General features: G+C 44.1%; 10 protein-coding genes and 6 long non-coding RNA genes across 49 annotated transcripts; 5 read left to right on the forward strand and 11 right to left on the reverse strand.

Moving 5' to 3' along the window:
• Positions 1 to 33626: 33626 nt before the first annotated feature.
• LOC128078386 (protein MANBAL-like) lies at positions 33627 to 48653 on the reverse strand. Of its 16 annotated transcripts, XM_052678544.1 has the most exons (8): positions 48524 to 48653; positions 46426 to 46524; positions 45803 to 45997; positions 40824 to 40922; positions 40201 to 40395; positions 35224 to 35322; positions 34601 to 34795; positions 33627 to 34132 (listed from the first exon to the last, which is right to left on the reverse strand). In XM_052678544.1, the coding sequence occupies exons 3-8, from the start codon at positions 45950 to 45952 to the stop codon at positions 34025 to 34027; spliced, it is 846 nt and encodes a 281-aa protein (XP_052534504.1). In that variant the 5' UTR covers positions 45953 to 45997; positions 46426 to 46524; positions 48524 to 48653; the 3' UTR covers positions 33627 to 34024. The 16 variants fall into 16 exon arrangements, with proteins under 16 accessions (XP_052534504.1, XP_052534505.1, XP_052534507.1 ...); XM_052678545.1 differs by lacking the exon at positions 46426 to 46524 and having other exon boundaries at positions 48524 to 48591; XM_052678547.1 differs by lacking the exons at positions 40824 to 40922; positions 45803 to 45997.
• On the reverse strand, positions 40929 to 42678 carry LOC128078394 (uncharacterized). Its single transcript, XR_008205631.1, has 3 exons — positions 42602 to 42678; positions 41205 to 42290; positions 40929 to 41136 (listed from the first exon to the last, which is right to left on the reverse strand). It is a non-coding gene; the product is annotated as an uncharacterized LOC128078394 (long non-coding RNA).
• A 5788-nt stretch (positions 48654 to 54441) lies between the features above and the next one.
• On the reverse strand, positions 54442 to 56601 carry LOC128078395 (uncharacterized). Its single transcript, XR_008205632.1, has 2 exons — positions 56346 to 56601; positions 54442 to 55246 (listed from the first exon to the last, which is right to left on the reverse strand). It is a non-coding gene; the product is annotated as an uncharacterized LOC128078395 (long non-coding RNA).
• A 5818-nt stretch (positions 56602 to 62419) lies between these two features.
• On the forward strand, positions 62420 to 116045 carry DCAF1 (DDB1 and CUL4 associated factor 1). 7 transcript variants are annotated; one of them, XM_052678527.1, is made up of 24 exons: positions 62420 to 62580; positions 66762 to 66879; positions 69986 to 70062; positions 70372 to 70445; positions 71283 to 71396; positions 73856 to 73993; positions 74991 to 75494; positions 76688 to 76789; positions 78551 to 78709; positions 81127 to 81306; positions 83967 to 84176; positions 85015 to 85184; positions 86795 to 86919; positions 88363 to 89623; positions 90418 to 90616; positions 91280 to 91362; positions 92584 to 92668; positions 93514 to 93747; positions 94223 to 94316; positions 94804 to 94908; positions 95705 to 95778; positions 96892 to 96996; positions 109297 to 109552; positions 115778 to 116045. In XM_052678527.1, the coding sequence occupies exons 2-24, from the start codon at positions 66770 to 66772 to the stop codon at positions 115834 to 115836; spliced, it is 4518 nt and encodes a 1505-aa protein (XP_052534487.1). In that variant the 5' UTR covers positions 62420 to 62580; positions 66762 to 66769; the 3' UTR covers positions 115837 to 116045. The 7 variants fall into 7 exon arrangements, 6 of the variants coding, with proteins under 6 accessions (XP_052534487.1, XP_052534488.1, XP_052534489.1 ...); XM_052678528.1 differs by lacking the exon at positions 62420 to 62580 and adding an exon at positions 64064 to 65573; XM_052678529.1 differs by lacking the exon at positions 62420 to 62580 and adding an exon at positions 65622 to 66319.
• A 5306-nt stretch (positions 116046 to 121351) lies between these two features.
• RBM15B (RNA binding motif protein 15B) lies at positions 121352 to 124415 on the reverse strand. Its single transcript, XM_052678538.1, has one exon. It carries the CDS (start codon positions 124341 to 124343, stop codon positions 121605 to 121607), a length of 2739 nt encoding a protein of 912 aa, XP_052534498.1. The 5' UTR covers positions 124344 to 124415; the 3' UTR covers positions 121352 to 121604.
• A 233-nt stretch (positions 124416 to 124648) lies between these two features.
• On the reverse strand, positions 124649 to 128611 carry MANF (mesencephalic astrocyte derived neurotrophic factor). The gene is given in 5 exon segments (XM_052678561.1): positions 124649 to 124917; positions 125696 to 125837; positions 126566 to 126693; positions 128307 to 128463; positions 128465 to 128611. Coding segments are annotated over 5 exon segments (759 nt in total). The 3' UTR covers positions 124649 to 124732.
• On the forward strand, positions 128530 to 135405 carry LOC128078396 (uncharacterized). 3 transcript variants are annotated; one of them, XR_008205635.1, is made up of 3 exons: positions 128530 to 131445; positions 131757 to 131843; positions 132534 to 135405. It is a non-coding gene; the product is annotated as an uncharacterized LOC128078396 (long non-coding RNA). The 3 variants fall into 3 exon arrangements; XR_008205636.1 differs by having other exon boundaries at positions 128538 to 128718; XR_008205633.1 differs by having other exon boundaries at positions 128546 to 128733.
• Positions 134423 to 318970, reverse strand: DOCK3 (dedicator of cytokinesis 3). 4 transcript variants are annotated; one of them, XM_052678523.1, is made up of 56 exons: positions 318792 to 318970; positions 301826 to 301909; positions 293737 to 293777; positions 291530 to 291585; positions 288762 to 288858; positions 257536 to 257684; positions 250641 to 250725; positions 248169 to 248210; positions 246970 to 247124; positions 232473 to 232554; positions 226114 to 226174; positions 224977 to 225124; positions 217476 to 217564; positions 214446 to 214571; positions 210550 to 210567; positions 205991 to 206115; positions 202277 to 202439; positions 201632 to 201738; positions 200762 to 200933; positions 200031 to 200128; positions 198274 to 198357; positions 197917 to 198017; positions 196383 to 196464; positions 189515 to 189685; positions 185611 to 185803; positions 184212 to 184339; positions 183099 to 183245; positions 181052 to 181150; positions 179688 to 179782; positions 178260 to 178335; positions 177055 to 177155; positions 176585 to 176643; positions 174367 to 174515; positions 171765 to 171850; positions 169076 to 169102; positions 168860 to 168955; positions 167741 to 167801; positions 167204 to 167297; positions 166393 to 166541; positions 161208 to 161294; positions 159491 to 159595; positions 156101 to 156242; positions 154749 to 154915; positions 154108 to 154194; positions 153493 to 153672; positions 152412 to 152495; positions 151125 to 151241; positions 149897 to 150018; positions 148370 to 148505; positions 147763 to 147844; positions 145639 to 145791; positions 142077 to 142195; positions 141148 to 141235; positions 137439 to 137561; positions 136767 to 136849; positions 134423 to 136299 (listed from the first exon to the last, which is right to left on the reverse strand). In XM_052678523.1, exons 1-56 carry the CDS (start codon positions 318826 to 318828, stop codon positions 135793 to 135795), a joined length of 6315 nt encoding a protein of 2104 aa, XP_052534483.1. In that variant the 5' UTR covers positions 318829 to 318970; the 3' UTR covers positions 134423 to 135792. The 4 variants fall into 4 exon arrangements, with proteins under 4 accessions (XP_052534483.1, XP_052534484.1, XP_052534485.1 ...); XM_052678524.1 differs by lacking the exon at positions 210550 to 210567 and having other exon boundaries at positions 318792 to 318969; XM_052678525.1 differs by lacking the exons at positions 169076 to 169102; positions 210550 to 210567 and having other exon boundaries at positions 318792 to 318969.
• A 914-nt stretch (positions 318971 to 319884) lies between these two features.
• On the reverse strand, positions 319885 to 325010 carry LOC128078397 (uncharacterized). Its single transcript, XR_008205637.1, has 2 exons — positions 320368 to 325010; positions 319885 to 320270 (listed from the first exon to the last, which is right to left on the reverse strand). It is a non-coding gene; the product is annotated as an uncharacterized LOC128078397 (long non-coding RNA).
• Positions 325011 to 325020: 10 nt separating this feature from the next.
• LOC128078398 (uncharacterized) lies at positions 325021 to 333828 on the reverse strand. The gene is made up of 3 exons (XR_008205638.1): positions 327948 to 333828; positions 327724 to 327843; positions 325021 to 325477 (listed from the first exon to the last, which is right to left on the reverse strand). It is a non-coding gene; the product is annotated as an uncharacterized LOC128078398 (long non-coding RNA).
• A 29437-nt stretch (positions 333829 to 363265) lies between these two features.
• Positions 363266 to 405583, reverse strand: MAPKAPK3 (MAPK activated protein kinase 3). Of its 2 annotated transcripts, XM_052678539.1 has the most exons (11): positions 405533 to 405583; positions 404815 to 405137; positions 377231 to 377370; positions 376373 to 376437; positions 374161 to 374240; positions 373177 to 373303; positions 371596 to 371671; positions 371307 to 371431; positions 369270 to 369355; positions 366506 to 366586; positions 363266 to 365029 (listed from the first exon to the last, which is right to left on the reverse strand). In XM_052678539.1, the coding sequence occupies exons 2-11, from the start codon at positions 405037 to 405039 to the stop codon at positions 364871 to 364873; spliced, it is 1164 nt and encodes a 387-aa protein (XP_052534499.1). In that variant the 5' UTR covers positions 405040 to 405137; positions 405533 to 405583; the 3' UTR covers positions 363266 to 364870. The 2 variants fall into 2 exon arrangements, with proteins under 2 accessions (XP_052534499.1, XP_052534500.1); XM_052678540.1 differs by lacking the exons at positions 363266 to 365029; positions 405533 to 405583 and adding an exon at positions 365050 to 365989.
• A 4658-nt stretch (positions 405584 to 410241) lies between these two features.
• Positions 410242 to 417047, forward strand: CISH (cytokine inducible SH2 containing protein). Its single transcript, XM_052678560.1, has 3 exons — positions 410242 to 410658; positions 413719 to 413945; positions 414101 to 417047. The coding sequence occupies exons 1-3, from the start codon at positions 410612 to 410614 to the stop codon at positions 414601 to 414603; spliced, it is 777 nt and encodes a 258-aa protein (XP_052534520.1). The 5' UTR covers positions 410242 to 410611; the 3' UTR covers positions 414604 to 417047.
• A 20894-nt stretch (positions 417048 to 437941) lies between these two features.
• On the reverse strand, positions 437942 to 508761 carry HEMK1 (HemK methyltransferase family member 1). 5 transcript variants are annotated; one of them, XR_008205625.1, is made up of 13 exons: positions 508114 to 508761; positions 507560 to 507651; positions 506721 to 506814; positions 488916 to 489065; positions 486843 to 486907; positions 482004 to 482053; positions 481011 to 481116; positions 479389 to 479484; positions 477517 to 477630; positions 477100 to 477168; positions 475928 to 476007; positions 457379 to 457455; positions 437942 to 440835 (listed from the first exon to the last, which is right to left on the reverse strand). XR_008205625.1 is itself a non-coding variant. In XM_052678543.1 (11 exons), exons 1-10 carry the CDS (start codon positions 508366 to 508368, stop codon positions 477132 to 477134), a joined length of 1059 nt encoding a protein of 352 aa, XP_052534503.1. In that variant the 5' UTR covers positions 508369 to 508761; the 3' UTR covers positions 475712 to 476007; positions 477100 to 477131. The 5 variants fall into 5 exon arrangements, 2 of the variants coding, with proteins under 2 accessions (XP_052534503.1, XP_052534501.1); XR_008205627.1 differs by lacking the exon at positions 437942 to 440835 and adding an exon at positions 454391 to 456369; XR_008205626.1 differs by lacking the exon at positions 437942 to 440835 and having other exon boundaries at positions 454391 to 457455.
• A 753-nt stretch (positions 508762 to 509514) lies between these two features.
• Positions 509515 to 520689, forward strand: CUNH3orf18 (chromosome unknown C3orf18 homolog). 3 transcript variants are annotated; one of them, XR_008205630.1, is made up of 7 exons: positions 509515 to 509626; positions 510454 to 510542; positions 511833 to 512025; positions 513364 to 513389; positions 515013 to 515142; positions 517624 to 517902; positions 519444 to 520689. XR_008205630.1 is itself a non-coding variant. In XM_052678562.1 (6 exons), exons 2-6 carry the CDS (start codon positions 510466 to 510468, stop codon positions 517702 to 517704), a joined length of 507 nt encoding a protein of 168 aa, XP_052534522.1. In that variant the 5' UTR covers positions 509515 to 509626; positions 510454 to 510465; the 3' UTR covers positions 517705 to 520689. The 3 variants fall into 3 exon arrangements, 2 of the variants coding, with proteins under 2 accessions (XP_052534522.1, XP_052534523.1); XM_052678562.1 differs by having other exon boundaries at positions 517624 to 520689; XM_052678563.1 differs by lacking the exon at positions 509515 to 509626 and having other exon boundaries at positions 510451 to 510542; positions 511622 to 512025; positions 517624 to 520689.
• Positions 520690 to 521166: 477 nt separating this feature from the next.
• On the reverse strand, positions 521167 to 536014 carry LOC128078393 (high mobility group protein HMGI-C-like). Its single transcript, XM_052678564.1, has 6 exons — positions 535605 to 536014; positions 529465 to 529676; positions 528882 to 528968; positions 528417 to 528464; positions 525788 to 525875; positions 521167 to 523827 (listed from the first exon to the last, which is right to left on the reverse strand). The coding sequence occupies exons 2-6, from the start codon at positions 529552 to 529554 to the stop codon at positions 523742 to 523744; spliced, it is 399 nt and encodes a 132-aa protein (XP_052534524.1). The 5' UTR covers positions 529555 to 529676; positions 535605 to 536014; the 3' UTR covers positions 521167 to 523741.
• On the forward strand, positions 529707 to 533201 carry LOC128078399 (uncharacterized). Its single transcript, XR_008205639.1, has 3 exons — positions 529707 to 529834; positions 531554 to 531664; positions 532027 to 533201. It is a non-coding gene; the product is annotated as an uncharacterized LOC128078399 (long non-coding RNA).
• Positions 536015 to 576716: the final 40702 nt, after the last annotated feature.

Consider the following 576716-nt stretch of genomic DNA (forward strand, 5'->3'; position numbering starts at 1 on the left):
CCTGAAATATCGCTTATTTTCATAGAAATCCCTGTTTTGAACCCTGATATATCGCTTATTTTCCTAGAAAACCCTGTTTTTCCCCTGAAATATCGCTTATTTTCATAGAAATCCCTGTTTTTCCCCTACAATATCGCTTATTTTCATCGAAATCCCTGTTTTTTCTCCTGAAATATCGCTTATTTTCATAGAAATCCCTGTTTTTCCCCTGAAATACCGCTTATTTTCATAGAAATCCCTGTTTTTCCCCTGAAATATCGCTTATTTTCATAGAAATCCCTGTTTTTCCCCTGAAATTTCGCTTATTTTCATAGAAATCCCTGTTTTTCCCCTACAATATCGCTTATTTTCATAGAAATTCCTGTTTTTCCCCTGAAATATCGCTTATTTTCATAGAAATCCCTGTTTTGAACCCTGATATATCGCTTATTTTAATGGAAATCCCAGTTTTGACCCGAAAATATCCCTTATTTTCATAGAAATCCCTGCATTTAACCCTCAAATATTGCTTATTTTCATTGAAATCCCTATTTCTCCCCTGAAATATCACTTATTTTCACCGAATTCCCTGTTTTTCCACTGAAATATCTCTGATTTTCATAGAAATCCCAGTTTTTCCCCTGAAATATCGCTTATTTTCATAGAAATCCCTGTTTTTCCCCTGAAATATTGCTTATTTTCATAGAAATTTCTGTATTTAACCCTCAAATATCACTTATTTTCATAGAAATCCCTATTTCTCGCCTGAAATTTCGCTTATTTTCACCGAATTCCCTGTTTTTTCCTTAAATTTCGCTTATTTTCATAGAAATCCCTGTTTTGAACCCTGAAATATCGCTTATTTTCATCGAAATCCCAGTTTATCCCCTAAAATATCGCTTATTTTCATCGAAATCCCTGTTTTTCCCCTGAAATATCGCTTATTTTCATAGAAATCCCAGTTTTTCCCCTGAAATATCGCATATTTTCATAGAAATCCCTGTTTTTCCCCTGAAATATCGCTTATTTTCATAGAAATCCCTGTTTTTCCCCTGAAATATCACTTATTTTCATCGAAATCCCAGTTTTTTCCCTGAAATATCACTTATTTTCATTCGAAATCCTTGTTTTTTCCCCTGAACTATCGCTTATTTTCCTAGAAATCCCTGTTTTGAACCCTAATATATCGCTTATTTTCATAGAAATCCCAGTTTTGAACCCGAAAATATCCCTTATTTTCATAGAAATCCCTGCATTTAACCCTCAAATATTGCTTATTTTCATTGAAATCCCTATTTCTCCCCTGAAATATCACTTAATTTCACCGAATTCCCTCTTTTTCCACTGAAATATCTCTGATTTTCATAGAAATCCCTGTTTTTCCCCTACAATATCGCATATTTTCATCGAAATCCCTGTGTTTCGTCTGAAATATCGCTTATTTTCATAGAAATCCCAGTTTTTCCCCTGAAATATAGCTTATTTTCCTAGAAATCCCTGTTTTTAACGCCAAAAAAAATCGCTTATTTCCATCGAAATCCCAGTTTTTCCCCTAAAATATCGCTTATTTTCATAGAAATCCCTGTTTTTCCCCTGAAATATCGCTTATTTTCATAGAAATCCCTGTTTTTCCCCTGAAATATCACTTATTTTCATAGAAATCCCTGTTTTTCCACTGAAGTATTGCTTATTTTCATAGAAATCCCTGTTTTTCCCCTACAATATCGCTTATTTTCATAGAAATTCCTGTTTTTCCCCTGAAATATCGCTTATTTTCATAGAAATCCCTGTTTTGAACCCTAAAATATCTCTTATTTTCATAGAAATTCCTGTTTTTCCCCTGAAATATCACTTATTTTCATAGAAATCCCTCTTTTTCTCCTAAAGTATTGCTTATTTTCATCGATATCCCTCTTTTTTCCACTGAAATATCGCTTATTTTCATAGAAATCCCTGTTTTGAACCCTGATATATCGCTTATTTTCATAGAAATCCCTGTTTTTCCCCTTAAATATTGCTTATTTTAATGGAAATCCCAGTTTTGAACCCGAAAATATCCCTTATTTTCATAGAAATCCCTGTATTTAACCCGCAAATATTGCTTATTTTCATAGAAATCCCTATTTCTCCACTGAAATTTCGCTTATTTTCACCGAATTCCCTGTTTTTTCCTTAAATATCGCTTATTTTCATAGAAATCCCTGTTTTTCCCCTGAAATATCGCTTATTTTCATAGAAATCCCTGTTTTGAACCCTGATATATCGCTTATTTTCATAGAAATCCCTGTTTTTCCCCTGAAATATCGCTTATTTTCATAGAAATCCCTCTTTTTTCCCCTTAAATATCACTTATTTTCATAGAAATCCCTGTTTTTCCCCTGAAATTTCGCTTATTTTCATAGAAATCCCTGTTTTTCCCAAAAAACACTGCTTATTTTCATAGAAATCCCTGTTTTGAACCCTAATATATCGCTTATTTCCATCGAAATCCATGTTTTTCCCCTGAAATATCGCTTATTTTCATAGAAATCCCTATTTTGAACCCTAAAATATCACTTATTTTCATAGAAATCCCTGTTTTGAACCCTGAAATATCACTTATTTTCATCGAAATCCCTCTTTTTCTCCTAAAATATTGCCTATTGTCATCGATATCCCTCTTTTTTCCCCTGAAATATCGCTTATTTTCATAGAAATTCCTGTTTTTCCCCTGATATATCGCTTATTTTCATAGAAATCCCTGTTTTTCCCCTTAAATATTGCTTATTTTAATGGAAATCCCAGTTTTGAACCCGAAAACTATCCCTTATTTTCATAGAAATCCCTGTATTTAACCCTCAAATATTGCTTATTTTCATAGAAATCCCTATTTCTCCACTGAAATTTCGCTTATTTTCACCGAATTCCCTGTTTTTTCCTTAAATTTCGCTTATTTTCATAGAAATCCCTGTTTTTTCCCCTGAAATATCGCTTATTTTCATAGAAATCCCTGTTTTGAACCCTGATATATCGCTTATTTTCATCGAAATCCCTGTTTTTCCCCTGAAATATCGCTTATTTTCATAGAAATCCCTGTTTTTCCCCTGAAATTTCGCTTATTTTCATCGAAATCCCTGTTTTTCCCCTACAATATCGCTTATTTTCATCGAAATCCCTGTTTTTTCTCCTGAAATATCGCTTATTTTCATAGAAATCCCTGTTTTTCCCCTGAAATACCGCTTATTTTCATAGAAATCCCTGTTTTTCCCCTGAAATATCGCTTATTTTCATAGAAATCCCTGTTTTTCCCCTGAAATATCGCTTATTTTCATAGAAATCCCTGTTTTTCCCCTGAAATATCACTTATTTTCATAGAAATTCCTGTTTTTCCCCTGAAATATCGCTTATTTTCATAGAAATCCCTGTTTTGAACCCTGATATATCGCTTATTTTAATGGAAATCCCAGTTTTGACCCGAAAATATCCCTTATTTTCATAGAAATCCCTGCATTTAACCCTCAAATATTGCTTATTTTCATTGAAATCCCTATTTCTCCCCTGAAATATCACTTATTTTCACCGAATTCCCTGTTTTTCCACTGAAATATCTCTGATTTTCATAGAAATCCCAGTTTTTCCCCTGAAATATCGCTTATTTTCATAGAAATCCCTGTTTTTCCCCTGAAATATTGCTTATTTTCATAGAAATTTCTGTATTTAACCCTCAAATATCACTTATTTTCATAGAAATCCCTATTTCTCGCCTGAAATTTCGCTTATTTTCACCGAATTCCCTGTTTTTTCCTTAAATTTCGCTTATTTTCATAGAAATCCCTGTTTTGAACCCTGAAATATCGCTTATTTTCATCGAAATCCCAGTTAATCCTTTAAAATATTGCTTATTTTCATCGAAATCCCTGTTTTTCCCCTGAAATATCCGCTTATTTTCATAGAAATCCCTGTTTTTCCCCTGAAATATCGCTTATTTTCATAGAAATCCCTGTTTTTCCCCTGAAATATCACTTATTTTCATCGAAATCCCAGTTTTTTCCCTGAAATATCGCATATTTTCATCGAAATCCCTGTTTTTTCCCCTGAACTATCGCTTATTTTCATAGAAATCCCTGTTTTGAACCCTAATATATCGCTTATTTTCATAGAAATCCCAGTTTTGAACCCGAAAATATCCCTTATTTTCATAGAAATCCCTGCATTTAACCCTCAAATATTGCTTATTTTCATTGAAATCCCTATTTCTCCCCTGAAATATCACTTAATTTCACCGAATTCCCTCTTTTTCCACTGAAATATCTCTGATTTTCATAGAAATCCCTGTTTTTCCCCTACAATATCGCATATTTTCATCGAAATCCCTGTGTTTCGTCTGAAATATCGCTTATTTTCATAGAAATCCCAGTTTTTCCCCTGAAATATAGCTTATTTTCCTAGAAATCCCTGTTTTTAACGCCAAAAAAAATCGCTTATTTCCATCGAAATCCCAGTTTTTCCCCTGAAATATCGCTTATTTTCATAGAAATCCCTGTTTTTCCCCTGAAATATCGCTTATTTTCATAGAAATCCCTGTTTTTCCCCTGAAATATCGCTTATTTTCATAGAAATCCCTGTTTTTCCCCTGAAATATCGCTTATTTTCATAGAAATCCCTGTTTTTCCCCTGAAATATCGCTTATTTTCATAGAAATTCCTGTTTTTCCCCTGAAATATCACTTATTTTCATAGAAATCCCTGTTTTTCCCATAAAACACTGCTTATTTTCATAGAAATCCCTGTTTTGAACCCTAATATATCGCTTATTTCCATCGAAATCCATGTTTTTCGTCTGAAATATCGCTTATTTTCATAGAAATCCCTATTTTGAACCCTAAAATATCGCTTATTTTCATAGAAATCCTTCTTTTTTCCCCTTAAATATCGCTTATTTTCATAGAAATCCCTGTTTTGAACCCTGATATATCGCTTATTTTCATGGAAATCCCTATTTTGAACCCTAAAATATCTCTTATTTTCATAGAAATTCCTGTTTTTCCCCTGAAATATCGCTTATTTTCATAGAAATCCCTCTTTTTCTCCTAAAGTATTGCTTATTTTCATCGATATCCCTCTTTTTTCCACTGAAATATCGCTTATTTTCATAGAAATCCCTGTTTTGAACCCTGATATATCGCTTATTTTCATAGAAATCCCTGTTTTTCCCCTTAAATATTGCTTATTTTAATGGAAATCCCAGTTTTGAACCCGAAAATATCCCTTATTTTCATAGAAATCCCTGTATTTAACCCTCAAATATTGCTTATTTTCATAGAAATCCCTATTTCTCCACTGAAATTTCGCTTATTTTCACCGAATTCCCTGTTTTTTCCTTAAATTTCGCTTATTTTCATAGAAATCCCTGTTTTTCCCCTGAAAATATCGCTTATTTTCATAGAAATCCCTGTTTTTCCCCTGAAATTTCGCTTATTTTCATCGAAATCCCTGTTTTTCCCCTACAATATCGCTTATTTTCATCGAAATCCCTGTTTTTTCCCCTGAAATATCGCTTATTTTCATAGAAATCCCTGTTTTTCCCCTGAAATATCGCTTATTTTCATAGAAATCCCTGTTTTTCCCCTGAAATTTCGCTTATTTTCATAGAAATCCCTGTTTTTCCCCTACAATATCGCTTATTTTCATAGAAATTCCTGTTTTTCCCCTGAAATATCGCTTATTTTCATAGAAATCCCTGTTTTGAACCCTGATATATCGCTTATTTTAATGGAAATCCCAGTTTTGACCCGAAAATATCCCTTATTTTCATAGAAATCCCTGCATTTAACCCTCAAATATTGCTTATTTTCATTGAAATCCCTATTTCTCCCCTGAAATATCACTTATTTTCACCGAATTCCCTGTTTTTCCACTGAAATATCTCTGATTTTCATAGAAATCCCAGTTTTTCCCCTGAAATATCGCTTATTTTCATAGAAATCCCTGTTTTTCCCCTGAAATATTGCTTATTTTCATAGAAATTTCTGTATTTAACCCTCAAATATCACTTATTTTCATAGAAATCCCTATTTCTCGCCTGAAATTTCGCTTATTTTCACCGAATTCCCTGTTTTTTCCTTAAATTTCGCTTATTTTCATAGAAATCCCTGTTTTGAACCCTGAAATATCGCTTATTTTCATCGAAATCCCAGTTTATCCCCTAAAATATCGCTTATTTTCATCGAAATCCCTGTTTTTCCCCTGAAATATCGCTTATTTTCATAGAAATCCCAGTTTTTCCCCTGAAATACCGCTTATTTTCATAGAAATCCCTGTTTTTCCCCTGAAATATCGCTTATTTTCATAGAAATCCCTGTTTTTCCCCTAAAATATCACTTATTTTCATCGAAATCCCAGTTTTTTCCCTGAAATATCGCATATTTTCATTGAAATCCCTGTTTTTTCCCCTGAACTATCGCTTATTTTCCTAGAAATCCCTGTTTTGAACCCTAATATATCGCTTATTTTCATAGAAATCCCAGTTTTGAACCCGAAAATATCCCTTATTTTCATAGAAATCCCTGCATTTAACCCTCAAATATTGCTTATTTTCATTGAAATCCCTATTTCTCCCCTGAAATATCACTTAATTTCACCGAATTCCCTCTTTTTCCACTGAAATATCTCTGATTTTCATAGAAATCCCTGTTTTTCCCCTACAATATCGCATATTTTCATCGAAATCCCTGTGTTTCGTCTGAAATATCGCTTATTTTCATAGAAATCCCAGTTTTTCCCCTGAAATATAGCTTATTTTCCTAGAAATCCCTGTTTTTAACGCCAAAAAAAATCGCTTATTTCCATCGAAATCCCTGTTTTTCCCCTGAAATATCGCTTATTTTCATAGAAATCCCTGTTTTTCCCCTGAAATATCGCTTATTTTCATAGAAATCCCTGTTTTTCCCCTGAAATATCGCTTATTTTCATAGAAATCCCTGTTTTTCCCCTGAAATATCGCTTATTTTCATAGAAATTCCTGTTTTTCCCCTGAAATATCACTTATTTTCATAGAAATCCCTGTTTTTCCCATAAATATCGCTTATTTTCATAGAAATCCCTGTTTTGAACCCTAATATATCGCTTATTTCCATCGAAATCCATGTTTTTCGTCTGAAATATCGCTTATTTTCATAGAAATCCCTATTTTGAACCCTAAAATATCGCTTATTTTCATAGAAATCCTTCTTTTTTCCCCTGAAATATCGCTTATTTTCATAGAAATCCCTGTTTTGAACCCTGATATATCGCTTATTTTCATGGAAATCCCTATTTTGAACCCTAAAATATCTCTTATTTTCATAGAAATTCCTGTTTTTCCCCTGAAATATCGCTTATTTTCATAGAAATCCCTCTTTTTCTCCTAAAATATTGCTTATTTTCATCGATATCCCTCTTTTTTCCACTGAAATATCGCTTATTTTCATAGAAATCCCTGTTTTGAACCCTGATATATCGCTTATTTTCATAGAAATCCCTGTTTTTCCCCTTAAATATTGCTTATTTTAATGGAAATCCCAGTTTTGAACCCGAAAATATCCCTTATTTTCATAGAAATCCCTGTATTTAACCCTCAAATATTGCTTATTTTCATAGAAATCCCTATTTCTCCACTGAAATTTCGCTTATTTTCACCGAATTCCCTGTTTTTTCCTTAAATTTCGCTTATTTTCATAGAAATCCCTGTTTTGAACCCTGAAATATCGCTTATTTTCATCGAAATCCCAGTTAAACCCTGAAATATCGCTTATTTTCATCGAAATCCCTGTTTTTCCCCTGAAATATCGCTTATTTTCATAGAAATCCCAGTTTTTCCCCTGAAATATCGCTTATTTTCATAGAAATCCCTGTTTTTCCCCTGAAATATCGCTTATTTTCATAGAAATCCCTGTTTTTCCCCTGAAATATCACTTATTTTCATAGAAATCCCAGTTTTTTCCCTGAAATATCGCTTATTTTCATAGAAATCCCTGTTTTTTCCCCTGAAATATCGCTTATTTTCATAGAAATCCCTGTTTTGAACCCTAATATATCGCTTATTTTCATAGAAATCCCAGTTTTGAACCCGAAAATATCCCTTATTTTCATAGAAATCCCTGCATTTAACCCTCAAATATTGCTTATTTTCATTGAAATCCCTATTTCTCCCCTGAAATATCACTTAATTTCACCGAATTCCCTGTTTTTCCACTGAAATATCTCTGATTTTCATAGAAATCCCTGTTTTTCCCCTACAATATCGCATATTTTCATCGAAATCCCTGTGTTTCGTCTGAAATATCGCTTATTTTCATAGAAATCCCAGTTTTTCCCCTGAAATATAGCTTATTTTCATAGAAATCCCTGTTTTTAACGCCAAAAAAAATCGCTTATTTCCATCGAAATCCCTGTTTTTCCCCTGAAATATCGCTTATTTTCATAGAAATCCCTGTTTTTCCCCTGAAATATCGCTTATTTTCATAGAAATCCCTGTTTTTCCCCTGAAATATCGCTTATTTTCATAGAAATCCCTGTTTTTCCCCTGAAATATCGCTTATTTTCATAGAAATCCCTGTTTTTCCCCTGAAATATCGCTTATTTTCATAGAAATTCCTGTTTTTCCCCTGAAATATCGCTTATTTTCATAGAAATCCCTGTTTTGAACCCTAAAATATCTCTTATTTTCATAGAAATTCCTGTTTTTCCCCTGAAATATCACTTATTTTCATCGAAATCCCTCTTTTTCTCCTAAAATATTGCTTATTTTCATCGATATCCCTCTTTTTTCCCCTGAAATATCGCTTATTTTCATAGAAATCCCTGTTTTGAACCCTGATATATCGCTTATTTTCATAGAAATCCCTGTTTTTCCCCTTAAATATTGCTTATTTTAATGGAAATCCCAGTTTTGAACCCGAAAATATCCCTTATTTTCATAGAAATCCCTGTATTTAACCCTCAAATATTGCTTATTTTCATAGAAATCCCTATTTCTCCACTGAAATTTCGCTTATTTTCACCGAATTCCCTGTTTTTTCCTTAAATATTCGCTTATTTTCATAGAAATCCCTGTTTTTCCCCTGAAATATCGCTTATTTTCATAGAAATCCCTGTTTTGAACCCTGATATATCGCTTATTTTCATAGAAATCCCTGTTTTTCCCCTGAAATATCGCTTATTTTCATAGAAATCCCTGTTTTTCCCCTGAAATATCGCTTATTTTCATAGAAATCCCTGTTTTTCCCCTGAAATTTCGCTTATTTTCATAGAAATCCCTGTTTTTCCCCAAAATATCGCTTATTTTCATAGAAATCCCTGTTTTCCCTAAAATATCGCTTATTTCATCGAAATCCCTGTTTTTCCCCTGAAATATCGCTTATTTTCATAGAAATCCCTATTTTGAACCCTAAAATATCACTTATTTTCATAGAAATTCCTGTTTTTCCCCTGAAATATCGCTTATTTTCATAGAAATCCCTCTTTTTCTCCTAAAATATTGCTTATTTTCATCGATATCCCTCTTTTTTCCACTGAAATATCGCTTATTTTCATAGAAATCCCTGTTTTGAACCCTGATATATCGCTTATTTTCATAGAAATCCCTGTTTTTCCCCTTAAATATTGCTTATTTTAATGGAAATCCCAGTTTTGAACCCGAAAATATCCCTTATTTTCATAGAAATCCCTGTATTTAACCCTCAAATATTGCTTATTTTCATAGAAATCCCTATTTCTCCACTGAAATTTCGCTTATTTTCACCGAATTCCCTGTTTTTTCCTTAAATTTCGCTTATTTTCATAGAAATCCCTGTTTTTTCCCCTGAAATATCGCTTATTTTCATAGAAATCCCTGTTTTGAACCCTGATATATCGCTTATTTTCATAGAAATCCCTGTTTTTCCCCTGAAATATCGCTTATTTTCATAGAAATCCCTGTTTTTCCCCTGATATCGCTTATTTTCATAGAAATCCCTGTTTTTCCCCTGAAATATCGCTTATTTTCATAGAAATCCCTGTTTTTCCCCTGAAATATCGCTTATTTTCATAGAAATCCCTGTTTTTCCCCTGAAATATCGCTTATTTTCATAGAAATCCCTGTTTTTCCCCTGAAATATCGCTTATTTTCATAGAAATCCCTGTTTTTCCCCTGAAATATCGCTTATTTTCATAGAAATCCCTGTTTTTCCCCTACAATATCGCTTATTTTCATAGAAATTCCTGTTTTTCCCCTGAAATATCGCTTATTTTCATAGAAATCCCTGTTTTGAACCCTGATATATCGCTTATTTTAATGGAAATCCCAGTTTTGACCCGAAAATATCCCTTATTTTCATAGAAATCCCTGCATTTAACCCTCAAATATTGCTTATTTTCATTGAAATCCCTATTTCTCCCCTGAAATATCACTTATTTTCACCGAATTCCCTGTTTTTCCACTGAAATATCTCTGATTTTCATAGAAATCCCTGTTTTTCCCCTGAAATATCGCTTATTTTCATAGAAATCCCTGTTTTTCCCCTGAAATATTGCTTATTTTCATAGAAATTTCTGTATTTAACCCTCAAATATCACTTATTTTCATAGAAATCCCTATTTCTCGCCTGAAATTTCGCTTATTTTCACCGAATTCCCTGTTTTTTCCTTAAATTTCGCTTATTTTCATAGAAATCCCTGTTTTGAACCCTGAAATATCGCTTATTTTCATCGAAATCCCAGTTTATCCCCTAAAATATCGCTTATTTTCATCGAAATCCCTGTTTTTCCCCTGAAATACCGCTTATTTTCATAGAAATCCCTGTTTTTCCCCTGAAATATCGCTTATTTTCATAGAAATCCCTGTTTTTCCCCTGAAATATCACTTATTTTCATCGAAATCCCAGTTTTTTCCCTGAAATATCGCATATTTTCATTGAAATCCCTGTTTTTTCCCCTGAACTATCGCTTATTTTCCTAGAAATCCCTGTTTTGAACCCTAATATATCGCTTATTTTCATAGAAATCCCAGTTTTGAACCCGAAAATATCCCTTATTTTCATAGAAATCCCTGCATTTAACCCTCAAATATTGCTTATTTTCATTGAAATCCCTATTTCTCCCCTGAAATATCACTTAATTTCACCGAATTCCCTCTTTTTCCACTGAAATATCTCTGATTTTCATAGAAATCCCTGTTTTTCCCCTACAATATCGCATATTTTCATCGAAATCCCTGTGTTTCGTCTGAAATATCGCTTATTTTCATAGAAATCCCAGTTTTTCCCCTGAAATATAGCTTATTTTCCTAGAAATCCCTGTTTTTAACGACAAAAAAAATCGCTTATTTCCATCGAAATCCCTGTTTTTCCCCTGAAATATCGCTTATTTTCATAGAAATCCCTGTTTTTCCCCTGAAATATCGCTTATTTTCATAGAAATCCCTGTTTTTCCCCTGAAATATCACTTATTTTCATAGAAATCCCTGTTTTTCCCCTGAAATATCGCTTATTTTCATAGAAATCCCTGTTTTTCCCCTGAAATATCGCTTATTTTCATAGAAATCCCTGTTTTTCCCCTGAAATATCGCTTATTTTCATAGAAATCCCTGTTTTTCCCATAAAATACTGCTTATTTTCATAGAAATCCCTGTTTTGAACCCTAATATATCGCTTATTTTCATAGAAATCCCTGTTTTTCCCCTGAAATATCGCTTATTTTCATAGAAATCCCTGTTTTTCCCCTGAAATATCGCTTATTTTCATAGAAATCCCTGTTTTTCCCCTGAAATATCGCTTATTTTCATAGAAATCCCTGTTTTTCCCCTGAAATATCGCTTATTTTCATAGAAATCCCTGTTTTTCCCCTGAAATATCGCTTATTTTCATAGAAATCCCTTTTTTCCCCTGAAATATCGCTTATTTTCATAGAAATCCCTGTTTTGAACCCTGATATATCGCTTATTTTCATAGAAATCCCTATTTTGAACCCTAAAATATCGCTTATTTTCATAGAAATTCCTGTTTTTCCCCTGAAATATCACTTATTTTCATAGAAATCCCTCTTTTTCTCCTAAAATATTGCTTATTTTCATCGATATCCCTCTTTTTTCCCCTGAAATATCGCTTATTTTCATAGAAATCCCTGTTTTGAACCCTGATATATCGCTTATTTTCATAGAAATCCCTGTTTTTCCCCTTAAATATTGCTTATTTTAATGGAAATCCCAGTTTTGAACCCGAAAATATCCCTTATTTTCATAGAAATCCCTGTATTTAACCCTCAAATATTGCTTATTTTCATAGAAATCCCTATTTCTCCACTGAAATTTCGCTTATTTTCACCGAATTCCCTGTTTTTTCCTTAAATTTCGCTTATTTTCATAGAAATCCCTGTTTTTCCCCTGAAATATCGCTTATTTTCATAGAAATCCCTGTTTTGAACCCTGATATATCGCTTATTTTCATAGAAATCCCTGTTTTTCCCCTGAAATATCGCTTATTTTCATAGAAATCCCTGTTTTTCCCCTGAAATATCGCTTATTTTCATAGAAATCCCTGTTTTTCCCCTGAAATATCGCTTATTTTCATAGAAATCCCTGTTTTTCCCATAAAACACTGCTTATTTTCATAGAAATCCCTGTTTTGAACCCTAATATATCGCTTATTTCCATCGAAATCCCTGTTTTTCGTCTGAAATATCGCTTATTTTCATAGAAATCCCTATTTTGAACCCTAAAATATCGCTTATTTTCATAGAAATCCTTCTTTTTTCCCCTGAAATATCGCTTATTTTCATAGAAATCCCTGTTTTGAACCCTGATATATCGCTTATTTTCATGGAAATCCCTATTTTGAACCCTAAAATATCTCTTATTTTCATAGAAATTCCTGTTTTTCCCCTGAAATATCACTTATTTTCATCGAAATCCCTCTTTTTCTCCTAAAGTATTGCTTATTTTCATCGATATCCCTCTTTTTTCCACTGAAATATCGCTTATTTTCATAGAAATCCCTGTTTTGAACCCTGATATATCGCTTATTTTCATAGAAATCCCTGTTTTTCCCCTTAAATATTGCTTATTTTAATGGAAATCCCAGTTTTGAACCCGAAAATATCCCTTATTTTCATAGAAATCCCTGTATTTAACCCTCAAATATTGCTTATTTTCATAGAAATCCCTATTTCTCCACTGAAATTTCGCTTATTTTCACCGAATTCCCTGTTTTTTCCTTAAATTTCGCTTATTTTCATAGAAATCCCTGTTTTTTCCCCTGAAATATCGCTTATTTTCATAGAAATCCCTGTTTTGAACCCTGATATATCGCTTATTTTCATCGAAATCCCTGTTTTTCCCCTGAAATATCGCTTATTTTCATAGAAATCCCTGTTTTTCCCCTGAAATATCGCTTATTTTCATAGAAATCCCTGTTTTTCCCCTGAAATATCGCTTATTTTCATAGAAATCCCTGTTTTTCCCTGAAATATCGCTTATTTTCATAGAAATCCCTGTTTTTCCCCTGAAATATTGCTTATTTTCATAGAAATCCCTGTTTTTCCCCTGAAATATCGCTTATTTTCATAGAAATCCCTGTTTTTCCCCTGAAATTTCGCTTATTTTCATAGAAATCCCTGTTTTTCCCCTACAATATCGCTTATTTTCATAGAAATTCCTGTTTTTCCCCTGAAATATCGCTTATTTTCATAGAAATCCCTGTTTTGAACCCTGATATATCGCTTATTTTAATGGAAATCCCAGTTTTGACCCGAAAATATCCCTTATTTTCATAGAAATCCCTGCATTTAACCCTCAAATATTGCTTATTTTCATTGAAATCCCTATTTCTCCCCTGAAATATCACTTATTTTCACCGAATTCCCTGTTTTTCCACTGAAATATCTCTGATTTTCATAGAAATCCCAGTTTTTCCCCTGAAATATCGCTTATTTTCATAGAAATCCCTGTTTTTCCCCTGAAATATTGCTTATTTTCATAGAAATTTCTGTATTTAACCCTCAAATATCACTTATTTTCATAGAAATCCCTATTTCTCGCCTGAAATTTCGCTTATTTTCACCGAATTCCCTGTTTTTTCCTTAAATTTCGCTTATTTTCATAGAAATCCCTGTTTTGAACCCTGAAATATCGCTTATTTTCATCGAAATCCCAGTTTATCCCCTAAAATATCGCTTATTTTCATCGAAATCCCTGTTTTTCCCCTGAAATATCGCTTATTTTCATAGAAATCCCAGTTTTTCCCCTGAAATACCGCTTATTTTCATAGAAATCCCTGTTTTTCCCCTGAAATATCGCTTATTTTCATAGAAATCCCTGTTTTTCCCCTAAAATATCACTTATTTTCATCGAAATCCCAGTTTTTTCCCTGAAATATCGCATATTTTCATTGAAATCCCTGTTTTTTCCCCTGAACTATCGCTTATTTTCCTAGAAATCCCTGTTTTGAACCCTAATATATCGCTTATTTTCATAGAAATCCCAGTTTTGAACCCGAAAATATCCCTTATTTTCATAGAAATCCCTGCATTTAACCCTCAAATATTGCTTATTTTCATTGAAATCCCTATTTCTCCCCTGAAATATCACTTAATTTCACCGAATTCCCTCTTTTTCCACTGAAATATCTCTGATTTTCATAGAAATCCCTGTTTTTCCCCTACAATATCGCATATTTTCATCGAAATCCCTGTGTTTCGTCTGAAATATCGCTTATTTTCATAGAAATCCCAGTTTTTCCCCTGAAATATAGCTTATTTTCCTAGAAATCCCTGTTTTTAACGACAAAAAAAATCGCTTATTTCCATCGAAATCCCTGTTTTTCCCCTGAAATATCGCTTATTTTCATAGAAATCCCTGTTTTTCCCCTGAAATATCGCTTATTTTCATAGAAATCCCTGTTTTTCCCCTGAAATATCACTTATTTTCATAGAAATCCCTGTTTTTCCCCTGAAATATCGCTTATTTTCATAGAAATCCCTGTTTTGAACCCTGAAATATCGCTTATTTTCATAGAAATCCCTGTTTTTCCCCTGAAATATCGCTTATTTTCATAGAAATCCCTGTTTTTCCCCTGAAATATAGCTTATTTTCCATAGAAATCCCTGTTTATAACGCCAAAAAAAATCGCTTATTTTCATAGAAATCCCTGTTTTTCCCCTGAAATATCGCTTATTTTCATAGAAATCCCTGTTTTTCCCCTGAAATATTGCTTCTTTTAATGGAAATCCCTGTTTTTCCCCTGAAATATCGCTTATTTTCATAGAAATCCCTGTTTTTCCCCTGAAATATCGCTTATTTTCATAGAAATCCCTGTTTTTCCCCTGAAATATCGCTTATTTTCATAGAAATTCCTGTTTTTCCCCTGAAATATCACTTATTTTCATAGAAATCCCTGTTTTTCCCATAAAACACTGCTTATTTTCATAGAAATCCCTGTTTTGAACCCTAATATATCGCTTATTTCCATCGAAATCCATGTTTTTCGTCTGAAATATCGCTTATTTTCATAGAAATCCCTATTTTGAACCCTAAAATATCGCTTATTTTCATAGAAATCCTTCTTTTTTCCCCTGAAATATCGCTTATTTTCATAGAAATCCCTGTTTTGAACCCTGATATATCGCTTATTTTCATGGAAATCCCTATTTTGAACCCTAAAATATCGCTTATTTTCATAGAAATTCCTGTTTTTCCCCTGAAATATCGCTTATTTTCATAGAAATCCCTCTTTTTCTCCTAAAGTATTGCTTATTTTCATCGATATCCCTCTTTTTTCCACTGAAATATCGCTTATTTTCATAGAAATCCCTGTTTTGAACCCTGATATATCGCTTATTTTCATAGAAATCCCTGTTTTTCCCCTTAAATATTGCTTATTTTAATGGAAATCCCAGTTTTGAACCCGAAAATATCCCTTATTTTCATAGAAATCCCTGTATTTAACCCTCAAATATTGCTTATTTTCATAGAAATCCCTATTTCTCCCCTGAAATATCGCTTATTTTCACTAGAAATTCCCTGTTTTTTCCTGAAATATCGCTTATTTTCATAGAAATCCCTGTTTTTCCCCTTAAATATTGCTTATTTTAATGGAAATCCCAGTTTTGAACCCGAAAATATCCCTTATTTTCATAGAAATCCCTGTATTTAACCCTCAAATATTGCTTATTTTCATAGAAATCCCTATTTCTCCACTGAAATTTCGCTTATTTTCACCGAATTCCCTGTTTTTTCCTTAAATTTCGCTTATTTTCATAGAAATCCCTGTTTTTCCCCTGAAATATCGCTTATTTTCATAGAAATCCCTGTTTTGAACCCTGATATATCGCTTATTTTCATAGAAATCCCTGTTTTTCCCCTGAAATATCGCTTATTTTCATAGAAATCCCTCTTTTTTCCCCTTAAATATCACTTATTTTCATAGAAATCCCTGTTTTTCCCCTGAAATTTCGCTTATTTTCATAGAAATCCCTGTTTTTCTTTTCATAGAAATCCCTATTTTGAACCCTAAAATATCGCTTATTTTCATAGAAATCCTTCTTTTTTCCCCTGAAATATCGCTTATTTTCATAGAAATCCCTGTTTTGAACCCTAAATATCGCTTATTTTCATCGAAATCCCTGTTTTTCCTGAAATATCGCTTATTTTCATAGAAATCCCTATTTTGAACCCTGAAAATATCGCTTATTTTCATAGAAATCCCTGTTTTTCCCCTTAAATATTGCTTATTTTAATGGAAATCCCAGTTTTGAACCCGAAAATATCCCTTATTTTCATAGAAATCCCTGTATTTAACCCTCAAATATTGCTTATTTTCATAGAAATCCCTATTTCTCCACTGAAATTTCGCTTATTTTCACCGAATTCCCTGTTTTTTCCTTAAATTTCGCTTATTTTCATAGAAATCCCTGTTTTTTCCCCTGAAATATCGCTTATTTTCATAGAAATCCCTGTTTTGAACCCTGATATATCGCTTATTTTCCTAGAAATCCCTGTTTTTCCCCTTAAATATTGCTTATTTTCATAGAAATCCCTGTTTTTCCCCTGAAATATCGCTTATTTTCATAGAAATCCCTGTTTTTCCCCTGAAATATCGCTTATTTTCATCGAAATCCCTGTTTTTCCCTGAAATATCGCTTATTTTCATAGAAATCCCTTTTTCCCCTGAAATATCGCTTATTTTCATAGAAATCCCTGTTTTTCCCCTGAAATATCGCTTATTTTCATAGAAATCCCTGTTTTTCCCCTGAAATATCGCTTATTTTCATAGAAATCCCTGTTTTTCCCCTACAATATCGCTTATTTTCATAGAAATTCCTGTTTTTCCCCTGAAATATCGCTTATTTTCATAGAAATCCCTGTTTTGAACCCTGATATATCGCTTATTTTAATGGAAATCCCAGTTTTGACCCGAAAATATCCCTTATTTTCATAGAAATCCCTGCATTTAACCCTCAAATATTGCTTATTTTCATTGAAATCCCTATTTCTCCCCTGAAATATCACTTATTTTCACCGAATTCCCTGTTTTTCCACTGAAATATCTCTGATTTTCATAGAAATCCCAGTTTTTCCCCTGAAATATCGCTTATTTTCATAGAAATCCCTGTTTTTCCCCTGAAATATTGCTTATTTTCATAGAAATTTCTGTATTTAACCCTCAAATATCACTTATTTTCATAGAAATCCCTATTTCTCGCCTGAAATTTCGCTTATTTTCACCGAATTCCCTGTTTTTTCCTTAAATTTCGCTTATTTTCATAGAAATCCCTGTTTTGAACCCTGAAATATCGCTTATTTTCATCGAAATCCCAGTTTATCCCCTAAAATATCGCTTATTTTCATCGAAATCCCTGTTTTTCCCCTGAAATATCGCTTATTTTCATAGAAATCCCAGTTTTTCCCCTGAAATACCGCTTATTTTCATAGAAATCCCTGTTTTTCCCCTGAAATATCGCTTATTTTCATAGAAATCCCTGTTTTTCCCCTAAAATATCACTTATTTTCATCGAAATCCCAGTTTTTTCCCTGAAATATCGCATATTTTCATTGAAATCCCTGTTTTTTCCCCTGAACTATCGCTTATTTTCCTAGAAATCCCTGTTTTGAACCCTAATATATCGCTTATTTTCATAGAAATCCCAGTTTTGAACCCGAAAATATCCCTTATTTTCATAGAAATCCCTGCATTTAACCCTCAAATATTGCTTATTTTCATTGAAATCCCTATTTCTCCCCTGAAATATCACTTAATTTCACCGAATTCCCTCTTTTTCCACTGAAATATCTCTGATTTTCATAGAAATCCCTGTTTTTCCCCTACAATATCGCATATTTTCATCGAAATCCCTGTGTTTCGTCTGAAATATCGCTTATTTTCATAGAAATCCCAGTTTTTCCCCTGAAATATAGCTTATTTTCCTAGAAATCCCTGTTTTTAACGCCAAAAAAAATCGCTTATTTCCATCGAAATCCCTGTTTTTCCCCTGAAATATCGCTTATTTTCATAGAAATCCCTGTTTTTCCCCTGAAATATCGCTTATTTTCATAGAAATCCCTGTTTTTCCCCTGAAATATCACTTATTTTCATAGAAATCCCTGTTTTTCCCCTGAAATATCGCTTATTTTCATAGAAATCCCTGTTTTGAACCCTAATATATCGCTTATTTCCATCGAAATCCCTGTTTTTCGTCTGAAATATCGCTTATTTTCATAGAAATCCCTGTTTTTCCCCTGAAATATCAGCTTATTTTCCATAGAAATCCCTGTTTTAACGCCAAAAAAAATCGCTTATTTTCATAGAGATCCCTGTTTTTCCCCTGAAATATCAGCTTATTTTCATAGAAATCCCTGTTTTTCCCCTGAAATATTGCTTCTTTTAATGGAAATCCCTGTTTTTCCCCTGAAATATCGCTTATTTTCCTAGAAATCCCTGTTTTTCCCCTGAAATATCGCTTATTTTCATAGAAATCCCTGTTTTTCCCCTGAAATATCGCTTATTTTCATAGAAATTCCTGTTTTTCCCCTGAAATATCACTTATTTTCATAGAAATCCCTGTTTTTCCCATAAAACACTGCTTATTTTCATAGAAATCCCTGTTTTGAACCCTAATATATCGCTTATTTCCATCGAAATCCATGTTTTTCGTCTGAAATATCGCTTATTTTCATAGAAATCCCTATTTTGAACCCTAAAATATCGCTTATTTTCATAGAAATCCTTCTTTTTTCCCCTGAAATATCGCTTATTTTCATAGAAATCCCTGTTTTGAACCCTGATATATCGCTTATTTTCATGGAAATCCCTATTTTGAACCCTAAAATATCTCTTATTTTCATAGAAATTCCTGTTTTTCCCCTGAAATATCGCTTATTTTCATAGAAATCCCTCTTTTTCTCCTAAAGTATTGCTTATTTTCATCGATATCCCTCTTTTTTCCACTGAAATATCGCTTATTTTCATAGAAATCCCTGTTTTGAACCCTGATATATCGCTTATTTTCATAGAAATCCCTGTTTTTCCCCTTAAATATTGCTTATTTTAATGGAAATCCCAGTTTTGAACCCGAAAATATCCCTTATTTTCATAGAAATCCCTGTATTTAACCCTCAAATATTGCTTATTTTCATAGAAATCCCTATTTCTCCACTGAAATTTCGCTTATTTTCACCGAATTCCCTGTTTTTTCCTTAAATTTCGCTTATTTTCATAGAAATCCCTGTTTTTCCCCTGAAATATCGCTTATTTTCATAGAAATCCCTGTTTTGAACCCTGAAATATCGCTTATTTTCATAGAAATCCCTGTTTTTCCCCTGAAATATCGCTTATTTTCATAGAAATCCCTGTTTTTCCCCTGAAATATCGCTTATTTTCATAGAAATCCCTGTTTTTCCCCTGAAATATCGCTTATTTTCATAGAAATCCCTGTTTTTCCCCTGAAATATCGCTTATTTTCATAGAAATCCCTGTTTTGAACCCTGATATATCGCTTATTTTCATAGAAATCCCTGTTTTTCCCCTGAAATATCGCTTATTTTCATAGAAATCCCTGTTTTTCCCCTGAAATATCGCTTATTTTCATAGAAATCCCTGTTTTTCCCCTGAAATATCGCTTATTTTCATAGAAATCCCTGTTTTTCCCATAAAACACTGCTTATTTTCATAGAAATCCCTGTTTTGAACCCTAATATATCGCTTATTTCCATCGAAATCCATGTTTTTCGTCTGAAATATCGCTTATTTTCATAGAAATCCCTATTTTGAACCCTAAAATATCGCTTATTTTCATAGAAATCCTTCTTTTTTCCCCTGAAATATCGCTTATTTTCATAGAAATCCCTGTTTTTCCCTGAAATATCGCTTATTTTCATAGAAATCCCTGTTTTTCCCCTGAAATATCGCTTATTTTCATAGAAATCCCTGTTTTTCCCCTGAAATATCGCTTATTTTCATAGAAATCCCTGTTTTTCCCCTTAAATATTGCTTATTTTAATGGAAATCCCAGTTTTGAACCCGAAAATATCCCTTATTTTCATAGAAATCCCTGTATTTAACCCTCAAATATTGCTTATTTTCATAGAAATCCCTATTTCTCCACTGAAATTTCGCTTATTTTCACCGAATTCCCTGTTTTTTCCTTAAATTTCGCTTATTTTCATAGAAATCCCTGTTTTTTCCCCTGAAATATCGCTTATTTTCATAGAAATCCCTGTTTTGAACCCTGATATATCGCTTATTTTCATAGAAATCCCTGTTTTTCCCCTGAAATATCGCTTATTTTCATAGAAATCCCTGTTTTCCCCTGAAATATCGCTTATTTTCATCGAAATCCCTAGTTTTTCCCCTAAAATATCGCTTATTTTCATAGAAATCCCTGTTTTTCCCTGAAATATCGCTTATTTTCATAGAAATCCCAGTTTTTCCCCTGAAATATCGCTTATTTTCATAGAAATCCCTGTTTTTCCCCTGAAATATCGCTTATTTTCATAGAAATCCCTGTTTTTCCCCTGAAATATCGCTTATTTTCATAGAAATCCCTGTTTTTCCCCTACAATATCGCTTATTTTCATAGAAATTCCTGTTTTTCCCCTGAAATATCGCTTATTTTCATAGAAATCCCTGTTTTGAACCCTGATATATCGCTTATTTTAATGGAAATCCCAGTTTTGACCCGAAAATATCCCTTATTTTCATAGAAATCCCTGCATTTAACCCTCAAATATTGCTTATTTTCATTGAAATCCCTATTTCTCCCCTGAAATATCACTTATTTTCACCGAATTCCCTGTTTTTCCACTGAAATATCTCTGATTTTCATAGAAATCCCAGTTTTTCCCCTGAAATATCGCTTATTTTCATAGAAATCCCTGTTTTTCCCCTGAAATATCGCTTATTTTCATAGAAATTTCTGTATTTAACCCTCAAATATCACTTATTTTCATAGAAATCCCTATTTCTCGCCTGAAATTTCGCTTATTTTCACCGAATTCCCTGTTTTTTCCTTAAATTTCGCTTATTTTCATAGAAATCCCTGTTTTGAACCCTGAAATATCGCTTATTTTCATCGAAATCCCAGTTTATCCCCTAAAATATCGCTTATTTTCATCGAAATCCCTGTTTTTCCCCTGAAATATCGCTTATTTTCATAGAAATCCCTGTTTTTCCCCTGAAATATCGCTTATTTTCATAGAAATCCCTGTTTTTCCCCTGAAATATCGCTTATTTTCATAGAAATCCCTGTTTTTCCCCTGAAATATCGCTTATTTTCATAGAAATCCCTGTTTTTCCCCTGAAATATCGCTTATTTTCATAGAAATCCCTGTTTTTCCCCTGAAATATCGCTTATTTTCATAGAAATCCCTGTTTTTCCCCTGAAATATCGCTTATTTTCATAGAAATTCCCTGTTTTTCCCCTGAAATATCGCTTATTTTCATAGAAATCCCTGTTTTGAACCCTAATATATCGCTTATTTTCATAGAAATCCCAGTTTTGAACCCGAAAATATCCCTTATTTTCATAGAAATCCCTGCATTTAACCCTCAAATATTGCTTATTTTCATTGAAATCCCTATTTCTCCCCTGAAATATCACTTAATTTCACCGAATTCCCTGTTTTTCCACTGAAATATCTCTGATTTTCATAGAAATCCCTGTTTTTCCCCTGAAATATCGCTTATTTTCATAGAAATCCCTGTTTTTCCCCTGAAATATCGCTTATTTTCATAGAAATTTCTGTATTTAACCCTCAAATATCACTTATTTTCATAGAAATCCCTATTTCTCGCCTGAAATTTCGCTTATTTTCACCGAATTCCCTGTTTTTTCCTTAAATTTCGCTTATTTTCATAGAAATCCCTGTTTTGAACCCTGAAATATCGCTTATTTTCATCGAAATCCCAGTTTATCCCCTAAAATATCGCTTATTTTCATCGAAATCCCTGTTTTTCCCCTGAAATATCGCTTATTTTCATAGAAATCCCAGTTTTTCCCCTGAAATACCGCTTATTTTCATAGAAATCCCTGTTTTTCCCCTGAAATATCGCTTATTTTCATAGAAATCCCTGTTTTTCCCCTAAAATATCACTTATTTTCATCGAAATCCCAGTTTTTTCCCTGAAATATCGCATATTTTCATTGAAATCCCTGTTTTTTCCCCTGAACTATCGCTTATTTTCCTAGAAATCCCTGTTTTGAACCCTAATATATCGCTTATTTTCATAGAAATCCCAGTTTTGAACCCGAAAATATCCCTTATTTTCATAGAAATCCCTGCATTTAACCCTCAAATATTGCTTATTTTCATTGAAATCCCTATTTCTCCCCTGAAATATCACTTAATTTCACCGAATTCCCTCTTTTTCCACTGAAATATCTCTGATTTTCATAGAAATCCCTGTTTTTCCCCTACAATATCGCATATTTTCATCGAAATCCCTGTGTTTCGTCTGAAATATCGCTTATTTTCATAGAAATCCCAGTTTTTCCCCTGAAATATAGCTTATTTTCATAGAAATCCCTGTTTTTCCCCTGAAATATCGCTTATTTTCATAGAAATCCCTGTTTTTCCCCTGAAATATCGCTTATTTTCATAGAAATCCCTGTTTTTCCCCTGAAATATCGCTTATTTTCATAGAAATCCCTGTTTTTCCCCTGAAATATCACTTATTTTCATAGAAATCCCTGTTTTTCCCCTGAAATATCGCTTATTTTCATAGAAATCCCTGTTTTTCCCCTGAAATATCGCTTATTTTCATAGAAATCCCTGTTTTTCCCCTGAAATATCGCTTATTTTCATAGAAATCCCTGTTTTTCCCCTGAAATATCGCTTATTTTCATAGAAATCCCTGTTTTTCCCCTGAAATATCGCTTATTTTCATAGAAATCCCTGTTTTTTCCCCTGAAATATCGCTTATTTTCATAGAAATCCCTGTTTTTCCCCTGAAATATCGCTTATTTTCATAGAAATCCCTGTTTTTCCCCTGAAATATCGCTTATTTTCATAGAAATCCCTGTTTTTCCCCTGAAATATCGCTTATTTTCATAGAAATCCCTGTTTTTCCCCTTAAATATTGCTTATTTTAATGGAAATCCCAGTTTTGAACCCGAAAATATCCCTTATTTTCATAGAAATCCCTGTATTTAACCCTGAAATATTGCTTATTTTCATAGAAATCCCTATTTCTCCCCTGAAATTTCGCTTATTTTCACCGAATTCCCTGTTTTTTCCTTAAATTTCGCTTATTTTCATAGAAATCCCTGTTTTTCCCCTGAAATATCGCTTATTTTCATAGAAATCCCTGTTTTGAACCCTGATATATCGCTTATTTTCCTAGAAATCCCTGTTTTTCCCCTGAAATATCGCTTATTTTCATAGAAATCCCTGTTTTGAACCCTCAAATATTGCTTATTTTCATAGAAATCCCTATTTCTCCCCTGAAATATCACTTATTTTCACCGAATTCCCTGTTTTTCCACTGAAATATCTCTGATTTTCATAGAAATCCCTGTTTTTCCCCTGAAATATCGCTTATTTTCATAGAAATCCCTGTTTTTCCCCTGAAATATCGCTTATTTTCATAGAAATCCCTGTTTTGAACCCTGAAATATCCCTTATTTTCATAGAAATCCCTGTTTTTAACGCCAAAAAAAATCGCTTATTTTCATAGAAATCCCTGTTTTTCCCCTGAAATATCGCTTATTTTCATAGAAATCCCTGTTTTTCCCCTGAAATATCGCTTATTTTCATAGAAATCCCTGTTTTTCCCCTGAAATATCGCTTATTTTCATAGAAATCCCTGTTTTTCCCCTGAAATATTGCTTATTTTCATAGAAATCCCTGTTTTTCCCCTGAAATATCGCTTATTTTCATAGAAATCCCTGTTTTTCCCCTGAAATATCGCTTATTTTCATAGAAATCCCTGTTTTTCCCCTGAAATATCGCTTATTTTCATAGAAATCCCTGTTTTTCCCCTGAAATATCGCTTATTTTCATAGAAATCCCTGTTTTTCCCCTGAAATATCGCTTATTTTCATAGAAATCCCTGTTTTTCCCCTGAAATATCGCTTATTTTCATAGAAATCCCTGTTTTGAACCCTAAAATATCGCTTATTTTCATAGAAATCCCTGTTTTGAACCCTGATATATCGCTTATTTTCATAGAAATCCCTGTTTTGAACCCTAATATATCGCTTATTTTCATAGAAATCCCTGTTTTTCGTCTGAAATATCGCTTATTTTCATAGAAATCCCTATTTTGAACCCTAAAATATCGCTTATTTTCATAGAAATCCCTCTTTTTTCCCCTTAAATATCGCTTATTTTCATAGAAATCCCTGTTTTCCCCTGATATATCGCTTATTTTCATAGAAATCCCTATTTTGAACCCTAAAATATCGCTTATTTTCATCGAAATCCCTGTTTTTCCCCTGAAATATCACTTATTTTCATAGAAATCCCTCTTTTTCTCCTAAAATATTGCTTATTTTCATAGAAATCCCTGTTTTTCCCCTGAAATATCGCTTATTTTCATAGAAATCCCTGTTTTGAACCCTGATATATCGCTTATTTTCATAGAAATCCCTGTTTTTCCCCTGAAATATTGCTTATTTTAATGGAAATCCCAGTTTTGAACCCGAAAATATCCCTTATTTTCATAGAAATCCCTGCATTTAACCCTCAAATATTGCTTATTTTCATTGAAATCCCTATTTCTCCCCTGAAATATCACTTATTTTCACCGAATTCCCTTTTTTTTCCCTTAAATTTCGCTTATTTTCATAGAAATCCCTGTTTTTCCCCTGAAATATCGCTTATTTTCATAACGCCAGGAGGAGGAACTGGCTGATGGAGCTGCTGTTGGGCATCTGGTACTTCTGTGCACCAGGTCCTGTTCAAGGAGGAAAGAAGTCAAAGACAAGTCTTTCTATGTGGGAAGTGTTTCTTCAGCTCGTTTTAGAATGTATCAGATAAAATCACTTCTAATCAGCAGTGCCGAGCAGCATCTGAACTGTAATGCCAAAAATATGTGCGTCAAAACTAGAAGTTCTAGGGATCACTTTTTCCTACAAATTCTCATCCTGCTCACCATGCCTAAGGAGTGCTTGCTGAAGTCTGAACAGCTGTAAGACCTGAGATGCAAAGGGATTCACTGCTGCTTAGTGCAGGGGAAGGAGAACTGACTGACTATTTCTACTTGCTCTGAGCTTGACTACTTTGCAGTTTTGCATTCTGAAGGTCAGCTCACAGCTCTGAAGGACACCTGAGGGAGATGTGTCCTAACGATGGCATCTCATTAAGGGAAATCCAGCTCCTTCCCGGCCTCACAGATTGCGTTGCCCACAGCCCCAGGCAGTCGCTCTCAGCCCCTGTGCACTGCAGAGGGGGATGGACACAGGCCTGGGGAGATGCTGCCCTGCCTGCACAGGAGGTGGTTCGTGCTTCGGACCCCGTGGTCATGAGGGCAGATGTGTTTCTAGGTCAGAGCTTGCTCAGAGGAAGGTCTTTTATCCACTGAAGGGAGTAATTCCCTGATCGTATCCCTGTAGTCTGCAGATTTTCATCCTGGGGGCTGTTTTCCTCTCATTTCCCTGACTGCGCATACAGACACCAGCCCAAACTCTCTGAATTCCTATTTGCTGTCCAGAACCCACCCTGTTTGCAGGGCACTAGCTAAGTGCATTTTTTCAAGTGGAAAAGGAAACCTAAGCGAACTCCCAGGGTTTATTGAATTGCCCATATTGAGAGACTTACCGTGCCCATAGCTGAAAGCAATGCTCCTGCAGTGAGGTCGCAGCCTGCTCACACCCCACACAGCCTGTAATCCCTCTCTCCCTTCTGTTCCATCTCCATGTCACAGCAGAACGTGCCCCTAGTACTGATGCACAGCACACGGGAGCTGCTCTTACTCAGAGCTGTCACCCTGCAGCCCTGCCCACTTGTAGGAGCTCCCTGTGTCCCATCAGCCCGGCTCAGCTCAGCAGCAGAGGACGTCATTTTTCTTTTTTTTTTCCCACTGATCACTCTTGAGAAAATCCTGGGTCTCCACAGTCAACAGCTCCTGAAAGGCAGCAGTGTCATGATGGTACGTCTAAATCTGCTGAATTTAGCACCAAATGTCCAGTGGACATGGAATAACTCCAGACATACGGTTAGTCCTACCAGAGAGTGTTTGCTGTAACAGAAGGGCACACAGGCAAGGACAGGGAGGGGTGGGCTTCCCCTGGGCAGGGCAGTGATCCAGATGAGGCAGTGCAAGCATCTCAGCCCTGGATGGAAATCCTATGGCTGAAATGGGATTCTGCTCCCCATGGACCCACAGGAGTTTCAGGGATTCGTCTGGTTCAGTTCAGGAGTGCACGAGGAGTTGCCTGCATGTGAGCTCCTGCTCTGAGTCCTTGGTCCTTCAGCGGGGAGTCAGTTGCTCACACACAGACCCTGACTGATGACCTGGGGTGCTGCTGGATGTGTGCTATTGCTTGTGAAGCGTGTGGGATATCCCTGAGAGAGACACCTCCTTCCTGAGCATCAGCTGAGGGCCAGAGAGGGCACAGAGCTATTCTTGGCCATTCTAAATGACAACAGACCCTTGTATTTATGGCACTCAGGTGTGCCTCTTTTACCTGTCTGCATGGAGCAAGCAGAGTTATGCAGATAACTAAATGGATGAGCTCATGAAAGAAGAGGCACATCTTTCTCTGCCCTCCACCTGCTGCATATTCTGGAGCTCAAGAGCTAACTACAGAGCTGACACACATCTTTATTCTTCAACTGATGACAACTCAGTTTTCTTTGGGCCTACAAGTGAGTGGCATCAGAAGCAGCTGAGTGCCATGCCAGTTCCCTGGGCTGCCCAGAACAATCACATGCAGCTGCAAATGCCACACAAGGCCTTCAGGAAATCCATGCCCTAGGAGTGTCTGTGCTGCTTGGACAACTCCAAGCCTCACAATGAGTCTAATGACGTTGTGCCACCTTCTGAACAAAAATAACATAGATGCACTAAATCCAATTATGCATTCTGGATAGGTTGTTGCCTTATGTGTTTTCACACTAATGAGAACACCAACACATGCTGAGCTAGAAATGTTGGTGGAGTTGTAGGCCTGAGCTCTTGTTTGGACCACAGGGACACGGTGAAATGACTTGCACAACTGAACTGTAGCACAAAGGGTATACAAAGACTTTATGGTGGATGGGTGAGGAGCCAAGGAAGGGCGACTGTGCTCTGTGAGAGTGACCAAGGCCCAGCGTCCACCGCTGCTCTGCCCTGCTGCGTATTTGATGTCCCTCATCCTCCAGGTATCTCCAGCTCTCCTAAATCAATCACCATGGTTCAGGCCATGTTTTTTAGCAAGCCATCTGGACACACGCTCTATCTGGACTCATTCTATCACCTCTCTGGCCGTCAGCCAGAACCGTGACACATGCCTCCCCATATTTGTACTTTGGCCATCGCCCTTCCTCCCAGAGAGGTTTCATCCTCTTGGCTTGTTTACTTGTGGCACATGTGTCACAGTTATGAATCACCTGTGCAATAGTGTCCATAGTTAATTCCACCCCTTGGTCTCCAGCCCATTTGTATGTTGCATCGCATCCTTGATGGCCTGAGGTCTCACGGGCCCATCAAGCCTGAAATAATTCACCCTTGTTCTGCCAGTCCAGGTCTATTTGAGCCACCTCAATTCTGGCAGCTCGGTCTACCTGATGGTTATTTTGCTGTTCTTCAGTAGCCCGACTCTTGGGCACATGAGCATCCACATGATGCGCCTTTACAACCATATCCTTTATTTGGGCAGCAATGTCTTTGCACAGTTCAGCAGCCCAAATAGGATTACCCCTTCTTTGCCAGTTATTTTGCTCCCACTGCTGTAACCACCCCCATAAGGCATTCACTACCATCCATGAGTCAGTGTAAAGATAGAGCACTGGCCACCTCTCCCGTTCAGCAACATCTAAGGCCAGCTGGACAGCCTTTACCTCTGCAGATTGCCTTGATTCGCCTTTCCTTTCAGTGGCCTTGCAACTTGTGGCTCCACACAGCAGATTTCCATCTGCGATGCTTCCCCACAAGACGACACGATCCATCTGTGAGCAGGGCATATTTCTTTTCATTCTCTGGTAGTTCACTGTATGGTGCGGCCTCTCTGTTGGAAATATCCAAATAATTTTCTAGGACGGTATCTCTGATGAAGCCGATTTTATTCACAATTGCAGTGGAGGGCCTCCTGCAAGCAAGAGAGCACCCCAGAAAAACAGAATTACATCTTTTATTCCGTATTCCCCGATGCTGATCTCTTTCTCCCCTAGATCCTCATTAGCTGAGTGCTTTAGGTTCACAATCTTCTCGACGCTTCACTAAACATGCAGACACTGGACAAACATGAATCTTTGCAGCCTAAGCATAGATCTGTAATTAATTAATGGACTTATTCCACACTTGAGACTTCTTTTGCAGATACCTTCTTGTCTTCCCTTCCACAAAGACAAGCTTGGGAGAAGAACAGAGGGGAGGATCTTGGTGCCTGCTCATCACATCCCAAACTTCTCACGGAATCAGACAGTTCAGCCTTGTGTAGAGGCCCTGGCTTCTTTGATGTTTGTTAAATCTGTTTTTCTTTTGTAGGGAGTTTCTTATCCTAACAGAACAACTCTACAAGATGTTTTCTAATCCCTAATACTATACACACATTGTTTGGAACATTTAACAACTACTACAGTTTCACAAGAAAGAATTAACATATAAAACATAATTCAGTAACAATGCTTCTAAAACACGCTGCTCACATATACAGTATTTTACTTCTTGTATCAACTATTTCTAAGGATGTTACAGAATACGAATGCATTGTGTTCTACTTCTTCAAACCAATTGCTCTTTTTAATATCAAATGCAGAAAGAACAGTAGAGGAAGAGTAAATCCAGAGTAAAGAGTGTGCAAACCTGCTAGAAAGTGTGAGTAAAACCCAGAGAAAACTGTGAGTAAACCTAGAGTAAAGTGTGAATAAACTCAGAGCAAAGTGTGAGAAACATCTGGAGTCAAGTGTGCGTAGGCCCAGAAGAGAGAGCGTACACACCTGGAGTAGGGTGTCAGTAAAACCTGGAGAAAAGTGTGAGTAAAACCAGAGTCAAGCATGAGTAATGTTGAGGAAAAGTTTGAGTAAATCTTGAGTAAAGTGTGAGTACAACGCACTCAAAAAAGAAGTGTGAGTAAACTCGGAGTAAAGTGCAAGTAAACTTGGAGTAAAGAGTGAGGTAAGCCCAAGTCAAGTGTGAGAAAACCCAGACTAAAGTGTTAGTAAACATGGAGTAAAGTGTGAGTAAAAGCCAGTGTAAGGTGTGAGTCCACCCAGAGTAGAGGAAAAGTAAACCCATAGTAAAGAGTGTGCAAACCTGGGGAAAATTGTGTATAAAACCCGGAGAATACTCTGAATAAATCAGGATTAAATGTGAGTGAACTCAGAATAAAGTGTGAGAAAAACCCAGAGTAAAGTGTGGGTAGGCCTGGAACAGAGGGTGTACACAGCCAGAGTAGGGTGTCAGTAAAACCCAGAGAAAAGTGTGAGTAAACCCAGAGTCAAGTGTGGGTAAATTTAAGGAAAAGTTTGAGTAACTCTTGAGCAAAGCGTGAGTCAGAGATACTTGAGTAAAGTGTGAGTAGGCCTGGAGTAAAGTGCGATTAAACTTGGAATAAAGAGAGGTAACTCCAATGTCATGGTTCTGTGTTTTTGGTTTTCAGCATTCCACACCATAACATCAAGCAGTGCACTGGGAGTTAAAGTGTTCATGCTGCAGTTCCAGGTACCTGTCCCTGTACATTACTGAGGTCATGGCACCTGGCCCTTTGGATGGGGCGCTCTCTTGCTGCCTGGCAGTGGGTGCTGGAGGTGCTTTCCCAGCCCTTCCAAGCTTTTCAGGTTTGACTCACTCAGGAACTCTCTCTCTCTCCTATCTTACCTGGTTTATTAGTCTCAGTTTCAATTAGATTATATGATACTGTGTTATCTTGCATTCCAATATCATAGTAAAATAAGTTTTCCTCCATAGATCATTGCTGCTGTTTTTGCTTTTTTCCTTCCTTGAGCCCAGCTCCCATCTTCCTATCTCTCTTCCTTCACCCTTCCCATTTTGTGGGGCTTGGAGGGGGGCCAGGGGCCTACTGCCCCCTGTCACGGGCATAGACTGACCTAGATAACTCTGTGACAGAACCTCACCATCATCTTCCAAGGCACCTGCCAGTTTCCAGGTAGACACAACCAAGTCATGTCCCTCCTGCTATTGAGTTGTGAACTCACACAGAAGAGCCATCACAATCCCTCACACAAACCTCCTTCTTGCTCTATGGCCCTACCAGGTGCTCAGGCACAGAGGATCCCACAGGCAACACGTCAACCTGGCACTTTCTGTCAGCCTCTCAGGGACACTGCAGATGTGATCCTGTATGCACAGATCCCAGCCAGGAGCCAAGGGCTGACCAACAGCTGCTTCAGGCATGAAATGCTTTTCTGGGGCTGGCCTGTCAACTCCACACACAGAAGTGATCTCACAGCCACCTTCACAGCCTCGAGCCACCTGCAGGCCCAGGAGATCACAGAATCACAGAATCACCCGGGTTGGAAGGGACCTCAAGGATCATGTAGTTCCAACCCCCCTGCCTAGCAGGGCCACCAAACATACACATTCAGATCAGGTTGCCCAGGACCCCGTCCAACCTGGCCTTGAACACGTCCAAGGACGGGGCATCCACAACCTCCCTGGGCAGCCCGTTCCAGGGCCTAACATCCTGAGGTAGAGATCCTGAGGTAGAGCTGAGCTCATGGCAGCATTCCTACCCACCTCCTCCTGATGGCCTCAGGCTGATCAGTCACATCACTTCCTGTACATACATCACCTCACATTCATCACTGCATTGCACGCATTTGCTCAAAGACTCCACGATTCCTGCTCTGCTCAGGACAGCCAAGTACTCAAAGTTTAGGGTTAGGGAAGGGGTTGAAGGTGAGGAGGGCAGAGCACAGGAGCAGGCTCTATGGGTGTTGGGAGTTCAGGATAGGAATTAAGGGTTAGAACTCACCTTTTGGGGCAGTGATTAAGCAAAGGTTCAGTGAGAGGGCTTGGTGTTCTGCTAAGGTTTTCAGGACACTGTTAGGGTATGGACAAGCATTATGGATTAGTGTTTTGATGTGGGCTGCAGTTTGGGCAAGCCTTAAATACAATCTTTGAATGTTATCAACAAAGCTTGGTTTTAACATGAGTAGGAGAGTAAGTGTGGGAATCTGTGCAGTCCATTCCTTGGGAATGTTCTTGGCAGCAACTTTCAAAGAGGCCCTGAGCCTTCAGGCACCGCCATGAGATCTCCATTAGCGACAGACTTGCTGTGGTGGAAACAATCTGTGTGACAGAAGTGCCCACTGCATGTCCTTGCTTGTGTTTGCAGCCACACAGCAGCACTGTCACCAAGCCACAGGAGCTGCAAGGCTAAGGGGCAATGGGGTTGAGTTTCAGCTCAACACACCACCACACCACTGAATTCTGTCCGAGTGCAACACTGAGCCTTTTCTTGAAGAGTTTCTGTCTCACCTCTGTTGGCTGTTCCATTCCTGAGATGGAAGTGGCACCTTACTCAGGAAGGAGAAGGACACCAAGCTCTGCAGGAGGACCTACCTGCAAATTCATGCTCCAGAATGTCTCCTGAGAGTCCTGGGAAACCTTTCCTGTACTCTCATGCATACGTCAGCTACCCTAGGGCATCCTGAAGGCAGTGCCCACCTACCTCTGTGAGGCAAATGGAAAGAAATTTTCAGGGAAATGTTTAAACCTCTGAGATGAGAACCCATATCCAGGAACTTTTCCTATGCAAAGTCTCATAGAGACTGAGGAAGAGGGGATCTCAGAACCAACGTGCAAACCAGCTGCTGCTGGCCTGTCAGAGGCACTGACAGATGTGAGCCTGCCAGCACAGACCCCAGCCAGGAGCCAAGAGACGGCCAGTCAGCTATTGCAGGCTGAAGTCACCACACAGTTGGATTAACAGCCGTGTGCTTCCTGCTGGATTGTGGGTTTGTGAGAACAACTGACCCTGGCAGCTCCAGAAATGTGTTTCAGGAAGGAAGACAGACAAAGTCATTGCATGCTCTTTGTTTTGTTAAGATTCACTGAGAGCTTGGTTCCTTATGTACACTATATCTGGGCTACACTGCATATGTACAAACTGAGTAGCAATTGATGTGGAAAATAGCATTTAAGTGGAAAATATAAGAATACATAAGATACAGAAAAAAATATTCAAAAAATTACACAAAAAATAAATACACAAACCGAAAGAAGTCTGGGTCTGCTCAGTCTTGAGAAAAGAAGACTGAGAGGGGACCTGATCCAGGTCTAAAAATATCTAAGGTGTGGGGGGCAGAATGGCGAGGCCAGACTGTTTTCAGTGTTGAGTGGAGACAGGACGAGGGGAAACGGACAGAAACTGCAGCATAGGAAGTTCTGCACCAATGTGCGAAGGAACTTCTGTACAGTGAGGTGACGGAGCACTGGAACAGGCTGCCCAGGGAGGTGGGGGAGTCTCCTTCTCTGGAGATGTTCAAGACCTGCCTGGACACCGACCTGTGAGATCTGGTGTAGGGAACCTGCTTTGGCAGGGGGTTGGACTCGATGAGATATGGAGGTCCCTTCCAACCCTTGCCCTCTCCTCCTGCCCCACTCCCAGCGCTGCTCTTCACACCAGCCCACCCGCACTTGAACTCCTCGCGGCTCAACGGGAGCCTGACGTGCAGCCCTCGGCTGCCCGCAGGTGCAGCTGGCCTTCCCAGGCCAAGCAGGAACAGTCAGTGCTACAGAAGGCTGAAAAAGCCACCAGGGAAGCTTGAGTGACGAGCTCAAGGGGCTGAGTGCAGGGACACCTTTCTTCCTCGTGCGCTGCCTCCCCTCCTTTTCTTTCTCGCAGTCCTCACAGAGCAAGGTGATGCTCACAGGCTTCGCTGGCAGTTACGCTTTGGCTGAAAGGCCACCGCTTGGGAAGACCAACATGCAAACGCGGGAAAAGCAGCTCCATCTCCAGGGAGGGACGTGAAGCCGGCCGGTTCAGCGCCCTGCCGCTGCCAGCCCAAGCCAGGCATGTTTGGACCAGCTACTGAAAGAGGCAGCACCAGGTGTCAAAGGTTTGTTTCCCTTTTATTTGAAACTAAGGGATTTGGGTTGCGTTTTGTAGATACGTCAACAGAAAATAAAATAGCCTGGATACCGCTCATGACCAGCGACATGCGCTATGTTCACCTCATCATCAACATTCTGAAACAGCTATCGAGCTGAAGGACCCTGAAGGAACGCAGCGTCCCCAGCTCTTGCCAGACATGAAATCCCGCACAGGCAAAGTCCGATTTGTTTGTCACGCATCAGAAGCCCCTCCAGCTTCCTCAGTTCCTCTCCAATGTCCGTGCAAGGGAAAGCACGGCCACGCCACAAAACCAGACGTACAGTGCGCTGCCTTTGGAGCACCTCTCAGCAAGCATTCCCGCTGCTTCCTTTGGCCTTTGAGGCTTATCGCTCAAGCCCTCACCGTTTCTTTTTGCTTTCCTTCTTGGCTTTCTTGCTTAGCTGTGCAGCACTTGCCTTTGGTTTCTTCGCCGTCTCCCAAGTCTTAGACTCCAAGCCGTCCGAGTCCTGCAGGAATCAATTCACAAACAGTCAGGGAACTTTCTGACAATTGCCCGACAGCTCGCTTTGGCAGCTCAAGTCACCTGACTGGGCAGCTTTGGGTGCCAGTGCTGCAAATTGCCTTCCTGACATCAGGGCACAACAGAAACTCCACCTCTCTCTTGTTCCCAAAAAACCCACGTAACCTACAGTCTACAGGCCTTTCCTGCAAGGCAGTCCCTGCACAGGGGGACGCCCTGCCTGCCACTCACAGCCCACAGAAGCAGCAGCAGCAGGACGATAAGATGAGCTTGCACCTCCAGGCTCCCTGCGTGCCACCAGGAACAGCACGCACGCCCAAGGAAGGGCAGAACAAACTGCCACATTCTCAGCAATGCCGCGGCGCGCTACCGTAGGCAACGGCTCCAGCTGCTTCCCTCCCAGCCCATTTCCTCAGCATTTCTATCAACCTCTATCAAACAGAGCGCTACTTACTGTCTCTGGGCACTTGGAAACTGGCAGCATTATGGCCAACACGCACAGAAGCTGGAAAACGGCTCCAAAGAAGAGGCCGCAGCGCAGCACGTTCTCCATCAGCGTGGGCTCAGGGATCTCAGGGGCCGAGAAATGCACTTCAGCGGCCATAGCGCAGACAGCCTGCTGCTCTGCTGCTCTCCAGGAGGCTGCTTTCTACAAGGGGGAAACGAGAGCCATCATTCCTATCGTGCGCTCCGACGCTGTGACTTCCTGCTAGCAAAAACTCCCAGCCTGACTCACAGACGTGCTCTCAAGATATCCTTGGTCTTCCGACCCAACCACAAGGAGGGACGCCAAACTTGCATTTCAGCCAGAGCTGAACAGGCAACAATCAACTTCTCCCTGAGGTTGATCGCACATGCACGACCACTGTCTCATGAACACTAACAACAATAGCATTAATCCCATCAGTTGCACATTTGCATCTACCTGGGTACGTACGTGTTCACGGCCTTGCTGCTGCTGTGCCGGACGGCACCAAGCACAGAAATAAAGCACGCAGAAAGCCCATCTGCTGAGCACAGGGGGATGAGCTGGGCTCACGCCTAAGCACTGCTTACTGCAAAGGAAGGCACGCCTACCTGGCAACGGCCACGCAGGATGCTCGAGACACAGTCACACACTGTTCTCCTGAGGCCCAACGCAATGGCGCAGCCACTCACACTCTGCTCCTCGACGGTCTGCAACACAAAAGTCACAAGCTGGAAATTCAAGCCATCCAAGATGCCATCGGGCCTCCGTGCTCACGGCACTCGCACTCATGTCTTCGGACGATCAATCAGGCGTGTGCTTACCGAGTGAGCGATGCTCACTTCCACTTGACAGGAGCAAGCTACCCCTAACTGTCAAGTATGAACAGGAACCTATGCCTAACACTAAAAGACTACAAGTAACCTACACCTAACTCTAACATAAGAACAGGAACCTATGCCTAACACTAAAAGACTACAAGTGACCTACGCCTAACTCTAAAATACGAACAATAATCTACTCCTAACACTAACACTAAACACTAAAATCAACAACAAAAACAACAACTAAACTATAACACCTGCAGCATTTAAATGGGAAGAGGAGAACTTGGCTCCACAGGAGGCTCGGAGGAGGAGCTGATGGAAACTAATGCCACCCAGCTAATGCTGGGGGCGGGGGCCGCGCAGCGGGTAGGGAGCCGAGCGCCTGGACCAGCGGCGGTGGAGCTGTGACGGCGCCGATGCGGGGCCTGGCACGGTGGTGTGGTGCCAGGCCAGCTGTGCCGCAGGCGGATCCACCTCCATGGGCTCATCGGGAGGTGGATCCACCTCCATGGGCTCATCCGGAGGTGGATCCACCTCCATGGGCTCCACGGAGGTGGTCACAGCGCTGGCCCAGGCGCGATGCAAACGCACTCTCTGCCCCCTCCTCCGCTTGATCTTAAAGGCGGCCCCCCTCCTCCTCTTCGCTTCTGGGAAGCCAAGCTCCCTCTTCCCATTTAAAAGAGGGCAAACTTCGCCCCTCGCTCTCTTCGCTCCTGGCATGGCTGCCAGAGCTCTCAGAGCGAGTGCGTTGGCCCGGACAGCGGTGACCAAGGTGACGGCTGTGATGCGGCGAAGGTTCTAAAATGGCAGCCGCACTGCTGGCAATGGCGTTCCACATAGCATGAGGAGGGGGCTGGAGGACAGGGCACGGGACGGCAGCTAGAAGGCACTCCCTGTGCCCAGCGGGCAGCCCTTCTCTCCGGCAAGCAAGAGGCCACAGAGGAGCCGGCCCCGAGAAAAGGGCCCTCGGCCTCCTTCATCCTCTCCCTTCTTCCACACGGGAATCTGTTGGGGCTGGGACACGCAGCACACGGCGCCATGTTCAGGGGCCTCCCCAGCCCAGCGCCAACAACAGCAGGCTCCAAAGCACACCTCGCCACGCCTGCCTCCTGGCACACACAAGCTCCGCTTTCCACGTTAGCATCCACCGCCTCTTCTTGCGCCTCACGGCTGGGGATTCAACCATTCCCTACCATCAATACGGCCAGCTGCATTTTCATTACAATCACTCTGACTCCTTTCCACATCCGCGCACAATGCTGCCACACACACGGGGCCACCCTGGCTCACCGATGCTTCGCGGGGACCCACACAACAGCATGAGCAAAGCAGGCAGAAACGTGCCGTGCTCCTGACTGATGGCAGTCTTAAAATCTCCCTCTCCCTCCCCCCCAGCCTACTAAGGCAGCAGTTCTCCCGAGCAACAAGCACAGTCACACACAACTGCAGCCCTGGCTCGTCCTGACAAGGGACGTCCACAGGAAGCACATCTTCACAAACCTTCTTCCAGCTCCGCACCCTCCGGCCAACACAGCACCCACGCGCCTTGCTCCACTGCCCGCCCGGGCTTTGCTGGCTACAACTCGGCCCTACGGGGCCTCCTCCTTCGCACACCCGAAACACCAACAAAGCTCCGCACACGCACGGCCTTCCCTGAGAGGAAGCTGCCCCCCGACCCCGCAGCACTCGGCGGCGCCGCACGCATCGCCTCTGCGTGCCGGCAGCACCGCCAGCTCCTCCCCCGAGCGCCCCTCCATGCCCCCGCACCGAGCCCCGACCCCGTTCCCAGCACACAGCCCGCTCCTCCCGGCCCCGCTCACCGGCCCGGCGCCGCCATGCCGCGCTGCCCCGGAAGTGCTCTCCGCCGCCAGGAACCACTTCCTGCCCCGGCCCTACCAACCGCCTGCGGCGTCACGTTGCTGAGGGCGGCCCGGGGCCTGGAGGAGGGGGAGGGGCAGCTGGGGGGCCCGCTGCCGGATTCCCCTCGGGTGGCGCCGGCGGCATGCAACTTGGCTTCTTCTCCTTTTCTGCCTTTTCCCTTTTCCCCCTTTTGCTTTCCTTTGCCTTGCTTCTCTTTTCTCTTCCTTTCCTTTTCTCCTTCTCTCTTCCCCTCCACATTTCCCTTTTTCTTTCCTTTCATTTCTTACTTTCTTCCCCTCCCCTCCCCTCCCCTGCCCTGCCTTCCATTTGCTTTCTGTCCACACTCAGTCTGCACATCTCCAATGGACATGCCTGGAGAAGATCACCTACGCAGACAGTAAATGGCTTGTGCTGTGCTTCACTGCTTTGTGCTCTTGAAAGACTCTGATTTGTTTTGCCCTTTCCTAACCCCCAAGTATCAGGAGGGCCCGGCTGCCTTTGCTGCGGAGCCTTATCACCCCACAGTCTGAAGACTTGGGGGAAAAGCCCAGCAGCTCCGGAGCTGCCAAGGGAAGACTTCATGCCCTGGCCTTCATACAGCCCGCCTCTCCCCGCTCTGCTCTGCACTCCTGGCATCCCCTGCAGCCCCTGTGCTGCGACAAACACGAGCGCGGCTCGGGCCCAACGCCCTCCCTGCTGCACGCCCTCTCACGGCCCCATGTGCTGCACCCACACCACTGCCCCAGCCCCGCAGCCCCACGCACCGGGCTCGGCCCCAGCCCCCAGGAGCTGATGGAGGTGACTCAGCCCCCGCTGCATCCACACCCAAACCTAACACGCACTAACCGCTCCTAAATACTCCGTTTCCCTCCTTTGCAGCCAGCTCCTTGCCTGCACGCAGCCCCACAACCCGCTCTTTCCTCTCCAGCAGTGCAGCAGGCAGGCGGGCAGGCAGGCAGGCAGCAGAAGGCAGTGCCATGTAGCACGCTGCACCCAGTGCACTGTGCAGGCTCCTTCATGGAAGGAGGAAGACACCGACGCGCCAATCCAAAATGGCAGGCAGACACTCTTCATGTGCAGCCTCTCCTCTCCTCTCCTCTCCTCTCCTCTCCTCTCCTCTCCTCTCCTCTCCTCTCCTCTCCTCTCCTCTCCTCTCCTCTCCTCTCCTCTCCTCTCCTCTCCTCTCCTCTCCTCTCCTCTCCTCTCCTCTCCTCTCCTCTCCTCTCCTCTCCTCTCCTCTCCTCTCCTCTCCTCTCCTCTCCTCTCCTCTCCTCTCCTCTCCTCTCCTCTCCTCTCCTCTCCTCTCCTCTCCTCTCCTCTCCTCTCCTCTCCTCTCCTCTCCTCTCCTCTCCCTCAAAGCCATTGCAGCTGAAGCAGCGCAGCACGGCTCGCTGCCCTCCCGGCTCACGCCTGAGCTCTGGGCCCCAGGCGCGCTCACCTGCAGCCCTCCCGCTGCCCTCTCCTCCTGCCCCACTCCCAGCGCTGCTCTTCACACCAGCCCACCCGCACTTGAACTCCTCGCGGCTCAACGGGAGCCTGACGTGCAGCCCTCGGCTGCCCGCAGGTGCAGCTGGCCTTCCCAGGCCAAGCAGGAACAGTCAGTGCTACAGAAGGCTGAAAAAGCCACCAGGGAAGCTTGAGTGACGAGCTCAAGGGGCTGAGTGCAGGGACACCTTTCTTCCTCGTGCGCTGCCTCCCCTCCTTTTCTTTCTCGCAGTCCTCACAGAGCAAGGTGATGCTCACAGGCTTCGCTGGCAGTTACGCTTTGGCTGAAAGGCCACCGCTTGGGAAGACCAACATGCAAACGCGGGAAAAGCAGCTCCATCTCCAGGGAGGGACGTGAAGCCGGCCGGTTCAGCGCCCTGCCGCTGCCAGCCCAAGCCAGGCATGTTTGGACCAGCTACTGAAAGAGGCAGCACCAGGTGTCAAAGGTTTGTTTCCCTTTTATTTGAAACTAAGGGATTTGGGTTGCGTTTTGTAGATACGTCAACAGAAAATAAAATAGCCTGGATACCGCTCATGACCAGCGACATGCGCTATGTTCACCTCATCATCAACATTCTGAAACAGCTATCGAGCTGAAGGACCCTGAAGGAACGCAGCGTCCCCAGCTCTTGCCAGACATGAAATCCCGCACAGGCAAAGTCCGATTTGTTTGTCACGCATCAGAAGCCCCTCCAGCTTCCTCAGTTCCTCTCCAATGTCCGTGCAAGGGAAAGCACGGCCACGCCACAAAACCAGACGTACAGTGCGCTGCCTTTGGAGCACCTCTCAGCAAGCATTCCCGCTGCTTCCTTTGGCCTTTGAGGCTTATCGCTCAAGCCCTCACCGTTTCTTTTTGCTTTCCTTCTTGGCTTTCTTGCTTAGCTGTGCAGCACTTGCCTTTGGTTTCTTCGCCGTCTCCCAAGTCTTAGACTCCAAGCCGTCCGAGTCCTGCAGGAATCAATTCACAAACAGTCAGGGAACTTTCTGACAATTGCCCGACAGCTCGCTTTGGCAGCTCAAGTCACCTGACTGGGCAGCTTTGGGTGCCAGTGCTGCAAATTGCCTTCCTGACATCAGGGCACAACAGAAACTCCACCTCTCTCTTGTTCCCAAAAAACCCACGTAACCTACAGTCTACAGGCCTTTCCTGCAAGGCAGTCCCTGCACAGGGGGACGCCCTGCCTGCCACTCACAGCCCACAGAAGCAGCAGCAGCAGGACGATAAGATGAGCTTGCACCTCCAGGCTCCCTGCGTGCCACCAGGAACAGCACGCACGCCCAAGGAAGGGCAGAACAAACTGCCACATTCTCAGCAATGCCGCGGCGCGCTACCGTAGGCAACGGCTCCAGCTGCTTCCCTCCCAGCCCATTTCCTCAGCATTTCTATCAACCTCTATCAAACAGAGCGCTACTTACTGTCTCTGGGCACTTGGAAACTGGCAGCATTATGGCCAACACGCACAGAAGCTGGAAAACGGCTCCAAAGAAGAGGCCGCAGCGCAGCACGTTCTCCATCAGCGTGGGCTCAGGGATCTCAGGGGCCGAGAAATGCACTTCAGCGGCCATAGCGCAGACAGCCTGCTGCTCTGCTGCTCTCCAGGAGGCTGCTTTCTACAAGGGGGAAACGAGAGCCATCATTCCTATCGTGCGCTCCGACGCTGTGACTTCCTGCTAGCAAAAACTCCCAGCCTGACTCACAGACGTGCTCTCAAGATATCCTTGGTCTTCCGACCCAACCACAAGGAGGGACGCCAAACTTGCATTTCAGCCAGAGCTGAACAGGCAACAATCAACTTCTCCCTGAGGTTGATCGCACATGCACGACCACTGTCTCATGAACACTAACAACAATAGCATTAATCCCATCAGTTGCACATTTGCATCTACCTGGGTACGTACGTGTTCACGGCCTTGCTGCTGCTGTGCCGGACGGCACCAAGCACAGAAATAAAGCACGCAGAAAGCCCATCTGCTGAGCACAGGGGGATGAGCTGGGCTCACGCCTAAGCACTGCTTACTGCAAAGGAAGGCACGCCTACCTGGCAACGGCCACGCAGGATGCTCGAGACACAGTCACACACTGTTCTCCTGAGGCCCAACGCAATGGCGCAGCCACTCACACTCTGCTCCTCGACGGTCTGCAACACAAAAGTCACAAGCTGGAAATTCAAGCCATCCAAGATGCCATCGGGCCTCCGTGCTCACGGCACTCGCACTCATGTCTTCGGACGATCAATCAGGCGTGTGCTTACCGAGTGAGCGATGCTCACTTCCACTTGACAGGAGCAAGCTACCCCTAACTGTCAAGTATGAACAGGAACCTATGCCTAACACTAAAAGACTACAAGTAACCTACACCTAACTCTAACATAAGAACAGGAACCTATGCCTAACACTAACAGACTACAAGTAACCTACACCTAACTCTAACATAAGAACAGGAACCTATGCCTAACACTAAAAGACTACAAGTAACCTACGCCTAACTCTAAAATATGAACAATAATCTACTCCTAACACTAACACTAAACACTAAAATCAACAACAAAAACAACAACTAAACTATAACACCTGCAGCATTTAAATGGGAAGAGGAGAACTTGGCTCCACAGGAGGCTCGGAGGAGGAGCTGATGGAAACTAATGCCACCCAGCTAATGCTGGGGGCGGGGGCCGCGCAGCGGGTAGGGAGCCGAGCGCCTGGACCAGCGGCGGTGGAGCTGTGACGGCGCCGATGCGGGGCCTGGCACGGTGGTGTGGTGCCAGGCCAGCTGTGCCGCAGGCGGATCCACCTCCATGGGCTCATCGGGAGGTGGATCCACCTCCATGGGCTCATCCGGAGGTGGATCCACCTCCATGGGCTCCACGGAGGTGGTCACAGCGCTGGCCCAGGCGCGATGCAAACGCACTCTCTGCCCCCTCCTCCGCTTGATCTTAAAGGCGGCCCCCCTCCTCCTCTTCGCTTCTGGGAAGCCAAGCTCCCTCTTCCCATTTAAAATAGGGCAAACTTCGCCCCTCGCTCTCTTCGCTCCTGGCATGGCTGCCAGAGCTCTCAGAGCGAGTGCGTTGGCCCGGACAGCGGTGACCAAGGTGACGGCTGTGATGCGGCGAAGGTTCTAAAATGGCAGCCGCACTGCTGGCAATGGCGTTCCACATAGCATGAGGAGGGGGCTGGAGGACAGGGCACGGGACGGCAGCTAGAAGGCACTCCCTGTGCCCAGCGGGCAGCCCTTCTCTCCGGCAAGCAAGAGGCCACAGAGGAGCCGGCCCCGAGAAAAGGGCCCTCGGCCTCCTTCATCCTCTCCCTTCTTCCACACGGGAATCTGTTGGGGCTGGGACACGCAGCACACGGCGCCATGTTCAGGGGCCTCCCCAGCCCAGCGCCAACAACAGCAGGCTCCAAAGCACACCTCGCCACGCCTGCCTCCTGGCACACACAAGCTCCGCTTTCCACGTTAGCATCCACCGCCTCTTCTTGCGCCTCACGGCTGGGGATTCAACCATTCCCTACCATCAATACGGCCAGCTGCATTTTCATTACAATCACTCTGACTCCTTTCCACATCCGCGCACAATGCTGCCACACACACGGGGCCACCCTGGCTCACCGATGCTTCGCGGGGACCCACACAACAGCATGAGCAAAGCAGGCAGAAACGTGCCGTGCTCCTGACTGATGGCAGTCTTAAAATCTCCCTCTCCCTCCCCCCCAGCCTACTAAGGCAGCAGTTCTCCCGAGCAACAAGCACAGTCACACACAACTGCAGCCCTGGCTCGTCCTGACAAGGGACGTCCACAGGAAGCACATCTTCACAAACCTTCTTCCAGCTCCGCACCCTCCGGCCAACACAGCACCCACGCGCCTTGCTCCACTGCCCGCCCGGGCTTTGCTGGCTACAACTCGGCCCTACGGGGCCTCCTCCTTCGCACACCCGAAACACCAACAAAGCTCCGCACACGCACGGCCTTCCCTGAGAGGAAGCTGCCCCCCGACCCCGCAGCACTCGGCGGCGCCGCACGCATCGCCTCTGCGTGCCGGCAGCACCGCCAGCTCCTCCCCCGAGCGCCCCTCCATGCCCCCGCACCGAGCCCCGACCCCGTTCCCAGCACACAGCCCGCTCCTCCCGGCCCCGCTCACCGGCCCGGCGCCGCCATGCCGCGCTGCCCCGGAAGTGCTCTCCGCCGCCAGGAACCACTTCCTGCCCCGGCCCTACCAACCGCCTGCGGCGTCACGTTGCTGAGGGCGGCCCGGGGCCTGGAGGAGGGGGAGGGGCAGCTGGGGGGCCCGCTGCCGGATTCCCCTCGGGTGGCGCCGGCGGCATGCAACTTGGCTTCTTCTCCTTTTCTGCCTTTTCCCTTTTCCCCCTTTTGCTTTCCTTTGCCTTGCTTCTCTTTTCTCTTCCTTTCCTTTTCTCCTTCTCTCTTCCCCTCCACATTTCCCTTTTTCTTTCCTTTCATTTCTTACTTTCTTCCCCTCCCCTCCCCTCCCCTGCCCTGCCTTCCATTTGCTTTCTGTCCACACTCAGTCTGCACATCTCCAATGGACATGCCTGGAGAAGATCACCTACGCAGACAGTAAATGGCTTGTGCTGTGCTTCACTGCTTTGTGCTCTTGAAAGACTCTGATTTGTTTTGCCCTTTCCTAACCCCCAAGTATCAGGAGGGCCCGGCTGCCTTTGCTGCGGAGCCTTATCACCCCACAGTCTGAAGACTTGGGGGAAAAGCCCAGCAGCTCCGGAGCTGCCAAGGGAAGACTTCATGCCCTGGCCTTCATACAGCCCGCCTCTCCCCGCTCTGCTCTGCACTCCTGGCATCCCCTGCAGCCCCTGTGCTGCGACAAACACGAGCGCGGCTCGGGCCCAACGCCCTCCCTGCTGCACGCCCTCTCACGGCCCCATGTGCTGCACCCACACCACTGCCCCAGCCCCGCAGCCCCACGCACCGGGCTCGGCCCCAGCCCCCAGGAGCTGATGGAGGTGACTCAGCCCCCGCTGCATCCACACCCAAACCTAACACGCACTAACCGCTCCTAAATACTCCGTTTCCCTCCTTTGCAGCCAGCTCCTTGCCTGCACGCAGCCCCACAACCCGCTCTTTCCTCTCCAGCAGTGCAGCAGGCAGGCGGGCAGGCAGGCAGGCAGCAGAAGGCAGTGCCATGTAGCACGCTGCACCCAGTGCACTGTGCAGGCTCCTTCATGGAAGGAGGAAGACACCGACGCGCCAATCCAAAATGGCAGGCAGACACTCTTCATGTGCAGCCTCTCCTCTCCTCTCCTCTCCTCTCCTCTCCTCTCCTCTCCTCTCCTCTCCTCTCCTCTCCTCTCCTCTCCTCTCCTCTCCTCTCCTCTCCTCTCCTCTCCTCTCCTCTCCTCTCCTCTCCTCTCCTCTCCTCTCCTCTCCTCTCCTCTCCTCTCCTCTCCTCTCCTCTCCTCTCCTCTCCTCTCCTCTCCTCTCCTCTCCTCTCCTCTCCCTCAAAGCCATTGCAGCTGAAGCAGCGCAGCACGGCTCGCTGCCCTCCCGGCTCACGCCTGAGCTCTGGGCCCCAGGCGCGCTCACCTGCAGCCCTCCCGCTGCCCTCTCCTCCTGCCCCACTCCCAGCGCTGCTCTTCACACCAGCCCACCCGCACTTGAACTCCTCGCGGCTCAACGGGAGCCTGACGTGCAGCCCTCGGCTGCCCGCAGGTGCAGCTGGCCTTCCCAGGCCAAGCAGGAACAGTCAGTGCTACAGAAGGCTGAAAAAGCCACCAGGGAAGCTTGAGTGACGAGCTCAAGGGGCTGAGTGCAGGGACACCTTTCTTCCTCGTGCGCTGCCTCCCCTCCTTTTCTTTCTCGCAGTCCTCACAGAGCAAGGTGATGCTCACAGGCTTCGCTGGCAGTTACGCTTTGGCTGAAAGGCCACCGCTTGGGAAGACCAACATGCAAACGCGGGAAAAGCAGCTCCATCTCCAGGGAGGGACGTGAAGCCGGCCGGTTCAGCGCCCTGCCGCTGCCAGCCCAAGCCAGGCATGTTTGGACCAGCTACTGAAAGAGGCAGCACCAGGTGTCAAAGGTTTGTTTCCCTTTTATTTGAAACTAAGGGATTTGGGTTGCGTTTTGTAGATACGTCAACAGAAAATAAAATAGCCTGGATACCGCTCATGACCAGCGACATGCGCTATGTTCACCTCATCATCAACATTCTGAAACAGCTATCGAGCTGAAGGACCCTGAAGGAACGCAGCGTCCCCAGCTCTTGCCAGACATGAAATCCCGCACAGGCAAAGTCCGATTTGTTTGTCACGCATCAGAAGCCCCTCCAGCTTCCTCAGTTCCTCTCCAATGTCCGTGCAAGGGAAAGCACGGCCACGCCACAAAACCAGACGTACAGTGCGCTGCCTTTGGAGCACCTCTCAGCAAGCATTCCCGCTGCTTCCTTTGGCCTTTGAGGCTTATCGCTCAAGCCCTCACCGTTTCTTTTTGCTTTCCTTCTTGGCTTTCTTGCTTAGCTGTGCAGCACTTGCCTTTGGTTTCTTCGCCGTCTCCCAAGTCTTAGACTCCAAGCCGTCCGAGTCCTGCAGGAATCAATTCACAAACAGTCAGGGAACTTTCTGACAATTGCCCGACAGCTCGCTTTGGCAGCTCAAGTCACCTGACTGGGCAGCTTTGGGTGCCAGTGCTGCAAATTGCCTTCCTGACATCAGGGCACAACAGAAACTCCACCTCTCTCTTGTTCCCAAAAAACCCACGTAACCTACAGTCTACAGGCCTTTCCTGCAAGGCAGTCCCTGCACAGGGGGACGCCCTGCCTGCCACTCACAGCCCACAGAAGCAGCAGCAGCAGGACGATAAGATGAGCTTGCACCTCCAGGCTCCCTGCGTGCCACCAGGAACAGCACGCACGCCCAAGGAAGGGCAGAACAAACTGCCACATTCTCAGCAATGCCGCGGCGCGCTACCGTAGGCAACGGCTCCAGCTGCTTCCCTCCCAGCCCATTTCCTCAGCATTTCTATCAACCTCTATCAAACAGAGCGCTACTTACTGTCTCTGGGCACTTGGAAACTGGCAGCATTATGGCCAACACGCACAGAAGCTGGAAAACGGCTCCAAAGAAGAGGCCGCAGCGCAGCACGTTCTCCATCAGCGTGGGCTCAGGGATCTCAGGGGCCGAGAAATGCACTTCAGCGGCCATAGCGCAGACAGCCTGCTGCTCTGCTGCTCTCCAGGAGGCTGCTTTCTACAAGGGGGAAACGAGAGCCATCATTCCTATCGTGCGCTCCGACGCTGTGACTTCCTGCTAGCAAAAACTCCCAGCCTGACTCACAGACGTGCTCTCAAGATATCCTTGGTCTTCCGACCCAACCACAAGGAGGGACGCCAAACTTGCATTTCAGCCAGAGCTGAACAGGCAACAATCAACTTCTCCCTGAGGTTGATCGCACATGCACGACCACTGTCTCATGAACACTAACAACAATAGCATTAATCCCATCAGTTGCACATTTGCATCTACCTGGGTACGTACGTGTTCACGGCCTTGCTGCTGCTGTGCCGGACGGCACCAAGCACAGAAATAAAGCACGCAGAAAGCCCATCTGCTGAGCACAGGGGGATGAGCTGGGCTCACGCCTAAGCACTGCTTACTGCAAAGGAAGGCACGCCTACCTGGCAACGGCCACGCAGGATGCTCGAGACACAGTCACACACTGTTCTCCTGAGGCCCAACGCAATGGCGCAGCCACTCACACTCTGCTCCTCGACGGTCTGCAACACAAAAGTCACAAGCTGGAAATTCAAGCCATCCAAGATGCCATCGGGCCTCCGTGCTCACGGCACTCGCACTCATGTCTTCGGACGATCAATCAGGCGTGTGCTTACCGAGTGAGCGATGCTCACTTCCACTTGACAGGAGCAAGCTACCCCTAACTGTCAAGTATGAACAGGAACCTATGCCTAACACTAAAAGACTACAAGTAACCTACACCTAACTCTAACATAAGAACAGGAACCTATGCCTAACACTAACAGACTACAAGTAACCTACACCTAACTCTAACATAAGAACAGGAACCTATGCCTAACACTAAAAGACTACAAGTAACCTACGCCTAACTCTAAAATATGAACAATAATCTACTCCTAACACTAACACTAAACACTAAAATCAACAACAAAAACAACAACTAAACTATAACACCTGCAGCATTTAAATGGGAAGAGGAGAACTTGGCTCCACAGGAGGCTCGGAGGAGGAGCTGATGGAAACTAATGCCACCCAGCTAATGCTGGGGGCGGGGGCCGCGCAGCGGGTAGGGAGCCGAGCGCCTGGACCAGCGGCGGTGGAGCTGTGACGGCGCCGATGCGGGGCCTGGCACGGTGGTGTGGTGCCAGGCCAGCTGTGCCGCAGGCGGATCCACCTCCATGGGCTCATCGGGAGGTGGATCCACCTCCATGGGCTCATCCGGAGGTGGATCCACCTCCATGGGCTCCACGGAGGTGGTCACAGCGCTGGCCCAGGCGCGATGCAAACGCACTCTCTGCCCCCTCCTCCGCTTGATCTTAAAGGCGGCCCCCCTCCTCCTCTTCGCTTCTGGGAAGCCAAGCTCCCTCTTCCCATTTAAAATAGGGCAAACTTCGCCCCTCGCTCTCTTCGCTCCTGGCATGGCTGCCAGAGCTCTCAGAGCGAGTGCGTTGGCCCGGACAGCGGTGACCAAGGTGACGGCTGTGATGCGGCGAAGGTTCTAAAATGGCAGCCGCACTGCTGGCAATGGCGTTCCACATAGCATGAGGAGGGGGCTGGAGGACAGGGCACGGGACGGCAGCTAGAAGGCACTCCCTGTGCCCAGCGGGCAGCCCTTCTCTCCGGCAAGCAAGAGGCCACAGAGGAGCCGGCCCCGAGAAAAGGGCCCTCGGCCTCCTTCATCCTCTCCCTTCTTCCACACGGGAATCTGTTGGGGCTGGGACACGCAGCACACGGCGCCATGTTCAGGGGCCTCCCCAGCCCAGCGCCAACAACAGCAGGCTCCAAAGCACACCTCGCCACGCCTGCCTCCTGGCACACACAAGCTCCGCTTTCCACGTTAGCATCCACCGCCTCTTCTTGCGCCTCACGGCTGGGGATTCAACCATTCCCTACCATCAATACGGCCAGCTGCATTTTCATTACAATCACTCTGACTCCTTTCCACATCCGCGCACAATGCTGCCACACACACGGGGCCACCCTGGCTCACCGATGCTTCGCGGGGACCCACACAACAGCATGAGCAAAGCAGGCAGAAACGTGCCGTGCTCCTGACTGATGGCAGTCTTAAAATCTCCCTCTCCCTCCCCCCCAGCCTACTAAGGCAGCAGTTCTCCCGAGCAACAAGCACAGTCACACACAACTGCAGCCCTGGCTCGTCCTGACAAGGGACGTCCACAGGAAGCACATCTTCACAAACCTTCTTCCAGCTCCGCACCCTCCGGCCAACACAGCACCCACGCGCCTTGCTCCACTGCCCGCCCGGGCTTTGCTGGCTACAACTCGGCCCTACGGGGCCTCCTCCTTCGCACACCCGAAACACCAACAAAGCTCCGCACACGCACGGCCTTCCCTGAGAGGAAGCTGCCCCCCGACCCCGCAGCACTCGGCGGCGCCGCACGCATCGCCTCTGCGTGCCGGCAGCACCGCCAGCTCCTCCCCCGAGCGCCCCTCCATGCCCCCGCACCGAGCCCCGACCCCGTTCCCAGCACACAGCCCGCTCCTCCCGGCCCCGCTCACCGGCCCGGCGCCGCCATGCCGCGCTGCCCCGGAAGTGCTCTCCGCCGCCAGGAACCACTTCCTGCCCCGGCCCTACCAACCGCCTGCGGCGTCACGTTGCTGAGGGCGGCCCGGGGCCTGGAGGAGGGGGAGGGGCAGCTGGGGGGCCCGCTGCCGGATTCCCCTCGGGTGGCGCCGGCGGCATGCAACTTGGCTTCTTCTCCTTTTCTGCCTTTTCCCTTTTCCCCCTTTTGCTTTCCTTTGCCTTGCTTCTCTTTTCTCTTCCTTTCCTTTTCTCCTTCTCTCTTCCCCTCCACATTTCCCTTTTTCTTTCCTTTCATTTCTTACTTTCTTCCCCTCCCCTCCCCTCCCCTGCCCTGCCTTCCATTTGCTTTCTGTCCACACTCAGTCTGCACATCTCCAATGGACATGCCTGGAGAAGATCACCTACGCAGACAGTAAATGGCTTGTGCTGTGCTTCACTGCTTTGTGCTCTTGAAAGACTCTGATTTGTTTTGCCCTTTCCTAACCCCCAAGTATCAGGAGGGCCCGGCTGCCTTTGCTGCGGAGCCTTATCACCCCACAGTCTGAAGACTTGGGGGAAAAGCCCAGCAGCTCCGGAGCTGCCAAGGGAAGACTTCATGCCCTGGCCTTCATACAGCCCGCCTCTCCCCGCTCTGCTCTGCACTCCTGGCATCCCCTGCAGCCCCTGTGCTGCGACAAACACGAGCGCGGCTCGGGCCCAACGCCCTCCCTGCTGCACGCCCTCTCACGGCCCCATGTGCTGCACCCACACCACTGCCCCAGCCCCGCAGCCCCACGCACCGGGCTCGGCCCCAGCCCCCAGGAGCTGATGGAGGTGACTCAGCCCCCGCTGCATCCACACCCAAACCTAACACGCACTAACCGCTCCTAAATACTCCGTTTCCCTCCTTTGCAGCCAGCTCCTTGCCTGCACGCAGCCCCACAACCCGCTCTTTCCTCTCCAGCAGTGCAGCAGGCAGGCGGGCAGGCAGGCAGGCAGCAGAAGGCAGTGCCATGTAGCACGCTGCACCCAGTGCACTGTGCAGGCTCCTTCATGGAAGGAGGAAGACACCGACGCGCCAATCCAAAATGGCAGGCAGACACTCTTCATGTGCAGCCTCTCCTCTCCTCTCCTCTCCTCTCCTCTCCTCTCCTCTCCTCTCCTCTCCTCTCCTCTCCTCTCCTCTCCTCTCCTCTCCTCTCCTCTCCTCTCCTCTCCTCTCCTCTCCTCTCCTCTCAGATGCACAAGACGGGGAGCACCGCGGTCCTCAAGGGCTTCCACAGCAGTGGATGGAAGCCGGTCCAGACAGCCAGGGCGGGCCCCGACTCGAAGCCGCTCCCCTCTTGAACATCGGGCTGCAGAGACCCGCAGCCAGCCCCTAAGATGCCGCAGGAGCCGCTCCAGGCGGCGAGGACCAGGCCAGGGGCGAAGCTGCTCCCGGGTACCAGCCCGGGTATGAAGCCGCTCCCGGGTACCATGCTGGGCCCCGAGCATCAACAGCCAGCCCCAATGATGTCGCAGGAGCAGCCATGTGCAAGCTCCAATTGTATCCAAAGTCATCATAGTCCATCACAATAAAACTGAGAGTTCCATCACGTCACTGTCAGTTTTGTTCCTCTCTGCCTTTCCCGAGGTAGTTGTTCCCCCTGGTCCTTCTGCTGGGAGCACCACCCACATCAGGCAGTGGAGGCAGCACCTGTGCAGGACACAACCTGCATTGTCTGCATGGAGCCCATGGATGACAGCAGGTCATACAGCACCATGCTGTGCCCGGCCTGCAAACAAGCCTGGTTTCACCGGGCCTGCATCCAGGTAGGAGCCCTCTCCTCACCCTGCAAGCACCACAGGTGCTCAGCAGCATCAGGCCCAGCTCACAATCACACTGCTTGTGCCTCTGCTGCAGTAACAGGCTCTGCGCGCAGGGTTTTATCGCTTCCAGAGCCCCCTGTGCAGAGACGAGGTCAAGTTTATTCCAGACATGTTCTTTATGGGGATCCGAATCCCACTCAGGTTGGTGTCTTTCAGCCAGCTCTTGAGATGTGAGGGCACATGAGCTGTCCTTTGTAAGGGACTGTCCCAGCAGGCCTGGGGTGGAGGGTGAGGGATTACTTGGATTAGTTTTAGTCCTGGAGCAGCGGGTGCTCATCACATTCCATCCTTTCTCTGGCAGAAGTGCAACATGGGAGGACAACAACGCCTACGCATCTCTACGCGAGAGGCACAGGAGATGCAATGCCAGTGACCTGGTACAGACATCATCACTTGTCCCTGCACGTCACTGTGTCCCTGTGGGCAGTGGCAGTGTGGTGATGGTGGCAGTGCCGAGAACACGTTACAGTGAAGAGCAACGAGCTGCTGGGCTGTCTGTACAACTTCTTCCCCCACCTCAAGCAGCTCATGCTGGAGCAGTCGGCAGCCAACACGGGGCTGGCAGTGTGGGAGGAGCTGCAACCAGGTTTCTGACACAGGACAACAAGGAGACAATTGTAATGGCAACACAAGAGAACAGCATGAGAATGTACTGACTGCAGGCTGATAATAGTGATGTCATCATAAGGGACAACAGTAGGACCATGGGAAGACAATGATGATGGCAAATTGGATGATGGGGTGACAAAGGCAAAGGCAATACGGGACAAATGGGATAAAGGCAAGAGTGCCATGGGACAACAGGGTGAAAATGGGGTGACAGTGATGACACAGGACAACAGGGGGCCAGTGACAATGGCAACATGAGACAATGGAGAGATAACACTGGGATAGCAGAGTGATGACAATGGGATAGAAGGGATACAATGGCAACACAGTACAGCAGCATGACAACAGTGAAACAGAAACATGGTAACAGCAGGATGATAATGGTGACACGGGGCAATGATGACATCAGGAATAACAGGGTGACAGTAGAGTGACAACAGCAATGGTGCAACACAAGGCAATGATGGGGTGATGACAGGTTGACAACGGGACAAAAACCACAGGGATGACAGGGAACAACAGCAACACACCGCAGCAAGGTACCAACAGTGAGGGAGGTGTCACTGTGTCATTCCCCACAGCCCTGAGCATGCTGCTGCACGGCTACATGGAAGCCATAAAAAATGGGCATCTCCCCTGCCTGCAGGGAGCAGCAGCAGCGACGATGGCCAACGAGAACGCAGCTGTGGTGGCAGCAGTGCTTGAGGCCTATGCCAAGGGCATGCAGAGGCTGTCACTGCCCACAGAGCCTGCATAGCTCTCAGCCTCGCATGGGCAGCACCTGCGTGAGGCACTCGTCTTCCAGCATCGCAGCTTCTGGGATCACAACCAGGAGCACCAGCGGCACCTCATGGTGCGTGCCCCCCCCCTCCCCCTTTCTGCCACAGCGCTGTCCCTGTCCTCACGGCCTTGTTCCTATCACTACAAGGCTGTCCCTGTTCCCATGACTTTGTCACCACTGTCACAGCACTTCCTATCCCCTGGTACCCTGCCTCCACTAACCTGTCCACACAGTCCAGTCCCCACCCCTATAAGGCTGCCCTTGTCTTCATGACCTTGTCCCCAATCCCCCAGTTCTCTCCATCCCCGTGACCTTATCCTCATTTCCCCCCAATACTCTGCACCGGTGGTCCCACCAGCACTCTCCCCATCAACACCATGACCTTGCCCCCATCCCGACCTTCAGGAACAGATCAGCACAGAGTATAGCTGCCTGCAGGAGAAGAATGATGCAGCATCACAGTGGCACTGCAAGGCGCTGCTGGCTGAGCTGGCACGGGCACTGGATACCAGCCTGTCCCGTGGGGCCTACGCACTGCCTGGTGCCTACCGTACCTATGAGGCTGAGTGGCAGCAGGTGCTGGAGGCCTACTGGCAAGCAGAGGGCAACAACCCCAACGTAAGGGCAGCTCTAGGTAGGGAATTAAGGACAAGGAGCCAGGGGCTGTGCCTCAATCGTGTGGGGATGCACAGGCCGAGGAGGTGCTGGATGAGTTCTTGGCAGAGTGCTGGGCAGAGGTGGAGGCAGCGCTGAAGGCAGACAATGCACTGAGCGAGGCTGAGAAGCAGCTGGGGGGTGAGCAGTGCGTCCCGGTGCCATCCCCTCTCTCCTTCCTCCATCACCCATCCCCAGGTCCTCCAGGGACAAGAGATACCTTCTGTTATTCCTGGAGGACATCTGGCAGTATTCCCATATTCCATGGGCTGTGTCTGCTGGGGACAGCTCATGGTATCCCCACATATTTTGAGCATCCTATGCCTTCAGGGACATGATGATCCCATCTCTTGAGGAGTCCCTTTATCCTCAGGGGACATCTCACAGAGTATCCACATCCCTTGGGGTGTCCCAGCGTGCCCAGGAGACACCTCAAATTGTCCCTTTTTTCTCCCTGAGGAATTCTCACCCCATCTCCACATCCCTGCACTCTGTCCTCACGCCCCTCCATTCCTTCCCTATCCCTCTGCACTGTCTCTTTCCCCCATCCCTCCGTACCCCGGGGACCCCAAACTCCGTTCTTTAACCAGAAGCAGAAGGCTCAGCTCCTGGTTACCCCTCTCCCCGTCCCCTTGTCCCCAGACCAGAAGCAGCAGGCACAGCTACTGGAACGCGAACGGCAGCTGGAGGCGTTGCTGGCGGAGGCGTCTGCAGCTACGTGCAGAACCTGCAAGCCCTGGAGGCCAAGATGCAGGCGGAGGCTGCAAGCGCGCAGAGGGAGCTGGACAGGGCGCTGGAAGTGAAGCTACAGGAGCACAGCGAGCTGCTGCAGAGCGGCTTCAACGAGCTGGCGGCGCTGCAGCGGGAGATCAACAACAACAACAAGCAGGAGCTGGTGACCAAGGACGTCAACGCCGTGCACGCCGCCTGGGACCTCGCCAGGGTGCTAAAGCTGGCCAAGTTACGAGGTACAGCTGCGTAGGCGACTGCTCGCCGTAAAACTTCCGCCAGCCCCTCTTTGGCGGCCAAATAAAGCGCTCCTCCCGCAACTCCGCTCCTCTCTCGCGGCGCTTCCTGCGTGGTGACGTCATAACCCGGGCGACCAGAACCAATTGGTCTTTGGTTCTTGCGGCCGCGACGCGGCGTGGCGCTGGGAGTGAAGGGATACGGGAAGGAGATAAACCTTGCGGCAGCTGATTGGGTGGGACGATCTCGCGAGAGCGTGGGCTTTCCGGCTTCTTCTGGGCAGCGGCGGTGGGGATGCTTGCTTTCACTTCCGGGTGCTACGCGCGGCTGGTAGCGGAGGGGGTTGGGGCGGCTCTGGGCGAGCGACTCGGTTTGGAGACGGAGACCCAGATCGCCAGATCCAGAGCTGGGGAACGAGAATGAGGACCGGGAACCACGGCTAGGCCTAGGGCTCAGGACCAGGCCCAGGGATCAGGGCCCAAGATCTGACACCAGCCCCAAAGACTAGGATTCGGGACAGAGGCTCAGGGGCTGAAAGCCGGAAACCGGTTATAGGGCCCAGGAATGGAGCCCGGGGATGGGGAGCAGGCAGTCAGGCTGGGAAATGAGGACTGGCCCTGGAAACTACGCCCAGAACCCATGGTTGGGGAGCCAGACACAAGGGCCAGACTGAGACCCAAGTGCTCGGCCCAGTTTTTAGACTCTGAATCAGAGACTGAGGCTTAGAGTCCAGACCCTGTAACGGTAAAACCTTGTGAAAGAGCCAAAACGTGAAATCATCTCTGAATAGATAAATGATTAGCAACAGATTGGAGATGGAGGAGAATCACAGTCCCTCGCCTGCTGTTTCTGATTCTGTATAGCAGAAAGCCTATTAGCCTATAGTTAAAAGCCTATTTTGAGAGTCCTCCCCATTTCTGTTGGTGGTGTTTTATTTTAAGTAATTTTGACTGTGGGGCCTAGAAGCTTGTGCAAATTTGGGAGATTCCGTAGCCAAAGAAACTAAAAGAGATAATCACTCAGTGAGGTAACTGCTTTTACTAACATCTTTCTGTCTCCTCCCTCTCCACCTTCTCTGCAACCCCTGAGCAACAGGGGAAGAACAGAACAAAGATCAAAGAAAGTCTGGTGGCTTTTACTACTGCACTGTAAATGAGATTGAAGAAAGCATACAAGGGTACATATGAGTTGCTTTTAAGAAAGAGCAGTTTGAGATTGGAGTCTAGAAAGAAATGATCTTAAGGTTTCTTTTTTTTTTTTCTTTGTACAGATTGCTGCTTTTGTGCACTCTGGAAATTGAGTGATGCTTGAGGCCATTGGTGATGTCTGTCAGAGTTCTTAGAAAAAAAGGGACTGAGAGCTGACTCTGCTCAGCACATCTCCACTGTCCCCACCACACACCATAATGAGCTTGGAGCAGAGAATAAAAGCAAGAAAAATCAGAACAGGAGTTCAGAAAAAAAAGTTTCTAACTAAACACTCAGGACAGAGCCTGCAATTAGCAGAAGATAAATTAGTATCCCAGTTGGGGATATAAAGAGTAAGCTGTTAACTTAAAGGATACTCCACCCCAGAGGGATGCTGCCTTCTCTAGAATAATTTTCATCTCATTAAAATTCAAGTCTCCTCTCCTTACATTTAATCACATTTCATTACCCACAGCTCCCTCGCTGAGACGTCTCTTGGTTGAACTTCAGTCAGGACCTGTGGTAAAGCTGCTGAAAGTGAGAGCGCTTACCTTTCAGAATCTTCTTGAGATGAGACAGAAGACCTCTGAGTCACTGAAGGTCAAAATAATCCACCTTTCCATTATAGAAGAGTTGAGCAGGGACATATGCCTCTAAAGCAGAGAAGAAAATTTGTTTGCCCCATCCATTCCATACATAGGATGCAGATACTAGCACTAACAGGTAAGCCCTAAAAGAGAACCAAGGGCTCAGGCTGGTGCTACGCCAAGAACATGAGTCAATGTGGCAGAGGTAATTTTCATAACAAGGCAAGCACTATATGCACACCAAAGCAGGAGGCAGCAGGATTCCCAGCCCTTCCTCGGCCAGAGCAGGGGCTGCAGCCACCACAGGCACTGCTAGCATGGGCACTGCCAGCCAGGGGTGGAAAGGTCAGGCAGGGCATCCCAGAGGCTGGCACGGGTGAGCACCACCAGGATGAAACCACAATGAGTAGCGGTGGTGGTGGGCACGGAAATGCCAGAGAGGCAGGTGCGATGCAGGTGATGGGTGGCATCAGCAGGCAGGGTGCCAGGGGCTGCCACGTGTCACTGCCTGCTGCTGTAGCAGGGGGCAGCAGGGCAGCAGCAGCTATTTGAGGCATTGAATGGATATAGACAGCCATTGCTCCCCGCTTCAGCCCAGTTATTCACCGGCTATCTTAGCATAGGCAGGCATCATTGCTTTTCAAGTCGGTGTTATGGGAGAAGAGGAACTAAAACAAGAGAAGAGTTAGTTGCCACCAGGTTGAGGGAAAACCATAAAGAGAAGTGTGCATTGTAAAAGGTCTGTGGTTTGCTTTGAAACTTCAACACAGACTAAAGCATTTTGAAACTGTCAGCTCTGCTGGTGTTTTCACCTGAGCAGTGCTCTGAATGAGAAATGAAGATGCAAAATGTTTCCGGCCATCATCACCTCCTCTCCTGCCCGGGCTTATTTCACAATAACTCTCCTCCCTGCCAGGAGAACATTCTGGGCTCTGGGCCACACGCAGGCATGGATGTACCCTACTCTGAGCAGAAGGCATGTCTTCTCACCAGCTAGCCTGAGGCTTTCCCAGAGCTCAGACCTCTGCTGGATGCTCTCTGCAGTCCAGCATTTGCTGGGCATACTGTATAATCAATGGTTATCAAGATGTTACAATCACAATATAATCAAGAGAGGTAGGCAAAGTGGACAATGATAACAAAAGAGAACAAACGGAAAGCTTACCCTTATGCTGGGCTCACCTACAAAACACCAGAAGATGCAATCTCCAGAAGAGATCCTTCCCTACTGGTAGCCAGCTCTTCAATAGGTCTAGGATGGGTGCAGCCTGGCTTCCGGCAGCACAGGTGAATTGCCTTCACCTGTGCTCCTCTGGCTGACTCATGGCTCGCCTCAGGTGATCAATCAGAGGTTCAGGACATGACTCCGCAGTTCCCATACAGCACACCAAAGGTCAAGCAGTCATCAGCTTTGTCCTGGCTCTCCCTGGGTCAAAGGTGAGTGTCCGTCAGCCCTCAGTCCTGCCTCAGCAGTCCTGCAGTTGTTTGGCTGTTGTTCTGCTAACCCTTGCACAGCAGGGCTTACCTAGGAACATGGTCCTTTCTGTTTCCGAAGTTCCCTGCCAGCAGTAGGCTGGTGGTGCTCTGAAGCCTTCAAATCCAGCTCTGAGTCTCCCAGATTGGGTTTTGCTCTCAGATGGGGCTTTGGACATGGGAAAGAGGTTTCAAGCTCTGGTACTTGGGTTTGGAACTGAAAAGGATGTTTCTGATCTGAAATAAGGCTCTGGGCCCTCAAGCCAAGGCTCTGAGCCTTGAAAGGAAAAACCAAAAAAAGACTACAGAGAAAATTTGCACCCTGAGGTGAGGCTCAATGCCTCTGTAATGTGGAAAGGAGTCTTTATTTTGAAGCCTCACACCCCAGTGTGAGGAGCCCAAAGCCTCATGTCAGTGTACAAAGCCTTCTCCTACAGCCCAAATTTCTGATTTAAAGACTCCAAGCATTTTATCCTTAAGAGAGGATAAAAAAGGGTCCAAAGCTTCTTGCCATGGGCCTCATGGCCCTTTTGGTTTTGTTCCCAGACTTTCATTTATTGGAATGTAGCTTCATTTAAGGGCTCTGTTCAACCTCCCATTTTTGGGGTTCTAAACTATTTCACCATTAACATTCCTTTTACCACACTGTAGCAATGTCATAACTGCAGATAGACACGCGCCTCAGAGATGGCAGTTCAGTGTGCAGAGAGGAGCCACTGTTCAGGTGATGCCAACGTCTGCCAGGTTTTAGGGCTCCCCTGCAGCTATAACTTGCATTATTATTGCAAGGCAGCTACATTATCAAGCTGTGAATAATGCTCATTGATTAGTAATCTTTAAATGCTCAGCATAAAATCTGTTATTTTCTTTTTGTTGTATGTTGTGTCTTTGCAGGAGTAGTGTAAACTTTAGAAATGTGTCTTTCTCAGCCTGACAAAGGGAGTACCCAGCTGGGGTGGGGTTGTGGTGCTGCCCAGCACCCACAAAGCAAAGTCTCTTCGCAGTTGCTCACAACAAAACTATGAGGCAATGGCATTTTTCTCCATTGTAGGTTGGCACCTGTTGGAATCCCTTAAAATTCAGCAGTTTTCCCTTGCCCTCCAGCCTGATCTTCATGCATTCATTGTTTTGTTTGTTCAAATAAATATATGAAGCTTTGTTCTTGCTATATTCCCTCCTCACAGACTAAGACTATGAAGCAGAAAGAGAGAAGACAACATAGTCTGCACAAAAGGATGAGTGAAAGAGGGAAGGAAAGCTCCCTAGAGCCTGGGCCACTGTTCTGCCTCAACAGTGTGGGGTCAGCAGCAGAACTGGCACTCTCTGACGTCACCCAGGATCAGGGGAATCTGGGGCTGTGGCCATTAACATCCTGTGCTGGGTCTGCCTGCATCTTCAAGGTACGCAGACTTGGTGGTGCTCAGTGCTTCAGCAAGCTGCCCTGAGACATCTCCATTGCACTGGGAGCATTTCTAGAGCCATCTGGTCAGGGCAGCACAAAGCGAAGTATTACCAGAGGAAGTCATTCATTTTGGCTGAAGAAACATGGGCTGCTTCGTGGGAGAGGGAAACATAGGTCAAGTGTCATGGGTAAATCCTAGCACAAATTCAGGCAGCCTGTCTCTCTTTGCAGCTTTAAATTACCTCCCTTCAGCTGATAATTTCTCAGACTTTGAGGTCTGTTAAATGCTTTTCACTGCTACAGCAGCTTCAGGGTTTCTTTCTAGGTGTGGCTGAGTTCAGGCTCAACCCAACTGATTTATGTTCAGACTGTACAGTGGTCTGGTTCCAAATGTGTCAGCAGTCACAGACATGCCCTGTACACGTGGCTGCTTGGATCTGAGATTCTGTTGAGCACTGAGAGCTGCAGAGACCACTGCTGTAAAATACAGATTAGAATTATCAGATATTGGAGACCATCATGTAGCTATTACTAAGACCCTTGATGGAATTCCTTGGCAATCTAAAATGAGCGTGTTTACTTATGCTTGTAATTACCACAACCCACCTTCACCTTTAGGACAGAGGAGAGGTCTCAGTACCTCCCTGAAGCTTCTAGATGACTGTGAGAAGCTGAGGATAAAGCCCTGAGCTTTATCTGCCCAATGCCAGCTACCAGACAGCATTCCTGTGGCATGGTCAGGATTCAAGAAAACCGTGGGTTTGTACCAAAGCATGAAGGGCTGCTTTGCAAAACAGAATGGTCAGCCTATATTATTTAACTTTCCTGTTGACTTTTGGCTTGAGAATGCAGAATTACTGTAATTCACATGCTCAACTAGGCTCTGCTGCCCTCTGCATCTCCTCTGCATGCTCCTTCCATGAACTGAGCTCCCTGAATTATTCCTGTCATTCTTGGAAATGGCAACAGATCAGGCAGAACTCAAGTGGGCAATTTTTTTTTCTGAACTTTTGCATTTTATTTCTCCATCCAGATGTTGGACGGTTTTGCTCTGTGTGTGTGCATACTAGTGGCTCTTTCCAAGCATATTCACATTAGCCCCACGTGATTGTTTGTAAATTTGTGCTTATTTTGCTTTTCTTCCCTGTCCTCCCTAGAGGATGTCAGTCTGGTGCGGTGATCCTGGAGTGCCACCAGGTGACCAGACTGCCTCTTGTAGCACAACATCCGGCACGAAGCGAGCACGCCATAGCCTCTTCGCTGAGAGGAGAGGGCTATAGGATCCGGCTGCTCTGCTTTTCCCTGCCTACTCCCACTTTCTGTCTTTTTTTATCCTGTCTATGGCAAGGAAGATAGGTAGAGCATTTGGTGACATGCTGCTTGCTAGACTGCAGTTACCTAATGGCCATAATCTCAATAATCTTCAAGCGTATTCTTTTTTGCACAGCATGAACGTTCTTACACAGATGGTCAGCAAGTGTTGCTGGGGAGACTGGATGGTGTGTGAAGTCCCTGTGAATGGTGGGTTGAGAACTGGCTGACTGACAGAGCACAGAGGGTTGTTGTTGGTGGTGCAGAGTCCGGTTGGAGACCTGTAACCAGCGGTGTTCCTCAAGGGTCTGTGCTGGGTCCGGTCTTGTTCAACATCTTCATCAGTGACCTTGATGAGGGGATAATGGCCACCCTCAGCAAGTTTGCTGATGATACGAAGTTGGGAGGATTGGCTGACACGCCTGAAGGCTGTGCTGCCATTCAGCAAGACCTGGACAGGCTGGAGAGCTGGGCAGAAAAAAAACAGATGAGGTTTAACAAAAGCAAGTGTAGAGTCTTGCATCTGGGGAGGAATAATTCCATGCACCAGTACAGGTTGGGGGATGACCTGCTGGAGGGGAGCCCTGCGGAAAGGGACCTGGGTGTCCTGGTGGATGACAGGTTGGCCATGAGCCAGCAGTGTGCCCTTGTAGCCAAAAAGGCCAATGGCTTACTGGGGTGCATTAAAAAGAGCGTGTCCAGCAGGTCGAAGGAGGTGATCCTCCCCCTCTACTCTGCCCTGGTAAGACCTCATCTGGAGTACTGTGTCCAGTTCTGGGCTCCCCAGTACAAAAAAGACAAGGATCTCTTGGAAAGAGTCCAGTGGAGGGCCAGGAAGATGGTGAAGGGCCTGGATCATCTCTCCTATGAGGAAAGGCTGAGTGAACTGGGTCTGTTCAGCCTTGAGAAAAGGAGACTGAGAGGGGACCTGATCCAGGTCTATAAATATCTAAGGTGTGGGGGGCAGAATGGCGAGGCCAGACTGTTTTCAGTGGTGAGTGGAGACAGGACAAGGGGAAACGGCTGGAAACTGCAGCATAGGAAGTTCCGCACAAATGTGCGCAAGAACTTCTTTACAGTGAGGGTGATGGAGCACTGGAACAGGCTGCCCAGGGAGGTGGTGGAGTCTCCTTCTCTGGAGATGTTCCAGACCTGCCTGGATGCCTACCTGTGCGATCTGCTATAGGGAACCTGCTTTGGCAGGGGGGTTGGACTCGATGATCTCTGGAGGTCCCTTCCAACCCCTACAATTCTGTGATTCTGTGATTCTGTGAATATCTCTGCAGATACAGACTGATACATTTCTGCATAAAACAGTCTCTGAGCTGGCACTTCAAGCTGAAAATAAGATAGGTGCTACCAGATCTGGAGCTGAGAGAGAACTGTAGTTGCTGCTCACTCACTATGTGCCCATGGGCACTGCAGGTCAGGGTGGAAGGGAGGAGAGTGCTCAGCAGAGGAGCACACTGTAGCCAAACCAACCTCCACAGCCATCCTGTGGTATGTTCTCCATTCCTAGGTGCACCTGCCCAGACACTGACCTTCCACCCCATCCCTAATGTCTCCTGGGGCATGGAATTTGCAGAGGAACACCCTTTTGTTTACAAACATCTTAGCAGGGCAGGGCCAGACCGTCCCAAAAATTTAATTTCTGACATTGTAGGAATCCCTGAGTGCTGCCAGGGGTGCTGTGGGTGTTTACAGCATCAGCGTGGTATGCGCAAGTGCTGTGGGAGGACTGAACTCTGTTACTGATCTTATGCACCTCTGTGAGTCATGCAGCAAACTTATGCTGCAGAGCTTGGTGGCCTTATTACTCTCTATCGACTCCCTGAAAGGAGGTTGTAGCAAGGTGGGGATTATATATAAGAGAATGGTTTAGGTTAGAAGGGACCTAAAAGATCATGTAGTTTCAACCCCTGCCATGGGCAGGGCTGCCAACCACCAGATCAGGCTGCTCAAGTTCCCACCCAATCTGGCCTTGAATGCATCCAGACATGGAGCATTCACAACTTCTCTAGACAACTTCTTCCACTCCTCTTTTAGTTTAAAGCCATTCCCTCTTTATCAGACCATGTAAAAAATTGATTCCCCTCCTGCTCATGAGCTCCCTTCAAGTACTGAAAGGCCATGATGAAGTCTCCCTGGAGTCTTCTCCAAGCTAAACAAGCCCCACTACCTCAGCATTTCTTCATAGAGACGTGCTCCAGCCCTCTGATCATCTTAGTGGCCCTCTTCTGGACCTGCTCCAACAGCTCTGCATCCCTCGTGTACTGGGGGCTCCAGGAGTCGACCTCTTCTCCCTGATAACAGGGGTAGGACAAGAGGAAACAGCCTCAAGTTGCACCAGGGGAGGTTCCCACTGGGTATTAGCAGAAATTTATTCTCTGAAAGGGTGGCCAAGCCCTGGGGACATGGCACTGAGGGACACGGTTAGTGGACAGGTGGGGGTGGGTCGATGGCTGGGCTCGATGATCTTAGTAGACTTTTTGAAACGTAATGATTCTAGGATGTGGGAAGGGAGCAGGCCCTGGGGGCCCGGGAGACCCTGAGAACGGCTTCAGCCCTGCTCTGAGCCGCCCTGGAGGCGGCCCCGTGCAGCTGCGGGTGTTCGGGCACCGCTGCCCGCGATGCCGTCCCACGGCACCGGGCAGGAGCAGGGTGGCATTCGGACCCCGCAGATAAGCGAAAGGAGGAGGCATAAAAGCGGGGAAATGGCGATAGCCCAGCCCTGTCGCTCGGCCCCAGCGGGCGGGCAGGCGGGACGCGTATCACCGCCGTAGGGCCCGCCTATCGGGGTGACGCCCGGCCGCAGCCCGCCGACAGCCGGCAATCAGGGCCCGCAGCCGCGGCTCGGCGCCCGTCGTAGCAGCCCGCGGACAGCGACCGTGAGCGCCGGGTCGCGCCGAGAGCAGCGCCTCCTCCCGAGAACTACGACTCCCAAGGCGCTCTTCGGCGCCGCTCAGGAGCAGCGCATGCGCAGACGCGCGACGTCCGCCCGAACTGCGTTTCCCGGCCGGCCGCGCGCGAGGCCTTAGCGGCTTCTCCTCCTGCGTTCCTCTCGCGCCGCTCCTCGCGCTTTGTGATGCGGCCCCCAGCGTGGTGACGCACAAAGTGTGTGCCCGCCATAGCGATCGCGGCCGCCGCGGGGTGCGCGGGGCCGAGCGCGGGGGCCGGGGTGGCGACGGCGGCGACCCAGCGGGGCATCGGGCAGGTACGGGGCGCCGGGCGGGTCGGGCCGCGCGGGGCCGGCGGCCGCGGCCTCCGGGCCGGGCGGGGGCGGGGGAAAGAGTCGCCTCGGGCCGTGCGGGAGCCGCGGGCGGGTGGGCTGCCGAGCCTGCGCGTCCCGCCCCGCGGCTGCGGGCGTCCTCGGTGACGGCGGGGCTGAGGGCGCCGCGCTGCCCTCCGCGGACCTCCGCCCGCCGCCGTTCGGCCGCCTCCTTCCCCAAGGAGCTCCCGGGGGCTCCGCTCCCGGCCTGGCTCGGGGGGCCGAGCGCCGCGGGGCCGTGCGGAGCCTCGCCGCTGCCCGCGGAGTGGGGGAGCGGCAACGCTTCCGCGGAGGGTGCTGGGGCGGGGAGCGCGGCCCGGTGCCCGCCCCGGACTGCTGGCTGCCGGCTGTGCCTGCCTGCCCCGGCGGGGGGGAGTGCCGGGTTTGGTCGGTGTGAGCGCAGGGGCTGATAGACTGAGTAACTGTGTGCTTTCCTCCGGTGTTAGACGATGTTACGGCTTTAAAACAAAACAGCAAATCCCCACAAGACTTCCTTAATGTTTTTCTTTTTCTATTTATTCATTTATTTATTGGGTAACGCTCGAAGCGATGCCAGGAACGCGTTGTGTAACAGCAGCCTGGTGGGAGCTGTGCAAGGTGTTCGGTTGGTAAGGGGCACGAATCAAGGTTCCCCTCCTCTCAGCTGTAGCACTGCAGTGCCTCAGGTCCCCCGGTGCGGGCGATGGGCGCTGTGGCTGCGCTCCATCCCAGGGTTGGCAGCGTGCTCCTTCTCCAGCTTGGGCCTGGTTGGTTGGGGCTCAACAGATGTGGTCCACCAGCTGACATGTATCTCTGCTGTTAAACAGTAATTGTGGTGAACAGGAGGTTGTTACTGTTTCCTTTTTTCCTTTCTAAGTAAGAAACTCTTCATGTTAAAAAAATATGGGAAGAACATACAGATGTGCTGATCTGCTTGCTGGGCGTTTAATTGGGTTCTGATTCCTAAGTTTCTCATCTGGGAATATAGTATTGCATTACGTGTCTTACTCTGAGTGAGGTCAGCGTGTGTGTGTGTGTGTGTGTGTGTGTGTTAAGACCTTGAGTTGACTCTGTATTTGGGCACACAGATCCTCCTGGGCTTTTTTTGTTGATGAAACTTATAAACGTGAATGTGCAGTCTTTCTGCAATATTGGTTAAAATGGATTTTTTTTCTCCATAAGTTAACGCCTTTGTTTTTATGTGTCCTTCTCATTTTCCATTTTAATTAAAATGTAGATTTTTGAGTTTGTTTCCCAACTAACCAAACCGTCTGTGGACTTTCAGATTTCGCGAATAGATCTCTTTTTCACCTGACAGGTTTCACACTTCAAAATGCTTATCTGTATGGCCGTCACTGTGTTCAGATCTCATAATCCTTTTCAGCAATGTAACTCGATCAATAGGTGAATGACCTGTTGTTTTCATGTCAGTGTGATACTCACGTGCTGAGGAGCAAGAGGTGAAGCTGAACAGCCTGAGCTGTGCTCTGCTCTTAGGAAACTGCAGCCAGGGTTGCAGAAAGTGTTTCTACCACTAGCTTATTATATGTATTAACCAAAATCTGTTGTGGCACATGATTTCCAAAACTTATTAGAAAGTAAAAATGAAAAAGTAATGGATTCAATTCCTGATGGGAGAGGTGCTCCCTGTTCCGGTTCCTGGAAAGCAGTGTAAGGATGTGTGTGTTCACCAGCCTCTCTGAGGAAGGGCCCTTGCAGGCCTTCCTGTCCAGTAGGGTGGGGGGATTTGTGATATTTGCAGTTCGGTTCATATAATTTCTGGTCTTGGCCTTTCTGCAGGGTGCTTCACTATGATTTAAGGTAGAATACTTGGAAAGAAAAAAAACAAAAAAGCAAACACAGCAGGAACTTCTTTGATTCTTGCATGTGAAAAGGCTTTTTGGCTGCCATAACTTTTAATCCTTGCATATTTTGTGTCTCTGGTGTACTTGTATGGGAACTGCAGCAGTAGGTGCTGCTGGGGGTAGAGTTCTTGTTGCTGCCCTTCGCAGTGCCACTCAGAATAGCCAAGTTCCTTTGGATGCCTTGGGGAGGCACCACCAATGCTGTGCTCCTGTCAAAAGGGTGGAATTCTTATGTTTTAACTCTACTGCAGGGAGTATTGTATGAGCATCAGTTCTTCAGACCTGTGACGTGCTTGAAGTGAGATAAGCTTTTTTTCCCCTTGGTTATGGTATAACTTGAGCACTTCTCTGATCTCCCTGCATGGGACTTTGTTTACCTCTTGCTGATATTGCTGGAGTAGTGTTTCTCATTTTTTAGCTGAAATAATGAAAATTCGTTAGGGAAAATAAGCTGTTCTGCAGGCTGCAAAAGAGCCTGCCTAGGCCTTACACAAGCTCTGGGGTCATGAGGCATTTTTTTCTGTGTCCTTTGGGCATGGAACAAAGGTATGGATGTCAGAAACAGTTGAATGCAGTTGCCATTTACAGCACTTACATTCAGAAGCTCAAAGTAGTTTTTTTTTTTTTTTTTTTACTCATACGAATTTTATTTTTCTGTGGGTTTAAAAGCTGAGAAATGCTGCTGGCAAGTGTTGTTGAGTTAATGAAAAAAGGCATGGACCTCTGAGCTAGGAGCAGTTTTTCTTATCAGAGATGTTTTGTTGTGTGCGTACAATCTCAGGATGCTTTGTTGTTTGCATTAAATTGGTGCTTTTTCCAAAGCTGCTAATCCTGTGATAAATGAATGATGAAAATGCTCTAGATAAAATCACAATTACTTCTTATGTAGAGAACACCAGCTTATGCTATGCTTAGGCTTTTTTTTTTTTTCTTTTTTTTTTTTTTTCCTTCATACTCTGCTTGTATGTAGTGGTTATCAAAATGGTGTTTTTCTGACTAGGTGTCTTGATGTTGTAGGTGTATTTTTCTGTGGTCTTTGGGAAGCTGCAGTCCCTGCCCATTTCAGCTGGGTGATGTCTGTTTGCCACCCCCTGAGTAAGTGCAGAAGGTGCCGACTGGGAAGTAGGGCTGCAGGGTTGCTCATTCACTCCCCAAGCAAGGGAAGGCTGTCGGCAAGTCAGGGGAGGCCAGCACTCAGTTATGCATGGGAACTTCTGTCAGAATGAGCCTGGGCTGTAAAGGCTTATGTGAGTAGGTGAAACCATGGCTGCCTTAATGGTCTCTCCTTTAAGTGATTCGTAAACATATATTACAGGGGTTTTTGTGTACAGAACTGCCTTAAACATGACATATCTGCCTTTAACATGATTTTAGGAAGCTCTTACTCTGGGTCATTTATGACATGGGTATTTGATCTTGTAGCAGACGGATATTGGTTATCTTATGGTTAATGAAATGCTGTAACTGCTTTAGGGCATGGCAGTATTTTGAGACAGAGTGTGTTCAAGTTTGATCTGTTAGTATTTCTAGTAGATTTTTATTACACTGACAAAAATTGATGTCTGGAAATTCAGAGGCTTAAGCAGAACCTAGAGTGAGTGTGCCCTCCCTGAAATGGTCCTGTGACAGGTTGCTGAGTGCTGTAGGGAGCCTGCTTTTGAGGATGGGGAGCTAAGTCATCAGAAAACTGATACAGCTGACCAAGTGCTCCAGTGCTCCATCCTGTGCATGCTCTTCCTTCTCCCTGGAGCCACTGCCTGTGGCTGGACACCTCATAAACAGGGCAATATGTGACCTGCTCCTCTCACTGTCACCTGCCTCCTCAGCAGCACCAAGCCAAGGTGATTCTTGGTTCTTTCTCCAATGTCGAGGGTCATTAAACTGGAATAAAAACATTGATGGTAATCTTGCTGCCCTGGCTTTATGGTTTCGGGAGCAAATCTTGAGCAGTGGCAAAGGGTTAACTCAGGTCTGTGTGGAACTGAGGGAGCATTCTGAACAGCTTTAGTGCTGAGCACTTCTGGTTAGGTGTGCCTGCTTTCCCTTGTGCTCAGAGTTGTCGTGTACCAGTTGAGACTTGTTCTAAGTGTGCATACATTCCTTTATTCTTCAGGCAATGGACCAAGAGAAAACTTCAGTAGTTAAAGTGAAGTGCAGCAGTATTGTGGTCTTCCAAGTAGATTTTAAGTTTTGATTTGGATTGTTTCAGTAAATATTGTAAAACTGTGGAATGTCTTGCTCACCTTCCTGCTTTTGTTTGTTTGTTTGTTACCTCTGCCTTAGGCTAAGCCATGACTTCAGGATCTGGGCATGTGGACTCCAAGGCTGAGCTCACTACTTTGCTTGAGCAATGGGAGAAAGAACATGGCAGTGGGCAAGATATGGTTCCTATTCTCACCAGGTGAGTTCCATAAAATAACTTCTGATATTCAGATTTAGGAATTTGCTTGAGAGCAGTTTTTACTGTGTTGTTTGCTTGAAGGTTTTTAATAACTGGTTAACTGTTGGTAATTAAGTTATCCTTGGCCTGAAATTTGAACTGTGAGTGTAGTACTTAAATGCATACAAGCTTACTAAGCATTTATATTGCAAAAGGTCTTACACAGTCTACCTCTAAACGTGGATTTAATACTCTGAAATAGTAGAAACTGATGGAATCATTAAACAAGTGAAATAAATTTGGTATGTTCTTCTGAAACTTGTAATTTGTTGATCAAAATAGAAAGCTGTGAGAATGTGGTTCCATCGGAGTGGTGGTGTGGGGTTTGTAATTGCACTGATGCTGGGCAGTTTATGTGAAAGTAAGAGAGAGACACATTGGATGGAGGGAGCCTTACTGAAAAAATTTTACTGCAACTCATACAGCATGCTTAATGGGAAATTTCAGAAGTTGGTTTTTTTTTTTTTTTAACTGGACATTGTTAACGCTGCCGTGTTATTGTGTGAGGAAAATATTCCCTGGGATGTTTCTAGGTATGTATGTGCTAGTAACACCATTCATTATAGGAAGTCTTCTACAAGAGGATTATTTAAAGTATCAATTGTAGTTGTGGTTTCCCAGGCCAGACCTCTCTTATGCAATCTTGTAATGTTCTTGGTATAATAAGGCAGTCACAGGAATTCCACAAAGTTCCTCCTCCCACCTCTACTGTCAGAGCTGTTGTCTGCGTGGTGTGTGCCTGAAGGGCTTACTGTGCTCACTGGTGCGTTAGAGCAGCCCAGGTTTCTGTACCATGCTGCTCTGTGTTCTTGGGTCAGGTACCTTAGTGCACAGATCCTGAGCTGGCACTGGGTAGAAATGACAGAAATATACTGGAGCTTCTTCGCGCAGACCCGTGTTATGCCTCACCTTGCAGGCACAAATGCTTGCTTTTTATACTGCTCCTTAGAAATAACAGTGCAGAAGAGAGAGATGAGCTGCAAAAAGCCAAAGCCAAGTGTTCAGAAATGAGTAGGTCTCTTGAAAATCCTGAGCCGTATTTTGGTGCATCTGTGTGTATTGTTGTCTGGTTTGTGTATTGACGGAAGCATATGTGCTGCTTCCAAGATTTTTGTCACAATGACGAACACCAGAAATTTAATGTGTTCTAAGAAATTTAAATTCAACATGCATTTTCTTGCATTGATAGAGGTTTGGAACTCCTCGAGTTCCTTCCATTCTTTGGGCCTAAGCAAATCTGATAATCCTCCTTTGGTTCTCTAAGGTTTCTGTACCGCAAGGAGAGAGTTGATGGATAGTAAGAGCTTAGGTATTTTGGCTGTGGTGTAGGTAACAGGTCTACTTAAGGTTGATAGTGAGGAGATGTACCCTTGGCTCTAGCAGGCTTTACAGTGCTTCTGAGAAAAAAAGAGAAAGCTATATATCTGTCTGGAATACAAGGTTTTAGATACTGCATAGGTTAAAAAGAATTTGCTGGAAGATGTGCTAGGAATCCTCCCCAAGCAGAGCTTGTGTTAGTTGATGTCTGGAGATAGCAGTGCTCTTGCATATTGATTTAGGCTTATGGCAGAGGAAGCTGTGGTCATGTTTGTTTGGTGAGTGATGTTTTTCTACTTCCTACTGCCTTCTTAGTTACTTGGAAGAAAACTTCTCTTTGTGCATGGGTGCCTGCTAAAATGTGATTCTGATTCAGCAGAGGTCAGTGTGACACAATGGCAGAAGCACGGTGTTTTGACTTCAGCTCCACAGACCAAATATGGGGTATGGTATGTTGCAGTGTGGTATTGCGGAGCATCCTGTCTGTAGTCTGTCATAAAGGCACCGCTTTATATTGTGCCTTTTGCATCAGTGGTAGTGTTGCAACTAGAGTGTCACCACAACCTCCATCTTTGACTTCAAGTGAGCCATGTTTCTGGCAAGTGAAAGTGAGAATATGACTAATTTTCAAAGATGATCTGCAGGGATAGTTGTAAACAATTTGGGGAAAAAAAAAAAAGAGTCCAAAGTGGGGGGAAGAACACCTGTCCCTCATGTAGTACCTAGATTTGCTTGCAAACTCAAGTGGATAGGGAGCTAGCTTAATATCAAGTGAATAAAGGAAATGTTGAAACCTGCATAAAAGATCAGCATTTGTGTGTTTGTTCTTTTTGTTTTTTGCTGTTAAAACCTTTTGTGTCAGTGTCTGTGTTAAGAGGTGAGAATGAGCTTTGGTAGTTTGTCAATTTTCAGTAAAAATGGTAGGAGAGTGGAATAGGCCATAGATGCATCCAAGCCACTTCATAGTTACTCTTTGTGTGCTTTCAGTCAAAAAAAAAAAAATTATTTATTTATTTATTTATTTTTCTCTTTTCAAAGCCAATTTTGAAGAGGCAGTGCTTTTATATTTTGGTCAGATGATTGTGCCTAGTTGTCTCAAAATAAACGCAACCATCCAAATCAGATAATCAGTGATTTGTATGCCTGTTTCATCTAGGCTGTGATAATGTTGTTGTCCCTAGAACCACTCAGAAGCTTCTGCTGGCATGCTCTTTGGCTGCCTCCCTAATCTGCATGGGCTGAGGAAAGTGCTCAGCTCACTTTCCGTGCTGCTTGTCAGTCCCTCCAGGCATGTACTCAGTATGCCAATTATCACCTAAAAAGACCTAGCACCTGCCTAAGCTGAATAGGAAAGTGGGCAGAGTTGCTTGTTTGGGGCTTATCCCACTCCAGAAGAGGAACTGTAAGGTGAAGGGTACTGCTTAAATTCCTATTTCTTGTAATTCTCTACAGTATCTGTTGTAGACATCACCAGGACTCTAACATGAGTAAATAAGCAGTATTGACTCCTTCAGAGCATCACACTTGAGTGCCACTGGGATGCTGATAAGATCTCAGCATGTTTTGATGGGCTGATGGGGAATGAGGTACCAGAGGCAAGGCTCTTTATTACCCCTTCTGGGTGGACCATCTGAAATCCTCTGGTAGTGCTGAATGCCATTCAAATGAAAGCTGATAAGCTGTTTGATAGCACTGTAACAATAGGCTAACGTGAGGAGTTGCAGCTCGTTTTATGTCGTTCCTTCTATAGGATGTCTGAGTTGATTGAGAAGGAGACTGAAGAATACCGCAAAGGGGATCCAGACCCTTTTGATGACCGACACCCTGGTAAGGCATTCTGAGTGGTTTTGATAGCTCTGCATCAGCTGATACATGATAATTCATGTTTAAAAGTAAGCAAAATCTAGCCTGAATCTGTTCACTACTGATCAGGGTCTGGTGTGACTAGTACACCTTTTAAGTAGGTAATTGCAACTAGAGGAAACACTAACTTGATGAATAATGAGTACGGCTTCTATAATTCTGTTTCTGATAAAGGAACAGCTAACTACATTATTCCACAGTCAGTCGGAAGTTAGTAGTTCAGTATTGAAGTCTTGAGGTACATAGATAAGTCTTTTCCTGTTTCCTCTGTAGGTCGAGCGGACCCTGAGTGTATGCTTGGTCACCTACTAAGGATACTTTTCAAGAATGATGATTTCATGAATGCGGTAGGTTTGCTCTAAAGACTGTACCTGTCAAGTCTTCTTGACACTTTAATATTTTTGTTTTCTGTTATTTACCTCTGTACTTGTGCTTGTTTAATATTAGTTTTACTGGTGGTGGGACTATTTCTTCCATGACAGTGGCTTTTAAAGTCTGTTTAAATACAGCTTGTTTGCTGCTCTAGAGTGACCCAAGGAAAGGGGTAGTTCATGAGCTATTCAAGAGTACTGGAATACACGTATTAATGATCGAATTAGTTCTTCTCAGCATTTATCAGTCTCTTTAAAGAAAGTGTAGGTCCTGTAATAAAAGTTTAAAATCCTAATTAATTTCTGTAATGGAAATTAATACCACAAATTCCAGTGCTTTTTCTTTGAATACTTGGGAATGCTGGAGTGCCTGTACAAGCAGAGTGTATCTAGTTCTAGTAGGCTCAGGCAGAGCATTTGGAGAAAAGAGCCTGGCTTTCCTCTTGCAATGCTCTACCCTTTCATGAGTTAATAGCCAGAATTTTTGTTTCCCTCATCTCAGCGCACCACCTGTATCAGTGCATGCTGCTGCAAGGTTTCTGCCAGATTGCTTCTGCCAGATGGCTTTCTGTCTTAAACTGCAGTTGATAAGCAAAAATGTATGTATTTGATTTTGTAATGTTTTTTTTCAGCTATTACTCTCACATGATTACACTGTTAGTGAGCTGTAATTATTTTAGGCATTTGTCTTTACAAATCAGTTCAAGAAAAGTATTTAATCAGTGAACGTCAGATCAGAGGGGAATTCTGTTTCTCAGAGAAATTACTTCAACTCCTGAATTTTAAACTGATGCTTTTCCTGATCTTCTCTAGCTAGTGAATGCTTATGTGATGACGAGCAGAGAACCTCCATTAAACACTGCTGCCTGCAGACTTCTTCTGGATATCATGCCAGGACTGGAAACTGCTGTTGTCTTTCAGGAAAAGGTATCTTGTATACTAAGGTTTAGTTTATAAGCTTGGTGTATTATGTACTCCAACAGTTCACCCCATAGGAGAAACCAGTAAAAAGCAACATTTAAATCCTATCTCTGGGAGACAATCTGTTTAGCCTCGTTAAAGGTTTGGGGCTTTCTAATGTGGGCTTGTTCAGCTGATCAAATCTTAAGTATTCCACAGCTTGTAAGTTATAAGAGGACTGATTCAAACAGAGGAACTGGAATTATGTATGATACGTTCAGCATATCTGTGGGATGGGAGGCCATGCAGAGAGATCTAGATAGGTTTGTGCAGTGGGCCTGGGGGAACCTCATGAAGTTCAACAAAGCCAAGTGCAAGGACTGGCACCTGGTCATGGCAACCCTTACTATCAGTACAGTCTGACGATGTGAGGATGGAGCAGCTCTGTGCTGGTGAGACGTGGAGTATTGCATCCATATGTGGGAGTCCTCAGTACAGAAGGGAATGTGTCTGGAGGAGGACCTGAAAAATGGCCCAAGGGATGGAACACCTTCCCTGTGAGGACAGGCTGAGAGAACTGAAACTGTTCAGCCTGGAGAAGGTTCTGGGGAGACCTGACAGCAGCTTATCTGTATCTGAAGGAGTGCTGTGAGAAAGAAGGGTGCAGACTCTTTAGTGGGATCAGTTGTGATTGGACAAGAGGAAATAGTTTCAAATTAAAAGAGGGGAGATTTAGATTGGACAAAATAGTTTCTTACAATAAGGACCATGAAGCACTGAACAAGTTGCCAAGAAAGGTGGTGAATACCCTGTCCATGGAGATGTTCAAGAATAGAGCTCTGAGCAACCTCATGTAGCTAAAGGGTGTCCGTGTTCGTTGCAGGGGAGTTAGACTAGATGACCTTTGAATGTTCCCTCCAGCTCAAATGATTTATAATTTAAATTAATGTTTTGGGAAATGTTATACTTCAGCTGTTATTTTATAGGTTCATGATTGAAGCAGGCAGAATAGAATGTTAAGACTTGCTGTAAGCTTGTCACCTGGTAATCCCTACTGCAGCAGAGTGATAGCATTATTCAAGCTAAATGATGAGCAAGTCATAATTCAAGCAATCTAAAGCCTGTGTGCTTCATGGAGATTATCTAGAACTGTTATGGACAGCTGAATTCAGCTTCTGTATGTTGGCAAGTGTGGTTTATGTAGGAATGCACAAAGGGTTGAAAGCGAGGAGAAAGCAGATTTTGTTCCTGAGCGCTGCTATCTTCATCTTTAAAAATAAATTAATATAGTATTTTTCTGAAGTCTGGAAATCAGGTAGTGCTTCATGTGGAAGTTTCACTTGAGTTCCTTTACTATTAGAAATAGAGATATGGATTCTAAAATGTGGTAAGAAGAAGGAATTATGCATATCCTTTCTGAAGTATTGAATTTAATATGGTATTTTTGCAATCTGCTTAAAATCTAAGGCTTTGACCCAAAAAAGTTAAAAGCAAAGTGATAGGCTTCTTCCTTGAGAAGGTTATAGTTTTTATTCTTGAAACACAAAATCTCTATGTTAATAGAAATTTTTTAAGCCCTAAAGTGCCAAACTTAGCTTAATTTTTTTGTGACAAGAAAATATATGAAATTCATTTCTGGTTCCTAAGGTTTTCTTTTTGTAGGAGGCTTTATGACGGACAATCGCTGTTCTAAGAATGTGTTGTTCTGGTCATAAGGACGCCCTCTAGCGCCCAGTGGATTTCGCGTCTCATTTTCTAATGTCATAAGAACACTTTAATTAAAATTTAATTATTATTTAATGTATAACGGACAACTCTTTAAAAATGTGTAAGCTGGAGGTTCTTACTGAAATGTGTGTCTATTCATTATTATTATTAACTGATCTTTTTCTGTGTTGTACCTACTTCTCAAATTCTGTACAAGGTGCAAGATCTTGTCATGCTAATGATGTTATGGTATTATATATGTTTCAAAATCCACTAGTGATCTAGAGGGAAAAAAAATAGTACAATCTTTCATTCTAACATGTAGTCTTTTAATTAACTGTTTTAGTTAACACTTATTCAACCTTGTTAAGAAAAAATGCCTGGCAGGCCATGTTCAATCACTTCTGAGTTTTCCTGTTAAAATATTAATGTTTAACACTGTGGTTTTCTTATATGTGGGTTGGTATAATTGCATACATTTCTCTCTTCCCCTATATATATATATATATATATGACTATTGAGGATTGCTCTTTTGATCAGTGAGCAGTCATTAATGTAATGAGTTCCTCTGGCACTGGAAGTGTTTTAAGTGACTTTTCAACTACTAAGCTGTTAGAGAAATGTAAGTAATTTACCACTTTTTTTTTTTTCTTAGTGTAAGTTCAACATCATTTCTTTGAAACCTGCCAAATTGTTGGAGATCTCTATTAGTAATACTGACAGGAAAAAAAAAAAAAGCCTAACTGTTGGAATTGCTTTCTTGTTTCCTGCATTCTAGGAAGGAATAGTTGAAAATCTCTTTAAATGGGCACGAGAAGCTGATCAGCCATTAAGAACATATGCAACAGGGCTTTTAGGAGGAGCTATGGAAAACCAAGATATCGCTGCCAATTACAGGGATGAGAATTCACAACTGGTAATGATCTCTTGATGCACACGTTTATTTACAGGACAGATATGTCTTTTTTTTTTTTTTTTCTTTTTTTTGAGAGTGTGTGGTGGTACTCTCATGTATGTGTTAACATATACATTTTACAGTGGTTATAATATATTCACTCAGTAGCTCATACCTTCTATCCTTTCCTGACTGAATTTGCTGAGGCTGGGCTATGCAGCCTGGTTATTCTGTTACACTGTTCAAAAATGCCTATGAAAACCTAAGGCAAATACTGTACTTCTTGATGGGACTCATATTCCTAGTTTCCTCAAAGCAAAAAATTTCGAAGACTGAGACATTGTGTGTGGTAGCTTAAACACTGAGCAGAAATGAAAGTTAAGTCAATATGGAGATAACTTCATAGGAAATGTTATGTATTTTAAAAAGAATCATATGAAGAATAAATCTTTCACTAGTTTAATGTTAAATCTATATGATGATTATCAGCAGTTGAGATGACTGTCAAAAGGAAGAAGGTTAGGCAAGCTTGTTTTTCAGAGTGGTGTACAGTGTCACTTAGTGTGTCAAAACATAGGTGCATTCTTCTAATTCTTGCATAGATAAGTCCTTCAGGAGTAAAAGCAAGCTCTTAGCTTTTCTAGAACTGCAGTTTATCAAAACTCCTGCTTTGAAAGGAAATGTTGCCTTTATTCTAAACTAGGCAGATGATGGAAAAAAAGTTGCAAGATAGTATGTGGTTCTTAATGGGTTTCAGACAACACTTCTTTCTCTTTCAGGAAAGTGAGTGAAGTTTTTTATTTATCTATTTATCTATTTGTTTATTTTAGAGTAAAAGCTACAGCAAAAAGGGTTGGGGCTTTTTGTTCACTTTGAAATTGTTATTTCTCTGGGGAAATGTGTACTTCGGCATGCCTGGTATTTTGTGGAATAGACTTCTTTATGTGATAAGAGCAGAGGTAAGAGCCAGTGTGAGGAAAGGAAATGTGTTCTTATGCATGCTGCTTTTGTGAAACAGGTGGCTTTGGTGCTTCGACGGCTGCGGGAGTTACAGGTTACTGAAATGACCACAAAACAAGAAAACAAGCGTCCCAGTCCTCGGAAAGTGCCATCAGATTCTCTGCTGCCTTTGGATGAAGAGGCTGTGGATATGGATTATGGGGAGATGGCAGTGGATGGAGAGCAAGAAGAAGTGGCTGGGGATATGGAGATCTCCTTTCATCTTGATTCAAGTCACAAGACCAGTAGCAGAGTCAACTCTTCTACAAAGCTAGATGATGGGGGATTAAGAAAAAGCAAATCAGGGAAACAGCATGAAAGAGATGGCTTCCGGAAGGCCAAGCAAAAACTGGGCTTCTCTGCTTCAGAACCAGAGCGGATATTTGTTGAACTGTCCAACAGCAGCTGGTCAGAAATGTCCCCATGGGTGATTGGCACTAATTATACACTTTACCCTTTGACTCCTGCCATAGAGCAGAGGCTCATTCTTCAATACCTGACTCCCTTAGGGGAATATCAAGAGGTGAGCGTATATATGAAGGTGGGAGGACTCTGTCAATTCTCCTGACGCAACTGTCAGTGGTACTGTGGGGAAAAGTTGAGAGCTATTTTATCACTCACCAGTGTTTCCTAATATGACTAAGATCAGTAACGTTTTCTGAATTGTTGGCTTTCAAATTGATGAAGTCATTATTTTGAATGGTACCTACCAAGTAATACTCGAACCTGAGCCTGGCAGTTGTCTGGAATAGTAGTTAGAGCACAGTGCTAGGAATCTTATTCCTGGTCTCTGTTAACTTTGATTATTTACATCATACAGGGTAAGTCACTTTGTTTGAAATGCGTGCATTTTTTTCCCGTTTACTCCTGGGAAGTTAGTGGATTTCCTCTTTAGAACTCAGAGGAAATAGTGAGCTTAAAGTTCTTTCTGCAATGGTTTGTATGACTTCTGCAGTGTTTCTGATAAGAAATGGCAGTGTAGATGCAGATGCTTTTGAGAGCTGTTGTTACTTAAAATAGTTGAGCTACATCAGATTTACCAGGGTTTCCTGTTCCTTTTTTTTTTTTTTTTTCTAACTATGAACTTCAGCTTAGCGTAGATCTGCTGACCGCCTTCGTCTTTGTAGATATTTCTAGGTGGTTTAAGTGAATTTGAGATGGAGCAAAGCAACGCAGTTCTGCTTTGTGTTATGCACTGTGTGCGTGTGCCCTGCTTCTGTGAGAACCAAAGGAGCCATTATCCCCCTAATACCCTGCATGCTGACTGGATCACTTCATACGCCAGGAATAACAGGAAAGAGAAATAGGAATTAGTGCCATAAAGCCATTACAAACAGAATTATACAGAGGGTTTTGGTTTGTTACCCTGCTCTCCTGTTTTTTCTGTTCAGTTGTTGGGTAGTTGTCTTTGCACAGATGGAAAGTGGAACCTATCACCAGGGTGGTACCTATGTGGACTTACGATAGCTGCACTTGAAGGAGTGCCTTAAGATTTCCTGTGGCAGCTGTCATGCACCTTGCTGCAGTCAGCAGATGTATTACAAGAGGTCTGTTAACCTTTATTGCTTCTTATGGATGGAGCTGGTTACCACTGACCTCTCATAACAGGTATCTGCCAATAGGGTGAAACTGGGGGGTTTGAAAGAGTAAAAGCCAAAACAGACCTTGAATTTCCTGTGAAATGTTCAGCTAGCCTCCCAATGTTATTTTTCTCAGCTATTACCCATCTTCATGCAACTGGGATCAAGGGAGCTGATGATGTACTACATTGACTTGAAACGAACCAATGATGTGCTGCTTACTTTTGAAGCCCTTAAGGTAAATCACTTCTGTAATGCAAAATTGCACTGTAAATGGGAAAATCATGGAATGTATTTACATGCATCAAAGGCATATGTTTGTCTCCCTTAGGCCTGCATGTATACTAGGGTCCCCTGGGATTGGCTGCACTGTGTTTTTGTTTTTATAATTCTTGGGTATTGAAACTATTATTATTATTATTAGTTGTGGGTGAAGTGCCATTGATTTCCTCTGCCATTTACTGATCTAAAGGTGGTAAAAATTTCTTTTTCCATCAAAACCTTACACTACTACTGCTCTGGGATTCCTGTTATTGCCTGGGATATTTGTGAGGGGTAAGAAGCATAAGCATCCTAATCCCAGTAGCTCCAGAATGCCATCCTTGAGCCTGATGTTTGAAATCACTCACACATAACTGCTGTATCAGTTAGTTGTCACCCAAAAATACGGGAAAAAAATACAAGATAACCCTCTTTTAAATGAAACCTACAGCACAACAATTAATTCTTCTATGAGTTCCTTCTCTCTTCCACAGTGACTTCTCTGGCTTCAGTCTTCCAGTATAATCTTTCTGTTTCATTGTCATTTGTCTGCAAATTTATTTCCAAGCAGGAACATTCCTACAAAAGGTGTAGGTTACCTCAGCTGTGTGTGGGGTGGGGGTTGCAGTGATTCTTCCTGTCTCCTCCTAAAGTGTAAAACAAAGTGATTGCTGTCTTTTTTTGCTTGTTGTTTATCTTTGTATGCTTATTTCTTGAATATGTTAAAAGTCAATCTTATTTGGAGCATCTAGTGACTGAAAATGTGCTAAATGTAACACGTGGCACTTAAGTTCTAATTTGTTTTCATCCAAGAAACATTTCTAATTCTGCATAGTTAAAGGGAACTTCTCAGACTGGAAAGAGTTCATTTCTGACTACCAACATTGAGATACACAAGTAAACTGTTCAGAAGACAAACAAAAAGGTGCACCAAAAAAAAAAAATCATACCATCAGTCTATTCATTTTGTCATCTTTATTTACTGTATGTCTGCGGTGTCATTCTCAACTCTGTGCCTGCCATAATGTTCAGGCAGATGTATACCAAGCCATATAATGGTGCAAGTGTGGATAAGTGCTCATTTCGCCCTCAGACACCCCAAGTTACCTTTTATATCAGTTCAGCATTAGTTTTGTTGCTTCTTTAATGAATGCTAGTGCTGATACAAGGGGAAGGGCAGATGTGCAGAGTGGGGAAGAAAGGAAAGACTTGGACAGCATATGTTTGTGATAAGTTAGACTCAGCAAGCAAGCAAGAATTTCTTATTTCTAATGATCTGAGGTTGTGGAAGCCTATTCCCAAAGTCTGCAATGGCATAAATTGACCAGTTGAGGAGGAAGGTTGTCTGCTTCTTTCCAGCAGGATTGGTGATAATCTTAACACTGTGGAGTGTCAGTTATTGTCTCAGGAGTACACCAACAATACACTAGCGAGGAAAAAAAAAACAAAAACAAAAACAAAAACAAACCAGCCCTCAACATTAGTGTTTTCTTCAGGCATTAGTCAAGCAAAATAACTTATTAAACTGATAATATTTTTAATAAGGAGACATAATTGTTTTAAGTGCTGTATGAAAGTTATATGTAGGCCAGATATTACACTGTGCACTTAAATGTAACAGAAGGAGGAAATAAGGTGGATAAAGTGTGGAGAGCTTGTTTTCTGCCAATCTGTTTTTCTACAGCTGGAAGGGAGGAATTGATGACAGTTTGAACAATCTGCTTTCTTCTTTCTTTAGCATTTGGCATCGTTGCTGCTGCATAACAAGTTTGCAACTGAGTTTGTTGCTCACGGAGGCGTGCAAAAGTTGCTGGAGATTCCTCGTCCTTCCATGGCAGCCACAGGAGTTTCCATGTGCTTGTATTATTTATCTTACAATCAAGATGCAATGGAAAGGGTAAGATTCATTCTTTAGCGTAACTGCTGTAATTTTAATGATTTCAGGGGACTTAGTCTTCCTCCCTTTGTTCAAATGTAAGATAAATATCTCCTAAGTCAAAAAGCAAATTTGTATGAGTCTCTGGTATGTGCCAAGGCAACAGAAAACGTAGAAATAATGGTGCATTTGAGTATTTTGTTTCAAGGGTGTGAATTTCAGTTCCCAGGGAACGTAACTGAAGACCTCTCTGTTTTTAGCATTGCCTCATTACTTCCGTTCACCCTTTTCACTCTATTGTTCCCCTTCCCTGAAGAAGGAAAAACTCCTTTCTCACCTGTCTTTCCTTTCCCACCTGTTGCAGCATTCTCCCGTACTTGAGACTGATTTTTTTTTCTTTTTTTTTTTTTTTCCCTCATCCACACTCCAGGTGTGGATAGCGTCAGTATTATATGGTGCCTTGGTCAGATTCCAGACATCAGTGCAATTCCTTTGGTGTTGGCATGCAGCAGAAGACTGATGCATCGTGCAGGAAACAGCATTAAAGGATTTTGAGTTCTCTTTGGCCTGAGCTTATAAGTGTTGAAACAGCTGATAATGACGACTAGTTGCTCACCTCAGATTTCAGTATTTTTAAAAAATGCATCATAAAAGGTTCCTCCTGTCAGTTGATTACTGCTCTTCCAGCAAGAATCTTTCAGTAGACTGGTATATCAGTCTTCCATTAATCTTCAGTTTCCCAGATACTTGAAACGGTGATTCTGTTTCTGTTTTTCACAATGGCAGCAGCACTTGTGTGCTAAACCAGATCCAGCAACGAATCCAGTTTATTCTGTAGTTGCAGATGTGCCAAGGGAAGGAGAGAGGGGAAAAAAAAAAAAGAATTTCCAGCTTGTAAACATTACTGCTGGCACATGGAGGATCCTGCTCTGAGATTCATTCACAGCAACTGTAAAATTATAGCCTTCTAAAGCTGCCCTGCTTTATGAGTGATGACTGTTTCCATTCATGGCCTGCCTTGGAATTGTCTGTTTTTGTGTGCTTTTTTTTTTTTTTTTTAATTCACTTGAAAACTGAACCATTTGAAGTAGTAACTCTACATTTCTGCTCATTTTGAATTTTGAATACTGTCTTGAGTGTTTCGATTTGACATGTCTGACACTCTTAGTCACATATATACTTGACTGGCAGAGGTTAAGGGCCTATATATGAGGATTCTGCTGGCATTTATTTGGGTGAACTCAAAAACTTCTTGGTAACTGTGATTGACAGGTCTGTCTTTGTGTCATGTCTTTTATGAAGGCAAGAAAGGCAAAATGAGTGTAATGTTTTCTTTCTTTTTGCTCATTTTGTCAGAAAATGGATCCTTGCTGTATATGTATTGCTTGGTGTTCCTCTGAGTTTCATTTGTCATAAGAAAACTGCTCTTTTTTTTTTTTTTTTCTGGTTGCACTTGTTGCTTGCATGATTGTTCTAATGGCAAACCAAAGGCTCTGGCAGGGTGCTGCATGGACATTGCTTCTTCTTCATGTCCTCACAGCATGTCATAAAGTTATGTAGCTGCACGTGGTGATGTTTTCTTATCTACCACACATTATTCCCAATATTTACAAATATTTGGTAGAACAGATATGTGTTCTTTCCTCTCTTGTCTTTGGATATTTCAGAGGAAGCCAGTTTCGAGTGGCAGTTCATTGTACTTAATGTGTGCCAAGCCTCATCTCTTTGGGTGGAGGTAAAGCTGGAGCTGGTTACTCAGTCTCCTCTGTCAGTGTTCAACATACAGAGAGAGGGGATTAAAGCTTCAGCTCCCTGCGCAGTTCTTGTTGGCACTGACCTTGACAGAGGGTTAGAAGCTAATAAATGATATAAACAATGTCAAAGTGCAGCTCTGAGCATGTGGTCTGCCCATCTCAGAGACAGGACTGAGGAAATAGACCAGCTAAGTTGTCTATTTCAAGAGAAAGTCAAGCTTTAGGTTAGCACTTGATGGTCCTTGCTGTTCCCCTTGGCTTTGATACCAGAGTTTACTAGAACTTCAGCATAGTTTGTGGTGCTGTTAAATTCAGAAGAATTTTTGTTTCTTAGCTGAAAACTTGTCTTCTCTGGCTCTAGTGATTCTCTCTTCAGATGCTTTGAAACAATATGCAGAAGGGCTCTCTGAAATCTTACTGTATGAAAACTGTATTTACCCTGTTTGTGTCAGGGATGGACCAGTTGCTAGTCCTGTGTTTCCTCATGATGCTCTTGTAGTCTCACTGAGGCCTTGTTTCACTGGTCTGGAAATGGGGCTTTTGTTGCATGTCTCAGATGTCAGTTACTCCCAGATACACTAGGGACAGTTGTACCCTCTTTGTTTCAAAGAACTGACATCCTCCTCAGATTGTCCTCAGCAGTGTGTTTGAAGTCCTGCTCAAGAAAGTTCTTTCGCTTTCTAGGTGTGCATGCACCCCCATAATGTGCTTTCAGATGTGGTGAACTACACCTTATGGCTAATGGAGTGCTCCCATGCCTCAGGCTGCTGTCATGCTACTATGTTCTTCTCCATTTGCTTCTCCTTTCGTGCTGTCCTGGAGCTCTTCGACAGGCATGATGGCCTTCGTCGTCTGGTTAACTTGGTAAGACTTGTAGTTTTATGTGTTGAACAGGGTTAAAACCACGTTTTGCACCCTCTGAAATTACTGAAGTGCGGAGAGTTCTGGTTGGTTTTCACAGAATCACAGAATCACCCGGGTTGGAAGGGACCTCGAGGATCATGTTGTTCCAACCCCCCTGCCTAGCAGGGCCACCAAACATACGCATTCAGATCAGGTTGCCCAGGACCCCGTCCAACCTGGCCTTAAACACGTCCAAGGACGGGGCATCCACAACCTCCCTGGGCAGCCCGTTCCAGGGCCTAACCACTCTCCTTGTAAAGAACTTCCCCCTAACATCCAACCTAAATCTTCCCTCCTTCAACTTGGATCCATTTCCCTTAGTCCTGCTGTTGTCAGCCCTTTTGAAGAGTTTACTCCCCTCCTGGGTGTAGGTTCCCTTCAGGTATTGATAGGCTGCAATGAGGTCACCCCGCAGCCTTCTCTTCTCCAGGCTGAACAAGCCCAACTCCCTCAGCCTGTCCTCATAGGGGAGGTGCTCCAGCTCCCTGATCATCTTAGTCGCCCTCCTCTGGACCCTTTCCAAGATCTCTCTGTCTTTCTTGTACTGAGGGCTCCACACCTGGACGCAGTACTCCAGATGGGGCCTCACAAGAGCCGAGTAGAGAGGGACAATCACCTCACTGTCCCTGCTGACCACCCCTCTCCTGATGGAGCCCAGGATCCCATTTGCCTTTTGAGCTGCCAGAGCGCACTGCTGGCTCATGTTAAGTCTCTCGTCCATCAGGACCCCCAGGTCCTTCTCTGCCGAGCTGCTCTCAAGGCCCACTCCTCCCAGCCTGTACGGGTGCCTGGGGTTCTTCCGGCCCAAATGCAAAACCTTGCACTTTGCCATGTTGAACCTCATTAGGTTCACCCGAGCCCAGCCCTCCAGCCTGTCGAGGTCCCTCTGAATGGCATCCCTTCCTTCCACCGTATCAACTGCACCACTCAGCTTGGTGTCGTCAGCAAACTTGCTGAGGGTGCACTCAATTCCCTCATCGATGTCATTAATAAAGATGTTAAAGAGCACCGGTCCCAAGACAGACCCTTGGGGGACACCACTTGTTACCGGCCTCCACCTGGACATAGAGCCATTGACCACCCTCTGTCTGCGGCCTTTCAACCAATTGCTTATCCATCGGGTCATCCACCCATCAAATCCACTTCCCTCCAATTTGGAGATGAGGATGTGGTGGGGGACCATGTCAAAGGCCTTGCTCAGGTCCATGTAAATGACATCGGTCGCCTTCCCTTCGTCCACCAATGCCATCACTCCATCATAGAAGGCCACAAGATTAGTCAGGCATGACCTTCCTTTGGTGAAGCCGTGCTGGCTGTCTCGGATCACAGCTCATTCTTTATGTGATTGAGCATGTTGTCAAGGAGGATCTGTTCCATGATCTTCCCAGGCACGGAGGTGAGACTCACCGGCCTGTAGTTCCCCGGGTCCTCCCTGCTCCCCTTCTTGTATATGGGAGTGATGTGACCCTTCCTCCAGTCATCCGGGACCTCACCTGACAGCCACGACTTCTCAAATATGATGGAGAGCGGCTCGGCAACCACCTCCTTCAGGACCCTGGGATGCACGCCCTCTGGCCCCATAGACTTGTATTCATTCAGTCTAAGGAGGCACTCTCGGACTTGCTCTGCCCTTACAGTGGGGAGGGATTTACCTCCTTGGTTCCCACATAGAGGTTTGGGGATGCAGGGTTCAGGGACGTGAAAAAGACTAGAATCCTGGCCTGTTTTGAAAAAGACTAGAATCCTGGCCTGTTTTGTTTTAGCTTGTTTGTTTATTCCTCTTCACTTCTCAAAAGGTAGGAAAGGTGAGGTGAGTTTTCTGAGTAACAGACAGGAGAATTCTTTTTGTGAATAACAGGATCATTGTTCAGAGGCTTGCTACTTCCTGTTAGCTTTTTGTTGCAGCTCCTAGGTTAAGCAGAACTCTCTCTGCCAGTGGTGGCTTAGTGGGAGAGTTCAGATGTTTCTCAGCATTCCACGTGTGTCATGTTGTCATGCACCCTTCTGGATACAAATACATCCAACCTTGTTCCGAGGGAGGTATAGATGTGTTTGTGCTGTGCTTGGTAATCACAGTACCTTATGGACACAAACATACACTGTTACACTGTACAAAATCATCTAGTCCAACTGTCGTCCCACTACCATTGCTATTCACAAGCTACTAAACCACAAGGTGTCATAGGTTCTTTCCAACCTTGTGATTCTATGATTCTATGATAAACTGGTACTTCTGCATGGCATGGGCAGTCCTGATAGCTTGAGTTGGTACAAACTCAGAGACCTTGCCACTGCAGGGTGTGAGCACTTGTGTTGTGCAATATAATGCCTAATATAATACAACAGTGCCTCTAGACATTTGCTAATGTAACTTCTGGATTTTTTTCTGCATTTCCAGTGAAAGAGGGGAATGGTTCTTATTAGACTTAGCACTTTGTGTTTAAATGTTATCTGAACAGAAGAAGCTTTCATTCTGTGCCTGAGAGAGTCTGGTACAGATGACACATAAGCAAACTCAGTTTGGTTTTTATACAGGTGTGGCTGAGAATTGTAGGTGCTGTTTTTTTATGAAGTGTGAACTGATGAAATTTTTTTCTTTACACTCAACTTTTGTACTGAAGATAAGTACCCTTGAAATCTTAAACTTGGAAGACCAAGGAGCTCTCTTGAGTGATGATGAGATCTTTGCCAGTCGCCAGACTGGGAAGCACACCTGCATGGCCTTGCGGAGATACTTTGAAGCCCACCTTGCTATCAAACTTGAACAGGTGAAGCAGTCACTCCAGCGCACTGAAGGTGGTGTTTTGGTCCATCCACAGCCCCCATACAAGGTGAGCAGCATGCTGCAACCTCCCCACATTAACAAGGTCTGCATTATAGATACATAGATTGAAAATGTTGAGATTATTTTAATTGGTTGTGATAAATGATACTTGTCAGAGATTGTATTTTTTAGGAATGAGCAGAGCAATACTGTTGTTGGACATTAATTTTTTTTTTTTTTTTCATTCTGCAAAAATGTGTGGCGTTTTGTTTATTTATAACTTTTTTTAAAAAAAATTGTGGCTTTTTGTTCTGAGGTAGTACCTTCATTTCTGGTTTCTGGCTTCATTTACAATGGCTTTCCATTGTAGTAAGTTGAAATGAAAAAACACTTTTTCACTTTTGCAAAAATCACGTATTTTTCAATGATTAATGTGTGTAAGCTGTTTGATTAGAAGATATTTTTTGAGCTGAAATGCAGGCTTATTTGCAATGCCATTCAGTATATTTTGTAGTCAGAAGTTAAAAACTTTAATTGAATATTTCTCAGACCTGTGTACTTTCTCATATGATTCTTTTGAGTGGTAATCTGGTAGCTAGTACACAGTAGCTTAAAAGCAGACTAGAATTTTAGAATAACTTTTTAAACTGGTCTAAGCTTTCTAGGACTGCAAAGAAGCAAAATGTATTATTAAACTTATTATTGCATATTACCATGGCAATTGCTGGATATTTTTTCTATAGCAGAGAATAAAACAAAGTAAATAATTTGCAAGAAAATAATAGTTTCAACTTTGATAAGACTCCAGTTTTCAGTTTAAATCACAGTGGTGAAGGACTTGATTTCTTTCTACTGTTCTCTTTCTAGTGATCTCTTTCTAATGCTTCCAACTCCTTTCCTGGCAGGCCTGTTCCTACACTCATGAGCAGATTGTAGAGATGATGGAATTCCTCATCGAGTATGGGCCAGCACAGCTCTACTGGGAGCCAGCGGAAGTTTTCCTTAAATTGTCTTGTGTCCAGCTCATGCTTCAGCTCATTTCAATAGCATGTAACTGGAAGACGTACTATGCAAGGTGAGCTGTTTGCTGTATTTCTTTAGAGCAGTAAGTTGTGACTTTTGGGCAGGATAGTCATTGAATTTCTAGATTCCCTCCTTCTCTTAGAGTGTGCAAGGCAGGTTGTAGGGGCCTGTGCTGTGGTTACGTGGTGCTTATAAAAGCATAGTGGAAAGCAGAACTAAAAACTTGAGGTGGAGAGATGCCATGAGAATCCTGAAAAACCAAGATGCCTCGCACCTTTGATTTGAGAAACCAGCATCACAGTACAGCTTAGGCACAGTTCTTCCTTTGCTTATCTTTTTGTTATAGAAGGGTTTTAGAAAACCTCTTAAGTAGAAGGTGAAGTCAAGACACATCTAATCCTGGAAAAGAGGTGGAAGATCTGGATGAAGTGGGCTTAGCTTATGCACAGTCCTCTGTTGCATCACATTTATTCACTTACTGATACTTGAAATATACTGAGTAGTTACATTGCAGAGGAGTTGTGAATATGCAACAAGCCAGTATTTGAGAGGAGAAAAAGTCTGAAGATGAACTCAACACACAGTAACAGTGTCCCTAGATGATATACCACCAACTTTTAAACTCAGCATGTTTGTGGAGGGGCTTACCTTGTGATTCTACTTCTAGTTTTCTCCTGTATGGGGCACTGTGGTGATATCTTTCTGTGGGCCTGCTCCCCCACAGCCCACCCCAAAATTTGCAGCACTCTTATAAGAGAAAGGGAACTATACCAGACTCTGGTAGAGATACTATTAGGATCCTGTCCCCAGTTCAGAGGGAGGATGGATGCAATGTTTCAGCCTCTGTTTATCCTAATGAGCATCTGATCTCAAGAGTGTTGGTGTAGTTCACTGATAAGTCACTGTCTGCTGTGGCTAGTTGTCATCAACTGTATTCTTGTCACCAGGACTCTCCTTATTTCTGCTGTGAACAGGAGCTCTTTGCATAGCTTAGCTTTGAAAGCCTTTGAAATCTGTCCTGCTTTTGCAGTCCCTTCCCTCCCTCCCTCTCTCTCAAGTTGCATTCTCCTGGTTGATTTCAGTTCTCCTGCTTTTTATTCTCTGCAGCTGTTTCTTAACTGCAGCCTGGGTTAACTCCAACCTTTCCATACAGGCTTACAAGCCATCAATCCTTCTCTTTTTTTCCATTGTTCTGCTCTTCCACCTCGTGTTCAGCAGGTATATTCCACATACCTGTGTCTGTTAATCTGGTGCTGAAATTGCTTTTATCTATGTCGTGTTTAGCAATAAAACTTGACAGACAGCTCCCCTTTGCTTCAGAGAGAAGACTTTTCTACTTCATTGGCAACGAAGTTTTTTAGACAGGGATATTTTTAAACTGAGATACGTACAGTTAGGTTAGGTGAGCAAGCTTAGGATGCTTTTGTAGATAAGTCTACTTTGTGCTTGTGTAATTTCAAAATTGTGTTGCTTCTGGGAGCCTGTGGGCAGGGTGAGGTGCATGACAAACTGCAGTTGATAGTGTGTGTATTTACAGTATGTGAGCAGTAACTTCTATGAGAACCAGCCTTTTAGGAGCAGCACCATCATCAACAATATCAGATATGACAGGTTGATTTGTTATTAGAGTACACTTCTAAGAAGTTCTCATGTTGCTTTCAGGAACGACACAGTGCGCTATGCTTTGGATGTGCTAGCCATCCTGACTGTGGTTCCTAAAATCCAACTACAGCTGGCAGAACCTGTGGATGTGTTAGATGAAGCTGGATCTACCGTTTCCACTGTGGGTAAGCTGAATGTGGTCTTGATTGATCGCACTGTTATCAATTGCCTTTTATGTGATTTTTTTTTTTTTTTTTTTTTTTTTTTTTTTTTTTTTTTTTTTTTTTTTTTTCCCAGCTGGTTGTTGCTACATTGAGAAAAAGGGTTAAAATAATGTATACAAAATTATCATTAGGGATACAGGTAAATGTGAGAGTAGACTGCAGTTAAAATTGTTATGATTAATCTATGGTTGTATTATAAATGTGAAGGTATGATCTGTGACTCACATTTGTTTTCAAGGGCTCATTAAGTACAGATGCAGGCAAATTTGCTTTTGTTATGGGACTATTAGGCTCCCTTGGCTTCCCAGAAATTTAGGTCTCCTTGGAAATATGGGAGAACTATTGCTATAGATTTTGCAGAATCACATAATTGTAGGGGCTGGAAGGGACCTCTATAGATCATCGAGTCCAGTCCTCCTGCAAAGCAGGCTACCTACAGCAGGCTGCAAAGGTAGGTGTGCAGATGGGATTTGAATATCTCCAGTGAAGGAGAATCTACAACCTTCCTGGGCAGCCTGCTCCAGCGCTCCTTCACCCTCACTGTGAGAAAGTTCCTTCTTGTCCTGTCCCCACAGACCGCTGAAGAGGTTGGTCATGTCTCTTTGACTCCCACACTTAAGATAATTATAAACATTAATCAGATCCCCCTCTGAGTGTTCTTTTCTCAAGGCTGAACAGTCCCAGTTCACTCAGCCTTTCTTCTGTTTGAGTTATACTCTATACTCTGCTTTTGTTTGAATTATATTCTAATTGGCTTCAGTATTCAGTATGCACATGAATGAAGTGCACCTGGGTCAGATCTAAGGCCTATGTTTTAAAGAGATCCTGACTCTGTGAAATGAAGAGGGATGATAGGTTTTGTGCAAAAGAAATTGTATTTTGCTTACAACTTTTTCTGGACTAAATACCTGTTTCTAAGTTTTTAATCTTCTGAAGTGGATCTGAAACATGTAGATTAATTTCATTTAGGAAGCTATGACGTTATTTATTTTTTTTCCCTTCATAACAAAGTCTCTTTTCTCTTTCTTGTCTACGTTGTTAATATCTTCTGCAAAAGTTGCTTTCTGTAGTAAGAATTAGAGGCATGCCTATGCATCTTCTCTGTGCCAGGTATGTCGGAGATGGTAATCCTGTGCCATGCCTGAGTCCTTGTTTACTGATATTGATGAAGGAGCATGAGAGTGTTTAAAAATAAAACAAAAACAAAAAATTTTTGTCAGGGAGGCAAGAGAATGTGTCTTATGCTAGTTAGGGAAAAAAAAAAAAACAAACCAACTTCAGAAATCCCCAGAATGAATAGAAATGAGTTATTTATATCAGATTTGTGAAAGACTCCCTTTCTTAAAGCTGCATCAGTTAAGTTACAGAGACAGTATTAAAGAAATAATTTATTTCCCTCACTAGGTATTAGTATCATCCTTGGAGTTGCTGAGGGTGAATTTTTCATCCATGATGCTGAGATTCAGAAATCAGCCCTTCAGATCATCATCAATTGTGTCTGCGGCCCAGATAACCGGATCTCCAGTATTGGCAAATTCATTTCTGGAACTCCTCGGCGAAAGCTTCCTCAGGCCCCTAAGAGCAGTGAGCATACACTGGCTAAGATGTGGAATGTAGTGCAGTCCAACAATGGCATCAAAGTGCTGCTGTCATTGCTGTCTATAAAGATGCCAATCACAGATGCTGACCAGATCCGAGCATTAGCCTGCAAAGCCTTGGTGGGGCTCTCACGCAGCAGTACTGTCCGGCAGATTATCAGCAAGCTGCCACTCTTCAGCAGCTGTCAAATTCAGCAGCTGATGAAAGAGCCAGTGCTTCAGGACAAGCGCAGTGAGCATGTGAAGTTCTGTAAATATGCTGCTGAACTGATAGAGCGTGTCTCTGGGAAGCCATTGCTGATTGGCACAGATGTCTCCCTGGCTCGGTTGCAGAAAGCGGATGTGGTGGCTCAGTCAAGAATCACATTTCCTGAGAAGGAGCTGCTGCTCCTGATTCGGAACCATCTCATCTCTAAGGGCCTAGGAGAAACCGCATCTATCCTTACTAAAGAAGCTGACCTACCCATGACTGCAGCATCCCATTCATCTGCCTTCACCCCCGTTGCGGCTGCTGCCTCTCCCGTGGCCCTGCCTCGCACTCCTCGCATAGCTAATGGCATCTCAGCCCGTTTGAGTAGCCACACTTCTGTAGGTTCTGCTGCCACATCTGTCCACGCTCAGGCAAGGCCACCTGCATCCCAAGGTCCACTTGCCCTTCCAGGGCCTTCTTATGCCAGCAACTCTCCTCTGATTGGCAGGATTAGCTTTGTCAGGGAGAGGCCATCTCCCTGCAACAGCAGAAAAATAAGAGTGTTGCGACAAAAATCGGACCATGGCGCCTACAGCCAGAGCCCAGCTATCAAAAAGCAGCTGGACAGACACCTTCCTTCCCCACCCACACTGGACAGTATAATCACAGAGTACCTTAGGGAGCAGCATGCCCGCTGCAAAAACCCTGTTGCTACCTGTCCCCCTTTCTCTCTCTTTACTCCCCACCAATGTCCTGAGCCAAAACAGAGGCGCCAAGCGCCAACTAACTTTACCTCACGGCTGACCCGCAGGGCAGCCTTTCCGAAGTACGGAGGGGTGGATGGTGGCTGCTTTGATAGACATCTTATATTTAGCAGGTAAGGAAGAAAAATGTTTCTTGCTTCCTCTCAGAGCATGCCCTATGCCAATTAGCCTTGCCTGAAATCAGGCTGTGGAATCCCACAGCGCAGGCTCCTTGGACAGACAAGCGTTTTAAATTCAGCAGTGGCAGATGGCAGAGCTTTGCAAGGCAATTTTAGAAGTTCCGTTTTTCTTATACTAAGGGTCATACTAAGCATACAAAACACACTAATTTCTGAGATTAGTGATATGAATTAATTGGCAAAGTCGGTTTGAAGTTCATATTTCTTTATTCTCCTTCGGAAGGTATGTAATGCCAGTTTTACAGGAGAGAGCATACCCTTGAGGTTGTTTTGCTGACAGACCAGACCTTTTGAAAGGTGGAGGACAATGAAATGTGTATTCTTTATCTTGCAGCTTAATCTTCAGCACAGCAAGTTGCTAGACTTTTTATGTGGCTTTCCTTCCATTGGAAAATGATGTATTTAAAAAAAAAATCCAAATGGCAGCATTTTCAGGTTTTTGGCTGTCCAGCTTTGAAGGCAGACTCAACCTTCAAAGCTTCATCTTAATGATGTACTGTAACAGAAGTACTTGATCATGCAAGACAAATTCAGAATTACTGCAGACGCTGTTTCACCTTCTCACTTGACCAGTAGTCTTATAGTTAACATTTAGTTTGTCTTAGAAGAAAACCGTAACTTCAGCCTACACAATTAGTGAGGACTGGTTTTAGTATCATCGCTTTGTGCAGTAGTTCGGTTTTGTTTTTTTGCGTTCTTTCCAGTAACCCTTTTTCCACCTTCTCTAGGTTCCGTCCAATATCTGTGTTCCGGGAAGCAAATGAGGATGAGAGTGGCTTTACCTGTTGTGCTTTTTCTGCACGTGAACGATTCTTAATGCTGGGTACTTGCACAGGGCAGTTAAAACTATACAATGTATTCAGTGGACAGGAAGAGGCGAGTTACAACTGCCATAACTCTGCTATCACACATCTTGAGCCATCAAGGGTGAGTAATTAGAGACGTGTGCTGGGTTCTGAAGTTCCTATAGACTAAAGCCTGGTATATTTGGGGCACATCTGGATATATAAATCTCAAGTGCACCTTCTGGCTGGCCTGCAGTGCCTGTGAACAAAGTACTGCAGTAGTAGTTACATACTGCCTCTCTGAGTTCTGTAATTTATTTTCTTCCCAAGATAATTTATTGAGGAGATGCAGGGTTTTAAAGTGACGTAAGAGTTGTGAGATATAATGCCAGAATATATCAAACTGGAAAAAAAAATCTTTCAGGGGATGATTCTAGAGAGAGATCGATCTGATAGTGATAGGATGAAGGGGAGTGGTTTCAACTTAAAGCAGAAAAAATGCCACTCAGAGGTCATCAGAGTTCAGGCAGAGGTCATCCTGCTTTTATCTGCTGTTAACCTCACAGACCATTCCCATTGTTACCTGTAATATTTTCCTTCATCTGTGTAGCATAAAGAGTTCTCAGTATAATGTTGAATGCTGAGACATTATCCCCATGAGAGCAGTGTGGTGAGCACAAAACTTGCTGTAGTTCTTACAAGATTAATTTCAGTCTAAATTAATGTGCACAAGTAAAACAACGACGTCTGTTTTTCCTGGTGTTCTTTTCCTTCCTTTCCCCTCCGCTCCTATCTGGAAATATAGGATGGATCCTTATTGTTGACATCTGCTACGTGGAGCCAACCTCTGTCTGCGTTGTGGGGAATGAAGTCTGTCTTTGATATGAAGTAAGTATATTCTGATCTCTGTTGGGTATTTAGTTGGAAACATTCAATATAGGCAGAATCCCTAAGAACAGGCTCTGTGAAATAGAAGGACAGCGCAGCTCCCCCAGTATCGGTTGTGAAAACATGAGAAAAGTAGCACACTTTTTTTTTTTTTTTTTTTTTTATATCTTCCCTGTTTAATTGAGTACAAACATATTTGAAAATTGTACTTACCTGGAGAGTCATTTAATGCAATTAGATTAGTAAGATGACCTCTGTTCCTGAAGGCAGAGAGTTATGTTTGTATTTTTATTCTTATGTTGGTAAGATTGTCATCTTGACAAACTTTTTGTAATCAGTTACAGAATTTATAACCTGTTGGTTTTGCATAGTGAAATTTTTGGACCTGGATATCCCAAAGGAAGCTATGTCAAACTGAGTTTAGTATTTACAAATGTTTTTATTGGAAATGGAGGAGAGGCTCTTTGTTCCTTAAAAGATTGGGCTATTATCTACCTCAGTTGTAAGCAACAGTTTTGCTGTGACCTGTGTAAGTCAGCTAGAGAGCATTCTTCAGACAAGAAGTTCAACATACTGTCACATGTATATGTGTTTGACTGTTCCTGTTGCAGTTTGTTGGTCACTCCTACAAATAGTGTTACACTTATGCTGGACCTCTTGTAGTAGTAATTTTATTACGTGTTTCCAGGGAGACCTCATTGTGGCCTTCCAGTACTTGAAAGGAGCTTACAAGCAGGAGGGTAACTGACTTTTTACATGAGCTGATAGTGATAGGATGAAGGGAAATGGCTTCAATCTAAAAGAGGGGAGATTTAGGGGAGAAGTTTTACTTGAAGGTGATGAGGTTCTGGAATGGGTTGCCTAAGAGATTGTGAATGCCTCATCTCTGTATGCATGTGATAAGGCTGAGTTGGACAGGATCCTGTCTAGCCTGATCTGGAGACTGGCAGCCCTGCCCACTGTAGTGGATTGGAACTACATGATATTTAGGTCCCTTCCAACTTAAGCCATTCTATGATTCATTCTATGATCCTATTGATTTGCTGATTGTGTTTTTTAATAGATCTGCTGGAAAGACTGTGTTTGCAATAAATACTTCCCTGCAAATGCCAGTGGGGCATTTTAGTATTGTAGTATGCCATAATCAATGGTGAAGGCAAGTCTTTTCACTAGTAGTTTGAATCTACATTTCCTTGACATCTTTACTGACTCTACCTATAGGCATTCCTTCCCTGATGACCAATATGTGGAGTTCAGCAAGCACTCTCAAGATAGAGTCATTGGCACAAAAGGAGACATTGCCCATGTAAGTACCAGTAAGAACCATGGTTGTGAAGCTTTGAAAATAGCAAATAACTTCTTCTGTTTAAGGGTATAAGCTTGACCATATTGTATAAATGCCTCATGTTTAAGCAAACTATTAATTCCTGCCCATTTCTTAGCTGAATAATCTGGAAGTGAGATCAGTTTGTATATTGTGTTTGTTAAACAGATTGTTTGTCCATATTAGAGAATTGTTTCTTTGAGTTTGAAGGAGGGCTGGGCTCTGTAGACTGTTACAGATTAAACTGATGTAAAATGGCCATAAAGCCTTTGTTCTTTGTTAAAGCCCTTTTCATCTTCCAGGTCTTACAGATTTTTTTTATTTTTTTTTTACGGTTTATAGGAGCAGACTACAGAAAATTGCCCTTCAGTGTAGATACCAGGATTTTTAACTTCTTTTGTGTAGTTATGTTTCCAACATTCCCTGACCTTGCCAGCCCCTTGTGCTTTGCAGTTTTGATATTTGTAAATACAGTCTGCTCTGGAAAGCAGTTCTGTTTCTGAAATAGGCTCTGACAAGGTGGTGTATTTATTTCTGCAGCTTCATGTCTGACTTTTCATAATGGGGTTATCCTGATAGTGTTGGAATATATTTGCGAGCCTGTTGTAATCTATGTGCTGGCTGAAACATGTGACACTTAGGTTCCAGCTGGGAAGAACTGCTTAAGACTGACAGAGGGATGGTTATCTTGAGAATTTCCTTGCTTGAAATGATAAAGCAAAATGGGGCCGGGGTGATTCTAGAAGTGATCTAAATGATGGAATGTGTTAATGTGCAGGTACATTACAGCTTGTGACTAATGTTTTTCTTTCTTTTTAATCTAAAAGATCTATGATATTCAGACCGGCAACAAGCTATTGACTCTGTTTAACCCAGATCTCGCCAATAACTACAAGAAGAACTGTGCCACATTTAACCCTACTGATGACCTTGTCCTAAATGATGGTGTTCTTTGGGATGTCAGATCAGCACAAGCCATCCACAAGTTTGATAAATTCAACATGACCATCAGTGGTGTTTTCCATCCCAATGGGTTAGAGGTCATAGTCAACACAGAAATTGTATCCTCAGCCATAATGATAATGTGTTGAAACCTAAATAATTTGTTTGAAGAATGTTTGATGTATTATAAATTATGTTCAGAAGCAACAGCTTTTGTCTGGGAATCAAGTAAATGGGGACTCAGGCAGCCACACAGTTTAAATCTGGGCTATACTTCTGATTTTGAACTAATGGAAATACTTGAGAGAGATTTTTTTTTTCTAACGCACTTAGTGATACCTTTACTCTCTTCCATTTCCTTACCAAGATCTACCTTGAAGCTACTGCAGTAGCATCTCACAATTGGGAATGATGTCCTCAGTAAAAGCTTTTTGATTTTGAAAGTAGTATTAGAATCTGACGCTGGTTCTATTAAGTTTGCGAGAGAGCGTCAGTGAGGTTTCTTGAAAGCAATTAATCATCTTTTCAGTGCTGTACAGAAAAGGAAACAGACACTTTCAATGATCTGTTGCTCCTTAGCCTGTATTTCTTCAGTGGGACCTCCGAACTTTCCATTTGTTACATACAGTTCCTGCGCTGGATCAGTGTCGTGTGGTCTTCAACTATACGGGCACAGTTATGTATGGAGGTAGGATTTCTCAGTCTTAATTATTCACTTTGGACATCTCTGATAGCAATAACTGGATGTTCTTTCAGTGAAGTTGGAAGCTTCAGAGGGTGTAACTGCGAAGCTTACTGGTATATGTGAACTATTTAGTGGTTGTTTTTTTTTCCCAGGGAGCTTATGCAGTGTGTATTGCTGACAAAGACAATTTTCTCTAACATCTGCAATGTTGCAACTTGCTTGAGAGATAAATAAAGAAAAAAGATCAACCTTTTGAAAAAAGAAAATGTATGTGACAGCAGTCCTGATGATGCTTGAGAATGTAATTTTATCCTCCCTATTAAGCTTCAGTGATTTACAGTGTGAAGGCAGTTCTGGAAAAATAGATACCAAATTAGTCTTGCTAAGCTATTAAATGAAAAGGAAATTCTTGTCAGAGTTTGATCTTAAGTTGATTAAAGTTGGTGACAAATGGAAGATGGGGCTGTGAAATAATCTTTCCTTGTATCAGCTATGTTGCAGGCAGATGATGAAGATGAACTTCTGGAGGAGAGAATGAGAAGTCCTTTTGGCTCTTCTTTCAGGACGTTCAATGCAACTGATTATAAACCCATAGGTAAATGAGGAGCAAGTAGCTTGATATGGAGGTTTGAAGGTTTACTGAAAGTTCTGCTTAGTAATATTTAGTTCCTTTTCCCCTTTGCATTTGTGGCAAAACAAATTCCGCTATAACCTGTTCTGATTGAAGAGTAGATGTTGTTTGATGCTGAAACAAGTCCAAGTATATTATCTGTTCAATGTGTGACTTTGTTACTTGCTGCTATTGAGAACTTCTGACTTCATTTTCCTTTCTTTTTTGCAAGTAGGGCATAATCTGAGATAGTAGGTCACTTGGCTGAGACATCATTAATCTAATTTCAGGAAGGGCCTTTTTTTTGTTCTTGCTAGTTTGCTTTTCTCTTCAGTATTTTCACATACTGGTAGTCCAAAATGCTGACAGTTTGGCCTACAGCTTGCAAAGCTGCTGCAGCAATACTGTCGCTATTGCAGCTGTTACTGCTGTAAATGTAGATGTGACTTTTGCTGTTGAAAGGAGATACAGTTCAGTCCCCTGATTGCCACCCGTCTTGAAAGATTATGGTTGCTTCTTGTGCTTAGGGAAGCCCATAAATGTATGAAGGGAAAAAGCACAGTGGAGATCAGGTTAAGAACTTCCTAGGCAATTTTTTTAATGACAGTCTCCAAAATTATTACAGGTTGAGCTAGTTACAAAATTCATTTCACTTTTACTTTGACTACTTCTTGTCCCAGCATTTTGTTACCTACTTTTAGACATATGTAATTAGATCTTTTCTCCCAGCAAGCACTAAGTAATATGCTATTAACTGAATTCATCTTGCGATGTTTTCCAGCTACCATAGATGTAAAGCGGAATATCTTTGACTTGTGCACAGACAGCAAGGATTGCTATCTGGCTGTCATTGAGGTAAAGGAGCTAAGTTTCTGGTTTCCATAGCTGTAGTCTTTTTTCTTTTTAGAACTTTCAGTGAAAACCTACTGTTAAATTCACGTGCTAACTAGTGGTGGGGGGTTTGGTGGTAAAGGTGCTGTTCACCTCTTGTTGTCCACCAACAGTTTAACTTAAAAGCTGTCTTATTTTTCTTCCTCTGAATTCTTAACTTTCAAATGCATTTGCCTTCTTTCTTAAAATGCTTCCTACTTAAATACTGTATAGCATCTTTGCTTTTCAGTAGCATAAATGCATTTTTTCCTTTTTATGGCAACAGTTTAGAATTAAAATTTGCACTACATCAAGTGCCTGGAAAATGCTATATACTTCTTACACCCCATAGATCTTTTCTTTGGATTTCTCTTTATTCACTTGATTTCCTAGCAAAATCCCAGAAGCTAAGGATTTGAAGCAAAAATTACTGAGTGGAATTTCTGGTTTGTTGTGAGGGAAGTTACATTAAACTAATGAATCTAGTTCTGTGCTCTTTAATATGTTGTCAGTGCTCAGTTTATAACCTAGCTGTGTATAAGTAGAGACTAATTTAAAATCTTGCCAACTTAATACTTTGTATATTGCAGTTAAACTAGGGTGCTGAGGCCAGTATAAGAATGTTTTTTCTAATATAGGAGTCTTTGGAAATGTTACTTAAGGACATGCAGTAGCAGTGGCTGATGGGGATCAGACTGCTGTCTTCTGGAACTCTTATCTGACATCTTCTAACCTTTTCACATGGTTCAGTGTTCACAGCAGGGAAACAGATGAGAAAGGAAGTGTTGTGCAGCTAGGTGAGAGCTAGCTGAGTGTGTTGAGGGTCCAGTAAAGGTTTAAAGTCTGAATCCAGTGAAGGTTTTAAGTTCATAAGAATATAACTGATGGATGACAGAAGCAGAAAGTAGATACTGCATCACTGCTGGGTTAGTCCTTGAAACAGAAAAGTCTCATTTTTAGTGCTAGTTGTATAGATGCTAGTAAATGGGAGGGGAGAGTTTTGATTATGTTTCTGTAACTGAGACCAGAGAGAGTGTTAAATGTGAATGCAATAGTTAATTCCTGGGACTAACTGCTGTGTGGGCATTTCCTCTTCAGAACCAAGGCAGCATGGATTCCATGAACATGGATACAGTTTGCAGACTGTATGAAGTGGGTAGGCAGCGTTTGGCAGAAGATGAAGAGGATGAAGAAGAAGATCAGGTGAGAAATACAGCATTAACCTGCATGCTCAAGAGTAGTTGTTACCTGTCTACATGTGAGAGGCCATAGGTGCTCGTTTATTACTCATATGCCTCATTTGTGTTCATTTCATGCGGTGCAGACATTGTTACTTTTAGTGTAAGCTAAAACTATCAGTACAGAATCTGTCATTATGCACACTATAAACTGTTGTGATAATTTATTTGCTAATTTCCATAGATGTTCTAATCCTGATCAGAAACTTTGCTGTTTGTTCTGCTTGTTATTTGAAGTACTTTGATGTCCAGTAGAGACAGTAGTATTTTGAGGTTCTCCTTTTCTTCAATCTAAGTGTGCCCAGATCTTGCAGTGGAATATAACTTGTCACCAGTTTCCAAGGGAGGTGTGTGAGTAATGCAGTGGAACTGCACACTACTTCTAGGCAGCAAAATGCCTTACAAGTCTTAAATAAAGCTCTAGGTTTACATTGGGATGTGTTGCTTTTCCTTCTCGGATCAACCACTTTGAACTCTAAAAACCTGACAGAAGAGCTAAGAACTTCAGTAATTGCTCCTTGGGGCACTGTTGGTAGAATACAAAGCAGTGCAGAACATTTAAAAGAATATAATGAGAATCAAAGACAAACTTGTAGCTCTTCGGGGATCAGGTGTTTTTGGTGTTTTATTTTTTTTTGAACAGGCAGGAACTTTATGCTTCAGCTTCTCAAAGATTTTAAATACATTATTCTCTTTTCTCTGGTTGTCTGCATTGTAGGAAATCATTTATTTATATTTCCTATGAGAAAAGCTGGCTTCATATTTTTCCAATAAGTACCTTTAAAAAAAAAAAAAAAAACAAAAACAAACAAACAAACAAACAAAAAAACAGCGGAACATACGCTTATGTGTGGAAAACTGGCTTTTTCATACTCTTTTTGTCTTTGAGGCTAGGCTGAGACTTACTTTCTGGCTCAAAAGACTGGACAGTAGATCCATGGAAAGAGGAATTTTTTTTTTTTTTTCCAACTGGTCATAACTTATAGAATTTCACTGTTGTTCTTAAGATGAAGCAATAGTTTACACACACAACTTATCTCTGTGAGCTGCAAAGTTGAACTTTTAGGGTTCTTAGAAAATCATGCATCACTGTAATTGTCCTTAGAGGATTCAGTTTAGCAACTTGTATTCAGCTGAAGAACTTTTAGACTGAGTGAGGAATAGAATTTCCTGTGAAGCAGTGAGCAGGGGGAAAAAATTACTGTTCCTTCTGAAGTATTTCTACTTTATAGCCATCTAGTGCTTCCCTTTAGTCATTAGGTTCTATTTTTGTCTCTGCTTCCACCATTTTTGTCTCTGTAAAGTGTATTTTAGTAAGCTTGTTCACATTGTATTTGTGAAATCTCAAGAAGTAATTTGTAGCAAAAATTAATTTTGCATTGTACAACGATTAACTACCAGCTATTGGGACACTGTTTTGTGATATCACTGGTAAGTGACAGCTGAAGGGGAGATCTCTGTTTGTGATGAGAACGAAGTCTGAGTGCTGTTGGTTCTAGGCTGTAACATAAAGGTACCAAGCAATGATAAGAGATCTGTCATCCATTAAATGTGTCTGGGGAAGCTTCCTGTTGTACAAATAAATGTGGCCCTAGGCATAATTTAGGCGTGCTAGAAGCTTATCAGTAAAGTTGATGGGAGTACTCAAGCAAAGCTGTGTCTGGGGTTAGTTTGCAAACTAAAACTGATTAGTCAATACTTTCATATTTGCTCTTTTTTGTAGTCGTTTTTTCTGGAGTGTATAAATGTCTCCTGGGCAGGATCTGTCTCTTAGGGATGATTGGAATCTAACTTCCTTGGTAAGAGCAATTTGACTTCAACATAATGTCTGTGCATCCGAATTCTGTTAAATCTGTGTTTAACAGAACAAACTGTAAACAGCAAGGTTTTCTCTGCTCTGTTGCTGTACATTGCTGTCCAGTCAGGCTCGTTCAAGCCTTATGACTGATTTAGGTTTACAGAATATAGCTTTTGTCTCTGGAGAGACAATTGAGCAGGATGTAGAAAATTCCCAGAATAAATGCAATATCTCCAACTGTCTTCTCCGTTAAAGCCAACTGGAATAACTCCCTTCCATATGAAAATAGGTTATCTGTATATACATACACATACACAGATGGAAGAGTATACTAAGAGCTTTCTTAGTTACTTTTCTGTGATCTAGACTTTGAAATATTGGAAATATGCTTTCAAACTTGTTGAAACTTGTCACAGATATTCTAAAATATCTTCTGGCTTTTTGATCTTTTTCATGTAATTGGTGTGGGGGAAAATTAATGTGAATCAGTGTTAATTATGGTATCTCTCTGGCCGAGAGTTTCAGAGCAGATATTAATCTGTTTGGCCCCTGTATCTTCACTCTTGGTTTTCTGCAGTTATATTTCTGTGTATGACATACACTGGCCCATGAGAGCAGGTTTTTTTTTTTTTTTTTTTACCTGTACAGAAAGCAATAAACATTCTAATAGAAGCATGTTTGCTTGTGTAAGCCCTGCTTGGACATCATGTGATGCTGAAAGTCACATTTAAAAACTTGGTTTGAGGAAAGTTAACCAAAAGAATTGTGGGCAAGAACATCTACCTGGTGTTTTGACAAGTGTCAGCAATAGGTCTGAATTTTCAAAAAGCAAAGACTGAGCCCTTAAAAATAAGCAATGTACTCCTGCTATCTTTAAATGCCTTCTCTTATTTAAGAAGCAAAACAATTATATTACTTCTTCTTTCTGAAGTTAAACCTTGAAAAACCAACTGATCTGTTAGGTAAATTACCCTCTAATTACACTGTTAGGCTGATTTTGCTGGCTTGTGTTTGATGCTATTGCAATGAAGATCTCTGGTTTAGCCTGAAGTGTTTGAGAAGAGCATCAGTGCTGTTATGTCAGCTGGCTGTTACGTATTAGATCTTAGGAAAGCTGCCTCTTCCTAGTTCTGACAGGTAATCCAGTGTTGTCAGGTCTTGTTAAGCATAATGAATGCTGCATGGATGTTGGTGTGGTCACTGAGGGAGGGTGAAGAGGTAACATACTTGGCAGCAGCCAGTTTGTGAGCTTTTTATTTGTTGGATGTTATACTCTTGTAGAGAATACTAGTCCTGCATTGAGCTTTCATTAGCTTAAATTATTTTTTATTGATATATTTATTTATTAAAAAAAATTTTAATGCAGTGTTATTTTACTGTTGGATGAGTATTGAAAGGGATCCGTCAGTGACATGCAAGTATTCACATGTTCAGTCTGCAGGGAACTAAGTTGAGCTCCCCATTACTCAGTCTCCTTCCTCCTGCATTTGCCACTGCTTTGATTACACTCAGGCTTCTCAAAAATAAGATGGATATTTGATCTGTTGATACAGATGCTGTACCATTTTTTTGTTAGCTTATTTGATTCTTTATTTATTTCCCTTTCTTAACTGGTTGGTCTCTGCTGTCTGCTGCAGTGAGGCAGAGCAGGAGTTTCTGAAGAGATGGTGCAAAGAAAAGGGCATGTACTGATGTGGCCTGGAAGTGCTGTGTGGCGTTTGCTGTGCTGTAGAAATGGAGACCTAAAATGAGTGAATTGGCTGACCATAGAGTGCAGTCAAAACTTGGAAACTTAAGTTGGGTTACAGGATTTGTAGTCTGTATTTTCACCTTTTTAGTTTAGATTTTGTTTTTGTTTTTTTTTCCCCTCGTGTTAGTTGTTTAAGACCTCTTTTTCTCTGTAGTTTATAATGTGAATAATGTTGCATCTGTGAGGCTCAAGTGTTCTTCTCAGTTATTCTTGTTTCTAGAGAGAGATGTATGATTCCAACAGCAGATTGCCACACTTAGCTGTCCCTGTCCTATAAAGTGTGTTCTGCTTTTTTTGCCAGAACTGAAGAACTTAATAATCCTGAAGTGTTTCTGAGCTATCTAAATGTTGATGGTAGGTGTGTAACTTGTCTTTTTTTTACATTGGTTTGGAAAAATTCTGGGTGATGTGAAATGAAGCCTTTGGAGTTGAGGGAAAGAGTACTTGAAAGAATTGGTGTTCTAACGTCTTGTTTAGTCAACGTAGGGAAATGTTTTTCTCAACTTTCTTTGTATGGTTTCAATTTATTTTAGGATTTTACTCCTATCTACTTGCAACAGCAATTGCATTGTATTTTTATTGTTGTTGCTTTGATACAGTTTTGTTCTTGTGTGGACACCGTTTGTGGAGATAGAGAGGGGAACTTCAATCCACTTCAATCCATTTGGCAGCTGGTGCCAGATCACCACTGCGATCTGGTGTTTCTCAGCAATGGCTGAATGATGACTTGCACATTCCTCAAAGCAATCGGTGACTCTGAAGTTAGATTATCATCGGATGTATAGGGTCATGTCATGATGAGAACATTTCATAGGCAAAACAGTATTGCTCAGAGTCCCCACTGAGCGTGCTGATCCAGCAGAGGGTTTTGTCTATGATGAATGAAAAAACATCCATGACAGATACACAAGTAGTTGTTGTTAGACAGACTTAACCTGCTTATACAGACAAAGAGAGTAACTGCTTTTTATTTCTTCACTACATGCTGTATGCTGTGTGCTGTCTCCTGTATTAAATCTGAACGTATCTACTTCTGCATAGAAGGATATGGTAAGATTCCTTGCTTGTTCGTATAGTAACTGCTGTACATTCCCAGGCTTCTATGTTTGTAGCTCTGTAACCTAAATGGCTATGAAGAAGTAGAAATTCTAACACTGAAGTAGCCAAGAAGGTAAAAATAGATGAAGGAGATGGATACTTAGAATTAATTGAATGGGGTGATAATAGGAAGTGAGTTCGGGCTTGCTAGCTTTTGGGGAAAGAGAAGGACTGGGTTATTCAGGAGGCTTAGCCCTGCTCCCCCACACTCCCAGAAGGACTGTTGGCTATACATATGTATACATAAGCTTTCTTTTTTGCTGCCCATTGTTCTGGGAATGTGAAGAAGTAGGTGGGGGGAGGAAACTGGATAGAAGACTCTAAAAGTGATTGGAAAGCAAATGTTGTCACTTCTGAGAAGTGTGCAGCAAAGGATGAGAAAGTACTAATATGCTACTTTAGACTTTGGAATTGTCACAAGGTATGACAAGGGGATCATCTGTAGAGAAAGAGAAATTGCTAGAAGATGGAGAGACTTTTTTCCCTACAGAGAAATTACTCTTCAGTGAACTTGTATTTGAACAACAAACATTCTTTTTTTTTATGGAAACATACTGATACTTTCTAAGAGGCTAGATTACTAGACATTGGTTTGCTTTTCTCTAGGAGTAACTTGGAGGAAGAGGATGAAAGAGAAGAAAAAGTAAGCTAGTAGGTGCAAAAGCAAATAAATGTTTATAAAAAAAAAAAAAAAAAAGGACTGGGAAACACTTTTTTTTTTTTTACAAAAAAAATAGAGAAAGACAACTGTTTATATAAGCAGGTGTAGCAGGCAATTAGACTTACAGAACTATTAAAAAAAAAAAAAAAGAAAAAGAAGTAAATTAAATATGAGCTGAAGATTTGAAAAAGCAACAAAAGCTTCACTGTTTGACCACTTTGTGGGTAGAAGAAAAAGTAGCCTTTTAAAATAAGAGTAGAGTAATATCATTCAGTAGGTTTCAAACAGAGCGTTGCAATGGGGAATGTGTTTTCAGAGAGGAGTTGCTGGGAAGCACCTGCAAAGAAGAATTGTTGTTTTGGTTGTGGTGACAGGAGGTGAGCATGGGGATGGGGTAGGAGCAACCGTGAGTCCATGGCAGCTGAACAGTTCATACAACAGTAGCAAAAAAAGGCTGGGCAGAGGTCTGTTAATGTAGATACTTGTTTTGGATCAAATCCTAGCAGAGGAAGAAAAGAATGAGTTGAGAAATCTCAAATTCTGTTCATCTTGTCTAGAAAACTGTTGAATTCAAGAAATATAAGAAACAGTATTTAAAGTCTCAAGACAGCTTATAAAGTAAGCTGATATATTTGTATTTCTGTTGTAGCTCTTATCACTCTCTTAATAGAAATAAGCAAAGTTTGGAAGTTGCACAAAAAACATTCTGGTTACAGGTATAGAAAGTTGTTTTGTTAATGTTTTGGTTTAGTGTTTTGGTAAACTATGTATTAAATGGAAGAAAGTTCTATTTCTTAGTTATTTGAAGCTTTGTTTCAATGTCATTAAGTTAGCAGATGCTCACTTCAGTTCAAGGACAGATAAGGAAGTACACCATGGGGATTCAGTGGTATTCAGTGGATATATACTTACTAAATTATATAAGAAGTGTTACAGGCAGACCATGGCCTGAAATTTTCATAGTGACCAATGTCCTTGAGGTGTTGGGGAACCTACCAGATGTTGCAGAATTTGTGCATATCATCTCAGGGAAGAGGAAATTCTGATCAACCGTAGTTATGCAAATCCGGGGACATCTGATATTAGTTTTCTGTGTGTTGCCATCAGCGTATGGTGTTGTCCTGTCTGCTGAATAGCAATAGTTTCTCCAAATTCACCAATAACTCTGAGAATTGATGCACAAGTGGATTAATACATAAAGGGAATGGTGTATGATTTAGAAAATAAACTCAGGAAGTTCAGAAAGTGTTATTTTCTTAGATAAGTATGTAAAGAGGCAGAGAATACTATGCTTTAATCACCCTCTGGCAAAGTTTCTCCTGGGAAGCTGCAGTAAGGAGAATGTTCAACAACTTCTAGAGGACTCAGAAGCTTTTCTCTTCAGGATTGTTTATCTGAGAAGGTTTGCTAATCCACTTCTAGTGGTGCCATTACCTGTGTCCTCATATGCAAAATATAATTTGGGATAAGGTTGTTTTTTTTTTTTTTTTTCTTTGCTAGGAGCGCAAGAGACTTGCAGCATTTGCTTGAAATGTTTGGTTTTATTGATCTGCAGTGCTGTAAGCCACGCTTCCAGAAAGCACTTTGTATGTGCAATGATAGAATGTTAATCTGCAGAGCAGAAATACGTTAAAAGTTCTGTGGTTTCATGTATGACAGTGGGGAAAGAGGGAGAAGGTCTCCCTAGCTCCTTTTCAATTTCCTGTCCCCTTTTTGGGGGGAAGGAAAATAAAAACGACCCAAGTAAGATAGGGAAAGATAACAGATTTACTGCAACGAGTGTAAGAATGTAAGATAATGAGATAAAATGGGAGTTACAAATAATAAATTGAAAATGTGGGAGAGAAGGATTTTCTGACTGCTGCTAAATGCGCTGACTGGAAGCGAAGAGAACGGTCCGCTCCCATCTCCCAGAATCAGGAATGTTGAAGGCCCTTGGGAGCTGTAGTCTGTCCCTTCTCAGTGTACTTTCCTCTTGAAGAGTCAGAATTCACATGAGACTGCTAGAAACACAGGACCAGGAAGTACAGCTCCGCAGTGCTCTGTGCTCCAGCACCCAACAGCTTGCTGCATGATGTCATCATATGGAATGCTGATAAAATCAGGACACCAGTTAACGTGTATTTTGCATCAGTGTTTAAAGAAGTGAAAGATGGAGGTTTTCCTGAGCCTTCTGTTGAGAGATGAACAGCAGTGAGTATGTTAAGTATCAATAACCTGTACTACTCAAAAAGACAAATTAGTGAGTTTATGTGCAAAATGAATGGGTGAAGGAGAACAGTAAGACAGTCTGTGGAGGTGAGGGTCTGTAAAGTGAAATGCATGCAAGTGAAAATGCATGCAGACTTGAACAGTATCCAAGTAAATACACAAAGCTGGAACCAGACCAAAAATTACTTACTGAGCTGGGTATGCATACTTGACAACAAGCATTTCTTGCTACGGAGCTGCCTCTCCCATTTATGCCATTCCTTTAGAGGATGTCCTGTAACTATAAACAATGAATCAATTGAACCGAGCCTACTGGGCTTTCTGAATATTTACATAAACTGGATAGTAGATTTAAGTTATTAGTAGTTTGCTTTGAGGTATCTTGATGTCCTTTGCAATGTAAATGGCCTATCTGATTCTCTAAGATGCCTAGCTTTTCTTGTTTCTAACTCTGTAAGTCTGCCTGTGTTGTAGGCAAGTTCAAGAGCTGATGTAAATCACTGCTGCTATCTTAGATCATCTTTGAAGTAGTTTGCGAGGCATAGACTGTGTTGTGATTTATTTGGTACAGTGTGAGTGAACAAGTGAATTTTGGTGAGTCAGAGAGTGTTGAGAGATCTCCCTAAGTGTCACAACGTGCTTCTGGATTGAGCTGCAGGGTAGTCTTGCCCTAGAAGAACAGGTAGTTCCTGCATTGTTTATACTTGTCATCAGTTACATGTGTTATACATTATACAAAAATGAGATATCTTCTTAAGACTTAGAGTTAAACATATGAACCCTTTGTTTAGATACATTTTTCAGCTTAAGTTCATCTCTGTTAATTTTTTTTTTTCAAATTCTAATTCAGTGAGACAGTTTTAAACAGGGGCCTTGTCCCTTTGCAGACATTCTGCTTATCTGTGGATAGTTATTCTGCATGAAAGGTGAATCATTCCTCTTTTCATCCCCTTGCAATTCCTCTGTTTTGTTGATCTTTTGTTCACTTTACATTGTCAGCTTTATATTTATTGCCTTATTTTTGAAGCCTTTGTGTTTTGTGGGAGTGAAGACATCACTGCAGGTATTTATGCAGAGAAGTAGGGCAAGGTAGCCTTGTTGTGTATGCAATAGAGTGGGTGTTTATTAAATTATCATTCCTTGATTATAATTGCTGTTCTTTGTTCATGAAGAATAGAAGGAGTTAGCCATCCAGGTGAATGGATACTGTAGTAACTTCTGCACTGCAGCTTTTATGTGGTGACATTTCTATATGCTGGCCATTAGGAGGAGCATCACTGGTGTGGTATTGTGAAAGTTACCTTGAAAAATCCTAGTATTTACAATCACTGCTTTACAGCTGTGTGTTTTTAGATCCATACACACGAGTATTACCTATGTAATATACATGCAATTTGTATACTCTATAGGTATACATGTATAAATCCTAATTCTAATAGAATATATAATTATGAATGTGAGTCTCAGTAGAGATCACTAGGTACTGTAGTCTAAACTGTTCTGCTCCTTGCATCTGACTATTAAGGTAAAGCTCCCTTAAGTTAATCCTGGAGTATTTACAAGCAAGTAGTGTAGTCATTGTAACTAAAACAGGTAGTGAAGCTGGGCTTCATCGTATCCCTCTGATGTTACCTCTCCACTTGAAAGAGAGCGTTAGATCTTCCTTTCTCTATGATAGCCTCAGGCTGGGAGTGTTAAGCCAGCCTGCTGGGTCCTGGTGTGGCTGTATTGTAATAACAGGTCACCTCACAGCAGAGCAGTCCCACAAATGCCAGACAGTGAGTCAGCGTGCTGCTAGCAAGTTAGAATGTTTTCTGGAGGGAAGATTATAAGACAGTCAGTTTAATTCTACAATACTTGCACTGTCTGGAAAGATAAAGATAACTGGCAGCTCTTAAGTGATGCCTGTTGAGGGGGAAATAATATTCTCTAAAGAAGCAGAGAAGGATGTGAGGACTACAGGAACATTTCAAGTTCTGATCTCAGCAGCTTTTACAAAGAACCCAAACCTGAGGGACATTTTCAGGCATCTAGAGGAGTTAGTGATGGTTAAAACAGTTCCTTGAGTGGGTGGTGGTGGTCTCTGGGTTTATTTTGTTTTCAGTAATGTGGTGTTTGCTGATAACTGTGTGCCATGGAGTACAGATGCTTGCTTTGCACAGCTGTGTGCTGGTTTTTCTGTCTAGCAGCACCTGTGCTCAAGGCTCTTGGGAGCTACTAATGAGGCAGGGGCATCCTTTGCAGATTTCTCCATCACAAATTCAGATGTGATTTGGGATGACTGTCATACCTTCCTTGTGACATTGCACAAGGCTTTTTCACTGTTCTTTGCCATATACACGTCATCAGTGAAGGCATACTGTATTTATCTGTGTGGGGATCCTATGTGAGAGACACTTGTGGTATCTGATGAGGCTACAGCCTCAATATGCATCAGTAAGACTGAGTGTCACTTACAGATAGCAGAAGCAGCACAGATTCCTGGCTCCTGTTTGTGTCTGTTAAAGCATGACTCAGTGTAGGTTCACTCCTCTTGAACATCTGTGGCATTCAGCTCACAACCCACAGTGAGCACGTTGTGTAGCACTCTTTCTGTCACACACACAGACAGGACTTCCTGTAGTGTGGCTTTCACATTATTTTCTGGTTCTGCTTTACTGTTAAGATCTGATTTTTTTTTCCTTAGGTGGTTTTTGAGTGAGTGTGGATGGATTTTGAGTGTGTGCTTCAGATTAAGTAATCTAAACTGGAAAGGCGGTGGCATTGACTTCAGTTGTCAAGCATTCTGTTCCTATTTGTATTTTTGTAAGGGATTTTTCCTCATTGGTTGACACGATCCTTCAAAGTTAATTTGTACCTAAATATATCCTTCCTCTAATTCTCTAGCCAAAAGAAATCTTTAGTTTCATACAAATGTTACTTCATTCTGTAGTTAAATTACGATATTGTCTTGCCTTAAGCTTGAATGACAATGCTGATATAACACTTTTTCAGAATTCTTTAGGCTTCAACTACATAAACTTTAAATGAATCTCATAGACTGTATAGCTTTTTCTTAATGTCTATAATTTTTCATCTGTCTCTAGATGCTGATGTTCATTTTTTTTCTGAACTTTAAAAATGAATTGATTCAGTCCTTTGCAGATTCAGGGTTTAGAGGCTGAAAAAAGAAAACAAACTCCCTTGTCTTTTCAGTTTTTAATCAGATTTAAATCCTCAGTGGAGTAATAAAGTTTTAGACATTTAGGCATATGCTTATGCTACATAGAACAAAACCAGAAGGTTTTTATATTTAGTTCCATGTATTTCACTAGAAAGGAGGAAAATTGTGCTTAATACAGCGCTGCAGTTTGAAACAGTGAACTGCAAGATATTCCCACTCCCAGCATGTATACAACTCCAAAAGCAATGTGCTTCTGAGAATTCATTGACTCACAGTAAAGTTTTCAGTTGCCGAAAATAAGGCCTTCACATAGGCTGCCATAACCTTACTTTTAATGTAAACACCTTCAGAAGGAGTGTGGAGCAAACTGCTATTTTTGTTCTGTAATCTCTGTTTTAGGCAACAGAGGATCACCTCAGATCAGTAGAAGAGACTGGGCTGCCTTTTGCAAGGGGAGAGACAATAGAACATGCCCATGCTTTTTGACATTCCTTGTTTCTTATGACGGATGCTGAATGTGTGGTTGTTGTGGTTTTTTTTCCCTATAGCACTGACTGAAGAAAAAGTAGGTTGAGTGGTGGCTGTAAAAGTAAGGGCTTTTTCATTTTCAGATCCATAAAGCAAAAAGCAGTAGTTAAAGCAACAGTTACAGTGAACTTAAAGACCAAACTAACTCCTGCAGTAGATTGTTAATTATCTACCTTAACTGCTTCATAGTTTTCAGAATGTGCTCTCTTCCTAAGCAGAGGGGCATTTAAGACTTGAGAACTGCTTTCCTGCTATGTGAGGACATTCTGTTAGAGCAAAATACTCCGAGGAGATGTGCATATTTAGTGAACCCTTTCCTTGAGTCTTGGAGTCTTCCTGGAGCTCAGCCTGTAATGGCATTCTCAACTTCTCGTTTGTCTGGAAGAATGATAGGACTGTAATGGCTTCTTCCCACTCAGCTTTATCAGCTAATGAATTTATGGGTTTGGCCTGTACTATCAGAATTCAGTTGCTTTATTGAATGCAAATTTTTATGTCTTAGTAGGAAAAATAAAGCTCTTGATCTGCAGATAAGTGCCAAAGATGAACATTTTGAACTGCTTTGGGCAAGTCTAGCATCTTCAGCTGGATGGTTCTGGGATTGGTATAGGCTGATAATATCTTTTGCTACATTTTGCATCTTACCTAAATCAGGATGAGACTGAACATCCATGCTGTGTGCTATCTGATGCAAAGGGGAAGTTCTTACCCAGTTGAAACTAAAGCACTTTGCACAAGACTAGCAACAAAGCTATGGATTACTGGGTTTTACTGCTTGTCCTTCTCAGGACTGCTTTATGGTGATGTGTTGGCATTATTGGAGAGGAGCTTGACCCAGTGGTATCCATGTTGCAGTAACATTTTGCAGGTCAAACTCTGCAAGCCTGCTAATAATCCAGCATGTGCACTATTCGGTACTTGTAAAGAGAAAGTATGTAATAATAGATGATCTCTGGATGTGGGGAGAAGTAGAATCTATAGGTGTGCTTTTTTCAGTTGTTTACGCCATTTTGCATTTGTTTTCTTGTCCACAATGGACTGGTTTTGTCTTTGTAGGAGGAAGAAGAACAAGAGGAAGAAGATGATGATGAAGATGATGATGATACAGATGACCTTGATGAACTAGATACAGACCAGCTACTGGAGGCTGAGTTGGAGGAGGATGAGAACAATGAGAATGCTGGTGAGGATGGAGAAAATGACTTTTCGCCCTCCGACGATGAGGAACTTGCCAACCTCCTGGAAGAGGGTGATGAGGGTGAAGATGAAGACTCTGATGCTGATGAGGAAGTTGAGCTGATTCTTGGAGATAGTAAGTACCTTTACCAGCTTAGTAACCACAGGTGACCTTGTCCTCCGTTTAATGTCATGACAAACATGCAGATCTAACTGAATCGACTTAGCTGACTTTTTCCCTCACTGGTGTGTAAGGCAAAGTACATCATGCTTGTTTACCCATAGCCTCTCATAGCCAGCTGTCAGTAAAAACAATTGTTATCTGAGAGAGCAACTCAGTGAGTTCTGGAAAAGAAGGTATTTCCGTTCTTCAAGAGCTCCCAGCTGTGTGTGTGAAATCTTAAAGGTGGGCCAGGAAACAACATAGGAGAAGCCGTGTCTGTTTGCTTGTCCTGCACTTTGAGGGGTCTCTGGTTGAACCTGTCACTTCACTTCTCTACCTTATTTGTGCCTGTTAGGACAGTGAAGCCTTCTTTCTCTTCTGCAGTTGCTTAAAGTGTGAAGTCAACATGTCATTTCTGACTTTGCATCCTTTTTTCTGCTACTAACGTAACTTTTGAGATAAAATTGAAATTCTTTTCTTTTTTTCTGGCATAGATACAGAAAATTGAAAAATTAACAGAGACTGTGAGTGTAAGAAAGAAAGGTCTAAACTCTTTTCCTAGCATTTCAGTTTGGAAAAAGGCTTACAAGAAAAAGAAGGTGAGTTGTAGTGTCAGGCTTGGTGTTTGTGCCATCAGATTTTGTTCTTTTTATTTTTTTTCCCCAAATCTAAATCTTTTTGAGTTCCAAGGTGTGAATCACAGAATCACAGAATTGTAGGGGTTGGAAGGGACCTCAGTGATCATTGAGTCCAACCCCCCTGCCAAAGTAGGTTCCCTACACCAGGTTGCACAGGTCGGCATCCAGGCAGGTCTTGAACATCTCCAGAGAAGGAGACTCCACCACCTCCCTGGGCAGCCTGTTCCAGTGCTCCGTCACCTCACTTCTGGCGCACATTTGTGCGGAACTTCCTATGCTGCAGTTTCCGGCCGTTTCCCCTTGTCCTGTCTCCACTCACCACTGAAAAGAGTCTGGTCTCACCATTCTGCCCCCCACACCTTAGATACTTCTAGATCTGGATCAGGTCCCCTCTCAGTCTTCTTTTCTCAAGGCTGAACAGACCCAGTTCACTCAGCCTTTCTTCATAAGAGAGATGCTCCAGGCCCTTCACCATCTTTGTGGCCCTCCACCAAGGCTCTTTCCAAGAGATCCCTGTCTTTTTTGTACTGGGGAGCCCAGAACTGGACACAGTACTCCAGATGAGGCCTCACCAGGGCAGAGTAGAGGGGGAGGATCACCTCCCTCAACCTGCTGACCACATTCTTTTTAATGCATCCCAGGATGCCATTGGCCCTCTTGGCCACAAGGGCACACTGCTGGCTCATGGCCAACCTGTCGTCCACCAAGACACCCAGGTCCCTCTCTGCAGAGCTCCCCTCCAGCAGGTCATCCACTGTGCCAGTACCGGTGCATGCAATTATTCCTCCCCAAATGCAAGACTCTACACTTGTTTTGTTAAACCTCATCCGGTTTTTTTCTGCCCAGCTCTCCAGCCTGTCCAGGTCTCGCTGAATGGTAGCATGGCCTTCAGACGTGTCAGTCAATCCTCCCAACTTCGTATCATCAGCAAACTTGCTGAGGGTGGCCACCATCCCCTCATCGAGGTCATTGATGAAGATGTTGAACAAGACCGGACCCAGCACCGACCCCTGAGGAACAGCGCTGCTTACAGGCCTCCAACCAGACTCTGTACCGCCAACGATGACCCTCTGCGCTCTGCCAGTCAGCCAGTTCTCAACCCACCTCACTGTCCACTCATCTATCCCACACTTCCTCAGCTTTGTTATAAGGATGTCGTGGGGGACAGCATCAAAAGCCTTGCTGAAATCAAGGTAGACTACATCCACTGCTCTCCCCCCAACCACCCAGTCAGAGACAACATCATAAAAGGCTACCAGGTTGGTCAAGCACGACCTCTCCCTGGTGAACCTGTGCTGACTACTCTTGATAACCTCCTTTTCCTCCAGTTGTCTAGAGATGACATCCTCCACAAGCTGTTCCATCACCTTTTCAGGGACAGAGATGAGGCTGACTGGCCTATAATTGCCTGGATCTTCCTTCTTGCCCTTTTTGAAGACCAGAGTGACATTGGCTATCCTGCAGTCTTCAGGCACCTCCACCATCCTCTAAGACCTCTCAAAAATGACCAAAAGTGGTTCAGCAATCACCTCTGCCAGCTCCCTCAGCTCCCATGGATGCATCCCATCGGGTCCCATGGATTTGTGAACACTGGTGTTGCCTAGGCGCTCTCGGACCACCTCTTCCCTGACTGAAGGAAGGTCTTCCATTCCCCAGAACCTTTCACTAACCTCCAGGGTCTCATATTCCTGAGGGGGAGCTTTTTCATTGAAGATAGGAGCAAAGAAGGCATTCAGTATCTCCGCCTTCTCAGCATCCCCCGTTACCAGAACACCTCCGTCACTTAGCAGGGGAGCAACATTCTTCCTAGTCTTCCTTTTACTGTTAACGTACTTAAAAAAAAAAAAAAAAAAAAAAAAAAAAAAAAAAAAAAAAAAAAAAAAAAACCTTTTTTATTATCCTTTATCCCCTTCGCCAGATTAAATTTCAGGTGGGCTTTAGCCTTCCTCGTCGCATCCCTGCAGGCCCTGACAACATTCCTATATTCTTCCCAAGTGGTCAGACCCTTTTTCCACATTTCATGGGCCGCCTTCTTTCCTTTGAGTTTGCGCACAAGCTCCTTGCTCATCCACACAGGTCTCCTGTCACCCTTTCCTCATTTCTTCCTCACAGGGATGCACTGATCCTGAGCTTGGAAGAAGAGCTGCTTCAATGCCGACCAGCTCTCACAGGCCACTTTACCTTCTAACACTCTAGCCCATGGGATAGCTCCAAGTACGTCCCGGAAGAGATCAAAGTTGGCTCTCCTGAAGTCCAGGATAGCAATCCTACTTTTTGCTTTACTTCTTCCACTCAGGATCTTGAACTCCACCATCTCGTGGTCACTACAACCCAAGCTGCCCCCGACCTTTACTTCCCTGACAAGCCCTTCTCTATTAGTGAGAATAAGGTCCAGCAGTACCCCTCTCCTTGTCGATTCCTCAACCACCTGCATCAGGAAGTTGTCATCAGCACATTGCAGGAACCATCTGGATCGCGCGTGCCTGGCCACATTGCTTTTCCAGCAAATATCTGGATAATTGAAGTCCCCCATAAGCACCAGCACCTGGGATCGTGACGCTGCTTCCAGTTGCTTGTGGAAGGTCTCATCAACCTCCTCCTCCTGATCGGGGGGCCTGTAGCACACTCCCACAACAGTGTCAGCCGTACCAGCCTACCCCTTGATTCTCATCCACAAGCTCTCCACTGAAATAGGTATAAGATGGTTCCCTTGGCTTAAGAGGCTGATAGGGCCTCTTAATTAGTAATTAGTGTGAGGTGATAAGGCATTCACGTGGTAGGTGTAGTACAGAGGATCGCACTGGATACTTTCATAGCTTAAATTCATTAATAGAGTATTGCACTTCAACATTTTGGGGTTGCATGTAACTTCTGCCTGTCTCGTTAGCTGATATGTTAATGCTGATACAATTCTGCTTCAGTTTTGGCAGAGGATGCACGACTTAGTGCTGTTAAGAGAGCTCCCAAAATGCTCGAACTGGAGTTGTCCAGGGGCAGTAATTTCAATAGCTATTCCCATAACAAAACTCAGTGCTACCTAACAGTTACTTCAATGCTTTGCAGAACACTGCAGATTACAAAATGTCCACGTGCGTATGTTGTTAATGGATAGAGCCATTTGGGATTTGGTATTGCAGCAGAGCTCCCTGTTTTTCTCTGTTTTGGTTGAATCTCCCTACACAAGTGTGCTTCAAAATAAATAGTTCAAAAAACAACTGAAATGGGAGTGAGCAGCTTTCTTGTCTCATGACTTAGAAGAGATTGCTTCCTTTTCAGCAACAATCCATGGAGAAACTCTTAAGTATAAATTTGCTTTGTTTCTCCACTGTTAACACTTCGGGTTGAGTAGGTCCATTTATCCATTTATCTTGCCCAAAGCAATTTGTGCACTGAGCCCAGAAACTTGTTCCTGGGCAAGGAGGTTTGTCTTTTTTGAAGTGGACATGGCATATATGTATGATAGATGAGAATTCCACATTCTTCTTCCATGTCCAGGACAGGAGTCACCTTGGAATGTGCTGAATTCAAGTATCTGCGATGATGCCTTTTCATCAGCATGGCTGACTTTGTCTCATCAGTTTCTTCTATAACTGAAATGGCAATTTCCAGGCAGGTCTTACAAGCTTCTTCCAAGCAGTTAACTGCAATCAGGTTTACTTTTAGATTTGAGCTTTACATCTGTAAGGTTATATGGTGGACTGGAGCATAAGGAGCTAGGAAGTCCCTCTTCAAAGCTTTCCTCTGGTGCTCATAGGTAAGAGCAATTTTTTCAGCTGCTTTTATTCTCCAGAGCTTCTGGATTGTTATCTCCCTCGGACTTCTTTCCCTCTTAATGTGGAAGTGTGGCTACTGGCGTTTAGTAGCTCTCCTTGTGTTGCTCTGGGAGCACAGATCACCCTTCAGTTCATGGTCAGCATGCTGGAAGGTGAGACTAGTCACAGTGGTCACAGTGAAAAGCACCTGGCAGTATGAGGAGGGACATTGCTGTTCTGCAGCTGTGGTTACTTGCCCCACTTCTTAGCAGTACATGCTCCTGGGCAGTCTGTACTTTCCTTGGAGCTTCTTTAAGCAGTTCAGAAGTAATTGCTCCTTCTCCCCCTGTTCTTCATGGGGAAATAGCACACTCATGAATGAGTATGACTCCAGTACTGGGTGCATCAGAGACCTGGGGAATTGAGGCCAGAAAGATCAGCTTATTTCCAAGTAATTTTTAATCAGAAGGACAAGCTTCCTGTAAAGTCCTCTGATAGGCCTGGAAAAGAAGTGTGCAGGATACTCCAGCTGTCTGTACAGATTGCCAGTGTGCTGTAGGATAACTTTATCTTCAGTTTGGGCATTCCATTTTTCTCTTCCTTCTTAGAAGCTTTCCTTCTTAGAAGCTTTCTCAGAGAAGAGGGTTGGGGAAGAGGGTTTGTGCCCTCTGGTGCTTGCCTGTGATTTTTTTTTTTCTTAAGGATATCATCTGAGAAGGTTGAATGTTCCAGAAAGCCTTGCTTACCTTAACAGGCATTATAGAGATCCAGTATAGCGATGGCTAAATGGAAGTCTTGGTGTCTTTTTTTCTTCCCTAACTATTTTTAACACCTAGTTAACTGCAGCATCCAGTGAATTTACATAGGAGAAAGAACCATCGTCATCTCCAAGGTAAGGCAGGAAGTTTCCTTGATGCCAGAGCTCCTGCTACTTCCCTCTTGTGCAACTGAGGAAGGGAAGATTTTCTACAAAAAAGCAAGCGTGTGTGTGTGTGTGTGTGTGTGTGTGTGTGTGTGTGTGTGTGTGTGTATTTGCTTTTGGCAAATCCTTTCATGCTCTCATCCTGTACCACAGGGAAGAAAAACCAGCAAAGACACAATGTTCAGAAGCAGGTTATGGGTCACTGTTATTGAGCATCATGTACTTACATGAATTTATGGTAACCTTTAGGCTGCTAGAGGAAGGTGCTAGTTTTGAGTGCATAGACTGCATCTCTTCTGAGGGGAGGTCTCCCACTGTTATGTGCTGCTGGGACCATTGGACCAGTTAGAACCTAATGCTGAAGAAGTCTGGGTCCAGCTTGCTGAGTAATTAATTAGCCCCATGAACATTATACAGAGGCCATGTTTAACTACATTGGATTAGTAGAACTGTCAAACTTGCTTTGAAATGACAGCTGTGAGAAACGGCTGTCCAGCCCCAAGCACAAAGAGCTGTGGGGTGGATGCAGCACGATGGCTTTTAGATGGGCACCCTAAGTTGTGCAGGCAGCTTGTGTGCAGGTAACTTCCTCCCGGCATACTTCTGTCTTGTAAGGAGAAAATACTGCCAGCTAATAGAAACTGCGCTTGCTAGAGCTGCTGCTGTCCTCTTCCTTGTTCTTTAACAGGGAGGAAAAAGCTATGGTGCAGATTTGTTAACTGCTTTTGTTGATTTTAAATGCATTAATAGGGCTAGCTGCCTTCCTCGTTGCTGAGGTGCTGCTGGTCCCAAGCAGCTGGTGGCCATCTCTTATGAGTTAGTGCCTTGCTTAGCTGCCCTGCTGACTGTCTGCTGACTGAACATAACCTACGTGTCTCCTTTTCAGCTGACAGCTCCGATAATTCCGACTTGGAAGATGACATAATCTTGACTCTGAACGAGTGAGGAGCAAGTGTTAGGTGGGGTGCTGCCAGGAGGAAACACTCCCTTCCCAGCAGAAGACCAGAGACCAAATTGGAAATGGATTTTGAGCACCCCAACCCTTTTCCTCCTGGAAAAACCTGAGGAACTTCAGCTCATCCGCTGTGTTGGTTTGAGTCAGTTTGAGGCTCAGAGCAAAGTCTGAAGCTCTTCAATAAAGAGAACTGGGGTTAGGCCTCTTTTCTCTCTGCCTTTTTTTTTTATTTTTATTTTAGGCTGAGATGACTCTCCTCGTCAAGGAAACTTCTGAAGATATTTCACAGTATATTTTCTTTGTATAAAGTTCTTTCCTAAAGAACAGAAATAGTTTTATATATATAAAAAAAAAAAAAGGCAGGTGTTATAGTGAAGAGGGAATGAACTGATGAACTTTGTATTCCTGTAGTACGTTATTACTGTGGGGTAGGTCTGGGGGAAACAAATTGTTTAAAATTTAAAGAGAGGCATTTTTATGCAACTACTAAATAAGAGGATTGTTGTTTCTAAAGTTGTTGAGGAATGAGAATATTTTTATTTTAAATATGATTTTATTTTTTAAAAACACAAGTGTTACTGCCTGCAAGGTCTCTGTGTTTCAGATGAAGTGGGCCTCCAGAGAGTTCTGGGGGTGTTTGGTAACTGGATGAACAGGCTGTATAAAGCAGGGATTCTCGCTGTGATACCAGCTCTCTAGGAGGCTGATGGAAAGCCTAGCTTGCCCTAATTGGAGCCTAGTGTTTCTGAGGATGTGGGAATCTGGGATTAAAGTTTGAGCGCTCTTTTTTTTTTTTTTTTCCCCATTTACCCTTTGTGGTTACAGTTTTTTAATCTTTTTTTTTTTTCTGCCCTTTTTGCCCTCTGTGTGGAAACTACAAATTGAAGGCCTTTTTTCTTTAATGTAAAGTGTATTTATTAAAAAAACAAATACAAGTCCTGTCTCTGTCTATGGCCGTGAGATGTTGCCATGCAATCCTCTGCCACCCATACAGAAGCAGTGCTCTGCCTAGCAGCAGAATGTGCAGGAGAGCAGCTGCAATAAAGTGCAGAGTAAACAAGAGGTGAGATTTCAGAGGGCACAGGCTCCACCCTGCTCTGGTCTGTAAGGAGTCCTCGACCTACTGGACCTGTGGCACATCTTGCCCACGGCTTCAAATCTGCCATGTCAGCTTGCCTGCCAGCCTTGAATTTTCCACAGAAGTTTCAAGCAGCACAGCATTTTTGCTGCTTGCTATGTGAGCAGGGAGTGCTGCTGGTGTCCCTTGAAGATGCATCAGAATATCCAGTCTGCAGCCCAGTTGCAGTAGGGGCAGGGAGCTCAGTGCCTTGCTGCTGTCTGGCAGCAGCTGCCATGGACTCCTGTTCACGCGTGGTTTGGCATCAGGTGGATTGCCTTCTGTACTGGAGGAAGGCAAATGAGGTGCTCCTGCACATAAATGACAGTGGATTCTGTCCTTTGAAAAGGGGGGAAAATTCAGTTGTGTGCTGTGCAGTTAAACACTCATCTACAGCTTAATGCTGTGAGTTGAAACTGACAGGTAAGTGTGCTTTTCGCTTGCTTGGACAAGACCACTGAAATGCGCTCTTTATGCTCAGGTGTTCAGAGAATATCCACTCAACTTCTTACCTTTTCTCTCTTTCAGCCACTTTCAGAATAGGGATTGAGGCAGAGCAGGGAGCTGAAGGCTTCTCACTCCTTGATGCTACGTCAAGTTTTCCATAACAAACAGTGCTCATTTCAACAAAGACTGAAGGATTAATTGTTCATAGAAGAAGAACCTCCTTTTTAACCCAGAGAAAGGATAGCTTTTCTTCCAGTATTGCATTTGCCTAATGCACTTACCAGGAGTGCTTGTAAATAATTGAAAAGATAGAGTTCTGCTGCAGTTTTTAATGGGCAGTTGCGACCTACAGGACCTATAAAGATGAACAAGTTGTGATTACTGCAGCATTTAAGACCAGCCATGGGAGCAATGTTTTGGTTAGACAGAGAGTTGAAAACAGGGTCTGCCATGCATCAGCTGTGCAAGTCAGCCTCTACCTTATCAAAACACGTCTTATACAACTCTACTTTAAAAATGTGCTGCTCAGGAGGACAGGAAAAAAAATATGAAGCTCTACTACTAGTGAGAGGAGATGTTGTGCCAGCTGTGCATATTGTTCTGGCATACCACAGCTGTAACTATCTGCATCTGTTGCTACCTTGGAGCAGTTTGCCAACTATTCTTATGAGACAGAAGTGAATGCCCAACAGGCAGAGCTCCTGTTTATAAAATTTGCATTGAAACTGGGCCACTGTAAGAACAAATGTAATCCTCCCACAATCCTCCCCTACCCCATCTAACTGTAGTGAATAGAGCCAAAGGGAGCAGGTCTGGGGCCTAACACCTGCAGCTGAAGTGACAGAGCCTGGCTCACTGCCAGTACATGGGGCCTGGGGCATGTACTGGGCTGTGCTAGGCCCTGTGTGTGTGTGCCCTGCTTCTGAAAGGCGAGGTTGAGCCTCAGCCTGTGCTGTCACACACACTGACCCAGCCCAAGAGCATGTTTCAGCCTTCCTCTGCTGCAGTGCAGGGCCGTTTAGCACACATCTGCAGCATAGCAAATGGGCTGCTGGGGCAAGAAGCTAAAGCTTGGCCATGGTACTCTAGGATTAAAAAAAGACAGCAAACCATTGATGTTAGAAGCAGTGGTGTAAGCCAGGTTTTTTTCTGGACAAGTGCCATTCAGTCTGAACACTCTTGGACCACCCTGCCTCCCCACCTCCCGCTTTGCCCACATATACAGCCCTATTGCATTACCTTACTGCAACAGGTGTACAGCTGTGAGACACCTGCGTTGCACGTGGTGCAGCCCAAGCAGCCAAGCAGTGACTGTGGCTCTGTGGCTGGGAAGCTCAGGTCTAGTAGGGGGTGGAAAGGACCCCGCAGCTCCATCAGTACAACCCCCTGGTAGAGCAGGTTCTCTATAGCAGGTCGCACAGGGAAGCATCCTGGTGACTCTTGAATATTTTCAGAGGATGAGACTCCCCAGGCTCTTTGGGCAGCCTGTTCCAGTGCTCTGTAACTCCCTGAAAAAACTTTTCTCATGTTTGTCTGGAACTTCCTTTGTTCCAGTTTGTTCCCATTGCTCCTTGTCAGCAGTTCCCTGTCTTTTGTGCAGTGAGGAGCCCAGAACTGGATGCAGCACTCCATGCACTCCAGCAGGGCACAGCAGAGGGGAGGATCACCTCCTTCGCCCTGCTGGCCACACTCTTTGTAACACACCCCCAGGAACCATTGGCCTTCTTGGCCACCTGGGCATATTGCTGTCTCATGGCCAACCTGCTGCCCACCAGGAGCCTCAGGTCCTTCTGTGCACAGCTCCTCTGCAGCAGCTCGGCCCCTCCTCAGGTGTAGGACCCTGCACTTGCTCTTGCTGAATCTCATAAGGTTCCCTTCTGCCCAACTTATGAAACAGCCCAAACCCTCTGCTATTACTTACTTGTCTCAAAAGGAAAGTGGGAGATGGGGTATCTGTGCTGGTTCCTTGGCTCTGTTAGCAGAGATGTGCAACTTCCAGAAGCCATCAGGGGCTTGCTGGGACCCTACTGCAAACTGCTGCAACAGTGGGGACGTGGGCACTACACAGGGTGCTCCCTGACAAAAATCTCTGGTCACATTGACTCTGGCCATAAGGGACATTTAATAACACTTGGGTTTCAGATGACACTTAGAGGTTACACTTACTAACATTTGGCACTGTCTATGTTACAACAGGGATGAGGACTAGGTCACAAGGTGAAAAGTCAACATCCTTGTAACCGTGTAACATCAGGAGCAGGCCAGCTGTACTGCAGTACTGCTGCCCTGCAAACCTGCTCAGCACCTGGGACCCTTGTCACTGTTTTCAGGCCCTTAGTACAGAGTTATATTTTATGGACTACAGACACCAAAGTGAAATATCCCCTCATAAGCACACTAACTCATTAGTATACAATCACAGTATTAGATGTTTAAAAATAAATAAATAAATAAATAAAACCAATAATCATAATTGTTGACACCAATACATTATTAAATTAAGCTGATGATGTCCCTGCTGTGAAACTGCAGGGTTGAAAATTAAAAACAAAGAGAGGCATCATTAAGCTGAGTTACAGTCCTGTGTGTGTAGGGTTTGACTGCCGCTCACTTGAGAACACAGCTCTGAAGTGCCTTTGGCAGCAGTGAGTCTGCTTGCTCGGCCCACTTGTGAGGAGGGCCTGGGTTCTGGCTTTGCCAGGGTTTTGTTCACTTGCTTACCACCAAAGCTTCAACAAACAACCAACCAACAAAAAACAAAACCAAAAAAAATCCCTGCAATTCTAAAGAGAAAGTTCAGAATGTAGTGCTTTCAATGCCACACAATTTCCTGTAAGCCTCTTGAAATCTGGAGGCGTGATTTTAAAAAATACAAAATCCCCAAGCTGAGTAGTGCAGTTTAACTCAAATTTGAAATAGTTACATCCTCAAGTCACCCAGAAACCAACCCTGCATGTCCAGACTCTCTGGAACGACTGTCTCATGCCACAGACAGACACAGTGAAGAACCTCAACTTAAATTCCTGTTCTTGCTCTGCAGACAGCTTCCTCGTGGGCACACACCATGCTTCCAGATGACAGCCAGAGTTGTTTATATTTTTGCATGCTTGCAAATAAATTTTAACTTAAAAAAAAAAAAAAAAAGAAAAAACCTTTGCAGTTTATCTTGCAATAAAAGATTTCAGATAGTGAACATATAATATGGCTATAAAAAGGGGCACCCACAGTTTACAAAACAACTTGGTGCCCTTTATTTGTTTGTCTGCATCTAATACAGGCCCAAGAGGTTTCCCCTTTCAATGATTTTTTTTCTCATGCTTGATTTATTTCTCTTTTTACAGAAACCAGGAACATCAGGCCTCATCTGTTCTGTTGAGATTGTACAGGATTGACTCCTTAGTAGCAAACTTTTTGCCCAATTATCAACTGTAATTATTATTATTACTATTATTATTATTATTATTATTATTATTATTTGGTGTATAAAGAAGATTTCTATTCTCAGTCAGGTTTTGCTTCCTTGAAAGGATCTGTCACCAAATGGAGTAGCAACAGAAATTGTAGAATCACAGAATGGCCTGGGTTAAAAGGACCACAATGATCATCCAGTTTCAACCCCCTGCTATGTGCAGGGTTGCCAACAACCAGACCAGGCTGCCCAGAGCCACATCCAGCCTGGCCTTGAAATGCACCAAGATTTAAATTTGCTAAATAAAAAACAAACAGGACAAAAACAGGAAAGCAAGACCAATCTCTCAGTCTCCCATAGGGCACAATGACAAATCCCCCTTCCCCTCCCACCTGGCAGGACACCAGAAAGAGACTGAGGAGGTGTAGGCTGGAGGCTGAGGGGCTGGGCTGGGCCCCCATCAGCGGGCAGCACAGGGCAGCAGCCCTCCCAGGCCTTAAGAACCAGGATAGCGCACAAGATTAGAAATCCATCAGTGAACAAGGCTTTACTGACGACTTTTTCATACAGTTAAAAAATAAAAATACAGAACAACAGCAGACAGTGCCACGTATTAAAAACGAATGAAATGGGCTCTATTTAAATGGTATTAAAATTAATTAGAAACTAAAAATCTTAGCACTTCGGTTGAGGTGTTCTGAGCCTCCACCAAAATGATTGGCCTTAAAAACAACGGGGTTGTGTGACACACAAAGAAAACATGGAATTTGAAAAGACAGTGTGGGTTAGGCAGTGTCTTTGACTATAACTATCACCATATGTTCTTCTTCCAACTTCCCCAATGTCCTTAGTGCTGACTGGAGGTACTGCTGAGAGAATTCACAAGGAGGGAACGCATAAAGCATGCCTGTGCTGTCTCTGCCCTTCGCTCCTCCCACGGGCAGGCTGATAACCCCAGCAGCCTGCTTCTGTTTCAAGTAGGAGACCAGATTCCTGAGCAGCCGTCGCTGCAAGCCGGGCTCGACCACGGGAAAGGTCCCCTCGGACCCCGCGCTCCCCGGGGCAGACTGCGTCGCCAGGAGCACGGCATAGCCATTGGGGCTGCCTTGTTTGATACGGCGAGTCACTTCATCCAGCTTGGGCTGGTCGAGCCGAAGTCTCTGAGCGATTTTGAGCTGCGTGAGCTTCCCACCAGACAAATGGTCTTTGAGGAGTCCATTGATGACACCGAGGTCTCCCTCCAGAATGTGCATAGATGTGGGGAAGCAGCTGTTTTTTAGCACGAGAAGCCCATTCCAAGCAAGTTGCAGTGTCTGAGCGTATTCTGACAAATTCTTTAACTTTTTGGTCTCAGATTTTGGCTCCTCATGAGTTTTTGATTCTGATTCACCAGTTCGATGATTGCGTTCGCTGTCCCTTTTTTTAGGCTGTGGAGCATCGGATGCCTCACGATGGGGTTTCTCCTCAGTTGTGTGACGATTGTTCTGAAGGGAGTTACTCTGCTCTTTCTCAGTTCCGGATTCTGTAGTGTGATTCTCTTTGCGGGCCCGCTCCGGGCTGCGGTCTAAAGCTGGCCCACTGGCCTTTGTCCTGCTTCTGTCCTCGTAAGGCGAGTGAGTAGTCCTGCCACGGTCACTGGAAAGGCTCCGTCGTTTCCGCCGCTCTTCCCACAGTTTGGGCACAGTGCGATCACTGTCACTGGCCCATCGCTCTCCACTCCGGCTACGCACTGATCGGCTGTAGCTCTCCAAGTTGTTTCTGCGTTCAGCGTTTTTGGCAGGACTGGCCCAGTCTGCCTCTGCAAAGCTCCTGTCTCTGTCCGAGTACAGGAGATGTGGAGGAGTCCTATCTCGCACCCTCAAGTCTTGCTCTAGGCTTCTGTGTCTGCTATACCCATCAGCAAGCAGTTCATAGTGCACAGGGAGAGGTGCAGGCTGGTACTGCTGCGGGTATCTCGTCTCTTCTGCTTTGGCAAAATCCACACGAAGTCTCCTCTCTGGCCCGCCCAAGGGAAAGCCTCTCATCTGCGCGCAGGCGGCCTGGGCAGCGTCCAAGCTTTCGTACTGGATATAAGCAAAACTGTCTCCCTTCACATAGTCAATAGTCCTGATGCTGCCAAAGCGGTCAAACTCCCTTGCCAGGGCAGCTAGAGAAGTACTGGGGCCAAGACCACCCACCCACAGCCGGGTAGTAGGGTTGGCTTTACCGTAGCCAATTTTGATAGGGTTCCTGCCGACAACGCGGCCTGACATTGCGACCTTGGCCCGATGTGCCATGTCTAAGTTTTGGAACTTGAGGAAAGCGTAAGCCCCACCTTGGCCGCGGGCAGGGCGCTTGATCACCACTTCTTCAATGATGCCATACTTCTCGAAGGCACGTCTCAGCTCCACCTCTGAGACGTTGTGGTCCAAGTTGCCGATGAAGAGGTTGCGGGTGGCTCTCTGATCATCCTCCGGCATCAGGTCTTCCTCGGCCACGATGGGGTAGCTGTAGGGCCGGCCGCGCTCGTCATACAGCCCATAGTAATCCAGGGCCCGCTCCCGCTCCCGGGAGAGCCCAATGGCGGCAGCCTCCAGTGCGAAGGCGGCGGCGGCAGCATGCGCATGGCGGGGCCGCGGCTCCCGCAGCAAAGGGCTGGTGACAGGTGAAAGCGACCGCTGCTTGTACTGGTAGGCGCCGTGCAGAGGTGGCAGGTAGCCCAGGGGCTCAGGCGAGGGCGCAGGGGGTGGCGTGCGGCTCCTGCGGCCCCCGCGCAGGTACACGGGCTCCACCTTGAGCGGCCGGTCGTAGAGGAGCAGCTGGCGGGCCCGGGCGTGCCGGCGGGCGTCGCGGGCGTCCCCGGGGTGTCGGAAGTTGACGTAGGCGACGCGGCCGAGCTCGGGCGTGTGGGAGAGCTTGACGCTGATGTCCCCGGCGCCCCCCCCCGCGAAGCGCTGGAAGAGGCGGAACAGCCCGTCCTCCAGCAGCTGGTCGGGCAGGGCCGCGCTCAGCCCGCTCACCAGCAGCGTCTTGTACTCACAGGAGCCGGGCGGCTCCCCGGACAGCCCCGCCGAGCCCCCCAGCGGCGCCAGCAGCAGCGAGGGCGCGGCGCCCGGCGGCGGCCCGGCCAGCAGCAGCGAAGGGGCCACCACGGCGCCGGGCAGGGCCTTGGCCTTGGGCACGCCGAGCGCGCGGGACGACGACGACGATGAGGATGACGAGGGGGCGGCCTGGCCGCGGGCGCCCGAGGCCGAGCCGCTCGCCGCCGGGCGGTGGTTAGAATCGGCGCCGCCGGCGCGCTCATCGCCGCGGTGGCTGCGGGAGCCGGAGCCGCCTCCGCCGCTTCCTCCGCTTCCTCCGCTTCCTCCTCCGCCGCCGCCGCCGGGCGTGGACTTGTCCCGGCTGCTACGGGAGGCGCCCGAGCTGCGGTGCAGGCCGCGCCGGCTGCTGCTTTCGCGCTCGCGCTCGCGCGGCCTCTTGGCGGCGGCGGCGCGGCCTCCCCCGGCCCCCGGCGGGCTGGCGTCCCGTTCGCTACCGCGCTTCATGGCGCTGGGGCCCGCGGCTCAGGAGACGCCTCCGGCGGCCGCCGCCATCTTGGACAAAAGGGAACGAAGGCGGCTCCGGCCGCCGCGCCGCGCGGGCTCTACGTCATCGCCGTGCGCCCCGCCGCATGGCGGCGTAAAGACCGCGGAGGCGCCGCGCAGCGACGTGCGGAGGAAGCACCTCCCGCCCTCGGCCGCGCGTCACGCCTGGCGGCCAATGGGAAGGAGCGTGCGCGGCGCGGCCCCGCCCCCGCCCCTCCCCCAACCGCGGGAGCGCGCCGCGCAATCACGTGACACCGCACGCTACCCCCGGTGGAACCGTAGTACTTTAATGAGCCTCGTACAGCGCGCGCCGTAGCGGCTTCTCCCCGCCCGCCCCGCGCGGCCCCTCCTCAGAGGTCGGCGCGAGCGCCCGCCGCCCTCGGCGCGTACTTGGGCATCAGTTCGTGGATCCTGCGGATGAAGTCGGATTTCTCGGCGCAGCCCTTGCACGCCTCCCCCCAGTCGTCTAGGATCCGCCGCAGCTCCTTGACGCGCAGCTTGCGCAGGTCGGCGGTGCTCAGGTCGATCTGTTTGTCTGCGGGGAGAGCAGAGCCGCGCTCAGCCCGCAGCGCCGGGGACTCCAGCGGTGTCACAGCGCGGCGGGAGAAACAAAGCTGAGCTGCGGAGCTCCGCCTTGAACCCGAAACCCCGCTTCGCCCCAGCGCTTCGGCCGTCCTCCGCGGGACGGAAAAAGGCGGTGGGGAGGAGAGGCCAGCGGTGACAGCGGCAGAAGGCTGGCTGGGAAAGCTGGGAAGCTACGGGGCGTTAGTGCACGAAACGAGGAGCACAGCAGCCACAGCCCGGTGACTGTCTCCAGGGGACGTAAGGGAGGAGAGGGGACAGCAGCCAGAAGGCACTTCCGTGGCTGTTCTTCACATCAGTCTTCTCAGGAGGAGCACAGAACCCCAGAACATGAGTTCAAGGAGGGTGGTAAGTGGCAGCGCCCATTGCCAACAGGCACCAGGAGCAGGTGCCAAAGCAGCGCTGATTGATGACAGTAGCACAGCCCAGCAGCCCTGGCATGAGCTCAGCAGGCACCATCCTGGACCCAGGCATAGTGCTGTCCTAGTGGCCAAATTCCAAACAGGGCTTTGAGCACATCACTGCTGGCACGAGGGAGGTCAAGCAGTGGTTCTGCAGAAGCTGAAGGGCAGGCAGCAGCCCCTCCTGAGCATCCCTGTACAGCTGTCCAGGACATTCACAGACAACAGCCCAACTTGTATAACTACCCATGCTGAATTCAGCATGCTTTTACCCAGAATAATTCAGTACCCCAAAAAGTGCACCCATTTCCCCTTCTGCTGGCAACTCACCGTATTTCAGTTCGCAGATCTGACTGTCTTTCTTCTTCAGTTTATCGCAGATCTTTTCCACGGGGATGTGATGACTCATGGGTTTTGACACCTCGTTAATAATTTTGGTGGCTGCATCACTTGTAGCCCCAATATAATAGCACTGAAGGGAAGAAAAAAGCAAGGTGGGTATGTGTGGAAACATTTTTCTGAAAAGGTTTTCTAGCCATCTCTTTGCAGTTTGACATTTACAGTTAGAGAACTTTCCAAGGGACTGCCCCAGGAGGGCAAAAGCAAGCCTGACTGTGGCCAAGGGTCACTTCCCACTCTGCCTACCACTTTTCAGCACTGCTTTGCTGCTGTCCTGCTTTTCAAGTTGTTAACAACTTGAACTGAACTGAAGCTTTCTTTGTTAAAGGACTTTCTGAAGCATTGCCCCCCTCTTTCTGTGGGTGTCTCTCTGCAGTTCTCATAGGAGAGCTCATCTGATTTTACTTAGGGCAGTTCAGTTCTCCTATAGTTCTCAGCTACACAGCTATAAAGTACTAAGCATTTTAACAGTTTGCGTAACACTCCAAATGCAGTCTAACAGGGAAGTCCTACAGCAAATAAAAGCTTTGTAATCCCAAGCCCTTTGATAACAGGGAGAGATAAGGTCAGCAGTAAGACGCTGACAGATATATAGATATATTTAAAATGAACTTCATACAACAAGGTCTCTTGCAACAACAAAAAATTACAGCACCAGTTGTGGCCACAGAGCCAGGAAGCACAGCCTCCAGTGAGGGACATCATACAAACACAGAAACACTAGTTTCCCTTTGTTTGCCAAGTGTTCTACAACTTATTTCTTCCAATTTCTTCCAAGAGGCAATGTTGATGACTACTTACCAACCGGTTCTCTTTGCCTTTTGCCTCTCTGCAGGATTTCATGAGCTCCTTTTCAATACTGGTGGGTGTGAACTCAGCATTGTTGTCCTTTAGACTCTGGTAGAATCTCCCCAGGAAGGTGACACACACTGGAAGGGAAGATGGGTGGAGTTACCTGTCACTGCAAGAGCCTCACAACAGCTCTCAGAAGCAGGGGAACAGAATAAGGGATTTGCAGAACAGAACATTTAGAAGCTGCGTTAGCAATCTGTGACTTTGGGTGTTTCAGCACACATGAGGCAGCAATCTGCCCTGGTAGTTTTGGTGGGTTTCTGACAATATGAAGAAGATCCCCGGAACTGTCCAGTGAGTTCTACATATGGGCTGAGTGAGCAGTGGGATTCAGCTGTGAGGTGTGGCACAAAACAGTGCTGAGCTAAAAACAGAAACTAGATGCCCTATTCTTGCTGCTTTGATAAACCGCTTGTCAGACTATGCACTTCAAAACCAGTTCTGACTGGAAACCAACTCATCTAGGAAGCAAATAAGCTGAATAATGACATTACTAATGACAATATACACTAGAGTCTGTAATGGGCTTGTGTACAGTTGTTTCCAAGAGAAAAAGCTGTAACACGATCACATGATGCACCAACTTGGCATGTGTCTCTCCTCACTTCCCACAAACTTCTGCACCAGTTTCAGAGAGACTGAAAGATAACAAAACTTCCACAAGCACACCAGCAGCAAAGTGGACAGAGCCAAGCCCTGCCGATGGGAAGGGCAACACAGTCCTCACTCAGCCCCCCAGGCAACAGATTGTGCTCCAGAGAAAGCACAGCACAGGGAGGGAGGCAGCTGCAGCACCCAGCAGGATCCGTGCAGCACAGCACCATGTGACCCTGCAAGCTCGCAGTCAGGTCCCGCTGCTCACACAAGTGGTCTGCAAGCACCGGCAGCACCGCTGGAGGTGCGTGCCCCACCAGTTCCTGCAGCAGGAGCTGGGGGTTCCCAGCTCTCCCGCTGGCCCAGCCCTCCGTGCGTGTGTGCGTCCCAATGGAAAAGGGTGAGCAAGCCTCATCATCAACTTGCATTCAACTCCGGACTCGAGCACAGAACGCGGGCAGACGCAGGAAATCAACGGGACTGCCTGCAGCCAACCGAATACCGACTGCCGTCGCTCGAAGCTGGCAGTAATCACAAACCGTGCAGGTCGGGAAAGCCTTTTCTTACGCACACAACGCCATCATTTACCTCACATCAGTCTGTCTCCAGTCACAGACACACACTGATGTCCGCTGTCTGCGAGTAAAAACCTTCGGGAAGAACAGAGACGCTGCAGGCAGTGCCGTCGGCAGCCGCGGTACAGCGGAGCGCCGTGCCTTCCTCGAGCCGAGCAGAGGCACCGCGGAACCCCGGAGCTCCCCGGCTCCACCTCGAGCCGTCCCGTCCCGCGTTCAGACCGGCCCAGCGCGAAGCTGCTGCAGCCGCACAACTTCTGCAAGCAAAGCGGCACCGCCGGGACGGCGCGGCGCAGCCGGGCGCGGGACGGGCGGGGCGGGGCGGCGCCGGTCGGCACAGGACGGGCCTCGGGAGCGCCGCGGCCCGGACGCAGCCTCCCGCCCGGGCAACGGGGGTCTCCCGCGCCCCGCCACGAGCCGCTCTCGGCGGCCCGGCCCGCGCTCCAGCCCCCAGCGGCAGCGTGCGGGCGCGGCCTCGCCTCGCCGTGGGGCAGCCCCTTCTCCGGCCCGGCCCCACTCACCCTCGCACTCCCCGTTCCTCAGCGCCCGGCTGCCGGCCGGCAGCAGGAGCAGGGCCAGCGTCGCCCAGAGCCCGTGGGCCGCCTGCATCCCGCCTCGCTCGGCGCCCACCACACCGATACCGGCACCGCCGCCCCCGCGCTGGGCCGGTTCCCCCCCCGCCGCTGCTCCCATTGGCCCTCTCCCCCGCCCGTCTTCCACGCCGCCTCCTTCCATTGGTCAACCCGCGGCCTCCACGGGAGAGTTGGCGGCCGCTGATTGGAGGAGGTGGCGAGAGGCGGGTTTCTCCGCCTCCCTGGGCCGCCATTTTTGTTAAGGGAAAGTTGCCCTTGCGGACACCATCTTGTAGGTGGGCAGATCCTTAGCAAGGCGAGGCGTTCTTGAGCGGGAGAATTTGAGATGGACAGAGCGCAGGTGGGGGTTTGGAGGGTGAGTAGTTTGAGATACACCTCAGGTTCACTGCAGCGTTTTGCTTTGCACGTGGAAATGGCTCGTGGTTAGAGGCAGGAGCCGTTACAGAGGCACAGATGTCGATTGCAGTATTTAAATTGTTTGCTTGTTTCTTTCATCGATAACCACCAAAGCTGGGATTGAGCTTGTTTCTAAGCCCACGTCAAAGTCCTTGACGTGGAAAAAATAAAAAAAAAAGAAAAGAAAAAAGGAGGGAAAACAGCAGTGAATGGGATTTTTTTTTGTTTTTGCGATGTATGGTTTTGGTGGGCTAATAGAGCAAAGGGAAAGGTGAGCAAGGTAGGGCTGATAGAAGAGCCGGAACGCGGTCGTCTCAGGGATACTGTTCCCTAAGAAGGGGTCAACCCTATAAGCCAAGGGGACAAGCATGGGGTTAGGAGTGAGCCGGACCGGAGCAGGGCTGCGGGTGTGCTGGTGCGGCACCGCCGTGCGCGCGGAGGAGCCGTGTGTGCTCACAGGGCGGCTGCCCTGCAGGACGGGCTGTGCGAGAGGCAGATGTGTGTGGAGACACCTGAAAGGACCAGAAGGGGCTGCTCTCAGTTCGAGGGGCCAGGGAGTTGTGTCGGTCAGGGGAGAAGGTGAAGCCAGGTCGCGTCTGTGTGTTACACAATGTAACGCAGGACTGCTGTCAATGGCTGTGGAATAGAAGCTGCGGTGGAAATACTAGTTTGAATTTGATTTGTGTGAAGTGAGTAGCAAAGCTTGTAAAAAGGGAGAAGGGGTATATGAGTGATAGCCATAAAGAGAAAACCTGTACATCTTTTGGAATCGGGCTATGATTTGTACGTGTGTATGAAAAATGCATTTATCCTTCCAAACACTGTCCATGCGCTGCCTAGCAATGTTAATGTACCTACAGACCTGAATAGGAAAATAAAATGAGGAGCTCACTGTGTGCCTGAAGTTCGTTAGCTGTGCGATGGTCTGTGCAATTGCTGTAAGGCTAGTACTATGGCTATAATAGATAGCGTAAAGTAAACCTGTGTGTCTGTGTCGATACTGGTGGCAAATATGTGAATGAAGTCTAGGAATTCACACATTCAAAGAAACCCTTGCTTCAGATTGTCTGTAGTGTGTGACTATCAAGTCAGTAGCTGAAGAAGCCGAGTGGTTGTTGGTATGGAATATAGTATTCTCTTCCAGCTAAATAGAGATTGATAGTGACGTGATCACTTTAGAGTGGTTCTTGTGATGAGACAGCGTGAAGGTTGCTTTAATGGCTGTGGGGATAAAGGTAATCTGCAGGATTTAGTGTAAATCTCTTGGATGCTGATATTCCTGCTTAAGTGCTAAGGAGTGAACTGCTCTGGGCATGCAAGGACCCTGGCTGGGCTCAGCTGCCTGCTGGTGGGAGACTGGTTGGGGGCACCTGCTCTTTTATCAGTCCTGGGGAAGGCAGTAGGGAAAAAAAGGCTGAGAATATTCTGTAACATACTGATTGTGCCCTATTTGGGGGTTAATTGCTGGAAGGCAGTGGCCTAACTCTCCCAAAGCTATAGCTATGGTACAGGTACAGTACGAAGTCTCGAGCAGTGAGTTGTGCTACAGGTGAGCATCTGTATTCACACAGACAGCAAAGAAGCTGGTATTTCTGATGGCTGGTTCTGCTCAGTAGCTCAAATCCAGCTGCCTGAATGTCAGAGATAGGTGCTTCTGGGTCTGATTTTTTTCTTAAGCTGGCTCTAGGAATAAAGGCATATTTGTACAGAGGCAAGGGTGAATCTTTACAGACTTTATTTGCTAGAGGTTTGATTTCTCCTCTATAACAACTTTTGTATAACTCAGTATCAATTTCATTACAATCAGATACAGAAACTTTCTTCCTTGGATCAGGTGAAGATTTGGCTGGGGTATCTACATTTGAGGGTGTTAGCGTGGCTTCGCTTAGAGTGTTTGGCTTGCACTCAAATGCTGCATCTTTTGGCTTTAATGGAAACTTTAAAAAACTCTAATTAAAATCTGAAGGCTTTTTGTGTTGAACTCTTTTCATTTTCCACAATTCACTAATAAATGCTTTTAGCTGAATAATAATAAACATATATAAACTCAGATTTGCTAGGTTGGGTTAGAAGTGACTCAGGGTTCGCTTTGCACAGACATCTTCCAGGTGTCAGCTAAGCCACATTTTGGTATCTTAGGTGTACTACCATAGACAAGTTACCTTCTTAGTAGTTCCTACATGGTTCATGGGCTACGTAATGAAGCAAGAAGGTGGACTGGCAGTGTGTACAGCTCAGGACCAGCTTACATTACGCTTTTGTTATATTTTACAGCTAAATGTCTTCTGGGATGAGGATTTTTCTGTTGTTTTGTCTTGACAAGGTGGGGTAGATAGGCTGCTTCTGTCTCCTGCAGCCTGACCTGACTTACTAGTTGTAATGGAAGAAGGTGTCTGTCTTTGAGATTAATCATATGTAGCAGTGAGTACAGATTTTAATTTCCATATCCTATTCTCCTGGTTTTAATTACCAGTCTTTCATACCCATTCTGTTAAAATGATTGGTATGTGCACACTTAAAACTGAGAAATGAAGTTACTGCCAAGACATCTTGCCATTGCAATAAACTGATGAACTCAGCAGTCACCCCGTGAGCACTGCTTGGAGCAGCGAGGTATCCAACAAAGAACGAACCACGGATTCTGCTATTTGGAAGTACTGCCTCAGACCTGGTAAATGTTTGTGACAGATGAACAGGTGTCTCAGTCTGCTGCGCATCAGGTAAACCAGTCTAGCTGCCAGATATGCCTGATGCTCACTTTGAGAAGTTATTAAAAGAAATAGAGGACTGGCTGTGAGAGAACGCCTTGGCAACTCTTCTCTGACTCACCTAACAGCCACAAGGACCTTCTGGTTGCCTCCTCCCAGCCCTCTTCCATCAAAGGAAGATGGGAAGCGGTGGCTGTTCCTCTGAACTGTGGGTGTCAGATATCCCTCCAGCACAGCGTGCAGGGATTAATGCTGTGCTGCTTCTCTTTGACAGCCATATCTGTGGATGTCTGGAGCACACTGAGGATTGCCCTGTCAGGAGGACAGCAATGAATGTACAGCTGTAGCACTTTAATACCAGGTATTAATCTTTAATTTCACATCACAGCAGTCGAGTGAATGGGTAAGGGAAAGAGATCCAAAACAAACAGCAGATATTTACATCTAAAATTCACACCACGTATTTGTTGATTCTGGAAACATGCTATCACAATATATACAATGAAGTACCTGTAGGACACTTGTACAAATTATTTTTTTCCTTTTCAATTTGATTTCCATTATAGATAAGATAGCTGTTCTGATTTTATTTTAAACATGAATACACAAAAGAGAAGTGGTAGAGGTTTTTGCCTGTTTTAAATAAGCACAGAATGCCAGAGGTTAAAAACACATTTACAGGGCAGAATACCAGTTGGACATCACAATCTATACATTTTTTGCTCAATTTCCTGTACAAATACACAGCATTCAAATGGGGGTATTTACAAGAAGCGTGAATAGAGGAAATTCTAAATATCGCTTAATTTGTTCCCCAAAGGCTCTTGCCCTCTCCAGCCTCCCCAGTTTTGGCTGATTCTCCCAAAACAGGGATACGGAATATCCCTTACCTGAAAAATGGTAAGCAGGCTAAAAAGTAAATGAAGGAAAGGATGGATAAGAATCATAGTTTTGCACACAGCAATAAAACCAACCCAGCCGTTGGAAAAACGTGTAGGATTCGGACAACAATTCTAATTGCTTTTCTCCTATTACTGTGGTTTCTTCTCAGTTTTGCTTCAGATGGGGCCAGCAGGTACGCTCACGATGGAGAGATGCGCTGCGGAATTCCACCAACTGTTTCAGGAATGCACGTGCTACTGTGTTATGCAAAGAAACCCAAGGAATGCATTACGTCTGAATCAGCAACGCACAGAACAAAGGGGTCCTGTTCAAAACATCTTGTTACTGCACTCTATACAAAGAATCTCCAAATCCTGTTGCACCAGGGCAACAACTGCTGTTGCTTCTGCCTGCTCCAGGACTGAGTTTGCTGACGGAGTTGCACTATGCCAGAAAGCCACCCCACCCTCCAGAGAAATACGAATTCCACAAAGTACTTGTTCCAGCATTCACAAAATCTAACGGCAGTCTACCTTCTGCACCTTTTAAGCTAAGCACTGAAAAGGGCGACAGAATGTGCAGTAGATATCAGAACAACAGAAAGTTAACTCCACAGAGGCTCAAATTCAGTAAATTCAGGAATTTATTCTGTCCTCCTCTGTGTGCACCTGCCATAAATTGGGTATCTGTGTACACCATTTGATTATTTTCAACCCCCTATGAATACACAGTAATGACAGACATTCAGAATGATCAGACTGCTGTTGTACAGCCCCTCTAATCAGAGCAAGGTGGTGCACTGTGAGAGCAAACCTCAGGGAGGTCTTCCAGCAGAAAGGGACTCTGCCCATGTTGTCTGCATTCTTGCTTTTGCAGTTTTATTTGCAAGATCTGCTGTTTTTCTGTTTTTTGTTTTTACAATGAAGGAATTCAGTATATCAGTACATTTACTACTTTCAGAAGTAAATTTTCCCACAGAAAAAAGCAAAAAAAAAAAAAACAAAAAACCCCAACCAAATGTGATTAGGGAGATGGAATGGAGTACTTAATTCTCTTAAAAATTTCTAAGAACCTCAAATTAGAGAATAACATGAAAATATTTCACTCACTTCTAAGGAATTGCCTTGACTTACCTTCATTGAAAACATAACTCTGAATTGAGCTTTCATACCTGTGTGCTATACCAGAGACCCAGCTTGGTTCATTAGCAGTTAGGGCTAATTCTACTACTGGAAAACTCTACTCCTGTCCATCATAAGCCAAATTTTAATACTGTTCTCTTCTTAATTGGGAAGGTTGCTGGGATTACAAGCAGCCTATGTTAGTAACAAAATAGAGGAAGCACAAGAGACTTTGTTCCAGCCAAATGGACCATTTAAGAAACAGAACCATAATTTATTACTTTTGTACGGGCTTGAGAAAGAAAAGAAAGACATCCTCTGAAAATCCCCTTCGTACGACAGGTGACCGAGCCCAGACTTTGTACAGATGAGATGGTCTCATCTTTAGGAAAGTTTAGAAGCAACATTCTCTGCCCAGTCACTGTATTTAGAGGTAGTGCTAAAGGTGACCTGTAAAAGATGTGTATCCTTTTTTGCTTCTTTATGCTGATTGTAGCAGGAGAAACTGAGTGGCTAGGGGAAGAACAGGACACGTTGATGCTACTCCTGTTTCTGACACTAATTTACATGCTGGAGGTAAGTCTTGTTTGAATGTGCTTCAGGTTTTTCACTGGTAACTTACCATCTTCTGGAGTGTGCTTTGCAGTCTGCAGGTGGAAATGAATGTAAGGAAAGGCCAAAATGTATGCTGGCATGGCAGCAGGAAAGAGCATTACTTCTTTATATAAAAACACTAGATACTTGCTTTTTTGATCCAGTTTCTTGAAAAATATGAAAACAGGAATAGAGGGTTTCTTCTAGTTCTTTTTACATCACAGGTCTTGCCTCTGTTACCACAGAACTTTTTCCTGTCTTGTAATGTAACTCAACTAAGCAAATACTGATTAAAAGGCTTGTTTCACAACATATGTACTGACTCCACTTCTGCATAGTTCTGTTTCTTGTTTTTGTTTGATTTTTTTTTTTCTTTTTTCTTTTTTTCTAGATCTCCCACCTGCACTGAATTCTTCATCCCTTTCTGGAGCCTGACCATAAAAAAAGCTAGGGGGAGAGGGCTGTATCGCCACATGAAGAGAAAAGAACCAAAACCTTCAAAAAGAGAGAAGGAGCTCTTACAACTTCTTCATACTTTCTAAAGAGCAAAAGAGGAAAGAAATGTTCCTTCTTTACAGGCTGCCTTTAAGATTTCTGACTCTAGGGCGCATACTACACTGAGCATTTCTTGCATCTGCCTACTGTGAGAGATGGACATCCTCCACGCCAGCTGCAGTGACTTTTGGAGGGGGGCTGAGGAATGACGGTTTTGGGTAATGGATCTCAGCTCCTGGGTGATGGAAGTTAGTGAGAATTGTGATGTTCAGCCCTGAGGCAAGGAATAGTAGATGTCATGCATTTAGCCACTTTTTCTTTACTGGTGAGTCATCAACCAGCTGTGGCATAAAGAACTTTTTATTTTCTTTTAACTGGAATAGAAATGCTGGTGTTGACAGCCTGCCCAAAGCTGGGCATGGGAAAGGCCTACAATCAAGTCACAGCTCCAGTGGCTACTAACCTCCCCCTCATCCTGTAACACAGATGAACAGCATGACTCCAATGAGAAAGCAGGTTGGTTTAGCCAGTGAAAGCAAATTTTAAGAAATCAAACAGTACATAAAAAACAAAGGAGGCAGAGTTTGTTGGAAATGGTATCTTGGAAATCAGTGCATCAGCACTGGTTAATTGCCTCAGCACCTATGAACCAATGCAGGGAGATCACTGCACAGATATGTACAATCTTGCTCTCAAAAGAGCCAATATCTTCTTAGAATTGCCATCTTTCCACTGCCTGCTCCTCATGCACCTTCCAGACTGACAGTTCATAAAATCCCTGATTTCAGCAATGAGCTTTCATTTCTGTACAGCAATAAAATGTGTCCCTAGTGCAACTGCTTCTACTCAAGTGTGTCCCAGAGCTGAGAGGAAACCAGTTTCAAAATCAGCTTTCCACCTTTCCTTCTTCTTCCTCCTCCGCTTAAGACTGTACTTTTCAGCTTCTGCAAGTCTCTATGGCTTGTGTGCCATGCGGTGCAGTTAAGAAACTGCAGAAGGAATAACCATCCATTGCACAGAAAGTTAAAAAAACGTAACGGAAAGGTGTAAAAGGAAACTTGAAAGGAAAGCAGCAACCTCCCTTGCTGGCCCAGTTGCGTATGCGGGCTCCAGCCAAGCTTGTGGCAGTAGAAGTCAGCTTGTTGTTCTCCGAGTCCTCAGCTCTGCGCTCTGGTCACATCTGGAATGACAACGCAAGCTGCTTACCAGCAGTTGTTCCTACTGCTCACTGATGCCGTGCTCCCATGCTACCCTGGCCTGCTCTTCCTTTCCACCACTCACAGGCTGGGACACTTTACGATGCAACTGGCGGTGTTTGTCGTCATCTTCAATTATCATTCCTTCCTCATTCTCTGTGTTTTGCAGCCGGGAGTGGTAAGGTTTGGGGGGTAGAGCAGGAGGGTCCAGGGTGTCCTGAGGAATGACTCCTGACGGAGCTGAGTGGCTTCGGCATGGCTGGGATTTGAGTGACTCGAGGACGTCAGGCTCAGAGAGACTGTACCTCACAGGGAGGTAGGGTGTCTCTAGATCTTCGTCAGTGTTCCAGGCCTGGCTGGGGACAGAATCCATGGTGTCGGTGCGAGGAGGTGGTTCGGAGGAATGTCCAAAATTACTCTCGCTCAAGGAGGAGACGCCACTGCTTGCACTGCCGGATAAAGTGGAGTTGCTTCCATCTAGACCAGACTGTGGACTGGTGGGTGATGCAGGGATGGGATGAAGAGGGGACTGTTTGCAGAAAAACAGAAATCTTGTTAAAATCGACATGGGAGGCAACACTGCAGCTAGCTAACATTTCAGCTTTTAACAGTGATGTTAACAACAGTGCAGTTCTGGTTTTGTTCAAAATGTCAGCCATTGGCAGTTTGTATATATATTCCCCTGATTTGTATGGAAACACCTTTTGTGGACAAATCAGTGCACTTAACACAGCAGCTGAAGTGATAAAATCCCTCTCTCCCTCTGTACTGAGGGGGCCTGAAATCACAACATAAGCAAAAGGGAAGTGGGAGGGCCTAAATTTAAGTTCAGCAGTTTATAAACTTGGAATGAATTTTCTCTCAATTAAGTCAATAGCATTTTAAAAATAGTGAATCTGTATTCAAGAACTACTTGGAGGTGACAGTGGACAAGGGTGTCCTTCCAGAGCCTATACTTTTTCTTCTGTTTTTCTCTCCCTGACACTTCTTTTTTACCTTGCGCAATGTTCGTGCAGGCAGTGCCGGAGGAGCATCATTGAGCTGGTGATGGAAGGCATCAAAGTGCAGTGAGTAGTGTCCTGGAATGAGACAAGGGTCAGAAATACGGACCTCAACGCTGTAAGAGAGTTGGGGTTTTAGATTCTGCAAGCCAAGTAACAGCTCCAACCACTGATGAGACCGATCCAGCCTGAGGCTTCCCTTCCGATCAGTACTGTGGAGTGCATCTGTCACATCACAAAATGCTTACAAGAAGTTCAGTGCAGTGATAGATTTCCACCCACCCCCTGTATCAAGGATTTCATGGCAAGGCAATGGGCTCGTAAACAACGAATGACTGAAGGTTTATTTAGTAGCTATGTAACCATGAGTTATTGCTGAAGATAGCCACTGGCAAAAAGCCAAGTCAGACTTCCAACACACACACACACCTAGCCCACAATTCTAGCCCACACAAGTCCATGTTATTTGTAACAACTGCAAAATTTGAAGATCTTGAACAAAACTGAAAATGTCCACTGCTAACCTAGCAGACCAGGAAAGACTTTGACTTCTTGTTTCCGATGCTTTCTATGAGGGAAAACAAGAACTATGGCCAGTTTTCATCTGGCCTAGTCATTTGGCATGACTGCATGACTTATGCAGCAGATCTACTGGGCTTTTCCTTACCATGGGGCAGGCTTCGGGGAGGTACTGGTGGGGCCAAGATGCTCCCAACGTGGACAGATAGGAATGGCAGGGCCTCTCTGGTTCCGCTGTCTAGGCTCCAGCTACTGGGCGCTGCTGGCACAGCTGAAGGATTGAAACAGATTTAACTTGGGTAATGGGGTGATGCGACCAGAAGGACTGGCTTGCCAGTGTACTCTGTAATAAGAGAGGTGAGATTTGAAGAACTTGGGATGTGGTAGGAGGTTGGAGGCATACAAAGGCATCTAGTCTACAGCATGTTTAGTTTATAGGGTGCTTTGTTAAAGAAGCGAGAGTTAGGTGATCAGTGCTTGTTAGTCAGCCCATCTCCCCTCTGCTGACCCTCCAGGCTCACTTCTACAAACTATGAAGAGCAGTAGAATTCTGTTAAGTTTTTTTGTTTGTTTGTTTGTTTTATGAGCCAGTAAGTAAAAATGAAATCTTTTTTATGATGAAATCTTTTTTAATGGTGAAGCAGCAGCTGGATCTCAGCTATGAGCTGTTCTGCCTGGCAGGGAACAACTCCAGAGCAGGAAGAAACATGGGCAGAACTCCTGTGAGACACAGGATAGCTGCAGTTGTATTACAGTGGCTAAGCAAAGAGCGAGTGAAGGATGTGAGGGCAATGACCATAATCTGGTACAGAAGAAACCAGGACTTCAAAGATCGCATTTGCTCCAGAGCTGATTGATTAATCTGATCCCCAAGTACTTAAAGATAACAGCCCAGGCTCCTTGATTTACAAAGTCAGCAACGAGACTGAGCCTTTGTTAACTGGGAAAGACAGAAGCAAGAGTGCTTTCCTCATATAACAGGTATTGAGAATGATTCTACGTGACTTTGTGTTTACATCATAACAGTTGCTTCTAACGATGAGAATGTGTCAGGATCTCAAGAATTTTGTCAACAGACATTATTAAAATGCATCTTCACCTCTTCCAAATGCACTCTAAGACTCAATTTGTTCTGAGATAGAAATGCAATAACTGTGTATGTGTTTATCAACAATCGGTGCGTTTCATCAGCTCAGGCAGAAAAGAAAAGGGGGAAGAGGAACAAAGTACTTCAGTAGGTCTACCACAGAAAGGTGAGATTAAAGACAGCTTTTGCCATCTTCAGTTTGAAACATGTAAAACAGAAGCCTGGAGAAATAAACAGAGTTTGACATATGAAGAGAATCTGTCCCTAATTAAAATGCCTGCAACCATTTTTCAGATGTGTTTCTTCTCTAAAATGACTCTGAAAGGTTTATTATTGTTTTTCCTTAGCTCATGAACACAGACTCCCCAAGATCTAAAACTCCCCAGGGTAAAAAGGATCAGAAAATGACAGCCTCAAAAGACAGCCGAAAACCCACAAAAATGTTGGCTTTAAAGAGAGACCCTCAAAGCAAGAATGAAGTACAAAGAAGATGCTAAGAATCTTGACAGAGAACAGGTTCAAACAAAGGGATGCATACATCTCAAAACAGGTAAGTGGCTTCAGATGAGCTTTCTAAGCAGCCCTGCTCATGCTCTACACGTCAGAGTGCTGTAATCTGCATTACTGCAATTGGTGCTAAAAGGTTAAAATGAAGAGGGACAAAATACAGAATGATGCCAGCCACACGGTGCTCTCCTGCAGGATTCCAGCGTCAGGTGAAAAGTACTCAACAATACCTGGTTTTCTTGGCTTGTAAAATGATTGTTGTTTTTTTTTTTTGTCTATTTCTTTTTAATATTGAGATGAGCAGAAGACTGTAAGAACAGAACGTACCGCGTTCCAGTGTGTAATCCATTTATACTTTCTCAGTGTTCTCTCATTCACTGCCTTCTGAGCTAAGTGCTGGAAATCATCCTAAGGTCAGACGATTCTGGAGCATGGCTGCTGCCTGTTAAAACTGGAGCTGGATCTAAAATGCTTCAGGGAGAAACCTACCCAGGGAGCTCCAGTGATGCCCTAGCCCATCTCTCCCTTCTCAGCAGTCTCAGTGGCCATGTTTAATTCTGCTCTGTGCAGCTGATGTCACCCTGTTGTCAATGGGAATTATTGAGCAGTACTTCTGACTTGGCATGGAGGGGGGTGGAAAAATTCACGGAGCACAACAGCTGACAAAAACAAGGCAGACGTCATCCTGACTACAGAGTGATGTTGGCTGTAGGGCTGCAGAAACGCCTGCAGCCGCTGACCTGGCAGCAGAGCTGGGGTTCCTCCTACACTATCCCTAAGAGCACCACCTGTCTTTTATAGCTCCTTCGGACTCTGGGACATTCTGTCTTGGGTTCCCTTCTCTTTGTGCTGTAGACATGCTCTTGCATAGATATTGCCCCCAAGTACAAATTCAAGAATTATTTCTCAACAGGCAACACATCACGTACGTACCTTTTTCCAGTTCTTTCTCCTGTCCAGTATAAAAATCATACCAAGTCTGTCATGTTCAATTCAAATGCAACAAGGCTAAGGCAGAACTCTTAATTCCTCTCTCCCTAGCCTCAACTGTTGTCACTATTAGCGTCATCAGAATAATTTGTTCTGAAATGCAGGTTGGCTTCTGTTTTCAATCTCGACTGCTCTGTAATGCTGCCACACTGTTAAAGTAATGGATTCTGATTTATTAGAAGTTCTGGAGTAGCATCTGGCTTTTTGTTTTTCAAAGACACCGTTTAGTTCACAGCTGCTGAAACAAGAACACTGACAGAAGTGTAATGAAGCGCATTGCGCAGCTCAGACTAGAGGACTGTGGTGGTCTTTCCTGGCCTTAAAATGTTTGACTTTCAGATGCTGTTTCTCCCAGTCATACATAAGACCACTGCTTTCTAATGGCAGCACCCTTGTTTCAGGTTTTGACTCAAGAATTTTGCTCTCTTCCGCTTTTTTCAGAATGCTGTTCCTCAGGTCATTTTGTGAGCCCATCACTTTGTCCATGGCATCCCATTGACAAGCTCCTCCTCCTCCCCTGCATCAAACACAATAAGCTCCTTTTCTTCTCTCATAGTCTTTTTTTCTGCTTGGCTATTTAACACCCTTTGCTAGATACTGCCAGAATCATTTCCCACCTATGTGCAGACCTGTCACGCCGTTCAATGGGTTCATTTGGGAAATTCTCACATAAGCCTCTGATCTTTCCCATTTTTCCATGACCTTATAGTCACCTCACTGCTTTTCTTCAGACTCTTCCTTAGAAATCTCTTACTTCCATGGGCTCCGCTCATACTTCTTCAATGCAGCGAGTTAAGTATAAATTCCTAATGAGAAACTTAATTAAGCATAAAACTAGCTCAAAGAGAGAAGAAATGTCACTATTTTGAAGAGTAAGTGCTCATTAAAAACAAAACCAACACAATTTATACGGTCTGAAGAAAAGCAGCAGTATACTTTTTTTTTTTTTTTTTTTGGAAATGGTACAAATCCTTCAGTGTTCTTTCAGATATTTCCCCTTTTGCTTGTTTGGGAATTCTGCCTGATAAAAGCTGCCTGATTTGTTTCAATAACAACGTGCTAAACTCAGAAGGCTTTTTGAAACAGAGAGCTTTGTGCAACTCCACCCTTCTGAAGTGACTATACATTTGGCAGGAAGCCCCGTTAATTAAACTGTTAATTTAAAAAATGAGAGAATGCACTCTGCCAGGAAATGTAGAAGCCCATTCACTACTTGCAGGATCAGAGTAATAATATTTTAGAAAGCATGCATGTTAAATAGGAAAAATAATACCTTTCTCAGCCACGGAGAGGTTGGGATCGCTGCAAGGTTTGCACGGTCCAATCATTTGCTGCATGAAGGCGCGCTGAAAATTTGGAGGCTAAGGGAGAAGAAAGCACAGAACCTATGGATTTCTGTTCAGGTTTTCAGGCAAAGAGACTTTTTTTTAAAAAAAAAAACTCATGGGAACCTTAGACTGTCTACATTAGCAAGTGATGCAGTGAAACCCTAGAAGATCTCCGGAGGGTAACAGTGGTGAGGACCCTGCTGTGCTCTCTGAAGGAGTTATATCAGAGCAGCTCTGCCTGGTCTTGTGCCCATTAGCAGCTTGAATGCATCCCATGCTCTTCTGAAGCTCATCTTTTGCTTTGGCTTCATTTGAAATAATAGAGTTTGTGTGCTCTGAGACAGTTCTCTGATGTGAACTGAAGTGGGCATGGTCAGGAGATTCTCTTCAAATGTGCATGCCAGAGCTGAATTAAAATGCTCATACGTAAGCACACAGTGAATTTCTCAGTTTGCCCAGAGAAAGCAGTACACACTGTTTGGAGTCCCTGTATACATTACTTCAGCCTCCTGTGTATTTTGTTACCTCTGGCAATCACCATAAACCTACTTAGATTCAACTTTGAGGCTTACCAGAAGGATGGAAGAGTGAGTAAATTAATGATGTGATGCTTACAGAGGACCAGGGCTCAAGGGACAACCAACTACAGTTTTAACAGTCGTTACAATTTACATCACCCAACTACCAAAGTGGGTGGGTCTAGTGTGCGATTAGTATCAGCAGGTCTATGCTATTTCTTGGACCGCAGTGAAAATCCTAAGCTCTTGTGCTTCCCAAAAATATTAAGAGAAGCTTTAAAGCAGACAAAAGAGTAAAGATGAGCCCGTCCTTTTCAGTATGGTTGAGCTAACGTAAGAGAAATCAAGTCTGCTACCTGTCCGTTTTCCATGATAGCTGCGGGGTACATGGCACTGCTGGGCCGGTCCCGGTGGGTTGGCAACAACATCATCAGCTCCCTTGTGTGGCGGTACTTATCTGGTAGAGAGGGAGAGCCTGTGAACAAGTGAGAGCAATCACATACATGTGACAAACAACAGCCATGTCTCCGCATGCCCAGAGCCAGTCCTCCTGTGTGGTGCGTTCAGACGATGGTCAAACAGGACTCAAGGAACACGGGGCCCAGCACAACAAGCAGCTCACTGCTGGTGGGGTGTGTGGCACAGGATGAAGAACTGGCACGTTATGTATGATTAGGGACACAGCATGTAAGGCGTGTAAGATGTGCTCCTCCCTCCTGGAGTGGTGCAAAGAGCTGAATATATATAAATAAATACAGAAGAAAGGGCAACTGTGTGAATAAAGTACTGCAGTCATACAGATGCTGTAAAGCCTTGTAATTCGGGACTGAATGTGGCAGAAAGGGATAAAAGCCTGAGGTGCAACATTCAGATCAAGCAGAAAGCTACTTTATTCTTCAGTTCTGGTAGAGAGAGACTGAGGTGCTGCCATGTAGTTGGTGATACCACGTTTGGCTTTTTCTTATAAGAGCACAAAAATCACTAATGAACAGAATTTGCTAAACGTGGGTGGCGTTTTGCTCATAAGGCCTCTAGGTAAGCTATGGTTTCTATTGAGTACTGGTATACTGAGCCATCGTATGACACCAGAATGTTTACCAGTGCTTATAGCTGGAATATATTTGACTTGGTAGACTTAACTATTAGTTAGCTTAGCTATCTGCATAGCTCCCATTTAAGAAGTAGTGGTATACACACAGATAGCTTCCTGGAGTTTGCAATTATTTGGGATTTGTATCCTTCAAGGTGAGTGCCACACAACAATATTCTTCTGATATACAAGAGCTGATAAGGGATTTGTTAGCAGAATGATTCCTATCAGTGACTTCCTAAAGTATGATACTGCTGACAGACACATCCATTGGGATGCATGGTATTAGGCAGGAACTGATGGTCAGAAGCTGCTAGAGTGAGCTTTCATTTGCACTGCTAATTTCACTGCATCACAGACACGCACTGAACAGATGACAGCACACAGCGCATTACAGAGCCATGCTGGCTTTTGGGGAATACATGCCCCCTCTTGCAGACTTTCCACAACCACACACATTACCTGAACAGCACTGCAACATATGAGCAAAGGCACTGGTACTGATTAATGCAGCTTTTATCCCAGCAAAATCAAACATGCATTTTTTGGGACTGATATTCAGCACACAGTGGAAGGAACAATGTGTCCAGCAGAATGCAGGATAACCTCCTACAATAGGGGAGGCAGATCCCCGATTAATCCACACCCCCACCCTGACATGGACAGCCACAAAGTATCTGCATTCCAGTTCCGAACTCATTTTCTCCCCAGACATAAAACAGAAACATAATTACACAACATTCTTTGCTCTCATGTACAAGCATCAGCTTGGAAAACACAGTGTTATGCTTTATGCTGAGTCTCTTTTACTCACATGTCACAGATAATCCTACTTCTGCCTGACAAATGTAGATGTATCAAACTCTTAGGTGTGCCCAGAACTGCATCACAGCACAACCCAACAATGTCAGCTTTGCCATTTTATTTATCTTGTGCTTTTTTGTCCAAGATGCAAACCACCCCAATGTGCCATTGGTTAATATGGGATTCTAGCTTCCACCAGACCTTGCATGCGTGACCTGAAAAATTCCACATGTACTAAACATGGAGGTAGTTTCACCCTGGCATTTGGTACCCTAAATTTGGAAATGACTAGGGCCACAAAGAGTGTGGCAGATTATGCCATATGTCCAGCCTGCTAGCAAATTAAGCACTGACACCTGCAAAAATTGAGTGCTATGAGAGGAGTGGCTATAACTGAAGCATTTATTTGTTAATAATCAGGCCTGCTGCTTTGAAAAGGCAGAGAACACAATCACTAAGGCTCTTTTCAGGGACTGGCAAACTGAAGAAAACAACATCAAATCCAGAAGCTTTCAGGACAGCCATAGTGGCCACCTGAAATGCAGCGTGTACCAGGGCTTATCCTCTGCAGCCTGCAGCTCACTACACTGCATGTGCGCAGCACTGTGCATACTATTATTGAGAAAGGAAAACCTGTGCTGAAGGCAGAGGTAGCATTTAAAAAAAAAAAAAAAAAAAAAGAAAATGTTAATCTACTTTGTTACAAGTATTAGCTTTAAGGAAAAAAACTGAAAATTAACACAGTTGAGCTCCAAACTCAACACATCTTTTTGGTTCTGATGAATCATTTTCTTTACTGTCATGAAATCAGTTGGCTCTTGCATCAAACTATCACTTCTTGAATTAATGAGGAAAGTTTTTATGCAAATATCTGGGTTCTTGCAAAGTGCTGAGTAAGGGGTACAGGGACTCACTTCCTGCCCCTGGAAACCGTGCTGGGGAAGCAGGGGCACCCTGGGAGGTCAGTCATCAAGTGTCAGCCAGGCAATGCCCTTGGAGTGCAGGAGTACCGGATTTATTTTGAATGAAACAACTGAAAAAGCCACTAACACACTCACAGCCCCTCCCAAGTGTTTTTGCATTACAATATCAATTTAGGAAACGTTGCTCTGCATAATCTTTTAACTCAAGTAGGGTTAGAGCACTGCCTTGTATGAGTCACCTCAAATGAATTCCTTACTTATGCTGCATACAAAACCATGCTGTGTTCTTGACAGGAAAGAAGTTACACAAGGGGGAAATAGGGGAAAAACTGAAAGATGTGTACATTAACCTGAAAAATAGCTAGTAATAATCTTCTTCTAACTGCACAGTTAGAGAATTTTGGCTATCTTCTGATTACAGTTTTATTTAAGACTTCTGCTCTAAGCAGTATACACTATAACTTCAGTACAAGGTTTGCTGCTTTAACCTACTCTCCAGTGGTAAAACCACATCGTCATTAGTTACAGATCTTTTAAACAAGATGTTGGATTAATGGCTTTATTATTTTCACTGGACAAACCAAATCATCTGCTTTTGTTGTCATTTTAAACACCAATGAAAGGGCTTTGTTTGGAAGTGAAGAATCAAAATACAAATTAATTTCCTGTTAAATTGTTAATGCAAATGGCCATGGCTTTTTATGGTCACTAGTGTAACAAATCTGTATTAAAATATACCCAACTCCTCAAAACAGCGCTAGCAGCAGAGATCCAGAAAGAACTCTGCAGTATAAAAGCTGGTAAAAAATCCAGATAATGGGATAGCAGTTTGGTTTGGTTTCTAACCTCTACATTAACATGTCAATCAATGAAAAAGGTGTCTAACAAAAGCCATGCTCTACTAAAGGTCACGGGTAGCAAAGTTGCTAACTTGGTAAATTTAGGTGGCCTGCATGAAACAAATTATGGGTCTTCATGTAATTCCTGTCTGAACAGCAGTTAGTTCTAGCACTCCAGCACTGTGACTACGTAGCTTTGTTGGCAGTCTCAGCAGAAAGGTCAAGGATTGAATGGGTCATGGAGACCAAACTATCCTCTCACCTCTAGAGGTGGTCCCTCCAGGACAGAGATGAGGCACATTGGTAGGGGCAGTGTGGGGAAGCTTGCACGGCTGTCGCCCATGCTGTATCTGTTCTGTGGGTAAATAGAGGGCTTCAGCCTCCAGTGTTGTCAATCCACCACCTTTCACCAGCACTAAATTAAAAAGAGTATAAATAAATACAGAAGAAAAAAGAAAAAAAAAAAAAAGAAAAAAAGGAATAGAAGTGCATTGGCAGAGCTGCACATGTAATGGTTGTGAAGTACCTTGCTCTGGCCAGTGACACTTGACCTTCATTTTCATAAGCATCAAATTCACCCAATTCAAAAACAAAACAAAAGGAAAAATCACCAACGAGAAAATCAAAGCTGTATTACCACAGTGGAGCATACTGTAGGGTTTTCGTGGCTACAAACGACTTCATTCCAAAGAGCAGAGTTGCAATAACCAGTGTGGTGACCTGCACACTGTGAAACAGAGAATCTAGGACTTTAAAATGCAGTCTCACAGTAAGTGGGTAATGTCTGAATGCTACGCTCTCCTAACTTGAAAGTGAACAAAGCAGAGAAGAAATGCATTATGTAAGGCTGTCAAAACCTTTTAGTAAGGGTGAAGAATAATGTTAAGATATACACTGAGATATTTTTCAAAACGGTTATTCCCTCATTAGTGGTCATTTACTTTGGCCAGCTCTCATCTTTGGGAGGTGCTGTTGACTAACCGTCAGCACCATGCTCTCTGCAGCGTTCATCCCTTTGGTTTCTAAGGAACAACGAACAATACAGTTAAGAGGGAAGCTGGTGCTGCTGAGAAGTCACCAAGCTCAGAAAGAATGGTGCAGCCCCTCGCTGGAAGTGTTGGCTTTTTAAAATGAAAGCTACATGGAAATACTGTGATCACCAAAGCCCTCATTCCCCAGAAGATTCAGACCTCACATGCCAGTTGAGGCACATCCACTCAGGGGTGACTTCCTGGCATGATGGCTCTGTACTCAGTTTCATCTTCCCCTTTCTGTTATGCCAGTTTCCTCTTGCTAATTTGTTACTTCAATTCTTATTATTTTCCTTCCAGCTCTTGGCAATCAGTGGAGCTATATGCCTTTATTTGAAGACATCCACTTCTCACCTTCCTACTCCATCTGATCCTCCAATTAAATCACTTTGATAGATGTGTCTGTGTCTTACAACAGCCAGTCAATTGAGACTTTATTGCAAGATCGAGCAAAAAAGCCCCAAGCTAGCCTGAGAGAAAAGTATTTACTTGTTAACAAGCAACAGAAACCTTCCCCTGCCTGCTCTGTACTCTGTCCATAAGGAGACACACAGTTCCCCTATACAGAAAAAAGGGATAGGATTTAAATAACAGCCTCTGTCTCTGACTGCATCTCTCGTACTTTCTTCATATTCCTGTGAAAAGAAGTGTAGAAAGAAATTCATGAGCCTGCAATTAAGAATCCAAAATGAGAGAAGAAAACTCAAACAGAAGTAACGAAAATTGGGCGATGGCATGCAGTATTTTTGCTTCAGCTGTGAGGCTTGGGAAGAAAATGGTTAGCTTTATCTAGCTACTGTAACAGCAAAGGCAGTAACAGTACCATTAGAGTCTGTCACTGTGTTCTTCCCTTCTTCAAGATTTTCCTATCAAGGAAATCCTTCCTTGTCTCTGTTCACATCTTTCAACACTCATCATGTACATACGCTTGTGCATACACAACTTTCTGCTAAACTGCCTCAAGTTCTTTGTGCCATGATTTCATGATGTATCTAAAATGGAATCTTTGTGTTTGTCTCCATGATCTCTCTCCTTTAAGCACTGTACCAAAGAATATTCTTATTTTCCTCTACACTGCCTGTCACAACTTGTGGCAGAATAATAGAAACTATTATAAAATCCAGTTGCCTGAAACCAGCACACATGAGATACACTCCAAATGCTGCTTAAAAAAAATAATCAATTTTTGAAAAATGTAGAACATTTTGAAAAAAATCATTTTTGAAGACCCACACTCTGGAAAAGTGGTGTATTTCAGTGCAGGTGGTGTTTTACCCAATAAGTTGACAAAGTTGGAAGAATTATGGGATGCCTGTAGTTCCCATTAACTCCCATTTAGATCCATCCATTCTTACCTCGCGCACTGGAAGGAGCAGAGTTAATCATCTGGGATGGTGCTGAGTGTGTGGAGCTCAGGCTGGAGGTGGATGGGCTGGCCTGGCATAAGGATAAAACAGACACTTTGGTGACTGAGCCTTGATACTTGCAGTGAGGGTCAACAAGCTGCAGAAAGCAGAGAAACCATCAGAGGAGAATGAAGTGGTTCACTGCATTGGACGTTTACCTGTCTTACATCACCCAGGATGACCAGAGTCTAGGAAATAGCTTCAGTGTAGGTCATTGTTAACCTGCACTTAAGTGTGGGACTCATTTTGGGAACAACATTAACTGCATATGTTGAACAGGTCAGATACACAACATGCTGACTGAAATCTCATATTTTGAAAGCAATGTTATCATCCTGGACAGCAGCTCTCAGAAAATTTCTTCCCAAAGTAAACCTGGCTGAATTAATCTGTCATCCTTCTTGAACAATGGCAGATTCTAGCTATTCAGTTCTTCATAGATAACCTAGCAGAAAAGAACCATGAGTTCAGACACGCAAACTGCACTTGGAAGCACAGCCCTCTGAGCGTGCTCAGTGCTGCTTCTATCACAATCTCGTGGCACGCTGGAGCCTACCTGCATGTGGTACATCTCCTCCGCAGCCTCCCCCACTGAGCTGTCTGTTAGGATAACCAGGTTCCCTGTTTCGCTGGAGGTGTGGGATGACAAAGAGGATGATGAGTGTCGGACTGAGCCAAGTAAGTTCAGTGGGCTGCAATGAGAACAGAGACACAACAGGGCTGCTGTTAGTTTTTGAATTAGTTTTTGAATTTGCATTTTAATTTGTGAAGCCTGATTTTTTTCTGGTTTAGCACTTGCTTTAGGTCAAACAAGTCAAACACTCCTGAAAAAATCAGGCCAAACAATCAAGTCCATAAATTTGAAAGAATTGCTAATACGACTAAAGATAACATAGTATGTGGGACATCAAATTTCAGAATCCAAAGCCAGGTTAACAAGTCACAATGCTATCTTTAGTAACTGAACATTCTGAAATCATTCTCATTCTCACTGCTGCAGAATGATGGGGGAAGCAACTTAAAAACCTTTCCGAGAGACTCCAGGCAAAGGACACAGGTCAAAACACAGACCTCCTCACTGCATCTTTGGCCATCTGCATTACAGGTGAAGGCAACTTTCTACCTGACAGTACATTAATACAGTGCAAAGAGTGTATTCTGCATGCAAAGATGCATTCTGATCTCTCTTTTTTTTTTTTTTTTTTTTGTGAATCACATACACAAACACATCTTTTGTACTCTACAGAATCTCCCTAGCTTACCCCAAGAGCTAAAGAATGCTTTGCAAAGTGATGAATTCTGAGGAAAAAATTCTCTTGCCCAGATCCCAAAGTGCCAAGGCACAGAAGTGGTATAAGAGTCACTCCATTTTAATTATAAAAAGAATCTCACAATCCTGTACCCAGGAGCAAGGATCCACATTTTTTACTGCTAGGCTTTAAAAACAGCTGAACTGTGCAGACCTACCAAGAGGAACATGGTAGAACATCTAACACTGCATCATTTGGGTGCCATTCTTGTCACTGTTTCTCAGATTGGCATTTTCTAGTAAGCAATTCTGGCTGGGTATTCTGGCTCTGCTTTGACCTGAAAATCCCAATTTGGGATTGGTCCTCAGCTTCTATAGGAGGGCATTCTGTCTCAATATGGATTTCACATTTTGAGATGTTTCTCTGAAGTCTGAGCTACTTTCTGATAAAACAACTTTGGTGTCTTAAAAATGGGCACGTTTCTAAAGCAAAACAGCAGAGTTTCCCTGTTACTGCAGGTAAAGACCTATTTACTTGCCATCTGCATAACAGGAGAAGTTGGAACCTCGCAAGTCAGACATGGAGATGTGTAAGCAAAGCAATGTAACATCTGGAGGTATTTACCATTCGCTGCAAACCAGATTTCTCAACTTCTTGATTCCAATCAACATTCAAGCTTTAATAGCTAGCCCTGAATGAAGATAAAGGACACTGCTGCCAAAATTCACCCTCCTCCTACTCCCCCAGTAGTGTTCACTGCTTTTCTACCCCTTGAATCTTAATGCAGCAGTGCGCAGAGATTCTACATATTCCAGCATCAGACCACACGGTACCTGTGTCGATGAAGCAGCTTTATGCTCTCTGGGCTCATAGGTCCATGGGAAACTAGAATATTGCTGCGAGGTGTACTACTGCCAGAACACGCTGGGCTCAGCTTATCCAAACCAGGCAACTCCTGCACAGGAGACACAGAGTCACTTAACTGTAACTATTTTAGCTAAGTCAGTAATGAGAAAATTACAGCAGTTGTCTCAGAAAAAAATTCTGATTTCTTTCCATGTTCTCTGTAATCATCTGCAGTTATCCTGTGCTTCCACAGTAGGAAGAGCTTCAGTGTTTTATTATCTACTTCCAGCAATACTTTCCAGCCACCATTTCAAGAATTCTGGAGAAAAACAGGGGCACGCTGTTGACCAAATTGCAACCATCTACATTTTTCCGAAAGGATAGGTGAATTTGAAAACAGAGATCTTTTAGAAACTCTTAAAGATAGGCAGTGAATTTGGGCTGACAACTGTGACCTGTATAGATCGCATCTGCTCTGAAAGAGAAAGGCTGTATTTTAAAATTCTGATGCTGTAATTTCTGGCCATCCCTGCATTCACTCCCAGGAATGGGGAAAATGTCTTCAAGTTAGAAGCTTTTAGAAAATACGTACTTGAGTTTGAAGTAAAGTGCTAACACATTTCAAAAAATTCTTTTCTGTTTCACAGAAAGAAGTCCTTCAGTTTGGTTGTGATAACATACGATATAGCGTCAAGATATCCACAAAAGTCTGAAACATATCTGTCACAGAACACTGATGTACAGCAGAGCACAAATGGGTGGAAGGTACAAAGTCCGAGGGGATGCCATGTGTACTTCTGGTATTTAACAGACACTATGAACTATCCTCTGGAGGCAGTTCTCCTGACTCACATAGGAAATGCAGACCTATAATATTGCGTGTACAGATCATCAGAGTTGGGTGCCTGAATTAAGCAACAAGAATTTCTGTTACTATATATATATTAAAAAAAAAATACTTCTGGAGGGCCTAATCCATGCCATGCTACTCCAAATGATGACAGTTCTAAAAGCTGAACATCAAATACTGTCTGTTAATCTTTCTTTCTGTTTTATATCAGAGAAAGATAAATATAATCAAGAATTCTTGTGATAATCTGGCAATCCAGTAGATTTGGTCAGTGCCATATCTGCCCAGTTCCTGTGTGAACGCTACTGCAACAGATGCTCAGAATTCTGGATGATTCAGAATAGGAAAACTGAAGACCAGCTTACGTGGTACAAACTGGATCTCATCATCTGGAACTGGTCTATCAGTTTCTTATGCAGAGGACGCATTTCTGGATGGACAAATTTCTCATGGACTGCCAGCCCCACTCCTAAGACATGCACCTGTTAAGAAGAAAACAACACAACAAAACTTAATAAAGACTAAGAGAGAGAACAGAAGCCTTATCCTCAGTCTGTCAGTGTGTAAGGGAGTACTGCAAAATATTCCACTGTTCAACTAAGGACTGCTGACAATCAAGTAAGTCTAGAAGACCTGGCAAGCTCGTATTCAGCAAGTACTTCAAATGTGAAAGAAGTACATTTATGTCACAGTAGATTACATTTCTTAAAGACAACTGTAAAAAGAAACAAAAGATTGATTCTCTCTCCAGAGTTAGCAGCACAGAGTCCTCATAATTCACTGTGACCAAAAAAATAAAAATGAAAAAGGATGTTCTGATAACCGACCTGAGCATGGCAGCATTCATTCTTTCTGCTGCTCATTACTTATTTATAAAGGTCAGATTTTCAAAGGTCAAACATACAATATTAGTCACTGAAAGAGATTATATCAACTCTCAGATGAAAGACAGTCATGATAGCATATGCATATAATTTCACACATGATCAAAACTGTGTACAAACAATAGCTAATTAATCTTCAAACATCTTCTTGAGGATGGAGGGGAGATAAACATTATCTTTATCTTACAGATGGGAAATCTGTTAAGCGATCTGTTGACAAAGCAGGCCTAGCAGCTCTGCTCAGACTTGGCCGCATTGCTTACTGGGGCTTATTTTGCCAAACTTTCCATTAGCAAGGATGTGATTGTCTGATTTCACTCCCAGCAAAGCATCCAGCAAGCTTTATCTACTAAGATGTTTTGTGGAGATAATAAAGAAAATCTGAACTGTAGATAATATAAATAGACATTAAGTTTTCCCATGCGGCTCTGCCAGTTTTACATGGAGCCTGTCCTGTCCTGATTCTACCTTCGAAATTTACTAGGAAGACATAACTCAAAATGCCAGAAATGAACAGCAGGCTTGAAGCATGGCACAACACCTATTGGATACTAAATGGTGACAACAAAATTTAAGCACTGTTAGCAGAGCTTCACCTAACATTGCCTAGGGCGATTGGCTTGTTCAGAAACACTTGACTACCTCCTCTCCTTTTTGTTTAAATGTACTTTAAATCTCCTGTACTGAAATTCCTTGCTTGTGAATGGATGAACTGGACCTGGTATGTTCAGACCACTGATTAATCCAGAAACTACAGAAGAGTAGTACCTGTTCCTGCATGAGCTCCTTAAGCTGTGTGATCTTCTCTGCATCTCCAGGGTGCTTTGTGATATAATCTTTATCAAAAAAGGCCTGTAGGGAAAAAAAAAAAAAAAAAGAAAAAAAAGCCTTCTGTTTAACGGAAGATATTTATAATGACTTGGTGTCGAAAGACAAGAAGAAAAAGTTCAGAAATCTGAGGAAAACTAAGTATTTTAAGCCTACAGCAGAAGCTCAATTTTACTGCTTTTGGCACTCCGGGGTTCAGGTAAAGCTACAGTAAGGTTTTAGCAACCCAGATCATTCTGTTCCTACTTTAAAGGAACCAGCGCTGAATAGCATAAGGTATGAATCTGATGGGCTTTCTCTATGCAATAATGATGGCAATACCACCAATCCCTATATTATTCAGTTATTTGAATTTTATATCATTTCCTTCACAAAATCTCCTCAGGTTAATGGAATTAAAGAGTAAGATGGTAACTAATTCTAAAGAGTGAAGAGCATTCTCTGTATGGCTCAATAGGAAAGACATATCCCAGACCCCTGGACCACTGCTACCATTTCTTACTATTTCACTCTAGACTTACCCTTCATAATGTGGAATTTAATTAACAGCTTGCCAAAGAATATATCAGATAGTGTAGCAGATAACATCAGATAATTTTAGGGTCTCAGTGAGTCTGAAATTGGGCTAGCAAAGATAATGGTTAGGTAGCAGGAATTAGCAGCTTTTCCTGATTACAGGCCCAATCACACTCTGATATCACCGCAAAATGGATTTATAACATAAGAAATGGGTTTTTTTGTACTGCTGCTTCACTCCTGTACCTGCCAGCTCAGGTTTTCCACGTAACCCAAGCTTCGTTCTTAAGAACTCTACTGCCAACTGCACCTACTTTAATGCAGTATCCCAGTTCCATCTCTGGAGCCTCCTGTTGACACACTGAAGCACTGTTGCAGAATAATCAAGCATCGGGTTTTAACCTCACATTCAGATAAAGTGCATGATAATTTCTTATCATATTCTGTGACAGGCTCCTTGCAACAAAAATGAAAATAAGATTGAAAAATATTGATCCTCACTTACCTCCTGGTATCTCGCAATTCCCCCATTCACAGCTGCATCAATCACTCCATTCAGACACATGCTGAGAAGATTAATATTACCATGCATTTGTTTATGCTGGTACTGGCTTATCAGCGTTCTTAACTCCTGATTTTTGTTCTCAACCACCTGAATGGCATTTTCCAAAGGACTTACTTCAACCTTAAAAGCAATTAAACATACTTTAATTCCACGGATGCTTCATTGTGATTCATTGTGTTCCTTGTAAAGAAATACTCTTAGATGGTTCACTGATTTTCACTGAGTTTTCACTGCTAGAAAATCAGCTAAGTTAACAAACTTCATTGTCAGTAATATTCTATTTCAGGTCATGGAGTTGTTGAAGACATGGTGACAATGCAATTATTTAATCTTTTTGGCACATTCTCCTTTACACTGTCACGTTCACCTGAATAATTCCCCTGGTTACATTCAGCAATTATTTAGACTAGGTGATATAGAAAGTACATACTTAATTGCTGCTAAACTGCATCATTTTAAATGGTAAAATTTCAGCCAAAGGAGTGCTCAGTCATCTGCCCTGCACCCTTAGTAAGTCATAGTTTCAGACCTCAGTGACAGAATTATGAATGTTACCAGTTCTCTTCTTTCCACTTCAAACCAACGGGAGATCCCAGGTAAGCTGTGAGTCAAGGTCAGAGTGGTGCGTTCAATCCACAAGCTCTGCAGAAAGAAATTGAGGGATGTGAGACACAGAATGAATCACAAGCACATCATCTATACTCTTAGCTACAAGGGAGGGCAAATGTAAAAGAAGAATATATCAACCTCATAACATACATCATAATATAACCTCATAACATACACATAACAGTAACATACAGCAGTATGTCATGCTGATAATCACTTAAATGCCAGAAAATAATTCAATATGCTCTAAAACAACACATTCAGCATTTCAGTCAACTCTCAGAGGTTGAGTTTGGATACCAGTTCTGTCATGGGAACCAAGAAGACATTGCGAACATCTACGATCATAAAACAAGAAATCCAGCCAATCAAAAAAACATCTTACTTTGAAATGCATTTCTCCTGGCACTCCAGTGACTTACCTTTAAACTGCAAAATGCTCAGATGTGAAGCCACCAGATTCAACAGCCACTTGTTACTGATGTCTGGCCACCAAATCAGGATTACTTGAAAGGCTACATTAGCATAAGCTAACAAGACAGTATTTGCCTTATTAACACTTAATGCAGTTTTCTGCCTGCCTGTACCTTAAACTCGTTGTCCTTGTCCTTGGGGCCCTTGTGGAAAGGCCTGTCATAGCGGAACTTCCGGATGTTATTGACTCGGTAGAAGCTCTTTATTCGGTCAGGGACGCGGTCCATCTGCAGCACATCGATGCTGTCGGGGATGGGAGTCACAGCATAGATCTGTAAATCTGCACATTGCCTTGTCAAAGAAAGCCATGGAACACTGAACAAGAAAGCTGCCTCTGCTGTAGAAAGAAACAGCATATACTTCTCTTTGTTTACCAACGCCCTTCTTTTGCACATGAAACAAGAGGATACAACACCAGAAATCCTCAGGGTGCCTACAAAGCTGTAGTACCTTAAAGCCAAATCAAACAAAGCAAGACATCTGAGGATGCACATATTTTCAGATGTCTTACTACACTCTATCTAGATCAGCCAAACGAGCCAGACCCTATTAGTTCTCACTCAAGCTAGGTGCTTCACTTCTGCAGGCACTTCAATAAATCTTTGTGTCTCCAGGTATACAGAAACCTAAATTTTTAATATTTACTTTTGGTAAATTTCATCCTTTGTCTGCAGGCAGACATCGTCCTATGTTCATCAGGGCAGTTTAACTGCTGTAGTCTTACTGTTACAGACAAGGTCTCTTGTGCAACAAGTGCAAAGAAACTTATGAAAGTAAATATATAAACAACCCTTTCTGTCTGTAAAACTATCAGTGATACATAACATTGGAGAGTGAAAAGCATATCATATGGAAAATGAGTGGGAAACATCAAACACTTAACGACAGTATTCTTAAGGTTAAAGTCCTGCAGTCCTGTGCAGTGCCCTCACTGGTGTGGCACAAGCCAAATGGCAGTGTTTTCATAACTAAAATCTCCCCGGGTCTCTGCAGCCCCATCAGTCATAGTTCCATAGTTCCATCCTTAGGATAGTTCCATCCTTAAATGCACAAAGCGTTGTATTGGGTCCATTAAACTGCAGTACTCATTAACAACGAGAAGAAAGAAATTTAGAGCCATAGTTATAAGGGAGTTCCACAACTTAAAAGAAAAGGAGACTACAAGAAAAAAAAAGCTGCAGTTAAAAAGACAGTGGAAAAGAATACTTTTATATCTGTTCCCAACAACACATTCTCCAAGAGAAGGTATTAGAATGTACATTTAGTGAAGTAAAACGTCCCTTATGCCAACGTTGCTGGTAAAGGTGAAAGGCTGGATGTGATCAATCTCTCGCCAATCTCTCGAGCATGGCCTGCAATACTCCCTGCAGAATAAAAGGCAACAATTCACTCCAACAATACAAAGAATCAGTCAGTGTCTGAGATATGCAAGACAATCAGTACCAAAGATCTCACTGAAGGATACACTGGGCATCGCACTGTAATATAGAGTCGTCTGGGTGGTTCGGATGCTGCATTGCAATGGCTTGTGGGAACTCGCTCAACATCCTCTGCTGAAAGGCTTCCAGCCTCTCATAGTCGTGGCCCCGACACACGTATTCTTTGTTCTGCAAGGACAAGCATAAATGAATCTCCGTTAAAGACAGGTTAAATGCAGTTGACTGTTACCTCACTTTAAATTTTACTGCTTCAGAAAGTGAGGTAAGAGACAAAGTCAACAAGCTGACGTCACAATAAAATGTGCAGATAACATGGATGATATATTCTATTTCTTTCTTTTTCATTTCATTAACTGATGAATAAGGAGACCATTCTACTGCTCCCTCAACAAAAGATACCTTTGCTCCCTACAAGCAAGCATCCAACAAGTCCTATAGTTTTGTCTGATTTGCTTTTCGGATAACCGAACAGGGAGTACTATTTAATCAGACTGTAACGAAATGCATCAAGCAAAACTTAAGACTGGGTCACAAACCTTGTTCCGCGCTGGAAAAACTGCCATCAAATGCAATTTCCATGAGCTGGGCAAAAGTCTGAGGATTTCACAGAACAGGGGGAAAGACATATTTAACAATTTACCAGCTATCTTTAGAAAGGTGTGATAACAAACCTCGCAAACATCATTGTTTAGTCACTATTGCACTGTCACACCCATACAATCAGCTCTGATAACGTTGCTGGAACACTGCTGTCTACAGTGGAATAACAAGGAGAGCCTCCCCAAGAATGGCCACTTAGCACATTCCACTTCAACTCCAAAAGCACTTTCCTCTTGATGGACAACATTTCCTCTCTGCCAGTGACGTAAAGTTTGCATTTAAAATATACCTCCTGAGGCATTAAATCACTTGCTTAGAGTTCTTGGATGCTTTTGAACCATCTTGAACTCTGACCAGCAGGCGACAGCGTCTCTATAGTGCTGAGTGTCATAAAGTGCCTTAACTATATTACCACATAATACAACTTCGACTGGTGACAGCATTGCCTGACGTGAGACTTATCACAGCAAGCAAATCTCTAATCCTGGGCGTTCTGACTCATCACAATAGCTATTGTGTATGCTGTACAGGGAGATTTTTCTCCTTCTTAATAAAACAACAACAAAAAAAATTCCATCAAACAAGAAAGTTGCCCCCATTCTATTTCTTGCAGTCAAACAGCTGCAGCATATGCTGTGATTTCTTGCTATTAGCAGAATGAAAGAGAAACTGGCAAAACCTGTTCATAAAGTTTAGCCAAGAAGTGCAGTGCCTTTGGGCTTGTGCTTCATCTCTAGAGATGAGATCTCATGGTGGAAGCTGTGATGAAAACACAGTTCACTCTGCAATGGCCCAGCTTTGCAGCTATTATTGATATCTGAAGGTGAATCTCTTCATGGCACTTACTGCATTCTGTTTTAATTTTTGACTGCAGCAACTAAGGAAATGGTAAAGGCTATAAATAAAGTTCTAACAATAATGTCCTGAAAACACATCAGGCCAGATTTAATAGACTCTTCACATAGAAGGCAATACAAGATCTCAGCACGCAGCTTGTCCTTACTTGAACTTTTGGTAGGAAAAGACATGAGCAGTTCTAACATAATTGTGTAGGAAGGATAGAAAGAGATGCAGGTTCCACAGTCACATAAGCAATTTTTCTAGACAAAGGGTCTACAAAACTGCAGATGTAGAAGGAAGTGGCTATTTTCTGTCTTAAACTATACAACAGTAGAAAAATTAAAAAGTACATGAAGTTATTTCATCACTTTAAATCGCTCTTGTATCCATTTGAAAATTTTAAATCCACATAAATCTTCTTCTTCTCCAGAATAGATGCTGTGAATCTCTTTATAGTGTGATCCATGCAGATGCAACTGCTAATGGGCTTAGACTGTGCTTCGCAATGTGAGCACTGCATGGATCATCAGGGAGAGGAAGGAGGAGGGTGTATTCTAACGAGACTGCTATGTTAGTAATCTGCTATCAGAAGCACCGCTACTAACTGCAATTGCAGAACTAACAAGGATTATAACTGTATATGCTAACGTTTGCTGTTAACATCTCCAGCCAAGTTTCCATACAGCACTTCACAATGGTGCAGTGTAAGGCCAGGCAGGGTCCACGACAGAACGAGGATGCACGAGGATTCACTGACAGTACTTCTAACACAGGAACACTTATGTGCCATCATGACTTGGTTGTCGTTTATTTTCTGCAACATCTGTTACTAAAAAAGAAATCATGTTTTCTTGGGAGCTCTTCGGAAAAGGGGATCTTCACACTGCAACACTCTGCATTCTTTCGCACGCTGATTTGAAATGCTGATTGAGGCTCTTGCTTCACCTTTGAGTATAATAATGCCACCCATTGTCCATTGATATCCCACCTTGATTATTTACAGCATGCCTCCACTAAAGTAACGTAATTAAACACCAATATTTTAATCTCAGCTATAACAAAGCAGAGGGAAGTTTAAGAAGGCAATTTTCAGAATGTGTACCTTATGAAACAAAAATGGCAAACAGTTTTGCTTTGCTTTTTGTAACTTATTACTGTATTACTCAAGAGTGGTGCCATCTCTTGTCAAACCCTATCTTTAAAGAAAACAAAAAAACATGCTGCTCCAGCCCCTGAAAGCATGCTGCAGGTTAGCTTGGCCTGTCAGACCAGATGGCATCTGCCATCAATGGTTGGACTAGATGATCTTATAGGTCGTTTCCAACCTTGTGATTCTATGATTCTATGATCAATTTTCAGGTAGCTTTTCCAGAAGGTGTCAGATTATATTCCCTCCTTACTCTGAACCAGAAACAAGAAGCCGTATGAACTAATGCCTCATTAGGAAGATAAAACATTTTCACTTTTTCAGTGGATCTCAGAGCCTGCTGACCCTGTGCACAGCAGCAGACAGTAAGCTCAAAGTGAGGACGTGCACAGAGAAGCTGATGGGCTTTCTACTTAATACAGGAGAACTTTTGCTGTAGAGAGCAGAAGAGTGTCATTAGTCTCTTACTAGAATCATTCTGTCATGTGAGATGTTTTTAAAAGCGTGATAATTTGAGATAATGAAAGTTAGTTGAAATAATGACCCATCATCACTGCAATAAAGAATTTTGCTTAATTACAGAGGTAAATTTTGCTGACGTGAGATTGCCAGAAATACACATAGGTGTCCGTCAAATTTCTGATCTGTGTTCCTAAGAATATTCCCAACCAATGATACCCTTCAGACCTATCAGAAAGCTGCTTCTGCTTACACAAGTGTAAAATATAAAATGAACAGCAGATGTTGTATCTCCACAACCAAAATTCAGAGCTGTGACAGCTACTCGGAGCCCAGTCCTGCTGTCACATTTTGTATAGCTCTGGCTTACCCGCAGGAAGAATGGGAATTTTCGACCATAAAAACCAACTCTGAAGAATTCCGGTTCCAGGCGCTGCTGTTCCATGATATTATCATAATAGGTGGCTTCCATTTTCTGCGGAGGAAAATGACAGCTGCTATCAGACTCTTAAAACTGCACTTAAAACATGAGACTCTCAAGGTGCATTACAACAAAACGCTGCTCTTGTGCATACACACTTTTTCTTTTAATGAGAATAGTGATATTGTTTTAACAATTAAGATTATTAATTAAATGGTCCATGTGGTGGAGCAGACCATAAAATCACCCAGCTCATTCTACATTTTGGGAGATGATGTATGTCTTTTCTCTGTTGCATTTCATTTTAAATAAAACAAGTCTTGCACGTAATCTTCTGTGTACTGCAGAACTAAGGGCCAAGCTGAGATTCAGGCCTGTGCTTTAACACCCCACTCCCCACAGCTCAGAATCTATACTGCTGTCTGAAAAACTGTACCAATTCAACTGGGTTTGCCTTAATTGAGTTAAGGAGAGTGAAAAGGGGCAAAGCATAATTAAATCTACTCCAGCTCTGTACACTGGTAAGTTTAACATGGAAGAAAAAAGGAGTTTGGAAGGAGGACTTTTATTCAGCCCCAATTATTATTTCTATGGCACTGTGCTGGCACTGCATCAGGAGTGGGATTTCAAACCCTCTTGCCAAAGCGAGTCTCTGAAACGCTCACAAGGATTTCATTATATCCAAAAAGATAGCTTTCTAAAGAGAAGCACCAGTTTGATGTCATTGCTTCCACTGCAGGGAATCCTCACAGCAGCTTTGACTCAGAACACTGTGCCAAGGCTTTCTTCTTGGCTTCACACATATTACCTCTTTTGTAAAATGGAGAAAGACCTGAAGTCACTGTGGGAACGTGTTAACTGAGATGGACAGAATAAGGAAAACTTTGTGCAATGGGGAGAAATTCAATCCAGTTCAGGTCAACACAGATTTAGGGATTCTGAACAGAAAATAGATCATGTACCTGTGAACAAAATGATGAGTTGAACAGGTTCCATTGCTGAGCTGAAACAATCATACTAGCCCACTAATTAAAGCCAATTAAAAAAGAGGCAAAATGAACAGCTAACATTACTGATGTGTCAGTGTTTCCTGCACACCAGAAGAAATGCTCAAGCTGTCCTATTTTAGATGTCTTTGCAAATTCATACATACATAACCTTTAGGTTATACACAGCAAAACTTTTCTGATTACAGCAACAGTGCCACAAATCTCCCCCAGCTTGGTTTTACCAGGGCATCACATCTTTGAAAACTCACAAGAATGCCATAAATGTTTGCCTTTTCCATTCTGTTTTTCCCTTTCCCTCCTCTTAAGTCAGCTGAGGCAGATGGGGTCCTGGATATTTTTGGAGTTAAAATGAAATATCAATACATTAAAAAGAAAAGGAAGAAAAAAAGGATGTTTTTTGCAAAAAATATATGTAAAACAGGTAATTGCAGCAGCAAGTCAAGATTTCCTCATCTGTTGTCCATGTTCACTGCTGACAGACCTAAGAATTACCCCAATGGGCCCACAACACCACTGAAATGAACCCATGGCAAGGGAGTTATTTGTGGTGCTGGGTTGGTTGGTTGGTTTGTTTCTTAAACTGAGGGTTTTCTGAGATTTTGGCAGAATTCCCTATTGGATGAGAGTGTGCTAGGAGAGGAACTGCTGCCACATACCCGAATCCAGCTGAGGCTCTGGTAGTCGTAGAGACTTTCGTACTGCATGGCCAGCTCTCTGCACAGCGGGATTCCAAACTCCCAGCTCTGCAAAACCAAAGCAAATCACACTCACAGCGACCAGTGTCTTGGAATCAACTAAGAGCCAGCTGAGAGGAATACAGGAACTCATTTTAGGCAATTCATTAGGTATGAAATGCCAGGATTTAAGTACAAAAATGCAATGTGATGAAACAGTTTCCATGAATATCAGATTGATTCTCTTTGAGATGGTAATGAAGGCACATATCCCACTAAAATTACACACATGCTCTTGCTAAAAGTTCACTCAGCAGACTGGGAACTTCTCTGGAGAAATACAGCTAACGTTTTCTTACTGTTAAATTCCCCTCCCACCCAACATCTCGGTTTTCTTCACTCCCTGAAGTACAGATTCCTCACAGCTGAGGCCCCTCATAGAATCACAGAATGGCTTTGGTTGGAAGGGACTTCAAGGATCATGAAGATCCATCCCCCTGCCACAGGCATGGCTGCCAACCTCCCCATTTCATAGCAGCCCAGGCTGCCCAGGGCCCCATCCAGCCTTGAACACCTCTAGGGATGGATGGGGGCATCCACAGCCTCTCTGGGCAGCTGTTCCAGCACCTCACTATTCTCTGTGAAGAACTTCCCCCTGCCATTCAACCTAAATCTTCCCTCCTTCAACTTCAAACCATTTCCTCTAGTCCTGCAGTTATCTCCCCTTTCCAAGAGTTGATTCCCCTCCTGTTTGTAGGCTGCCTTTAGGTACTGAAAGGCTGCAATGAGGTCACCCCACAGTCTTCTCTTCTCCAGGCTGACCAAGCCCAGCTCCCTCAGCCTGTCTTTGTAGGGAAGGTGCTGCAGCCCTCTGAGCATCTTTGTTGCCCCTCCTCTGCACCTTCTCCAGCAGCTTCCTGTCTTTCTTGTACTGGGGTTCCCTCCTGAGGCTGCTCCTTCCTACTGAGAACATGAAACCCTCAAGCAATGGGAAACTCTCAAACACAGAGATACAGCATTCTCAGAACTGACCTGCATTGTTGCACTGAGTATTTGTATCCAGAACTGAAAGTAAAACTCACTTATCTTACATTCTGCATACAGTGAGTCTTTTCTGGCACGCCACAGCCATTGCCATCAGAAGTAAGGAAGAAAGAGGCTGAGTTTGGGCATGCAAACACATACAGGGAGAGGAACTCCCTTGTCACCTGTTAGCTTTTCAGAGAGCTCATTTTATGCCCTTCAACTGAAATCTCCTCTTCCTGCACAGACTGGAAATGCCTTGGGGGCTGTTTCTCACCACATTTATGTAAAGGACCTGGAAGCCCCTGGTCTCAGCTGAACCTTTATTAGATTATTTTTATGCATTACTGGGTTAACTTGCCTCTTTTCTTTTCAACTACAACTGTGTTGCAGAGAAAACAAACTTAACCTGGGAGATTATTAACATCAGTTTTACAAAGAGTAATACTGTAAATTATTGTTAATGGTAATTAACAGTAATGATGTAAAATAATAGTGCTCCATACCCTTTCTTCACTTCAAAAAGAGAATCTCTGCACCATTTGATTAAGTGCAACGGGCGCCTTGCAGCGCTTCCCTTTATGCACACACACACAGAGCCTGTCCTAATAGCAGAGATGGGTTTGTTGTCCTCTGAAGAGCACAAACACAGCGAGTCTAAGAACTCCTATCTCAAAAGAAAAGATAAATGGAAAAAGCAAAAAGGAGAAAAAAGTTCCCAACTCTTTATCCTCTGTGGATCACAAAAGCTTACATAAGAACTTGCTAAGTAAAAGATTCCTTCAGAGTATCTTTCACTTAGAAACAAGGAAACTGGAACAAGGAAACAACCTGAAAGAGCAGCTCACTGACTGCTTAGAATTAACTTGGGATTGTGTGATCTCAAATTAACAGCATTTTCACTGTGGCTGTCAGTCCATGACATACAAACAGATACTCCAAACTGTGACCAGCAGCATTATCCAGCTAAGTGCATTATGTGCAAACACAACTACCCAAGCACTCTGCATGCCAATGGGTTTCAGAATAGTTACAGTATCAGCACACAGACTTTCCGTCTTCAGGTGATCCAAATTTACCCAAAAGAATAGAAAAGACAAATCTCTCCAATGTCACCTGGCCAGGAAAAAATGGCTTTTGATACACTGCATAGTAGCAGTTTCACTCCCAAATGGTATGCTGCTGCTAAAGCCTACATAATTCTCTAATATGTCATCTGGATAGAAGCAGAAAGCTGACTGGCTTCCTTTCAGGTGATCCTACAGACATAATCTTTTCTTGTTCCTTTTCTGATGTGAATTAAGTCAACAATATGTAACCACATCTTGTTTCTATTTACACCAGCTCTTTCACATGTACTCTCATACTATTCCTGTCATCCCAGCTCAGGCTTTCTCTCTTCCTTTCAAACAGATTTCAATGCAGAGAAATTCTAACATGCCAGCTGAATATTCTGTTGATAATGATGCAACGCGTAAGTGGAAGAAACCCAACATACAGATAACTTGTTAGAAAGAGAGTCAGAGATATTTAACAGTAAAGCAGAACAAATGGACATCTGACTCACTGGGATTCCCCTTTTTAAAAATGGTGATGTTAATGACTACTGCCTTCACAGTGCAGAAATGGAATATGCAGCAGTTCCATGTGCTGCACAAGTGCCACTTTCCTCTACAGCATCATCATCCTTCCCCTCTCAAATAATCTCCACTGTTACTTTCATTCATTAGTGCTTTCTCTTTTGCTGTCTGATCTGGTGGTATGTTCTGTATTACATTCTTCACTCTGAAGCAGGTTCATGAGAGTTTTGTTGCAGCTGTCTCCTATGACACCAGCAACTCTCATTTGTGATGCTGACTGCACACAGGAGGCACAGAGACAATCAACATTTATGAATGGGAGCCTTTATTTACTCACTTCCCAACGTGCAGATTTCTTTTGGAAGTGTGATTCAAATTAGTGTGCACGAGATAAATTAGTTCAAATGCTTGGGATAGAGCACATGATCTAAAAATGCTTTGAAAGTGCAGCATTGGGTCTCTCACAGCATCTGTCTGAAACTGAGGAGAATGCACACTGTGGTGTTGGCAAGGGATCTGGTCGCAATTCTTATCAAGAAAAACTAGCTCTGAACTGGGTAGAAGAGAGTTGTGAAGTTCTCAAGCTGCTGCTGTCCAGAAAAAGGATCTGTTAGGTTCAAATTGTCCCATTCAATTTCCTTCAACTAGAAAACCTTGAATCTTAACAGACAAAATGACTGCTCACATCTGTGAATTAGAAAAAATCCTACATTTAAAGTTATGCACCTCCACATGGTCACAAACCGATGAGAAACACAGCGAGAAGGCAGCAGGAAGGAGCACGCAGAGTGAAGGGAAGAAGGGTCCTGGAGCATCTTATTACTTCCCTGGCAGGGCTGCTTCCAGCAATACTGAGAATGAGAGCTGCCCAGCTGCCCTAACCACGTGCTTGATGTGCTCAGCCTGCACGCCCTTCTGTTGTGCATGCCTTGTGCCCCCTGCTTTCCTCCCTCACTGCTGTGAGATCTTCCCATGAACAAGCATAGAATTTTTACACCTTCTCCATGCTGCTCTGACCCTCTTACTTAATGGAAGATACCAGAAGCAGAATCAGAAACTATCTAGATATGCAACAGTATGACAAAGAGCAACACATTCCATTCTTCAGGACCCAGGGAGTGCAGAATACAACCTGCCAGGCACAAGCTAAGCAAACAAACTTCTGCCTCCTGAGCTGGTCTCTGTTACACAGCAGCAGCAGATCTGGCTTCTCTCCATTTTTCAGAGCCCAAATGACATACACACTGCTTATGTGGATTAGTTAGTCATTCAGCTACCATTTAAAATGAAGGAGGATTAAAGCACAGCCAAGTAACTGCAGAAATGCCCGGCAGGAAAAAATCCCCAAGAGGTTAATTAACACTCCAATCTGTTAGGAGATTTATAGCAAAATTAGATTCATCAAGTTTGTACTCACCTTTAACGCTTGTATGGATGGCCTGTTTGTCAAAAACACAGGCTCAATTTCTACATAGCCTCTTTATTACGCTTGGCTAAATCAGGTGGCACAGTACTGCCATATTTATATAAGTTAATAACTTAATTTTTTAAAGTGCAGTCTTATAAAGCTGTGAAATTTTCTGAAACTAAACAGAAAATCACATACAGTATTATTAGAGAAGATCAATTTCTGAGCCAAAAAAGATCTCTGGTAATGAATCACTCCCTCAGAAATTGGCCACTCCCCCTCACAAGCACAATCTGACTTCTCTGCCATGTTCTGCACAGGATGCCTCTGCCAGAAGCAAAATGGAATGTCAACCCCATATAAATGAAATCCCATTTCTATTTAATGCCAGTTTCGCTGTCATCATAGGAAAACGCAACCCTGAGGTGCACATACAGATGTTATCTCCCAGTAATACATGCTGGATGGTTTATTTTCCTGGAAAAAATATAACTCTGACAACATTCTCACAGATGATTTCACTTCTACTACTCCCCTCCAAAACAGAACACAGATACAAGCGGCTGCAGCATCTGCCTGCAGTGCTTCGAACAGTTACTCCTGACAGGAAAAGCATACCAAATATAAGGAACTGAAATGCATTCACTCTTTTCTTGTGCAACGGATGAAGCTGCACATTAAGTGAAAGAAACTTTAAAATCACAGTGATGCTGAAAAGGCTTTATCTTTTTTAACTGTAGGATCTCCTACAGTTACTTCTACCTACAGGATGTCAGAAACACAGCAAGTCCTAAACAGCAAAGGCAGCCATAACACAGCACTTTGCACACACTGTATTTTTTTAATATATAAATTCAGGAACTGGTGTTCACCAGTCTCTGCCATGTCAGGTGATCTGAGCTTTGCTTTAGGTAGGCTCCTGGTGGCCTACCTAAACCAGTTCCAAATGTTATGCATAATGAAATACCCACATCCATTTTTCTCATCTGGTTTTGGTTGTTTTTTTTGCTCCAAAGAGCCAAGAAGCAATCTGTCAAGTTACTAAACCTTTTAGTATAAATTTACTTCCAGGCTACTGAATTGAAATGACAGCCTTGCAAGCTCTAAGTCAGGAAAAGGGAAGGAAGCTGCTGGAAGAGAGAAGAAGTTGGCATACCTTCCCTTTGTTGAAGTAATGGATAATCTTACGGCACAGACCTTCCTTACGTTGCCACTCTGACTGAGATGGGTAATGCAGGAACTCTCTCAGAGGTCTGTCCTCCCACTGAAGTAACTCACAGTACAAAAGCAAAGTAAATGCAGCCTCTGTTGGAAATGCAACCATTGAACACTGAATCAATGATGACAAATCTCGAATAGGTTAAAAGATCACAAGCTGCTTCTAAAACACGCTGGAAGTTCTGATGTACAACTTGAGAAAAGAATTCAGAAGCATTAGGTTAACATTACATTGCTCAGTGGCTTAAAATAGCAGCACGTGGCTCCTTCTGATAAACCTGACTTTTAGGAACAAATCTGTCAAGTCTCTTTCTCCTCAGCTACTTGATTCAAATCCACAGATACTCAGATGTGCAACACACAGCTGAACTGAGCTGTGTAACACTGAGATGGGGCCTGCAGCTGTAAACACAGCTTGGACAACACAGAATTAGAGTCAGCAGACTTTTAAAGTGCTCCCTCCATATGCAAAGAAATTTGAGGAATGATAATACAACAGTGGGCTCGTGATTTTCATTCCACTGCTGTGATTTTTCAATCAACCTTCCTTGCACAACACTTTAATACAAAATTCAGGGTGCAAACTAACTGGACAGAATGAGGTGGACCTCAGCTTCTCATCTTTCTAAATAACTGATTATAACAACATTTTTTTCCTAATAAATTCAACAGATAATAGAGAATAAGATTATGAGAATCAAAACCTTTCAGTGGGACTTCATACAGCCCCTGTTCGGTGCCTGACTAACCTGTGTAGTTCTCAGCCTGTAAGTGCATGTCACACAGCTTGTGGATGTAGCGGATGTACATCTCTTCCTTGTTAATTTCTGATTTATAGAAATTCTGTAACAGAAAGAGAACAGTCACTCTCACTGAGAAAGTTCCTTCCTCCACAACAATCAGAGATGCCTCTGTATGTATAAAGGTACTGAAAAAAGATTAACATAAAAGGAAAGGACTCATTCTTTTTGTGCTCATACAGATCTAACTCACCAATGTTAGAATTATTTTCAAAGTGAGGGCAGTCAAACATGGAAAGAAAAGGCCAGAGAGTTTGTGAGACCTCTGTCACAAAGACCCTCAGAATGCAGCTGGGAGGAGGTGAGACTTACAGCACTCAGCTCCAGGCAGAGCTGGAACACAGCTCCCAGGAGGTGCTCCTAAGCTCTGTCATTACATCCTGCCTGCCCTTGGATCCTGCGCCTTGTCTGATACACATTCCTACCCAATTTTCCCCACTCCAGCGTCAATTTCACTGCACAACAAAATAAAGGAAACATCTTTACCATAAGGTTAACAGTGCAACCGATTTTCTTGTTCTCTGTTTCATCGCCTTTCATACAGTCCCTGAAAAGGTAGAGGAATGTTACAACACACATCTGAAAGATTTCCTTTCGGGAAAAAAAAAAAAAAAAAAGAGAGACAAAACTTTCAAAGAAGACACGGCAAACTTTTCTGAGAGCCATAATATCAGGTAGTTGGTGGCTGGGATCCACAAGGTGTCAAAACTGATCAGCACAGCTCTCCACTTCACAGTTCTGTATGGGACTTGCACAATTGCTCCAACAATTATTACACATTTGGTCTGGGCATTTCCAAATTTTGATGCAGTTCTCTATTTTGTTCTGCTCTGGGACTGAAATATTCTGCTGCTTATTGAAACTATACTAAAAAACTGTTATCTGTTCCTGTACTAAGCATGAAAATGAGTGTCTCTGTAACAAAGCTGCACTGACAGTTGCCCCAAAAAGAAAGTCAGCTTCCTTGCACTCTCTTTTAACATGTCTCAGATATCTGGTCTTGCTTAGTTTTACAGCAGCTGCTGTCAGGAAAAGAAAGAGCAAATCTGATCAAACTGGTCAGGAGAACAAAAAGAACGAACTAAACAGTGCAGTGAAGGATTTGTGATTGCCCAATATCCACATCCAGTCATGTGTTTTCACCTCCACTGAGCAGCAGAAGAACCAAATAAATATTGGAACTTGTCAGCAGGATACAGATAGAAACACGTGGGTCGGTTCTAAGAGTTTCTAATTGCCAACTGTTTCATAAAAACAACTCTGAGTGTATGTATATGTAACATGGTGTATATAATATTTTACGTATGACGTATGATACTACATACATCAATACCTATATGTGTATGCATATACACTTGTGAGAATGAACAACTTTCTTCACCTCTGCTGTTCACCTGGAATGATCTGCCAAGAAGAAGAGCCAGGGCTCTTTGCTTTTCACTTGGAACCTTGCAGCACGGAGTTACACATACTTATATAACGCTTCCCTGATGGGTGCAGCTTGATAGACAATGGAAATGCTCTCTGTACATGATAAATTTGGTATTACCTCTTCACAAACTTCTTATACACTCACTGAGGACACATCACACTGCTGTCAGTTACCTGTAGTCCAGCAGGCGCTCCATGAGGCGAGTTACCGATGTAACAAAAGAGATTCCAGTCTCTCGCCACGTCTCCTGCTCAATCTTCTCCAGCAAACTGTGCAGAGATGAAAAGACAGCAGATGAGGCTTCTGCAGAACCAGTGCTGTGCATGCAGGCAGTCATGGACAACTTGGTTCCTTCCTCATGAAACAAATGCACAGAATGACTGTCTTACCTGGGATAAGGCCCAAAGAGCTGGGTTCTACTCCAGGCAGCATGAAGCAAAGAGAAGGAAATTACAGAATTGACAGGAAAAGGAAAAATACCCTCATAATGCTGTATAAAATGTGTGAAAGAGAGCACTGCTCGCAGCTACAACTGATTGCTGCGCTGTTACCTGCAGCTTCTCTAACAGCACACAGAAGTTGGGAGTCTGAACCTAAAGCAAATTAACCTGCTCATTCTCACATAAATTTTAGTCTGTCATGAGCAACCAAACAACATCACATCACAATTTATTTAAACTGTACATAAATGAAAGCAATCTTTTTCTGATCAGCAAACTAGGCAGTACATGGAGAATCTCAGTGAGGTGGCTGAAGAATGAGAAAAGGCCCAAGTAAAAACACTGAAAATCGTTTGCAAAAAATGGTAAAGGAAAGCAAAGACAGATGCTGGTATCCTGAGCTTGAAACAGATCTCTTGTGAAAAAACTTGCCACTTGTACTGGCAAGAGGAAAGAGAAACTGTTGGGTGTGTTCTCTGAGGATGATTTCCACCCTGGGATCTGTTTCCCATTTCAGCAGAACAGCTGAGACATGGAAGTCAGTGTCAACTGTTTATTTCACACTGCGTTTTTTAACTTTGTGAGAAAAGAGCTGAAATCTCCCTCAGAGCTCACAGTACTCAGAAAATACAGTACATACACAAACTCAGAGGCTGCTGGACTTCAACTTCAAGGTTGTATTTCTTGGCAACACAACCACTACCACCTAAAAATACATTAAACTGTAGTCCCCAATTCTTAACATTTCCGGTTACACGTACCTTCAGGAGGAGCAAATGGAAAGCAGAACATTCCCCTTGCCAAGTGAATAAAAGAACAAAGACATTTTCTTTTTTATTCCTAAAGCATATATTTTTTCTCTGTACACTTGAAGTGCCAGACTTCCCAAGGCTAAATATCACAAACCAAAAGTGAATATATTTACTTGCTTTCTATGGAAAGCATACAGATGGGCAGGCTTATCCGTCCTGACAGTAAATGAGTGAACAAATGTGAACCAAGAAATGCAAAACTTTATGCCTCAAACTGCCTGCACATTGCTGGGAGACACATGAGATGGTCTGAATACAGAATCACAGAATCACCTAGGTTGAAAAAGATCTTCAATGTCACCACCTTCAAGGTGACCTCGGCCTTGACCTGCCACCAACCTGACCTACTGAACCCCACCGCCAAATCACACCCCTCAGCGCCACATCCAGACCTTAGTGGGATGTGACCACCTCCCGGCATCGGGCCCCTCACTGCCCTAGGCAGCCCGCTGCAGTGCTTTCCAACCTTTATGTGAAGGAATTATCCCTAAAATCTAACCTAAGCTTCTCCTGGTGCAACTCGAGGCAGTTTTCTTCATGTTCTACCACTTGTCACCTGAGAAGAGAGACTGATGCCCACCTTGCTACAACCTCCTTTCAGACGTTTACAGAATGATGTGGTCCCCCCTCAGCCTCCCTTTCTGCAGGTTAAACAACCTCAGTTCCCTCAGCTGCTCCTCCTAAGTCTTGCCTTCCAGTCCCACCACTAGCTCTTCTCTGAATATCTTCCAGCAACTCAGCATCTTATCACAGTGAGAAGCCCAAAACCGAACACAGCACTCAAGGGACAACCCCTTTTCTAGTCCTGCTGGCCATACTATTTCTGATGCAGGCTCCCTTCCATAAGCGTAAGGACTTCTCTGCTTTTCTGGTCCCCACTAGAAAGCCTCATGTATTTATTTTTGTAATACTCCAGGAATTTCCTAACCCATTTCCACTCCGCTTTACTGAGCTTTAGCAAACACCTGGGAATCTGAAGTCCGCCCTGACTGGCCCCTCACTAAGGGCTAGTGATGGTGAGATTTCTCCTAGCTTCCTGCAGAAGATTTCATCCAGCTCTTCATCCTGCTTGCCTGTTCTATAACAGACTCCCAGCATAATATCTACCTCATTGGCCTTAACGTATGGCCTAAATTTTGCTAATGATGTCTTTGGCTCACTGGAATATTAAAAGACTTAGTGTTAACTGCTTTGGACTCTCAAAGTCCTTCTGATATAAACTAGGGCCTTTAGAAATACAATTTAGAGACAGCCGAGTAATCAAAGATAACTAAGTTGAAAGTCAGATTTTAAGTCTTTTGTTCATGCTTACGAGTACTGCACATTTGAAAGGCAGTGGAAATACAGTGCTGTGATGGACTCTGCAAAAAGCGGAGTTTACATCTCCTGAGCCAACTCAGAGCACAGCCTTCAAAAACTGGAAGCAGCAAAAGACAATGCAGAGGAAAATCTCTTGCTCTAACAAGGCTGACCTGCTAGACCTCAAACCAGACCTAAGGCCACGATTTTGCATACTGCTAAGTGAAAAGAAAGGCATTGGCATCTCCAGCAAATCAATTTTTACGGAATAATGACAACAACTTACCTGTGCAGCCTGCTATTGGATTGTATGGAAGAAAGGCACAGAAAGATACAGTTTTATCTTTTCAGAAGTAGCTTGACAAGCTCTGTTTCACTGACAGCCATGTCATGAAAACCTGCCAGGGTGCCCTTTACTACATTCCCTGAAGATCAGCACTAGAGCTGCTACTGCAGCACAGATGACTGCTTTGACTGCTTCAGTGACCCCACACAACACAGAGTGAGCAGAAACTGGCATGGCTTACAGCAGGCTGAAGAGTTCTCTGTAGTTCTCATCACCTTTTCCTTCAGATACCAGGCTGTCCAGCTTATCGATCAACTCAGCTTCCACCTGGATGAGAAGTTCCAAATTGGTTACAAATCAGCTGCTCATGTACATGATGAGTTCCAAACACTAAGAGGATTGGAAGAACATTTTATTTCTCATGCCCTGGAGCCTTCCCACTTCTGTGCGCGAGCAATTTAGTTCTCTGTGGCTCAGTTAAATGGAAACACTTTTCTTATTTTGCAGTGAAATAGAAGGACTAGAATAAAATTATCTATTTGCCTATCAGAGCCTAAATGAACATCCCGGGGGAGGTAACGCTGCTTCTTCCCAGGAGTTTCTGATGTTCATTCTCTTATCAAACAAATCACTCTGAAAACAATTTCTCTGAGCAAATACATCAAACAAAGTACATCCTGTGTCAAAATCATAATATCCATGCAGAGAAACTAATTTATGGCATGATCACCACTAGTCTGCTGTGATGGTTCTGCGGGTAGGTAACTGACTGTCAATCACCGAGATGTAATTACATTGGAAGATTTGTTCATTAAACTCAGTGACTTCTCTATGAGCATATGATGCATTTCCTTTTCACACATGTACAGGGACAGAACAGCATTGTTATGCCTCTCTTCCTTTACAAAGGTAAAGAATACACATTCATTTTACACATTCATGGACTCTAATGCTCCATAGTCAAGTTTGATATCAGATATTCCAATAAAATTGCTTCAAGTGCAGAATTCCACATATCTAATATTAAAGGCTTTTTTTGTTTTTTTGTGTGTTCTTGGAAGACTGAGAGAAAACATGCTTTCAATACTAATGAAGACAGAGGTTTCTAAAGGTTGAAGTGGTTTGTAGAAATGCGGCATGTTTTTAGTTAACCATTAAGATAGTTTGAGTTCCTCTGTTTTTTAGCTGACAAACTGCAAAGGAAGGAAAGATAAGAAGGAAGAGTAAATCACACAGAGACACACAGATGGCACTGGTGCTCCTGTTACTGAAATCAATGAAAGGAGTCACGATTTAGTCCATAAACCAGACTGCACTGCTATGTCCCACTGCACAAAAAATTACCTTGATAAAACAAACTACTGGGAAAACAAAAAGCAAGAAAGAAAAAGCACAAAAATGGATTTCCTGGATTTTTGTATTTTTGAATACTAAATTGGTTGTTAGAAAAGTCAACCCAACTTCAAAATTAAAACAAACAAACACTCTCTTTGTTCATGAGCTACAATAACTCATCCAAAAACTCTGGTGCATGTGTCCAGCTGTTTAGCTTTAGAATGGACAAAAAATGACTTCTTTGAGCTGCTAGTACGATTTAATGCATCTTGTACTGATTGTTATGTTTAAGAAAGATTTTTGTGGCTGTAGCGTAGAACACATCAGTGAGTATAAAAATTAAATGGTTATGAAGAGTTCATCTTTGATGCAGAAAGTATAATCAGATCCAGTAACTAGAAGATGACTGTGGTACTTCTAACTGCAAATGCCAGAGCAGAAACTGTTCCATTGTTATGTTAATACAGCACCTACAGCAAAAAGAGCACCACAATCAAATGTCACCAAAATAGTAGCAGTAGAAATAATAATCAAGGGAGCTGAAGAGAAAAAAAACTCCACAGAAGCCCTTGGTAATACTCTTCCACATAGTTTTTAATGGTTCAGGTTAAGGAAAAGGTCTGTTTCTCTCCTGGGATGACAGACTGTAACTGACATTTTAATATCACATTATGATAATTTAAATACAAAGTCAAACAATTTCTGGACATGCTTTGCGCTGTGTGACTGTCTGGTAGAACTGTCAGAGCACCTATCTGCAGGCCCTTGCCACCTGCATGGTCCCAAACACAACAAGAAGAAAGCCCCATCATCTGAGGATCCATTCCAAGCTTATCCTTTATTATCCACACTTTGAACTTCCAAGATCTGTTTTACAGTGGAAAATTTACACCAATCTCTGATCATGACTGGGCAACTAAACAAGCACTCTCTTGGCTGCTCTGCAATCACAGCTCATGGCAGGTGCCAGCAAAGGAACTTGTGTTGGGCTCAACCATTCCAGCAGAGTGGCTATAATTTCTCCAAGAATATTCAGTCACAAAATCAGTTTCAAAGCACGGTGTAATTATTTAGTTATACAATACTGTCTTCTGTCTGGAAACTGAATACAGAGAAGTAAAGGCCAACAATCCTGGCTGAGCTGTTAAATCTTTTTTTCTAGTTTGCAGTGTGACTCATTTCATAGCTGACAAGCTGCGTGGAAATCAACGAATTGTGAGCCCAGCTCTTCAGAAATTCTTATCCCTTTCTCATTGCTCTTCTCTACATTCAGAGGAAACGCAGCTTGCTGTTAAATGCACTGCTTAAATAATCGTGAGTGGCCTGTAATAGTTTTGTGAGCCATGCTTCAAATTTATTATTTTCATGTATCTGCATGACAACATCTTCGTCCCTATTGGATGTGGATCTACAGATATGCATTCCTTGCTTCTAGCTGGGAGCTGCAAGAAAGACAGAGCAAGCACATGAACTGTCCATGGCTACCCATGACTGGGAAGCTGCCTCACCTGTTTGAAGTTGCCATTCTTTCTCTGCTCCCAGTCCATCATGTCATGGAAGATGGGAATCATGATATTCCGGACTTCTGGCTGTGGGACGAGTGTCACACCAAGAAAAGGGCCAATCATTCCCGGAATAAAGTGAATCTTATGCTCCCCTGTACAACACAAAGCAATGGTGATTAAATAAAAGCATTTGTTCTCTGTTGCTGAGATGAAGATGTGCCTCTGCAAGAGTGACAATATCGGGCCCAATGTAAAATCATAGGCACAAACATGAAGAACGCTAAAGCTTTGAAGAAGCTTTGAAGAATGCTAAATGCTTTTCCTAAATGGACTGAAACAACAGCATTTGCTTTATGCCGTTCCCTGCAGAGCCCCCAGGGTTTTTAATTTCACTACAAAAGCCTTCAGCAAAAACTGTCGGTGCATCTCACTTGCAGGGGAATTCAAATTGTTAAAATCAACTAAATTAAAACATACTAGCCAGGGGAAAAGAGACCACAGGCATTTCCAACTTATGAAGGAAAATATTTTGAAAAGGTTGGTGAGAACTACTCTATTTCACAGAACATATTTAGATTTCAAAGAACCACAGAGCTCTTCATTTTGGTTCTATAGGAGTCACAGTTCCGTAACTGACCTTGACTAAGACAGAAACAGCACTGCTTCTCAGCAACAGGAACAAAAGGCATTTTGCTCACAATGTACTCTGTGTCTGCTTACTGTGCAGTTGCAGAGAACAAATCAAACAGCCATATTTTGAACAACTCCCAGTGATAAATATCTCTACATCTGTAAGAGGGTTCTTTCTTCCTACTTGAATTTTTCTCCCACAATTTTTCAGTTTCTCAATCTCCAATACATTGTAAAGTCTCCTTATTCCTACACAGATGTTTCAAAACTGGCAGTATCACCTTAGCTGTGAGAGATGGTCAGGTTTATTCAGTTTTTCACATTAAGTTTTTTTTCTTTTCACTTCTACAGTTATTTTCCTGATCATCATATTGTTGTGTTGTTCTGCAGAAAGTGGGGCCAGAACAACTGCTCCAGAACCAAGGACAAGTACGGAAAACTTGCAGCCTAATATAAACCCCCTTCCCTTACTGAAGATTCTTTTGTATTTCCTCAAAAAGCTTTTTGCTGGTTTTATTTATGGCATTTTACAGGTAGCTCCCATCCAGCTCATTATCACATTTGTGGTCTACATATAAAATGATAATATTTGGCTATTTGAACATAATCACATAATGAACATTTGCATAATCTGTCACCTCTATCAGCACCTTTTTCTCATTCTCCTGTAGAATCCCATATGCTTCCTTTGTCCTCCAATGTTTCCACAGGTATTCATTTTCATCCCAATACAGACAGGATGCTGGCCTAGCCAGACTTGCTCTCACTTAGTCAAGATTTTATTTGGATGTTGTATTAATAAAATCCTGAACTAGTTAAACCCAAGACTGCCACAGGGCGCTTCTCAAAGCAGAAGTCCTAGATGAAATTCTCCATTTAGCTTTTGAGACTTGTGGAGACACATATTTTCTGTGTAACATACTTAACTTCTTTATCAAAATACATAACGAAAAGGTGAACTGTAGAAGTTGAAATTTTATCACAATCTCGCATTATTGTGGATAAGGCTTTTTAGTTTTGGGTTATTTTTAAGCAGTAATGTATAATTCGTTATTATATGCGCATTAGATAGCAGAAGAAGACTCAAAGAAAGAACCTTTATTGTATGTCATTTCCAGGCATTAGAACCAAACATCTGCAGCTATAATCTCCTACCACAACTTCAGCTTTGAATCATCTCCACATGTATAAAATTAATTACACCCATGAAAATGTAAGTATCTGCTCTACAGTCTAGAATGGGAGAGAGATGTCAAAGAATATCTCCATATGAAGATGCAAATTGCAGCACAATTCAAGGGATCAGAGAAAGCTGATTTTATATTTGCAGATACATAAAAACTGTCACTGATTATGTCAAACTAATGCCTTCCACGGTTGTATTTGAGTAGAAAGTATTTAAATTGGTAGGAATGCATTACTTCAAATGAAGATGGTGCAGAAAAGGACTTTTGGTAGAAGAGAAATGCTTCCTGGTTTTACAGATGCTAAAAGAAAGTATTGTGCGATGCTAAAAATACCATCAAAATTCTAACAGAAATCAGGAGTTACCTCAGCTTCAATTATTAGGACAGAGAATGAAGAGTCATACCTAAGTTCTGCCACATGCTGAAGAGCTCATATGCCATCATCACTCTCATATCACCATATCTGAAAGAGAAGAGATAGACAACTGCCTAACAGGAAAAAAATAAACCTCAAAAGTCAGTGATGTTCAAAAAGACTACAGTAGTTTAACTGGAAAGAACTTACAAAGATCATAAAGTCCAACTTTGTGGCTAACTGAAACTTAGAGCACTATATTAATGGCATTATTCAAACGCTTTCAACATACTGACGCTTGGAGGCATCAACTTCATTCACATTAAATTCAGATTCAAGCCAACATAAAAATACCAAACATCTGACTTATCACAGATCACTATATTAGGAGATCTACTTATGTGGAGCACTTCCACATCCCACCTTCCAGAATAAATCAAAGAGACCTGTGGTAGAAAAAGAAGTCTCAGTTATTCAGGTGGCAGAAAAGACTGGGAAGCCAACAAGAGATTTTCTTACTTATCTATTATCTTCTTTCTCTTAGCTGGTGTGGCATTTTCTAGTTGGAGGCTTGGCTGGTTTATGAACAGCACCGCCAGGCTGAAATAAGAGTTCCACACCTGTAAAACAGGAAGGAAGTTTTATAGTCTTACACTCCAAAGGAATAAGTTTTAACAAGCATAGGAAGACACCGTAGGATAATTTAGGCTGGTAGGGACCCTGGAAATCATCTACCCACTGCATCAGGTTACTGAAAGCTCTGTCCAGCCTGGCCTTGAAAATCTCCAGGGATGGGCACCCAAAGCTTCTCTGGGCAATCTGTTCCAGTGCCCCAGTGCCCCCTGCCTAAAGATTTTCCTCCTAACTTCTACTCATATCTCCCCTCCTTCAGTTCCACACTGTTCTCCCTTCTCTTATCACTGTCGCCATACAATGTTTCTTTGTAGATAGGATCCTTTTTCAAAGCAAGATGTAATGTAATCCAATATATAGCTTAAACTATGGGATACAAAACACATTAGGATTCCAATGGATAGGAAATAAAGAGGCTAACTCTTAGCACTAATGTTCAAAAATGACTAAACCTGATTACTACAACAAAGTTTATGTTGTTCACTGTCTCAAGGCTAAACAGATTTTATCCATCAAGAAACGGAGATTACATAATAATGTGAATGAAAGTCCTATAATTTAGTGTCTTTTCCCAAAGAAATGAGGCTATGCAATCATGCTGTGTGTACATGTGTGAAGGCACACATCTGGCTGCTCTTCCTTAGTAACACCAAACTTGTTATCTGCAATCTGCGAATCTGTTATCAGGCAATATGGTAAACACTCTTAAGATAGTGCATTCCTCCAAGGTTTAAGTCTACAGCCAAAGAGGGAGACCCCTGGGAGAAGAAGATTATGCAGAGCCCAACTTCAGGGAAAGCACTGCCTGAGTCCATATTTTACGATCCTCAGATTTGTGAGACAACAGCTTCATTAGCTGCTCTGCTTAAGTAAATATTTGTTTCCTTTGCAAAGGGCTTCATTTGCCTGATCTGAGCGTTCTGTTCTGTACTTCCCTCAATCCAGAGAAGTTCTTTTATCGATCAGATCATCTTCCTCAAAATCAAATAAGTGCTGCAAATTTAACCAGCAAATACAGAGAGCAGCTCTTGTTCTTTTGGTGCTACTACTTTAAGAAGACACCACAACATATTCTCAGTATCAATCCTTACTTTAAAGTCAAAGTCCGTTTCTGTGAAATTCTTGTGCAGTGCAGAAGACAGGTACTGAACTGTTGTAACTATGATACTGCAGTCAAAAAAAGACAAGAAAAGAGGAAACATTTGAATGTGAAGTATAAATCACACTACAGTACTGCATGCGTTGATTCCACTACACACACAGGCACGCATTCTTCATGGAATTTCTGTAAGTAAAACTTGCTAGAAGTCACTTATCTTTCTATGTTTTCATCAGCAGCCTGTAGTATGTGACAAAAGGTAAAGAACCTTATTCATTATTAGGGAATTTACACATGAGCTTTTAAAATGGTATCTATTGTATGGCTGGGCCATATCACCTGAAGTGAAACAAAAGAATACATCTGTTTTTCTTCTGTTTTAACAGAAATGGTTGGGTTTTTTTCCCCCCACAACAGCAACTTAAGATACTTGAGCTGTTTTAATTCTTGTCTATACAATAGTACTTTATCAGTCACACAATAACACGTTTTTTGAGTATTTCTGCATTTCTCAACACTGCCCCCGTCCCTCCCACCACTACTTACGACACGAAGTAGCTATAAGGACACTTCAATGCAAAGCAATCAAGCCGTGCAATAAATGCAGGAATTCACAGCATGTAGATACAGCTTCAGCAACATTAAAAAACAATAGCAAATCTCTGATCCACATGTACACCATACTTCCAAAAGCACTGCTAAATGTATTTATCTTAGCCTAAGAATTTAGAACAAAATATCTTTTCTTACAAACGCCATTTAATCTGACATCCTGAAATACTGAGATCCACTCCTTTCACTTTTCATTGTGCTGTGAACTCACAGAGCACGACACACTGACCAGGACACATTCCTGTTATGCCCTCCAGTACTCATCTGGTAGTAACTCCAAAGCTAGTCTGTCTAATGCAACAAGAAACTAGCAAATAATTCAGCCACTGAGTGTTTATCACACTGCTATCATTTCAGAGTGTGGCACTTAACTGAAGAAAGAATGATAAAAAAAATTAAGCAGGCCACTGACAACTCAACTGAAAAATAAATGTGTGCAATGTGCCTGGTATCATTGCTGAGGTCTAATCCCCTTCTTCTAACATACCTGAGTGCTTCTAGGGAGGGTAAAGATGGCTGTTTGTGCCACTCTTATCCCCAGTGCAGCTACTTCAAGCTTTGGGTTTAAACCTCTAATTTTTCACACCTTTGCATATTGGTAGATTATAACATACAGAACGACAACTGTAAGTCCCAGTTTGGTCCAATGTGTCAAAAGAAGGAAAGAACTGGGATAAGTACTGCAGGATTCTGTCTTGATCACAACATTTCAACCTGATGAAACACACTGCATCACAGGTTTTGAGTGCACAGGAGAAAAAAAATCTGATATAGAATGACAGAAGTTTATACCTGCTTCTCTACTTACTTGCTGGTGAGCAACCTCATCACCATCCAGTCTCGAGGAAAGACACTCATTTTCATGAGGTTCCGAAATACACAGAAAATCTTCAGGAGGAACTCCTATTGCATAGGTGAAAAAAAAAAAGTCATTAGCAGCTGAAGATCTGTGTTCTTGATTACAAGCACTTCTTCAGCTCAGCATGCTCCATTTGAGCACTAGGCCATCCATGTGAAAACATGGTAACAACAAATACAAATATTGCTTTATTTGCATCTAATATGTACTGATTGGGTTGTAGCTGTTTAAATCTCGACTTTCACAGTGAGACAAAAATCTTCCTTATGAGTATAATGTGCGAAGGCTGCTCTGAAAGTAAAGCCACCTATTTTGATAGGCACGGCAGTGGTAAAAGGGCAATGTCTGAAGGAAAAGCTAAGGAGATAACACATATCAGATGAACTGATAGCTGGAAAAAAAAAGTTGGGGATAATACCTTCAGCCTGTCATGCTGCTGAGCATTTCCTTAGCATTCATTCTAATGGCAATAAGGACAGATTTTAATTCAACCACAAATCCTTGTGTTGGTTTAATGTAAGAATGATAGTGTAGATAGTTTAAAAAATATTTAACGAGAATTAATATGATTTAATTTATCAAATCATTTTCCTATGAACAATTCAATTATCTGAAAGGTAATAATCTCAAGTAACTATCAAACTGAGATACACTGAACCCTGCTACCAGGAGGCAAGAATTCCTCTATCACAAATTTATCTTCCTGATTTATTCAGCCTCTCTATATGCATATGATCTAGAAAGACTATTCAGGAAGGACTTCTTACTGCTTTTCCTTCACACTTGTTAAGGCAACATAAGTTCCTGCCACATCACACTCTTCTCATTGTCTCTATTTTATTAAGTGCCATGTTAATCAAAAGCAATCTTATCTTTATAAATAAAGTTATTCAGCCTCTTAAATAGACCTTTGTCTGAGATATACCTCTATCCTACAGAAGATGAAACAAAAAGTTCGTCTCTGTTGTTTTGAGAGGTGCATTTCAGAATGACAGTGACAAAAAAGCCATCTGAGCCCCTCATCAACCACAAGGTCATCAAAAGCCATAACTGAAGTTAAAGGTCACAAATTTGGCAAGGGTGCATAAAATCAAGTAGCAAGATTGCTGCTTTTCCAAGAAAGGCTCCATTTGCTAGAAACATATGTATCCCAAAACAGGTTTGAAACACTCTTTTGACACAACATCTATTATCATAAGAGGGAAAGGAAGGTTTACAAAACCAGAGTGCCAGAGAATGGGAATGATTAGCAGAACAAGTAAAGCCTGAGGGATTCCCTCTGCTTTCTCATTCAACATCATCTTCTGCTGTACCTTTAGTTCATCCTTGCTTTGGAAGTTGTCCAGCAAGTGCTGGAAATGAGTGTCTGACATCTGACGAAGCAAAGATAAAAGACAGGACACGTATTCTCCCTGTTGACCAAATGAGAAATTCTTTAGATCAGACAATCTGAAATTTTGTGCATATAAAACTCAACTTGGGGTAAGGTATAAAGGGAGGGGTCTGAAATGGCCCCATGCCTATGAGAGGGAAAGCTATCATGCACAGAGATTAAAAATACTGCATGTTAACAGTTCTTGAATGACTCTTTGTATACAGGAATACATCTCTTAGAGACCTACCACAAGTGCTGTTTTTACATGGATTTTAACAAGCATTGTAGTCTAAACAAAAATCATTTAGAATCATTAATGCAGACATTAAAGAATTTCTCTCCAAGCATGCAGTTCTTGACAGTCACCTTCTCAGTTACGTGCCTAACAAAGGTGTGACTGCTGCTCATGCGGGTGTACCAGGAAGAACTGAAACAAATTTGCTGAGATACTGAAAACAGCATAGTGATAACAGCACAGGATCAGTACAGGCTACCAAAGGTGTTGGAATCCTGTAAATATTTAGCTATTAGTGCTCACCAAGCTACCTGCTGTCAATAGCTACAATATTAACAGTATTCCATTAAGCTACTCTGAAAGTAGCTTGGGTAAGCCTATGTGAGTTACAATTACATTTCTGGCCTGCAAAGCAGATGCACCCTGACAAGTTACCACAGTATCCCAAAGAGTTTTCCAAAGATGGGCTCCCCCATTTTACATATCTGAAAGTAAAGCACAGAGAAGTTAAGCAATTTGTCCAAGATACTGAGTATGGCAGTGACAGGAAAGTAAGGAGCGTGTCTTCTAACTGTCACTCCCTGTGAAACATGCAAGCTACTTTCTAATCGGTATCTAAAAAAGACTACACCTACTGCCATGCTGTCAAATACAAACTCAGGAACAAATATGGGGGTATTCTGAACTTGGGACTTTGCTCTTCATTTTTACTGATTCTTAAATCAATAGATGCTCAAGCATCTACCTGGAAGCTTTGACATGGGGTGAACTTTTACAGGGCTGAACTTCATTACGAAAAAAGGCATGCTCTTGCATGTATGGATCGTGTGATAAATAACATTAAGTTAAAAAGCAGAAGTCAAAGGAAGATGAGATGTCACTAGATGCTGTAAAATCTATTAAATGTCTTGTTCTTTATCGGGGTTTTTCTTCACTCTTTCTATAAAATAGAAAGATACCATCTTTTCACTCGTGTGAAAAATGTGCCTTGGTGTTTGCCTGCCTCTGAGGTTTCAGCCATTTGACAAAAAAGCAAGACTAGAAAAGAGATGCTCTGTAAAACAGCTTAACATCACACATTGTGCAAAAGCTGTGCTAGAGACTCTACCAAATAGACTAGAATAGGCTAAAGTAGCAAGGGCAATGAATCCAGAAAAGCTTATCAGCATTTCTGTTCTTTTTCTCCTGATTCACTACATGTCAAGGAAAAGGATTCTTTCCCTAGGTGTACGCTGGCACACCATACAAACTGCTGGCTTTTCCCACTTCTCCCAACAGCTTGTCTTAGCCTCTGCTATTTCTTTTTCCAAAATATGCTGTGTTTCATTTGTAAGAAATAATCAGCGAACATGAATGAAAGATCTCCAGGGTAGTGCTAAGGGACTTGCCCACTTGAAAGTATGGCATTGTCAGCCTTAGGAATCAGAATCCAAAGCCCATTCAGGGAGGAAGCCCTGGGCAGCAATCCAGTTAGCATATACCCTACCTTCTAATCACTAATTCTCAATCACAGCTGAAAAGATAAACAAGAAAATAACCTGGAAATCCACAAAAGCCTCCTTTAGCACAACTGCTCCTCGCAGACATTGCTAGCGCAGAGGAAGGAAAGGATCAGTGACTTACTAAGAGAAAGAGACAAAGCCCTGGGCATTCATGCAGCATTAATGATAATGAGGTGTTTGCGGTGGTGAGGGACTGAACCAAAGGTTACAGAGAAGCAGGAAATAGAAACTGATTGTTAGTTACTAACAGTGATTTCTGCTGTGCACTGCGGGCAACGCTGCCCTCTTACCGCCTCCTGAGACTGCGATTTACTCATGATTGTTAGCAGAGTTTGTAAAAGCACATCCAGGAGGCTTTCCACCATCATCTCAACCTCCTCCACGACATCTCCCTCCTACAGTAAGTGGTAAGCAAACAGACAGTTAGAGACCGGAGAAGACGGATTGGCAGAGAATTCTTTGAGCCAGCCATACAACAAACATCCGCTTTGGTAGAGACCTCCACAGTGGAGGTTCAAAGAAGTACAAACAAATTCAATATGGGTACCAGATGCTGTTGTGATGCCAGCGCGTGACCTCCTCCCTCTCATAGAAACATTCAGGGTCACGGATGTACATGTAAATTTATAATTCAAGTTCTGCACACACTCTAGAACACAATGGGGTCAGATTATGTTCAGTGCTCTTTATTCTATGGCAGCATTAATTTAGCTTATTACCCTGATACCTTTCATTTCATTCCTTTCACACAAAGCAGTAACTTGTTATTAGAAGTACTCACTGGTACAATTTATATTTAGCACTATGAGCTTCCTCCTTTAGAGTCAGGTGTGGAAGCTTCACCACCCTCTGTTTGTGAGCACTGCTTTAAATGATCAAGTTATCGTTTGGATCAGATTATTATATGATCAGCGAAGCAGGGTGTTTAAACTCAGCAGCAAGTTCTAGAAGTATGCGTGATTTCGTTGATTGGATAATTTTAGAGTATTCACTTAACATGAATCATAAATTGCTAGTTACTGTCCCTTGCAGAACTACAAATCCTAGAGCTGCATAGGGCTTTTGAACTTCACTGACATCTAAGTTCTGGGCTTGGATAAGGAAAATTAAACTGCGTCAAATCAGGTAAATGAATATACCTTTTTTTCCTCTCCTAACAGCAAGAACACTGTGTAACCAGAATGCTTTGAGTCACACATACAAAAGCAGACCCAGACTACAAATGTTCTTTTGCTGACAGAAAATCAGCAGAAATTCATTTTCAGAAGGATCTTTGCAAAACCTCTATTAACTGACACAACTTGCTCAGCCTTCAATTTAACAAGTGAGTGATGGAATTAGAAAGTCAAGGAGCAGATTACCAAAGAGCTGGTCTTGATTATGGAGAAGATACTACTCAGAATCCCAGAGCAGATGAGAAGTTCCTTCTGCTGTCGTAGGTGAAGGTGAATGTGGTGAAGAACCACAGGAAGCAGGATGCGTCGGGACTCTGAAAGAAGGAAAATAGGATCACAATTCTTAAAAAAGAGACCTGAATTTCAATTATCTTCATTCAGTAGCCTTTAGGTATCCAAACTTGTTTGCTGACAAATAGCATATTTAATTAATTGGTGCAAATTCTATCATATAGATGGCAGCAGAACACACTTGCAAGAACTGTATATAAAGAACTAATAGTACATCTCATTTCAAAAGTTTGTAAATGCAGAATACACAAACTCTTCAATACAGTTCCAGATTGACAGCAGTATTTGTGAACTGATACATGCAGACCTTGATTTCCTACTGTTCAGACTCCTTCCTCACTTCAAGGTGCTTTTCAGCTCTGTTGTCACAGCTAAGAGAGCTTCTCAAATATATGACTCTTGGAAACTGGCTGATTTTTCTCATTTACCTGGCTTACCAACCTAAACTGTATTTAAAGAGGGAGAGCAGGCAGCAGCTGCTGAAGACAGAAGCCAAAACAGAAAAAAATAGGGAAAAAAGTGGGAGGATGGCAAGGAACTCATAGGAGAAATGGAAGGTAAAGAGTCAAGAAAAAGAGAGTGGATCTTCCTTTAATTGCAAGACTGGAAGAGTAGGCAGGGTTGGTACGTAAAAGATGTCTGGCAAATAGAATCATATTTTAAGAGATAGAAAGGACATGGGAGATTGCTGACTCGGGAGATGAGTATTGAGTGCACTAACTTCTGATTAGGGTAGATAAGCCCTACAGTGCTTTTAATCTTCTTCTGTTATATTCATAATTTCATTCATTTGAAATAAACTCAATCTTCAGCCCTTATTCATTTAATCCATCACAAAGAATTACTAATATGTTGATTTATACAAGTATGATAGTTACCATGTAAGGATTAAATACACTTTAAAAGAATGGTGGGCTTCTCTTGAAACTGTCTTCCTGTTTCTTTCTCATGCAATTAGCTTGCTAGAAAGTAGATTAGTCTTCCTATCTATGTCTTTGGAACTAAAGTGGCAAACAATCAAAGAGTAACATAATGTACGAAATGAGACTTGTTAAGGTACAGAATTTTATCAGTAATACAACTTATCTACAATGTATTTATTCATATTTCCTACCACAGAAAAACAAAGCAATACTCAGTGAAGATATGTAACAACGATGCTGGATAGATAAATAATTACCAAGTTTATTAGCTCTCAGTAATGAACTGTCTGCAATGAGGTGACAGCAAACTCTATGGAATATCTTCTTACTCTTAGTTCAGAGACAACCTTTGCTTCATCCCACCATCTTACCTGAGAAGGAGAACAGGCGGCTGTCGACAGTACGCGCAATGGACTGCAGCTTAACGACGTCCATTGACTGCCCGATGTGTACAGTACTGGGCATGCTGCCCAGAGTGCCCCTCACAAACTCTGCTACTTCCTGCACAGTGAACATCTGCAACAGCTCATCAAAGATAGCGGGGAAGGAGTTCAGCAAAGCAGCCTGTAAAAAGCAAACGAGAAAGTTCAAAATTCTGAACTCTTTAAGCACAGCTAAAGGCAGTGAAATAGAAACAACAGTAAAACTGAATTAAGGGTCTGGAAAAAGCCACTACGTAATGAACTACGGCTGGAGTTAAAGTTTTGCAGTACCTCAAGTTCATAGTGACCAAATTACTAGTAGTATACAAAAATCAAGCTCTGTTGCAATACTAAGTCGTACGGTAAGTTGAGCACAGCTCCTGTAGAACTTCAAAAGGCCATATTTTAGATTATAGCTTATAAAACAGAAAAAGGTACAGAAGAACAGAAAATAGTCAATTTTTTGCATGTTTACATTTTTGAATAAATATAAAAAGCGCTTCTGATTACATTAAACTCCATATTGACTTTTTGTACTGAGGAACTACAAAAGGCAGTTAAAGCTCTTCAGAAAATATTCTGAAGAACATGTTGACAGACCCTTAACCATGGCAATAACTGTCACATGATATTACAGTATCTCTGTAACAGGGATAGGGTGCAACTTCATGTGAAAGAGGCAACACATCATGCAAGTGAGAGTGCATGTGATTCTTGCAACAATGGATACTTCCAGTAAGCTGGAGTTATCCAATCAATGGGAGTGCAGAAACAGTATCACAACACACCACAAATTCTTCATCTGTTGTTTCACATCTCTTCAATTAATCTCCTATTCTCAAATTCCACATACATGGTGCCATAACTCCAAAATTTTACACTTCTTGTCTTCCTTTCTTTACATCCCACCGAACAGACATCCCATCCTCTTCCTTAAAACTAATACAGATCCACGATGGTTGCTGCAAAGGCCGGTTTTCACAGAATCTTCTTGGTTGGAAAAGACCTTCAAGATCACCAAGTCCAACCACCAGCCTTATTTACTGGATCCCATCACCAACCCTGGCACTGAGGGACATGTGCCACATCCACACATCTCCTGAACACCTCCAGTGCTGGAGACTTCACCCTGTGCAGCCCACCCCAATGCTTGACTAACCTTCTCCAGTGAAGAACTCTCCCCAAAGGGAAGATTCTGATTTTGCTGTCCTACTTCCAGTTGCCACCACTGTGCACGCTTACTTCTGTTTTCCCCTCATTTCTTTGAAGCTCTCCACACAACCCACACTGCCATCCTGCAGTGTTTGAATCTACTAGGTTTTGTTCAGCTTCGCCCCACCTGAGTCTTACCACCTATCATTATTTTCTTCTATTCTGCAAGATCTTCTCCTCAGATTTCTATGTTCCCTCATTCCACAAACACTTCTGTACATCTTTCATGGAGGCTCTAACACTCGGAACGCCCTTCTAATTTCATATAACAGACAGCTTCCTTTTTACCATGTCTTTCTTCTAAGCATCTTCTCCTTCAAACAGCTCTATGCATTTGATAGTCTCTGAGCAAAGTGTAAGTTATGTTTATAACTAACTTGGCAAACACTGAAGAGCCCATTAAATTATTCTGAATATAAGTTTACCTCTTTCTTCTTCGTGCTTGTTATCTTTCTCAACATCTTGTCTTGTTACACTCAATTCAGATTACACAAAAACCCATACAGCCTCCTGGGTGTTGTCACCTATTTGTTGCTACATAGATACAATGTACTAACAAAATAAACAAATATGAATGATTTAAATAGTTCATGGTACTTTGGAAGGCTGTAACAGCTGCAAATCCATTAATCATCTTTATCTTTAGGATAATGCAAACAGAATTAGAATACTGGCCCAACAAATCGTTACAGGAGTTTTCCTTAATTTATTTCTATTACTATGATGCAGAAGGATTGCTGTAGCCATCAAGAATTTCTAGTAGCAATCTAAGGATATGCATGGGATCTCTTCAGGAAGCTTTGGATCTGTCTCGAGAACAGCTGTATTGTTGCAGCAGTTCCTGGAAGGGCCCTTTTCAGTGTAAGAACCTAAAGTGCTCTGGATCACTGTTCTTGTCAAACTACTTGCCTGGAAGTAAGGAGCATTTTTATCTCACTGCTGAAAAAGGCTGCACTGAGATCTAATATCCTGGATAAAAGAAATGTGGAGGAAATTATATTTAATAAGGCCTCAAACATTTCTGTGTAACAGTTGTCCAAGTTTCTGAAGCTCATACACTGTCTCCTCGGTTTGCCTGAGCAGTGTGATTTATGCAGTCTTGCACATGCTCTCAACAGTGTATTTCTGAAGTGCTAATGCTATCAGCTGTTCCATTAATTACTGAAATATTCCACATTTCCTAGTTTTAAAGCATCAGCCACTTAAACATTAAATTTCAGTCTATATGGAGGAAAAGACGGATTGGGATAGGAAAAGGGATTCACTGGGAACATCCATAATGAAATACTTGAGCAGTTTTGAGGATCATTACTTACAAAATTAAATGTCGGCCTTGAAGTGCCACCACTTTTTTGTGGAGCACATGTCCCAGCTCCGCTCACCTGACTTCCAGGCTGAGAGGCCTATGGGGCAATTGGGATCAAGGGGCAACACAATGGCACGGGGAAAACAAAACAGTAAACTTTTCAAAGATTAAACAAGGACAAACTTTCCAAATTACAAAAGTCTAGAGCAAAGACAGTAAGAAGAAAAAAAAAAAAAAAAAGCAAAGAAAAAGGGAAAATAACCCCATCCTCAAAGCTAGTTTCTCTCTGTACCTGTGATCACTACAACTAGAAACCAAACCAACCCAACCTAAACATCCTGTGTTCACCAGATGCTGCTCCCACTCACCGTCTGAAAGAATCTGTGCACTGATTTCTCATGCTCTTGTGTCATCTCATTATACCCACTAATGAGTGATTAAATAAAAGAGTAGAGCAACTCTTCTCGAAACCTTGCAGAACACCTTCTTAAGAAAGAGATCATGCTGCTGGCAGCTTCCCTAACCACTGGAGTCACTCTGTTTTGTTGTGACATTCACAGCAACTGCTGCTTTGACAGGTTTCAGTAGGTGTTCAAAACATCTTCAAATCGTAAATTAGTAATTACAAATCACCTTCATATTACCAGGATGTTCCAGGTGATCCATTTCTGAGATTTCCTGAGTGGAGGCATACACATAATATTTAACATTATTGTTCAGATCTTTTAAACACAGAAGTATCTCAGTGCTCTTTCAAATATGAAATGAGACATTGCAAAATCCTCACTCACTTTGGGTGGAATCTGTAGCCCACAGAAGTGACAGTGAATTCATCCGGGCCACATTTGAAATAACGTATTAATTGAGAGTATAGGTATCACAGACTGCTTGCAGTCAGGGTGCATGCCATTCTAACTAATGTTAGACTATGCTGGAATTAAATTTTCCAGATTGAGAGTACATCAATTGAACTCTTCCACAGCACTGTTGCTGTGACCTCTATATTCGATGTGAGCTCCTATAACCAAGGATTTAGAATTCCTTTAGGACAACTTAAGACACATGGGATACTTGGCAATATATTTTACTTTTGTGAAGAGGAGAAACTGAATCATCGTGTGATGAGTTGTTTTCCTCTTGAGACTCCACAGTTCAGCACCTGTAACTGCAAAGACACTCTGTAGTAAGACTGACTATGCTGTTTTTCAGTATCATCACATTCTTAGAGAAAGAACACTATACTAATCTGCTCCCAGCTGTCACACGCCCATATGCTATCATTGCAGAAAATAGCTGCCCTTTGGCTCGTCAGTTCAAGTGTAGGAAACAGCAAACCTGTGTGAAGATGAGAGTCTCAGAACTCCTGCTGTCCAAGCTGAGCACAAATCTGATGGACTGGAAAAGCTCTTGGATGCTGGAGCGGAACTGCTCCTCCTCCATTCCACACGTAGCTCTGGAGTAAAGGATCCGAGATTGGACAATGAACTTGAAAAGATATTCCAAGGCCTTAAGGAGCAGGAAAGGGAGGAAATTAAGATAGAGAGAAAGAAAAATACAGGAGCTTTAAAGAGAACCAGGAAAGATTCTAGACGCATAATTCTTCAGCGTTAGAAAAGAAAAAGAAAAACAGGTTAAGTTTTATAATTCAGTTAAGGAAGCACTTCTCATACACAAGAATTCATTCTCAATAATCTCTGTGGCCAATATGCCTCACTAATAACAACAAAAAATAAGCATGCATTTAATTCAAGTAGATAAAGTCAGTTTACACAGGCTGAGGAAGATTTTGGCAAAGACAAGAGATTTACAGTTTGCTAATGACTTGGCACAGGGGCTGTATCTGAAGAAGCTGTTTTCCTGTCTTCATTCATATTTTACCTTTAATCACTTCAGTTTGCTGATCTGGGTTAAGATAAGTGGCCTGTCAGTGGAACAGAAGAAGGGTTACCTGGAAAAAGAACTGTCTGCTTTTCAATAGGAACACAACAGGTCTGCCTTTATTTCTGACAGCCACAGGTACAGATAGAAGTGAGTGCAGACACAAACAGAACGTGAAGCCCACAGCAGTAGGCAGCAGCAGCTGTGCAACACTATGTACACATCTTTTTACTTCCAGCTGGGGGAACTTCATAAGCCTTCCTTTTATTGTCTCATATGAAACTTGGAGAGCACCCAGCAGAAGAACAACCTGCACAGAAGGTGGCATTTAACACCAATATGCATAGGTTGCTCCAAAAGTAACGCTTTCCATTTATCTCCATGGAAACAATAACAGGTACAAAGAACACAGTAACACTATTTGACAGAGCAAACTTTCAGCTACAAAACGCTATTTTTCAACACAGCCACCACCATTAGCTGTGCATTTTTGCTAGCGATGAACAAGAGCTCATAAAAGTCTGCACAGGTGCAGGTGAGCACTGTCAGTGCTGAAACACAACTGTGCTCACATCCCCGCTGTATGGTCTCCACAGATGTTCAGAAAGCATTGGAAAGTGTCAATAGTTGCCATATTTTTCTGCATGGATGAATTCAATGATGCATCTTTACTTCATACACACTTCCATGTCAGATGTCATTTTGTCAGAGTGCCCCTCTACCACCATCAATTGTACAGCAACAAAATATAATAGAGTACTGGCAGGAAGGTTCAACCTCTGCTGCCAACCCACCAACATTTACCTCTGATGATGTGGGCCAACATCATAAAATAGGAGGCATTACTTTCAGAGCAGCCCTCATGATGTGTGATAGATGCTGCAGTCTGGAGGACTAACAAAGAGGATATTTTTGTAGGAAAGTGGTAATTTGATCAAGGACAAGTCTAGAAAGTCTGGATTTGCAACACAAACACCTTTAGGTAAAACTTTGTAAATGGTGTTCAGAACTCCATTTATTTGGCACCAGAGTCAAGGAAGGATGACACGTTGTTCCACACAGCCTGCAACAAGCTTGCCAATCTATCAAAGACCCTCAGAGATGCTATGACGACAATGTCATACTCCACACAGACAGAATGCCTTTTCCATCATTTGGCACACACAGCTATCCACACTGAAACACACTAAATATCAGCGACATTTAGACTTCACTCTTCCCTCAGTGCTTAATGTGACAGACCATTAAGAGAGCACTAAGGAAGACAGATGTATAGCCTGATGTATCCTCAGAACTCGGCACAGGAAACAACCTTCCTGCAATTCGCTAATCATAGTTTATAAAGAAACATTAGAGCTATTACACTGACTCAAAATTATTCTTGCCTGCCTCATTGTTTGGGAGCTTAAAGAAATTCCAATGACAAATTTTACTCCCATTTATATTTTTGTATCCATCAGATGCTTGAGCCATCACACTATAATACATATTTGTGTACTATATGCAATGTCATGTTCTAAGCTTTAGAATGCTACAGCTTTAAGGACAGAGAACGAGAAAGCTTTCATAAATCCATCACAGATTTCAAAATCCTGGTGATAATTACAGCCATTTTTTCAGTAACCTGGCAGGACTCTACTTATACCTCTGCACTAGAGCACCTCCCAATGTAGCTTCCTTACTCCAAAGAACTCCAGCAGGAAATAACACTTTACACTTCTGTCTGTTTCCAGACAAAGCTGAGTTGGTTCACAGCAGTCTGCTCTTCAAGGTTAGCAATTCTGCTGCTAACACAAAATAATGCAAGTCAAGATCTGGCAGGCTTTATGGGTTGGTATAGACAACCAGAATTCCAATGTGAATGCTCATAACTTTAATGTGAAGACTATGTTTTGCAACAAATCAGAGGATTTCTGTCTGCAAATCTGTAATTCTTTGTTGGAAGTGCAGTGGCAGGCTTTCAGCCTTGGCAGAGACACCTAAACTGCTGCCTTAGAGTGAATCCAAAACAACCAACCAAAGAGTTCACTCCATTCACACAGGCAGCTGAGGAGGTAAAAGCACAAACCAAGCCCTCTTAGCACATATCAGCACTTGGACTAACTTTGCATTTTACTACTTACAAAATCCCAGATATGACACACACAGGCTCTTAAAGATGTAGAAGTACACTGAAGATATTCAAGCCTTCTATATGTTCAGGATAATATAAAAAGAGAGATGTCAAAAGGAGAATAGTACCACATTAGAGGAAGTTCCTCTGATAAAAGAGGTTTGAGCAGCTGAGTGTGCATCTGTTACTTGCAATCAGCAGTCTGAAATCTCATGGTACCATCCCATGAAAAACTGAAATGACAAATACAATTGTAACCTCATTTCTTCTCAACCAAATAATCCTCTAGTTTTATCAGTGGTGCTCCAGCAGAGAAGAGAAGTGGGGAAAGAAATGTGCATTTAGATAACACATGTCAAACAACTTCTACTTACTGATGAGTAACCTTCCTTTCTTCTCTGAGGGACTGTCCATATGCATGTTCACTCTTGTGAATGCAACTGAGCACACCTCAACTTGCATAAATTAGCTGGTGCTCAGCTAAAATGTTCCAGAAGAACTAAAAGCAGAAGACTAACAAATCCAACATCGGTAGGAAGCTGCTACATTTATGCAGATAAAGTGTTGGATAGATTTCAGCAGGTGTAGTAGATTAAGATACTCTTCAGAAACATTAGAATCACTTGTGCTTTCAAGGACTATGCTCAAACACCACTGGATGACCTTAATATAGCATACTCCAACGAACAGTGTAACAGCACATCTGGACTCATCCGCCATAGAGATGAAAAGCCTGTTCCGTTCCAAAGGCAAAACATAGCTGATGTTCAGAGTATGCACAGATGAATCAACCTTAACCAAACTTGCTAGAATAAAAAGCACAGATTACTTTCCTAAGTCAAGACACCCAAACCAGGAAATAACATGGACTATGTAGAACAGGTGACCTTATCATACACACAATATATATAAGGATGATTATTAGCTCTGAATGTCTTCACTGTCCTAACCAAAATTAACAAAAGTAATCTTCAAAAAGCCACCTTCATAAAAATACAAGGAAACAAATACGTAGGCAGTCTCAAAGGACAGCCCCAAACAAGACACCAACATCCAGTTAAAATCTCGTAACTAACTAGATTATTAGCTGAAGGATGTTCTGGTTTTGCTGGCCTTTAAGGAAACTCATTGGATTTTGTGGAAAGCTTTTGTGGAAAACATGAACATCCTTCTTACAAGTAAACTAAAGAATATTTGCATGCTGCTCATTCACCAAAATACACTTAGTATCACACATTCACTAAAATACAGACAGCAGTCTATATGGGAATCCACTTCATGTTCAAGAGCAGCCAGCAAACTACTTCTTGCTCCTGGCAACGAACAGAGTATTTGCTTTAAGTGCAGAAAGCATCTATTCTGCATTACTAAGACAAAAAGCACAGAGATTCAAGCGGAGGTACCAATTAGAGTCTTGTGAAAGCAGGTAAGAGACCTGAGGCAAAGTTTGGAAAGGCATTAACAATAAAAGAAGGAGCAAGTCCTAGAAACAGACTGTCCAGGGTGGAATGACTGTAATCACCCTAACAATTTTCTAGTGTTCTTAGAAAAAGCAAGACTGTAGAAAATACAAATCACCAATGAGGTAATTACTTCTGAACGAGATAATTAGGAGTAAGTCCAGAAAGACTGACATTTCTTTTTGAAATTCAGAGTGAAGAAAACAGTCTGGAGAATTCTGCAGTCTCAAAAGGCAGTTTGAGAATATAATTCTGAATGCCTCACCTCCCTGGCTGCCATTGCTCAGAAAATATGGGTTTTTGTGAAATCAGCTGGGAAGTACAATATTGTTTGAACCTCTGCCAAACACTGACCTTTTTCTTTTCACTGATTCATGTAAAACCTTGTGGCAATGGTATGGTTCAGCTCCAGAACACGGATATGAAGATGAGACTTCCTGAGACCTGAGAAGAGATCTTGCTTTTTAAGTGTATGTCTTGATACAGGCAAAGCCATGTGTGATTACACCTCCAGGAAATGCCTGAAGCTGGAACTGCACTGCCTAGAGACATTTCACTAGTTTTGCATGTCTAGCAGAAAAGGTAAAACCACCTGTGAGGCTCCATGGAGACTCCTGCTAAAGAATTCTCCACATAGGCACAGGCAGGTGTATTTGGATGCAGCTTACATGAAGCTTGTTATGGGCAATAGCAAGGAAAATGGTGCCATGTGTTCTAGACAGCTAGGGAAGCCCCTATGTTTCACAGAACACTCCAGGTTTCACTGAAGTTTTCTGAGAAAAAGTCTTGAGCAAGGAAAACCATTTCTGAAACAGCCTAAAGCATTGCTTGTTGATGCTAAGGTCTGGATTAGAATCATATGGGGTGTCTGCATATCCATCATGTCCATGGGGAATCAAGAAAGAAAATGAAGATCTTAATTTGGGCCTCCGAGATCTACTTGTGAAGCCAACTGTTCACCTTAAAATGTAACAGCTACCACAGTGGTAGAGGATGTACTGTTAGGTCTGAAGAACCTCTGCTGCTCATTGCTAGGAAAGGGGCTGTCAGATCTGCAAAGCGACCCAACTCACTGACAGGACACCTGCTGACTAAGCAAACACTTCAGATTCCAAGTAAGCAAAGGGCTGCTTTAGCATCCTTGAAAGAATTTATTTACTTATTTTCAAACAGCACATTGAATAACTGACCTTTTGAAAGACATTTTAACGCTCATACTTTCACAGTTGCTGAAGAGAACTAACATGAGGTTCAACAAATTCCACTTAGGAACAATATCATACATCTGCGTCTGCTGCACTGCATACCAGCAAATAGTTTGATGGAGAAGAAAGCCTTCTCCCAGCCATTCCAGTTAGGGATCTGCTTCCTGTTTCACTATTTTAACAGGTTCCTTTGCAATTCCAAAAAATGAGCAATGAGGATGGAAACAAATTGAATGAGAAAGCTGGGAATTTCAATAGAATTTCAAGAAAATTCATCTTTGGCCCACTTTTACTATTCCCTATGGAACTGTGGTTCAAAAATATTACAAATAGTTTCTAAATACATAAATATCTACAAAGACAAAGCACAAACTGCTATAGTGCTCATATAATTGAATTGCTCAGGTTGGAAAAAACCTTGAAGATGAAGTCCAACTGCAACCTCACCATTCTACCCAAACTCTAACAACCAACCGCTAAATCCATCTTCTAAGTATCAAGATCAGGAGCGACAGCCAGTTAAACGTAGGGATGCTGTACCATTCAAATTCTCAAAAAACAAATACTACTTTCTCAAAAATGTTGAATAAATTAGACCAAAGGAGACAAAGCAAAGCATAAAAATACCACAAAAGGGAATGGAAAACAGTGATGAAATCTGAAACATATACCAAAACACAAGCACAAAGACATTCACAAGAAACAACCCCTAACTTTCCCATGCTTTACCCAGAACTTAAAGCAGCAATGTGTGTGTGCATGTGTGCTTCTCACCCGTGGCACACTTCACTTGTGATGTGAAAAAGTGAGAAAAGTGAAAAAAAAGAAAAAATCTCTGCCACTGATGCTAGTTTTAAAAGCGCCCAGATTCAAAATGTTTGGATGTACTGCCTACAGTAAGAAGGTACAGATAGACAATCACTCAAAGACTCTTTCCTGCAAAATTTGGAATCGTATTTACGTGCATTCTCTTTCTCTCTTACAATTACTTACAGTAAAACAAATACTTCATTTATTCTCTGAATTCTCTGCAATTAGTATAAAAATTATTCCCTTGACTTCACACAACATTAGAAAGTTGGGCCTTCTTTCAGCATCATACTCTTGCCAGGGAACGAATGATAAATGGTAGAATTTCCAGCTTCTTAAAACAGGAGAGAACTTCCACTGGTGACACAATGAAGCTACGTCACAGCCACAAATGGAAATTGTACCTCTGATCCATGGCACCTCTGCCTAATACACTTCAAATCACCGTTCCTTAAAGTGCAAGGTGTAGACATAAATATATGTAACACATGCATATATGTGCCACTGAAGTCCCACTTAAATCTCCTTAAGGCTTCAAAAGGACTTAAGAAGATGTGGTTGTTTCATTGTTTTCTGCACAAGAATGAATCTATCTCCCCCTAACTTTTTGCAATAAAAAAAATAACTTTAGTTAAACATTTAAGATGCCAACAACAAACAGCCCTTGATTTTATCTGCAGCTTCCTCAGCCCTTCACAAATGAAACAGGCACATAAATATTTCTAATGCATACATACTCTCATTGCCTCCTGGATGTGATCTTGGCGTACGAGCTCAGCTGAACGGTCCATGTACCACTTCAAACATCGGATCAGTTCTCTGAATGTAACAGCAAAAAGAACAGTAACATGAAGATTAGCCATCACTGCCGAGTTTAAATAACATTCAATCACAATTGCTTCAGGATAGATCTTACCAGTGCACCGTGTTCAGAGGCTGCCCCCTTCAACTTTTTTTATCTTTCAACTCAGAATTTGATCAAACCTTCTTTTTGCATAGCCTTCTGCAACAGCAGACATTAAGGTGTTTGCAAATATGACTGTACAGCCTGTCTCTTGTACTTAAACTCATTTCACATGTTTTTAGCAGCATTCTTTCTCATCCCTACATAATCACCCTATGGGAGGATGGTGAGAAGGTGCCCAAGGAGGTGAAGTTGCTGCTGGGGCAGCAGCAGTAGTTTCAATACCATTTAAAAATTAGTCAGGTAGCAAACATTTTAGTTCTAGGGAAAAATCTATTAAAAAAAAAGTCTAATTTCAGTCCACTCGAATCACCTACTGAATTTTATACAACATATGCATTTATTTAAATTTCTACACCAGAAAATAATTTCTTCCCTGTAATTGACAAACTATAAGAACATCAAACGATACTATTAAAGATAGAACTATATTGCTTGCCTTTATCAAAATTGAGATCAAGACATACTCTACTCATTTGGCATCAAATGCCAGGCCTCCTCTAAGTAAGCAGTGTTTAGAAACTGAAGATCACAAAGAACCATCTTCCTGGAGTGCACGATACCATTTGGACTACCTTAAAGAGTTGTGTTTAAAACATATTTACTAGGCATCAGAGTGAAAAAAGTGATTATTCACACAAGACAGAACACCATTTTAGCCTCTGTACATGACAACGCCTTCCAGTGTTGTGTACTACCTGCAGTGCCTGTCACTGTCAGTATATTTGGTAAGTAAAACTAAAACCCTGAATGGTAAGCCATACTGCTTTCCTAATCATGTCTGTCTTGTTGCTTGATGCAAAACTCAAAAAAGTACAATAGAAAATAAAGCAGAACCTTCAAAGTAACAGTGAAAATTAAGATTCCGATCCACTGAAATACAAACTTACTCTAATAAAATGGAAAACCATCAGCTTACATAAACACCTGTCCATTTTGGAAGAAGTAATAACAATTAGTTCTGCAAGCTTTCACACACATCCTATCTCCCAATGTCCTTGGACAAGAAATGTATATACTCTTGCAGCTCATTAGCTGACAGACTGACAAGGAGGTGTTGCTGAGTGACATTTATAAAACAATGAAAACAGAATTTGTCACTTCAGAAAGGCAAAGTAAAAATCAACGTCTGCTCGTTTCTGGCAACAATACAATGAGCAGCTTTTCTCTGAAACTGTGCTGGAAATATTTTGTCCAGATAGTTCTATTTTTGAAAACCTCTGCTAACACAAACATTATGACTCTTAGTGACATCATTCAAAGGCTTCTAAGACCATCCCCTGAAGTGATGGATAAACAAAACTTACTTATAAGCCAGTGCTCCTGCAAAGTGCTTCTGAATGTAAGTGTCCATCACAGGTCGAAAATGAAAATACTTGCTGTCACGCAGCAGATTTATGATGAACACCTGTAACAGATGAAGCAGTGAGTCCTCACTGAAGGAAACTGCACACAGTGTTCTGCAATAAGACAATGGAACAACAAAACACGTGATTTTCTTCAAACAGTCAATACTTTCATTATGAGATGTCACTGCATGCTTCTCCCAAGCGATAGCGAATACCGCTCCCCTCCCAACTGCGGGTTGAAGCCATCCGGGATCACTACGTGAATTCAAAATCACTGACCATGAGATAAAGACAAGCAACAGTTCATCAGCTTACCAAAGACTGAAAGACCAGCAAGCCATACTTCTCGGTGTTGTCATCCAAAACTACAAACAGTGTGTCCAGAATGTCTTGAAGGAACTAAAGTGATATTAATGAACAATAAGTTTCAATTGTATTCAAAATATGAACTCTTTGCCCTGTTTGAATTATGTCACACATGTTGATGCCTTTGTAAACCCAAGGACAAATCATTTCAGGTTCACACATAAGACAGATTTTCCCTTCACGAGGAATTTTTCCCTTCACGAGGAATATTTCTAAATGAAAATAACAGATAAAGGAGAACAAAAACAAGAAATACGTACTACACAGAAATATAACTGGGTGCTCCTTTCTCTGTCAGCTGAACTGACGTAAGTGCTACCTAGGTGGCAAAACAATGTAGAAATTAAACTATCATAACATCATAGTGTATTGGATGCCATTGTCATCAAATTTAAGACACGGAAGCACATTAAATGGTGCTCCAAATTATGCTTAGTATTGAAAACTTTTGTTATAGGAATGAAACTATGGCTCTTACAACAAACATTAATTGATTCAAGCTACATAATGCCAATTGTTTCTCCCATCTGTAACACTGCTGATAATTCAGTGACTTTCTTTACTTTTCTCAGAAGGGATGACTGTGAAGAGGAATGCTGAAGGTGAAGTCAGCTGCTGCTTCCGTCCTCGTCATTTTGCAATCTATTCTAATTACGTTTATCAGGTGGAGAACAAGAAACAAAACGCAACAATTTATGAAGTTTCTGAGAAGATAAAATTTCTTTTTTCTGAATTATTGCATTCTGTGCTTCATATCCCAATGCCAAATGGCAGCCAACTATGGGATGGAATCAACTGCATTTCCTCTTGGAATAATACTTTCTTCTTTTTTTTTTTTTTAATTTTCCCTATAAAAAGCAAATACTTGTACTGCCTTGCAAACAAATGTATGACATATGGCCTTCTTGAATAATTTCAGTACACACTGGGTATCTTCTTCTCGTGTTATTTTTACATGTGCTATCATGAAAGTTAAAATTAAGATATGGCAACATTTAAATGAGTTACAACAAAGTGGCATAAACTCCTAATCAAACAATGGGACTTTCGTTTGACATTGGTGTTCTGTGCAGCAGCACGACTTCACTGCTCTGGGACAGTGAAGTGCAGGATGGTGCACTTGACTTTCAAGGTTTCAGATTTGTTTGTCTTCTACACAGAGGTTTCAAATATATTCTCAAAACAGAAATACACATCAATTCCACTGTTTCCATCAATTCCATCAATTCCATTCCATCATTAGCTGTTTCAAAAGCTAAGACTTCTGTGTCAGCTCTGTTTTCATCACTCTAGAAATGGTCAACCACAGTTCCCCGTTTTCAGGGAACGCCTTTTTGAAAATACGACTGGAACAGAAAAGCCTGCACCAAACACCACTAACAGAGCTGTGCACTCATTAGAAAACAGTATGGCTCAGTGGGGGCAGGTCTACAGAGCAGAACAGTGAGTGCTAAGGATGATGCTCACCATACAGGTGGATGAGGTTATTTGTCTTTGGAATACAGCAGGTTTGATCCTGAGGATTGAATACCATTCATTTTTGGAGTGTTCAATTTCATATTAAAAAAATCCCTATCATACACTTTGAGACAGCACGAAACAAAGTACAGTAAGTAGCAACAATCAGATGTGCACTGCAGATATCAATTAGCTTACTAACACTGATACATCCAAAGACACTGGATACATTTAATTCCATGTAGTACCTTAACAATTTCCTCGCCACTGACATGTCTCAGCCTTCCTAGAATATCCATCACACGATCGGGGTAAGCTTTCCATTTCAGGAGGGCAAGCAAATCCACTGCAGAACAGTAAGAGAGAAAGAGACAGAGTCCATATACAAAGGGCAGAAGGGCAACTGCAGACCCAACTGAGATTCATTATGCTACAGTTCTGCTCTTGTTGCAGCTCACACATGTTAGAATAAAAAAAAGAAAGAAAAACAAGAAGGAAACCAAACAGGAAGAATAACATTACTAACAGAAAGGATGGAGGAACTGAAAAGTCTTAGAACGAATAAAAATACTGCTACCTTTCCTATGGCAACCTCACACTACACTGTGAAAAATACATATTTTTTTTCTTCCTGTGCCTCAGGAACATTGCTATAACAAGTTTTGGTTTCCTTAGTAGTTCTGCAAGAGCCGAAAAAACAAATTCTAGGAATGTGTCAAAGTGCCAACAACTCATTTTTTTGTTCTTTAATTACCTAATTAAAATTATCTTCGTTTTAACAGATTACTCATGTCTTGCACTTACAGAAATGCCAGTCATTTCTCTGCCCTTACTCAGTAACAATTTCTTCAAAAAAAAAAAAAAACAAAAAAATCCCCAAAACAACCCAAACAAAACCCCAGTCCAACAACAGTTTCTGCTCATGTCAATACAGCACACAAATCTGCCCATAAGCAATTCTGAAGTACCAGCTACTTACCATTCTGGGTCAGTTTGGTAGAAGAAAGCTGCGTGGAGACAGAAAAGGACTCTTTGGTGCTGCGCTGGAAAATGAGACTGGAAGGAATATTGGGGCAGCCGTTGTAGTCCTCTTTGCAGCAGGGCAGCCCCAGATAGAGCGCGTGGTTATTAAACGTGCTGTTCTCATCACACTGCAAACACAGGAAAGGGGATGGAATGTTACCCGGTCTATTTATTTCATTTCACACACAAGTCCTGATAGCAATTGCTTGGCAGTACTTTTATTGACCTTTTGGGTGCACACAAACACTAGTAAGGAAAAGCTGTGCTTACCACCTTCAGGGCTTGTGTGTACACAGAAGAGACTCAGTTTTAAAAAAAAATGTCACCTTCTAACTACTGACTGTTTTGAACCTATCTGCACCTTCCAACTTAGTGCTGCTGTCTGAAAGTCATAGTGAAGAAATAAACCAAAGTAAATCAATATGGTGGAAAGAAAAAATACAAAAAAACAACAGCAGAAGAAACCCAATGCCAAAAACTCTCCAAAGTTTCTTGCTACAGCACTGTTGAGATGTAGCACTGCAGCAATGCATTTGAAGCTTCTGGGCACTGAAACAATTTCTTAATACACAGTAATAGTATGGGCTGTAAAACTGCCGACGGCTTGAAGACTCGTATGTTTGAATTTCAAGTAGTCATAATTAATGAAAGATAAATCATCAGTATCTGATGAGAAAAATGAGTTGTACCTACAGCAGAAGGAGGTTTCCATACCTAGTCACATAAATTCAAATTTTTTAATTTTTTTAATGTGGGAAAAAATGAGAACGCAATGACAGTTGGATTTAAATTGAAGCTGTGGTGAATAGTTGAGAAGACCTGGTACCTTATAAACATAAAGCTCATGGATATCATCCGACAAGGTAGTGCCATCATCTCTCATCAATGGAGTGAATGCAAACCCAAAGAGCTTCTTTTCTCCCTTGTCTTTTGCTGTAACAAGATATAAGTAAGAAATCACATTTGTTCATACTCTATCCACATACTCTACAAAGTTACCCACCGCATTCCTAACAAAAAGCAGGCAGGTAATGTAAGAATCAGTATATAACAAACTACTAAGTTTAATTCTATGCAAGTCATCAGCAAGCCTCAAAACAAACACTCAGAGAATCACAGAATGGTTTGGCTTGGAAAAAATCTGTAAAGGTTGTGTAGTCACAACTGCCTTGCCAAGTACAAACATGCTGATCACAGTAAAATAAAAAATGTACATGTTATAAAGAAAACATTATACAGGAAAACACAGTTACAGAACAGCAGGGGAGAATATCTACAGAACGTTTAGCCCTGCAGGGATTGTGCTGTTCAATGAACATTGCAACAAGCTAACAAACTGCAGTAAAGGTGCACTGTCAAAGCTGGCACCCTCTTCCTCCTTCCCAGGGATTAACAGCCTCATTCAAGCATGAACTGGCAATGGGAAGACCTCAGCCATTTTAGATTTCTTTAGGTTACGTTTTGCACTCACTGGAGCAATGTCTGAACTCAAAGCGGAGGTGAGACCCACGAAACCTGTCAATGGGGATGGGCAGCTTGATGATTTCCCCCCATCGAGGGCTGTTATTGTGGTAAAGGACAAAAGAGTGGTAGGCACTCCTGCTTGGCTCTCCTGAGCCCAGGCTGATGCAATCCTGGAACAAAAGAACACAATTTAAGATTAAAAGACAGCACATCACTACAGATGAGTCATTTTATTACACGGTGATAATCTTCATATAATTCATCTCTTTTTGTAGACATAGAGGAAGAGCAGAAGCAGAAAATCAGACACAATAAAATCTGAAATTCTTGAAGAAATTTCTGAACTGGAGAGCACAGGCTAAACCAAAAAAAGGACTGCATAACGATGTTATCATTTAAGTTACATCCTATGATGAATAAGATATTCTTTCTACTAGAACAGAAAGAAGAGTAAGTGCTACATGTGTCAAGACTTAGTTTTCAGACTATACTAAAGGATACTAATAATTGGGTGAGACAACACTGTAAAGAAAACTCTCATCTTGTTTGGGACTTATTTCCACTGCTCTCAATAGGACTATTTCTGAACTACACTGAATACACTCAAGAGTAATACGGATTTGAAACAGAATATTCTTATTAACACTTTGTATGGTTCTGCTGAAGCCTTCACAGAGCCATGATTCCCGCAGTGTGGTGTAACTCAGCACACACTTTCTTCTTTGGCAGTGTTTAGAAAATGTTGTAGGTCAGGAACAGCATTCAGCCAAGGAAAGTGGTGTGCTGGGGTCAACGATCACATCTTCAGTGCACTGCTCATGCACTTGTAATCTTCAACTGGAGATTTTTTATTACTTCCCCAACCACGCTACCAACTGAAAGTTATTCAATTAACCCTGTGATTAGAAAAATGAAACGGAAGGCAGAAAGCAGCCTCTCAAGACTGTGAATGCATCTTGGGTCATGCAGGAGATCATTCAGTGGTCAGACAACCCAAACAAAGCTGTTCAACTCATCAGTACTGCACTGAGAGCTAAGTCAACCAAATTTTATTCTTATCTTTTACATTAAAAAGCTCAAATGGCACTCCTCTTGTTGCAATCTTAATATTTCCTTCTAGATTACGCTGACTGACTGAAATGAAAGCTCCCCATTCAGCACTCTCTTTGCAGCTGCTTCTTTCCCCCCACTTAGGAATAGTTATATTCTGCCTCTGAGTGAAACCAGCTTCCTTCTAATGGAAATGACGGGTTCCAACACACTGATTGATCTTACCCTACCACAGATAACACAAACCAGGCGTCCACAATGAAAAAATAAGCTGTCTAGAGTTTAATACTAAATTCTTAACATAAAAGGTGAAATACTAAAATAACCCAGACTAACAAATATATATTACATTTTGTGTATCTGTGGATACCTAGAATTCTTAAGGTCTTCAAGGCATTTCTACAGATTTAGAACATTCTATTAAAAGCCATATGCGTTTAATAAGGTCAGTTGGCTTCCATAAGGACATCAGCACTTAAGGTAAGATAACCCACTAAGTCAAAAGTAATTCCAGATGGCTGTCTCATTTGCTTTACCTCTGGGAGATGAATTTACAGAATTTTTCTATCAGGTAGAAACCATGGCAGCAAAGAAAAAAGATAATACGTGATTGGTTTCCAAACTCAGTTCTAAGTGGCTGTTCCTTGCCTCATGCAGATATGACTTTTCCTTCAAACTGCCATTTAGAACTTTGAATTATGTCTCCATATTCAATTCAACCAATATTTGGTTTCATATGTTATCTTTCCAGGTCTATTTTGCAATAAGAGAACTATGCAGCGAGGAGTTCAAATTAAAGAGGAGGAGCTCAGGTTTTATTGTTCTTGATAGCACTTCCACTGGTTTTTCAGTAGACATTCGCCAGCTTATTATTTCCTATGTAAAAAATTCTGATGACTGCATGTTTGAAACGCAACTGATCTGAGGCATCATTAGGCTTCACGAACCACGGATCTCCCTGACATAACCATAAAAAGTTGCTTTGACTGCCACTACAATGAGGAGCAGCAATATAAAAATCGGTACAAAGGTTTTCTTGTAAATAAGTTATTTAAATTGAGAATCCACAGGGGATCCTTTCTATGTAAAGTCTTTCTATTACAAAAAGTATGTTCCTCTGATTTTTTTTTTATTTGGATTGACTGCCTCTTTTCTCTGTGCCATGTCCCACCTCCAATTCCACCCATAGCCCTGAAGTACTGCTGGAGCAATACAAAGGGTAAGGGAAAGGGAAAAGTATTGCAGTGAGAACTCCAGCAGAAAACAAAGAAGTCTAGATACTATGTTGATAACGTCTAGAAACTATGTTGGCATTTGAAGATGCTGATCCCGTGCTAGGAACAACCAAGATCTACAGTGGTCTTCAGCAGACTGTTCTGTAACACAGCAATGATTAAAAATGTACGACGCTCAATTTGAAATGTATGCCTAATGCAATTGAACAGGAAAGGATTGTGATCTTCCAGAAACAGCTGTGGGCACAAAGCAGTTCCTTACAAGAGAGTTCCTTACTTAATTTTCAATCAAATCACAAGAAATCATGTTAATAAGGGAAAGGTTCCTCTTCCAATTCGCAAAACAGATTGCGGCACCGAGTTAGACACACAAGGACTTTGGGGTTCAGCCTGTTCTATGAGAATGGCTACAAAGACCACTTTTTTGCACCAGATGTTAAAAAAAATCTAGGGGAAGTTCTAATTCAACGATTTTAAATGCAGCTTCTTCTCCATTCCCAATAGCAGTTTATGTCAAAATACTTTTACTTCTCTTTCCTCACTCTTTCCCACCTCACACAAAGCTGACATATCTACCTGTTGTTCTTCCCTTCAGTAACACTATAGTAAGAACAGAGAAAGAAAGACAAACATTAACAACATTCCCAACAGGAATAAAGCCCCCCCATGGTGAAAGCCAAGATCTTGGAAATCAGGAACTTCTTCAAAACGGCGCTCAACACACCAACAAACCACACTTCCTACAGCCTCGCCTGTATTCCTGTTTTATCACATACACTAATTGACTTAAGAAATTTGTCATATGCTTCTTTGATCTTTGATTACAGTGACTTTAAATTTTACTACAGTCACTGACATCACACTGCAAATTATATAAGCTTTTCAGTTTATAAAAATTTTCTCCTAAGCGCCTATTCCCACATGGGGCAGTGCTCCGAATTCTTTCAAATATGTATCATGGAATCACAGAATGGCCTGGGTTGCAAAGGAGCACAGTGCTCATCCAGTTCCAACCCCCTGCTGTGTGCAGGTCACCAACCAGCAGACCAGGCTGCCCAGAGCCACATCCAGCCTGGCCTTGTGTGCCTGCAGGGATGGGGCATCCACAGCCTCCTTGGGCAACCTGCTCCAGTGCCTCACTGCCCTCTGGCTGAAAAACTTCCTCCTAATATCCAACCTAAACCTCCCCCGTCTCAGTTTAAGACCATTCCCCTTGTCCTATCACCATCCACTCTGCTAAACAGGACCACTCGTAAACAGGACCACATGTAAGCGACCACTTCTTTCATTGTAATAGGTTAAAACCTTAGCCAAAACCAAAAATAGGAAGAACTAGTTTGAGTGTAGTTTCCCTGGCATCAGAGAACAAACAAACAGCATGTGTGCATGGAACAAGCAGATGGCACTCAAAACTTGTAGAGGAAACAAGCACTTACCTTCAAGATTTCTCCATCTGCGTACAGAACATACATGGTCACTTCAATGTTCTTCTGCACGCTTTTCCCACCTCTTTCAAAGTCTCCCTTCTCCAGTGTCAGGTATAAGTCATTGCGTATATCACCTGCAGGGAAAGACAGGAGGCACATGGCTACACTCACCATGGGAGACAGCGCCTGTGTGAAGCCTATGTTGATTCTGCAAACCACTCGGTGTTCTGCAAGACTATGGCTGATGCCAAATCATTCCAAGCAGCAAGTTAATTGTTAATAAAGATGAACATTTTGATATCAATGCATAAAATCAGAACGTTGTTAGTAATGCCTTCATTAAGTGTGAACTCGGAATCAACACCTGCTTTATTGTGTGTGAGTAGAGAAGGGAAAACAAAACCTCCACTACTCTGCCTAGTTATGTGATGCAGCTATCAGGAGAAAACTGAAAGCATGAATAGTGTCAGACTTCCTATTTTCAATATATTTTAAAAACAAATGCGTATTCTTGTGGTGATTGGTAGAAAATTAATTTCAGTTAAATCTTCTCTGAGTATTTTGTAGATTTGTGAATTTCCTTTTTATTGTAACAAGAAAACAAAAGCAGCCTTTTTGGATACTTGGCTGTAATTCAGTTGAGACGGATTAAGAGGGAATTATTAATTGGTTTTTCTGCTAGATTTCTGGCTAGTCTCTGGTGTCCATATGCAAGAATGTAATAGAGCAGGCAGTATGGATAGTTGCCAGTTAATCATGACCTCACTTTCAAGAGCTTTCAGAGCAAATGACTGCACTCAGCAATACAAATGCTGGCACCTCTCTCAGATTTGTTATTATCCCAAATTTAACAAAGTCTTGTTCACTTCTTATTTTGTTCTAAGAATCTGGTTTGGGAAATGCTGCTTTCAAAAGGAATGCAGTAAGTTCTAAAGCATTCACCAAGAGGATGGCAGGTAGCACTTGCTTCTCCCTCAGGTTTAGTTGCTGCTTCCATTCTGTGACCTATCGCTTCTTATTTATTTCTCCCAAAGAGAAATGTATGAAAGGGCAGTATAAAAAAAATACACAATTTTTGAACAACTATAAATCAAACACTTTCAAGTCAGGGATTTTGTTAAGCAGCCTCAAGAGACCAAATAATGAAGTGGTGGAATGGTTATACAGCAAAGCAGAGACTCCTTCAGTGACTGATTTCTTCCAACCCAGTACTTGGAGAAGCTGATGCTATTAAATCTGCTTATTAACCAGAAGCACTATGAAACAAGCAGCATATGCTTTCAGGCAATGAGGGATATTTAGTCAAAGATGCACTTCAAATTTTTCTTGAAGTCTCTCACCCCACCAAATTCACCCCGGATTCTACTGAAGGGACAAACAACAGAAGCTTGCCTTTATGGTCATTTTTATTCTGGAGAGCAGTACAACTTTTCAGGCACAGAAGTACCACTCTGTAGCTGCCTCTCGGTGCTCTCTGCTAGCACTCCTGTGAATCTGTTTCCAAAATGCCCTCCTTCTGTCGGCCCTACTGGCAGGGCAGGCTCACAGGGTGGGCAGCAGGACATGAATCACAGCGAGGGCTCTGAGACTGCAGTGCTTCACTGCTGTGAGGAAGATAACAGCGAGAGGGTCACGAAAGCCCTCCAGCATTCAGTCAGGTTTTCTCATCAAAGAACAGCCATCACATGGAACGCTGTGCAGAGAAAATTATCTGTGTGTTTTTCTTGCTGTTTAAAATGCAGCCAAGCCACCTATACGTTGACCACAGGAATATCAAGGAAATGTACAAGTCGCAGCTGAAGATAGTTTAAGTCAGGGCTTTTGTTTTGAAACTCCTTCTGCTTAACAGCCTCCAGCCTTTTTTCTAAGCAGCATGCATGATGAGGACGAAAGAATCCAATTTATATGCTGTGATTCTTAATAGAAATTAGTTGTACCCATAAATTAGCATTTGGGAGATTCTTATTTATGGCCTCTTCTCCAGAACAGGGTATGGCCACACGAAGCCCAATGTCAGATTGCAAATCCTAGTTTAAATTAAATGCAGAGTTTGGTGAACGTACAGCATCCAATCTCCCATTAAGCCTACCAGAAGGGATATTACTTCACTAATTGAAAAAATGCCTGTGGGGTGGGGGGCAGAGGAATCGAGATAACAGTGGATTTGCATCAAAATGAAGGAAAAAAAGGGAAAAAGTACTTCAGTGAAGTGTAATGGAACATCTTCTCTTGTAAAAATAGTTTATAGCATCTTAAAAATAACCAGAAAAGGCCATAATGCAAAGTAAGAATAGACTGAAGGCTACTGCTCTCAGGCATTGCACTCATCTGCTTCTTCAAAGTCTGGAGTTAAAGCCAGAAACTCACAGACTTCAGTTTGTTAGTGTGTAATCATAAAAATATCCTTTCTAAAAGAATTCCCTCTTCCTAGCATGTTACTTAACCTAAGCTATTACTGCATCCTTGCTAGCCTTTTTTTCCTGACTGCTGCTGCCACTCTCGATGTTTCTGAGCTCAGATACTGTAAAGGGCTCCACAGAAACAGAGTAAATGCTTGGACACAGAGCAGTGTGTCAGACATTTTGTTCTGAGTATGCAAATTGCAAGGCTAGAGGCCTTCACAGCAGCTCAGAAGTGCCCGAGCAGATTGCATCATGCTGCTCGTATGTGACAAAACAAGAGGTGTGATCAGCAGAATCAAGAGATCCTTGTCAGCTCTGACACCAAAAAACAGCTACACAGCAAGTCAAAAACCCTGGCAGAGAGAGCTCTTCCCTTGATTAATTCTGTCTTAAAATAGAAAAAGAGAGGAATAAAGGACTCGTTAATAAAGCAGACACACCTCCATACAAATAGTTCTGGCTTGGAAGTGACAACACTTCTCTTGCACTCTGGGAGAAAAGCAGCATGTGTGCCAGTGTGCATCTCAGCAGCCTCTCCCATCCTCACAGGAGAACAGTGCAGCTCATCAAAGTGGGTCAGTGTTGGCCTCCTATTGTTAGCACAGGAAAAAGAGTGCTGGGAGGCCAGCGGGCCAAAAGCATTTGTAGGTTCCAACCGGTGCCCGGCACTTGAACTGAGGACACTCGATGTCAGGATGAAATGAAGCAGCCAGTGAGTTTTCAGAATAGTATTAAAGGCCATCCCTCAACAAGCGCTTTTTATTTAAAACCAAATGTAAACGGCTCCTTAGCACAAAATATATGCAGTTTTTATATATGCAGTTCCTGAGATTAAACCTTCATGAAATGTCTTGACATACGGCGCTTCTCACAATAGCAAGAATTATTTTGTGATGTCTCGTACTACCCTTCATTTATTTTCCCATCACTTTTATGAGGGTTTTGTTTTGGCTATTACTGTTCCTTTAAAATCTAACTATGTCGAATATACAATTTGTATTCAAATTACCAGGTCATTAAATATTAACTGTGTGGGCTTTGCTTACTCTGAAGTCCTTTCTCCTATCACCCGAAACTATTTTATTTTAAGCAAGTTGTGGAAATGAATATAAGATTCATAACACTGGTTTTGTGTTTACAGTACACATTGTACACATTCCAAATATTAGTTGTCAAGACTTGATAACATAACTTGATAACTTGATAACAATTCAATAGTCCAATGGACAATGATTGTGTTAGGATAAATCAATCAAAGAATGATTTATACTGGTTTTGCAGGTTTTTCACTCGAAGATTAAGGACTTAAATAGCAAATTAATAACCATGTACAGAAACAGCCTGTATTTAATCTAACACTTATAAGTGTAACTTAGTAACTTTCTAAATTCTTGAAGTATTGATGGCATGCAACTATTAACATTACTGGGAATAACACTGCATTGGTAAAGGGAAACACAGGTTTTACTGACTGCCTACCTACCAAAGGAAACCTTTTTCCCCCCCTCTATAAATGGAACATTGTGCAAGTTCAACTCCAAGTGACCCTCTAGCTTTTGGTGAACAAAACACCCAAATTGTTTCAATTCCTGTAATTAAAAACTGAACAAATGATGTTTAGTAGACTATTTGATATCCATTGTTGCACTTCTGTGCCTAGAAAATAATAGGATTTTTTTAAATTCAGTGATGTGCCTGGAAAGGTTTCCTGTAGCTGTAAGCTGAATTTTTAATGTTATCTCCTCCAAATTAATATTTTTTACTTTCCATTTTCTGACAGTTGATTAATGATAAAAACGTTCTTTAATCTCCTTGTAAATGCTTTTTTGGGGGTAATTATTACATAACTGTAACTTTCAGCCTCATCAATTCTGTCACCCTGAATATTCTGAGGATGGCTGATGAGTGCTGCCACGTCCAATTCTCAGTGTATTTCTGCCACCTGAGAGAGCAGATGCTGAGATTTTCCTCACCTTTCCTACTGATTAACCTTTTTTAAGTTGGCCTGTGATATGAAGAGACGGGAAAGACAAAGCCTCTGTTACTAAAATTTCTCTGAAATGTCATGATTTGTTACCTCTACCAATCCCCAACATTCCATGAAAGACATGAAAATGGGAAAAAGCAAGCAATAAGCAGACATTACACAGAAAAGCAGAAACTTACACCCAACTATCTTCATCTCTGCATCAGAAAGAAAGGGGAGACAATAAAAGGAAAGGAAAGAGAGAGAAGCCAGGAAATTAAGAGAAGGAAAGAGAAAAAAAAAAAAGAGAAAGAAACATCACTCACAAGTAGAAGATGAAGCATGCACTTTTCATCAGAGGATCAAAGTAAAAGACAGAATACTTATCAGCACACGGGGAAGGGAAGGGATGTCCTTTAGGGAACTGACAAACGCCATGCCTATGCAATAGATTTCTGATCAGCAAGTTCTGTATACAAATAAAGTTGCAATCCACAAGGCAAGCAGCACATGCCTCACTGCTTTTATCTCTGGGGAAAGGTAAAATTTTCAGGATCAGATGGACGTTCTTCAACCCAACAGCAATTCAGAAAAGAATAAAAACCAAAAACCAAAATGGAACAAAAACCCACCACCTCTTTGTGAGTCTGTGCTGACTGACTCCCCTCTGATTTGGGCAAAAAGAGCATTAGTCTTCACGATGCTCTTCTCAGGTCACAACACAACAGGAAACAAAGAACACAAATTTATACTTAAAACTGAAGGCAGGCATGGTTATTTCAAAATATATTAACATATATATATATGTTTTCATAACCATGCAAGATACAAGCACATCAAGACTGGTTTAACTTAATTTCTTAAATGACATCCACTCATGATGCTCTTATCTGAGTGAGGGAAAAATGAGCTTGATACAGAAACGAGTGCTACTGTAAAAAAAAAAAAAAAGCGGGGTAGGAGAATAGTGTGGAGAGACACAGCTACAGAATTATAATGGTTAAGACACCTACATTTGAAAGGAATTCCTATTAAAAAAGAAATTGAAGATGTTAAAACCCATGACCAGGAAGATTCATTTGAAATGTCAGCTCTGTTTGCTTTAAAGAAAATACATTTCTTGGGTCAGCAGAATGACCGTTGCAAATTTTGACAATATTAGGTGATATATTAGCCTTCATTAATTGATTCATCAAAATAATTTTTCAATCACACTATTTTAAAAATCAGCATCCACTTGCAAAATACATATCTTTACATGCACTTTCTGTGCTCTTCCCAGAGAGGAAACCCCATCTTTCATGAGAAACAGTTCTGAAGCAAAGGAAGGAAAAGGAAGTTTGACAAAGACAATTAAAGAAACAGGCATGGTTGAGAACTGCTAAAAGATTTCATCTGGTTGCTTTGTAAATGATATCTTTTCTAATTCCAGACCACAGTAGCACACCCAATCAGTCTGATTCTGGCTGTAATGACGCGGGCACAAAGCACGGTGAGTTGATGGGCGTTCCTTATTCCTCTAGCTCTGCTAACACATCTGAAGGATAACTCCCTCTATCCAAGTGCTCTGTCGTAGCCATCATGTAAACTCAAACCAGTTTCATCTATTGTTTTTAAAAAATAAAAATCTGCAAATATCTGTTGTCACTTAACAGAATGAATAATATTGATGGCATCAGCACAGCGATGTTGTGTTTTACTCTCCTAATTTTTCAGTTGAAGAATACCCAGGACAATGAATTTTTTTATCGTTTAGAGCACTGCTCACGACTATCTCACTCTGCATCCAGCAATATCCTCATTTGTCACTGCAGCGACAGTCTGTCCACACACCACGACTGCCTTGGTTGTTCTATCTGCTACTCAAGCACATTTACAAACTGCCTTTTGTCTACAAATTAGAGCCTTTTTTTTTTTTTTTTTTTCTCCGAACAGAAATGCCTGGAAGCTTGGCATCAAGACTGTATATGTGGACGTCTTGCATCCCCCTCTGAATTGAGAATTTCTGAGTATTCAGCACCTTAGAGGGGCTGTACGCATTTAGTAGCAGAACAGTGGTCCTTTCATATGTTTGTTGCACTGGTCAGTAATTTCAGTAGACCAATCTGTGTGTCCTAGTTGCCCCACTATGAACCCAATTCCAAGCATATTATCATCTTAAAATCTCTCTGTTCTCCCCAACAGAAACTGTCACTTCCACAAAAAGAAAAAGAAAAAAAAAAGAAAGAAAGAAAGAAAAAGAAAAAAAGGACGCTAGCTAGCAATAGTGACTTAACAGAATGTCTTTGTGAGGGATGCAACTTGAGAAGCTGTTGGGTCAGCTGGAAATGTCACTACCATACATATGCAGATGGAAGCACTGCAGGCATTCACTTTGGAAAATGGTTTTCATTTAGCTAAAATGTCCAAGGTGTCACAGCTGAATATCACCAAAATCATAACAACATATCTGTAATTTGGTTGACCTCCTTTGCACTGAAGCAGCACTCTCTCTAGTGTTCTTAATTACAAAGAGAAATTAGGTTTGGAAATTGTAATTAGCTTCACTAGATAGAGGATCTCTAAAGTTTAGGGTAGCAACAGCTTTTGCCATAACACTAACTTGCTTACTCACCCCCTGGACACAACAGCAAAAGCACAGGGAAAACAGACCCACTATAGCAGGCTCCAGAAACAGGTGAGGGGGAACACCAAGGCCGCAAAGCCATTCTTTCAGTTTGCTAAAATCAAATGGTCTGAAGGAACTGAGGGGCAGTTCTACAAACACAGAAGTGCAAATCTTGCAGGAGAATTGGGTAAGTAAATTTCTGTTAAATTGTTCCTGACGCTGACTTTTCTAGCTGTGATCTACAGCTACATTTCCTAGCTGACATCTACATGTCATCTCAATCGCAGCAGACCATCATGCTGGCACAGTGTCTACATATCTGCACACAATACTTAGTCTTTTCTCTATTTAACTGCTTTAAGGTCACTAGGAACTAAAATTTTTAATTGGCTTTATAACCCACAGTACTGAACTGACACCAATTTCAGGTTATTTCAATACGGTGGACTGTGAACTACATTTCTAGTTCTAGCTTTACAAATAGTTACAGCAGCATTTCAGCAGGAACAGGGAAGAAAGACCATATTACAGCTGCTTTCAAGAGTATTAGCAAATAAAAACATACTGTTCTAAACCCTTATACCTTGGTTTCTAGAATTCTTCCCACATATTCTCAGTTTTTATTGCGCTTCCTCAAGAGCCTCCACAGTAAAGCTACAACAATTGCTTTTGATGCCGATGTGTCACTGCAGTCTTTCCAATAATAAAATCTGATAGTTTTCCCATTATGCTTTTATTAAATTTCTTATGTCTGCAAGTCACCCTTGGTCTTGTTATATTGCAAAGCAATAAGGTAGTATTGCTACACATGCAACATAATTAGAAAGCCCATTTCTTATTACACTGTAAAAATTAAGGCTGTTTAATGCCAGGTTTTGTATCCATGATTGTGTGACTGGCTAAGTTCCAGTTTCCTCCCTAAATGAGCTCTTGGTTATGCTGTGCCTACCTCAACTTGTGCCAAAAAGACAGCTGTCTTAAGCTGCTGCTCCAGAAGCAAGGAGCACAGCACAGCCTCAGCCAAGGCAGCTGTTGCAGGGACTAGGAACTCTGTAAGATCAGCTGGAAAATCAGACCAGACCTGCAGCCTCATGTACTGTACACCAAGGTAAAAGGATCACAATAACTCAAAAAATCAAGGTGGCAAAGTAGAAGAAACTCTTCAGTCAGGCTTTAGGTTACTATTAAGAAACTTTTAAGAAAATTTTAAAATAAACATTTCCACGCTTAGACTACATGGGGGATTTTTAAATGAGGAAAAGGAAATTAAGCAAACTTCCAAGATCATCTCTGATACATATGAATATTGAGTGTCCACTGATTAAACTGTTCAGCTTGCCTCTCAGAATCTGCAATTGGCATGTAGTGACAAATAATACAACCCTTGTATTTTTAACCTTTTTCCAGAAAAGTATTTTCTGATGTTTTTTTAAGGAGAACATGAAAAAAACATGACCAATGTCTTAAGATTAGAGCTGTTATGTTTACCTGGCATTATGACATCGGGGAAACCCAGCTTTCTGGTAACAGAAACACCTCTGTTAAAGATCATGGGGTTTTCCCTCCGAACCTGCTCCATGTCACCACGAAGAAGCTGAAGAGATATTATAAGTCCTGAAAAAAATCACAGAAATATTCATTTTTTAGGCCTAAGAATTAGATGGCTAAAAAACTGCTTTGATCTATGGTTAATTTAATAAAATTTAATACAAATACCCAAACATAAAGTTATTTTTTGCCTTGGAATCGCTTAGAAGTGGAATGGAAGAAACAGATCTGCTTCGAGTGATCAGTTAGGAGCATAATATTATATAAACTACAATGCTTTCCAAGTCAGAATACTCTATTCCAATGGCACATCACAAGTTGAAGTATTTAGCGTTATTTCTATACGTCATATACAGTGAATTACTACATATATACGAGCAACATCACTTCTATGTGAACTACTGTATTACACAATCCTGCAGGACATCCCAGAAGTGTCTTTAATAGCAATGTTTCACTTTATTCTTGACCTACTTCATGTAATAATGTTGACTTTAGAGAAATTCTGTATCTCAACATATTTCATGAGAACCAACACGTCAAAGTTAACCTGGAAAACAAGCACCAGAAATGCTCAGCAGCCAGCTCTTTCCGTGACCCTTTGTTCAGTATATCAACCAAATAGGAATATCAATCACTAGGAATAACTGCAGTTAGTCTAACTTCTCTATTAGCTTTTAATTTAAAGGATATACCACATCCATAGAATGAGGATTATGTACTGGTAAAGTTAGAAAATTAAGCACTAAGATGCCAGAAAACGCCAGCATTAAGACCAACCATGGAGACTTAGTCTCATCCTCCGCCAAGCATGCACAAAAAGCAACGAGAATCACATTCATATAGTAATTTTTCCTTATTTCATTCAGTAAATGACAGCCAGCTCTTTCTTCCTCTCTGCTCACTGTGTGGAACAACACATGCAAAAACTACCTTTTATACATATTCTTGCACGAACTATCTTTAATTCTGCTATTTTCTAAGCTCAATATATTGGCTTTGCATACAATATGTAATCATTTCGTTAGACATGCTTTTAGGAAACTGAGAGCACTAATATCCAGTCCACGTGCAATACCTCCAGTAGTTAGCAAATCGAACCAGAGTTGATAGATTACCTGTATAAGTTAGTCACCAGAAATAATAGAGAACATAATATTACAGCACAGTATTACAGATAGCACTTCTCTGACACCCTCCCACATGCTACACTCCAACAACCTTCTGCCTACCTACTGCTTCTCCCAAGAGGTTGGTAGTCTGCTCTCCAGTCTTTTCTTTTCCAGCCTAACCTCCCAGGTTTTTCCGTTCCCTGCAGTAGATATGAAGGACTACTCTTACGTAAGAGCTGCTGAGACAGGGAGAGAACCAACCACAGCTTGCTTTCAGGACACAAACTGCAAGTGTGATTTGAAAATTTCTATACTCTAAGAATAGGTTATGAGAAGCCCAAATTGCACTACTTATGCTAAAATCACTTCAGTCTGCAATACTGTCCCTCACACTGTGACAGCACTTCTGCCAAGCCTCAAACTCTTGATCCAGAGATACATTAGATCTTAGTATGTTTCAAGTGATTATCTTAAAGAGATGAAGACAAGTAAAAATCTATTTCCTTTTCTTCTGCTCTTCAAAAATGCTCATAACCGAAAAAAGAACTTTTCAGCAGGCACCTGGCAGTTGCAATTAATGCAAACAGACCAAGTTTTCCAAGTTGTTCACAATTCAGGATAAGTGGTAGACAAACTTCACTGTAATAGGAACAACGTGGAAGGAGATCAGCTTTGAATGTCACAAATCCCCAAACTCAAACCTCTTTTATTTGCTTTTTGGTTGTGTTTAACATCTTTTACGTGGTTGTGAAATGCATATTCTGCTACAACATCTGAATAAGCAAATAAGTGGCACTAAGGCAATAATAGTACTTGGGTATCAGTGTGCCTGTCATAACCATACCCTCACCTAGCAATGCAAAACTACCTGCAACTAAGCAGAACACTATCTAATTCACTAGTTTCTTTTGGAATGGAATAGCAACTTTCTTTAAATCAGTAAAGTATTAATGAAGTTACAAGTGAAAGATGTACGTATTCTTTCCATGTTTATCTGCCATTAACCAGGAAAATAAAAATAGATGTGAAAGGTGGTAAACACCCTCCTAAGGCAGCTAATTCTCTTCAACTACGTAACGGAACACTCAGTACTGAAACTACCACAGGGTCTTTGTGACAATGAATTTATAGGTATGAAAATGCCGCTTATCTTGGGTCAGACAGAATTTTCTACACAACACAGACAAACTTAATATCTGGTTTTACCCTCATTCACACAGATGCACCGTATCCTCAGGAGAGCAGCCCACAGATACATGTGATACCTGGAAGTTTCAAGGGAATTGAACAGGAAAATTGTTTTACTCAGGGAAATTCCAATGAATAAATTTTAATCCTTCTCTTCCTGTGCAGTGAAGTCTGCTCAACCTCAGCCAGTGTCACAAAGACACAGCGGAGTTCTGCCAGTGCTGATAGCTGCTAACGTCGTATCCAAGCATGGGCTCGCAGTTTTCACAACCACAGATATACTGTAAATACAACAGACCATAAGCTAATTCTATAGCAGGCCATTAGCTCTCTCCACAGGTGAGATCTTCTGGAATAATTAAACAAAATAGATAAAAAGGTGAAGAAAATTAAGCACACTGAAATCACAACGTATTATTTTCAACTGTATCTGAAAAGGAAAGATAACAAGTATGTATTATAATTCCTGGTTAAATTGGCAAAGGTAAGGCAGCTTACATCTGTAAACAGAACACAAGTTTTAGTTAACATTTAAATCATCACAGTAGGTACAGAAATCCAGCTCTGTGTAATCTCGCACGTCACTGAAATACTGCACTCTAAATAATCAGCAGTTTCAAAAGGAAATCTTCAGTTCTTCTACCAGAGAAGTATACAAGTAAACACTTACCATAGTTGGAGCTGGGTGCTGTGTATTTGGTGCTGGACTTGCGAATGATGTTTTCATGGATCTGACACCATTCATTTTCATTGTTACACCTAAAGCAAAATCACAGAATCACAGAATCGTAGGGGTTGGAAGGGACCTCCAGAGATCATCGAGTCCAACCCCCCTGCCAAAGCAGGTTCCCTATAGCAGATCGCACAGGTAGGCATCCAGGCAGGTCTTGAACATCTCCAGAGAAGGAGACTCCACCACCTCCCTGGGCAGCCTGTTCCAGTGCTCCGTCACCTCACTGTAAAGAAGTTCTTGCGCACATTTGTGCGGAACTTCCTATGCTGCAGTTTCCAGCCGTTTCCCCTTGTCCTGTCTCCACTCACCACTGAAAACAGTCTGGCCTCGCCATTCTGCCCCCCACACCTTAGATATTTATAGACCTGGATCAGGTCCCCTCTCAGTCTCCTTTTCTCAAGGCTGAACAGACCCAGTTCACTCAGCCTTTCCTCATAGCAGAGATGCTCCAGGCCCTTCACCATCTTGGTGGCCCTCCGCTGGACTCTTTCCAAGAGATCCTTGCCTTTTTTGTACTGGGGTGCCCAGAACTGGACACAGTACTCCAGATGAGGTCTTACCAGGGCAGAGTAGAGGGGGAGGATCACCTCCTTCGACCTGCTGGACACGCTCTTTTTAATGCACCCCAGGATGCCATTGGCCTTTTTGGCCACAAGGGCACACTGCTGGCTCATGGCCGACCTGTCATCCACCAGGACACCCAGGTCCCTTTCCGCAGGGCTCCCCTCCAGCAGCTCATCCCCCAACCTGTACCGGTGCATGCAATTATTCCTCCCCAGATGCAAGACTCTACACTTGCTTTTGTTAAACCTCATCTGGTTTTTTTCTGCCCAGCTCTCCAGCCTGTCCAGATCTTGCTGAATGGCAGCACAGCCTTCAGGCGTGTCAGCCAATCCTCCCAACTTCGTATCATCACAAACTTGCTGAGGGTGGCCATTATCCCCTCATCAAGGTCATTGATGAAGATATTGAACAAGACTGGACCCAGCACCGACCCCTGAGGAACACCGCTGGTTACAGGCCTCCAACCGGACTCTGCACCACCAACAACAACCCTCTGTGCTCTGCCAGTCAGCCAGTTCTCAACCCACCTCACTGTCCACTCGTCTATCCCACACCAGTTCAAGCTAAAAGCTTGATAAGAAAGTCAACTTTGTTGCAGAAATAACACTGTGGGGTTTTGATGCATGAGCAAAAGTCTTGTTTTTAAAAGTGAAAGGAGAAAAAACATTTTCCCCAATAGTTATCTCCTTTTTATGGACATTTTTGAACCTTCAGTGACTCTTCTATCATTAAAACAATTGCTTCATTCTTTGTATCACGATGGAATGAAGATTTATTTATCTTTAGCTGAATTCTCTGCACATAGAAAATTGGTTTTGAGTTGGAAGTAACTGCTGCCATATATTACTGTTCTGTGTACCACAAACAACAACAATAAAGCTAGATTCAAGAAATAAATAGTAGAATTTGGAAGATAAAATAAAGATCTGATTTTTGAGTGTCTCAGTATCAACAGCAAGTCTTCTGCTCACGTGCACACTTTACAGGGTGCCTGAAACATGACGTAGCCCTACCTCCCAAACTGCAGGAAAAAGATATACATGCTTCTGTACAAATTCCACTCTCTGCAGGAGTTTTTTTAATGGTCCACTCATCTATATGCAATTTCAATAAGCATTAACAGTAAATGCTTATTATTTCCCATTTTCATTTACTTTATGTACCTAAGCCCTTGATACACTTCCAGGATAGAAATTACAATATAACTATATGTCAACTCATTTGTCATATTTCCACTCAATATTATTTCACTATTAAAAAATCAATGTTAACATCAGTGCTCCAATAAAGCACTGAAATCTGGCGTGCAAATTATTCTCTTTTCAAACAATATCCACGCAGTGTAGCTGGCTGCATGGTCCTTCACTAGACAATCAAATACAAAACAGCTAGATGTACACCTACCAAGTCCACCACCTAAAAGCAGTGTCTATAAACAAAATCCTTGTAAATATTTCCAGATAATTCTGTCTTTCCTGCTAGGTTATGCAATGAAAGGCTCTTCTTCCTGACCAGAATGGAGTAGAAAGGAAGTGAGGAACCCTGCTGTCCTCAGCAGAGAACACAGCTGCTGACCCCACTCCTCCTGCTGCTGCATTAGGAAGGAAACATTGAGCACTCAGTCCCGGGGAAAAAACTGCTCCGAGGAGTCAGTAGGAAAGGCTCTTTGGATTGCTTTGTGGACTGAAAAGGGTTCCTGTCTTCAGTGGGTTTCTGCCTTTGGGGATATAGGTCTTGTTAAGGTATACTGGGAAAGAGTTTTTGGGGATTCTTCAAGATATGAACTGTAGAGAAATACAGGGCCGAGGGTATAAAAGGGCTCGGTCATACATAATTGTGCTGCTGTCAGGACGTTGAAGATACATTCACAACTCTATTTTGTTACTGAATGTTTACAAAACATACTAAATTAGTGGTCTGTCTGTGTTTCAATCGTCACTGGCAGTCTGGATCCACAATACTGTGCCCAGTTTTGGGCTCCCTAATACAAAAGCAAAACATCTCTCTCCTGTGAGAGCCCAGTGGATGAGCAAAGGCTGAGGAAATTGGGATTTTTTGGCCCGGAGAAGACAAGGGAAGGGGAGAACACGATTGGCAGCTTTGTGTCCAAGAAACATTTAGTTGCTGTGCTGAGGGACATGGTTTAGTGGGGAAATATTGGTGACAGGTGAACGGTGATGATCCTGGAGGTCTTTTCCAACCTTCATGATTCTATGATTCTTTTTCATAACTACAAGCCCTCATTAAGACAACAGCCAGGTTCTTCAGTGGGGCTTTGTGAGATGGTGTAAAGCAACAGGCTTGAACTCGAGTAAGAAACCACAGATCCTTTCAATTGGAATGATGACTCTTATTTAGCTGAACATTAAAGCTGAATAGCTTTGTTTGCACTAATAACGAGTAAAGCTGTATAACCAATCTGTTAAAGATGCTAAGCTTCCAGGAAAAAAAGTGCTATCAGCACAAACAGCTTGTTATCACATAATGAAGAGATGCACTAAGAATGCTGTAATGTACTTCACACTAGTGTAAGCACAGATGAAATGACAATTTTACAGGTGTAATAATCTAAATGAAGACCCAAAATGGGACCTTTGTCACAAACAGTCCTATTGGTTAAAGAAGAAGAAGAAGAAAAACAAGTGTTTTGATCACATCTAACTGCGTTTTAAATTCGATTGTTATTCAGAATATTTAAAGCACAAATGAAAGTCAGCAATATGTAACTCAGCAGTAATACTGAATCTTATTCTTCGTGAAGTGCAACTGAATTAAACAGCTGAATTAAACTTCATTCCTACTGACTTTTACCTAAAGGAAACCCTAAACAACAACAACAAAAAATGAACAAAAAGCCCTTCAGAAAACTGTTTATAAGCTTTTCACTCCTAAAAACAGTATTGAGAAAGAAGTACATCTTTCTAAAACTTGTTCCACGTGTTACAAAATTTTAAAACGTTCATTGATTTCCTCCATAATGTTGGCAAAATTGGGGCATGATATGAAGCTGCTACTGTGAAGACAACAGATTTTTTGGCTGCACCATAATGGAACTGAAGAATAGTGTCCTGGTAAGAGGAATTAAAGCCATCTAGAAAAAGGGGTAGCTAATAATTTTTGGTTGTGTCAGTATTAGCACACCACATACTGTCAAGAACAGTGAGATAAGCTGCAGCCTGTTACAGTACACTTACCAATACTCAACAAACATTGATTATCACACAAACAAAAGACAATTTGGAACAAATTAAGCATGATGTACAAACACTAATGCAGGAGAAATGGAGAAAAGTTGTGTCCTCTCTACCTGCTATCCAAAACACTGTTAAGGCTGCATTTTTGGCCTGGCAGGTGAGGTTAGGCTGGGGCTATCCCACATGAAATCTTAGCTCTCCAACCATCTCCTCATCCCTCCTTCACTGCTGGGTTTGGGCAGTGGACATCTCAGCTGACCACAGGAAGATACAAAACCTTCCCATAGTGACACAGGAGCAGGGTGCATGAGCCTGCCTGCTTCCTGCAGTGCACTCCCCTCACCCTTTGGGATCAGGGATGTAAGGATACATGTCCCTGTCTATTCCTATTCCTCCGTCTATAGACCTGTTTGTAAACTTATCTTCTATTCAGCTTATTCATCAGGGAAAAAAAATTCTACCCACATTCCTTACTGCACTTCCCTTGGCAAGACAATTGAAATCATTTATTCCACTGCAAATAATGTTTTCCTTAAAAAGGGAACCCACAGAACAAAGTCTGTACCATTCTTCACCCTCAGAGCTGACATTACAGAAAATGTCTAACTTTTAACTTTTTAGTTGTTGTATCAGCCTCTGGAGTTGAATTTAAAATAGATTTCAGTCTCCAAAGACTTATGCCTGTAAATTAAGCGGGAACAAAGTTGTCCCAAAAATCAATGGAGGGTCAAGTTAGCTTAAAGCTAGTTTTGTACCAAATACCAAAGTAAGCTGTACTTCACATTTCTTGAACACAAAGAAGGATACCCCCTCAAGTCTGAAATGTTGGCCTGAGAACACTTACCAGTAATGCAATTTATTGCGTTTTGTCTAAATACCACATGTATTATCAGACGTATTTCTAGTTTCAACAAGAATTTTGTCCTGAGCCATCCATCATCTCTGCAGGTTGGCTAGTTCTGCAGTAAATCTATTGAGTGGAATGTTTGCCATACTACACAGACCCTGATGTCAAACAGACAGGGACAGAAATGCAATGAACGTCTGTCCAGCTGGGCAAATAGCAACAACTGAATTTCAACATGGAAAAGACAACGTAGCATTAAGATGAAAGAAACTTAAAATCTAGTGCTGGCGAAAGAGGGAAACGCACAAAGGACTGAGGGAAAATAGGACAGAAAGACCCCAAATCCATACAAAGATAAAATGAAAGAGAAATACATGAAGGTGTTAGGGCAGTGGAAGCAACAACACAAAGAATAAGGTGCAGCGATCAAAACCAAAGAATTGAAGATAAATATTCACATAAAAGCATGAAATCAAAATATCTTAAAAATATACGAATTGAGATTTCAGTTTTTATCTCACTTTTAAATGTACATTATTAAAAAGAATTACAGAAGTAAACCTTCATGCTTTTACATAATGAGCTTACAGCTAGAGCTGTGGTACTCTATCCTCTTAGTAAGATTATAACATGACTGCAGGATTAACCAACAGCAGATTGTGAGCAAAAAGACCTTTTCAGACATAAATCTTTAGCAATAATAAGGCAGACTGGTGAAGTAAATTGATTTTTTCTTTCTGTGCATGTTCTCTCTTGTGGATCCAGCAACAGTCTCAATTTAAATGCCGTGTATTCCTTTCAGCCAATGTTAGGCTTTCAACTTCTTTCCAGCTGCTCTCTATGAAAGGCTTTTCTGTCTCTAAGTTTTACACTAATAGTGCGCAAAAATAATGCTTCTTAGTTCTCTTTCAAAAATACAAATAGACTTCCCTCCTTATTTCATCGCATGATGTTTTTGGGCTGGCTTGAGGCATGTTAACAGCAATAAAAGTGAGTGCAGCAGGTAAGAAAAGTAGCTCAGCGCTGTTTTAAGTATTCATGCACAATTTCCAGATCATAGAAGACAAAAATTTGTTATTTCAATTCTTATCTACAAAGCAAGAAAAGTTAGCTTAGCCAAATGAATGTGCAAAGAGAAGATGTAAGCAGACAAAGCTGTGAAAACATTCTGTCGTGAAGACTAACAGCTATTAAAGCTGCAAAAGGGATAAGCTGGCACTTTTTTGCTAGATCAATTTATTCTCTCTTCTGAAGATTTCTGTTGGAGGTTTACAAAGAAGATGCCAAAGAGCAGCGGCATAAAAGAACAATGTACAATACTCCAGTGCATGATAATGGAAATAAAAGATTAGAAGCATCTGATTACGGTGTTGAATTTTGTTATGTGCTCTGCATCTTCTCTGAGGAGGCAGTAATGGCTGACTATGGATGTTAAAAACAAAGAGTTTGGGGAAACAGAAGAGAAGAACAGCTGGTATAAACCTACTTCAGCCTTTTGGCCGATACAGTTGGTATTTTGGGTGGTCTGAAGGGAATCCATACTAACAGGACAGTTCAGGATGAGTAGAAGAAAAGGAACACTTCTCTACCCAGTGATTTTTTTTCATGGCAGTATTAAGAAATTAATTTATCACTGACAAATGGTCAAGTGCAGTATTTAACAGATTTTTACTCTCCCATTTGTCAGCAAAGAAGAAGCTAAAGATGCACTAAAAGGGCATCAAAACAGAAATCAGATTCAGAATGCTTCATTACTGTAAACATTCAAAATGTCGCAGTTCCAATGCATTAACATATTTCTGCAAGACCAACATCAACAAATTACATAACCAGAAACCATCAGCTTGAGATAAGCTGAAACTGAATGGTGATAAAATGCCGAACTGCCCAGATCCTATTGACAAAAAGATGAAAGAAGTCCATTCTCTTCCCTGCAACTTGACATTTTTGCTACAATTTTCGTAACTGCTGGCAAAACAAGAATGGAAGAGCTGACTCTGAGAGACTTGCTTTGGACGAACTGATTTCTAACGTAGGAAGAATTATTCAAGAATCTTTTCCTGAACAACGAAAGTCATTTTTTTTCATTTACAGCTTCCCATGAATGGCACATTTTCTGCTGCTGAATGCACTTCTCACAAGAGTTCTATTACCCCTCAAATTATCTTATTACTCAGATGGTGGCCACAGACAAAATATTATTATCTGTATCTGAGCCCATCTGCAAATATTGTCAGTATTCCTTCTCAATGACACGGTATCTAAATACTCTCCGCAGTGTCCCAACAATTTGTCTGTGCTCTCTTTATTATGATTACAAGACCACAGTGCACAGTAAGAATTGGTAATTCAAAGTTCAAAATCACAAATAAACAGAAGATAGATTATTGCTCAGAAAATGTTGACTTGTTTTGATTTTTCTGGTCACATGCTGTTGATTTCAGTTGTTCCCTAATTGTTTTCTTGGTCATCATGACTGAAAAAGAATTGGAGATGCTGCTTCCCTTCATCAAGAGTAACAGAGAATATTTCTATGATCTTGAGCTTAGCAGATTTTAAATAAGGCCCATTAACAAAAGCACAGCTTTGTATATCATTTGAGATATGAGCAATATTCAATAATTTCTGAAGCATTTAACATACCCAAAGCATCTGTAATAATATTCATTGCTTTCTATGAGCTTCTGAAACAGTAACTGCCAATAGAACTAGTATAACTTGTCAACATAAATCAGTAAATGCAGCTTATGGCACCTTAATATTTAGCATCTCTTATGCATCAATATATTGAATTTTTTTTTTCTCAATTCTTTTACTTCTAAGAGTTACTCACGTGTAAACTTTGAGAACAAAATCCTTCTCCTCTTTTATTTCAGAGATCGACTGAAGTACATCCATGATGCTCAACACTGCACAGCCATAGGGGCGGCGATAGTGTAAATGTGGGGGCCCCTTTTTTGAGTCATTTAGCAACATGCGACCTAAAACCAACAGAAATTCAGGATATTAGATCCTCAAATGCAGCAATTCCATCAATTGTGCTCTGTAATCCCCCTCAGAATGTATTCCCACAGTAAATGTCAACTAAATTGTGATATTCCCTACATTTGTAGCTTCCTTTTCTCCTTATACCATTTTTATTTCAGAGGTTCACTTGAACTAGCTGACTCACTGGGTTACTTCAATTCAGGAATGCCAGCTTATTAGCTAACAAAACACTCAAGGACAAAGCAAACGAACCTCTAAAAGTGGTGACTGCTCAAAAAGATTTAGCGAGGAAGGACTTTCTTCCTGGGGAAGGGTCAGCTCATATTGCTAAGCATCCACATCTCTTTTTGTGGAAGTTCTACATGAGCAGGCAGGGGAAATTAGAAAGAAGCAGTGTATGCTATTGGATGTTGGGCTGCAAGCAGGCAGATATTACTGCAAATGTTCCTTTTTGGTGCTAGCTGGCAGAAAGAACAACTGACAGGTGTGAGACTTCCTGATATTTTTGTTAGGCATCTCCTTAAATACAAGTGTGGGTTCTTGGAAGCACCACAGACTCCTACAGCAGAAAACAGGTCTTTGTATCTATTTATCTAACAGTTCCTGTTTCATTAGTTATGAATGTCCAGGTATGATGTGCCCTTAAACTACCTATACATGATAAGTAAAAAGACCTCATATGAAATTTCAGAATATTAAACGAAAAGCATTTTCAGTTCCCCCCCCTCCTAAGCATGATGCTGGACCAAACGTTTAGTCTCACACAGAGAAAACAGCACCATTGTTACAGAGCCATCAGGAATTTTTTCACATGTAGCAACAGGTGACATCAGCATTAGTCTGGGCAGACACACATGGCCTATAGCTGAGTTTGTTAACTCATTAAATCATTACATCAGCTCAGTAAAAAAAATATTTTAAATACTTTTAAAAACGTTGTTACTTTTGTATATATTTCAATGAATTATACATCATACTGTACCTATTCGAATTACATGGGCAACTATGTACAAATCTCTCTTCATGTCCTTGCTGCTGAGATCCTAGAAGATTGAAAAAACAGAGATGATAAAATACAGAACACACTGCACTTCCAAAGCCTGAACAACTCCCACAGACAATACTAAGGATTACACATAAGGACCCTGCATTCATTTAGCCCCTTCGTATTTAGAAATCTGGAAGTATTATTATTTCTAACATACCAATTTAAAAATAACAAAGCATAGGAAGATCATATTTGGTTGGCATGTTCTCTACAACAAAAGAAAAGAAATGAAATATTCTGACTCCACTGGCCAGAAACGCTGTATCAAAATCTTGGCATCTAGTATTTTGATGCTGTATTAAAATCATCTCAGTCGTGCTTAGGACCTACAGGCTCTGTCCACACAAGCTGATGGGTGCCAAGGTTCATAGATAACAATCTTCAAAATTCAAAAGCAGTGTGAGTCGCACACAGACTGTCAGCTGGAAAGGCTTTGTGCCCCTTCCAATTCCCCAACTGTGCCCTGAGATTATTGGGGGATGCGGTAGTTGGCAAGGGCCAGTCTGAAACTGAGTGTGTTATGAACAGCAGCAGGGTACTGGAATAACTAAGAAGGGAACTCAGTTTTAAGATGATATAGTTGTTTAGTGAAATACAAGACACCTTCAAATGTTCCCAATGTAATTTTAAGGCAAGTGACTGTACAGACATACGAAATCTGATAATTCCATTCAACTTTTCATAATGAACTTCAAGAAAATCCAGTGAATGGTAACAGAAGAACCTATGGAAGAGCAAAATGAGAGCTGAAGCTGACAAGAAAGAAGAAAAAAGAGCATTACTGATCCTGACAAATACTTACAGATAGAGAAAATAAATGAAGAAGACAGGCATAGAGCACTTGTCTAATGAATTAATAATTCATTAATGCAGCATTAATGCAGTTAGAAACTGCCCTCAATGCTTTATATTTGTTCCTGATAATTTTACAGACAGTGATCAACCACACTGCTTTCGCCTGTGCTGTTTTGTTTTATTGTTGTTTTTTTTTTTTTTTTTGCACTAAGGAGACAACAAACATCTCTTCCTAAAGGCATTACCACTACTCAACGTTTTTTTATATGACTAAATCCCAGGAGAAGAAGATTTCAAACAAATCCTGTGAGCTGTGAGAATCTTCATGGATGTTTTACATTCTGATGCAAAGAGGCTCCTCATGCTCTACAGCAACAGCTGCCGCCTCTCCGCTCTACTACGTGCTGTCATCTCATTGTTCTGCACTGGATCATCCAGATCTCCCCAAAAGTAATGGCACCACTCCAGACACTTCTGAGGACAGAGGAACTGTCAGCAGGAACTTCAGACTCACAAAAGCACTCTAAGAAGGTGGCAGAGGGAGCAGAGCATGCTGAAGGAAAAATTCGAAATTTCAAAGCTTGGTGGCCACAGCTCATTCTTCTCCTTGTGCTGGAGCAACGCTCATCGCCTCACATCGTTTTAAGGCAAAACACAGCTTTTATGTGATTATTTCAATGTAATGCTTTTAAGACACTTCTAGGGCTTCTGATATGACTTTAATGTCTACATACTCATGTTTCTCTTCTTTTCCCTTTCCCTTCTTTTCCACTGACAAATGATACCCACCGCAGCCATTAACGGCTCCTGCTAAGCTGTTCGGTTGGTGGGCAGAACAGGGCTGGTAGATTTGGCTATGCTCAAACACAGCCCACCCTTCTAATAGTATATTTTTTTGGAAAGCACAATGCAAGAATCAGTGGGAAAAATCTCAATGGCATTCAAATAAAACCTTTTTCTTAAAACAAAACAAAATTTAAAAACACCTAAGCAGTATTAAGATCACTATAAAAGGAAATCACACAGTTTTTGAAATTGTGGACACCATTCTTAGTCCGATCCAATTTGGTGAATTAAAAATCATGCTTTGCAGGACCCTAGCATATCAACTTTAATTCACACACTACATTTCTTTCCTTTTTTTTCCTTCTTTTCCTTCCTCTCTGACATAAGAAATTGAACCTCAGCAACTGAGATTATGATGGCAATGCACATTAACTCTGAATGTTAGGTTTTAGTGACATTCCTATATACAGCACAGTAAAATCTAAGCACAGGGACCAGGCATGAGAAGAATGTACTTTAAAGTGAAATTGCAGCTCCCTTCAAATAGCACTATATCAGCTGGATTACAGAGGGCATGTAATGAATTCATGGCTGTGTCTTCTGACTCCATCTGACTCCAGTGGTCAGCACATGCACTGAGTTGCAAATACACTGCTTGGTGCTCCTCAGCTACCAACTCGTGTTTCTCTGCAGCCAAAGAATCAAGCTAATAAATCTCCCATAATGTTTTCTCTTCAAGTCCATTTTGCTGCTGCAAGTAGAGAACACACTTTCGAGGCTTTCTTTGCCACCTACCACACCAACACAGCATATGGCAGGCTTTATCTTGTGTGTCTTGGAAAAACTGAAGCTATTTGATAAGAAGGAATTTGACATAGCTTTAATCTCAGCAGTTCCTGAGCAGCAATATACTTCAAAATAAAGAAATAAAATTAAAAAGGGAGGTGATGGTTAATGCTAGATAACAGTAGACTTTCCTGTGAAAATATCTTTGATTCAACACAAAGATTTCTGTTACAATATAAGACTATCAGATCTAATTAACAGAACCTAGATAACTGTTTTTTCAAAAAGTAGCTGTCAAAATACCAGAAAACAGTAGGGCATGCGCATATTGGTGGGTTCACACATTGGAAAAACTACACTGTATCACAGTCAGAGATAGAAACTGTGGGCACAGATGGCCCTGCCTTCCATTTCAGTGCAGCAGAGGCCTTTTTACGAAGGGAGAAATTGTTACTGTGACACAGAGCCCACAATCCAAACCCCTCCATCCCTCTGAGAATCCTCACATAATTTCTTAGGAAAGAATCCACGTACACAGCTCAGGACTCAGAAGAGGAGCAGCTACATTTATTTTTTGTTAAAGGCAGTATAATTAAATCTAATTCTAGCACTGTGCTCTGAGCACAGCCTTCACAAGGAGTTTATTTCCCACATCCTCCTGACCATTTAAAATGACTCTGGTTGATAATCAAAGTAATCTCATAATAACTCTAACTGCAAGGCTTTTTTAGAAAATCACTACAAGGAAAGTTTTCCACATCAGGGTTGGAGAAGAGTCACCTTCTAACAACGGTTCTTCGCAGTGTCATTTACTAAGAAGATCTGTCTGTGTGCTCAAACAACAACCAACGAGCAAACAAAAAAAGCCAAAACAACAACAGTAAGCCCAACGCAGTGCTATCAAGGATATCTGACTAATTAATTAAATAGAGATTTAAATAGCTCCACCAAACTGAGCTGCTACAGAGAGTAAGGTATTTAACTAAAAGAGAAAACTCATGCCGCATAGTTACACCCTAATTCTGATCCCAAAAAGCTTCTGAAGTGTGACAAGCCTGAAGTTTAGTTGAGCAAGCTTGTTCCTTCGAGGAAGCAGTTTCTCACCCTTGATGCGATGTGACAACAGATCAAGGACATAAGGTGAAATGTTACCCAGGGAGATGGATGAACAACTCAATACAACAACAGGAAAAGACAGAAATACCTTGAATTACCTAAGGTACTGGGGATTCTTCTCTCTGGAAGGGATGAGAGTGTTAGAAAGACATTGGGAGCCAAGGAATTTGATTAGGAAATCAATGAATTGATTTAAATACAAGACTACGATAACACTGGGAACAAAACTGCACTCAAATCATAGCACTACCTTACTTTGGAAGCATCCAGAAGACCCCAAGTTCCTTTTAAGTAATGAACACTGACTGCAAGATTACCTTGGGTGTCAAATGGTAAAAGAAGCATAGAAAGCAATGCTCCAGGAAATCTCAATGAGGTTTACAGAACACAGCAGCAATGTCCTATACTGGAAGATTTTCCCTCTGATAAGCCAATACACAGCCACAGTGACAGACAGTCTGTCTTGCCTTTTCCCAAACTGTATTCATTCTAAAATCAGTAATCAGAACAATGGTTGACCAAGGCAGGTAGTGAGAATGCACTGAGCACAGAAGAGGCTGAGAAATGTTCACAGCAGCAGGGAGCTGGGACACTGGGGCTCCTGGGTTATTGAGAGAGACATTTCCTGGAGGAGGACCGTAGGCTGAGACAGCCCAAGAGGCTCTGGAAAAAGCTGAAGCCAGAGCTGGGAGAGAAGCATGACATCAGAATATGATGGACAGGTGAACGTTCTGAATTCCCTCTGATTAATGCTCAGGCATTTTGAAACTTCCTGTACAAGAGAAGACTGGGCTTTTAGTTATGATCAAAGAAAACTTGGCTTTTGAGCAGAAAGGCATTCGGGGATGCTTCTTCAAAGTCTCTGACTCAACAGCCCTGAGTCACGGATGTGCTCAGCAGGTCTCAGCCAACACAGAGCCAGCATTACGAGCACAGAGCACATCCTGCCTGACCCTGCACTTCACAACATGAATCAGTGTTCTTATTGAAAATATGTAAACAAAGCTTATAGGAGAAAGGTGCCTCACAACAAACTCAAAATGGTACTGTGCTGGCCACCCCGTATCTGTTTTGGTAACTGTCAGAATTGGGAAATAAAACTCTGTTGTAGGACAGAAATCTTCAGAGGCAATTCTAGACTGCACCTATTTAGTGCCAGTGCTTGCTCCTAGAAGGCACAGAGCTATGAAAGCTACCCCATACCACTGATGCATTGTCCATAATTTTATTCTGGCTCCTATGTAGAGGAAGTGATGCATGCAGAACTTCCTTACTGTTATGAACTGCAGCTATGCAGCCAGAGTCTGCACGAGTAGACTAGAATGCTGTGCCTGGATTTCTACAGAATGGTAACTGTCTGTTTACAGGAGACGGAAAGAGAATTTCAGCACATCGAGATCGAAGCGCATCAAATAAAAAGTTAGTCTGAAAATTATTCTCTGTTGCTACTACATACCTCAGCCAATGCTTTGAATGGACTGATGAAATAGCATTGGGCATTTTTTTGCACAGGTAATTTTCCCAATTATCCTAGTTCCTGTGACCAGACAACAGTGACAGGCAACACGTCTAAGCACCTCTGAGAATGGACACTGAAAGAACCTCAGTATTTTCATATAGTTTAAGTAACAAGGTTGCTTGGGAGTGATCTCTGAGTACCTGTACTTGAGTACAGAGTGGCAATAATTGCAGCTGGCCTCCTTAATAGGTTGGCCTCATTTGTGACATGCAACAAGTCTCTTCTGGAACTGTTATGCCCCTGGGCCACGTTGTATTACCGGTATTCTCTCTGTGCTTTTGAAACCATGCAAAGACTGTTCTGCAGGACAGCAGAGCAACACTTTCACAGTTTGAAACAAGAAAGCTGTAGCATGACTAAGTAGAGTGGCCTCAGTGTAGATGGTAAAGTTTGATGGTGAAAAGCTTTAACAATGCTGAAATGCCATTAGGTGCCAAAACTGATACAAACCAGTCAATGTTGCCTTTTGGGAATGACCATTAGAGCAATTACTAATCCTGAACTCAAGCTTTCTGAGTTATCCAGGGAGGAGTACTAAAGCTTGCTTTCCCTGTCTTTCTCTTAGAACAGAAACACGTTAGTTTTCAAGTTAAGGACAATGGTGCCAAAATTAAGACACTGTTACCTTTGTTAACATTGAATCAGCCAACAGCAGTTCACTTATCATGCCCAAACCCATACTAATACTAACGTTAGCATCACTGCTAGTGCTATTTTTTAAAGGTTCACATCTTTTCTGTCCAGATGGAGGCAGAATTGAACACCCTTCTCTTCCTGGCTAGATCTAGACCATTTAGTAAGAGCACAAATTTGGGTATCTTTGTGAAGGATAAAGAGGGATGGTACTGAAAACCACATCTATTTCAGTGTTCCACACTGCCTGACCCTAGAGGATTAAGTTGCCAGGACAACAGTTCATACCAAAGTTGTCTTCCATCTTTTTTTTTTTCACCGGAAACAAAAATGCTTTTCCCAAATTGCTTCTAGCATGTGTGTGAACTCAAGGTGAATCACGATGGAAAGCGTTTATCACCCCTAAGATGTGAAATTCCTGACTGCAATTCGAACACAGTTAAAAGGCAGCATTTCAGAATATTTGGTTAGCTGTAAAAATAATTTAGAAGCATTTCTCTTTTTTTTTTTCTGTTAACATTTAATTGTAACGGTAACAAAACTTAGAAACAGCATCCGCTTCTGCTTAATATATGGGAAAGAAAGAGCCGTGCTCTCCCTCTCAGCACGTCTATAATCACACTACTGTAAGGAAAGAAGAAAAGGAACAGATACATACTGTGAAAAGCGCACACATTCGATCTATCTTCTCTGGATTCCTGGGGCCTCCGTTCTTATTTAACCTCACCATAAATCTCTCACTACAAAGCAAACAGTATTAAAAAAAAATAAATGAGTCTCACTTTAGCATAAAAATACAGCCAGATATATTTTTAATAAAGGATGCAGGAGGCTTTGTTTTTTTTGTTTTTTTTGTTTTTAACTCCTAAAGCATATGAAACAACAGTCATTAATAAAGATAAAATTACATGAAATACCACAGAGAACTTACAAGTCAATACCGTGATATGGAAACACAATGCATGTCAATGATACGATGACATTAAAACAATGTGAATATATATGAAGCATGGGATTTGTACACGTTACAAGTACTTCAGGCGAGGGTAGGACACACTTGCTGAAGCATGTACTGCTTTTGGTAAAGAAAAGCTCATTAAAATCCAATCAGTAGTAGAAGCAATATCTATTGGACAATCTCCACCCACACAGTATTTTTATAAGAAATACGTTAAATCAAACACATAGTGATGCAATTGACTGCAACTGTTCATCAAATTACATGACTTCTACCAGTAAAAAAGTGGAAATGAAGACTGCAAAATACATACTCCTTGCTACTGATGGTAGGACATGGACAAAGATACTGTTTTTTAGCAGAACAGAGAATTTACATATACAAATAAATCAGATGAGCAGTTATTCACTAATGTACAACAAAGTATCAACTAGGTATTTTTTTTCTACAGGTTCATAGAAATAAAGCATGAGCACAGCACATCACAAAGACTTCTAATTACTTTTTCATCATAACACAGATCCATTTGGCCATAGGCTCTATGCTCTAGCAGCCTTTATTTGACTAAACACATTTTCCAGCATAGCTGGCCTGAAGAAGCACGGAGCACAAACGACGTCCTTTGGCAGCTTGCTCCAAAGTTATTTTTCCCAACTGTCAAAATGCCTGGGTTATCACCAACATGGAAACATCTGGTTTCAGTGTTCAGCTACTGATTTGTGTTAACTTTTCTTTTGTAAAGATCCCTCTGTAAAAGGCATCTTCTCACAGGGCACTGATATCAATCACTGGTTACACTGTGTGATCAAACATCTCTCTAGAAGCAAATAAACAACTTATCACTGTTAAGAAACTCATCTGAAAGCGGTGGGATAATTTCACAGAACTTATCCAGGGTATTATTTTTCAGCACAGATTCACAAACATTTCTAGCAGTGTGCAACACACTCATACTGGTACCACCTACGTCATGAGCCTGATGCATCTGAATTCCAAACCAATCCCAGCTCTGCAATTCAAGCCTCACATATTAGTCTTTTTTTTACCACAGCATTATACTGTGAGTTCATTTGGAATAAAGTGAATAAATGCTGACATATTTTCAAGTTGCTGCTTCTGCAGAAACGGTGCCTAATGCTTTAGGCATGGCTCACATATCTTGCTTGCCATCTTTGCTTGTTTATGTACTTCCCTTGCTAAGAAATCCAGACCATGCTCTGTCTGCTCCCCTAATCTCTATGAATTCCACAACTTCTTCCAACAAGAATTTCAATTCATTTGCTGTAGATGCTTATAAACTCTGAGGTTGCTAAAATACCCTGAAGAAACCCATAAGATACAAATATTTGATGATTCCTCACCACCAATGACCTTCTGAGACATCATTTAGTAAGTTAATGTTTTAACAAATGCTTTAGTGACAGAGTAAATCAAATATTTTAATAAATTTTGTGATGTATTAAGTGCAGTACACTATTACATTTTTACATCTTTGGTACATTACGGTAACAGCTGCATTACAGTAACAATATTATGCCTTCATATTTACCTCTAGCTACTGAGCACATAATCACAAAGAATGAAATCAGAATTTTCAAAGTGAGACCTGTTTCCAAAAAAAACACATTAATTATAATAACACACACCAATATGGGTGTTGTCTTTGCAGCACCTGCAGTTCCTGGCATCCAGCTCTGCTTGATGCGATGGATTTCAAGAAAGCAGAGGACAGAATAGTCACGCCCACTGACAGACGGGGGAAATACAACAGGAGGGCACACTTAATGCTGACAATTTCTAAACGGGAACCAGGCTTTATGTCACTAAAATATGAAGTCAGTTTAAGAGACGTTAAATCATAGCCTTTCTCTTTCCAATCTGCTGCAACAAGTGTTAGTATTTCCAACGGTCTGAAAACCAATGCTCAAGGAGACTTTAATTTCAACTAATTCACTTAGTTTTCATCTTTGAGTAGGTTTAATTGTACTTCCTTTCACCTAGAAATTTTGGGAGGCAGCATTATGTTTCTTTTCTGCCATAACTGCAATTAGTACAGCATATACCCTTCATAAAGAAAAGTGCAATTCCTTACAAAACAACAATCACGATTTTCAGAGCTACAAAAGTTACTGTGATAAAATAAACATCGCTCTTCTTTAAACCTGAACTTGAAACAGCACCTGACTGCAGTTTACATATTAAATCCAAATCTGCCACATTCTACTAGTTCAGTGAGCAATTACTATGCCCCATGCATGTTAACCGTGTCCCACTTTTAAGGATTAGAGCACAAAACGCATCAGTGTTAAACAAATAAGATCTCTGGCAAACTGCTCTGTCACTGCTGCTGTTAGGAATGTAATCCAGCCCTCAGCCTGGGGCGCAGCAGAATGCAAAGCCTATGCAGGCAGCAGGAAGAAGGCAGACAACAATCAGCCTACCAGTGAATGGAGCAACAGGAATCACATCTGCAGGGAAAACGTGCTCACAGGTGGAGATGTTTGTCCAACAGTAGTATCAATCAAGGCTGGCTCACTCAGATTTGACTGCAAAGCCCTGGAAGTTATTATCCCCTACGTGTGCCTTGGGGAGGCCACGCCTGGAATGCAGTCACTTCACTGTGGTGGTCACAGCAGCACTCTTTTCTTATTTGAAAGTGTGGCTGAAGTTTGGAAGGGAAACCAAAGCACTAGCAGAGCACCGAGCTCTTCTGTGAGACAAAGAATTAATAATGGAAAGGGAAAATGGAAATTTGATGAAGTAGCCATGACTAAGAGTACCTTCAAATTCTAGGATGAAAACACTGAAAATTCATACTACTGTTCCACATTACATACCAAAAAAAGCTGATTCCCAAATAAAGTTAATATGAGCCTAAGTCAAAACCAGACAAATTGTAACAGTAACTCTCCATATCAAAGGTCCACCTTATCCTAGCACTCAGTGATGTTCAGTAGCGGACAGCTAGGGAAAGAACAGAAGAATAAGGTAAACAAGTAAGTTTGAGAATCACAGCAGCATCTCTAACAGCTCTGGATAAAGTGAGCCCAGGAAAGTGTTCAGGTTGTTATGCTTAAAAGATCCGAGAAACCATTTAAAGAGTTACTATCCAGACAATGAAGGTCAATTTTTACCTACACATCAAAAAATGCACATGCGTGCATTCTATACCATCACTTAAGAACTCATTAAACTGAAATAATTTGAGAAATAACAATGTAAATGCTCTTTTAGTTTCACTGATCTCAATAATGAAAATGCTCATATTTTACATCTCCAGCCAGTTCATATTTTTGAACTTTCAACAAAGGTTTTCTTTGAAAAAAATAATTCAGCAATAGCAACCATTTCATTTTCCTACCTGAAGTTGAACACAACATTGTAAGCTCAGAACCCTGTGCGTGCTGCCCCTCTGACAAGGCAGAGTGAGGGACTGAGGGACTCCCACGTCTGGGAGCTGAGATGGTCTGGTTTTCACAGAATCATCATCTATTTATGCCTGATTCATTACCAGAAGTTGTATTGCTTGGCCTGCTTTCAAAACATTGAAAGGTATACTCTGGAGGCTCATTTGATAATCTATTGCAAAGTTTTTCTCTTCTAACAAATGGAAATGTTTCAGATTTCCCTTTTTCTTCTTACAGCCACAGAGAATAGTTGGGTTGCTGTCCCCATATGCTAGTGCTTTTCAGCAAATGAAGCTGACTGCCATTCTTTCCACCCAATCATCTATCATCCCCTCATTCCAGCACTACCCAGTAACAACCTTTAAATTCCTTCTTTTAATTCCCAGTACTCCCCAGAGCCCTTCTGATCTCTCATCACTGAATGATTAAGGGGACTTTGAGGCAAACAGCACTTGAACTCTGTGGAACACGAGGATGTATCATACTAGGAGGAGATCCCACTGCAAGACAAGACAAGACAAGCAGAAAGACAGCAGTGCTAACAAGCAATCTTAAAAACCTAATCTAGTTCAAGAGCCATTTCTCCTAACCTGCATTTTTGTTTTTCAGCTCCAGGATTTCTCTCATCTTTGATACTCCTGTTTAGGAACAGCTTTTGGAAACCAATTAAAATATCCCACAAAGTCTCCCTACTGCTGATAACGACGTGAGTACATCCTGGCAAACCTTTCACAACATGACATTGTTGACCTGTTTTTCCCGTTAGTCCCCGTTTTACTGCTGCAAATTTATTTCTATATAGAAAGAAACCAGGAATAATCACTCTGTTTCCAACTCATCTGAAGACCCATCGCCTTCAGCTTCAATTCCTTCTTTAGGTAAAGGAAGAGCACACACATTTAAGGTCAAGAAACCTAGCAGGAATTCAATCAATGTATTTCTTATTTTAAGACCTACTTCCTTTGAAGGAGTTCCATCTCCCAGCTGTCTATTCCTCAAAGTTATTCTCTGCACAGAAAGTATGCATGGACATTAAACATTAAAGTTTGGTCAGATCAAAACATCAAATTTGGGTAAAGTGCGTATTGAAATAATTGCTCATCTTTGTACACATAACGCGTTATTTTTACCATAAATACAGCTGCACTAATTGCTTGATGAAAACAAACAAATACTACTCTCTCTTAGCAGAAAACCGCAAGCAAATCACAAGGAAAATGAAAAAAACCACAGTATCTGTCCAGTAAGTGGTGGATTCAGGTATGGAGAGGTTGTGAGCATTTGATGGAATCTGCCAAATAAACCTCTTCCTTCAGCTATTCTGAAAACACACCAAACCAGTTCTTTCCTGCATAAAATCAGAAGTAAGAGATGCACCAAAACACAGAAAAGCATTAATATTTTTCCTTATTGAGTTCAGACCTCAGAAAAGCTGCACCAGTTGCAGCATCTTAAACAAAAGCTTATTTGTTCCTCTCGTTTCTACGTGTGACAAGCAACCTCCAATTACTTTAACTGCAAGATCTCCTCCTCTGTTAACTCACATCATGGTGAAACCACCACTTGTGTAGCAACAACTCAAGTTTTACAATCGCCAGCATGATTAGCAATTGCTAAAGCTATTCAAATACAAGAAACATTGCTCTGATAAGCAGAATCAATTAGCTTCTTGTTCTTTAACTTGAAAGTAAAAAAAAATGAAAGAAGTACAGTGTCTCACTTCTTGGCTTCCTTTAACTGTATGAAAAGCAGGACCATACTGAACTGACATCTGTTTCTGCAAAAAGGAAGGAAGCAATCAGTGGCTTGGGACATTACACGTTCAGCATGAAGGAAGGAGCAAACAGGGACAAAATTTACTGCAGGGTGAGCAAGAGTAGCATTATGCCCATAGGGACCGTCTGGTTTTTAATGTTTTTGTTTGTGAGTTTTTGTTGATTTTTTTCTTCTGCACAATGTGCAAAGATGACAACAAAAGGCCTAGCAGAGAACTCCAAACAGATTAGTAAGCTCCCTGTAGCAGCTCACTGGCAGGCTGAATTAGCATGTGGTTACAAGGCAAAAATCCCGACCACCTATCCCTGCGATAGGTGAATGCACCTATGAATGCGAGTACAGCATTAATAGATGCAGAGTGACTAGACAGTAACAGCCACCTCCTTTCCTCGTATTTATTCCAACAGTTTAAACAATGGTTAAGAGCATGAGACTTAATTTCTCACAAAAATCACTGAATCGTAGAATCACAGAATGGTCTGGGTTGAAAAGGAGCACAGTGCTCATCCAGTTCCAACCCCCTGCTGTGTGCAGGGTCAAAAACCAGCAGACCAGGCTGCCCAGAGCCACATCCAGCCTGGCCTTGAATGCCTGCAGGGATGGGGCATCCACAGCCTCCTTGGGCAACCTGTTCCAGTAATATCTTTTACTCTCATCTTCTAGTGAAATTTAATATGCCTGACAATAAAAAAATAAAATAAATGAGTTGGGAAATAAATATCATCAGTATTTTAAGATGTTATACAAAAGCATAATCATTTCTGTTCCAGATAAAAACTTGAAAATCAATTTTGTGCACTGCAAGCCCAAGTTAATGGCTAGATACCAATACAAATTATTTTGATAAAATGTTAATAGTAGCTCAGCTCACAGCACAGTGTTGCAGTTCAAGTACAAAGATCTCAGGATGAGCACTTTGCTTACTACGATAACAGAAAGCTTGCCAACACTTGCCTTCAAATGCTGCTGTTGTGCTGTGCACACCATACTTCGGGCAGTTTAATTCACCAGTGCAATGAAATGCTGAGTTCTTTCCGTCACTGTGTGTACAAGCTCTCCAAGGACAATATGTTGACCAAGTGAATGGAACTGCATTAGGAACTGCTGGTATATATAGAAAACGGAAGGGTGGGGAATAAAAAATTGAGCAACATTCTCCAAACTGTACAGTTTGCATGTGCCAATATGTGCAGGAACTAACTTGGGAGACGCTTCTCTGCATTGGAGAGCAGAGCAGAAATTACCCAACACTTCAATGCAGCAGCATTGGCTGTTTTTCGTCAGGAAAGTCATTCGACTGAGCTGCCTGTATGGTGGCAGAGAGAAAACCATGGTTGCATTGCCCTGGCTTCCCATTGGTGCTGCAATCTACTTAACAATAGCATTGTGGGGCTTCTCTCATCTCTCTGTGAAACCTTTCATTCCATTTTCTACGTTCCTCAAAATCTAATCATGTTTGTAAACAGAAACACACATAACTACAAGGTAATCAAAGTGGGTTGTGGAGAAAGTATGTGCACACACTGACATCTCAGTCATCCCCTCCTGTCAGAAATACAGCCCTTTCTTTTTCTCAAAATGATTTAAGCAACAAGAGTATTTCCCATGAAGAAAAAGTGTTCATGACACCTAGAAGGCATATGAAGAAAGGAGAAAGTAACACTATAATTGAGAAAAACGTAATTTTGCTTTCTCATAGGAGTTTGTTAAGTATTTTAAAAATGACTTCGAGGTACAATGACAAGAATTTCTAACATAAAGCACCCTATTCATGGAAATATTTCCTATTGTACATATACATGCTGCTATTGTATTTTAAAAGGCAGAACTCTTGATATGATTAAGCAATTTGTTTCCTGTTCATTTAGGAATACTCACCATAAACAGCTTTTCACATTTATTTTCTTTAACTAACCTGTTAAAGTTCCAAAATAGCTAATTTTTGCTCATCTCTTCAGGGAAAAATAAAACAAAAAACTATGGCCTTACAGCTGCTCTGATGCTGACCTAGTAAAGAAATCTCCCAGTGTGTCACTGGAGGAGTCTCCAGGTCTCAGTTTAAGTGTGAGTGCAAGTCAAAGCACATGTACAGAAAGGCACCTGCATCTCCCCATGAACACAGCAGCCACAAATAATGTAAGCCAGAAGCACATACAATAACCTGTGGCACAGCAGCATGTGAGTGAGTGATCCGGAGTCGATAGGGGTCAGTCTTGAAACTCAAGATAGAAAGATCACCTCTGCTGAACTTGGCAAATTGTCTGCACAATGATTCATGGACTATTTAAAAATCCTCCTTTTCAAGCAAGTTCTGATGGGTTTCTTCCTTTTCTTTTTCTTTCTTTCTTTTTTCTTTTTTGTCATCAGCTGCCGTCTCCAGATGACCTGCCATAACCCTGCTTACAAAAACAAGTTAAGTACATGGCCTTGGTTTGTGGAGTGTATTTTATAAAGACATCTTAGAGAAAAGAACACCAAATTTGTGGGGGAAATGAATCAGACTCTGAAAAAACAGCTCCAAGCAACACAGTTTGCTTCCCAGCAAATTCAGGCTTAATGCTCATGAATTATTAAGTTACTTCCTTGGCTAGAAGCCAAGGGGGAAGATGATAGAGCTTACAGTAAGACTGTAACTGCAAACAGTCTTTTCTGTTTCCATGGAAACAGAAATTAGTTAAAATAACTACCTGCCATTTCGCTCACCATACTCAAGGAAAAACGACCCGATGTTACAAAGCTTATTAAAGCTAGCAAGAGAAATGCAGCTAAGTACCAATTACACTCTCCATGGTCACCCATGCCTCTGCCACACCAAACATCTAATGCTGCATTAAGGCTCATTTTGTTACTTACACCATGGAAAGCAGATACTTGTGCTCCTGAAAGGAATCCTCTCCATTAGCTACAAAAAAAGACCAAAACCCAACAACCACCCATGTCTAAAAAAAAAGAGACGTTAGTCATATGGTGTGATTCCTTGGTCCCTGCTGGTGATATTGATTGTGACTGAAGACAGGCAGGCCAGACCCACCTGCCAGTCCGTAGGTATGAAATGCTTGAGCAGAACTGCAGGGAAGAGTTCTCAATCTGGACTACAAGTATTTTAGACAGTATTCTAATAGAGCCTATAACCTGGGAAAAACTAACAGAGCAGGTTTGGAGGTCTAATTCGGAGATAGCTCATTTCACTCTTGCACACAGCAATACCATGACAGAGGCAAAGACCTGCTTGTTAACAACATGCATCCTACTACCTCAGACAGCAAAAGCTTTCCAAGCGCTACGTGCTCATGGTAGGCTTTTGTTCTTCCTGAACATTAAAAGGGAAAAAAACTTTAAAATAAAAAACAAACAAACAAACAAAAAAAAAACTCAAAAACAACACTAAAAACAAAGCAGATTCAGTTCTGTTAAAAAAACAGATCACAGATCTCTTGAAGAAAAACCTGCATCCCTGCAGACTGCTATGTGATATTGCCAACCTGAAAGGATTTCTACAGGAACAGTGGCAGTGCTGAAGAGAGATTACACGTGACTGATTATAGTAAAACATTCCCTTTTAAGATGGATTCATATTAGAAATGTTATAGGGCAGAATGTACCTCTCTAACAAAACCAGTTACCACCTTACAGCTCTCATAGAAAAATATGCAGACAACAACAGTTTCTTTAAAATAACCAATATTAACAAGAAAAGTGATAAATGGGGAAATCAAGTAAACGCAAGGACTAAAACGCAGCACAGATCTTGTTCACTGTGCACTGCAGTCAGTGGAAGCAAGTAAACAGAAAACTCTGCCTTCCAGACCTTGCCATGCAACACAGCTGTCAAAATGGATCCCATCATAACATAAACTCTGTGCCAGGCAATACTGTATTTACCTCACACCAAGGCAAGGACTTCCTTCAGGCATTTGGAAGAAAAACCACAAGGAGTAGAAGCAGCAATCAGATACACCTGTTGAGAGTTTTCCTCTCTGTGTGCTAAGTGGGAAAATGCTGCTTGCTTTGGGCGATTTCAGCCAGCCAGATGTCTGCTAGCAGAGCGGCACGGCGGTTGGCAGACAGTCCAGGAGATGCCTAGAGTCGGTCGAGGACAACTTCCTGGTCCAGTTAACAGATGGACCAACCCGAGCTGAAGCCTGACTTGACTTGGTGCTCATCAATGCAGATGAGGGCATCAGAGTGGTTGAGATAGGAGGGGGCCTGCAGTGCCTGTGCCTTGGTGGAGTTTGTGACCTGGACAAATGCATGCCTGGCAAGAAGCAGAGTCAGGATCCTGAGCTTCAGGAGAGCAAACTTGTGTCTGCTCAAGGAACTGCTGAGTGGGATCCCCTGGGAAAGTGTTCTTAAGGGCATGGGCACAGAGCAGAGCTGGCAGCTCCTCAGGGCGCCCCTCAGAGAGCCCAACGGCTCTGCACCCCCCAGCAGAAGCAGTCGAGCAGGGGAGGCGGGCGGCTGACATGGCTGTGCAAGGACCTGCAGCTTACACTGAGGGAAAAGAGGGAAACGCACAGAAAGTGTAAGTAGGGATGTGTAGCCTGGGACGAATGCAGGGCTGTTGTGCGTGTGTGCAGAGATAGGATTAGGAAAGCCAAGGCGCAGAAGGAGCTGAACTCAGGGAGGGATGTGAAAGATAACAAGGAGGGGTTCTACAGGAACATGGGCAGGAGGAGACAGGCCAAGGAGAGTGTTCCCCTCTGGTGAAAGGGAATGGGTTCATTATGAGTCATTGGGAAGGCTGCAACACCTGCATCATTTCAAATGTCTTTTGTGTGTGTGTGTGTGTGTGTGTGTCTCAAATGAACTCTCAAAACTTAGGTGTTACTTTAGAAAGCTCTGCCTAATGACCCAGTGTCACTTTGAATATTCAGATTTGTATTCCCACCATTTGGTTTGCAAGAGCTAAAAACGCCATTAATAGGCTTCAGAAAGAGCTGGGGTGGTGACAAGGACAATGGCCTGGGTTACTGTTCTTGCAGCTGCCACAAGCTTCCCCTGCTCCAGCTGACAATGACTGATAGTCACATTGCACTGCCAGTACCTGTCTGTGTTAGGCTCAGTATTAGACACAACGTGCCTCAGCTGCTCTTACAAATTGGCTTCACGTGCCTGTAAGCAAAATGCATTCTCCCATCAACAGAGGACCACACAACTTCAGTTCAAATAGAATGTATCAGCTGTTATTAACTTATATGAAGTGCAAATATAACATATTCTTAATAATAATCTCAATACTCATACATAATCTTAATAGTCTATTCAAATATAACATAACTCTTGTTAACTTATACAAAGTTCAAATACCTATCTATCTCTATGTAAGCAAATTTCCCCTAATCAGCAGCTCCTTAGAAACTGCATCAACAATGAGCTGCTCAAAGATTTCCCTTCCAGCTGCTCAGTTCTGCAGGTGACTCAGTGGCAGCTTCTGTTGGCTGGAAGAGTCCCAACAACCGCAGCAACTCCTCTTGTTTTGCCACTGGATTCAGCCTGCCACCGGATTGCAACAGGAGGTCCTCCATGCCTGGCTTTCATTTTCTCCTCCTCATTCGCCTTGCTCCTATATACAGCCTTGGATGTTTTGCAGGCGGTTGTAGAAGAAGGTCGTCATCTTCCAAGCTCAGTTTTCTCTTTCGCATCAGCCTCACGGTCTCATCCAGCCTCGGACGTTTCCTTGGAGGTGAAAGAAGGACGTCATCAGCTGGGCTTAATTTTCTCTTTCGCCTTAGCCTCACAGTCTCATCCACCCTCTGACGTTTTGCAGGAGGCTCCCAGTTCAGATGGGACTTTGGTGCTTTTCTCTTGCTGGGGAGCTGAAGCACAGGCATCCTTCCCGTCTACCGGCACAACTCCCAATGGCCAGCAGGCCTGAACCGTTACTGCCTGTGTTGTGTTCTAAGAACCCATGACAATGGGCGGCGTGGTCTCCTGACATCATCACCTGCTGACTGTGACCTTCAGCACTTCTCAGAGCATCCCACCACCTGCTCCTCCACTCCAAACTCCAACAGCTTCTCTAGGAGGAGCCAATGGCTGACAGTGCTGCAAGTGCCCCTCAGGAGCAGGTAGACATAGCTGGGCACTGCTCTCTCCTGAGCCAGCAACCATTCTCCAGCGTGGCTCTCGAGCCAGCTCTCTCCACACTCTGGTGGGAACCTCATCATCAGAGCCCACAGCCTTCTCTCTGTCCTCTGTCTCAACTGGTGCCTGACACAGTGGTTGGAGTTTACTTGCCAAAGTTTTGCTGCAGGACTGTCCTCTGCGAGAAATGGTAGCTTAGGCAGAGGCAGTGCCGAAGAAAAGCAAAACGTGTGCCACGATACCTTCACACCCAGAGAGCACCACGTAACTACAGGCTGCACGAAACACAGCCTTCAAAATGGTGCCTAACAGCACCACAGCAGCACCTGGACGGAGCACAGGGCTGTAAATACTGCAGCGCTTTCATCTGGACAGGCACAGAACAAAACACTGAAAAGAAATCCAAAGCAGCAATATTCCTCTCATCTCCACTGCAGAAACTAGCATTAGAAATGCACAAGTAGTCTTCTCTTCTTTGCTTGAAACTGCAGGAATCCTTGAATGTCCCAATGAAGCAACTTGGAAAGTTCCCCTTTGCAGCATTAACGCAAGGAATCCTTGATTGCAACCATAAGGAGACCCACATTCCCAGCACATGGGAGATTTCCCACCAAACTTCCCTTGAGATACAAAGGATACAGCTCTGGGTGTATGTGGATTCACGTGAGAAAGTTCCTAGGCATTCTGTCAACCATTTCAAACACTTTACAACAAGGAAATAAATCAGTGACAGCACACCTCATGCCATATCTTTCCTCTTCCTATTGGTAGCAGAACACTGGCCCTTTCCTTCCTTGTTCCCTGCTCCAGGTCCTAACAGCTGTGCAACAACTGGGAAAAGCAAACAAAAGTGGCCCCCAGTATGTGCACAGTACACTTCAGAGAGCATCAGATTTTTCACACCAGTTAGGGCTGTTGAGCTAATAACCAGAACGATGGCTACTGCTGTGGGTGCGTATTTCCCTGATGTGGAAATACTTTCATGTTTGCTTACTGGATGCCCTTTTTAAGTTCAACTTGAGCAGAACCAAGGACCCATAACCTCCTTGCCACCACAGATCACCAAAGCACAGAAGGCAGAAAATTCAGCTACTGATAACAAATAGTGAATTGTTGAACTTTCTGTTCAGTTAATCCAAGAGTTCACATGAGAAACTCACCATAACCACTGCAGGAAAGTCCATCTAGCCCTTTCATTGTGAAGCACCATGCAGAAGCTCTGCTTAGTTACCACCTAAGTGCACTATTTCCTGAGGCACTTAGAAAAAGAGACTTCATCTTCTAAAGCAGACCTAAACACGCCACTCTAAACTTACAGCAGAGTGTTTCTTTTCTGCTTTTGAGTTTCTTTCCCAAAACAAACCTTAATCTCATTACAACTTCTTCCTTCCCCTCTTAAAGGACATAAAACAAAGTACAAAGCAGCTTGCTTTCATTACAGCAGATGCATAAGACAAATGCTAAGCAGTAACTATTTGCACATTCAAGCATTATTCTATACATCTAAAACCCGCTGAGCCACACATCGTCACTCTTACTTTTTCTTCTTTTCAATCACTGGAAAGAAGCCTTCTCAAGGCCTTTCCACTCCACGTTAACACACTATGCAAAGTCCAGCCCAAGACAAGTACTCTGTAGAAGCATTTTCTGAGGCCTTCCACAGTCACAGCCGCAGTTTGTCAGTTTCTCTTTCCTGTAGCTTTCCTCAGCTCAATAATTTTACTGCTTTGTGGTATTAAATAATTGTGACTTGTTTTCTTTCCCATTTTTTTTCTTCCCTCCGTTGCATTTCCATCTGTTGAATTAATTTCTTGTTAATTCTCTCACAGAGAAATCATAGACATCTGCTCACGACCAGTACAAGCATTTCTCTGGCAGAGATGGTGGACGTGATGTAGTATCATGGTAGATATTCTTGCCACATTCTGCAAAATAAATCTTACGTTGCCAAATCAAGCGGTGCAGACACATTCCTAAGATGCATCAAGTCATTACAGCTTTCTAACATATCACAGTTTTTTTGAGTGGAATTTAGTTTGAAAAGCTACCAAGTCTTTACCAATCTACTCTGAGCTCCCCCTGGACAGCATGGCGTTCTTCCAGAGAAAGGAAAGAAGGTTTGGGGACTCTTCCCTCAGTTCAGAGGGAAATATTTGCTGAAATATGTAGGACAGTTTCCATCACAGTATCAGAAGTGGTGTCAGCTGTCAGGATGTGCTTCAATCAAAGTCCACAAAAAACCCAGAGATGCTGTACTTCAGATCCAACCACGCTATCCCTACTTCATTTCCAAGACATGCTGCATATACTGCAATACTATTCTATACAGTCTGATATTTTCAAAACACACACTTTTGACAGAAAAATGCAGAACATTTCATGTTTGCTGACATCAGTATCAGCTACATCAACATTGAGCAGCAGTTACCCAGCCTAGACACAAGGATGAACCGAAACATGCCAGTTGATACTGCTAGTAAAGCAGTGATGAAAACAAGATCTATTCTAACATGCCTGTAAAGCAAGGAGTGGATGAAAGCTTGAGAGTCCAATTCAGCACCAAAATATACAGCAGTCCTCTTCTGGAGTCATACAGCATGACACTCCAATTATTGATAGCTCTTAACAGCCCTAAGAAAACAGTTACTAAAACATTTAAGACCTTCACTAACGCATGGAGACCAGGTGAGAAGCCTAAACACAATTCAACCATTCTGTGCCTGTAATACTTCAGTTATTTACAAGAACCAAATTTCACAAATAATGTTTAGTGTTACTGAATTCTTGGATGCCTTATAGAACTACCAATTCACAATTTATCAGCGTTCTTTCAGTTTTGTCTCAATGGCAGTTCATATGCTTTCCTCCACAGACACATGCTTTCCTCACATGTTTTTCAGAGAACATTTTAGTTATGTATTAATTCCTACCTGATCTGCTTGCCTTCTCGAACATCATATAAAGAAAAAAAGACATCAGTGTCTTCTCCAATTGTATTGTAGGTGAAACTCTTCAGACTGAGGAAGAAGTGATGAGGCACTGGCATACGGCAAGCGTCTCCGTGACGCTGGCGAATTGTATCCACCTGATTAAACAATGGAAGCCATTTGTCACAAATAAAGGCCATACGACTGACATATGATATGAATGATAATTTCAACTCAAACTCTGCTCTCTTTTCTCCATCAAATAAAGCTTAATCTCAAATATACCCCATTTTCAAGACAGATCACAAAGTTTTTATCCTATTTTTTACAATGGATGAACTTCCACTCAAGTATTTAAGAGTAATGTTTAAATTGTTGTGTGTTTTTTTTTTTTTAGCACCTGCAAGTCACTTATGGAGATCATTTAGAACCAGACTTCAGAAGCTAACTGCCCTGCAGATAATAAGAAAGAAATCCCGATGTTGGTTGGTAACATGAGCAATCTATAAAGTGAAACAGCAGAAAGATTTGTGTTTTATAGTATACCAAGACCTATTTACAACAGTGAAAACTGTAGTGAAGAAGATAATCACAAACAATTTTTCTTTTATTTTCATAGCACTTTATTTCTGTTGCAGCTTCATTTAACAAATATGATGCATGTCAGACTTTAGCACACTAGGCTCAATCTCCTCTGAATATGCAGACACTAACAAAGTCAGTCTTTATATTTTCATAGTTTCAACTCAGATTTGTAGTAGCTTTCAAAATGCAGCTTCAAACAATTTTTGTTCTGGATTCTGAATTAAATCCAACTAAATCCTCATCTTTAAAGATTTGTACCTGTGCAAGCACAGCTCTCTAGGAAATATTAACTCCAGATTTCATGACCAAGAAAGGATTACATTACTACAGAAAGGGTATATAAAATAAAAGCCTCTGAGGTTATGTGTTAGCAGGTAGAAAGAAAACTCACATGGACAGACTGAGGCTTATGATCTCACTAGGGAACTTGTTCTCTTAAGAAAAACAGAAAGCTGAGGAAAAGAGCCTAAGCAGATGTTGAAGGACCTGTAGAAGAAGCAAGCTACTTTCAAGGCTATTTTGAGGAACTTGGGTACCCAATGATCTCCATCAAACACAAATATGCAGATACGTTATTAAAGACAAACAGCAAAAATTGTTATGTAAATGATGTTTACCTGTGACGTGCTTTGCTGGACGCTGTGTCTACTTGACAAATGCTGTGGAGAAACAGAATAGTAAAAGTGAAACCCTTCTGAACATGAGAAACTGCTGAAACTACATTTGTGTTGCATTAAAAGAGTATTCTGTAAATACAATTGCTCAAGATTGTTACCAAACATCATGACTCACAAAGCCACTAGCTTGCCTTAAAAGCTTTCTCCAAATAAGTCATTTATTAGATTAACTAATCAAACTTACAGGCTGTATGTACCTAAAGGTTGAACATAAATGGCTGTCACAAGTTAGACAGAATTTCCATGGCTGCAATATTACTTCTCGAGAAGTCCATCACCCTGTACTGTGTAACCTGCATTTCCGTTTAAATGAGTGAACACCTCACTTAATACTCATTTATCAGTATGCTGGTCCACAAGAAGCTGCATTTGTTAATAAATAAATAAAATAAAATGAAAAAGGAACAATACTGACTTCTAGAAAGAAACAATACTGACTTCTAGAAAGAATTTTATACATATATTTTAAAACTTTTTGCTCAGATCAGGAAATGAGATCCTGAAAAATAGGTAAGAACTCTTCTGCAATTTCAGCTGTCCAACACCTGTACAAAAGAATCCATGCAGAGCTACAGCTGTGCAACGGAACTCAGAGGATGATCCTGTATTTAAAGCCCTTCATACTAAAAGGAAATGCTATAATCAGAAAATGGACTGCAAGTCTCACTGAACCCATTTAATCTCCAAATGGAGATTTAAATACTAATCTAAATTGAAAAGGTTTCAGAGAGCTTTAAAAACCATATAATTAATGATTCTGCCATGCCTGTTCCACACAAATTCATCCTACCATAAGTACTTCACACTGAAACATTAACACATCTTCTCCTTGTTCTCCCCCACCTCTACCCTTCTATTTCATACCAAATATCTTACTCTGAACAAACACTCTCTAGCAGGACCAGCGGGATCTGATAACCTCGCAGCTTTAAGAGAGATGAAAGTAAAAGACATTCCACCAACTGTATTCAGCAACATTGTCCCCAAACAAATCAAATGCACAACATTTTTAAATGAAAATTTTACCAAGGGAAATAATAACTTTGTGTATGATACTTCAACTTCTTGCCACAGATGGGAAAGCCTAGAGTTACTTCATCCATTTTCCTGCTATGAGACTTTTTCCTCTGGTACATTTAATGCTCTGTAATTCTGTGAAAATGCAAAAGTAATTGGGCTCTCACAACTATTCTCACAAGATTATTTTGCAGTGTTAAACCTCACAGCTGATTTGATAATCTGTTAAGTATTCTATCATGAGTATAGAGGATTCTTTCCATGAGGAAAAAAAAATACAATAAAAAGCAGTTTTAAAAATCTTCAGTTGCTACAAAACTGAAGTTAAGCAAATAAAAGGTGTTCAGCTGTTTTGGTTCCTGAAATTACATTCTGTCCACTCAGTAGATGTAATTACAATGCTGTCTACCTGACTCTACAAACTGAAGCCATGGTGAAATGTGAACTGACTAATGGTCATGTCCTGAATAGCAGCACAGATCTGAGCCAAAAACTGCGAGAAGGAAAACTCTCCAGTAATAGCTGCATAGTCTCCTCAGTCTACAGCAAATCAGGAACAAACTTAAACATCAGTACCGTAGATCAGCATATTTTGTCCTTTATTATGTAGAAGAATTGAACTTCTTTACACAAAATGCATTGTTATATTATATAATTAATCCAAAAGAACATTCCTATTAAGGGACACCGCATACGTTTCTAAGGGACACTGCCACATCACAGAGATAGCTTTAATGTTCAGCAATTAGTTTTGCTTAAAGAAAGTTATTCAGCATCCTCCTTCCTGCCTGTGAGCTTAAAAATCTTTGAAAAGGAGCAAGTGTGCTTATTATCCATGCACATCCTAGGAGCAGAGTTTTCACTTCAATTTTTATCCCTATCTGCAGACTCCCCAGAAAGAATCAAACAATGGCTCTCATGGGCTTTCTGAACTCACCCAACTGCTGATCAACTCCAGGTTTGAGATGTTTTAATTAATGGAAGTAAGGACAAACAACACTAGATCTTGCAGTGAGGAACATTCCTATTTCTCCTAGCAAGTTAGTAACTGTTGTTTGAAGTAATGATTTAGTAACCCTAAAGCATATTTCTTTACTGTTAAGATTTCTTTACTGTATGTCAATAAAGCTTGCGGGGTCATCTGTCTGGTTCACTTCCAGATGAACAGACCTCCGCAAGATACCACCACAATTTAACTGTGGAGCTCCCAAGACTTTGCATTTCCCACCAGACAGAATTCAACAGTGTACCTGCCAAAGGCAGCTGTTGAATTGCATCAAAAAACAAAAAGGTTACTATATTATTTCAGTCAAGAAAATTCATAAATATACTTATTTTTCCCCTTCTTTCCCTCCCAGTATGAATGCTCAAAGGCATGTCCCACAGATTTCGTACCATTTTATAAAGATCTGACACACTGATCTGATCGGAATCCACAACTTCGAAGTCTTTTCGAGGAACTAAATCTAGGCCCAAATGTCTGCAGAAGAAAAAAAAGAACAGTGGTAAGCACAGTACACTGTGCTGGTAAGCATAGTACATTGTGTCTACAATTATCAGCCACGTTTACTTGCTCAAGGACATGGAGAAAAGAACTACGATATTGTATTTGAACCTTTTTGCAATAGTTAATAATCATCAAACAGACAATCTTTTAAAATAAATTTAGATCTAAATATCAAGCCAAAAAGTGCTCTGAGCTTGTTATGTTTTGTTCACTGATCTCAGAGGAGCTCTAATAGTGAATGTTAGTTGAAGATTTTTAGTATGTTGGTGCAGTATGGTCATTTCCTACACAGTAATACAGTAGGCAAATAAGTTTAGTACAATCAATAGGCAAAGAAATTTAGTATAAATAGTGCAGTATTCAGGTCAGGTTCTTCACTATGTAATGCAAAACTTTCCCATCAGTAACCCTGATATTCGCTTTGGGAAGCTCCTTTGAAAGGAACTCCTGGTCCTCATGTAACTGAACTCCCAACTTTATCACTGTATAAGAATACTTTTCCTAAAAAACCGTAACTACAAAAATATTAACAGGAATTTTAACCTAAATTAAAACAGGATTTCAGCTCAAATCAAAACCAAACTATGAAAAATATAGAAGACTACCAGTCTAAAAATGATGGCTACAGCAGAGATTTTTTTTTGCTCTACAGTTGCTCAGTTTCTGAGGCACAAGGCAATCACACAACTACAGGACGAAGCAGTTATGCACATTAGGAGTAAAATTCAAGAAACACATAAATGAACCATTTCCCTGCTTCCAGCTTACATAACTTTGATATTCCACTTGCACATGTTTTAAATTGAAATTCTTCCTAGTCTCAAAGAACAAAAAAAGTCAGCAGAGGTGTCCTCATGGAGCACCCTTCCACTCCTGCCACCAACTAGACAACAAAAGCGAAATCCTATTTAGTTTTGTAATCGGAGAAGCATTCTGCACAACATTTATCTGATGGCAAATATGAATTTTTATTTGAGAAATCCTCTCTCAGGTACCACAGAATAGTTTTGTATGGTATGATAAACAGAAGCCTCCAGGCAATCCAGCATCTCTTCCTGAGCAATTAACTTAAGACATTTGCAAGGAAGAGGCAGTAATTTGAAAGAAGCCTAGTTGCCTTCACTGGCCACTGTACTTCTTAATAATTTCCCTTAAGTTTCCCAACCCCTGATTTTTAAAATTAATTGATTTATTCAAACTCCACTTAATCAGGCTTTCTTTGCTTAATGTTATCCTAAGCTCATCCCATCTCCTCTCGAGAGCACAGCTCAGCCCATGCTCACTTACTGGCAAACAACTGCTTGGCAGTACTGAGATTAGCACAAAAATACTGTACAGATAAGTGAGAACTTCTGCATTCTTTGCCAAAACAATTACATTTTCAGTGGGGGAAAAAAGGAACCATTTTTTTCTTCAACGCAATTTTCATGCCAAAAACTAGTTTCTATACTCTGGGGCTCATATGTGAGAATAGCAGTTACGCACTTCTCATAGTTTTCATTAAACCCAGACAGCATCTGAAAATTGCTGCTGTAAGGAGGAAAATTACTGTGTTTAATTACCAAACAAAAAAGATCAAGAATGCATCAAGTAATTCTCAACTGCAGCTACCATTGGAGCCTACTTATAACACAAAGTCAAAAAATAGCACTGAAAAAAAGGGAACAGGTAAAAATAGTAATAAGCATAGAGTGGATTCTGAAACATTTCAAGTGATCATCCTGTTAATTTACAGGAAACTTCCTAAATCTGCATAGGTAACCCCTCCGCTAAAGAGCCCATCACATGTGTGTACAAACACATGCATACAGTGTGCATGAAGTGCTTTCTCCTGAATATGAGGATAGCAACAAATGATTTTCTAATAATGTGATCACCATCACAGAATCCTGCCTTCCAGTTCTACGTACAACAATACAAAGAACTATCAAAACTTTACGGAATAAAACTGCCAAATCTAATCATAGCCCGATACTGTTCTCATGTCAAAATTGCAACTCTCTAGAGCACTAAAAATAACTGTTTGAACTCATTACTCACACGACGAAGTTGATTTCTATTTGATAATGTTCAACACAGCTGCACAGTATCCCTGTGAAATTTACCTGATACCCTATTTTTAGTTAAATCCCTCAACACAGTGGATCTCCAACCCAGAAGATTCTCATTCTCTAAAATTACGCTAATCTTGTGCAGTATTTGTTCCCAAAAGATAAAGGTTCCTTTTGCTTCAGAACTCATATTGTGTGTGGTCAAGTCCAGGTTTATGAATTTAATCCTTTTTTTTTTTTTTTTCCCAACAAAAGATGACAACATTATGTTTGAAACGACAATGACGGTTAGTGGCCCACTTCCACTCTGTATTATAAAATACTGTGGGGATACAAGAGCACCAGCTGTCAAGTGGTGTTTCAGCAAAACATATCATGCATAAAAATGAGGTAACCTGCTGGTTTGTCTCTCTGACAGTTCTTCTTTCCGCAGCACTTTCTTTTACAAGCACTTACAGCATTTTGCTGTGGTTTTTACTGTGCCCGCAGACTCCACTGACTTTCAAAAATGTTTCCCCAGTTCCCCTACAAAAGACTCCCAGCCCAGCAGCTATCTCTTGCTAACACATGCCTGGGGCCAGTTCTACTGACATTGAGAAATTCCCTCTCTTCCACAGCGCAGTCATTAGAACTTAAGGCTTAATTTTGCCTTCTTTGGCTGGGGAATGAATTTCTGTGCTTTTCTCTCCAATAGCACCAAGACAAACTGATGACCACTGTCAGCACTTGTAAGACTGACAGGGATGCACATATGATTCACTACAATTCGCTTAGTTGGCCTTCTGGAGAAAATCAACTTGGTTTAAGTTTGATTTGATTTCACAGAACGGTCTTAAATTAGAATACATTCATAAATGTACAATACGAATGCCAGACTATTTTGAATTAATAAACACACAAGTTGCAGCAATTCTGTCTTGAAGAACCTTGCAAAAATACTGTTATTTGACTAAAAGGTGTGTTTGGAGGCACATGGAGTCTTAAGAACAGACTAGGAGAACATCTCCTCCTATAGCTCCAAAACCAGGTGTTTTACCCTGACCCCACCCATAACTTTGCAGCCAGGCATTTTCATTGTATTCCTTCTCTATGTTCAAGTCTCAATATCACTCATATTCCTCTAACAAAAGTACACTTAAAGATGGTGAAGGGAACAGAAATGGCTCTGAAAGCTGTTTACAGACATCACACACAGATCTGAAATAAAACCGACAGAAATAAAAAAATAAACTACAAGGGCTTCAGTCTGTAAAGAAATTAGTAAAACACTGATGTAATGTTACACAGGAAACTATTTCTTAAAATGAAGATGAGAAGTAATAGAAAGTAAGTAATGCCAGCAAGAAATTGATAGAAGGAAATGGCAGCAAATACATCTGAGCATGGAAGCATCAGAATACAGAGGGAGGTAGGAGGTTTTCCTCAAAGATGATATCCAGGAGAGTTCCTCACAGCCTGAATCCCTTCTCAACATTACGTTATTACCAGGACATTCAGGAGGAGAGATAAATATTGCATATTCAGACAGAAATGGCAGCTATTCGTTCTGAAACCTTCTTAAAGGCTTTTTGCTATGGTGAATGGCTTCATACTACAGCAATTAACATACTACAGCAATTAATTCTACAGCAGAAGCAGAGCATTCCCTTTCAAACTAAGTCTGCAAGGCAGATTCCTTTCTCTGCTCTTGGTGCAAATGAGTGTAAAATGACAATGACTCTTCTTAGAAAGAAAGTTCCATTCTGATTTATCATCCTGCACATCAGTAAAAGTTGGAAATCTTACCCATTTTTTAACTTAAAATAAACAAAACACATATCAAAAACACGTTTATATTTTACTTGTAATATAATTTAAAATTAGACAGTGAACTGCAGATATTATCTCTATAACATGATCTAAAATAGGATAAGGAATTGAATCGTAGGGGTCAGCTTTTATATACTTGTTTGACATACAAGTTTGCTGCAATATAATTTTTTCCCTATTGATTTCAGGCCATTGAGCTTTCCTAATTGCATTTCAGACTTCAAATGATCAGTGCCCAAATAAATCACATCAGAGTGAAGAATTTAAAAAAGAATAGTCTTTCTAATATTCTGTACAAAAGCTAATAACAGATGCGGGCAAAACACTGTTTGAGATTTCACCTGTGCAAAGATACACAGAAGGATGCTTCAGGTCTCATGTTTAGAAGCACTAAGATGCTGATCAGAAAGCGCTCTTCTGATTATTTGGGAAATAAAAGAAAAGCTATACAGTAGTACTATCAGCCACTGCATGCATATAAAAAGAACCTAACTGAGGATAACTGGAAGAGGAAAAAGCATAAAAAAAGATGTACCATAGTTTCGTAGTGTAGTTCTGTTACTGAATGCATCAGTAACAGAAGATTAAGTCACCACAGTAAGCAGAATCAGTACTGCATTATAAGAATGATGAGCATCTATAGAGAAGGTTAGCAACCTATTTTTGATTGAATTATATTCCTTCATTTTTAAGAGACCAAACAACCAAGTAAGCTTCCTTAATATTTTACATTAAGCATACAGAAATAAGAGAAAATTCACTGCAGTACTTCCAAAATCAGCCCAAATTAATACAGCCCAGGTAAGTTCTTCACACAAGAAAACCCATCCAGGGAGGGCATTTCTTTCTTGAAACCTGCCAATTCCCACAGCACCACAAGGGATGACCATCAGAACTGCTGCCACGTTGAACAAAAACAAGTCCGGTTCAAAAACCAAACAGATCAGTCCTAACTCACAGTGACTGAAAATGGGAATTTCAGGTTTGCACCACTTCCTCCCAGTTAATGCAATGCATTAATAAACAAGGTCAGGATAAAGGCAGCTTTAGGCTGAATAACACGCTACATACTAGTGTAAAATTTCTGAAAGCTACTTGGTCATGGAATGTCTCTTATTAAACCATACTACTATGAACAATTACAGACCTGCTCAAATTGTAGTATTTAAGTTTCTCAGTAATACTAACATGTTTGCAATGACATTTTTCGTTTAATTGCATATCTCAAATACGACAGAACTCTTCTGTCACTGTTTGAAAAACAGCACTATGTGAACACGCATACAAAAAAAACCAGTGTTTTTAACAAATTAAGACACTAGGACATGAATTTCACGATAAAATTCGAAGGGAAGATACAAGAAAACCCTGATGACCTTCTACAATTCCATTTATATTTAAATATCTCATTGCATATGGATGTAATTAAATATCTTTTCAGTCACACAGATTCCAGTGTGTGGAACATCCAGTTCCTTTACTGATGCACTCTTCTGTTTCAGCATGCATCTCTGACACTATCTACGTTTTTTGTTAGAGAGGACAGTATCTTATTAATTACAATTAATTAATTAGGATTACAATATCTTATAATAAAAATACACATTACATTCTTCTTCTTACATGTGAAATGAATTTAATCACAAACACGTTTTTATCTACTAATTTACATGATGTTTTCCACAGTTGTCAGGCATTGGATGTGCCTTTATGGTTTTAATGTACCTCGTATTTCATGATTTTACATCCAGTGCATTTAAAATAAAAGCTTTCTAAAGGCAATCGTTCAGCAGCCTGTCTACTCTCCTCATATTTTCTTCTTACAACTTTTTTGCTACTTCCAGTTGCTAACTTCATCCATACATACTTTGAGGAAAAAATGTCCAGACAATATTCAAACACAGTTTCTTTGTTCCCATTTAATCCAGCAGGAATGATAATGGAAAATATCTGTAGGTCTGAATAGCAGACCAATGACTTGATGACACCTCTTGTGTTAAGCCCTTCAGAGCTTTTTTTCACTAGAAGTGAAATGTAGTGTGGGGGCTAGCAAAAATGTCCTCATAGTGCATATCTTTCAGAGGGAGTATGTGACTAAGGAGTCATAAAAAAAAGATATGTTCGTGAAAAACATTTTGCTTTTTTCCTTAGTTAGACTTCAGCTAATTCATTTCTCCCTGTCCACCCCCCACTGCTCATATTTTAATTAGCACTAATCCTACCCCTAGCTGAAAAGCAGTTGCTACATGCTTGAGGAGGGTGGTATTTACTCTGAAAAGTTCATGTGAATGTCAAGCAGAACTTACCTGTCTGATAGACTGTACCTCAAAAGAAAGCCAGCTCTGCTGATGGGCTAGGTTTTGTGTAACTGCACCATTTCAGCTTCTACCTGAATTGCAGTATTCAATAGCTTCTGAAAAAATATCCACCAAGTCACAGTGGAATTTACCAACGAATCTAAAGCTCTAACAAGTTTCATCAGCAAGTACATGGATGATACTAAAAATCTTCATATCACAGTCTCAGTTTCAGTGTAATTGTTACCAGTCAGATTCTGTAGTTATCATGCCAACCATTTAAATACTTACTGAGTGGAAAAAAATGGGGTTTAGTATCTATGAACACACGTTCCCAGGCATAATATTCACTACAGCGATACAAATAAAGTAAATTGACCGAAATCACTTAGAAGTGCATATAAAAGACCTACAAGTAGTAAGCACTACTTGGCTCATCTGTTAATAGCAGCAGCAGATTTATGCAGTAAACTCGCTGTAAGAAGTGGTATATGACTTCCAAACAAGCAAATGTTCTGCTTATAGATGCTATTGGAAAGAAAAGTTTTGCTTTTTTTTTTTGTTTTAAATTAAAGCTACGTGAAAATAATTAAAATAAACAGTACCCAGCTGGTACCTGTACTTACTCATTGCCCCAGTCCAGTCTCACTGTGAGGTGCCTCTTCACCTCTCGCACCTGATCCTGCGTCAAGTGACCTGACAGCAGCTGTCTGCGCAGGTCAATGAGTTCATTCATCACATGGCGCAGTTTGTAGAAAAGATCTACCTTATGTTTCTGTAAAGGCATATTTTTGGGAGGGGAAAGGGAAAAGAAGGAGAGAAGAAAAAAAACAAAAAGTGAAAGAGAAAAGACAGTAAGTTTGGAAAGAGGAGAAAAAAAAAAGAAGGGAAGCAAAAGAAAATGGGTGGGGAGAGAAGAAAAGGGCAAGGAAGAGAAAAAAAAGATAGGGAGAGAATTTGGAAAAAGAAAGAGCAAGAGGGGGGAGAGAAGACAGATTAAGACAGAGGAAACAGAAAGAGAGAGATTAATAAGTTTCCAAATTTACATTTAATTACCCTAGAGGAATATTAATCCACTTTGTACAAGCTTTAAAATACTTATATGAAAAAGCAGTGTTACTGATGCTATTTAAATTGAATAACTTATTTCTACATTTTGGGCTCAATTTGCTAAGGGATCCATGTTCTGGTGGAACCTCATGCCATAGCTCAAACAATTCATTATGTGCAACACGGATCACTAGTTCCAATCAGCTCATAAATACAGAGCGGAGAAAATGTCTGCTCTCAGTCAGCAGTTAATGTAGTGCTCTAACCTGTTAGCAACGATGATTGACCACACTGGAAAAGCACTTTTAATATTTTAAATATTCTACTTACTGAAAATCACCCAGGTTTCTATGATAAGTGGTAGTGGGAAAATGAATATTCACTGTATGCACTCTGAAAGGGACTAAAACAATCACTCATAAAATCTACCTAAAAAACAATTTTCAAAGAGGAGAACTACCACATAGGGTTAAAAAAAATTAAAAAGAAAAAGAAAAGAAAACACAAACCACATTATTACTAGCAAAAATCTTCTAAGCAACCAACTTTGCAATCATTTCCAACTGAACTGGTACTCTTCAGGGATGGGAAAAAGGTAGAACAGGAAATGTTTGTTCTGTGCAGGAATTCACTACAGGGGAAGACCCCTCCAAAGAGGCAACTCCAAAGAGCAAAGACCACCTATAAGCACTCACAGCATAGGAAGGGTGTCTCTGCTACTCCCATTATCTGCCAGATGAGAACTGTGCGTCAAAAGGCTCTCCTCTACAGAGCCACACTGCATAAAATAGCTGCTGTCTAACTAATGAAGAACCAAAGAAGGAAACTGATCACTTACTGCAGCTGAATTTTCACTGTTTGTTTTTTTAAACAACTCAATTCCATTCGTACCTGTAAGCAAAGCTTGAAACCTAAGGATACCACTTGGGGAAAACACAGGGACAAAACGGGGACTTTGCAGATTAGTGGCATTCTGATGGCATTCCTGGTTGCAGTGTAGTGTTTTGTAAAACACTCAGAATGAATGTAAGTTCATTTATCTCTGATAGATCTGACAGAGGAAATGCACAAAGTCTTTTCTATTACAAAATACTATTGCAAAAAAAACGTTCTTCGTGTATCTAACGAAAAATAAGTAACAGGAGATGAAAAAAAAATTGCCATCTACTTGAATTTGTTTCCCAACAAGATCACAAATCTTGTATGACTTCCAGAAACAAATTTCAGTACATTCAGTTTTGGGCAGAAATATATTAATTTTTCTGAGCCTGATTAAATATCTGCATTGCTGAATTAGGTTGAGCACAGACAGGATTATCTGGAGTTCTTAATCAATTTTGAGAAGAAATGATGCATAACCTTTCAACGACACTTCAGCATTGATTTAGCCCCTTCTGAAAGATCTGAGATGCAGACACCAACAGAAAGAAACATCCCCAAAGTTGGAAATACTTATTCAGAGAAGATAACTACGTATAGCTGGTAGGTATAAAATAACCAAAACTGTGTTTGGGTTTTCTCATTAAATGTGATGCAAAGTAAATCATAGACAAGCTGATAAAGACAGCAGATGTAAGGAAGCTTGTTTTTATATTATATTCATGCAAAACAAAGTTGCAACTTTTTCTGATGCAAAATGAAGACAAGCAAATTTACTATATACTGTCTATAACGAGTTGCTGATTAAATGATCATGAGAATCAGCTCCAAAATCATCATATAAAGACTTCTCAAAGAAACCTACTGAGATGAAAAAGTTATACCCTCACTCTTACATTGATGGTTCAAGGTTATCATTAATTGAAGCCCAGAATGCCATGCTGGTTAAATCACAGTATGTTCAAAAGTTCTTTCCTGCAGTATCTCAAGCAGTTACTTCAATCCCAGATAAACAGGAGATGAGATTGTAAACCACAGTTTTGTAAAAGCAAGTCATATTAGGTCCCTACATAAGTCTGAAAAAGCTTCTGTACCCTGAGCAGGACAGGGGGAAAAGGGGACTGCAGCCAGTCTGCAGCTGCACCATTCTGCTCTTTTTCTTTTCCCATTTCTCCCTGGGCCACCCCACAGGCTGCAGCCCATCAGGACCACCCTCTCCGTCATCATCTGTCAAGAGCACTGCTCCACAGGGTTGTCCTTTTGTGCCGAAGGACAATCTCCCCTCAGGCCCTGGGAGCATCATTTCAGCGCTCTCCAACCTTGTCCTCTAACAATTCTGGTGTTTCCAGGGCTATTTCACACTCTCCTTTCCTCATCCTCACTGCCTTGCAGCAGATTTCCTGCAGAGTCAGCACTGACAGCCTAGCCCTGCCCCGAGGCCTGGCCACTGTGGAACCACCTGGATCCTGCGCCTGGCCCAGGCAGCACCCACATAGAAACCTGGGAACCCAGCACAGGAGTCTGACTTCATTAAGGAGCTGGTGACACAACACGGGCTCTTCCAATGACACACACACACAGCAGGCATTTTACTCAACATGCCTCAGAAGGATTCTAAAATCACAAGCTGAAGGACAAAGCTGCTTGACACCTCAGCACAACAACAAGAGCACCGCTTCACAGCTGCAGTGGCTTTGAAACACTGATGCTGCCTTTGTCATTTTTCTCCTAAACGAAAAGCACATAACATTAAAATACAAAAGCCTGGTGATGTATTAACTGAATCACAGCAGGGTTGGGTTGGAAAGGACCCCCAGGCCCATCCCTGCCATGGTCTGGCTGCCCCCAGCTCGGGCTGCCCGGGGCCCCTGCATGGCCTCCAGGGATGGCACCCACAGCTCTGGGCAGCACTGCCAGCACCTCACTGACCTCTGAGCAAAGAGCTTCTCCTTTATGTCTAATCCAAATCTCCCCTCTTTCATGAAGACATTGCACCTTGTCCTATCAGCACTCTCCCCTGACAAGCAGCTCCTCTCCAGCTTTCCTGTAGTCCCTTTAGGTATTGGAAGGTCTCCCTGAAGCCTTCTGTTCTTCAGGCTGAACAACCCCATAGGAAAGGCACTCCGGTCCACTGATCACCCTCTTGGTCAGATGACCAAAACCATAATCATTCTGTTACCACAATTCATGTAACACTATTGTAAAAATATTGGAATTTCAAGAACTGTTCCCGAGGACTCCAATTACACAATTCTGTTGGGCTATAATAGGGGAGAGGGACAAAAAAACACGATGTTTGTTATGAGAGCATGTGAGCAGACATTTCCCAGGTTGCCTCTTATGGACTTCAGTATCTCAGAAACTAAAGCCTGCAAGCATCATCAGCAGTTGAGAAGACACAGTAAATCTCAAAAGAACACAAAAGACTTTCCAGTTTCCTCTGGATTTTTCAATAAAGCAGATTAATGCACATTAAAGTTCTCGTGCTGTAGATTTGTGCCAAATTTATAGTTTAATCTTACACAAAGTCTCTAATGTTATTACCACGCAAACCTTAATAACTACAAACTTTACAAGAAATGGTTTAATAGAGCTAACAACACATTTTCAAGCAATGCCGCTCTTGTAAGGCTTCCTTTTAAAAACTGATAATTGATTTCAGATCATACAAATTTATATCAAACAATTACAGGGAAGTATTTTACTTCACAAAGACACTGTTCTTCTGGAAGACCACGGAAGCATAACTGACTGTTGGAATTTGACAGAGGCTTTTTGATTCTGGGCCTAGAGCTTCTTACTGTAAGCTATTATTTCTAGCGTAAAACAGACGAAGCCATGGTTGATAAAAGGGTACTTGGCCTTGATATCCACTTACCCAAACTGCACCAACAAACTTGGCTGGTCACGTTTCTCTGAGAAACACAATACTATTTAATGGTATGTATATATGTATACATGTATATATTTTTTTTTAATTCTTATTTTCTGGGGGGGACTTCTTATGTGAACTGAGAAAGAATGCCCCATTTCCAGACCTTGCAGTACAAGAAAACAAAGGGGAGCAAAACAGATAATCAAAATACATCATATCCAATTAATACAAACCCCAATTATCCCAGCTACCTCTCTGTTCCATAACTACCAGGCTCACCTCAGGGGCATGACAGCTGAGGTGCCTCTGAACGGATAGTAGGACCTTATGGGCCAATACAAGCAGCACATCTCAGGGGTAAGGAAAGAAACTGATATAAGACTTGTGTGGAAGATGTGGATCATACAGGATAATGCAGGTAACAAGCCTGGCACCCAGAGAAAAGCTAAAGAATGTGAGAACATAGTTAACGTATTAAACAGATAAGCTGTGAAGATTGATGGGTCAATACCAATAGTCATTGATATGAAGAGTACAAAGGTAGCTGGACAAGCTGAGTCCCTAAAACACTCCGGTTTCGTTTCTGAGGAGTAGGGTGCAAGATTTACAAAATAATAAATACAAAAATATTTAGACAAGGACAGCTCCAGTCAGAATCACTGAAATGTTTTTAATACCAAATCCTGGAAATCCAGCAAACATCATAAGGGAGGGGTTTGAAACGCACTAAGAACACAGATATTTTAGATAAGCCAATTAGTCTTAAAATATGAATTTCTTTAAGGACTATCTTCCACAGATCTGTTATTTGTGTCTGACAAGATCTGTCGTCTGAAGAAAACCCACAGGCACTTAACTGATGTTTCAAACCTTCTCAGCAATTTAAGTGAAGTCATGGAAAGAATTCCTAATGTTATGAAGAAGAAATCTCGACAGACAATGTAAACATAAACAATTTCCCTATAGAATCTATGTTAGATTCCCATGATAATACAGGACATGAATGAAACTGCCTGGATTTTTGTTAACGCAAATGAAAAACTGCAATGGAAAGATCTCCATGCAATTCTACACCGAAAAGTAATTTGATAGAAAAAAAGATTATCTGTACTTCTAAAGAGAAACATGAACGAATTGGACAGAAGGCATAATTCTAAAATGAATAAACAAAATTTAATAAGAAACGTTAAGAAACTATGGGATGGTAGAAATACAGAATATTGAAAAGACAGAATCACAGAATTGCTCAGGTAGGAAAAGACTTCAAGATCATCCAGTCAAGATGATGAGGTGAGGATCTGAATACTTAGACTTACAAGGTAAGTAGGAAAGTGCTTCTTCTATCTCCACCCTAGATACAACAACGCCAGAAGGAAACTACTGAACTACTCAAGGCTTTGGTCATCTTTCCATATAACCACTCTTACAGTTTTATGTAACAGAAACAACAGATACAAAATAACCACAGAGGAATGAATGAATAAGACAGAGAGAGATGAAGTCTACTTTTCTGGTATTTTACAAGTAGAACAAGATCAACCACCATATTTTGAAAATTAATGGCCAAAGCCCACATTTTAAAATATGATTCACAGTAAATTAAATGGATCTGCACATACATATACCTAGCTATCCTGCCTTGTTCTATGACAGATCTGAAATGCACTTACGCATTTTGGCACGTCTGAGGGACAGAATGCCATCCAGTGACACAGGCAGGCTTGAGTGTGGGACCAGGTAAACCTCATGACATTCAACAAAGGCAAGGGTAAGGTCTGCAGCTGGTTAGGGCAAGTTCTGCTATCAATACAAGCAGAGGATGAAAGGATGGAGCACAGCTCAGCCAAAAAGGACTTGGGGGTGCTCGTGATTCATGCTTCCATTATTTCAGTAGAAATTTTTCTGTAGAATGTACTGAATCTCATCAAAACACATCAGCTCTGGAGGTATTACCAACAGGCACTTAACAAAAAATGGTTCTTTCTTTCGTAAGTTATTGAGGTGTTCTAAATTCATTTATTTTCAGAATTGACTTTCAGTATCAACCGATGCATTTGTTCCCAAAGCAGAATATTTACTTTTAGGGGTAAATGTAAAGCCATATGTAATCCTTGCTCTTACTGCAAAGAAAAGTAATAGTGTGTGGAGGAGCAGGTGGTGGGATGCTCTGAGAAGGGCTGAACGGTCACAGTCAGCAGGTGATGATGTCAGGAGACCACGCCGCCCATTGTCATGGGTTCTTAGAACACAACACAGGCAGTAACGGTTCAGGCCTGCTGGCCATTGGGAGTTGTGCCGGTAGACGGGAAGGATGCCTGTGCTTCAGCTCCCCAGCAAGAGAAAAGCACCAAAGTCCCATCTGAACTGGGAGCCTCCTGCAAAACGTCAGAGGGTGGATGAGACTGTGAGGCTAAGGCGAAAGAGAAAATTAAGCCCAGCTGATGACGTCCTTCTTTCACCTCCAAGGAAACGTCCGAGGCTGGATGAGACCGTGAGGCTGATGCGAAAGAGAAAACTGAGCTTGGAAGATGACGACCTTCTTTTACAACCGCCTGCAAAACATCCAAGGCTGTATATAGGAGCAAGGCGAATGAGGAGGAGAAAATGAAAGCCAGGCATGGAGGACCTCCTGTTGCAATCCGGTGGCAGGCTGAATCCAGTGGCAAAACAAGAGGAGTTGCTGCGGTTGTTGGGACTCTTCCAGCCAACAGAAGCTGCCACTGAGTCACCTGCAGAACTGAGCAGCTGGAAGGGAAATCTCTGAGCAGCTCATTGTTGATGCAGTTTCTAAGGAGCTGCTGATTAGGGGAAATTTGCTTACATAGAGATAGATAGGTATTTGAACTTTGTATAAGTTAACAAGAGTTATGTTATATTTGAATAGACTATTAAGATTATGTATGAGTATTGAGATTATTATTAAGAATATGTTATATTTGCACTTCATATAAGTTAATAACAGCTGATACATTCTATTTGAACTGAAGTTGTGTGGTCCTCTGTTGATGGGAGAATGCATTTTGCGTACAGGCACGTGAAGCCAATTTGCAAGAGCAGCTGAGGCACGTTGTGTCTAATACTGAGCCTAACACAGACAGGTACTGGCAGTGCAATGTGACTATCAGTCATTGTCAGCTGGAGCAGGGGAAGCTTGTGGCAGCTGCAAGAACAGTAACCCAGGCCATTGTCCTTGTCACCACCCCAGCTGTTTCTGAAGCCTATTAATGGCGTTTTTAGCTCTTGCAAACCAAATGGTGGGAATACAAATCTGAATATTCAAAGTGACACTGGGTCATTAGGCAGAGCTTTCTAAAGTAACACCTAAGTTTTGAGAGTTCATTTGAGACACACACACACACACACAAAAGACATTTGAAATGATGCAGGTGTTGCAGCCTTCCCAATGACTCATAATGAACCCATTCCCTTTCACCAGAGGGGAACACTCTCCTTGGCCTGTCTCCTCCTGCCCATGTTCCTGTAGAACCCCTCCTTGTTATCTTTCACATCCCTCCCTGAGTTCAGCTCCTTCTGCGCCTTGGCTTTCCTAATCCTATCTCTGCACACACGCACAACAGCCCTGCATTCGTCCCAGGCTACACATCCCTACTTACACTTTCTGTGCGTTTCCCTCTTTTCCCTCAGTGTAAGCTGCAGGTCCTTGCACAGCCATGTCAGCCGCCCGCCTCCCCTGCTCGACTGCTTCTGCTGGGGGGTGCAGAGCCGTTGGGCTCTCTGAGGGGCGCCCTGAGGAGCTGCCAGCTCTGCTCTGTGCCCATGCCCTTAAGAACACTTTCCCAGGGGATCCCACTCAGCAGTTCCTTGAGCAGACACAAGTTTGCTCTCCTGAAGCTTGGCCAAAAAGGACTTGTTGGTGCTCGTGGGTGGCAGCTGGTCACCAGCCAGGAGTGTGCCTTCACAGCCCAGAAAGCCAGTCATACAATGAAGCCAATCATGGCCGCATCCAAAGAATGCAGCCAGCAGGGCAGGGAGCTGATCCTCACCTGGAGTATACTGCATCCAGATGGGGAGTCCTCAGCACAGGAGAGAGGTGAATCTGATTGTGTGCAGCCATGAGGAGGGCCACACAAATGCTCCCAGGGACGGAGCACCTCCTTATGAGGACTGAGAGCCGGGGCTGTGCAGCATGGAGAAGAGAAGGCTGAGGGGAGAACTGGCCTGTCAGCATCTAAAGAAGGGCTATAGGAAGGAAGGGGACAGACTCTTTAGCAGAGTCTACTGTGACAAAACAAAGGGAAGTAGTTTAAAACACATTGGATATAAGGATGTTTCTTGTTTTGTTTGTTTGTTTTTTTTACAGTAGAGGTGGGTGAGGCAGTGGCACAGGCTGCCCAGAGAGGTGGTGGTGCTCCATCCCCTGGAGACAAGTACATCTTTAAGGGTCCTTTCCAACTAAAACAACTCTCTGATTCTATGATGTAATAATGGTTACAAAATACTGAAAATAAATACAGAAAGGTAACATTAGTCTAAGATGAAGTTAAGTAACTGATAATCTATTCTCATTAAGACTAAATACATTTCCAAAGGCTTGTGGAGCTGTCCTGGAGTTTTTACAGAAGACTGGTTGAGCTCACACTTCTTGGGTGGCACACTACTCAACAAACACATTCATCTCTCAAATAAGACAGACTGAGTGAGTAAGGCACTTCTGTTCTGTTTATTTTCATCCCTCTGTCTTGAAGCTCTCTGATAGTTAATACGGATGCACTGACATGAATCATATTTATTCTTTCATATGAATATTCACAACCGTTAGTTTCAAACAAATTATTTCTTCTAAGTCTGATTTAAATTTTCTGTTCACTGTTAGCAAGAATTTCAGTTTACTGTGTATATTAAAATAGAGTAGATTAGAGTGACAAAACAAGTCTTTCACGTTGTTGCTAACACATTTTTCACCCCAGGCTCCAGGCCAATCCCCTACACTGTGTTAAATGACATTATCTGCATCACTACAAACTATGCTTAACCAATACAGAAACTTTCCTGCTAACATTTTGCTTCCTCTCAAGTGAAATCCTTACGTAGGAGCTGTTGAACACATTGCACGTGCATCAGTAACTTCACAAAAAGCTTCCTTTGCCACTCTCAGCAACAACGTAAGCAGAAACAAGAAGGCTGCTGGCTTCCCCCTCCTTAACAACAAGAACAAAGCCTGCCATATGAAGTCTTACTGAAGCAGATTTTATCCAGGCATCTTCAAACTTGCAGAACATATGCAAGTTCTCCTCAAGACTCCTTATTTTCACCATTCCTCTGATACATATTGTAATTGGTGATTAACTTCTCTATATGAAAAATAGAGAACTTCAATTGTTTGACCTCCTCCAAAAATGAAATGCTATGTTTACATCAGAGCTATCCACAAACAAGTCTGAAATCTGCTGCAAACTGAATGAATACCCTACACATTTTCATGATGACAAACATCATGCAAATAGGAACACAGGTAATGCTACAGTAATAGCAGGACTAAAGGAAACAACACAAGACAAAGGAGGAAAAGATTGATTTTATATAAGCCATTCCTTCCTGAAAAGAGCTTTTTCTTCTTTTCTGTGATCTCTGTGTACAACAGGCAGTGGTAACACCTCACCGTATTTGACAAACCAACCCATCTCAAGTTTAGGGCTTTTCACAACACACTGCCCAGAAAAACGTAGTAAGGAGCAGTTAGTGCACATTACAGCTTTTCCCTCTTCGTTGGTATCACCTCAGACCTTAAAACTGAAGCCACAATTCAGAACTTGCTTTTATGGGTAGCAATGTGCTAGGGTACAAAAAAAACATATCTTTTAATCTCTGTTACAAATAGTTTTTCCACTTTAAAAATCAGTTATCCTATATTTATAATTAACGATATTATTAACATTATTTATAAATAATGACAGACACCAGCTGTTAAGATGTGTATCTTAACTGTCTTTTTCTTACTTACAGCTGCAGATACTTGAGTTATCCGATAGAGCCACGTGGTTCAACTGACAGATGCCAATGTTAAATCAAGCAAGGCTTTGGCCTCTGACCTTGTGCCAATAGCAGTCATATGCTCTTGTTACTCCTAGGTTCTAACACCACCACCAAGAAACACAAATTGGCCTAAATGAGTCAGGTCATAATTCTGGATGTAAATTAGTGTTGTTTCGCTTGTTATTTAACCAAGAACAGGAGAAAAATTCTGCCAAGGCATGACTGAAGTTCCTAATGTAGGATTAACTGCAACATTAACCTCTCTCCGTAACGTTACAACAGACTCGTAGCAGAGCTTGATGAGATGGAATTGAAGGAGATAATTACTCAGACAAACTTTGAGATTTAATTTTCATTCAGCATTTTTAATGCAACATGGTCCAATGCCACACCTTTGACATTATTAGCATTCCCTTCCTCTTCAATCCATATCACGTTTATAGAAATCAGCTCCAAATCCTCCGCATATTAAATGTCTTTAACTTGTTTTCATTTTGAAAAGCAAGAACATGAAGTTTAAGATAAGTTTATTTTCCCTTCTGAGAACAAAAAACAACGCACGCAAAGCTTCTGCTATCTAATCGAGCACGATTTCCTCAATTTCGATCTTCCCGCTGTTTCTGTGCCTCCCTCTCCCTCCCCCTCCTCCCCTGAACTGCTTTACCATGTCATGAAACTGGTCAAAGAACACAACATGAAGATAATGCAGTACAGTTTGCTATCACACTTGTTCAGAAGCATTACTATAAACTAAACAGAAGAAATACAAGTCAAAGATGACTTCAGAAAGATGACAGGGTGGAAAGAGCCCAAGAACAGACAGCTACACAAAAGAAGGCTTCCTTCCTTTCTCCCCAGTGCTTGGTCCCAAATCTCCTTCTGAATGAGATCAGCACAACTCAACTGAAACATGAGTGGAACTAACTAAGGAGGAAGGGCTGTAAACCTACAAAGAAAAAGAGACTGGCATACATACAGCTGATTTTTACAGTAGATAACTCTGTCTTGGGGGACGTATGAAGACCTTCTGTGTTGAGTATTCACGGGGTGCATCTTCCAAGTTTCTTTTATTACATGAAGAACAAACTATCCTGAGTGCAAGAGCTCAGAGGCTGGAGGTTTGAGAAAACTAGAAATGGGAGTCTTCAGACAGCATCTCCAAACTGAGCAACACTGACAATACCTATTGAAGCATGTTGCTAGCCACACTCAATTCCATTCACTCCACAAGAAGAAAAGCCTCCACAGGTAATGTAGCACTGCTTCTGACAAAGGCTGTCTGCAAGTACGGGATCCCTGCAATGATGGCACTCTAATTATTAGAACTAATACTGATACCAAGTGTTCCTCTGACCACTATCAACACCTTCCACTGTTTGGGTAGGCTTGAAGATTTCTGTCTTGTATCTGTTTATATAAAAACCACAGTCATCATGGTACTTTAGATCCACATTGTGTTCTTACTTGGTCTTCCATTGGGAAGACTGATTATCCTGACCCACAGCCAGTGCATTTTCTTCCCTCCCCAACATTCAAGAAGTTCTGGTGCAGCAAAGCTTGCAATACTGGTAAGTGTGGCAAATAGAAAAAGAGGAGTCACAACCTGCTGCTGCTGCCAACTCGTACTGTCATTCAGAATGCCTCCTGCTGCAATTACTGTCCCTCTCTGACAACAGAAGCCACTTATTCTCTATCTATTAGAAAATGATAAACAACGATCTTCATCTGGAAAAGATACAGACTCAAAGGATTTGAGGGAGATCCTGCACTTAGTACTAACTTGTAGTATGTACCTGTCAGACAAATAATAAATGAAAACATTTTACTCTGAAATAAAACAGTACTGAATGAACACAGAAGCATATGTATTTTGTACTTTCTGAGTCTTTTTACCACTATTCAAATACAAAATAACTTTTCAGAAGCAAGTTTCTTATTTATGACTGGAGACATCCCTTGCAAAGATGAATCCCTCCTCAGATAATCCATGTTTAAGTCATTTTCTGTATGACAGAAAAATTGTATTACCTTTCACGTCACTTCGAGTTAAACGCTTTTGTTTCTGCTTTGAAGAATGATGATAGTATCTTTATAAGAAGGTAGATTAGCGAATCATTAACATGTTCACACTAATCAGAAACAGTCAAAATGTCTAAATTACAACATGTATGATAAATACCTACCAATAAATTCAAATCAAATACAGTATATAGCAAATGTTGTCAGATGCATATTTTCCCCTTAACAGTGCCTTACACTGCTGTGTCAAGTTCTGAAGTTGAAAAATGCTCTCTCCAATTTCACTTCAGCATCAGGTCCTTCAATGCTATTTACATATTTAAGACTTCCCACTGATCAGCTGGAGTGCATAACCTGATACATCCTTCATTCAGCTTCCCCCACACGGTGTTACACAGCACACATAACCCTCATTCATACCCGTGCAGGGGTCTGAAGAACTGGGGCTACATGTCATCTTAAATGTCTCCATGGAATCTGTCTCTTGTGAAGACGTTCATGCAGCTTATGCCATATACGTACTGTGTATCAGAGAAGATTGTGCCCAAAGCCATTTTTTAAAACTTAGGTTAGAGGTATCTCAAATGTTAAGGAAAAAAAAAAGCCATCACCAGAACTCACACCGTTATTCCAGTAAGACAGAAGACAGATCAGTATTTGCAGACCAGTTTGATTAGTGGTGTTTGTAATTACCCTGGCATGATGCCACAGTTGGTCCTACAACATTCCTTTGAACAGCTGCATGTATTCTAACAGCTCTCCAACAACACTGTCCCAAAACTAACACATGCAGATATTCCAGTACTGCTCAGCTGCAAAACCTTTGCAGCTACGTTTCTCACAGACATTTTCCATTAAGCCTCACTCTTCCAAAAGAGAGCATTTCAACTTCAGAGGAACTACAGTCAGCAAAAATCTTGAGGATTCCGTTTTTCTTGTATGATAATTATTCTGCAATCAATGACAATACAATTAACATTAACTGTAGTACTCATATTTTCACATATGTAAGAATTCAGCGTGGGTACCAGCCAGCTCCTTATTCACTGAACAGCCAGTGAAGCACAGCAATACCAAACATCTCTCAAAGGCTGCACAGACTAAGTCCACCATATTTACCTGACATGTTGAAACACAAAATGAGCTCAATTCTACAGACTTAGTTTCTGTCAGTGTAGGACAACCAAATCAATTTTACTGATAAAATCACACCTGATTTACACACTGTGGAAAGATTAATCATAATCCCTTATGTAAGAAGAAATGAAAAAGAGCAAGAAGAACAACCAGAGTATTTCAGTGAACTGCGTGACAGTTCTAAGACTGAATCTACTGAACTTGAGGAGATCCACAATCACATACTGCAGTCCAGCAGAGGAAAACGGTTTAGAGGAAAGGAAATTACAATCTCTTTGTAAAAGGCACAACAGCAGCAGAGGTAGAAGTTGCTGTATTCAGCAACCATGTTGACGCTGACAATCTGAACCGTGCAGGTGGTGCTGGCTATGCTTAGGAGCAGGTGATGTTCACGTTTTAAGGAAGATGCTTCCAGGCACTAACAGCAAACAGAAACGTGCCTGACGATCAACTCCCATACTCTGCGACAGGGTGGCTTGGAACAGCCAGAAATATTGTTTAAAGGTGTCTGAGGCAATAAAGCACAACCTATGTAAACGAATTCCTCTTCCTTGCTGGTAAATACAGCAGTGAATACTGCCTAAGGACAAATGCAAGTAAAATGATAACCGATTGAAATGCAAGCTAAAGATAAGCTCCCCAGCCCTGAGAAGGAATGTGTGAAGCAGACCAGCTGTAAACTCTGGCACTGGGCTGATAGCCACCTCATAATACAGCAGGACTGAAAATACAAATTACAATCTTGTAGTTAAAAAGTGAGGGGACAAAAAATGTAGAATGCAGCAAGTAGCATGCAAATTATATAGTAAAAAAACCTGCTTCTGACTTGTTCTTTAAAAAAAATCTGCTTCCACTTGTTCTTTAAAATATTCAAGCTTCTGTAAGTAAAAGATGAAAACAGTTTAAAGATGAGAAGCAGACCTACAAGTAGAAAGGCAAAAGAAAACAGGCAGAACTCTCACCTTTCCAATTTCATAACATTTGTACCACATATGTGACAACAACTCCGCAAATATTTCTAATGCAATTATGGTTGACAGCTGTTAGGCTTGCAGATTTCAAACCAAGACCCCAATATCATCAGAACAAAAATAAGTTTTCCTGCATAGGGAATTTCATTATTACAAAAAGCCAAAGCCAAAGCATTTCTGTTGGTGTTGAATACATTTTTTTTTCCACCTGTTTTAAACAGGGACATCTCCTGCAGTGGAAGCTGGGTACTTTCACTAGTGCTTAGAACAAAGCAGCACGCTCCACAGAACAAAATTCTCATTTTGAAATGAGAAAGGAGAGACAAAAATGAGAGACAAAAGAAAGATATTGTGATATGCTTCAGGCATAATGGCTAAAAAACTCCAGCTAATAAATAACAGTCAAGCAGCAGCTCAGCATTGTTTCCTGACTGAAACACAGCACTGCTGTCAATGCAACATCCTCATGTATGCTACGGATTCAGCAGCCAAAGATGCCCCGTCCCGGCAGGCATTCAAGGCCAGGCTGGATGTGGCTCTGGGCAGCGTGGTCTGCTGGTTGGCGACCTGCACACAGGAGGGGGTTGGGACTGGATGAGCATTGTGTTCCTTTTCAACCCAGGCCATTCTAGGATGCTATGACTCACCCTCACACCTCTCACACTATCTGAGTGTTTTCTGCCCACCACCTTCTCAACAACAGCCAAACTATCTGCCCTTCTCTACAGTGTTTCAAACAGAAATAAGCCACGAAATGTACTGAACGTCAGTCTTCTCCATGGCTTATATGTAAGTAAACTGTCATCCTTGACAAGTAAAACTCATCAGAAACCACAAAGAATATCTTTCAAGGGTCTAAGGATCAGCATAGGATCACCAAGACATCGCTAGAGAAAGACACCTAAAAAGCTGTTAGACTCTCCCACATAATTCCCTTGCCTGAAAAGAAATACCACAAACCTCAACACACCATATCCACTTCTTAATACTGCTTTTTCATTTTAGTAACTGGTTGTTTTGTTGTTTTTTTTTTTCCAACACAGCTGGTCCTGTCTAAACAGATTTAAAAATTCATCAATTTCAAGACTGTAAAGGATTATTGTAATTATCTTGTCCGCCTCCCTGCAGGGCACACGCCATAGAGCTCACTCAGATTGCCACAACACACTCCCGGGTGGTGATGCAGCTACTGATCACTTAAAATACAAACCAGTCCTGTTTTAAAGATAACTGCAATATATAAACAACCGTTTTCCATAACTAATTTAATCTCATTGCTAGTTATCCTAATGGTTAAAATTTGACTTTACTTCTGTATGAGCTTTCATGGCTGCATTTCATAAATATGGCATTTTGTTATGGCTTTTTTGACAGAACTGACAGATCGTGGTGTATTTTTTGACAGACTGCATCCATTAACAATCACCCACCTGAAGCCTTTCCTGCACATACCCATTTGTAAGCCATAAATAGGCCGACTCCTCACTGGACTTGTGCAGTCTGAATAAATGTACAAAGTAATTTATTCACTCCACTCCATATAGGTCAGGTTTCTGCCAGAATATTCTCACTGTTATCTGCTCTCCTCTCTGCCTCTGTCTTTGTATTTACCTATTAAACACTGAGAAGGAGTGCATAAATAAACGACTGAGTCTTTAAAGCAAAGAGGCTATGCAGAAGACAATATATACTGAAATGTAAGGTAAGATATAACCCCAAGACTGAGTCTGACTGTTCAGATGCTTAGCACAGGTTTAGGAAAACAATTTAAATGAAAAACTTGTAGGAAAGAACAGAATTTACTCTGCGGCAGAGTAAGAAATAACAAGTAACAGATATTCAGCACAGCCTTCAGAAAAAATATTTAGCAGTATGGGCCAAAAAGTACTGCATTTTTTGAAAGGCTGCAGAACATCTACTGTTGCTGTTTTCTTTTTTTCCTTTTCTTTTCTATTTTTTTTTTTAAAGACAACCAACAAGCAAGACAAATGCACGCTGGAAATGCCACAGTTCAAAATTAACACATCAAAAGGATTACACAGTCTAGGTATCTCCACAATTTCTACGTTCTCCCTCCCATCATTCCCTTCCTTCCATGAAGTATCACCTCTGTTCAAAAGAGGACACTGCAGAATCAGTAGCAGTTGCTCAATAATCACAGTTTTAGTTAATACACAGATTTTCAATTATTCCCTTCCTTTGCCCTCCAAGTTGCCCCCACCTCTAAAGGCAACGCTCATTATTATCCTCTTAGCTATCAAAATCAAGAAGGCTGTCATTCAATCTGTTAGCTATAATAACGTTTCATCATCTTAACTTTCACTGCACCTCAGGACATACACACCATCTGCAGGTCCTTTCTATATTTGGATGGATTAGAATAGCTGCTTTAAATGAGCCAAGTATCTGACATAAACCTCACAATTTCTGAACTAATCATTATTTCATTTTCTACTTTTGCATTATCAGCGGATTTCAGGAAACTGCATTTCTTTCTGATTTCTATCATGAGTACAGTGAGTAACACTAGGACAAGCACTGCAAGACCTAGTACAAACAGCACCTCTGAATAATTCTCCATTTTCTTCTACCTCAACAATTCATCCATTTTTAAACCATTTAGTAAGTGCTACAGTTAATTCTGTACTATTAATTTATTTTTTTTTTAATCATGGTGCCAAGGGATTCTAGCTACAGAAAACTACATTTATCATTAATTCCATCAGTGCAACTTTTAGCCCCATTTAAGCATGTGCTCAGGTATACAGCTGACAGCTTCTTAAGAGAAAACTAGCACTGGAAAAGGGGAAACTCAACTATGGATTTTTAAGATGTTAAGTCAGATAAGATCATTGGGCTGGAACAGCCAGGAGACATCTGGAGAACACAGGCTACAAAGCATGCTGCTGAGATATGGACTGCACAAACAGATCATCAGATGAGTAGGAAGTTCACTGGGGCTTAGAGGGCGATCAGCAGAAAGCAGGTCAACCAAGCAGGTTCCTACTGGTATCCCTCCGTGCATTAACATCCTTATTAACAACCTGGATACTGGAATACAGCACACTCTCAGTCACTTTGTAGATGATACCAAGCTTGGAGGAGTATTCAACACAATGGAGGACAGGGCTGCTAGTTAAAGGGGCTTCTATGACAGACTGGAAAAAATAAGAACCTCACAAAGGTATTCCCAAGGGAAATGCGAAGTCCTCATCTCCTGGACGGCTTAAGCCTTATGCAACAAGGAAAGACAGCAGCTGTACAGAAGACAACCTGGTGATCCTGGTGAAGAAGCTGTACAGGAGCCAGCAGTGATGGCCTTGCAACCACACCGCTATATGTAGTGGGCTGTACTAGCAAGAGAGTAACCAGCAGGTCAAGGAAGGCAATTCTTCCCAATTATTCAGCATTTAAGTGACACCTGCAGTACCTATCATCTAACATTGTCTGATAGGAAGACTTAAATAAGATGGATCTAGATTCTTCTCTAAGGTACATCAGAAAAGGAATAAAGACAGCATACTTCAAAATTCCAGCTAGATAAAATAACAGCATTTTTATTTCCTTGTGGAATGGTAAAAATTTAGAAGAGGTTGCTGCCCTCCTCAGAGAGGCTGAGGTGCAGCCATAACATTTCAGAAGTCCAATGAAAATGTTTCTCATGAGCCACGAGGTGAACCTTTGTCTGATTCTGTCTGATTTTTAAACCAAAACTATGTCATGGATACAAGTAAGTACGAAAATAAGTGACACATCATAACAACTTGGGGTAACCTATATAGAAAAGCATATCATTAGGCTATTACCAACAATATAACAACTCCTTTTGTTAGTAATCACTGATCTGTTACACTAAATTATACCACACTGGGTTAGTGCAGGCAGCTTCATCCACCAGAAAGGCAAGTTGCTAAGGAAGCCCAGGCGGCAGTAAACCTGACTGCCTGGTCCCACTGCCTCCTCCACTCACCACGATGGGTGCTTGTATGTGCACCCAGCTTCAGCAGGAACCTAATCTGCAAGAAAAATGGCAGCAGTGTTCAAGACAGTTAGCGTTCAGCCAGATGATTCCCAATTCCCACTGCACAGCCTCACGGGCACTAGGACAGTAAGCACAGTATATTACAGAGCCCGGTTGCTCATCGTTCCTTTTTGTCTGAATGGCCTTCTGCTTTGCAGTATGGCTGAAATCCCACTGCAGCCCTTCCTATGGCAGGAGCAGTACCATGACTTCTCTCCCCTCTATCTATGCAGTCACTCAATGCCGATTTTTTTGTTGTCGTTGTTGTTGTTTTTACTGAATTAAAACGGGTGAAAGTTTTCAACATAATGGGCCAAGGGTGGGGGGAGAGGGTAGAAGAAAGAAGGCAAAAAGAAATAAAAATAAGAAGGAAGGAAAGAAGTCTGGAGAAATCTGGGCCAGGTACCCCCACTAGAAGGCTCTGGCCTTCATGGGGACCTCTACAGAAAGAGGACTCATAGTGTACAGCTTTCTATTTTCCTCTAATAAAAGCAGAGAGCTGTGTCAGAAATGCAGTGTTTTTCAATGCACAGTAATGCTTCAAAAACAAACCAAACACAGACCAACAGCACCAAACTCAGCATCATCTTTTAAGAGTACACCGAGGCAGTACCATGATTTGCATCCGAATTTCACACACAATGTGTAAACCTTTCAGTTTATTGCAGGAAGTTCTGTTATTTGCATGGAATACTGGTGAGTTGCCCAGCTATCTATTTTCCAGATCTCCCTTATGGCCAATCTGGAAGATGGAAGAAAAGTTAGGAACTAAGGTACTACAAATTCAAACTTAAGAGAGGGCATGTTCTTCCTAGAACAAATAAAACTAAGAACTAGAAAATATTCCTTTTAGATTGTTTCATACAAAATATTTCCTTTTATAAGAAAACATGCCCAACTTCTTTTCTCTTTCTGCAACAATTTTAATACTAATATTCTATCTTCCTTGTACTGATTACCATCTATGTAACTAATTCACACAAAGGCATGAACCACTGGATCCAGCAGCCAGAAGCCAAAGCTGTGGCCCAGCAGCAGTGCTGGAAGGCACGGCCACTCACTGCCTAGAGAAACCCACTGCTGTCAGGAAGCATGGCGTGCCAGTTGGGCACCAAGTGGGAGGGAACAAGAAAGGGACAATCTGCCTCTTCCAGCAGCCTCAAAGGCCCCAAAAGGCATTAAATAACAGCTCCCATTCCTCCTTGAAAGGACACAATCTCAGCTACAGTTCTGAATACTCAACAAAGACCAACCAGTCACAACTTCCCCCACACCTTTAAGGACATACATATCTGAAAGAATAACCATGTACATTGAAATCTGCCCCATCAACTGTGATCTAATTTAGATTAAAGAGCTAACTCTGGAATGACAAAGAATATAAAAAATATCATTACCTCCCCTGCTATGAAAACTTCTTTGAATTTTGACTACAGCCATTTTACCGAAAAAATTTAATATAAAGAACTTGAGGCACAGCAAGTTTCAAAAGTATGGGAATTCATTTCAGCTCAGGGTGCTGCAAAATTCACACACCTCTGCAGAGTGGGAAGAAAAAATTTACAGTTTTATTAGCTCTAGAAAACCTTGTGAGAACAGACATGTGCATGCTGTCTTCAACGCTGACAAGATCGTCAGCAAAAGAGTGGACTACAGATAAGGCTTTGGAATGAAAATTAAGCTTCTTTGGAAGCAGAGCTATTACTTACCCACCCTCCCTCCCAGAAGACGGCTGGCGGTGTCCCCGCACCACAGCCAGCCCGGCCTCTTGGCATCTGCTGAGTGCCCACATCCACCATCCAACATAAGGGCTGAGATCTACTGGAAGGCACCGACACAGAGCAGCAGGCATACGGACCAGCAGGCTGGAAACTGTATAATCCTACACTTGATTTATGCTCCCATTATTTCAGTAGAAATTTTTCTGTAGAATGTACTGAATCTCATCAAAACACATCAGCTCTGGAGGTATTACCAACAGGCACTTAACAAAAAATGGTTCTTTCTTTCGTAAGTTATTGAGGTGTTCTAAATTCATTTATTTTCAGAATTGACTTTCAGTATCAACTGATGCATTTGTTCCCAAAGCAGAACATTTCTTTTTAGGGGTAAATGTAAAGCCATACGTAATCTTTGCTCTTATTGCAAAGAAAAGTAATAGTGTGTGGAGAGAGCTGGCTGAGAGCCACGCTGGAGAATGGTTGCTGGCTCAGGAGAGAGCAGTGCCCAGCTATGTCTACCTGCTCCTGAGGGGCACTTGCAGCACTGTCAGCCATTGGCTCCTCCTAGAGAAGCTGTTGGAGTTTGGAGTGGAGGAGCAGGTGGTGGGATGCTCTGAGAAGGGCTGAACGGTCACAGTCAGCAGGTGATGATGTCAGGAGACCACGCCGCCCATTGTCATGGGTTCTTAGAACACAACACAGGCAGTAACGGTTCAGGCCTGCTGGCCATTGGGAGTTGTGCCGGTAGACGGGAAGGATGCCTGTGCTTCAGCTCCCCAGCAAGAGAAAAGCACCAAAGTCCCATCTGAACTGGGAGCCTCCTGCAAAACGTCAGAGGGTGGATGAGACTGTGAGGCTAAGGCGAAAGAGAAAATTAAGCCCAGCTGATGACGTCCTTCTTTCACCTCCAAGGAAACGTCCGAGGCTGGATGAGACCGTGAGGCTGATGCGAAAGAGAAAACTGAGCTTGGAAGATGACGACCTTCTTTTACAACCGCCTGCAAAACATCCAAGGCTGTATATAGGAGCAAGGCGAATGAGGAGGAGAAAATGAAAGCCAGGCATGGAGGACCTCCTGTTGCAATCCGGTGGCAGGCTGAATCCAGTGGCAAAACAAGAGGAGTTGCTGCGGTTGTTGGGACTCTTCCAGCCAACAGAAGCTGCCACTGAGTCACCTGCAGAACTGAGCAGCTGGAAGGGAAATCTTTGAGCAGCTCATTGTTGATGCAGTTTCTAAGGAGCTGCTGATTAGGGGAAATTTGCTTACATAGAGATAGATAGGTATTTGAACTTTGTATAAGCTAACAAGAGTTATGTTATATTTGAATAGACTATTAAGATTATGTATGAGTATTGAGATTATTATTAAGAATGTTATATTTGCACTTCATATAAGTTAATAACAGCTGATACATTCTATTTGAACTGAAGTTGTGTGGTCCTCTGTTGATGGGAGAATGCATTTTGCGTACAGGCACGTGAAGCCAATTTGCAAGAGCAGCTGAGGCACGTTGTGTCTAATACTGAGCCTAACACAGACAGGTACTGGCAGTGCAATGTGACTATCAGTCATTGTCAGCTGGAGCAGGGGAAGCTTGTGGCAGCTGCAAGAACAGTAACCCAGGCCATTGTCCTTGTCACCACCCCAGCTGTTTCTGAAGCCTATTAATGGCGTTTTTAGCTCTTGCAAACCAAATGGTGGGAATACAAATCTGAATATTCAAAGTGACACTGGGTCATTAGGCAGAGCTTTCTAAAGTAACACCTAAGTTTTGAGAGTTCATTTGAGACACACACACACACACACACACACACACACACACACACACAAAAGACATTTGAAATGATGCAGGTGTTACAGCCTTACCAATGACTCATAATGAACCCATTCCCTTTCACCAGAGGGGAACACTCTCCTTGGCCTGTCTCCTCCTGCCCATGTTCCTGTAGAACCCCTCCTTGTTATCTTTCACATCCCTCCCTGAGTTCAGCTCCTTCTGCGCCTTGGCTTTCCTAATCCTATCTCTGCACACACGCACAACAGCCCTGCATTCGTCCCAGGCTACACATCCCTACTTACACTTTCTGTGCGTTTCCCTCTTTTCCCTCAGTGTAAGCTGCAGGTCCTTGCACAGCCATGTCAGCCGCCCGCCTCCCCTGCTCGACTGCTTCTGCTGGGGGGTGCAGAGCCGTTGGGCTCTCTGAGGGGCGCCCTGAGGAGCTGCCAGCTCTGCTCTGTGCCCATGCCCTTAAGAACACTTTCCCAGGGGATCCCACTCAGCAGTTCCTTGAGCAGACACAAGTTTGCTCTCCTGAAGCTCAGGATCCTGACTCTGCTTCTTGCCAGGCATGCATTTGTCCAGGTCACAAACTCCACCAAGGCACAGGCACTGCAGGCCCCCTCCTATCTCAACCACTCTGATGCCCTCATCTGCATTGATGAGCACCAAGTCAAGTCAGGCTTCAGCTCGGGTTGGTCCATCTGTTAACTGGACCAGGAAGTTGTCCTCAACCGACTCCAGGGAAGAGAAAATTAAGCCCAGCTGATGACACCCTTCTTTCACAACCTCCAAGGAAATGTCTGAGGCTGGATAAGACCATCAGGCTGATCGGAAAAAGAAAACTGAGCCACTGCACACACACACATGAAAAAAAACTGAAATGATGCAGGTATTACAGCTTTACAAATGAATCATAGAATGGCCTGGGTTGAAAAGGCCCACAGTGCTCATCCAGTTCCAACCTCCTGCTGCGTGCAGGTCACCAATCAGCAGACCAGGCTGCCCAGAGCCACATTCAGCCTGACCTTGAATGCCTGCAGGGATGGGGCATCCACAGCCTCCTTGGGCAACCTGTTCCAGTGCCTCACCAGCCTCTGGGTGAAAAACTTCCTCTTCATATCCAACCTAAACCTCCCGTTGCAGTTTAAAATCATTCCCTCTTTTCCTACCACTATCAATCCACATAGACACTCATTCCTCCTCCTGTTTATATGCTCCCTTCATTATATCTACTGGGATTTTCTTTACTGTCTGTGGCTCAAAGCACTGCAAACTAACTGAACCTATTCTAAGGAGTTCTACATAACATTCAACATCCAAGTGCTTCAACCTGCAACAGCTTTGCAAACATACATGCAAGATCAGAGATACCATCTATTATCATCTTGGCTTTACTGAGAGATTTAAGTAGAAAGTATCCACTAATGTTATCTTCCCTAATGTCTTCATGGAAGATTGCCCCAACCTCAGGGAGCACCACGTTTCCTTTGTTTTTTTCGAGCACAGCTCTCCCTCTTTCTGGAGGCCTTTGTTAACAATTATTGTTCACCATACAACAGTTGCAGGATATGATGGAATGGGGGGGACTGCAGCATCATTACCACATACCATATAGCAAATGACCGCAAAATCAAAGGTCTTACCACAGCTCTTAAAGAAAAAGCAGCCTGAACTGAGACCAGAGGCATTCCCCTGGTCCTTGAATGCTTGCTTTTGGAAGCCTACTTACACATTGAGAAGAGTTTTTGTTATTTACCAATTATCTCTACAGCATACAATCATGTAGCTGCAAAGTAAAGAGAGAATACTGAAGTCTTCAACAATCACACTGAATGCCTTAATTTGACCTCAATATCTTATGCAAAAATTAGTATCTAGCCACTTGCCAGACTTACCACTGAGTTTTTCAGTTACAGTGCTTTTTTTTTGTTTGTTTAGAAGGACACGAGGATAACCAGGAACTACCTGCTGCCCAACCAAAAGCAACAGTGCAGTGAGTAATCAAAGCCGGCATGCCAAGTGCTAGCTGCTCACCACTGCAGCTACAGCCTTTGGGAGGCTGTGGTTTTTCGTACAGCTTTTACACACCTCCCATCTATTAAACTTCTTGCTATACATTGTTTAGAAAACTTATATTTTAATATAAAAAACATTAAAATAGTAACAATAACAAACATTACTTGTTAGCTACTCCTTCCTCTGCAATACTTAGGGATAGAAACAGGAAGTAACACAAATCAGGATAAGGGTGAAGGGCACTTCTCGACACCACACGGACAGCAGCACCGGACAGGCTGCCAAAAAGACAGATGTTCTTTGCTTTTCTAATGAACAAAAATAAAATAAAATCTGTCTTCTATTAAATGAACTCCAACAAACCGTCTTTTAAGTTCTGACAAAGGCCCACCAGGGACAATCCATCTTTGTCCTCCCAAGCTGCAGGCACACATACAAGCTCGCTAGCTCACTCAAGAAGGCCAGACTGCCAGTTTCCCTTACCCAGGTTTTCCTCCCTGCTCTCGTTCTCTGTTCTTAAAAAGAAAACAAAACCCGAACTACCATCTTTCTTCAATACACCTCTGGAAGCCTGCAATCAAACTACACTAGCACTTCTGTTTCTTTCAAAAGCTGGTTCTATCCTAACACCATACTGAGAACAACGTGGGTGAGCCTCCTGCTGTGGATGAACAACCTCCATTCCTGATTGGATTTTTGTAGTGAAACCTTCTTTCCATGGTCTAATGTAATACAGCATTCACTTTGTTTATAGCACAAAAGCAATAAATTGAAAGCATCTGCAAGTCAGCCACTGCTTTTCCTCAGCAATTTCTTGCTTCCCTGCTGATTGTCTGTTCTCACCTAATGTTGAGCCAACATTCAATAAACTCAAATTCCTATCTTCCAACATTGCACATATACTTTATATGGGTACTGTTGTTTGCAGCATATGGCAGACTGCGTGTTGTTCCAAAAGGACAAAGCTCTTTGTTAGCTACAAACTAGCTTGCATTTTAAAAATTTAAATGGAACTACAAAAAAAAAAAAAAAAAAAAAAAAAAAAAGCAATTTGCTATGAATTTCAGCATTAGGAAAGGCAGCTATTCTATTTTCCAAAATAAAAGAGCACGTGATGATATCCCACATTAATGACTAAAAAGTGCTTCTTTTACAAAGCAAGAAAGAAATTACAAGAACACCATGTGCAGTTTGTCACTGTAAGACTTGTCAAGGACACCAGAAAGTGGCTTGCACCTAACTGATTTTATTTTAAAAATCTATTAAAATCTATCCATCTCCATGGCAACTCAAAGCATGCGTTCCTCCCATACAATGCGATAAGACTTTTTGTGAGTTCTGTTTTATAGTCAGCCTTTTGTTATTTATTAAACAGCCAAACATTACTGTATCTATATGTGAATCCATATGTGGACATAAATGAAAAGCGAAACATGCTGAATATACTGCTGCTCGTTGTACTGTCCCTTAAATCAAGCTTCCCATAAATTATGTGACCTTCAGAGGTGAGTGGATTTTAACCCAACTACTGCAGTTTTTCAAATATTAATGATGTAAGACATGTTTACAAACTAATCTTATTTTCCTCAAATTTTATGACTACTTCAATCCTTCAGAGCTCTTCCACAAATCACTATAAGGAACCGACAGAATTAATTTTCTTAAAAGTAGAGAATAGAAAGAATAATTACAGGAATCCTTTATAAACTCAAAATACAAAGCACTTCAATGGAACTTCAGCAAGCTGGTGCTAAAGAACAGATGTATTGAAATTGACTGCATTTTATGGCAGTGACCCAATAAATGGTAAATGCAGATTCTACCTGAAGCCCGAGTTCCACCAAAGACAAAATGCAGAATTAATGACATTTACTGAAGATCTTCAAAAAATTATGCATAATAAAGTAAACGCAATTCTTAGTTGAACAAAGTGTGAGAAGGACTCCACCCAACTTTCCAAAACCAACGTCTTTAGCAGTGCAAACCTCTACAATTTAAGGTACAAAAATGTCTGAGGTACTGAGCAGAGTGACATAAAACACACCATGACACTTCATCTCCAGCTTTCCCTTCCATGACCAAACATACTAAATTATAAAGATATCCACCTTAGGCACACAGCACTGAAGTGCTCATCATGCTCCAAATCATTCTGCACATCTTTCACACCCAATCAGGAAAATGTTTAAGTATTTTCCAGTAATCAAACAGCAAATAAGCTAAAAGCTAATTGCTAAACAATTAGACATTTTCTCAGCACACTCTGAGAAACTGACAAAGTAGGCGCCAAAGTGGAAATAATTATTCTTTGCTTCTTCCATGTTCAGCGCAGCACTTATAAGACTGTATAGGTGCCACTTGCACTCATGGCCAAGTTACTGGGCACTCCATGAAGATCCACCCTTCACTGTAACCATGAAAAACACAAAACACTTCCATAATGCCATCGAATAACAGAACACAGGACTAGGGATAACTTCCAGTTTTCTGTTAGCATCAACCTGGGCCAAGCAACTTTCCAGGACTCTTTCAAGCATTCTTTTCACAACAGTTGAAGAACCATGTAAAGGAGCTTCTTGTCTGCAGGTAACCTAGAAACTGGCTCAGAAAGAGGAAAAGTGACCAGATATTGTACCTTTCCAGGAGTCTAACTGCAAAGAACTGTGTGTGAAATATCATCAGCACTGTATTTCCGCCCCGCATCTTCACAGGAGATGTTTTGAAGTAGTAGTCAGGCACTGCATGGTTTGTGGTTGTTTTTTCTTTTCTGTTTTTTTGTGGTGCTGTGTTTTTTGTTTTATTTTTTAAACATCACTTCTATGGTTTCACCAGTTTTGAAGTAAATGCCACCTCACTAATTAAAAATGTCTCAAAACACTCCAATACAAGGTTAAAAACTACACTAGTGATTCAGTAAAGGACATCTGTTTTAAAATGCCAATTCTGAACTAATGCCACTCTGCAGTAGCCAGGGAAGCCTTACAATAAACACCCAGACCAGCTCCAACTGCACCACGTACTTTTGCCCACTTTTACACTAAACAGGAGCTTCAGAAGATTTAAAAGGATTCAAACTCAGCTGGCAAAGAATTCCATCTATTCCCAGTGGATTAGATCGCATTCCACACTCTTCCCTCTGCTCTTTCTGCAGAGAAGTGGCAAACTACATTTATTGATCTGACCAAATTCTAAATTGGGCAGTTACGTTTGGTCTCTCCGCAGTAATCTGCTATTTCAACAGAAATCATCCCCCCATCACATCTTAAAACTCTGAGGAATTTTTTTACTGCTAAAATAGCTGCTGTGCTCCACCTGTGAGTTACAGTGATCTCTTAAGCTGACTTAAGAACTCACAAGAGTCTTGTTTGACCTAATTAACTAAAGCTGACGAAGAACTTACAGATCCCTTATTTAGAAGTAGTATAAAATAACAGATCTGACCAACATCTACAGGGTAAGAGAAAGTTATCCACCTTCTTGGTATTATTTTTCTCTCTATGGAAGTCATATACTGGCCTGGGCAACTGCCTGACAGCTACACACATGCACATCACCACAACAAACACAACTGTGCATCTCTATCCAGCTCTGCACCTTCAAAAGTCTCCCCTAAAGACTTTGTTTTGTTTTCTTTTTCTGTCCTGTTCCATCTCTTTGGAGCACTCACAAGAATAAGCTCAGCTTCCCAACGCAGTACAAATAATAACAATAACTCTATTTATCTATACAATAATAATAACTCTATTTTTACTTTCTCTCCCAGTACATTACAAAGTGCAATATCAGAGAAGGGAATCTCTGGCAACTTCTTATGTGCTTTTGTAATACTAAAAAGGGACAAATAGAACCTTATTTTAAATTTCTTAGGCTTCCCAGAGAAGGAAGAAGTTATGTTGTCCAAATTAATCTCCAAGAACTCAGAGTTTATGAGCCAGGCTAAAGAATAACGCCAGATAAAAGCAGTGTGATATGCAGTGACAATATACACATATGCTCACATGCACATTTGGGCATCTGTTATCAGAAACTCTACCCATGCTATAAGCCACACAGTAAACAAAGTTTACATAGCATGCAGTTAAAACATTTAGTTCTTGTTAACTCCTCCCCAGAAACTTCACATAACAGCAGTGGAAGTAGAAAACTCCAATGTCAGTATGTGACACAGAACGGTGACCTTCAGGACAGAAAGAAGTTACCAACACCTACTGATCCCACGCTCATCTGCAAACCCCGCAGACACGCACGTCAGAAGGAAAACTTTCTTTTCCAGTACCAGGACATGACATCTGCACTCAGATTACTTATTCAAACAGAAATTTTTTTTTTGTTTGTTTGTTTTGTTTGTTTAATCTCAAAACTAAACAAGCATTTACTTTTAGAAATATTAAATATTTACTATCTATTACAGATTATCCCAAGTACTGTTAGATGAGCATACAGTTTTTTAACCAGATTACCACTACTGTTACAAAAAACATTCAGTATAAATTACTAAAGACCTTGAAAAAATTTTCTCCTGGCTTTTATAGCATATAAATATCTCTATACCTTTCCAGATGGAGAGAAATCTCCTGTATTTTCAGAAATCATATTGCTTTTTTAGCACTTATAGACAGATGCTCTGAGTAATTGGATTACAATACTACAAAGCACAGAGAACGCCACCATACACTGTCTTGCTTCAAATTCTTTCTAAGCACAACCTTCCCTTAAGAACTCATTGCACATAAATGCCTTTTTCTCTACAGTCTCAGCTTCTAGTTCTAGTAACATGATTATTCAGCTTTCACATTGACAGCAGAAACTGTAAGACTATCACAACACTGTGTGGTACTCAGGCCCATCTTTCCAATACATATTTTATAGTCTGCAAACCAGAAGTACTGCACAGCTCCTAACTGAAAGCTATTTGAGCTTTCCAGAATTTCTTCCTGGTAAGAGCATGGACTCTGTGGTCAGAGAGGTGTGAGGAAGGCTTTATGAGACTTGATTTTCTACAATGGTTTTTCAAACCCGAGCTTTACTTTACTTTCCCCTTCGTTAGCTTTCTCCTCTTCCCCCAGCTTCTTTTGTCTTGGAACCGCAGCTCAGCTCTTTTGTCTTGGAACCGCAGAACACCTCTTTTCAGGCAGTTGCTCCAGGCTTCCTAGACACTGCAATTCCCAAGTCTGTTATTTGAGAGGCAGGCAGAAACCTTACAACGCACCCCAAGTGCAAGACCAAAGAAGGTTTTTGGAATTTTGTACTGAAATAAACTCGTCCTCCAAACCATAATCCAAGCATGAAGCCTGCCAAAACACAAGATGAACAGCTCAGCCCATCCAGAGCTACAAAGAGATGCTCTGCATGTTGTTTGGCAGCTGTCTGTTACGTAGCAGTACTGCACTGCAGAGGTGCCCACTGCTGCCATTTATAGGTACTGACCTACTGAAAACATCTGCTCTAACAACCAGCATTTTAACTTTCTCTACACCTTAGAACTTTTCTACTAAGCTGACAAGGCACAGCAGCATGATGAATAACACTAATTAGATTTCTTAAATGATTCATATTTCAACGCGGGTTTAATAAAAATTTCTGCTGATGCTGACCCAACACTAAACAAGTATTTCTCTTTAGTCTCTTTAAAACACTTCACCATGTGACCTTACTGTTCAATTTCTAACCAAACAGCACACCCGCACTGCCACATCCATTTGTGCATCCTCTACAACTCCTCAGCCTTCAGGACAGTTTCTGAATAGGACACGTTTCGGTCACCCCCCTAACAACAGCAGAGACTGTTCCTTCATGTCAGGAAAGCTACACTGCCATATCAGCAGTGCTGAACATAAGAAAACATTACTTCTTATCGTGAAGGTGGTCAAACACCGACGGCAATGCCCAGAGAAGTGCTAGAGTCTCTGTCACAAAGAGGATCAAAACCTGACAGGACCCCATTGTGGGCAACCTGCTCTGCCTGACCCTATGCAAGCAGCCAGTGGGACGGCATGAGGAGGTCCCTTCTAACCTAAATGATTTTGTCATCATTTCTATACTATTTTTTGTAGTACTCCAGAGGGAAAAAGCAAAATATTTTTCCCCCTACTCTGAAGCTTTGCCAACTTCTTTTTTGAAGCTGTCGTCTGCTTCCCAAATTACATGAAACCGGTAAATCTTTTCCCCTGTTATTTAAGAATACAATAACATTGTGTGTAATGAGCTGTAAAAGCAGTCCCAGAAATAGAAACATTAAAGTTTATAGCTAGAGCTTTCTTACTCCCTCTCCTCAAAACGTAGCTATAACAATCAAAAAGAAACAGATTAGTAGAATGGAAGTTCAACTCATTTCTAAGTAAAATAATTCTCCTTTCACAGCTGCAATACTATTGCCATACTACTGTTGCCTTCTTCATAAGACACTGGGGAGAGAGAAAAATCTACCTTATAGAAACATACAGCAACAGAATATCCGGAATGGAAAAATCAAGGAGTGCTAGATGATGTAACAGCAGTACTAAGAAGATTGTATATTGCATGTGCCATCAGAGAAGAATTGGAAGCAACACAAGGAAAGTTGATTTCATAATAGACTTGATTGCTTTTTGAAGAGAGAAAGGAATGAGGCTCATTGTGCTACGCTGGACCCATCTTTTCTGCCTATATTACCCAAGTATCTCACTAACAGCACTTCAGGCTTAACTTAAGCAAGGTTTACATAGAGGTATTTCTCTAAAGAAAAGAATTTCATACATCAACTACCTACAGTTCTTGGTCCTAACTCAATAGTTACAGCTTATAATTATTAAGAAAAAAAACTGTAAATAAATAAAACGGAAAAAAATATTTTCAAGTATGCAGGTTTCTTATTTGCCGTTCTATAGGATTTGGCCATTAAAAAAAATATAGTAGGATTATAATGAAAGCAGAGCTAGGTGACATTATCTGTCAGCAACTGAAAATTATGAGTGTTTATTTTTATTTCACTTTTAATATTGGAAGGAACAACAATATGGAAACGCTTCTGTTTAAGTTCTTCGTCTATTAAACCCCAGACACCAAAACAAATACAATCTGTGCTGAGTAATTCTTTGAGGGGACCTGCAGAGGTCTTCCATTTTGGTGTTACTAAACGCATTTCTTATCTTAAGAACATTTCTTAAGAATTTCTTACCAATTTAAACAAGGAAGGTTTGGGATTTGAAGGCAAAATTTCAAAACTGCCTTAGTTTCCAATGTGAATCTCACATTACCAGGGCTTCTACAGTTAGCCACTCCCCCCACCAGACAAAAAGGAAATCTAAAAATTTGTATTTCATGCTTTTTTCCTAATGGGCTGGGAAGCATGCAACATAGCTCTCATTCGAGGTATTTGAAAAATGCTATGCAATGAGAAGAGTTCTTACCACATACAGCTGTTTCCAGAGCACAGCCCATTCCTGTAGTGTTGCTGTGACCTCAGTCACAACAGAATCTTCAAGTGGCACAACTGTTTCATATTGCCTAGACAAGAAGAGGACAAAAATTAGGAGAGGTACTCTGGAAAAGGTACAGGAAATAAGTACCAGCACAGTCATTTGTAGAACACTCTCAACCTAAAGAAAAATGAGCTCTCAACCTAAAGAAAAACGTTTTAAGAGTAACATCTTGCCTGTTATAACACTCAAGCAACTCCAGTCTCCTATCAATTGTTCCTCCATGACATTCCCAAAAGTTTGCTTTCATGAAGCATTTTCTACTTATGTGTTCAATATTCAAATCATTCTAATTGAGGTCAGTGAAAACACTTCTCGTTATTATAGCACGTTAAATTACTCTGTCTGTAAGTGGGGCCCTTCCACTTGTGTTCTGTCTAATCCAGTCCGACCCTTTCCTCCCTCTAATGACACCCTGCCAGTACATCAAACACCCAGAAGATCTACCATTTACGGCCTTCCCCAGCCAGAAGGCTTCTTCACTACTGGATTTCAGGGGAACCCAACCAGGCCATCCTCTAACCAAAATAACAGAACACCTTCACAGCCAAGGTCTTCTTTACCAATCAGAGGAGAAGCACTGCACTCCCTTCTTTCATTACACTAAGATCTACAAATGTGATAATTAACATAAATATTATTATACAATATGCTATCTGAGCCAGGAGTACCTGACTTGCCCTTCATGTTGAGTGATATTACAGACAGTTAGTGGTAAGCAGGATGAAGTTAACGGCCCACATTGTGCCAGGGTAGGTTTAGACTGGATGTTAGGAATAACATCTGCACAGGGAAGGTGGTCAAGCACTGGAATGGGCTGACAAGGGCAGCAGTGCATTCCTCATGCCTGAAGGTATTTAAGAGATGCGTGGACATGGTGCTAAGGGATAAGGTTTAGTGCCAAGATTTGGTAGTTCAGGTTGGTGGCTAGATTCAGTGACCTAAAAGGTCTTTTCTAAATTAAGTTAATCCATGATTCTACGATTTTTAGTCACCGTACGTTACTGGATATCTCTGGAGTAGAGAACTAAGTTGCAATACTTCATTTCCAAGCTACTAAAAACACATTCACATTAATGACATAAGTAAATCTTGTATTATTTCAAAATATATATATTTGATATCTTAGAAACCTGCTGAGGCCATATTAGGTATGCATTCAACCCATTAAAGCTGGGACTGGAAAGCCCCAGGACAGCAAGACAGATTTTTCTATAATTATGCCAATGACTTCACCCTTCCCATTCAAAACCTAACACCTAGCATCTGAGATTGTGCCCTACTCCACAGCTGCACTTCTTCATATGTGGACAAAGTGAAAGACTAGGAAATCTCTATTCATGTTTTAACACATCTCTACAGAATATGCTTGTGATCTGAAGCACAACACTTAAGAATAGTATGCTTTATTATATATATAATAGTATTTATTATATATATTTTTTTAATTTATTATATATAGTATGCTTTATTATTATACAGATGTTCATATTAGTTCTTGGAATGTGGTCTTAAATACAGGGCAGAATTGTATTCATTTCTTTTTACCAATGCATGACTAACGACTACGATCTCTGAGTCAGAATCAGATTATTTTCCAACTATATTCTGCTGTATTGTAAACCAATCTTCAGATACTTAGTTTTAAAAAATAAAATTGTCCTATTGAGAATGCAAATATCCTGAGTTGGTTGCCCTTCACAAACTGTGAATTAACTTCAACCACAATTTGATAAATTGTGGGAAACTGTTCTTTCCCACAAGGAGAGTACACATCAGGAGCAGTCACTGCACACAAGCTATGTGTTTCACTACACTCCTAAGTTATGAAGCATCAGTACTACTGCTGCCCTTAAAAGGTTTACTCAGCCCATTTGTCAATTAACCACACAATGCAAGACCATCAGAAGTCACACCTTTTTCTGCAGGAACTTCACTAAATGCCATCTTTTAGTTTTATCTTCCCCGTTTCATCTTCCACTTGGGGCGACCATCTGAAATGCTGCACCTCTAATTCTCCTCACAACAGTCCTGATGTAGAAAATGTAGATAAGAGCAGCTCTGAGCATGCAGGAGCATCAGTTAACCTCGCTGGAAACTGCGCTAAGAACTCTGCCATCACGTCATCAGCTCTGCTATTAACACTGACTAAACTAACCCTATGCCTAATCAGCCCTTCTGCTGCCCTGAAGGTAAAAGACAATTCAGCAGAGCACACCTGAGTCATTCTTTGGGCTGAGGTATGGGGGTTGGATGTTCTTGAAAAGTTCCAAAGTAACACAGTTACCTTGTCAGCAATATAAGGACGAAAATCTGTTCAGAAATGACATCAGCTGCCTACGTGCCAGTGCCTCCCTAACAAACAGAATGGAATATAGAATTCTGCCAGTGAGGAGCAACAAGAAATTAAAAATATAAATAGAATTATTTACAATAGGCGCATATCAGGCAGCACCTCTGAAGTATTGATTTTATGAAAAGGGAGCAGGAGTAAATGACAGAACTGCTTCCTGCTGTGTTAAAAACAAGAAGAAAATCAAGGAATTTATAACACAGCTCGGCGGAATAATGTTTCAATTTCAGGACATTATAAACACAAACTACAGTGTACAAAAAACACTATACATTTTAATAACAATTTCTTAGATTCCCTTCTAAAAGAGAAATTGCAGTTTCTTAAAAGAAGGAAAACCACTCACCCTCTGTTACTGACAACTGCCTTTTTCAAGTGAATATAGTTTGCAGGAAAAATCCCCTGCAAGAGAGAAAAGCCTGTAAGTTAGAAAGGCAACACTTGCAGTTTGCAGCATTAATACATTTGTACCATTATTTATATATGCATGCAATTGCCAGTATACACATTCACATCCTCCCCCATCACTGTGTCAAAAACACTGCCACAGACTCAAGTCAACATTCAAACTGGACAAGTAATTTTCATCCCACAAAGCTTCCAAAATGTTCAGAAGCACTGTTCCACGTGAAATGTCCTCTGGCATAAAAACAGTGGGTAAGCCAACTATGACCAAATGAGAAGTCTCATGCTAAGCCTACACGCTGTTGCCTTGGAATGGACAAGGATTGGACAAGGGATCAAAATAAGGGATCTACATTTAGCAAATTTTCTTCATGCTGCAAAAAGCATGCGAGCCCAGCAGCGTGCTAACAGGTAATGAGCAAGCAGGCATGAGGTGTGACAAGTAGAAAGAACTCTGAGGAATGAGCAGCTTGCAGTCAGCAGAAGGAATGAGGAAGAGCAGTAACAACCAGGGACACTGACTGCAGAGATGTAAGCTAGCCAGCACCAGTGCCTGTTGTGCAGCTCCCAGCATGACATCAGCCCCACTTCCAGGCCTTCCCTTCAGCATGCCACATTACCTTAAGAGAAAAGGGCCTAGACTTAAAAAAAAAAAAAAAAAAAAAAAAAAAAAGAAAAAATCCACCATCCAATTTGTGTTTAGTCCTTATCCCAGTCTCCCACTGAGCAAACAAGTATTCCATTACCTGCATACCCCAGGCTATCCTCCTCCTAGCAAAGAACTGCCCAAGCCCACCCAGCACAGCTCCAGGTGTTTGCCTTTTGCTGCTCCCACGACAGATGGGCTCTAACTCTGCCCATGCTATCAAGTTTATCAAGCTCTCATGAGATGAAACAGAGAAAATGGATAATTTAAACCAAAATCGTCATTGTACTCCATCATCTCTGTAAAAAAAAGAAAAAAAGAAAAAAAAAACAAACAAAGCCTCAAATGCTTAGAGCAGCTTCAGCTGGTTTGTAAGGACATGCACCCCAGTGGGGAAACTACATCAGCACCATTAATCTGCAGGTGAAGAACAGCAGTCAGCCATTCACAATCATTTCCGTAATCAAATGTGAGCTTTACATTTTTAGAACAACACTGTGTAATAATCCAGGAAGACATTTTTTCAGCATGATGAGGGTTTTGAAAGGAATATTAAGAAAATTGTATTCAAAACGTTAAGGAAAAATCCTCCCTTTTGATAGGCAAGATGGACACTGCAGAATTAAAGCAAACAATAACAGCTTAATGAGAAAAAGTAGTAAATGCTTTCAGCCCTCCAAAAATCTGGCGGGAAAAAATGCTACTTCAGTTTCTTGTCTGGTTCCTTCCTATCCATGCTTTGTACTTCTGTGATCCTTTGCTGTTACCTAAGAAACCAAGGAAGGTTTGAAGGGCTCTCGGACCAAAACTGAGCAGATACTCAAGCAGAAGAGGTAGCAGTGCACACAAAACAAGCACATGGAGAGCACAACAAGCACAGTGTTCCATGGAAAGAACTTCAATCATGCAAACATTTCCAGTAACAAGAGGAAAAAAAGTAGTCTGAAACATGAGGAATCCGACGCTCTTTTCTTTTTAAATACAAGCTGTATTTATACCAGAAGCCAATGAAGGAGAAAACTATTTATGTGCCCTGACACATACATTTACATAAATACACATGCACTCATCAGGACAGCCAAAAAAGTTCAAGAAACAAAATGGGTATAACTGGAAAATAACCAAATGCAGTAGTTAAATGGTAAAAGTCTGAAACAAAGCACCCTTCTTCATCAGATACTTTTCCATAATTACCCTAAACTGACAACGCAAATAATTAAATGAGCTTCATTAAGCAGCATAAGATCAGCCTCCCTCTAGGAGGAGTCATGTGGAAATGATCCAACTGGATGAGACTTACAGGTATTAGAAAGATTTAATGGTACATACTGGGAAGATTCCTGATTTTGGGGGGTAACAAATACTGTTCTCTACATCTAGGAAATAAATCTAATCTCATCACATGGAGAAGTGAAAGGTAAGCACAACCCTGGGTAAGGTAACTGTTAACATGGTTGCAACAGCAAAGCAGAGACAATCTACCAGTAAATTGAAAGACTTACCTTCACATTGGGCTTCTTAATGGAAACACCTCTGTACCACCCTAAAACCAGAGAAAACACCTTACATTACATTCTGGCATTGTTTATGTTACAGAGAAGCAAGCTGACCAGAAACAACGCAATCACTGAGATCATCTCAAAAACCACCCTCAAGCCACAGGTCAGACTTTAATACGTTTTTCTGTTTGGCTCTGCAACAACGACAAGCAATTAGGGATGTGGAATGCTCCTATTTCTTCCATCAGGAATAAAAGCAGCTTAGTATTACCTGGTCACTTCACTAACAATCATCAGCTACTCCTAAAGATGTGCTCAGTGCACAAACTGCCATTGTTTTTCCCATGTATTGGCACAGGAGTCTCCTCCTAGTATTTACCTTCATGAAAAACTCAGGCTCCAAAAACCTGCTCTTTTACAGACAGGAAAAGCCATTACCATACATTTCTAACATTGTTTAAACAAATATAAATCCTTCAGATGTGTCTGGTCTTATGCATGCCTGGAGAAAAGACTTCAGGATCTCATTTCACAAATCCAATTACTGTTCTTGCATCCCCCATCAGATAACAGCCCCAGACAGGACAATACATCAAGAGTAAGAGCCAAAGCTACCAATCAAACAGAAGAACCCAATTACTTCCATTTTACACAGGTGGAATTAATGTCACTGCAGCACAAGGGTTCATCTGGAAAAAAAATTAAAAAGCTCTAAAAACACCATCCAGTTTAACCATGAAATCTGAGGACAGATGACATTAGCACGTAACACCTGAGTTAGAGGATGTAGGTTTTCTACAGAGAAAGGCTGTGCTTCGTGGACAGACACACTGCTTCCCTATCTTCTTTTCCAGCAGCTCAAAACAGACTCAAGCTGCCTGACTCAGTGGCCAGGCCAGGGAAAAGCAAGCAGGTCACTCCAACTGGTTTTGAATGAATGAAGCCCTGTACAGGGTGTGGGGCTTGGATGGAGGCAACACCGTTCACAGCAGCGTGCATGGTGCTACACTCTGGATTGGTGGCTAAAACCATGCTGAGAATAGAGCAGCACTTGCACAGCACTGGTGCTTCCTTTCTTCCCCACTCTGTCACCCCAACAAAGTGTTGATGCAGGAATTCCCCAGTCTCTTAACCAAACTGATTATAAACACCTCGAGCTGTTAGTTCTCAGTATGCACAAAGCTGAACTCAAGTGCTGCAAAGAAAACAGAATGGATCATATACCCACAGCGCTGTGCTCTGGACTAGCTGCTGTATCTTAAAGTCCTGTTCCATCTTTGCTTTTCTACAGACTCTGCTACACCAGGCCACACAGTGCTGGAGATAAAGGAAGCAGAGCACCCAAACTAAGGCTTACATGTAGCATTTTGAAGGAGAAATATCAAAGTCAGGGAAAAAAAATGGTGCTTTATAACTGATTTTCTCAATACAATGAAACGATGTGTGATAAAAAGAAAAGTGAAAAGTAGGCTGCTCTGCAGCTCTGCCCTCTGCATGTAGCAGAAACTCCCTCCAAGAGCTGCAGGAAGAACCACTTGTATGATAATAAAACGGGAAAAAAAAATAACAGGAAAAGCACATCATGATGCCATTCCACCTGCACACTGAGACCATTATTTAGTTATAAAGTTTATTGCAAACCTCACTGCCTGCATGCACAGTCACAATGTAGGTGACCTGGAGGCAGTAATAAAAGCTAAAGAAGAATGCACTTGGTAGCACGTGCAAATCACTGCTCTTCCCTTTGCCTGAAGGGCTTTTCCAGCCATAAGAAGCATTAGGCTCTGCTCAGCTCCTCCGAACCTGCAATTCAGCCAAACCTCTGAAGGAGGATAGAACAAGGACACGTCCATATAGAAACTCACAGCGCAGGAATTTCAGAAACCTGCATGTTCATAGAAAAGGACTGAAAAGCAGTTTTCACAAAAATGTGTCTCACTCAGAAGTCACAGCAATAGTGCAATTCTAATTCAAAGGACTCAGAATAGACTGAGCAGATGTGCTCAACTCAATGTTATCAGCTGAAAGATAAGAAGAGTTACCAATGGTTTTTGATCCTTCCTTGACAATGGATTGAACAAAATAATATTCCTTCTGATAGTCGCCTCACAACCCTTTTCAGATCTCCAGCTAAACAGCAAGAAGTCTGTTGAATGGAAAAAGCCGGTCCCTTTCCAGTACCCAAGAGCAGAAAAAGGATTCCAACATGATACACATCTGTTTTTCAGGGGGGAAAAAAAAAGCTCAAATAGTGAGGATGAGTAAAGTAGTACTGGCTTCAGAGCATAAGAAAAACAAACTCCAGAGATAACTTGTTTCTTCAAACATCTTCCCTGCTTACAGCTCTATGGAAACATGTCCAAGGCTGCCAGGAGAGGCTGAGAATGGGAGAGCTCAGGTTTGCAGGAGCATCTGTGCGCAATGGGAGCCCGGCTCCCTGCCCCAGGAAACAAACCACAACTGCTTTTGGGGCTAACTAGAGACGGAAGCACTGCCTGTTTTACACTGGAGACAACCCTGAGCAGAGGAGCACTTAGGAAAAGCCTGTCTTTTACTTCCACCTATCAAAAGCTTTCTGATCTTGCATCCAGAACAGAAAGACTAGCATTTGTACAAAGCAAGGCCCAGGATGCATGTCTTTAACATTCACCAGTCTGAAACAACCATGTTTGCCTGAAGTGATCAGAACACTTTGCAAACTAACAAACTCCACACCCAGCATAACAAGCCTGGACATCACACAAGTGCCCAACACAGCTGCTCTCACCCCTCACCTGCTGATGGAAAGCAGCGTTGTACGCTGCTACAGAACTGCACTGATTTGTGTCACTGAAAGAAGAGCAACACACAGCACAAGCTGCTGCCAGTGCTGCAGGTGAAGGCCGCACTCAGGTCCTCCCTCACGCTCTCCAACTGGCAGCAGCCTGGCATTAAGAGAAATGAGCTGTCTGATCAGATGCAGCAATAAGTGACAAAGACAAAATGGTTTTTGCATCATAAGCTCTGTTGGGTCCCAATGCCGATAAACACACCACAGTTTGCTACTAGATCACACGCCACAGTGGTCACAGGACGCATTTTATAATGCTGCCTGAGAACACGGACAGCTAACATACAGTCTCAGCAACATGCCATCCCGTAGAGCCACAGGCACCACAGCAGCTGGACACAAGCACACGTGCTTCCCAGCTGGGAAGCAACGTGCAGTGGTACCACCGCCTACAGGGCAGGAGCTCCATGTGTCAGGTGATAATTGAAGAAACGAAACTTTGAACCCCACAGGGATTATATCAGCGTGTTATGCACTGTACAGATATCATCAGCGTGGCAGAATGCAAAACAGTTGGTTAAAGTATATTACCACATACGGTCCCACTAGAAATTTGGTAAGCATATACTGCATTATTAGGCTTCTCTGCTAAATCTTTGTAATTTTTGGCCAGAAGCTGTACTTCATGATTCCAGATCATAAGCGTCCAATGAAAACAAACCACAATTTAATCTGTGGGAATGACAAACTGTTGGGATTTATCTACTTGTTTAAGTTAGGAAGCAGCCTTTTATTCTACTAATTGCACAGCTTCAAAAGGATTGATAAGTACTGGATAGTGCCTTTCATCTGATCTTGTTTATCTCTGTTGAGGAGACAAGTCCAGAAAAAAAGACGTTTTGTGAAACCACTGAAGCCCTCAATTTTAGGATAAAACGCTGAAAGCTTTTAGCTAAAATTTTCCAAAACATAGAGATGCCATGATATTAGGAAAACCACCCTCAAACTTAAGCAAGGAAAAATCAAAGTCTCACACTGCAATTACTACAATTAAAACATGCAAATGAGCACAAGGAATTGAACAGATGCACCACTTGTTAACCGGAAAATACCAACAAAGGGACACAACAAAGGAAAGTCGGACCCAGATAAGACCCATCTACTCCCTTCACTACAGCTCAGTGCTCATCAGTGGTTCTGAGCTTTCTTCAAAGGGAGAGCTGACTTTAAATTTGCAGAAATCACACGCAAAAGGGAGCAGCTACCATGCTAAAAAACAGCTGGTCTCCAAAGACAGCTTAGGCTGAGGAGCCATTTGCCACGGCCAGGTTTCCTTCACTATCTCCTTAACTGCAAGAAAAGCAAACTGTTGGAGCAATTGCTCTTCTCTGAGAAACTACTGGAAGTAGTGGGAGGCAGGAACGGATTTCCAAGAAATAAATCCACAAAACAAAGTAAGAGTTGTACACACTTGGAGGTAGGCACCTGTCCTAGGAAAGCTAAATGTGAAAACACAATTTCATGGTCTGAAAAATACTCAGAAACTGAGATGCAAATCCTGCAGCTTCTTTAGTTACAGTGTGCTGCTCCACCACCTAACTACTTCAGGAATTTTTCCAAGTTATCAATCCCAACACATTTCTTCTTTAAAAGACAGAATAGCCTCTTTAATAGTCTACTCAGAATTCTGTGTTTAAGAAAACAGAATGTTTCAATGAGCACAACTTCTAGCTGTGAGGGCACAATATCAGAAAGGCAATGTTGTGACTTCCTGCAGTTCCCTTTCAGCTACACAAAAAACTCCAGCATCACCTTATGCCCGTCCTCTTAAGCCTCAAAATAAGAATTTACTTGAAAAAAACCTGATTTCTTTACAACAACTGTACAAAAAATACTCTATTATGACAGGATAACTATTTTCTTGAATACTTAATTTGATGATTACATTTAACAATCAGATTATGAAACTGCTTGGTAGCTAGCACTGTGATGGCTGTACAGCTGATAACTAGCACTTGAACTGTGTTTAGCTTTCATTCCATTATGAAATTATAATTAAATTATGAATATTGTGGATCTTATAGATCTAGTAGATTACGTATTTAATACATAAATGCATCTTAGCTTCTTATTCTGAATTTTAGACGAATAAGCCTTTCCAGCCTTATGAGTAACCCCCGGACCTGTAGGACAGCTACCTTTTGTACACGCTGGCCAATCAATAGTTGCTGCTACCAGTTAATCTGCACGTAAGCTGCTTGCAGGCTGTGTGCACCTCGCACTACGCACTGACCTAGAGGAGGGCTGGCAGCAATGAGCAGTGAGAGCTGCCTGACCAAAGGCACCCGCTGCCCAGAGCAGCCTGCTGTGACAGATGGAGCAGCTCCGAACTCCCACCCAGCCTGTGACAGCAGGGCCACAGCAGCACAGCTGGATGTCAGCATTTCATCTTGGCCTCAGCCACAGAGGCAGCCATCCAGAAGCCATCCCTGCTCTACAAAGTAGTCGGGCAATATTTTCCATAGCAGCTGTGTGGGTCCAGGTGAATTCTGCTCCTCAGACAAACAAAAGGCAGAGGAAAACGGCCATCTCACTGGAGGCTTGGAAGCATAGCACAGACACCGTTCTCAGGCACAGAGTTCTCAGAACTGCAAAACAAACCAACCAATGCTAACTCGCAGGTGTCCCACACACCAAAAGCCTTCATTTGGCCACACTGTCACTGCTGGATGCTAACTACATTACACATAGGGCTTATCAACACTGCTACTAACACAGAAATTAAACCATGCAGTTCTTAAAAAGTCACACAACTACAATGTAAAAGAAAGGATTTGCTCGTGTGTTATCAGTTAACATTCATTACCGTCAGTGTTATTAGCCTTAAACTCCACTGCACACACATGCATGCACATACACACATACAGACCCGTATGTGTGCGCACGCGAGCACATCTGTTCCTCTGCCCTGCAAATACACACAAGGCTCAGCTGCAGAGCTACACAAGAACATAGGAAATTCTCTCTTCTATTCAGTGTGTTCAAAATGCAACAACTGCTTTCTACACCAGTTGCTATGACATAGTCCTTGCTGTAACAGTTATTCAGTAGCTCATTATCATTAGAAATACATATGTTCAGAAGCACAGGTAACACTGCTTTTTATCTATGTTGGAACTCTTCAGCAAGTCTCAGAAATCCTTCTCCATGTCACTAGCATACCTGTGTGCATGTCAATCCTTTCAACACTCATTTGCATGAGTTAACATCAATTTACCCACTCCGTTCAAAAGAATCCCCAGCAATTAATGCAGAGCATAAGAACTAGTACAATTCACTCTAACCAAGGATGCTGTTAAGCAGTGGCTCAGGCTGACTGGGGGTGCCACCCACACTCCACAGGGCTGCCCAGAGAAGTTATCTAGCCCTGTGCCCATAGCTCTGAGGGACTCACAGCCTCCATGGGAAACCCATACTCAGTCCTTGCACAGCCCAGAAGTGTTTGCTGATGCTCAGGGAGGGCATTACTGAAATGATAGAGGAGTTCCATGTTGTGCATTTCCAGACGTAGCAAAATTAACATACCTTTCTTAGGTATATAAAGTCCGTGCCAAAAGCTCCTTGAAGGAGAGGAAAGAAAAAAAAAAAAGACAGGATAGCGTGCTTAAAAAACAAACAACACAGGTGCACTTAAAGCCTCCTCCACACAGCAGAATGCATACTACCATACACAGGGTCTTTCCTTCCACAACGATCTGAAGACTGACACAAACTGCCTTTGAGGAACTGTCTTCAAAATTACTGGCAAAGAAAAAACAGAGCCCAATTACTGTAACACTGTGAAGAGATGGACTGGATTATCCTTTTGCTTTCCTGTAAGCAAGCTGCTCCTTTGGATACCTTTTTTTCCCTCAGTTTTGGAAGTTTTCCCACAATTTTGGAAGTTTAGGGGAAATTGTTTGAAAACATCATGCCTGCTGTCAACAATATCACTGTTTTCCCTTAGAGTTCTACTATTCTTTTCAAGTATCTTCTCCTGAGCTTGCGGTGTTCACAAGACCTGGTAAAGCAACCGCAATCAACACCACTGTCTGAACAAAGCTTGGCCCATTGCGCCACTCTGTTTTTAAATAAAATATTATCAATTTGCACGTGCAAACCAGATGTATTGTTTACAACACGCTTCTCCATGGATTAAGCATCAACACTGAACTGCAAAACTCACTCAAAGCTTTATAGGCATAGGTGAGGAAGCCACCACCTTCCTAAGACTCACAAATATTCGCTTACTTTCTCACAGAAGAGCTCACTCAGCAGCTAAACAAACAAAACCCCTGAATGCATGAGGAAAACCTCAAGAGCAAAAGACAGTTTTAGGCATGAGAGAAAAAAAAAAAAAGCAGTCATCTGACAACCAGGCAGGAGGTTTATATAGGAGCTCTAGCACTGAAGATGAAATAGGAAAGTAAACTGAACAAACACAAAAACAAAACCACAGTTTTGTGGAATGTGAATTTGGAATTCAGATTTGTGAATCTGGGTTCTGAATTTGTTTTTAAATGCTTCAGGATTAAGGTTATATTATTCATCTGAAACTACAGAGAAACATCCCCATACTGTACATTGTCAGCCTCTCTCTCAATAAATATGTTTTATACCACTTGCTTACTCTGAATGTTAGGATAAAAAGCGTTCTCTTTTAAATGCAACAACTTCAGCCAGATTAGCCCCAGGAATACAAGCAAGGGATTGGGAAGTGCAGTTTATTCACGTACAAGAACCGTAGTTATAGCTGTAATGTCAACAGTGGCATTCTCCTTCAGGAACAAAACGTGGGACGAAGCATGCTCTTCTCTCTAAATCTCTATTCTCTAGTTTATTTCCAGTACTGCTACTAAATTGCATCCCTCTATTTCACACCTAATGTTTTTTGTGTGTTCAGATATTCCTAAGCAATAAACGTTGGTACGCTTCATTGAAACACGTAACAGCAACATTTAGAAAATACGGCTAAAAAAAAACACAGACCACACTTTGTGATGAAAATTTCTTGCAAGACCCAATTACAACACAACAATCAGGTCAGGGTTCAAGATTTTCTGGACAGATGGTTAACTTAAAACACACTGACCCCCTATCAGACTGGATTAGTGCCAGAAGCACTCAGCCTTTCCTACAAAAAGTGGGTCAGGCTAGTTCTTTATCCAAGTGCTTTGATTTGATGCATTATTATTCCTGAGCAACGTACTAAAATCTGCCGTATTAAAATATTTTTACATTCTTACATAGCAAATAGGATTGCCTCCTAGGCACCACACTTACCTTCACACTTCTCCAGGATCTGCACGGTCTCCCCCAGCTCCAGGACCAAGCCTTGCGGCACAGCTCCTCGGAAGCTGCATATCACTAAAGGGTGGGGAAAAAAGAGAGAGAGACATATGAGGGTTGAACCTGAGCGTGAATTTTCCTTCTAAGCATAGCACTTCAGCTCATTCCCTACATAAAAATAGCTATTACACAGCTGCCCAGAAAACCTGTCAGCCAACTTCTCCGCATCACATACCTTCATTTCAGCCCTTATCACAAGCTAAGCTCAGCAGTGACATAAAAGCTGCGTTTTTTATCAGACTTCTGAATCAAGCAAGTCTCGATCACTTCAATCACCAACTCCAAATTCATACTAGACACAAAACCTTCCTTGTCTCACTTCTTACTCTACACAACGCATCAGAACACACAGTCCTAACTTCAAAGAAAATAACGAAGTGCTGTAATCAATTTCCTTCAAGTTGCAACCACTGCAATTAACATTTGTGCAGCTAATATACTAGGAAAATCCTACACAAATGCGTATTATGATGCTGAACTGGATACCCTGAAGAATACAACAGAATCTGTATTTTTCAAGAACTGCCACGCTAAATTTTTGAAACATTTTCCAAAGTAATTTAATTAACTCAATTTTAAGCACAAATTTAAAAGCCATGATTCATTCCCCACTCCCATGTCTGCCCACACGAACTCACACAGGCACAGCCATAACAAGGGCAGCCACCCAAGCCCTTTGCCCTAAGCACAGAGGCCCAGCGCCCATGGACCAGCTGCACCTGCACACAGCACAGCGCCGCTGCTGGGAACCCAAGGGCTGAGACCACAACCTGCAGTGAGCACCGGCCTTTCCCAGTGCAAGAGAATGCTCCCCTTGAAATAGAAGCGCTCAGCTGCAGCTGAAATGTCTCACTGTGATGATGGTGCTGCAGTTCATCTCCACCCTGAATGCCTTTTTGTATCAAAGACACTGAATCCCTGGAGCTGCTTTGTGCAGACTGCCAGCAGCTAACCAGAAAGTCAAGCAATGCAGCAACTGGACCCACCCTGTAGTAATGGAGAACTCACCCACCAAGAATTCACAACTGTAGTCTTCAATCAATGAAAATCACCTCGTGCTTCTCCCAGCAGCCGCCTAATGGTTCACCAGCAGGCCACCATCAGAGCTCTGGCGACTTCTCCTTGCCCCTCCCGCAATCCACATAAGTGACCTTTAAATGCTGATTATTATCTTTTTTCTTAATGGAGAATAATGACTTGCATATATTTAGGCCTATAAGAAATCATTCTAATAGATTTATTAATTCATAAAAGGAAACTGTTTATTTATTAGATGTTTCTACTGGCAACAAAGAAAACCTCATCAGGGCTGTACTGCATCGATGCAGCGTGAGCTCTGCAGGATTCAGGGTGCTCTCCACTCAGAGCCCTTTGCTTAAGCCCACCTGACTCAGAAGAAAAAGGAAAAACAAAATGCAGAGAACAGAAGTGAATTTTGCCCATCATCTATGGGTACAATCTGGATGTCCATTCTCAATTGGAACTTAAGTTCTCAAATAATAAAATTATCCACCCCACATTCCTCAATGTCCATACAGCAACATGCAAAAGAGCTCCTTCATAAGTAAATTTGTGGGCTATGCCAATCTGCTGCGTTGGACAATTTCAATCACCAATAAGGTATGCAAATAGCCAGATAGATACTTTCAGAGTAACAGACACTGAATCTCAAGAGATTTTCAGCCACACTAATGTAAGTGCACCAAAGTAAGCTGACCGGATGCAACAAGCTGTATCTTGTCCAACTATTCTGCACAACCCACAATTTATCATCTCTGAAATCAAAAAATAACAGTAAAAATAGCTGCTGACTGTGACAGAATCCCAGAACTCTGTGGCTGCTCTGCAGTCTGATATGTGACTCCAAAGGTTATTGCCAAAGTTACGAATGTTGCCTTTTTAATAAATAAAAACTTATTATGCAACACAATCTTATTTACAAAGTGACTTCTAGGCATGCAGTTCTTCTCTGCAGTGTTACTTGAAAGGAGCAAACACAAATATGGGTGGGAAATACAGAATAGCTGAGACCTTCAAAGGAAAATAATTTACAGATGGGCTCCAGTGTCTGACTTCCATGCTTCCCACAGAGCAATCCTGCAGAGCACGAACACCTCCAAAGCACCCATCACTTGAGCAGACCCCATCGTCTGTCCCCAGAGGGAAGCAAAAACGCACCTCCAGAACAGCCTGGCAGCAAAGCAGGGCTTTGCTTTGGGTGGCTTTTCCCCCACCACTCACCAGGTATCAGCAACACCTCCCAGACTCTAGTCAGACCACTGAAACACACAGCATCTACTTCCAGGTATTAAACCCCTTCTCATCAGCCAAGTTTGTAAGGATGCCATCGAATTTAGTTCCAGCCAGCAGTTAAACCAGAACATGGGGAAATCTTTGGCCACACACAGTAACCATCACCAGGACACAAATGCCTTAACTGTGCTGCTTGAACTGCTGGGCCACAGCAAAAGAAATGCCTTCCTCTGCAAATTGTAATGAGAAAGGCACAAACTCACCTGCACAGCAGGATAACCTCCAGCTACGGCAGAGAATAGGAAGAGACCAGGGGTGTAACATACAGGAACACGGAAAAATAGTTTGGAAATCTGAAGACCAAACAGGAGAGGACACACTCAGAAATGTTCACCAAGCTTAGGGAAAGGCCCTGACATAGTGCGAGCAGCTGCATTACCATTTACCTGCAGTAAGAGAAATGGTTTCAAAGGAACAGTATTAAAGGGTGCACAGGTGTGGCACCTTCAGAAAGAGCAGGTATGTTTTCACACAGCTAAGTGATTCTTCACAATGGGTAATTAAAGGAGCTGCTCACTATATGGATGAGAAAGATCCAGTCAGAGCAACCCACCAGGATTTTAGAAAAGGGGCTGCTTTGAAACACCCTCTATCTAAAGCTCTTGCAGAAACTGAGCTAGTCTGTGATAAAAGGGGAAGGCATTTGCATGGATCAGAAACTAGTAAAGAGAGAAAGCTGGTTTATTTCTGAGACTGACCAGGAAGCTCTAAGGGGATCCGTGTTGAAGCCTGTTCTTAATAAAATATTTCTAAGTGATCTAGAAAAGCTGGGAAGTAGCCAAGTGACTGAGTTCTGCTGCTACGCGGGGTGACGCTGCGCTGCAGAAGGACCTAGCAGGAACACACACTACAGACAGATGCCATTCAGTCCATCTACATAGGGATGAACAATTCTAACCTCACATCTAACCCACAATCTCTCACCTTGCTCCCACCACTCTGAACAGAAGCCCTGGACTGACATTAACAATCCCTAGCATCAGCTCAGGCACCTCCAAACCCTCCCTGCATGGCACAGCAGAACACTATCCTGGGAAAATAGGCAAGACAAATACATACATGCTGGGTAAAATTCACAGCAAACCACCACATGCCAGTTTTCCTCTTTACCAAAAACATATCCTTTGCCACAAAGGACAGAACACCATATGGAAAGGTTGAAAGAAGTGAGATAAGATGCTGCAAACATGGCACAAGAGCTTTTACACAATGAGTTATTAACCAGGATAGGATGCTTCCACTGGTAAGACTGACAGCTGAGAGGGATGCAGAGCATAACTCATGGGTGTCCAACCTTCTGGCTCGCCTGGGCCACTGCAGAGTAAAGAGGAATTGTCTTGGTCTGTATATAAAATAGCCAGTGTATAAGTAACAAAACTTTCTTTTTTTTTTTCTTTCTTTTTTTTTTTTTTTATATTTTTATTAGAAGATTAAAGAAGGACAGTAGCAAAAATGATACTAGTGGGGTAAGTGACCTTGTTTTTGTGACAATAATGCATCAGACTGGCTCAATGGAGGTGGCTACTATTCTTACTGAGTTTTCGAGGCGCACAGAGATTTCTGATGAAATTTTATTCTTGCTGCACGTCATCTGTGATAATTCATCTTCACAAATGCATGGACTGCCAAAAAGCAATGACATGAATGAGGTGTGATTGGCAAGTGAGGGACATTTATCTCTGCTAAGATGAGGCAAATAAAAGTCCAGCTGGAGAACTGATCAGATTTTTTAGTTTAATATCTGATTACAACTCCATACATTCCATTTGAAAATTTGCAGGTATTGACCAAAAACAGAGCTGCAAATATACAAACAAACAAAAAAAAAAAGGATATTTTTTCAGCACTCGTGAAGTCTATTCTCAAATTCCCTTATCAAATGGAAGGCAAAGCTCCATGTTTTTTGCTGCTCACAGGACTGCGTTCAGCCAGCACATCAGAACACATTAATTTATTTGCCAAAACTGCAGTTATGCAGGGCTGCTCTGCAGGAAAAGCCACAATGGACTGGGGTAGGGGACAGCTGCAGGACGAACTTGTCGTGCGTATCTGCTAAGTTGCACTGAACACATCAGTGGGGAACAGGTCACCCATCCCTTCCAGTACAAAGAGGAGAGCTATGTCAAACAAAACGGCTGAAATGGATTCAGAACTTTAAACAAAGTACCATTCAATGCAGGGCAGAGTTAAACTGTGAAACTCCACACAAGATGGCACTGCATGTTAAAAAGAAACAAGATCTTCTAAAACCAAAAGGAAACAGGACAAATTAATGGATGCATGCCACCTCAGGTCCAGCAGCTCCCTGACCCTGAGTACTGAAGCCAATGGGATGCCTTCCCAGGCCCTAGCACGCTTTGCTCCTCCACTGGAAACACATAGTGCAGGTCACTGCCAAGGGGAGACCAAAGGAGCTGAATGTTGGCTGGGCTGACAGGACCCCTCCCACACTGCCTGTAAGGAAACCCAAATCAAGCTTCTGTTGTCCCGTGTTACTGATTTGTGACCTTACCTGAACACTATTAAGGCAGACAGAGGATATAATTCACCATTAGAGAAACATTAGATTTCATGTCTCATTGTTACCCTCTGCTGCCCAGCCAGACAACAGAACTGCTTTCACTTCTGCGGTGGCACAGTTGATAATATACCTTGCTTTCTGAAATTGCTTCTTATCCAATTTCTATGTCCCAACTTCCCCACCCAGGCTCACCTGGGCCTCAATGCTACCACAGATCATTTTTCTTCTCAAACGGATTACATCAACTGCATGATAAACTTAGTAAGAGAACTGTGCCACATTTTTATGTGAGCAGTGGGAGAAGATGAAAGGAAAAAAGGAAAATACCCCAGTGCTGTGCAGTACAGCACAGCCATGTGTGGGCTTGAGCACCATCCAACTGCATCACCGCTCCCAAAGAGCAGTTTTCTCTGTGCTTAAGTGTAAAACTGCTTTGCAGCACTATGTACTGGTACAGGTATGCACCCTGAGCCCATGCTGCAGTTCTTATGTTCTTATTCTTTTGCAACCTGTTTCCACACATCACGCTAAAGCCTACAAAAATATTTTGAGGTTGCATAATGAACTGTTCATATCACAAAATACAGCTCAGCCCACAGTAAGTCACTGTTTGCTTTCATAAGGGAACAGGGCCTTCTCCCTCCATACATTCCCAAACATAACAATGAAAATCAGAAGTATTTACTTAAATGAGGGATGAGAAACAACACTGGTTCAAGAGATTTTTTCCATGCTTCCATTGCTCCCTTTGCCTTCTTCAGACCTCAGTTTTTCTCATCATAAAGTTGGACTTTCTTTTTTTGCCTTTGCTTTATTTCTCACATGTTTTCTTCCACAGTGGAAATCACTGCTGCTCGAACATACCCAGTGTATGCCAGAAGTAACATTTCACACTACCAGCAGCAACCACTTGTATTTTTCTGTTCGTATTTCACAGGCCCCATAGAAGAGTATAAAGCCATTAGCTTCACAATGGATGTAGTCCATGCCACAGCCTGCACATGGCTTTTGTCTGCTTGCTTCATTTGTCAAAGCAATAGTAAACTTCGCCCCAAATGTTTTTGATTCCTTTAATTCAAAAATGTTAGAGTGGGTCACTCTGGAAATCACTAATTAACGTGATTAGAAGTATATCAGAAAATACTTCCAACTCCCTTTTATTGCTTTATAATGCATGTCCGAACTTGAGGAAGGTTGCTGAGGAAGAGATACACCAGGTGGCATTTCCTCACCAGGGGAGATCTCTGGCTATTTCTCACCACACGTAAGGAGTTCAAGCATTTCTTACACAGTCTTACGTGACAGACTGCAGTCCTAACACCACATTCAACTACTGGTAGTTCTCACCATTACTAGTCATGTCAATACAATCCGACCTCTGAGACTGCCTCTAGGATTGACTGCTCCTGAAGATCATGTCATTATTCCAGATGAGTATGGATTAGGCTGAGGATGTATCTTTTACCTAAACAGCTTTTTTAGTATGAATACATGTATTGGAAACATCTACTATCAAACAGTATAAGCTAGTTTTAACAGATGAATAAGATGAACTTCATCTTCTCCCATGAAGCGCTCACACGACAATACAGCCCCCACATAAACTAGGGGAGAGCAGTAAACCCAATACCTTTCCCTTAACAGAGGCTAGAACAAGGAGGTGAGGGAAAGGCATGAGAACAAAGATGCAGCTTTGCACAACTTGAGAATGTTGGGATTGGGACTCCCTAAGACAGAGATTCTCACTAGCATTAGAATTTACACATGTATAAAACAGCTTGTCTCCAGGCCCACCCAGATGTTTTCCCACAACTTTAATATCCACATCACCCCAGGACTGCACACTTCAACCATGCATCACATAGAAAACACTTCTATTTGTTCAGATCCGGCATTCCCAGCGCCTCTGCCTTGTATTAAAAGAAAGAGCAAACAATTTCAGTTCTTCCTGTCCACAGCATTTATAATTTCAGAATCCTCTGGCCTCTAAGAAATGTATTTTCCAATTATTTGAGTCTTCGTACTTGCATACTGTAGACAGGGAAAAGTCTCTCAGTCACAGCAATATGACAAGAAGACACTCACCCAATGGCCAACATCTAGCTTCACCTGCTAGCAAGGCACCTGTGCTGCACAACCCCCTGCAGGGGGAAAGGACCCTTACTGCCCAAACCTGCCAGCATCAGCCTCACAGAACTGCAGCCCTTCTGCCTACAAAGAGGAGCTGTTCCTGCAAACAGAACACTGTAGGCCTGACTGTTTAAAAGGCCAAAGAATAGATTATGAAGGAAAAAAGACCTTCAGATTTTTATCAGAAATTAAAAGTCATTACGACTGATTTTTTTGAGGAACAGCTTGATGAAGCCTGGCAGCAACAGAGCTTCCCCTGTCAGACCCAGATGATAATTTGACAAGGGAACAGAACCCTGGGGCAATTTAGATGAAAATGTTCTCATTTCATTCTACAAATACCTGGAAGAGCATCTTCACCCTCAAAATATACCCTCCTAGTATCTGCATGACCGATTATTTGTCAGTAATTAATTTGAGACAGCCAAAGCTACATGCAAAATCAGGCCCCACTCAGCAGGTACATTTACAGAGAAAACTAGAAACAAACACCTCCAGAATGCTCTGCTGGTGAGGTAAGAAGAACAACACAAAGAGGTTCAGTACAAGGGAAAGGACGAGCCCAGCTACAGCCTCAAGAAGCTGCTACCCAGGTACACGCAGGGTGTGCAGGAGGGGATCTCAGTATGCTGGCGCACACATCGCAGAACAGAGCTCTAATCCGATTGGAACTGCCAGGCACTAATGTAATACACACACACCAAAAAAAGATTATCAAAAGCTGATTAAAAGCCATCCAAACGTTACAATAGGAGAGAAGGGATTAAACAAAAGACTCGCCTTAGAAGAGAGCTAAAGAATTTTTTGACCTTATTAATAGTCTTTATGAACTTCTGCGGCAAACCCTGAAGAAAAAAATACTGCAGAATCGAAGGGAATCTGCTAAACGCGAGGCACTGAGTATTACCCAAATTACAACACAATTAAGTGAAGGTATTCGGGGCCAGCCAGCAGTTGCTAGGCAGCAGTTGCTGCTGCCAGGATGCTGCGTGGTGCACACGGAGCCAGGAGCCGCCGGCAGCACAGCCCTGCAGCAGCACATCCTTGCAGGCAGGCCTGAAGCCATCGCACGGCACTGCAGGGCGCGCGGCTGCCTAGCAACGCCGCCTCCTCCTCCTGAGTCATGGTAGGAAAATAGTTGTGCAAAAAAAGAAACAGATGCCTGAGAAGAAAGGTGATCAATAACTAGCAAAGTGAATTATTGCGAGCATCCTTCCCCCACCCTCTGAGACAAAAATAGAGATTAGGCTCAAAAATCAGGAGCTGTTTAAAATAGTTTTGCACATCCTGGTGTCGAGAAGTGGGATTGAAACAAAAAGCCCACAGCGGTGTCCACTTTCTTACTTATATTAAGGAGTTGACTTTGAGCTCCCAGCCCTGCAGGCACCATTCCTGGTCGCTCACCCCTCCCACATGCATCGACACCCAGCTAACAGCTCCCCCGTTCTCTCCTGGGGGAACAGAAGTCCCCACCCATACGTCATTCCCTCTACACGGAAAGAACACGGCAACCCCTTTTCATCCCCTTAGGGCAGGGACAGGGGCTGCCTCATGCCAGCCTACAAAGGGGAGAATCCCACCCCCTGTGGTGCTGCTCTGCACCATTCCTTGCCAACAGCGTGAGCCAGCAAGAGCTCCAGTGCGCTGCTGCACACCAGGAGACACAACAAGAAACCAGCTCAGGACCAGCTGCCCTGGACAACAGAGGTGGCACTGCCTCCCCAGGCAGCCTGCTCAAACACTTGGCTGCAGGTGGTAACAGAACTCATCTCGTGTCCCTGACAGTAAGTCACTGCTGCTCCTTGCCTACCACTGAGCAGCCCTGAGGAGCGGCAGTGCTGCCTTCCCCACAACTCCCCAAAAAGCAAGAAGCCACAAACAGGCCCCTTCCTGCCCTCCTTGCCCACCCCAGCCCCCATTCTACACCAACTACACCATACAACTGCCAGCCCTGCTGGCTAATTGCCAAGTAACTCTATCACATGAAGTTACCTTGGTGGTTCCAATCCATTTGCACATTCCCCATCAGGAGAAGGTGGGACAAAGAAGGTAGATAAGAGTGCATTCAGCACCCCAGCTGATAGCCCTAGATGAAATATCATAGCCTACACAGTCTGCAACACAAGAACTCGGGGAGATCTGAAGATGGCCCGCAACACTGATAAGAAGCCTCTCAAGTCACACATGAAAACTTTCAAGTTTGGTCATGTGTTTCCTACCAAACTTCCAGGAATTGACGTATTTACCTGACAGAGCAGGAGATGCTTTCCTCACAGAATCGTTCTCTCTTCTCATCTCGACTCCAGCAAACGGACATCATTTAATGCTACCAACATCATCTGACACACAACCAAAATCTTCTTTTTCCCTTACTGCATCCCCCACTCAAGTTGAAATAATTCATTTATTTTCTAACAAAAACAAATTAATTAAAAACAAACAAAAAAAATATTTCAGGCCAGCAACCTGAATGGCAGCCAGCAGAATCCCAAAACCACAAAACCCCCAACATCACTGCCGCGTGCCGCTGTGATGAAGAACATCAGAGAAGGGAACCTCTTCACCAGATGCAGGGAAGCTGCACTGTTGCCGCTCTTGTTTACCAACAACTAAGCTGCCAGTCATTCAGCTTTAGGCTGTTTACAAAACCGAGGGTGTGAGGTACACAGCAAATCAACACCAAAGTTCAAATGGCAGTTTTCAATTAACTGTGAGGGCTGCTCTGAAAGTAATGCCTTCTATTTCATTATGCTGGTCCACAATGTCAGAGGCAAATGCTGGTAGGATGGCAGTAGATGGTGAATTTCCCACCAATGCTGTGATATGTTGTTGCCATGAGACAGATGGCAGCAGAAGGGCAGTCTGAAAAGAACAGCGTCTGACATGAAAGTGCATACAAAACAAAGGTGTGTCACTGAATTCCTCCATGCACAAAAAATGGCACCTCCTGACAGCCCCGGACACTTGAACGTTGGCGGAACAAACAGCGATGTGAGCACAGGGAGGCGGTGGGTGGTGCGTTTCAGCAGTGGTGACAGTGACATGACAGACAAGGCACATTCTGGTCAGCCATGCACAGCTGTCACAACATGAAATGAAGAGCACCTTAATCTGTTCATCTGTGCAAATCTACTGAAGGTGGTGACTGCGCTAAAAAATGCTGTTTTGTAGCTGAGAATGTGCTCTACCTAACAGTGTTATTGTGCTCTTTGTATCTATTGCTGTTTCCATGGAAATACACAGGCAGCATTACTTTCAGAGCAAACTAAGTGGTTTTTGCAGTAATTTGTGTATTTTGGGGGAATTTTTCTCCCGTGCTGGCTGAGACTGCCTTACTTGTGCCTGCGCTCCTCCCCTGCACACATGTGACAAAGCCCTGCACCCAAGTTACACCAAGGAGAACACAGTGAGGTGAGGCAGGCCACCTCGTGCAGCTACTGCCACAGGCAAGCATCCCCTGTGAGGAAGAGCACAGGCAGAACAGACAGCATCAGCCTCCCAGCACCAGGCCCTGCTGCCAGGAGCACCTCCAGCAGTGCCCAGCAGCCCCTACTTAACCCATCTGCAGTGCTCTCCTGTGCCACATCTCCTGACAGGGCAGCCCATATCACATGTCCTTCAGCACCATGAAGGATGGGGTGTTGGGGTGCACACAAACAGGCCTGTAAAAAGCCACTACTGCTTTCAACCCGCTCCTGCTCAGCCAGCGTTTCCTTTGGGTCCGACGTGTATGCAAGGCTTCATTAACGAGATCAGAAGACAGAAAGGGGAAGAGTATTAACAGCTGGCAAAATCATCTGGACATAAGCTGGCTAACTCACTGACTTGCATTTAAAAAAAAAAAAAAAAGCAAATTTAGAAAAAAAAAATTAACCACTACTGCCAACACTAACACTGTTCATAAGCTTACTTACATCACAAGATCTAGAGAAACCTTTGTTTCTGTGTCAGAGTGCTGATATGAGTTTATCACTGACAGCAGAACGAGCTCTCCTTAAGGCCCAGTGCAGTGCTCCAAAGCCCTCAGCCTGCTGGGCCCACAGCTATCAGCCTTCCTACTGCCTTCACTGGGTTTTGACTAGAGACTGTTTGAAATAACACAGGTTACAGGTCTAAGAGGAAGGAACTACAGTTGCAGAGAGCCTAAGGGATGCTTCCAGGACCTCAGTGCAGATTACCGAGTTGATTTTAGTTTCCAAACACCTGATGGGAGATTTGATTCTATCATCAGTCACTTGGTTGAGGTCTTCCATCTCTCTATCTTGAAGCTCAGTGTGCACACAGATTTTGAAACAGAATAAGAGTAAAATGTAGTGGTATTCAAATTGATTCACAACAAAAGCAATCAGCACACCTGCCTTTGAACAAGATGCTACTTCATGCTTCCTTCAGCCTTTTACACAGTGAAAATTGCAACTGAGAGAGCAAAACAAGCTTTATCAACCTACAAATCACCCAATATTTTTATCTGAAGCATGAGAAGTTGCAGCAAAATCTGTAACAGCTGAATAAGCCTTCAGACTTTCAATTCCTTCGTCAGTGTTCTCACGCCCACACCTGAGAAGATCTCTCATTTCATCCTATATATATATAAATCCTATATATGACTCTGACTGTAGCAAGGACTGGAGGTCATCGGGCATCTACAGCTCTTTCCCACCAGAACTATTGCAAACCACTGAGTAACATCCAAATCAGAAAAACTGCTGTAGGTCCATCTCATGTGCTCATGAAGATAAGGAGAAGAACCATCCTTCCTCATTCCCAAAGATCCTCTTTCTGTGGGCATTTAAATGCCAGCAAATAACGTTGCTGAGACTATTCCTGAGCACAGCTACGCAAAAGAAGTAAACCAATGAACTTGTTTCTTGGACAAACACAAAGCCTATATACCTACAAACAGGCACTTATATTCCCGTTCCCTTTCACACGCAACCCCAGGACAAAGCCAGGCAATGCCAGTCTCTCCCAGCCCCATTCCTGCCCACAAAGCGCCTCCCGGTCACTCCACATTCGCACTAACAGCTCCCCTCCATGTCCTCCAGAAAACAAACAAGTTGGACTAAGAAAACTCTTGAGAGAACTTCATTATCTATTCTTCTCAGCAAGTCAGTAGCTACTTATTTGCTCTCGTATTGCAAATCACTAGAAAATTCTTCCTTTCCCATCCCATCAGCAACTTTCATAACATTTGTAGGAAGCGTATGTCTGAGACTGCCAACTCCCACCATAAAACATTGCTCACCACTGGTGGAGAGATACTGGTAGGTGAGGACAGATAGCTCGTACACCTGAGGATTGCCATCCTTAGGAAGTGAGCCTGATTATTTTCTTCCCATCCCACCAGCAAACAGCAGAAGTCCTGAGGGTGTTGGCCAAACACATCCCACAGCGTAACTATGAGCAAAGCACTCTGAGAAACATCAAAGCAACAAAAGTTAGAACCCATACTGCAACACTCCAACTCCTTACAGCAGCAGCACACAACATTCCATACAAACCACACAATAAACTGCAAAAATAAGTGCCTAATTCCTTGCTTTCACACACTATCTGAAAACCTTCCTTTCAATCTTATTTCTCCTGTAGCTAGAAAAGCTTGGCAAGCTTCTAGCATAATGTGGGCAGCTAGCATTCAGATGATCGCAAACTAGTATTAGGTCACTTCTCATCCAGCTCTGCAGACCAGTTTTTCACATGAATAGCTATGCTGTCATCTGGTTGCTGTTTTCTAAGGTAAATGAGCCAAGACACATTCATCTCTTCCCACAAAACAGCATATTCAATCCTAGGTTATCTCAGTAACAGAAGTACAGATGTACCAAACTGCAACCGCACTGCTTGCTCCATTAAATGAAGCCTCGCTAGGCTTTCCTGTCTATAATGAAAGTCTCTGCTGTCACACACCTCAGGAGCTGTTCTTTTCCGGAGGCATTTCAAGGGGTGATTCATTTCTCATTCGGTCAAATAACATTTATATAGTTCTTCCATAACCCCTGACCGATGAATTCATTTGCTCATTCTCAGGTTCACAAAGAAAAACCGTTCTTCAGGGCAACATAATTGAACTCAGTACTACTCAGCGCACTGACCACCCAGTTTTCCAGACAAATCAGCAAGCCCACAGCTACTACCACCATCTCCCAGATAACTGTTACTCTGAGGTTTATGAGCACATCCCTCTGTATGGCTTCGGTCCCAAAGCACATCACTGAAGAATATCCTTAGTCACGTCCCTGCTGCTGCCAGACTCTTACAGCTGCTGGCAGCAAGGTAAAGAGAAGATGGAATACAATCTACATCCCACAACACAGAACCCAGCTGCAGTGACTGATATTGCTTCCCAACTCGTCAACTCACAGAATCATAGAGCGGCTCGGGCTGGAAGGGACCTCCCAGCCCCCTCCCTACCATGGGCTGGCTGACCCAGCAGACCAGGCCAACCAGATCCTCTCCACCAAACATGGAAAACTACCCAATTTTGGAGAGGCCTTTCTCAATCTCTCTGAAACCTTTCATTTTAAACATGTAATAAACTGCTTCAGCAATGCAGGGAAGCTGCAACGTCAATCACCTCAAAGCACTCCTTCACCTACCCACCGCCTAACACGTGAGGGGGTGAGAACTGAGCATGATGACAGGAGCTCCACGGGGGCAAGGCAGACCTTTTCTAAGTTTTACAGTCTTGCTTTTCCATACGTTACTATGAGTTGCAAGATGTGCAAACCAACAAATAGCAGCAGGGGAAAAAAATGAAGATACCAATCAAAAAGCAGAAGCTGCAGTACAGAACTGTAACTAGGACACTGAGATGCTCCAGCCTTTCTTAGCAGCAAGGGAAGCATTTGTTTTGTGCATTCATGCTTAAAGACTTACTTCTTATTCTCACCAATTAAATAATGAAAATAAATACACAAAACTCACTTTCTGCAAACAAAGCAATCGACAGATTTTAAGCCAGTAACTCTGAACAAAACAACAGCAGTTGCTGTTCATGCAGGCAGGTTTTCCTGCTTCCCTGTGATTTAGCATCCACACGTTTAGCATGGCCAGCCACAAAGTACAGGATCAACTACATATATCTTTGGTTTGGGCTTGTTTTTGATCATCACCTAACCGTGCTCCTTGCAAATATAAAGCAGCAAAAATTTGCAGCTTAATTTAATGAATCAGCTCACAAGCATTTGCTAAACTTTAAATAGCAGTTATTTATTAGAGGGATCTCTTTCACCTGCTTAGCTTTTTCTTTTAATTCATCGTTATTACAGAATATTTGCTTTAGAAGCTTAGTGCTTTGAGAGGCTGCTTTAGAACCACACGAACACTAGGGGGCTGGAGAGTTCATTATCTGCAATAACCCACTCGGAGTGTTGAGCAGCACTGTGTACAAGGACTGTGCCCAGCAGTGCCCACAGGAGAGTGCTGCCAACCCCAGGACGTGTGTTCCCAACAGGCACTGCTTACAAGCACTGCTACAAAGAGCTGAAGTCGCAGCAGACTACAGGCAGAAGCAGGGAGGAAGAACTTCAGCTGCGTCAGTGCTGCAGTCCACTTCTTTATTTTGAATATCCCAAGCGATTTTTGAGCAACTTTGCTGCAAAAGCATGCGAGGAGTTGTGTGCAAGCCAGGCAGTGCTGCACTGAGCTGCAGGCACCCAAGGCTTCTTCAGCTGCAGCTGAAGGCACAAGAACTTCGGAACTCCCAGAAAGCTGCTGATGTTCCATCAATAACTTTAATGAATTCTCATGCAGTAACGAGTCGGCGTTGCTATGAAGGGTGCCAGCAAGCATGTGACAAATGTCTTCTGAAACTCTTTGAATGCCATTGCAGAATACAAAACCCTTCTGTATCAACATGTTGAGAGGGGAAACGTGGCATCTTCCTGAAAAAAGTCTATGTAAATGTTACGGTCTCGTGGCTTTCCCATCGGTATTTCACATCATAAGACCATGCAAAGCATTGGGAGTTAAAGAGGTAATGCTGCAGTTTCATGGACTGTCGACATATTTCATCATTTGTCACCCAGGGTGAAACGAGAGGAATGCACAAAGCAAGAGTTACTTTCAATAAAGAAAACTGCATCCAAATTATCTACATCACGGCACAGCGTTGCTGTGCCCAAAGCACAGAGCAGGCAGCCAAGCCTGCCCAGGGACACCACTGTATTTCACCAGAGAGCCGCGCTTTGTGTTGCAGGAGTAGGACACATACTCCCCCCCCAACAGGGATGTGACACACACTGCCCTAGTGCAAAGGCACATCAGAAACATTTCAGAGCTTGAGGAGTACATGAGAAAAAGCTCACCGGGTTTCTTGGGATGGACAGTGCTGAATAAAAACAAATTAATAAAGCCCAAGAGATAAGCTCACACCAGTAACCTGTACAAAGAAAATTCCTTTAGCATACACTCTTTTGTTTGTGAAGCAGGAATAACTTAAATTAGCAAGATTTCAAGAGATCAGAATCTACTTTGTTTCCCTTTTATGTTTTTGGCAACGCATCTCCCAACAAAACGACACCTACACGTTCTGCAGCAGAGCACAACCGACTCGTGAGGGCTAACAGAGCTCCCTGTGCGGCCCCAGCACCGCTCTCTCCTGTGGCACAAAACTCCCCACACGAGTGGCGTTTCCCACCCACCCTCACTGGCCAAGCACAGCTCAAACCTCTGAGTCCCAAACCCACCGTGCCAGCATCCCACAGCTAGAAAAACGACCACATAAAGGAGGAAAACCAACACAACATGAAAGATGAAGCATACACTGCAACAATACCTGCAAGTTTAGCACCAGGACAAAAGGGCTGGCTTTCCACCAGGGCTTCACATATGAGCAAGTTTCAGATACTTTGCATCCTCCAAACAACCACACAAAGCGCAATGCAATTTGTTAATTTTTACATAATCCTGGTGACTACATATTGCCCCACAGCTTCTCATCTAACACACACCACACTCGATTGCTCGGGTTTTTTTGTTTTGTTTTGTTTTTTTTCCAAAAAAAAAAAAAAAAAAATCTGAAATCATCTGTTTATTACAGAAGCCGGGTGGCACACCAAGCCAAATCCATGCTGCACAGGGTGCTACCCTAACCTAAAGCATTCCAGTGCATTCTTGCTGCCTGCTGGCACGTTCAGAATTTGCTTTAAGCATTACTGCGACTTCTAACTGTGTGTGTGTCGGCCGTCCAAAGCCCACATCAGCAGCACGGGTCGGATCTTTGTAGCAAGGCAGAGGGTATTTTTCATATTTGCAGAAACCAGCGATCCATGGCGGAACTTAAAAAACCCTATATGGACCATTGCTAAGTATAATGAGGTGTTTCAGAAGCCAACCAGGCACACGCTGCCTACTTTTTTTGTTATTACACAGCAAATATCTCGCAACCCATTTCAAAACACATGCTAAAGCAAAATAAAAACGAAGATCAACGAAGCGGGCGTTTTCCTTTGGCGATGCACCGCACTTCCACGCCTACCAGAAACCTCGCACAGCATTCGCGGCCCCAGCAATAAAAAAAAAAAAAAAAAAAAAAAAAAACAAAGCCACCGGCGGTGCTCTCAGGAATCGGCGCGTAGCCCCGGCAGAGCGCTACGAGCGGCGGCAGCAGCGGAACGCGGCCGTCCCCGTGTCTCCATCTCCCCATCACCTGCCCATCATCTCCCGCCCCGAGCCCCCGGCCCGCTCCCGCCGCAGGTGCGCCGCTGCCGCCCCCTAACGCCACGGCCGCGGAGCCCAGCCGCACATAAACAGCACGGCGGCGGATGAAGGCGCGGAGGAAGGGGAATGGCGCGTTCAGGGGACGAAGGGCTGAGGACGCGTTCTCTGCCGGCGGGCGCCATCGGGCCCCGGAGCATACGGCGCCCCGAGGCCAGGCACGGCGGCAGGCGGTGCCGGGGGATGGCAGGGCAGCGCAAGGGTGTCGGCGGCACCTACCCACGCCGTATTTCTCCTCCTCGGTCGGGCTCCACATGCTGCTGGCGCTGCGGCGGCCACCGGCCGCGGGTCCCCTGGGCAGAGCGGGGCGGGCGGGCGCCGCTCATGGAACGGGGGCGGCTGCCCCTCCTCCTCCTCCCTCAACGGGGGCGCAGCTCCGCGGCCGCCGCAGCGCGGCCCTCGCCTCAGGCTGCCCGCGCCCGGCGGGTCCCGGTCTGGGGGATCCGAGAGGGGCTGAGGGGGGGGGGCGGGGGGAGGTCGCCCCCCTCCCGCCCGCCCGCGCGCAGACGGCTGCGGCCGCGCTTCACCTCAGCGCTCGCCGCCGGCCCGGCAGCTCTTCCAGCGCGGCCCCGCCGAGCTCCGCGGCCCCGAGCCCCGCCGTTCCTGTCACCGCCGTCTTCGTCGCCGCCGCCCCCGAAGGACTCGCGCTACCGCGCCCCCCCGCCGATGGAGAGCAGCGCGCACGCGCGGCTCGCGCCGCACCGACCGCCCTTTCCCGCCCCTCCGCTCCCGCGCGGCCGCACGAGGCGCGAGGCGCGGGGGCGGTGCTGACAGAGCCGGGCCGAGCCTCCTCAGCGCGGGGTCTGGCGGGTCGGCGTCCCGCTGGGTCGATCTCGAGTGAAAACCAGCGCTAAAACCTACCTACAAGCTAAAGTTCTTTTAAAGAACACGGAACGCTAATCTCTACCTTAGGGGGATGGGAGGTGGGGGCGCCTAAATGGCCACAGCCTGGATCTCACGGCTGCTCACAAGGAACTGGTTAACGCACCGCAAAATCCACATTCTGCTCTGGCGCACGGACGCAGGGGCCGTGCTCACCCCAGGCCCTGCTGACTGAAGGGCAGCGAGCGTGCTGCGCTCCCGCTGCTCTTCTGGATCACCTCCCAGATCACTGTGAGGAGCAAAAACCAAACCAGGATTACACCTCCTGAGCAGTTACCAGTAAGATCTTTAACCCAAACACAGCTTCAGCGCACAGGGTTGGCCACAGGAAGAAAACGACACCCTACACACAGCGTTTTTCCAAAACCTCTGGAACTAAATTAGCTGATGTCAGGTCTTAAGAGCACACGAAACCTTTGAATAATCCAACTTCGAATGCACCCAGCACTTTTTATAGAGTATCTGTTCTATCATTATGTAATAAAACAGAATGAAAGTCATCAATTTGCACTAACAGAACTTAGGTTGCTGTGGAAACCTTCATTATTTACTTCTTTTTAGTGCCCGCAACTTAGTTTTCAGCACTGAACATGGCTAGCTTTGTCTATAGATTTTTGTTTGCTCTTGGAGTTTGGCTTTTCTTCTCTTATACAGAGAACAAACAGAAAGCAGCCAATAACAAATGTTTTACATTACTGATGTAGAAAAAACAACTTATTCAATCACTTCTTAATTCAGATTCATATTTAGGCATATATATTTACAATAGCTTCATTACTTCATGAGGCACTCCCACAGCATGCAGAAATAACTTTCCTAAGGGACAAAAAACTGGCACTGAGTTGCATCTGTTGGAGATAGGCTGCTGGTGGTATTTATAATTTTAGATTATTTTTTTTCCAGTAATAAATACCTGTTTATCTCTTGTTAATACTGAGAGCAAAAAACCTCTGCAGTGACAGGAATCGGTCAGTTCTTCCCAGTTTCCTCATTCTACAGTAGTTCTTGGATTCTTCTTCTGCCAACTGACCAGCAGTGAAGCAGATTTCTTTCTGAGGAAAGAAAAAAAGAACAAAGAAAACAGAAAAGCAACAACAGAATTTTCTTCAGAATACCTCCATGTCCAAGCTCACTCTTTCCATTACAGTAAATATGAAATAAAGGTGGACTTGAGAATACAAGGAGAGAACCTTGTGAAGTTCAATAAACTTGAGAAATAGACTGAGGTCCATAATCAGCTGAAAGAACAGGACCTGCAAGGAACTAAAAACACAAACATTTTGCTTAAAGACAACTGTGATTTTCATTTCTTCATCATGGACATGTAAATGCTAGCATGAACAGCTGGAGTCCTGTTAATGACTAATGACTTGTATTTGAAATATAGTACATACTACTCATGTCTGTCCAACACTTTTTTCTGCGCTGCTGTTGGTGATATTTACTTTTGAGCAGTCACTAGCACAATGCATGACCTGCTTAAGAAAAATAATCAGTACATTTGACTGTAGAGTCAGTAGAATGCAAGTTTGCATAACTTAAAGTTACCAAATGTATTTACATCTGTTCCTCTGATAAATGTGTTCACCAGTTTAATGAGTCTCCTATCACCTCTACATACATACTGCTTTGTTAAATATTCTTAGCCTGAGTGTAGTGCAGAACAAACATCTCGTCCTGTAAAGAGGCAGAGGCACTAATCTCCCATGCAGCAAGTGGGTACCCAGGATCATCCATATGCAGAAAGATAGACCTGAAGTGAACAGCAATATTGTGCTGGGCTGCAAAACAGCTATCTTCTACCTCTCAACATAGCTGACTTCTGCAACCTCAGTATCCATACTGTTCTGTAAAGCACAGAAGAAGCATAATAACATTGTGCAAAGAAAACCAAGAAACATGGAGGTTTTTATGCTCAAATTTTGCCTTTCTTGAGCTGTTTTTGTTTTTCTTATAGTAATGCACAGTTCAAAACCATAACAACAGAACTGTAATCTAATGCCTACTTCATCAGAGTGCTTAGATAGTTCAAAGGTTTTGTTAAAATTAACTTCAGCAATTAAAGTACATTTTATATTTTCTCTAAATATCGGAGCTCTTACAAGAACTTACATCAGTGGACATCACGGATCCCAAACGTAAATGCTTTTCAGAGCAAAGCCACCACCTCTTACAAAAATCACTTGAGCAGCCAGTACAGTACTTGAGTATTGTACTATATGGAAACAATGACAAACACACACTCCGAGGCCTTATTTATTGAAAAAGAATCATTAATCATTCTGAATAACTGTGTTAAAAGTTACTTAAGAATGACTGTGTACACGAGCTGTTATGTCTGAAGTGTTATGAGTTGCTTAGGGTTATGTTACAGCAGATGCAATTGTCCTTATCCATACAGGTTAATGTTCAACACAGTAGTAATTAATGTACGTCTTATACCATACCATCTTGCTAATAATATATATAATCTATAATATAGATGTGATCTGAAAGACAGCTGGCTAGGGAATGGAGAGATTTGACACAGTTTCTTTCTGTTAACTAGATCAAGGGAACGGCACAGTTCTTTTGAATGCTGTGCAAGGGACAATGGAAGGTCAGAGTGCAAACAGCAGCAGTTCTCATACCTTTCTGCAAGCAAATTCTTCTCAGTTATCCCAGCCTCACTGTATCATGAAACATATAACCTTCTGCCCTCCCTTTCAGTTAAGAGCATCGCCATGCTTTGCCCTTTCCCCCCATTCTCTGGGCTGCTACTGCTACTTAGATTATGACTGCAAACCCCTGCTCTACATAGCCCAGAATCCCTGATATCAGAGAAAATCAAGGGATTAATTTTAACCCCCTCAAATTATCCGCTTACATTACTTCCTTTTCTCCACTTGAGGTTCCAGCTTTGCACATTTGCTTCTTATACAGTTCATATCCTCCTCCTGTTTGTACGATGGCTTAAGCCATTAAACAACTTGCCTTCCCATTAATTATGAATTCCTTACCTGGCAGGGAGAACCAAAATGATCTGAAGCAAATACAGTCCACCGCAATTTCCCACAAATTGCAGGTCCTTTTGAAACATGAAGTTTTCCTCCTTTGTCCTTCAAAGTGGGGATTCACATGTCCCAGCAAATGAGTTGTTCTTCCTTTGATGAAATAATCTGAAATTTTTAAGCAGGGGGTCTCAAACCTTGATGTATCGATCTCAATTACATTATTTTTCCTATAGCATAAAGCCCTCTTGTGACCTAAACCACCACACTGCAAATCTAAAATACTGCAAATGAGAGCAATTTATTTTTTTTTAGGCACTACACATTGCAGTGTTATTGCCCCACAGCCTCATCCACCTGAACATCCTTTCCTCAGGACAATTATTGCTATAATTATTGCTTAGGACAAACCACCAAAAAACATCACATTTGTAACTGTGAGATGTAACTTACTTTTGCTCCAGTTGAAATATTGCTTGAGAACAAATTATAAAAACAGGAAAGAGCAGGACTTGCGTAAGTACAAAGACGGATCGATGTTTTTGTGCCAGTGTGAAACAGTTTGTAAGTTTCTATGTTGCTTGCCTAGAAGGTGTCTGAATCAAGTCAGACAAATATTTTATTTTATATTGTTTTAAGCACAGAAGTAGAGAACAGATTGACTAATGTTTCAATACCAATAGCATATACCGAGTATAATTATGAAAAATTCAGTGCAGGTGGTAATTTTTTAGTCAGCTGGACCTTTATTTATAGTACACCACAGCTTGAGCGGAATAAACATTTTCCCAATACTAAAAAATACCTTGTTCTTCAATTTGCAAAAAGAGACATTTTTTCGTTTGAATCTTCATGCAGCATGAATCTTAGAACCACAAAACAGTAGCGTTCGGAGTTCAATTCCAACTCCCCAGCTGAAGCAGGTTCCCTGCAGTAGGTTAATACTTAGAGTAGATTAAGCACTTAAGAAATTTGAGAAAAATACTATTGCAGCCCCATTCTCACTTACCCCTGATACACTCACTACAGCAAATTGTCTATTAAAAGAGAGAAAAAAAATGTAAAACATTAATTAGCACTGTTGTGACAAATTGATACCTTTTTCTGTTAACTCCTTTTAACATTCAGGATACAAGCAACATGACCAAAGAAACAATTAGCACTTGTCATTTTTGAAATGAGAGTTCAGAAATATTTTCAAACTCTTCTTGTGAGTGTGGGTTTTTTTGGTCTTTTTGTTTGTTGGACTTTAATTTCTGATGTTAGATACTTATTTATTGCCTTGAAAGATATCTTTGATTATAAAAAATTGAGTGAAGCCGTCTGAGCAGCGGTTTCATCACTCCTGGAAGTCCATCAGGGTTGCTGTCTCAGGGGCTGACTTCAACCACAATGCTTAGCCAGGCATCTACAGATGAATGCAGAACCAGATTTATTCGTGCACGTATTTAAGTGCTCTCTCTAATGGTGTTGCTTTGTTTAGGGACAACCAAACCTTGGTTCATAGAGAATAGCGGCTGGAGACTTAGCGGCTTGCTCTATGCCCTTTACACACAGTGCTGACCTGTGGAAAGGGAGCAGATTGATTTCCCTCTGAGCTGGCTGGAAGGTGCAGGCAGAAATACGTTCCTACCAGCTTACTGTTCCCAGTTCAGGTGAACCCACTCACATGGCAAGACACGGAGCAGCGGCCATTTTGCTGTCAGGTACCGCATGGTTTGGCACCCACAGAATCACAGAATGGCCTGTGTTGGAAGGGCCGCAGGCAGGGCCACCAACCTCCCCTTTTAATACTAGATCAGGTTGCCCAGGGCCCCATGCAACCTGGCCTTGAACATCTCCAGGGATGGGGCATCCACAGCCTTTCTGAGCAGCCTGTTCCATTCAACAACATACTGATATTATTATTCATATCTAATCAAAATAAATACAGAATACATTTTTATAATACATAAATATTAGAAAGTTTGTGGCTCTTTTTGTTGTTGTTAATCTGAAATAGTTAAAATGTGAAAAGTTCAATAGATAGGTAAATCAAGCTTCTAACTGCTAATGTCATGTGCCCAAAGGAAAATCATGCACTGAACAAACAGACTAATAGTTAAGTCTTCGTGCAAACTTCAGAATCCAAAATGAATATGAAATATAATTCCTGTGAAAGACTTGACAATACTCTAATTGTCAAGGAGAGAGAGAGATCTCCTGCTTGTGTTTCCAGCATGCTAAAAACATTTCAGTCTCTTATAGATTAAGCCTTTGGAACCTTGTCTCACTGCATGCCTAAGTCACAGCTGCATCCAAAGGCATTTGGCTGTGCTATTTGTGTTAACTGGAAAACAACAAAAAAGAACAACAACAAAAAAAAGCAAAACAAATCAAAAAATGAAAGAAATGTGTTTTAGAAGCTTTGACCTCTGTAATGAAATCGAGATAACCTTGTGCAGAATAAAAGAAATAGAATACAAAAGAATAGGAACATTGCATGATACGGCAAAACAATTAGTCAAGAATTACATAAACTGACATGACTCTGAGAAAGGGATGAAGTTACTGTTAATCCATCCGATCTCCTTACATCAAGCTCTGAAACTGAATCAATGAAGTGACCAGCAGCTGATTTATCTCAGTAACAAAGGCACGGAAACCTCATCAGCCATCACTACAACAAAGTAATCAATACTCTCATAAATAGGCTCTCGTGCCTTAATTTAGTGTGTTAAAATTGGCAATAAAAAAAAAAAAATTAATTGGCAATATTCTCAACAAACTCTTCTCAGAATGACATCCATATATCCCCTCTTACTGGTGTTCTCACTCACGATTCCATCGACAAAATGAAGTTTCTGATAGCTGCTGACCAAGTGACAAGGACTCAGATTTGACTCCTCCCAGCCTCACCCAGACACTCTTAAGCTCAGTGAACAATCCTGGTGTGAACTTGAGCAGTAAAGACTTAGCCTGGAGCTCCTCAGGATGCTGTCTAGCTGTTACAGACATGCAAGCAGCAGCTCAGTCTGTAGGAGAGGTACTTTCCTGAAAAACAGCAAGAAATGTCCTCATACAATGCAATGTCTGAATCAGTCAATAGGAGAAAAAAGCCTTGGTTAAACAGACTGTTTCCACATGGAAAAAAAAAAAACATAAGAACTGTGCAGGTGCCAATTAAAAACAAAGAATATGTTCTTCACCTCCTATAAACCTGTACAATAAAATTGTAATTCTTTATGTAGCCATCAGCATAATAAATAAACAGCATCATACCATCCATCAGCAAAATTGCTTGTTGGAAACAGAAGTTCACAGTTCTCCAAGAGAGCTCTCAGCAACTTGTTCCATCTGAAGGCCAGCCATCAAGAGAGGAAAGAATACTCATAGTTTTCAATGAAAGGCACAAAAATCTCAAACACCAAAAGAGGCAGAAAACAGAATGATTGTTCAGAAGCCAACTATGACCCAGTAGTGCTTCAGTCACTTTTAAGTATAAAGGCAGCATCCCATTAAATTAAACCCATTAATTCCCTCAAAGGAAACGGAAGATCTAAATCTTGAGAGAAGAATTTACAAAAGTTATTTTTTCAGTCATCTTTGTTCCTTACAAAACATGACACACAACAAAGGACATACTCAGAAAATATGTTTTTCGTTTATGAATTCATTTATGATTTATAAGTTATCCACCATGACATCACATTACCATTGAGTTTGGGGTTGGCTATGGTCACTGCTACCTTTCTATGTAGGATAAGCAAACACATATTTGTTTAGTAGCACTAAGTCCAGCAAGAAATATAAAAATACAGCATGCCTGTCAACCAGAGCATAAACATACTCTGCAAACAGATTGCTTGTCTAATTGAACCTGTTAGTAATATGAAGATTCAGGCAATTCTTAATGATTCCTTTTTTTCTCCCTGTTGGCAATGGATGAGGATCTCCAGGAATTTAACTTCAACACGCGCTGTTACAAACAACTTACTGTTCACAATTACAAAACTGCAAATTTTGATAAAACGTTTGCATTTTCCTGTTAAGATATGTTTTTTTTTCTTTTGGTGTCTGCTATACCACTCAGTCCCCACGGAAAGTTCAGAATATTATTTTATTCTCACAGTGCTTGAGTTGAACTGTATTAGCTTGAGCTGTGACAGCTGTTCCTTGTCACCCTCTAGACATGATGCATTCAACAGAGATTTAGCATTTCAAAGCCACTGTCAGGAGGAACTAATGGCAGGGTTTCCAGAGGACAGGTAATCTTCCACTAATACCAATTCTATTGCAAGCTGGCAAAACCTGTAGTTCAACAGGTTCAATAAAATAAAACAAAATAAAATTACTATTCCTTACCAACTAGTTTGGAATTCATATAAATTGTTGCAGTATTTTTTTATTAGACCAACTTGCTTTGAGGAATGGAAGACATACATTATTGGGTACAAAATCTGCTGAGGAAATCGTATTCTATCAGTGCCTATGAAGAGGCAAGAAGACTAACAATTAAACTGTATGTCTGCTGTATCATTTAAAAGAAGCTAGTGAAAATCTAAGAATAATGGTGATGAAAAGGGATAAAAATAAACTACAGAAATAAACTGCAGTAATGCAAACATACTACCATTATGAAACAAGGACATAATAGGTTAAAGAAATGTAGGTAGCACAGACAAAACAGAATTTCTGAGTCAAAATAATTTGGGGGGAATGACAAACCATCAGTGAGTTTGCTCAAAATTTTCAAGAGCATTCCAGAATTGGACTTGATTAAAAAAATAATGTTACTTCTTCTAGAAATTGTATCACTATAGCATATAGTTTCCAGACAGAGGCAGGAAAATCAGTGTTCTGTCAGCAGTGGCATTCATGTCCTTGTTAGTGTGAGAGTTGCCAGGCTTCTTTTCCAAACATCTTATGAATTCACATGAAGTGATACTATTGTGAACATAGGTTTGACCTGCAACAAGGACACTATAAAAGAGTTGATCAAATCACCCTGGAGTGAAGGAGCTAAGATGGTTTAGTTTAAATGAAATGGTAAACAAACACTGGACTCAATTTTGATTTTAATGGAAGAATATTTTGGTAGCTATGGTAACTATTTATTGAAATTAATTTGGCTGAAAAATGTAGGAACTTAAACTCTACATCAGTAGCATACTTATGAAAAGAAACCACTGTAGAAGGCAAAGGTCAAAGTTTGAGAACCTCAGGGCATAAATCTCCACATTCTAGAATATTTTGACATCTCAGTGTCCTGTTCTGAAATACATTTTTAATATATTTACCTTTTAATTCCAGTCCTAAAATGAGACAGCTTTACTCAAGAAGGTACAACCAGAGATTCATCAACTATTTCACTATTAGTCAGACATCAGTGAAGTTTTCAAATGCTTTTGAATGAAATGCTAAAGAAAAAATATGAAGTATGACAAAACGTAAATTTTACTTAAATATAAAATTACTTTTCTAGATAAAGCTGTACATATAAGATAATCTGCAGGTAACCTACCCTATTTTCAGTGAGGCTGAAGGGTACACAAAGTAGAGAATAAAAATCTCAGTGGGGAGAACTGAGTGCTTCAGAGTTGCCAATGGGTCCTGAGTCTTCCAGGGTTCCTTCCAAGATACTATTTTCATATAGTATTTATTTCACACTATTCCCAAAAACAAAAACAAGCAAACAAACACTAGAAACCATATTAATATAAACAGGGATGCAGCGTCACAGTGGGGGATCGGAGTAGCAGGGAAGAAATAGGTAAATTTAATGACAGAGTATGGGGTGAATGCTAATAGTACAAAGTAGAAAGTCATGCTCTCAGAAATTCCAAATCTGCTGTAAGGTTAAGATTCACAGGTTGAAAACGTGTGAGGAAGGAAAAGGCCTGTGTGTGGTACAGGGTGGCTAACAGCCTGGCCTGCAAAGCAACCACAGGTAAAAGATCAAGCATGATACTAGGGCGAAGCAGGACAAGGTATTTTCATTGAAAACAGACTACTTAACAAAAGTGTTGGTAAAAGCTATGTGCAAGAACTTTGCAGTACTTTGTGTAATTACACCCTCTCTGCTCCGGTAATACAAAGAAGGGTTATTAGGGACATTGAAATTTGGAAAACTGAACTTCTACCACACAGAAGACATGAAAAAAAAGAAACTTGCCTTACCTTGATTAAGAATAAGCAGAGGGAAGATGGAGTCACTGTTAGGAGATCATTACCAGACAAATGTTTGTTACAAAGACCTTGTCATACTGCAAACTTTTGTTTTGAGGTTGCTATCTTAAAAAAATAAATATTTTCTTCAGAGCCTTTTCTCTTGTTTTTTGATTAAATGCATTATCACAGTTTTCTTTTAAAGGAGGGAAATGTACATGTGACAGAAACAGACAAGAAGTTTCAAACTACCTGACTTCTCCCTGCTGTAACTAGCCCTGTTAGGTCTAGGAGCCAAAGCATGTGACCAAAACGTATGTTCAGCAGTTTGTATGGAAGTCTACTTGTTCTTCCTAAACACAGAACATGACTAATGCAAAGAATATCCTTGTGCAGAAAAAAAAATCTGCAACCAATATCACATCTACCGATGGCAGCCAAAAGCAGTCGCGAACTCTTCATAACATTACAAATGTAATACCAGGAATGATCCTATAAAATGACAGTGAACTGCTATAAATATGACCATATAGAGTTAGCTTGCTTACAGCAAAGTCAGTCAAGCAGGGTTTGGTTGAGCTACTTGAATTTAAGAAGTCTCATTTTAATTTTTTATTCTAAATACACATTTATGGGAACTGCAGCATAGGAAATACTTTATTTGAAAGCCAACCACAGCCACATTATTTGCTCAAGCAAGCTATAAACCAGAGATGAATCCTAAGCAAAGGAACTTCATTCTGAAGCTATAAGGTGTCTGATACACTTCCAGAGATGGCTTTCACTAACTCAGATCTTTACAATCCACGGATGCCTAATTCCCTAGGATTATTTGTTGGAATATTAAAAAAGCTTTCTATTTATTATGAATATGAATCATGGGAAGTTTCCCCCTAAATGTCATGTAAATGTGCTAGCAAAAGTTCCTTTGGAACAGAAGCATTATAATATTGAAAATTATAATGGTAACTATTATCCCTAAAATACCATTATTGTGCATTGTCAGCATTACAGATCTATTGAAAATTAATACAACACTATGAAGATTTTATTACTGCTACAAACAGTAGCTCAGTCCAGACAACTAGAACGAAGCAATCAGACCAGAAGCAGCTATCTAACTAATCATAACAATCCTTATCCTGTTAACAAGTCCCAGTGAGAGCAACACAAAGCTCAGATGAATTCAGATGAGAAGGAAAATAATTATTTCTAACTAACTTACTTTAATCTTAACATAGTTTTGCATCCCTTTCATAATAAAACATGCTGTGCCAACTTCTGATATCTTCTGATATCTATTCTTCCCCCCAAAAAGAAATCAGAAATGTTCAAGGAAAAAAAAGCTAAAAGAATAATCTAAGTTCTGAAAAAGAAATCTTCCTGGCACAGAGGTTTAAAGAGATTCATCTTGTCAGCTTTATCTCGTTAGTTTTTTAAAAGAGAAGAGTAAGACGTAATATGATCAGAGTCTATAAGCATATACACAAGAAAATTTCTGATACCTCTTTAAAATCTAGCAGACAAAGGCATTACAAGATCAAAAGGCTCAATGCTGATGACCTGTTAAGATTGGAATAGGTGCAGATTTTTAATCATGTGAGAAAAATTGGTACAATTTAACAGAGGATGTAAAAGACTCTTAATTGCTTTAGTTTTTAACTCTAGGATGGCAGTAACTTGGGAAAAAAACCATTCAATAAATGTGAACAGGAAAGACAGTGTTGATGCAAATTGGTGGAGTATCTTGGTGAAATATACTTAAACTCATTTTTTTTTTGGTAGTAGGATATCGGTACCATGCTCTACAGAACAAAACCTTGAGGTGATCTTATCTCAATTTTATATTTGTTATTGAAAGTGAAAACACACGTATGCAAATATACTGTAGCACAGAATTATCACGGAATCATAGAATATCCCAATGAAAGGGACCTACAAGGATTGCAGAAGGGTTGAGATTGGACAAAATGAATTCAAGAGGTACTTTCCAAACCCCTGCTTCAAGCAGATCATCTAGATCACATTGCCCAGGATCGCATCCAGGTGAGTTTTGAATATTCCAGAAAAGAAGAGTCCACAGTCCCTCTAGGCAGCTTGTTCCAGTGCTTTGTAACTCTCAAAGTAACTCAGTTTTTTCTGATGTGCAAATGGAACGTCTAGTGTTTCAGTTTGAGACTATGGAGAATGGCCTAGCATCCACCAGCCATCCAATGACACCAGTTCCCTCAGTACTCATGGGTGCATCTCATTCGGTCCCATCGACTTGTGGCTGTTAAGTTTGCCCAAATTATTTTAACCACCAAGGACAAGTCTCTTTTTGGACTTCCTCCCTGCGCTCCAGGGTCTGCTGTTCCAGGCAGCTCATCTCAGAAGTGAAGACTGAAGCAAAGAAAGCATTCAGTAACTGCCTTATCCAAATCCTTTGTCACCAGAACACCAGAACCCACTCAGTAGCAGGTCCACATTTTTGCTAGTTTTTCTTTTGCACCTATGTGAAGAAGCCCCTTCTTGTTGTCCTTTACACTCCTTGTCAGATTAAATTCCAAACTGGCCTTAGCCTTTATTGTCACGTCCCTGCATACTCTAACAACATCTGTATCTTTCTCCCACGTGGTCTGTCTCATCTTCCACATTTGTATGCTTCTTTCTTCTGTCTGAATTTTCTCACAGTCTCCTTGCTCATCCATGCAGGCCTCCTGCCTTGCTAGACTTCTAGTACAAATGCACTGACTCTGAGCCTGGAAGATGAGATGCTCGAATATTGACTTTCTCTCTTGGTCTCCTCTTCCTTGTAGGGTCTGATCCCATGAAGTTCTTCCAAGCAGGTTCCTGTAGTCCAACCCCCAGCTTCACACAGGACCACCCAAACCCTATGGCTGAGAGCAGTGTCCCCATGCTCCCTGAGCTCCAGCATCACGGGACCATGCCCACCACCCTCTGGGGCAGAGCCTTTCCCTGACCCCAATCTGACATCCTCTGACAGTTCCACGCCATTCCTTCGGGTGCTGCTGCTGCCACCACAGAGCAGAGCTCAGTGCTGCTCTGCTGCTCCCAGTAAGGAGCTGCAGACCTTTTCATAGTAAATGATAGAAGTCAAGGTCCTATTATAAAACTATATTGTTGGATGCTGTGTTTTCTCTTTGTTTATCCTTTATGGAAACAAAAATTAAAATTAAAAATATTTTTTGTCTCCTTTGCCATAGAAAAAATAATTTGTGCATGAGTGAAGGAAGTCTGAAGTATAAATTGCCTGAAACTTTTTTGGAGTTTTCACAGCCAGGAAAAAATATATTAGGTGTTCAGATCCCAGGATTTTTCCTGTTTTTGTAGTTCAGAACTTCCTAGAAGGTTTAATATAAACCAAAAGATTCTACAGACATGACAACTCTCACTGGCATGCTGACAGACTGTGCTCAGTCTCAGTGGGCAACACCACCTACGTTTGGTATTAAAGAGAGAACTATGGGTTTACCTGTTCATTTAAGAAATAGAGCTGTCTGAATCTGCTCACAGATTTTGAATGGCTGAACAAATCCTGGTAATGATGGCTTAGCAATCAGGGTGTCAGTGAAATGGTAAATTCTGACCACTGAAATTCACAGCTACTAGCAGTTGTCAAAATTCACAGCTGTAAACATCACATACATTTGTAATGTATCAGCCATTCACACGCCTGCTCTTCCCTATCTGCCTATCATCAGATCTTGGTTTCTCCACATACTTCCCAGTTGTGACTCCTCTGCTTCAGATTTAGCACAGGAGTGGAACAGAAGACCTGGCTCTACCTCTGGAGAATAAAATCAGGAACTTCGTCTCTCCTTTTCCTTATGCAAGCCAAGTGAAGATCAGTGCGACCCTGCCTCTCTCTGCTTTCTAGTCCTGGTGAAATGGTGCTAGGGCTGGCAGGGAGGCTGGCAGGGCCTCGCGCATCTTGGTGCACAGTTTGCTGTCATAGACCTGTCTCCCTGGTGCAGCAGAGCACTGAGTGACACAGCGGTGCTCAGTCTGGGACTGCCAAGCCAATGGAACAAAGTGTAAAACAACCCACTGGCTTCTGCTCCAGCCTTCACACACATGGATTCTTCACTGAGAAGTCCAGCACCTCGCAGCCTCCCCAAGCTCCTCTTTGCTTTGGGAAAGGAAACTGATGTTTTAATTCTGTATAATCTCCAACAGCTTTTCTAACTATTTACTGTTTCTGAATCATACAACCCTTGAATCAGTTCTCAAGTGGTTAAGACTCAGACAGAATATACACCTGAGAAGGCAGACAATTAATTTCCAATAACATCATGACTGTGTGCACACTTTCCAATAAAAAAAAAAAAAAAAGTTTGAGGTTCTAAAAGCAGTCAGAGTATTTTCCCATCTGCATACTGGTTCCTGTTGCCCAAGATCCCTTATGATCCCTTAGGCAACCCAAAGGCAGACTGAGGGGTTCTGTGCTACATTTCCACAGGAAAGCACATGGGAAATGAGCAGCCTTTTTTGTTTCATCCCAGTCTTGCCCTTCTTAAATACTCCAGGCATATTTTGACTTGCTGTGCATAACATTCAGATTATGCTTCTCTTTTTCAGTGATTCGTTGGGTTAGCTAATGCATTAACTGTTCTATGGTTTTCTTTCATATTAGTCTAAATCTAATACAATATTAACAGATCAGCTGTCTTTACCAATTACTTACTTAAATTTTGCTGTAGCAAAAGCCTCAATTAAAGTGCTGTGGAAAAGGGATCATTTCAGTAATTTAGAGCACAAAGCTCACTTTTGTGCAAGATTTTCCAATACATGATCCCCTGAACTCAGCTGTGTGTGGAAGAGAACTGCCTGCTTGGATGAGCACGCTGGAGTTATATGACAAGCTCAGATGCAAACGATTAAATCTGGATAGATGAATCTTGCATTGGCTTTCAGTACTTACATAGAATAAGGTTCGTTCATAGGAATGAATCAAGCTTGGGAAGTAGTTCTGATGAGAAATGTACTCCATTCGTCGGAGGTGTTGTGAGTGCTGATTGTGAGCCTGATGTCTCTCATTAGCTGAAGTTAGACAGACACCGTTACACCTAGGCGCACGCTACAGAGTCAGGCCATAAATTGCTTTTCTGCTTTTTCTGCCAGCGGTCTGTGCACCACATTCTTGGGCTGCAGGTAATTCATCTCACACACTAGGAGGAGCATCACTGCTCAGCAGCCTGACCAGAAACAGCCAGCAAGATTTTCAGTCACTGAGCACAGAGCAGGAACAGAAACATTCTTTGGTCTTGAAAAGAGGAAAGGAAGTACGAGAAAGGCTATTTGAATCTCTGATCCTATTTCTTCATCTCCAATGAACTTCTCCAAAATGGGCCAAGTAAGAGCCGTTCTCGACCTGAGAGCTACTTTTGCATGTATCACACACATACCTTCATCTCCCTGTTCCTGCACCATGACACAAGATGAGAAAACATCTGCACAGCTCCACAGTGAACGCTGAGAATCCAGTGTCATAACATACACCTCTTTGGATAAGTTTTGGAGCAGACTAAGGGATCTCCAGCTGTTAAGGGTTCTGCAGCTGCTTAACGGACATTCACAGGTGTTCCTGGAGTGCACATTCTAGTTTACTTTTAAGCAGAAGCAATCCAGTTTGTGTGCACTGACACCATGCAGTATGTGAGGCAAACTGCTCTAAATGGGAATGATCGAAAGATTTACTTCCAAATTGCAAAGGTAGTTGTACTCTGTGTTTAATAAATAAATAAATAAATAAATGAAATTTAAGGGGGGGAAAAAAAAAAACCCAACCAACCCACAACTCAAGCTTTAAATGTTATTCCTTGGTAGGCTCTGAGATAAATATAGTGAGATAAAAAATAAAAAGCAGTAGTATATATAGTATATAGCATAGTTGAACTAAAAAATATGGGCTCCACATTTCTAAATTTAGTATACAGAATTAGGTTTGTTTTGAAGGCAAATGAATAGATATTAAACCACTGACAAAAGTCTTAATAGAGAGGAGCACTTGTGCTGCAGTGTGCTAGAAGAGCCTGTGCTGCTGGGAAGAGAGCACACGTTCTCTGGGCCACAGTGAAGAGGCAGCTCTGCACACTGCTCAGGCACCAGCATCAGAGGTGCGGCACAGATAGAGAGCGGGAGGCTCAGCCACCCTAGGAGCAGATCTAATAATAATTGAGTAGGGCATTTATCACAGAAAACAGAATGGTAAAGAGGTAATTTACAATTAGTTCCAAATCAGGTTAGAGATAAAAATATCAAGCTAATTGGCTTGCCAGGCAATATCGAGCAGGAGGATCCTGCAGGATCTCTGGAGCCATTGTTTCCTTGGCAGACTAAAGCAGGTTTATATGAAAAACAGCCTTCAAGAACTTCATAGGGAGGAACAGATACAAAGGAATTCCTCAAGGAAAATAATCATGCTTTACTATACCAGTGACAGTCATTCATGTAGCTGATGAGTGCAGTTTATTTAATGATGCCAGTCTGAAGCTCCTATAAGAAGGTTGTTTTTAGAGGTTGTAGTTCTACTCTCTCAAATTTAATCCTGGCCTGCAAGTCAACGTTAAAAAGTATATATTTAATTTCAGATATTGAACTTCTATACTGCACCTCAAAACATACGCAGTAGTGTGGCCATCTAGCAACGTGACCCAGTATTTAGCCTCAGCAACTTTAGAGTGGCTGCAACTTCATAACTCAGCCTTTTTGTTTCACAGAATAGCAGAGTTCAGAAGGGACATCAAGAGATCATTGAGTCCACCCCCCCATCAAAGCAGTACCCTACAATAGGTCTCATAAGTCAACGTCCAGCCAGGTCCTGAATACCTCCACTGAAGGAGACTCAAAGGCCTTTTCTGCATTTCTCCTGTTATTTCTAGCCTAACTTTACCATTGCTTGCAATCCATGTTGGCAAGACACCCCAGCTGAGATTTGCACTTCATTTCTCAGCTATCTAGAGCTAGTTACAAATTTCAGGGGGATTCCTTGTCCCCAACTTTGAGAGAACTTGAGAAAATAAAACCTGAGAATTCTCTGAGACAGACCGTATGGCTCAGCACCAGCAGCTACGGCCAAGTGTTCCAAAATACTCCCCACCATGCTGAATGCTTTGATAAATGAGTGTTTGTAGTGCTTGCAGAGAAAACAAGCTTTTCAGAAAACCCAGCCTGACTACATAAAACTGATTGAATCCATGAAGACTATACAGAATTAAAATCATTGTTACCTGAGGCTGTTGTAAAAATTAATTTAATTAAGTGGCTATGGCAATATATAAATGAGATGCAAATCACATTTGAGGGAGTATCAGAATGGGAATATAAATAATTATGATTTGTACAGAGATGGAGAGAAGAAAATGCAAATTATACAAATGTAGATACTGATTTTAAAAGTTTTAGAGATTAAAAAGAATTGTTATGGTGCAACCTTAAATAATGCCTAAACCTCATTTAAAGTCATGTGAGTTGCATCAACATTCAGATGTTTACATATTTTGCCATTAATTTGGCTGTTGAATAAGCATAAATGCAGCTACCCAAAATACTTTAAAATACACTAGGTATTTAACCCAGCTTCCTTTGGTTCTCAGCAGGCAGAAGATGAATTGCTGCACGTGCAGGTACAATGGACACATACACACATGTAAAACAGATTCCACACCAAAGAATTTACAATTGAAACAAATTCTATTGCGAAACCAGAAGTGGTGCTACATAATCAAAAAATCAAAAAAGATCAATTCCATGGTATTTAAAGCTTCATTTAAGAAAGAATTGACTGAATTGAAAAATGAAAGAGACTTGGGGCACTGATGGAAGCGGATGAAGGGCACTGAAAGAAATAAATACATTTGAGTTGATACCACCACTCAGGAGGAGAGGAGACTGGTCCAGAGCCATAAGCAGGAGCAGCATGATGACAGTGGGACACCAGGAAGGGACAGGATGAAAGATACAGAGAGCTGCTTCAAGATGTCAAAAAGCCTCAGTACACCTCAGGAAACAGAGACTGTGAGAAGGGAGCAAAGAACAGCAGTTATGATGTAAACTGGAACCAGAAAGAATAAAAACCATGAGATTTCACTGAAAGCTTGTGGTGGGAGTTGCCTCAGTGTCCCAGTGAGCCAGAGCAACTGATTTCCCCTGTACACATGCATTGATGTAAGGCAAAAAATATGAGGGATGCTCTGAAAGTAACACCTCTTATTTTATTAAGTTGGCTCATGTAATGCTATAACAGGATGATAATAGCAGAGTGGCAAAGTCTTCAGCTACAGCAAATGAGAACAAGCCCAAATGCAGCAGCCACAGATACAGAAATGAAGGAAAAGAGCTGCATACCTTTGGAAGGCCTCAGGTATGCAGGAATCTCCACCAAGAGATGCCCTCAACTCCACTGCCAACTCTTAAATGAGGTCTGGGAAAGGGTGCATCCTGCCTCCACCCCTTCTAGTCACTCAACTGCATTCCCTGCACCTGAGCTCTCCTGGGTTGGCCCTGCCTTCCACCAGGTGCTCCATCACTGCCTGAGACTGTGACTGAGCATTTCTGCTACAGCCCAAGATGGCAAAGGAGGATGTTGGTGGGATGGCAGTAGAAGCCAAACCTTCCTGCCAGCATTCTGTGACATGTTGTTGCTGTGGCACAGATGGCAGCAGCAGGGCAGTCTGACACAGAAGCGCGTATGAACAAAGGTGAATCACTGATTTCTTCATGTGAAACAATGGCACACACTGACATTCAGTGATGCTTGATGAATGTTTATGCAGACCGTGCAGTGGATGTGAGAACAGTGAGGCAGTAAGTAGTGTGTTTCAGCAGTGGCCACAGCATCACTGGGTTGCTTCTGCTGATGCAGGCTGTTACAAGCGTGGCATGCAGACTGTTGGTCATCACTAGTGAAATGCACAACTAATGGTGCTGTCTATGTTCAAAAACAGTATTTTGTAGCTGAGAATTTGTTCTATCAAATAGTGCCATTGTGCTCTTTGCATCTGTTGAAAGTTTCCATGGAAATAAATAGGATGCATTATTTTCAGAGCAATCAATGTATCTATATCTTCATCAGCAGGCATAAACACTTCACCTTGCATTAGCCCAGAGCCTAGATACAAAGAGTCTTCCAAACTTTCAGAAACAACTAGAACAAAGTTTCTGGAAAAGACGTTTCAGCACTGGAACTCAAAAACATCATTAAAATTTCACACAACTAGTTAGGAAAAAAATGACTGCAACAAAGCACTCTTATTCAGTCACTGAATAAGAACATGAGGCAGTACTGTAGGACTTCCCTTCTTTGTTTTCTCTTTTAATAGTTGGGTCACAAGCCTCACTGTATTGTGCGTGCATAGACCCTGACCAATTGCTCTTTTGAATAGCCAGCTACCATGTGATTCCAATTCCACATGTAAGATTAACAGGCTGCTGTTAATCAATCTAAAAGGAAAAGCAAAACATGTCATGAGTGGCCTTTCACTGATCTAATTTAATCAATTTGCAGCTTCAGAAGAAATGAATATGATCCCAGGGACACTGCCAGAAAGCCTGAGCCATGTACAGCACATGGAACAAAAGTCCATCGTTTTCCCCCAGTGATGTACTGATGCTTTGATTTCCATACTGAGGATTAAAATTGCCTACGTTTTCCAAGGTAACAGCCCTCAGCACACATCAGGTTTATTTATTAACACTGAGTAAAAATCACGTATGGCTTTTTCTCTACATTTACAAACTCCTTGAAAACCACAGGCACTGCACTAGAATTGCACTGTTCCCAACATGAGTCAGCTTAAGTCTTAAGAGATGGCTTCTCACTGGGCTGCACTCCTACATGTGTGTAAATATTGTAAAAGCCAGAAGACAAAAAGCAATGCAGGTTCTGAAAGTGTTCATCTGTAGGCTTGGGAGCAGCAGCTGTGCTGCAGGAGGGTGCAGAACAAGCAACTGAGAGTCTTCTGGTGCCTGAAGTCAGAGGGAATTAGGAGACAGAACCCAAAGCCAGTCGTTGAAGGTGGACAGAAACAGCATTAACCCTCAGGTACTTTCCATTGCAAAGAGAGGCTACTCTACTACAAACTTCAGAACAGCACTATTTCCAAGAGCACATTGTGCCAGGAGACTGCCTTTGATGCAAGTGGAACAAAGGTTTGATCCAAGAAATTTCACAAAACCTTGGTTTGAAGCCAGGCCAGCTACATAAACAAGGACTGAGGACTTCAGCCCTAGAAAATGCCAAAGACAGAACCCTGTTGGTTCTCTTTCTATTCTCTTTGCTCCATTATTTTTTTGAGAAAGAACAGAAACATTCCAAAACCAGCATCCTTTTGCGTGCATCTGATGGGGTGTGCAAATCTTCAAATGAATATATTTCTAATATTTTCACTGTGATGAAACAAAAAAAACATTTAAAGAGGCATAAAGGAAATGGAAACAAAACAAAACAAAAAAAAAACCAAACATATAATTCCCCTCCTTTTAGAGAGAAAAAAAAAAAGCTATTATTTGTGATTATTCCCAGTGAACTTTTTAGGACTGTATACAGAGCATGGCAAATGTTCTTCTATGGGATACTTTTCTTTAACCAGGTAAGTTGTTATTCACATATTTTGATCCTCTTGCTATGAGAAATCCTTCAAATGGAACATCCTTCACATTGGAATCTACAAAAAACAACAGCGGCATTTCTGAACCAGATTTCTCCAGCACATCCAATTCTTCAGCTATCAAAGTCTTTGAGTCATCAACACATTTCCTGCTCACCAGTATCCTTCAGACAGCCGCAGCACATGTGTTTTTGGTGTAAATTAATTTAGCTCCACCCAAGTAATTTCCAGCCAAAGATCTGGCCTAATACATTCAGCAGATAAACTTCTGTCTTCTATCAAGCTACATTATCTTCAAAGCTATGATTTATCTGCATATTCTGCAGTACAAGATAACAGTCTTGTTACACCAAGTTTGAACTGAAAGTAAGCCTTATTAGACCCAAGGTAATTTTTGATTGTTGTTTTAAGAAAAGACTTGCATCCCCACCAAGGAAAAAAATACGAGCTCCTCCAAGTTTCTCTTGTTCTACAGAATTTCTGAAGAGTCACTGGAGTCCTCATGTGACGTGTGGGACAGTGTTCTGCTGCACTGCAGAACTGACTGAAAGAAAAAACAGAAATGGAAGACTGGAATTTCCAAGTTGCTGTTGCTGCACTTTTTGTGCAGCTTTGATTTACTCAAGAGTATCTATTGGAAAAACTCTTTTGTCGCAGTTTTTTTTTCCATGTGGAAGCCATGTATAGAATATAACTGATCCACACTGACCAAAGCTTATGTTTTCCAGCAGATTATTGAATTTTCATCAAAATAATATTCCTTCTCTTCCCATTTTTGTGTAATGTGAGAAGTTTTGTTAGCTGCTGTCATCACCTCTATGTACAGCTACTGCTTGCACTGCCATCACCCTGTATGCCAAACCATCCTCCATTTCCCATGATTTGTCCATTTGCAGTATCTTACACAAAAGTGAAAACAAAATGTAAATATAATCAGCTCCATCAGCCAGCACTGCTGGTCCCACATCCAAGAGCAGGGATATGAGGAAGCACAACCACTGCCTGCTGTGAAGCAGGCAGCCAGCGGGTGGACATGGCTGTAGGTGTTCTCAGGAGATAAAAAGGCACAGATCATGCTGCAGCCATATTCCCACCGAAGTTGTGTATGCTGCAACAACAGCACACTGTACATTTCTTTGCTTTGAGAGCAGTGAGGTGCTGGAACAGCTGCCCAGAGAGGCTGTGGATGCCCCATCCATCCCTGGAGGTTCAAGGCCAGGTTGGATGGGGCCCTGGGCAGCCTGGGCTGGTAATAAATGGGGAGGTTGGTGGCCCTGCCTGTGGCAGGGGGTTGGAGATTTATGATCCTTGAGGTTCCTTCCAACACAGCTATTCTGGGTTGAAAGGTATCATGCACTTTCCTGTCAAGGGAAAATCTGAGGCTTCGATCAGCACAAGAAAGACTAGAGGCAGCCTTTAGCACAGCTAAAACAAGATGGTGCCAGCAGCGTGTCTTCTGACACAAACACAACTCCAGCAGATGACAATAGCTCGGGAGCCAGAACTGTGAACTGCAGTACACACAGTCTTACGCTGGTAATAGGAATATAAATAAATACATTCCAGGGTTTCCAGTCTTCTCCAGCAGAAAAGTTCTGTATGCAAAAATCAAATGGGAACACAAAATGATAACGAGGGAAATGCTATGCAGTTTTGTATATCACAAATAGAGCAACTATGTGAAAATAAACAAATAAAGCCACTGCTGAACAGCACCAAGAGCTTAAGGATTCAGCAGAACATGGCAAAAGAGCTGTAGAGAAAGCATCAGTGTTTGTGCCTTCCCTTCAGCACTGATCTGCCTCTTCTGATTCAGTGCTGCCCTCTCTTCTGACCTCACGATAAATGGCAAACCAAGCAGGTTCAAAACTGCAGAGACATCTCATCCTGTCAGCCATAAAGCTGTCACGACCTGGACTGAGAGAAGCAGAGAAAGTTATTCTGACTGATGAAATAAGTAAATGAGACTCTACTGCTAACACTTTCAAGAAACACCAGAATTTCTGCACAACAAAACCCAGACACCTAGGCCTGTGCCTGTGTGAAAAGAGCACTGTGAGCTTTGTGGCTGCCTTCAGAACTTTCATTAATGGAGAAGAACATAAGAGCTTTATGGCACTGGTGAAAGACTGACTCTGAAACTGCTTAAAGCACTGGAATAGACAGATGTCTTCAAAATATGCAATACTGGAGAGAGATGGTTCTGAATCACCATATGGGTTTGTAGATGTACATATATGTGTACGTTGTTCCAAAAGTAATGCTTCCTATTTAATTCCGTGGAAACTACAACAGCTACAGAGTGCACAATAACACTATTTGACTGAGCAGATTCACAGCTACAAAACAATTTTTCAATGTAGTGACCACCATTAGCTGTGTGTTTCTCCAGCGACAACCAACATCTGCATGCCACACTCGTAATGACATGCGTCAACAGAACTGACCACAGTTGCTGTTGCTACTGCTGAAAGTCACCACCCACTGCCTCACTGTGCTCACATCCACTGTTTAGTCTTCGCAAATGTTCTCAAGCATCAGTGAATGTCAACAGGTGCTATTTTTTCTGCATGGAGAAATTCAATGATCCACCTTTGCTTCACAGGCACTTCCATGTCAGATACCATTATCTCAGACTGCCCAGCTGCTGCCACCTCTTGTACAGCAACAGCATGTAATGGCGTACTGGCAGGAAGGTTCAACCTCTGCTGCCACCCCAAGAACATCCACTTTCTGACGCTGTGGGCCAATATCATAAAATAGGAGGCGTTACTTTCAGAGCAGCCCTTGTATTTTGCTGTTGGCCTGTAAATGACAAATTACAGCATGCTTCATCACCCTTGGTGAGTTTTAAGTTTCTCTTTAACTGAAGGCATGGATAGCTTTGGTTGTAACATCCTGCCCCATACTTGTAACTGGAATTCTGAGAGTAAAGTTTACAGACACGTTGGGTTTTTTTTTAGTTTAGATATATTCAGTTGTTAGCAAGTAATTGTTTATAGGCTGTTCTATGATTTTTTTCCCTAGCACACAAGAATCTTCAAATACCGCTTCCCTTAAGACTTCCTTACTTTTTGGTGCAGTCAACATGAGTCTATACTTAGACCCGGGCTTTGGAGACAGCACAGAATGAAAACGTTGTTCCTGCAGAACGGAAGAAAAAGCAGAAAATTTGGGACAGAGAGGAAAAAGAGTTACAGTTTTAGACACTTGTACCCAGCCACTGAGAGTTAGTCAGCTCTTCCACTCAAACCTATTATGCCCCAGCCTCAAGGAATATCTTTGTATTCAAAAACAAACCAAAACTCCTTTTTCCTTTTGTACCTCTTTCTAACCAGCCCAAGGGTGAAGCACACAGCAATGTCCCTTCCCTGGAAGGCTGCTGAGCCACGTGCCAGGCAGCCAGTTTCACATTTATGTTTTCTCCTGTCACATTTGAGTTCAGCCAGAATATCACACTGCACCAAGATCAATATTGCTGGTATTTTCATAGGCCATAGCAGCATATTCCCCACAGCTTTTATTTCAGATGTAACTGAATTGCATTTATTCCTGTAAGTTCCTTCTAATAGCAGCTGTCCTGGCAATGGGAACTGCAGGAACGGTGGGATATTACGTACACTATTTTACTCTGTTAGCTGAGGAAATCCATTTAGACTTTTATGCTGAGCAATGCAATACCAGCACAAGAAGATATTTAAATAGTACAACAAAAAAAAACTTTGGTTCTCGCTTCCACAGACGTTAAACAGACTTTAAAGTGTTTCTTTCCAGAACTCACAGAGGATTCTGCAATAAAGGTGCAAAAGCAGAACTTACACAATTCCTTTAGGCTGCCCTGACACCTGTCAAGGCTGTCTGCATTTAGTTCCAATTTCACCAAGGTTTACTCATTCCACCTGAGTGTTTTAATGCTGAATGTCACCAGCGAAGTATCACTTGTTTTCTTCCCCTATGGGCAGATGGCTTGGTTGGCTGTAACTGCAAAGCTTGAGAAGGGAAAACATTATTTTGTTAATGCAAAAAAGTGGTGTCAACTTTTGAGAAGCAACAGCAACGGTTTTATTCAAACCTTCACTGGTAAGCAATGACTGTGCCATGACTGAATTTCACGGTCCACATCCAGCCACTTTCTAACTTCATCTTATCTGGGAAGCTTTCAGAAGAAAGACACCTCCCCCCCCCAATGACACACACCTTGTTATATGTTTAGAGTAGTCTCAAGAAATCTGGAGATGACTGAGAAGCAGCCCTCAATGGCTCCCCAGGAATAAACTAAAATCTCTGTTAGCCTGAGAAGAACATGGAGGCTGGGGGGCAGAGGTAGAGGAATGGTCTCATAGTCAGAATGTCTCTAAATTTGAGCAGTATCAATTTTTGAAGCATAAAAAGGTTGCATCCAACACAAGTTGAAGATCGGTCACTCAAATCACTCCAGCAAGGGCCTCAGGCATACTGCAAGAAGGGAAGAACTGCTACCAGAAAGCCTCGAGCTATTTGTATTTTTGACTCCTAGAGTCAGAATTTAAACAGACTGAACATGCCAATGTTTCATTAGTACCTAACAGGATCTCTGATGTCATATCACACCCACGTAACGGCCTTCACATATGCCAGAAGGTTAAATACAACCCTGTGAAACCAAGGGAAACTTCACTGCTGTGGCCTCTTCCCTGGTGCAGGCTGTGCTTTATTCTGAGAACAGCCTGCATCTGACAGCAGTGCTGCCAGCACAGCTGAACTGGGCAGAAAGGCTGCCAGGGAGGTGGGAGATCTCCAAGTCTCCCTGCTTGCTCCAGGGCCCGCTCCATCCCAGCACAATTACAAACACACAATTGCTGCTTTTGTTGCTGCCTGAGAACAACAGTTCAGGATCCATTTTCTTTACGAATTTCACCCAGCGCTCCAATTAATGCTGACAGGAACTGCACGCATTTTCAGAGAAGCACAGACTTGTTTTCCTCCCAGGTAAAGGAATTTCATTCAGATTGCAAGGACAGAGTAAATCCTTCAAGTGTGCACGTTACTCACTGGAGTTATCCAATTCTTTGAAGTCACTGTCATTCTTTAGTGATACCAATCAATTTATTATTCCATGATAATTAATCTATTTTACAATAGTAAGACCAAATTTAAATCTCAAATCTCTACCAGAATATTCACAGAAGAGATGTGTAATTATATTATCTCTGAGAGCCCTATTATCTTGCCTGCATTCTTTTCAGCTCCCACAAAGAGAGCAATGTCAGGACAATTGGTACAAACAGGAAGAAATTAAAACACGAGGAATCAAGCAATGTAACGAGATTCAGCGGACGAGAACCAAAAGGTCTGATTTAGGCTAACCCTCTGAAACTTCAAATCACATCATCAGCCTCCCAGTATTTTGTACATCTCCCAGTGTTTTGTCCATAGTTATGCATAAAGTGTGTAGAAACAGTTTGTGCATTAAGTTCCCAGATTTTGTACCTAGCAGAGTCTTGGGGAATTGCTTAAAAGAAAGGGAGGGAGAGCACGCTGAAGTAACTGCCACGACAAGAACATCTGCATGGAGCAAATATGCTGATCAGATTATTAGATAATTAAGATATAGTTTACTGCCTGCAGTATTCTAGCTGCTCCCCAGGTAGAAGGCTGCCATTGTAACCCTATCAGCAAAAACTCACCTACCTGGAATAAAATCTTCTCCAATCCACCTTGAGGCTTCTCTTCCTGCCCACTGCACTGGGTGGACAGATGGCTGCAGCAGATCTTGGTGTTACACTTGTGCCTCCTGAAGCAAATGACACCTACAAAAAACAAGAGTGGCACGCAGGCAAAACGCATCTAGAACAACCCAACCACTTTGAAGACTGCATGTGATCCCTTCTTCTCTTCAGAGTCTGCCCAGAAGTGAAAGGGGAAATACCTGAAGCCCTGCTACAGCCAGCAGACATGAAAACATACATGCTTTACTATACTTATCTATGCCTAACCTAAGTTTGTCTGCTTCCAGGTAACAAAGGCAATATAACAATAAATAAATAAATATAATTCAAAACAACACAAAACCACAACAGTTTGCAGTAATGCAATTGAAACCAGCTCCAAGTGATCAGGGTTAGCAACTTCCCTTAGAGAAGGTTTAACACCAGAACAAATACAGAAACTGAGGGACTCAGACATTGCATTTGTCTACAGCTGAGTCATTAGACTTCACTGGCCTCCAGTGGATGAAGTATCTGACTGGAAAGTATCTGGCCCCTCACGTTCTCTCCACATTAGACAGTGTGAGACCTATTAAATAAGACTAGAAAACTCTGATGTCTGCTATATATTTTGCCTTCATTACCAGTGCACTGATTGTGGATATGCTCATCTGAATTATTTCACTGTTTCACTCTTAGTTCAATCACTTTATTTATCTCATCTCCATCTTTGAGTAACTTGATTCCTTATTCTGTTTTCAACAAAATCTATTCAAAGAACTGAAACATCATATTTGCTGGATTTTATGATAAGCCTTCGATTAGGTAACTTCAGAAATGAAACCTCTAAGGCACTTGACTTTCCTGCTTGTTTGAAGTTTATTTTACATACAAAGAAAGAAGTTGTGCAAGACAAATAGTACAACATTCTGCATCGTTATAAAACAGTCATTTTACATGTTTATGTGACATTGAAACAGCTCATGTTTACATGACATTGAGAAACAATGACAGTGGAAGAGAGATCAGCATGAGAACTGTGCTGAGTTAAAATATATCTAAGAACGTGACAGGAGGCAAAAGCGAATGGGAAAATCTGTGCATGAAGACAATCACTACTGGGGTTCCCCAGCTTTGCATTTGGGAGCAGTCTTATTTAGTATTTTAATTAATAATGTTGGTACCAAAATAGGAGAGCCCCTGTGGGAGTTTCTGATGATATAAGGCATAGTCAGCACACGCAATGGTTTTACACTGGAGTTTTACTCCTAGGTGATCTTGTTTAAGCGAATAATCAAAATAGGTGAAAATGTAATAATAATACACAGCTACTAGTGATAATTAAAAAAGAATTTATGTTAGGCTTAGCTGATGGCAAGTGACAGAGGAAAGAGCACAGTTCTCCTTCTGTCTGGATCTGAAGCTGATCCCAAGATGCCTGTGTAACCATGGCCATGAAGACAGCAGTGCAACACAGGGCTTACAGAGAAAGGTCAAAAGGAGGCAGAGGTATTGGTACCACTGGGTACTTTACCTCCTTTAGAACCTGGGCCATGTGTGTCTGTGACTGATGGTTCCTTGCACTTGTACCGGCTGGAGGGACTGCTGTGAAAGCATTAGGAGCAAAAACCCTATATTTTGCAAGGAGAATATAAAGGTTGGCTTGTTTAGCTAAACATAACACAAACATAAACAAGGAGAAGAACAATTATTTTAAGTACTTTAGGAGATCAAATAGTCGGACAAGCGAGAGGGAAAGGGGAAAATAACGACCCAGGCCATCAAGAACCAGCAGACAAAAAGCAGTTATAGTACAATGAATGCTGGAATAAAATGTGCTGCCATGGTCTTCCATAAAGAGCGCCAGGAACAGCTTACATTTCTGAAACTGAGCCTAATCCATTTGCCAAAGGGGTTTATGCTGATGTAATCACTTCTGATGGAAGTGGCATGGACTCTGACCCAGGAGGTCCCTCTTCCCTACTGCCTTCCAGATTTGCCAGGGAGAGGATTTCCTCAGGGCTAGCACGGTATCAGTGCATGTTATCAGGCAGGAGATGATGTGCTACTTCAAATCTGATGACACGTGGCTGGAATTTTAATCATACACTGGGACTTTAGAAGGTTCTTAAATGCCTTTGAAAACAGATTTGAGAGAGGTTTCTCAGAAGTGAAATATTTTTTAAAACACACTACTCAGAATTGTATTTAGAATCTCAGAATTTTATCATATTTTTAATACCAGTTGGTAAGTCAAGGGAAAATATGCTGGCATTTTGCTTTTTCCTTAAACAATGGATAGCAAGGTTACAATTAATCTTGATAAACTCACTTGCAGTTTTATTCAGACACAGTATTGGTATTCCTCCAATATAAGACACTGAGCTGATAAACGTCAGTTCACCTTACAGGCATTTGCATTTGAACCAGGAATTAATATTCCATTTGGCAAACCCTCTGTGGCTCTTTAGATAACAGCTATAGAAAAGGTGATCTGCCATCTTATGAATACATCCCGTGATGGGCTGTACAAAGTAGTGACATGCCACTTGTACTTCCCTACGTCTCAAACGATCCTTCTGCATTTCAGTATTGAGGGACTAACAAGGTCCCACGTCCTCAGCACTCCGATTTAAAGTTGATTTTTCACAGTAATTGGAAGAAAAATAAGTGACACGCATCTTCTGAAATACATTTACGAAAGGAAATCGCCCCTGTTAAACTCTAGCTGTCGTAGAAGTCTGTTCTTAGAGAAGCTGCAGAGAGTAAACAAGCCGTTTTGCTGCACAGCCCTCAGCAGGCTATGCTAAGAACAAAAACCCAAAGCCACTCTCTGTATCTGTACTGTAGGAACTGCTCTGGTGCTGGACTCACAAGCATTCAGTTGACAAAACAATCTCCAGGGAAGATAAAGAAGGCAGCTGATTACCAATGTCATTACAAAGATAAAACCACGCTTTTGTGCTTGAAAAACATCGTTTCAAATAGAAGTTCGGGAAGAAAACAAATGTAATTTCCTACTAGGCACTATTTACTCTCCCAAGTTCAGAGATTTCTCAGCATTAAGTACATAAAATTGCCTTTCTCTGTTTTTATAAAAACAGAGGAACAAATACACACAGAAAAAAAAAAAAAAAAACAAACCCCAAACCCAACAACTAAATTCCACTTAAATAATAGATTATGGAGGAGTAATCAATAGGTGTTTTTGATCTATTTCCTCATCAGAACATTGCACCATGAAAACATCACTGCTTCAAACAGTAGAATCATAGAATCGCAAGGTTGGAAACGACCTGCAAGATCATCCAGTCCAACCACCCTTCCATTCCTGTTAGTACCACAAGCTACTAAACCACGTCTCGTAGCTCCTCATCCAGGCGCCTCTTGAACACTGCCAGGGACGGCGACTCCACCACCTCCCTGTGCAGCCATTCCAGTGCCTGACCACCCTTTGAGAGAAAAAGTTTCTCCTAATGTTCAACCTAAACCTCCTCTGGTACAGCTTCTGGCCGTTTCCTCGGGTCCTATTATTTGCCTGGGAGAAGAGGCCAGACCCTTTTTCATCACAACCTCCCTTCAGGAAGTTGTATTTTTATCCGTATTTCCCTTTTGTTCCACCTGCAACCTGTTGGTTGATTTGGGGGCACATCTAGATCCTATAAGTTCACTTTGAGGGCACAACACTGACAGCCATGTGTCTTACCAACAGCAGGGGGACTCCCAGCAAACAGGTAAACACCTCATGGAAAAGAAAGAGTACATCTGGACTCACACCATATTAGGTACTGGGGTCACACAATTAAGATTTGAACGCACAAGAAGATAATTTTAATTAATACCAGCGCTTACAGAACTTTTATTTTACACCTCACTGTGAATTAGTTTTTCAGTAAAATATTATACATGCACGGATACCTACATTTATATATAATGTAACATTTATATATAATGTATACATTAATGTATAATGTATCATTCGGTATTTGCGCAGCCCCACTAGCACACTTCTAGCATTTGTGCAGTGCATAACGCAGTCGCAGCACAACTCCTGCAGAAATACCTTACTGATTTTACTCTACCGACAGAAGAGCTGCTAACAAACGTACCCAGAGGGCTGGAGCCATTGGAGGCTGGAGTGGAGCTGTTTGTAGCATTCTCTATGTCAGGCTCACGTTAACACCACCAAATGTGGTTCTGGCACTCCACGTTAGCAGATCTTGGACCTTCCATTCCCTACGCTTCTCACCTCAATAGCAATACATTCCTGAAATCATCCCTTTGCCCTTGGTTGACTATGAGTAGAGAGCTGTCAGTTCTAGTTGAGATAATTCTGCATTCACACATTTTTCATTTTTCCAGCCTTACAGTAAGAGAGACAGAATCAAAGCACTTGATAGTTTTTTTTCTTGGCTTATGAAACATAGAATTTGGACCATAAGATGCATTAAAAAGTTTTTGCTCTCTTGTCATCTACAGAAGTGAAACTCTGTTTGCTTCTGTGTGGAAGAAATACAGATGAAGTTAACCATACTTGCATTTTTTCTCCTCTTGTGCTACTTATCTGTATACACAGCTTACACTATTTTCCAAGAATTACTTGAGAGAAACTTCTTGAGAGAAACTGCATTTAATCAGAGAACTCTATCTTAGATTTGTGGAAGTGCATTAAAACCAATCAGAAAAAAGGAATTCTGAATACCCTAAAACCTTACTTCTCCTGCCAAGAGTCAAAAAGCTCTGAGTTTAAAAGGAAATTATAGCAGAGGTGAACTCCTTAAGAATGACCCCATTTTTTTTAACGGGATGAAAAGATGAGCAGATACCAGCATCACCAGCCAATTGCAATGGGTAATAGAGTCATTAACTTTTAAGTAAAAATGTCACCTGCTGAAGTTAATAAAAAAAGAAGTCCAAAAGCCAACTGTGAAGAGCCCACACAGTGCACAGCGAACGGAACAAGGGGCAGAGGTTTGCCACTGGGACATGACCAAACTCTAAGTGACAGTGCAGTCTGATCAGGTGTCCTTGGGATCCTGAGTCCCTTGCAGCAGGTCCAGGAAAACTGGCAGTTCTGCAGGATCTGAGCTGACTGTAAAAACACAATTGCGCCTGCAGGAAGCATCCCCAGTTCAGAGTAACGTCCTCATTAAGCGAAGCTTCTGGAAAGGTATGTCAGCTGGTAAAGAGCTGTGGCCATGCCCAGCTCCAGTATATTTTCCAGTGGTCCTCACAGAATATTGTCTCTGCCACAAACACTCCACTTTCTGTGCTAAATCAGCACGTCCAGGACCAGCTTGGTGCCTAAAGCCATCTGGCAGCAACCTGGGCAGAGGTGCTGCCTGAATGAATGCGGGGGGATTTATGGAGGCAGGAAAGGGAAAGGAATACAGGTCAGAATCATAAAGATGAGAAAGCAGACCAAGGCCATCTGATCCACAAAATGGAAGGTTAGCAATAGGTTTTTAAACCTGCATCACAAACCAAACCTCCCCGAGGCAAATTGTTTAGTTCTTCTAATTTCATTTTCCTAGTTGGTGTACAACTCACCTAATAGAAACCGCATGAACAACTCACTGTTCCTCCAAATACTCCGAAGTTCTTATTAATAAAGATGAGGTTGAGATATGCTGAAGTAGGATGGAAAAGAGCAAGAGGAGAGAAATTTAAAAGAATAATTAGAATAATGCGGAAAAGATTTCCAAATGATTGGAGCTGTGGTGCAGCAATAAAAGAAAAGCCAACTATAATAGATTCAGAAAAATGTAACAGTTAAATCCTCCCAGCCATAAGTGTTTAAAAGAAAGGACGAGAAGAGGTTTGGAAGTAATCTATTTGCAACATTTGGATCTTTATTATTCATGATAAAACAGAATTTTCCCAATCCAAATTTATTTTCAAGAAGAGCACGTTAACAGGAAGGGATCACCGCTGGGCTGAATCTTTCAGACAATAGTCTTTGCTTGTACTAAACAATCACTGAAAGGAGAGCAGAGAAAGAACCATCATCATTTGCTTTTCACCCCATTGATGAGGAATACATAGAAAGCTAACAGATAGGTGCTGGAATGCTGTATAACGATTATTTTCCCCCCACAAATAAGAGCAGTCATCTTATTTTTTTCACCCTTTGCTGTTATTCGCATATAGAATTATTCAAGATAAGGGTGAAATTATTGGTTGTCTACCTAGCAAATTAAATCAGATGAAAATATCGTGCAAATTTCAAGCAGAACTGTTCCTACACACATTTATTCAAAGAGAATTTAATTCGTTTAGAGAGAGAATTAAGCTAAAAGAACAAGGCCTGCTGAATTCTCAGCAACCGGGGCTTCAGATGAAGCTATCTGCCTAAAGCCACCTTCTTTTGCATAATGCTGAACACAAAGCTCGTTTAATGGGGCTGTCGATTTAGCACCTGCCAAGATGGGACCTGAAAAGATCACAGAGTCCAACCCCTGCTAAAGCAGTTCCCTACAATTGGTCACACAGCTCAGTGTCCAGACGGGTCTTGAATACCTCCACAGAAGCAGAGTCCGCCAGCTCTCTGGGCAGCCTGTGCCAGTGCTCCACCACTCTGAGAGTAAAGAAGTTCATCCACATGTTTGTATGGAATTTCTTATGTTCAAATTTTAATTTTTAACACTCCTAAATTCCTAAGGAACACAATTTAAAATAAAGTGAAAAGGAAAACAGCAAATATTCTTCTTCACAATATCAGAGGAAGTTAAAATCTCAGAGGTGTTGAAAGAAACAGTACTGCCCATATTACAAGAAAAAAACAACTAAATTTTATGAAAAATAAGCAAAATATATATTGACCATCGTCCAAGCCCATGCACCTGTTGGCAACAGAAACTGTACTTCTCAGGCATAGAATCATAGAATGGCCTGGGTTGAAAAGGCCCACAGTGCTCATCCAGTTCCAACCCCCTGCTGTGTGCAGGTCACCAATCAGCAGCCCAGGCTGCCCAGAGCCACATCCAGCCTGGCCTTGAATGCCTGCAGGGATGGGGCATCCACAGCCTCCTTGGGCAACCTGTTCCAGTGCCTCACCACCCTCCGGGTGAAAAAATTCCTCCTCATATCCAACCTAAACCTTCCCTGTCTCAGTTGAAAGCCATTCCCCCTTGTCCTATCACCATCCACCCTCACAAAGAGCCATTCCCCCTCCTATATAAATACTTATTTATATTATATTATAAACACTTCCTTCAGATGTCTCCAGCATCACATACATGACATCCCAGAGGTCCTAGAACGTGTTATACTCAGCTGATCACCACAGCACTGCCTGCAAAATAGAACTCTAGCTGTCTGCAGGCTAGGGAAGAAAAGCCATTCTCACCAGAACCAATGACAGCAGCATGGCAGACTCGGATGTTTCCAACGGTTCCATAAGAACTCTTTGAAATATAACTTTCATCAGTAATTTTAGCACAACATCAAGTGAAGCATAAAAGCAAAATGAAAAGAAAAAGCACAATAAATGAAATAACACAAAAGTAACGTTACTGAGCTTGAATACAACACCTCTCCAGAATGCATCAATGCATTATGTATGAATGAAAAGCAAGTGAGCAGCAGACAATACAGGATTTTGTCCTTGCAAATAAGAGTGAGTCCTAAGTGCTGACAGCGTGCCTGGCAGCATCATTCCAACAGCAATGCGAGTGCTATTGGTCTCCCTCCACCTTGTACAAGTGTTTGTCTAGTCCATCAGCAGGGGAAAAACGTGTGCGTACACATCTATATACACATCACACATACACAGTCACTCTCTGGTTCTGAGTGTGCTGCTCTGAAGGGCCACAGATGACGCCTGGGTTTGCCATGTCGATGCCATGCTCTCCCTGCCAGCAGCTGCTCTGCACAGCTTTCCATAGACAACCCTGTGCTGCTGTCATGTTCCTAAGCCTACGTTCATCGGAACTCTGACTCATTTTGTTTCTGGAGCACACCACGGCAATCTTTTACAAACAAACACTACCTTCTGAACAAAAATCGCTATGGTACCTTTGCAAACAGTCCACCAGCCAGTTTCAGATTAACTCAAATCCCCTTTCTTGATTTTTTTTTTTCTTCTAACATCTGAAGATTCTACCTCGTCCTACTTCCGCAGTCTCTTTCTTTTAAGACAGATTTATGGCAGCATTATAGTTCCATCTACATAGCCATGAAACCTTGGACCCTGCAGCAGAGCATGAGCTCATTCTAAAAATAAGAAGGCTTCACAAATAAATGAAACCACATAAGAACCCCCATGGTGAACTATGGGTATATTATAGAAAGCACAAAGGGGCCCCGTGGAACACAGCCCTGGAGTATTCTGGGCACATTTTTATCCTTACTAAGCAGATGAAAGATGACTCAGTTTTTGAATCACTACAGGATGAAAAGAAATTCACCTTGGATTAGGGTAGATACCATGTATGATGAGAGATAGGCAACAGATTTCTCTATGAAAGTCATTTTTTTCATGAACTTGTTTTGATTGTTAGGTGGGTTCCTGTCAAATTAATGATTTACAACTGCTTTAAACATTTGCATTATTATTTTACTGGATTGGCAAGAAGAAATTTACAACTTCTCCTTGGCCAAGGGAAACAAAAATAACGCATCAACATTCACAGACTTTGGGGGTTCTGTATGTATTTAGTTATTTGTTGGTTTTTGGTTTGTTGGTTTAGTTATTTGTTGTTATCTGGTAATATACTATTACCAGATAATAAAGTGAACATGAAAATGCTAATCTAAAGGCTTTTCATACAACTTAGTTTTAAACAGAACTGGTCTGCAAATTCACTGTAAAGGTTTACCTATGAGAAAGGGAAACCCATTATTTGGAATACATGTGTACTCTCTGCAGTGCAAAACGCAACTGGGTCATAACTGTAGGAATTGTGGGTCTGGGACACTTGCAAGTTAGGTTTAAATGCCCATGTAAGGAACTCATGATGCAGTTCCTACCTCAGTGATGTCATGACTGCAGATGCCAAGGTTGTGCATGGAGTTCAGATTGTTATCTGATATCAAGAATGGCTGTTTAAGGATGCCGCACATGGAAGAAGATGTTTCTTTCACAAGTACTAAATTCTCATGGATTAAGTTCTTAATATTTTTAATACAGGAAAGATGTTCTTCAACTTTCACATTGTGGAGAACTGATTAAATCAAGGCCGTCTCTCACAACAACCTTCTAAAGCAGCTTAGGACATGTGGGACAGATGAGTGGTCAACGAGGCAGATGGAGAGCTGGCTGACTGGCCAAGCTTGGAGCACTGAGTCCGGCTGGAGGGCCGCACCTCGCGGCACCGTATGTGACCCACTGGCCCAAGAGGGCCCAACCCACGCACCTTTGTGTTTCTTCTTGCTCTTACTCTGAGCAGGCTTGGGTAATAATTCAGGCTGTTACTGCTAGAGATCCTTCGGCTGTATCATTTTCACATCAGTACAGTTAGCATTTCCCAGTCAGCTTGGTCAGGAGGAGGATGAACTACAAGAACAAAAGTGGGCTTCACGTTCGTCTTCGTAGTCTAACCACAGCTGATCAGCTCAGCAGTATTACGGGCTCAGATGATGCAAAGCTCTAATACCCCGTTTTGTGGATCCCTGAAGTTTCTTGCCTTCTTGTTTCCTCATAATCATTCCAAATCATTCTTCCAAAGTTTTCTTTTCAATCGTTAAGGGCAGCCCTTTAGTCACTGCTCTTCAGGCCTTCACTGTTTGCTCATCCCTCCCAGCTCCAGGGAACCACAAAACTATGTGCAGAGGAAAATAATTCAGTAGTGCCCTGAGAAGAGAGCAAGTGCAGACTTGAAAACCCTTAATGCAGCAACAGGCTCCTTCACAGCTCTGTGTAGGAACTGCAAAGTAAACAGGGAACAAAAGAGCACTTCCCTCCTATCTCAAAACAGTAAGCTGTATCAGCTGCTTCTCTTTGCAAAAGCAGTGAATGAATTTCCATTTCTGATGGTCTTTGGGGCTGTCAGCCACCCTCTTGCTCCTTGGCAAAGTAGGTGACATCACTCTGTTGTACAGAGAAACGGGAGGATTGACCTTAGTCTGTCTGCTTGGATATGAATCCTAACTGCTCAGTTTGACTTTGGTTTTCAAACTATATTTTTTGCCTCCTGCACTGACCTAAATACTGCTGTGTTTGTTTTACAAACATGTCAGGGGAAAACTGGTTTTGCCCTTGCCCTACATTTCCTTTTATTTTTTCCAGTTGAGCACGTTTAATATTTTTCCCTCTTACTCCCTTATTATAGAAGCTACTTTTTCAAGTACAATACTTTAGTCATTTGCTGGAATTCAAAAGCTTGTGAGGGGGCTTCATGTCCCATTGTTTAAAGGGCCAGCATTGAACCAATTTATTTCTATTAAATAAACAATTTGCTATTCAAAAACACTTTAAATGTTACTGCTTTGATTAACGTTTATAAGGCTTTAAAAAATTCAGACTGACAAAGAAAACTTCCATTGCCAGAGTTTACCATTTCTGAAATAAGGGAAAAACTCACCTCTTCTGAGTTCATTTTCATTCCACTGCTTTTTGTTTCCATCAGTTCCCTCTGCACACTTGCCCTCTATCTCCATTTATCTGATTAATTATCCTCACTTTTAGGTACAAACACCTGTGTTTGATCTAGAGAGGAATGATTGTCCACCATTGAAATCACATGTGTGATATCTCACTGTGTTCTCAGTTTCCTTCTCTGCTCAAAATTCATGTAACCTTCCCAAGTATTTCTGTTTCAGACTCTAAAAGGTCAACACTCCCTTGAGCACCTTTGAAACCAGAGCACTCTCACTATTCCACATCCTCCTTTTCACGGGACCGGCAATGCGCGTCACTGGCATTTCAGAAATTGCAGAGTACCTTGGGCAGCATGCAGAGCTAAGCAATCCCAGGTGTTACCCACCTGAGCGAGGTGCAGCCTGTGCCCTCTTTGTCAAAGAGCCAGGGTAGGTGGGAAAACACTTACTGGTAATTTTGCACAGAGTCACTCATAAGCAATTGCTTGGTCTTACATTCTCACCAGCAACTGTTTCCTTCCACACACACCTGAACCAACCTGCACTTATTAGGTGCCAATTTGATTCTGTTGCCCCGGGGGTGTTGACTGTCTTTACAGCTGATCCATCATCTACATTTAGTAAAGAGAATCAAGTCCTACATGCAGGTATGGTGAGATGAGGGTGTCTGACCAAGCTGTGGCCTCATATGTCCCACCTCCAGTTCTGTTTTGTTGTTTTTTCTCTTCCCAAGCATGCTATTACTGTCTGTGAGTCATTTCATTAATCTGGAGAGAAGGCTAGAAAACAAGTGAATAAACACCCTGCTTCACAGCCTTCTGTCTGCACTGTTTACTTCTCTGCTAATGAATGAACAGCTAAAAAAACAGAATTATCCTAATTGGGGATGTTCAAAGGGACATTATCTCCTCTTTGTCAGTAGCCCTGCCCGGGTCTGCCAGTAATTACAGTACATAGTGAGAAGATAAGCTGAAAATGTTTGCTCCCAATAACAGTGTAAAGATGAGAAAGTCCAGGAAAACAGCGGGAAGGGGGTACAGGCCCAACATCAGAAAGGACAGCACGGGAGTCCTTAACGCGACCACATCTTCCCTATTAAAAGTGCTTAGAAAAGCAACATGAGAAACACCAGGCGCTTGTCCTGCCCTACACAGGAGCCCATCTGCCGCAGTGCGGGGCTGGGCTGCTCCTCACGCTGCGCTGGAACTCTGAATCCGAGTCGTGCAGCTCACTCCCTGCACATGCAGGGCTCTTCATCTATCACACATAAAGGCAGGCGAGTGTCTGAAACGTCCTACTCTTCCTTTATAAATTTTACAGCTGTCAGAGGGATCCTATCTCTGGTGACAAGAATAAAGATAGAAGATGAAGGACTAAATGAGAAACAAATTACTGTGGCCTCAGTTTTGCCCTCCAGTGCAGGAACTATAGGAATTCAAGGTCTAACTTCTGCCATTCTGGAAGCCTGGCTTTTACTCTCCCTTGCAGTCCAACAGTCTGACACTACTGCAGAAACAGATACGGATGAACTGATGTTTGGCACAGCTCCTGCTTCATCCCTACTGCTCCCAGAGTCACATTCCCTGCCTCCCATGGAAGCACAGAAAGGTTGCACCTTAGCACTATTATTTGAAACACCTTATGGTGTTTAATAAGCTCCTGTCAACTTTCAAGGGCAGAAATATGGCACTGTTTCTTCATAAAATAGTATTTAGTGCCTACAGAAAGCATTTTAAATAACATCCAGGTTATTGTGAACAATTTCCAAGCTGAAGCATGATGCCAAGATTGCACGTCAGCTTTACGTGCTCTTCTCTCTTTGTTACATACGCTGAGATTTTGAAATTTAGTATAACGCTTATATTTCTGCACCTCAGCCCAAATTTGAACACACTCTTCTCTGATCTCCTTTCAAAGAGAATCCATTAATTTCTATATAAAGGAGGGCTGACATTCAATTCCTGAGCTGAACATGCAGTCCAGCAGAAAACTCAATTCCACATTTGGGCATTCCCTTATGATTTCTCTTCCTGCTCCCATGGCATAATGGGAAGAAGTTTGTAACAATCTCCATCACAGAAGTGGTATATATACAATTTTGGTCACATGTGACATTTTATCCCTTCCAGTTGTCACACAACTGCCCAAAACATGCACAAACACTTGCAGAAGCTGCTGTGTACATCCCTGTGTCCTTCTAGATGAGACCATGTTATCCACACTGTCCAGGATGGACAGAATGATGGGACATCATTGGTCTCTGATGCTGCACATTGGCCCACGCCTCCTGGGCTGCTCAGGACTTCGTAAGATGGCAAGCCTGACTCCAAGCCTGGTAGAACTGATAAACCTGTCCTTGAGTAGGACTAGGGCTGCTCCCAGAGAGAGGACAACAGGATGTGATTCTCCAAACAGCTTCTCATAAAACTGAAGTTTCCCACAGAACTGAAGAATAAGCACTGAACAAAACTGTCCTCTTATGCTGCATTTACTTGCGTAGAATACACAGAATATTCTTGTGTGTCCAGTGGCAGATGGGAAAGAAGTGACAAAGATGTGCAACCATGCTGCATTCATTAGCAGTGAGATCCTTACTTCCTCATGGTGGAAAAGAAACCAAAGGTGAACCCAACAATGAAATTTCTGACTGAATTTTTGGGAGCTCTGCACCACAGTATCTCACTACATTTGTAAACAAATATATTTGATTTCTGCTTCTAAATTGAAAGCACTTGGGCCATAATATTTGAAATACGTTCACATGCACTTAACATATCCCTTCAGAGATGTAAGCACACAAAATCAGCCTTGACACAGAAATCATCGACACATAAGCAGACGACAAGTAGGTCTTAAAAAAAATCACTATTTGAGACTAATAGAAATTAATATAAATTTCTTCTTTCACATATGCACTTGATGATTCTAATAAAGAAAGCTTGAAAACTTTAGTCTTTAGTTGCCTGGACAGGACTAACTAGAATTATTACTTCCACATTATTACTTCAACTTATTCAGTAATACCTACCTCCAAAATATCACCTTTATTTTTTATTTTTCATGGAAATAATTCTCCAATGTTGAGAACGAGATTTAGCCCAAGGAGAAGCAATACCATTTCAGGAATCCTACAAAGAAGAGTTCGGGGCTTTAAAAAATGCTTCTGCATTAACTCGCACAGTACAGACAACCACCAACACCTAGGAGTGGTAGAGAAAGGAAACAACTCTCTATTTAGTCTGAAGTTACGGGAAGAATGTTTGGTCTGTTGTGTGTGTGACTAGATATGCTATCAAAACAAATAATATCAACAAACTATTATCTTATTATTACTGAGGTCCTGTCAGTCAGGCACAGAATTGCCACAATTTGAGATGAAGGAAGCCTTGAGTGACAGTGTGGGATGCCTTATGGCACCGAGTGGTGCAGTCTTGGAGTTAATGATTGCTAACCAGGTAATTGCTCCAGGATCCCCAAGGAAAAGCTCAGAAACTGGCTGCGTGTGAGAATGACAAGTTAATTGAGAAAACATCTGATAGCTCTATGTAGTGCCAGCCAAGGTTAGAGCTAGATGCAGAGAAGCTGTTACGAAAGAAGGAGGCAGCCCTGGCTGAGTCATGTTAAATCAGGAAATTCAATTCCTTCCTACTCCTCAGATTTTAAATATCTTATAGCAAAATGCTCTATAAGACTATTTTTTTTTTTAATGTTTAGAGAAGAACCAGAAATACTGCAGTCCAGTCTCTCTAAAGGAAGCACCCATTGCTTCATAGCAGTGTAAAATATATCCAACAAAACTAAGACTAATGAAATCAAGGGATTTAAAAGGAAGAGAACTAGTCCATCCCATTTTACTCTTTGTGGTGAAGTATTCCACACAAAGATGCAAAAGTCGAGAGGAAGAAATGAAAGTATTTAAGAGGCTACTTCTCAGCAAGCTAATAAACAACCAACTCCAAAACATTTAAGAACAGCAGTGCTGTGACCCAGCACTGGAAAGGTACTTAGCAGAGCTGATTGAAAAAAGTTTAAATACTGTGGGAAATGGGAACAGAATTTTCTATGAAACTGCAATGTTTATTCTGAATAAAGCTGAGGTTAAAGCACCCTGGGCAGCAGCTGAAAGGGCTGATGGCACTACTTACAGCCCACATTCATCTCAGCACCATGATGGGGGAAACACAGCAACCTCTGAAGAACCCAGCAAGGGGAACATGGCAGAGCTGCATGCCACACTATCAAGGAGGGAAGCTCTATAGCTCTGAAAGAACTGAAAGAAGACCAGCATCCTTTTGGGTTACCTCTCACCCACCCAAAAATATTAGAGAGTGTAGACACAGCCCCTTCTCAAACTGAAAGAAAAGGTACTTCTAGTTGAGCTAATTTCTTTGTTGAGGTCTTCTTTTATCCCCACAGAGAGGGACATTTTTCCTCCTATTATACACTGCTTGGGACTTTGCTCCTTGCCATTTTACACACAATGGAGATCCTTATCTCCTGCCAGGAAGTGGGATTCCTTGAAAAGCTTCCAATATTTAACAGTACTACAAAAAGTTTAGAAGAAAAGGGGTGGTAGAACTGTAACTGAGACCAAAAAAAAAAAAAAAACAAGATAAAAAGCACTGCATCATGGAATATGCAAGTCTTGAGCCAATTATTTAGGTTTTTTACTCAAGACCAAAGTCAAACATACAGTGATGAACTAAAAGATGGGAAGATAAAGTCTCTAAAAGCAAAAAGAGGAAAGCTTACCTCACTTTGACAAGAGTTCTGCAAGCAGAAAGGATGCTCATTCATGCAACTTTGGGAGAGCTGAACTTCATCTGCAAGGCGTATTTCAAATCTGAAGCATATTTCTTCAGTTATCAGTCACTCTAAAAAAAGAGCTGTTTGTTTGGTTCAGTAACAGGATTTGCCCCAAAGTCTCATTTATAAACATCAAGCTGAGTCTTGCTTTGGACTATCTCAGAAAAACTGAATCTTTATTGTATATCTACCTTTAGGGAAACATAATTGTTTCTGAAGTCAGAACTCTGGGTTGGAGCAGCTGCCAATATCCCAATCAGAATTTCCTTGATCATTACTCAAGCAGCAGCACTTTTATTTCAAAAACCTTGGTCTTCCTCCTCCACCAGAATTTTTCTTCTAACATATTCTATTCTAATTTTAGTCTTTTGAGAAGTTTCTTTTCCAGATCAACCCACTCTTTCTCGCATTTAAATAATTTTCAGTTTTTTTTAAAGAGCTCAGCTTTAGCAGGTGTTTCAGTAGCTAAGCAATGAGTATCTCTTGAGAATATCTTCCATGTTTCCCAGACAGATTAGCCTGGAAGTTTCAAGTGAACAATCTTAGGCAAAACATCCATGTCATTCCATTGCAAAACCACAACAGAATTCCTAAGATGAAGAATGCAAAAATACACATCCCCCAAAAGAAGCACGCTCCCTATAAACAGAAGGTGTGATAAGAAGCAGTTGCAGCACTAGCAATACCAGTAATTATTTCAAATGCAGTAAAATTCCGAAGCTTTGAGGCTTAAAATCGAAGAAAATTACGAAAATTAGGAAAACCTTTTTTTGAATTATTCAGTTTCAGTGCAGTCTTGGGATCAAGAACAGTGAAGGGCGTGCAACCATGGACCAAATAAATATGTACCAGTGGATGCGGAGGAAAACAACATGCTGCCAAAGCAGCAGAGACTTCACTACTAATTTGGGGTCTGCAAACTCACACAGCTAAAATACAGTTATTATCAGACTCAGAAGTTGAATTGAAGCATTCAAGACACCCGCTGGGTACCATCAGGAATAACCCTTCTTCAGACAAAAGATAGTCTGGCCCTTTACGTCACTTCCAGCTATTTGAAAAGCGCATTTTTTTTCTTTTGACTCTAAGAAGCTAAAAATGCTGCAGCACACTTCAGCAATTGCTTCTCCGCAGTCTCCAGCAATATGGAGAAACCCACTGACAGCAACGCCTCCGTGTCTTTATGCAGTGAGAGCAGACCTATGAGATCTTGGCATCTGGCAATCTCATCAGGCAGGGAATTTTGAAATAACGTTAATGCCAGGGCTTGCTTACAGATTTATCAACACTGGTATTCATCTGCAGTCACGGGTTATCCTTGCTGAGCTTCCACATTTCCCCAGAGCGCAGAAACCTCCTCCTCCTCCAGTGGAAAAGCAGGCTCTAATGAAGAAGTTGCATCTACTCTGCCGTGTCAGTACACAGGTAGCACCTGCAGCAAAAATATCAGTTGCAATATAATGCTACAGTAGACATTTCCCATCTTACTCAAAACTCCCCTATCTACTCCATTTTTTACCCCATTAAATTCACCTAACCAGAGCAAAATAATTCCCATTGTAAAGCTGTATGTAATACTCAAAAGATGTTTCATACCCACTGCAAAGATTTCAGGGAGATGTTTCTTCAGCAAACATTATTACCTAGGATTGCTCCAGCCTCAATTTTCAGGCATGAGAAGTGTTCAAGCATACACCTGAGGTCAACTCACTCGTCGGCCTGCAAGAACTTTCAAGAGAATTCTTTCCTTCGAGGTTCAGAGCACGCACACCCAAGCCCACCTCCTTGTGAGCTGAGGGTGAAGGAGCTGCGTTTCAGGCTCCGTTCTCTGCTCAGTGCAGTGAACTTCCCAAGGCTGGCTTCATCCTCAGGCTGGGCATGCGAATACCTCAGAGCAGCCGGGCACGGATCTGCACCCCCCCCTACATCTCACACAGGTCTAAAGCCTTACCGCCTGCTTACGGCTACATGCAAGTATTTAAAGGCTTTCGTCCCATCCTCCTCACCAAATCTCCCTCGTTCTCAAAAGCGCCTTTGTCTAAACGCAGACCAAAGCCTGAATTGAAAAGAGGACGGGAAATTAGATCGAATCGAGTCTGCAGCACCCTCGTTACTCCTCACGTCAGAAGCGGTTACATAATTGGGCTCCAGACCGCAGGCACTGAAGTGTTAAGAGAGAAAAGCGATCCCAGGACCGCATCCTGGGCTCGAGCAAGTAGATAACACAAAAGCAGGCCAAGAGCTTACCACTAATGCTAGTTAATAACTGCACCGTGTCAAGCAAGGCCCGTCATACGGCACGTGCGGCCAAAAAGCGAGCAGTGCGAGAAGTGGAAGCGGAATGATTTCATCCGCGCTCCGTGCGCAGCTGCTGGTGCGGGAAGGAAGGCGCAGGAAGGAGCGCTGCGCGGAGAGCGCGGGAGGCGGCGGCAGCCCAGGGCTATGGAAAGGAATGGGGGCGGGGAACCGGGCACGGCCCTTCTCCAGCTTCTGCCGTGCAGGAAATAAATAGACCTTTTAATCTGCTTTCCTGGAGGCCTTCTCCATCGACCATTTCTTTCTGCTCCCCCTGCCCAGCTCTTTACTTCCTCGACACGGCTAATGAATGCACAAATGCACGATGGGTTTGATAACAGCCCGTCCCTTCTAAAAGCGGGCCACTAATTGAGGCCCCACGCTGGAGGCTCTAACGACCATCGTGCCTTATGACTGCGGGTAGAGAGCCGGCCACCGCCTCGAGCACGCCAGGGCCCTTTAAAACGTGCGTGAACGCAGCTAGACGGCTTTAGGAATGGAGCAGATGGGACGGCGAGCCAGAAACATCGGCGGCACACACGGGCGGGCGCGACGGCGGAGCTGGGAGGGGAGCCCGCAGCGCCTGGCAGAGAGGAGTTGGTGGGGGGGGAGGCAGCTGGGGGCAGCAGGGGGCGCTGCGGAGCAGGAGGCCGCAGCTGCGTGAAGGCGGGTTGGTTCCACGCAGATCTCGCAGGGGGACACGAACTGCGACACGAACAAAAGCAGGGATAACAAGACAGTGTTGGAACGTGGTTTATTAAAATCCATTTATAAAACCCTAGCTCGACACAGAAGGACGGAGGCCTCGTCCCTCCAGGAGGGTCGGAAGCCTGCAGGTCTCTGCCGGGCGCAACAAAGCCGTGCTGCAGTCAGATCTGAACCTCAGCCCCCCAGCCCTGCTTTCCTTCTCTTTTAACCTCCTTCTCAGGCTGTTAACACAACAGCTCTGTGTGTGCCAACCACAAAGCAGCTTTTGCCCGCACCACTGGAAGTGTATAATTTTCATTCTAGACTCTGATAATATTTTACAAACATTTGCTTTACCTCAACTAAAAAAAACCTACATCATATAGCAAGAGAAAATATTTTGATCATGAAGTAAAACAAATTACCAAGGCTAGGATACGACAGAACAAGAATTAGAATAGTAAAAAAAGAAAAGAGTGCATATCCTTAAAGGTGGCTTCCCACAGGTGACAGAAATCTTTGGATCCAGAAACACTGCCAAAACAACAGAAATAAAGCAGCAACCTCTCCCTCTTTGCTCCCAATAGCAAGTAATCCCAGCACATCAGAACTGGAAGGATAGCACATGTCAGGCAGGGATCTGCAGGGCACTGCAGAAGGGATGCTGGCAGACACTGGAGGCCACTCGCAGAAGGTGCCATTTCCTCCTGAATTCCACTGTTCTCTTCCAGACCAACCTCCCATACATAGTTGTGTGTCCAGCTGCACCCTGGACACTGCAGATCCATAAGGAGCCATAAGATGCTCAGCAGTACACTTGTGACTAATTCAATACTGATTAAAACTCTTGATGTGAAGTACTGTTTAAATTAAAAATATCACAAGAGACGAATCTGACAGTGGTATAGATGCAACAAAATGGTTACATTTATAAAGTGAGTGCGTAATTAGAGGAGAAACCACAACAAACCCAATTCATTACGTAAGACTACGTGAAGACTCTGTGAAAATGGAAATGTATGGATGCTTTTTTCTTCCTACAACAGGAATAAGTGCTCACTGCTCAGATGATATTCTGGAGCGATAGGAGATACGTTTGGAAACACTGACTATTCTTATCTATTCAGGCACAAAATGCTGTCCACATACATCCAAAGTAGAACTGCACCTGTGCTACTCGTACAAAAAGCATTGGCATTTTTCTCCTTTTTCAGTACTACTGAAACTTTTTTGAACTCCTACAACACTTGGCAGAACACTTGGCATTTTTTCTATTCCCCAGTTTTAAAATGGCAGCAGAAGTTACTCTCATAGATGGCTATGAAAGCCTCAGCACACTAGCATGCTGAGACTGTCTCCTGTTCACTCACCCAACACAGTTAAAGCCAAAACAGAACCCCGTAATATTTCTGGTACTGTTATACTTTCCCTAGCAATACGCAAACAGAATCTTATCATATAAAGTAGCCTTTATAAGCAAAGCCCTGATTCAAGATAAAAAAAAATGTTCTCTTCCTCCTGCTCCCTCTTTGCAGGACAGATTCTTTGCAGTCTCTGTGACTGCACTCAGTCACCTCAGCTGATCGTACTCGTTCATTTTAGATTGCTCTTTTTAACACATTTACCCTCCACCCACAGGTCCCTGGCTTCTCTCCTCATTGGTTATTGCACCCTGGGGCTGCAGAAGAGGCGCCGGACTGCTTCTGCTTCTTGCGGCGTTTGTTCAGGAGGCGGTTGTTGGATGTTTTCAAGTCTTTAATTTTCACCTGATCGTAGTCCACCCTCATGGTAGCCAAAGCACTGGTCATCTCCTCCTGGAAACAAAAAAATTAAATCTCTTGAACACGCTGAGTCAGAGAGAGCACAGCCTCTGTATGCCATTGCTAGGTAATGAATGTACAGAACGAACTCTGTTGTGCCACAGCCAGGAACAACCAAACCCTTTCTGCTGCTCTGGGCTATGACTGAAGGCTTCGTTCTACTCATGGACTCATTCAGGAGGAAATATTCAGTGTTTCACATGTGGGTACACAGGACTACGCTCTGCTGGCCTGATTTCCACCACATCACCATGCCCAGCATAACTTACTGCCTGGCTCCAGGCCTTCAGCAGCTGCTAAATCCAGGCTTCTTATAACAGTCAGTGCGCTGCTCTCCTTGCTCCGTTACTAAAGGAACCAGAATAAAGAGTCCACACCAGAATAAAGAGTCCACACAAAGTTACTTAAAAGTATGCACTTCAAATTCATGTGCCTTAGCTTGAAATAGCATTTAAGTGCTGGCAAATCTTAAACTTTTTAATAAAACAGATTTTTGCTCACAGCCTGTCAGTGAATGCCTATGCATTTAGTTCAGAAAAGGAAAAAAGATTAAATATTACAGGAATGCTAGTGATCTCTGGCACCTGTACAGAGTACAAACATAAGTTCTCAAGGAAGCGAAGAAGCTTAAGAGAAAATATCTGCTGGATCCCTCTGACTAGGGAGGTGCGTGTTGCCTAGATTCTATGAAATTTTGTCATCATGCGGCTGAACAGATGAGACTACACACTGATAATTTAAATAAAACCAGCAATCAGTAGAATACCTTAAAGGAACGATGCAATTAGCAAAATGCCAAGTATTATAAGTGCAGAAAGTTAATTGTAAAAGTATGCCACCTGATAAAGGTCAGCAGGAAAGAGCTAAGGCTTGCAAACAACTTTTAGGCTGCCCTGTTGTTGCACTCTGCAGGAAGCATTCAACTGCCATCAGTACAAATAGTAGGTGATGCACCTGGTTAGATTAAGGGAAAGACAGATATGTTTTTTCTTTTTTTCCTCCTCGGTACTAAAACTGCCACAACAAGACAAGGCTGAGGTTATTTAATGTTGTTTTACAACACAAGAACAGAGTAGAAAAATAGAACGCAGCCCAACCCCGCCTCCCATCCTGTCCCCCTCCATTTTCATCATATCCTTCACTTCACCATAACGAACTCCAAACTGTCCCTTCTCCTCTGTGCTGCATGCAGCGGCTCAGCGGGTAGCATCATTAAAACCTTTGATCATAAGCATTTTCTTTGTTGATATTTTGCACAGCTGTAAGGCTGTCAGGCGAAGCTCAGACAGCATTCTTCTTTTCTAAACAGTTACCATATACACTACTGTTCTAACTAGGACTGTTCTTAAGCTTCCGTTGCTTAGCATGGTTGTATCAAAATTACCATAACCACCAAGGAAATAAGCATCCACAGCAAAAAGAGCCCATCCAGTCTCTTATCTGAATGGCCTCAGGAAATATCTGACTCACTTTAACTTCATCCCAGTGGTCCTTGTCCTCTTGTAGGACCCGTGCGGTATGGAGGGGCGTTGGTGGCACTGCCATCGATCTCTGAGAAAAGCAAAAAGCACCAGAAAATGAGTTCTGCAAACGCAGTTTTGGAAGTGACTGCTCTTCTATGTGTATCGAGGATATAAAACTTGATCTAACATCCTTCAGTGCCCCCATTATTCATGCTTTCCATCACTCCACAAACCAGTAGATAAAAACTAGCCTGTGTGAGGTGGTCTCCATGTGGCAGTATCACTGCAGAACATGGGGAGACAGAAATCAACGCTGAGTTTCTTTCACTCTGTTCTCTTCCAGCTCAGCCAATAAACCCGGGTTGGATAATTTTTTATGCACATTTCCCATTTTTAACAACTTAATTTCACTGTTCATTAATTGTTCTGAAGTGCTTAACTTGACCTTTATCTTCTAGGATTTGTAGTAGGAGATTTTTTTGTCTTGCAGATACTTTCACAGAGATTACCAGTTCATCAGATCATAAATGTGCCCAAAAGAAGAAGCTGTACTATCTTTCAGAGTAAGTACTGATTCATTATTCTGGCACAGTAGAGAAGAAAATGAGTGCATTGCTTGCGATGCTCTTCCACACAAAATTGAGATCTATGTTCACCTGACATGGCAGATCGGTAGATATTTTAAATTAGAATAAGGTACAATTTCTAAAGCACAGTTTCCTGGTTAAATTCAGCAAGAAGTATTCCTTGCCAGACATAAACCAAACCCTAATTTCATTCTGACTGTCTATCTTCCACATGTTTTCCCACGCAAACTTGCTGTCTACTGCTGTGGCATCCTGTGTGTCAGCAAAGGCTGAGGAGATCACTATATTTATCACTGCAAAGTGAGCCTCACACTGGAAGCAGTGCTTGTACTCCACCAGCCCACAGCTTCAATGTATCGAGTTCTGCCGCAGGTACAGAAGGGGAAGCAGAACTCCAGACTCCCATGTCCTCTGGAAAAGAACTCCAGCTGGCAATGGCATGGGTTTATCAAGCACGGGTGGGATGGAGAAGAAGCAGATCAGCCTTTGTGGTGTTCCTGAACAGGTGCTGAACGCACCCTCCTACCTGCTGTCAGCAAGCTAGATGATTATATCCTCCATCTGAGCTGTTTTTTTTTCATAAGCCACAGTAACATCCACAATAAAGGCCACGTATTTTTAACAGGTTGCAATAATAACAAAAATGTAAAGAGGGGAAACAGACTATACTGCTGATTGTGAGGCATCTCCATATAGATTTAGTATCAGAAAAGGAAGAATACAGACATTAGTTCTGTTGGTCTTTCCCTTCCTCTGCTGCATGGGAAAAACAGGTTCAGTGGAAAAAATGAGAATCTGCTGCTCCTGGAGCGTGCTTCCAGGAATGGTAGTCGAGCACAGCTCGTTGGTGCTGCAGCCTATAGACTTTGTCTCTAATCTCCTCCTCATTAACTGGTTATAGGAACATTTGAAGTAACACGTGTTGCTGTAGGTGGCAGCTTCCTTAGCTATTAGGCTCTCATTCTGTGAAGTTTATCGCCTGCCGACTTCTGGAACACCTCCTTTTCTTCAGCCTTCAAACACTTAAGCTGGAGGTATTTATTCTCAGTGATTACACTTTTATTTGGCTAAAAACAAACAAACAAGCAAACATGTAAGACTGCCTAGATTCTGTTACAGTTTTACAGTCTCTCTGTAACCTCAATTTCTCAGCTCCCACAACTATAAATGAAGACATCTAACTGCTCCATCAGAGTGTTATGTGGCTACATTACCATAAGATTCTAAGTGCTTTGAGATATTCAAACATTACAGAAATGCTGACTGTAACTTGTGATTTTTTTCTGTCCCTCCCTCCTGAGAAACAGGAAAGACAGCGAAAGGACTATAGGAGGAAAAAGCATTTACAGTTCAAGCTGTTCCTGGCTGATGACTTTTTGGGCAGTAAGAAATAAATCTGGTTCTCCTTTTAGGCACAAATATGAGAACTACAGGCTATTATTTTGATCATCTTGAGTGATACCTATGGAGCAGACATGATACTCTGAAACTCAGTCTGATTAACAGATGGCATTCTTGTCTCTTGTTTGAAATACTACTGCATTAATAAAATGAACTTCTACCCATCTCCCACCATGCAGGAAAAAAAAGAAAATCAGATAAAAAAAGAAAAATAAACTCAACCAGGTTACAGATTGAAACCTGAACTGAGACCATTAATAGCTCCGTGTAGCACCTTATCTGGTCATCTCTTACAGGGCACTGAGCCGAAAACCCTGCTCCTCCCCCAGGCATTTTCCAGGATCTGCCAAGGATGAGAATTCCCGCTAAGCATAAGACTCTGCTCACACTAACACAGCTATGCACAATGGTGCCTAAGACCACTAATAATAGCTCTCTCTAAATCCTGCACTGATGAGGTAAGTACAGTTTATTTTTATATTTTTTAGAGGGAGTAACGCGCGTATGTGCTGCAGCCAACAGTGACTGCCTGCTCACAGAAGACGTAGATGCATTTTGCTTCTGCTTCCAAGGATGCTACTGTGGGTGTCTCTGTGTGTCCTCTGGTAACACGAAGAAGAATTGTGGTTCTACAGGCAGGTGCCCTTCTGTGAAGGGTATAGTAGGTTAATTAAGTTGTGAGCAATAATCGTCCTTCTCTTGCTGTGCTACGTGGAGCTATACCATAAGCTCTGCATGCAAGAATTCATCTTGCTCTCTTGTAAAAAGCTACAAGAAACTCACGTTAATCCAAGGGTGATTCATAAATTGAGAAATTGTCATCCTCTCTGTTGGGTCTGTCTTCAGTAAGTGGCGAATCAGTTGTTTGGCTGAAAAACAGGACCAACATAGCGTGTTGTAGTCTACTACTGTGGTCCCAAAAAAAGCTCAAGAAGACCTGCTGAATGAAGAAAGGTAATTTTCCAGAACTTAAAACAATGTTTCCAAGTTAAGAAGCCATATACAGTGTGGGAGGTTATTATGCCTGAAGAGGCAGAACATGGAAATATCTCAAACCGAAAAGGTAAGAAGGAAGGACAAAGGACTGGAGATTCCATGCATGCTATCTACTTCACAAGACCAACAGTCATGAGATCAAGAACTTAAAGAGAAATAGAGGAGCATAAAGCTGCTGGTTTAAAATATGGCAACAAGCCTAGCATTATGGGCTGAACGAATGCATAAGCTGACGTTTTGAGAAGTGACAGAAGACAAAAACTAGTTGTGAAAACAAAGACAGTAAACTGCTCTGACAACTGAGAGGCCACTAAAAAAAACAACAAAGTCAAAGAAATGGGTTACATAAACTGGCTTTACATCAGCTTTCTGTGAACGTGGCATTGGCCAAAGCAAGAGGTACTAACTCTGTAACTGAGATATGAGATGACAAGAGTTTGAACAAGAGATTCAGTAATGTGGACGGACAGGAAACACCGCACCCAAGGGACATTATTCAGAAAGAATCATAACTTCCTTGGGAGAACCTAGAAAAGCTTCTGAATATGTTCTTTCATCAGCATTAAACGAAAGATGACTATGCTTTGAAAGGCCTGTGACAGATAGAAGTTTGAGACTTTAATGACAGAGGCCACAAAGATGATATACATTAGAGAGTACCTGGACGCTAAAATCTAAAAAGTTTTAAAAAGGAGGAAACCATGAGCAGAACCCACTGATTACAGGAAGCTGGGGGGAAATTCAGAAGTAGCCTCCAAAGACAACGTACTGCAGGAATGGTCTAAAACGAAATGATGACAGGACCATACAGGGGAGGGCAAAAAGAAGCAGGCTAAAAGAATGCCTATAGGCTAGCCAAACATTAATATGTTCAAAGGCAGAGGACATCTATCTTCACTGAAGCAAGCATATGGAAACTATTTTCCAAGCAAATGTTTTCTGAACAAGCTTTGCTAGCATTACAGTAACTACTGTAATACAAACAAAATCCAATACTGACAAAATGGTAAGCCAGAAACCCAAAGATTAAACATCTTCTCTACCAAGATGCAGTAGTTGATACTGCACACTCAGTCACGAGTTGTTACAACAATGCCACAATCACAGTATTCTTCAGGATATACTATTAGTGCTTTAGCAGCAAGTGTGACAAGATGTTAACAGCAGTAGAATAATGGGCTTGTTAGAAAGAAGATGTGCTCAGAAATTGTTGACCCTTCTCTCTAAAATGGGCAGTTGAGACCTCCAGGTTATGACACTGTCAGAATAACAGAATCAAAACCATCCGCTTTCAGGACCGGTTTGAACCCATTCAGGTCACAGCTGAGCAGCAGCAGGTTTTGGTCAATAACTTATACAAAATAAATTGTTGACCTTGATTTAAGTGGAGGCTGGCAAGCTGCCACGTCACAAAAAGCTAGCATAAAAAGTTGCCGACCTTGCTGGCTGTATCACCAAAGAGGGCAAAGACTGAATGAGTTCTGAACAGAGTTTGCCTTTCTTCCAACTTAGCTTGTGTTACAGCTACCCTGACAATCCCCTTTCTCAGGATTATATATTTTTGTTTCCTGAGGGTTTAACTCAGGCTTTCACTAGCACTAGCTGGATTTGAAAACAAGCTTTCAGTCATCATTTACTTTTTGTAGTGCTTTGTTGCTGGCTAGTATCTGAATTCCAAGTTCTCTTACAATACCTTACAAAAAAAATACTAATATTTAAAAAAATTTGAAATAAAACTTAAAATCAGGTTTTTAGAAAAAGTGCTGTGTGAACACTTCTCCACTGCACAACACCGCACACATCAGAGGTACTGAGCATTCTTACCTTCTTCTGACACTTCAGCCCATTCTGGATTGGGAAACCCATACTGCCCCATTCGAATTCTTCTCTTCATCCCTGGCGAAATAGCTTGTCCAGTGTTTGAGTAGAACGGAGGGAACCCACACAGGCTGTAAGAATGGACAAAAGAAGCCTTATAGACTAGAAAGCTCTTAAACTCCAGTGCAAGCTTATGCTCTTCTGAAGGTAGTGTGATCCTAGTGACTGACTACTTGTAAATGCAGATTTAATAACATCCGTTATTTCTGTTAATCTAGACTCTTCAAGTACTTACAGAATGTATGTGATGACACCCAGAGACCACATGTCACATGATTTGTCATACTTTTCAGGACCAAGGACTTCTGGGGCTGGAGAATTGAGAAAAAAGCATAAACTAACAGAATACCACGTAATTCTTCGTGTTTCCACCACTTATAAGTAGCAGCATAATTCAACAATAAATATAGGAGGCATTAAAAAAAAAGTAAAATCGAACCAAAAACCCCCATACGCCACACGCTGCAGTAACAGTGTGGTATTTTCTATTGACAAGTTCCCAAGCACGTCTCTGTAGCTTTAAAGAGGAGGAACAGAACTGGCAAAATGCCCTGTACTCTTCACCTTACTGTCTCTCTGCTCAGGAGAGTACTAAGATTACAAAAAAGCAAAAAGGAGGTACAGCTAGATGTGTACAGGGAGACACAGCACTGAAAGAGGCCTGAGCATATGTTCCAGCAGTCAGAACAGAAAGGACCTGCTTAGCTGTGATACGATTTTGAACAGTACCTATGTGGAATGTCTGGCTTTTTCAACTACAGAGCACTGCATCTTTCCCTAAGCAACAAAACTTTACAGAAATGCATTCAGGGGGACATTTTCCTCCCCACACCTCCTGGGCAGGTGAACTGATAGTGGCCTTGGGTTTGTAAGAAATGACTCTCTAAACATATGAGCAATCCTACTGGTTTATTTAAAAAAAAAAAAAAAAAAGGTGTTGAGAAGGAAAATGTCAGCCTGTTTATATACAAATATAAAGGCAGAAAAACATGGATGTGAAAATTCTTTAACATTTTATCACCTATCCCAGTTAAAGAAAACAAAGAAGAAAGTACCAGGAAGAAAACTACTGCTATGGTAGGTTTCTACTAACAAATGAGTACCAGCATCTTCCATTACAAAAAAAAAGAGGTCATGTCCACATAGGGAACTAACTCTTCCAAAAAATTAAGCCCTTTCTCCTCCAAAAAAATTCCAATCACAGACTGCCTCAGTCGTACCATATGGTGAATGACTATTAACTCAGAGACCAAAAAGGACATACTCTGAAATGAGTGCACAGAGCACAGCCTGATGTGGCATTCATTACGCAGTGCTTTGGACAAAACGCAGGCAAAAATTCAGCTGTGACTAAGTCACTTTGATCTTTTATTATTAATTCCTCCATTTGCCATCTTTAAGAAGCCTTACAACTGATGGAGTACTCTCCCTGATTTCTTATTGCATTAGTTAAGGTATGGGAAGCTTTGCAAGGAAACACCCAAATAATTATGAAGCCAAGTTCAAATTATGGCTATTATTGCATCATCCAGAGGAAACATCAGATTTACTTCAGTGTAACCAGATGTAAAATGTTCTCTCTCCTTGATCCTCATTCGCACCCCTTGTTAAGGCTGTTTCCTACTAAGGAAGAAAAGGAAGAGGGCTGGACTGGACCCAGACTAGGTTTTGGGATGGGCTGGATACTATTTTAATTCTGTGGGCTCCCTTTTTGCACTACATCCACAGGAGATCTGCCACCCGTTCCTACAGCCCACAGACCCACTGTAACAGGAGGAATGAGAAACACAGAATAAATGCATTTTGGATGACTCACCCACATAATAAGGAGTGTAACAGGGGGTCTGCAGTGCATTTTGTACAGTGGTTTCTTTGGCAAAGCCGAAGTCTGTGAGTTTAAGTACAGTATCCTTTTCTTTTGATGTGTAAAGCAAGTTTTCAGGCTGAAAGACCACCAGGAGAAAGATAAGCGGGGTAATGAAGAGAGGCCTCCAACAACAAGCTGTGCAGTCAAAACACTCCTGCTTGCCTTGATAACCACCAATATTTGGATCCCCTCTTTACCTTACACCCCACTATATCGCACAGGAAGCTCCCTCCCAACACACCAGCACCTTTGCTCACAGCAAGGATCAGCGTCCCTCGCAACACGGCATTAGTTCGCTGAGCGTGTTCAGGGAGCATTTGAGGCTATGCACTTCAGTTTCTGTGCTGGTGACAGGCAGTGGCACACAGCTCCACAGTATGTGTATGTACACATGTCTGAACTGGTAAGCCATTCTCCAGTTCCTACCTATGGAGCATCTCCACCACATACGTGTAACCCTCAGCAACGCCAAACAACGTCAATTCTCCTGCCAACTAAATGCACAGAAGCATCCACAGAAACTTCATAAACCCTTTATTGCAAGGAAAGTACAGTTCAGAAAACAAATAATAACCGATAAAGACTGCAGATGATGATACAGCACCTAGTCTAAGTTTACTTCAGGCAGTGTTATTTTCTTGTTAATTAACTGAGTTCCAAGTTGCTGGTACCTCTTCAGCTAACCATCAGACTGCATCCCCTTGCATCCTCTACACAACTGGAGAGCTGTGATTAAGTCACTTAGCACACATGAACATTTTGACCTTGGACTAGAAGTGATCTACTTGTGAACAAATCCCCTCTCACACTGGCAGAGGAACAGGAACACATAGATAATCTATTTGTACTCCCAGTTCTATTTAAACCACCACCACCCATTTATTTTTCCACCCTACATTCTTTTCTCCCGAACACACACCTCCCAGACCTCACCTTGACGTCCCTATGGGCAATGTTCATTGAATGCAGATACTGGATGGCTGTGCCAATGTCTCTCATTATTTCAGAGGCCTCTAGAAATACAATTTTAGGGAAAGGTCACATTAACATTCCCACTGTAACTCAGGGACATGCTTGGGAATGCTTATGACTTACGAACAGCTTGCTGGAATACATGGCTAGCATCGAGAGTAGAGTATCTAAAATTAGCCCTAGCAGCTGTGTTTTGGTTTTGCAGGCAACCATACCCCAATCCCCTGGCTGCTCAGCCCTCCTCCCAAGCAGGCACAGCAACCAAACAGTTGAGAATTCTGCTTTTCTTGAGCTTGGAAATTTGTGCTTTAATTTTCTCACTGGAAAAGCAGAGAAGGTACACAAGCAACTCCCAGCCAGGATGCAGCTCTGGTAGTTCAGGACATGACCTTGGTTATCCTAGACAGAAGTTTAACTTTCAGCTTCTAGTTCAGGGGTAATGGGAGGATCTAATAGATTTTCTAAAAATAGAGCAACATAACAATATAATAATTAGAGGACAGGTCACATCTTTTTCACTGTCTTTAGAAGTTTTCCTTGGAAGAAATGAAGTCAGCAGTTCTACTCTGCAGAGCCCAAACCTCCTACTACCAAACAAGATGTTTAGAAAATTTAACATATATCCCAGTGGTAAATTTTCTGGCTGGTGAGCTGCCTTGCAAGAGCAGTACTCAAGATCTGGATGAGTTCAGTTACACACGGAGAGTTTCGGAGCAGGAAGGTGTGACATTCCCCTTATAGCAAATGAGCATTATATTACATCTTCATTAACAGGGAAACAGAAATAGCCACTTCAATTTGCTGCTCTTTTCTGCACAGGTAGGAACCTCAGCTGCAACCGTGAGAGGGAAAAGAGAAATTATTGTACTGTAACCTGGAAGCCTTTTTCACATCACTTTTGATTGATATTATGCAATCTCAGGCAATAATAACCAGAAAAGCTAAAAAAGACCCATCTCCTCAAGGGAAAGCTGTGCAAAACTTCTCCCTTCCTGGCACAGGCTGAGAAGTCTGGCTTTAACGGCGAGTTGCTGCTGATGAATAAATGACCAGTGAACCTGGGGAATCCAGTGCTACAGCGCTTATTCATCTCAGGAATGAATGAAAGGCTATTTTTATCTCAACACACAAATGGTTTCTGAGGAAATACATAGGATACTATATAATACTATCTAAAGTAGAAAAATCCTGTCTATAGCACTAAGGGCCATTAGAACAGTTTCCTCCCTGGAATCTTGCATTTTAGAGAGGAACAAAGTGTCTGAAAATGCTCATTCTCCAACACAACGCTCATATCAGTTCAAGGACTCATCCCTGGCCAGGAAACATGGGAACACAGGATCAAGAATAGCCCAGCCTCTACAGCAGCCTTCCTAAACACAAGCTCAGGTATAATTTACAAACTCAGGTATAAACTGTTCCTCTTCAAATCATTTTGTCAGGACATCAGTTATAAACACGAATATTTTCACTCCTGGTTAGAAATAACCTTGTTTGTTGTGAATGGGCAAGAAGAACCACATTCAAGCACACCTGTAGTACTCAGTAAATAACGATCAACACTGACAGTATAAATGGCAGAAGTATTTTACTGCAAGCTCTGTCACTGGCTCCTAGCAGGTCTTTACACATGCACACAGTCCCTATTATAGATGAGGAGGCTCGTTTGCAGCATGGCTAATAACACTTCCTTTCAAGTAGTACTTTAAAAGCCTCGAATAAGAGATGTTTCATAAAATGTGATTTGCTCATTATATTCCCCACCTCACAGCATAGTTGTTTAAGGAACAGCCAGAATAAGAATCACAGCAGGACCTGAGCTGATGTTGGGAAGTGGTCTGGCAGGAGACCAGAGACAAGAGTAATGAAGGCTGCAGTGGCTCATAATTGAAAAAGCTGAGCAAATATGTATAAGGAATTTTCCTCTAACCTTCCACATTGTGCCTGAACTTGGCACAGTCCGGTAACTTTTGATTCAAAAGAAACTTTAGAGGTAACTCTTTACTACAGAATTGAAAATAAATAACATGGAAACCTACCAAAAAAAGAAAAAAAAAAAAGAAGAAAAAAAAAACAAAGAAAAAAAACAAAAGAAAAATCTTGTAAGAGACCTAAGTAGGGGGAAAAAGCAAAGAAGCAATTTGTCACAAACATGAAACTTGTGATTTTTCACCTCTCTCGGTGAAAGCTTGGTCTCCTCTCTCCTGGATCCTGCTAAACAGCTCTCCTCCCTCCATGCTGAAACAAAGAACACACAGAAACAACAACAAAAATACCTTATGTGAGTGGGAAAGACCAAATTATCACCTGACTGCGCATCTGTGAACCATGGCAGGAACGGATTAGAAGAGATTACAGACCACGTCCCATGCCAATGCCTCTTACACACCACGCTCCTTCAAACCAATGCACAGAGCCACTGTGATATGGAATAAATAGAAAGCAAAGCAAAACCAAGGAGTTTTGATGCTTTCTGCTTAATGCACACTGACATAAGGAACACGATACTCGCAGTTGGGAAGTCAGATATGTTGGCGAAAGGAGGCTGTTTTGTGTAAGGATAGGAGATGAAGAAAATAGGAATCAAAGGTAGTGAAAAATGTTATGATTTGTCTCTAGTGAAGACACCACTGTGGTATTACTGATCACAGAGAGAATAGGAAAAGTTATAGTGGAAACAGAATAAAAACGATCCTGTCAGATCACAGGACTTGTAGTTGGAAGTCCAGTCGAAGTATATCGTATTTGTACAGACATATCTTTCAAGATCATATTGACTGGCCAGCTTTCGTGAGGATAATTGTCAGAGTACAAGAAAAATTTGTGTCATGCTTAAGGTTCCTCATTCTCCCACTGCACAAGTTGGCTGAAGCAGCTGTACATTTACCTACAAGTTCTATAGAGATAACAACAGGCTTGCTGCCCAAACAAAACTTGTGCTAATGAGAAAGCCCTCTTAATTCTTTTCTAAGCCAGCATTTTCTCTCTCTGCTCCCCTCACCCCTCAAAGAGCAGTGCTGCTGGTCCATACCATTCCATGACAATGAGGAGGCATCTCTTTCCGTGATGTATGTTCTCATAAACATCCAGGATGTGGACAATGTGGGGACAACCCGATGCCCGCCAGTGATATTCTACTTCCAGACGAGCTTTTGGGTTGTCATACAGGAGCTGAAAGAAACAGAAGAAAGCAATGACACCAGCTTGTATTATTTGGCTTTAATGTGGTACGTAAATGCAGCCCATTTTTGAGTTTAAGGATGGTTCCAAGGACCACCTGGGGCATTTTTCTCCAGCCAAAAAATGTCAGTCCATCACAGGACTTCCACCACCTCTGAACTGTCCCACTTTCTAGACTGAAGAATACAGAAGCCACAACTGGTCTTTCAGAGCTGAGGAGTCTGGAGTGGCAGCAAGGAGAGATTTTGAAGGAGGTGGATACAGAGCCATCTCATCCAACTCCAGATGAGAAAATGCAGGTTTCATCCTACTTTTTTTGCAGTACTCACACTGCAGTCAAACAGAATATGCTGTGTAAAGGGAACTCCTGTAAGGAAACAAGACCTTGTACGGCCAGGTGGGCCGGAGCCCCCCACTTTCTGGATGGAGCAGAGACTCATTCTGCAAGTAATTGTAAAAGAGGAAGGAAAATTCAGGAAGGAGGCACAGCTTCCCTCCCACACCTTCATTTTATGTCTATTTTATAGATTTTTTTTTCAATACAGCTAAGTATTCCACAGAAATCCCACTTTCCTCTTGGAGGAAAAAAACTGTTGGAAGAAGGTGTAGTCTCAGGACACAACCACTCAGATCAAGAAAAAAATGCCCTAAGCTAGGGAAAGTAATTCTGCCTTCAGCTTAGGATTAACTCTGTTCCAAAGCAAAACGGATTTTATGATCACTTCTCTTCTTCCCAGTTTTGCCCTCCACTACCTCCCAGTTTTTGCTTTAGGGATGGCTCTCAGGACATCTGCTTTCAATGGAAGGAAAATTAAGTATACACCTAAGGGTTAAAGCCTTAGCAGACAACAGCACCAAGAGGCTGCATAAGATTTCCTTCCAAATAAAAGCATCTGTTAGTCTGGATCCTCTCATTCTGTTCCCCTGCTAAGGACAATGAACCTCCAACCTGCCCCCAGATGCTGAGAGAAAAGTCTTCCAGGTGCAGTGCAAACCCTTACAGTTCAGAGATTGAAAGCAGTAAGATTTTTCATACTGACTCTGAGCAGGTTTCTTAAACTTGACAGAAACATCTCACAGAACGGCCCTTCAAACTCCCCCTGTCACATGCAAGGCTGGTTTATTTTAAAGGCGTTAATCTCTGGAAGGGAGCTCTAAGAGCTCATCTTTCCCATCCTGGAACCTTGCACATGAGAAACAAGTCCCATCCCTACAACATATGGCTGTGATTTTGGTTTGGTACTTCATACCCTGTGGAAATAATCATTGTAATGATAGAACAGCAACACAACGGGTGTATATAAAGCATCCTCCAGTGCACTGAAAGGGTAGAAAAATACCTCTGATCTAGTTACCTTAGAAAAGGATTAAACAACTGCGCTGGGCCTCTTTTCAAACACAGAAACAAAAACTACTGCACAATTTGGTATTAGCCTGGAGCTCTTCTTGTGTTTGCCATCAGGTCCCATCCAAAACACAACTGCATGATACCTGCTGAAAATATGTAACCTGCCATTAGGAACCTAAGAATCAGCTCGGGAAAATGAGATCGCTTCTCCATCCAATTGCTGAGCTTCCCAAGGCTCAGTGTCTCAGACACCTCTTGGAATGCAGAAGCGTGATTTAAAGGTCACGGGAAGGAAGTCACAAATTCTAGTTTCTGTACTGACTCCAATGCAGGCAATTTGCATCACTTGGATAAAGAGCTTATTCCCCTCTGCTGCTCCAAAATCCCTGTGGCAGAACAGACACAGCAACACAGCACGGACAGCTGTGTCACCACACAAATTGCTGGTGGACCCCTGGGCAGAATGCAAAGGGATTCTCTTCTCCTCCAGGCTGGGAGTAGGGAGAGACTGCTGTGCTTCTGTGACGGAGGAGGGGATGACCCGCCTGAGCAGACACTCTCTACCATGGACAGCCCCGGGGGCTGCTCAGCTCTGCCCCATGGGTTCCACGGCCTCAGCATACTGCCAGCTTCTCTGTGGTGCAAACAGCTGAATAAGCTTTCTCACTGGGTGCAATGCCCTTGCAGCCAACCCACTTCTTCCACAGCTGTCACTCTGCACCCAGAGCACACTCGTTTGAGATCACTCGCTATCCGCCTCTTCCTTCCTGCTCCAGCCCAGCGATGGCCTGATTTCCAACACAAATAACTTCCTAAAAGAGAGATGGCTCCAATTTGGACAAAAAGTCCATTACCAAGCCTGAACTCGCCTGCTATACTTTTCATACCCATGCCCATTCAGCAGCTTTCCCTTCCCAGCCGCTGTGTTCCAGGGCCGTCCATCAGCATTTTCCTCTCTGCCCTTCTGAGCTTGGACCTGCGCCTGGAGGGCCCTTCAAAGGTTCAACACTGCAACAATATAGCTCCAACACCCTCAGGATTAACCAGGCTGCTCAGAAAAGCATGAGGCAATTTACTGTTTGGATGTGACCGGATCAGCGCCACTTCTGAGCAGGACACTACACAACCCTCCTCACCTTTCCTGTGCTGTTAATTACCCATAACCATTATCTCTACTAACGTTAATTGCGCTATAATCTGTGTACCTGGCATTTGCAGGGTGCAGAGATGGTTTTCATGTTTGCAATGAGTGCTTATGGAAATTTCACTGAATTGAATTCCCACTCTCCAAGGTGCCTTTACAAGGCATTTGGATACTCGAGGATCTGCAACTTCTGTTCTCCATTCTTACAAGCAGTTTTCATGTACCCCTCAGTGCTAAGCTTGGATGTACTCATATCAAAATGACACTTGGAAAGCAGAGGAAAGGAAGTGCAAAAAGAAGAGTACACACACCAAAACGTGCCAGAAGCCAAGCAATGTCTGATGCATCAAACAGCAACCTCTGAATTTCTCCTTCTAAGCCTTAAACATAAATTAAATCTTATATCTACATCTGGAAGCTATAATCTACATCTTTTAAGTAGTCTCACAAAATCAGACGCCTGTACAATGAAAGCCAGGCAAGGCTAAAGGTTACATTTCTACAAAATGTAGGTGATGGTTTAGAAACAGCCTGAAATTCTAGCCCAGTGGTAGCAAAATTGTAAATACTGCCATCTTCTCGAGGCTGAAGAGAGTCCTCAGTCCGCTCCTATAGCTGTGCCAGCCACGCTACCACTGTGCTCAGGTCTCTGACAATATACATCAGAGCGGAGGGAATCACTGACAAACCCAGAGCTTCAGAAACTCTTCTGAGACTGCTGGTTCATGCTGTGGTCTGAAAAAAAAGGAGCTCCAGTCTCCCCCAAAGCTCCCACATGGAATAGCTGAGTCGTGACCCCATGGGCAGCAGCATGAGCCAACCCAACTCCTTATCAATTAAGCCCCAAAACATTGTCCCATCTCCCAAATTTTCGCTGTTCCAGATCAGAAATCCATTAAGAGAGCTTTTCAGCTCAAAACCCAACACATTTCATTCAGAAAATCAGGGCAGAGAGGGGGCTGCCCCATGGCCAGGGCCTGCACATTGCAGCTCAAGCTCCCCAAGCTCTGGAGTACTGCTCTAACGCAGGTCAGTGAGTGCCTACCAAGCCAAACTTCAGGACTGCAGCCTTGCTGGCCAGCGCTGTGCAATTTCTGCCTGCGCAGAATTTCTTGATAGGGGAAGGAAAAGGAAAAAAAAGAGAGAGAAACTAAGAAGTGACACAGTAGCTTCTAATTGCTTTTCCATTGATTCAGTGTTGTGTAAGCAAAGAATGAGAGCAGGAACCCTCATACCTTAACAGACCAATCTATACAGGAAACAGCCTCCTAAGGACCCCAGAGAGCAGCATTTTCTGGACTCTGAAACCACAACAGCAGAGAGAAGATCCCCATAGGCAGAGGTGTGTGACAGGCTGCGGGCAGGAAGCAATGGCTGCTTTGTGACTTTCCCTCTTCACACGTGCTAGCACGGATGAGATATTACTATTATACTTGCTCTCCATTCTCCACACAGGGAATTCAGACTCTTGCACGTATTTGTTTCATTTATTTGAAATTTCAGCAACTCCCTCAGGTTCCAGCCCTGCCAGAATTAGAGCTGTCACAGGCTCAGCTATCACCTACTGCACGCACCATGCTGGAGCAGCACCCAGTGCTGCATGCATCTTTCACCCGCTCCAATTCCAGACCCCTGAACTCTCATCTCCTTCAATAGACAATCACTTTTATCACCCCTACAGTCTATTTTGCTCACAGGAAGGTTCCCCGTTATTAACAGGAATGGAGCTGGAAGAAACTTTCAGTTCCTGGGATTCTCAGCAGAGACACATGTGTATTTAAGCAGAGCTGTTATTTTTCTATCTGAGTAGAGAAAGCCTCTGCTCAGGCATATGTGGGTAAATGCCTAACTTCTTTCGCTTTTTTTTTTTTTTTCATGTTACAAAAAATGCTGAATCCCACAAATAAGCCTGTGAATGTAAATTCACACTGATGCGCAGAAACTAACACCATTTGCTGCATTCTTTATTCAAGAGGAGCTGATGGCAAAAGGAGGCTTGGATAACATTTCTTTCATCTCTACTCTCTTATATGCTACCAAAAAAAAAAAAAAAAAGCTATCACTGTGGCTCAGGACATCTAGTCTTTTCTTACACCCTGACTGTTTGAACATCTATTACTTCAACGTTAACAATCTTTATCTGTTTCAGATCCCTCCACAAGGGATAAAGCCACCCTTTGTGTCTGAACGCAGAAGGAACTGAAGTTACCCAGAAATTCTTCTTTGTGCATCAGCACTCCCCATCAGCCAAATTGCAGAAGCTCTTGCCTATTTGCAGTGGCAGCCCAGCAAGCAGGAAAATGCACAAATGCAAAGCTCAAAGAAAGCAATGATTTTTTGCTTAATAAGACCCAACGCAGTTCTGATAGAATTATTTAGTGCCCCAGCATCAGTCCATAGGAAAAGGATAAAACCAGAGTAGCACAAGGTCATCACCAAACCTTCCTCCTTTTATTTCAAATTCAGCTGAGGTTGTTAGAAATGGCATCTCCTTGGAACCTTTGCTGAACCTGTCTGTGCTGCGGCTGCCATCACCACCAGCGCTGAGCTCCACGGCTGGCCCCAGGGGTGGGCTGCTGCATGACACTGACAGCAGAGCCCAGCAGCACCAGCTGCACCACGTGTGCCTGCAGGACCTCTGCTTTTTGCTCGGCCTAGTGAGCATCAGAATTCATTTCCTGTGCCGAAAGATCCTGCTCTACCACCTCTCCCCTCTGATCTTCCAGGCCCAACTCAGCGATGGCAAAAGTCAGTGCAGGCCTTTGGTGCCTTGACAGCATGGAGAACGAAGAGGATGGAGGGCAGCTCACATGCTGCCAGTCACTCTGAGCCCAGCCTCCCATCGGCACGGAAGGCTGAAAGTTCTTACACACGTATTTCAAGAGGAAGAGCAGAGTGCACAAGGCCAAAGGCACAGCTTAGCACAGACATGCTCCTTCGCAAGAATCTGCATGCTGGACACGCTGAAGAACCGAGGTCTCTGAGTGCTGCCTCTCCCCATCCCCAGACAGCATACACTGGGTGATGTTCTGCTACAAGCCTCTCTTCTGCAGTGCATCAGCCAGGGCTCCCAAGCACCAGTTCTGGTGTGGTTTGGGATTTTATTTACAGCAGTAACATTCAAACCACAACCATGCACTTAGTAACACAACTCTGTGACCTGAGGTAAATAAATGAGACATACCACTATTAATTCTCTAATTACACATGCATCTAGGCATTCATTCTGCAAAGGTCAACTGTCTTTGTTCATAAATGTTAGTGGAGATGCAGCAAACAACTCGAATGGTGAAGCAGCTGGCCAGTTTACATTCCAGAAGTATCTTCTTGCACACACAAGGCAGGCACAAAACATGGCAACAGAACCACGCTGATAAAGTTGTTTCTGTAGGAAAATGAGCAAAAAAAGGCCCATGAAGAAAATCAACTGTTCTGATAAGTACTCCAATTATATCAGATTTGACTATTTGAACCACAGTCCCAAAAACAGGCTGTACATTCAATGCTATGAAGCACACAGAAGTTTCAATAGAAGTGTGCTATGCAAGAGACAACTTTGCATTTTAATACTGCACTTGCTCTGCAGAGTGCGTGGAGACATCATTATTCTTAGTTACACTCAGCTGTGACGGCTACAAACCACCAACATGTGGCTTCTATATTATTCAATACTGCAACCTGAGCTAAAAACTGTCCCTCCTGAAAATTATGTCACTTTTTAATTGCAGTTCTACCCTCATGCCCTCACCAAGAGCTTCACTTCCCTCCTGCCAGCAATCATGTCTGCAACCATTCCTAACACACATACATCAGTCATCTGTTGTTTTTACTTCCTAAAAGGGTATAAGATGATGCATATGAGAAAAACAATCTAAGCACACAACGTACTGAATAACCATTGCACTCTACTACCTACATTTTCCCTGAGAGTCAAGGAAAAGACGAAACGCTGTCAGTGTTATTTGTAGTGGTTCCTGCTCACGCAGTGCCAGCCACCACTAAAGCCACCTGCAAGCTGCTGCACAGTGGGACAGCAGCAGGGTTAGCAGGGCACACATCTCTGTTGGAGCAGGATGTGGTAGAGGCACAGCCCAGGCAGAAAAGTGCTGCCATCTAGGTCTGATGCTTCCTTTCTTGGTCTTTCCACTAATAAATGGTATCAAAATTAACACAATTGATGATACTGAACAAGGCAGAAGAAAGAATTAGCAATGTGTTTAACCTCATTAACCTCAGATAACAGCAGCTCCAAGAGGAACGTCTAAATGCCCTCTTGGCTGACTTCGCCTCCCCTCCCATGAATTCAGAATGGCCACCCATGCATGCAAGGCCTGGCAGCATGCCGTGCAAGGACAGGTCTTTCGCACATAGCCCTGCTCTTCCTCTTCTTTTATTTATTTAACATCCTTTGACATTCCCTTTCTCCACACCCACACTTGGGTTTTCTCTCACATCGCCTATCAGGCCAAGCAGCATCTCTCTTCTGTAACACCATTTGCCTCAAGTATTCCTCTTTCAACACAAGTCATTCTGTGATTCTGAGACAAATCGACCCAAGAACCCAGAAATAAACAAGGAGCTCTCAGGTCTGCCATCTCCCACTCCATAGATTCACCTACTTCTAAGCATTACCTTAAAGCTAAATCCCAGACATCAGTGGCAGTACTCATATCCCTCATGGATGAGGTGTCAAGGTTTTATTCAATTCTCAGGAATCCAACTGGAGTGACCCAGGCAGATCAATACCAAATGCTTACTCCTGAAAGCCGTCACCTGCAGGAACTTGACTTGTCTTCAGAAATAAAGCTCCGGAACCTTCAGCAAGGACATCAGTAAGACCTCCCTGCTGCTACCGTTTGTTGCCATTTATGTTTTCATGCTCATGTTTGCTGCTGGCATTTTCAGGCAAAGATCTACATCTTTCTAAGTCTTAACACAGTGGTTGATGGCTTAGATGTGCATCAGGCAAGAAGATCCCTGGAACTGCTTATCGCGCCAAGCAGAAATGCAACAGAATGTGTAGCTGAAAAGAAACAAAACCAAATCATCCAGCACAGGCTACAAATGCAAAGGAAGCCATTAGGAGAAAGAGAAAAGTAAATTTCTCTCCAAAGATTTCTCACACTTATTTTGTCTGAATCTATATTGTAATAAACCTGGGGGAGGGGAGATTCAACAGATGGGTTCAACATAAGCAAGCACTGGTGCAGTAAAGCTGTTCCTGATGTTGCAGTTCTGCACCCAGCCCTGCATGGGTCACTGCTCCCTGCTTCCCCAGGCACACAGGTTCCCCAGGCTTCCCCGAGCTCCAGAGGGCGGTAAACATCTCTCATTTTTGCTGCCCATTTTATTTGTGCCTTTAGCCAACTTGCCTCCCTGTATTAGGATGTGTGACAGATGGGAGCAGAGGTCTCTGGCCCTAAGAATCCATGACCCACTTCTTTTTCAGATGTTACAGGAAAACTGCTCTACATTCCCTGCATTCAGACACCACAAAGATAGAACAGAACAGCCTAAATAGAGTGGGTTTGGGTTTTGTTTTGTTTTTGTTTTTGTTTTGTTTCCTTGTTTTTCCCCAAATTCAAGGGCATTTCCTTCATATTTCAGAACAGATTTCTTCTCGACTCCTGGGTTGTGCTGGCTGCTTCATGCCGCATGCACAAGGCGTACAAGACTATGCATGCAAAAGGCAGATCCCAACAATATTTGGGCATCTGTGGTTTCGATACCTCAGCTAAAATGGCATCAACACAGGGGTCTGAAAAACTGAGATTTGGTAAAAACCATCACTGAACAAAAAGCAACCCAAGAATTTCCACTCATCATTTTTCTGAGCTGGAAGATGCATCCCTTTCCTCCTCCTAAAACATCACCTGCAGCATACCTGCTCAGGGCATGCTGCAGTGCTGGCCCATTTCCACAAGCTGGTGTGCCTGAAAGAAAGAAGTCTGGGCTTCAGAAAGGGCTGGAGAGGCAGGGAGAAAGCTGGGACAATGGAGAGAAGGGACTCGGCAGGTCTTTCTGGCCTAAAGTCACCTGCTCAATTCTAAGTAACATCAGTATATGGAAGCAGCCACTGCAGAAAAGCACAAATAGCTTTCGACTCATTGAGAATCAGGAAAACACGTCTGCACCAAGGCTGTGCTATAGCAGGAAGCAGGCTGCCTGGTCCACCAGCAGGGCTGGCCAACACTTGGCTGGAGACAGGGCGCAGGTGAAGGCGCTCGACCAAGATGCTCTTCCCATCATGGAGACAGATGTCCCGGTGCAAACAGGAAGGGATGGGAAATTCACAGATTTTGGACATCATACAGCACTCCATGTTACACAGGTAACTCTGGAGGTTACCTGACATGTATGCAGGATTTTGTCCGAGACCTGTCAGGTGCTGCTAATCTCAACTTTCCTGTGTTAATCCTATCACCAAAAATGTTCAGGTGTTTATTCACATATGGCCACACAACACTTTCCAAACCATACCACTTGTAATACTTCAAGAAATCAACGCTTAGTTTGTCTTTGTCATCTGATGTGTCATGAGATGAATGGGTGGCATTATTCAAACCTTAACACACCAAACCCTTCAGCTCCCAAAGTCTCGGTTTCCCCCCAGCAGCTGACTATTCCCATACTCTGATACTTTGAACATGGAGGAAGAGAGGCTTGTGCTGCCAGAGCTCATAATTATCCATCACTAGCTGCATCCCTGGCTGCAAAACCAGCACTATTTTTGTCAAAATTAAAAGTTTTTCCCATGTGAAGATACACAACTCATTAATATAAATGCCTTCTTAAGGTCCTGGTTAGAATCTCTGCTCCAAAGCCACCAAGAAACTCTGCATGTAACCATCAGAAACCCAAAGGAGGATCTGCCCATTATGTCCAGGTGCCAGATCCTCACAATGCCTGAATTATGTCAGGGTCTCCCACTTCAGTGCCTGGATCCTTACAGCTCTCACAGTCATTACATGCACGTGAGGAGGACTGAGAGGAGTCTGAAGACAAGTTGTGTGAGCACTGGGAGCTGCACACCAGTACTTGCAGAGCTGCCGGAACGTGAGACAGCTGCACTTCATTTCCAAAACACACGAGCACCACCAGAAGATAACTACTGCCCATTTCCCAAAGGAATGCTATGTGAACACAGCTCCTGTGCAGCTCCCTTATCCCCAGGAGCTTTAGGTGGAAAGAGCCCAAGAACCTGGGGCTTGGAGAATGGGAACAGAGCTCTGCCGTAACTGTGACAAGCTTACCGAGGCAATTTCTAATAAAGGATTTTCAGCCTCTGCAGCAGAACAAAAAATTCTCTTGCCTTGTGAGAAAGATGGAATTAGGTTTGGCTGCAGAAACAGAGCTGAAGTCTGGATGTTTGCTCTCATTACTAAAGGCATGTTTTTCACTACCCCAATACAGAATACACCATGGAGCACCTCCTCTTCCTCCCACAAAAACCCTTATTGATGGGCTCAGTATTGTTAGAGAGATCCAGGCTCATTCAACATTACAAGACCAACTGGACATTATGAAGCATACAGGCTCTCATATATGAACTAAGCACTTATTTATAGAAACTAAACCAAAAGTAAACATAACAAACAGCAGAGCCACGAATCCCCATTGTTTTGCGAAGCATGGGGTGCTTTGTTCCCTGGTAGATTCGTCCACCCAGTTGTCTTAGATACCTTGCAGAAACGATTGAAAGCAACACGTATCTGTCAGAAGCCAAGGAGAGAAACAGAGCTAAATCCCAGGAGGCAGCAGTGCTCCCTTGCACTTGGGAGATGAACTTTGAGCTTCCATTCAGCAGAGATACTGCTGTATCTAAAGGGCTCTTGATTATAAATACTCTACAGCATTGTAGATTCTTGCAGCACTGCTCAGCCCAGATTTCTCTTAGGCCATACAAAATATCATCTCTTCTGACTATGCAATCCTTCCGAAAAAACCCACAAAAGCAAAACCAACCAACCTGCACACAGTTCATAGTTACATTCCTCTGCCCACCTTTGCCAACCCCCATGCTGTCAGCCTGCAAATAAAAACCACTGTCAGAGATTCCCTTGTGATCAGAATCTACTGCATTCAGCACACGTTTCACACTGCACCCACAGCTCAAACATCCAATCTCTAAGTAGGTACTGGCGGGGTGCAGCCCTACCAATACATACATTATACAAAGCAGAGCCCATGGCCAGCCCTGCCCTGTGCCCCCCATGTCAAGCTGACGCTGCGCAGCCCTCACCACCTCTCCCACAACTCCCTAACATGGGCTCCTTTCGCTGCTCACAGCACATGAGCTCTGTGAGTTCCAAGATTTTTGCAGACCCATTAATATTCTTCCACATAGACAAGGTGTCAAAACCACGCCACTAAAAATTACAAGGGAACACGCCGCCTGTGTAGTTTATTTTTGCCCAGGATGACTTGCAGCATTTGTTGTAACCACCGCAGATGCCCAGCAGCACTGGTACCAAAGTGCAGGCAGCGCATAGCCTGGGGTTCCTGACACGGTGCAGGAAATGAGGTAACCTCTGCAAAACAAAGTGAGGAAAAGGAACGAAAGCTGAATTCTCCACCTTGCACATTCCTCTTGTCACCAAGAGACTGGACATATGGACTTCCCTTCTTTCCTATGTCTGTCACAAACATCTTCTGGTACAAATCCTCTGTGGATATCACTTTCCTTGTGCTTTATCACAGCATGGTGCTTTCAGCACAGATTGTTTGAGAAGCTCAAGCACAGACAAGAGAGGCTGTAATAAATCGTGATAACATTAGTTCTGTGCATACAGCATAACTCAGTAATTTCATTATTCTATTGTTTCTTTCCATTGCTTTCTCTCTGAACCATTTAACACTCCATCAATAAAAATGTAATAAATAAAACATGGCGGATAGACTAATGGTTCTTTTGCAGCTCGTTCTTGCTATCCACAGACGTCCGTGATACTTAAGAGCCAAATGCCACTTGACTTGTCATTTCAGATATTTTAACATTAATGAATTCTAGGATTAAGGCTGCTTGAGTAACCTGAATTGCTCCCTTTGCAGGTACGCATTAAGCGCAGTGCTATCTTGTGCTGCTCCTCCCCTCTCAGCTCCATCCAACCTGAACCCAACTGCAGTGTAGATGGGAGTGCAGAGCAATGGGGTCTGCTTGCTGCAGCCTCTCCCACCTCCTCTCCACTTCACATGGGAACTGGAAGGTACAACAGAAGAGGCAGGAGCTTGTAAAGACAAAGAACAGTCTCATAGGTACCACAGCTGAATGCTACTCTCAAAACACTGATACTCTCTTCCTGATGTCCCTTTCTGATGTCCCATGCAACACTCAGGGAGCCAGCTGAGCCAAGCAGCAGTCCTGGTTTACCCTGTCAAAACACAAACAAAAACTCAACATTAAGTCACCCCTGACTCAAATAGTTCAAACAGAGGTCCTAGAAACCAGTGGGTAATTTCACTCCTAGAAGCACATCCAAGTCCTCTACTCCTCACACGCAAAAGAGGAACAACATAAACTTATCTTAAAGCAATGTTGAAAATAGCATGGACCCAGGCATCGCACTGAAAGCACCACAGTACACAGCCAGGAGGAAATGCAAAAACTGTTTTCAGAGTAGGTCTTGAATAAGCAGAAACAAAGTCGTGGCCACATACTGAACAAGGACAACAAAAGCAGCAATTGAAACCAGGCATCCAGCGATCCAGTCATTCTGCCTGTGCACTGAAACAGGCTGACATGGGGCAGAAAACACCAAGGGCAAGAGAGCAAAAGTACATGCAGCATGGATGCTGACATTATGCCTGGGTGCTCTGCTTTCCAACCCTAAACAGGCACTCTTGGAAAGAGTCTGAGTATGTATGAGAGACACTGACTGCCCAGTCGTTCAGGTTTGTTTGGTTTCCAGCAACAAACCAATCCTGACAAGACCAAACCCATTTGTGCATCCTCATACTGATAACCCCCCACGATTTTCTTGCAGGGCTAAAGCCCACCTACCTACTGCACAGACCCCTCCCACTTACACAAAGAGCAGCCAATGACAGTACACATACTATTAAAAACACAGGTAAACAAGGTGTACAACATTTTATACCAATGGTTTTCCAGCTACTTGATGACTAGAGAGCAACCAGGAGACTGGGAGATTCCGGGATGCAGTCCTCCCCAAGGGGTGAGGGACATGGCTCACTGAGCACAGGTGGGTGGGCTGATGGATGGACTAGCTGATCTTAATGGTTTGTTCCAACCTTAAAGAGTCTGTGATTTTTAAGTCAATATATGCAAATGATACAAATACAGTTGAAAATGTGATGGTTTAGTGACAATTGTATCTGTCCAGGAGAACTGCAGTTAAAGATGCAGTACTCTGTGTTGAAGCTGGACTTGATTATCCTTACAGGTCCATTCCAATTTGGGCTATTCCATGATTCACTGTGACATGAAGCTTTCCCCCTGCTGGACCCCATCTCTTGCCTCCAATCTCTTATCTTAATCTCAAGGTCCCCGCCTACCAAATCTCATCACCCAAAGACCTCCTCAAAACCCCTGAAGCTGGCACTGGGGCCCTCTGTCAGCCAGCCCTACTCCTGCTGCCTCCAGTGAATTTCCTTTCCTATCCCCATTCTCCACCTGCAGCCCCTGCTTCTGTCCCTCTACTGGGGCTCCTTAGCCTTGATCCCTCTGCTCTGCACACATTTACTGCTCCCATCCCAGCACCCAGCCTATCCTGGAGCCAGCTGTTACTGTTAGAAAACAACACATCTCCACAGACCATTAAAAATGTAGAACTCAGCTGAACTTGGAATGATTAAAGGTGACACTGCCCCATCCTAGAACGAAATTCAATTTTAGAATGAAATTGAACTCTCGATACCCTTCAAATCCAAACAAATCACTAGACATTTAATTTGTATTTTATGCAGGTAAACTATTTTTTCCTTTTAGTCTTATCACTGGAAACAGTTGAACAATTTCTACCAAAACAAATCTTGCCCAGGAAACACCAACCTTCAGGTCTGGCCAAGTACCAAAATGAGAGCAGGCAAGCAGACCAAGGCCATGGCACCATTGTGCATGCTGGGACCCTGTGGGCAGGTACATGTGCTGTCAGCCCTCTGCCTCTTTCCAGAGACACAGCAGCAGCCCCTGCTAGGACTGCTCCAACAACATCATCATCATTTTCCCCCCCAGTTCTATCTTTTCCCTTTTTTACACAGGATTTGTGACATTAGTCACAGTTTCGATGCCTTCACTGCGATAAACACTTTTCTTAACAGATAGTTTGTGTAATCAAGGATAATGATCGTTGGCTATTTTTGCTCCATTCTACAATTAACTCTGCTAGCGCCTGAGAGGCTGATGACATCAGAAGAGTAATCGCCATTTTATCTGAGATGCCTTTTCCTGATGCTGTCTTCAAGCCATATATATTTAGCTTCATCACTGCTCACCCTTGTGAGCATCCATCATCCAGAATGAACTCCTCTTGGAATAACTCATGGTGAATGTTTCCCCATTCCCCTCCATCCATGCTCTCTGTCGATGCTGAATTCCACAGGGTGCAGGTGGTGCTTACATCCACACATGAAGAGGCTGCAACATGAGCATTATTCTGTAGTGAATCAGATGAGTCCTGATGCACTAGATATAGCTGAGGGTCTCCAAGTGCAGCTACATGTAAGGTTCTGACATGCTGCTGTGCTGCCATTAATTCATCCCGAAAGGAATAATCCCATACTTAAGTATTAGCCTGCATTGTCCTTGGTGTTTTGTTTCTGCCTAATTCCTCCCACCTTCCAGAGAGCTAAATGTTGTCACCTTCCTGCTGAGCTCAGGGCATCATACCCACTGCTTTCCTCTGTTACTATGTTGTCCCTTTTGTTTCTACTTGAGAATCATTTACAAAGGTAGAGGAATGGACATGACACAACCCCCAGCATCTTTTCTTTTATCATTTGCTGTAACTTCTGTTCAAATTCATGCTCAGTTATTCTAGTGAGACTGGGAGCAGTCTTCCAAGATAGAAAAGCACTGTTCAAGATTTAAATGGTTAACAAAAAGAATCTCTAGGTCTGTTGTCACCTGCCCAATTCAATGATTAAAACTAGGCAGAATTCGTCTTTCACCATTATATCACACAATTTTATGGTACTACGTTGCTTCCCAAGAACAAGGTGTAATTTTCTATCACTCAGATTTTGGTTGATAATAATTAATATCAATAACTTCAATTCATTTTTCTGACTGCTCACCTCCTTAAACAGAGTAAAAAGTCACTACGGTCCATGGTGGCACTGAGGGACAAGGTTGGTGGACGTGGTGGCAATGGGTTGATGATTAGACTATGTGACCTCAGCAGTCTTTTTCAACCTCGATGGTTTTATGATCAGAATGTTCTGCTGAGTCAAAGCCTTGTGCATCCAATTTCTTCTGCTTACACATACAGCAGATTTAAGAGAAATTATAAACTGGCTTAGATATGCAGGAAAACGTAAATTGGAATCAGAACACCCACCTCAAGTGTCCAGTGTAACATTGCAAAAACCTGGGCTGCTGCAGGGTCACCAGAAGTGCAGAACAGTTGCACTGAAAGGCAGCAGCAGCACACCATCTATTTCGGGACTTTTCCCTGTATCCAGGGTTTACATTGCACACACAGCCTGACCATGGAAACAGCAATGCTGACAGACTGATATTTTCACAGCCAGTGGGAAAACAAATATAAGGTCAAAACTGAATTCCTAGTTCAAGCCAAACTCTGCCAGATTTTCCAGGAAAAAGGCAGAAGGCATTTCTGTGTGACTTATCCAACGAGCTTGACTTTGTTGTACAAGTGTGCTTACTATCCAGCCTCCAGTGGGCTACGGTTCCCAGTAATTAGTGCTTATTTGCTCCCTTTTTTATTATGAATATAAACATTGGCTCTTTTACTTCAGAAAAGAGAAGACATGCAAACCTTACACCATAACTTACATACAACTAGTTTAAAAAAAAAAAAAAAAGAGAAACTTTGAAAACTGATTGGGGAACATATCAACAGTAGAGAGAGAAAAGAACAGAGTAGTAATACATTTCTGCAGAGCACTAATACACTTCTACCTGGCCTCAGAAAAAGTTCAATCGTAAATATTTATTTTCAAAGCATTTTCACTTTTTTTCTTCAATATACGTCTTACTAAGTGAAAAAAACATACTGAGCCTCTCCTGATTTAGCAGTCTGGAAAAAGATTAACAATAAATTTAATCACAACTCACAAGTGGATTTTCTATTTACTGACTGCTAAATGGATCCGAGAGAAGAAAAATGGAAAAACTGCAGAGATGTCTCACAGATTATTAAAAATTAGATGAAGGGAAAGTAATGAAATAGAAGTTTTGGGGTAGAAGGTAAAATTGACATTCACTGACATTTAGCAGTTAAAACGTAATCCTTCCAGAAAATGAACAGCACAATGTAGAGGCAGCAGAGGAGGGAATCAACCCTTCCTCTGACTACGCAAGAGAAAAAAAAAGTTAATAAGGACGGCATAAACTGAATCAAAGAACAAAACCATGAATATTTGCAGGTGAAGTTCTTCCAAGCACACAGCAGGATGACAGAAGGCCCCCAGATACTAATTTTAGCCAGGATTTTGGCTAGACGTATTCCCTACAAAACAAGCAGTCAGTTACAAACCATTTCTGATGACACGTCATACTGAAGTAGAAAAGAGACTACTGCTCCTCATTTTGCAGTGGCAACAATTAGCGACCACTCCATTGTAACACAATGGACAGAATTTGTAAAGGATTCTATTCATTTATTCAATAAAGGAAAACACTTTATAAGTCAAACCATTTTTTAAAAGCAAAGCAAAAAATCCCTGTGTGTTTAGAAGAGTTCATAAATGCAAATAGTGAACACAGACTTCTTCATGACCTTTGATGCTTAGGATAGATGGGAAAGACAACAAGAAAACATGTTCAGCAGCAGCACAGGCATTTTTTCTAGCCTTTCCTTACAGGCCTGTCACACAGCTCACATGACTCTGCTCACACTCCAAACTCAAACCATTCTCCTTCTCTAAAATTGCTCCCCCACGAAACACACTCCTTTGCTTGTAGGAGGCAGGCAAAAACCTGCAACAGGAGCAGCCCTACGCCTTTTAGCTCATACTGATGAAATCAAGACAGTCAGAGACACCAACAACTAACTGGGAATATTTTGATCTAAACAAGAAAGAATTATTGCTGTGTTGGCCCAACGCTTATGAGAACTTTTTCCATGCTTCCCCTGAGACTTGGCTTTTGTGCAAAAATACAACACAGCAATCATTCACCCTCTCTCACACCTCCCCAACAATAATTCAGACAGCAGAGAGGTGGGAAAGACTCAGAATTAATTGCTCTTGTATGAAGTCTTTTATCAATAACATATCACTGTTTTCTCCTCCCCCTCCTGCAGCAAGAAGTTAGTTTTTCTATAGCTCTCGAGTTCAGTGCCCCATTTTACAATGGTAACAGGCATGCAGCCACAGCTCAAGTCAAGGCAGCCACACTCACCTGCCAAACAGAGGCGTGCCTGCAACATGGGGCTCTGCAGTGTGACTGGAACCAAAAGTCACTCTCACCTCCCTCTGCCTTCTGGATGCCTTCAATCACTGTATCTCAGTATCAGTAAAAACTCATTCTGGAGCTGGGAAACTGGAGGAAAATTCCACTGATACCAATCCACCAGAACTGAGACTGCTTCTAAATAAACTGCCTTCAATCACTGTATCTCAGTATCAGTAAAAACTCATTCTGGAGCTGGGAAACTGGAGGAAAATTCCACTGATACCAATCCACCAGAACTGAGACTGCTTCTAAATAAACTGCCCTTTCCCCACTCACCACTCTCACATATCAGTCTGCTTCCCTCTCCTTTGGTGCTGGAAATCCTGAGAAGACACTTTGTTGGCTTCTGAAAAAAGAAAGACAAGTGGAAACCCACATGGACAATCCTGACAGCCCTGGTAAAACACCCAATTCCAGCAGACAGGGCACCAGAACCTGAACAAAATCCACAGATTCTGCCCTTTGTAAGAAAGGCTACATCACAAACTCTAGCACAGAGCCAGATACTCACTATGAAAGCAACAGAAACAAACAGCAAGAATACAACCAGCTCTCAAAACGGGTTGCAGTTCTTTCCTAAATGCAGCTACAAAGTTTAGCCTTTAAAATCCATTAATAGGAATCCAAAAATTGAATTAAAATCATATCAGCACTTGAATACACGATTTCATTTGCATATTTAAGCCAGCTTAAAGCATTAACTTTCCTTTTCTTTGAAGTTTCAGCTTCTGGTTAAATGGAATGAACTGTCAGCAGCTGCTTTTCACTGCAATTTCTATTAACACAGTAAATAAGCAGTAGAAAAGTCTGAAAAAAGTTCCAGCAGCATTAGACTGTTTGCATTTCCACAGGCCAAGCCTAAGAGAAGTGTTCTCCAGCCCTCACAAGAGGAAAAAAAAAGATTGGAATATGAATAGGCACTGTGAAAAACCTCTTGCACTTTACATTTACACCCTAGTTTAGACAAGAACAACTTGTCCAGGAAGACACACCTTACATGAAACTCTTATGCAAGTGAAAGGCTCTGCTAAGGGCTAAGAGCAAGGCTACACCTCCCTGTGCTTAGTTTGGAGGATTCCATACACCTACTGCAGCAACACATGGCAAGCAGTGAAATGCCTTCTGGACAAGGAAGCTGCATAGAATCACAGCACAGTTAGGTTGGAAGGGACCTCCCAGCCCCATCTCGGACATGGTCTGCCTCCCCCTAACTGAGGCTGCCCGGGGCCCCTGCATGGCCTGGGCACCTCCAGGGATGGCACCCAAAGCTCCAGGCAGCACTGCCAGCACCTCAACGCTCTCTGAGTGAAGAATTTCTATCTAATATCTCCCCTCTTTTAGTATAAACCACTTCCCCTTGTCTTAGTGGAAAAAGGCCACTCTCTCAACTCTTTATAAGTACTTTCAAGTACTGAAAGGCTGCAGTGAGGTCTTCCTGGAGCTTCCTCTTCTCCACGCTGAACACCCCCAGCTCCCTCAGCCTGTCCATGCGGGAGAGGTGCTCCAGCCCACTGAGCATCCTCACAACACAATTTTTCAGGTGCAGTAGGAATGACTGCATCTAAGGGGTGGGTGCCTCAGAAAACCCCAAACTGGAGCAGGCCTTCTTTTGGCTTCCCATGGCTGGGCAAAGCAGAAGGGCGAGCAGAAGGGCAGGAAGCTCTCAGGCACAGAGCGGCCATCAGTCCCTTGGACTGGAAGTGGGGAGCAGAGCTGACCACAAAGCCTCCGCTCTGTGCGGCTACAAAGGGGACGTTGTGCTGCGGCACGGCAGCAGCAGGGCCCTCTGCCTGGAGCAGGGACATCCCTGGTGGCAGCAGCCCTGTTACTGTGGCAACCAGGCTGCTCGTCACAAAGCCACATTGAGGAGAAAAGCCACTTAGGGGGACGGAATCAGGCCCTGAGAGAAATCCATCCTTAACAACAAGACGCTTGATTTTTCACCAAGTACCCCAAGGAGGGATGGTATTTCTCACCGTTGGAACCAGCAGCAAGGAGGATGCTGGCAGTGCCGAGCGCCAGGCCTCAGAACACTGTGCATGGGCTGGATGGAAGGGCTCCATCCCCAAAACACAGGGCTGGTTTGGTCCCAAGGCCTCAGGGAGACTGAGCTGCTCTCCTCTGAAAACAAAACCAAGCCCAATCCAGTTCCCAGCAGAGTAGAAACCAGCCGCAGTTACAAATCCCTGCACCCTGCTGACTCACGCCTTGGCAAACTGCTCTCCCTGGCCAAAATTTCACCACACAGAAAGCTCCACGCACAAACAGCACGAGTCACCCCTGCCCTGACACTTCCAGTTTACCTATTTGAGAAAAGCTGTTCAAAAAACAAAAAAACACAACAACAAGAAAAAAAAAAACCAAACCCCCCTAAAAAGGACAAACAAAAGGGTTTTTCAGAGCTCTCCCTTAGCACAGCCCACAGATCTGCCCTCAGCCCTGAGGCTGTCACATGTAGCAGCAGCCTCGAGAGAAAACCACCCTGGGAAAAGGCCCATGGAGAAGAGCCAGAGCTGGAACAGCAAGATTTAAGGCCTGTGAACGGTGAGACTTGAATGAGATTGGCTCCTCAGCCCGAGCGTCTGAAATCACTCAGCAAAGACGGCACGCTCGGGATGGCTTATTTCATTGCTTTTTTTAAGCAATTTGGCAAACCGATGCTTCTGGGAAGAAATTTAATTTTACATGATTTTATTATTTGCTTTTCCTCTTAAAACGGGTCAGGAAAGCTTCAGACCAAAACATCACACACTGCAAGGACTCAGGAGCAAGGAGGCCATGCATGATTTATATGCAGAGCAAGACTTCTCTCCCCCGTCGGCATTAAAAAGCTGGAGCATTGCAGCTTAATCTCATTTAGGGAGCTTTGAATCATCTTAAATACTTAGGAAGTTTGTGCAAAATACCACAATCCACACAATTTCTTACGCCCCGATCCAGACAGCCCAGGCCGCCAGCTCTCACTGGCAGCAATGGGGAGTTCTCACGGTTTCTGAGTGAGTAACCACGTTGTTCCTTCCATGCTGCCATCCCCTTCCCATGCATGAGACCTTCTTGCAGTACATGATCCACAGAGCACATGGCTCAGACAATCCTGCTGCAGTGGATCTTTTGGAATGTCACCCACAATCTTAAAATCCAGTGTTGTAAAAAGATACTTAACGTGGAAAACTCCTTAATGAGGAAACGCGTGTATCATACAAGAAACAGGAACTTTTCCAGTGTCCAGCAAATAGTACTGCAAAGTCATTTGGGGATGCAACATTTTATGTATGACTGTGAAATTAAATAATCCTTTTTTCCTTTCTAAATCACCATGTACAGTGAAGAAGTGAGCACAGAACAGCCTTCACATCCAAAAGATTCCTTGAACAAGTATCTCAGTTTCACACTGGCTCTTGTTCCCAATGACAAGACATCTTTCTTCCCCGTGCTGCCTGTGAGTTTAACACAGGATGAAGATATTCTTTTTTTCTGCTGAGACTTAGCTGACAGCAGGCTACCACAAGTAGCTCACTGTCAGACACAGCTGCTCTGACACTGAGTGTAGCATCTATGGATAAAAACATACCAAGGGAAAAGAGGTGTGTGAGCCATGACATTCAGGAGAGGTCTTAGTCCTTTCCAAATTGTAGAAGATACTGATGGTATTACCATAATTCAATGAGGCTGAAACACACCTGACTGGTAGATGAACTTTACAACTCTTCCTAATAGTTCCCTTGCAATAAAGTTAATTTACAAAATCACAGAATCACAGAATTGTAGGGGTTGGAAGGGACCTCCAGAGATCATCGAGTCCAGCCCCCCTGCCAAAGCAGGTTCCCTACACCAGGTCGCACAGGTAGGCATCCAGGCAGGTCTGGAACATCTCCAGAGAAGGAGACTCCACCACCTCCCTGGGCAGCCTGTTCCAGTGCTCCGTCACCTCACTTCTGGCGCACATTTGTGCGGAACTTCCTATGCTGCAGTTTCCGGCCGTTTCCCCTTGTCCTGTCTCCACTCACCACTGAAAACAGTCTGGCCTCGCCACTCTGCCCCCCACACCTTAGATATTTATAGACCTGGATCAGGTCCCCTCTCAGTCTCCTTTTCTCAAGGCAGAACAGACCCAGTTCACTCAGCCTTTCTTCATAAGAGAGATGCTCCAGGCCCTTCACCATCTTTGTGGCCCTCCGCTGGACTCTTTCCAAGAGATCTCTGCCTTTTTTGTACTGGGGAGCCCAGAACTGGACGCAGTGCTCCAGATGAGGTCTTACCAGGGCAGAGTAAAGGGGGAGGATGACCTCCAGTTACACAAAATCCAGTTACCTGTAATGAGACCCCTAGCTGGCATGAATCAGCAAGGTTTTCTTTTAGTTAAGTGGAACAGGAAGATTTAGACTCTAAAGGGAAGAGACAGAAACAAAGAGGGGCACCAAGCCCAGCAATAAGTGCTGCCTGATCACCACATGCACACACTCTGCCTTTCAGCACTTTCTTCCCACCAGAAATAAGGCACATACCTACGACGACTCAGATCTTTGGGGTGAAGGCAGGGAATGCACCTGGACCTGCCAGGACTTTGCTGCTACACAAGTTGGGGTGCAACTTGTGCCAGCTTGCTAGTCGATGGGAAGACAGCACTGCCTGTGCAAAGCGGTGACAATGTCATTTGTTTCATGGGATGGTTTAATGGTTTTATAGCATTTACCCTTCAGCTTGAACTCCGTAGGCTTAATGAACTGCTATTGAACCTGGGAGGAATTTACTACACAAGGTTTTAATTGTTTCAGACAGAACACATACATACATTAAAAAAAAAAAAAAAAAAAAAGCATTTGCTGTTTTTCAAATAAGGAAAAAGAGCAGTCAAGAATGGAAGATTATCCTACTAAATCGGTGATGACTACCTTTTCTAAAATCTCGAGTCCAGCTGGCCCTCTGGAAGGTGCCATTCTGGCCCCAAAGCACAGAAAGATTCAGGCCTGAAAGGCTCAAGCCTTGGATGACTCACTGGTTTAAAAACAATTCCTGCAGCAGCACTGACCCACTTTTTAATCAACTGAATGTTATTTTAGGTATTTTATGCATGTTTACGTAATGCCTACCAAGATTGGCACCAAAGGATAAGATTTGAGGCCCAGTCTCATGCTATCCATGTTTTAGGTACTCCTCCATACACTGGGGACTGCCATTCAACAGGAACTTTTCTGAACTCATATTCTACACCATATCTGTCTTTGATCTACCAACACATAGCTCCTGGAGTTTATTAGTCATACTCAGCTGTGTTACTGACGCTGAATTTACTGTAGCATGAGATAAACCAGTATAAATAGGCTGCAGGAAACATGGTAGGTAAGAGGGAACTACAGAAAATGTCACTTAGCATGCTAGCTTCCTCCTGAAATACACCATCACTCCTGCAAAGCAAGAGCTCCTGCACCCCACACAAAGCCTAACCAACAGTTGCACTTGGCTCTCCTGAATTCCCGTCACAGCTGTAGCTTAGTACAGCATTCCTTGTTCTAAAAAGAAGGATGTGGCATAATTTTCTCCTCTAAAAATGCAATCCATAGCATCCAAGATGCTTGTTAACATTTCCCATTCTAAAAATCAATCAGCCTAAAATAACTTCCACTTTCCCTATGTGCACTGCCTTCTCAGTCTCTGCATTCTCTTCCTTGATCATCTTGTTTGAGGCAATGAGTGGGGTGTTTTAGAAGTACCAGTTATTACAGTAACTTGCAAAACAAATACTTTGACTGTGAAGTCTCCTGTTAGTGAGCAACCCTGAGCTGACTTCAGGGGATGCAAGCTGAAAACAGATAATCCAGCAATTAACTTACGTGATGCAGAGCTATTTAACTTAATCAGGAGCAGGAAAATTGAGTAAGAGGCAGAAACACAGCCCAAGACTAAATGAAATTAAGGTGATGCAGAACAGCTATAACCTTCCATAGCAATTCCACTCTGGAAAGCAGACACACAGCCCTCTGTACAACCCTGTGCGTGATAACGATCTCATGCTAAATTTCTGTTACCAATTCTTGCCTGACTACAACATTATGCTGATACTCACGCGGATTGTAGTAGAGACTCCTACTCTATTATCATCATTTATATCATTCACTAAAAGTTCCTTGAAGCTTAAAGACAAAGAGCCTGTTCATTTTTGCGTTCGCTTTTTGTTTTGTTTAATGAGTGGGCTTCCCCTATTTGCCTTCAAATCAGCCAATCACACATGCTATAGCTGGCACTCACCAGCACAGGCATTTTCCACGAGGCAGGTCACTGCTTCACTCGCTGCTGTTTGTCCTAGAGGATAAGAGCCATGAGCCAGCAGGTCTGCTCCTACACGCTGTACCTTAGCCTGAAAGCCTCAGATGACTGCAAGGCCCTCACAGCGCCTGGTTTGCACACTATATTGGGGAACAGGCCCTTCTGCAACTGTTACTGTTATTCGTGAGAGTTCTCCTGAAACAATGTACTTTGTTTTCCTGAAGCCCCAAAGACCTTTGTTTTGCTGCTGTGTCCAGGCAGTCCTTCCTTTTCTTCCTCTGGAAGGCAGCAACATGTGTTTACTGAAGCTGAATAGCATGCCAACAACATACAACGTTTCACATCCTGAACCATCCACCAAACCCTGGAAAGGGCAGATGCAGAATATGCCAATGCTCCAGCAGCAGAACAGTCTCCAGCTCTCCCTTCTTGATCCCGACTCTGTCAGAGCCCTCTCTACCACCTTTCTTTAAAATAAGGTAGGTCAGACGCGTTGAAATATTACTTTGACACTGCCTGGCATGACTTTGTACAAATAAAGATAAAGAAGTGAAGGAACAGAATGAAGCACTGGATGTTCTTCACGGGAAGACAAGTGACAGGAGCTGCAGTGATGCAGGCAGGCAGCCCACCACTGGGGTCTCGGCCAGAGGGATGAACAGCATAGAACTCTCAGGCTGGGGACAGCAGTAAAGCAGCAGAGGTTACACTGTGTAACCCCACAAGATAAAGTGAACAGAAAGGAGAAGGCTGGCAAAGGAAAGCTAGAAATAAAGGTGACTACATTTCATTTGGCTGCCATTTCTGGATCGGCGATGGAAAGAGACTTGATGTTTTCTAGTTGCAAGGAAGAGACACAAATGCAGCTGCCCTCTGGAAGGCCATTCCTGGTCCTGCAGACCCGCTTTGTTTATGCTCCTGCCCTTGCGAAGCACAGCGCGCTCTGTTTGGAAACAGCACTGCTCAGCCAAAACGTCCCTGTGCCTGTGACAGTAACTAGCTTAGGTTTTCTGCAGCAGGACAGCAATGTGTGTGGCATTTCAGTCTAACAGAACAAAGCTGACAACACATTTTAAAAATGCGTAGCAAATCTCAATGCCGAGCCATGGAATACTGCAGGAACACAACCACAGCCCTGCAGGATCTCTGAGAGGCTGTCCTGAATTTTTCTGCATTAAAGTGATTACCGACATTCTAACTAGCTCTGATTATGGGCACAGATGAAAGCTGACAACAGGGAGCTCCCATTACAGCGTGTAGAGCTGGACTGACACATGGCTCTGGGAAGGAACATTTTTGCCTGTTTGAGCTCTTTCCTCTCAAGTACCTCAGTTAAAATTCCTTCCATTGAGTAATTTCTATCCAGATCCCGGCTGCGCTGGCTTTGTTCCCATGTAAAAGAAAACCTGCAGGCAGAAAGCAGTGCCATCTGCCAAGTCAGAAGCTTTAATGGACAAGCGTGGTGTGAAGGGGAACAGACTATCATGCTCCATCTCCAGCAGCAGGAGCTGCTGAACTATTTATCCACAAATACAGATACCAATGGAGACTGCACAAACAGCCTCCAGGGAATGAATGAAGAAAATCACCCAGTATGTTTTTTTCCCCCTCCTGCTCAACTTGCAGCCCAGTCTGTCCATTCTCTCCACCCAAGAGATCAGGCTGCAGCAACCTTCACTTCCCATTCCTGCAGCTGGATGTCAGCGCACCCATTGGCACAAGCAGTGGCAAGGCCGGAGCACCATGGCCCTGCCATCCCTACACACAAACACACACAAAAGTTGCCTCCGAAAAGCCATTTTTCCAAGTTTTCTTTTTAATTTAGTAAGTGTTCTGACCAGATGATGTGCTGTGAAGTCCTACCTGGTGCTGGGGAACGCTACGGCCCTGTCGAGGTTTCACAAAAAACAATGGGCAAACTTCTCCGAAAGCCTTCATCCAGGTCTACAAAAAAGATTTTATGTCCTTTTCAATTAACCAAGTGATTTCCAATTATCCAAGGAAAGTTTTATCCTTCCTTGTTGGGTAATCTTCTCATTAGACCATCTTTGGAGAGAATAGCAGGTTCTCTACGGACTGCTGGCAATATTACTTAATGGCATATTTAACTTTTTTTTCCAGCACTTAAGCTCACAACAGTGAGAAATACATACATGTACACGGTGAAATATTATCTGCCATTTAAATTCCCAGAGAACTCCTAAGGATCTTAATATTTCTGCCCATTTTGGAAGGAAAGCACACACATGGCACAGCTGGGAGCACGATGCTCACATAACCATCTCAGCACAGTATTGAACATCACTGACAAAGCCCCTGCTTGGCAATGGAAGCGTGTGCTGTGGCTTTCCATATCTTTTAAAAGTTATGAAAACAAAACAACAACAATGGCCAACTCAGTCTGTGCTAAATGGAAGCCAGCATCAGAGGACTTGGTACAGATTCCTCCTCTCTGCCCAGCACTGCAGCTTTGCTCCTCCTCTCCCCCTCCCCAGCTCTGAGCACCAAACTAAAGCACTGTACTGAATGGGAACATATTTCCTCTGATTCCAGAGCTGTGGAATTGGCTGTGGAACACCCCTATTTCCATTGGATTGTGCTCCCAAATGGAAATTTCTATCTTAAAATACTTCCATAAAACCTCTGAATGGCGTAGACCAAATAGAAAATCCACTGAACTCTTCTAACAGAATAAAACAGCTTCTGTATTAACAGAAGGCATGCTACCCCTCATCACAGCACCCCGAGCATGGAAATCACGTTGATAGCACCTCAATTTAACTCACTTGGTGCAGAATATTTAGGCAGGAGGAACCAAATGAGGAATCGCACCTCAGAGCCACAAACCCCAGGCAGGTGCAAAGCCCCAGCACTGCTCACTCTGTTTGCCAGAACTTCTAGTTTCCTCCACGATAAACTCCTGTGAGTCAGCTATGTGCAGAGAACACAGAAACAGTGATAAAGATAAATGAGAGCAATGGAAACACGGCCATTAATCAGCACGTTATGACAAGTTTTTCTAGTTCATCTGTTCAAATTATTATTATTTTTTTAATAGACAAAGCCACCAGGTACTTTCAACCTCTGCCGCAAGGACTGTGCCGCACAGCAGCTCTCAAGTGACTGAAGTAAGGCCACGCACAGCCCTTGGCTTCCAGCTGCCATCCTGCTGCTACCAGATGCAGATCGAGGCTTAAGAAATAGAAATGCACCCCAAAAACAACTTCACTAATCAGGTAAGCTCCAGCAAGAACTCAGCAACACTCCCACATCGTTCTCACAGCATTTCCTTCAGCTGTTTTCAGTCCTGTTGTACAGCACCAACCTGGTTTGCATTTGGGCCAGTTATTTTTTGTTGGGTTTTTAACCACATGCTCTAATATCATCAAGAAAACCTCGAGGTTACAGGCTAAAAGGCAAGTGAGTTTAATGTTCCCGAGTTAACGGTCTGTGTTCTTAACTCGTGTTTATCACTACAAATCCTCATTTCCAGTTCACAGCTACTCGCCAGTGCTGACATTACCTGTGCACGCCCAGGCGGTGCCCTTCAGGAAACAGATTGCAAAGATAAAGAGAACAGAGGAAAGGGGAAGCACCCCTTCCAACAAGAGGGATCCTTCCAAAGTCTTGCACCTGCAACAAAGAGCAGGGCCCTGCAGAAGGTCTTCAGAGGGAAGACAGCCTAAAGAGCAATGAGTAGCTAAACCCTTCCCAGTTTGGGCCTATTGAATTACAGAGACCCAAAGTAGCTTCCTTCCCCAGTGTTGCATAACACATCCATTCAGAATGCAGCATGCTCCCTCACAGCACACACCCAGATGTTCTCTTCCCTGCTTTATCTCTTAAATACAAACGAGGCTTTTGCCACTGGTAACGTTCTCCTCAGCACTCACGTGAAATATTCTGGGACAGACTCACGGGTGGGCTGCTATCCTGTAAGCATTGCGAGCATCTCCAAGCTGGGATCCCTCACCACGCAGCTCTCCTTGTGAAACGTCAACGGCAAACCAGGAGCGTAACAGGGAGTTAAGTGAACCGCAGCCTCCAAAGCCCCAAGGTAAAAGGGAACAGCCCACATACCTTCAGAGCACACTTCTGCCCCGTCTCCTTGTGGAAGCACTCCAGTACTTTGCCGTTGATTCCTAACCCCAGCACCCGCTTGGACAGCTTGTAGTCATCCGTGACGGCGTGTTTCTTTATCTCTAGCTTGACGTGGGCCGCTCCCCCGGGCACAGGCTTCACGCCGCTCCTGCTCTCCACGTGGCTCTCGGGCTGGGATTCCCGCTCTCCTCCATCGCCTTCCATAGCAGGCGGCAGCTCGCGGCCACCGCGACGCCCACCGGGCGACCCCGCGCTCCGTCCCAGCGCGCTCAGCCGGCTCACGCAGCGCTCGCCATCGAGTCCTGGACACAAACGGGGGTCAGCGCCCAACGCCATGAGCGAGCCGCCCGCCGCCCTCCGCGGGCCGCCAGCAGCGGCGGAGAGGCGCTCGTGGAGCGCTCAGCCCCCGCCCCGCAGCTCCCAGCCCGCACCCAGAACTTTCTGCCCCGCCACAGCATGCGCCCCTGCCGAAGCTCGGACCAAAGTCCTCGGCGGAGCCCCGCGCTCAGCGCAGACGGTCCCGCAGCGATAACCCCCGGCGGCCTCCCCGCATCCAGCGCCGTGACAGCAGCCCCCACCTGCGGCCCTCGGCGGGGCGAGGTTGGGGGAAAGGAGACGCGAGGGGCGCCGCGCCCCAGACCGGCTCTCGTCCCGCCCCGCGGGGTGACACGGCCCGGGGCCCGCCGGAGGACGTTACCTGCCCGTGGCGGCGCGGCCCCGGCCGACGCTTCCCGGCGCGGCGTCCCGGAGGGCGGGCGCTGCCTGGGTCCGCCCCGGGCAGGTGCGCACCGCCCCCCGCGCCAAGGGGAGGCCCCGGCCCGAAGGGAGCACCGCGGGCGGGCGTCGGCTCGGCCCTGGGGGGACCGGGAGTCGGGCTGGGGGTTGTGCTTTGTGGAGGCGACCTGAGGCACTCGCGGGCGGCGGCGGTGCCCGCCCAGAGCGCTCCGCGGCTCGCGGGGGGCAGCGGCAGCTGATGAAGTACGAAGAAGGTGGGAAAAATACAAACAAACAAAAACAAACCAAAAATGAGGGGGAAGGGGGACGGAAGCAAGAGAAAGAAGCGGCGGGAGACGCGGCTGCCGTGACGGCCGCGGGTGGTGCCGCAGCGCGCCCGTGCGGCGGTGCCCAGAGGAGCGGCCGCGGCAGCGCACGGCGCGGGGCTCGTCGCGCTCCGGAGGCACTGACGGGGCCGGGCACGGCCGGCGGCGCCGCGTCCTCCGTGCGCGGATGAACCGTACGGGGCCGGCCGATAAGGGCCCCTGCTGACTTCACCCACCTGAAACTCTGACAAAGCCTTTGCAGCCCCGGCCCAGGGGCCTCGCTGCAAAAATGGCCACAGCTGAGGCAGAGCGAGCAAATACATTCCCTTCCTTCTTGTGGTCATTTTATAGCTGGGGTAGGTTGTCTGGGCACAAGATGTACCGCTGTGCTAGGGAGAAGCATTACACCCCGGAATCATTATGATTGGCAAATACCTCTAAGATCACCAAGCCCCACCATCCACCCCCCCCCCACCTACCTATATCCCTCAGCGCCACATCCCCACAGTTCTGGAACACCTCCACAGATGCTGACTCCCCCAGATGTGCCAGAGCTCAACCACTCTTTTGCAGAAGCTCTTCCTCATATCCAGTGGGGGCCTCCTCTGGCACAACTTGAGGCTGCCCCCTCTTGTCCCATCACTGTTAACTGGGAGAAGAGGCTGACCCCCACCTCACTACAACCTCCATTCAGGGAGATGTCTGAAGTCTCCCCTGAGCCTCCTCTGGAGGGAAGGATCCCAGTTCCCCCTGCTGTACCTCCCAGGACTGGCAGTGCCAGGGACAGCTTCCAATCAGAAGGAAAATATTATTTATTTATGGATGTTTGCTTTTTGAAGTTAAAAACAACCACAGTATTGTTACACACTAGGACCGCACTGTGGCACTAAATTTTATCATCCTCACAAAAATCCCTAAAACTGCACGTTAAATATTAATCCTGTTTTTTCCAAAAGTACCCAACAGCAATGACACACTGTTACAATCAGAAAGATTAATGCCATGGAAGGACAACAGAGGAGTGTAACAACAAAGGGAGTAGCGTGGATGGAATTTCAAAGAAGTAAAGATGCTCACCCACCTCCAAAGACCCAGGCTCACAGAAAAGACCACTAAGGAAGAATCTCCAACCACAGATCCTTCCCCAGAGCCATCAGCCCTTCAGTGAGGTATAAGAGAGGTGCAGGCTCCACCCCTTCCTATTACACTGCTGTGTAATGCTGTGAATGCTGTGCCTTCACCTGTGCTCCCAGGGCTGACCGGATCCTTTCCCAGGTGCCCAGTCAGTGGTTCAGGCCGTGACTCAACAGTTACCATACACACACACACCAAACAAACAAACCCACCCTTATTTTGAGAGGGAATTCAGTAGCTTGTCTGCCTTGCCCCACAGTAGAAGCAGAGTTTATCAGGGAAAATCCCAAGCCAGGGATTGGTCTGGGACTTTCCCTGATCTTGAGGCCCCAATCTTGCACTGAGCAGTGGGGCAGCAGCCACCTCAGTGTTCCAGCCAGCACACAGCTGGGGTTGCTGCTCCTGGTATCACAGCTACTCACTCCACACAGAGAGAGCTTTATGGCTCAAATACCACTACTTTGGATGATTAAAGTTAATTTTGGCCATCTCATCAGGATTTTATGCTGCCTTTTTCCTACACCGCAGCAATTCAGTGTCAGCAATATCAGGTGTCAAAGCCAGTTCAGACTGTGAAATATCTCATTTCTCAACAAAAATAAAGTGAAATGAAACATCTCAGTTTGCTGTCAGGTGAAGAGCTGGGAAATCTGGGATCTCCAAATCCCTGGGGATGGCATGCTTTGGGAGAATGATACCTACCCGCATGCTGCAGTCATCTGAGTTTATCTCAGACAAAAGGCATTGGGCCGGGGTCGGTCCTCACACAGCAGTGTCTCGAGGAAATCAGTATTGACTGCAATAAAGAAAATGCCACCAGCAACTGAAAATGCAGTGACGCATTCTTCTGAAACATTGCCTCCCCCGGCTGCATTATACAGATGTCCCCGGCAGAGGCTGCTCTGTCTGTCAGCCTGGAAGTGGGGACAGGACTGTGAGGCCGCAGCATCCTTTCTGCTTTTCTAAGGAAGTTCTTCAGAAAGTGCTGTGTCTGTGCCGTGGCAGGAAGGGAAGCTCTGCAGGAAGCTCTGGTGATGCACAGCAGGAAATGGAAGCTGCTGTATGACCTCTAGGTTGGACTGTGGTGTGTGCTGCACTCTGAAACGCGGCCCATGCACCTTTCCTTCAGTTCTGCTCTGCAGGTGTTTGCCTCAGACTCAGCAAAGCAAAACAAAACAAACAGAAAAAAATAAAAAGGAGAGAAAAGAGAGGAAGTCATAATAAGGTTTCTGTAAGTTACAAATCCTAGCTCCAAACCCACTGCTGTATCCAGGCCACCCATATCCTACACCACACCGTGCCCTGATGCCTGGGGGTCCTCAGCACTCTGTCCTCACAGCACTGCAGGGAGATGCAGTGGATCTGAGAGCTGCACTGAATGCCAGCAGCTGTGTTACAGGCACTTGCTGGGGGTGTTTCAGGCCACAGGGCACTTGCAGAGGGACACCTGGGCACAATGTGGGCAGGTTGGATGGGGCCCTGGGCACCCTGCTCTAGTATTAGATCTGGAGGCTCGTGGTCCTGCCTGCAGCAGAGGGATTGGAACTTGATGATCCTTGGGGTCCCTTCCAACCCAGGCCATTCTATGATTCTACGATTCCCATTTCAGCAGAGAGAAGAAAAGCAAACTGTTGTTTTTGCTTTTCCTTAGAAGTACCAAAAATCAAAAGCATCATAAATCCTTTCATCTGTCACCAGGAGATGGTGCTTCATTTTCTTCTGCAGTGGAGCACAGTGAATTAATCTCTCACCGAAAGAGATCCCAGCGCGGGAGCAGAGGGGCGGCCGTCAGTCCCGGGGAGCCGCAGCCCAGCGGGCGGTGCTGCGGTGCCGCAGAGCGCCCGGGGACGGCCGCGCAAAGCCGCCGCCCAACGTGGGGATACCGCGCTGCCCCGCAGCTCTGCCCCTCCGCCAGCTGCGCCGTCCGCGCTCGAAGGACGTCGCCAGGTGGAGCCCGATGCCGCCGATGGGACGCACGGACGCCGGTGCGGCCCCACGCGCAGACCGAAGGCTGGGAGCGCGGCGCGGCGCTGCAGCTCGGCACGAGGTTGTAGAAGGGGCCGCATTAGGTACGAGGGGACCCTCCCGCTCCCCGCAGCCCGTGCCGGCACCGCACGCGGAGGGACGGATGAGCGCGGCTCCGTGCCGGAGCGGGACGTTCAGTCTGCGGGAACCGCCCTGAGCCCGGCCCCGGCTCCGCTGCCCCCCGTGCCCGGTGGCCGCCCTGCGGCCCTTCGCCTCCGGTCAGCGGGGACGCCCGGGGCAGGAGGAGGATGGAGCCGACGTGTTGAAAAATAAAGGCTTTGATAGGCCCAGAAGGCCCTGAGGTCTGCATCGCCCGGCTTTGCTGGGTAAAAAAACCTACAGATGGGGGCCGCTTTGAGTGCTTACTTGAGGTCGCTCCGAAAGTAATACCTCCTATTTATTTTCGTGGAAAAGAAAACAAACACAACGAACACAATAACGCTATTTAACAGATCAACTTCTCAGCGACAAAACACAATTATTTCAACACAGCCACCACCGTTAGCTATGCATTTTCACCGGCAATGATGAGCAGTCTTCATGGTAACAACCTGCACCAGCAGAGGTGACCACTCTGCTCCATCAAAGTTGACAATGTCAATGGTTGCCATTTTTTTTCTGCGCGGAGGCATTCAGCCCCGTCCCTCCGTTCCCTGCACCCTTCAGTGTCAAGACGCTATTTTGTCAGACTGCCCCTCCGCTGCCATCTGTCACAGGGCAACGAAACGTCACGGGATATCGGCGGAAAGGTTCGACCTCTACCTCCATCCCACCGCCATCCGCCTCCGCGGGCCGACAGCACGAAATAAGAAGCATTACTTTCGGAGCAGCCCCTGCATAGCCGCACCACCACGCGGGGCACAGCGGGGATCGCAGCGCTCGGTCCGGGCGGAGCCCCGCGCATGCGGCGGGCGGCGGCGGAGCCCATTGGCAGCGGCGGGCGCGGCGGCCTCGCGTTCCTGGAAAGTTCTTGGAAATGGATCAAAGGCGTTTCCGCGAAGCGCGCCGAGCGCAGCCGCGAGGCTCCGAGCTGGATCGAGCCGAGCCGAGCCGAGCCGAGCCGAGCCGAGCCGAGCCGAGCCGAGCCGAGCCGAGCCGAGCCGAGCCGAGCCGAGCCGAGCGCCCAACGCCCCGAGCGGCCCCGCCCGGCCCCGCGCTGACATCACGGCGCCGCGCCGCTATTTATACCTGCCGCTTTTTTTTCTTTCTCCTCGCGTGGCTGCTATCGGAAGAGTGATGCGAATACAATGCGATTCCAGGAATCCCTCGCTTCCTGGAACAGATTAAAAGGGGCAAACAAAAGATTACTTAGCGGGTTTTTTTTCTCGCCGAGCCCCAGTACTTGTGCAGCCCGAGCCGAGACGCGCGTCTCTCCCCAGCGCTCGCGGGGACCGTATTTATTCCTTCACGTCTATTTGTTATTGACGCCGAGCGCCCCGAACGCTTCTTTTTGAGGGCGCCCCGCGGGAGGATCGGACCGCGCCGCACCGCTCCGCCGCCGCCTCCGGAGTGCGGGACGGGGCACAGCGCGGCCGGGCACAGCGGGGAGGACGGGCGCTGCCCCTGCCGAGGCCCTGATGCTCTTCCCCTGGCCCGGGAGTGACATGATCCTCTGCGTCCCGGGGTAAGTGCGGTCCCGAGTTCCGCGCGTTCCGCTGCTGAGAACCGCGAGGGGTTCGCTGCTTCGCGGTCGGGGGCTAAGGGAGAAGGACAAATCGGTACAAAGCGGCAGTGGGGCACCGGCGGGACCCGGTCCGCACCGGGAGCACTGCAGACCCGGAGCGCTGAGCGCCGTTGAGAACATCGCCGTGCCGAACCGCTGCGCCTTCCTTCCCCACCACTTTTCTGTGCCGCGCGTTTGGGACGCGCCCTCACGCAGCGCGGTCAGCCGGCGGGGACGGGTGAGCGCCGAGGTCCCGGGGCAGCGCTCGCTCTCCACTCCCAGTGCCCCGCTCACGCTTTCCCAGCGCTCTGCTCCGAGGGCCGGCGGAGATCTCGCTTACCAGCACCTCCCCGCTGCCTCCCCGGCTCTCCCCTCGCTCCTCTGTTCTCTCAGTGCGGCGCTGCGGTTCCCACAGCCCCGGCAAAGCGCGTTCACCGCTCAGCCCGGATCACCCGCACCGGAACCCCCCTGGCGCACCGCAGCTCCCCGCGCGCAGCCCCGCGCTCAGTGCCCCGGTACCGCCCGGATCCCCCCGCCCATGGGCGCTTCCGCAGCCCTGATCGGCCCGGCGGCCCCGCAGTCCGTCCCCGCGCTTCCCGACCGTCTTCCCGAGTTTCACCGAGTAGGGAAGAGCCGCAGAGCCGACCGCAGCCTTGAGCGGAGGATCTGTTCTCTGAACTCTCCTTCCCAGGGCACTGGGACATGCTCAGCACCGGCGCACGGAGACGTTCCGTCGCCGCTCCTCTCCGGTCCCCATATGCTACTTTTCTACATTTGTTTTTCTCCCGGCGCAGCGCCCGTGCCCGCCACCCGCCCTGATCTCCGCATTTCTCTTCCCGCTTTCTTTCCTACAAGCGCTTATTTCCAAGCATTTTCCCCCGTCCCCACGCAGGGCCGCGCCCGCACACCCCGCTCCCGCGGCTCCTTCCCTGCAGACCCTCCAGCGGCGCTCCGCACATCGCTGCCGGCGGCCGCTGCCCCGTCCCTCTGCCGTCCCTCCCGTGTCTGAGTCGCTCTCCCTGCTCACATCTGCTCTGTGCCATCATCTTCCCTATGGAGCAGCTTACCGGGAGGATGTAAAGCCCTCCTCCACTTTGGTCCCAGTGAGCTGCTCCGAGCTCCCTTCCAGACTCCCTTCCAAAGGCACGAGGCAGGAGGAAGGAGATGGGAGTAGAAAAAGAAAAAAAAAAAAACAAAAAAAAAACCAGTTCCATGTTAGGGACAAAAGAAAGTTTTCCTCGTGGTCAGAACTGGCAGGCCTGAAAAGCTTTCAGGAGAAATTAGTGGGTAGGTCTCGAATTGAGGCAGTGGTACACACAGGTGTGGGGTGGCAGAGATGTGGGTAGCTCCCGGCCAGGCACCATGCACATTGCAGTGCCTGGTCTGTAGGGAAGGGAGAGCAGAGAATGTCCCCTCCTGGGACTGCAGGCAGACGTGTGCTTGGGAGAGCACTGCACGAGGACAGACATGGGGCTTTAGGAGTGGCACCCCTTCCCCTGCAGCCACAGCTCGGGGGACGCCTGTGGGAAGCCACACGCCAACAGCCGGATCGGGAACAGCAAGCGTTCAGTGCGCTGCGAGGTACAGAGAGCATCCCTTGTGGCATGGGGTCTGGGGGAGGTAGGAGCTGCCTCCATAGATAGGAATGACGAAACTAGAGTCACATGCCCCACAAGGCAGCAGATAGCCCGCTCACCACGGTGCTGGAAGAATGCTCTTTTCTAAAGAGCCACAGGATGGTGGGGGTTTGCCACGTCTCACATGGGCATGTGTCGTCTCCCTTTGTAGGTGGATTGCTACCACTGGTTTCACACAACCATTACCCACACCAGCACTGTTCTGTTAGAAGTGCAGACTCATGGCACTGATAGGTGCTCACTCTTAAATCCTGGAGAAATTGCCGTCAGGCTCTGCCCAACCTGCTTTCCTCCCCAACCCCTTCTGCTTCCCGCTCCTGTCCCCAGCAGCCACCCTGCAGCATGTCCACATCCATCCCTGAAGGGCCACAGTTCAGCTAAGGCACAGAAGGAGCCAACGGGAGGGGAAACACCACAGCCTCAGCTCCTCCCTGCAGAGCTGCCGGAGCAGGGCTGCCACCTCTGTGGTCCCCGAGGGTTCTGCAGGGCAGGGACAGCCCCATTCACCTTTTGTTCTGAACGCCTCAAGCACGTGGGGGCACAGTGTGTGACATGGAGGGGGCAGCGAGCCCAGGGATGGGACTGAGGGCAGGGATTTCACTGGGGAGCAGAGCTGTGCCCTGGGCACGGTGCTCAGAGCCCCGTGGTGTCCTGCAGTCATCACCCAGGACTGGTGATCACACCAATGTCCCCAGTGTGCCCTTGAGTGCCAGGCTCTGTGTGGTGCAGGGGTTTGGCTGAACCAAGGATTCCCATCACTCTGCCACCTGACCTGCTTGCCCTTAGCTCTAGCAGCACATTTGGGATCAGGGTTGTTTAAGTAGAAAGCAGGTACAACACAACCCAAGCAATTCTCAATTCTGCTTCTAATTATAGTACAGTAAATGACTAAAAGCCATTGACAGATGCAGAAATGCTCCAGCTTGTAATGATGAAGCTGGAAAGCTGCTATGAAGCTCTGAAAGTACCATTAAAAGCCAACATCTAAAACCAAAGGCGTTTTCGTGTCAACCTGTATTGCAGACAGAGCAGCTTTTCCATGGTGAAATAGGCTGATGTCTCCCCTGTCCTTAGGGTTCATCTTCAGCCATGTCTTTTCTTCCAGAGCTGTGAGTGCCATCCCTGGAGGTGCCTCAGTCCATGCAGGGGCCCTGGGCAGCCTGAGCTGGGGGCAGCCAGCCCGTGGCAGGGCTGGGGCTGGGGTGGCTGGGAGGTCCTTTCCAGCCTAAGTGTGCTGTGATTCTATGATTCTCATGTGCCCATCTCAGTGTGAAATGCAATGTTATTGCAGTCTGCCTGTAGAACACAGCACACTGTAGCACAAGGCTACACCGAGCAGCCCTTCACGGCCGAGAGAGGTAACACGCTGTGCTCTTTGTTTCAGACCTCACCCCTTGCTGGCAGAGGAGAAGATCCAAAGGCTGTCGCTGCGCGGCATCGCGGAGGATCTGACGGAGCACATCATGCAGCCCCTCCCGGTTCCAGCCTTCCCAGAGGAGCCTGCGCCCACCTTCGCGGCACCGGAGCCAGACGGCAGCACACCGCAGACGCGGGACCCCGAGGAGGACCTCCTCTGCATCGCAAAGACCTTCTCCTACCTGCGGGAGTCCGGTAAGAGCCGGCCTGGAGCACAGGCTGTGCGCTGTTCCCGTGCGGTGTGCATGCGGCTCCGGCCCGGCTCCGGCCGTGCAGGTCCCAGCCCCAGCCCACTGCTGCCCCTCTGGCCCTCTCCTTCCCTAATGAGTGCTCTCCGGGTGCTTTTCCAGGCTGGTACTGGGGCTCCATCACAGCCAGCGAGGCCAAGCAGCACCTGCAGAAGATGCCCGAGGGCACCTTTCTGGTGCGGGACAGCACGCACCCCAGCTACCTGTTCACGCTCTCGGTCAAGACCAACCGCGGTCCCACCAACGTGCGCATCGAGTACGCTGACAGCAAGTTCCGCCTGGACTCCAACTACTTGTCCAAGCCCCGCATCTTGGCCTTCCCAGACGTGGTCAGCCTCATCCAGCACTACGTCACGTCCTGCACGACAGAAAGCAAGAGTGAGGCGCCATACCCACCGCCGGCCCCCCTGCCCCCCGTGCAGAAGGAGGTGGCGGTAGCGGCTGTGCACCTGAAGCTCCTCCGGCCGCTGGGCCGCCGGGACAGCATCCCCAGCCTGCAGCACCTCTGCCGGCTGCGCATCAACCGCTGCACCACCGAGGTGGAGCGGCTGCCACTGCCCCGGCGGATGAGGGACTACCTGAAGCAATACCCCTTCCAGCTCTGAGGCACGGCCGCCGCCTCTCGGGCACGATGGGTGGGAGCAGGGCGAGAGGACTTGGCGTGTCCTTGTCCCACTGGCCCCAGGTGGGAACTGCACGGCTCTGACTGTCTGCAAGGACTGCACTGCCCTCCTCCCCCCATCTCTCCACATCCATTCCAGCAGGGAGGAGCTGGCTGTCCCAACACCGGGGCACCACCTGAGCGCTGATCCTCAGGCCGAACCAATGGCGGCCGTGAGAAAGTGCTGTAGGCATGTGCACACTACTTGAATTCAGAGTTGCTGTGACACAGATGTTCACCTTGTTATTTTTGCTATTTATTTCCATGGCAGTTTCTCTCTTCATGATATTTTAAATGCACCTTTTACTTTATTGTTTCTTTTTTTTGTTTTGTTTTGTTTTGTTTCTTTTTGAGGTAGAACTAAAGGCTCCAGCCAACTGGCAGCCAAAAACCTGTGGGAATTTGGATGTTGATCTGCACCCACATGGTGCCTGTCTGAGCCCGTGCCTGCACAGGTCCCTGCCATCCACATCCAAACTCCTGCAGGCTCCTGGGCTGTGGTGCTCAGCTGGCTGCACCCAGACCCAGTGCTGCAGGTAAGTGGGATTTTCTCTCCTAGCTGCAGGGGCTGAGTGCTGTAACCTCAGAGCACATTGGGGCAGCTTGCGCCCACCCCAGAGACGCACGCTGTGCCCTGGGGGTACTGCTGGAGCAAGCCCTTCTTCCTCAAGAATTCCGAGCAGAGCTTCTGGATACTGAGCTTTTGCTAGGGAGTACTCATCCCATCCTGCCACCCTCTGCATCTCAGAAGGACATTAGTGACAAAACCAGTAACCACAAAGCCAGCTCTCCCACCTGACGGCGGAGGCGCTTGCTGGCAGGGCAGCTGGTGCGGGGTGGTGGTGTGGTGTTGTGAGCCCCATTCCGAACGATGCCTCCCTGACCAGGTCTGGGGACAGCCCTGCTGAGCTGCGCCAGGGCCGCACGGCTTCAGGCTATTTATTTATTTATTGGGGGGGTAACAAGTGACACGCAGCTCAGCAGGAAGAGCCTTCCTTCCGCCCTGCTCTGCCGCTGCTAGCGCCATTCCCGAGCCCTTCGGCTCCCATCACAGCCGTGTTCTAGCGCGCGCTGGAAACCACGTTTAACTTCTTTCTCTGTCAAGGTCCAGACCTCTCTTCCCCCTTTTTCAGACTTGCATGTTTGCTATCTTTAAATAGACGTTCTGCTCTGGGTTTACTTCTTGGAGCCCATCCCTTTCATGCCCCTTTGAATGAGGCACAGTGGCTTTCTGCAGCTCTTTGCGAGGAGGCTTAGGGCAGCTGGGCTCTGCCCTCAGATGAGACGGAGCCCCTTCTCCTTCATTCCACAATCCCATTTCTTCCCAGCCTGTAAGAGCCACATCAAGCTCGAGGCTTTATACACAGGACTAGAGAAATTGCTGCTTCTTTTGCTCCTATAAGACTCTATAATTTTGTCAAACTTGAAGCAATGTTAAGGATTCCTCGCTCATCCCTCCCTGGACCTCTCTGAGGCTCTGTGAATTATTAGAGACAAATGCCAACTATCTCTGAGAACTGAATGGGGAGGTGAGAAAGGATGGGACAGTGACCCAGGAGACAAGCTCAAAAAACAGGTGGAGTTTTTTCCACCCTATGTGAAAGTTGCCCAAAGGGCCAAGATGCCCCAGTGTGCTCAGTCTGTGTCCTTTTTTTTTTTTTCCTCCCCACATTTATACAGGTTTGTGCTCTTGCAAGCTTTGTTTTTGATACTTCAATGATTGGCAGTGTGTGATGTCAGGTTGGCTTTTTATTGTACCCTTCCACTTCGCCCCATATGGCAGCATCCATGGGGAGGCACTGAATGAGAACTTAAAAGGCAAAACAAAAACATTTTTTTTTAAATAACATAAAACATAAAACCACTGTCAAGGCTTCCTTTTATCCAAACACCTCTCTGCCTGAGGACACTGGGAACAAGGAAACCACAGCTCTGCCAGGAGCAGCAGTGATCTCAGGAAGCCCACATGGCTTAGCCACAGCCTACATCTATACAGCACACATTACAAAGAATGGGCAAGTCATTCAGCTCTCCAAAACCTCCTACCTACTTGATCTTTCCTCTGCTGGGGTAATGGGGAAACCAAGCTCAAAGGTTTGACCTCATTGCCCAGGAGAGTGCAGCTGAGTGGGTAGAAGTGTGTAAGGAGAAGGAAGGGCTGGTTAACCGCCAGCAGGTGCTGAGCTGGGGGTTGTAAGCTCATCTGGGCAGGGACCACCTCCGTTATCTGTACCACATCTAGCACAATAGGGTTCTCTAGGTGCTACTTCAGTACAAGGAATAAACAATACAGTTACTCCAAAAGTCAGTTTCTTCTATCTTGAACAGTTTGTTTAAATTCACTTGACTTGGATTTTCAATAAACGTTTTAAATATATTTTAAAGCCACTCAGCGTGTAAATCTTTGGTGAGATCCAGATGGATGAGTGCCTTTGCTAGTCACAGAGATCCTCCCTGGGGAAGCTGGGCAGTCTTGCCCATTTCTTTTAAACAGCCAAAAGGGAAAAAGCCCTTCAGAGTTGTCAGCAGCGTGGCCTGGGTTCCACTGCACATAGCCAGGCAGCAGCAGACCCCGAGTCCCACCTCACCCAGGGCCGGAGGAACATTGTTTAAGGATGTAGAAAAAGAAAGGGATGATTTTTGTATTGCTTCTGCATGCCATAGAAAACCATTACAATCTAGGGGAAAGGAGATGGAACGTAGCTGGAAGTTTGGTAACTTGTTTACAGCAGGCTTGACATTGGCCTCAAAGAAAAATTCTGCTCATGGGGGTGTTGAAAGAGGAGCTCAGAAAGCACAGACCCGCTCTGGATGAAGGCTGATGCCTCCAGCTTCCTGCCCTCGTCCTGAGGCCCCCCATCTGCCCCACCGTGGGCAGACATGGGCCACACACCAGGGAACCCTCAGCTGGCATGGGCTCCACTGCACACTCGTCTCCCACGGGCACAGAAATCAAAACATGCTCAGAAAAAGAAACCCACAATCTCAATTAGACCCTTCCATTATCCTAATGCACCAGTTCCAAGGCTTGGCGCTGTGCTGGAAGGTGTTCCTAAGCACCTGCTGCTCTTTCTGTGCTGGTCATGGGGCTGCCAAACACCAGCAATCAACGTTTCAGACCTTCACCAGTGGGTTTCCATTGCACACCAGCCAGGAATCTGGCAACGGAATGTTCTGCTTACGGTTAAGTTGTGAAAAATAACCACATCCCTCCTGTTTTATGGGAAAAAAAGAAAAGGGATGTGGAAGGAGCAAAATACTGAAAAAGTGGAAAAACAAAAATAAAAGAAAAGCTGCATACACTTTCAGAAGGGAACTTGGAAAACCCTGGGAAATACTGATACATTACTAAGTACTTTCCTTTTCTCTTAGCTGGGCTGAATTTTTCCCATAGCTGCACACACAAAACCCTGCTGTTCCCTTTCCACAGAAGTGATGGGCATGAGTCAAGCCAGCACAGCACAGCAATCACACATTATCTTAATGACTCCCACTCCTGTATCTTCAGCACATTTCCTGAGAGCAAGCAAATTCACGTTCTGAGAACTCCTGTCCCAAACCTCCATAGGAACTGACCTCACCTTTTACAGTGCAGATCCGCAGAGCGGGAGCATTTATGGCTGACCCACATTGCAGCTGAAATCCCACACAGCACCTCTCCTGGCGACACCTTTCAGTTTGCTGAGGCACAGTAGTACAGCTGGGCTGAACTCCCTCATTCTGCAGGTTCTGACGGCAGAGAGACACACAGACATGGAGCCTTCCTTGAGAAGCAGACTGACACAATAGGGAACAGGAAGCCCAGTCCATGACCAAAGCCACACTACCGTGGCTCCTTGCCAGAACAGAAATACCCTACAGGCACATATGGTAACATTTTCTGCCTTAAAAAATCACCATTTTAGAACAGCAACTCGTGGAAGGGGAAAATAACCTGCTGACGTGCACATGATCCTTTCCTCTCACATTTGCTAAAATCCCTCTTCTCTCCACAGATCCTCTCAGGAGCATGACTTCCCTTCACCCAGGGCAGATGAGCTAGCAGGGACGGGAGCGTGTTTCAGCCTCTTATGACAGGCACAGTCAGGTGTGTTACAGCAGTCATATCATTACATGGCACTTCCAGTCCAAATTCCACTGTCGGTCTCATCTCATGCATTACCTATGCAATTACAGATATAATTGAAATTAACTGGGCAGTGGATGTGTGACTCTTCAGCTCTGTCCAGTCATGCTCTCATGTTCGAATCTGCCTGGATCCACTTAATCACGGCCCTCCTTTGTCCCCTGCCTACTGCTGGAACACGTGCAGTGCTCCTGGAAGGATGAACCATCCCAGCCCTCCGCCCACCACAGGGCTGCAGCACGGGGCAAAGCTCTGTCTGAGAAAGTGGACCTATGAGGTTAATGCTGCCTCGTGCGAGCCCCACTTTGATGCTTCACTTATGTTGCTGCAAAGCACAGTGGTTGCGTGGCTTGTGTTACACGCTGCTCAGTAAGCAGGGAAAGCAGCCCTGGGGGGTGAGCCTGGCGCTGCATCATCAGCCAGGCGGCCGTCATCATCTCTGCGTACAGCAAAATCTGGCCTGAAGGAAAATGACAAACAGGGCTAGGAACAAAAGGAGCCTAGAGGCTCTCAGTAGTGGTATGGCATAGACTGGTGAGTGTATGCAAACATTTTAGCAAGAATTAGGGTTTGTTTGTTTTTCAGTTGGGAAAGAAAAAAAAAAAAAAAAAAGAGTATATTGTTTAGAGGAAGTCACTGAAAGGCAAAATGTAGACATGACCAAAGGAAAGTCATTCCTACAGTTTCACTATCTGTCTGGGCAAACTACGAATAAGGTTCCTGTAAGGAAAACACAGTTTGGATCTTAATGCAATCATTTGGAGGGCTTATTGGTTCTGAAAGGGATAGGAATAGAATCATAGAATCCTTAGAGTTAGAAAGGATCTTCACAGGTCATCTAGTCCAACTCCCTCGCAATGAGCAGGGATGTGCACAGCTCCATCGGTTGCTCAGAGCTTCGTCCAGCCTGGCCTTCAAAGTTTTCCACACATCTCTGCGTGTTTACAACAAAGCTTCAGCACTTCAGCTGGTATTTGTTAAAAATGAAGACAAAACTTGATCAAAAAGGAAAATTTTACTGCAAACCACTAGGGTTCAGTCCTCACGCTCTCCTAATCCTCTGGTATCTGTTGCAGTGGGAGACACTTTGCAGTCAGCTCTTCAAGTCAGCTCCATGAGGAGCTGATCGTGCATTCCTTCAAAATCACCATCTGAGTAGCTCAGGTACAGTAAAAAGCAGCTGGCAGAGCAAGCAGCTCGTCCCAGAAGAAGAGGGACCCATTGGCACTGCTTCCATCTGACAGAGCATGCTGGGTTTGTAGAAAAGAGCTTTCCTTTTGGGGACAGAAGCACTCTTCTGCTCTTTTATCTCAGCTCTAACTGGCAAGGTTTTTTCCTGAAGCACCTTTACTTCCTGACTGTTGTATAACTGTACTTTGCAGCAGCTCAAATTTGAGTTGTGAACATGAATATGATGCCAATTATTGTAAAAATAGGTATTAAGTGACTGCTCTACTTTGGAAAGGCATTTGCTCTATTGTACACCGCACAACTACAGCAACAATAAAACCCTGAAATAATATTGGCTACTGAAGTATTAGCTTGCTCAAACATACAATCGGAGATGTGAGACATGGTATTTTCTCAGAAATTTCTGGTATAATTTTGCCAGACAGAAGGACCTGAGATGAGCTGGTCAACCAAATCCCAGCGGTGGAGCACAGCCAGGGCTCGAGCGCCTTGGCCTGCAGCCTGGCAGCCTGCACAGCCCAGCCACGGGACTGCCTGGATCCAGGAGGTGCTGCAGCAATCCTGATTGCAACTCTTGGCAAAGCGCTGCTCTGACTGACGCCCTGCCTGTGAAACCTGCAACACAAAATGGGCTAAATCCAGGCTCACTTCTCATGGAGTGTAAGGGGAGTTCACTTACTCCCGGGCTGAATATGGCCCATTTAATACTCTGGGTTTTACAGACAAGGGTTTAATCCCTGGTGTAGTATGGCATTAGCGGAAGGCCATTGTACAGGAAACAACACAGAAGAGCAGTTTATGTCATACAAGGAAAGCCTTCCTTCTTGCAGTGCCCCATCACTGTGCACAAATTCTAGCCCAAGTGTTTATTCTTGGAAAGCAAAAAGAAAGCTTGTTGTACAATTAACTTCTGGCTTCTCCTGAATTCACCTGCAACTATATCAATCAGTAACCCTGCAGCTCCAGTTTGGATCTAACCATTAGTCCATGGAAAACCAGGCAAACAAAGCTGGACCCATTTCAGTGATCTCCTTTCACAGTGGCTAACACCAAGCTTTTGGAGAAGGCAACTCCTAAACAACATATTTGAGTTATGTTTTTGACAAAGTGACAACCAGATATAGCACCAAGCTCTGGGACTGCCCATCCCACCCCATTCCATCCCATCCCATCCCATCCCATCCCATCCCATCCCATCCCATCCCATCCCATCCCATCCCATCCCATCCCATCCCATCCCATCCCACCTCACCCATCCCATCCTCATCCCTTCCCACATCATCCCATCCTGCCCCATCCCTTCCTGTTCCGCCCTGCCCCGTCCCATCTCATCCTGCTCCATCCCACCCCACCATCTCTTGCTGTTTATTCTTCACAAACTCACTCAGCGCACACCAACAGAGAGATTTATGAGCTGATCAGAGGGAGAGCAAATTCTTTAATGTCAGGACTTTCTCTTCCTCAGAACAGCAATATGGTTTGAAATCTAGTTTACAGAAGGCAGAGCTGTGTTTATACTTGTCAGAAGTTACCCAACTTGGCAACAGTTCTTCCCATCATGCAAATGTCATAGCAGTCATTGCCAAATGCTGCAGAGGCAGAGTTCAAATCACTACTTCCAAGCCTGTAAATATTCTGAAGAAACAGTGTACACGCTATGCGTTTGCACACGCCTGAAATGGCTAAGTAGTCATAAAAGGAGCTTTATTATTAAAATGTAAATTTGGAAAAGCCTAAACTTGACCTAGGATTATTTTCAGGGAACTTTGTTGAAAATCTCTGCTACGTTTTGAAAATACCTCCTTCTCTTCAAAACTTTTGGTTTTTACAGTGCTCCTATTCTCCTAAGACTCTGTGCAGTTGACCCTCCTTGAACTCCTTTCCCCCAGCCCTGCACTATGAAAACTGAGAGGCAGTGGGCAGCTTTGGAAGGAGCACAGCCCTGCAGGAGCGCTGCATCAGCTGAGTGGACAGCAGCTGGGGCCAACATGGGGCCCCACTATTGCTTTCCTTTCCGAGAACACCGGAGATTGAAGGCTTCCCTGCAAATGCAAAACCTTTTCCTGCTGTCCGAACTTGCTGAGGTTGCTGTGACCTGCCAGGCTGCTGACTCGGGGGATGAACACGCAGTAGATCAAGCAGAGTGTGCAAATGTCACAGTGCCTCTATGCTTGGGATCTGAAAGCTAGCAGGGAGAAAGGGCTTGGTTGCTAAGTTAGCAGGGAAACACTGCTGCAAAAGCCATTGAATCTGGTACACTGTGAGATGCTGAGCATTTCCCTTTCCAGCTAGAGCACCCTGATGACACAAAGTGGAGAGTTTCACTGCTGCTGCCCTGGCCTGTTTGAAATTCTGCCCATCTCTCTCCATCCCCAGCTCCTCCTGCCTGGCCCATGGGTTACATTTTCGTTTGGGCCCAGCATCTCTCTAATGACCATCTCCTCTGGAACAGCTCTTCCTAGAGGGACTCTGAAAGAAAAGCAGTACTCCTGTCAACAAGCTCCTTAACCAAGGACAACCCTCTTCCTGGGAGTCAAAACACTCTCACATTTGGGGCAAGGGAAAGAGGCACCTGTCAAAGGGGTTGTTTCTTACTCCTCTCTTCTCACTCTGCCAGCAGCAACAGCACTGCTCTTCTGCCTGTTGCTCAGGTGGATCAAAAACTCCAAAGGCTTTCAGTACTTGCTATACATCCTATTACTAGTGCTTGCTATACATCCTATAATGAGCCCTATACCCACCGTCACTAATTCCTCCAGGAGCAGAAACTGAAAGTTCTCAAAGCTCTCCCTGAAGTTACTGACAAACAAATGGGTTAATGAGAAGGGAATGTGTTACTGGCTGATTCCAGGTAGCCAGCTATCTCATGTGCCAACCTAACAAATACAAGATGACGTAGCTAGCAGAGGTCAACACTCCTCATAGGGTTTACCTTGACCAGCTACAGAGAAAAGTATTTCCTGTGCCTTGCTGTTTCACTGTGTTTGCTTTCAAAGGAGGACACTTCAAAAGGCAGTACTTCAGGAAATCAAAGTAAAAAGGAATTGGGTTTTTTCACACTTGCCCTTAAGCATTCCTGTGGCTGGTTTAATCAGCAGTGCAGTGCTCTTCTGGATGCAGTCAGTGATTAAAGCCCACAGAGAACACTGATTTCTCACGTAGCTTCCACCTTCCAGAGACAGCATTTTGATGCAAAAGGAAAGGAAGCCAAATGAGATGTACATGTTGTGGTATAAGCCGGAGGAAAAGCAGAACCAGCTGCTGAATCCTGGGATCAGCATGCATTCCGAGATGAACATCTGTCCTGGTTTAGTCAATAATCAACAAGAAACGTGCTAGGAATCTGTATGGACACAAACTTCTCAGCTGCCTCCCTGTCTGGAAAGAACCATAGCTGTGCTATTTTTCTAAAAAAGAAAAGGCACTGGGATATGAGCAAACCCACACAGAGCTGAAGCAAATACAGGCAGTATAGCAGAATGGAAAGGCATCAGCAATCTGCATAGGGAAGTGTCTGGGTTAAAAATAAAATGAAATCTGATGTTTGAATTCTAGTAGCTTTTTTTTTTTTTTTTTTTTCATCTGTAGAGCAGCTGTAATCTCTCTCAGTGGAACAATGTACACATTCAGAGAACACTGGGAAAACTGGCAGATAAGTTTCCTCTTTTGTTCCTTAGGCAGCAATGTCAGTCTGCCCAGAGAGGCTGTGATGCCCTGTCCCTGGAGGTGTTCAAGGCCAGGTTGGACTGGGCCCTGGGCAGCCTGGTCTGATATTAAATGGAGAGGTTGGTGGCCCTGCATGTGGCAGGAGGTTGGAGATTCATGATCCTTGAGGTCCCTTCCAACCCTGGCCATTCTGTGATTCCGTGACTTTGTGTGTCCTCTCCATGGCTGCTGCAAGCATCTGCTGTGGACCAGGAACCAGGGGGCTGAGGACACGAGGGCTGAGCGTGCGTCTCCTCCATGGTGCCTGACAGAAGCGACAGGAGCTGTGCTCATGTCCTTCCTCCCTTCTGCTCCCAGTGCTGGTAATCTGCTCTCCCATCACCAGAAAATATCTCAGCCATACAGGATTACCATCCGTGGTGACTGGCCTGACCTCAAGACACACAAAGACAGCCACAAAATGCAGCAGCCCAGGTTCGAGTGGGCCTATTAAAAGGCACTTCAAACCCTACACAGTTACCCAAGTAACAATTTAACATTTGTTTTAAAATGACAGCTCTTCTGCAGAAAGTAGGTCATTCCTTCAACATCAAATTCAAAACAGACAGACCATGGCTGTGTTCATTTAAACCAGTTATTCTGGTTATTGGGCACTTCCCATTGCTATCTTAAGCTGAAAGCAACCCTCTGTGTCTTACCAGCACCCAGTGAGGCAGTGGAGATGCTCAGATCTGCCCAGGCTGTGTCACTGGATATGGCACGGGTGCCCATGGAGGCCTGGGGAGGGGACCATGGGTGGGGGTCCCCCAGTGCTCTGCCAGCACAGCCCTCACTGAGATCTTGGGCTGGAGCCTCCTGCCGGGCAGCGACCTTCAGGAGCAGTGGGCAAGATTCCTGGATGCAACATGGACACGGGCCCTACCCAAGTCTGAAGAGTCTCCTGCAGCGCAGCTAGAAAGCAACCTCTAGCAGTTCTGGGGAAAGCAGCACACAGAGGGGCAGGCTCCTGGCGCTGCCCCCGCTGAGGTCAAGCCCACACCAGTGCACTCAGTAGGCACTAAGGCAGGCAGGCCCAAAGCCACCCTGTACAGAGGTGGCTCGCCGGCGCCATGGGAGCTGGCGGGGATGGCGCATGCACAGCTGGGTGAGGCAGGAGGCATGGCGGCTCACCTCCATCCCCGCTCCCGTCTCTGGGGAACAGCTGTGCAACCTTACACAGAGAAATAAACCATTTGCCAAGGCCCTGCCAGCCCAGGAGCCAGAGCGGCCTCTCGGGCCCGCACCCACGAGGTCTTCCCTCAGCCTTCTCCTCCCAGCAGGGCTGGCCAGCATCCCCACCCAGCATCCCCAGCCTGCACCTTGCTGCTGGCAGGGAGCAGGTGCGCTGAGCAGATAATGAGCTTTTCATGGAACGTTGGATTCTGCTGCTATTAACATCCCGGTGACACCCTCCTGACAGCCAACACCTACTGCACACTGCTCGCATGGCTGGAGACAAGTGAGAAGATCCGTTTAGAAAGAAACTGGCTACAAAGGAGCATTTCCCCCTGCTGTCTTCATACAATGTATCTGATTAGTTTCATTTCCCTGCCCTTAAATGTCAAGTGCCTCTGTTGGAGATACAGTTTATTGTTCGTGTCTCCGAAGCCGGTTGCAGCAGGCTGGGCAAGCAGGGGAGAGGAATGCTTTCACGGTGCTTCTCCACCTGGAGCGGCATTTTGCTCCTCCTCGGATCGGTGCAGCAATACCTTCATACCATACCTCAGACTTGGCTTCCATCTCACCTGGTGGGCACAGGGCCCAGCTGAGCCACTGAGCCATGACAGAGCTCATGGCCACAGCACTGTGGGGACGGCATCGCACTAGGGGGGCTTTGATGGGGGCACGGAGGAGCCTCCTGCTCGTGGCCAGCAGCCAGCACAGCGCCAGCCTGCGTGCTGACCCCTGCTGCAGCCCGGCTCCTGAGTACAGAGAGCTGGAGCAGAACGCTCTGAGGTCAGCTGCCATCCTGCTGCCCCGTGCATGGCAACCCCTCGCACACGGCCGGGCACGTGTGTCCCCGAGCACCAAAACAGAAGGCCCTTCCCCTGCGCTCATGCCTTGGGCTGCACAGCCCAGAAAGTTGGGGCAGAAAGAGGCTTCTAGATCATTCCTTGCCACTGCTACTTCATTTCCAGATTGCAGCAGAACAGATTTCTCATTCAATTCTGATTCCCTTAGGCCCTCACCATAAGGTCTGTGGTAGTATTTTCTCTCTCTTCCCTACACTAGGCAGAAGACATCTGTTCTGATAAAAGAAGATAGGAGCTCGAAGCAACTCTGTAAGTAGCAGAGTGCATGTAGGAAGACAACAAGCCCAAAAACTGAGTGTGTGTGTGATCCCAAATCCCAAAAGCTGAGTGTGTCACAGAGCAAGGGACAAACAGATCTGCAATAGTGAAATCTGCAACTCAAGGTTCGTTCCTTAGAAGCAGACCTGCAAGTACAGCGCAAGTAAACCAGTGAAAGAAAACATGAAGTAAATGGAGTGGAATCCAGAAGTAAAAAGCCATAATGTAAGCAAGACATGCATATGTCCTCTGCTGAGCTTCCGGGTCTCAGCAGCACTGAGGACACTGCAGGTACCGCAGGCAGCACCGACGCCCTCCTGGGGACCGATGTGGCTGAGGCTGAGCGGCTGCAAGACAGCAGCCGGCTCAGGGCTGTGCTGTGCCGACCCCCCCGCTGCAGTTCTGCAGGAGGCCCAGCGCTCCCCGGGGTCATTTCGCTGTGCTTCGGCTCTTCCAGGAACTCCGAGTGCTGACAGCCGTCCCTCCTCCGCCCGGTGCCCAGCGGGAGTGCTGGAGGAGGCTGTTCTAAGGATGCTAATTGAGCACTTCTTATTAAAAGGAAAAGAAAAAAAAAAACCCTTTGCTCAATGAGCAGGGCACTAGGCATGGAAGCAGCTGCATGTGTTCAGGGAACTGATGATGCTGCTGTATGTCCCTGTGCCAGGACAGGATGGAGAACTGTGCCCACACTCCTGGCTGTGAGAGCTGCCCATCATCTGGAACTGCAGCACGCTGTGACTCCCAGTCCTTTCAGATAAATAGAAATGCAGTGATACACCACAGTTATTTATAGCAATTGGCTTTCTGCAGAATTTTCATCCAAAGTTTTCTAAAGGCTTTATGTAAACGTGCCAAGTTCAGCACAAGTGTTAATTTTATCACGACTAGAACTTATCCTTAATCTAAATATTGATGCATGAGTCACTAAGGGATGTATAGAATTGCTTCATACAGCTCCATCCACAAAACAAAGCTGGTGATTCACTCCCAGGCAGTACCTCCAAGCTACAGTCTGGAAATGGAAGAGCAGAAGTGCTCACATGTCTTTTAGAGAGGTGAAAGAGACAATCTATAAACATGGCCAGGCAGGATGCCGATACAGTTGCTCAATTCTCCAGTGTATTGCCTTGAGCTCCTTGCCTATAAGAGTACATCTTCTTCCCACCTGAGCAGATGACTTCTGATCCTGGGCAAGGTGAAGTATCATCAAATCATAGATTACCTCTAAGGTAATCTAGCTCAACCATCCACCTACGACCAATGCTGCCCACTAAACCACATTCCTTAGCATCATATCTACCTGTTTGTTGAACACCTCCAGGAGTGGTGACTCTGCTACCTCCTCTGGCAGCCCATTCCAGTGCCTGATCACTCTTTTGGAGAAGAAATTATTCCTAATATCCAACCCGAACCTCTCCTGTAGCAATTTGAGGCCATTCCCTCTCTTCCTATTGCTGTTACCTGAGAGAAGAGGCCGACTCCCACCTTGCCAAACTAGACACAACTCAAAAGGCCAACAATCACTGAGTCAAAAGATGAAAGGGGTTGAGACATCTTCATTGTCTCCTTGCAACCTTCTACTTATAGGAGTAAATTCACACACAGGTGAGTGTAACTGCCCAATTCATGAATTCTACCCAAATTTTTCTAGCAACTAAAGCTAGAAAAAATCTCAAATATTTGTAAATACTGGGGATTCCTTGTAAGCAGGAATCATCATGGACTGCAGACGTGGCTGCTCTCTCCATGAAGACCTGGGAGCAGGGAAGTGGAGCACGGAGCAGTTGCTCTCATTGCAGCAGATGCTCCAGATGCAGGCAGCACAGCCACTGCTCAGCAGAGCACCATACATTCCTGCTGCAGAGTATGTCCATATTTCATCTGCAGCCCCCTCCACCTGGACTCACTGCTTTCAGAGCTGGGTTTGCACAGCCTTTTTGCTGCTCAAACATCCCCTCTGCACTGAGATGCACCAACAGAAGCTACTGATGCTTTCCTTCAGGACATGGCCTTGTTCCTCAGTCTCTCACCTGTCCCTGTTCCCTCCAGCCTTCTCCCAGGCTGTCTCATGCAATAGGAGAATGAGGTAACAAGTGAGAAGGAAAAAAAAAAAAAAAAAAAAAAAAAAAAAAGCAGAAGAGATATGTGGTATCAAGAGAGAACTAAGACACTGGCACAAGATTGTGATACAACCATACTGCACTTCGAATGCCTTTGCAAGATTCAAATTTGCTGACAAGCAAGAAATCTGCACAAGCTTTCCCCAACACCCACCTGAGAGTCAGTTTGGAAGAAAAAGCCACTTCTAATGATAGTGGAAATTTCAGATCAGAGATGTGCTTAAGGAAACAGCGAGTCTCACACCTTTTGCACTTGTTCATAGGTTGCTGCAAAGAGACAGGCGTGCTTTGCAAACATTGTGTGTCAAGAATTCCCATTTCTTTCCAGCTGCTCCAAGCTTCCCACTGAGCCTGCAGATTCCCATGCCTGCCTGCAGGTTACATGGGTTCCAGCAAGTGGGATTTTCCATGCAACTCCTGGCATGACAGTGTGGTACAGAGAGTGCCCAGAGGGAGGAAAGGCAGAAGCTGCTTTGAAGTAAGAGCTGACAGAGAATGTGGCATAATTCAGTTAGCCCAACTGCCAAGCAGAACCAGGCCAAGTTGCAGAGGACGCTCAGTTTCTCAATCCCAGGCAGTGCTCATCAACTTGCAAAGGAACTTGCAAGCTCCAAGACAGGAAATAATTATTCATTTAATGTCTGGAAGGGAGTTTTGTTAACAGGATAAAGGAAGATTTGTAGCAAATTTAGTAAGGAAGATTTGTAGCAAAAAAAAAAAAAAAAAAAATTGTGCATTTAGGGAGGGGGAGGATCTGTTTGAGTTAAGATACCGGTTTCACGTAAGAAAACAAAGCCCATCACCTTCTTAAATGGGTACTTCAGATTGGGTAACATTCGTAGAATTAAATTACTGATAGTTTCTCTGAGGATCAGAACAGAGCTTGTTTGACCGCTACAGAGTCAGAAAGTTGCATCTTGTTTCACCTCTGGGAGACACACATAGCAAACAAGTTATATGCAAGCTTTCTTAAAAGGAAAGTAAATAGCAATTGTGACATTGCATTCACCAAGAATTCCCCAACAGCAGACAAGTGAATTGCTGTGCAGGTTCTACTCACATGAGCAGCAGCAGCTGACATTGCATGCAACTGAGTGCGTACGGTCATGTGGCACTTATTTATGCCAGTGACAGTAAATGGAAATAAACAATAAAGATTCCTTTTTTCACTTTACATGGTATCGATTTCTTGGCTTCCCTAACTCCATCTTTGCTGCAGCAAAACAAGTCACAAAGACAGGGAGTGCTGTCTAATTTCAAACATGTGCTTGCATCCAAAAAGAGAATACTCAGTGAAGGAAGGCAAAATGGAGGCATGAAAGAAAAGGCTCCTCGTGCTGTTTTAGCTGTGTTCAAGCAAGTGAGGACACCCTAAAGGCCAGGAAATAACTCCCTTAAAGCAGAGTACCTATAGACAACCCAAATATGCTGTTCCTCCATTGCTCAAGGCTTACCACTGAAAGATAACTGAAAATAAACTGAACTTGTTAGGAGAGAAAGGAAGATCCCATGTGAAGAGTCTATGGGCAGTCTTAGAAAGACAGCTTAGAAAGACACGCATTTCCATCAGTGCCCACATCAACCATGCACCAGCAGAGACTCAGGAGACCCTACAGAAGCTGTGAGAAGAGATTTGTCTCCACTGAGCACTCGTCCTCAGGATTCACAAGCACACGAAGGAGGAATCAGCGCACACACAGAATGGTCTGCGGGACAGTGGGTTTGGGAGGACCTGCATTTAGAATTTCAGATCCTTCAGCTGAGTGAGAATTGTGCAGGATCCATGCTGCAGGCAGGAAGGATGCTTGCTGGCACCAGGAGACGCCTGGGTCCTGCTCTTATCCCTGTCACTCACCCACACTGTGCTGTCCCCTTGCAGGGGTCTGTGTCTAGTCTCCACTGAGCACATCAGGTGGTTAGAGGAGATCATCCTGGCACGGCACCGCCAGCCTTCTGCTGGCTTTCTAGGAAAGAGCTTTTTGATCTCCTATTGAAAAATGAAAAGCAAATTAAATGGTAATAAAACCTTAATAAAGAGCTACTCTTCTGCATTTTAATTAGTTGCTCATAGAAACCGAATACATCTAGTAGAGAAAGAAGATAAAAGCCAGCCAGGAAGTTGCTATGGCTTTGATGGAAGAGCTACTCCAGCAGCATAATCCTGTGGATCTATTAAGGTTTTAACATGAGGAGCAAGAATAGCTGCCGCCCCCACTGCTCCTAGAGCAAATGCCCCCTCCCAAGCCCACATGCCCTCAGGCATAATCCAGCCGAAAAGATTTTGCTAGCTGTCATCTGATGGAACCTTCTTCACAGTGGAAAAATACACATGAAAAAAAACCATCAAAACAATAGTGCAGACGAAGGTAGAAAAGCACTATCACAAATTCTGACCAAACCTAGGAGCAGAATCACAATGAATACGTTTGATGGTAGTTTAGAAAGGCATTACACGTTAAAGCAAAGAAAAAACTTGCTACTCCATCCAGGGGCAGGCTGACAGCACTCAAGGAACAGCCCCCGGAGACGACGTGCTATGCCTCCTCTTCCAGGAAAGCCACCCCTCTGTCAGTGCCACACACAAAAATAGAAAAACCAGGCACTATCTGCAGCCTGCAGCGCTGCTGCAGAGACCTATTAAAGTATCTTAGAAGCCAATATCTAGTTTCAAAATTTTCTCCTCTCAGACCTCTGTTAACTGGGAGCCAACCCAGGGCAAGTCAGTAACTGCATGGCAAAGATGCAGTGAAATAGTGCTGTGAGAAATTCACTCCTCCCAGAGTGCCAGCAGTGGTTGGAATAATTTTATCTTGTAAATGGGAAGCAAAAATAACATTAATTTGTCAGTGTCATGCTGAGCACTTTCCTTAGAAGTACTGCAGGTTTCGGAAGAAAAGTTCCTGTTGGCTCCCTTGGGAGGAGAGAACCTGGAGCAAGGCTGAGCACAGAGCAAGCAAAGGACGGACGGGAGCGGAATGCATGGGATGCAGCCCAAGGCAGCCTCAGCCCTGATTTATGGCTCCTCATCTCATTTATCCAAGATCATGTGGCTGTGGGAGGATACGGGGTCCAGAAATCCCTGTCTGAGCCCTTGGCACTCTCCTCACTCTACCAAGGAGCCGACGACTGATGGCGGGAAATTTTGACCTTTTAACTCCATCTCACTTTTTAAAATTCCTGTGGTCACCACTGGTATCTCCTCTGCAGCAAACTCTTTCTCTTGCTCCTCCAAGAAGCCAAACAATGTACTGTAGTACAGTTTGGAGTGGGGCATAAATCTTCAGGCCCTTCTGCCTCCGGGAATGCTTCCAGCCCCGTAGTGTGACTCCAAGATCTTGCCCCCACCACCGGGGAGCCCCAGGTCACTGGACGAGCTCTTTGCCATCCTTGGAAGGGCAATGAGAATTCCCTGAAGCATCCCATGGGGCCCGGGGCCACGCTTCCCAGAACTGGCGGCTGCTGACTCAGCCGAGCTCTTCCTAGAAACACTGGGCCTCTCTCTGTGGGCGACGGAGGCAGAGGAGGGGCAGGAAGGAGGGCGGCGGGGAGGAGGCTGCATCGCGCAGACCCTCTGGTGCTCCTGACATTCTGCTCTCCTTTCTCATGAGAAATCCAGAAGGGTTTATTTTTACCTTATTTTTAACTCTGGAGAGCACAGCAAGAAAGGGATGATGCCAGCTGCAGGCTGATAGCGGAGCTCCTGGCCCAGAACTTGCTCTCAGCTGCGAGTTTCCATCCACAAATCCAAGCTCCTGGACTGGAGTTGACTCTGCAAGAGGCCCAAGGCGTCACACCAAACCTTCCTTTGCTGCGTGTTCTACCAGGAGCATCGTCAGTAACAAAACTCATAAAGAGGATGTTTGCCTCAAAACTGCAGCTTACACGAGGCTGAGCCTAACACAGCTCTGCCATCAGCTCCTCATGTGCTGGGCACAACGGTCATTTGCAAGTCCTGCCGTGTCACCATGTGTCTAACAGCTTTGCCACACTGTGGCCTTCTTGACCATCCTCATGGAGCCAGCCAGGCTCCTGATTCCACCCCGAGGAGCTACAGGCACATCCCACCCCAGAATAACTATGGGATTCGTTTCCAAGGAATAGATGTCTGCTGTGGGAGGCTGGCACGTCTGGCAGCAAGTTATTTTCTTGGCTAATCACGTCCAATTTCTCTTGCTTCAGAAAAGCTGTGCCAAGGTGATGGAGAAAGAACATGGCACCCGGTCCAGCTGCTCCCCTGGAGTTGGCCATGGACAGGCTGAGGGTTTTCACACGGAAGCTCTCAGACTGGAAAATGACAGCCAGAAAAGACAGACCACAGTGGACGAGAACTAGGAGGTGAAAGAAAGCAAATAAGCTAACTGGGTTTCCCTGCTCTGATGGCACACATTCTACCCTCATTCTTGGGCATTGTGATGAAAGGTGACAATCTTGCACTATTCGCAGTTTTTCCTGTCCTGTCCACAAGGTCACACTACACAGTGTGTTTATTTGACTTCTATAAGGTCAAAGAAGAACATTTGGGTAGCACAGGAAGGTTACTATGGACTTTCACCTTGGCAATCTAAAACCAAGTGTTAAACAGTCACAATGAACAATATTTACTATTGTTTAAAGACATTAGAGAGGGCTTTTGGAGGAGAGGTGGCATTCAGTGTCACTGTGCATCCTTCTTAACAGCCTTTTAAAATTTACGTGTTTATTAAAGGAAAGAGGAAAAAGAAGAAACCATTAAAATCTGGCCATTACTATGTTCCCAGAACACATCGCCCTGAGCTCCTAGTGCCTGAGAAGCCAGGCACATGCAGGGAGCCACTCACGTTGATCTGTGCTGAAGAATTCCAATCATTACTAGAATTTCTATATTTTACTATGATTTTTATGGACCACTTACCCGGGGGTACTATGCCACTGGGCTACTTTAAATAGCCAGGCAGAAGCTGCTGTAAGCAAGTCATGTGCAATGCTGTCTTTTCCATGGGAGCAAAAAAACCCACTGGCATGGCTTATCAGCACAGTTTATCTGGAAGCCTCAGCGTGCTGGAACGCCGTGTACTACATACCCTGTGCCACGGGTTGTAAAAGCACGCCGGCAAGCTCACAAAGCATCTGAAAGGTGATCTTGCCCTACTCTCCCCATCCCTGAACTCCATGGTCTATTTGGTGACCTTCCTCTGTTTGCAATGGCCATGGGGTCAGAAATGGATCAGGAGCTTGACACCGGCCCACAGATAGGTCACACTCTTCCACTAGGAACAACTGCAAAGCCAAGTGGAGAACAAGCAGCAAAAATCCACCAGAGGCACCTCTGAAGGTCAGAGCGTGCTGGGTAAGAAGGACACGAGCTGATGCTGAAGTTCCACCAAGGCTGCCTCTGGAGAAACTGGCACTGACTTTGACCCCACAGTGACACACTGCAGAGCCTGACTGCCCTCAGATCCAAGTCCCTTTCTGACGCAGGGAGGGAAGAAAAGATGTGACAAAATGCATGGATGTCACTAGTGGCATCATCAGGCTGTCTTTCAAGCCACAGACTCGCAAGCTGGTTTCCATGGATCACTGCTAAGATTAATGGAAGATGAGTAATTAGAGATAGCTTACTGATGGCAAGCTTTGAGTTACGTTACGTTGAAAGTGGCGACAACACTACTCTAGATGACGAGTTGTGAACAGTTTCTCTGAGCTTTGCAATGCCTTGGGTGGGGGTGGACAGTGGCACTCCTCCTCATCCCACCTAAATACAAAGTTATTTTCTTTCCTTCCTCATTTACCTCTGGTTAAATTCCAAGCTGCCTCCCTATGTAATCGTCTCTAAAACAAAGAGTACAATAACAGATGCCAAACTCTCCCCAGACACCACTACAGGAAGAGTTAATCAAATGTTGAACACTCTTGGACTGTATCAAAGTCCTGCAAGTGGAAACGAGAAGCAGGAGAGCACCATATGAGCTTTAAGGACAGTTCTTGGCAGAAAATGGCACTGGGACTCCTCACCGAACTACAACGAACCTGGTAGAAATCAACTTGTTGCATATATTAGCATATGAGATATAAATATTTTCTAATAGTCTTAGTGCTCCATAGAAGGTGTTCAAAATCTGTTCTTTAAGTTACAGTTGCTATAGTTTCAACAATAAAGTTGCAGGCACCACAGTTAAATTAACTTATTCAGGCAGAACAGATGAGGTGCTTTTACTGACATGAGAGAAGGCGGTGCAGGAAGCACTCCAGGAAAGCCATTTTTTCTTTCTGTTTAGAAACTCCAGTTTTCCTCGCAAAAACAGGGAAGTTTTGAGTCCCAGCAGCAAAAGTAAAATGGATGAGGTTCCAACCTCCAGGATGCAAAACTGCACAAATCAAACGAGTAACTCTTCCTTCAGATACTGACCTCTTAGCACTATCACTACTGCCAATTTGCACGTGCAGTTGTACTCAACTCTGGGAAATGGCTGTCCTTAATTCCTTCTCATTGCTACTCTCTCTTGCCTATGAGACAACTGCAAAGCTCCCACTCCAGCCCACACGTATTCTCAGAAAAGAGATGATGAGCTGCACACGACGTGAATTCCTTCCTTCTTCATCCTGGACACTGCTTCTGCAGCCATCAAACCATGAAGAATACTCACATTTCAGGATGGTGATTAAACTGGAGCATTACTGCTGCAGGCTCTGACAGCATGCCCTGCATGATGGATGCGTCAGAGAGGATGCATTTAGGGAGGGAAGCACAGGTCTGCAACAGGCTATTGGAATCACCCCTGAGTTCCTGAAAAGCCAGGGAAAAATTGGGCCCTGGCACAGAGGATGGAGCTGCTCTCATCCTGAGCAGCCCTGCCAAGGACAGAGAGATGCTGTGAGCATTCATCAAGGTCACAGCACGGTTATCCAGCTGTGCTGCACGCCTGGCAGCTTTCAAAAATACCTGAATGTTTGGATGCAGTGTAAGGCATGGAGAGGAGTAAGCAGTCTGACATTACCTGGTGCCAGGGAAATACAACTGAATAGAGAACTCAATGTAAAAAACACACCTATTCACACACTTCTGTTGCCTTCTTTTCCCTGTTCTATTCAGGCCATATTCCTGGCCTTATTCCAGGCCATATACCTTTCACAACAGCTCTTTTCACTCTTCACTCCCTACACTTCCTTTTCTACAGAAAGTGACTCCTAATCTGATTTCCAGACTTCACAGCTGCCCTTGGCTTCCCACTTTTACGGCATCCCCCTCCCTATAAGCCATTTTCTACAAGGACTCCCAGCATCCTGTTTCCCCCAGTTCTTGGTCCTTGCTTTTTGGCTCCAACACAAATGCACACACATTTTCTAAATTAAAACAAATAGCCACTGCAAATACAACCAGTCATTTGCCTTACTTCATAACTCTTCATGATTAAAATAAAATTAAAATGCAACAGAAAAAGCATCTTTCCCCTTTTTACTGTTCTCCATCCCTTCTTTTATTTCTTTGGGGTTCTCAGCACTTGATCACAGAACCAAACTGAAAGTCATTCCAAACAGGCCCGGCCCATTCTCCTTTAACCTCTTCAGCCTCTGCTGTGTTTTTGCAGCAAACCACTCCTGTCACCTCTCAGGGCTCAGTTCTACACATCACTGCTAACTACCTCTGTCCCATTAACAAAATGCAGAGCCTTTTCTCACAGAGCTGCTCTCCCTGCTGGGCTGATTGCCAAGATATTCAGAAGTTCTCCACTGCCCGCTTTCATCCCACAGCTGCATCTCTCAAGTGGGGCAGCCGTGCAGTTTATCACACCAGCTCCCCTCTGCTCCAACAATCTTCAGCTTGCCAGGGGGTTTCTATGACCAAGACACGTGCAGAAAACCTTGGAAGCCTGAGCCAAGCAAATTGCATCAATGCTCAGTGATGACAGTGTGCCAGTGCTAATTAATTCCCTGCCAATCAGTTTATCAGGAACACACAGTTGTGTGCTCATCTTTCAATTCCCTCCTGTGTCTCCAATGCCCCACTTTGCCTTCCTCCCCTGCTGACATGTCAGAGTCCCTTCTCTTCCCCTAAGTAGCTTAAAGAGGTGGCAACAGCTCTAGGAAACAATGTAATATAAGCCATAATTAAAACACAGTGGTAAAAAGAGTGAGAAAGCGCAGTATAGGCTTAAGGCATCAAATTAAGATGATTTAGATCCAGCCTGGAGCATCTTCGTTGTTGCTCAACATGGAAACGTTGACCAGTGTCTATCTGGAACAGCAGCTGGAACAGTGCAATGGTGGAAAGTTACGTTCCTTCTCCTCCCTTTCTTAGGAAGGCTGGAGAAGTAAAACTGGATCCAAGAATCCCTTCTTTCACAGTCAGATAGTGATAGGACAAGGGGGAACGGCTTTAAACTAAAAGATGGGACATCCAGGTTAGATGTGAGGAAGAAATTCTTTACTCAGAGGGTGGTGAGGTGCTGAACCAGCTTGCCTGGAGAGGGTGTGGATGCCCCATCTCTGGACGCATTCAAGACCAGGTTGGGTGGGATCCTGTGCAGGCTGATCTAGTGGCTGGCCATGCCACCCATGACAGTGGGGCTGAAACCACATGATCTTCAAGTTCCCCTCCAGCCTAAGCCATTCTTCTCAGCTAGCACTGATCTGCCAACAGCTTTTTGGCAGGACGGTCCCTCCCATTGCTTTCCTTGCGCTCCATCCAGCCAGCAACCAGGCTCCTCCAGGAACTCAGAGCACAGAGCAGAACGACCCACGTGCCAGCCCTGACCATGCAGCAGAGGCAGCTGATTGGAAGAGGAAATGCGTTCTTTAAAGGAGAAGTCTTTTGCTGCTTCTTAGGATCTGGCTTCTGTGTAAAATGACACACAAAGAAACTCTTGCAACACGTAGACAGCGAGGAATTCAGATTAGGGAAGTACAGATAAGTGGAGACAGCTCTGAACCAAGCTGGAAAAGCTGCAGATCCTCAAGCACATGCCATGAGATGAGCGCAACAGGCATGTACTAGGAGCTATGGGAAGAAATAAAACAAACCACCACCCCTGAAGAGCTGCTGAACTCTGCTTGAAGTTTTTATTTGACGTAGATCATCTACATGATTTTAACACTTGACTTTTGAGCAGGGAGGGGAGGTGAATGGCTGCCAGCATAGCAAATGAACTCCTATCAGAAAAGGGAGAATCTGGACTAACTGACCCTGAATGGAAAAAAGAAACTAGAGCATTTTAAAGTGGTGAATTTAATTCAAAACTATCAAAACTCAGAAGAGCCAAAAGCTCTCCTTTTACATCCTTACTACTGTCGTGCCTCTTAGATCTATTTTCAGTACTTCTCATTCACATCACATGGGTGTATAAAACGGTGGCAGTGCACTTTAATAATCTTAAATCTCAGAGGTGTTGAGATCTGCTGTGAGCCCACAGCTCTACGTCTGAGCAGCAGCAGTGCTTGGTGCAGAGCTGGGAACGCTGCTCCATGGGCTGCTTCCTGCTGCCAGCCTGAAGAACAGTGATCAGGGATTACAACTTATCTGACTGAGACAAACTTGCATTTGATTTACTGACTGAAGCTTTCCAACGCTTCTCATCACATTCCTTTCATCTCCTCCTGGCTTGTGCACAGACAAATGCTGCTGAATCTGAGAAGCCTTTGTCATCCTGTGCAGAAGATGGGAAGCAGCACCCCAAGGTTGCACAGAACACAGTGGTGCTGAGCAGGGCCACTGCACAGATGGCAAACATTGCCTGACCTAACCTGGACGGCTAGGAAAGATGAATAAAGCAGGAAAATACAGGGTAGTTTACTAAAGGTTTAGTTCATGACTCAACAGTCTAAAGTTTGCCCAAGAAAGGCTGGCAACCTGAAATGGATGTAAAAATAGTGTCCTTCTTTTTTTTTTTTTTTTAACAAAACCAGAGCCAATCAAAGCCACGTAACAAATCCACTGAACTTCAGGTTGTTGCTGTGTTGCGTTGCAACATTTTGAAACTTCCCAGAATAAGGCTTTTGTCTGCAGGACAGATCCATTTGCGCAAGGCAGAGATATGTCCGGCTGCTGGGAGCAAGCTCTGTGCACACAGAGCCGCAGAGGTCAGTGCTCCTTGGCAGGCAGGAGCACTATGCTACACGTGTGTGCACACCCAGAGCAAAATGCACGCGCTTATTTATTAAATTGTACCACCAAACCCTTCAGCAAGAGAAAGCTGTGGTTGCAAACTTGTCAAAGCAAGGAAACAGAAAAAGTAGGCAGTGAAGCTCTTCAGGGAAGAGGGAATGAAGGATGGGGGGTCTGCAGACTGGAATTATCCTGGCTCTGATGATTTTATGGTGGAGACAGGTGAAGCGAAACCTGAGCAGGGTAACTTGAGCCAGAGAGAGTGATAGAAATAAACAATGTTATTCCTGGAAAGAAGGGGTAGTAGCTGTCTCTCTGCCAAAGTGCACTCCAGCCCAGAGCCTATTAGCAGCAGATTCCTTCCTGCGCTCCACCTCCCAGTGCCAGGGCAACGGTCCCAGGTTTTGACGTCAAAGCTGCCTTTTGTTTGTTGCACAGACCTTCCCTTTGCAGGCCGAGCAGACGGCAGCGCTGAAGCAGCGGGGCAGAGGGCTCTGCTGTGCTCAGAGCTACTCTCACCACCAGCCTCCAAGGATGGCCCTCTTCCCGCAGTACCAATTCCAGCCCTTCCAGCGGAAAGAAAATAGAGTTCAATATGTCTAAACTGTTTTAATCCTGAATTGCCCTTTCACTAACCTTTCCATCAACTTGTACTGTGTATTATCTTTTGTGGTTTTATGTTGCGTTATTTAGATAGCAAGATCTGCCAAGCGAGGACTCTTTCCATACACACGAGAGAAGACTAAATCTGCTTTGGAACCAACAGGTATATTTGGAGAAAATCCTCAGAGAGACAGTGAGAAAATCTCCCAGCACTCCAGGACAGGACTCAGATGCACACAGTTTCAGAACAGCAGGAAGAACGAGGCCTCTTGTTATTAGGAAATGTCCAAACTGGTGGCTTCCCCAGGTGAGCAGAGGGCTCACAATGCCTTGGGCCCGTACAACCATTCCTTGGCTTTCCCAGCCACAAGCTGCCCTGGGGCACAATGGCACTGCCAGGGCAGGCTTCTCCTGCTAAAGAAGCTCTTAAGGATGCAGCCAGAGCAGTTGCTGCAAGATTATGCCACCTCTAATATAAATTCAATATACTCTATTCTGTTTCATAGTCTCTTTGTTTAAAGGCTGAAGAATTCAGGTAAATGAACAGAGGTCAAGAAGAAATGGAAAAATGTAGTCACATAATACACAAAAGAAAAAACAGGGCTGGTAATCAGCTGCCATGTGTTTCCGAGAGTAGATGCCAGCCTTCTCACATGCTCAGTGTTAAGATCTGACCACTTTCACAATGCTTCTCTTTGACAGCAGCAAACCTGACACTTGCTAAGCTAATTCCCAGTGGTGCCCTCCTATTCCCCTGCTGTCCAGGCTGCCAGGCCCACCTCCCTCTTTTCCAGCAGTCCAAGACCCCCTCCCCATACAGCTGGGCTGCAGGCTCTCCTTTTCTTCCCTTTTGAAAGCTTAAAGCTGGGGACTTTCCATATCTTCCCTGTTTGCAGGATTCTCAAACTAGTGCTTAAACTCATGATTTTTGCATGAGTACTGCTGCTGGCTTCATGTGTCCATATCCAAGTGCACAACAGGGCTGTTACCTGCTGAGTGAGGCACAGGGCGATTGCTGCTGGGATGCAGCATTCCTGGGCTATTAGCAGTAACGAGATGAGCAGCATATGCTTCTGCTAGTGGAAAAAAAATATGAAAAAAAGACCTTTCCATCATCTTTGCTGTCTGAAGGACAGACTCGATGTCCTTAATTCCTAGTAAAGCATTAATTTGTGAAGCAGAGAATGCAAGCTACCGGCACCCCAGCAGAGCCTGCTCACCCTATGCCACACAGAAAGCCACGCTTCACGAAGAACCAGCCTGTGTCCAGTCTCTGGGACACTCCATCCAAGCCCAGCCAACCCAACGCTGCACGGCAGAGCTGTGAGGGGGAGGCTCTTTGAGGCCCATGGAACCACGCTCCCTCCGTCTTTCAGCCAGACTCTTAACACACATGCACAGAACCATGTGTCATGTTTCAGCTCTTGGAAGCTCCTTGCAGCGCTTCCAGGAAGTCCCACTGAACCCCAGGGAGAGGCCCGCTCCCTTCTGCTGGCCCTGTGGTGAGCAGGACGGGCGATTTGTGGAGTGCAGGCCCAGGGGTGATGCCTGGTGCCAGGCCGGGGCCTGCCAGCTGCTGGGCCAAGCTGGGCCCTGCGTGCAGTACAACGCCAGGCTGGGCTGCAGCTCTGGCTGAAACAAGCACTGCCTGGGGGTTCACTGGGGAGATACACAGAACTTCATGTGGCCTCATGCAGAGACACTTTCTCTAACATAAAGGCTTGAAAGAATTGAGCCTTGGGGATGACTAGCAACGTGAAGTTAATTTATATCACACAGCACTGTCTAAAATCAGGCTACGATGCAGGAAAAATACTTCCTGGTATTGAAGAGACAGCTATTCCAGGAACTCAGCAGGGCCCTCCTGCTCCATCCAGGTGAACAGCACAGGGCTCATCGGAGGGGCTGAACCCTGTGCCAGGTCTTGGGAATCAATAGACTGAAGGGCTGTCAGGGTGGAGTGGCTGCAGGGGCTGCTTTTGGCCCTTAGGCTGCTGAGTCTGGAGGAAGTCATCCTTTCCAGGCTCTCCCCTGTCACCACAAGGGCTGGGAATCATCTTTTCTGAAAAAGAAAAGAAAATCATAGATTTTTATCTCATCGTGGGAGAGAATGATCAAGGCAGAGGTTCAAACAAAACACAGTACCCACAGGGAGCCAGAAGCAGTTCTCAAGACTGTAACGGCCACTGAGAGATCTGCCTTCAGCAGGCAGTTGGCCACAGGGCAGGAGCTTTACTGTGCCTTCTTATGCTCTGCCAGCTCCCATCCCTGCCAGCACCCATCCTGTGCTTGGACAGCACAGGAGAGGCTGTGCGTTAGCCAGGGGCCTCATTCATGTCACTCCATTTGTAGGCATGGGCAGGGGAGTATTTCTCACACCACACCAAATGGCCACATAGCCAAACAAAATTCTCACCCTCCTCAGCACCAAGCAGCGCCTTTGTGTCCAGCTGCTGTGACACATCACATTCATCCTGAAACAGGACAAGTGGCATAGAGCTCAGGCAGCTCAGGGCCACAGCTGCCTTGACTGCTCCATCTCTGTCACACTTTTTTGCTTGAGATGTTGGTGTAGAGAAGTAAGGAAATAGAAGTCCTGGGAGGAAGTGAGTCAGGAAACCTGCAGCCATTGCAGGGGAAGTGTGACTCAGAGCACACGGTGCTCACCGCTCCCCAACACCCTGGAGGAGGTGATAAGATTGTGCAATCCCCAAGATAGCTTGCTGCACATCCTAATTCTGCTGATCCTCCCAGGGGAGGGGTGCCTCTGCTGAGTACTGTACACTAGCTGATTTCTTAGAATAAAGTGTGACAGCTCCCTGTGAGCTCAGCGCGTGGGAGGGGGGATGCTGGGCTGCCTGCCCGAGCTGACAGAGCGAGGAGCTACTGAAGCACCAGGCTTATCGAGAGCGCAGCAAGGACCTGGCAGAAACCTCTTGTTTAGTCTATTTGTTCTTCTTTTGGAGAGAGCGGGGACCTCAGTGTTTGAAAACCACAGAGGAACCAGCTAAAAAGCAGAGAGGAGAAAATCTGAGAAGGAAAGGAGGGCGAAGGTGGTGGCAATAGGAGGGGAAGAGGCAGTGTGTGGTCAGGTGGGCTGGCCAGGGGCAGATGGAGGTAAATAACAGCAGGACAAAGAAGCCAGGTCAAGCAAGGGAAGCTCAAAAGAAGAGCAAGGCGGGGAGAGGGAGAATGGAGAAAGGTCACGGGTAGAGTCACTTAGGGGTGATGAGGAAGGTAGAGAAAAATCAAACAAGGCCTGAGGGAGCAGAGAAACATAAGCAGCACTGTGCTGAGGGAAAGAGGCCGCCCTCTGTTCTGAGTTCTCAGCAGACACCAGAGCTGAAGTTTACATACTAGGGCCTCCAGTCATTGGTATTCATACTGAAAAACACCTGGAGCCCTATGGCAGGCAGATGGAACATGACAACACAGCCCTCTGTGAGCCATCCAGGACCGGCTCCCTACTAGGAACACAGGCCGAAGCAAAGCCAGCACTCGCACTGCCTCCCCACCAGTACCTGGGCAGAGCCCAGCACTGCCTGTGTTCGTACAGTACTCGAGGCAAAAGCACCTCAGGATGCATCTGGAAATTTCTACTGCACAAGACACACATGCCAGCTGGGCTTCCATGCTCCCTCCTGCTGCTCCCTGGAGACACAACCATGCCTACTACACTGCTCCTGCACACATGCTGCAGCTGCTTATGATGAGCTGAGAAAGAGGCACTCACTGTCCCCAGATGGACAGGGCTGGCATGGAAGTATGCATGGGCCTTCAAAAAATCCCACTGCACAGTCAGAAAGGATCCTGGCCCAACTGCTCAGTGTCAAAAGCCACAAAGCCACCAGAAACAGGACATGAGTTAGGGAAATGCAGGCCTCTTTCTACAGAAAATGCCCTCTTAAGAGGGGACTGCTCTGCTCTTCCCAGAAAAGCTTCACACTTGAACACGGGGGGTTTGTCCATTTGAAGAATAACTAAACTGTATTTCAAGCACTGTTTCGGAGTCCTGTGTGTGCACAATAGAAATACCACACCACCTTTCAGCTCCAAATCTGCCATGCTGTTGGTTTGGGTTACGAGCCCCAAGTGACCACATCCATTTCTGACCTTTGCCCCCAGCTGTGGTGCAGCAAAGGTGCCGACTGAGACTCAGAAGCCCCAAAGTCTGTTTGCATTTCTGCCCTGATAGGCTAGCTGTACTGGGGCAAACAACTGCACATCCCCAGGCTCCTGGTCTCTCTTTTCCCTGTGCCTGCCTCCACGATATTGAATGCAAGGCTTCTAGGTGTGGGCTGCTGGACAGTATACGCCTGTAATGTTAAATGCACTCCAGACTGCAAAAAGCTAAATGGCTCTGCAATGGAAATAATAACGAGTACTTGAAGTTTTGTGGCTGGTATTTCTAGGACAAATGTCACAGCTCATGTGACCTAATGTCCTAGGGCCCCAAGCCTAGGAAGAACAACTACATGCTGAGGAGCAGGCAGCCTGATTCTGATGCTTCTACTAATAGCAGTAACATTTTTATCACAGGAGCCCAAGTCAAGGAAAGTTCTTATTCCTCATCCATAGAAACTCAAGGTTGTTGGAAAACCGGTTAGCAGGAAGGCTTTGCCAGATTCTGAGATGGCTGTCACAGGGTCACTGAGATCATATACGCTACTGCCTTATTTTGCTGCCATCAGTCTGTTCCTTAGAAATAGGACAATGATATTGTGTTCCTGTATGTGTTTATCTGTAAGGCCAGGGTGCAATGGCAGAAGCCTGGTATCACACTTTGTAAGCATGGTTAGTCACTCTGCCCCCTGCAAGCACTCTCCCATCTTATGGGCATGGTACAAGGCCAAGGCTGTGTCCAGCAGGGCTTTTGTTTAAACCACATTCTGTGAGCCTGACTCAGCTGCTGACACCTCCTCACCACACAGGATGCCTGCAGTCTTTTGCAGTGGCTCTGGTTTTCCTTTGAACCTGTGCTAATAGCAAAGCATTAGGTGGAAGAGTATTTTTCTAGTTACTGTTTTTCAAGATGCTGCTTGGCCTAGATCAATTCCAAGAACTGAGGCAGTCAAACAAAAACTTTTACAGGCTCGTCAGCAGCACGAACATCACTGCTCTGGCAACTTCCCACGCTGCAGCAAGAATTTGCACAAACCAAAATGAGACCACACACAAGTGAAGGGCTGAGCAGAGAACCGCGAGTGGCAGCACCTTCAGCTCCACAGCACACAGCAGAGGTGGCAGGCAGCTACTGGCACCACACAGTGTGCTTCTGCAGGAAACATGCTCGAGTCAGAGAACCTCCCTGCTGTTGTTCATCCGGGCAAGCAAGTTTTAACGCTCCCACGGAACAGAAGGGAAGACAGGGAGGGCCATTGGCTCAGCTTCCTCCCAAGAGGGCACACTCCTGGACAGCACTTACACACTGCTGCCTCTTTGCTGCAGTCTGGAGTTGAGCAGCTGTGAACTTCTTTGGGGGCTGGATGGGGGCAAAGCATGGGCTTCAGCCAGATCCCAGTGCTTCAGCCCTTCTTCCTTCACCTCCTGTGCCCAGAGAATCAGTAGTTTCCACAAACTATGGTTAGGCACAAAGACCATCTTATCAAGCCAGCTCATTGTGTGCAGCACCCAGCAGCAGCTACAGAGAATTTGACATCGTGGGTTACCCAAGCCCCACTCATTCTCTCCTCCTTTGCTGTCATTCACAATAGGTTTATGTCCTGGATGAACATACTGAGGAGCTGAAATTGGAAGCAGACCTCCTCCAAATTGGACTGCAAGTGTAAAACCTCCAGCCTGACCAAAAGCAGCTTGATGACCTATGTCAAGTGGAAATTCAAGTCAATTTGAGGCACAGAGGGAAAGGAAGGGATTTCCTTGCTCTCTTGAATAGGGAAAGTCACATCACAGCAGAAAGACCTCTAGACTACTCTTTGGCTAACTGCATCCATGCAAATAGCAACAGAAATATTTATACCTGTTACATCCTGGTCACTTTAAACTACTTTCTGGGTTCCATCAGGGCCACCACAGCCATCAGACTCATTAAATTTGGCACTGGGGCTATGGCTGAGACAGTCACAGCTGTGAAGTAACAGCTTTGAGTCAGCCTGAAGAAAGAAGCAAATGAGCCAGTGTGTTTCCAGTGACCCAGTAAGAGTCGGTGTTCCCAGAGAGCGCTGCCTGGGAACCCCCACAGAGTCACTGCATCCCACACTACACTGAGGCACCAGAAAACAGTGCTTGGTTGCAATCACACAGCAAGAACCAGAAGCCAATATGGCCAATTACAAGATTATTAACTGCAGCTCTTCCTCCTATCCATAGAACAAGCACAGACCCCATGTAAATGATTTCACTGAATGGAAGGGATTTTGCCCTATGGCTCACAGCATCTTCATGTGGCACTGGAAGCACACAGTGACAAACATTTTGAGCACCAGCACAATGCTGCAATTACCCTGTCATGGTATACTTTAATCAGGATGATTTTGGGGGAGCCTGTGGCTGGGAAGTTCCTGGAATACCAAAAGGCACCTCCCTCATCCTGGGCAGGAGGCGGCCACCAGCACAGTCAGCTGGCTGAAAAGCTGCTGCTGCTTCAGCTCTTCAAGGCAGGAATAAAGAACAATAAAGAACAGAAGGTGGTCCCAACATACATCTATTGAACCTGGGATACATGAAGGGTATGATGTCACATCACCTGCCAGACTGGCTTCCAAACACCTGGCTGCAATGAATGCAGGCAGCCTTTGTTCCCTTCCAAATGATCACAGCTAAAGCACACACAGCCTCTTCTGGAGCAGTGAGGGTTAACTCAGGCGAGCAAACAAGGGCTGAAGATCAGCTCATCTTTTCCATTCAGACAGATCCTGCTACAGAAAATGCTGGTTTCTCGATGCTCAGTGTCTCAGCGACTTCCAGGAACAGTGAGCTAAACACAGCTACTCTTCCCAGCACCAGCTGAGGGGGCGGCAGGGGATGGAACACAGCCCTGTTCTTGGAAGGCAGGAAAAAATAAGGCTCTGGCAGAGCTGTGCAAGCTTGCCTCTCCCTCCTCCCCTCCCCAGTAGCCTCTTTCAGCATCTCTAATTCCTCAGGGTACAGCTACGTTGGTTTTTCCTTTTATCAAATAAGCGTAACAGCAATGCATGAAAACTGCAGGCAATTTTCAAGCAGAGAGAGGTTAAGCAAATCAAATAAATAAATGATAAGCTCATCTTCACGAGCTCGGATGTGCCCCATGATTTTGCTCAGTTTAGTGCATGACCTACTGTACTTCCTAACATTTTTGTTAGATAAACACAGAAAGCTACAGAACCATTCAGTCCAAGGAAACTATTTTTGGCTACTTTATCTTCATGCAATATGAATTCCAAGGGCTGATTGGATACTTGGACCTCTCCCAGCCTGGCCGACTGTGAAAGGAGCAGACAGTCATCTCACTGCTATTCTTCCATGGAAACAAACATCTTTTACAGATGACAAGTATCTGGCTTGTAGGTGCAGCACTCTGAATGAGATTCAGGGAACCAGAGCAGCCACCAGCTGCGAGGAATGCAAGGATAGCCTCAAGGTACACATACAAAAATAGGAAAACAGGATTCAGTCAGAGCTGGCTTCATGGTTCCCCACAAGCTGCTCTCCAAATAAAGACGGCAGCACTGAGTGGTGAACAGAGTTTGGAGAAAACCTGCTGCAAACCTTGCAGTCAGCAGCTCAGCTGGATGAAATTTCACCATCTTCCATCCAGATGAAAAACCAAGGCAAGCCCACACGTGCTGTGCTGGTGGGCCCCATGCTGGGTGCAGCTTGGCCAGCAGGCAGGGGATGGAAGGGCACATGGCAGCTCAGCCCTACCAGTGGTCGCCCTAGGCCAGGGCCATGGCTTGCTGCCACCAAGGCACTGTAGGAGAAGCTGTTCCCTGAGATATGCAGTAGTTGTGCCACAGATAAGACTTGTCTCCAGCACAATCAGTCTCTCACCTATTACAAGTCTTACATGCACTTAAAATGCTGTGGCTTGCTATTTTCTTTTTGGTGCTTTTTTTTTTTTTTCTTCCACCTGCTGAACAGAAAGAAAATGTAGTCCTGCATGATTACACAGCAGTTTGAAGTCCCCTGCAACGCCAAGGCTGCAGGCACATGCTTAGAAGACATGCAGACTTCCTCATTATCTTCTGTGGATTTCAGGATTACAAAAAAACAAAACCAAAAACAAACACAAGGAATAGCACAGAATGCAGCAGAGTCTGCAGCAAACCACAGGACCAGCTTTCAGGCTTCAAACCTCTTCACGTGCTGATCTCTAGGTTCTCGGATACCAGCTATGAGACCAAAGAACTCTGCTGTCTCTCTGGGATTTCTAATGCCATGCCATCCATCTTCGCAGCCTTCAACTAGAAGCAAGAAGCCCGGAGTTGAGCACTGGGCTCATTTTTAGCTGTACAAAACTGCTACTCTCCCATAAATCAATGTAGATGTGCTGATTTACAATATGCGAGAAATTGGCTCATTAGCTCTAATTAAACAGTGGCCCAAGCCACATGATTTAAATGTGAACAAGGCTCTTGAACACCCTGTTCAGCCCAGGAACTGGGATTTGCTCGGTGCCTTCCTATATTTAGCATACAGTAATGTAACTAAAGCAACCAAATTAGACTCGCAAATAGACCGGTTTCTCAGTACTTAATCAAGGACCTTTTCCCAGAACTGCAGAAGGCTGAAATTAAAAGAAAGGAATGCGTGGTAATCAGCCCAGAAGGACAGAAGGAAACCACCATGAGTCTGAAGTCCAAACATGCACTGTGGCCAACTGAATGCACCGTTGTTTGAGTTCAATGTGGCTGCAGAGCAGCTCAGCCCAGGGATCACAACACTCCACAGGGCACTGCCCAAGCATAAGGCATTACTGAGGAACTGCAGCTCTGGAGATCTGTAAGTCACTGTGGTGTACAAACGTCCCTGGCTCCCTTCCTTCGTGGATGGGGAAATGACAGGCCTGAGGCCCTATTTCTGCCCATGACTTTGTGAGCAACAACAGGTATAGAAGGGAGTGACAGAAAGACAGAGCCAGCATACAGACTGCAAAGTGCATACAATGGGCAGTGATCAGCGTGGCACCACCAAACAGCAAAGCAAGAAGAGGCAGGAGCCCACAGCACTGCTATCCTTCACATTCACTACTGGTAGGTCTTAGAAGAGAAATGAGTGGTCTCCATTTCCTGTCCTCTCCTTAATTAGAATAACTGGAGTTGGAAGGGATCTTTAGTGGCCATCTAGCCCAACTCCTCTGCGACAAACAGGGACACCTACAGCTCCAATAGGTGCTCAGAGCCTCATCCAGCCAGACCTCAAGTGTCTCCAGGGATGGGGCTTCCACCTCCCCTTTGGCCAACTTGTGCCAGTACTTCACTACTCCTATTGGAAAGAACTTTTCCCTTATATCCAAATCTAAATCTCTCCTCATTTAGCTTGAAACCATTTTCCCTTTTCCTGTCACAACAGACCCAGCTAAAGAGTCTGTCCCCCTCTTTCTTACAGCCCCTTTGGGTACCGACAGGCCGCTCTCAGCTCTCCCCACAGCCTTCTCTTCTCCACCTGCACAGCCCCAGCTCTCAGCCTGTCCTCGTAGGGAGGTGCTCCATCCCTTGGGTCATTTGCCCACATCTGTCCTGTACTGAGGACTCTCCATCTGGATGCAGCACTTCAGGTGAGGCCTCAGTGCACAGAGCACAGGGGCAGGATCAGCTCCCTGCCCTGCTGGCCATACTGCTGTGGATGCAGCCCAGGGTATGGTTGGCTTTCTGGGCCAGGAAGGCACATTGCTGGCTCATGTCCAGCTGCCATCCAACAGCACCCCCAAGTCCTTTTCAGCAGGGCTGTGCTCCATTCTTTCATCCCCCAGCTTGTACTGATAGTGGGGATTTAAAATCTATTTTTCACTGTAAGGATATATATGAATACAAGATTATAAAATAAAATATGAATATAAAATATGAATGAATATAAAATATAAAATAAAAAAAACGAGTTATCTGTCACCAGTTTTCACATTGCTATTAGGAAAATCCCCTTTCCTCATTCTAACCTAAGAACTGCCAGAGGAATACGACAAAGAAAATGTTCTGTAGGCAGAAATAGACATTTACGAAGTGTTGTAACACTTCAGAAACTGCCAAAGCTTGCAGCTGATGGTGAATGAAAGCAAGCTTCATTTCTACTTATTTCTACAATGTCAGCACCACAGACCTCACAGTGTCAGTCAGGACCCTGCACAGACACTGATGAAGTGCTAAGTTGGAGGAAGGCAGCCTAAAATTCATCTTGGAGCCGCACTTCCTAGCTTTGGCAATCTCTTGCAGAGGTCAGTTGTACATTCACACCTCCCCTGCTCAACCTCACGGCCAACAGACAACGGCCTGTCATGCACAGAGCAGGGCCCTGGGAACATCCTCCTAATGGCTTTTGCCAAAGTCGTCTTCAGGTTGAGTTTACTTCCCACACCATCTCCTCTTGGCACGTTTCTCCTGCATAACATAAGATAGGCACCAGAGCAGGACAGGCAAGGCAAAACTCTGCCCCACACTGCTTCCACATGCTGCATTCTCATCCCTGGCTAGCATAGGCAGCAGCAGGTGAAGAGAGGACAGAGAAGGGGAAAAATCAAGGGAGAAATAGGATATGGGTAGCAGCTCACAGGAGCATATGCAGGCGCTGTGACTGCGATTCACCCCGAGGAGAGGCAGCTGGGAGGGAAGGGACAGCTGGCTCCTCCTGCAGTGCTGTGCTCCCAATTAGTAATTACTCACTCTGAGCTCCTGGTATTTAGAATCGATTATACAAAGCCACATCAAGGAAAGTGTGTCTTGTATGGTGCAGAACCTTGTCAGTGCACTTCTGCAAAACATTATGGCATAATAAAGCTGCCATTAATATTAATTACCCCATTTTGAATCCCATTTCTAATTCCATTTCCTCCAATAATCTAATAATGAATATTGCTTTCACATCGTTATTCAAGGTATCAGCTTGACAGCAGGAAAAAAACATATTGGGCCCAGTGTCTCATTCATAGCAAACAGTGACTAATAGTAATGCTAATGGCAAAGAGCAAAGACTGCAGAAACCTCGAAGTCAGCCTAACAACCCAAGAGCCTCTCTGAGATTCACAGATAGGAGCATTTCCTAGAAATAAAATGAGAAGAAATCATTTATTCTTAAATTACGAAACACTCACTGGAGACATAAGTGCATTTGAAAAATACACGTCAAATGCAGTTCAAGGAAACAGACAAGTGGCTCCAATGTTTTAAGAAAAGCCAAATTACCTTCCTATCAAGCCAATACTAACAAATGAAGTGGAATTACCCCTTCTGCTGCTGCGGTGAGCCCCCTCACCACAAGGAGCCAAGGAGGCAGGGCTGCCTCGAAGGCAGAGTTGTGAGATGGAACTGGTGGGCAAGCGGGGGGCCACCCAGATGGTAAATATTTTCTGCCATGCAATTCAATGCTGCATCAGTATGAGAACTAACTGAATACCTCACCCTTGGCCTTGCCTTCTTCCCACCCCAAAGGCATGCTGCTCCTTCCAGCAGGCTTCTCCCCGCTGCAAAAAAAAGCTCCAGCAGCAAGGAGCTCCAGGGCTGGGAAACGAGAGCCAGCCCAGTGGTGCCCCAATGGAGGCATAGCCAGCATGTAGTCTGTCCTCTGCTTTATCTTCTAAATCCTCCTTACTTGGGGGGGTGACCTTACATCAGGAGAGGGGTGGTCAGCAGGGACAGGGAGGTGATTGTCCCTCTCTACTCGGCTCTTGTGAGGCCCCATCTGGAGTACTGTGTCCAGGTGTGGAGCCCTCAGTACAAGAAAGACAGAGAGATCTTGGAAAGGGTCCAGAGGAGGGCGACTAAGATGATCAGGGGGCTGGAGCACCTCCCCTATGAGGACAGGCTGAGGGAGTTGGGCTTGTTCAGCCTGGAGAAGAGAAGGCTGCGGGGTGACCTCATTGCAGCCTATCAATACCTGAAGGGAACCTACACCCAGGAGGGGAGTAAACTCTTCAAAAGGGCTGACAACAGCAGGACTAGGGGAAATGGATCCAAGTTGAAGGAGGGAAGATTTAGGTTGGATGTTAGGGGGAAGTTCTTCACAAGGAGAGTGGTTAGGCCCTGGAACGGGCTGCCCAGGGAGGTTGTGGATGCCCCGTCCTTGGCCGTGTTTAAGGCCAGGTTGGACAGGGTCCTGGGCAACCTGATCTGAATGTGTACATTTGGTGGCCCTGCTAGGCAGGGGGGTTGGAACTACATGATCCTTGAGGTCCCTTCCAACCCGGGTGATTCTGTGATTCTGTGATTCTGGGTGCACAGGTGGGAAAACTCCCTCAGCCCACAGGCACACTGCCTCTGGAGCACCCAAGCCCTACAGCTGAGTGCTGTCGTGGTGAGTGCAGAGGCTCAGCACCCAAAGCACCATTTTTAACAGCAGCCTTAGTGCTGTGCAGGCTCTGCATTCCCTTCCCTGCCAGTCACAAAGAGAATTCGTGTGAGCACTGTCATCACCATTCATAATGTTTCCCAAGGAAATTAATTCCTAAGTACACAGGAGTTCAAGGCACAAGTGAACAGAATAGCCAAGCAAACCAATGTCTGGCGCCTTCCCCAGGCAGTTAACCCCAAACCAACACTCCTTTGAGGGATGGTGGCTTCAAATCTCAGCCAGCTCCCTTCCACCTCAAACCTGCAGCACTTCAGGGCCTTTCTGGATGCAGAGCTTCTTTCCAACCTCAGAGGCTGCAATGCAGCAGTTCCTACCACAGCAGCAGCATTGCTCTGTGCTGCAGCATCCGCCAGCAGCCCTAAGCCCAGGAGATGCACCAAGGGATCCTGTCATCCAGGGCCGCACCCTGAGCCTGCAGGGACCCACGGACCAGGGAAGAAGCCCTTGCTATGAGCTCTCCACGATGGCTTTGCTCCAGCCCTCCACTTTCCCTTCTGGCATACTGCAGCCCAGTGTCCCAGCTGTCCCAGTATTCAAAATTGCCACTTGCAAACCACCTGTGCTCTTGGTATTACTGCCGAGGCTCTCATCTGCAAGTCATCAACAGGCTCCTTCTGAAGTACTTCTTTGTCAGTGTTTTATAATACCTTTTCCTGGTGGCCTAATAATTTAGAAATTAATGCATTGTCCTCCTGTGATTCAAGTACATTATTCTGCTGTCATCCAAAAACAGATCAGACATACTTGCTAAACGCTTCTGCTTATTTTCATCTTCATTAACAATTGCACCATTTCCATTTCAAAGAGGCCTTACACAATTTTCTGTTTCAGGCAGATTGTTTAAATTCTATAATGTCCTTGAAGATAGCAGCCGAGGATAATTTCACATTTCCCTTTTTATTTCCAGTTTTCTGCACTTCATTTCTAATTTATATTAACTGCTACCCATTCTCCCTCCCCCTCCACACTGCTTTTGCTTTTTTGCTCCTAATGCTGTCTTCACCACTGAACTGCGATCATCCCTTTCCTGAGGGCACAGTCACAGTTCTTTTCCAAACAATGCGCTGTTCTTGAAGAATGCCTGATTCTAGCATTCATGTAAAACACTCACCAAACTCCAGACAAAAAGTCCCTTCGCTCTGGATAAATTATGTTACATTACTAGTCTGAAAAACCTGTTTGTTTAGATTTTCTTTAAGGAAGGTGGCCATCTTGCAGATACCACCAGCTTCCAAACCAGCTCTGAAATCCTTCACTCCCAATGGAGAAGAGTCAGACAAGCAACAGTGTATAATGAACAGCTCTTTAGCTTCTAGGATCAGTCCTAGATAGGCCACCCTATAAGGAATTGCTGCTTTCGGCATTCCATTAAGCGCTTGGTCTAATTGCTCCCTCCTGGCACCTGAATAAACTTCCGTGGACAAAACCAAAACCAGGCTGAGCCCCAACCACAAGGGATTCCTGCACCCAGCTGAAGACCTCTGGGCCCAGTGAACTGGGGCTGTCTCAGCTCTCACCACGGGAACACTTCTGGCCCCAGTGCATTCTGCCTACACCTTTTGCTCCACGCCTGCTCCTTCCAAAGGTATTCTCAGAAACCCAGATCTTCCTGCATCACAGCAGAAAGTGATTTGTCACGGTTATTCCCTGAAGAACTTCATTTTCTGGTAGTGGAGAATGGTAGGAACAGGCAGAGAGCAACTGAGTTTGAGTCTCACTAGGCAAATTACTGGTCTGACGTTTAAGCCTAGGTACTCAGAATTAACCATAAAAATCAGTTTAACTCAGAAGTTGCCTTCTCAATTTGCCAAACAGGAGAAACACTATGATCCAGGCAGCTCCTCACCCACATCTGACAGTACCCAAGACTTCAAAAACAAAGTGAAAAACAAAGAAAATTCACAACGCGTAATCAAAGAAGAGATTCTTCTGAAGGCTTACCTCGAGCTGGGACATTGACTTTTTTGTTTTCCCCTGTCCTCTCTCTCTTACCTTGCCATTTTCACACAAGAATTCCCAAAGACAAGTCCTAAAGAATAAAGCACAGATCATAGAATATGCCTAGGGTTCCCTGGTGTCCTTCTGGCTTCCTTGGCTTCCAGATGGCAGGCCACGCTCACAGGCAATCTAGCCAATAATATGGAATCATACAGCTGTTTTTAACTGAATCAGTAACTATTTTCAAGTGGCTCTGTGGGAATTTTGTCGTATGGTTGTTGTTTTTTTTTCTTTTAAACTAATGATGTAAGTGGAGAAATGAGGCCATGTCTGGTGACACTGTAGTCTGACTCTAAACTATCAAAACCACAGTGACCAGAGGCGGGACTTTCCCTCGATGCTTTAATTCACCACAGTTAAGTGAAGCAGAAGATACAGCACCCGATTCCCTCTGCAAGCAGTTGTGTACTGCAGAAGCTGTACTCATTCACTCACACTCAGAGCATGCCGCACAGCACATGTCCCCTTTATCTGTTAGGTTTCAGTTCACTTCTTCATGTACTTTTGGGCTGCCACTTACCCTCATTTACTAGAACATTGCTGTTCTCTGGCTTGGTTGCCTTCATTAACAAAGGTAACCTTACGAAGATGAAAAAGAAAATAGGGAAGAATATTCCACTACTCTATCTTTGGAAGTAGGACTGCTAAGCATCGTGCACTGTGAGCGGCTTCAGGAAGAGTAGATAAGGATTACTTTATCACAAAGGCACCCAAGATGCTCATCCTACGGTATTGTGAAGCTGCAGGGGTTTTTCTGAGGAGCCTGCGTTGCAGCAAACAGTCCTTCACTTGAGTACTGTCCTCAAGCCTGGTCAGTCGTGCACCAGCAGCTGTCAGGAGACCACACTTCTGATGTAGATCATCTGGAAAGATCTGGTCTTGCTCTAGCACAAGGGAATGGGACTTTCCTTTTTAAAATGTAATTGGTTTACTGTATTTTCTGAAAATATTTAAATGCCCTCACTGAAATTGTCTTTAGCTTGGTTAAACACAAGCAGGCTGTTAGAGCTGCTACATCTACATCAGTGTCTGCCCACTGTTCTACTTCAATTCTAGAGTCAGCTCATCTGTATAGTCCAAATCAAGCTGCTGAAGAACAAAACGGCACTAGGAACACCAGAAAAAGGCAACACAGCTTGATTTATTTTGAAGTTTCCCATTCATCACCATCTTTTCCATACACATATGATATTTTACCCTGGACTGTTCTGATACTTCATCAATTAATTCTTTACTAACACAGTGCAGTTCACAAAGAATACATTTCTGGCACTCAGTGGTTAGTGCCTCTCAGCAATGGACTGGCCTCCTGAGTTAATCTTACCTCAAAGGTCTGTGTAAAACCCTCAGCTTTTTTAATGTTATTGTTATTTTCAGGGAACATCTTTTTGCTGGATGCAGCCACTGCAGTGAAACAAGGGCTATCCCGGAGAGCAGAGATCTTAATGTGTTTACGAGCAGCTAAGCTGTGGTACTGAAATCACTGAGGGAAGAACTGCCACAGCCCTGGTGCCAACATCTCCATGAGCACAGGAGATGGAGATGGGGTTCAGTAAATGAAGGGTGAAGTGCGGGTCTCGACTTGGGACAGGGAGCAGGGGTCCTGCTGGGGAGGACGATGGTAGGTTGGTGATTATGAAAGCACACGACCAAAGGCTACACAGGAGAAATTAGAGGCATGTCTTCCTATAGGCATGAAACAGCACGTCTGTAGTGACCACTGTCTCATGATCCACCCTTGGCTCCAGCAATGATAACAATGACTGCTGCTTATGCCCACGGTTGCTATTGCTGCTACCAGCGCAACATAAACCTGGGAACCCCTGGCACAGGTTACAACCACAGGCTGAATTCCCCTTTGATACTACTTGAGCCAACGTGAGTTCTCAGAAAATGTTGCTACATGTCTCCATGACGCACTGCTAAACAAGCACCTCTTATTTTGTACTGCCTTCAATATAGCAGTGATTTCCGTGTATGGTCCCATATGCAGTGTTCTGCAACAGGGTGACTTGGAGTTGGGTAACTTGGCAACACCAGTGTCCTTGGAGAAAGTTATATGCTTTTCTAGCCATATGTGAAACAACAGTACCCTACTCAGGGCTGTTTCTGGCCATCAGAAATCACTATGCAACAAAAACGCCACAAAGAAAGCCTTTGTGTCTCAACCTCTCTTATCTAGGATAAAACAAGCAACTCTGTGCCAAAGCCTTAAAACAGCCAGCACCCCCAGCTCTGAGGCTCTGAAGGCAGCCTGGACTTAGCAGGCAACCACCGTGGAGGTCAGGTTGGCTGGCTGACCCAGGATATTACCCAGTGCTATCAGCGTGAAAGACTTGAAGGGCTGTTTTCACCACTGCTTTGGCTCACCACAACATCACAAGGCCTGTTCCCTTTCCCCTCACCTGCCACGAGGTACTTGCAGATCACAGAGGTCTCCGGGAATGAAACGCTACCGACAGCAACAGGGAATTCTGTGCTATTGCCAGAGCAAAAACCAGTCAGTGGGGAGAACTTGTGCCGGATCCCTGACCCTTCATCCAGGGGAAAGGCAACTGGCTTCAACGCCACGTTAGGCTCCCTTCAGAGGGTGCAGAGGGAACTTCAGCTTTGCAGTCTGCAAGCAGTCATGGAGGAGGTGGGATGAACACACTGCTGGCAATGGAAAGAGCTTTTGCCCTTCTTTCTGAAGCATGTCTTGTTCTCTTCTGAGAAACCAGGTCTGATGAGTTCAGCTGCATAGTCTCCTACCTAACCAAGCCTTCAGAAAGGAGAAGTCAGGGAAGAAAAAGCCATCTATAGAAAAGGTGGGTTTGATGGGAGCTTACTGAGCTGCAGCACGTAGCCTTGATGAGATGTGATTATTTCTGCTCTGGCTGTACTTTTGGCATTCAGCAAGGATAGCAATGGTCCTTTCTTCTTAAAATTAGTTAATGTTAAATAAGTTTTAACCTGAAATGTCTAAATTCCGAGAGGAGGAGGAACGCTCACTAGCGAATCCTGAGAAGTCACCTGGAGCCAGAAGGCCCATTTGTCACACACCAATCCATCCAGGTCACATGGAGTTCTGCAGTCTCAAGAGCTCAAGCTTCTTAACTTCCTATCATGAGATATTTATGCCACTTTTATAAGCTACAAGCTACTCAAGACTGCCTGACTATTACAGCTTAAATGTATAAACGACATTCTCAAGTGAACATGCTATCATTTTTATTTTTTTTTAACCTACACACATGCACACACGATTTGTTAAAACCTGAGAGCTTTTTGAGAATCAAGGGGAAACGTGTTCACTAAAAGATTTACTAAATGTAGATTGTTTCCCCAGCAAAAATAATAACAATAATAAATAAAGAATAACAGCCAAACACAGAGATATGCTCAAAGTTTTTGGAGATACAATTTGCTTTCACTTGGATTGTTGTTTTAAGATTGTTCTGTTGGTTTTTTTTTTGCTCCTTGATGCTAACTGCTGTCTCCTCAGCCAGCTGAACACAATCAACTGCTGTTCAACGGAAGTTACTCTACAGCAACAGTATTTCATAGATCTTGTGACGCTTTGCCGGAACCTCAAGTTCTCCTGTGCACAGACATATGCTTTGAAAAGAACAGCTGCACTTTATCCACATCTCTTTACTTCACTGTCATGCCAACAAGAAAAAACTTGAAGGGAAGCACGTTCACCAAACCCGCTACGACAAAGACAGACACAGAACAAAGCAAGAGACAGCAGCCAATGCCAAGTCCTCCAGCACACAGAGTAAGGGACAAAAGAGCTCTGGGCATCCCCACCTTCCTACCCTGAGTGACACTCGGATATTTTTAGGGCACTCCGTAGAGTCTCCTTCCAGACAGCCCCCGTGCAGGGCCAGGACTGGCACAGGAGCTGTGTATGCACTGCATCACACTGGAAACACTCATCCATCTCCCCCAGCCACAGCTCGCCCCAAGCCTGCAGCCAGTAAGTGCCCCATGGTACTGCTGAGCCCATCAGAAAAGGCACTGAAGGGCACGGCTGAAGAGCCATTCTCATCTCAACACTGCATGTTTCACACTGTTATCACACAGCTCAGACTGCACAATGACAGCCAAGCATGGGAGTGACTTACCTCGAGTGAAGTCCACAGGCCCAGGATGAGACTGCCTTGGCCTGCCCACCACTACAGCTCCCTTCACACCACTGAAACTGTTTTAAAGAAAGCAAAAAATAGGTCATCCATTCTTTGGGAATGTCTTCTTTCAGGAAAAATGTTTCACTTTTTTTTTTTTAATTTTTAACTAATTCTGCACAAGACTGATGAGCAGAAGAGCAATCCCTGTGCAGCCACTGTTACTGACACTGACTCAGCTGGAAAGTGACACCCAACAGAACTTTTGAGAACAGGAACTTTCTCAGGGCTAAATGGTGAAAGTAAGGCACCTTAAGACTGACTTGCACCTATGTCAGCACCCAGATTGCTCTACTGGAGGATCCAGTGCCTTCCAGATGTCTAGGTTTATATTCCACGTCTCCACCCAATTTATTCTACCTTTCTGTCAAAGATCAGAGGCAAAGGGTTTGATTCACCTGTTCAGTTAATTGAAAGTTTATTCTTACATTCTTTCTACTCTTTTCTCCTTGTTTGCTGCTGGCTTCTGCATTTTTGTGGAGCTCCTGAATGGCAGGTATGGATGACTGCCTTGCAGCTTGCTGTATGGCACAGGCAATGGACACTGTGCATTCTGAATGCCAGGACACCTTGCTTCTTCCTCAAGGAGGAAACAGTAAAGCACCTGGCAGCAGCTCCTATCCTTGCAGGAGCTCAGAGGGAACCAGGACATGCTGCTATCCCAAAGGTGAGAACCACTACTGAAGCATGGAAAAGAAAGCATGTCACTTTTGGAACCAGCCTCTGGCTTGCACTTTCCCCTTCATTGTGGCTCTAAGAGGTCAAACTGCTTGAACAAAGTGAAGAACAACCCCCTCCTTCTCTGAGCTGCAGTCACTGGCACACCAAGACAAGCTGTGTGCTTGCTGCCAGGCTCAGTGAGTGCTTTCTTCACCACAGCGCTGCTGCACACCATGCCCTCCTGGGTACCACAAACGTTCTGTGCACACCATGGCTTCCTGAGCCAACAGAGTCTTGCTGTCTGCTCTCATGGAGGCTATCAACCTCAAAAAAATAGTAGAGATTTCCTCATCTTCACAAGTTCTAAAAGCCTCGCTCTGCTCAGGTGCTTTGCCTTCCTCTGCTTCCCTGATTAATCCTCACCCTACAGATATGACCCTACTGCTCAAACAGAGCTCAGGTTGGGAAGTCAAGCCAGCCACAGGCTGCCTACCTGCAGGAGTCTCTGGTGGCACAGAGCAGGGGCTACTCACACAGACATGAGGGCAGGAGGGGCTCTGGCTGCAGTCAATTGCTTGCTCCTTGTAGAGGAGTTTTAGCTCTGTGCATCCCAAGGCCACAGAACACACTGCATCCTGCAGCACAGGGAGGCTCTTTCTTGGAAAACAAACACAATGTAAAGCCTCCTGGTTTTATGTCTCAGTGCATCTTTCAAGCTACAAAACAACACCAAATGAGACCAAATGAGAACTGGGATGCTTTCATGAGTGACGGTAAATCAGAGCACTGCTCACACTGCATAACAAAGACTGCCCAAGTTTATGGGGCCACAATATTTAACTTCAACTAAGGAAATAAGGACCTTAGAATTCCTCATTTAATCACAGATGTCTGAGGTAATATTTGAAACCTGGGACCACACTTCTAAACAAAACACATTTGCCTAAAAAGCCAACAATATCATTTAATGAAAAGAAGCTGCATGCATATATTGCCATTCCACTGCCACAGAATGGAAATGAGTAACTTCTTCACCATACAATCCTTGCAACTGTTTACTTTCTTCTGAAGGGATTTCTCCTTTACCAAAGCTTTCACAGAGGCTGTTTTCCTCCCCTGCTGTAAACTGGATCACTGTTAACCTCGTACAATTTTTTGTTATTTAAAAATCTGTACCATAGAATCACAGAATGATTTGGGTTGGAAGGGACCTCAAGGATCATGAATCCCACCAACCCTGCCACATGCAGGGCCACCAACCTCCCCACTTAATACTAGACCAAACTGCCCAGGGCCCCATCCAACCTGGCCTTGAACACCTCCAGGGATGCACGGGGCATCCACAGCCTCTCTGGGCAGCTGTTCCAGCACCTCACTGCTCTCACAACAAAGAACTTCCCCTCTCAGACAGAGAGTGTGAGAGAGAGTGTATGAAAAAATAATATGCAACTCTCTGTCTCCTACTAGACGAGAAAGAACAAAAATGTTCATCTCAGCTATCTAATAAACATAAATGCCTTCTGCAAGTCTGAATCAGGCTGAGGAACAGATATTATATACAGATAAACAGAGTGCTGAATGATTTAAGACGCAACAACAGCTAAATGCAACATGGCATGCATCGGTAAAATTACAAATTAGCATTAATGCGCAATCAATTCAACTAAAAAGGGAAGACAACGTTGCTGCGAAGAACGGCCTTTTTTAGTCAAAATCAATGAGAAATCAATGGTATAGTTTAATGGAAGGGGAAACACTAGGAAAGGAAATATATTCATATTTCAGAGAACTTTGCAATTAACTGCAACACTGAAAATGAATATTAAGTATAATTCTCCACTTCCTCCTTGCTTGCATGAGGACAAACAGTGCTCAAATTTGGAATAAATCAGTGCAAAGTTAATACAGCCCCATTTTGCCAGCACAAAGTTTCATCCTCGTCAGCGCTGTCATGCTAATTAGAACTGATCCATTTGCTTCTTCCTTGTGGCACTGTGCCGTTCTGCTACCCTGCCAGTGAGGAAAGGAGTGAAAAAATCAGTGAAAAAATAATTCATATCCACGTCAAGACATCTGTTCTCTGCCAGACAGTTTTGCACTAGTGCAAGCTGGGCCTGTGCCCAAACTGCTGTGGGTGCTCCAGTCAGGAGCAGAACCCAACAGACAGACTTCAGAAACAGAATACTTCCAATACTTCCAACAGTCATGTTTTTGGTGTCGCTTCAGAGAATAAAACATAGAACCCAAACTACTTGATACTAAACCTAAACCTAGATGCAGTGTGTTACAGTGTAAATATATCTCGCAGGGATCCTTCCGCTAACATCACTGCAAAGGCCATGAGCAGAACGTGAGCAGCTGCCTCAAAATGAGATGCCTGTCAGCAAACAGGAGGATGGAGACAAGCCTCCACGTGAGCCCATGTGATCAAAGCAGGTAATCCTTCAAACCCTCTCTGCAGAGATTTTATCCCAGTGGGGCAGTCAGGCCATGAGTCACTTGCCATGAGTCACGCTCCCACCAACTCCTCCCAGCAGCAGGAGGGTTTCAGGTGAAAAATTCCAGGTGTGTTGTGGACCAAGGCTGTGAAACAGATCACCCTGCGTGCTGTGTTTCAGACGCTTCCTACAGGTGTCCATCTGAACGGCTCAAGCACAGCAAAACTATAAGAACTGTGGAAGAGTTCTTAAAATGAGCACTACACCTTTGTGCTAACAGTTAGGCTCTCACAAATATCATTGTGATATGGCATATTTGCAGCTAAACTTCATTTTTATATTGTCCCTCTTTCTAACCCTGTGAAATGAGAAGCCAATGTCTCACCATTTGCAGGGGTGGTTTAGCATTGCTCCTTCTGGCTAGTGGCAGCACAGAAGAAAAGGTCTAAAGAGTACAATCAACAGGAAGGTCAGTGTAGTTTCTGGTTTGCATGGGTCCTCTCAGGGCATTGCACAATGTTAGCCTCCTTCAGGTGGATTCCCTCATCAAAGCTTGGCACTACTGCCTTGAATGTGGACTGTTGCATCACACCAGTCTTCTTTCTTCCTCTTTCTGGAATATTCAGCTGCGTTTAAATCAAAACTTGGACAGCAGAATGCAGACACCCTTGCATTCAAATGTCAAAAAGAAATAGCACATTTCATAATCCTAGCTAGAGATGTGGACGTTAAGATTTAAATCCACCTCAGTAGGTGAGGCATCACACTGTCTCCAAATGGTCTTGTACAAAGAGCACAGAAGACTGAACCTAGCCAAGAAAGGGGAAAGACAGGGTAATCCCCATTTCCTGCAGACCTTCTTCATTTTATTGATGATTTTTTTTATTGATTTATTTTTTTATTGATTGATTATTATCCTCTAACATGATCTGCCCCATCTTTTCATCTGTTGCATCCACACAATGAAACCACAAGCAGTGGTTGAACATTTCTGAGCACGGGACGCCTTCCACATCCAAATTGCCAAGGTTTGCTTATTGGTGCATTGCATTTTACACCAACTTTAATTTAGTTCAAGAACAGGCGCACAGCACTTGTTTCTGAACCAACTCACAGGGACATACCGCGTTCTGCCCTACCACGCTCCCCATCTGCCTCACCAAAGGGTATTTATAATTCCCTGGAGCTGGATTACCTTTCACAGAAGGCCGCAAGGTCCAGTCCATCAGGTGCTGGAATTCTGCAGGGCAGGAGCAGCACCGGGCTCCTCATGCCTTGTGGATGATGGCAGAGCTTCTTTTAGTTCTTAACCTTTTCCTTCGCGGCAGTAGGAAACCATGTCAGTGCAAGAGAACACGCTGCACCAGCACGAAGAACAAGCCCGGCTGCCAAGCTAATTGTGGAGACAGGAATGGGTGCTAGAAGGGTAGGACGGGAGGTGGGTGCCTTTTTTATTAGTCTTGTCCTGATGCCCTAAATGGGCCAGAAAGAGTGAATGTATCCTCTCACATAAAGAGCCATTATGCAGGGATTTCATTTTTCTGATGGAAAAATCTTGACAATCATAAATAGGAGCGTTCGCATGACAGGGAAATTCTAGCTAGGCTTTTCAATGAATCTCCTGCAACAAATTCCAAATTCAACCAGCTTCTTCTATCTAAGCTCATGTGCATGCTGCAGGATTCGCATACTTCACCCCTCATTACCTATGGCCAGACTGAAATCAATGCAGCAAGAGGTGAAAAGGCTTAAGAACCAGCTCTTAGCAATAATCCTCACCACAGCCACAGGTAAAGAGGAAGACTGAAATGTATTTGGTTTCACTTAAACTGTGAGGGAAATAAAAGGAAGAATGGCAGAGGAAGGAAGGAAAACAAAAGGAAAGAAGTAGAAATTTGTACGTAGAGAGGAGAGTCCCAACTGTCTCCCATGTTAGACTGAAACAGAACGCACAAGAGAATTTGTGGAAGTTCTTAGAAGAAAGAGTCATATTATTGTCCTCGAGTCTTTTATTTTCTTAGTGAGCAGCACTTGCCATTTTTATCTCCTCCATTCACCAAAAGAGAAGATTGTGGGGGCACCCAGCATATAGTAGGCCACTTCCTATACCTCATAATGCTCAGGCAAACATTCTCAGGCAGCCTGGAACGAAGGCATACTTGTGACTGAACAGTTTTGGACAACTCAGTACAAAAAAAAAATGTCTTTATGAGATAAGGAATCTCTAACTTCTTTGTTGAGGCATTGCAGGAAAAGGAGGGAATGGAAATCTGTTACCTGCAGACCACATTTGTGTTAGTCCTTCAAGGTTTCCCTTCTCCCTACCAAAATTCCCTGTTGGTTCATGATCACTTGAAAATCTAAGACCCACATTCTTTAACGAGCAGCAGGCAAGGGAGACTGGCCACTTCTGAAAGACCTATGACATTTCACATCATCAGATATGAGCCTGTTCTGGGAAATGGGATTTTTATACTCATCATATCCTTCCAGTGCATCGACTCCATCCATCAATGGCAGCCTTCCAACGATCTGCTTAGCTTTATTGCCACACCAGGATCACGCCGGGGAGCAAATAACTAAAGTCTATTAGTAACAGAAAAATGCTATGCAAAAGCAAACTCAGCAGAGCTGCACCATGGATACTATGGCAAATTTCAGATGAGAAACAGAGTTTTCTTTTTTCAGAACAGGCAACAGTGTTCCTCCAGCTTTCACCCATCACTCCCTGATGCTCTCCAGATTTGCAGCCAGAAGGAAGGGGAAGTAAGTTGTTTCTCTGCCTGAATGTTGACGTCTCATTATGAGCTGAAAAAGATACTTGCTCTGCATGCTCTGCTACTTCCTTCATTCAGGATTCTGTCCATTAACATCTAATTTTTGTCTTCTTCTTGCATTCTTTATCTCAGTTCCAAACTGTTGTCATTTCTAGGAATACCTTTCTGTATGCCATCACTAAGGGTTGAATGTTTTGTTTTAGTTAGCTGATTTTTGCTTATCTGCTTGCATTTTCCTCCTATTTTCTAGCTTGAAAACTTCAGCTTGCAGTATGGCGAGCATTCCTCAGCTCCGACCCAAGGCAACAGAGCAGTTGTGAGAACACTCCCAAGAAATGACTTCATTTTCTCTCAATCAAAACATTTTCCCACACTTCCAAGCAAACCTAACCAAGATGGTTTGCAAAAGGGTCCTAATATCATCTCTGACAAAGGCAGTTCTACTGAACTTCCTTCTGAAATTTCATGCCTAAAGGCTGTCAGGGTAAGTTTCCACCAAAATTGTAGGCATTCCCAAAATACATCCTAGAACAAATTTTAATCTTTAATGAAAAGAAAAAGACAGAAATATAGCAAATAAGGAATGATGGACACAGACAAAGCTACCTTACAAGCCACAACACAGATCTGTGCCAGAAGGGAACAGAAAATGGCAGCAGTGGGAAGTGGAGATGGAAAGTTTACAATTGCATCCTACTCTGCAGGTTTTGCTTCTGCAAGATGCTGTCAGAACGCTCTACCTTCAGGCAGGTTGGTGAAGTCTCTGTCCTCAAACACTGGGATACAGCCAAAGCTGTCTATCTGCATAGCTCAGCTACCTTGAAACTCCCCTTGTCCTGCAGCTGACTTGTAACTTGGCTGTTGGTTCTCCATTATGGCTGCTGACTGCTGCAACTTGCTCTCTTGCCCAGACCTGGGGATTGGGCCATCAATAGCACTGGCACGCATGAAACAGAATGAGACTGCGTCAGAGATTTAATTTACTCTCTGCCTTCTTTGCTCCTGCAGGCGTCTCAGGTTCCTTTGGTTTCCATTTCTCCCTTTGAGACACTGTTCCGAAATCTCACTCCTCTAGCAGCTCAAAATCTAATTTTCAGGCTAAGTGTATTAATAGCAACTTTGTACCAATTTGTCCTTGTGCCAGTATTGATCTTTATTATAAGACCTCTCCTTCCCCTCTACTATTTACTTTGCAATGAAGTGTTTACAGAGAGACATCACATCCCTCTTCCTGTCTTTGTTTTGCTAAGCAAAACAAACTGATCTCTTTTAGTTTTCACTCATCTGCTGAGCTTTCTGGCCCTCACTCACCCTCTGAGCCCTGCTCTGCACCTACCCCTATGTAAGCATACTTTACTGACAGAACCACACACAGTGTTCCCAGCACTCTTGAATCTTGGTTTCACACCTCCCTGTTTGTACCAGGACCCTGTTTGAAACCATCCCTGCAAACACATCGGCCCCTGTACTTCTCCAGTCATGTTCCTTCCAGTATCAAAGTTCCTCTGCTGCCTGGCTGCCTCCATAGCACCCAGCTCTTTCCCTGTTCTCACCCTGCTAGCACCTAAGCCAGATGGCTCCTGTGTGGGCAAGGCTCCCAGCTGCTGCTTGCGCTTGATCCCAGTGTCTCTCTGTGCTCCTGCAGAGCTCCCACACAGTGAACTAGTTGTACTGCTCTGCTCCCTGACTTCGAAGCCAGCAGATTCTCGCAGAAGATTCCCCCAGTTCCATTTCTCCTCGGCCTCGTTCCCCTGTTGGTAGGCTTTTCTGCTCACCACCAATTGCCTGCACCTTCTGCAGGTCAGCCAGGACCAATGCCCCATCAGGGCCCCAAATCCAAGACCTCTGTCTGACTCAGAACTACGCAGCCTTTAACCAGACTCCAGAGCCCCAAGACGCAGACGAACCCCACCCCAAATGGCCACATTTATCCATTGAAGTTTCCTAGTTGCCTCAAGCAACAGGGATGTTCTTTTCTTAATGTGAGCCACTTGTCCCCATGTGTCCCTACAAACAAATCGCCAGCTCCCTACTCAAGGGGAAAAAATCCTGCTGACTTCATTACATTGGGGTTTCCCTGCAGTTTCTGGTGCTGTAACCTGAGCTGGGATGTCTCTCTGATTGCAGCCTTTGGCCTGGTCTTTCCAAGGCTCGCTTCGAGCACAAACCCAGAGAGCAAAAATGACACACACAGCACAGGTTAATAACAAGCAAAGGCATTCTCATACCTGCATAAAGTATCAATTTGAATGTAGCTAAATCCAGATCTTAGCTTAAGGAACAAAAAACTCCTCTGTTCTCCCAACCTTAATCTAGTTCTGCGAACTGATGCAAATGGGGACATCTTGTTGTCTTGTGGACATAAAAATCAGATGAGCACGCTCATGGGAACTTGCCCAGTACTATTTCTGTGGCACAGTTCCAGGAAATGCCCTCATAGCCTGCCTTCATGTGCTGCTCCCAGATCCTTGCAGTAATAACAGCCTAAAGGCTGCATAGCATAAACCAGCTCAGAAAATCTGCCTGTTCTATACTAACTCAGGAACTGCCACTCATCTTCTCATCTCTCCATCTGCAACAAAGCCGTCAGCTCTTTTATTTCTGACTTCTGGAGAGCCTAGAATTCCCTGTTAAGCATGGCTTTTTTTTTTTTCTTTTTTTTTCTTTCTTTTTCCCACTGTTACCAATAATAAAAATGAAAAAAAAAAAGTCTTTAAATTGGTGCAGTGTGGATGAACATGGCAGCTTGATCTTGCTATAGGCAGACTGGTTTGGGCAGCACATTGCTAACTGTCTCTTGCTTCTCTGCTGGAATACTTTATATCTTGCAACTATTGATGTCCGGATTGTACATGGACTGCCATGAAAAATCTGCATTGTCACTGCAATCCTCTGCCATGCCACAGCCCTCACAGAACTGCTCATCTACTGCGGATGCTACTCCCAAAGCAAATGTTTGCTTAAGACAAACGAGTAATCTGTCTCTACAGTATCAGTTTGTTTCAACTATACGGCATAACAACCTCACGGATTTCATTTGAGATTGATTTCACAGGTTTTCACCTGTGCTGTGAGCCACACTACAATTCAGTTTCCCAACCCGTAGCCCCCCACCATTGTCTGCAGTGATGACTGCATTAAGGCAACCAGAGAAGCACTCCTCCACTTGAGCATCAGAAGCTCACCTGCTAGGCATCACTTCCAATGCAAAGTGTAACAGGGAAGGAAACTAGAGAGCTGACAGTTCTGAAGCTCCCCAGTTAACATATGCTATCACCCCTGCTCCAGCCTCCCTGTTTTACTGGAACACATCTGTACTTCTTGTTTGGGCAGCACCTCAGAAAAGAGAAAGAGGCATGACTATGTTTGCTATTTCCCCTGCACAGGGAGAGCAGGGGGATGGCAGAGGCCCAGCAGCAAGCTCACACTGTCCTTTCCCTGTGTGAGAGGCAGAAAAGATGGCAGCTGCTTGAACAGCAAGCTCCTGTGTGGGAGCCAGAGAAGAGCAGCTTGTGCAAAGAAGGAATTTTTAGGACTTTCACTATGGAGATTTGGGTTTGAGCCCTGATGAGAAAGCTAAGTACTCTGTAATAATGGTGCAAAGAAGCATAACAAACACTCACTACCTTCACAGGGACAGAGGCAACTAGTAAAAAAACAAAAACAAAAACAAAACACCACCAAAGTAGTCTGATGGGAAAAGCTTCTTTTACGAAGACATTTGTTTGATTTTATAAAGAGCATTGATTTTGATATAAACGTTCCTGCCAAAGCTACTTGGAACAGCTTTGCTTTTGGCAGCTCAGAAGCTCTATTTCAGAACATCCAAATTGCACATATTTTATCCTGGAGGTTTTTATACCACATATATCATCACTGCCTTGCCCTAACATGACAGTAGCTGTGGAATATTTCATCTTCTTTTAGATGATTAGATGAATTGCATCATACTACAGAACAAAATGTTACCTGCTTTCTTAGATGAAGACGTTCCTGGGTGTCATAATGGCACTGCCAAGCTTTCATTACATAGCAAACAACGGACTTCCCGTTCTAGGGAATAAGATAAGATGTTTCAATCCTACTATGCAGCAGCTGATCTTATCAATCAAAACGTTTTCCTACACAATACACATACTCTGACTATCAGTGTATACTTAGCAAATCAGCATAAGTTGTACAACAACTTTAAATGAATGTAATTCAAAATGAAAATTCAGAAATCACAGAGCAAAGCATTTCTAAAATCAAAATCTGGGATACAGCATTTTCATGGGAAATCTAAAAAGTGAACTATTTAATTCTGGTTAAAGAAGGGGAAAATAAAGAACAAACAAGCTTTAACTGACAGAACTTCCCAGAAAGTGGAAGTTCTGAGTTAGGGCAATGTATATTAATTCTGAGAAGCCTGAGCAGAGCTTTTTTGTTAGGGACAAAGTCCGAGAGGATCAGGATGGAGGGAATTCCGCAAGAACCCACAGCAAGGATGCAGGAGGGTAGAGCCCAGCAGGATGCGAGCGCATCAGGGCTGAGCGCGGTTTTGGTGGAGGAGTAAGGCACTGCTGGGTCAGAAGAGCACAGAAAAGGGCCCTTCAGCCAGAACAGCAGCAGTCAGTTCTTGAGCGAAGTGCCGTGCTCCTGTGTAGGACCAGCACTGGGATGCTGGAGGTGCCCACACGAGCTTCTTCAGCACTGCGACACCTCCGAGCTCCTGAGCGGGCTCACCATCCGCAGCAGGATGGTGCCTCCCAGGCGCTCCTTGCTTTTCCACACTCTGCATGAGAAGAGGAGCTGCTAGCAGGCACCAGCTGTTGCAGACTGGGGCTGCAAGCAGTTACTGCTGCCAGCGGGGTACCAGCAACAGCCAGATGCCTTCATCTTTAAACTTCCGTGTCCATGACTCAGGCCCTTTCATGCTCATAACCTATCCTGGCATTCTCACCCTGGCCCTTCTTAGAAACAATGTTATTCAGTTGCTAAATTAAATAATATTTAACTAATATATTCATTCTGATTTTTAGAACTGACAAAGGCAACCTGTTCAAAGCAAACACTTCACTCACTATCTACTCCCTTCTTCTTTCTCACATAGGCAATGATGGATGGAAAAGCAAAAATAAATGAATAATTAACTGCCTTCACAATCTTGGCTTCAACACTGGTCAATAGAGCACGCAGCTGATCCTCCAAGTAAGACACATAATGTCTTTGCTGGGCTTATGGAACTTATCCATGGAGTTTACTGCACATTCAGGATCTGCATCACAAACGTGTGCGTCTGTGTGTCACTGAGGCGGAAAAGGTTATGATGCTGAACAAAGGGCTGCTGTCTGCTGACACAAATGAGACTCAAAACTCACTGACCTGGAAGCTGACGTACAAAAACTCCTTGCAGCCTGAGTGCCCCCTGTCCATACACATTAAATGAATAAGTCTTGTTTGAGTGCAGGATAGCCTTAATCTGCAAACAAAACACATTATAGCAGCATGACTTTTACCTCAGCAAAGTCTATCAGCCACAAAATCAGATGAAAGGCATTGCAGGAGTAAAGTGCATTTTAAAGTGGGATTTTTCTGTCACAAGCTCATTCCAAATTATCTAGCATAAGGAACTTCACCCATGGAAGCCAACAGTGTTGGCACAGGAGAGTTACACAAGACACTGGTGGGAGAAATGAGTACTGAAAGCTTAGAGAGAGATGGAACAACCTGTGAGAACAGCTTTTAGGCATTATGGCAATACAAACATGATGTGCTTGGCTTGCAAAGGGTCAGAGGAGGGCTTGAAAGAAGCAGCAAGCTCAAAGTCAAAAGGGATGGTCAGAAGGTCATCCTCAGTGAATGGCAGTGGAAAAGGAGAAAAGTCTTGCCAGCTTTACAACCTCAAGTCCCTGGAAAGTCTCAAATCAATGAGGGGATCCTTGTTTCATGGAACACAAACACTGCACAGCACCACGTGGGTCAACTTCAGCCCAGCTGGAGCATGCAGGGCAACTTCACTGAGGTCAGACTTCAGCTGCCTACTCTGGATTATCAAAGCCCAACACAAACCTATGTGTATTTCAGACCAACAGTGAGGATTTTGCCATCAGAAGGCACTGGGCAACGCTGCTTTTGTAGCAGCTCAGGCTACTAGGTTCAGGACTCCACTGCAGCAGGCTCTTGATAGCACACTGTGCCCCACAGAGCCCATGCTGTAGCACATATACAAACACAGGAGACAAGCTAACTGTCAGGAAGAAAGCTGCAGGTAGGCAGCTGAAACTACATCAGCAAGCACCAAGTGGAAATCCAAATCTTCCACTAAGAGTTGCTCAAGATAGCCCACTAAAAACCATTTGTCTCTCATACACTCACATTTAGCATTGCAACTGGTGTTTACAGAAACTCAGGCAAGCAGCATCTTTGTGCCACTGAGAGCAATGCTGTGCTTCTGATGGAATGAGGCTGCTCAGAGTGCCATGCTCAGTTCACTGCTGCACCATTGCTCACTGTGGGCCACCACAAACCATCCAAATTGCAGAAGGGTTTCCATTCACCCTCTGACATGCACACATTAAGCAGAGATACTCAGTTTGCCTCCTGTACAAAGCCAGTACCTTATGGACATTCAGCTCTGCACCTGTGCACTCCATTTCAGACTAGCAAAACAGGAATTGGCAGCACAGGCCATCCCTCCTGTAAGTCTCAGTTTTGTTTGACCACACTCTTTCTGAAGGATCTTGTCTTCTCTAGATGGACCACAAAGTGGTTTGGTCTCCACTCCCTCCTCCTCCTCCATCACGCCCAGCATTTTTGCATGCCCAAGTCCTGCTGTATTTAGCAATGACTCTGCAAGTGATGCAAACTGAAAATTGCCCTCATACTACATCTCAAGGTCGAGACTCCTCAAACCAAACCTTCTCAGGCCACATTCTCCCATCTTTTATTCAGGCAAAGAGAAAGGAATAGCAATAACTACTTCCAACTCTCAAGGCACTATCATCCTCCCAGCTGACAGCTGTAATGGTTATACTGTTTAAAAGAGGATAAGAAGCAGTGAAGTGAGAAACAAGTCCAGTGAGGTTGCCAGAAGTGTCATTAAGAACAGTTGAGCCCTCTCCCATGCCATTTGCATTGGTCCTGGATGTTTAGATGGTAGACTCTTCTTTTCCATACTGCAAATTCTTCACCACCCTGCAGTTCTAGCCTGGGGGATAAGAATCCATTTCCTGATGCTCCACACCATGGGCAGGATGATCTCAGAACACTGCAGCTGTCACAGAAGAAAGAATAAAGGCTGAGACTACTTAAACAAGCTGAAACCAGATCAGGTACCTAATGGCGGTGAGGTACTTTCCTCCCGAGGCATGAGATTGTTTGCATGCTTGTTCTAAGGCTTTATATCCTGTGGTAACTTTGCTCATGTAGCCACGTTTATGGTTGCAATACTGCAACTGAAACTAGTTTCTTGTTGGTCCCTATTCTCAACAAAACTGTAGGAGCATGCAAGACAAAGAAAAGTGACTTTTCAGGTTTGCTGAAAAAGGAAAAAATGTGAAAGGAAGAGCTGAAGATAAAGATCCGTAGAGCTATGAAGCTGCTATTTAAAATTGCAGTTCTGATGTGAACCATGTACAGTAGACAAACCATGGAGGCTACATGTGGCAGCACTGCAGCAACAATGTATTTAATCCTCCTGCACTGCAAAAGCACCCCTCGCTGTTGTGAACAGGATGCAGACCTAACTTCCTCAGCACTCTGCAGCAGGCTGGTTTGCCTGGGTCGTGCTCTCAGCATGCTCAGAGATGCACTTGTGGAAAATCTAGCAATGGTAACTTTGACTTACTCCCACATCCTTTGGTTTTGCACGAGCATCACCGAAATCACTGATTGATCATGCTGTAGCACAGTGCTGTTAGCTCATTCTCTGGGTATGATTGAGGTGAATACCACAGAACACTTGCAGAGCTTTCTACAGTAACCGACTGCCTCGCTTCCATGATGTGAAGATTCTTAAAATATTCTGAGAGAGTAAAGTGATATTTATCCCAAGTACTGCAGCAGGAGGCAGAGTAAGCAATAATGTGCCAAAGGTCACACAGCAGGGATCCCAATCCAGGTCTGGCAAATCCCAACACAGGCCCAAACCAGTTGCAAGTTTCTGTGGTGTTACACTTCACAATGGGAGCAGAGCAGAACAGCTGGTTTGACTCTGACCAGGAAACAGACACAACAGAACACAAGCAACACCTGTTTTTGGGCAGAGCTGGGATTACTGGAGCCATGCTCACGGGCAGGAAGAGATGCCACCAGGTTCCTCTGCATTTGTCCTTCCAACTCGTCTATATCCCACACTGAAATCTTCCAGCACATGGATTTCTCCTTCTTCAGGTGTTAGAGAAAGCAATTTAAAGCAATTTAAAGCAAAGAAACAATCCCTTAAATACAGCTGATTTTGCAAGTGTTCCAGTACATTTGCACACAGCATTTTACCCAAAGGTCTGAGCGCAGGTCCAGCCCTGGAGCTGTGTGCACAGAGCACACAGGTCAGTGTGATCTCACCACTCGCTACCAACATGCTCCTCATCCTGTTACATTCTTCTCCATTCTTTCTACCTTGAGCCTGTCATGATCCATGCACACTGTCTCCAGAAGGGATCAAAAACCCAAACTGAAGTGAACAAGCAATCTTGCAAACTGTTTACACATTTATTCTGCCTTCAGAAGGTTGGTCTACCAGACTCACCATGGGTGAGACCAGACTGACAAGGGGCAAACACCACACAGATCAGCATCCTGCAAGGCACCACCTCCTTCTCACAGACACAAAGACTGGAGAAGCACTCCAGTCTTTGGTGCAAATGCTGGGAACAGTTAGGTGCAGGCTCTGAACCCTGGGCTTGTCATCCTAAGCCCAACTGACAAAAAGAAGCAACTGCAAGGCAAGAGAGAGCTGGTTACAGGCCTGATTCTGCAACTACTGCATGCTGTTAGAACATCCTTGATGTTACAGTAGCTTATGCAACCTGTCCCAAATCTCAGCAACTGAATGACAAGTATGATTTGGCTATGAACCCAGTGCAAAGGGATAGTACTATGTAAATAACCTGCTGTACTCACCAGGCACTGTACAAATCATGCTGAGCCTTGTGAGCAGCTGCCAGGCAAAAGCAGCAGAGAAAGGCTGTGAGATGACCCTCCACAGGGAAGGTGAACATCTGAAAGCCCACATGCTTAACTAAAAGCACATTAAAACATCTGTGGAAGAGACAATCGGCTGAAGAAACTTGATAAAGTCTGTCTTGGTATTTCATAATCATCTTAATTGTGAGAGAGAAGACTTCTCCCGCTGGGCGTTTGTCCCTCTGGATGCAACCCTCAGCAGAAGAAAACAAGTTTCTAAACAAAAACTTTAAATACAGCTTTTGAAAACTTGCCCAGACAAACAAAACATTAATGCAAGTTTTGGCCTCGTCTCCATGCCTGGGAAATAACTTCTCCCCACAATAACAGAGGCTGTAGCAGCTCTATTATTTCAATCACCACAAGCACAAGCATCTCCTTTCAGCATGTTCTATCTCCCTTTCCGGCAGGGAAGGAAGGGCATGCAAGAGATCCACAAAAACACCATGTTGGTGTTTCCTCAGAAATAAGGACTGTAAGGGAACAGGCTAATACAGGGAAGCTGCTCTGAGGAAAGAGCAAAGCCTCAGGACAAGAATAGTATCCAGCTTCAATGAAAGCAAGGACAAGTAGGTACTAAGGTACTTTCCTGCTGTAAAAACAATGAAGCTTCAAAACAGACCATGTTCAAAAATCTCAATCATCACTGAAGCCTTTTAGGTCAGATTAGGCAAACATGAATGATGTAAGCCAAGTTGGTCCTTACTTGGACAGAGAAATTATGCTAGATGACTGTTGAGCTCTCTTACAATCCATTGTACTCTATAGCCCTGCATCACAGAACTGGCTGCTGGCAGTACCCCCACACATTCAGTCATCTGGCTCCCCAGAGGCTTCCTGTGCCACCTTGGCTGAGTCCCCTCTGCATTTGCCAGCTCTGCACCTGGAAAAGGGTCTCATCCCTACTGCACATGTCTTAGACCCTCTGAGGATCTTAGGAAGTCCCTTCCACCCCACACTCTGAGTAGAACAGGAAAACAGGGGTGGCACTTGCATTTCAGGATGTATACTTGTAAGTTACACCAGAGCAAAGACAGACTGCCGAAAGCCATGGATCAGTGCAGCCCTGCAGGGGGATTCAGGCCTCCCATTACCAGCGCAGCTACAATTCCAGGGCCCCCCCAGCCTCCCTACATTAGGCCTGTACTGCAGCACAGGAATGGAGTTAAAGCCCCACTTTGCAACCATATCCACAGAGTCCTCCGTGGAGCGGGGGGCTGCACCCTGCCACACTGCCAGCACGCAGATAGCCTGCTCACCACAGGCACAACAGGCTGGGAATACAGCACCATCTGCAGGGCTCTGCCACGCACCAAGCTTTGCCTATCCCCAACTCGGAAGGCCAGCAAGGTCCTGGTAGGCACTTTGTACCAGGTCACTTTCCAGAAATACACACCTGAACCACACTCATCAAGGTCCTGCAGGAAAACAAGGCCTCTCTGAAAGCATCACTTCAGAAACAAATTGCTGTTTCAATACAGTTCCGAAGACCCACTGAGATGCCAGAAAATTAAATGCATTTTGACAGTGATTATGTAAAGCATCAGCCCTTCTGTGGCTCAAGGGAGCAGCTGCACGGCTGCAGAGAGCTGACGTGCACAGGAGATTGCTGGCATCAGCACAGCCTCGTGCTTACAGGCACAGGCAGCAGACACAGTCAGTGCTTTAGTGAGGGCTCTGGGAGTATCTGAGGTTCTTGCAGCTTCCACATCCAAAGAGCTTCGCAGTGCTTCTGTACCAAAAGGAGCCTGGGCCAATGTGTGCAAAGCAGTGAAGAACACATTGTACTACAGCAGCACATTCCCTCAGATGCGGGTCTGACAAATCCCGCCTCTTGGGAGGAAGGATAATTTTTCTTCATTCTTGTCTATATGAGAAGGTCAGCAGCATCATGTGATTTTCCAGAGACATGTAACCACTATGCAGTGCAAGCCTTGAGAAATGCAAGCATTTTTGTTATTGCTTTTGCTATAAATATAAGAATTTAACACTTATCCTACTGGATTAGACTAAGAGTCCATCTCTCAGAGGAAGCCTACTACTGAGAGCTCCAACAAGTGCTTGCTCTGCAAAAGGCGGCTGCATCCTGCAGCTCAGCCAGCAGTGCTCTCAGAGGGGCAGCTGCCTCCACTACCTACTAGTTTGGCAGCTACCTACTGCTGGAACCAGCCTTCCCCTACAAAAAAGCAACATGATGCTCTTTAACTCCCTCATATCATAGAATCATAGAATGGCCTGGGTTGAAAAGGATCACAATGCTTATCCCGTTCCAACCCCTGCTACGTGCAGGGTGGCCAACCACCAGACCAGGCTGCCCAGGGCCACATCCAGCCTGGCCATGAATACCTCCAGGAACGAGGTAGCTGTCACCCAGCTTCTAAAGCAACCTGCAGATGTACACTGTGCTTGTTAGCTCTGTTTCATAAATACTGTCAACACTCATACAAAACATTTCAGAAATCAAATTTAAAGACCTAAGCCAGACAAACTTAGCTAAACACGCTAACATTGTTATTATTTACTAAAAACAAACAAACCACCACAGTATCTCTCTGACCGCAATCTGCTCTCACCACTGCCAGAATCAGCTGGGTTGATACTTGATTTCCAAACCTAGGATTAAGTACATTCTAACTGAACCTTTTTTGTCCCTTTCCACCCATTTCCTCTGCTGTGATAAACCACAGCAGGTAGCACAGTCCAATGAGGGCTCATAATTTCATGTACAAAGTTTATAGGATGGGAAAACTCCTGAGGCAAGCAGAGTGGTGGGATGGGATGAAAGGCCGGTGTATGAGCAGAACTGAAAGAACAAAGAGGGTGAGGAAGGGATTGAAGTGCAGTGAGCTGGGCACTGGTGAATCCTAAGTTCAGATACCTGCAAAAAAACAGGGCCAAAGCTTAAATATTAAGAAGTGAATGAGTGCAGCACAGGCAGGGGGAAAAGGACTAAATATATTAGCTCTCTGAAGCTGCTTTGGCCCTCCAAACAAATGCCCAACTTGCTGATGCAGAACCTGTCGTTTCTGACAACGCAGTTTAAGTTCAGCATGGACAGACTGCCTGCCTGCACACTCACAGCACAGGTCACTGCCTTCTTCTTTCTCCCTTCCATGCTCACCTCCCGTGGCCCAGCAAATGTTTTCATTTGGAGTGATCCAGATCCTTTGGTGTCCTCCTCTCTTCCCTTCACTGGCTAGCTACGGTCAAGAAGAGAACCTCAGAAACTGCAGTGAGCAGCAGCAGCTTGGATTTAATCCTACTGGTACATATGTCATGTTCTTGACCGTCAATTTCAGGACTTTTCTCAGTGTTGTTTCATACAACTCTAAGTCACCCTCCCCAACAAAGAAATGGACTTCAGCTGTTCCTGCAGGTGCCAAGAGACTGGGTCTTTCTTCAAACTTAGCCTGCTGTCAAATTTTGTATAACTATTCTTTTTCCCTCACCTTTTTGACTTCTCCATCTCAGAAATACTGGAGCAGTCATTCTGGCCTTCTTTGTAAAGTCTCACATTTCAAAGCCTTACCTGGAAGTTAAGCATTAGTATTACTATCAGAAACAATTTAAGGATCCCAGATATTTATTCAGATCTGCTAGCATGTTTGAAAACTCAATTGCAAAGCATTTCTTACAAGACTCAATTTAACCTACAGGCAACACTACCTTTATTACTATGGTTTTACTGTTTCTGGCAGCATCCACAAAGTGTCAGGTGCTGTAGATTCAGATAATTTTAACCAACACCAAGAACTCCTTCCTCTTGAGTGACCCTTTACAGCCTCAAATATGGAGTGAAAGCATGTCAGGGAGAGGTGCTTTTCCAGTTGTGGTCCTTAACTGTCTATATAAAAGGCTCTCCCTTCTAGTCCAAATGAGTATATTCCAAAGGAAAGGGCTACCTTATCCACAGATTGTTGTCTATTCTCTTCACAAATCCATCTCAACCCACGTATGACCAAAATCACTTTATCTGAGCTTCAGAACTCTGTCTGTCCTAAGCAACGTGGTGTAACGTGCAGCGATGACATTCAGCAGGACTAGGAAACAAAGGCTGCTTTGCTTTTGGTGAGCTACAGCAAAGCATCAGGGTCCTAAAAAGAAACCTGAATTTGAAGTGTGCAAGTTAGTCATGTCCCATTATAACTGCACACTCGTGAGCTACTATAAGCTGGAGTTGAGACCATTGTCATCCAGCTTGGTCATGTTCTAAAATTTATCTCAAGGTTGAAAAAAAAAAAAAGAAAAAAAAAAAAAAGGTGATGTTCTTCCTAGGCAAAATGAGTGATACGACATGTTGGCAAGCTGTATTTTTAACATATTTCTTTGAAATTTGCTATCACAGCAAGGAAATATCTGGAGCTGCAAACTCTTCTATATTTGGTCCTGAGATTAACGAGTCACTTGAGCGGAGTGAACTAGAGTTTCATGAGGTTCCCTGAGGAAGGTCAAACACTTCCAAACACTCCTGCGATCCTCTGCAACTCTAGATGAAGTCTGTGTTGGGAAATGAGGGGTCTGTCACTGCATGGAAAAGTCATACACTGGAAAATGGAGATTTCTTTTGTCACGCAGCTTTCATGAAGCCATTCAAGAAGGGCTCATCAGCGAAAAAGCTTACTGCAAGAAAGGATGTTGTTCCTGGTACAGTTGTCATCTGCTTTGCTTTTGGATGTGCAGAAACCTGGGTCTGTGGGAGAAAAATGAGCAGAGCTTTAAGTCTTGCTGGGGTGAACATGGTTCTACCTCCATCATATAAAGGTAGCAACTTTCCAATGGCAGTAATCTCAAAGAGCTAGTCACCCCATCAGAAATGCTTACTGTGACAGAAACTCTGATTCAGAAATGCTTGCCAGATTATCTCATGATATAAGAAAGTTCAAACAGTTGAAAAGAGTCCCTGATTTTTTAAAGGTTGGCTTCAGCTGCTGACTTTCTCTTGCTGAGTTTCATTCAGTATATCAGGATGCAGGGATCTAATCTCTGCGAGACACAGTCATATACTTGAAGCAAAAATCTGAACGTAAAATAGACTTACTTGCCACAGAAATCCTTGTGAACAGCACGAAGTTCGAGGAGCAAGTCGGGATGTGCACATAGCCAATCCTCCACCAAATCAGGGTGCCTGGGATCAACTTCCAGAAACACACTCCTGAAAAGATGTGGGGAGATACACATAATGATGTGGGGAGATGCATATAACTAGATTGCTAGGCTGAGAAAAACTAAAATCTTTTTTTACGGAACACTGCAAACCAATGATCTTAAAACAGACTGCAGCTATCTGTTTAAGACACAGATGCCAACTGCTTCCTTCAGAGGGAGAAAGTGTTGATCTAAAGGGGAGCTTTCATGGTACTCCTATTTGAGAGCAATTATATCCTGGTACTGAGATGTGAGGACCTGTTCTGAACCCCGTGTAGGAATATCACCAGCTTTGTCTTTCTGATGCCCAAAATGGAGCAGGCTGTTCTATGATGCAAATGCACGAACACTGAATGCTGGACTGGCATCGTGGAGTTCCTTTGTATAAGCACAGTGACATTAAGTCCCAGTAGTGAGAGTCAAAGTACAAGTCAGTACACACATTTTACAGCGATAATCATCTCCACAGATGAGTTATGAAACCACCACCAGGTTTCAGGTCGTACAGTCTTACACATGACTATACAAAGGAGAGTGCAACAGGGAAAAGGGACCTAGTCAGACAGCTTCAGACAAAGCACCAGGACACAGCTTGTTGCAAAGGACCTTTTCCATTTTGGCTGCAGTCAGGCTTTGTGACATGGGCCCATTTCTGAAACTCTCCTCCCATAATGAGGTGGAACCACCCTAGCTTACAGGCATGTGGAAATGGATTGCAGCCTTTGACAGTTTATCAAGATACAAGTTAAACAGGCAAAGCACAGAGGCCAAGCCCCAACTCTACACTCTCTTGAGAATTCCTGGGCAGTCCCACACTGAACACTCCCACCAAACTAATTACAAGCTGGGTGTGGTTCTCGTTATTGACCTTAAAAGACTCCCACCCCGCAATGGGGGCTCCACCTTATAAAACAAACACGAAAGGGACTAGGAAAAATGTCTTAACAGCCATCCCCATGGGCTGATGTCTCCTGCTGGGAAGCCCCGGGGAACAACTTCTGCTCTTGTGGCCGAGCAAAAAATAAGGAGCTTATTCTTTCCATTGTGCTTCTCAGTACTCCTATTCCTCTTCCTAAAACAACAGATTTTCAACGATCTCTCTAATGCTATTAAGGCGAGGAATTTTCAACAGGATATGAGAATGCCAGGGCACAAAAGACATTTGGGTATCAGCACGTTGATTTTCAAGCATGAAATGGATCCCCCATGACAGCAAATAGAAACCAATCAGTCTCAAGCATCCCTCATGCAGAAATCTAACGTTTAAGAAATGAACCCTGGCTGATTACCATTATTCTCCCAGGATATCCAGCCCTGACTCCTGGCACAACACACAAGCTTCCTGTGATTAAAGAATGAAACAGACCTACATCCATTCTCACAGAGCAGTGCGTTGTTTTTCCCTCAACGGCTTTTCTGCTTGGAAAGCTTTTTTTCGCGCTTCCTCTCCCTCCATTTTCTCTCTCACCTTCCTTCTGTTGCTGCTTTGAGCTTTAAAGACCCTCATTTTGTTAATGACTATGAAACACCAGCACTGGTCAAAGAAGGTCTATACCCCCATATGAACAAATTTCAGACTGATTTTGCTAATACATGTGTTGTTTTTTTTTTTGTTTTTTTTTTTTTAGTAAACAAACAAAAATACACTACTATTACTAGATGGGCGTTTTTGCAGTTATTTTCCTTTTACATCCTGCATAAAACAACAACAGTAGTTACAGATATGGAGAGAAGATGTGAAATTCAAAAGGAGGACCATGCTCACCCAGAATCCTTCAGAAGAGAAGGAGCCAGAGTCAGAATTATTTTAATGACTCTCATCCCGTCATCTCCCCCATCCAGTGCATCAAGGTCCTCATAGCTAGAGGTTGGAAATAAGGCATTAATGGCAATTCATACGGCATGAGCCATGCCCTTGAGCATGCACTGCCCTGCTCCACAGGCAAAGGTGCAACTAATAAACTCCAGCCCAGTTACAGCAGGTGAGAGCACTCATTGCTTTTATGAGAAATACAGGGAGTAAGAAGGCTGAGAAACCCCAAACTGAGCACAAGCAGAAAACATTCCTTGGGCTCCATCAAAAGAGGGGCGGCCAGCAGGGACAGGGAGGCTATTGCTCCCCTCTGCTCTGCTCTTGTGGGGCCCCATCTGGAATACTGCGTCCAAGTGTGGAGCCCCCAGTACAAAAAAGACAGGGAGCTGTTGGAGAGGGTCCAGAGGAGAGCCACAAAGATGATCAGGGGACTGGAGCACCTCCCATATGAGGACAGGCTGAGGGAGCGGGGTTTGTTCAGCCTGGAGAAGAGAAGGCTGTGGGGCGACTTCATTGCAGCCTTTCAGCATCTAAAGGGAGCCTACAGACAGGAGGGGAATCAACTCTTGGAAAGGGTAGATAACTACAGGACAAGGGAAAATGGTTTGAAGTTGAGGGAGGGAAGATTTGGGTTGGATGTCAGGGGGAAGTTCTTTACAGAGAGAGTGGTGAGGTGCTGGAACAGCTGCCAGAGAGGCTGTGGATGCCCCGTCCATCCCTGGAGGTGTTCAAGGCCAGGCTGGATGGGGCCCTGGGCAGCCTGGGCTGCTATGAAATGGGGAGGTTGGTGGCCCTGCATCTGGCAGGGTGTTGGAGATTCGTGATTCTTGAGGTCCCTTCCAACCCAAGACATTCTGTGATTCTGTGACTTTGTCTTAAGACTTTGAGTCACTTGCATCCAGGATGTGCTAGCTAGACAGGGAAAGAGTGGGTTGTACAGCAAAAGAGCATTTGTATTATTTCAACTATGCCAATAACCACAATCTAGCAGAGCAAATTCAGATGCAGAAAATTCAGCCACTTTCAAGGACAGAATCTGCTACCCTACACATTTAGCTTAGGGGTGAATATGGGACTCTGCCCTGACATGCGTGACAATTGCTTCTGAGGAAGGCCAGCATAGACAAAACAGTGCCACAACCCAAAAGTGCTTCTTCGTGTGAGTTTGTTTGCTTAAGGCAAGTCTTGTGATTAAAATGGGTGACAGTATTTCCACCTAAATTTCTTTCATCACAAAAAGCTGCTCTGATTAATTATTCTTACTTTCATACACTCAAACCAATTGTGAAAAAAAATCTGACATGAAAAATGTTCTGGAACAGTTTTGGATTGGAAATTTAGCAGTGACAAAGTGTGTGCTTCTTCCATTTTTATTAACACTTAAAGTTGTTTCAGACTTGCAAGCAGTACCAAAGTAATGCTATACTATTGAATACCATATATGAACACACCTACAATTACGCATGCTTACCACATTTCCCCATTCTGTGTGCAAGTGAGCGTGTAATATAAGAAAGCAGCCAGAAAGCTTTGCTTCAAGGAACAGGAGATGGAAAATCTTTGTGTCTGATTACCAGAGGATCTCTGCATCCAGGGAAGCCATGTCTTCATGGAAGACATATGGAGGGTTACTGACTATGAAGTCCATTGGGCCCCAAGGTAGCAGATGTTTGGCAGAACCTAAAAAAGAATCACAACCAGCTCTCAATCATAGCAATGTTCCCTCTAAGCTCAATATCAAAATCCTATCCAGAAAACTATCTTTCCAGGTACATGCAGATGTGTGTATGGTTCTGTTTCTCTCTCATAGAATTTCACCCCATTTCTTTTGGAGATAGCTGGGCCTGGTTACCCTCCCACCCTGTATGCAAGATGACATGAAGATGAGCACAGGCAAAGTATCTTTTTTTTGGGGGACCAACAGCCCTGTTTAGAAGAATATCTATCTTAGAAATTCTAACGCAGGACCTTGATGTCCTGGAGAGCTCAGAGCCCAACTGGATCTAAAGCAGCTACTGGAACCTGACACATTACACAGACCTAACTAAGAGAGTTACAACTAGCTGTCAGGATGCACATCTTTCCTCTCACCAGAGCTGATGAAGGTATTCCAACAGGCAGAAGAGCTACATCCTCAGCAGTACCAACCAACTAAAGACCTGCTTTTCTGCCAACAAGTTCAGCTTGCTACACTCGTGCTCCTATCTGGACTGACATGCACCAGCCCTGACCCAGACACCATGCAATTCCACAAACATGGCACGGCCCTCAGGCCCGCCTCTCAGCACAAGGCTTACCCACACAGGCTTCTGGACTGCACTGGTTGGCTTACTGATGGAACACAGCCAGAATGAGCTCAGATTTGCAGACATACCTCTAAGCAGTAATAGAGGGTCAAAATGAATGGTGTGAAAGGAAGTGCATAAATGAATCTGCAACACTGGAGCGCCTGGCTCCTCCACACCTCTTAGTCTAGCACAGCCTAGCAGACAACTACCAAACCGGATAAACCAGGACAGTAAAAAAGGAAGAAATATAAAGGGGATTAAGACAATGAAAAGATTTACCATATGAAACATTATGGTGGAGGATGTGGATCCTGTCTTGGAGTTGCAGCCTATAAAGAAAAGTTCAGATGTAAGGGCAAAAAGATTAGGAGTCTTGTCTGTGTGGGCTCATGAACAACACATTCAATAAACAGGCCATTAACTATCATTCTTCTTATCTGATACACGTATGTACTATCCCACTGACTGTCATTGGATTTTTCCCAAGCTGCAAGGAAAGTTTAGGAAGTGCTCTTTGTCTGAAGCAGAAAGCACCCATGATGATTCCAGCGCAGAGCTCCCATGCATCCAAAATACACCTATACATCACAGCAGCATTCTCCCTCAGATACATATTAATTATATCTAAAGGCCTCCCCCAGGTGAGCTCAGAAGCAGAGAAAAACAAAATTAAGTGCATCAAATACGTAAATCTGACATGGTAAGCGAAGACAACTTGCTCATGTTTGCCACGTTCTTTCCCCAGCCTCTTTGCTGATTTGGATCTTAGCAGCGTTCTGGCATCTGAGTGTATTTTTTAGGCACATGAGTGCATGAAGGTGATGAGACTGCACTGCACAGTAGCAGGAAGCCAGCACACGCAGTGCAGCACAGCTCCTGTGGCAGACATAGACCAGGAAGAGAGACTCCTATAGGAACGGCTCACGCACAGACCGTTCAGTGCAATGCTTTTAAAATAGGCTGGGTTTCTCAGGTGCTACTTTCTAACTCATGATCTTTCTCATCCCTGACATGCCTGTGCACATTAACTGGGAGATATGTTTTGCTCAGCACCTTTCATCTGCAACCAGACCTCCCCAGGGTGTTCACACTGGCAGAATCCCTGAATGTACTGGAGACACAAACAACTCTCCCTTCACCTGTGACAAGACAGCACGTAGGCAGGGAGGTTTGTTATTTTTAAGAAACAGGTCTATAAACACCTCACTGTTTCTTTGGAAGAAATCTTGGCTGAGATTCTGATCTCTGATTTACTGACTCACTCCAAAGCAGAACAGCCTCAAGTTTGCCAGATTGCCTTTGCATGGTTCTCCAGTCTGCCTCAGCCTGGCACAATCCATCTCTAGCTCCCAGCTTGCAACAGAATATGATCCTTGCCAGAGACAGATCCCCTTAAACCATGGGTGTCCAACATTCTGGCTTGCCTGGGCCACACCAAGTAAACAGGAATTGTCTCAGCCACCATATGTGTAGGTCACTCCAGAAGTAATGCCTCCTATTTATTTCCATGGAAACTACAACAGATAAAACAAGCACAGTAACAATACTTAATGGACCAAATTCTCAGCTACAAAAACCTATTTTTCAACATAATCACCACTGTTAGCTCTGTATTTTTGTCAGTAGTTAACACGAGCTTGCATGCCAAACTAGTAAAAACCTGCACCAGTGGAGGTTTTTAGCACTGATGCTGTTGCCACTGCAGAAACACATCACCCACTGCCTCACTGCACTCACATCCACTCTTTGGATTGTGCCAATGTTTAGCAAGTGTCAGTGAATGTCAGTGGGTGCCATTTTTTCCCACATGGAGGAATGCAATGACCCACCTTTACTTCACACACACTTTCATGCCACTATGCAATTTTGTCAGACTGCCCCACTGCTGCTGCACAGCAATAAAACGTAATGGAATATAGGTGGGAAGGTCCAGTTCTACTGCCATGCCACCAAGATCCACCTCTGATGTTGCAGGCCAACGTAATAAAACAGGAGGCATTCCTTTCAGAGCAGCTCCCATTAAAATATATAATATAGCTGACAAGCAACAAAACTTGTTTTAATTTTCAATAGTTTTTTAATTAAAACATTTAAAAAGGAAACAACAAAACCATGAAACTAGTGGGATGTTTGACCTTGTTTGTGAAACTAACAGAACAGTCTGATTCCAAGGTAGCACTTGCAATTCTTAGGTGTTTGTCTGAGATTTTTGATGAAATTTCATTTTTCCAGTACTTCATCCATGAAAACACTTCACAAATGTACGTACTGCCGAAAAGTGATGACATTAATAAGGTGTGACTGTGAAGTGAGGGATATTTCTCTCTGCTGAGATAGGAATTATGAAAGTCCAGTAGAAAGACATGATCAGATCTGTGTTGAATATCTGATTGTAACTCTACACAGCCATTGGAAAATTCACAGGCAATGCATTTATTTTGACTGAAAATAGTCATAAATGTACAAAAAAAAAACCCAAAAAGTCAACACTTTTTTGCAACCCTGAAACCTGTTCTCAAATTCCTTGACCACAGCAGAAAGCACAGCTGCCTATTTTTCACTGTTCACGGGCCTGTATGTAGCCAATACATCAGAATGCACATATTTGCCATCCCTTCAGTCAGCCCTGCGCTGCGTCCCGTGCCCCGCTTTCAGCCCAGACAGGGTTAGCAGCACACCCATGTTTGGTTGTTAAGTGAGGCTGTGCACCAGGCTGAGCTGCTCAGCTGATGGCTGTAGTTTGAGCTGTGCTATCCACATGCAGCCCATGGGCTGGACATGCCTGCCTTAAAGCCTTGAAGATACCTTGACACTCCTGGAACAATAAAGAGATGACAGTTTGAAAACTGCCTTGGTGCTTATTCACAGCCTGATTGCAAGAGAGACTAAAGAAGCAGAAAGAGTGAGGCAGCAAAGAAGGAACATAACCTCTAATTCCTCAGCTATGCAATCTGCCCATCAAAATACCTCTCTTCTCATGAGTTCTGCCTCTGGCTTCTGAGAAGACGTTTCAACAATGACAGAGAATGCACTTTGCCAAGCTAGAGAGACAATGTTGGGCAAGAAGTGCTGGTGGAGAACAACTCCACTCCACCCTCAGGGGATGCCATTCCCTGACTGGCAAAAGTAGATGGTTGCAGATAGAGTTTGCCCTGTTACAGCAATGTCTAGAGAATCCTCTGACAAAACTAGAGCTCTTTCCAATATGCTGTCTCTTCCTGGGAGAGACCCACCACGGTGTCAGATTTTTCCTTCCAACTCTTCAGCGTAACATCCTGGGGCTACCCAAGCAAGTTTCAGAGAGCATGCTGCAACAAAGCCATTATACCCAAGTCCTGTTTGCTGAGGGCCTTTGGAACTGCCTCATCAACTACAGGAGCATCAAGAAATAAAAGGATTTCTGCATCTACCCGCAGCGTACACAGCTGGGTAATCTGGTACTGGCATTGATTCACTGCAACCAAGACTTCACTAAGCGTTCCTCCCTAAATAACACAACTGTGGTAAAAAGGCAGAAACCAAGCTGGCTTCAGCAGTAATACAGCTTATCCTACCGGCTACTCTTGCAAGATGTGCAGGGCACCACACCACGGACAAGAGAAACATTTGCTTAATGAAAATATCTATTGAGAAATACGAGTTTCTCTGGCAGTGCAATTACGCTCCCCATAGCCATCCTTGAGCCAAGGATACTATGACACATTTTCCCATATGCCAGAACAACACTCTACAAAGGAGGCAAAGATCTGGCCTGTTTTTATTATGATCTCTGTAAAACTGCAAGAGAACTTGGTTTGATACTCATATATCAGAAGGATGTGCTGGCCACTCCCCATAACTGGAATAGGAGGCACAGTTTAGTGGAGAGGTGAAAGTGTGGGAAGAGGTTGTTTCTACCATCACCTCAGAATGGTGAAAGATCTGCAGCTGGATTGCAAAAAGTGGACAGATACAGCTCAGGACAGCTAGAAACAGAAGCAGCCTGCCTCTGTAACCAGTATGCCAGCAGCAGCTTTGGAAGAAAGAATACATGGGCCTCGCGGACAGTAACATCAGCTAATGAGTATCACTTTTAAGACTCATAGCTGTACCGGACTCCAAAAAAGGTAGCAACAGGAAATCCTCCTAAGGCTGCTCAAATTCATGCTCAGAGGTTCCTGAGAATACAAATGCATAGTAGAGCTCTGTACGTTTCACAGTCTCTAAGAGGACTCAAAAAGGACACAGATTCTAGTCGTGGTGCTCACCAAGATGGTGACAACCCAGAACAGCCTGCATTAAGCAGAACATAGAACCATGACACTGAGCAATGATCTGTTGGGGAGGACAAGGTTATCCTGAGATAATGTTGTTCTGCATTAGGTACAATCTGTTCAGCAGTCTCAGCACCCAGGCACAGCACAGGTGTGTGTGCACAGCAGCACCCTTCTCATCAAATCCAAGGCTACAAGGAGGGCACTGAGGGATACCGTGACAACAGAGTGAAGAGTGCAAACTTATAACCAGAGGAGTAGTGACAGGAACAAGCATGGCAGAATTTTAGGTAGGAAGCCAAAGAGAGAAAGGTTCATACTATACCTGTCCTTAACCTCTCAAGTGACAGAGACATTCTTACCTCTTGGTGATTAAAGTTCACCATAGAAAAGTAGTAACCAATAGTGACCACGAAAACTCTTGGAAGACAGCATTTAAGTACTACTGACTTATTTAGGCTGCTGCCTTTGCAAAGTGCATTCACAACTGAAAGGAAAAAAATCCTCTGGTAAATATAAACTTCCTTTTTCTTGAATTGCTACACTCTTTGGGAGCTCAAGTGATTAAAAATACTCTAGTTTCCCATGGTGACAAACATGAAACACAGTTCAAAATATTAGGGACTCCTGATCATTTCACCCAGAGGGTGGTGAGGCACTGGAACAGGCTGCCCAAGGAGGCTGTGGATGCCCCATCCCTGGAGGCATTGAAGGCCAGGCTGGATGTGGCTCTGGGCAGCCTGGTCTGCTGGTTGGTGACCTGCACACAGTGGGGGGGTTGAAATTGTGTTTTTTTTTCAACCCACGCCATTCCATGATTCCCAAGTAACAGTTTACAAGAAATAGATAATATGCAAGCTTGTACCTATGTACATTCTCCCTGGTGAGATCCACAGCAGCCTCTTCTTTATCCACAGCTATCACTCGGCTCTGAGACAGAAAAAAACAAACAACAGCATTACAACACCACAGCTCCTGAGCAGACAAGCTCTGCCAGAAGAGACACACAAGATAAAACCTGCCAATTGACTGCTCACTCTCGGCTCCTCAAATGAACAGCTCATCTCAGGGCACTGATGGGATGACAAATCACTTCCAGTAAGACAGTAACATGACAGAAGGCACTCTGCAACAATGCCAGCATTCTACCAAAATAGACAGGCTTCTGACCAAGTCAACTCAGCTGACAACAATGCAGTCATGCTGACTCATGGCACCTGATATGTTCATAGCTCTGAAGTAGTGTGAGACTCAACACTCCAGCAAGCCAAAGGCTGAAGTGGACACAGGTTAAAGGAAGATCACATCCCTAGACTTCTCCTTTTTAGTGTGCATGGAATCCCTCCAACAGTAACACCCCATCTTGGGCAGAGGTTCTAGCATTTTCCATCTATTAGGCAGTCACCCTTTGCCTAGTAATTCCACTGCAGTCATTATACCATGTTCACTAGATGTAGACAGCCTGCACTTCACTGTGTCAACTATCTGGAAGTTCTCTGGTGTAACAGTATGCGATAGGACTATATGGTTAGAGATATGCCTGACTTTCTACCCCATTTTGGGAACAGCACGAGCACAGGCCTGACATGTTTTTTTGCTTTGCTGGACGTTTTTTAAACACATGCTGCTAAGCATTTGCATACAGAAAGCGTGCTCGAAGTATACACTTTCTACCTGGTGATAATGGTGGTATGCAGTGTAATGGACCATTAGGGTGATGCATTTCACTGCGTGAAACTACCACCCTCACACACACAAAGCTGACCCCAAACACAGAGGACAGAGTTGAAACAATAAATGAAATGCCGCTGGTGTTTTCTCTTGTTCCCTACTGCCAACTTGTGTCTCAAACATTAAGACATCACAAAGAACATAAACTCTGGTTAGCTGTCTGTGTAGCTACCATTCACTCTATTCAGCCAAGGCTCTTTATTTCTCTGGGCACAGCAGTTTGTGTTAGCCAGCTGGGAAAGGACTATTATCAGTAACAGTGACAGACTGGCAGAACTGTTTAATCTGACAGGAAAGTAAAAAGTGTGAAGTACAGCTCAGAAAATCAGAGTAATTTCACTTTGAAGTCATGAAGCCCAACTATTAACTCCTGAGTCAACAGAAGGCACCTACCTCTGTAACTAATGCCCCAAGCCTCACTCTCTCTCAGAGAGAGGACTGGCTACAGCAATTCTTGCTCATGAGAAGCTGACGTATGAGTAAGTCTGTATGTGATGAAATCTTGGCTTCATTTCTTTTTTCCTTTTTACTTACCAATAGTATCTCATCAAGCCTGTTTCATGCCACAGTAACCAGAGGCAAGAACAGCTTTGGCTACCCAGATCTCTATCCACTTCCTGCTTTTTTTGCTCTATCCAAAAACGGGGGCTGCTATCATGGAACAAAAGACTTCAGAAAAATGGCTTGGCAGTTGAGGCAGTGTGACATCTGCTAATCATATTGATCCCAACTATTGATGCTTCTGTGGGAATCCCTCTTTGGTACTCATTTGGCTTTCAGTCTCACAAACCTATTGATTCACAGCAAGGTGAATTTAGAGATGACTGCTCCAAAAATTTGACTACTAGAGTGCGTACCGAAGCCTCGGTCACTCGTCCACAGCCCAGGATATGAGCTTAAACCAACCCTCACAACAGCTTCAATCTAAGGTGATTAACAGCGAGTTGTGACAGCTGAAGAATGAGCACATTTGCTTGTTTCCTTCTGTCTTTATTACTCCTGCAGACAGCTGGAGAAAGCAATTTCTAAAAACTCTCTCTACCTAGAATAAACATACAGAGTCTGATTGTCAAAGACAGCAGCTGCTGAAGTAGCAGCTAAGTTCTGTCAAAGAAATTTGCTTGGAAAGTCTCAGGGAAGTCCAGTAGACTGGAACTACGCTTTCACAATGGTATTTGCTGTACCATGAGCATATTAAAAAGTTCACCTGTGGTATCTTGCACAGGAGACCCAGAGCAATTGCTCCAGAGCCACAGCCAATCTCCAGGATCACAGGAGATGGGACAGCAACCAAAAAGGCTGAATTCTTCGCCTCACATTTCCGAGATTCTTCTTCCACAACCAGAGAGATGAGATCCTAAGAAAACAAAGATAAACATTGCTGTGACTTTTTGATAAGGGAACTGTTTTGACTTTGTGAAGGAATTAAAATGTCTTCAGTCCATAGCCTAAAATGTATTTGTTTTGCTGATTTTTAAAACACAAATGACATAGCAGAGCTGACAGGAAGTCATTTAAACTTCATCTCCTCCACACGGTGCTTTGACAAGTATCCTGAGGATTTTGTTATGACTTCCCAGAGATCCTCTGAGGTCTTCTAGCACTGGGAAAAACAGTAACCGAACAGCTTGAGCACATTATCTTCTGTAACACCATTTTATTTACACCAAAATTCCAGCCATTAGTACTTGTAGGCTTCAAAATTTAATACTTCTAAACTTCTAAGTAATCTAGAGACAGCTATACAGTTCTGGGCAACATCTTAATCCAACCTGCAGATGAAAAGCAAAGGCAGAGAATTAAGTGACCCATACAGTGAGTTCCCTGGATTTCAGACTGTGGACTCCTACTACATTTTGTTGTTGCACAGAAAAGACTTTCATCCCTGCTTCTTGAGCCCTATGCACCTCTGCTGCCAACATCTCTTCCCTGCCATTCATCTAGTTTTTAAATCTCCTGGCAACATCATGTGAAATCCAGCACAGCGAGAGGTCTTAAAGACACAGAGTTCCCAGCTTTGAGACACTAGTTACTACGGACAGTACACGTGCCTCCCTCACAGCATGAACTTCTCTGGTTATTCATCAGAGAAAACTACAAGAGAAATGTAAACATCTTGGGTGTGTGAGCACTTGCCGAAACTGCTCCTAACTCCCTGAGATCCTTGTTCCTTCATGGCACAACCATACAGAAAGAAAACAAGGTTTTACTGCCCAAGCTGCTCCCACAGTGGCTAGGCTATTCACTTAAGAGATTTGCTCTTGAATCTCTCCTATAAATCCAGAAAGCCTAGCAGGTCACAAAGAATTGGCTTGATTTTACCAATGAAAGACTTCATGAAGAAAATCCTTAAGCAGAAATATCTAAAAGCAACATATCCTGACAAGTGAGTCAGCTTTAGCGCGGCAGTGGCTTTTTCCAGGAGCTAAAGTCAGGTCTGCTTGTACCTAAGGATATAAGCCCTCCTTTGGATATATCACCCGATGTGGGGTACAGTGAAACAGATGGTTTGTACACAGGTGTGGAGTCTTCATCAAGATAGCTGCTGCTGTCAGCTGATCACCCTTCATGTCAGGCTGGTTTGCATCTGTGGGATGTAGTGAGAAAGGCTGCAAACAGGTGTAAAAATATAAAGCTGGTGTAGATGAGCTTCTGTGAAAACATCCCCAGCAAGAATCCCTGAGATGTGGGCTGCTTTGTCAGACGGCATTTTTTTGAGACACTCACAAAACATGAATTACTCTTCAGTATAATAAAGCATTGTGCCCCTTCACAGAACTGCAACTTGCACTGCTTCACAGATCTAGATAAGAGACACGTGTGTTTAAACATTGTCCTGCCCTAGGAAAGCCAAGCAGCTTTGAAATGATTCTGCTTTTTTAACCTGTGCCTGAAAGCATAAGCAGAAAAAAAAGATGTGGTTTATTTGAATATGTAGACACTCTTCATTTCTCCCAGTAACATTACTTCTTGTTAGATCAGCTTCTGAGCTGTTGCCATTTCCAGCCCATCTGCTTTGGGCTTTGCTTTTTTTGCAGTAGTATGGCCCTGCCAACATTATCCTTAGGGGAGTCACTGCACCCTTGACCTTCTCTGGGCTACTTTTCACAGCCACACACTTTTGAAGCCTTTAGGGGGCTTTTTATCAACAACCTCCTTCAGCTGTATTCATCATTTTCTTTCAAATTCCTGCAGTCACTGAGCTGGAACAAGTCAGGGATGCCCATTCTTTACTCACCCGGATAACAACAGCCTTTGTTCTTCTCCAGCCTGTGCCCTCTGCCTTCCAGAGCTCACAGCAATGAGTGCAATTGTGCTCCTACTTGACACCAAGAGGGAAGGGGTAGCAGAGGGAGCTACACTGTGATCTCTCAGGACTGCATCTTCTCTGCACGGTTCAGCTTGGGGCCCAGCCCTGATGGCGGCCTGGGCAGATAAGAGGTGCCATACAGCAGTGCCCTGCCCTCATTACCGTGCCTCAGAATCACATCTTCCTCGTTGCTGCTCCGGGATTCCTTTCCAGAAAACTGTGGAGGAAAATATTCCCATATCCTGCAGGAAACTGTTAAGAGGACCACCAGCATTCAGATAACATGGAAAAAAGAAACACCATATCTACCCACTTGCGTGTGAAAGTGGCTTTTGCATTTCAGCTAGATGCATCAGTTTGAAAATACTTCTGAAAATGAGGACAGGCAAAGATTGCAACCACAGCAGGTGATCCCAAGATCACAGAAAAGCCATTCTGCTCGGACACTGAATTGCTCTCAAACGCTGCTCATTTCTGGTCATCTGAAGTATTTCCAGGAAACTCTCTGCACTAGCTTAGAAGAACCATCCATCTCCAGGGTTGGTCACAGAGAGGCACAAGTTACTGATTACAGAATGTCCACAAGTAACATCCTTAAAGTAGAACTACTGTCAGCATTCATTAACATCATTAAGGTTTATTATTAGCAACTTCAAGCTTGGAGTTATTATGGAATTTCTGCCTCACATGCTCCACAGTAAAAATAATTTGAGAGCGCTTGCCAAAGTGAGCTCTGTTTAAATACAACTGACTTCAGTTTTTAGCACATGTGCATTAAAAAAGGGATATTGATACAATTTCAGCATCGTATCCTCCCTGACTCCCTTGCCTTACTGTCTGGTTATTTCATATACTTTTCCAAAGCAACTTCCCTCATAAGAACTATCTATTGCAATAGATTAAAATTGAAAGACTGTATTAAAAGTGATGTGACAAGCTAAGAAACTACTTTTTTTTTCAGCCATTAGTATCTCACTGCAGTCAAAGAGTTCAACAATTATGAAACTAAGTTATTTTATGAAACAAATTCAGCTGAGAACAAATAGAAGGCGTTTGCCAGCCAGCGTATCAGGAGAAAGGAAATTACTAGTATGGTTTATTCAACATTGTATTGAATTTGTAACTGTACATGTATTAAAAGGAACAGAAAACAATGTAGAAGAATAAGACATTTTAGAAATCTGCACTAACTGGCTGTGATGCTAACTGTCCTTTCTTTGACTTATAGCTTCCACAAGAAAAACAAACTCCCCCAGCATCTGTAAAAGAACTGGGCAACCCAGCAACCACAAAGCAGAGGGGCCCAGTGAGCACGCTGCCATGGCCACCAGCTCTCCTTCACAGAAATCACGAGTGACTGAGCTGTCCAGAGCTGTTTTAAAAGTGTTCTTTTAAACCACTTTTTTTTTCAAAAGTGGTTTTGGTATTTTTCCATCTTCTATCAAGCAATTTAGTAAAAATCTGTGTTTCCTCAGCCCTCTCAAGATGTGACTTGAAATTGATGAGCTACTTTGTAAAAAGTTGAGAGATAACGCACGTCTGGGCACACATTCCTGCACTCATATGTAGGGTACAAAACACCATACCAGACACCCCCTACTTCTGCAGAAGAATCTGACTAGGGCCACACAAAGGGAAAAGCAACCAGCAGGCAGAAGATGCTAAAAAGAAAAACTGGAACAACAGCAGATGGCCAAAGGCTGCGGTCTGTGCTGCGTGGGATACACTACATCATCTCCAACTGAACAGTTTCAGACAGCAAACATCTGCTAACAATGCCAACGTTGCTTAAAGCCATCTTAGGCCTCAGCTTAGTCACCAGTTCCAAAGATTGAGATGAAACCAGAAATTCCAATGGGAAAAAAAAAAAAAAAAAAAAAGAGAAATAATTTTGACATTCCAGTACATTAACCTTTGGAATACATTAGGTAAGCTCTCCACAACCTGCCACCCTACACTTGAAATGGCAGGAAAAATAGGCCTACTTGCACTCACACCACTTTCAAGATTGAATACATCAGAGAAATATCCCTCACTACAGAAAAACGCTCATTTTGATTAAAATACCAAAACAAACAGACTTCACTGATTTTATAGGATCTAAAACCTTGTAGCACCAGGTGCCTCGTCCCTGAAAAATATTGAAAAAAAAACCCAAAACAACAAAAAACAAACCAAGAAAGTGCTGTGTTAAGGAACAAATAGAATTGTACATTAAGCAAGCGTTTGAGAAAGGTGACCTGATTTTAGATCTACCCACAGCACACTAACCACTGTGGAATGATTAAAATCTGAATTGCTGCTTACAGTATGTGTCACTGTCAGTAGCAACACACACTGAAAGTCTTGCTAAGCAGTGCTACAGGTACTGGCAGAAACAGGTCCTAGAGCGTGGTACACACGTGAGGGTAAGACAGTGAGCCACTGCTGTCCCTTGGAGCAAAGCTTAGGTATGATTAGAACTGCCCCACAGCTGTCCTGTCCCTCAGAGCTTGCAGGATTGCCATGCACCTTTCCAGGGTACACCTTCAAGTGTCATCATCCTCTGGGGCCTTTGTCATCTGCTACAGGTAGGCCAGCTTACAGCTCTGCACTTACTGGTGTGAATAAATCCCAGACTCTCTGCATGTTGCAAATTTCTTCATATAGAAATTCTCCATTCTTCATGGAGAAAAAACAAACAGAAATAAAATCAAGAAAAAATATCATGAGGCAATGAACTTCCCCCACAACTTCTATCTATGATTTTGTGCAAATAAGTATTAAGGAGGGCACCCAGAGCACCAGCTGCCTCCAGAAATTATGCACTCATGAGCATGGTAAACTGGGCAAAAGGCAAGATATCTGGAAGGGTTTTTACAGTGCACTGGAAGGTGATGCAAGCATCCAGGGATTTGTTTCCAGGTGTACAAATGCTCTTGTTTAGCATGGAGTGGGGACAAGTTGGCAGGATCTAAGCATTACGTACCTTTGTCAGAAGAGTATTTAAAAAATCTGTAGGGGAAAGGGCAGGGCATCCTCAAGAGTGAGGGGAGTTCTGGTACTGAAGAGCAGAAGAGGATCTTGCAAGGACTAGAAGCCCTTTACCTGTAGTTCCATACAGGGGACACAAATATTTGCCTCCTGCGCTACTTGATTTCCAGCACTCAGAGGTTCTCAAGCCTTTGCCTCTTTGCCAAGCCACTCACAGTCCACTCTCACCTTGCTGTTCCAGGAAGCCTTGCTTCACTGCCAGATTTGCCCTATGTCACTTACTTGGTTCTCCCCCCTCATTTTTTCTGTTGAGCAAAATAAATGCAAAGCTTTGCCAACACCTCCAGCTTCCCATGAGCCTCTGCCTCACCCTTCCACCCACAGCCCCACTCCCCCCCGCCCCCAGTGCACACTCATGTTCTGACAGGTTCTTGGTATTACCTCCCTGTCCCTGCGGCCAGGTCTCTGGTTCACTGTATTTCTTGGAACCACAGCTGCACAAAGAAGCGCGAGGACAGCGTCTGCCAGCACCCAAACCACAGGCTGCACAGCTGCACAGCTCCAACCAGCAGACAGCGCAGGGCCAGGCAGCTTTCAGCACTGAGACACACAGGAGGATACAGCAGATTCTCACTGCACAGCAGTGGCTGCAGAGCTGTGTGGAGGTCTGGAGGCAAGGCGGGCACGCTGTGGGCCAACGGCAGCAAATGAGGTACCTGATGTTTCTGCGAATAAAAGTGCAGGGCTAACAAAAACAGGATAATGTGAGAAGGGGAAAAGGCAAGGATGGAGCTCACAAATTCACACCATGTTCCCAGAAGCACCCTTTTTTCCTGCTCTATATACCCTTGGGAGAGCAGGGAAGACAAAGTCCTATGGATAGGAGTCCAGGAGGACAAGGCTTCTAATTCCCTGGTTAGCAAAGCGGACATGGAAAGCAAAAGGCCTATGAAAACCTGTGTAACCTCACTGCTGTCATACACTTCCTGGGAATGTTTTACTTATTTGTGTGCTTTCCAGAAACTTGTGTTCTCAGAATCCAGGACTTTCTGTAGAGCCTGATCTGATATTAACCAAATTACCCCTCCCCTCCTGTTTGCCCACTTGGCTGCCAATGAACACATGACAAAACACCAGGAAGCCAAGCTGGAAACATACCTCCATGGCAATGGCCACAGAAGATCATTGTCACACACCCTTTTTCCTGAACCAGACCACTAAGCCAGCCCCTGATCAGAGGGCAGGCTAGTGGCTACAGCAATTGCATCCTGGGCTCTTTTGCTTGGCCCTGCAGCAAACTCAGCATCCAGACAGATGTTCTGCTTCAGTTTGCTTGTCCTAGCTTCAAAACTCCATTTACTTGGATGCCCAAGAGAAGCAAGGCAGGAGATGGGGGCAAAGCCAAATGAATTTGTCTTCATATTCATGTGAGAAGCCCCTTGAGCCCCATTCATCCCATTCCAGACATTCTGTAGTTTGTTTGCCCAGCTCCAGCCCTGAATCTCACTCTAACTGCTGTTGAGCAGCTCAGATGAAACCCTCTGAAACTGAGGTCCCTCCTATATCACAAAAAGGTGGATCAAAAGCTGAAGATCTCATGGAGCTCTTTTAGGGCAAAAAATACGAAGGCAATGATAATACTTACCAGTGAGAATACATTAGAAAAGTCAATATAAACTAACAGATCTGTGTGTGAGTTGGTGGGGGGGGGGAGGGAGGGCAAGGTGTGGAAGCTGTTGTTTTTCCCCCACAGATTTTTGATTTACGTTTACATTTTTGAGTCTCCTGTGGAAATCACCAGCTTAGAAGCAATCTTCTGCTCTCCCACAGTCTTTTTTCTTGCACAGGAAGCCAGACGAAACTACTGCCACAGTCCCTCCTGGCCTTTTAGCCAGGAACAACTGTTCCATCCTTCATTTCCTTTAGAGCAAGAAATCTGTTCTGAGAAAAACATTCTGTCCTGATTTGAAGTAGCCAGCAAGAGAGGTACCAAGGTTCCAGCTCTGCTGTTTCAGTAGTTAATTACACTCTCTGCTGAAGACGTACATCTTTTCTTCTATTCGCATTTATAGTCCTTGTTATACACTTGTCCACAAAACTAATGAGAGTTCTGCTTACAAATTTCTGCTCTCTGGGCCAGGTAATTAGCCCTCAAGCTTATCTTTGATGAGCTAAATTGTCTTTCACAATAAGGCAGACTTGCTGTTAATCCACCTACTGGTCCTTCTCCCGACCTACTTTTCCAGTTCTTTCTCAACCAGTGAGTAATATAACCAGACAGCTTCTCACCAGCTATCCCCCTACTGCAGCACAGAGAGGAGACTTAACCCTGGTGCTGTGCTTGGCAATCCCTTGGTAACACAAAGGTCGCATTGGCCTGTGGGCAGCCCCCTGAAAACTGGTCAGCCATCACCCAGCACAGCCCCACAGCTTTCCCCAAGCTCTTCAGCCACAAGCAACAGCTCTGCAACGAGGGGCAGGCTGCATTATTTCCCTCTCCATGTATGATCTTATTAAACACTCGTGCTTAGCTCAAAGGGCAGTTCTGATTGCTTTGCAGCAACAAGCTGCTACTATGATTCCCACTCCTTGGCATTAGTGCCACAGCCTTCTTTTTCAGGAAATATTGTTTTCCTTTGACATACTGATAAATTATTACCTACCATATGAGCAAAATCTCACCTGTGGGAGACTATGAAAATGCTACAACTTCTGTATGTTTAAGTTATGTTTCGATAGATTGCACTTATTTTTGATCAATTAAATAATGTCCCATTCCATTTCTGTTCAATATACTTTATAGGTGTCTGCAGATATCTCAGGAAAGGACCCCAAATCGTGAATAAGACAACACTATCCATCCTTTTCATTTCCCAAACCATGTAGCAAGAGATGGAGAGAAGCAGTTTTCCTCTGAAGAGTAAAGTGATCAGAAGCAAAACTACGAAAAAAAATAAAACCAAAGGAGTCTCCTGACTGCAGATCCATGGCTGTGCTCACCACACACTGCGACCTTCTGAACTCTCTAAAATGTAACCATCTGTAACACAGAAATGAGGGAAACCACATGCAATTCTGGATCAGGAAGCTTCCTTTCAGCACTAATTAAAACAGAAAAATGCGTTCATTCCTTTGCCGCATATCACCAGAGAAAGCCCCCACCTGGGGATCTGCAGATTTGCACATACATGTCTGGAAGTAAAAATCCTCCCTTCTCTCCGCTTGACCTTCTTAAGAGGTTAACGATTACGCTTAGTGAGAATGTAGGTTAACCTTCATGAAAGGTTTCTTGGAGCAAATCTTTGCTTAAAGTGCTTTCACAGAACACCTCGGCACAATGACTGCCATTCAGATGACACGGGCAAAGTAAACAGCAGTGGTTTTGGTACCCTGAGCATGTTGGCAAAAGAAGGAAGAAGCAACCTATCTCGAGAAACAAGTAAACTTAAAAATCACAGGTGGAAAAAGGATTGCTTAGCCAGTGACAGGAGAAAAACTATAAATGCTGTGAGAGCATGAATAGTTATTCCACATTTTCACAGCACAAAGAGCTCTCCTGATGAAAGACTAGGAGCATCTGAAACAAAGAAAATGCTTTTCCCACTTAAAGTACAAAATTAGAACAATTCACTGCCAGATAATGCTGTAGAGGTTAGAAACACAGACAAACTAAAAAGAGGATTAATGGAGGACAGATCCAGATCCACAAGTGATTATGAAGCAGAACGGCCTCAAACCCAGCTTTGGCTAAGAACATCCCTTAACTGCTGACTGTCAAAACAAGGGGGGATCCTTCTCTGTCTGCTTTTCCATTGTAATTTTGTCCTCACCATCTGCCACAAACCCCAGGATGACACAGTATTTTGAATTAGACCAATTTAATCTGACCCAGTAAACCTGTTTCCATGTCTTTATGATCTCCAGTAATCTCACAATTTTCCTGGATGACTATTGAAAAAAATGCCCAGCATGGAACAGACTTGGCATTTCTTCCCCTATAACGCCTACCAGGTAAAACACACCTATTCAGCCTACAGCATGCTTCTCCCCTTCACAGGGAAGCTCACAGTCATCACAACAAAACCAAGATGGAAAAACGTATGCAGGGCCTGAGCTCATGGTGCGATCACAACAGGTAAGGAGGTGCCACCCCCTGAGGGTGAGGAGGGCTGATGGGGCTGTGAGAAAGAAACCTCACAAGCAGAGCTGGAGCTCTCCTCCCAGCAGCTTTCCTCCAGCTAATAAAAACCACGGCATTCAAGAACATGGCTCTGCCCACACAGTAGCTGCAGGGGATGAAAGGAGACCATTTTTGTTTCCACTGAACAAACAAGCCTTCATCTGCTTTAAAAGACAGCGTGTGAGAGAGGAGGGGATCAGAACACGCTAGAAGCCACACGGCAATGATTAGATAGACCTGCCAGGAACTCTGCGAGTCTAAGCCTGCAGTGCCCTCTAGGGGTACAAAACAGGGGAGCCACAGCCTGCGCGACCTTAGGAGGAATCCTGAACCCAGCTGACCCTCCTCAATAAAGTCACGGTGAAGATTGATTTTGCCTTTATTTACCGAGATAAAAAAAAAGGAATCCAACCACGACTGCATGGATTCCTCTCTTTGTCCTATTTTTCCTCTAATCCACAAAGCTGCTGTGATGGTAACTTAGCTTGAGTTTTAGAAGGCCTCGCTCTGGGAAAAGTGCTGCCTTCTGCACCAATAGTCTCTGAACAGCATTGGGACAGAGATTCACTGCAATAGTAAGTGCATAACTAGGACAATCCACAAGACAGAGCACAACCCCAAACTTTGGCCTGAACACCTCTGCATGACAAAAGCTTGGCTCTGGTGACCCTGGGCACATCATGGAAGTCACAGAATCACAGAATGGCCAGGGTTGGAAGGGACTTCAAGGATCACGAATCTCCATCCTCCTGCCACAGGCAGGGCCACCAACCTCCCCATTTCATACCAGCCCAGGCTGCCCAGGGCCCCATCCAACCTGGTCTTGAACACCTCCAGGGATGGACGGGGCATCCATAGCCTCTCTGGACAGCTGGTTCCAGCACCTCACCATTCTCTCTGTAAAGAATTTGTAAAGTCACCCAGGACCCCCTGCAGTCTTCACAGCCACAGCCCTGCTCTCACCAGGACAGCAGGTAGGATGCGGGGTTCCATGCACCACTGCAACCACACACTGTGCTCACAGCAGCGAGCCCAAAGCTCTGTGCACAGAGGACCATGTATGTGTGTACTCACAGAACTCCCTATCTATCCTGCAAGCAGTTTTGTCTCCCTGTCCCACCTCCACCCCAAATCCCACAGAACAAAAGGAGCAGAACCATATGTGCTGACAAAAATACTCCCAGAGAAAGCAAATGGAAATGGGCTCAGCTACACATGAGCTAAAGGGACAAATTCCACATGGAACAAAACTAAACCAGACAGCTGAGCTTCTCTCTTTGTTCTCTTTGCCCTGGTCGAGTTCATGATCTCGAGGGATGTGGGCCTGGCGAAGAGCAGCGTCAGGACCCTGAACTTCGGAAGAGCAAACTTTAAGCTGTTCAATGTTGGCCGAGATCCCCTAGGATGCTGTCTTTAAAAACAAAGATGTTGAGGAGAGCTGGCTGCTCTTCAAGGATGCCTTCCTGAGAGCACAAGAACTCTCCGTCCCTCTGAAAAAGAAAGCGGGCAGAAGAGGTAGAAAGCCGGTATGGCTCTGCAAGGATCTGCTGGGCAGCTGAGAGTGAAGAAAGGTGCACACACTGCAAACAAGGCCGTGTCAGCTGGGAAGAATACAAGATGCTGTCTGGACTTGCAGGCATGGGATCAGAAAAGCCAAGGCACAAGCAGAACTGAACTTGGCGAGGGATGTGAAAAACAATAGGAAAACCTTCTACAGGTACATTGGGCAGAAGAGACAGGCCACAGTGAGTGTGCCTCCTTTGGTAAACGTAAAAGAACTGGCTGCAATGGATGAAGAGAAGACCAAGGTACTGAATGAGTTCTTTGCCTCGGTCTTCACTGGTGGCCAAGATTCCAGTTCTTCTCATGTCCCTGAGCTCTGCATCCCTAAACCTCCAGGTGGGGACCAGGGTGGTAAGTCCCCCCCGCTGTGAGGACAGAGGTCCAAGACCACCTGATGAGACTGAATGTGTGCAAGTCTACGGGGCCAGGTGGCTGCATCCCAGGGCTCTGAAGGAGCTGGCTGAGGCGGCTGCTGAGCCACTCTCCATCATCTTTGAAAAGTCGTGGCTGTTAGGTGAGGTCCTGGATGACCGGAGGGCCATTTACAAGAAAGGAAGCAAGGATGACCCTGGGAACTACAGGCTGGTAAGTCTCACCTCTGTGCCTGGGAAGATCATAGAACTGAGTGGTGGGGTTGACACAGTAGAAGAAAGGGATGCCATTCAGAGGGACCTCAAGAGGCTGGAAAGGTGGGCCCAGGTGAAGCTGATGAGGTTCAACACAGCAAAGTGCAGAGTTTTGCAGTTGGGCTGGAGGAATCCCAGGCATCCATACAGACAGGAAGGAGTGGTCCTTGAGAGCAGCCCTGCGGAGAAGGACCTGGGGGTCTTGATATATGAAAAGCTTTAACATGAGCCAGCAGTGTGCCCCTGCGGCTCAGAAGGCAAATGGGATCCTGGGCTCCATCAGAAGGGCGGCCAGCAGGGACAGGAAGGTCACTGTCCCCCTCTACTCAGCTCTTGTGAGGCCCCATCTGGAATACTGCATCCAAGTGTGGAGCCCCCCAGCACAGAAAAGACAGGGAGTTGTTGGAGAGGGTCCAGAGGAGAGCCACAAAGATGATCAGGGGACTGGATACCAATAACTAAAGGGAGCCTACAAACAGGAGGGGAATCAACTCTTGGAAAGGGTAGATAACTGCAGGACAAGGGAAAATGGTTTGAAGTTGAGGGAGGGAAGATTTGGGTTGAATGTCAGGGGGAAGTTCTTTACAGAGAGAGTGGTGAGGTGCTGGAACAGCTGCCAGAGAGGCTGTGGATGCCCGTCCGTCCCTGGAGGTGTTCAAGGCCAGGCTGGATGGGGCCCTGGGCAGCCTGGGCTGCTATTAAATGGCCCTGCTTGTGGCAGGGGGTTGGAGATTTGTGATCCTTGAGGTCCCTTCCAACCCTGTGATTCTGTGATCTCTGTCCACAGGACGCAGCCAGTGCTGGTAGTTTATGCCATATTGTGTTTGCCTTCACAGCTTTACCCACATGCCTAGCAGCTCGTAGCAAGAGTCAGAACCCTTCTGTTTTAACCACAGGATAGAATATGCATAATGAAGATGCCTCTTCTTCCTTTCAGTCTTCAAATTAACAGGCAGAAGCATTTGTAGGAGCTATGAAAACGTAACAAGAAAGTGAATGTTGCAGATCTGGTATACCTACACTGCACAAGCCAATGTACATTTACTCAGCCAAAAGCAAGACATACAATGTGGCTTGCGTGTGCAAAGAAGCAAAGAAGAACCTGGGATATTAATGCTGATCATTAACTGCTTTCTAAAGAACAAGATTCTTTACAGATACTATTTGATTAACAGTGTCAGTACTAATAGCTGTAAGAATCCTGCACACAAACTGAATAGAAAGAGCAGTAAAGGCAACTTCAATATTTTTGAGAGGAGGTTTTTCCATTACAGTTTCAAAGTCCAGTGAAGTCTGAAAAGTCTCAATTAGTGAACAAAGTGTGGGCAAATCCCCACCCAAACAATCACATACAGCTCTCAGTCAGAGAAGACCAATGTAAACAAAGGAAAGAATGTGGACGCCAGCTCAGTTTTGGGCAACTGGTTCCACATAGTATGTGGTTCCTGGAAGCAGCACGTGCCCATAGCAGTGTCCTGCACCAGGTGCTGACAAATAGCTGGATCTTGTCCACATGCTCTTCCTGTCTGAGAAAATTCCCCAGCATCAGATCACAAGAAAGCTCTCTCTCATGCAGCGCCAAGAGCTTGGGTCAAGGCTCAGGATTTGCTGTGATGTGAATACATTTTTCCTGAAGAGAAAGATCAACACAGCAAATTTACAAGAGTCAACTGCAGACATTACCCAATGCTGTCACAGAAATCACAGAAACATTCCTAAGCAAAACATATCAATGAAATCTGAAGCACAGCACAGAGTGCCTCACTATGCCTGCAAAAGGATAAGACAAAGCCCAGAAAAAAGTAGTGAAGTCTAATCCTCCTGCTACTCCTTCCCATACTACACAAAGGCTTCACAGCTGCACCCACATCTTCTCCCATATGAAAGATGTTGAACTTTCCAGCCCGCCCTCACACCACCACCAGAGGTTTCAAGATCTCACTCCTACAGCTCTGACAAATGCAGTGTCAGCTCACGCCTTCCAGGTAAATCTGGTAAATGAGATCAATTTCTTTTTTTAGCACCAGGGCACACCTCCCCACAGTGGAATTCAGAGGCATGAAGAACACTGAAGTGAAAGCTTCAGAAACTCAGTGAACTTCCCAGAGGAAGAGAAACTCTGGGAAAAGGTTAGGTGGGATGCATTCCTGAGGAATACAAAGAAGGAATGCAGCCACAGCTGGGCTGCTGAGAAGACATGAGACAAAGTGGCCAGAGCACTGGTTACATGTAAGATTCTCTTAACACAACTTTGAATTTAACAGCTCTGTTGGCAAGAGTTTGTGCTCACTTATATGGAGCAACATCAGGGAATCATCCTGGCTGTGAACTTGCACTTAGCTCCCCCAATCCAGATGAAAGTAGTGGGAACATGCAAGCAGCTATTGTGAAAGCTCTCATCTTTAAACTCACTCTTTCATCATTTGGCACCTTCCGCTCAGGAGAAGAAACTTTGTAGCCTGGTTTAAGAGTGCCTGTTTTAGTTACATCTATGTCACCATGAAAGTTTAAAGCATTCCAAAACAGTTCAAGACTCTCCTCTACTTTTTTTTTTTTCATTTTTAAACAAACATCAACAGACAAAACCTCCAGCTGACTCTGCTTCACACAGGCAAATCAAACCAGACAAATCTCCAGAAATTGCTGCCAACCTCAACCATTCTGCACATCCGTGTGGAGTTCCTGACACCAGAAAGAGCGTGAGCAGCCAAAGCAAAGGTGCCACGCTGCTGCTGGAAACCAAACACATTTAGCTCTTAGACAGAAGCCTGCTGGACTCCTAATGCATCGCACTTCCTCTACTTTACAAGCCTCAAGACCAAGTGGCTCTTTCCCAGAGTGTTATAACACCCTAAGAGAAGGCAACAGCAGGAGCTGGGGGCAGACTTCAGTAGAAGACAGAACCACAGAATCACAGAATCAGCCGGGTTGGAAGGGACCTCAAGGATCATGTAGTTCCAACCCCCCTGCTTAGCAGGGCCACCAAATGTACACATTCAGATCAGGTTGCCCAGGACCCCGTCCAACCTGGCCTTGAACACATCCAAGGACGGGGCATCCACAACCTTCCTGGGCAGCCCGTTCCAGGGCCTAACCACTCTCCTTGTGAACAACTTCCCCCTAACATCCAACCTAAATCTTCCCTCCTTCAACTTGGATCCATTTCCCCTAGTCCTGCTGTTGTCAGCCCTTTTGAAGAGTTTACTCCCCTCCTGGGTGTAGGTTCCCTTCAGGTATTGATAGGCTGCAATGAGGTCACCCCGCAGCTTCTCTTCTCCAGGCTGAACAAGCCCAACTCCCTCAGCCTGTCCTCATAGGGGAGGTGCTCCAGCCCCCTGATCATCTTAGTCGCTCTCCTCTGGACCCTTTCCAAGATCTCTCTGTCTTTCTTGTACTGAGGGCTCCACACCTGGACACAGTACTCCAGGTGGGGCCTCACAAGAGCCGAGTAGAGAGGGACAATCACCTCCCTGTCCCTGCTGACCACCCCTCTCCTGATGGAGCCCAGGATCCCATTTGCCTTTCGAGCTGCCAGAGCGCACTGCTGGCTCATGTTCAGTCTCTCGTCCATCAGGACCCCCAGGTCCTTCTCTGCCGAGCTGCTCTCAAGGACCACTCCTCCCAGCCTGTACGGGTGCCTGGGGTTCTTCCGGCCCAAATGCAAAACCTTGCACTTTGCCGTGTTGAACCTCATTAGGTTCACCCGAGCCCAGCCCTCCAGCCTGTCGAGGTCCCTCTGAATGGCATCCCTTCCTTCCACCGTATCAACCGCACCACTCAGCTTGGTGTCGTCAGCAAACTTGCTGAGGGTGCACTCAATTCCCTCATCGATGTCATTAATAAAGATGTTAAAGAGCACCGGTCCCAAGACAGACCCTTGGGGGACACCACTTGTTACCGGCCTCCACCTGGACATAGAGCCATTGACCACCCTCTGTCTGCGGCCTTTCAACCAATTGCTTATCCATCAGGTCATCCACCCATCAAATCCACTTCCCTCCAATTTGGAGATGAGGATGTGGTGGAGGACCATGTCAAAGGCCTTGCTCAGGTCCAGGTAAATGACATCGGTCGCCTTCCCTTCGTCCACCAATGCCATCACTCCATCATAGAAGGCCACAAGATTAGTCAGGCATGACCTTCCTTTGATGAAGCCGTGCTGGCTGTCTCGGATCACATGCTCATTCTTTATGTGATCGAGCATGTTGTCCAGGAGGAAGACGAGAAGTAGAAGAGAAGCCAACAGACTCAGGACCCATAGCCATTCTGCAAGCCAGGATCCACAGGCCCAGACTGCAGGCCTGCTTGTTCCAGCCCTTCCCAGCCCTTTTATCTGTTTTGCTCCTTTTGAGCTCTTCTTCCACCTGGATTCTTTTTTCCATCCCTTCTCTCTTGCTGCACTGTTCATTTCCTCCTGAATGTGCAGCCATTCACTGCTCCCTACAAGAAAGGCCACATTTGTTCACCTTCCATTTCCAGATTATTGTCTGCTGATGCTGCTTGCTGAGGCAGAACTACTTCATAAATTCAATTGCCAATGGAGCTTCATTCCTGAGCTATCGTGAGCTTCTGGTCTTTCAAAACAAATGTACTAAAAATGTACCTCCATGTTAAGTATCTGACACATCAAATAAAGTTTTCCCACAAACACAAGGTTTGGGTTAAGCTGCTTAATGCTGGACTTTTGGCCCCAGGGTACACGAAGGGGTTTAAAACACAAGATGTTATAGAGTGCTGCATTTTGACAGGACACTGCCTTTCAGCAGAGATGCTCCTACCAAAATCCCACATGTGGGCACCATTAGCAACATTCACAGGCATTAGCAGCCCTGGTTTCCACAGTACACAATAGGCCTTTGTTTGAAGCCTGGCACTGCATGGAATGAGAGCACAGTACCAGAGGAAGCCTGACAACAGATGGTTTGATTTGCAGAAAGTTCTCTTTGGGTTTAGTGCTCATATTGCATTCAGGAATTAGTGGCAGTCAGAGGCTGAAAATACTCTCTTGAATCAACCACTGCAGAAATACCATCAACAAGAACAATGCTAACTATCATCAGGCTCCAACTAGCAAAACCATTTCTTGAGCAGTTGTCTCCAGACTTCATCAGCACAGAACTGACCACTGCAAGGATAACATAAGTTAAAAGCACATTACTGAGAGCATTGCCACCTTACCTTACAACCTTCACAGAAAGGAAATTTTCCCTAATTCCCAGTCTCAGCTTCCCCTAGCCCATCTCCATGCTGTTCCCATCCTGCCATCAGCTCCCTGGAACCTGGCACCTCCCTCTGCTTTCCCTCCTCAGGGAGCCATTACCTCTTCTGGCTGCATTCAAGGACCTTACTGTCCTTTTAAAACTGTGGAGTCCAGAACTGCACTGAGTACTCAAGGTGAGGTAGCACCAACAAAGTGCTAAATACAGTGGGAGAATGACCTTTTACCAGCTGGCCATGCTGTGCTTAATGCATTCAAAACAGCATTCTTTATACAGCGAAGGGCTACTAGCACAGGAGCCATTTCTCTGATCATTTGTCTATCGGAATTCTAATTGGACAGGCTATGGTAATCATTCCATCTCCAAAAGTTAACATTCACTGCAAAAAAGAAAACCAATTATCAGAAGAAAAACAAAAACAGCAGAGAAAAGCAACTCTTAAAGAGCAGTAAACAAAGATTTGCTTACTAGGGTGCCCATAAGCTGAAAGCTAGAATACTATTAGAGAAAGCACCACTATATAACTCCTGAGCTTTTTCCTAGCACACTAGGCAAAATAAAGTTTCAATTTGAATGTATATGGCTATTGCTTCCACTTTTACAATTCACAATCACATTTAATTCAAGCCCAGGTCAGAACCTACCTATGGGTCAGCCTAGGAAAGGAAACAACAGTTCAATTTCCAGTACTTGCCCAGAAATCACTGTGGAGCCAGCAGGTGATTAGTAGGTGCCATTTCTACCAGCCTGCACTGTCTTAATCTGCATGCGGACAAAGAAGCCCAATGGAGTCCACCACCTTTTTTCCAGTAGTAGCTTTCTACTACACTGGACAACTCTGAGTAGTTCCAATACAAAAGTAAAGGGGCACAATATTCAAGGAGTCTCTACCACAGCAGAAATAAGAAAAGCAAGCCTCAATGAAGGTGGATCTCTGTGCAATCAAAGAACATACTAGCTTGCAAAATCTCTTTCTCTGAGCCAGAAGGTGAAAGTTCACCAGCTCCAGTTCCAGGTCACAAGCTTAGGATGCCCTATTTTAGAAACCATCCGACCTTTTCATCACTATAATCCCACCAAGCACATTCATATCAATGCAGTGTGTAGATTCAAAACCCTTCCATGTTTCCTACTTTCATACCTCTGTTTCAGGACGAGGAATAAATACTGGAGGTCTCATCTTCAGATTCAGGTCCTGAAAGTCCCACTCACCAAGCACATATTGCACTGGCATTCTGTGTCAGGCAAAAACAAATGAAAACACTCGAGGATTACACTTTGTAACATAAAAAGCTCTCACTACCATGCTTACTTCATTGCTAACCACACAAGCCCTTTGATGGTGGACATCTAGATGCCACTGAGGCTCTCAACTGCATGTGCAACACGCATGGGCAAGCTCCTTGAAAGGTCTGGTAGTTCCACTTCCACAAAACAGTGTCTTGACAAGCACTGGACTGGGGAAACTAAGGGCCAGTCAACTCACTTCAATCCTAAAAAACTGAGGGAGCAAATAATCCTGGAAATAATTTCCAAACATGTTAAGAACAGAATGGATTTACTAAGGTGAAGTCGCTCCTGACCAGAGTCCTCTGTGTCCAGTGCTGAGCTCCTAACTACAGAAAAGGCATGGATGTACTGGAGCAAATCCAACACAGGGCCATTAAGATGACTAAGGGATTGGAGGACCTGACATACAAGAAGAGACTGAGAAAGCAGGGACAGACCTGGCTTGAAAATGAAAAGCTCAAGTGAGGTGGAAAATTCATCAATAACTACATACATCTGGTGGAAGGGAGTAAAGAAGATAAAATCAGATTTTTTGTGGTAAAATGTAAGCTGAAAGAAAAGAGGCAACAGATTAAAATACAGAAAACTCCATTTAATCAAAGAACCACCCCACCCCCTTCTTTCCCACCCCTTTTTTCCCCTCTTTTAGAGAAAACTCTCCCAAGAATGACAGTAAGATGATTCTCCCACCTTTCCAGTCGCTTGCAGCTCAGTTGCTGGATCTGCTCCTGCTGCACTGCTGTAAGCGGAGAGCGGAGTTTTTCGGAGTCCAAGCTCTGAAACTGAAGACAACATCACTTTAAAACCTGTCCACTTGTGCAACTTGCGTGTTGTCTGCACCCTGCAGGCAGAGCCAGCAGAACAACAAACACATACAGAGGGCACTCTTTGAAACCCCAAACGACAAGGAGAATCTATCTGCCTGTTCAACAAGAAACCTGTATGGCTGCAGTTTAGGTAGTTAAAGTGTAGATAAGATAAAGAATCACTCCACCAAACAAGTCAGGCCGTTATGCTGGTGTATATGTCATGGGTAACATTTCAGTCCCTGCAAAGAGAGCACATAGGAGATCCCAAGAACTTTACTTGCATTAATAAATTATATCCCACGCTCTCTGCCCTCTGAGGGAGGGAAAAGCTGTTCTGACTCCTGTAAGTGAGATAAAAAGAAGTGTAAGGGGATTAGTCCAAAAAACATAAAGCAAGGGGCACACGCAGATCTTACTCCTTTTCCATGACTTAACTGTTTTTGCTCCCAAGACAAATGACACGATATATTCACTGGATTCTCGTGCTTCAGGGATCCCGTTCTTCTCAAACACCTTTTGCCAGTAGCTGACCACATCAGGGGCAGTCAGCAGCCCAGGTCTTACACTGCAGCTCTGTCTCAAAGACGACTGTTTGGAACTGAGGTTAGGACTTTGACTAGGTCCCGCTGACACATACTGAGGCAAAAGTCCCCAGAACCTCCTGAAAAGTGAGGGGCTGACGCATCTCATTGTTGCAAAGTCACCTCCTGGATTCCACGTGGGCTCCTTGTTTCTGTCAGCTGATCTAATCCATGAAGAGACTCACACAACACTCAATGCAGCCACAAGCCACTTGGGCTAAGCACCACCTGATCACAATTAGCAGATGCTCTTCAGGGCAGAAGAAAAAGGTCACCAGGCTTGCAGCTCTGCTGGCCTAGAAAGAAGAGACAGAAGTACAACCTGAATGCCCAGAAGCCAAAGACTGCAAGTTCCCTTCTGAATGGAATGCAGACTGCTGCTCGACCAACACCCACGGGTACAAACCAGCTACTCACACCCTTAAGAGTAACAAAGGATTAACCAAGCTCCACGGGCAACGCTGAGATCACCCGGTGCTCGTGGCTGAGCAGAAGGGAGCGGGCCTGCAGGCACAGCCCTGCCGCTTGCCGCAAGCCACTGACAGACTGCTCCAGCATCGCGGGCCGGATCGCTGCACAAAGCCCTTCACTCCCTTCTGGTTCCTCCTCCTCCAAACTCCCAAGTCTCAGGCTAGCAGGTACGCTCGCAAAGGCTAATTACGTAGGTCAGCAGCCTGCCGCGTTGTCCCATCGCCAGGCTGCAGACAAGGGGGAACCACAACAGCTCACAGCGCGAAAGCAGAGGAAGAGAAACTCGGAATACGCGGGGCCGGGTCGGCTCCCAGCGGGCAACGCTGCAGCACGGAGCAACCGAAGAAAGAGTCAGGCCCGAGGCCCGGAACACCGCCACAGGAAGAAGGACGAAGGAATTAACTGCACTGCTGCGGCCAGGGCGCAGGACGAGCCTCCCACAGCCGCTCTGCGGGCTGACCGACCCGAGGCCCGGCACAGGTCCTGCCCTTAGCGAGCTGCCGCGGGCGGCAGCAGCCCTACCTCACTCAGCTCGCTTCAGCTCGGCGACTCTGCCTCAGCCACCCAGCACACGCAGCGCCCCCGGCCACGCCACCTCAGCGGGGGTGGCGCGCCCACAACACGCTCCCTCACCTCAGCGAGGGCGGCGCGGGAGAGAACCGCTTCGTCGCCGCGCGCGCGAGCGACGGCAGCGCCGACCAACCGCGACTCGCGACCTGCGCCCGTCGGCCAATCGCTCGGGGGCGCTGGGCGGAGGGGCGGGGCTACCGGCCGCGAGGCGGCGGCGAGCGCCGAGGGGCCGGCCCGCCCCCCTGCGGGCAGCGCGGCCCTGCGGTCGAGGGCGCGGCCTCACCGCCGGCTGCGCTCGGGGGAGCCGCTTCAGCGTGCAGCGCTGCGTAAGTGGCGGCCCCGGCGCGGGCAGCGCGGCCGCCTCCGGGGAAGGGCGCGAGGGCGGCGGGCCGGGCCGCGGCGCGAACCTTGGGGCGGATCCGTCTTCGCCCGGCCCGTGACGAGCGGCCGTCCCGCGGGCGGCGGCCGGGCTCTGGGAGGCGGGGCCGGCCGGACTCGGCTCCGCGGTGCTGCCGAGAGGGCGGCGGAGGCCTCGCGCTTTGCGCCCCCGCGGCGCCGTGAGGGGCGGAGCGCAACCGGAGAAGCGTTCTGCTTCCGTCGCCCCGCGGCCCGGCGCCGCGCTGCCCTGTGCGGAGCCCTCCCGGTGCAGCCCGTGCCGCAGTGCCGGCAGCGCGGGGCGCCCCTTCCTGGGCCGCTCGGTCGGTGAGGGACGCCTTCCGATCGGCGCGGTGAGCCGCCTCTCGCCACGCTGTTAAGCGTGACCGGAGCACAAGTGCCGTCTGCCTTCACGCTGATTTAGAAACTCGTGGCGGTTCGGCGTCTCTCACCACCTCCTTCACAAAGTTGTGTGGGAGAGACCTGCGCGCCCGGGACGAGCGCCGTATGAGCTGACCGCCCGCTCGTGCTGCTGGCGGACCCCGCCCGGCCCCGCTGCTGCTTGCCTTGCACGATGACTCTGCTTCGGTTGGTAGTGACAGATGTTAATCGTGCTGCTTAATGCAGCCGTGGACGGCAGAGAGGTATCACAGTAATAAGAAGTGTGCAATAACCTTGCCCAGAATAGAACAGTGGAGCTGAACAACAGCTCATTTATCTTTGCGGGCACATCTTTTTCTATTCAGAGCTCATTAACCCATGTCCCTTTGCATTCCAGTTTGGAGATGTAATGTCTGCTGAACTACAGAAAAATGATCAGAAGTCTGCTGTGGTAGTTCTTGAGATCTGCACCGCTCTGCTCCAGAGGTAGCTGTGTTTCACTAAAGTAATTGTGGGCCTGATGTCACATACAGAGAACTTACAAACGAAGTTGTGCAAATACTTCCTGTAGGATCATCCCATGGTGTTTTGCAACTCCTGATCATTTGCACAATAGAAACATGAAACAATTAAAGCCTTTCATGTTTTCAGTATGAATATATCTGTCAAATTGCACAACTCCAATCCAAAATGGGATCAGTTTTAAAATTAATACCAATAATTAGCGGTGCATGAGTAAGCCTGTGTGGGTGCTTTCATGGGAGACTGTAGAAATACCATCTTTAGTAGCAGATGGGGACCGGTGCAACCCACTGCTTTAAAGAAGCTGCCTCTGCAGAGTGCATGGGCTGAGGGACAATGGAGAGGTACATAGTGCAGTGACTTATTAATCACCAGCCACCACCACCACAGCAGGGAAGTTCTACTTCTAGTGGTGAGGTGCTGGAACAGCTGCCCAGAGAGGCTGCGGTTTCCGCATCCTTAGAGGTGTTCAAGGTCAGGTTGGATGGGGCCCTGGGCAACATGGTTTAGTATTAAATGTGGAGGTTGGTGGCCCTGAGTATGGCAGGGGGGTTGGAGATCCTTGATGTCCCTTCTAACCCTGGCCATTCTGTGATACTTCAGGGTGATTTTTACTGGGTCCAAAATACAGATGTGTCAGAGCTGAGTGCCATTTTGATGGATGAGATCTCTGAAACTTTCTGTAAGTTGAAAGCAAAAGAGGAAAAGAAGAGAGGTCCTGTTATTGTTGTATGGATGAAGGCTGCCTAGCTCATCCTGTAGCAGACTGAAGACAGAGGGGTTCTGAGACACTACACAGCTCTGCCAATTGCTGCAGGGAGGCCAAGCTGAAGTAGCAAGTGGTGACTGGCCTCAGCTCAGTTAAGTGGTGACTGAACCACGCAGGACGTTGGGGGCTCTCAGTGCCTCTGAAAAATGCACTTAAAAAAAAATTGAGTGGGCATCTGTGAGCTGCTCTCGAAAACTATACTAGTTAAGCTGTGGAAAAGGTTCTGCCATCTCTAAGAGCTTTGCACTGTGCATCTGTTCTCATTCTTTCCTAGGAAGAAACTTGTGTGGCTCCTACACAGAAAAGCCATCATTGATGAGGCTGTGAGGTAGATCACATGTGAGGGTCCTTGAAACGAGGGGAAACTCTCTGGTGCTGTAGCTGGCACCTGTCTCTTGAGTGGAGGGCACAGCAGCTTGGTAAAAGACGCTAAGAGCTGGCAGGATGAATTCCAGCTCACCTTCTGCACGTGACTTATACCACAGCAGCAGCACAACAGCCAAACCAGACGCAGGAACAACTCTGGATGCAACTGTACCAGAAACAGCTACAGTGAGCCCTGAGACTACTAGCTTCAACAGCACCAAAATCCCAGATGTGGCCAGCAGCGGACCCAGCATGAGCGCCGTGCTGCTGTCCTTTGGGATCATTACTGTGATTGGGTTGGCTGTAGCTATGGTAAGAGACACTACTAAGTATTTCTATCTGCTGCGGGTGAAGGGTGGCAACGGAGTTCTAGGGCTGATTTGAATTAACTTCTATATTATATTAAAGGCATACCTAGAGCTGGTAGGACTGGTGCTCCAGTATTTCTTCTGTCTCCCTGGGGTCTAGGCAGAGCAGGCTGCTCAGCAGGTCTAGAGGAAACCATAAATAACATTAGTATTTATTTTTAATAGCGACAGGAAGTTCAATTGAAATAAGCAATGGCAGACTGACAAGTCAGTCTGTTTTGACTTGTTAACTGGAACAGCTGCATTGATTTAAACCTTGTCAACACCAGCGTCCCATAGGAAAGTTCATCCAGCTTAACTTTTAAAGCAGGCCGGGACCCTGTTAATCTCCTCTGTGGGCATGTCTTTTTGAACTGATGCAGACTGAATCCGTTTTTGCTAGACTCATTCTAGACTGCATTTTTGAGGTTCTCTTTGCTCGGGTATCAGCAGAGTCCTCAAGGATTTGCTGCATGTAACTAACCCTGCCATTAATCAACAGCTATAGTTCTGAGTCTGACAGACAATGCAAGCACTGCAGTTCTTTCAATATATAACTGGATCATTTACCTACCAACAGAGAATGAAGGTAGCAGCAAGCTCGCGTTCCTCGTGTGAGGAAGGGCTTCGCTAACACAAGCAGCAGAGGAGCCTATGGAAAGGGACTACTGCAAAATTTCATTGCAGACCCAAGGAGGAGTTTCTCCAAAAGCCCCTAAAGAGAACCTGGAAACACTGTCCTGGAAATGGTCATAAGTTCCCGAGAGCAACAGCCAGCGTTCGTAGTTCTCGGAACAAGGCTCTGGAGGCCAAAAGCCTCACTTTCCTCCCAGGACAGCCACTCTTACTGGCTGACACGAGGCAAGTCACTGAGCATGCCCTCTTTCCTTCTTCCCTTTGTACTGGGGAGGGGGTAACTGCTTCTATGCTGTAGGAAATCTTCAGGAGAATACTACAAAGAGAAGGTTCTTCAGCCGTTCTAAAACTGCAACATATGGCCTCCAACCACTAGAAATCTGCTGAGCTACACTTAAAACACACCTAACATTCTGACTACTACTAACACACCTAATAGCAGGCCACTCAAGCACTAGTGTCAGCCTTGATGCACTGTTAAGCTTACACTGATGTGTACAGAACATCAGTTCCAGTTGTCACTTCTGTCACTTTTTGCTTTCCTCTGCTTTGGTGCACAATGACATCAGACTTGCTATACCTCCTCTGGGTGCTCTCTACCCAAAATTCTTCTTCCCAGTTGTTCCCCATGCTGCTGTTTGTAATGATGATTTTCTTTCTCCTTCAGGTTCTGTATATCAGGAAGAGAAAGAGGTAAGTAACATCTCTTGTTAGCTGTAAGGAAATCAGTGTTTCAAAATCCAGGTAGGGCTAGGAATTGGAGGGGAAGATGAGGAGAGTTCAAGGGAACAATCCAGCATCTGACTGTAAACAACACAGGGCAGAGGCTCCGCACTCCTGGTGTTGGCCCACCTTTAGCAGCAGAGCTTCAAAGGCTTCTGTGGAGCTTTGAGAAGGAAAAACGTGGTTGAGCAAGAGGAGGTTAGGGAGCCTGCAAATTCTTTATGCTTCTTATGTTAGATGCATTAAAAGAGAGGAAAGGATTATGAGTGGATAAAGCTGGAAACTCTGTTGTGAGAAGTGTGGGTCTCATTCCATGATCTGTGCTTTCCAACAGCCTGAGTTAATGATGCTGACCTTGCAAGGCTGAAAGCCTCTTTAGCCTCAGTCACAGCAATGCCAGCAGCATAGTGCAGAAACGCAGCTTCCTAGTCCAAGACTTAGTGTATTAATTTCCTTAAGCTCTTGGCGGAAAATAGAGAGGAGAGCAACATGCAGGAAGATGTTTCTTGATTCTTTCATCTTTGACAGCAAAGACAGTGGTACACAACCTTTACATATGGTACCTCTTCCCTGCCTAATTCCTTAAGGCAGGGCCGCAGACCTTCAAGAAGTATTGCTGCCTGTTACAAAATTTTCAAGCCCAGATCTGGGTACTGCTCCAGGAGGAGCTGATGCTTGGCCTGTAAACATAGCTGCTGGAGATAATGGCTGTGTTGGCACAGCGGGAGTGTGTCATCCTAACACTTTCCAAAATAGATAATTGTGGTGACACTGCCGGTAACAGCTTGGATATTTCCCTCCCCTAACCTCAAAATGCTCAGATACAGCTTAAGTGTTTTCACAGGAATATGTCCACCCATCCATACTCCATCACTCACCTGCCCAGTATTTAGGGAGACCCTCTGGGGCAATTTGTTGTATCTGTCACTTGAAGCAATAAGATTAAGAACAGTCTGCAGGCATCAGTCTCTCTTTCCTATTTATTGCATTTCTATTTATTATTGTTATTATTTTTAATTATATATATATATATATATATATATATATATATATATACACATATATATATATACTTCAAGTCCATAGTTGAAGTACTGCTCTCAAGTTGCTGGAGCTAAAACCAGACCCCTTCTGGCAGGCATAGTGTGATTTGACAGGGCTGGATGTCACAGGCAGAGAGACAGGGAGAGGAGTTGCAAAATGCACAGCCATTACATTCCACCCTCTTGTTTTTCCCAATACATAAGGCTTGTCCTGAGCTTTTAAGGTCTGCAGGAACTTAAAATCCAGTCCCTGTTTGACTCCTCTGTGCGTAATGCCTGCCAACATAGATTAGTGAAGGCAGTTGATCCCTGGAGCTGTTCTCTAGGCATCTTCCACTCCTTCCTGCTGTATAGCAGGTTCTTATCCTCCTTCCCATAGGATGGGGACGTAACTGCTATCTACCAAGCAGCAACAAGAGCTGAATCCCCATGCAGAAGGAAAAACAGCTTGCAAAATGCCTCAGTAGTGGAGCAGAGAAGACAGCCTGAGCATCTGTCCTTCTGTCTATTGAGTTTTTCAACCAAGTCTTTGCTTTCCCTTCCACGGCAGGTTGGAGAAGCTACGACACCAGCTCATGCCAATGTACAACTTTGATCCCACTGAAGAACAGGATGAACTGGAGCAGGAGCTCCTTGAACATGGGCGAGATGCAGCATCTTCCCAGGCATCACAGAGCAAGGTAAGCAGCAAGATAGTAATGGCCAGGATGTTATTGCAGCCATTGGCTCCTGCCCTGCTGTTGATGATGTAGCAATTGGATAGATCAGTACACTGGGAAAGCTGTTACAACAAAAGTGTGATGACAAAAGGACTAGCACAATAGAAAGGTGCTATAGAGAAACGGAAGAAGATTGCTTACCCCTATCAGAAAATTCCAGGTTCACAGGAGAAAGCTTCACCAAGGAAGAATCTCTAAAAAGAAATCCTCCTCCAGTGACAGTCAGCCCTCAAATGAGATCTAAGAGAGGTGCAGCCAGGCTCCACCCCTTCCTGTCACGCAGCTGAACTGCCTTCACCTGTGCTCCCAGAGCTGACTCAGTCCTTTCCCCACGTGCTCAATGCGTGACTCAATAGTTCTCATACAGATGAGGAGTTTCTGTGAAATTGTACTGTAAGGAAATCATGTGAGACCTCAAGAGGGCTCCCTTCACCTCACCCAGTTCTGGAGATGGGGGCCTTGAGAATTTTAGAGTTTAGGATGGTTTGAAGAGTCAGGCAACTAGGACAACAAGCCTGGGAAGGGTAAGTGCAGGCACAACTCAGCTAGAAGAGAGAACAATGCAATTTCTTCAGTTGACTTTGAGTTTACAGCAGTTTACCACCTAGGGCAAATAGGATGAATGGGAGAGGAGAGGAGGCTCCACTGCTCACAAAGTACTGAGGCTCTCTGGTGCCAGCCCTGAAAATAAGACATTTCCTGGTGCCAGCCCTGAGAATAAGACATTTCCACCCAGTTTTAAGGTATATCTGCTTTGCTGAAGGCTACAAGTGTAGAACAAGGTGTTGTGAATGTAAAGCAAGTAGTTGTAACAGTTAACCACAGGTCCTGAGGAAGGCTGTCAGAAAGCCTCATGTTGTTATGGCATGGCACATCTGATCTTGGCAGGACTTCCAGGCCAGCCTTGCTGGATAGAGAGCTCTCACCATTGTTTGCAGTTAGTTTCATAGTGTTCTCTGTTTCTTTTGTCACTGCTATCACACACAAAAAGCCTTTCTCAAAGACAGAGCCAGCAGGGATAGTTGGAACAGGTACGTCTTCTGGCAAGTGGTGCAGCCTCCCCTTAGAGTAGACATGTCTCCTTTTTTGAATTCCTCTCCAGATGTTCCATGTTGCTCACTTCTTCCCTTGCTTTTCCAGTTCCAGGAGCAGGAATTCTTCCCAACATGCCTCAGTTTTCACATACTTGACACTTTCAGGTAACCTGTAGCAAGCTTGGTGTGGGCAGAAGGGAAGAAAAAAGAAAATAAATACAATTGTAATTATAAAATTATTCACTTTGAGGGATGCTTCCCAACCTGCCAAAGAACATGCTGTAGATGTATTAGAACATGGAAGATAAACAACATATTCCATATGCCATTTTAGGAAAGCAGAGGAATACAGATGTATGAAAGCAAAGGATCCTGTCCTATGAGCAGTATGTACAGGGGAAACATCAGGTTCCTCTGTCAGAGCACACAGAGGATTTCCCTTCAGGTAGTAAAGAGGGGAAATGACAAGGCGAGAGTTGAACTTAGAACAAGAAGAGTGTATCCTCCCTATGTAGTGCTTGGCCAGCAGAATACGTATGTTCTCTCTGGAGCTTGCTAATGTACAGATACTTCTGCTGGGAAAGCACACTAGTTTAATGGCGTACTATAGTGAGAGAAGCAGTCTAAAACAGCAGCCAAGGTTCAGTTTTTGGCATGTTTCCAGATCTTCTTGAGATTTCAACTCTTTGCATGCTGCTCTTGCACATATAGATGGTGAAACATACATGGCAAGTCTTTGCAGTCCTAGAAAACCTACACTCAGTAATCCATGATGTGAGCATTTTAAATTGGCATGGATGTGTTGATTTGTTCTCTGGCTTATTGTATTTTTCTTATAGCCTTGTTATGCCATGTTAATGTATCAGCCCCACCTTAAGAGTAGAGAAGAATAAAAAAGAGAGTAATAGAACAGAATAGTTCAGTTGGAACAAAGGTCATCAAGTCCAACTGCCTGACCACTTCAGGGCTAATCACGAGTTAACATACATTAACATACTGCATTGTCCAAATGCCTCTTGAATAATGACAGGCCGTGGGGCACCAATCCTCTCTTGGAAGGCTGTTCCAGTGTTTAACTCAGCAAAGAAATTTTCCCTGCTGCCCCATCAGACCCTCCCATGGCACAGCTCTGTGCCATGCCCCTCCTACCATTGGCTCCAAGAACCATTGTGTGACACCTCCCTCTGCTTTCCCTCCTTGGAGAGCTGCAGAGAGCAGTGAGGCTACCTTTTCTCCAGGCTGGACAGCCCAGGTGTCCTCACAGAACATGCCTCCCAGCTTTGTTACCAGCTTTGCTGTCCTTAGTAAGGGGCTGAATCTAGTTACAGTGCTGCGCAGCCTGTGCCCTGGGCCGTGCACCAAAGTAAGGCGGACTTGCTGGGTCTCATCTTTCACTGCTTCAATGCAGGTTCTGCTGACGAGCCAAGGAGCCCTCCAAAGACCCAGCCGTCTTGTGTTCACAGACGTTGCCAATGCCATCAATGCATGAACAGTACCTGCCCCTGCTCTGGGATTGTGCCGAGATTGGGAAGGATGGAGCCACCAAACCAGCGACTTCTCACGAGTGTGGCTGAGTCATGGAGCCCAACTGGTCACGCTGCTGGGTTGCGTTACAGATGGGCTCACGTGCTGGAAACAGTCACCGCTTTGGGAAGGAAACCCTTTACAATGGCAGTAGCAGTTTTAGGTGTGTCCACTACTACTACAAGGTCCTGAGCTGCCATGCTGCTCCAGGTTCTGGGCTGGTGCTGACTGACACCACCTACCAAGCTGTGTGCTTAGAAATAGCGCTCACTCTGTTGTAGATTAACTATCCAAGCACATCTGTGTGCTCTCTGGATCAGGGAAAGAGGAGAGATGCATGTTCCAGACAGCTTACCTGTTGGGTTTGTGCCACCAGATCCCAACGAGAACAGTGAATGAGCCTCTGTGCAGCGACCGCAGCATTGGCAGACCCTGGAAGGGTGGCTGGTGGCAAAGCCTCCTCCTTCAGCTGGGGAAACTGATGGTTCTAGCTGAATGGTAAATTGGAGGCACATACCATGGAGGCACAGGGGAAAACACAAACCATGGGCTTTTTCCCTTGTGGCTTGTGTGATGCTGACAAATGTGTGCCTGGGCTGGCACTGCAGCATGGGGAATTTGCTAGTTCTAAAATGTGAAATGGTGAACATCTGGCTGGTAACACCCTAGCTGAGGAAGTGGCTGAATATCCCAAATTAAGGCTGCCGTGTAGAAGGAGAAAACACACAGCTGGAGGCAGGGCTGCCATGTCTGGCTACATGACTCCCTGCTGCTGACCTAGGAATGGTGGTGCCTGAGCCAGAGAGAGGAGTCAAGCAGAAGTGGGGCTGTGGTACTGTGTGTCCTGCCTGCTTCAGCTCAGGGAAGTTTTATCAAGCAGAGAGAATATTAAACCTTAAACTTTTTTCTTTTGAATGAAGAAAATCAGGTCTTAGCTCTACATTACAGTGTCTGCCCAGAGGTGGCTGAACATCTGGTTACTTCCTTACCTGATTGACCTGCAGAGCCTTCTTCCTGCTGAAGGAAACAAAGTTTTGTGTTAACCTCTGCTTGCGGTTACTTGCTAATGCAGAAGGTGGGTCTTGACAGGTAAGCCAGTAGTTCTCCAGTAAGCCTGAAACACCTCTCAGCCATTATTCCATCAGGGCTCTGGGAAGGAGTGCAATAGGGGTCTCTGGCCATCTTGGCGTGCAGGATGAGCGCTGTTCTCTGCAGCCTTTTTGGTGACCACCAGCCCAGGGTGCTACTGGCCAGCACAGAGACTAGGGAATGGCAGCAGGATCCAGGCTGTGCTCTCACAGTGCAAACACAGAGCATGGCAGAAAGGACTATGGAGGGTCCAATATGGCCATGGCATTGGGTAGAAGCCATGTCCTCCCTGTCCTGTTCCCCAGCCTTGTAGCTGCAGAGGAGATTAAAAAAAAGGTATGTGCTTCTGTCCACCCTGTTTGGCCATCAGTGACCAGGGGGGAGGAGTGCTCCTTTTTGGTAATCTGCAGAGATTGTCTCTCACTCCTAGATGGGTGGTGGCTTGATGTCCCTGGAGGTGAATGCACAAATCAGACTGTCTCACTGCTGTGTTCATGGTGCTCTGCACGCACAGCCTGCACACAAGCATCAGTGCCCAGCTATGTACTGATCACTACTGATATTTTTGTTTGGTTTTGTTTTTTGTTTGTTTGTTTGTTTGTTTGTTTTTTGCAGCACCTGCTTTTGTCAGATCCTATTCCATCCACAGCACGAGTTAAAAGGGAATCAGGGCCAGCCAAAATTTGAATGCAGATCTAAAGGTGAGCTTTTCGTAAGGAGGTGTTTCACTAGTGGCAATTCAGGTAAAATGCTTTGTTGCAAGTTTGGGCCTCCAAGCTAGTTTTGTTCTCCTAAGTGCTGTATTTTGCTCCCCACTGTGATTTTTCTTCTTTTGAACCCTTTTCTGGACACATGCCACTGACCCCCGCAGCGAACAGCTCACTAGCCCTGCCTTCTTCATTGACCCAGCTTCCCTTCTGACATTTTTGCGGGACTAAGTTGCTTTAATTTTTCAGTCTCTCTCTCTTTTAAAAACCAGGGAGCTATGAAAGGGAAGTATAAAAGTGTCAGTACCTGTAGAAAATGGCCTGTCCTCAAGGCCTGGTAAGGTATGGCAAGAGACATTCCCAGGCTGCTGGTGTTGGCACTCTAGGGAGGTTGTTGGAAGGAGAATGTGAGTACAAATACTCCATGTAATCTCAATTTGGAGGCCACTGTTTTTGGGCCTTCCCAGAGGTTATGCTTGTGTGAGCAGCTAAAAAAGCAGACCCGTTCCCCCAGCCCTAGCTTCCGTTTCTTTATCGCCTCCAAGTGCTCACTGAGAACAGCCAGCTGCAGAGACTTCACATTCCTCCCTTCAGCAGCAGGCACTCATTGCCTGTCACCCTCCTGTGCTTTGCAGCAGGGCAGGGACATGACTGGTGGCATTGGTGCATGGCTATCCCAACCTGCCAGCATTCGATCCCTCTAATTCTGGGATGGAAACTTGTGTTGGTGTTGTCGTTATACACTCTGGAAAGGGCAACCTAAGCTGGGCTGTTTCCTCAGACCACTGCGCAGTGCTGAGCAGTGCATCTGCCAGCTGCAGTACAAAACCACACACCTCATTCTGCATCAGTGCCGAGATAAAGCTTGTATAACAAACACTCCTGCAGGGGAATTCTCTTCAACTCTTCTTCCTGCTGCAGTAGGTTTTGTCCTGTGACAACTGCCCTTGGGTTAAAGAAGTATGGAAAATAAGACTAGAAGAATATTATGGATATTTGCTGGGCTTGTACTGGAGTATTCTTTTAGTTCAGTAGCACCTTCGCTCACAGTTCTTGGAAGTGTATGTGCAACCTAGCAGAAGCATTATGATGTAATTGAATTCAAGTATTCTGTGTTTTAAGCATTGAAATATAATGAAAGAATTTACATGAAATGTCGTGTGATTTTCTTTTTTCCCTGCTTACATTTTCTGGGGAAAACTGGAGTGTATCCTCAGTACCTGTTGGTAAATTTGTACAGAGTGAATTCCCTTCTTCTTTCAAAGTCTGAAGGAAACATGGAAGGCTTCAGATGGCAAGCTCTGCAGTCAGCCACCTCTGAGTGGCATAGACAAAAGCTGTAGGGAATTCTAAGTGCATGGATGAAGCAGAATTATCCTGTATCCTGATCAAGCCATTCACAAGGCGCGGGAAGATATACAGTAGGCACAACACTTGGGTTTAGGCAGGGCAGTTTTCCTTGCATCATTCGTGCTGGTTATTGTTTTCTTATAGGTCTGTGGGTGCTCTGAGTAACTGTCATGTTTTATAGTGCTTGGCAATCTGGTTCAGATACAGAAACAAGCGTGGCTAGTGATGTGAGCGTGTGCTGAGGCTGTTAAACACAGAAGAGGCAGAGCAGATGCCTGAAGTACTAGAAGTTTTATACCTTTATTAAAAATAAACTCCAAGGTTCATTTGCAAATTGCCAACTCTTTTTATGCCTATGTCCAAACTGGAACCATTTATGAGAATCTTAAAGCTTTGCTGGATAACAGATCTCTCATCTACTCTATTCTAATCCAACTGCAGTGACCTGTTTATGATTCAGACCCAAACTGTCCAAGCTTAGAAACACTGGAAAGGCATTTACTTAGAGGTAGGATTCGGCTGGATTTGGCTGCACTGACCGTGTGATTAGCTATGGCAAAAAGAAAGTGTTGGTTATTTCAAATAAGAAAATCCAGGGTGAGACCCTATTTCTCTGAAGAAGACTGGAATTCTGCCTGCCTTTTGTAGGCTTTCATTCCAAGTCTCTGCATAAAAGTGGAAGCTGAAGTTATGGATTGGGATTTTGACTATGTGCAGAGTAGCCCAAATGAGCATGGAATTCTGCTTGCTCTAAAGCAGTTACATTTTCAGAGGCTCCTGTTTTCTCCCATGGTTTCCCAGCTGAGAGGTAGCAAATGCTGTATTTTTTGTTTCCAAGAGAAGGAGTACTTATATTCCCAACGCAATGCTACTGATCTGATCCCAGAGCATTTACTATCTGGCTGAGGCAGATTCCACCCCTGCACCACGTCACCAGCTATGGAAAGTTTGCCTGGTTTTCATAGGAAAAGCTCGAGACGTACAGATGCCAAACCAAATCCATTTAGAGAAGCTGAGATTTCAGTCCCTCGTGGTTGCAGTTACTGCTCTCAGGTAATAGGGCTCAATGAAGTACACAGTACACTCTTGAAAGAAAAATACTAAATCTGTCTCAATTACCAATCAGGCAAAGAAGTTGGTAAGATATCTTGGTCACTGGAGTGCCCTTTGAATGCAGACATGAACGGCAGATGAATTCATGTCCACTGAAGACCAGTTTCCTGCCCTGAACTCAGAGGAGCAGTCAGCAGGGACAGACTCACACATGTTGTCCCAGCTGATGTGAGCAGGCAGCAGGAGGCAGTCTGCCTCATCCTGGGAGTTCAGGTCGCCCCCTGTGATGCACCTGATCCCTGATTTCCCTGCTGTGGAGCAGGGGAGGCACAAAGAGTTCTCTGATGGGGTTTTCTGCCCAAACCACCAAACTGCATACACAAGAAACTACTGTTATGGCAAACCTGAGAGCACAGTCACCGGGTCAGGCCCCTGGTTGCTGCTGAACGGGGCAGATTGGACAAAGTGACCGAGAGGGAAAAAAAATGTGTTTTTTTCTATTCTCTCTCCCCAGTTAGCCCTTCCTCTTAACTCCTATGCCTGCAGGTATTTTCTTGTATTAAATACATTCCTGCTAAGGAAACAGACACGATGAAAGGATAATAAATGAGCTCAATACATACCGCCATTTCATGGGTTTCTGCTATGAGCTGCCATAAATTTAAAGCCAATTATGTTCTGTTTAAATATTTAACACTGTAGAGCTAGCCAATTTTACATCCTGTCAAAGATAATTGAAATACCCAATTTATTCCTCTAATAGGCAGGCAGAGAATCCACCAGATAGAAAATACCGTCAGGATTTTGCTGTTTGCAAGGGGATAAGGGAAATATCCCCATTCCTCAGAACGTAAGCAAGATGCTCTTCGACATTAGAAGCATGAGCTGACGTGAGTGCTGCTGGCTGAGAGGTAGCAGCCAGCTTTTGTTTGCACAGCTGTAACACTAGAGGACCCCACAGAGCACATTATGCACGCAGGTGCAACGGTAATTTCAGTTGTAACCCGAAGCTCTGCAAAGCAGCAGCCATTGAGTCACTTTGGTTCTCTACAGACACTCCTTGGAAGTGATGAAATCCAGTGGCTGTAACTAAGCTTTGTAAACATGTTCATGAAAATTGCTATAAATCCAGGGGCTGTGCCATGAGGCAACAGCGAGGTATGGAAGATGGCCCTGAGCTGCTAGCACCAGGAGAAATATTTCTGAATCAATCCCTGAGGTTTGTGTTGGGGTGTGAGCTTTCCTCTAAAGCATCCAAGTTGCTGACTGCTGGAGCAACAACTGTAGGTAAGCTGGAATTGCCATCAAGTTGTTTTTTGGTTGTTTTCTCCTTTGTGGTATAGTGAGGGGAGAACTCTATCTTTCAGACGCAGTCCCTATGAGCAAATCAACAAAATTTAATTCCTAGACTACACCATCATGTACCAGAGGTGGTATGATGCGAATCCAATGGCCAGCTATGCAGATTGTTTTCCTCTCCTATATGTGTATATAACTGAGACAACACCATCACCCTATTGAACTATCACTACCTGTGGCAGCTCAAGGCACTGTGTCACTGTAGCACTGTTAAAAAAGTTCAGTATCCTCAAAAAACGTACTACAAACTGAGGAAGGCATCTCCCTGAGATATCATTTGTTGTTTTGTCCCTTAAGTCTGCTTGGATGTTTGGGGTAAGCCAGCAGACAACAGAGGGGAAAGCGCAGCCAAAATCATCGCAGAGAACAATTTGAAATATGACAGTAAGAATGCTGCATGCTTTCCTGTCCTCTGGCTCCAGCAGGACGTGAGCAGGCAGCACACTACTGAGCTGCGGCGGCGATGCTGCTCAGAGACCTCCGAACAGCAGCAGCTTTGCTGGGCTTGAAACCGTCTTTTCCAGTGATGCCTATAGGGAAAGATGATGGGAGAAAGAGAGTTAGAGGTCTGCTCAGATGCCCTATTGCAGAGCCAGAGCAAGGTTAAAAGGCAGTAAGGATCTGTTCCTAAGCACTCAAATTACTTCTCAGCAGCATTTCCATGCTGCTGTGCTGGCTTCAGGCTGAAGCCTGACGTGAATGGCAGCCCCTGGCAGTGTGCCCCTGAGTGGGGCTACTGAGAGCCTCTGAGCTACAGTCTTTGTGGAGTTCCCTGGCTTCTGCTATGCAAATACACATGGGAAAATCAGAGCTGGATTCTCAGCTGCAAAGGCCATGGGAAAAATAAAAGGCTAGCTCTAAAGCAGCTCTTCTTTCTTTGCTGCTCCAGGGCAGGCTTGTAAGTTTTGCACATATCTCGTTCAGCTCTTCCTGCTTCTTTATTCTCCCCAGAAAGGCCTGACTGAAAGGCAGGGACGTGGCCATTGTTTATTTTGGGAATTCTTTTTAATGCTGCAGACACAAAGTTGGGACAAATGCCTTTCCCCACTGAGAGCTGTGCAGGACCAGTCTGCAGGACCAGGAGGCACACAGCTCCTCTGGGCCCTCCTACAGCATGGGGACTCAAAGCCCCGCACCTGAAAGGAAAGAGCAAACGGATCAACCCCACAGTAGCTAGAAGCTCTGTCTGTGCCCAGAGCAGAAGACCATGCTGCAGGCTCCTAGTAGCAGATCTCAGGGCAGCATGAGGAGCAGTGATAAGCAAGTTAAGCCTAGACCCACAGAGACCACAGGGGTGCTGCTTCATCACATCTGGTCCTACCTCAGTGCAAAGGAGGGAAGCATGCTCACGCTGCTGCCCAGGCTGCAGGGAGAAGGAACATTCACACAGGCTGTGGATTTGGGTCATGCCCAAGCATTGGAAGGTGCTGTGGGTGAGCTCACCGCCCACAGCCCCGCTGCTGTCAGTGCACAGCTGGGTGGCAGGAAGCGATATGGGAGTGGGAGCCCCAGAGGAAGCTGAACTGAGCAGCTGAGGCCAACTGCTTCAGTTTTATCACACTGCATTTCCAGGGACTTTGTATGAACCCGGGGTTGGTTTGCCCGCCTGGTGTCAGTTGGCTCACTTCTCACACGGTGTGCTGCAGGAGCACAGGGAGCAGCTGTGCTGACCACATGGCAAAGCAAGGCAACATCTGCCCCTCCTGGGCTGCTGGCTCTCTGCCACCTCCCACTCAGGGGAAAGCACGTAATGAATCACCTCCTGTGATGCTCCCTGGAGGTAGGGCTCAGCTGTGTGCAGGTTTTGCTGGCCCTTAGTTCAGGGCAGCTCTCAGCAGCACGGGCTGCATTGAATTTGTACTTTCCCATGGCTGCAATGCAATTGGGGCTCTGGATGGTGCATCTGTGTGTTCCCAGGACAGTAACACCTGTTATTTGTCACCTCATCTCAGAGCAGCGCATAGCCCTGCCTAGAAACGCGCCAGTGTCATGACTGCTGTGCTGCTGATATGTGAACATCTCCCATGTGCTGTCACAGAGCACAGCTTGGAAGGAGAGATCCGACTACAAGAAACAGACTGGGACAAATCTGTAACACCAGCACATCCCAAATGCTGAGGGCTCTTCACAGTTTTAGGTAAGGTAAGACCTTCACTAGAAAGTGAGAGCCTGCTATCTTAACACAGCCTGAAGATTTCACTCAGCTGTACCACAGCAGCAGCAGATAAATTTATCTTAGTAAGAAGTCATATAGAGACTTTGGCCGTCCCCTGCTTTCTGCCTCCCCTTCTACTCAAGTAGTCACCACCAAATCAGATGGCAGAAATGTGTTTCCCTCCTGTGTTTCTGGAGCCCTTCCAAACACTCCTCTGTTGGTCAGATCTGCAGAAGCATTGCAGCCAGTGAGCGGCTGTGGGGACACGCGTGTGCTTTGCTAGGAGCACGATTCCACACTGAGCCCTGGAGGATCCAGGTTGTCTAATTTCTAACCTTGCGTGGCAGACGCTGAGTTTGTGTCCATGTCACCGCTTCCCTGAGGGCCGCCTTCCTGAGATGCTCCTTGTGTCACCAGCTGAGGCTGTGAGGAGATACACCAGAATGAAAACGGCCATGTGGCATCAGTACAGGGAGACAAAATCGCAAATGTGCAAAGTAGATGCAGAGCACGATGCTTTCAATCAGTGCTATTTACACCAGGCTGTGCAGGGCTGGAGGCGTGCCCACTTGACATCCCTTCCTGTAGCCTAATGGTTAGCAACCCTGCATGTAGCGGGGGGTTGGAACTAGATGATCATTGTGGTCCTTTTCAACCCAGGCCATTCTATGTCTCTATGATTCTAACGCACAAGAGAGCAGGCAGCAGTGTGTGGTGTCCTCATACAATCACAGCAGGCTCTGAATGGTGCCTGAGTCTGTCCTGAGCAGACTGCATGTCTGATGTGAGACCTTGAAAAGCCTCCCCGGTGTGGAGAACTGGTTTTTCAGCCTGGAAAACCCCTCTTATATTTCAGGACAGTTTCCTGTCCTGAAATGCAAAGTGTTTTGTCCTCTGAAAATTCAAAATCAAAGGTCTGCTCCGCTTCTTCTGTATTGGTTCCCTTTACCCTGAAAAAAAAACCTCTTCTGGTATTAAATGAATTTTAAACTGAGGCATCACAATGCTTCATTAAACAAAGTGAGAGCAAAACATTCTGAAGCATTACGACAAAAGAGTTGGTGTGGAAAAAGTTTCATCTTCTTCAAATTGGCATGCATTAAAGGACAAAGGTTTTTGACAGACTGCTCTGCATGTCTTTGTGTGCAGCAACGCCTTACGTAACAGCTCTGGCACACAGCTCTATGAATTCAGCCCCTCCTAAGCCCAGAATGGCAGCTACTGCTGTCTGTAACAGCAGGGAATGATGCTGCCTGTCCCACTGGTACCCTTAAGAGATGTCAGGTGCTGGGAAGGACTTCAGCACACCCTGGGTGCTTGCAGGCTGGGCACCCCAAGCACTGCTCTGCAAAACCCACTCTGAGCAGGGGTTGGCACAAGTGTACCTCTGGTGGTCCCTTCCAACCCTAAGTACCCTATGGTTCTGAAAAGGAGCACAGGAACACACACAGTCCCTCACTGCCACCACCAGGCAGCTCTACCAGCAGGTGTTTTACAAACAGGCTCTGAAACCCCTCCCCAGACTGATGGAGCATTTACTTCACTTCTTTGCCTACCAGAACTCTCCAGTAACAGAGCTCCGTGGCTGCAGCCTCCCTGCCACAGTTCAGCCTGCATCACAGTGACAGCCGAAGTGAGGACTGAATTTATCCCTCCCGCAGAGCTCTGTTGCTTGCTCTGTTCCCTACCAGGCTGAGAGCAGAACTGCACTGCTTCAATTGTGAAGGTTAAACCTTCAGGCTTTGGGCTGCTCCCAAACAACCTGTAAAGCCCTGACTTTCCCTGGTCCCTGGGAAGGACCAAAACCAGCCCCAGACTGCTGGTCTGCATGCAACCACCCAAATACCAGCCTCTACCCTGGCTTTTACATAGTGAATGCATACTGCCTGGTGTTGCTCTGCTCTCATCAGTGCTCCTTTTCAGCACTAACACTCCTCTCCTGATATTTCCTCCCACATGAGCTGTAAGTTAAAATAGCTTCTAATGGTCAGCTTTTGTGCTTCCTGAAATCCCCCTGTTTGCCTCAGGAATCTGAAATTCTGCTGTAAAGCAATTTATAACTTCTGGTGTGTTGGAGACTGCTTGGACTCCAGTGAGTGGACTCCACAAGCACTGACAAACCTCTCATTCATGAGAAGGTTTCAGACCACAACGCCTTCAGGGAACACCTCTGTTTATTTTTAAAGTGATACCTTCAATCCACGGCACCTGGGGAAGAAGAGGCATGGCTCCCAGCTGCACACCTCTGGATTGCTGCAGTGAGTGCACAGTGTGGCTTTGGCCTGCAATTCTCTGTGGTAACAACTGTGCAATAAATAAAGTTTGTGAGATTTGTGTGGCTTTGTCTGTGTTTTGTTTTGGTTTATAAATCACCTGCAAAGAGAGATCCCACACCATTACTTGTTTGCAGGACTGAATATCCTTATTGATTATAAGCGTAGGTTTTTTTTTCAAGCCTTTATCTTCCAGCTACCGATTCTCACTAATCTTTTGCTGGTTGCAGAGAAGAGCCTCCTGCTGGCCCCACTCACCGTTTTGTCACTACATTTCCATTTTTAATTCTTTTTTTTTTTTTTTTTCCCTTTTTTTTTTTTTTTAAATTTTTTTTCAATTCTAAGTTTCTTGTTTAGAAACAAACAGACATGCTGAGCAATCACTGCAGTGTTTCAGGACTCCTGAGATGACAGCCCCTGTGCCTCAGAATGGAATCTGTGCCCTGGGAAACTGCTGTGATGGACTGACACGTCCTGAGCACAGCAGCTCTCCCAGCCTGCTATGGGAACTGAGCCATGGGCTGGGGCACTGCAAGGGCACCCAGAGCTTCCCACACGTGTGAGGCCACCAGGCCAGCTCAGCTCTGTGTCACTGCAGAGAGACTGAGAAGAACAAACACAGCAGAACCGCCCACTACCACCCAAAGCTCTGTGCCTGGAAGAGAGGAGAAGGACTGAGAACTGCACTCACCCACTTGCGGGGCCTTCCTCGAGGCCTCTTCCCAGCAGGAGGTTCTACCTACATTGAAAACAACAGATATATTTTCATCTCTTGCATCTGCTGGGCACCACCATTAATGCACTTCACTGGGACAAAGTGAACTCTGCACAATGATCTTGCAGGACAAGCAGCAGAAGCAGTCAAGGCTGGAGGAGGACAGCTGGGGAGGAAGCGCCCACCAAATCGCGCTGATCGTACATGGAAACCATGCAGCACAAAAGCAGGGAAGTGCTGAACAGGCAGCAGCAGCACGGGAGGGCTGGGGCAGCTTGGACAAAGGCCGCAGAACTGGTAGGTCTAACAGCAGCAGCTGACGGTAAACCAAAATAGGGGCAGCCTTTCCCTGGCTGTCGAGAGAAACCTCCCCACTTGTCCCTCTCATACAGCCAGCATCTCTCCTCCCCTTGCTAAAGCACACAAGCCACTTGCTGTTACCATTTGTCCAGTTACAGTGCTCATTTTCTTGCTTCCTTTTGGCCTTCCTCGTGGCTTTTTCTCTGGCAGTGAGCCCACAGCATCATCCTGCAACAAAGAGAAAATTCAGCAGGGTCACACCTGACAAACCTATCTGGTTGTCTCCGCTTTTCCTGATGCTGAAACACATTTACCGCTACATGTACACTTTGTGTACTTACCACTACACGTACCACTACCATGTACATTTTGTCTTGGTGAAATGGATGAGTTGCTAGGATCCTGACCACAGCATCTGGAACAGGGCCAGAGCAGCCTGTGCACCAACTACCAGTGCAGAAACAGAGGGCTGTGACACCTGAAAGTCTCCAGACTGCAGCAGAGACCTGAGCAGCTCCTCCCATTCCACTCCCTCGTCTGAGCAGCTTTCCGTGTGGACACCAGAACACCTCTGACACCCCAGGGCACACACACTGCTGCTTTCCTGAATAGCCTAAATATTTACTACAGAAAACCTTGGCTTCCCTTGCTCTTGGCCGCCTACAGATCCTACCAGGTTAACGCTGGGCACCTCAGGCAGACTCTATAGGTGACATGCACTCACCTGTGGCTGTTTCTTTGGTCTTCCCCTCTTTCTCTTCAGGCCTTCAGTCAATGGGGAGGGACCAGGGTTCTCCAGGCTCTCACTGCTCATCTTGGCACTTTGCACAGTTTCCAGACAATAATCCAACAGATTGTTTTCCCATAGAATAGTAAAGAGAAATTGTCTCCTCTTTTCTTCCCAATCTTGTTAAAGATTCTCCTTTACGTGCAGGGCTGGAGAGAGAGAATCAGGTGTGACAGCTGGGAGAGCCTGGGACTCAGCAGACATTTGGAAGCGTAAGTGTGCTGTATAAATGTTAATGAACTGTTCTCTTACACAGCCCATTCCTTGGCTTTCTGGGATTTTTAGCTAAAGGAGGTGATTGCTACAGGTGAGTGAATGTGTTGGTGTCTGCATCTACTCTTCTCCTTTGCTAGCCAGATTTACCCAGGCTGGCAAAGATGTCTTCAGCTCTCTGAAATTTCCTCTTTGTAGGCTTCCTTGGTCTGGGGAGGAAGCAGGTGGGGGGCAGAGCGGCAGCAGGGAAGTCATAACCACCACAGTCAAGAGTAAAGCTTCAGTTAGAGCTCCTGCATTATCAGATACCACAGCAGAGCACCTTACACCAGAATGTATTGGGGTACGAACAGTCCAAGAAGTGAATTTGGCTCTGGAGCTGCCTCCCCAGTTTGTTCCCTGTCTCTGGTTCAATAGTCACCATTTGGGCCACAGGAGTGACGAGCTGACATAGCACAGAGAACTGAGCCTCTGTGCTCACTATCTGCTTGTCACCCAGGCCTGGATTTTGCTTCAATCCTGAGTGCTAATTGGTCTTATACAAGTTCTGTATTAGCAGGATCACCAGTTCTCATTCTCCCTTTTGTGCTTGCTTTGGTTGGAATGAGCCTTGAACTGACTTCTTTGTTCTCAGAAATAACCAAGATCATAAGCTGTTGAGAGAACATAGGAAACCACTGACTTTCCTTGCTTCTTGAGTTTTCTCCTCTGGTATTACTGCTGGGAAGACAGCAAGCTGACTGCAGGCCTCCATGGCCTCACACCCAGAGCAGGTGTCAGAGGGAAGGAAACATGAGCAAAAGCTCAGCTGGGACAGCATGGGATGTGGGGTCATTTCTCTTCCTTGCACATGAGGCAAACCCCAGCCAAGAAGGTGAGTACAGCTGCCAGCTTGCTGATGGGCTTGGACAAGGCACGTGTCCTCCCCTGGGACTTTGTTCTTCTTGCATGAGAGGAGGAAGGAGCTGGTAATGCTGGATGAATCCTCTCTGCTCTGTGAACCTCACTGCAAAATAAAAAGCTGGTAACTGTGCTGCTGAGAAAGCAGCATCCCTGCTTGCTAAAGAAAGCAGAGGTATAAATATGCCCTGTACAAAACACTTGCCTTCTCCTCTCACCTAGGGGTTGCAAATTCAGTCTGACTTTCCTTTAGAAGCTCTTCTACTCCCCATCTACAGCTGTTTGCTTCACCTGCGTGGTTTCTCCCTTCTTCCTTTAACAGTGAGAGATAACAACAGCATCCCTAAGCAGCTTTGTCAGGTTTTTGCCTTGAGTGTTGCTGAGGGCTCTGTCTCCCCGGCAGGCTGCCCCTGAGGTGATAATGGCAGCGTGGCTGTAAGGGCACAGCAGCCCCTTGTAGAACAGTGTGGGCGTTTTCAAAGTGATGCTGTGAGCAGGAGCTAGTTCCAGTTCCCAGCTACCTACTGAACGCCCTGGCAGTCCTCTGCACGCGCTGCTGTGGCCCAGCTTGCAGGTGCTGCTGCACACTGAGTGCTTCTATCAGAACTCTGATCAGAGGCTGATGGAAAGACAGAGCTCAGCTCAGGGCTCAGGCTGCATCTGGAGGGCAGGCGGTTAGGAAAAAAACATGTCTTTGTACTTGCAAACCACACACGGTTGCTACCAAGTCCCTGAGAGATAAACATGAAACGCATTGGCAGTCTCTTTCAGAGAGAAGCTGTGCTTTAACAAACTGTTACTAGAGCTTTGTAGATTGATCAGATGTTCATGTTACAATGACAAGAGAGCCTTAATTGAGATGATAACAAATATTCTGCCCTCCGGTCCAGCTTTTTTACTCTTCCCTTTCCAGGCATTTTCTGCCCAGAACTGTGCCTCCGCTGGCCCTGCAGGGTGTCTGATGCCTGGTGAGCCCCAGCCTGCCCCTGTGCCCGCAGGAAGGCAGTGGGTGTTGCCAGAGCAGGTAAGTGTGGGCCAGATCCCTGCCAGGAGGTGAGCTGCTCTGGCAGCATGGCTTCTGCCTCACAACACGGTCTCTGGAAAGCAGGTTGGTGCCTCTTTGGATTCAGGTCATAATGTTAGCATGGAAAAGTAATGCTGGAAACATGAACACGTCCTTGAGAAATATATGCACCTTTTTCCCCCCATTTATCCAGGTATCACCAAAGCATAAGGGATGGGATGAATGATGGGGTATGCGGGCACTGTCAAAGACAATGCGTGTACCTATGCCTGGGTGATAAAAGTCTGCCCTCCTATCAGCACAGCACAGTTAAGCATTTTTGTTATTTATTCTTCTGCGCTGTCTGCTTGGTCACATCACAGGGGACGTGCAGAACCCTGACACTACCTCTGGCAGAGGCAGCAGGAGAGCTTCCAGCCTTAATTCTCTATTCTTGAGAAACGCATGCGGTCGGGACAGGCACTACAGCCATTGCTCTTACTGACACAGCCTCTCTCGTGAGCTTCCTGTAGCTGAAACCTGCATTAAATCAAGATCTTACGTGACAATAATCAAGTGGGAGCAAGCACTGCTTACAGAAGTCATTTTTCCCCAGATGCAAAGAAAGCCGCTTCTTGCAAGATGATCATTTTCTACATCTTGCCGGACTGACACGCTCTGCAATGCCTCTCACATAGCTGGCAGGCTCTCCGCAGCCAGGAGGGCATGCAAGCACACAGACTGCTGGGAGACAGCTGAGTCTTTGTGCATCCTTCCCATCACCCACCTAAGGCACACGCTTCTCGAAGCCTGGTCTGAAAGGAAAGCGCTGGCAGAACTATACAAGCATCACTCCTTTGAGCTTTTGTAGGGCTTACAAGACTCAACAGAGAGGAGGGTACAAAGCAAAAGCAGACATGGCAGTTCTACTTCAGGCTTTGTAACAAAGCTTCCCAGAGAGAAAAACAAATCAATACCATCTCTCACTGCACACCAAAAGCCAAAGATGCTTTCTAGGGTCGCTGCGCTCACTGCTGGGAGCATCCCAGTGTGGTGCTGACTTCCTTCCTGCACATCCAGGAGGGCCGCAAAACCCACCCACAGGACTGTGAGCCCAGGTGACCTTTATCTCAGCCGTGCACGCATTCTGAAAATGACACCAATGGGTGACTGTGTTTTTGGCAGTAGTCAGGCCTTTGCTGTGGAGCCCTCACCTGAAGCAAAGCATCTTGTGTCCCTGATGCAGTCCCAGCAGAGCTGCATGGCCTAGCGCTTCCCATCCGCCTTACAGATGAGCTGTAGAAGGGCACACCACGAAACTCTCCCACACCAGAGTTCTCAGGGCAGAAAAGCTCCTCCTGACGGCGATGCAGCTGGAGACCAATACGTGGCACTGAGTACTGTTCCCGAGGGGCTTTTCCCTTTCCATAGACTTCAGAGTGAGCCTTGGGAACTGGGTGCTGATTTGGAGAGGCAAATCACACAGCAGAACCCATCCCTGTTGCTTCCCCGGAGAGGCTAAATGTTGTGTTACGTCTCTGGGAGAAGTACAGCAGGACACAGGGTGCTGGGGGTTTAGCACTATGCCTCAACCTGTGATACGCAGCAAGCACTGCCAGCTGACCTAGGGCAGTACCCACGTACAAAATGCAACGTTTTTCTCCGAGAGGAATGGGAGTTATGCTTATGATTATGGGAGAGCCCTCATTATAGCCTTAGCACTGCTGCTGTCTCTGAAATAACAGGAAAAAATACCTGCGAAGCACAACTTCCACTGCTGTCATGTGTGACAAAACAAAGCCAGCGGGCTTCACAGTTGCAAACGTTGTCCCTCTCAGTCCTCCCTGCAAGAGGTGGGAAGATGTGGTCCACACCCTGCATCAGACAGAGGAGAAAAGGCATCTACAGAAGGGAATTAAGAAATCAGGGCAGAAAGAAACCTTCATCTCAGAGATCGCAGGAACGATCTGCACACGTGTTACAAGAAATCACTTTCACCTTTCGAGAAATCAAATGCTCACATCTTTTCAGAGCTCACCCGGGGCAAGAAGTCCTGCAGCTTGTCACGGTGCCCCATGGAGTTCTCTATCCGAGAAGCAGGGCAGCACACTGCAGCACCTCCCTGGGGAGGAGCAGTGGCAGTGGCCTTCTGGCAGGCACCCCTTCCTTATCTGGCAGACTCTTCTGTGAAAATGAGGAAGTTCTGGCCGCTAAATCAAGCTTGTGTCAAAAGCAGGTTAACTGTCATAGCCTTATAAATCACATTGCAGGCATAAATAACATCTCTAGATGCTTTCCCTCACAGCTTTGGGCGGCTGGTCTACATCTTCTTTGGTCTTATGCTCTCAAGGCCAATTTAGCATCATTCATTTTTGCACCACAGCCATTCAGCAGCAGTATTTCTCTCCTCCATTTGGAGCCCACTCTACCAGATATATTTAAACACGTGGGTCAGATCTCCTCCATCTTGTGAGGCTGGTTCTGTGCAGGTGATCATTTCTCCTGAGCATGTTGGCTGTCATTTATGGCTTTTCCAACCTGAGCTCAACTCTTGTGAATATGATAAGATTCTTACAGGTCTATAAGAACAGCCTGACTCAACTATCTGAAAAGCATAGGCTGAAGAACATTTAGCAAGGGAAAAAAAATTAAAAAATTTGGTGCCTGTGTATGTTAATAGGAAGAACTTTCAATGCAGTTCAATTAGCAACTCAACCTCCAGTACATCCCTGCTAGTAGAACAGCCAGCTCAGAAAACAAAGCATGTAAGCTTACAGAGGACTACAGATAGAGGATCTGTACAGATTTCCATGCTTCAATCACTGCTAGAGACCAGCTCAAGGCATGAACAGGAACTTGTGCATTTCTGCCTGCAGTCACATTTCCGACTTCATTTTGGAACTCTGCATAACCCAAATGAAAGTGCCTGCATGCGTTTCAGTTCCCCATCCACAAAATGGTGTGTAGCTCCCAAGTGCTCAGTGTGCTGAGGCCGAGGGGAAGAACCTGAGCAGGGCAGGAGAGAGCATGTTCAGCCAGCTGGGCCAGGTCCTCATCCTGTGAGTTCCTGTCCACTACGAGACAGAGTCGGAGCTACCGAGGAGAAGAGCCGCTGGTGACAGTTTCAGGCAATGATGTGGACCATGATGCTGCACCATGGTCCCATTCACACTGGCCAACACAGGACACTCCCGGTGGGCTGCCAGGCAGCCCCATGCTGCTGAGCACCAGGACATGCCCCACTGGGGCCAAGCTGGAGCTCCTGCCCCAGGCACAGGGCACTGCTGAGTGCAGGGCAGGGCTGCACACCACTCTGCCCTGAGCCCCACAGCACCTCTCCCCAACTCAGGGCTCAGCTCACATCTCCATCCAAGGAATGTGCACCAACATCAGGACCTCAAGTGTTGAGGCCAAGCCCAGGGTCTCAGATCCTCCTTCAAAAATCAAGCCACACGGTAGCATTTAATGCCTCTGCTACAGTTCAACCTGTAGACATCCCACCACTACACATCAGGAACACGAAAAGATTCTGCCCTAAACAATTTGTGTGGAGCCCTGGATGTGCACTGAAGGGCTTTCCTGCCTCTTGGTGACCTTGTCCAGGCACCACTGCCAAAAAGAAATACAAACAGTGGAGAAAAAGACGGTATCTGAGGGGGGAATAAGAGAATAAAGAGAAATCTGTGCCTACTGAAACAAAATCAAGTCCTCTCTTATTTGAGAAGGCATCATGCCTCACTCACCTGCAGTTACCATCATGGTCAGTCCAGCCACAGGCACCCACAGAACACGACAGCGTGCACAGCTCCAGGAAACGGCCCTGTGCCTCCTGCCTGGCACCGGGCAGCCCGAATCCTGGGCCCTACTCGCTCACAGACTCTGTTACCAAGAGGTTGATTCCGAACCCCAGCGCCTTGCGGACAAGTCCTGCAGAGCAGGCGGTAGGAAAGGGAGAGGTTACCTGGAAAAGAGTTGGCAGCACCAGAGCGCGGGCAGGGGGCAGAGCCCAAAGCCGGCACCCTGCGCGCAGGCAGGAGCAGCTACACGGATCCTCTGTGCGCGCTCATTCCTGGAGTCCCGCAGCGAGCCGAGCGCTCCGTGTGTGCTATGGAAAGCAGTGTGAGCACTGCCGGCACTGCCCTTCTGATGGCAGCCCTGAGCACTGGCAGAGGGCGAAACCGCGCTGGCCCGGCTGCCGGGAATCACAGCGCACCGGCAGCGACAGAGCAGAAACCCGCAGCCCGACCACCAACAGCCGGCCGCCCAGCGCTGCCCTCCCTGAAAGCAGGACCTGCTGCCGGCTGTGACAGGGGTGAAGGGGACACGTCGTTTCACAAGTTTCCCTCTTTACGGAGGCGTGCGGGAATCATGCTGACCCTGAAAAAGCAAAGAGAAAACCCAACCAGGTGGCGGCTCGGGAAGGCTTGTGACGACAAAGTCGTTAATGCAAGCGCCAAATGCCTTTGGAGCACTGCTGGTAAGTCACAGATGAAGACGGGAAGCTGACTTTTCAGCTGAGATTACACACCTTGAGAAAGGAGATGTCGCATTGCTCTGATTTAGGCACTCTACATTCATGATGTGAACAACCCTCAGAGCTGAGAAAACTCCCTCAGGTACTGGTGACCACCTTGGTATCTGTCAGACACACATGGGGTCCTCAGCACATCACCATTAGCAAAAGCAGGCAGTTGGGAACTGCAGTCTCTAAAGTGTTCGTGGGAGATAGGGGATCTGATGATGTCTGTAAATATCTGAAGGGAGCTGGGAGGCAAATGGATGAGGCCAGGCTCTTCTCAGTGGTGTGCAGTGATAGGACAAGGAGCAATAGCCTAAAACTTGAACATAGGAAGTTCTGTTCTAACGTGTAGAAGAGCTTCTTTACACTCAGAGTGGTGGAGCACTGGCACAGGCTACACAGAGGGGTGGTGGAGTCTCCTTCTGTGGAGGTATTCAAGACTCATCTGGACACTGAGCTGTGTGACCAATTGTAGGGAACTGCTTTAGCAGGGGTTGGACTCAGTGATCTCTTCAGGTCCCTTCCAACTCCTGCAATTCTGTGATTCTATGAGAGCCCAAGACTGTCCAGCAGTAAGTTGCTTATACAGACAGCACAACTAAATAACCCAAACAGTAATGTTTCTTAGAGCCACCCACACAAAAAATCGAGTTGAGTTCCTGAGCAACTTCCAACAGCATCACCAAAGGAACCTGAGCCACTGCAGAATATTACTCGTGACCTTATTAGCACAGGAATGCTCGCCTGCATGGCTAAGGATGCACACAGAGCTCAGGCAGTGTGCAGGATCCCAAGCTGCCACACAAATCTGACGTGGCAGCAGGGAAGTCCCTCACCTCGGGGGGGATGGCACACACAGCAGGCAGTGCCTTGCTCATAGGTAGGCAGCGCTTGGTTTGGAAGAAGAGTTTCTCTCTGTGCATCTTAGGCAAAGCGGCTCTGTCAGAGCTCCTAATAAAGCAACAGCTGCACTGATGTTGGGAAGAGCCACTGCAACATGTAATCCAAAAACTGCAATGGAGCGGATGGATATGAGAACCTGGAAATGATTTTCTCTTAATCCAAAGCCTCACTTCTGTGCAGCTCATCTACCAAATACCACACTGCATATACCCTACCGTACTGTTACTCAGATATGCAGACTTTTCTCTTTTCTTACAAAACATTTAGTATTATTTTAGCATTATTTACTGCTATTTTAAAAACCTTCCCAAAGGCAGAGCTGCATGTGTGCTGTACGAGCAGGCATCGTGGCTGGGTCAGAACCCCAGCTGCTTGCCTTTGCATGAAATGGAGGAACCTGCACATGACAAGCAGAAATCAAACTCCGTTCTGCAGCAGTAACACAGAGCCTGCTGTCCTTTCAATTTTATCAGTGCTAAAGAGCATTATTGGTGTTGTAGAGATTAAACTTCTAGTTAGGAAATGTCAGATAAACAAATTGGCACATGCAGCCCAGTCTAGTCCTTATTGGGCATCTAACAGATGATAACCACTGCCATCCCATCGTTACCCTTGGCCAGAGCACAGATCTTTTATATTGGACTGAAGCACCTCTCCCAGAAAACGACATGTCCTCGATCTAAGGACATCATAGGAAGGGGAATGTGCCACCACCCCTGGACACGTGTTCCAGCATTAATCCCTTTAATAGGATGCTTAATTTACAGTTTGATTCCCGTGCTTTCAGACTGCGGGCGCCAGCTCTTATCATCCTTCCCTCAGATAAGCACCCAGCCTACCTGCTCCCCGCCTCCCCTGCTCGGTGATACTTCTACATTGTTATCAAGGCCACTCACACTATTCTTCAAATAAAAATAAAAATAATTAAATTAAGCCGATTGAGCTTCTTGAGCCTCACACTGCAAAGGTTTGTTTTTTTGTTTTTTTTTTTTTTGTTTGTTTTGTTTTGTTTTGTTTTTTAATAATTTCTGTGTCTCTTTCCTCAGTTTTCAACATCAGTACCTTTTAAGAAGAGGGCCACCAAAACGGCTTGCCCTGCTTCAGAAGCTGCTTTGACCTCCGTTAAACCACAGGTAAAATTAATTCCTCTGTGTCACTCCTGTGGTTTAACAGCTAAGGATCATACAGGCCCTTTAAGCAACAAGAGCATTTTTTTACAGCATTCCTATCCATTTCACAAGCTGTCCCTTCCATCGACTTAACAATTCTTTCCTCCCTTGCTGACCAGTTCCTTATTACACCACGCAATCCTTTTACAGAAGGTAGAACTGCCTGTTTCAGCCTGGACTTCATACTAGCAATCCTTATCCTGCCATTTAACTGATCTACAAATGCACTTAAGAGGTGAGTCCATTGCTGCCACGTGATATGGGGTAGTTGCATCCTCCAATCCAACCCACCACCAGGGCAGGTTCCTTCAGTAGGTTGCACAGGAAAGCATGCAGGTGGGTTTTGAATATCTCCAGAGACTCTACCACCTCCCTGGGGCAGCTTCTTCCAGTGCTCTGTCACCATCTCAGTAAAGACTTCTTCATCACCAGGCAGCACTGAAAAGAGCCTGACCCATCCACTTGATTCCTGCCCTTTTGATATTCATAAGACCCCCTCTCAGCCTCCTCTTCTCCAGGCTGACCCCAGGTCACCCAGCCTTTCTTTGTAAGGGAGTTGCTCCAGGCCCTTAACCATCACTGTCACTCTGCTGGACTCTCCAGCAGTTCCCTGTCTTTTGTGCACTGAGGAGCCCAGAACTGGATGCAGCACTCCAGCTGTGGCTTCACCAGGGCACAGCAGAGAGGAGGATCTGCTCCCTCGCCCTGCTGGCCACCCTCTTTGCAGTGCACCCCAGGATACCACTGCCCTTCCTGGCCTCCTGGGTGCACTGCTGGCTCATGGCCAACCTGCAGCCCACCAGGACCCCCAGGTCCTTCTCTGTGCAGCTCCCCTGCAGCAGCTCAGCCCCTGACTGCACTGATGCATGCAGTTATTTCTCCCCAGTTGTAGGACTCCGTGTTGCCCTTGTTGAAGCTCATAAGGCTCCTTCCCACTCAACTCTCCATCCTTCCCAATATGTTCATTTGAGCTCTCTTTGCAGCATACAAAAGAGCTGTGCTAAAACTGACACCTGCATCCTGGTCATCCAGCTGGAATATTGTCCTCACTGCTTCTGCTCTCAGCCCCATGGAGGAGCTGCTACAGAGAAGGGCAGGATCTGGCCAGGGCTAAGGCTGCTCATGACTGCATCTCCTGAGGAAATTCCTCTTGACACAATCTCATGAAGGAGGAACAAGTGTGAGCTGAGCCAATCAGCAGAAGAATAGTAGCAGCCTCATGTACAGGAATCTCTGAATTCCTTCTCCTTAGAGATGAAAGAAAGCCAAATTAGCAACGATTCTATTCTTGAGTCCCATTTCTGTCCCAAAACAGATTTGTGTGTTTGCACTGACACTTGCCCTAGAGCAGGGCTGCCGTGTGTCTGCGAGATAGATACCAGCTTCTTCTAGGAGACAGTCTGATTTTACCGTAGTGCAGTGCAAGCCTCTGCCTGCCTTCCTATCCCTTATCTTCTCTCTTCCAGAAACCAGGCGGTCACTACGGTATAGCACGATACATGCAGGCTAATACCAATAGATTCATTTGTGTATAATCCCTTTCTGTTAGACAGGTGTAAATAAAGGGCCCTATTCGCCACTATCCTGATCTTGTCAGAACCTCTCATGTGCACAAGCCTGCTTCTCATAATTGTAATGAAAACTAGTGCCACAGTAATTACATATATTTATCATTCAGGCTGTATTAATGAATATTTTAACTGGAGATTAGGCTGAGGTGTGATTTCCACACGATAAGGAATAAACTTGCTATGCTCTATTTTATCACTGTAATAGAGGGCTCCATAATACTGTATTTCTTAATTCTTTTACATTATGCTCAACAGCATTTCCAACTCTCCTGATGACACAGGGTTGCAAAATCTCACTTTGAGAAAGTTGTGGACTTGCTGGAAAGTCTCCAAAAACCAGAGGCCTGGAAATGCGAAGTGAGAATGAGAAGTGGAGTGGGAGCAGCTCTGCTGCAGGCAGGTGAGGCGCTGCTGGAAATAGAATTGTGCCCACCTTGCTCAAGGCAGCCCTCTGGAGACCTTATGATGGGCAGCCTACAGATGGCCCTGACAGAGCTCTGAAAGACAAAATCAGCCTTCCAGCAGCTGACAGCAGAACACAGAGAGCTGAGTGTGAAGGAGGACTAGATCTCAGGGAGAAAGGCTGGACTGCGCTCACTTGTGCCCAGATGCAGCTAAAGGAGCAATAGAGGCAATAAGCACTGTGCTCCCTTCTTCGACTCTGCAGCACAGAACCTGCATGAAGCTTCAAGACGTTTACTGGAACCCTGCTAGGTCTTAAAAGAGTGGGGGAAAAAAAGTTGCAGGGGGAAACTCACATATCCTTCTGAAGGCCACCAACGCTCTTATGATCAGGCTGAAGAACTCATGAAATTGAGCAGTTTTGGAAAGATGTCTGTGAAGAATCAGGCAGCATACTGATGGATTAGCTGCAGGGCTGCATTGCAAGGGTACAGCCCACAGGCTATGCTCCCAGGCTATGCTCCCAGCAAGGTGCTTTCTGTTGTGTTTTGCCCATTTAATCTTATAACAAACAACTGAGCATCAGAAGGAAGTGTTCCCTTCTCCAGAGCAGAACCAAAGGAAAATTGCGAGCCACAGGTGTAACATGTAAGGACCTAGAGCTAAAAGGCACTGAAAAGCAATCATAGAAGTGAGAGCTACCAGCTAACACCAATGACCAAGTGATGAAGGATGCCAGGGCCGGGGAGTAAGAAGGCTTTACTCTCAGTACAAGGACTGTTGGGTGCAGAATGCATTCTGTATTTGGGGGGTGATGACAGTGGAGCCCCATCACTGTCAGAAAAGATGCAGAACAGCACAGCTCTAAGTCCCTGAGCAGGAGAAACTTGTGTTGTCCATGGCTGAGACAGTGTGCAGCAGACTGTTGAGAGAGAACTGCAGGACACAGCATATTTTTTGTGTTCTGTTCTTGTCCTTTGTTTCATCCTCCCTTGAGGAAAGGCAGGACGTTAACACACACCACAGATGAACACATTTTGTTTTACCTTTTTCAAAAGATCAGGAGAGAGAGAGAAAGGCAAAAGACAGCAAAATGGGGGTGTGTGACGTGATGCTGCTGTTCCTCTACAAGGAACAACCCAAATCCTGGGGAGAAATCAGGAATACTCCCATTAACTTCGAAGAGATGCTGCAATACGTGGGTGTCCAACCTTTTGCTTTTCTTGGGCTGCAAGCAGTGAAGTGGAACTGTCTTGGACCATAAGTAATTCTGAAAGTAATGCCTACTATTTATTTCCATGAAAAGTACAATAAATACAGGGAGCACAATAACACTATTTGAAAGAGCAAATTCTCAGCTACAAAATGCTGTCATCACATTAGCAATGCTTTTTTTGCCAGCGATGAACAAAAGCCTGCATGCTGCACTGAGAAATAGAGGTGACCCACTGTTGCTTTTCCCACTAAAACATACCATGCACCCCACACTGCTCACATCCACTGTTTGATCTCCATCTGTGCTCAGAAAGTGTCAATGACTGTCAATGGGTGCTGGTTTTTTTTTCTGCATGGAGGAATCCAACGATCCACCTTTGTGTCGTCTGTACTTCCATGTCAGATGCCAAACTGCCCACACGGCAATGACGCGTCACAGGATGCAGGAGAGAAGGTTCAGTCTCTACTGCCATCCCACCACCATCCACTTCTGACATCACGGACCAGCAAAATAATACAGGATGCATTACCTTTGGAGCAGCTCCTGTAAAATATACAATACAAAAAAGAAAAGAGAGCAACAAAACCGTGAAACCAGTGGGATGTTTGACGTTTTGTTTGATGTTTGTTAAATTGCTACTTTTTTGGCAATCTGGAATCCCATCCTCAAATTCCTTGGTCACAACGGGAAGCAGGGCTGTGCATCCTTCTGCTGGGAGCCCCGTGCCCACCAGCCCGAGCCCCGGGACGCACCCAGCGCTTTGCCATCTATCAGAGCCCTCCGAGAGAAGGGTGAGCGGAATTCCCCGTGCCACCACGCAGCGGCACTCTCCCCATGCATTTCCCAGAGGCACAGCCGCATTTCTTCCCCATTAGGAACGTATCCGTGCAGACAGGGATTTCGGAAACCAGTGGTAGCAAACACACGCAACGTGGAGCCAGCAGAGATGGTCAAACGCCTGCACAAACAGCACAAGCATTTAGCTGCTTGCAAGCTGTTAGAAATCATATGCTAGGAAAATTGGATTTAAAAATTGCTGCTAAATCTGTTCTTAGAATTTTATTTTATTGTCTCTCCTCCCACCTTCTTTACATGCTGCTCTCTTGCTTTTCAGTTGTCTGGCTTCACCTTTTTGAGGTGCTTCGTGCCACTGCTGTCTTCTGCAACTCCGGAAGCTGAACTCTGATATCCAGCAAATGCTTTTTCCTCCCTGTCCTCCCCCTAAGGAAACGTGCACCCACCAGAACACCTCAGCGCCAGGCACTTCCCATGGGTTTATTCAAGGTGGGAACGGTATGCAGATAGGACTGCTGCAGAAAACAGCACTGGGCAACAGAGAGTGATGGAAAGGCAGGGATCACTGCAAAAGCGTCCTTCGCACAAGCTTTTCTGATAAGCGCTGTTTTTTCTTCTTAATTGGTGAAAGTCCAGGGACAAACACAGGCTTTGATCTTGATGACCTAAGCACTGCACACTCATTGCACAGAGAGCAGCTGTCAGAGCTGATATTTGTGATGATGCATGTGAATGAGAGATGAACCTGACGTGGCGCAAAAAATCTTGCTCTGCCCGCCTACTTGACCTCTGGCTGGGGCTGTGCGCTTCCAGAGGTGGGAGCCTGCCTGCTCATGATGAAAACTGCCCACCCCAATCCTTTCCCCTGCTCCTTAAGCCATAGTTTCCTTCCAGGGGGGTTGCAGATAGCAACTCGGTTGTATTTATCCTCCAGTAAGAAAGACAACAGCTGAATACCTGCAGCCAGTGCTCTGAGCCCCGGGTCCTGGCGCTTCCTTATTCCACTTTTTCACTCTCCCATTTACCTATCTCTGATGAAGGGCCTTGTGCTGTGATGATGGATGATAAAGGTGAGTCTATAGGTGATGGTGAGATGTGGCAGCAAAGTACACAGTACCTGTAAGGGCAGAGAGGCCTCCAGAAAGGGTCCTATCAGTTTCCAACCATTTCGGATCAGTCTCCACCTCTGCAGCTGCCAGTTCGGATGAGCTAGGCTATCTGCCAGCCACCCAAGCAGAAGAACCGCAGATGCCTACAGAGATAAAAAAGATCATCATGCATGTACAGTACAAATACCAGTGACAGCGATTCATCTGGGTGAAGAAGCTCTCTCCTCAGCCAAACCTCTGTTTGGAGGCTGAGCCAGAACAATGACTCCAACAATTACCACAGAGGATTTTGCCTGCAGAGATTTGCCTACCGTTTTCTGGTAAGAAACTTGGGTAGGAGAGCAAGATTCCTCTGGAATTCCAGAATTCCAGGCAATTCTGTCACATCCGAGAAGAGTCACTCTAGAACACAAGAGAAGCACATTCAGGTTAGTTAGTTCAGGCTGAGGTTTTCTTGGGAAAAGTCTTGGTTTTGCATTGGGAGAAACAGTGGACAGACAGCCCCTAATCCTGCTCCTCCATCCTTACTATAGTCCTTCTCATGCCTATCTGTTCCAAGCTGAAGGTGACTTCTTTTTTAATTCTGCACAGAAACCACTCTAGGAACTCAGAGCCCTTTATGTGCACAGCAAGGACGTCTTCTCTGCATGCCTCACTTTGGTTATTTACATGAAATTCCATCTGCCATTTTACTGCCCATTCATTCCATCTCAAAGCTTTCCAACAGCAGTTCACTGCTGACCATTGTCTTTGCAGTCCTGAATAACTTAAGTTTATCAGCAAAGTTTGAAGCTCGCTGCTCACTTCTGAATACGTTCTGCAGCACAGGCTCCAGCACAGTCCTGTGCACCTGCCCTAGCAACATCCTTCCTCTCACAGAACATTTCTCCCATTTTCTCCTACTCTCTGCTTCCAATCTCTTTGCCAGTCATTTACACGGCTTAGAATCTTCTCTCCTAGACAGTGCCTGCTCAGCTTCCCAATTTTGTTTGCCAGAATTCTTATAGAAATCCAGTATCACTCATACCTACATATTCAGAAATGAGAGGCTTGCAAGCCAAACCTCTAGTACCTGCGGAAATCATGCTGATTATTCCCAGACTGTTTGTATTTATCCCTTTGTTTATGGTTTTCCCTATTATGTCTTTCACTAGTTTATATACTATTTGTGCCAAGCCTTCAGTTTCTGAGGTCCTCCCCAAACCATTTTTTAAAGATTGATGTTGTATTTACCCACCCTCCATGCTTCAGGTGCCAGAAAATTTTTAAGAGAAATGTTACACACTGCCTTTGGCAATTCAGCTATTTCATCCTTGAGTTCCTCAGACCTCAGGTGAAACCTTCCAGTCCTGGCAATTCATTAGCATTCAAGACTGCTCAAATGTTCAATTCCAGATCCAAATCACAATTCTGTTTTGCCAAGATTTTATGTTCTGTGACAGAGTAGGGGAGCAAGAAGAAGCTATCAACATGCTCGCAAAGCAGCCAGGAGAAAGACATTGGAACAAAAGGAGAGCTGGTTATAGAGCCACATGCACGTCTTCCTACACACATCTTCCCTCTCACACCCTGTGTGCGGGAGTGGGCCTCCCCAAAACATGCTGTACTGAAGAAGAAGCCGAAGCAGTGAAGCTAAACAACATTTCCCCACTACTAATATATACCAAAGCCATCTTGCAGTAGTAGCTGCTACACATGGGCCATGAAAGGGCTGTTTTCAACTAGTTCTGTAGTGCACTGATTTGACCAAGCAAAGCATTCTGCCACTCGGGTAGTTATCTTGGAACAGATGCACATCTTTCAGGTTAACCTGTCTGGCCTGGTCACATCAGCTGTCCCATTAGAGAGCAGAGCCCTCTGTGGTCTTTCTCACCACCAAACTGGGCTGCTAAGATGAATGGACAGATGATCACACTCAGAGACAGGCAGAAAAGGAAGGTAACAGCAATTGTGAAGGCTTTACACTACAAAGAGCTGAAAGAGGAGTTGTCATTTCACTGCAGAAACATGTATCAAAGACCTTGTCCACCTACAGACCAGGAAGGCTGGGACAGGAGTTATGCTGACCAAGCTCTGCTGGCCTTCCTCATCCCTCTGTCACCCCCAGCCATTGATCCTAGCAGCACAGCTTGCCCTACAGTCTGGAGGTGCAAGGTGGTCACTTTCGTGCAGGCATTTCACAAACAGGAAGCAAAAAGGTAAAACAGAAGTCTCCCCTGTGCTGCACTCCACTCCTGACAGCGGGCTCTCCTGCCAGTACATGAAAGGCAAAAAGCAAAGTGCAGCCCAGACCTTCTGGTCCCCGGGAGCACGATGCTGTCAGAGGTCCGAGTCCCTGTTTCACAGCCCAAGGGCTCCAGGATGAGTCTCCTGGTTGCAGGGAAAGGCACACACTGCTGCTGAGCCCCTGCAGACAGACGCACTGCATACAACCTCACACCTCAGAACCCAGGCTGTATTTCACCTGTACTTGGTGTCCCAGCCCTGTCCTCCTTCCTGGTATTTTAAGGATTCTCTGCAAACCTTCCTTTACCTTTTTCACACCAGAGGCTCTGGGAATTCTTCACACTCCTAAAGGAATGTCCCAGTTCAGCTCCCATCCTGACACACACATTTCACACATAGCCCCTTATTCCACCTAGTTCTGTTTTCCCACCTTTCAAGTTCCCCCTTTCCAAGGACTTCAGATGCCCCGGATTTTGCTTCTTTATCTCAGTGCCAGCTGCCCACTATGCTGAGCAGGCTGGACCTCTTTTCCCTCTTCAACCAAATCAGTCATTTTCTGCCCAGAAATCAGCCCTGGACATCGCAGATAACCAGGCGCAGCGTCCAGCAGTAGCAGGTCGCAGGCAGATAATGCAGAGGCAGGTGTTTTTTAGTCTTCCACCTTGGTACTTTAATAGCCAGATCGAATATGGTAACAGCATTACAAGATGGAAATAAAGTATCAGCAACCTGGTGCTGGGCTGGTGGGGGATTTCCATGGCTAGGGGTGAGACAGAGGCTTTGAATGTTGTTACCTGGATTCCATTTCAATCAAGGTAGAATTCAGAATTCATGTGTGCCAAAAGATGAAAAAGGAAGGGGAAAAAAAAGAATGATCCTGGGGGAAAAAAAAAAAAAAATTAAAAAAAAAATATATATATATCTTAAAACATCTATTTTTAAATATAACCTCATCCAAAGCAGAGAACGGAGTCTTTAGTCCGTCATCCAGGCCTGAAGCATGCTATCCCACAGAGAATGCAAAGGTCAAGGCATGAAGCACAAGGATACATGTAAGCTCTAAGTGCCCACAGACCAGTTGCCATACATTGTTGAAATGATGCCGTTCTGGTGTTGGGCAGTGCCCTGCTGGCACCAAGACAGTGAGAGAAACCTGCTGTGCAGCCTGCTTGAAAGTTAAGGAAAGGCAGTAAACATATCCCTCAAAGCAATCTGTTTTTTTGATAATTATCTCCTGTTCCCAGAGACCTCTGGGTTTATCAGACAGGTAGCAGCATCTGGCTCTTTGGAACGGAGTTCATCCCTTTCTGCTGCAGCCTTCCCTTGGCTAAGCACTGCTGCTTGGAAGCCTGATGCCCGGTGTTCTGCAGGCTGCCAGCCTGAGAATGGCTCGCTTAACCCCGTAATCCAGCAAGATGATCCAAGCAGGAAGGGGCAGAGCAGACCCAACAGACAGCATGCATGCATGCCATGCGGGAGCTCCAAAATCTCCAACTCTTTTCTAAAGGAAATCACATGGAGATCCGGCCTGGGTTCATCTGCAGGGGAACGAGCGGCTTTCCTTCTCCAGCCCTTCTACTCCTACAGCACAACGGTGACGTGAATCCTCCCCAGCTTCACATCCCAGGCCCAGGACTGCTCCCTCTGGCACAACACGAGGCCATTCCTCCTGCACTCCTACAATGTCCATGGCAGAGCTGAGGCACGGCTCTCGCTGCGGCTCCTCGTCACTGCTCAGAATTTTCCATTGCCCTCTGCAGCCCTCATGGTTATTATGCTCTCATCGCCTGGGCAAGCGAACTCAATCTTCGCTTTTCTGATTTTCCATTGTCTGTTTATTAGATGGACCCTTTGTGAACTCAGCAGTTCACACTCTCCTGTGGTGCCAAGTGTAAAATTAATATTGACTAAAAAATCTGGGCACCTCTTTCTGGCCAGAAAGGAGACATTTCAAATTAATGGGAATGTTACAGTGTTTCACACCCACTGCCATCCTTCTGAAACCACAGGGCTCTTTTCTAATCGCAGGCATTAACTCTTAATGGGCTTTGTTTGTTCCAAGCAGGCAGTGCTGCCCCACCAGCCCTGTGCCTGCATGTGGTCTCGGCCGGTGCAAGGGGTAACAGGCTGTTTGGGCAAGGGCTGAGGAAACAAACCTTTTTGCCAAATATCAACAAGTATCCCCAGAACGAGCTTCTGCCAGCTCAGAAATTAGGGAGAAATCATCTGTCTGTGAAGCATCCTCTTGGTGAGGACACCCGTGCCGTGAAGCCCATTCACTGGGTCTCTCTCCAAACACTGCCCCACTTCCCCAGAGAAGTGCCTGTATCTCCTACCTGGCATTGCTGTCCCAGCAGCACAAGGGGCTGACGGGGCTGACCCAGAACACAGCACAGCTCCCTGCTGGGCTGTGGCACTGCCAAGCCTGACTCCACAGTGTGGGCCACGTCCTTGTCTCACCAGTCCCAGCATAACTAACCCCAGAGGCAGGAATGCCTCTCATTCAAGCTGCCCTCAGGTTTTAGAGGTGCTGGCAGTCAGGTTTGGGTTCGGTGAATTTCCACAGGCACTCATGGCTCAGTAATAGATTGGGGTTGTCTGTGATGGATCGAAATCCCCCCAAGGAGCTCTCAAGGAACACAGTCCAGGGAGGAAAAGAGGATTAGTGAGATGCTGAACATGCAGCTATGATCTTAGGCAAAACAAATCTTGCTCTTGCATTCATTGCACACCCTAACCCCTCTCAGGCAGCCTCTTAAAACACACAACGTAAAGCAATTACGCTGCTGCAACACCGGTACCGCTGGTACCTTTATGCACTTGCACAGGAAGTGTACAAGGGGAGTGCTCAGATTTGTTATCACTTCAGACAGCAATAGCAGCATGAAACATTTGAGGAACGCTGAGCTAATGTAACCATTTTTTTCCCGTTGTTTTTCCCACTTTCATACATGTGCCAGCTCAGACCAGCCTGCTACAGAAGTCTCTGGTATCACTCCTTTCACTTTCAAGAGGAAGATAACGTTGGATAAACATCTGTTCTCCAACAAAACCAGACTGAGCAAGCGATGCAAGGCTCTCCTGCTCACACGAAGCACATGAAGGACTTCAAGCCACACTGTAACCAGAGGTGTGGTGTAGCATGAGTGCTCCTATGAGAGGGCTGAAGCTTGTCACATCACTTGCCAGTGGGCAACAAAGAACAGAGCTAACGCCCCCAGCCACGACAGGGAAAACACAGCCCTTTCAGAGAAAATTAAGAGACACACGGTCTCTAATGCTTCACCTGTGGATACTTGAAATAATTGGATCTGGACGGATTAAAGGCAAACAGCAGTTGCTTGGATGAATGTGGTGTACTAGATGGATCTACAGAAGTACTTGATTTTCAGATTTTACCATCCATAAAAAATGTGGATCTCAGACTGCTGTTAGGAGAGGACTGCGAACGCTTTCCAAATGCAGCATCAGACTATGGCAACTCAACACAGGCACCTGAGAAGCAGGACAGTGCGCACTGATGCCCTGCCCAGCTGAGCTGCAGGTGTACAGCTCCATCCTGAGCACCGCCAGGAGGATCTGCAGCCATACGTACCCACATCCCATCCTGCCCACCCCTTCCTAGAAAAGTGGCAAATTTCAAAATGTGTGACTGGCTCAGCTTTTCTCACATCACAGACAACAGTAAAGACAAAGTTATAGCTTTTGAAATCGTCATCCTATGGCTCACAGGAGGATACATAATAGTGAAGACGCACAGAGAGATAAAAGACTTCATGCAGTGTGAAGGACTTCACTTTGCTCAACCAAAAATTAAAAGTGTCCTTTGAGAAAAGCAGCAGATTTTTCATCTTGAAAGATCTTAGAAACGGAAAAACAAGCACTCCAAGCTCTCCCATCCCTTTATGATAAACCAGCCTGAGGGGCAGATTCCTTCTCCTGTGCAGTCCCTTGACAGCCCAGCAAATCATACGGGCAAGATGCTGGGAGGACAGGTGAGGACCAGCTGGCTGCAGGTACCCAGAGAGCAGCCCCTCCAGCTCAGGGCAAGTCAGTCATGCTGCACACCTGATGAGGACCTTTCTCCAGCCCCTCATCTCTACGCCTCAAGAAGCAAGGAAACTGAAGCTTTGAGACAACAGAACTGGCTCTCCTGCTAGAAAAACAAATGTCAATCTTGGCACAAAATGCGAGAACAGTCCCCAGGAAGAAGCTAAGCACATGAGTGGGTGATGGCAGGACCAGACAAACGAGAAGTTTACTGAAATACAGCTTATGATACACTGCTTTTCCTTCTTTGGATGAAGACAAAACAAGCAGGGAGGACCCTGTCTGTGCTTGGTATGACCACTATTCGACAGCTGTTTTGTTTGTTGATATGTGGCTCAGACTTCTATGCTATCATGCAAGATGTGAAAGGCACGTTTTATTCAGCAGTTGTTTATGACTGAAGAAGGCAAACTTCTTCAATAACCATTCAGTAATGATTAAGACGTTAGATTTTAAAGCTCTAGATTGCAATAATCTTTAAAAATAAATTGTTTTCCTCTGCATTGCTGCAGGGCAGAGAAAGGGTGGTTAAAGGCACCTTAACTGCACTTCCACTCCTGGCATGTTTTTTTCACACTCTCACTACAGTTCTGAAGTTTCCAATGCTCCACTTGCAGGGATGTACTCTGAACTTTAAATCAAGCAAACAAAAAACCAAAAGCATTTCCTGAAATGAAACAGCCAAACAAATGGGCTAAAGGGGTTAACATTCACACACAGCTTCATATATCGCTTTGGTGTGGGAAGCTGTGCCAGAGCATCCCACATCTGAGTGGTCCAGGCTCAAAACTGCTTCATGGTGACAACCCTGCTGCCATACATGATGCAAACAGGTCCTTGCTAGCTCGGTCAGATCAGCACTGCTCAGCACAGACCCTCCTTGGCACACATCCTCACACCTTTTCCCTCAGGATGACCTACCAGCCAAAACGCAACGCAAACACTGCAGGCAATGCAGGCAGGAACGAGGGGGGACGTGCAGAGGGCTGCTCTGACTATCAGATCTGTCAGCATGGCAGGCTTGGGGCAGACCTGCCAAGCGCAGCCATCAGCGACTCCTGACAAAATTCTGGTGTGTTCGTTCAGAAGTTAATCTGGATTGCACTGCCTGCAGGTAAGCAATGGGATATTTTTGTTCCTCAGATGGGAGTGGCTGCTTCAAGCACAGGGTCACTGTACCAGCAAGCCTGCTGCTCACCACGGCTTTAATAAGATGTATGAAGGTGCAGCGCTCGCTCTCAATTTGTGGGAAGTGGTTTGAAAACTGTTCTCTGCCTCCCGGGCTCACGTGTGATGTGGCTGGATTTACAACCTCAGTTAACTTATGTTGGCTTTCCAATTTGCATCTATTTCCTGAGAGATTCAAGCCTAAGGACAGTGGATGCTAATGGAGAAGCCTGTATTTGGATTGGTGAAGCAGATAATCCAAGATTAATTTCATCTGACAAAAGACATTTATTATTACAGTGTCAAAGTCTGGTGTGCAGCTAGTAGCCCTCAGCAAGATCGGAGATGCAGCGCAACACCTGTGCTGTGCACATAGGTGCTATTTAAAAGTGCCTTGGGAGATCAAAGTGATTCTGACCGAGGCAAAAGTCTCCTTAAAAGAGTGGCCAGAAGGATCCTATCTTATTACGTGGCTTTGGGCTGGCTGGAGCACTGAGCCTTCATGTGATATTGCAGCAGCTATCAGGTGTCTGACTGTGCTGGTCATTGATAGCTTTACAATAGCCACACAGGAGGAATAATGCACCTCTGGCTTGTGGCTTGTGTTTTAGCTCCTTCACAGAGCTTCACACATGGAATCTCCTGCCAGGGAGAGTCGAGTCAGTGCCCTGCATACAGTCCCCTGCCACACCAGGAAGCCAGGTTAGAGATCTGCCTCTGCTGCCCATGTAAGCCACATGTCATCCACAACAACCCTGAGGGGTGCAGTGGTCCTTACGAAGGCTACAGAGCAGATCCAGTTCTTCACACAAACACAGAGGTCTACTCAACAGTCAGCCACCTCAAACTATGCACGTCCACTGCCTGTAACCATGAGTGTCAACACCTGACCCATCTCCCATTACATCTTCTGCTTGACAAGAGATGTTACCCCAACTTGAGCCATTATGGCAACATTAGCTGCTCCTCCTGCACTCAGATGCGATTGCTAGCACGATCTCTATCTTATTGGACACACTGTCTTTTATTCAGACATGACACATCCATGTGCTTGTGTAAAGTCTACAGCAATGCTGCCATGGCCTCCAGTCCTGTCCCCGTATGAAAACGCTGCTGTCCCCAGAGGTTCTGCATATGTGAGACATCTCTCTGTTGATTCTTTCACAGCTGGAAAAGGAGAGGAGATAAACTAGTTTGTGCACTCCCCATAATTTACAATGCACCATTCCAGTGCAGTTTTTAACCAAAACATATGGCTGCAAAGCATACAAAATGAAAAATAGTAGACCAATTCCAACTGAACGAAGCACACACACAAGTTGCTTTGCACAAGAGGCTGGCTTTTCCACCAGCAACTGTTTTATTGAGACAGTGATGCCTCCTGAGGCTCTCAAGAGGAGCACTGGGTAGCATTTAGGCTATACACACACACTGCAGCCCATTATATCTCATTTACTGAAAGTTGTTAGGACTTCACTGATCCACAGAGCCATCCCCAGTTGCATGAGCTGTCTGTTCTTCTACCGTTTCAGCCACATCCCAATGTACTCCCTCAGCCCTTTAATTCTCTGCAGTCACCCAAATCCTGGCTCCCCAGAGCTTTGGCTCTCCCTTGTGCTGCTGACAGTGACCACGTCCTTCCAAAAAGGGTTTGTGCAGCTTCACCTGCTGCATGCACTGCACTCTTCATTTTTGTCCCTTGCTCAACACCAGCATGTACACCTGCAAAGGCAAAACAAAACAGCTGCTTGTTACAACACATTATGAAACTTATTAATCATTTCTCCTAATTATTAAAGGACTTCTTCATCCTTCATATACCTGCCAGGACCAGGTTGACTTGGTGACAGCTGCCGACATTGCCATGGGCAAGGCAACAAGATAAGTGCTGCATTTCTTGGCTCTGTCCTGCACAGATGAGGTCACTGTGAGCTCAGCTTCTGATTTCAATGAAAGCAAACAGAAGATTGGCATTATGAAGGCCAAGCCAAAGTGTTTTCTGAATTCTTCTGATGAACTCCTAGTGCTTCTGCAAGCTTGCAGTCCCAGAGTGCTGCACCAACACCCATTGCTTTATTCAGTATTTTGTTGGAACAATAGCTTGAGAAGAGGCATGGCAGAGGGAGGCACTTTCCCAGCCCGGTGTCCTTGCAGGCAGCAAGGTGCCCAGGGTGACACAGCCCTGCAGAAGGCTTCTGGTCACTGACAAAGCACCCACTGCTTACCTGGCTCCCTGTCTCATCCCATTCAGTGGGCTGTGAGTAAAGTGAATCTTTGGAATCCAGGCAACACAGTGCAAGTGCAAGGAGAGGAAGATGTCTGGGAGTGCAGTTCTGTGAGCGAGCAGTTTTAGAAGTCACCTTCACCAAGCAGAAAGCAACTGAGTAGCTCTTTATTAATACAAGTTCCATGTACCACTGTGGCTTCCCTGATATATGCAGAGCAGGGCCAAGCCATTATCCAGAGGAGAACTCAGAAGGAGGCAGGCAAAAGCAGCCTAGCTACTGGATGAAGCCCTGGCCCCAAGGAACATACTAGGTCTAACTTATGGAAAAACAAAGCTTTGCAACCCTGGTTACTGGGTGCAGACAACAGCTGCCTCCTGGCATCTCTCTTGGAAGAGACCTTGAGCACACACACCCCTCCTTCTTAAAGGGAACTGGGCAGGCCCAGAGGGAACACCAGTACAGACCAGCAGGAGCCCCCAGTCTAGATGATTAATGAAAGAGCATTAATGATATTTAGCAGACTTTTAGGGGACACTGACCTTCAGTACTCTGATACATGCAACCTCAAATATTTCAACCTTCAGAAGAATGCAAAACCCTCATAATGAAACACTGTGCAGAGGGGAAATATAGGAATGGGACCTTCCCAACCCCTGCTATGCAACCAGCTTACATACTGGAGCACAGGATTTATTCATATCCATCTCAGCATGAATAAATGCCAGACCTGAAGCAACCTGTCTTTCAGACTGTGGCAAAACAAGCTGGCTCATTGACCTGTTAGGGTAGCAATTGCCCCTAATGGTAACAGCAAAAAATAAAACAAACTCCATCTGATCCATGCCCTGAAGATTATTTGAATTCCCCATGCTTGCCTGAGAGAAGTCATAGGGATTAGAGACTTATGCCATCCGTGTTGGGATCCTAACTCCTCATATATGCCCCATGGAGCAGAACCATGTCATGAGACAGGACACTGTCTTCCTGCTGTCAAACTGCATCAGTTTCCTTGGGAGCAACAACTCATGGTGACACATCACCACCACATAAAGATGCAACACCACCAATACTGCAATGATCCATAAATCTTAAAATAAATCTCGAGCCTTTGAATTGTGCTGGAAGCTACAAAGACCAACAGGAGGAAAAAAAATGTCTTTCACATTGTGGAGAAGGTGACAGCTCAGAAAACAAGTGCTGGGGAAAGGCTTTTTAAAATGACCCACAAAAGAAAAAATCACTGGGGTCTGATAGAGATCCTCATCTTTCCTGCGTTTAGCTTATGTGTCACATTAGCTCAACTCCCTGTCAAAACAAGTTCTGTTTTGCTGCTGTCAGCACAGTGGGCTTAACGTAGCTTAAGAAAAACATCTCACAGTATTCTTTATACTTCATATATCATCTCCAACAAGGCAGATAGCAGAAAACAAGCTGCTACTGTGCAGCTGATTATTGGTGATCATATATGCAGGCAGGCTGAGTGATGGAAGAACACTAGTAAGTTGTGCTAAGATCTGCCTTTAGCTGGAGAGAGTAACAACACGGGGGGAGCCTTGGGCTCAGAAACATCCGGACTGCCTGTTAGCTACAGAAACACAATTCCATGTTTTCAGCACTAGTAACCACACTGGAAGAACAGACTGAGAAGTCCCTTTCACATGGCATCTATTGTTAAAGAGCAATGGAGTTGTTGTCCACATCAGGAGAATACATAAAGAGAATTTAAAGGAAGAGACGGCAGAGTTAAGATGGAATAGGTGCTGAGAAGGAGTGCTGTTACTACAAATGTTAAAGCAAAAATGCCATTTGGTCTTTTCCTTCCTCAAACAGTTCAGCTGCTAATCTAGCAGAGGCAGCAAGTCACTCCATTCCTCTTAACTATCTTATTTTGGCCAGCTCCATTCCTGTGGATGGTATCTGTCTCTGCACACACAGTAATTTAATACAGCTGCTGGCTTCAGCCACAGAATGTTAAACAGTTACCTATAGTTGTTTAATTGCTGCAAATCAGGACATCCTCTAACAGCATGGTAATAAGAACTTGGGAGATACATCCCTGAAATAACTCATGTCAATTTTCTAAAACATCAGCCATTTAATTTAGGAGTCTCCCAGAAGATATGAAGATTATTTCCTTATATCAAGGTAGTCCTGGCAGTGCTTCACTGTGAACCATGTATCTATTTGGCTTTGCATCTCTGCCCTGTGAAAATATCTCATCATCATTCTCCACTGATATTCAAGAGGGACCTTGCACTGCTCTCAGCAGCAGGCATTAGAGTCCTCATTCTCTCCACAGAGATTTGATGGTTCATTTCCTCTGCCCAGACTAACTTCATATCGTCAATGTTGCCCTGCAGTTCTGTACAAAAAAGGAGATGCAGAATATTCTTTTCCTCCTTAGAGTGGATGGCTCCTCATCTTGTAATTTCCTTACACAGCAAGCCAGTGGCGATGAAATAGGTTTAAACTACAGATCCACACTAAACCTCTCTTCTTCCCCAAAGCTTCCATGACAAATTCTCAGTCATTCCCAGAGATGCGTGTGGTCTCCCCCAGCTGTGGAGGGCCACTGTGGCGCAGCAAGACAAAACTCCAGCTTCCAGTTGTTGGAGGCCACTGAGAATGACCCACTGCATTCTGCCCAAGAAGAAAAGCATCATTTTAAGCCAGCCCATTCCAGTGTCCCAGCTTACTGTGTGGCAGTAAGAGAAATAGCTAGGCAGAAGGCAAGAAAGTGCAGACTGGATTCACCACCTCAAGCAGCGTGGCCTGCCCACCTCTCAGGGATGGGCCCCTCTGACAAGCACAAAGCTATGACTGCACCCACCTGCCTGCACAGGCAGCACAGCCAGCCGGCTGCCACTGAGTCCTCACCAAACTACTTGTCACTTCACCAGGCAGCAGTGGTGCGAGTCGTGTCCTTCACACACACCTGCTTCACCTCTTCCTTCATCCAGGCAAGCCTTAGGCCAGAGAGGAGCAGCCACTTCTTGTAGGATACAGCACCTGCCCCTCACCTGCTTGCAGTAGCTTTTTCACCTCGTGTCATCTCACTGGAAAAAGTTGGCTCTGAAACTGTTAAATGCAGCATGCTAAACGCTGTCAACCTGTAAAATCCCACTGGGCAGCTGCTGTACACGCTTATCTCTGTGCAGCCAGGCTCTGCCACCTCGTTGGTTTAAAAGAAATGTTAATTTTCCCCTATGGAAGAAGGAGTTGGATTCAATCCCTATTCCTATCCCTTTCTGCTCACTCTCTCACAGCACTTCTCCCCCTTCCTTTGTAGCCTAAGGCTGCAGTGACATCCTGGCAGCCCTTGGGGCCAGGCCACCTCCTGACACCTCTGCAAATTTTCTCCAGCAGAGCAGGCAGTCAGGACTCCTGCTGCTCTTTATGGCTCCCCAACAGAAGTCTCACTCCTAAAACCTGTTTCATATTGAGATTAGCCCAGTCTTACTATGGTACTCGAGACAAAGAACACCAAGGGATCCTGAGCAGCCAGTAGGGGCAGGGATGGACTTCAGTGGAGCACCTAGCTTGAGCAGCCCCATGCACCAGGACAGCATTAGCAAGGAACCAGCACCTCACCTTCCACTCACCAGAAAGCTGTCCCACTGGGCTATTTAGACTGAATGAGGAAGACAGAAAGTGAAAGCTGCAGGATCAAGAAGAAACTCCAACATTTCTTAGGCAGAATGGCTGCTGTTGTTTGCATCACTCCTGTTTTGTTGGCAAGCAGGAAGCAACAAACACATCCGGAGTGACTGCAGCCAGCAGGTGTCATGGCATAGCACACCTCTGGCTAGCACACCTCTCCAAGTACTTGGGGTCAAGCTCTGTGTCAGGCTCTGCAGCTTGCACTGCAATGGACCCGTCCTGAAAGAGAAATGTGCTACCAGACTGCAGAAAAGCAATGTTTATATGGTCTTGGTATTACCATGTCATCGAGATTCAGAATGCAACATTAAGCGCAGCTTGTTGTTTCTTTTTAAGAGCTGCATGCCAGGAAGCAGAAAGCTCTCACCTGCCTCTGAGCCTTTCAGACCACTTGGATTTAATTTCTTGTTTCAAATGACAAAGCCATGGCTCACACGCTTCCAGTTCACTGATGAAAACAGGTGATCTTGTCAGAAAGCCAGACTTAAGTACAAAACCCCTTATTTCTGTTCCTCATTCTGCCTCACACTGTCTTAGTCACATCACCTCATCTTTGCTTCTCTGCTTTTCCCCTTTGCAAAGGGGAAGGCTCTGCTTCACCTGGCTCTGCTGAGCCTCATTCAGGCAATCCAGAATCTATCATCACTACCAGAGTAAATGTTTATTTCCATTTCTGGAAGGCAGATAATTTGCACTCACGTGCACACATGCACACACACTCACACAGTAAGTCTCTACCTAGGAAACCATCTGAGCATTTCATGCTACTGGAGGCAGGAAAGGGCACAGGCATGGCGTGAGAACAGTACAACGCCGTTTCTTTCCATGTGGACAAGGAACAGTGTTTCAGCTCCCCCAAGATGTAGCCTCCCCTTATTTTTCTGCCAGGAGTCTGTACCCAACACTGGATCGCTACAGATTTTCTTTATCCCAGTCTTTTCCTCTTCAGCTGTGTGTTCCTGCAGAGTTGTTCTGAATAGACACACTTCCCACCTTTTGCCTCCATTCAGACCGTAGCTAACAAATGCATTTTGATCAGCGCTAAAAGCCAATGGCATGTCCAGTTCTTCTAAATGCAGCCCTAAAATGACAGTCTTAATAAAGCCCATGTTGCCAAACAAGTCTCTCAAGAAGAGATTAATTTTCTTATTAAGGTGGTAAGGGCATACTGCTGCCTCTAACAACTGCTTTGATACAAAGGAGAAAAGTGAAGTGAGGGAGGATAATAAGCCATCAGCTGGAATAAACTGTCTTGCATTGAGCATTGCTACCTTTTCTGGAAGCCAGGTTGAAATTTTGAACTTAATTTTAGCAAGAAGGAGAGATTGTGCACTTTGCAAGAAAAATCGTGTGTGTATTCTATAGGGAATAAAGTGTTACTGGTTCTGCAAGGAGTGGGAAGAGAAGGGAAGTGGTATTTTTAAAAGCTTTAGTGCACAGAAAAGCGAGATATATCATGGGGAATTCCTTATGTCAGAGCTATTGTAGGCCATGCCCTTTCTCCTTGATGGCTGAAATACAGAAAGGAGAGCGACTCTACGCCTGCTTTTATCTGTCAACATCTGATCTGTGCAGGCAAATACAAGCATATACTTTTTTAAATTAACTTTTTCACTTAACTTTTTAACTTAAGATTCAAGTGTTCATGAAGTTGAGATTCAACGATTTAAGTTCAACCAGGGGAGCAGCACGGCGTGGCCATGGGGCTGCAAACAGTGAAGTGTCCTTGGAAGCAGTTAGCATGTGGAAACAAACACATTACATTCTATTCTAGCTCCACTCTGATGCAGAACAGGCTGTCTTGCCTCAAACCATAAAGGTAGCAGCTCTTCGTTTTGATGGCTTAAACAACAGCATTCCACTGCTCAGTGAGGATAACTGCACATGGCTGTTCACTCCCTGCAGCTGAGCTTTGCTACCTTGACCACTTGCAATTATACAATCTTAGACTACCAAATAATCTGTCTAGACTATGGAGAACTACTGTCTAGGAAGTGGTGGTTTTTTCCCCCCCCTGAATATAGCTCTGCTTTAAACACCTACACCCAAATTCATTTTGAGCCATGAAACCACATTGCCTCCCTGCACTGCCAGGTGCAGAGAAGAGGGCCTCAGAAGTGGGCAGGCTTTCAGGCACATCCAACTGATGCTGTCAGTGACAGCACCAGAGCCAAGCTACAGAGTCCTGCAGTACATTAGGACTTTGGCTTGCTCTGGGCTGCTGCAAACAAAGACCACTAACTGGAACAGTTTTGCCCACTTGAAAGCAAAAAGTCCTACACTTATCTCTGTGGTCAATGTGAGTGCTTGGGAACAATGCCAAAGTAATATTTCTCAGCCTGGCTGAAAGGATTGTAACTCAGCTGTGCAAGTTCACATTGGGGTGAACACCCTGATACAGCAAGCAGTCGCTCTGGGAACACTCAGTGCAAGAGTTAGCATGTTGTTTTGCTTGTATCAATTAATAGACACATAGAAAATAGCTTTGAAACGAGCAGCCCTGTGCCCTGAACACTGAGCTGAGTGCACAGGGCAGGTTGTGTGAGCAGCACAGACAGCACCACAGCACAGAGCAGAGGGCTGGCATTACATTGCAGGAGAGTAGAGGGAAGGGCAGCAGCACAGCACCCTCCCTGCTTTAAAGCCATATGAAACCTGGGTGGCTTCTGCTGGGAAGGAGCACTGGGGAAAGGAGGCTTTTCCTAGAAGCAGCTATAATTACTATCTCATGCTTTGCTGTCCATATTCCCTGCAGCACATCTCTGTCACTCAGCTAAGCCTTATCAACTGCCCCACCTCACATAGATCAGCTTGTTTCTTAGGCCACACACTGCAAGGACTGCCCTGCATCAGCCTTCTCCTTGAGGCAGCAAAATGCAGCTTCAGCTGTACTGCCAACAAGTCCTTTACCAGATTGCCAAAAAGTTCTATGCGCTGCCCAGACTGCTTCATTCCAGAGAAGAAAGGCAAACTGTTTCCCCTCACCTACTGCTTTGTTAAAGGAAATTTAATTACACATAACAGCTGAGCCAGGTAAGTAATACCATCCCATTTGTGGCATCTGGGGGATCGGGTCCAGCCAGTGTGGGTTCATGAAAGGCAGGTTGTGCTTGACCAACCTCATCTCCTTCTATGGCTGGATGACCAGACTGCTAGATGAAGGAAAGGCTGTTGATGCAGTCTACCTAGACTTCAGCAAAGCCTTTGGCATGGTCTCTCACAGTACTCTTCTGGGGAAACTGGCTGCCTGTGGCCTGGACAGGTCTACCTTTCTTTGGGTAAGGAACTGGCTAGAGGGCAGTGCCTAATGAGTAGTGGTGAATGGAGTGGAGTCCAGCTGATGACCAGTTACGAGTGGTGTCCCCCAGGGCTCAGTACTGGGGCTCATCCTGTTTAATATCTTTATTGATGACCTAGATGAGAGCATTGAGTGCACTCTCAATAAGTTTGCAGATGACACCAAGTTGGGAGGTGGTGTCGATCTGCCTGAGGGTAGGGAGGCCCTTCAGAAGGATCTGGATAAACTGGATCGCTGGGCTGAGGTGAATAAGATGAGGTTCAACAAGGCCAAGTGCTGGGTGCTGCACTTTGGGCACAACAGCCCCATGCAGTGCTATAGGCTTGTGGATGAGTGGCTGGATGAGTGTGAATAGGAGAGGGACCTGGTGGTGTTGATTGATGCCAGCACTGAGCCCAGGTGGCCAAGATGGCCAATGGCATTAGAAACTGTGTGGCCAGCAGGAGCAGGGAGGTGATTGTCCCTCTACATTCAGCACTGGTTATGCTGCAGTGCTGTGTTTGGTTTTGGGCCCCTCACTACAAAAAAAGACATTGAAACCCTGGAACGTGTCCAGAGAAGGCAGCAAAGCTGGTGAGGGCTCTGGAGCACGAGTCTTATGAGGAGTGGCTGAGGGAGCTGGGATTGTTCAGTGTGGAGAAGAGGAGGCTCAGGGGAGACCTCACTGCACTCTGCAACTTCCTGAAGGGAGGCTGTGATAAAGAAGGGTTTGGCCTCTTCTCCCAGGCAACAAACAGGACCTGAGGAAATGGCTGCAAGCTGTACCAGAGGAGGTTTAGATTAGACATGAGGAAGAACTTTTTCTCTCAGTGGTCAGACACTGGAATGGCTGCCCAGGGAGGCAGCAGAGTCGATGACCCAGGCAGCGTTCAAGAGGCGTCTGGACGAGGAGCTATGAGATGTGGTTTAGTGCTTGTGGTAGCAATGGTGATAGGAGGATGGTTGGACTAGATGATCTTCTAGGTCCTTTCCAACCTTGTGGTTCTATGATTCTATGTGGCAGCCCCTGCTTCCTTATCTCCCATCCTGGCCAGTGAAAGGTGCTTACCTGAGTGCAGCCTTTGCCAGGAGCTCCAGACGATGGAATCACTACAGTTAGGGCCTGATGTAGCCACAAAGGATGGGAAGGGAACACTTGTTCCCACATCCTGCAAGGCTTAAGTGGCTGGGAATGAGCCGCCTTCCTCCAGCTGTGCAGATAAGGATCTGCAGGCTCTTCAGCATCCTACTCCACTCATCCCAAAGTTACAGAAAAGTTACAAGTACAGGTAAAAAAATAGACAAGAAATATACTTAAGCACAGCAGTTGTCACTTTTTTCTTCTACAAAAAAACTGTTTTCAAAACTGGCAGAAACAAAACACCCCACATGTGGGTCAATGCCTACCAAATAACACTAAAATCTCAATCAGGGAAGCCTGAAGAAAAGCCACCAGCCCATTACCTTGGCTTTAGGCTATGCTGTTGACCCTGTATGTTCCTCAGCATCACTTTACAACTTAAATGGAAAAAGAAGATAGAGATTAAAAATATCCCTTTGAACCTTTAAATCCCAGAGGCCCAGTTCTTCCTCCTTGCCTTCCCAGCAAACTGAGCCACTTGCTCGGGAACATCTCTGTAACAATGGTCACAGTCAGAAAGCAAAGGGCCCTGACCATGATATCAGTCTCACTTTATAACCCAGCGCTGTCCCCGCAGGAGCCAATTGCTGCAGCAGGGAGGCTGGAGGCAGCAGATAAGCCTCAGCCAGGTGATAGAGATCAGCTGCCCGGTTATCAAGGGAGTACAAAAATCAAATAGATTTTGATTTGGTAGCTACAGCTTTTCATATATCCTGGGAAAAGAAAAGAGAAGGAGCAGAAGAAGGGGAGGGAGGAGAGAGGAGTCTTTTCCAGGGTGTTATGGTGTCAGATCTTTTTAGCAATGGATTTCTAGGTTAAGCAGTTACTGAGACATGCGGCTGCAGAGAACTACAGGCAGCAAGTGCAGGCTATTTGTGGGAGAAAACTGAAAGCAGTGGTAGAATAGCAAAGCAGAGCACATCTAAGGGCTGCAAACCCTGCCTGAAGTAAGCAAGATGCAGTACAGCAGCTCCCAATAGACACGGAAACAAAGAATAGCAGCACTGCACCCTTACAGATGCACTTTTCTGACTCACTCAGCTCATCTCTCTGATCCGGGGGGGAAGAGTTAACCTTGTCCTCCTCTCAGATGTGACTCAAGCTGTGGCCTGCAGAGCCAACAGTGCCCATTGGCCATAGCACCATGTGGCTAGCATTACAACTCTTTGGCAAGACCAGGTCATCACCAGTGGATTAGATCAACAAACATCAGCTGTGTTGCTGTTTTAAGTCCAAAGGCAGGCAGATGAAGATAACTGACTGCATTACAGTGCCAGCAGTAGAATAGACAATGGGTTGCAATATTCAGCCAAGCAGAGACCGGCAGAGAGTATGGCAGAAAAAAGACAGTCCTTTGATTATATGGTTTGACCCAATAAGCCTGAAATTTAGATACAATTCTGCTATCAGCGGTGACAAGAGCTACATTCGTAAATTGCAGTATATTCATCTAAATGCTAGCACCTCTGGCATAGTTTTCTAGTTAGATGCTTTGGGAGTTGCAGACATTTTAGTCACAAGGAATCATTCACATGGCTCAGAAGAACATTATTCTTTAGCACAAAACGTCTTGCAACTTAAGCTTACAGGAAAAGCTTGCAGGAATTTGGTTCAGAGTTTGCCCTGGCATCGTGGGATCAAGCTCAAAATCCAGGCCAGTCCACCAGAGCACTTCTGGTCGTCCCTGAGCTGTTCAGTCCAATGACATTGCACAAACCCCAGTGCCAGTTAGGCACCCAGACCCAACGGTACCGTTAGGCACAAAGAGAGAGAGAGCATCTCCATGGCTTTCTGAGTGGGACTCATGAAATGTCTTGAACCATTCTTCAACTTCAATGAAGAATGAAGATGCTGTATTTGTACTCCTGTAATTTACTCCCCAGCTCCCACTCCATCCCTGTTAATTACTGTCACAGCAGGAGAGTTTCTGGCACTTCAAAGAATGGCCCCTCTTACTAAGCAGGAAAACAGAAGATAGCAGGCAGCACTACATGCACAGAAACTGCCAGAGGTGCTCTCATTTCCTACGTGGCCCTCTTGGTTTTCCCTTGGTCAAAAGGTGGAAGAGCTGCAGTAACTGGTGAGCAGCTCCTGGTAACCCTGTCCCTTGAGAGAGCCGGGAGGCAGGGATGCTGGCTGTGCAAGGCATGTGTCTGATGCCCCCCAGCGGGGCACAGGGCAGGGAAGCTAACAACAAGAGCTTTGGCTGGAGCCCAGCACACTCTCCCTGGGGACAGACAGCACACAGGGCAGAAGGGACGGCTCTGGCCCACACAGTTCCAGGCTCTCCAGTATCTAGTTGTTTCTGAGTATATTTCTAGTCCAATTTCAGATATATCTGCTATTGAAGCAAACTTGGATTCTAGCATTGGCTGGTATCCTATATAAAACTGTCTTTTGTGAAAGCCAGCCCTACCTGACTCAGATGAGCAAGGCCATGACATCCTCATGCAGATAAATCCGTTCTTTTCAGTTAGGACCTGCTTCCTGGCAGCCTTTCCAGACTCAGATTTTAAATGCTTCCTATTGAGAAAACCAGGTTATTTAAATAGGGGAGAAAAAAAAAAAGTAGAGCTGTCTCTCCATCTCTTTGTCTTTGGAAACGCAGGACTGGAGGCTGCTGTCCCAGAAGACTGAGCGGCCCTTATCTGAGGCACTCTGTTAAAAGACCTGGAATCACTTATTAATTTAGTGAAAGCTCCTTAATTTTGATCCTTTGTATGCATTAATTGATTTGCTATCAATAACCGGCATTGATTAGGCCTCTGGACCTGGCAGATGCTGAAGATGAAGAGACAGAGACTCTCTTTCAGAGCAAGAGTTCAAAGCCTGAAATGATTAAAAAAGACGGCACCAAAATGGCTGATAAAGAAAAGAGTGTCATTCTTTTTCCACACAAGAATGAAACCATGTGCAGTTAACGCTTTCGTACCAAAAGATGTGCTCAGGTTCAAGGTATTTGTATAACCTAGAGGTATCCATTAGATTTATTCTGCTCAGCCACCTTAATTAAATTATTACCTATGAATGGAAATACCTGTCAGGATGAGAGCTGATGGAAGATGTTATCTGCCTCAGCCACAAAGAGCTCAGGGAAAGCTGCCCAATCTGCAGGTAGAGCTCCTGGCTCCCGGGCCCCTTCCAGCAGATGGCATTGTAAATAGATGTAGAGGATGGATTTAATTAGCAGCACATCCAAACCAAATGCAGCAGTAACATTTAACAATCATCAGTTAAATTTCTGACAGTAGGGTTCTGAGGGCTGAGAATGGCTTGTTAGTCCAAGGGTGCCATCACATAGCTCTCAGCTGTTCCCCGCTTCCTACCCACCGTGCGTGAGCTGCAGGAGGGACAGGAGGTGTCCACGTAAGGGTTCCTCCAGCAAGAGAAGCAAAGGCACAGGCTGGGGAGAGCTCTCAGTCCGTTTAAGAAAGAATATTGAGGGACATACCCTGGTCACAAGAAGCCTTTGTCCTCCAAAGGTGCTTCTCTGAGTCACCAGACCACCAGGACACCAAGAGCACGGCAGTGCTGAGTTTTTTCCACCTCAGCTGTACCAGAAGCTTTGAGGAGCCCTCACCTATGCTATGAGGCCTCCAGCAGGGCACCCTGCTCGGCCTGCAGGTTTTCTACCAGAACATACTGCCCTCCAGAAACGTGTACCACTGCTCTTACAGCACCTTCAGAGGCAGTGCAGAGCATCAATGAGGTACAGCACCAAGTAAGGCACAGCTCTTGCCCTGCAGAACCATCCGCTGCTGTCCAGAACCCTGTTGGACGGCTTTTTGTGACTCTCCACAAATGTAAAATGAATGATAAATCATGGTTGAAACATTCCCTGCATGACAGCTTAACACATCAGCACTTCCAGCCCATGTAGCAGTGCTTCTGCACAAGGGAACTGACACAAGCATAAATGGTGCCCGAGCATTTCCATTTTGACAACAGCATACAGCCACCAGTACTCCATGTCTTTTCCTATGTATTTTTGTCTCTCTTTTTCACGTGAAGGTCCTCAGACCTTCCAGCATATTGTTTGATTCCCTCCTCCCTTTTTCTCCCTTCCTTCCCCACATCACAGTGGGTAATACTTTTCTGGAAGAATGAGGAATGTGTCAGCCATGTCCCAGTCTCACATCTTAAGGAGAGGTCACTCCATAAAACCTCAGGCTGAAAAGCAGCTCTGGAAATGGTGACCTGAGAGCTTCTTTCTTTCAGTTGCCCAACCCTGGTCACAGGGCATGGTGTCCAAGGAAGGAACCATCTTTCACATCACAGGAAAACCAGCCCATTGGAATTAAAGATCCCATATTTTCTAAAAGTCCCTTTCTTTTGGTATAGAAGCCATGTCAGCCTTTGTGTCCTACACAAATTAAATGTGAATAATGGTTAGGACAGTTGAGCACTGGAGTAGATTGCCTTGGGAAGTTCTGAAGTCTCCCTCACTTGGATTTTTCTGAACAGGCTAAACAGTCATCTGTCAAAAACGGTTTGGGTATTAAAGTTCCTGCCTTGGGGAGCAGAGGGAAAGGAATAATAACTTCTTAAGCTCAATTTTCTATTTCTGTGATTTAAGCATCTTCTGTGCAGGCTGCAGCAGTGACATTTGCCTTCTCGGCTGACCGCAGCACATTTGCTCCTAAGCACTTGTGTTTTGAGTCCACGCCTCCAAAATCTCCGTTCCTCAGCCAGGGTGGCTTTCCTCATGCAACAGCTCAAGCGATCCCTTCAGATGCTTCCTACACTTACAGAATGCTGAGGGGTGGAAAGCACAATGCTGTAAATACCTCCAAACCTCCATGTTTCAGAGAGGGACTTTTATTCCTGCCTCCAGCATGTGACCAGCAGATTAAAGTAGTTGAAATCTTTATCTGGTATCTCCCAGATACTAATGCTCTGCATACATCTATCATGGTGATGTGCACCATATGAGAGCCGAGGGAGGTAAGTTTTTCCACCCACAAAGAATAAAAATAGGCTTTTATTCGGAATGCCTTATTTTAGACTAAAACCAAGAAAGAACAAAAGCAAAGTCTCCAGGAAGCGGAGTCTGCCCTGCTGCTTATTTTAACGCACCGCTGGAGCTCTTTAGAAATTTAAAGCTGCAGTGCGCAGGAAGCAAAGTCAGATCAGTGATGTTACACAGCCTCTATTTCCAAATATCAATCCAGGAACTCAGAAGCAATAAAGATTCAATAACTCTCTGCAGTCTGTAGTTCCAGAATCCAAAGGGAAAAAATGCAACAATTAAGGACAGATACAGATATGCAATACACATTTCACAGATGTTTTATATCCCTCAAATTATATATATGCCTTTTGCAAGAAAAAAACCCATCTTCATTAACGTTACAGCTGTTTTTCTATATGCCATGTGAAAGAGAACCAACAGAAGGGAAGGATAGCTCTCATCAAGATAGCACCCAGACTGATCACATAGCACTTCATGCAATCATAGAATCACAGAATGGCCTGGGTTGCAAAGGGGCACAATGCTCATCCAGTTCCAACTTCTGCTGTGTGCAGAGTCAAAAACTAGCAGACCTGGCTGCCCAGAGCCACATCCAGCCTGGCCTTGAATGCCTGCAGGGCATCCACAGCCTCCTTGGGCGACCTGTTCCAGTGCCTCACCAAGAGGGGGGGGGGGGGGGGGGGGAGAGAGGAGTGGCCCCGGGGGCATCAGGAGCTGATAGAAGTAGATGAGGAATTAGAGGATGTGGAGATAGTCGTTGTATAGATAGTGGGTAGCAAGATAGTTGGTGGTGACATAGATAGTTGATAGTAAGGTAGTTGATGGCAAGATAGATAGCTGGTGGTGATACAGGTAGTGAAGAGATAGCAGATAGCAAGATGGGTCTTTAATAGAGAGGTGGTTTGTGGATAGCGAGGTACTTCATGGATAGCAAGATAGTTGCTAGAGAGATAGATAGTTATATCATAGCCAGATAGCTTATGGGGAGATAGTGGATAAAAGCATAGTTGATTGTAAGATAGTTAGTTGATAGACAGTAGATAGGAATGGAGAAAGTTGGCAGTAATATATAAAATTGTTAACAGTTGTTAACATCTTTTGTCTCTGCTGTAGATGAGCCACTGAGTCCTGGGACACCACTCTCCTCTCCAGTGCAATGAAGATCAACACCTGATGCTGCTCCAGCGCCGGCAGAAGAGCAGCAGCTCTGTAAAGACCCGTCCTGCCAGCAGAGCATCGCAGAGAAGAAGCCGAGCCTTCTGCTCACAGGAAGGCACTCGTGCTGCAGCCTCCTCCCCGGCAGCCCCGCACCGCCCTGCCTGCAGCCGCGGCCCCGACAGGGCAGCTGCGGGTGCTGGGCCGGCAGCCCAGTGCGGGCTGTGCGAGGGGACGGCATAGCTGGGTATCTAATAGGGAGATAGGTAGTGGAAAGCAACGTTCCTGATAGTGAGGAAGTTGAGTGATGAGTCGGATAGCGGCCAGCGATAACAGGAACTTCTTCTGTCTGTGCTGCAGACGCGCTGCTCGAGCCCCTGGAGGTCACTTTACCTCCTCTGCAGCTGGAGGCAGGAACAACGCCTGATGCTGCTCCAGCTGCTCCGCGAACGCCGTCCCGCCGGCACAGCGCTGGGGAGAAGAGGACGCGGCTCCTGCTCAGAGGTAGGGATGTCAGCGTGTGCGCATGGCCCAGCTCCCAGCCTTGGCTCGGAGGGGCGCTCCCATGAGGTAAGCCTGGGGCAGCAGAGGTGAGGATGGGCAGAAACGTTCTGCAGCTTCTTTCCTTGCAAGGGCACTTCTCGGCTGATAACACCAGTGGGGCTTTTATTTTCTCAAAATGCTTAACCTCAGTAGGAGGCTTTTCACCCTCATAATTGAAAATGTCAGAATCTCATTTCTCTCGTTGTTGTGATTTTCTTTCTTGTCTTGGCAGCAACTAACTCTTCTCCTTTGCATTTGGTTTAGTTACTCTTCTCCCATAACCTCAGCATCTCCAGCCTGACCCAGGATGACAAAGGAAGAACTGGATGGGAAGGAGAGCACAACTGATACTGCCAGACTGAAGTGACATGTGGGAGAGGAGACTTGGCCAGCAGAGGTCAGATAGGGAGCATGGGGACTTAGTTAACACAAAAATGTCTGTTAGTAGTTTTATTGTTGAAAAGCTCTGTAAATTGTTTGATATCGTTCATATCCTTCTTATCTTGTGTTGTTTAAAACCATGTGGATTCGTAGACTGATAGTCCTGAAAATAGGTGTCAGAACCATAAACCTTTTCCAACTATTATATTATTTGTTTTATTTTAAGGTGAAATCCATGACTGATTTTAAAGTATGTCTTGCACAAGGGAGTAGAAACTGATGTTAGAGCAGTTGCTTAACAACTTTTGTAACAGATGAGCTCCAGATTCTCAGTCACAAAGAGCAAAAGGCAAAAGAATGTCTGCATGCCACATGCACCAATTTGCTAATGCCAGGGAGAGGGAGCAGTGTGCCATCCCAACTGCTGCAGACCACCGCTATGAGGAGAAAGAGTGAAAAAGCTGCCCCCAATAATTATGGACACGCTTCAGAAGTGCGTACCAAACCCGCGTGTCATTTCTGTGTTCCACAAGGCGCCACTCAGGGAAGGCACAGGGACTGCCAGAGCAGCAGTGCATCAGCAAGACAAGGGGATGCAGGGAGCGGCACCTGGCGAAGCGGGGGGTGCCAAAGCGTTACCTTGGAAGCCTCGGGAACCGAGAGCAACGAGGGCCTGCAGCCATCTGAGCCCAGGCTGGGACTTGCCTTCTCACAGCGCAGCAGGGCAGGCTGTGGGCAGCGCTGGGCACAGATCCCAAGGACAACGCGGCCGCTTCAGGAAGCGGCGTCGGACATCTCACGGGCTGCAGCGGCGCGGCAGAGCAGAGCGGGACAGTCCTTTCCTGGGCAGTGCCGGGCCTGATGCGCCCCACGGTACGGTTGGCCCTTTGGGCTGTCGGGGCCCGCTGCTGGCTCAGATGCAACTCGCCATGAACCAGAACCCCCAGAGCCCTTTCCGCGGAGCTGCTCTCCAGCCTCTCCTCCCGCACTGTGTGCACACAGCCAGGGCTGTCCCGTCCCAGTGGCAGAATCCATCGCTTGCTCTCGTTAACTTCATGTCGTTGGGCAGTGCTGCCCAGCCCTCCAATTTGTCAACATCTCTCTGCAGCTCCTCCCAGCATAGTGTTGTTTGCAGATGTTGCTGCAATGAGATTTAATCTATAAATGTGAGAGATTTAATAGTAGTGGTTTGTTCCTAGTGATCATCCGTTGCAACTTTGGTTTCATCTCACATCAGTTTTCCCAGGGACTGGAAGGAACTCTAGCATGGGAGGGAAAATTCAGGTCTGTAAGCAGATTTGACATTTTGAGATGGAAGTGTTATTATTCACTGTCATCAAGTCAAGTTCAATAAAAACTTACAGCAAAAACTTACAGGAAATGCACTGGGGACGGATGATATTCATGGATAAATTGCACACACCTCATGTAGATACTAGAGGACAGATTCTGGCCCTCCAAGGCAAACAGTGATCACCTGTAGCTAGTTTCAGCAGGAGAGCCCTTCCTGACATGCGATGTCATTTGGTCACACTGCATCCACTGCATTTCTGTGCAGTCAGTAGAGCTGACTCTAAGATCAACGACATGCTCAGAACAGTTAGCACTGCAACCTGCCAGGAAGACAAGAGCGAGAAACTGCATCTCATTCAGCAACTTGGCCCAGACTCAGCCAGCATCTGGCAAGTCAGAAAGGTAATGCTCATCCCACCAGAGTGTTCTGCTCGGCGGGTTGTGCTGCCTTAACTGATCCCGTATGCTCCCTAAAAGGCTAATCACTACATCAAAGCAGTTCCCATTTCCTCATCGTCTGCATTGCATCTGAGAAGATTGGTGCTTACAGTGACAACAGGACGCCGAGTTGTGCACTAAGTTGTAAATAGAGAGCTGGCAGCAGCGGTGTTTTATTCCTTCAAGAAAAACGACTTCAACACATGAAGTGCTTTTGTTATTTCATGTTCCTAGGTAAGAAAACTGATGAGCAACCCGACACCAGACACGCACTTGGAATGGTTAGCAGGCAGAGCAGAAAGAGAAGAAAGTAAGCAAAATAAATTCCTGTGCCTCTGTCAGGGATAGACACAGGGAAACCTAGCTTCTCATCTTCCCACTGCCACACAGGCAGCATCTCCCTGACATGTTTCTCAGAAAGCACGTGAGGTGATTTTCTGCTCAATTACAGATTTTGTGACAACCAACATGAGAAACTGGGGTGGCGTCTGCAACTTTGGCACTGCCAGCGCTTCTCCACTGGAGGACATGGAGTCAGAGCTCTGAGCAGCATGGCAGCCTGGTGCCTTCACCCAGTCCCTGCAGCCCTGGGGCAGTCAGCACTAGCACAGAAGCTCATGCAAATTGTGCAGAAGTTTGTCAAGACCACACAGCATTCAGGCATTCCATATAGCTGGGGAGCACGCTGGGGAAGCACAGCTCGTCCCTCGTCAGGTGGTTGTTAGTGGATGGATTCAGCATGGCTGGTGCATTTCAGACTTACAGACATGGAAGCAGAGAGAGAGAGGGCTGTCTGCACTTCAGCATTCACCTCCATTATTCCTCAGCTCCACCACACTCACACTGTAGTGCATGCAGCACTGCTGTGTGCGTGTGTAAGAAGGCCAGTTACCACAGTAGTGGTCTGTGTCCAGGTGGAAACCTTTGGCAAAGGCAAACTTCTGACCATCCTGAAGTGGTTCAGGCCCCTACATGTCTTTCCTTTGCCCCAGCAGGCGGACTCTTCGCAGTCCGTCTCTTTTTATTGCCTCCGTTTCCACCTTGAGGGAGGCAGTGCCTCAGTGTCCTCTTTGTGGAGGCACAATGACTAAAAACAAGATTTTAAAGGTCCTTAGAAACCTATGGATGCAGGGTAGACTGATACACTTTTCAAAGATATGAAAAGCATAATAGCAATTGAAATGTCTGAATTGAAGGGCCCTCAGGACTCTATTTCTTTTTGATTGATTTCAAAGGAAAATTATACACTGTTTGTTTCTTAAAATTTTCTTTAAGTACCTAAAAGCCTCACACTCAGCACCTTGCCTACAACAGAGCAGAGAACAGAGCCTGTGCTTCCCAGGCATAAGGCAACTACTTCAAACATAGGCTGCCTTCTTCAACCTTTCTTTTTTTGACGGAGATCACCTCGCTCTCCAGCTAACCCTCAAGAGAGGTAGATGGTGCCATCAGGTGCAGAAGGTACAGGCTAAATTCATGAGCAGATCCACAAATGGATGCTAAAACCTGGGCAACGTTGTATCTTCCAGCACCCCTGCTCAGCACTCCTGAATGCTGCTTGAAAACTGCAGGATGTTCTCATTTTTCCCCATGTTCTGTTCCCCATGTGCTGTTGCTGCTCTGGAAGGCAGAACGCTTGACCAAATGGAACCCTGCTTTGCTCCAGAAAGGCATTTTTCATGCCCTGAAGCACTTCTGTTATAAGCAGTCTAGGTGGCCAGATAAAGCATTGGTCATCACTATGAAACAACCGCTTCTATTACTTTTTGCAGTCACCACTTCTGTTGCACCTCTCCTTGCTGGACTACAGGACGTGCACCTGGAATGATGCAGCTGCCGTTTCGTTGTGTAAGGCTGCCTTTTGTCCTGATGCCATGCATTTTTTTAATTAATGTCTGAGCTGGTTATCTTCTTTTGAGCTGTTCCATTGCCGCAGTTCCAAACCTATGAATGCACTCTGCTTTCTCTTTCTTCAAACTCCTTTGCATTCGGTTTTTTCCTCCCCAGCACTTTTATTGTGGCAGCGGCTGGTGTGATTATTGCTCCTTGCTCTCAATCCCCCAATGGCAGTGTAATACCTCTTTAATTGGGTATTTCTCCCTCCCGACACTAATCTCCTAGCAAACACTGATGCTGTGTTAGATGCTATGTGGGGATCTCTCCTCACTATCTCTTTAAGCAGGCAGCTGTGTGTGGAAGGGATGCGCAGTCACTCGGCATGGATGGATTTGTCTGAGTTCCTGTCAGCTCCCTGGTTTTGTCACCGAAATCTTGCGTTGTGGATCCGGATTTCTACTGCTTTAGCTTTTCGAGGCAGATTTATCTCAGTCCCTGTCAGACCAATGGGTTTTGTCACAGAAATCTATTTGACTTTTTTTTTTCCCTGTGGAGATCTCGCTAGCTGAGTTTCTGGAGGCTGATTTGGGCGCTCTGAACCCGAGGCCTTGTTTGGCTGTGTTAGGGCTGCGATGACAACAACTGCAACGAGCCAGGGCCCAGCAAACCGTGAATACTTAACTGGAACATGCAGCAACAAAACAAGGAAGGTTCACAAGAGACAGGCAGCGCATACTCCTTCTGCCTGATGTACCCCTGCAGGCTCAGGGCTCACCACCTGCTAGCACTGGGGAAAGCTGCTTGTTCTGTGCCACATGGCCATGACTGCAGCTCTGTGAGATGCAGGTGTGGGGCAGATCAGCCCTCGCATGGGAGGCTTGAAAATCCCTATAGCCATAGAGGTGGTAAGAACATAGAATCATGGAATCACAGAATCACTTGGGTGAAAATGGCTTGGGTTGGAAGGGACCTCAAGGATCATGAATCTCCAACCCCCTGCTACATGCAGAGCCACGAACCTCCACATTTAATATCTGCCCAGGCTGCCCAGGGCCCCATCCAATCTGGCCTTGAACGCCTCCAGAGATGGACAAGGCATCTGCAGCCTCTCTGGGCAGCTGTTCCAGCACCTCGCCACTCTCTCTGTAAAGAATTTTCCCCTGACATCCAACCTCAATCTTCCCTCCCTCAACTTCAAACCATTTCCCCTTGTCCTGCTGCTTTCTACCCTTTCCAAGAGTTGATTTCCCTCCTGCTTGTAGGCTCCCTTTAGGTACTGAAAGGCTGCAAGGTCACCCCACAGCCTTCTCTTCTCTAGGCTGAGCAAGCCCAGCTCCCTCAGCCTACCTTCACAGGGGAGGTGCTGCAGCCCTCTGAGCATCCTTGTGGCCTTCCTCTGAACCCTCTCCAATACTCCCATAGTAGTAACTAGACATAGAACATAGCACACTCTTCCTCAACACCTCTAGAACAAATTAGGAAGATCTGCACTACCAGAGAGAACCTTCCTTAGAGGATACAAGCACAGGTTGCCTTTTGCTTGTAAGTCAGCAGCCTGCACACTTCTCTTGCACTGTGGTGATGTCAGCAACAGTCTTCCAGGCAATGTTCAGCATCAGGGAGCTGCTACATACATTTTCTTGGCTGATTCTTAAATTTCCAGGAACAGCTTAATTAAATAAAAGTCTCCCAATGGAAAAAGCCTTTGTCAACCTTGTTATTATTTTTTTTCTTGAAATGACAGTCTTTTGTTTGCCTATGATTACTTGAAGGTTCTTCTGACAGTGGTTGAACAGCACTAAACAGATGGATACGGCCATGATCAAGGTCTGAATGAACTTACAGAACACAGTGGTGGGGTAGTAATGACAATAAGAGGAAAGCAGGTAAGGGACATGAAAGGAAAAGCCTGGTGTTGACTGATAAAGACTTGGGCTTGACTGGAACAGCCAATTCAACCTGAAAGCTCAACACAGCAGGGACACAGTCCCTGTTGGTGAGGCTGGTTGAATTCTGCATTTGATGTTGAGCATTTCAAAAAGAAAGGGTACCCCAGGAAAGAGGGGATTTGGGGAACGCAGCCATCAGCATCTCAGCATTAATGAGAAACAGTGCAAATTGCTGGGTCACCCCATTGTTCTCTTTGCAATATTCCCCTCATGAGCTTTCTTCACAGCAGATGCTCATTTCTGTGCCCACCTTGCAATAATTCCTTCCTTTTTTTCCTAGTATAACACTCCTTTTGTTGTATGCTGTTCTATCTCATTTTTACATCTGGAAAATTTTCCTTTCCCATTTTTCACCTCCTAATCTTTCTCCATCCATCCTTCTCTCCCTGCCTCATTTGCACATTCACGCTTCTGCTTTGCTTCTTCCTCTATGTGATTATCTATTCTCTTTTAACTGGTACCCCTCCTTTGCTTTTCCCATCTCCCACCCTTTCATCTCTCTCTCTCTTGTTGCTTGTTCTCTCAATCTCTCAGCTTGCTGTTTCGGAAGCACTAGTTCTTAGGTATTGAAATGACATGTTTAGTCTCTGCTTGTCATTCCTGTTTGTGCCCTTTCAGATGGAGCATAAGCCTTGGTAAATACAGGAAACTAAGCTGGAAGCAAAGCAGACAGAAAGGTGACTTACTTCTGCCTCTGATTTGTAGCTGTTTAATAACGGCCTCCTGATTAACACAGACTGTAACTCCAGAAATGCCACAGTGATAGAGACTTAATGTCAACCTAAATAGAGATGTGCCATTCCTTCAACACTTAAAGCCAGAATGCCCTGTACAACCATTATCGTGTAAGTGGTTCCCACTGCTGACTGTGTGTGCATTGCCTGGTAAAACACAGCTTAAATCCTCCCTGAGTCTCCGAGGACTTACCAGGTGTTACACGGTCGTTATTATTACGTGCATATGCCACAGTGCCCAAGGTTTCAGCAAACCAGAGGAATTATGTTACAGCTTCAGAACAATGCAAAAAATATCTCTAATAACCAGGAGAAACTATCGTCCTATTTGTCATCTTGTCTGTAACCACTTTTCATAGGGGCCCTTGTGCTTTATCTGGTTAGAGTTGACAAGAAGACTGGCAAGGCCTGACTAGACAGAGACAGATAAGATACTGTAACTGTAGTACTGCTTTGTGTCCATCTAAACTGCTTTTAATCCATCTTCTTTGGTACATTTTAACATGCAGCAAAGTCACTCCAGCAGGGAGCTCTGAAATGCTCGCTGCTGTTGATGCTTTTGGACTGATTTCCAGAAGCCCACAAGACAACATGGGTAAGATTGCCTCCCTGTGGCCTCTGTCTGCCTGCAGAAGAGAGGATCAAAGGTCAACAGCAGCTCAGTCTTCAGTAAGACAGTCAGAGAGCAAAGGCTGCCTCTTCTACCCTAAGCCTTCACTGCAGCTATCAGCCAGGTTGGTTATGTTTGGTAGGACAACCTGCTAGCTGCTGTTACAGACCCTGCTGGGGCGTTGCATCTTTTAGCAAAGATCCAGGCCCAGGAATGTGCATATGCAAAGCTCCCCTCAAGCAGATGCATGCTAACCTGGATGGCTGCAGCCAGCGGGCCGCCACAGAGGAGAATATCTCAGGTGCTGTTTGCTCTAGAAGGAGATGTTTGAAAAGTGGTTTGAAAAAGGAGCTCTAGAACAGTGTGGGAACAAGCCAGCATTTGGAAAGAAAACAACAAAACACAAAAAGCCTAGGCTGACTAACACCAGCACCACCGTGGGAGGAAAACTTGCACACTGCCTTGAGTGCAGCCATGGCTGTTTCTCCTTACATTCGTGGGCTCTAATTCTACATAAAACAAGAAGAGAGGGAGTGAAAGACCACACTGCATCATCTTGACAGTCCTTTCTAAGTGTATAAAAGATGAGCGGTAAGTTCCCCAGCATTTTGCTACTACTTAAGCAGGCAACAGCAAATTGCCATCTCCAGAGCCGTGCAGGACTGTGACAAATTGGTGAAAGCCAGCCTAATTCTGCCAATAAGCAGCGTCCAGCCATGTTTTCCAGTAATTGGCTAATTAGTAGAAATACAGATTTCCAAGAAAGCAGGAGGCAATTAGGGAGCTGTGTAAAACCCCTGGGCTGGCTGTGGCTGATGTCTCAGAGGACTGTGATATAAAGCCTAGCATGTGTGCCCCTGTTTTTAAGGCGGCAGAGATCAGTGGCAGACTAAAGGTCTGATGGATGTTTATTACTGGCAACTGGCTGATGATCTCAGTCCACCTCCTGCTGGATAGCTGCCCACACCAGTAAAGAAGCAGCTTATATTCCTGAATTTGTGGCCGTATGGGCTGTTGACCTTGAGAGCTAATGTGCCTAGCTCAGATCTGGCTGGCTCAGGGCTGAGGCAAACCAGCAATGTGTGGAGATGAGAGGGAGTTTTGGGTGGCTTGCCCGTTGCGCCTGTCCAAATAAAGGACCCACATTTCTGTGTCTGTCAGCTCCCAAGCACCAAAACTGTACAGTGTAAAAATGAGAACTCTGGAATGTTTTCTTTAAACAGCCAGAGACAGTGGTGAGAGAATATCCTTGGGAGAGTAGACCCAGTAGGTCAAAGCCTAGAAACCAGCATCAGGACCAATGGGAAGCTGGGTGCAATAGGACAAGATTGGCTTTGCAGCAGCTCTAAATTAGATAACATCATACAGTTGTGACTTCAACTTAAGCAGATGTGTAGGACTGCATCTTCTGCTTGAAATGGATGACAGAGATGAAAACTCACCAAAATGGTTGTGCTAAAACTAAAAAGAAGCTGATGCACAAGGGGGGTTGTGAGACTGGAAGTTCCCAATGGTGTAAAAGAGGTTCTTTCCTCTCCAGTTTGGAATAAATCAAGGAGTTGTAGTTAGTCTCACATGAACTACTTGCATGAATACCTCCCCAGAAAAGCCTGGTTACTTGCTCAGAATCTCTTAGATCTGCAAACTGGGATAGAAATCAGATTCTTGTTAGATTATCAATTTGGAGGTTACAGTAAAAATGGGAGGCTATAAATCATATCTCTAACTA

This window comes from Tympanuchus pallidicinctus, unplaced genomic scaffold (genome assembly GCF_026119805.1).
Source record: "Tympanuchus pallidicinctus isolate F22 unplaced genomic scaffold, pur_lepc_1.0 scaffold17, whole genome shotgun sequence".
NCBI classification, from domain to species: domain Eukaryota; kingdom Metazoa; phylum Chordata; class Aves; order Galliformes; family Phasianidae; genus Tympanuchus; species Tympanuchus pallidicinctus.

Excerpts from the sequence above, each read along its gene's own strand:
- LOC128078386 (XM_052678544.1), bottom strand. The coding sequence starts at position 45,952 with ATGGCCGCTGAAGTGCATTTCTCGGCCCCTGAGATCCCTGAGCCCACG. Across the intron at positions 40,396-40,823 it reads TCCTGCGTGGCCGTTGCCAG|AAAGCAGCCTCCTGGAGAGC; the intron begins GTAGGCGTGCCT and ends TCCCCCTTGTAG. Across the intron at positions 34,133-34,600 it reads TTTCCAAGTGCCCAGAGACA|GACTCGGACGGCTTGGAGTC; the intron begins GTAAGTAGCGCT and ends TGATTCCTGCAG.
- DCAF1 (XM_052678527.1), top strand. The coding sequence starts at position 66,770 with ATGACTTCAGGATCTGGGCATGTGGACTCCAAGGCTGAGCTCACTACT. Across the intron at positions 66,880-69,985 it reads ATGGTTCCTATTCTCACCAG|GATGTCTGAGTTGATTGAGA; the intron begins GTGAGTTCCATA and ends TTCCTTCTATAG. Across the intron at positions 93,748-94,222 it reads TCATAGTCAACACAGAAATT|TGGGACCTCCGAACTTTCCA; the intron begins GTATCCTCAGCC and ends GTATTTCTTCAG.
- RBM15B (XM_052678538.1), bottom strand. The coding sequence starts at position 124,343 with ATGAAGCGCGGTAGCGAACGGGACGCCAGCCCGCCGGGGGCCGGGGGA.
- DOCK3 (XM_052678523.1), bottom strand. The coding sequence starts at position 318,828 with ATGTGGAGCCCGACCGAGGAGGAGAAATACGGCGTGG. Across the intron at positions 185,804-189,514 it reads AGACTCTCATCTTCACACAG|GCTGCTTTGCTGAACTCCTT; the intron begins GTTTGCTGTTTC and ends TGCTTTTTACAG. Across the intron at positions 154,916-156,100 it reads ATTACAGTGCGATGCCCAGT|ATTTACAGATCTATGCTGTG; the intron begins GTATCCTTCAGT and ends GGCAATGTGCAG.
- MAPKAPK3 (XM_052678539.1), bottom strand. The coding sequence starts at position 405,039 with ATGGAAGGCGATGGAGGAGAGCGGGAATCCCAGCCCGAGAGCCACGTG. Across the intron at positions 373,304-374,160 it reads TTGCCCATAGGGACGTCAAG|CCTGAAAACTTGCTTTACAC; the intron begins GTGAGGTCTGGG and ends GTGGTCTTTCAG. Across the intron at positions 366,587-369,269 it reads TGAATCACCCTTGGATTAAC|AGATCGATGGCAGTGCCACC; the intron begins GTGAGTTTCTTG and ends TGCTTTTCTCAG.
- CISH (XM_052678560.1), top strand. The coding sequence starts at position 410,612 with ATGCTCTTCCCCTGGCCCGGGAGTGACATGATCCTCTGCGTCCCGGG. Across the intron at positions 410,659-413,718 it reads ATGATCCTCTGCGTCCCGGG|ACCTCACCCCTTGCTGGCAG; the intron begins GTAAGTGCGGTC and ends TCTTTGTTTCAG. Across the intron at positions 413,946-414,100 it reads CTCCTACCTGCGGGAGTCCG|GCTGGTACTGGGGCTCCATC; the intron begins GTAAGAGCCGGC and ends GTGCTTTTCCAG.
- HEMK1 (XM_052678543.1), bottom strand. The coding sequence starts at position 508,368 with ATGAGATGCGTCAGCCCCTCACTTTTCAGGAGGTTCTGGGGACTTTTG. Across the intron at positions 507,652-508,113 it reads TTGTCTTGGGAGCAAAAACA|TTTCAGAGCTTGGACTCCGA; the intron begins GTTAAGTCATGG and ends TGTTGTCTTCAG. Across the intron at positions 489,066-506,720 it reads TTCCTCGTCCTGAAACAGAG|GATCTCATCTCTCTGGTTGT; the intron begins GTATGAAAGTAG and ends TTGTTTTCTTAG.
- CUNH3orf18 (XM_052678562.1), top strand. The coding sequence starts at position 510,466 with ATGTCTGCTGAACTACAGAAAAATGATCAGAAGTCTGCTGTGGTAGTT. Across the intron at positions 512,026-513,363 it reads TTGGGTTGGCTGTAGCTATG|GTTCTGTATATCAGGAAGAG; the intron begins GTAAGAGACACT and ends TTTCTCCTTCAG. Across the intron at positions 515,143-517,623 it reads CCCAGGCATCACAGAGCAAG|GTTCTGCTGACGAGCCAAGG; the intron begins GTAAGCAGCAAG and ends GCTTCAATGCAG.
- LOC128078393 (XM_052678564.1), bottom strand. The coding sequence starts at position 529,554 with ATGAGCAGTGAGAGCCTGGAGAACCCTGGTCCCTCCCCATTGACTGAA. Across the intron at positions 528,465-528,881 it reads GCACTGTAACTGGACAAATG|GTAGAACCTCCTGCTGGGAA; the intron begins GTAACAGCAAGT and ends TTTTCAATGTAG. Across the intron at positions 523,828-525,787 it reads CTCAGCGTCTGCCACGCAAG|GCATCACTGGAAAAGACGGT; the intron begins GTTAGAAATTAG and ends CTTTCCCTATAG.